This window comes from Alligator mississippiensis, chromosome 7 (assembly GCF_030867095.1).
Source record: "Alligator mississippiensis isolate rAllMis1 chromosome 7, rAllMis1, whole genome shotgun sequence".
Lineage (NCBI taxonomy): Eukaryota > Metazoa > Chordata > Crocodylia > Alligatoridae > Alligator > Alligator mississippiensis.
The window spans coordinates 72,870,293-73,442,629 of NC_081830.1; the positions used below are offsets into that span (position 1 = coordinate 72,870,293).

At 42.8% G+C, this 572,337-nt stretch overlaps 6 protein-coding genes across 12 annotated transcripts; 2 read left to right on the forward strand and 4 right to left on the reverse strand.

Annotated features, from left to right (window-relative positions):
• Nucleotides 1-146,437: 146,437 nt before the first annotated feature.
• On the reverse strand, nt 146,438-210,176 carry ZBBX (zinc finger B-box domain containing). Of its 6 annotated transcripts, XM_059731108.1 has the most exons (22): nt 210,039-210,176; nt 206,572-206,670; nt 204,559-204,692; nt 202,638-202,751; nt 197,397-197,490; nt 194,001-194,049; nt 193,445-193,554; nt 189,862-189,957; nt 170,609-170,776; nt 169,867-170,041; nt 167,767-167,887; nt 167,033-167,157; nt 166,667-166,770; nt 166,244-166,323; nt 163,804-163,973; nt 161,972-162,282; nt 160,912-161,071; nt 160,533-160,652; nt 159,628-159,792; nt 152,742-152,990; nt 151,308-151,446; nt 146,438-146,640 (listed from the first exon to the last, which is right to left on the reverse strand). In XM_059731108.1, exons 3-22 carry the CDS (start codon nt 204,624-204,626, stop codon nt 146,568-146,570), a joined length of 2,691 nt encoding a protein of 896 aa, XP_059587091.1. In that variant the 5' UTR covers nt 204,627-204,692; nt 206,572-206,670; nt 210,039-210,176; the 3' UTR covers nt 146,438-146,567. The 6 variants fall into 6 exon arrangements, with proteins under 6 accessions (XP_059587091.1, XP_059587094.1, XP_019347330.1 ...); XM_059731111.1 differs by lacking the exon at nt 206,572-206,670; XM_019491785.2 differs by lacking the exon at nt 160,533-160,652 and having other exon boundaries at nt 210,039-210,174.
• Nucleotides 210,177-254,631: 44,455 nt separating this feature from the next.
• Nucleotides 254,632-278,908, reverse strand: SERPINI2 (serpin family I member 2). Its single transcript, XM_059731864.1, is given in 10 exon segments — nt 254,632-254,667; nt 258,184-258,275; nt 259,014-259,111; nt 265,680-265,731; nt 265,734-265,893; nt 265,975-266,161; nt 267,791-267,984; nt 267,986-268,029; nt 276,261-276,380; nt 278,899-278,908. Coding segments are annotated over 10 exon segments (993 nt in total).
• A 2,688-nt stretch (nt 278,909-281,596) lies between these two features.
• Nucleotides 281,597-359,355, reverse strand: WDR49 (WD repeat domain 49). The gene is made up of 20 exons (XM_014602761.2): nt 359,216-359,355; nt 358,708-358,910; nt 341,855-342,298; nt 338,919-339,095; nt 336,397-336,571; nt 328,757-328,924; nt 328,136-328,284; nt 324,588-324,821; nt 315,781-315,945; nt 312,181-312,296; nt 302,831-302,961; nt 301,258-301,356; nt 296,688-296,843; nt 295,562-295,749; nt 294,962-295,159; nt 293,118-293,311; nt 288,954-289,063; nt 287,640-287,786; nt 284,251-284,420; nt 281,597-281,960 (listed from the first exon to the last, which is right to left on the reverse strand). Exons 2-19 carry the CDS (start codon nt 358,846-358,848, stop codon nt 284,275-284,277), a joined length of 3,138 nt encoding a protein of 1,045 aa, XP_014458247.1. The 5' UTR covers nt 358,849-358,910; nt 359,216-359,355; the 3' UTR covers nt 281,597-281,960; nt 284,251-284,274.
• Nucleotides 359,356-366,160: 6,805 nt separating this feature from the next.
• On the reverse strand, nt 366,161-391,148 carry PDCD10 (programmed cell death 10). 2 transcript variants are annotated; one of them, XM_006278117.4, is made up of 8 exons: nt 391,058-391,148; nt 382,414-382,626; nt 379,067-379,120; nt 375,491-375,608; nt 374,553-374,679; nt 370,204-370,282; nt 368,551-368,633; nt 366,161-366,643 (listed from the first exon to the last, which is right to left on the reverse strand). In XM_006278117.4, the coding sequence occupies exons 2-8, from the start codon at nt 382,507-382,509 to the stop codon at nt 366,562-366,564; spliced, it is 639 nt and encodes a 212-aa protein (XP_006278179.1). In that variant the 5' UTR covers nt 382,510-382,626; nt 391,058-391,148; the 3' UTR covers nt 366,161-366,561. The 2 variants fall into 2 exon arrangements, with proteins under 2 accessions (XP_006278179.1, XP_059587097.1); XM_059731114.1 differs by having other exon boundaries at nt 391,053-391,072.
• Nucleotides 391,149-391,407: 259 nt separating this feature from the next.
• On the forward strand, nt 391,408-481,060 carry SERPINI1 (serpin family I member 1). Its single transcript, XM_059731125.1, has 9 exons — nt 391,408-391,518; nt 446,184-446,451; nt 448,577-448,807; nt 451,628-451,822; nt 452,720-452,924; nt 465,062-465,159; nt 475,753-475,839; nt 477,596-477,685; nt 480,741-481,060. Exons 2-9 carry the CDS (start codon nt 446,202-446,204, stop codon nt 480,815-480,817), a joined length of 1,233 nt encoding a protein of 410 aa, XP_059587108.1. The 5' UTR covers nt 391,408-391,518; nt 446,184-446,201; the 3' UTR covers nt 480,818-481,060.
• Nucleotides 481,061-502,910: 21,850 nt separating this feature from the next.
• Nucleotides 502,911-528,763, forward strand: LOC109284192 (uncharacterized). Its single transcript, XM_019491671.2, has 7 exons — nt 502,911-503,189; nt 515,913-516,063; nt 517,692-517,785; nt 519,760-519,878; nt 521,398-521,540; nt 522,183-522,380; nt 528,572-528,763. Exons 1-7 carry the CDS (start codon nt 502,993-502,995, stop codon nt 528,681-528,683), a joined length of 1,014 nt encoding a protein of 337 aa, XP_019347216.1. The 5' UTR covers nt 502,911-502,992; the 3' UTR covers nt 528,684-528,763.
• The last annotated feature ends 43,574 nt before the right edge of the window (nt 528,764-572,337 follow it).

Sequence of the window (572,337 nt, forward strand, 5' to 3'; positions counted from 1 at the left end):
AGTTCCATCCATTGTCACCTGGGCTGAATTTGGTCCTGTATGTGGCCTTTGGTTTAGAATCCAATTGTTATAGGTCTGCTTTATGAGTCATTATAAAGATCATTTCAACTGAAGGTCGCCTTTATGTGTAACAAGTGAATGGCTTGTTAAGTAAAATATCTTTTATTTCTGAAAAAATTTAGCAAGCTCTAAAAATAAACTAGCACTCCACAGAAGCCTTGAATACATTAGATTATATAACACATGTCATCGTAACAGACTTTCAAATATGAATTACATGTTCAGCCTCTAACCCCTGATTTAATTTTTCAGGAGCTGAGAAACTACTTTTCATTGATCCTTTGTTCTTTCATCTCATCACTGTACTTTTCTCACTAATATCAATAATATTTGCATTTCAAAAATTTGCCTTTAATCTGTGACCTCCTTTATAAGAAAACTCTCTTTCTTTATCTTCATATTAAGATTTGGTCACTAGTCTCAGTTGCAACAATGTTAACTTGAATGCAGAAGAAGTAGTAATAACAGAAGAAATCATGGCAGGGTTGTTGGCCCCATCCTCTGGACTTGACCCTCCAGTAACATTTGTGGTTAGAAGTTTGCTTGAAATTAATGGGAGATATGGTGCCTGCTCAGTTTGACCAGGAGTCAAGAGGGGGAGTTCAAGACCCAGCGACCTGTCGACTCCGATGATGTTGTGACCAATTTTCTCTGGTAGGAACAAGTACGGCATAGGACTAAGCAGTGGTGCAAATTGTTGCAAAGGTGTGTCTCTTACTTTCCAAGGTAATTGGTCATCAGATGGGTAGAGGTATGACTGATGTTTGATTGACAGTGCTTCTGCCTTGGTGGTTGGTTAATGGAGTGATTGGCAGAAGTGGAGTGACCAGTGAGGATAAAAGGAGTACCATGCACCTGTGAGATGGTGTGTGATGAGGTGTGACTGAGGTATGTGACTGCAGGGTGTGCAAGTGAGAGAGAGAGAGGGAATGGGTGTGAGAACTGTTCAATGTACATGATGGGTGTTGGTTGTCAGTGAGAAGTGATTTGTACCCTGCACAGCTCTGAGGAGGGAGCATTGGTATTCAACTGGACTTCAGCCCAGGTGACCGTCCAGAGCAGTATCTTCTCTTTTGAGGGTAAAGTATCATTCACCCCATTCTGTGGAGAGCTCAGTACCCTGAGGGTAACAGTGTACACCTCCATAGGGGAGAGGGAGCCAGGGCTCCAGTGGACTCTCAGTCTCTGAAGTACACAGTAGTCTGGCCCCAATGGTAAGAACCGCTTTTGCTCTCTATTTGTAGCTTCACATACCCATGTATTATATTCACTGTTCCTATATATATATATATATATATATATATATATTTGTTATCTGTTAAAGTCCTTTTGTTTGCCTTGCCTGTTTAATTAGTTTATAATAATATAGTCCAGCTGTTTTGACACTTACCTGAGTCTGTTGCGTATGTGTAATTTGCAGACACTAGGTGGGGTGAGGCGGTAGACCAATACCTATATGGTTATCTCTATGGTTATGGAATAAACTAGAATACATCAGAAAACTGTATCAACATTTTGCACAGACAGCTGCATACTGTAGCCTTTACTTTAAACCACAATCATTCCCAACTTAATGAAGTCCTGGCCCCTGGCCATTTTTCTTCTTTACTGCTTACCTGGAATGAATGCTCTTCTTGTTTGCTTTCAAAGCAGCGTGAAGAGAAACTTAGCTCAGTCTAAGCTCAGCTCCATGACAATGAAATGATTGAAGGCCAGGATTTAAACTGGTTTCTTAGCCACTTTAGGTGGAAATTAGGGACCTAAATTCCAACGAATAATTCAAATTGGTCCTGTGTATGCTTCCACAAAACTTATTAAACATCTGGATTTTAAACTGCAAAGTTTCCTGAGTATCTATGCTGAGTCTATGGAGAGACTTCCATTGGTAAATGTGTAAAAGGGACTCACACCTAACTCCCATCTAACTGCACTCACACACAGTGGTGCACATCTTTTGCCAAAGAGTTTAATGAACAGGACAGTCACCAAGGGAGGTGGAGACTTGAGACCCTTTCCAACAAATTGTAGATACTTCCATTCATTCCTTTGCTGTTAAACCAGAGGCTCTTTTGTCCAGCTACTTTTGTAATGTTCAGACTAAATGAAGCTATTGGTGTTCTCCTCTCTACTTATTAGGAACACTGCTTTTACAGTGCTGTTATTTCAAAATGAACACAAAGAAAACAAACTGTTGCAGTAATTTCACCCTCACTCTGACCCAAAACAAAACACAACTACCCCTAGCATACCACTGGTTCCATCATAGCCCTGTGGGGTCAGGCCAACTCTCAGGATCTCAATATTGTGTGGTTAGACAGGAGGGTGTGACACAATTGCACATATACAAACACACAAATCAAGTAGGTGCATACACACACACATTACCAGCTCAGGCACATCCAAACCAGCCTAGGCACATGCATACCTATCACCAGTTCAAGCACATACACTATACACCCCAAAAGTTAGACACAGATCACTAATTCATATATCATGCACACAATACCATATATATAGATATATAGATATAGATATACATACATACACACACACACTCACCAGTTCACACACATGCAACCCACCTACACATACACACAGGTAAGTTCCTAACTTAGATGGTACAGTGTGTATGTGTGTGCTTGGGGTACCTGGGGTACTTGGGGGAAGGTTCAGGTGAGAGAGAGAGAGTTAAAGTGTAGGGAGTGAAAGTTGCCATAACCGGGATTAGAACTGGTGGACTACAGAGAAGCTGGCTGAGGAACTGAGGCTTAGGTTTACTTAAGGTAGACCAGGGCTGGAAACTGAGGCAGACAGCTGAGATATTGTGGGAGTGGGGGGAGATAAGTGATGGCAAGGAGGAGGCAGCCAGGAAAGAAACTGAGGCAGAAACCTGGTTGCTCAGGGGAAAAGGAAAAGGCAGTGGGGATAAGACAGTGGCAAAGAAACAGTGGGTTTGGAGGCAGAGAGCAGCTCAGGACAGGTGTTGGAGGTGACAGAGAGCCAGAAGCCAGAGAGGGAGAAATGAGACAGAAGTTAGAGGGGTGAGGAGCAGAGATTGGAGCAGGGCCAAACCATAGTAAAGCAAAACCCAACTTAGGGGTCCAAATAACAGTTTTATTACACAGACAACACACTACACAGAGGGGTTGGGGGTGATAGCTACCTATCCAGGCTGGAAAGAGGTCCTTGTAAGTGTTGTCCAGAGGGGGGTCGCCAGCAGGGCCTCTGTGTAGATAGGCGGTGTGGCATGGTGCTGGTCCAGATGAAGAGGGCATCCCACTGGGTCTGTCTTCACTGCCCGTTTTTATAGGGGCAGACCTTGTGTGACCCTAGTGATAGGAGGCATGCCCAGGCAAAGGTCAACCCCTGGCATACTGAGCATGTGTGCTCCAGGCAGGGATGTGCAGTTTTGGGTGTCTGTAATGGTGAGAGTTGCTGGTTCTGCAGGGTCTTTTGTCTTTCAAATGCTGGTCTTGTCTCTGTTCCTGGGTGAGGTCCATGGTTCCTGGATGAATCAATGCGAGGTAATGGCCCAGTCATTACAGGCCATTCAGTAAAGGCCTGTTACCATTGTATTTCAATCATTCCCAATCACTCTCATTCATTCGGGAACCAATTTACATGGGTGGCGTACAATGAATCATGTAGTTGCAACATGGGATGCCCAGGTAGAGGACACAAGATGGAGACTTGACATGACTTTGGTTTACTTATAAACACAGGCCTAAACCATACAATATCCATATGAAACAATAAAAATAAATATGAAAATGATAATAATACAATATACAACAGGAAGAATCAATACAAACCTAGTAATAATACAATATAAAACAGTGGATATCCAAAACCAAAAACTTGCTACCAAAATAAAAATGTTAAGGCTTATCCTAAGGCTGAGCTCACTTATGCTTGTCTATAGGGAATAGAGAGGGAGAGAAAGAAAAGCCAGTAATAATTGGGGAAGAGAAGGGAATGCATATCTATGTGTATTAAAAAAGAAAAACTGGTGGTTTTGCTACACCATTTGTGCGTCACACCCTAGACTATAAAGGGCTTTGAATAAAACCATTGATTTAGTGAAGGTTTGGCAAATACTAGTACTATTTATTTCAGGACTTACATCTTTCTGTACTAACCAGATCCATTCCCTTAGTTCAGGGATGTCAAACACATCCAGACCAACAGATTGGCCATGCATGCCATATCTAGCATGCAGGGCCAATTCAGTGTACGCACTGCATGCATCGCTGCAGCCCGAGACCTACAGGCAGCACTGCAGACTGGATGACAGGGGTCCATGTGCCATGCCTTTTGACACCCCCTGCCTTAGCTGAATTGTATCTCAGCAAACACATTGTTAAAATTAAAATGCCTGGAAATAGGTCCTTTCCCTTCTATAAACTGTTTACTAGTTTCATAGTGCTTAGGGTCGGAAGGGACCTAAACAGATTATCAAGTCCGACATTTATTAAGTGTAAATATTCAACCCTTAGAATCAGTACCTCTACAATATCTGATCTACTAATCTCATTAACTTCCAGCAAGCTTAAATCAGCAATAGCACAGTTGTTTTGGTACTGCAGAGTATATTCCATAGCAGATAACAAATGACTACGGGTAAATGATCCGTGATGTGATTTTCATATCTTCTTACATTATTGTAGCAGTTGTCATTCTCAAAGGGTCTGAGTACACTCATCTTCCATTGAAGTTGATGGGTACTGATGACTCCCAGCAATTAAAAAAGAAGTTGTATAGGAGAACTCTAAAGGCCAGGGACATAAGTAAAGACCTTACCTGAAACCCGGTGAAATCAAAGAAACTGTTTCCATTAACTGCAATGTGTTTGGAGTAATAAGTCACAAACCTGGACCCATTAGCAAGCTAGGAAAACACATAAGGATATATTTTTACTTGCTGATCATCATTTGAATCTAGATAGAGTAGTAATTGGTCCAACTTTTAATAGCAGGTGATAAAAGTTCAAATTGCAACAACAGTATGTCCAGATAAGTACCCATGCCAATATGCACCGAGGAAGATAGCATTGCCACTAATAATGGTCCTTTACTATCTTGATCTGTATTTTTGTGTCATCTGTTCATCTACAGAGCCATACGTACAGAATAATGTCCAAGAAAAGGCTATCCCAAGACAATGTTGTTCAAACTGCCATTAATGTCATAACTAACAGCTGTGAGTATAGTATATTTTTGTTACTGCAAATATGATGGGCAAAATCTAATACTAAAAGCAGTAAGATAAGACTAATATATAAGTAGGTGTGTTATCTTGCAAAATATTGTTTTCTGCAGTGTAAGACAAGAAAAGCAGTACTGTTTCTATTATTCCTGAGCATGCAAGCATCATATTTGGTGATAGTGCGTACAAAAATCTTGAAAAGATATGCACTTTGCATTCAATACTTAACATGCAGTGAAGGTCATATGAAGGGATCCTGGTTTTCTGTGTTTAAAAATCACAAATTCTCTGATAAAAACTGCAAATTTTCTGATTAAAAACCCTAAAGCTGTAATTAAAATAAAATACCACTATATATGTGTGTGTATATGTATGTATGTATGTATGTATCAATTGAACACAATGTTTTATTGAATTTTAAAACAATTTGCAAGCCTACCAGTGCCTCAAACACTATAATAAAACAAATTCTAAATGCCTATAAATGTTGGTATTTGATTTTGGGTTTTATTATCATGGGAAAATGAGAGCTCCCCCTACCCACTTCGCTCACCTGGACACAGGTCCAGGCCCCTCACTCCCAAGCAACAGCCCCACAGCCCTGCACATGCCCCTGAGCCCCCAACCACAACCCTGCTGGTAATGCTAACAAGGTGGGGGGGAGGTCCCCCAGCAGTCAATCACCCCCAGCAGCCAATCTCTGAGCCAGTAGCAAAACCGGAAGTACACTTCTGGTTTTGTGGCTGGTACTTCTAGGGGGTGCACAGCCTACCTCAGGGGGTGCACATGCACCCGCATGCACCCCTTATGTGTCACCAGTGTCCCCAGCTGCCAGGGCTATGGGGCCAGGGACCTGGTTCTGCAGGCCCCTGCCCCCCAGAGCAGCACCTAAGCCCTGGCTGCCACCCATGGGAGAATTCAGCTGTGGCCCAGCAGGTGGGACCCGTTGCAGCAGGGCAGAGCAGGGCTGGGGAGAGAAGCTCCTTGCTGCTGCAAGCCCTGCACTGCTCTGATGAACTACCCCCTGCCTGCCTGACAGCAGCAATGGGCCTAACTTCACGTCACCAGCCCTGCTGCCACTGGGCAGGCAGGAGCACCTCTCCAGGGTGGCATGAAGCTTGCAGCAGCAAGGAGCTTTCCTGCCTGGCCCTGCTTTGCCCTGTTACACCAGGTCCCACCCACTGGGCCATGGAGGCCCAGAAAAGAGGGCAGCAGGGCAGGGAGCCTGAGCCTGCAGCGAGCAACCTGTATCCACCCCCACCCTGTGCACAAATCTGGGGGGCATGTCCCCATCTGCCCCCAATGCCAGGAGTGCAAATAGTGGCAGGGAGCCAGCCTCACTCCCCCCCCCCCCTCACCCCCCAGACAAGCTACCTCCAGCCCCATCCCACTCCCTGCCAAGGCCCTGTGGCCATGCATTCCAGCCCCAGGTCCCATGCACTGCTCCAGCCGGGCAGCAGCCCCAGCCCTGCCCAACTCCCTCCCTATGGGGGTCTCCATCTCCACCTCCCCTCTGCATAAATTTATCTGTGGGAGCTGCTCTCCAGGCTGCCTGGTGGCCATGTGCATATACATGTACATGGCACCCCCTGGCCAACCCTCCTCCTGCTCCCCCCAGCCCCTTGCAGGCTGGAACTCTGCCAGCCTTCAGAAAGCTCTTTGCAAAAGTGGAAAATCCATGTGTTTCCCTGTTAAAATGAGAAATGCATGTTTTTCTCAGTTAAGAGGAAACATCTCTTTTTTTTCCGTTATTTTCTGTGGGAAACAAAAAACCCGGATCCATGGTCATATGTAATAGGGCCGTAGTCCTATCCTTTCCCCTACAGGTTGAATTTTTCTTCTAGTGCTTTCATCGGTCTCTTAAAACAACTGAGTTTTTATGACACTGCCAAGGTACTTTTAGGGGGGCAAAATTGAGAAGTGAACAGAATGTTCTCCAAAACTGCCTAATTCATAACTCTGTCAGCCACTGAAATGGAGCATTTTCATTTGCTTCAACACATGCCAGACGAATTTTGCCCTTTGTGTCGAAGTCATAAAGCATAACTTGCCTAACCTTTATATTCATTTTTGCCATGGATCATTTGGGAAGCACTCAAAAAAAATTAACCGTGATTTCAGCAGCTATGGAGAATTCTGCTCTGCTTGATAATCTGTATTCTGCTATGCAAAGATTAATTACTGAATGAGAAAGATCATTCTTCATGAAGCATTTTTTCTATTGCAGTAATATTCTTCATGGAATATCAGTACTCAACTCAACTCCTTCCTTTTGTTAAACAGATGCATATATATAACCTATATTTTATTTTTTTTTATTTTGCCTTATTTTATCTATATTCTACAAACATACACACACACAGTGTGTGTGTGTAGATAGATAGATAGGGTTTAAAATGCTGAGTCATTTCCATAGGAATAACGTGACACCACTATTTATCACACATGCTCCAGCCTCCCACTGTGCAGCTGAGGTGAGCTCAATATGGACAGATGAAAGGGAAGTACTTCTGCTTTTATCAAGGTATTTATGACTACTGACACACGTGCTCCAACACATTCCAATTCAAACACTGCAGCGTCACCACAGTATTCCTTGTATTAAGCCCCTGAACATTTAAAAATGGCCACAAGGCATTCTAACTATATCTTGTTGAACGAGGTTTAGATAAAGCAACCCATGGCCATTTTTAAACATGTGGGACTTAATACACATGCACATGGTGCTATGGAGTTTTAATTAGAGCCTGGAAAGTGGTCTAAGTAAAATGCTCCCCCTTTCGAGCACGCATGTATAGACAGGCTACATGCCTGCTATCACCACAGGACATAAGCATCTCACCAAAATAAAAGAGTTCATCCTCAGAACTCTGTGAAGTGGAAAAATGCTATTAATTATCATTTTATAGATTTGAAACCAATGCACAAATAGAGTAAAGGCAGATTTCCATTGTACATTTGAAAATCTCTTGGGTCATTTAGCCAAGGTGTCAGCCCATGTGTGTGATGCAGCTAGAATCTAGTATTACAGCATACAAACACCAGACCCAATGTTGCAAGAGATCTAATTCTCATGGAGCTCCACTGATTTCAGCAGGACACAAAGCTGGCATAACTAACGTTCTTTGCGGAGCTCTTTGTAGGACTGAGGCCATGGAAAGAAGATCAGTCCTTCACTCAACAGTTTACAAACTAAATTAAACCAAAATGTAATAAGAGGTGAACAAATGAATGGTTGGGGTAGGGAAAATAAAGAGAAACAAGAACATGCATTAACTTAGACCCACAAGTACACATTATTGATTTGGAGTCAGAGCTTGGTTGCATTTTCAATTAGAAGATATGCCAGAGGAAAAAAAAAATAATTTAATTGGGTTCTGATTAGTTTTAAGTAAGTGTAAAATGGATTCCAAGATGTGCAGGATTGAATTGGCTTCTTTTTTCCACATGGTTGCCACCCTGGTTTAGAGAATATCCACTGAGGCAGACATTGGTGATAAAAAGTATACTGCAACTTTCTAAGGAGATACTGTTGACTAACTATCTAGTTAGTCCTGATATTAAGTACTCCCTAGGGGTGAGCTCATGAAAGGTAGGTTATTAGTTGGTGACAACCCCCTTTTGGGTACAACAATGCTGGCTGGCAGGGGCTCCACCAGTTTATTACCCTCCTCAGAGAGTGGACAGTAGTAAAGCTTTTTGAGTCCCACTTGCTAATTTTATTACATACCAGGAGATGCCATCCAGTAGCCTGAACTGTGCAAAGAGAGGTGGACTCTAATGCCTTCCTATGGGCCCATAAAATCTGACTCTTTATTTACTGGAATCCCCATTTTCCAAATTAACTAAAAGCTACAAGTCAAAAGGAGTTTGAAAAAAATCTAGGTTTTTTCCAGACTTTTTGTGTACTGGAGCAATCCCACATCAGAAGAAAGAAGTCATCCCTAATTTCACAATTTAACCAAACCCCTTGGTTGTGGTCAGGCAATGTCACAGGCAGAAAACAGCCCTGCCTCACCTATTTCTACTGAGCCAAGCCAAGATGGCAACCCTGAAGAACCACAGGAACCAGCTCACAGGGGCTGGGTCAGACAATGCCCTATGCATCTTTCAGGTCCTGGACCACATGGTTTTCTCCTTTGAATTTGGACACTTTTCTTTACAACAGAATGAGGTCCAATTTTGCATCATGCTAGGTCACCGAGAAGCAGTCTGCATGGTGGAAGATGGACAGCTAGTCCTAAAGGTATAAACCCCCTTTGTAACCTTAGTGAAGGATGTTGGAAGGGAGGTGTTGGCCCTTGCTGCAGTGTCCCTGATGCTATGGAGTGAACTTTCGAACTCTAGTGGTCCATGACCTACTTTCAGCTTGTAGGCATGCACTGTCTGCATCTATTACATAATAGAGTTTGGGCAGGTACTGTTTTCCATGTTTGATTGAGTAAGTAATGCTTATTTGAGCTTCATGACCCTCAGACTGGTCAGCGAGATGATTGATGCAAGGTTGATTGATACCCTTCCTGCATGTAAGATTGGTCAACTGGAAGATTGACAGCAGTGGTGTGACTGAGAGGGTTTAAAAGGCCTGTGGCTGAGGGAAATGTGTGTGCATGCTATCCTGATCCTGTGTTGTGTGGGTCCTTGTCTTCCAGCTGTGTGAGTGACAACTGTGTGTAGATGTGTCTATAGCAGGGCGAGTGATTGTGGACTGGTTGGGTCTGGGAAGAGTGGGTGAGAGCTGGGGCAGCTAATCCCCTCTGTGTGAGTGTATGGTGAGGCTGGTGAGGGCTAAAGGCAGCCAATATCCCCTCTCCCTATGTGTGTGCATGTGTGTGTGGTGTGGCAGTCTGGGGGATGTGGACCTGAAGAGGGGTCCCCACATCATGTGCGTGTGTGTATGTATATAAGCTCTGTGTTCAACTGTGTAAGGTGATGGTCTAGGGGACCAATAACCTGCTTGCTTGATTGAGAGGTTGCCTGGTCAGCAGCAGTGGAAGAGCCTGTTGCTCTAGTTCCCCCTGGGTAGTCTTGTACATAGTGTAGTTAATATTCTATTGATATTGTTGTTTTCCTATAGCAAACGAGGGAGCACAGAGTGGAAGTAATAATGCTCCTGAAGAATAAGTCCAACTTCAGAGGGACAGTCTACGCAAGTCGTTTACTATGGAGTAAACTAATTAGCTCCACAGTAAACATCTTCTGTTTACACGTGCAACCCTATTAGGCTGCAGGAAACAAATTAACTCCACCGGCCAGTAATACAAGTACTATCCTGCTTTGGAGTTTGGGAGTTTTTTGGATGTTTGTTGGTTTTGGGGGGGGGTTTTGTTTTGTTTTATTTTGGGGGGTTTTTTTACTCGGCAGCACTGCACACACAGACACTGACACAGCTGGCTGGGGCACAAGAGTGATTCAGTGCAAGGGCTGCCTGCCTGCTAGCCCCATGCTGGAGCACCGTTATGCCCCAGCCAGCACCTCCACAGCATGTTTTGCTGCATCAGAGCAGCGCTGGGCTGGCAGGCTGTTCCCCCCACACCCCATTCCCCAGGTCTTCTGCTAGCCAGGGCTGCTCTGACCCAGTAAAACATGCTGTGCAGTCCAAGGCACACGTTCTGCAGTCCAAGGCACACATGTAAACATGGGGCCCAGAATCAATAAACTCCAGCACAATAAGCAACAGAGTTTATTGCATCACCTTAATGAGCAAGTACAGAGATGCCCTGAGAAAGTTAGATTGCACCAAGTATTGCTACATTTTTAAAAGACTGTCCTTTCTCCCTCTCTCCAAATTATAAAGTTTATGCCATGTTCATATTATGTGCACCGTATATGGTTCTGGCACAAAGACTTAACTGCTGTTGCTGCAAAGATTAAGGTAAATCTTTTGGCAAGTGCTACCCCATGCTTTGAGTAGAACCTCTATTTAAATAAACTCCTTAGCACGTTGTCTCTGTAATCACACACACCCTGCAGCACATGGGGTATTCACAGAATATTCTGAAAACATAATGGTCCTATATTTCCCCTCAGTTTCTTAGTATCCAATCACTCACTGCCAATTGGATGTCCAATGTGCACAACCTTTTGAATTTGGTGAGCCTGATTCCCTTCTAATTTACATGATTGTAAATCAGGAATAACTCCAGTTAGAAGAGAATCCTGACCGCAACATCACCTTAAAACTAGAGCTTACTGCCCATTATACTCAGATTTATTAAATGCCCCTTTCACAGGGAAAAAGTTAAGAGAACCCAGGCTATTGATTTTTGCAGCAGTATAAATTTTAAGGGAGTCCAGAGATTAGCAAAGGATTAAATTATCTGGTTCGCTTAGATGGTACATTTTCATTTTCAAAGGGTTATCATCATGCCAGCTGTAGACCAGGGCCAAGAATTAGTAATTCTGGACCTCTTATATTAAAAAAAAAAATCACTGCTTATTCCTCTTAGGTACATCTACACAAGATGCTGACTGCGCAATAACCAAATATTACTGTGCAGTAGTGTGTTACAGCACTGATAGTGCTAATATGCTTCTGAACAGTAGTATTAGGCTACTGCACAGTAGCATCACTTACAAGACATTCACCAGCACTACTGCACATAATTCCAGTTACTGCACATTTATTAGTACTTGCTTATCCAAGCACTAAATAAATGCACAGTAACCACTGCACTGTAGCATCTTACGTAGATGCGCTCCTTGAGACACAAACCATGCAAGGAAAAGAGAATGACAGAAAAACCTATGTGATAAGCTCATGTCACACAAGTCACATAGATCCAGTCTTTCCTGGTACTGCAGGGTTAGATATTGGGTTTTAACTTGCGTCTACCTGAACACTAGCAGTATGGAACAAATGTCTGAGGGCATAGTAGTTGTGTTCTTCTGGTTCACCTATTTGTTCGCCTCAAATCACAGTATTGGTAGGTGAAGAAGCAACTGCATGTCAGACAACAGACAAAGGATAAGCAACGGGACAGAGTAACAGCTAAGGACAAGAGTTATTTCCTAGTAAATAAAATAGGGAAAGAGAAAACAGGAGAAGGATCTTATGTATAAGGAAATAAGACAATAACTTCAAGTACTTGAAGTACTAGTTTCCTAAAAAAAGATAGTACCGTATTACTAAGACATCACCATATATGATATGGGTATCTCTTAAGTCATTCTGCATTGTGGATTATGAAGCAGCATATACCCACAATGGAAGCATAACTAATGGAGAGTAATGACATGATGAGTTAACTGGATTTATGAACCAATGGCTTTTCTGCCACTAACATGCCTGTCTGGTGCAAGCACTAGTAAAGCAATTCCTTGGACAGAGTTCCCTGAACAATTATAAGCCTTGCCATAGCAGACTCAGTTCAACTAGTAATAGATTTAGCTTTCTGTAAAGTCTACTCTGGTCCAAGCATTAACTGTCCACACATGCATTTTATGGCTGTTTTCCCCATATTCCAATCTAGAATTATCCCAGTGGATATATCACCATACTGGAACATAATTTCCCATAGAGGTGCCATATATATCAATGGATACTCTCACCTTTTCATTATATACTGATGCCATTTACTTCTGCTATCATATTGATTAACATCAATATGATAAACTACACTAGCCTGATAAACTACACTAGCTTGTTGCTTCAGCTTATCAGGAACAAAAAATACTTGAAATATATTCTGGCCTTCAATAACCAGTGTATCAGCAAACTGGCTTTCTGACATCTGGTAGGTCATATCCATTGACAGCAAGAATATAGTTTCCAAACATACAAGCCCATTTTATTAAAAGGCAACAGAGGTTCTGCAGGGGAATGGAAAAATGAAGAGTATCAAACATTTGCAGAACAAAGCAACACACCTCCATCTCTGGAACATTTTGAAAGCATCTATATCATTCCTGTCCTTTTACTGTTTTAAATTTTACAGTGTTATTTTATATGCAACCAAGATGTTAGTTTAACCCTTTTGTGCTATAGTAATACCCATTCCTCCTGTCAGCACCTCTCGTCATGGGAGCATCAGCACCTTTCTCATAAATATGACATCTATCAATAGACAGATCTGGGGAGCCAGATCACTTAATATACAGACACTTTCATCCTGACATTAAAAGGGTGGGGGTGGGATTACCCCGGTACAGGCTTCTTAATAAGCCTTTACCAAAAAACTGGGCATGCAGAGAAAGTAGGTGATGAATGTACCTATAGAAATAACTCATATGATCTGTTTTTTTATGTGTGCACTAAACTTTTAAATTAACTGGAAGTCTGCTGTCTGCAGAGGCAGCTACCATTCTGTGGGATAGAATCCATGTATCACATTAGCAAAGTAATACAAATGGTGCTCTCTCAAAGACAGACTTCCCTTTTCTTGTTTTCTTTAATCTAAAATAATTCATACTGAACGTGAATACTTGCTTTGGTGGTATGGAGCAAAATGAAAAATGATGACATGAGCAAGCCATCTATATTCAAACATCCAAAATAAATGCAGGTTGATTTAAGAGGTAAAAGTTCTGGAGGGGTGTTCTTTTCTTCCTGTAAACCAAGTCACCCATCTCTAGTAGCGTACGCCAAGGTTTGAAAGAGAGACGTGAGCAAGTCCAGAAGTGCTGAACTTGCATTACACCCAAAAACAAAGAATGTCGTACTCATTTATCATTTATGGCAACATACTGAGAGCAGCTGTGAATGCCATGCTGGCAATTTGCTTAGGATGATGTACTGCAAAATGAGAGGCATACCTAGGATGCATTACCCTTATAATAATGCATGAAGACCAAGGGTTATCTGGTGTGTAACTCATTTACAATGACATATGGCTTAAAGCTCTCATTACCAAGTAGGTGGTTAGTTTGCACTACCTAGTGAATGATAACTATCACAGAATAGGCTCTAACTTAGGAGATACTTTGGGAAATATGACATTTGCCAAAGCAATTAGTTTGTATTAAAAAAAGAAAGACATCAATTTACAGGCAGACATTTATTTGAAAATGACTAGAGTCAGCTGTCTTCTTTGTGAATAATTTATCTACTGAATTTAGCAGTTTCTTTCTGTTTGCGAATTATCCAGGAACAAACTGGGATTTGCAGATCTAGTTGTTATTGGCAATTGTCTGTAGAACAAGTCACATAAAAACATTTCAGCCTATAAGCTGTTCACTTCTGCTTTTTCCACTTTATCCTGGAGGTGATTGGTCAATTCCAGTAAGTCATAAGTTATTCCTTCTCTTCCTGATTGGCTAAATGAATGAAACTTGTCCTACAGGACAGTGATAAAAAAATCCAACCAGAAACAAGAGTGTACTTATTTTCTGAATGTAAATACCAAGACATCCATACAAAGAACAGCCATGTCCCAGATGTTCACTTGTAAAATCATGGGCAGAGAATAAAATGGGGAATTAATATAAGCTTCTTGGAGTCTGAATAAATGGTTACATCTTAATATTACAGCTATTTTCTGCAACATCTTAAACTATGGGGCGCTCATAGTGTATAGCCCATGTTTAGTCTAGCTTGATGTGCCACAAAGGGGGAGTGGTGGGGAATGCAAAATAGCCAAGAAGGGGGGCAGCAATTAGAAACTTCAGTAATCAGTTTAGAAAGGCTGGCACACATCATGGGGAACAGGTGGTCTTCTATTTACCTTTTAAATTTTTTTTATCAGGCATCATGTCAGAAACAGCTCTTAAAACAGTGATTCTTAACAAAGATGCTGGGGTATCCCAGGGTGCCAAGAAAGCTTATTAAGGCTGCTGCAGGGAACCACACAATATTAGTACGGTTAGTTTTGCAAACACCTACACATTGTTTTCAAAAATGAATGAAAGCTAAGAGCTGGTGTTTTCCAAAGGGTTCCCCAATTCTAAGAAGGGTGCCCCAAATCAAAGGAGGTTGTCTTAAAAGGATTTGAATAAGGAAGGGGAGATGCCTGGGAACCTAGCCCCAAAAACTTAACCCCTGGGGTGGGGATACTATGAATAAAAATATAGTTAGGTACAGATGGAGTAGTTTCCTTACCTTCCATTTTAATGACAGCAGAGGAAACAAAGGTAAAACACAAGAGCAGGGAAGGGAGAATGGGAAGTTATCTGAGAACTTAGAAAAGAACAAGTTTAAACAATGCTGTGGCAATGAGATTCACAGAAGTTGTTGATAATAGTATTCTGTTATATTTGTCCAGTTCTGATTTGTCAAATTTGTCAACAACTCAGTGGGTGGGAAGGACATATACTTGAGAAGAAATGTGATGTTTGTTGAATGAAAACAAATCAGAATTTTTAAGTGCATAATTTTCCAAACACAAGATGCAAAGTGGTTGTCTTGACAGGCAAAGGTATGCTACATTCTTATTTGTCAGAGACAGAAAAGTTCACCAAACATGAATGTTTGAGGAAATTGAAGAAATGTCATCAAGGCTCCAGGAGTGGGTAGCTATGGGGTGATGGAGATTTCCAGAAGGAACCTCAACCCCAGGACAAAAACAAAACAAACAACCGAGGAACATTTTAATATGCAATAGAAAGGATTTCCATGTATCTATACTACCCTTATCTTAAAATCCACCCCCTCCTCTCCAAAGTGAAAGGAGTACTGGGCTGATTTCCTTATTGATCAGCCCAATCCTTCCTAATTGGGCTGAGTTCCTTATTGATAGGGAACAACCTCTCTCCAAATACTACTAAATCATCTGGGTCAGAGATTATTTAGAGTTGGGGCTTTGCTTAAACAAAAAAACAGTGCTTTGCTTCTAATGCACATAAGATACTAGGAGTTTTCAAAGTTACCTTCAAACTTTTTTCCTTCCTCTAAGTTACAAAAATTGAACACTATACACCCAATGCCCTTATTCTAACCACATTTATACTGTTGTAATTCAACTAATTGAAACAATTTGGGACCAACTTGGGTAGACAAGAAAATTCACAAAGGTGTTTGGCAAATTCTAATTAACTATTTGGTTTAGCCATGTCACACCTGTGTTTAGGTGATTAATTAGTTTGAACATCCTACTATTTGCAAGTTTGAAGTGAGATTGTGGGTTCTAAGCATGGGATAAACTTTACTTGGGAAGCAAATACCACACTACAGGCCTGGGCCTGTGCTACAAGAGTCAGCAAGAATTGCTAGGTTTCAATAGAAGCAGGACCAGGACAGCAATTTGATTTGGATCACTGTCCCGAATCAATTCAGCCGAATTGACTTTGGAAGATTCAGCACTGATTCAGAGAGTTTCAGTGATTCAGCCATAGACTATAATGAGGAATCACTGAAATACTTATAACTTTCTCATTTTTTGTCAGATTTGGATGAAAGCAGCAGGCACGGTAGCCCCTGTTGCAGGCACAAGGCCTGCCAGGTTTCAAGAAGATAGGTGCAGGGGTTTCTGGGAAACTGCACCTTAAGCATCTGAAAGCAAAACTCATGACACATGACTTTGTGTGTGTGTTGAGGTACAGTGGGATGAAACCAGCAGGGATGGTAGCCTGTAACAGGGATCCTTCCCAGTGCTCAGGCAAAACAGCTCACAAGACGTACAGAAAGGTTGCAGACAGAGGTTAATGTGCTGTTTCTACCACCCTCCCCCAAAGCACTGTGATTGGAAGGGAACTCCGGGAAAGATCAGTCGCTGGCCAGCTACAGACGTCAGTCTTTCCCCCCAATCCTCCTGTCTCTTCTTAGTTTCTGTTTCCCTGCAAGACTGCCTTCTAAATCGCTGAATCTCCAAACCTTTTTCTGAATTGATTCGGGGGGGTTGTCTCCCAATTCAATTCAGATTCAGCAATTCGGCCTCCTAATCTAGCAGACTTTTCTCCAAATCAAATCGGCGACTGAAGCTTCGCACACCCCTAACAGGCACATGCAACAGTTAAGTGCACTGGTGCCTAGCTATGTTCTAATATAAGCAGCAAAAGTTGAATATCAGCACCAAAAAGCTGTTATATAAGACTCCAGAGACACATCCCTATGAACATGCACGTGCAGTTTGCAGCACTGCAGACCCATCCGTGGTACCGGAAACTGCACATAAAGGCATTCACAGTGCTGTTAATTAGGGAGATCCTAGTGTAAAAAAAAAAAAAATGGCTAGAAAGAAGTGTTACGGTGCAAGTGGTAGCAGCATGTGCCGTCTGAAACCGGAGCCTGGCTGTCCAGAGCCACACTCCGGCAGCTGGCCAGGCTCCAAACTCCTGAATTGCCACTGCTGGAGCCCTGGGAGGCTCCTAGGACCACAGGTAAGGCTATTTGCCACTGCTATTTGTCCCTGGGGAAACACACGTGTGTGCTTGTCTGGATGCACCCCAGAAGTGCAACCCATTTAGGTGGGTCATGAAAACAAAAAAATCCAACTAGAAGGCAACAAGAGCACACAAGTGTTTTTGAATGTGACTTAGGTGCCTAGAAGTGAGGCTCCTCCAAATGGAATATCACACTTCTTTGGATCTATTCTTTTGTGTCTTTTTACCATCTCATGTAGCTTTAAAAGCCCTTATCAAGCGAAGCCATTTTTTCCAAGTTTCAATATGATGCAAATTAAGTGGACTGAGTTATGAACTCTGGAATAATTGGGTGTACAGTGGAAATGGCAATGGCAATAAATCCTTAATCACAGTGTCATAAAGATGATACTATAAATACAAGCAATTGCAAATGCAAGAAGAGGATGGCTCTAGCAAGGTCTGTAATGTACAGTTTCCTATAAATCCTCCATCTTTCAATGAGGGCAACCATTATTTTTTTATTCAGTGCATCATCATTATCCTAAATTACTTTTTACAATTGCTAACTAACTTGAAAATGATACGAATCATTATGTTGATCAGAGTAGGGTGAATTGCTTAAAGGTCTTAATCACCTGGCTCCTAGACAAGGCAGGTCTAACTTGTACCTTGTTTTGGCCATATTATAGGATTGTACTGAATGAAGAGGACAGGCTTTGTGGTGATGTAAATCTACCATAGCAAGACAATGCTACTGGGGTCTTTTCAAATAGAGCCTACAAATTAATGAGCCATTACTTGAATATGAATTATTTTCAGCTCTTGGGGCTATTTCTTGTCTTAGTCATTGACTACTAACTCTCCCAGAGAGCATTCATTCTTTTCTTGTAAAAGTCAACATAGTCTATAACTACATATAAATATAAGCACATATATGTAAAGATGTAGAAAAGTAATATATATGTATAATCTGTTACAAAAAATTGCAGAATGTATAAAATGTGGATACTTATTTAAAAAATATATAATATTTTTTTCTGCATAGCTCTAAAACCCATATGCTGTAATGTTCTTTTTTAGGATAAGAATGTACATATCCATCTGTTAATTATTTGATGCAATTTATCACTCCTTCTTACTTCCCCATCCTGTGTTATTTGATTCCAGGTTTAAAAGACAATTATTCTTACAGTATCATTTAAATACTGAGAAGTGTGTTAAAGTCATTTCCATACTCTAGGTATTTCTCCATTGTAGCTGAAGCAATTGGAGCAAGCAACTGGATTGTCTGTGTGTGTGATTGGATTTTGACTGAGACTGAGGGACTGGATTTTTGTGCATGACTGGGACTTTGGGTAAGGAGGTGTGTGTATGTATGTGGCAGAGCTGGTGAAAGGGGTGATTGGATTGTGTGTGTGTGTGTGTGTGTGTGTGCGCGTGCATGTAATAGTATCTGACTGAGTGTGTAAGGTGCTTGAGTAAGCTGGAGACCTACTCACCTGTGGGATCTTACCAGTTGGGAACACACCTGATCTAGTTGTTCTGCCACACAGCAGGAAGGGTTAAGTATCACTCACCCCTTCTGACTGAGGTGCTTAGTACTCAGTGTGGGGAAAGAGCATAAAAATCCTCAGAGAGAGTGGGAGTGGGACAGAGGCTGCACCAACAGGCTCTCCTCTGCACTTGGTCTTGGAGCTCTATGACGCCAATTAGTGCTGACATGGTGGTGTTGTTAGTTTTGTCCTGGTAAATACATTAGTCATTTGTGATTCTAGTCTGTTGCTGTTATTGTTAATAATATTGTGGAATTTGTTCAATACAAATTTTAACACACTTTATTTCTGGAGTCACGTGGTTATTGGTTTATTTGCTGGAGCCAGGCTGCAGGCCAATACCTGGAGATTTGTCCCTTGTAAAGACCCACCAAATAGCCAGCTGGCAGGGTAATAGAGGCCTCTGCATTTGTGTTTATGAGACCCTGTGAGTTTGCCTTCCCTTTAACCTTGCTCATTAACTACTGTGTATTGAGCTGGTCCCTGAGTGAATCATGATTGATTGCATAACATAGTAGCTAGCTAGGATAACGAGTTAAGGAGCAAGGATTAACACCTACAAAACTACAGACCGAGAGGAAAGAATCAATACAGAGCTGAGAACTGCTTCTGCCCCAAGATGGAGACAGTCAGTTGCACAAGCACCCTTGTCACGAGTTTTGCCTGTCAGCAACCAGGGATGCAGGGCCCCAGAACCCCCTGCACCTATGTCCTTAACAGCTGGTAGGCTTTATGGCCACAGCAGGGTCTAGCAGCCAGGCCTGCAGTAGTTTCCCCCTCCCCCCGTGCCCCAAGACAGACACAGTTGCATGAGTTTTGCCTGTCAGCAGCTAGAGGTACATTTTCCCCTTAACCCCTGCACTTATCTCCTTGAAACCTGGCAGGCTTTGTGGCCTCAGCAGGGGCTAGCATGCCTGCAGTTTTGACCCCACAGTGGCTTACCGCATACACATGACATGAGTTTTGCTTTCAAGAATTTGGGGTGCAGTTTCCCAAACCCCCTATACCTATCTCCTTGAAACTTGGCAGGCTTCATGCCATCAGAAGGGGCTACTACTTCTGTAAGTCTCATCCAAAGCAAGCCAGAAATGACAAAGTTATAGGCTGTTTTGTCCTTCCCCATTATATCCCATGGGCGAAACGTTGGAACAGTTTCACTGTTTCAATGGAACAAAACGGAACAACTGTTTTGAATCAGAACAACATTTGAAACAAATGCTGTTCCATCGAAATGTTGAAACACTGGTCAAAGAAGAACGTTGTTGTTTCACACAGCCCTAATATTTTTCTCAAGTTACCACACTGACAAATTAAAGCATTAAGAAGATCATTTTTTGTGTTACCCAACCATCATCTGAAGACCATTTCTATGCATTTCAAGTTAAGCTTATCACATGCCGGGACAGATAAAACAATTACACTATAACAACCACCCCAATTTTTACTCAGTGCTGAGGTGTCCCTTATGTCCCAGAGATCATAAGACAAAATTTCTACAGGTGCATCTACACATCACCCTACGGTGATGTAGCAATCAAGTGTGTCTACACGTGTTCTCTAGCAATGTCGCTGTAGCAGCACGCTCCCTGGGTATAGTGGCGATGTAGCAGCAAAATCTACCTGTGCGCCACACACATGGTGCAGTAACTGTCCCCACTGTGCCGTGCTTTAGTACTTCCAAAAGGAAATACTAAAGCACAGCGCTGTAGCAATGTCACCGTATGGCAATGTGTAGACGCACCCTATGAGGAATTAAAAGGGCATTGCGAAAACTCTACTAACTAGATCCATGCTTTGACAGTCCTTGTAAAAATAACATCTGCTCATTGTTTTCATGCTTAATGGTTGAGTTTTCATAGAACACTGCAGGGGACACCAGTGGTAGTCATCAGTGTAATTTATCTAAATCTTTAATATCTGTTCTTTACTCAGGAACAGAAATATATTTGCTCTCTAAAGAGCATCAAGGGTAAATGTTCAGGGAATATTTTTAATACTGTAGGTTTATGATCAGATATCAAGGCAATTGATTGTGCCTGTATGAGTATCTGTAACTGCCATCATTAAATTAAATTTAATTCTGCCATGCAAAGGGACAATAGCCAGTTTCCTGTGTGTATGGACCTAATGTTAAAAATACAAGATTCAGCCACTTATAAAGAAACCTCTCACAACTCTTACCACTTCCTTAAGGAAGGAAACAAAGAAGGGGCAAACTTTAAAGATCCCAAGGGTTGTTTTTCCTTTGTTGGTTGAGACAAAGACTCCTTACTGCTGAGGCTGGGGAAGGCAAATATTTTTACTATGAAAAATATGATCTGCTGGAAGATAATGATCATAAGTGCAGGATTCTAAAATGTACACCATTATATATAATGCACTGATAGGGTAAACTTGGCAAATGTATAAGTCGGTACTGGATGCCTTAAATTAGTCATCTAAATCCATGTTTATAACCTTAGTATAAAGCCTGGTTTCAAAGATTGTGGGTACCCATGGTAATAGAAACTAATCTTATTTAGAGTGGACCATCACTTATGGGCCTTTCATTATTAGTTGACAAAAAATTAGGGACAATTTTTTCACTCCTATCATAAAGGCTGCCTCGTTTCTCAGAGAAAGCAAAAGTACCCCTGGGGAGTGACAGAGATGCACAGAGCCAGAGAGAGAGATGGCTAATACAGAGGGACATTTGGCTAAAATGTCAGCGTGGTACACAATCATACAGGTCTAGAAGATGCTTAGGCCATGCTGAGTAAACCTTCAGAAGCATATGGTAGTAGATTTAAGGCAACTTTTGTTTGCCTTCTCCTAAATCTGAAGCAGGCTAATGCTCCAATGGTTTGGCTTCTAAATGGAACAGAATAGAGCAATACAGCAGATGAGCTATAAACCACCATAACTGTAAAATGATTTAACTCCTTGTCTGTCCACACACTTGACATGTGTTAGCATACCGTAGTTCTGTGTATAGTGTTTGTCTCCTTCCACAGATTGTGTTTTTTCCTTCAGTGCACTTTACAGGGGTTCTCTTTCCCCCAATAAAGAGAAAAAAAATATCTTAAAAGAAAACACCCTTCCCCACCTGCACCTTCCCTAAGCTTAAACTTGTGCAAGTTAGATTAAAGATGCAGTCATAAATACTTTATGTGGATCTAATAAATGATTGATAGAGGTTTTAATAAATATTGTTAAAAGCAACCTTTTGGAATCAGTAGCATCTACTCATATACTTAGAGCACACTGTCACATGTCAGGGTCCCGGGGTGGCTGTGATGCCCTCTGGTGGCTCTACCCCCCACTCCCCAAAGTGGGCTTCAGTACCAGTTGGGAAAACCTGAGAACAAGCTCCCTCTACTCCCTTCCCCTTTCCCCCATTCTGAAAGCAGCAATAGGCTCACAGGGAGCAGGGCCCATTGCTAGCGGAAACTAGCTGCAGTTAGGCCCATTCCTAGGGGAAAATGGCAGCCAGCAGCTAGATGCCCCTCCTCGCTGGAACCAACAATGGACTTCTGTCTGGTTCAGGAGATGATTGCAACTCCAGAACACTTCCTGCAAAGCCTTCTTAGATACAGCGGGAGCTGCACTTCTGTCTGCATCCTCTGTTACATATGCAAGTAACATCTAAAGTGCAGACAAAAATGACAACTTTCACCTGATCTGGCCACAGAAAGCAGTTTATAGCTGTGACTAAACAAGTGCATGGCTACACACAGCTTCAAAAATGGCCAGTTGGGTGAAAGTCTCACTGCTCATTGCATGAGGTATCAGATGAAGATGTTACAAGATGTGGCATCTTTTGTAATTTGTGTCTGAAAGCTTCCAACCTGCCACTGTTTTCAGAATGGGAGGGGGGAAAGGAGCAGATGGAGTCCAGTCTGGGGTTTTTCAGCCCTCCTGGAGGGTGGGGTGAGTGTATTGAAGCCCCTCCCCCCCAGGATGGAAGTGGGGGCTCCCATTCACCCACCCTAACCTTCAGCATTATCTAGGGAACCCCACAAACAAGATCCCTCCACTGCCTTTCCCCAATGGCAGAGAGCCCTGGCCATTGCTATGGGAACCTGGCTGCAGGCTCCCAGCCCAACCTAGATTCCCTCTCCTCCCCCCTTCCCCCCAACCAACAGTGAACTTCTGTTTGGTCTGGGGTAACGTTGTAGCTCTGAACACTGTGCAAAAATCATTCCAAGTTACAGCTGGGAGCTGTACTTCTGTCTGTATCTCTAACCCTTTGTTTAGCCCTCAGTATTTTTAGACTCAAGGCACCCCTTAGAAGAGTGCCAGCTTTTGACCCATTTTTTTATTACAAAGACAGAGAAATTCTTTTATTGCAAACAACTCAGAAAAAAACCACCACAGGTCAGGATGTTTTTGATGCTATGGATTTCTATTTGAAATTTCTGGGCGTACCTTGTGAATCACATCTGTACACCTAACAGGGTTAACATTGTGTGGCACCCTGTGGCACACTTGAAGGGATGTCAAGACACCGCTGCACCACCCTGGTTAAGAATCATTGGTGTATCTATGCTATTTGTACTCTTCATAAGAAAACACTTATTGCCTCTTGTAAGTTTAATTTCTAGCCAAAGTTATCAGATCTCCTTTGCAACATCAGGCTTTTACACAGATCGATACAGGCCTTTCTTGTTCATTAAAATGCAGTTAGGACTCCTCAGCTTTCTAAAATCTCTGTCCACTAATGGGCAGAAATCACTGCCCACTATTTCTATGCACTAGCTTCAACAACTTAGAAATAGTAATATCTGTAAAGGGGAATGCAATATCAAATTGTGTGATACTATAAACTATGTTCAAAAAAGCATAAAATTATCTGCATATGAAGGTTGATTAGATTTTGTTTTAATGTTTGTACTGCATATTAAAATATTTTCTCAAAGCAGTGACATGATACATCGTGCAAGCAGAGACTGAAAAAAACTATTTGCACATTTGTAGTTGCACATTTTATTTACTTTCAATTTTTTTAAATATAAAATGACCTAGAAAAAGTCATTAATTAAGTACTTTTGCATTATTTTGGCTCCAAACAAAGGGTATCTGCTGAACCGGTTCCATTAGTGGGATTCTATCTGGTTATTTGGCAGGGGAGATGTAAAAGTCTGCTCTGAACTCCATGTAAAAAATATGCTCATGAAACCAGATCAAACTGCATGTTACTGAGCCACACTCTGAAAACTATAATGAAACTTTATTTCAAATTATTTATGCATTTTAAATATGTATCAGATGTGGTATATCACTCAAGCAAGCAGAACACACAATTAAATTAAGTTTAAAAAGCAGAATACAAATTATAAAACAAGCTTAACAATCCATCATTTTTGCAAAATTTCTTTATGTGTGTACACACACACACACTTTATAAAGTATATATAAAAGTATACATAAAACAAATTCCCAAATGAACCCACCTATAACTTGAAAAAAATCAATGGATTCCTACAAATGACCATTATGGCTTTTGAAGTAAAATCATGTTAATTAAATATTGAATGGCCCTGAAAGTATAGAAGATGAGGAGATTTATTTAACTATTCCTCTTTTATTTAGCATACAAAGTTGACAGAAGCACCATTGGTGATTTAATGAAAGGCATTTTTTGCCTTTTGAATAGTGTCACCAAACTACTACATGATGTACCAGGAGACTGGAGAAAGAACAGGAAAAGAAACCAGGCCAGTTAAACCAGGTCTGAAAAAAGGGCGTCTTAGTATACACTTCATATCACGCGCACACAATCTTTTTCTCCTGTTTTCCCATAAAGTTCTCTGACCTTTCTAGCAGGTTCAAAGTTTCCTCCGGAGCCCCATCTCTGTATTCTCATCACCAGCTTTCTCTGGGGGCATTCCCTTGACACACTATCAGGCTACTGATCTTTCTGGGTGTTACGACTTCTTCCCCTATTGGATCTGGTTTAAATAACCCTAGCTGTCCTTTTCCCCAGCAGCCTCTGGGAAGATTGATGACTAATTGGAGACAGCTGTTTTGGCACTTTGGTCTGGCGTAAGTAGAATTTAAGACTGATATGCCTCTTGACTACTCGAACCACTAGTAATTTTATAGAAACGAAAGGGATCTCTTACTACTATCAAATCTTGAACATTAAAAGTTGTCAAAAGTACCATTCATAACTTTTTTCACAATCAAAAAGGCTGCCTTTAATCTGAAAAATTAAAATATAAGCTTTTCTTTTTTTGTCCACATCTGTTTTAAAAGAGAAAATTCTGAAGGTCTTTAAAGATTTACTAATACATGTACTAAAATGAATAAAGTGTTGCATTGGTCGCATTTTATTTGTTTTGTTTTATTTTCTTCCATATTTCTTCTATCACTCTTTCAAGGGTTCAAAGCTTCCACATGTCTGGAAGAAAGTCAGACATGATTTTACCAATGCTCCTTTTTCCTTTTGCCATTGTGTTTGTCTCTAAGTTAGAGAAAGTTTGGAAAAGAAATAGAAATGATTTGTCTTGTAAGACAGTAGCTGGTTGAGCTCCTCCTTCTCTCTAACTGGTAGCTCATTTCTATTGCTCTTTCCTCTACACTGGATGCTCAAGGCTACTATACCTAATGCTATATACTGGATGCATCTACAAGTGTGCTTTACTGTGGAGTTGGCCATTTAGCTCCGCAATAAAGCAGCACTGTCTACACATGCACAGTATTGGTGCGCAGTAAATTAACTAGCTTTGCTGTAGGATAGTACTGTGTCCAACAGTACTATCCCAGGCAGAGTAATTACATGTGCTGAAGTGCACACGTAGATGGTGACAGGAGCTGGCTGCGGCACGAGGGTGCTGAAGTGCAGGGTCTACCTGCCACCTAGCCCTGCACTGCATGCCCTTGCCAGCCCCTCCACCACTGCCATCCAGAGCTGGGCCCCAGACTGGGGCTGCTCTACTGGAGTTTTATCACGTCACCTTAATGGCACATGTAGATGCATCATCCACTTTTTTCTAGCCTCTTTGCCCTTACCTAGCAGGCAAGAAGGCTACCATGTTAACTTGACCACAGAGCACTTCTTGTCCTGGCAAGAGGCATGTCCCCACGGTAGGCCTAACATATCTGTTTTGAGGAAAACAAATGGATGATAAGAGACTTGACATAGTCTTATAACTAATAACTTGTACATTCTTGTCCTCCCAACCCTCACCCCCAAAAGAGAAAGATAAATGTAAAAAGCAACTGACTTGGGCCATTAGTTATATGAGAGAAACTGACTTGGGCCATTAGTTATATCAGATGGCAGCTGTGGTCCTAAGCTCTCTAGCTTTCCTTGAAATTTCTTACATAAGATGCATTTATGCCCATTTTAAAAGTTACTCTGTCTGTTGCATACTTGATTGATTCTAATTTCCATGTTATATTTTCTAACAAAAGTGAAAAAAGAAGCAAACACTCATTCGTAGCAAAACAAAGTCCAGAGGAAAATCTCTTCCAGCACAAGATGTCATGCAGCTTAGCACCACTGTTCATGCCCACCACAGCTATTTTTCAACAAGGAAAGAACTAAAGAATCATTAAATCAATATAAGAGAAACAGTTATAAATATTGGTGGAAGGAATTGCTCTGTAATTTATTTTCCAATACAAATAATTTTCTTGCATGTACCTCCTCTTGGTCTCTCTCACGCCGAGTCTGACACCTTTGGGCTTTGGCAAGCTCAGAGTTGGGTTTCAAAGTCCAAAGAAAAATCCCACTGGTACCATCCCACATTTCTCTGGCTTATTACAGCTTTGGGGAATGCAAGCTTTCTGGTTATGCCACCAACATCCTGTTCAGAGGCAAGGGTTAGAGTCAATATGTCTACAGCTTTCCAATTCATGTCCTTCTGCTAATCGAAAAGAAGGAAAATATTGGTCACACTTCCCCTCTATTTTCACGTGTGCATTTATTTTAACTCTTCCTTCTGAACCATTACTGGGTCACCTAGCTTCCTTCTAAAAGACCCCCCTACAGTTCCCAGTAGGATGCCAGTTGCTGGCAAGCTGAGAGAGCCTACAGGCTGTGCATCTGTTCAGAGACTGACAGGTAGTACAGTGAATTAAGAAGCCTATAAATCTGTAGCATTTGGCTCAGCCCTGACAAATAAAACAATGGCTTTTCCTTGCATTCCCAAATACTGGGTCAGGTATACCACTGTTACTCACAGCAAGTAGTTCCTCTTCTCCATGAAGAATAACTCACACAGTAAGCTAGCACACAAGTGTCAATGAAGGGCAGCAGAGTCTGTCCTTAAGGTAGTTTCAAACCTATTCTAATGCTCTCATCCACCTTCTACATGAAATAACTGGAGGAAGACAATAGGTATTGGGGGGGGGGTTGTCTCCTAGGATTCTGCAGATATTGAAATTCAACCTGTGGGCTGTCTCTTATCTTTGCCAAACAAAGTGAGTCCCATACATGCCTTCCTTCATCTAATTCCAGGCAATAGCATCAAACTCAGATTTTCCTTGTATGAAGTATACAAATGCTTCATGGGTCAGATACTCCTCCGATATAAATGAAGCATACATACAAGTGTTCCAATCGACCAGTCGACATTGTGCACCTTAGTTTGAGTGTCCTAAACCCCTGAAGACAGAGATCTGTGAAAGCACTCAGCATTCAGAAACGGAAGGAGGCAAGCAGCCTGGACCAGCAATGGCATGCAGACAAGGGGACCCCTGCGTGGCAGAAGGCCACCTCTGTCTCTCCCCAAAAACTCTGCTCTGTGACAACTTGGTTAATATGGGCCCTGCAGAAGGAAGACATCCCATCTCTGTAGGTAACCTGAGTTGGATACATTCCCGGGGGGGGCGGGGGGAACCTGCTTCCTCTGCCTACATGACTGGCATCACATACCTGGGTGAGGGGCTTACAAGTGGTAGTAGGACGTGGTGGTAGCGGTGGGATCCGACAACCTGCTGCATTGAAGGCATCATTTGGGGAAGGGAATAGAGTCACTGAAAACCCTTGAGCAAACAATCTCTAATTTGGCATTGGGTCAACTGGACAGTGTAGATAGCTAGGATGGCTGATGAGTATGACCACAGCCACACCTTGCACATGCATCCCAGGGTGCCCTGCAGAGATTGCCAGAGTCTGCTTGCCGAGAGCAGCTGAGCACATGGGGAAGCCCTGACTGGCTGCCACTAGAAACCATTCCACCCCCAGAAACTCCTAGCCACAGTAATCCCTCCTTCTGTGCTCTGAAATTCCAAGGGAAAGACTACGAGCAGAGCATGGCCTCACTTATTAGTTGCAAGCACATTGGTGTCTCTGCCCACACCCTACCATGGATCCCCACCCCCACTCATAAGTCTACAGCTCCAGGAGCAATGGCATTTCCTTCTTATCACCCTAGCTGGAGCCTGTAGCTCATTACATGCGTCTGCAGGTGGCCCAGAAGATAATCATATTTGCACATACGTTCCAGCCAAAGAGCCTAGCCTCCTGTACAGGGCTTCTTACCACACCCTATAGCCACCAAGTATCCATTGCAATCCCTATGATATCAGCGTTGTCCGCTGTATCCTAGGACAAGGAAGCTGAGATCCAGCTGCAGAGTGCCTCCTGGTTCTTCTGCATGCCAGTGGACTGCCCCTTCTCCCCTAGTTGGCCTGTTCTGGGAAGTTGCTCCTGTGCACCCAGTCCTATTGACACTATGGGTCTGCTTGAAGTTGGTCTTCATCCATTTGGTTTTGCCCCAGTACTGTGACCATTCCTGGCCATGGCTCCATGCTCTTATCTCTACAGCAATCTACTCGCACACCTCCTTGTTGCAGTGAACACTGCAGAGCTGCTCCTGGGTCACCACCACATCCCAGATGCCATCAAAATCCCTTATTTCCTTGAGGGCCTAGTTTTGTTGTTGGCTGTAGGTAGTAAAGGATGATGTGTTGCTCTGTCATAGTGTTTGGTAGTGTCCCTGGCAAGTAGGCGTCTGTGATTGTGTGTGAACGTCACTTGGTAGGCAAGGATCTGGATCTGGGTGTAGGTCAGGATGCATGTGTGGGCCTTGGTGTGCAGCTCCCTCTCACTCCAACAGGGTCCAGGTCTGGTGAGGTGCATTCCATCTAACCAGAGTGAAAACAACATGGCTCACCATGCCCCAAACTTATTGGGAGGCATCTGGCTGCCAGCAACAACTGTGCCAACTATAGTCACCCATGCCCCAAGCTAACACTGCTCAGGTATCTGCCAGCAGTGCTCAAGCAGGCCACACCTAGCCAAGTTCACATTTGGTAAGTCCCCCACCACCACCACCACCAACCCATTCCTATCCATCAAACCCCACCCCAGACCCAACATGCTAAAACTAATTTCTGTATACTGGATATGGGTCCATACCACAGTCTGGATTGCAGGGTTCTTGGGTCTGGATCTTTATTTTTCAGGTTCTGGGTCTGTGTCTAAGTCTTGGGGTCCTGGTTCTTTGGGCATGTGCCTGACTCTCAGCAGTCTTTTGTTCTGTCTGTTTCTGTCTCTTTGTGGGCCTTGGGGTACTTCAAGAAGGGATCTTGGATGTATGGGTGTATGACTCAGTCTCAAGTGTCCATAAATCTGGGTCCTGTTTAGAGGACACACCTGCCTTGCCTCCCCCCCCCCCCCCGGCCATGTCTCCCTGCAGCCTGGGGGGCAAGGTGGGACTGAGGAGAGGGGCTGGGCTTACTTGGCCTCCAGAAAGCCAGGGGAAAGAGTTTGCTCCACACTTGGCTGAAGCAGTGGTCCAAGTGCCAGAATGTCTCCTTGCAGTGGGGGAGGGGAGGGGAGGGGAGGGGAGGGGAGGGGAGGGGAGTTAGGACCAAAGCATGCTGAGATGCCGAAGGACATAAAGGGGAACTTGTATCCATAGAGAAACCATAAAAGTGTTCATTAAACTTAGTCTAAACCCTATCTCACTAGATTTAATGTTTGGCAGATGAGGTTTAAATTTCTGCAGTGCATGCCACTTTTAGACCAGACTAGCCATAATGAATGCTTAGATACCTAGCATTTCTACCAGACTAACATGATTCCATCGAAGGTAACACTTGTATACATCCTAATTTAATTTAAAGCTTGGGGAAGCTTGAAGGCAATGATGCTACTTCAGCTTATACCAGCTGGAATTTTGACTCCATATTTTCAATCAAATGCTTATAGTTAAGGAAGATTAATTCCTGAAAGTCCTATGGCATATTAGAGTGTTAACAAATCATTTGGGTACGACTGGGAAAGGGAACATTTTAGATACTGCATAGCAGAAGAAATACCAGGGAAACATACTTTATATGTTTACTATATATATATAGCTGGGTATGAGAGGCCACCAGCAGACTGGAGAAAATAAAGTATGTAGCTCAGCAGCAAAGGTAATGAAGAAGCCCAGATTTAATGCTTACAGATAAACAAAAGGAACCAAATGCAAGAAGTTGTGCATTCACTTAGAATTAGCTTTTCCATTCTACATAACAACCAGGGACTATTTCTAGATTTGCAGTCATACTATTATCTTCTAAATGGGAAAAGAAGCTCCCTATTCCCTTCCCACTCCCTCCACACTAGCAGAAAGCAAGATGAATTCCATGATGTGCTAATGTTTAGTTCACAAGACCGAATTCTGTTCGCAGGGTAGATGACCCTTGGGATAGGATGCCCATGCAAATATTCAGGGAGCTCTCCAGATTTTCCATACATCTAGTGAGTGAGATAAATTGACCCTGACCAAAGACAGTAAGGGTGTGGTCTACACAATCTCCAAATATTTGAGTTTCCTGTGGAAGTTGAACCTCCGCTAGAAATTATGTGTGAACTTTATTCCCCTGCAACCATTCTTACCCATGACAACAAACAGATAACATCCCTTTCTGTTTCTGTTCATTGGAATCTGTTACATGTAGACTACCTACACTGGCCAAGGCCAGCAGGTTGAGGATGCTCCTGCACACCTCCAAACAGGCTGCTGGAGAACATTGAGCCAAGCCGAACAGCCAGCCACCCCCAATTTCAGCAAGGGGGCTGGGAAGTGCCTTGGATGCCAGTGGACTGTGACCTAACTTGAGTCAGCACGGGATCTGGTACAGAAGTTGAGTAGACCGGTATAACCTAAATAACTTAAGTCTGATACTACATCCATTCAGGCCTATCTTAGACCAGGTTCTGCCATTTTTAAATTGGACTATGGGCACTGAACTTCTGTATAGTTATGGATGTAAGCCGGTATCCAAGCACTTATACCAATACAAATGTAATGTCTGTACCTAGGCATGATGTATGCTATATAACTAGCACTATTCCATTTTGCATCCAAAGAAACCCATCCAATATTCAAATGTCTGTGTAAGATGCCATCATAAGAAGTATAAATAGTTTAAGTACTACATTTCAGTTGTACACTAACAGTTGTATTTTGTCTGAACTGCATACATTTAAACTAAAGCCTCTTGAATTTAATGTAAGGTTCTTTGTCAAGCAAACTAGTAAGACATTTTAAAACCCAAAACTTCAAGCCTAAAACTTGTGGAAAGTATATACCCCTGTAGTTAACTACAACCTTCCTAGACAAGGAATATTAGAAAAAATGATGCAGATGATTATTTCTCAGAACAATGCATACTTAAAGCTTGATATTTTCCCAATATGAAAAAGAAGATTTCTCAATAGCCACTTTTCCCCCTACATTTTGTGCAGTATCTCTACACTGATATGCATCTTGTCACTGTTAATTTGGTTAGTCCTAACAAATATATTTGACCATTTCCCAATAACTTCATGTGTAGCAAATAATTCAGGTCAGAAAATTGAGCCAGTAAAATTATCATCACTTAGAGAGACAGAAAGAGAAGAAGAACCTACCTCACTGGGGAAAACAATGAGAACATGAGCAATCTTGTCTCATCAGTTCGCTGAAGTGATCAGTATAATGTGCTAATCCTTATGAAGCAATATTGCTTAGAATTATTTGCAGTCTTTCAAATGTGTGCAGTACCAGTGTTGGGCTCTTCAAAAGTGCTGAAGAGGTATTGCAAGCATTTATTATTTTGCCACTTTAAGAAAACCAATTACAACATCCCTAAGAAATGTAATTGCATGAAATCTTACTAAATTAATAATAATATACTTCAAGAGAATATAATAGAATTGTATTTCCTACCTTGTCATGTGTTGTTGTTGTTTTTGAATAACTGCTGTACAACAACACATTATGTGAAAAGAATTAAAAATCTCTGCAAATCTAAATGTTCATTAGATTGAACTGTACTTCATAAAATTGATATTATTCTTGAATGGCACTCTAGAGATGAGAGGGGTTAGGTGCTATGTAGAACACACTGCTCCACTATGTCTTTTTTCCATAGGGAGGCTGAGGAAGTGGGGAAGTTGTGGTATTCAACTCATAGTCTCCAAGTTTGTCCCTAACCCAAAAATAAAGTGGGACCTGTCAAACTTCTGGGGTGCCTATACACGTGCTGAGGCTGCTCTGACACAGTAATTAAAGCACAAAGTAGACTCGATTAATCAAGTCTTATGAACAGTGGTAATTACTGCACTCCAGTCTACTTGTCTCATGTATCAGCATCCCTTCACTTCAAAATGGTTGTGGGAGCGCTTTATCTAAAAGCTTGTTTGGCGAGCTTTAGATAAAGTGCCCCCATTGTCATTTTGAAGTGCAGGGATGCTGACACACAAAATGCTCCAGGCGCTTTCATAGATGATAGGATCAGAAGGGACCTCAGTAGTCATCGGGCCTGACCCCTGCCCTGGGCAGGAAAGAGCACTGGGCTCAGACAACCCCAGCCAGATGCTTCTCCAGTCTCCTCCTGCAGACCCCCAAGGTAGGGGAAAGCACCACCTTCCTTGGAAGTCCATTCCAGATTCTGACAACCTTTACTGTGAAGAAGTTCTTCCTGATGTCCAACCTAAACCTGCTCTCCATCAATCTGTGGTCATTGTTCCTAGTTACTCCAGGGGATGCCCTAGTAAACAGAGCATCTCCTATTCCCTGCTGCCCTCCCCTGGTGAATTTATAGGCAGCCACAAAATCACCTCTCAGCCTTCTCTTGCAAAGGCTGAAGAGATCTAGGTCCCTCAGACTCTCCTCATAGGGCCTTGCCTGCAGGCCTCTGATCATATGAGTGGTTCTCCTCTGAACCCTCTCAAAATTCCCCATACCCCTCTTGAAGTGCAGCACCCAAAACTAGGCACAGTACTCCAACTGCAGCCTGACCAGTGTCACATAGAGGGGAAGCATCACCTCCCTGGACCTGTTTGTCATGCATCTACTAATACTTGATAAAGTGCAGTTAGCCTTTTCGATCACTTCATCACATTGATGACTCATGTTCATCCTGGAGACAACTATGGCTCCAACATCCTTTTCTGCTGCTGTGCTGCTGAGAAGGTCATCCCCCAGCCTGTAAGTGTGTTGGTTGGTCTTTTTGCCCAGGTGCAGCACTTTGTACTTGTCTTTGTTGAACTGCATCCTATTTCATTCTGTCCATTTTTCCAACCTGTCCAGATCTACCTGGATCCATTCCCTACCCTCTGCCGTGTTAACTTTGCCCCATAATTTGGTATCATCTGTAAACCTGGACAGGGTGCTCTCCACACCCTCGTCCAAGTCACTGATGAAGACATTGAATAGCACCAGTCCAAGGGCCGAGCCTTGTGGGACTCCACTGCCCACATCTTTCCAGGTCGATATCAACCCATCCACCACCACTCTCTGGGTGCAACCCCTAAGTCAATTTGCCACCCATCTGCCTGCGTAATCATCTACATCACAGCCTGTCAGTTTATTTACGATAATGGAATGTGATACCATACCAAAGACCTTCTTAAGGTCTAGGTACATGATACCTACCTCGACTCCTGGGTCTAAGCATTTTGTGACCTGGTCATAAAAAGAAGCAAGGTTAGTCAGGCAGAATCTACCTGCAATGAAGCTGTGCTGATTTCCTTCCAGCATTATTTCCCATGCTGGGCTCCCACAAATGTGATCCTTAATGTTTTTTTCCAGAGTTTTCCCAAGGATAGAGGTGAGACTCTAATTAAACTGTTCCCTCTACCCCACCTGCACCCCCAGAGCACGTGCTTAGATGCCCCCAGTGATTTTTGCTTGAAATATTTCATTCTACTAGGATAGGATGCATATTCATGCAAGTTTTATTTTTTGAAAACTAGCTCTAAAAAGCAATTGAAGGAGAAAAGCTGACCATTTTGACATTCAGACTTCAAAATTGGTATCCCATTGGCAGTTTGCCCTGCTCTAGTGTTATTGCTTCTAACACGTAGACTCTGACATTTTGCATATATTAGGAAAAATGTCCTAAATTCCTCGTGGGTGGCCATTCCAATTCAGCTACACTAGTGTTAGCAGCATTTGGACCCAAAGCGGCAATAGATCATCTGCTGCCATAAGTGGTGAAAACATCAAGTCATCTCCTGCGCACAGAGAAGGCTCAGTCAACATGGAGTTTCATGTTCATAAGCCAGTGAGTCATTATCCCTTTATTTAGAGTTCCCAGCACTGCTGGAAATAGGAGAGCAGAACCGGTGTTACCAGTGTTGGACTATAGACAAGGCTATGTGTTGCACAAGTTCACTGTAAAAAACAAAATGGGGGGGGGGGTGTTTTCATTCACAAAAGTAAAAGCTGGAAGCATAAGAATTTTTAAATGATGAAACCTTCCTTTTATTAAACTAACAGCTTCCAAAATGTGGGGCACAACATTTGTCCCTTATACCCCACATGGTTCAGTTTGTCCCTTATCCCACATGGCCAGTCTTTTTGTTGTCAAAGGAACAGCATCTTCTGATGATTTATATCCAGTCTCCCATGTTCCCCTGCCAGTACCAGGTAGTCTATAAGCTAAGTTACTACAGACCTACCTAAATAATTGTGACGCAAGACTGGTGAATGCAGGTGTGACTGTTCAGTCCCTTAGCTCCAAACCACATGTAGAAGAAGGATCTCAGAATCGGAGTCCTTCTAGTCTCGCTGAGGTGAAGAGCACCCTTAAGTGGAAAAGAATGATTTATTTCATAGTTAAGGATTAATGTAAGAACTCTACAATCATATAAATGCTTCACTCTAATCTTACAAGCAGAAGGGGACACAAGCCAGTGAGGAGCAACTAGACTAGCGTGTTTTACCCTCCCCCTTAAACACGTGTACTCCCACGACTAGGTAGTCCTCAGGGTTTGGGATCTGCATACATGCTACAGGCAATGCAAAGATGGGCCAGGGATAGTAGGAACTAAAGTAAGTCTGTTTTGCACATCACACCTATTCCCCAAAACTATAGGAAAACTCAGCACAAATCAATCCTGATCAAACATCTCTCTCTGGTAATAGGGCAACTATACAATATCTAAAATTGACTGACATGATTGCATTCTAGGAAATGATTCCCCCAGGAGAAAAAAAAAGTGCTCTGTAGAACAAGTAGAAATAATTTTGGCTCAAGAGAAAGAACTAGGTGCAAAATAAGAGTACTCTTAACGCTGTTGCCTAGAAAGAAAGACCATGAGAATAAAACACACACACACATACACAATCACTGCAGAAATGGCATCTAATCCATGCCTTCCAAGAGCTCTCAGGCATTGTATATGAAAGTGTTATATGAAGTCAGATCCTATTCTCCCTTTACAGTATAAATATTAGGAAGAAAAAGAATACATTAAAACACATTGGATAATGTTAACCTTTTGGTCGTTTGCCAGTTTGTGCATACAGCAAAAGTTGTTAATATGCTCCCATGCTTGTTTCTATCTGTAGAATATGTTTTCCCCCCACTCACACCCATGAGAAAAAAGCATTTGCACTCTACAAATACACTGAAGTGTTGTCCGAATTGTCCATACACTGGACAGCATCTTTGTAAATAAACACATGAGAAATGAACATCCCAATAAATAAAGGAATACTTTCTTAATCCATGCTGACAGAAAAATTCTTTAACTGATTTCATTTGAACTTTCTAAAACATTTCATCCATGGTCTAAGATAAAGCGTACATTCACGGCTTTAAAATACAGTTTCTCAACCTGTGGTACATATATCCCTGAGGGTACGTGAGACACAGGCAGGGGGTACACGGGTACCCCAACACTCTCTCTCTCTCACCCTCTTTTTCTCTCAAAACTATGGCAAAAAATTTGGTATGCGGCGCTTTAAATTTCCTAGTAATAATTTGGCTAGTTCAGCCCTTGCAGCTTTGGCCAACATCCCCTGTAGCCCAGGTACTTACTTGAGTTGTGCACCCCTGGTATAAAAGATGGCAACCCTACCCACACCAGATCGGATGTCTATCATATCACAGCCTTATATACACAGCCCTTCTTCCAACATATGGCACACATTAGTCTGTAAATATAAAATTCCCTGGAAAATTGAGTGTTGGGGTACTTATTAAAGTTTTTAGAAGTTAGGGGGTACGTGCTACTTAAAAGGTTGAGAAACACTGCTTTAAAAGACTGGTAAGTCTGAAAGGGATGTTATGATCATCTAGTCTGACCTCTCGCATAACATGGGCCAGATGACTTTAATATTTTCTGTATGAAACCCATAACTTTTTTGATCTATAACATAATCTTTTAGAAAGATGTCTACTCTTGAGACGTTACATAGCTTTGAAATAACTGAGGAAGCCAGAAAGAACATCTGGAATGGAGACACTACTTTACTCAGGTTGTGGGAGTTCTGAATGCATATTCATATTTGAATTAATAAAAAACATATTTTATATATACACACACACACACACACACACATATATTTCCCAAGACTCTGGGTGCTGATTCAAAAATACAAGATAATGCAATTATTGTTCTATGCAGTAAAATACCTGTATTTTCTTTCAGGGGCAAGCTATGATCTCCACTAACTAAAACTTTCCTACCTACAGCCATGAGAAACTCATTCTCGGACTATTCCAAAGTTCAAAGTGAACGGGGAGCCAGGCCATTGATTTCAATCGACTTTGACGCTAGCCTCTCTCTTCGTAAGACTGTGATGTTTAGTCATAAAAGCAACAGCCTGATTTATTATCTCCCTGTAAAATGTCACTGCATTATCCTGAAATTATCATGCTTTTAATGGTTGGCTTTTGTGTGGTTTTTAATATTATTTTATCATACAGCCACTATGCATCTTTAACTTTAGCTTTTGAATATATAATTGGCTAATTAAATACTTACCTCATTAGCATTGTTAGCAGAAGCACATACCACTTGTATTATAAATTTCAGCATCTTCTTCCTATACAGCAATTAGATTGCTAATGATAGCCAGAATGGCACTTGGAGTGTCTTCAGAAAGCTGGATACAAACTGCTGCTATTTTCAGCCTCTACCTGCAAGGCTTGACAGTACACTCATGCCACCTATTGGCAAATTACTTATGAATCACAACTACATTAGAATTCTTGTTGAACCGACTTATGAAGCACTTTTGTTCAGCTAGAAAATTGTATCTGGAAAAGAGTTTCTTTTTCTTTACATGAGTGTGACTGTCATTGACAGTGACCCTTGTATGGGGGATATAAATAAGCTTAATTTGTTGCTTGGAATAAAGTATCTAATAACAAAAATAACAAAAATAATGGCTACTTCACCTGCATCCATTTCAATATTGCTAAGAAGTATTTGAGCATTGTACATTCATTGGGCATGGTATAATCATTGACATATTGTCAAAGATACATATTCTGGCTAGGTAGAGAGACAATCAAAAAGCCAAAGGTGGAATTGATTTAAGTTATGCAGTTTTCTGTAAATGGCATAGTTTAGATCAGGAACAAACCAAACACACATCGGCCCTTTGGGGGCAGGAGCAATCTTAGACGAGGTTCTGCCATTTTTAAACCAATCTGGGTGTGCCACACTTCTGTGCTGTTACAGGTATAGACCAGTTTTGCGTGCTGAACTTCTGTTGTTACAGGTATGGACAGGTTTCCAAACACTTATACTGGTAAAAGTGTAATGTCTGTATCTGGCCACTAAGGTAAATTTGGAAGAACATATAAGGTAAATATTGGTTTTCTGTATAGGCAGGAATCTTAAATGAAGATAAGCCAACAGCATCTGAATGCAGAAAATAGTTTTTAAAACTCAAAGAACTCTTAGTGGAGGGCAACAGTAAAACCAGTTTTGATTCTGTAATTACATTATCTCTAGTGATTCTGAGGAGAGCAAAATTTTGAACTATGGCCAATTAATTTTTAATGTTGATTTTTCAATAATTTTTAATGAAAAACGTTCATTTTGAAAGGAAGAGAAATGTGGCAAGATTTGCTATTTTGACTGTACTTTGCAGTTGCTACTATTTAAATCCCAACTTAAAATTAAAATATTTGCAAGTAAAATAACTTGGACATACTTGCTGTATCTTCTCCTACTTATTTTTCCCCATATACTCACATCTGCAGTCTACTAAGAAGAAAAGCTGGCTTAATCCATATAAAACTTAAAACTTTGTGGGGTTTTTTTTTTATTAGGCAGATATTAATAAATAGCATCAAATAAGTAACTCCATTGCTGCTTCATGAATCAAATGTCAGTCTTCCCTTTTATTGCATATTGATTTGAAAAGAAGCACAGGTGATGGTCACTGCAAAATTAAAATGTTGATCCAAATGCCACAATATGTCTGCTGCAAGAACTAGCTGTCAGCTCTTCTTGTGTTGACTGCACGGGCAGCAGCAACTTTCCATAAAGTACTCCAAAATTTCTCATGCACTACCATTCTCCTCATTGAAATACCTATCCTCTTCATTTTCTTTTAGGAAAAATAATTAAATCCTCAGTTGCAACAGATCAGCCTTAACTCCTCTGAAGCTAACAGAACAGTGCTGGCCTGCATCAGTTAAAAGTGTGACCTAAAATATTTTACAGAATCATAGAAGGGACCTCAGGAGGTCATCTAGTCCGGCCACCTGTTCAAAGCAGCACCACCCCCAACTAGATCATCCCAGGCAGGGCCTTGTCAAGCCAGGTCTTGAAAAACCTGCAAGGATGGAGATTCCAGCACCTCTCTAGCTAACCTATTCCAGTGCTTCACTAGAATTTTTTTTCTAAAATCCAACTTAAACTTTCCTTGCTGCAACTTGAGACCGTTGCTCCTTGGTCTGTCATCTGCCACCACTGAGAACAGTCTGGATCCATCCTTTTTGGAACCACCCTTCAGGGAGTTAAAGGCTGCTATTAAATCCCCCCCATGAGTCTTCTCTTCTGCAGATTGAAAAAGACCAGTTTCCTCAGTCTCTCTTCAGAAGCCATGTACCCCAGGCCCCCTAACCATTTATTTGACCTCCACTGGACTCTCTCCAATTTGTCCCCATCCTTTCTGTAGTGGGGGGGGGGTGCCAAAACTGGACACGGGTGTGGCCTTACCTATGCTGAATAGAGCGGAATAATCACTTTCCACAGTCTGCTAGCAACGCTCTTACTAATGCAACCTAATATACTGTTAGCCTTCTTGACAAAAAGGGCACACTGTTGACTCATATTCAGCTTACTGTGCACTGTTACCCCAGGTCCGTTTCTGTAGAGCTGCTGTTTAGCCAGTTGGTCCCAAGCCTATAGCAGTGCATGGGATTCTTCTGTCCTAGTTCGATATTTTCAAATATTTTGAAAAGTTATCATGTTATCTGATTGTCTAGGATAGTTGTTGTGAATTAGAATAATAGAATTATACAAAAATAGGTCTGGAAGGGACCTCAGGGGGTCGTCTAGTCCAACTCTGTGCTCAACAGAAGGATCATCCCCATCCAAACCTTGTCATACAAGTATTTGTCTAACCTATTTGTAAAACTACTCAACAACCCTCTTGTGCAATTTCAAGGCACATTGCCCCAAGAACACGCTGGGCAAAAACTAGGACTGTCAAATACGCTGCTGCTAGAAAGGTGCACTCAAAAGATTAGAGGAAAAGTGTCATGCCATCTTTTATTACCATATTACCCAACATATCAGGGTAGTGTGAGGTATTGCTGTGTAACTGCTCTTTGTTTTAATTTTTATCAAAAACTGAAGTAATGTTTCCATGAACCCCAGTGGTGTGCGCACCTGGATTCCCTGTAAGTTTTTCTTTACTGAGAGAACCATTTCAGCACCCCTCCACCCCATTAAACATGGTCACCTTTTAACTGTGTCATAGAAGAAAAAAAAATTAATTGCAAAGGGAAGTTCAATCCTTGGGATAAATGCCAGAGGAAACAGAGACATGGGAAGTGATTTGTAAGAACAATTGGTAAAACTTTGTGTTCAGTGCTAACTCTCAGAGAATCAGAAGTGTCATAATTACAATTTCATCTTTGAAGAAGCTGTTATTCAGTATCCAAAGCAGTTTGCTACTTGCCAGTAATTTAATCCGCCAGTTAACTAAGCCAGGAGCAGTGAGATATATGATAGAGTTTTGCACTGTGGCAGTTATGGCCCTCAAAGCTAGTGAACTCTCTGCCATCTGGCCCTTAGGCTTGCCCTTCACTGTGAGCTTAATATCATTCATTAGGTTCAACATGGAAAAAGAGGTAGAAATTGGGCCACTGACTGCCACCTAGATCTCATCATTCAAAATGCTCCAACTATGTAAGCCCAATGAAGCAGTAAAATAATGTTCAGAGTGAGATGAGCCTGTATAGAATCTCTTTCAAAGCAGATTTTTTTCATTTTATTTTATTTCATTTCATTCTTATAGCAGGTGAGGTGATGGGCTGGCAAGTCAGACAGACAAAAAATAAAGGGAAATCAGGATTTTTATATGACGAGCTCAAGGAAAGAAAAGAAGCATTCTGATTATAACCTTTGGGCAAAAGCATAAAAATAAATCTCTTTTTATCTTCTGGCAGATGGTTTTATATACATAGATATTTGCAACCGAATCGGAGAGTACAAGAGACAGTGCTCTAAATGTCACTAATTTGTAAGAGGTAAATGACCTTGACACATTTCCCAAATAGAGAAGTCTTTTATAACTCTGACAAAGTCCTGTGGAAATCATCAGAAGTACTTTCTAGGACTTCCTACTGATCTCCGGTGGAGCTATATATAGTCACTACCTTTCTGAATAAGACAATGAGAGAACTTCCTCCAGTCCATATGAAAGCTGCTCTCAGTTTTGGTCAGATGTCCAGTACTAGAAGGACAAGATTGGACTGAACAAGTCTTTTCCAGCCAGTGTCCAAGTCTGAGAATCCAATGTATGAATACATTTTTATAAAGTATTCATCATCACAGTCTTGTATAGTAGTAGTACATTATATTTCTACTGCCACCTTACCAGCCCCTGCATATAAATAATAGTTTGCCTTTGTGTAGCTAGGAAACTAGACTCATTGAGGCAATTGGGTTTTCATGAACTTTTCTAGCTATATCTGTCTCTGGGCTCAGGAGAGGTGCTTGCTTAATAAAGAAAACTGTATGACTATTAGCGTTTTGCATTTACACAGTGCCATTAATCTGAGAATCTCCGAGTTGTACGTGCAATAATCAAGTCTCACAGCACCTTCTGTGACACAGACAAGTATTCTTCAAAAAAACAAAGTGTCTCATTAAAGTTACGAAAATCTGTTCATATACGTGTTTTAATCCCCCTATTCAGGAATGAGTTTCACTCTTAGACTAAATGCAGACATTCGAGGTGGGGGTTGGGGGTAGGGAGGGGTTAGAGATCAGGTTCAAAATGTCCACCCAATGTAACTTAGTTCACCCCAGGCATTGACCTTACACTCAGACCTGGTCTCAGCGAAATGCAAAACTGTACAGAAGTTCCAGACAGACTGCTCTAAAACTTGTGCAACCTGGTTTAAGATAGACCTGGATCATGGTAGTGTCAGACAGTCTAGGTTAGACCTGGGCATGGCACTTCTGTACATTACCTGTGCAGCCTCAGGGCTGGGAAAAACTAGCCACTGCCCCTAGCTCCAGGGCTGCATTTTTTCATCACCCCCCGCCCCCCACCAGCACCAGACTATTTATTTTTAGCCCCCTGAACCCTCACCTCACCCAGTGGACCAGCAAGCCCCACATGCAACCTCAAATCCCACAAGCAGCTCCAGGTGCTGCCAGTTTTATCAGCATTTACCACTGCTGAAGCCAAGCAAGCATCAGTGGGGGGAGAGGTGGAAGGGATGAGGGTATAGGTTCGCTGCAGGGGGTGGGGGATAAAAGTAGCCCCTGGTTACCCTCCAAGCCCTCTGTTGACCCTGTGAGCCTCCCTGATCCTGCCAAACCCTTCTGGACCCCAGCAACACCCCCCCCCCCCCCGCAGATGCTTCTTGCCTCTCCACCCCCCCAGAATCGCCCTCCACACCCCATTCCCCTGAAGATGCAACCTGCATCCCCAGTCCCACCAATCACTCCTACAGACAATTCCTGCCTCCTCATCCCCCCCTCCAATTCCCCACAAGGACTCCTGCTCCCCCATCCCCTCAACCCTGCTCCCCACTAGCCCCCCCCATCCTGAATTACCTTAAGTCAGGTAGATATTTTAACACTGCCCCCACCCCCCAAATGTCTGCACTTAGCCTCTATGTATAGATGTTGTAAGCAGTATCATAAAAACACTGCTGGTAGATCTCAACACGGTGCCTTGAAGAACATGAAAAGCCCTTATAAAATTGTCCCTAGGGTAATTATCAGCAATAATTCATCCCATACTCCTTTCTAATCAACAAATTGACAGGGACACTGATTTTTGTCCTTCTGGAGAGACTGAGACAGATGATATTATAGTTTCAGTAAAGACACTAGTCTATCTCACTACACTGATATAATTAGTACTTTGAGTTGTGCTGTGCTGTGGTATTTTTCCTGGACTGAAAGGAAAGGTACATGTTAGAAATATAAAGTGTTCACTAATTTCCTTTCCTGAGCAACACGAAGAAGCACAGCTAACTAAATAACTGCCCACTCATGCAGTCAATGCCCAGCAAGTTCATAAATCAAAGTTAATTAAAGCTGAAGCATCATTTTTGATAGGACTAAAATTTGCACGCATATATTTAATAAAGAATAATTGTAGGTCATTGCTTTATCAGTAAAGACAAGTGCCATTGTAATTCTATTAATCCCTGTGGAAAATACTAAGTTAAGGTTATAAGTCAATTAAAACTAATTTTGTATGGAAAGAACTTAAACTGCACACATAACATGCCTTTAAAAGGTAAGAGTAATCAAAGCTAGTACATTTTTGATCAAATAGAAGCTGCACAGTGTGTGTCCTCACTCAGATAAAGTGCAGGCTGTGGAAATGAAAATTTACTCTATTTCTGGTCTCCACCTTGAGTAAAATATGCTGATTCCCAATGTTTCTGACAAGAGACACGTGTAACAGGAGCTTGTCCCAGGGGTGACCGTTATGCCCCTTAGTGTTTGTTCAGGCCCTCCTCTGCCCTTTACTCCTCAGTCCTGCTTGCCTTCATCTCACTTGCCCTGCCTGTTGTTCTTCGCTCTTTAGAAAAGGAGGCTACTCCAAGGATCCCAGAGCTGACATGGGCATTCAGCTGTCTCCGCTCTCCACCTTAAGGGCAAATTACGTGGCTCCAACTGCACCTTATGCCACACCCATGCCTCGCAGACTTAATGTCCAGTTACCTCCTTGTTGGGGTTCAGCCCATGATGGTGGGGACGGAGGGCATGGAGCTGGCCAGCGCCACTGCCACCTCCAAGGAGCAGGGCTGGTGGGGGGAGAGGGCAGCACTGCTGGCCTCGCCCCCGCTCCGTCCCCTCCATCATGGTGACACTCTGCCGTGTGGGTCTGTCTGTGTGGAGCACTCTGATTGGTTGTTTCAGTAAGCATCATTATAGGCTGCCAAGACGACCAATCAGAGTGCTCCAAGAACGTTATGGACAGACAGATAGACACACAGACAGATGGACTAAGCCCTTTATATACATAGGATAGATGGATAGAAAAAATGCACATGTAGTTCCCACACCATTGATCTGGAAAGAGGATAGGACAGGAAAGAAAGAGAAGTGTCCCAAGGAAAGACAGAATAAGAATAAACAAAAGGAGAGAGATGAAATACTTGTGGGGAAAGGAAAGACAGACTTCGCAAAGAAATAACAGGAACATGATAGATTAAGTTTTTATTTCATAGAAACTTTGTAATTGGTATACTGTAAAACATTTCCGTTAGTAACTCCCTCTGTATAACTATATAACTTGCACATGTGTATGGGGCCTTGCTCTTATCTCATTTATACTGACACAAAAGTAAGATGCAGCTTCACTGAGAACAGTGAAATTAAAACCAATGAGAGAAGGAGCTCCAAGTGCAATGTGCCTTGTACACCATAATGCATTTTGATATTAAGGACTTGGTTCAAGTCTCCTGTTGGAGGGTGGGGGCTATGTCTGCGTGTACATACAAAGACAAACACACAAATACACAGAGGTAGATAGGTAAACAGACAGACAGCCATAATATATACTGTATATATTTAAATAGTTTTAATTCCATGGAAACAGCAACAATATTTTGTTTCTGTGGGGTGGTAGAAGATACAAAACAAGATAGTAAAATACAAGCAGAAACCATTTTAATAATTGCTATTGTTTCTCTTAGCTGTCCCTTCAATACTAAACAACAGTAATAAAGCTGTCTATATATATGGCCACACAGCTATACACAATTGTTTAGTTGTGTTCATGCTTTAAACTCCAGAAATTTCAGTGGCTGAACAGTACGGATGAACCAATTTGGCTCAATATCTTTTAAAGTACTACTAAAAAAGAATGTGTGGAAAATTTTATGAAACTCACTCAAATAAACCTGAAATGAATGCAGTACAGTCTGGTTATGAAGGGGGCTTTTATCATGTTCTGTGTTTGCATGATGTGAACCTTACACTGCACTTAGATACACTAGAGAGGATTGCCAGTGTCAAAACTACTTCTACATCTTTGTAAAAAGGAAAATCTCAGCCGAGGGAATGTACCTACGAGCCTTAACTCTTTTGAAAACCTGCTATAACCCCACCTGTATTCCACTGGTAGCCAAATACAGTATAAATAAAGGAGTAAAACAATCCTCTGAGGTAGACATAGTCATGCATTACAGACAGGTGCAGATACAGAGGGGGTGCAGCAGTGATGCAGATACACCCCACTTTCACTTGATGACAGCACAGGAGCAGCAGCCTGGGTAAGAGCCCCCTCCCCCTTCCTGCTCATGCTCAGTAACAGCTCTTCTCCCCTTGCCCCCCACTCCCAACTCCCACCCACCACTGCCACTGTGTCCTGTTGCTCGGGGGCTGGGGGAAGCTCCAGAGCCACAATAGTCCATTCCAACCAAGCCCTGCAGGGCGCTGGGCTCAATCAGTAAGAGCAGCAGTGGCAGGCAGGTTCCTCCTCCCGACCAGCCTAGGAGAAGGCAAAAAGGAAAAGGAACTTATCTATTGCCACTGCCATTGCTGGCCAAGTGTGACTCTACATATAGCCCAAATTAAGGAGTGGTAGCACCCCTGGGTCAGCTGGGGATAGCAGCAGTGGTAGTAGTGAGCAGGGTTGGGAAAGAAGGGGAGAGGAGAGGACATGCCACTATGCATGGAGGGCAAGGGAGGAGGGAGGGAAGATTGCTACCTGATTAAAGGACTTAAAAAAAGACCCCCAGCTACTGCTCCCAGAGTGTGGTCTTCCCTCCCCAGTAGTTGGAAGCAAAGGGGTGCAGCCACATTCCCCAGTGGGAGCCACTGCTCCCACACTCCCCTTTACAAAGTCCTGACTCCACCCCTGATTACAGCCAAAGTTAATTATGTTCTTGGAACTTCTACTCGGCCAATGTATCTACCCATATTTTTGACCCAAGTAAACTTCAGATCATCTCAGATCATTTGGCTTGAAACAGAAAATATTATAATAGCTGACTCAACGGGCTGTCCTCCGTGTGCTATTAACAAGCTCATCTGTTGGGGATTCCAGGAGCTTTCACATCGTGAAGGAGACAATGATATTGAGAAATCAGAGAGAGCCCATAGCAAGTGACAGGATAAATACTGTGAAAGGGAAGGAATCGGAGACCAAGGAAACAGAAGGATCCTGGCTCTGTAAGAGAAGGGAGATTTATAATGGAAAGAAAAGCAAAAAAAGTCTTAAAAAGACATCCATATGGATTCCATCAAACTGAACCTCCAAACAGTTTCAAGCTTTCTCTACTTGCTGTACAGACCTACCTGATGGAGTACTGCAGAAAAACAGATCAGATATGAATGCATATCTTGATTACCTTATTATACCTCCATCCGTTTTGAGAAGATTATCCTTTTGGCCACACATTTCTTCTGCCCAAACAAAATCTGAGGAGAAAAGTCATTTGGAATGATTCTCTCTTGGAAAAAAAATCACAACAAAGCTCAATTTCTGTAAATCTTTTGAGCTTTTTCCAGAGCAGTGCAGACCAGCTGCAAGCATTATTGTCTTCCAGTAAGGATCTGGAAGTCAGTAATGTTCAGTACCTCTGTGGAATGGCCCTCTTGCTAATTAATTAGGATCCCTATCCTGAAATCACACATTTAGCTTTGCCTACTTGCCTATAAATAGAGCATTTATATCATATAAGGGGGGAGCTTTGTATACCAAATGATTGAAGAAATAGGACAGCTTGTATTTAAAAAGAAAAATATTAACTTGTAGTTGAGTTTGAATCAGGTCCTAGTTTAAGAGCATTGAGAGACAGAAAATGTAACCTACACTGTCTTGGGCTTTGAGTGCTCTGCCTCAGGCTACTCTTGCATCTTCTGTGATCTGAGCAATGTGGTGAACACGGAAGGTATACAAACTAAGGTTGGGCTGAAACTCCCCACTGCATTTAGGAGATATGCCAGTTCCATGGATTAGAGTGAGCTGTGGATTATACGACAAAGACAAAGGACAGGAAGTGTTCACATCCACTCTTCTAAACTCTTGGGAAAATCTAGCATATGTAAGCAAGAGTACAACTTCTTCCATAGCTTGTTTAATTCACTTTTTGCTCTTCTGGAATGGCTTGATCCTTGCAGAGATCTGATGCACATTGGGTGCATCTACACATGTCATTAAGCTGATATGATAAACTCCAGTGCAGTTTGCTCCAGATGCTCAAGCTGCTGAGGTGCAGGGAACACATGCAGATGCTGTGCCTGGGACCTCAGCAGTTTGAGCCATGGTAGAGCAGACCTTGTCTGAGAGGGGGCCTGGAGGATCAACCCCAAGCTCTGGGAGGTGGTGTTGAGTGGTGGAGAGGCTGGCTAGGGCCCCAGCATGCGCAGTCCTGTGGTTAGGAGTCCTGTGACTACACAGCAGGCAGGGATCTCACTTCCCTGCTGTCTGGGCTGACTGAGAGCAACGTACGCCCAGGTCAACATTTACACATGCATTTAGGTACAGTTATTTTTGCCGCCATAAGATACACTGTCCCCAGCAGTACTCTCTTACAGCAATGAAAATTAGTTTGCTGTGGCCATAAGACCAGCAGAAATTACTTTATTATGGTCTAATAACATTGCACATGTAGAATGTGATGCTTTACACTGCAGCAAATTAGTCTATTGCTCAGTTAAGTACATGTGTAGATGCACCTATTTATGTGAAAATGCAACATAAAATATAAGGGAGAAAGAATTCTATCAGACCTGCACATGCAAGCCCTAAAATACAAAGCAATGTACTAGAGGGCAGAAGGGTGTATTCTGAGAAGAAAAGCTCATTTCATTTTAAAAAGGACAAAAATATCACCCAAAAATATCATCGGAAAAATGTCATCATTCATTGTCCCAAAATGTCAGGGCTCTATATTTTGAAATATGCTGAATTTAATTACCCTACATGTTAAAGAGCAGGCTTGATCTATTAATAATACAATTGTGCTTATGTCAAGGAGCCTTTTTGTACAAAAATGCAAACAAACATGATAGAAGCTATATCAAAAGGGAGATACAATAATAAATGGGATCAAGAATAGTATTTCAGGCTGAAATAGTCAGAGGATTTAGGTAATTCCTAGTGGATTTAGGTAATTCACTTTTGACAAATGTAATGGCACTCAGCTACTGAGAACCACAGAAGGATGATACATTCAAAGAGATCAGCATATTGTTGATGTTTCAGAGACATACATCAAGTTCAAAAGCTTTCAAGTATTATATCAAAAACTACTCCTCTAAACAGATATTAAGAGGTTGTACTGCTTGTTTACAGCTTTCCACAAAGATCCTTTTGAAAGTAAAATGTAGCTCATTAGTTTAGCTCCCTGAATAAAATGTTAAATTGATAAATAAATATGAAAAAATAAAATGTAATTTATGGCAGCAACCCATGCAAAGCATTGTGAGCCAGATTAACCACTGATATAATGCTATAGCTTTACTATTCACTAAAAACTGTACAGGCAACCCCTGCTTGGTACTCTTAATTAGTTCCTAAAAAAACGAGCATTAAGCAAAAAGAGCGTTAAGATAAACCAAAAGTATTTGATGACCCAAGATGGTGACCACAAGTGTTTTTAATGACCCAAGACAATGACTGTGAGTGTTATAGCAAAACTTGCTGAGCACTAAGTGAAATCAGGTATCAATTTTAAATGATTGTTATAGCAAAATAACAAAGTATGGCCCGGATGGTTGGTAACGGACATACCGAGGTTTCTTGTAAACCCTGAGGTAGATACTTATCACCTAGGTAGCCACCCCCACACTTTCCTGCCATGGCTTTGAATGTAATTTCAGTGGGGGGGAGGAGGGAACTGCCAGGGGCTCCTCAGCAGTGGGTAGTCCGCTAGACAGCCGTCCATGGGGCTCCACCTCCCCTACACACCAGCCTCATGCCAACCTTTGGCGGATCACTGGATCTTAAGTCGGCCATTCCTCCAATGCAGCTATGCTTTTGACCCTGACGTTCTCTTGAGTCTTGTGTCCCAAGCACTTCCTCTTACGGTGGTCTAGCTGATCCACTATCTAGCCTAAGCCGGGCCTCTTCCTGCCCTAGGTTACCTCAAACCAGAAACCGAAGGACCAACAGCAAAATGAAAAAAAATCAAGACTACTTCCTCACTAGGGGACTTAGTTCCTTGGTGTTGTCTATTTCTCCAAGCAACCCCTCCAAAAGGAGGGGGGGAAATGGAAAATGAAACAAAATTATGAATTGGGGAGGGTCTGTTCAGTTCCCTCCCCGGCCCTACCATTAGGACACGATGGTGCCTTCTCATCACACTCTCTAAGATTTCTTCGCCCTTGTCCCCACCAGTCAGTACTCTGCACCTGGTACCTGGGAACACTCTGAGCAATGACCTGTCGTCTGGCCAGGGGTGGCTAAGGCTCCTCTTCTTGGGCTGTTATTCCCCCCACGCTGCCGAATGCGGGTTATGGAGTCGCTCTCCCCCAACATCGTCTGTGGTGTCCCACTTCCAGTGCCCGATGGTCCTTTCTGCTCTGGTTAGCCGCTGCCTGTGCTGTGGGCTGCTGCCAAGCCTGCTATTGCCCAGCTGGGCCCTCTCTTTTTCTGCCCACACCAGTCTCCACCAGTGGAGAGAGCATCCTCTGACTCTCCTGCCTCCCAGGCACACCAGCCTCTGCAGGTGCAGAGAGCCTCTGCTGGCTTTTCGTCCTCCCGGGCACGCCAGTTGTCACTGGTGTAGAAAGCCTCTGCTGGCTCTCTCTCCTTCTGGATATGCCTGCCATTACCAGCGCAGACAGCTTCTAATGACTCTCTCTCCTCCTGCTCTCCCCAGCCTCTGCAGGTGGTCCTTTTTGTTCCCACCAGCTGGTGATTGTTAATGATGTCACCGGCCGGCCTCAGCTGTATAAAGGCATGGCTTACAATCCGCACGGGTTCCCTTCTTCTCTTTGGCTGCATCACGGGCCCTGCTGCAGGTAAGTGTTCTTCTTGTATTTTTTTTTCTTTCATACATGGTCCCAACCCTAGGAGCCCCCAGGGTGTGGTTCAGGGCTCTTTCATCTGATCACCCCCAGACAATTGTCCTGCTATGGCCAAACTGCCCTTGCCCAGCTCCTCCTGGATTCTGGCATGTTGGTGCAGCAGGAGTACAAATGGAACAACAAAGATGTTCTGGCCAGCAGCCAGAGTGTCTCACTGGAGTACCAAGCCTCCTTTTGTTCTGGCCCATGCTATTTTTATGTGTACTACACTACATTTTCTCCTAGTGCTTTTTTTTTTTTGCTACCAAGAAATTATGTTAGCAAATTTTGCCCCTAGACCACAAATTTGCAGATTTAACATTCCACACATGAAGTCTGTGGTGCCACAAAGAGGCTGGTAATGCCACAAACCACAGGTAAGCATGTCTGGATGCAGCCAAGGAGTTTACAGCCACGGCATATTCTATATACATTCAAAAACAAGAGAAAATGTCAAGACATTTATTAAAAGTTATGCTAAGTGAATACTCAATGCTTCTATAATTAAAAATCTCAAAAAACAATTAAAATATAAATACATGCCTCAGTATAGGTACATGGATAAAATAAGATATTCTAGATCAGGGGTGACACGTAGGGGGTGTACGGGGGTGCACGTGCACCCCCTGAGAGTGCCAGTGCATCCCCTGTCAGGCCACACTCCATGTTTAGCTCACAGGTGGGGGGGGGCAGGTGGGAGCACTAGTGCCCTTCCTGCGAGTGCTGGTTGGGGAGTGGGGACACCAGCAAAAGTGGCTGTGCCACGTGAGTTCCAGAAGTGGCACAACTGCTTTTATGGTGAGTGAGATCAGCTGCCAGGGGACACCCCACCCCCCGGTCACTGACTCAAGAGGCACCAGACACCCATATTCCAGATCCTCAATTGATATAAAATGGGATGGTTCCTCTGACATCACATTTTCTAATTTCTGGCACAGGTTTTGAGATGCTTATGGAGCTTGTTTTGAAAAGAGAGGGAGATTCAAAATTTTGAAGAATGTTAATCAAATATATCTCAAAGACATCTTCTACCTTCTGACTCCTGCTGCTGCTGAGCGGAAACCACCACCGTAGTCCTCAGCACCACACTACAGCTGGTGGGGGGAGGCTGCTGGGCCCCATAACCCTGCAGCCATTGGCCTGGGACCCACCTCCTCAGGCCCCGTGTCCAGCACTGGTACCACCACCAAAGTGAAGGCTCACAGGTGACTTGGTAGCAGCCTATAAGTACATAAAGGTTGTGCATCAGGAACTGGAAGAGTGTCTGTTCACCAGGGCACTCCAAGAGAAGACAAGGTTGGACATTTTCAAGTCTGCTGGTCCAGATGACATGCATCCAAAAGTCCTGAAAGAGAACTGGCTGAGCTCACAGCGATGCCTCTGGCAAGGTTGTTCGAAGAATCATGGAACTCAGGAGTGGTCCTGAACAACTGGAAGAAGGCTAACATGGTACCCATATTTAAGAAAGGAAAGAGTGATGACCCTGCAAACTATAGACTGGTCGGTCTGACTTCAGTCCTGGGAAAAATCTTTGAAAAAATTGTCAAGGAGGCCATCAACCACAAGCTCATAACTGGTGGAGTATTAAGAAGCAACCAGGATGGCTTTCTCGTGGGGAGGTCATGCCTAACAAACCTGGTGTCCTTTTTTAACCAGGTAATTTATCAGCTGGGATGTGAAGTTGACATCATTTACCTGGACTTTAGCAAGGCCTTTGATACTGTTTCCTATGAGAGTGCCTTAATTAAAGTTGGAGGGTACTGGAAAGAGGTGCAAAGAGGGTACTGGCTAGGGGTGTGGAAAGGGTACAGAGAAGGGCCACCCATATGATCAGGGACCTGGAGGAAAGGGCCTATGAGGAGAGACTCTGGAGACTTTGCTCAGTCTGAATAAGAGAAGACTGAGAGATGACTTGATAGCTGTCTACAAGTCTGTCAGGGGCAAACATCAAGATCTAGGGGAGCAACTCTTCAGAAAGGAACCCCTTGGGAGGACAAGGACAAATGGGCACAAACTATTTGAGGAAAAATTTAGGCTAGACATAGGGAAAAACTTCTTTTCTGTAAGGGTATCTAGAATCTGGAATACACTCCCAGCAGAGGTGGTGCAGTCACCATGCCTGGAGGTGTTCAAGAGGAGGTTGGACAAGCACCTCATTGAGCTCTTCTGAGCCCATTTACATCCTGTTCATGGCAGGGGACTGGACTTGAAGATCTTACAGGTCCCATCCAGTCCTTCTATTCTATGATTCTAAGATCTAACGGTCACAAACTGCTGGAAGACCATTTTGGACTGGACATAAGGAAAAACTTCTTTACCATCCGAGTCTCCAGAGTCTGGAATAGACTTCCCCCAGAAGTGGTGCAAGCACCTACTTTGGATATCTTTAAGAAACACTTGGATGCTTATCTTGCTGGGGTGATCTGACCCCAGCTGACTTCCTGCCCCTGGGGCAGGGGGCTGGACCCAATGATCTTGTGATGTCCCTTCCAGCCCTAATGTCTATGAAACCTACAAAATATATGGTTAACGAATTAGATATTTTAGCCAAACATTTCCCTCTATTATCCTCCCATTACCTTAACTCCAGAGTAAAAACTGCCCAGGTAATACATTCAATATTTCTGATGGAGAAAGAAATTTGGCATTACACCCAATAAACATACTGTAACCAAAAGCAAAAAAAACAGTGCAACAATAAGTACAAACTGATAAATGTCTGTACTCCAGTCAACCCTAGACTACAGAAAAGCAGACTTTGACTTGCTCAGGAAACTTATGGGCAGGATCCCCTGGGAAGCCAGTGTGAGGGAGGAGAGGACTTCAGGAGACCTGGCTGTACTTCAAAGAAGTCTTACTGAGAGTGCAGGAACAAACCACCCTGATGTGCAGAAAGACTAGCAAGTATTGCAGAAAACCAGCTTGGCTTAGCAGGGAACTCTTCAGTAAACTAAATCAAAAAAAGGAAGCTTATAAGAAGTGGAAACTTGGACAAACAACTAGGAAGGAGTATCAGAGTACTTCTCACACATACAGGGATGATCAGGAAGGCCAAAGTGCAACTGGAGTTGCAGCTTGTGAGGGACATGAAGGGAAACAAGAAGGGGTTCTAAAAGTATGCTGGTAACAAGAGGAAGATCAGGGAAAGTATGGGCCCCTTCTTGAATGGAAGAGGCAAACTAGTAGCAAAGATGCAGAAATGCCTTTTTCACCTCAGTCTTTACAGGCAAGGTCAGCTCCCAGAATACTGTACCTGGAAGCACAGTTTAAGGAAGAGGTGAGCAGCCAACAGTTATGAAAGAACAGGTTAGGGACTATTTAGAAAAGCAGGACATATAGGAGTCCAGGGGGCAAGACAGGATACACCCAAGGGTGCTGAGAGAGTTGGCAGATGTGATTGCAGAGCCACTGGTCATCACCTTTGAAAACTCACGGCTATCAGGAGAGGTCCTGGATGATTGGAAAAGGGCAAACATGGTGTTCGTATTTTAAAAAAGGGAAAAAGAAGGATCCAGGGAACTACAAAGTACAGACCTGCCAGCCTCACCTCAGTACCTGAAAAATCATACAGCAGATCCTCAAGGAATCCATTTCTAAGCACTTGGAGGAGACTAAGGTGATTAGGAACAGCCAGCATGGATTCACCAAGGGCAAGGCATGCCTGAGCAACCTGATTGCCTTCTATGAGGAGACGGCTGGCTCTATGGATGCGGCAAGACCAGTGCATGTGGTGTACCTTGATTTTAGCAAGACTTTTGATATGGTCTCCCACAACATTCGCAAAGGTAAGCTAAGAAAGTACAGGCTGGATGAATGGACTGTAAGATGGATAGAAAACTGGCTGGTCATCGGGCTCAGAGGATAGTAATCAATGGCTAGCTGTACAGTTTGCAACCAGTATCAAGCAGAGTGCCCTAGGGGTCAATCCTGGGGTTGGTTTTGAACAATATCTTTATCAATGACCTGGAAGATGGCAGAGTGCATCCTCAGCAAGTGTGCAGATGACACGAAGCTGGAGAAAGCAGTAGAAATGCTGGAGGGTATGGCTAGGATTCACAGAGACCTAGACAAATTAGAGGATTGGGCCAAAAGGAATCTCATGAGATTCAACAAGGACAAATGCAAAGTCCTGCACTTAGGACTGAACAATCCCATGCACCAGTGCAGGCTGGGGGCTGGCTGGCTGGGCAGCAGCTCTGCAGAAGAGGACATGGGGGTTACAGTGGACAATAAGCTGTATATCAGCCAACAGTGTACCCTTGTTGCCAAGAAGGCTAACAGCCTACTGGGCTGCATTGGTAGGAGTGTTGCCAATACATCATGGGAAGTGATTATTCCCCTCTATTCAGCACTGGCCACATCTGGAGTACTGTGTTCAGTTTTGGGCACCCCAGTACAGAAAGGATGTGGACAAATCGAAGAGTCCAGTGAAGAGCAACAAAAATGGCTTGGGGCTGGCACACATTACTTATGAGGAAAAGCCAAGGGAACCAGGCTTCCTTAGTCAGCAAAAGAGAAGACTGAGAGGGGATTTAATAGCAGCCTTCAATTACCTGAAGTGGGGTTTGAATGAGGATGGAGCTGGACTCTTGTCAGTGGTGACAGATGACAGAACAAGGAGCAATGGTGTCAAGTCACAGCAGGGGATGTTTCGATTAGATATTAGGAAGAATTTTCTCACTAGAAGGGTCATAAAGCTCTGAAACAGGTTATCCAGAAAGGTTGTGGACTCTCCATCCTTGGAAGTTTTTAAGAGCTAGCTAGACAAAGCCTTGGCTGGGATGATGTAGTGGAGGATGGTCCTGCTTTGAGCAGGGGTTTGGACTAGATGATCTCCTAAAGTCCCTTCCAATCCTAATTTTCTATGATTCTATGAAATATTATATCTCTGGAAAATGAAAATAGTTTCATTGTTAAACCTCTCTCAAACATTCCTAGCCACATGAAAGAGAATCTCAAAGGAAGGTTTTGGTCTTTAAAAATTCCTCAGAAAAGAACTACAGAAGGTAAATAACAACAGAATTTAATCTTCCTAATGCCAGATTTTTTAATTCTGTAGTATTGAAAAAAAAAAAAAAAAGAAAACATTGTATCCCAGTTGCAGAATGGTTTAAAATAACCTAAAGAAATATCATCTAGCTTTTCCCAGTCACGTCTGTGAAACCACACTGATTTCTTCTTTATCAAATCCAAAAGGGTGTTTCAGAAGGGGGAGAGAGATTTGGACAGAAGTCTCCTAAAGCCAGCCACCCTCAGGCCACCTGGGTGAATGGAAGCACACTGTATATTTTGCATTTGAGTCTCAGGAACAAAATTGTCATATGATAGAGTAATCTGATATTCTGCATGTAATCTCTCTTCTGTTACTTTCTAGTACTTAGCACTAACACAGCGAACATTGAGTAGACTGAGAAAGAACAGTTTACTTTTATCTTTATTGGTAAGCATTTATTTTAGCAGAGGCCAGTGCTTTCTTTCCCTCTGCATTTTATTAGATAATTCCATTTTATGTGGCTACTTTACTGCAATTAAATGGTACATTTCTTATCCCAGCGTAACTTCCATCTCATTGAATCGGCTCTTCTCAAATACTCTTTATCTTGGCCAGCCATTTATTTACACCACCAGAATTAGAAAAAATGTGGGGTTTGCTTGTTCCTAGACGTGTTCACCTGACGTTTTTCTCTCTGAAATATTCTGGTTCTCTCAACCAGCAGAGATTTGCTTTTCGGAAACTGATCAAGTCTGATTTCATCATCCCTTCTTTCCTTTTCAGATGCTACTTCCCGTCTGTAGTGTCTAATTTCAGTTTCTGTTTTAGACCCTCATCCTCTGTTTTTATGCCTCTACTTTCTGTAGAAGCAAGATATGTGAAATGAGGCAATATCTTTTATGAGACCAACCCATACAGCTCGGAGAGACAGGAGGTAAGTCTCAGGACTTCCAGCAGCCTTCGCTGATCTGGGAAAGCGGAAGTTAAAATGCAAGTTAAGTTTCAGTTAAACACCAGCTTTGGTATAACCTAGCTATATCAATAAATTTCACTTTTTGAAAGGTAAGGACACAGTTATTACCTGTGGAGCAAAGGTCAGTTAACAGAGAGAATGCTGCTTCCAACCCAGCCTGCACCATTGCCACTGCAACCACAACCACAGCCGCAGCCATAGTCACTCCTCACCCCCGCAGGACCGCGGCTCCCATTTCTTCCTGACACTCAGCTGCTGCATGGGTGAAGACCAGTGCAGAAGCTCCCTGAAGCTGAAATGCTACAGAAGCTCCCCCAACTCTGCAGGACAGATAAAATGGCTCTATGGGTCAGATCTGCTCTGCAGGCCATAGGTTGCCAATCCCTGGTGTAAGAGATAGATATTATCTATGTCATTCCTCAAGTTATATCCCCGTGGTACTTGCTGTTTCTTTCTCTTTTTTTAGTAAGAAAGACAATACATTCAGGAAAGATACCCTAAATCCCACGGCCCTTTGAGTAGCTGAAGAAACAGATGACAGAGAGAAAAAAGAGCAAGTAGGAGGGATGGAAAGACAGATGAATAGACAGATGAATCAAAGGCCTAGAGCTTTGCACTATTTATACATTTTTTGCAATTTAAATATATCTATTACCAACAGCAATATAGAAATAAATTGTTGACTTTCCTCTGCTCCCTTTTTTTTTTTTTTACCACTATGAAATTATTTTTCGATTGTAATTGTTTTACTAGAAACAGCATTTGTCTTTATTATTTTTTACATAGTTCAGTGGAAAGTCACAAATGTTTTGAATTAATTTAATAGCTATAATTGTAGTAAATTTTGAATGAAAGCAAGATTTAAAAATAAAAAAAAAATCAAAACTACAGGTCTGTTCCTGGATGTTAATTTTCATAGCACCAGTGAAAGTCAGGCGAGCTATGCTGATTTATATTAGCAAATAATCTGGGTTTAGATACACAGACGAGCAGAAAGGCCTGAACTTTAAGGTCATTACTATTTAGGACAATGCTTAAACATGTATGAAAGTACTCTCCTAAAACATTTTTCATAAAGACTGCCTTCCTAGATTAGGGTATATGATATTAAAATTCTATGTATGTACAATTGAGAGGAAAATAATACTGGTAGGCTACACTATGTTCCTACTGAAGTCAGTGACAATGGATTTATGATTGACTTCAGTGTGAGCAAGATGCAACCTATATTTGTAAAGTGATTCAACTGACAGTTTATTCCAGTGTCTCACCCCTTTAATGAAACTAAGGAGTATGTATGGTTATATAAGTGTATAACAATACTTCCATCCAAGGATCTCCCAGCACTTTCTAAATGAGGAGAAGAATCAATTGCATTTTTCATTTAATTAAAGGAATATTAAATGAACAGCAGGTGATGTGTTTCTTATATATGTAGCTGCAGAATAGCAGATCTCTAGCACTCTTTAAGACAGTATTCTCTAAAATCTTGTGTGGAATGATAGAACATTTTATATTCTCTTTGATGAAAATATAGAATTTGTTTAGTCTGAGAGTATAACATCTGATGTCATACATAGATAATAGTATTCTTTTCATCTTGGTGGCATATCATTATTCTTTTCCAGTAATGTGACTGAGAAACAAAACTGGCTTAAAAGTGAATCAACACACATCTTAAAGATTACTTTGATAATGCTAATTCTCCCTTTAAAATTTAGGCCAGCTGGGAAATTGAAAGGGTGACAAGTGGAACCAACTTGTATTAGGTTGGCATGATACCAGTCATTGGCATGGCCATGACAGTTACAGCAGCTGGAAAGTGGTTGATAAGGAAATCCTGTTACAATGCTGTGCTAGTTTTTCCCTTAAATTACATCTTTTATGATTTTAGTTTTGCCATGTCTTTTCATTTTCTAAGGGGAAAAATGACTTTTTTCCCCGAAAATGCTGTTATGATTAAACAAATGCATAAGTGATTTTCTAGTGTTACTCATGATTTTTTTTCTCAAGGCCTCATTCAAGTCAAAGTTTAAACCTCAAAGATAGTTAAGATCCTGATTCCCTTAGATGCCTTTAAAGGATTCATTTTTAAGTGTGTCTGGGTCTAACTGCAGGAAAGAGGAGTCAAGGACTACTTGTTCATAACAAAAAGTGAAGGACAGTTGCAGTAACAAAAAGAGACTTTCAAAGGAAAATTACAAAATTATAATTTCATTATTACCTGAATTATTTTCCTGAGAGAAACAACAGGAGGTACTTAATTTAGTGAAGACCAGAAAGGTTGAGAAATGGTATGATGAATAAATATTCATTGGTCAGTAAATACAGACTAAGCTCCAAAGAAGAGCCTCGTATGCATGTATATATGTAGGAGCTTTGCTAGACTGAGGCCTGCAGACAAAGACTTATGTCTTCTTTCCATTACTTTCTTTTCAATTTATTATGCTTTTCTACATATGCAATTGGTAGAGTATTCCTGTCATCTTAATTTTTTCCTCTACTACAAATTTTCCTCTTGACTTTAATTAAGCTGTCCTGTATTTCACAGGTTTCATGAGCTTGGCATGACTGTCACAACTCTGTCACAAGGGGGTCATAACATCATCCTGCTGCTGGCATTTATATTTATTCTGAATAAATACAGTCCCTGACATCTAAAATGTTCACAGGCTTCTTCTGCTGTAGGATGATCTTATTATCCTGTCAATAAAATGCAAAAGAAAAGATTACCTGAAAATGAATCCACAGCAATTGTCCCTTCTCACCAGTCAACATGCTAGCAAGCGGCAGCATGAAAGACAAATAAGAAAAAGAGTAAAGAGAAATGAAATTACCACGGTATGGTCAAACACCCCTCAACATATATTTGGGAGCAACACTGAGGCCTTTATTCACCTTTAATGGTGCAATAAATAATTCAGAAGTGCATGTATAGCTGAGCAAAATAACAAAGTATAAAAATGACAGTCAGTCAGAAATTTTCCAAAAGAATGCTTTTCATTGCAAAACAGCAATTTGTTTAACTGGAAACATTCTGTGGGAACTTGTCAATCCTGACAGAATTATGATAGAAATCAAGCTGGCTTCCCTGCCTACCAAATAGGTTTCAAAACCTGGACTCCTTCGATATTTTATGCTGTCGAAATGTCATTTGCAGTCATCTTACATTTACATAGGGCCATTTTATACCCTAGTTTACAATTGGTTTCTAGTGTTCAAATTAGGATAGAATTTGGTCTAGTCTCTGGTAGGATTCATGACTAGATCCAACTAAATGTCCTTTCTGACATATGTATATAATTGACTTAAGAGGATGATTTACCAAAACACCATTCTTTCACAGGGTGGATTTTTTAAAGCTATTTCTCAAAATGTAGTGGTCCTTTAAATTTGTATTCAAATTATCAGGGTTGCTGTCAGGTCCTATTTATTTATGTTTTCATAAAAACTATGAAGCAAATTATCATGGTTCTTCCTCAGCATCGTTTAAACTTTTAATTTATAATCCCAAATATAATTTCAACTTTTTTTATTAAGCAAAAGTTCTAAGTTATCATTCTTCTTGTCAGACTTTTTTTTTTTTTTTTTTTTTTGCATTATTCTGACTACTAAGACAGAAATTGATTCTATCATTACTAAGACTGAATTTCACTGGATGGACTTACAGTTCAGGTACCTTAGTTACCGAAACAGAAGGATGATAAGCATGATAGTTTTAACTGCATAATTACACAACTATTCTACAATAACTACCTCTTATTGTTGAGATAATTCCTATGAAATACGTTTAATAGCAGTTGTTACTTCACAAATTCATCCTCTACAACAGCAAATGTCTCATTGTGCCAAAAAGAATCCTGAAATAAGAGCTATAGTTAGGTGGCATTTGATTATTAAAATGTTACTCATTAATATTTAGAAGCTGTGCAGTGGGAATCATGTGACTATAGATTTAAATTGAGTGCCTTTGATTGTAAGATTTCCAGACATTATCCCTATGATTTACAGACATTATCTCATATACAGGTTTCTCCTTTAGATATTAGCCTATTTTTTTCTGAAATACAATTACCGCTGTACTCCAGCATTGTATTTCCATCTACTCATCTGTTCTCCAAGGCTGACTTGAAGACAAAGTCTTTTTTTTCTCTATCACTGTTTGCATGTAGATCATCTGGATACACTATTTCTGCTGTACCTCAACCTTAACATCTTTTGAATTTTCATTGGACACTCATTTGTATTTTTACCACAAGAATACTTTCATGTCATCTGCAGCCTTGTAAAATTTCCTAGGAGGACACGTAATGAACTGAGGTATCATGAATCATTGTTTACATCAGAAATAGTAGCCTAGAGCCTGGATTAAAATTTGGTAATAGTACTCCAAATTATAAATGTAGCATTAACGTGATTCACGCCACCATGATATAGTTGTTGATACACTTTCTGGCATACAACGCATATACATGTGTTAAGATAATTGTTGCTCATCTTTTCTCTTTCTGGACATTTCTCGACTCTGCTCTAATCATTACATATTGCTGCAGAATTTGCTAACGTTCTCTGTGAGTCCTTTTGTAATGTTGCCCCAAGCAGATAGTCCTCGCATGCAGTATTTTATTATACAATGTTTGTGTCAACACATACCAGTCGAGCAAACAAGCATTCCAGTATAGCAGTGATCTTCGTCTTTCTTATTATTTCTTAGATCATCTTAGGCCTAGATCTTCAAAGATATTTAGGCACCTAACTGCCACTGATTTTGATGGAAATTAGTGTCTAAATTCCTTTGAAGATCTAGTCCTCAGTGCTTAATCTTTTTGAAGCACTATACAAACACTAATTAGTAAATCCTCCTGGGGCCCCCTTTTACTTTCATGAACATCGCAGCACACCTCCACTCAGGGGAGTCCAGTAATAAGAAAAACATTATTGTTGCTTGTCAAGACTGAAATGCTGGCGGTTAGGACCATGCTGGAAAGGATACAGGAAAGGAGAACCAGAAAATGGCAAGAATGAGACTGCAGAAAATGGGATCTGTCTGTTTAAGGAGAGCTGTTATAAACTGCCATTTGGAGAGTCATGTTATACAGTTTACTGCACCATATAAACAGCAATTTTCTTGCAGGTGAACTTCAAATAGCAAGCTACCAAATTGACTGTTACATTACGAAGACTTGAACCAAACCATCTTTCTCTCCTGTCTGTACTTAACCTACCTGAAAACTCAAACACTGTACAGACTGTGAAGAATAACTCACTAGCTACATATACAACTATGGGCAAAACATTAATATTTCACTAGTGATTACTCTGTTCCTTGGTGTTTGAAAATTAGACATCTAAGTTTCAATGTTGAGAACCAACCCTATACAAATTAGACCTTTTTAAAATGTCTTGTGTTTGACAGCCAAAAATGGAGGAATCCAAAAATGATGTGCTACTTTTTAAAACTTGGTCTATATCTTTACCTCAGTTCTTCAGATACTATGGTAACTAATCTGGTCATGCATTTGTCAAAAATACCATAAGTCAAGGTAGTGCTTTGTTTGACCTTCATTGACCCTTCTACTTGCTACCTTCTTTTTCCAAAAAAAGACCAATGACTTCTCCCTAACCCTCCCTGTTTCACAGTGATTGCTCCTTCATGTCCTATCATATGCTTCTCAGGCCCATATAAGACTTGTAGGGGAGCACGGAGAGGCATGTGTCCCCCCATGACAGGGCCAGCAGTGTCCACGGGTGCTCACCAGCTCCATCCCTGCCACCACTGCCAGCTTCTAAGAGTGCCCCCCCAGACTCAGGAGGCACCAGTCAGCCATGCTCAGGCCTAGATTTTAAACTCTGTAAGTACCTTCCAAACCCTGAAAAAAAATCTGATCTAATTCATCCATGGACCTGCTGCAATTAAGCCCCTCATAATACTACTCTTTGGCAGACATCATATGCACTTTTCATGTGTTCAAGGTATAAAAAATAATATCAGATCCTCCAATATCTCCCATCTATCCATCTCACAATGGTTAGACAAGCAGCACATACATTCCTAACTGTTTAAATCTTCATTGAAAGTGAACCCCTGATCTTTTACACTCATCATTTCCCTCATTATCTGCAAGGGATATCCGATGCACATTCTTCTTTCCCTAAAGCAAGATAAAAAGCTTCATTTTTCTCAGCATTGCTTTCTATGGCTTTCCCTAATTCTCTTTTTTATTAAGTTTTATAATTTGAACAATAAAAAGTACATATAAAAATGAGCATAATATGTCAAAAAATGAACAACATTGTCAAGGGCTTAATTGCACAAAGTTTATAGATGTCTAGAGCACATAATCCATGGCATATTAAAACAAAATTGTTTTTAGTCTCTGTTAATGTAAGTTAAGTTACATGTGACCTAAGAAGAGATTAATACAACTGGGAATCATATTTAGCAAGTCTGCTCTTAGATCATCTGTGTATTATGAGTTTTCATTTATACTAACCCTAGAGAAAGTTTGAACCCAGAGTTGAACATTATTGGAGAACCTAGAGAAGGTTGAAATCCCACTGTCTCCTTGAAACCTACAGAGGGCTTCCGGCAGAGAAAGTAGATGACACCTTGGAGATGGTGCAGAGATATTGGGCAATCACACAATATTTGAATTCTGGGTTGTCCAGTTCTTCTAGAGGGAATAATCTCAGCCTTTCCCCTCAACCCAAAAACAAGGATTTTCAAGGAAACCCTGCTCCAGCTCTCCATCCAAACAGTAGAACCCAATTAATTTTTGTTCTTTGTTCCAAGACCCTCAAAGAAGAGCTGAAGTGCACAAAGAAGAGCTGAAGTGCACACTCAAAGATTGTGGCAAATGAGAATATTTTACCCTCTAAATCCTGGTAAAGGAAGTTGTGCTGATCTTAATGTCAATGGAAATATCTTGGGAACACAACCGCTTGTGATATTTTCAATGGAAATATCAAATAAAAGAACTATTCAAATATTACTTCTCTTGTAAATATCATAAGGATATTTGCTGCTAAGTGCAAAGGAGGATGAGGAAAACTGAGGGGACCAAAAAGAAATAGGAGACTGAATGAAGAAAAAACTATTAATCAGGCAGTAATGGGCAGGTTTGTGAGGATACAAAACCAGATAAGAAAAGTATTCAGAAGAAGCTCATCAGACTGAATATGAAATGATTATTAGGATTTAAAAATACAATAGGACTAAGAGAAAAGAAGTAAAGAAGAGTGATAGATCTGGTGATAGATCTGAAAAATTTAGGGGAAATGGTTTTGTGGAACACATTATCTTAATATTACCTGGTTGGGAGATGTAATAGCAGAAAGAATAGAAACAATGGGTGAAAGTAGAAGGGTAGAATATGCAATGGGTCAGAGACATATGTGTGTGTGTGACATCAGAGTTCATTCAGGTAAGTGTCCTCTAAAGATAATTATTGAAACAATATTTGGCTAAACAAAATGTTTATCCCTACCATGCATTACTTGGAATTAACAGCAGCCTGGAAAATGTTCTCACTAAGATTTTCCTACACAGTTTCCTATCACTTAAAATGCTGATAGCTCATAGAGCTCACGGTTTTCTGCCTCATCCTAACAACTTCCCCGGCAGATGAATTGCTCTTGCAGATTATCCTTGGTGAACAAAGGGAAAATATAGCCCTACTGTTGAGTAGGAAAAATCACTAAATTCAGTAGGAATTCTGTCAACTCCACTATGGCTATCTTTGGTCCTAAAAGTGGTTGCCAGAAATCTTATTACAGAAAAAATGTGGCTCTAAGAGAATGGTGAAATGATGTGGATTTTAAGAGACCTAGTACTAGTTTATACCCAGACTTTTAAATGTCAAGCAGGACAGTAGTAGAGGTATGTAATGGAGCTACCTCTAAAAACTTTAAGGATGGGGCAAATGGGACATCAAATATCTGCTGAGAATGCTAAGCTTTTCAATTATTATTCCAATTTACCTTTAGCAATTTACAGTCTACTGGGGGATCTGAAAGTGATTCTAACAATTTCCTATCATTTATATTTCTACAGTTAAATAATTTATTTTTGTTGCCTTCTTGATTAGCCTCATGAGGAAACTAAATCTATATCCAAGACTCCAAATAGTCCAGTCAGTGTAGGTGGACAGACACCTACAAACAACGTGATCTACATAGCAACTACATCTATAAAAATATGTGAAAAGCAACAGCAGTTCAACTCTATAAGTATAGACATCTCCAACATAGGTCTCTTCACAATGAAAATGTTTGTGTATTGAGAACCAAAGGCTTTATTTTAATGGGTCTTAACCTAACCTTGACTTTTGTAATTTAAGTCTTGTATCTGCAAGAGAGAATGGATGCAGATGCTAGATATTTTTGTCTTGCCAATCCTAAGCATTCAAACACTATGAAATAGGCTTAAAAACACACCATTTTTGTCATTGCTAATCTGCCTTTTGATTTTGTTTGGACAGTTTGTTCTAAAGTCTCCATCAGTTTCAACACCCACCCTGCCCCCACACAGGCAAAAAGGCTTCATCCCATTTTTTGTAACATGACAACCTGAAGAAGTTATCCCTATGGGTAGTATACAGCTGAGGGCATTAAGATTTCAAAGACCAGCTCCCCGACCATTGTGTTCTACACCAACTCTTTCAATAGTCCTCCCAACATGCAAAGTAGGATCCTCAGGATAGCAGAGGATGAGGAATGCAAAATATATATTGCAAGATAGCAAAGAATGAGGAATACAAACCAGGAAAATGCAAAACATGTATTGTAAAATAATGACATTGCAATGGAAGAGGGAAACTTACAACTGGCATGGGAAGGAAAAAGAGTGGAATAATATGCCTCTTGAGAAGTACATATTTCTGCTGAATATAGCATGTCTATTGACAATTTTGTATATTTCTCACTGAATACATTACAACAGTATTTTGTGATCAATTTCATTGTATGCTTAAATACATTATTTTGATATATCATCTGTTGAAGTCTTGAAAGCGTAAAACATTTAAAGGAGCCAGGTGGAGAGATTGGCTAATGATGTCTTCAATCTACCTTACAGACAATAAAGTTAGCAACTCTAGAGCTTCATACAAAGGTCAAGGAAGTCATAAAATAAAGTCACTACTTGCTTAATGTTGTTGAGATAGGTCCTGTCCAGATGAGTATTCTCATTTCTCAACTAAAAATAACCAAGATCATGACTGTCAAAACTTTCTTCTATATAAAATATCACCGTATTCAAAATATATTACCCTATAATGGTGTAATGGACTGCATTGGCAGCTTGGACTCCATTTCCCAGCAGGCTTCTGGAAAAGGGGAAGGAAGTGCAGGGAGATACCTGGGGTTTGATGCTTGGGATTTGAGGAAGCTTGGGTTTGATGCTGAAAAGGTGGGGTGGAGAACATGCAAGTGAGGAAGGCTGTGACCAGCAAGCTGAGCAGCAGAGAGCCTGGGGGCTGCAGCAGGACTGATCCTGACAAGCTGCAGATGGTGAAGTGAGCAAAGACCCAGAGGAGCTTCATCAGGACTGATCCTGACAGGCTGCAGCTGGCAAGACACGCAAGACTTGGGGGGAAGCCCAAGTGTGCAGCGGAGCTGATCCAGCAGGTCACGATGGAGGAGACCCAAGCATAGAGTCTGGGAGGAATGGTAACCAGGTGTTCAGGAAACGGAGGCTGGTTTGAGAGCCCTCAGAGTGGAGAGAGCGCTCCAGCATCCTTTGGTGTGACTAGCCTATTATTAATGTTTCTTACTTGTCATTTTATTTACTGCTGAAGGATTTTTACCACTCGGTGACTGTTATTCCCCTCTTATGTTTATTCTCAGTATATGAACCTTAATGCTTATTCACCTGCAATGTTTATTCCAAGTGTATGAACCTTAATGCCTGTCTATTTGTTTGTCATGTTACCTCCGTTGTATGTAGTCTGATGTATTCAGTTAGGTATTTATAATCTCCTAAACCTGTTGGCTTTTGACCCTAACTCCTCAATACCCCTCTCCCCCCCCCCCCCCCCTTTATATCAATTCTAAGAATTCATCTTTGGTTCCCATGTGGTTTCAGGTTACACTATAATGGTAATAATCAGGACTTAATATTTAATTTATTAACAAAAACTACCTTCATTAAAGAAAAATAGACAAAAAAATACAAACATAATAATTTGAATATTCCACGCTCTGTAATTAATGTGCCTCAATGTCTTAAACTCATGCCAGTGACATTCCAAAGTCTTTCTGATCACTAAGAAATCATTCCAAATACCTTGAATAAGAATGAAAGCACCAAGTGTTATACAGATTACACAGTTACTAAAGGTATGGTAGGGTGGCACCTGAGAAACTAACTGATTCAGGAAAGCATCAACATTCACATGTTACAATCTACTTTATCAGGCTGTTCCCGATGAAAGTTCATTCCTCTATGAACTAGTTAATGTCCAAGGTGCCATCCTCTCCAGTCTTTTGCCTAACATGACTAACCACCTCTCAATGACTAAAGAACTGTTTTTAATGGGTCCTTTTTGGCGAAAAAGTACAATGGAATTAAGAGTAGAGAAGTTCTCCATGATTATAGATTTCACAGGCATTAAGGCTGGAAGGGACCTTGTGAGACAATCTGGTTCAGCCTCCTGCCCAAAGAGCAGGAAGTCAGCTGCAGTCAGGTAACCCCAGCAAGATAATCATCCAAACACAACTTGAGCGTGCCCAGAGTAGGTGTTCGCACCACTTTTAGGGAGAGTCTATTCCAAACTCTGGAGACTCGGATGATAAAGAAGTTCTTTCTTATGTACAGTATAAAATGGTCTTCCAGTAACGTGTGACCATTGTACCTTGTTTTCCCTAGGGGAGCCCTGATGAACAGACGTTCTCCCAGATCCTGATGTACACCCCTGATATACTTATAGGCTGCCACCAAGTCCCCCCTGAGCCTATGCTTTTCCAAGCTGAAGAATCCTATGCCTCTCAGCTTCTTCTCATAAGGCCTAACCTCTGATCATGTGCATTGCTCTCCTCTGGACTCTCTCAAGCTTCTCCACATCCTTTTTAACATGTGGAGGCCAGAATTGGATACAGTACTCCAGCTGCAGCTCCACCAAAGCCAAATAAAGCAGAAGAATGACATCTTGGGTCTTGTTTGAGATTCATCAGTAGATGCAAGCCAAGGTTTTATTTGCTTTCCCGGCTGTGGCGTTGCATGTTGGCTTATATTCATTTGTGGTCAATCATGACCCTCAAGTCTCTTTCGGACATAGTGCTAGTGAGTGAAGCACTGCTGAGCTTATAGGTATGATGTGGGGTTTTTCTCCCAAGGTGGATCACCTTGCATTTCTCTATGTTGAAGGTCATCAGGTTTATATCTGCCCACCTTGCAAGCCTATCCAGGTCAGCCTGAATCCCCAGCCTATCCTCCAGTGTAACCTCACTTCCCCACAGTTAGGCATCATCCACAAACTTGGCCAGTTCATTTCTGACACCCAAATCCAGATCGTTAATGAATATATTAAGAGTACTGGTCCAAGTACTGAACTCTGAGGAATGCCACTGGTCACCATACACCATGATGTCTCGGTTCCATCAACTATCACTCACTGCTCTGGCCACAGAGCCAGTTCCCCAGCCATCAGACCATAAGGTTGTTGAGGCCTCAGTTCCCCAGTTTTGCCATGAGGACATCATAGGAGACCAAGTCAAAGGCTTTTTTGAAGTCCAAGGAAATGAGATCAACTTCTTCCCCCGTGTCCAGGTGACACATCACCTGGTCATAGAAGGAAATGAGGTTGGTCAAGCACAACCTGCCCGTAATGATGCTGTGTTGGCTGTCTCTCAGAATGGCACCTTCTGTCAGCTTGTTGTTGGATAGATTCTTTGATAATTTTTTTCCAAGATCTTCCCAGGGATTGAGGTCAAACTGACTGGCCTGTAGTTCCCCGTATCTTCCTTTCTTCCTTCCTTTCTTGAAGATAGGCACCGTGTTGGCCCTCTTCCAGGCTTCAGGAACCTGTCCCGAGTCCCATGAGTCCTCAAATATCATCCCCTTTGGCCAGAACCAGATCTAGCAGTGTCTTGCCTTGTGTTAGCCCATGGGCTTCTTGAGTCAGATAGAGCTGGTCAATGCAGGTGAGGAAGCTACTTGACCAATCAGATTTGGCTGAATGATCCTCCCATGAGATGTCAGGATAATTGAAAGCATCCATGACAACCATGGACTGAAAGCATGCAGCTGGTGTTAGTTCCCTAGAGAATTCATGGTCAAGCTCTTCCTCCTGGTTAGGAGGTCTGTAATAGACTCCTACAGTAATATCCCTTTCACCATGCTCTCCTCATATGCCAGCCCAAAGAGTTTCAAGTCGCCCTCCTTGGGTGCCTATGTCAGCCAGTAGGGAAGTTGACTGATCCTTGATATAGGGAGCTATACCCCTGCCCTTCCTCCCAGCGTGATCCCTCCTGTACAAAGTATAACCATCTATACCTGTGGTCCAGTCATAGGTAGGGTCCCAGTAGGTCTCCTTTATCCCTATGAGATCATATTTGTTAATGCTTAGCAGGAGGACCAGTTCCACCTGTTTGTTCCCTATGTTCCTGGAATTAGTGTACAGGCAGCTGAGAAACCCTAGGCTTCTTTGTATGCTTAGGAGACTCCCATCCATGAGCTGGAGTAGGAGTAAATTTGATTGCATTTCCTGACCTACTGATTAAATGCTTGTGCCTTCCTGGGTTTGTTCCGATAGTTGTCTGCCCATCCCCCAGCAATCTTAGTTTAACGCTCTGTCGAGTAGGTCAGCCAATCTGGTTGAAAAGAGCTTCTTCCCTTTTGGGGTGAGGTGGAGGCTGTCTTCCCAGCAGACCACTGCCTCTCTCCTTGAAATGTGGACTGAGATTGAAGAACCCAAAGCCTTCACAATGGCACTGCTGGCGGAGCTGCAAGAGCCTGCTTTCAAACAGAAGTGGCAAGGAGCCTGATCCTTGCTGGTGCAGAGCTTCCCACCCCACTTCCTTCCTGGCTGGTGGGGAAGCTGCTGGTGAGCCAAGTGGCCCCTGAGCTGCAGAGGTCCCTTATCCTTCCCTCTGTTGTGTCAGTGCCCACTGGGGCTGCCCAGGTGGGCTGCTAGTGGGCCGGGTGCTGTCTCATTACCCAGCCCACTAGCCTGCTGGCAGCTCACACGCCAACTGCAGGAGAGGCAGGCAGGCTCTGCCAGAAAAAAAAAGAGGAACAGGCCCCTTGCTGCTTCTGCCTTCAGCAGGTGCCTACTGAAGGCAGAAATGGAGAGAGGCCTGATCCCTTTTTTCTGACAAATGCACTCGCCTCTCTTTCAGCCAGGGGGTGAGCTGATGGCCTTATTGTTGTAATATGCAATGATGCAGTCATTTAAAACCCCCCAAATTTTTGCATGTGTACACTGCGGCACCATTAAGCCACACAAAGTGACATTTTCATCATGTGTGCATGATGAAACATAAACTGAGGAGTTAATATTGTGCATACAGCTTAAACATAAATGAAAAAGAATCCAATTCTTATCCTTATTTCCAATCTTACATTCTTCCAAAATAGCAAATAAAATTCATGCCCTTCATTCAAGTACTTAATATCTTTAAGAGGATTTCATTTATTAGGCTGAGATGAAACCAACCTTACTTGGGCCATAATCTTCAGAATTGTTTTTCTCCATATCCATATCTGACTCAGCTTGAGATAATATACCAGCTAGAAAACAGCTCAAAGATAAACTATCATCTTGAGGATTCATATGGCATAAGTGTTTTATTGATCCTTGTGTTATGAGATGCCATTTAAGACACAAGTCATTCCATTCCTCAGCACATACTTTACTAGTCCAATAAATGTTTCTATACTTTAATGATCAAACAGCATACATTAAGGCAGTAGTTACTTTTTCATATACCTCAGGGAAAGAGTTTCATAATTTGTTGATTGAACTGTCCGTTTCACAGATGCAGCCAAATTTTCTAATAAAATTGATGCTTGCTTTGCTGATTGAACTGTGGAGTCTAATAATATATGTGTATTGCTTGGTTTATACCAAGTATGTTTTATTAAGGACTATGTATAACCCTCCCCATAATACAGCTGTGCCCATTTAGCATTTAGTATAACAAGTTCAACTGCTAAATTTTGAATAGGAGGGTTAACAACATCCTCAAAGAAAACTCAGGATTCTCTTGGAGCTTTTCTAGTTCAGGCTGTGCTAATACATAAATCCTGCCAGGGTGTGACTAATACCAAACTCTGTGCCCAGATCGAAGTCCACATCTACATAAAGTGTCTCTTTACACATCCTCTGGGATAGGGGGCACTCTAATTAAAACACCCACAGCACCTTCTATATTCAGTGTCCTGAGCTTCAAAATAGTGGCAAGGGTGCTTTAACTAAAGCTCATTCAACAAACTTTAGTTAAAGTGCCCCCATCGCCATTTTGAAGCATAGGGACACTGAATATACGAGACACAGAGGCTGCTGGCACATGCTAACAACACACTCCAGCAGACTCGGTTAATCAAGTCTGCTTTAACGTGCTGTAATTACAGAATGTCAGACCATGTGTTCCCCACATCTACAAGAACCCAGGCTAAGTACAGACAGTCAAAAATTTCAAAACTGAATTGATTCAATCTTTCAGGTTAGTCTAGATGAGTAGACTGAACCACTAATTAAGTAAACAGACATTTACTTTTGACTCCAGAAATGAGCCACATGCCTGCAGTAGCCCAGGCCAGAAGCTAGGGGGCACTAAAGGACACCTCCCTGCTCAGTTGGAGCAGACAGTTTGAGCCAAGGCTAGGCTGCCCACCCTGCAAGGGTAAGCTTGCGGGGTAGGGGTAGGGAGGCACAAAGCAACTCGGGATGCTGGGGGACTGTGAGGGGATCTGGGACAGAATTTCAATAAGCTGATTTAACCTAAATCAGTTGTCCAGTACTACATGCATCCAAGTTTGTCTTAAATCTGTTTTGAAAGAGGTTTATGTGCACTAAACTTCTGGGCTAAGTACAGACAGTCAAAATGCTAGAGGCTGAATTGATTTAGTCTTCGCAGGTTAGTCTAAGCTACAAAGATTGAACCAGTAAGCAAATTAACATTCTCTTTTGATTCAAGAAATGCAGCCATGTGTCTGCAATGGCGCAAGCCAGAAGCCAGGGGGTGCTAGAGCACAGCTCTCTGTTACAAAGCTAGCATGGACTGTGTGTTTGGTTCCTCTTCCTGCTGCCTCCAAGGTCTCTGGGATTTGCAGTCCATCGTCACAGCAGCAGGACTCTACAGGGTTGCTCACCACTTCCTTTTCCTACTTGCAGATACCTCTAGGATTTGTAGTCCACAGTCACAGCTAGCAGTAAATTAGCAGAGATGGGCAGCTCCATGATCAGGGGGAGGGGAATTTAACCCTCCTCCCTAGCCCCAGACCCCAGCTGGGGTTTGCCTGGGAGTTGGGGGCAGTGGGAGCGGGGAGGGCAGTGAGCCAGTCCTCACTGCTCCAGCTAAGGAGCAAAGGAGCAGGGGTAGAGCCAGCCCTGCTCTCTGGAGCAATCAGCAGAGCACAGCACAGGCCTAGAAAGTATTCTGGGAGACTCTGATTTAACCTGAGCCAGGAAGAGGTCTGGGACAAAAGTTTCATAAACTGGTTTGACCAAAATCAGCTACATCTGATACTACATTCAACCAGGTTTATCTTAAACCAGTTTCAGTCATTTTGAAACTGGTTTATGTGAACTGAACTTCTGTTCTGTTACAGCTTTAAACCAGTTTCTGATCACTTAACCTGGTTTATGTGTAATTTCTGTCCCCCGCCCCAAAGTTCCCTGCATTTCCCTTCAAGATTCTACTGCAGTAAGGCTCAGCAGAGTCCTGGATCCCTCTAGGATCCCTTGGCAAAACTTATACAATTCCTATTTGCCTGGCAAAGAAGGTTCTTCTGTATACAGGCAAATAATTCCTAATCAAATCCTTCCTTATTTCTTTTTATATCCCCGTGGTGTCAGAGGAATTCTGGATTTGTAGGACTGAGATGGCCATGTTAGTATAATGGGAGTAAATGCTAACTTAGCATCCACCCTGTAGGCTGATGCTTGACTTCAGCTCTCACACATCTCGGGACTGATACGAATGGACCCAATCCTATGAACTGCACATAGGCAGACATTCTTAAGTTGGTCTCTGTTTTGGTCATGAGTACTAGGAACCTAAGGGTTCTAATCAATAGAGACAGCTGTTAATTTGGCAATCTGCCTAGGCAGTCAGATACTAACATATCCAGGTATTAGGGAAAAAATAAACTACTGGGTGAAGAAAGCAATAAACCCAAGATCTTGATCAGTAAAGGTCTTCTAAAATACATAGCTGATTCAGGAAAATGCATGGCATGATCAGCAGTGTTTGAACATAGCTGCTGAACTATGCAAAATGAACAGCAAATAACTTGTTCATGAATTGTAGAGTCTATTAAATGTTATTACTTGTGGCTTTAAATCACAAATGGCTTCAAAACCAGCGTCTCCTGAGTGTAATTAGTTTACCCTGTGGCTTGCATGGTAAATGGGAATGGTAAAGTAGATGGTTAACACTATTAAACTAGAATGGTTTCTGTTAAGCATTGTGTGCTCACAAGTATTTCAATGGGATTAAGCAGTTCCTAAATGAAAATATCCAGGATATAACAGGAATAGCAAAGGTTACAGTACAGTAGGAAAAGTAATAATGAATACATATTTTAAGCTGATAATTAGAAGGGAGGAGGTTATCCAAATGCAGATGTACATTTGGAAATCTCAATGGAACTCTAAAGTTGAACATTTCCTTAAATATTAAAGCCCCATTTTTTAGAACAGCTCTGATGTTTAGTGCAATCTCAGAGAGTGCTGCAAAGGCAGCTTTAAGACAACCTGTCTTTTAATACACGGATCCACTCCACTATGAAAATGTTTGAGAAGCCATGGCCTAAAGCAAATGGTTTTTTCTGATTTGTGTAATAACCATGGAGTATTAAAACCTTATCTACTGTACACACTGTCTTTTTTTTTTTTTTTTTCAATGTATAGACATAAAAAATATCTATCCCAAACACAAGGCACTAAAGCTTTGGAACCTCAAGTACTAAAAATTAAAGAAGTTTCCTGGCAACAATAGCTAGAAATTCCAGAAAACAGTATTGTCAGGTCTCTGACTCCCCTGATTGGCTATTATATGAGGATAAATGTAAGTGGAGAATATGACAGATCCTACTAAACATGGAAAATTATAACACTAGACCCCTTCTTCTTAAAACAGCCTTATCCTCAAAGAAACTGAATAAAAAAATGTCATTTGGATCCTTAGGCCCACCCAGTCTCTCTGCTTCCAAAAACCAGGAGAAAAACATATAAGATTTTCTACCTGACAATCAGCAAGTGGCCAACCTGGCTTAATACTACCCACCAAGAGCTCCCTGAAATTTTCCCTGCTATGCAGGTACTGCTGGTACAGCATTATTCTACCACCGTTTTTCATGTTGACTTCAGTGGGACTACGAGCTGATTAAGAACCTACGCAATGGGAGTAAGAGTGGCAGGATCTGTCCTTGCATTCAGCTTCAGTGAAAGCTGGGAATGGCAAGGTACAGACATTCAAAAAGCCCAAAGTGGAATCAATCTGTTACATGGTTTTCTGTAAGTGGTGTCGTTTAGGTTGGTAGCAAACAGAACATGCATTCATCCTTTAGTGGGGGGAACAAATCATAGACCAGGTTCTGCCGTTTTTAAACCAGTCTATGTGCGCCAAACTTCTGTTCTGTTGTGGGTATAGACCGACTGTGTGCACCAAATTTCTGGTCTGTTATGGGTATACACCGCTTTCCAATCACTTATACAGGTAAACGTGTAATTCTGTACCTGACCAATCTGTCAGAGTGGAAATCCAGTACTAAAAGCAGTTTTGATCCCGACTAGTTCTGAATCAAGGATTCTATCCTGGTCCCACTTGTCTAACCATCAGACAGCAATACTGTCTAGCTGAAATATGAAACTATAATCTAAGACTGGCTTCTGACTAAATGAATGGTTTATAGCCAAGGCAAACTCCAGGTGACTGAGCAGCTCAACTCTCACATACTTACCTCTGATGTTAAATATTTAATTAAAAATGCCAACTTTGGCCACGTAAGCCATCCCATTTTTTTTTTTTTTTTAAAGTTCACCTTCCTCAGAACTTGTAGAAAAACTAACTTGGGAAATACTGGTCTCTGGTTAGAGCCTGGGGCCAGGAGTTTAGTGGTCTGAAATCTATTTCTGACCAAACCTCTGGCTTCAGTAGGACCAGAATGGAAACTATGCTAGAGGAGCCTTGCAGTGTTTTCCAACCCTATAAGTCTAAAATTTGAAGGAAAATGTTGCTCTCTTTTGACTAATCAAGTGAAAATTGCTTTTCTTTCCCTCCTTGGGCAAGGCAGATAGATTTAGTCACACACCCCTTAATAAATAAACTTAATAAAATACATGTGGCTAAACCCCAGAGCTAGTTTTGGAAAACTCCATATTTGCACATAAGGTGCAAAAATCTTTTATTATTGAAGTTACTACATTCAAATACACACACAACTTTAGTGAATGCAGAAAACACCCAAATTGATACTTTACATGTGGAACTGAAATGATCTCAGAGCCCATTTCCACCATTTAATCTCACCAAAAAATCATGATCATTTGTGTGCAATCCTCACATTAGTTATACATAAGAGTGGGGAACAGGGCAGGAATTTGCATTTTTTCCCCACATAAAAATATGATTTCCTGGATAAATAATTTATTGAATAGTTCTGTTGTGCCTATAAGGTCTGAACAAATTTTACAGAAGATATAAAAAAAAAAAAAAAGGAACAAAGAGGCATTTCAACATGATAACATGTAAAATATGCATAAGCAACATTACTATTACCAAAAACAGAATTACATAAGTAGGCTGCATAAGTCATGCACCATTAAGTTACATGAAGCTTTGTTCTAGATTAATTCAGTTTTTAATAATTTAGCAGCAAGAAAGAAGAGGGCATGCACTGCTGTGTATTATAAAATGGTTCCAAAGCTACAAACCAGTGAAAATGTGACCACATCAATAATTTCTACAATGTGCCAAACCATGTCACTGATTCCAATACTATTCAGGATTATAACCTTATCCTTCATGCTCTAACCCTGGGCCTTCTTCTCCTACAGTGATCTGGGTTTAAATTATATGACACACCACAAGCAGCATTACTCTAAATAAGCAGTGATGTCAGTGTCCACTTTGCCTGAGGAAGTGCCAGATCAAGCCTTTTATATTTGTAAACAGTGATTGAATCACCACTTTCAGCTTCACTGTCTTGTTACAAGTGCCAATTCCATTGCCTTATTTGCTGCATTTGGGGAGAGGATGGCACCTTCATGTTTTTACATGACAGGTCAGGTGGTGGCACCACTGAAAATGATTAAAATGATCAATAAATAACAAGTGTACAAACTGTCTTGGATAATCACAACAATATATCTGCCCTGTTTCCAGCTGCCTTCAGCAACCCAATAGATTAGTGCATCCATTCTTTGCCTTTTTTGCTAAGAACTTCAGTCCATCTGCACTTGAATTTAGTTTTCATCTATTGCTCTTGGAATTACATCTCACAGGCCCCATCACTTGTGCAAAGTGCATGAGCACATGTTCATAAGTAGTGAGACTTCCTTCTGTTCTCTCACCAAACACATATGCTAACACTAAGAGGGCCTTTTAGGAGATGCACAAAAAAATAAATAGGAAGGAAGCCAATCCCCCTTTTCTTGTACATTCAGGATTCTTCCTGGAGCTCCTTGCACATAGCTGCTATGTTTTCAAATATAACCATAAGCTTGCTTAACTTTCATAACAATTCAGACATTTATGACCATATTCTGCCCAGGGCAAAGTACATATTTAGTCTTTAATGCTGACAAGAATGTATTCTGAACAAACAGCTTCCATACACACACACACACACACACACACACACCCCTATGCTATGATATCAGTTACACTATCAAGAGCTTTATGATAAATCAGGTCTTCTATGTGTATAGTTAAACACTGTCTTGCAAATATTTCAGCTAGTTTGTACCATCTCTTCCACACATGAACTGTCCCATTAGAACTAAAGATAGTTAAGCCAAGTACATACTTTAGTGTTTATTGTCTGAAGGGCTGAGATCGAAAGTTGCTGAGAGCCTAGACCCCACCTTTTATATCCACTAAACTCAGTGTGCATTTAAGGAGCTACAGGGAAAAAAATAATGAAAATAAAAAGTTACACATAAGTAATTGTGAAAAGAGAATTTAGCTGAATAAGTCTCCTATCTTAAATTAGAATAAGCCTCTCAGAATATATAACACGAAAGCATGTTTTCTTTAAAGACTTGTAAACAATTGTGAGCCATTTACATTTTGGAAAATGAAAGCAAAGAGGTCAAGGAAACAGAAGGCAGACAGCCAATCTGGCAATAAATTCCTGCTGTCTCTTAAACAAAATGAAAACCTTACAAAGTACAGGCTAGTGTATATTCAAAGTTTACAAAAACATCCCAAATTTACCTAAACAAACCATTCTTTTTTTAGGTACATTAAAGACGAAGCATGAAACCATCCCATGTTTCTCTTTTAAAAAAGGTTCAAAGGTCTCTTTCAGTTTGGTACATTAACAACATGAAAGCTACCAGACCATGGTATTTAACATGACTGTTAGGGCTGTGCAAAATTTCGGCAGCTGTTTTGTTTCGGAGGAGTTTCAGGCTATTTCAGCGCCCGAAACACCAAATCTGAATCAAAACGGAAGGCTCCGAAACAGCTCTGAAATGAATCGAAGGGCTCCAAAACATTTCTGAAATTTCAGGGTTTCAGAGCCAGGCTTGCAGGGAAACAAAAAACTAAGAAGAAGGAGGGGAAAGGACTGCTCTGATATTGACATCTAGCTCCCAGTTCGAGGCCCACGCCCCGCCAGAAAGAGCTGGGGAACCGAACTGGGGGCTGGGGAATCCCTGTGGCATGACCTGACTCCACAGGGAGCAGAGATCTGTGCCAGGATCTCTTTGCCACTGCTGCCCGCCCCGCACAGCCCGACATTGCCATTCATAAAAAATAAATCCAAAAACCGAAACAAATCACTGTCCTCCAAAATGGCCAAATCCGAAACTGAATTGAAACACAGCTGTTTTGCACAGCACTACTGACTATAGTTCTTAAGACACAAGTCATAGTAAGCGCTGTAGATTGAACTGCGTAGTCCATGGGACACTATCCAGTATGGTGTACTCAAGTATAGCTCCTGATCAGGCATATGGATCCATGAAGGCATCCAGGTTAAGATACTTAGTGTTATAAAAGTCAGTGTGCAACTTACAGCTGCAGAAAATGTCTCAATTATTTTTATATATTAAAATAATATAATTTTTCATATTTAGAGATGTGAAATATAAATCCAGAGACAGACTCGTGTGAACAATGCCAAAGTTAGGAGTCTGTGGATCCTGGATTTGGCCCTTTCTTTTGGTTTCATTTCATATTCTTACAACTATTCTTTTGTAGTTCTAGCAGCTCAGATATTGCAACATTATGCTGGGGGCTGATCACATTTCATTAGAGAGAAAAGCAAGCCAAAATTAGAGCTGAATAAGGTCTCTAGTGAATGAGGAGCTGACAGTAAAATCAACAAAAACCACATGCATGCACGCGCGCACATGCATGCATGCACGCGCAGACACACACACACACAAGTGCACAGTATTTTTCATGCGTGACACCTAAAAAAATTAACAGCCTCAAAGTTTCAGCACTGGCTCTCCACAACTCCCTTGGCAAGTGTTCATATAACTGAAAGCTCGACTTACCATAGTGATATGTATGGACAGGGAAAGAAAGAAGGATGAGAAGAAAGATAACTACTCTCAAGCAGTAGGAGTGAATGAACTTTTTAATGCCTCTTCCCTCTATTCCCAGAGCCATGATATGGGAAATCATTCTCTTTGTATCTGCTCTGGTTTTGCCTGGAATTTTGAGACATTTAAAGAAAAAAAATGAATAGGATTTAGCTCCCCAACTGATACCCCATTTTTCTGTACCAACATGACTCCCAACAATCATCATGAGCAGCTGCCCCATCATGATCCCAGTGGCAGTGTTGCAACTGAGCTGTTGTCTCCTACTACTGCTTTGAGTAGCAGCTGTTTTGCTGGCATCTATCACTGTTCTTAGAAGGACTGATTCATAGTTGTACATGCAGTCATTTTACACTACTTTGCTAGAGTAATGTGTTCATAAAGTTGCTATCTGTAATGACCTCCTTGAGGAATTTCTCAATACATAGGAATCCTCACTAAGAAAAGAGCTCAAATCCAATAATAAATAGTTCAAATCTATCCCCTATAAAAGGCTTGTTGGTCTATTAGGGGCACTCCTGAGAAACAGAGACGGAGATGTATGGCCAGGGTGTTTCACAACAGCTTTCAGCAGCAAGGCATAAGTTACAGCTCACAAATACATGTCAGATCAAACTAGCTACTGTCAGCCCCCGCCTAGGATAATCAGAAAGGTTTTTTGCTCCTCTCTCTCGCTACCCCATACGAAGCCCAGTTAGGTGCAGGAATGAATTATGCACAAGGTAACTCCTTTCCGTGGTGTTCATTTTGAGAACATAAGGGGTGCTGACAGAAATTACATTTGTCATGCAATCAGCCCCTTGAAAGTGCTCTACAGCCAAGCGCTGACAGAAGTGCACAGCTGCAGAGCACTTTAAAAGTGCCCAGTTATGTGACAAATTAGCTTTCATTGCATGAGGGTTCAGATGAAGGTGTTCCAAAGTGGAGCGCCTTTGTTAGCTTTGGTCTGATTGGAGCTGGGTTGCTGTAGCTCAGCCCCACCCATGGTGCTGTCTAGAATGATGGACAGGGAGAAGGAGAAGGATGGAGCTCTTGGCTAAGGTTTGCCCAGCCTACACTGGAGAGAGAGCAGATGAATTGAAGCCTTCCTGAGGTGGGGGGTTCCAATCCTCTGAACCCCCCTCCAGTGCAGGGTGGACAAAGCCCAGCCCAGAGCTCCATCCCCTCCCTTCTCCCCCTCCCATCATGCAGAGAGCACCAAAGCTGGGTGGCAGGGGGCTAGGGGACAGAGACTGCATATACCTAGCTCTTCCTGGATTGACTCCAAAGTGGAACTTGATCCCTCACACCCCCCTCCCCACCCCTGAAGCCAACTGTGAACATCTGGGTCAGGAGCTCACTGCATCTCATGGGCTAATTACAGACAGTAAAAAAAACCTGAGGCTGAATTGATTCAATCTTTATAGGTTTTTTAAGCTGTTTTTTTTTAATCTATTTTTTTTAATCAGGTTTTTAAATCTTTTTTTTAAATAGATTGAACCAATAAGCAAGTTCACTTTTCAAACAGGAAAAGCAACTAGACCCCTGCAGTGGCCCACAGTAATAGTGCTAGAGCACATGTCCCAGCTTGCTGGCCACTGCAGAGAGCTGGAGCTCCGATTTCCCAAGCCACATCCCCTCCCCAGCCTCTCTGCCTGCTGAGCAAGGGGGTGGGGAAACTCACTTGTCCTGCCTGGCACTGGATCCCCAGACAAGAACAGACTGGGAAGAGGGAGGGAGGGAGGGAAGGGAAAGCTGAAGCTGGGGAACTTACTCTGCCCCTCCAAGCTGAGAGTAGGGCTGGACTCTCCTAGACATGTCCCCTTCTCAGCCTCCCAGCAGTGGGCTAAGGAAGTCTGCACCTGGGCTTGGCTCTGCCCCAAGAGCATGAAGCTAGAAACCATGTCCCTTCCTCAGCCTGGGGCTGGATGAGTGGGAGAAGGGGGGAAGGAGAGAGAGGAAAAGCTTGTACCATGGCTTGGCTCTGCCCCCCAGAGCTGGGAGCAGGGCTGGAGTCCCCACCACATCCATTTCTTGGCCTCTGAGCCAGCTGAGAGGGGGGTGTGACTCCCAGCTCTGGGGCACAGAGCCAAGCCCTGCTGCAGGCTTCTGCCCCCACCCTGCCCTCAGCCAGCCCAAAGTCTGAGAAGGGGATGTGGCTCCCTGGGGGCAGAGCCAAGCTCCAGTGCAGGATTCTCCCCACCTCCCAGCCAGCCTGGAGGCTGAGAAGGAGGTGTGGCTTCCAACTCCCAGCTCTAGGGACCAGAGTCAAGCCCCCGCTGCAAACACCCCCTTCTCTTCCCCAGGCTGGCAGCATCCAGCCCTCCTCTCCTCCCACCACTCCAACCAGCAGCACCTGGCTGGATGGCTGGTGCTGGGCCAGATGAGTAAGTTTCTTTTCCCCTCACCTTCTCCTTAGCCATATGGATAGTGATCCAGCTAGGGAGCAAAGGGGAAGGACAGACCCTGCTCACGGGAGCAGACAGCCCAGCCCAGGGCTACAAAGCATCATGGGATGCTGGGGGACTAAGAGTCATCTTGAACTGGGAGGGAATCTGAGACAGAAGTTTCATAAACCAGTTTGATCTAAATCAGTTAAGTCTGATACTACATCAAACCAGGTTTATCTTAAGCCAGTTTCAGCCATTTTGAAAGAGGTTTAAGTGCACTGAACTTTTGTTCTGTTACAGGTTTAAACCAGTGTTTGATCACTTAAACTGGTTTGTGTGTAACTTCTGTCCCTAACCATGGTGCTTTCTGTGAAGTGCCATGAATTACAGTGGGGAGCTGCATGCTTATCAGTACCCAAGAAGTGCCATACTGGGTCAGACGATTGGTCCATCTAGCCCAGTATCCTGTCTCCAACAGTGGCAGGAGTGGTGGTTATTGAACCAGATATATCTGAATGAGCTGTCCCCTATTCATTACCCTTCCTGGCATTCACCATGATTGGTTTAGAAATGTCAGAGGAAGCAGCTCCAACTATGAGGAAGCCCATGCTTGAGGCACAAAAGTGGTGGTTCCTAATTGCTGCATGCCTGAAGTGAGATCCAGAGTAGGGTATTTGATAGCTACTGTGGCTTCTAGTGACAAAAACAAAAAAATCGTTAGTCTGGAAAGAATGGTTCATTTTACGTGGGTAGGTGTTAAGGGCAGGAACTCTAGGAACATTCAGTGAGGTCCACAAGTTCAGGTACTATATACAAAGGGGGTTGTTTCATTATATATGAAGGGTCGGGGGGCGGGGGGTGAAGAACTTTGGATCCTAAAGTTCTTAGTGAAAATTGAATCCTAGCAAGGCCATATGATTAATAATAAATTCCCACCACGTCCTGTTCTTTTGATAAAATCCCACATAGTCTTAACACTGAATAAATAAATATCACTGAATAAAGAGACATCAGAAAAAAGGTAAAAGAAATAATTTCTCATAGCGAGCTACTCCAGCATTTGTCTGCTGATGTGAGTCATGCCAGACCACAGATGGTGCTGTATGCTTTTGAGATGTAAATTCATAGAACGGGTTATTTTCACAATTTGGCACTTGAACGTTTCACTCCTGGGAATCTAGTAGAACAGCAACAAAATGCAAAAAAATAAAACACCAAATGTTAATTGCTTTTCTTTTTCTTCCCCATTATTGTATAGTCTAGAAAATAAAGAGCTATAGAACCAACCTAACAAACTTGCCACAAAAAAACTGTCAACCCAGGCAAAATAATAGATGTACCTATTCTTTACCATAATTATTGACAACTGTGAAAAAGGAGTTCTGTTAAAGGAGTTTTCATCTGGCTTGCTAGGGAATACAGAGGCTCTATACTTCTGTTTCTTTCCTGTTGCTCTTGTACTTAAGCTGGAAAGTTTTAGGAACCTTACAGCCGCTCCACTGCCACTGCCTTCAGGGAAAGAAGATTATGCTTTCAACTATGACACGATAAAGAGGGTGTATACCGGCAGTTACCCCAAAGCAGTCAAGGTAAATCCCCACTCCTTTTTACTGCATGGTATGTTGTTCAAATGTCTATACCCTTATTCAATTCAAGAGTGTCACTGGAAGGTGTTGTAAGGCTCCGGAATTCTCTTGATGGGCGCCTTGCCCCCAAGTGATGTCAGGGTGAGGCTTGAGCTTGGATGCCGCCTGGGTGGTATGGGTGCTGCCCTTACTCACCTGCCACGACTTCAATGATTTTCATAGATGTTAGGGTCAGAAGGGACCTCAATAGATCATCGAGTCCGACCCCCTGCATAAGCAGGAAAGATTGCTGGGTCTAGATGACCCCAGCTAGATACTCATCTAACCTCCTCTTGAAGACGCCCAGGGTAGGGGAGAGCACCACCTCCCTTGGGAGCCCGTTCCAGACCTTGGCCACTCAAACTGTGAAGAATTTCTTCCTAATGTCTACTCTAAATCTGCTCTCTGCTAGCTTGTGGCCATTGTTTCTTGTAACCCCCGGGGGCGCCTTGGTGAATAAATACTCACCAATTCCCTTCTGTGCCCCCGTGATGAACTTATAGGCAGCCACAAGGTCGCCTCTCAGCCTTCTCTTGCGGAGGCTGAAAAGGTCCGGTTTCTCCAGTCTCTCCTCGTAGGGCTTGGTCTGCAGGCCCTTGACCATACGAGTGGCCCTTCTCTGGACCCTCTCCAGGTTATCCACATCCTTCTTGAAGTGTGGCGCCCAGAATTGCATGCAGTACTCCAACTGCGGCCAGACCAGCGCCCGATAGAGGGGAAGTATCACCTCCTTGGACCTATTTGTCATGCATCTGCTGATGCATGATAAAGTGCCATTGGCTTTTTTGATGGCTTCGTCACACTGCCGACTCATGTTCATCTTGGAGTCCACTAGGACTCCAAGATCCCTTTCCACCTCTGTGCCACCCAGCAAGTCATTCCCTAGGCTGTAGGTGTGCTGGACATTTTTCCTCCCTAGGTGCAGCACTTTGCATTTCTCCTTGTTGAACTGCATCCTGTTGTTTTCTGCCCACTTGTCTGACCTGTCCAGGCCTGCTTGCAGCTGTTCCCTGCCCTCCGGCGTGTCCACTTCTCCCCTTTGTTGGGGAGGCAGTTCCCTTCAAGTGGCCCCCAAGGATGAAGACACCTCAATCCCTGTTCTTTCTTCGTGGGGCTCCAAACCTCCCCTTTACCACATTCATGGCCCGGATGGATACTGCACTCTGCAGGTCTCCCCTTGGTTGATTTTTCCTCTTCATCCAGCTTGCCCACCTCAGAATAGGTTGGGCCTTTCCGGTCAGTTCGCCCTTCACCATAGCCAGTTCCTTGACTTGAGGCCAGCTAGGGCATATAAGCCTGCCCTGTCATTGGGCTAGCTAGGGCTTCCAATGAAGTCAACTGAAATCAACATCTGGATCTTCACCAAAGGGCCCCCCTGGGATCTCATCTCCCAGTGCCCCTTTTATAGCTCAAAGAAATAAAGAAAACTGAAGGAAAGGATGAGGGACCCACTTGTTCCTGTGCCCCAGGTGACTATGGAGGCGGGCTGCCGTCCCATGCCCCACCCTGGTCTGGCTTCTCAGTTTGGCCAGCTTGGGCCCCCAGCTGACCTGGAGTCGCCCCCCACCTTCTCCGGCTTGGAAGAGTGCATGGTTCCCAAGTCAGGTTGCTCATGCCTCTCCGCTGTGCTCCCCATGTGGGGTAACTGCTCCCTGCCGGTGCCTCCCACCACCATACCTCGATTCTCTGGAGAGGCTGTGGTGTTGTCCCTGGGAAATGCCTGTCTTCCCTGGTTACAGCATCCTCCCTGCTGTGTCAGAGCCCTCTGCTCCCCCTCTCTTGCCTTTAGCTGGGCAATCTTCCTCCTCACCACCGGCATCTCTAGGTGGGTGTCCTCTTCTCCCCCCCGCTGGCATCTCAGGGTTGGTGTCCTTTTCTCCTGCCATCCACCTCCTCGCACCTGTTTTACCGGCTGCTATTTGAGCAGCCCGTGGTTCCCGGAGGCTCTGCCAACGTCCCTCACTGATCCACAGCTGTAGGCAGCTCCGAAACTCAGGGGGCCAATGCCCGTGATTCTTCCCGGCTGCCGCTCATCAGGATCCCTGTGGTAAGTACCAGGGCGCATGGGGTAGGGGTCCGGGACCCCTTAGAGGGGCTTTCACTGCCCCTCTCACAAAGACTAACCTATTTTAATGGCTCATTTTATTTTAGCTTAGGCATATTCCTAATTGATTTTGAATAAACCAAACTAAGCCTAAGCTAAGTTGAAATAAATGTCCACCAAGCCTTTTGCACTGGTATAACTAAATCCATTTTAAAATTACACCATAATTTATACTGTTATGATTATACATTTAGACACGTCTGCTGGTCTGAGGTGATTTGTGCTTTGGAAATAAAGAGAGTAATAACAGGACTTCATACTTTACCAGATGTCACTTTAACTTTACATCTCACCTTTTCAAGACCTTATATTGAAGAATTTGGTATGAAACAGGGCCCAAAAGAAAAACTAAAGACAGAAAAAATAGTTCAGAAAAGTTTAATGGACTTTGCATCAAGGTATCATATAAAAATGACATTTTATACCCCTGGTGCACTGCCAAATTCAGAATTCTCATGTAAACTATTTACAGTAAAAAAAGGAAAACTGCAGAGGCTTCTGACAATGATGGTATGAGGAAAAGCTGTCAAACTTAACATGGTTGGAGTGATTCTAATTATTGAGTTCCAGCTGAGATAGCATCAATTTTCTATTAGGAACTGGATAAAGAATAAAAACAAGAAACTCTGGTTATACATCTACACTAAAGTTAGAGTTCTTAAATTCCCTTTTTATTAAGTAGGCCCAGTCTTTGGACATAGGATTTAAAACAACCTTCAGTCCAAATGGGGAATACAGGGAATAGCAATATATTCACTAAGGAAGCAAATATTAAAATCTTTTACTTCAGTTCAATTTACTTAAAATAATGTTAGGCTTCAAAAAAAAGAGGAGAGGTTATAAAAAAAATCAGATTTTTGTTAATATCTCCCAAGATTTAGTTCATTACATTAAAACTGAGTGCAAATAAAATACAATAAGGAGAAAATGATGGTTGAAAGCACCGTGCTCTGCTGGGAAGAATTAAGACTACTAGCCTTATCTTTTTTCTACAATGCATATTCCATTTTCCCCTTAGAATAGGTGCATATATAATTTTAATGTAGTTTGGAAATAAAACCAGTCTGTTTTGATATTTGCCTAATGTTATCTGGTTAATATTTTATCCCTGCCAGGGTCTAATGCTGCAAGACATGGAGTACCCTGCTGTCTCATGAGTTAAAGGTGCTCTCAGTCCTTCTCAGACTTGAACCATGACTTTGAAACCTGTTGCTCCTTCCTTACTTCACCTGTTATTCTCTGTCAGCATGGCTGCTTTTACTTATGATTCTCATCATTTTATTCTTTGTCTTTCCTTACCAAGCTCTCTACATTATACGTTACCCCATTTCATTATATTTACAAACCGAAGCCTTGCCATGACAATGTACATGGGGCCAGTTCCATCTACATGAGACATTTACTGTGGAGTTGCTTAATTGGTGCCACAGTAAAATGTCACTGTCTATTCATTCAGTGCTATTAGGATGGAGTACTGCCAAATGCAAATACTATCCAACGGCGGAGTTATTTACTCTGCCCTAACATGTATAAGCTAACAGGGCTGGCTGGGGCAGAAGGGTGCTTCGGTGTGGGGGCTGCCTGCTGTCTACCTTCATACTGAGGCACCCTTGCTCCTCAGCCAGCCCCTCCACAGTACATTGAGCCTGGGGGAGCAGACCTGGACTGACAGGCTGATCCTTGGGGCCCCCTGCCAGCTGAGGCTGCTCCATCCCAGCTCAACATGCTGCAGTCCCTGGTACATGTGTAAATGTCTTATTGCCCAGGAGCAATAAATTCTGGCACAAAATGCACCGGAGTTTATTGCTATGAATTAATTTTACGTGTAGACATGCCCACTAAGGGGCAGAGTCTTATGACTATGAGCTATAATCATTTGCAGAAACTGAGCCCATGCCTAGATATGGTACATGCCTCTTATGGTGGGGGGGAAGAGCTGATCATATTTTTCCTTGTTATTACATTCACGCCTCCTCAGAGAACTAAGCTGCATTAAATTGTAATTTTATTATGCTGTGCAATTAATATCTTAATGTTAGATGTGCATCTCAGTGAAGCAAAAATATCATAGCAAATGACAATTGGCCTGTTTCTCCAGTAAATTCTGGCTGCTTTTCATTGCTCCAGTGCACTAATCCAGGTTTATGGTTGCTTTGTATCACTGGAGCAGCACAAAGCAGCCACAGCATATCAATGAACATGACCTAATACATTTAGCAGAATGTTCTTGCAGCTTCTTTGTCCTTTGAACCTGCTTTGATGCATAAAGGAAGGACTATGAAAGTCCAAAGTGTATTCACTAAATACAGACAACAATTTGAATTAAAATTAGCTAAGCTTGCTGACAGAGCCTGTTAAATTCAATTGCTTTAAAGACGTTTGCCCCAATATTAGCAAGCATTATTGTGTTAATGTTTTGGCTTTTGATATTCCCAAGCTGTAGCATAATAGTACATACATTTACAAATATCTCTCCGTTACTTGAAGAGTGGGAGGAAAGAAATTTATTACAAATTTGGAAATAAGTCCTTGAGGGACAAGCTCACCTTTTCATCCCCTTCTGCAGCACTTTCATCCCAGGAAAAGCACCCAGGTGCTGTAAGGCACTCTTAAAATCCTTTAACATTCCAGTTCTGGATGGGGGAGAGGCAATAAGAAATTGCACTGGACACTGATAAGGCTGACTTTCTAAAATCTTTTTGCAAGCCCTAGTGTAAGATGAGTGCTGAAGTGGAGATGGGGGTGAAAGCATGCCAAGGTGGGGCTACATTATGCACTGATATGAAGATCTCAGGCAGATCTGTGGCCCACAGCTCATGTGAGGCTTCTGTAACTAAGACACACCTTTCAGACCTGTAACATTAAGGGCCTCTCCAAGCACAGAGAAGCCTGGGGCAGGGGGATGCAAGGCTAACTAATGGCATCCCTTAGCCATGCCTCCCCCGAGCTGTAACTTCTATGAGAGATACAGCATGGACTTTCACCCATAAACCACTTATCATAAATGAAAGGGCACCTACCCCCCTTCTTTGGTTAGTGAGCTATTCATAAACCCATCTTGACTTCTTGCAAGTTTAATTCATTATTTGCATTTGGCAGTGAAGACCAATAATTTTCAGACCACGACTGGTCACAAACTATTTGACTCTTCAGTAATCGTTAGTCATTATTCATGCTGGGTTGTTGCTTACATAAGTTACGTCACGATGTTTCTGTTCTTGTCTGGATAACAAACATCTTAAGGCAGAAAATAATTAGGGCAGAAGGTAGGTCTTTCCAACCTGCTCTGTTTGAGACAATTCACTCTGTTAAATTTAAAACCTCTTTCAAAGCTACTGCGCTCTGTGGCTCATTCTGAAGCGAATCCTATGAGGAGAAGCATGGTGTCAGAAGTTCAAGGGTTTGAGTGCTAGCCAGGAAAAAGGAAAGGAAGCTGAGGAGTTATAAAGGCACATAGACTGTGGGTAATACCAACACACGCTCATTAGAGCCTGCAAGGAACCCGAGCGAGCTGGCAAAGGGAGGATACACTACTGGCCATGTAACCTAGCTGGGACACAGCAGGGCTCAAAACGCAGCGTAAAAAGAATAATTCATTTCTGTCTTCATCCAAAATCATGAAGGAGCCTCTCCTATGGCCCTTGAACCTAGCACACACGCGGCCTCTAAAGCAGTATTAGCAGTCAGAACCATATCTCTAGCCAAGAAAGTGACAAACTGGAGGGAAACAACACAGCTGGTTATAACCCAACTGCACTTGAGTGAAAACATTATACAGCCAACTATGATCCTAAAATGGACTGTATCTGGAGGTCCTGCATTTGGTCTCTCTAATGTTCATGTATTAGTGAAAATTAAGAGGTTCTCGTATACATAGGGCCATTAAAGTGGTTGATTTCCACGCTAACCAGACATCATCAACAAATGCACAAGTCCTATCAGTTCACAGCCGCAGATGGCCACCAAATGGATCATCTCCATCTCTTGTTGCTGTTGCCAGCAGAGGTGAAAAGCACACAGAAAAACTAGCAATGATCATAGGCCAGAAAAATGCCAGAAAATATTAGCAACAACCCAGGGAAGTTACTAATGATACACATAAGAGGCAAAATCATGATCTGAAGTCATGTACCTCAGGAAGGAATCAAACCTCTGGAGTGACAACTCCCTGTGCCTTGCTCCCCAAGAGAACAGAGCTGGCACTGCATCCTTAAGTGTAATGAACCCTAATGCCAAGTATTTCTCTCCTCAGCTTCCTGTCCCAACACTAAATTGCTCTTGCAATCTCAACACCTTTACCTTTGCTCCATCTTAAGCCCATAAAATGAAAGTGCTGAGGGCTTCCACAGATATGTTCAGCACAATCTTTTATCATCAGACGTCAGCTAAATGACAACTGACACTTTTGGTTGCATCCTTTTCTGCATTTAGATAGATACATTCCTTCTTCTTTACTCCAGAATGAAGATGGAGGGCTCTCTCATTTTTCATTTTATTGTATCTATTTTATTGCTTTATTCTACGTTCTCTTCAGTTTGTTCAGTTTTTCATCTTATGGTGCTCAAATTAAACATTGTATTTCAACTTGAAGCAGATGCAGTACAGAAGAGAAAGGAATAATGTCCACCTTTGTGTTCTCTTTCCTTCTGCAAAGGGCCAACCCAAGCTGGATGCTATGTAAAAATCAATAAGCATCTCTGTTTTTCAGGGGATACTACCATTACAATATTTACCTCTTTTCCGCTTTGTAATGGCATAGTTTACTCTTCTAAGCATCCATGTTAACCTACAGACCCTCATTCATAAATGTACCTCTGTTAAATCCCCATTCTGAATTTTCCTCTGCATGGGGAATCCTTATAACCAGACAGAGCCGCTGGAAACAATGCAGTTCTACATTTCATTTGATTGTTTCCTCCATCTACTAACTCTGTGATATATGGTGTTGCATTCATCATGGTAAATAATTAGACCATATGCCAAGGCTTAGAAGTGTAGTTAACGAGGTAGTTCAAATACAGTTTTAATAGGTATCAATGTCTTAAATCATAACATTTACATTTTTAAGAATAGTACAGATCTTTCCCCTTTAAGTATGTACTTCACACAGACATACATGTTAGACCTGATTTAATACATACTACAGGCAACAGAAACCTTCACAGACCCCTGAAGGCTTTGGAACAGTCTTTTAAAGCATGTCTTGCTAAGACCCACTTTTGAAATTCTCCCTGGAGTCTTGCATGGAGCGTTACAGGCATAACTTCTCTAAAAATCTGGTCCAATGCCCTCAAAAAAACTCAGGAGATCATTTGCTTATTTAAAATAGACTTAATATCACCTACAAGACTTCAGGTGGGGAAAAGATGAATATCAGCAACTTTGTTAAACATAAAAATAGATCTTATTAACCGGTAACCAGAGAGTACCTTGTTATTTTTTTAGCTTACTTTGTAATAACTGTACTGCTGGATTGAATTTTTGATTAATTATCCTCTTCTTTTAAAGGTACTACCACAATGTTTGATAAAGAAGGAGTATTCTTTTTTCTACTGAAAATATGTACGACGTGAAAGAGGCAAAGGAAAATATGTAGGATAATGTTGTAACTTCTTAGAAATTCATTAAAGGTGTGAAATCAGCATGTTATGGTTTTGTTGTGTATATTATGTATGACAGAGTAAAGATGAGATGGGTCGACAGCCTAATTGTGCAATGAAAATTACAAAGATCAAAATAGGCACTAAAGACAGCCATTGCACAATCTTTGGACCACAGCATGTCTCTAATCTTTCCATCGCATACAAAAGCTGAGCACACTGCTGAGATTTTGAAAGGAACCTCTAGGAGTGCAACGTTCAACTCCTACTAAATTCCCTTCATCTTTTTTGAATATCCAGTCTAGAAAGTAATGAATAATGATCATAATGTTAAAACACATCCTAATATAGCTCCCTTTTTTCAGGAACAACAAGCAAGCCCAAACTGGTGATGTATATATATACTTTGCTAACTGAACAAAGATTTAGTTCCGATTCATTATGTCATCACTACTCACTTGCTATATAAAAACAGATACAATCACAACATTTTTGTTTGAAAATTTTCATAGCAAATAACCTGCAGGGCGGGGGGGGGGGGGGGGGTCAAAAATTCACAAGGCAATGTTTTTCTTCAAGAAAAGTTTGTTTTCACATTGTATTATCATCACTTCTTGAAATCATACAAAACAGAACATGTATTATATTTTCAACTGCTAGAAACAGGACTGGGATTGGGTTGGGGGGGTTTTTTTTAGTTCTCCAACTGGTTATATATTTTAGTGAAAAATGTCAAAACATGTTCATCTTCCACAAAATAAGAAAAATTATGTTCCTTTGATATACTACTTTGACATTAGTAGTGAATCTATATGCATTTCATGTTAAAAATACTCTCTTTTACTAAAAGATGTACTATGCATTAAGAGACAGCAACAAAGCGAGGAAGGAGGAAATGAGGTCTAAGATTAAGGAAAAGATAAGCCCTTATAATAAGCCACAGGCGACAGCAGCAAGAAAATATGGGAGCACAGCAGAAAAGCCTCAGAAAACATTAAAAATAGAGCTTAGCTAATCTCACTCTTCTAGGCTTTGATTTTGCAATGTATTCTTTACAATTATACTGTTGTGTGGATACAACAGTATAATTGTAAAGAAAACATTGCAAAATCAGTGGGGTTGTGTGAGGGTAGATAGCTGCCCACAGGTAGGACACTGAGGACCTATTCCAAAGGCAATTTAGTTCAACAGGTCTTCTATAGATAACAAGAACATATACACAACTTCAATATTTTCTGACAATTAATGTGTCATTTCCATTAAATTGTCTATTCTGACTAAAAGCTGTTGCAAGACTGTGCCCACTCAGGGTAGTAAATATCAACAAACACTACAATTACCGTCACTGGGAAAAGGCATCTGTCACCAAAAGCTTTTTAATCTAGCAGGCAGAAATGTAGAAAAATTCAATGGCTGGAAGATGAATTTAGGGGGGAAATAATCATAATGAAAATTGGATACAGGTATTAGCATTTTAAAAAATGGAAGAGTTTGCAAAAAGGTTGAGTCTTCATAACTCCATTTTTAAAAGAAGACTGCATGTCTTTCTAAAGGAAATGGCCTAGTTCAATCTCAGGCAACTGAACAAATGCAGGAATTACCAGATGAAGTTCTATGGCCTATGTTATGCAAGAGGTCAGTCTGGATGATTGCAATAATCTAAGATGGCCTTAAAATTTATGAAGCTATGACATTTCAACCGTGCCAAGCATACAAAGGTCCCATTCAAGTCAATGCCAGCTGCACGGAGCTATAAAGTTAGAACATTCGACACATTAGTGAGTCAAAAGTCACTGTCCAAACCAGTGAGAAATCTCCAAAGGTGGATCAGAAACAAGAATAGCAATCAAACAAATATTCAGTATAGATGATGCACAAAACTTTAATGCAAGTGTAATGTACAGCCACAAAGACAAAGCAAGTGAAGAGTTAGAGAATATCTGCCTTTTCAAAATTGAAAATATCATTTCTCTTCATACCTATTAGGATAGGATAGCGGCAGGGACAGTTAGCTACAGTGGTATTTCTATTAGAAATAATGGTCACAGAAGCCAAAAGGATTAATAGTCTTACATTATCTCAGGATGGCAGCTCCTATTAGTGTGTGCCACTACTACATGTTCTATTCCAGCAGGAAAAAATTTGTTAAGGTGAAGTTAAAGTTGCAGGTAGAGATCAGGAGTTTGAATTCTTTTTTATCTTTCAAGATTGCTTGCTTAATAAAAAAAAAAGTAGTAAAAGACTCCTCATATACCAGAAACCCATTGGATTGCACTTCTGAAATAAGGCACCCCTTGCTACTTTAACTCTAACCCTTAGGGTATATTTCCACCCGCCATGTTCAGGCAGAGGTGCCAAAAGGCCCTCCTCTATCACCCCCACTCATACACATCATCTGGAAATCCACTGATAAAGCTAATATAAAAGGAGTCCTCAGCAACCAATCTCCAATATGTTGCAGATAGAGGTCCCAAAATCAGCCATGCGGGAGATACCCTCAGAGTAACTTCAATGGCACATTTCTAGATTTGACACCTGAGAACAAAGGGACAGGGCATTCTTGGGAACATTCCCCTTCTGGAACACAGTGGGGATGCAGTGCAGACATCCCATTACAGCTCAATCTTTCAGCCCCAGTCCTGCAAAGAGACTACCATCTTCCTCTCTTTGTACATGGCCTATTGGAAAGGTGCCATCCAGAAAACTGGTTTTATGGTTTCTTATCATGTTACCCTGTGTTCTTTTCAGGGAAATGTTATAATTTTGCGAACATTGAGTTCGCATTCAGCACTGTGGCAGGCCCACACTCACAGCGCTGCTGCTGGCATGCCCTGCCCACTTGGGTGCTACCCCACGGCCTACTTGCCTGCCATGACTTGATCTTACTTGAGATTAGATGGAGGTGCTGCTCAGTGCTTTCTTCTGGCCTTGGGTGGCTCAGCCAGTAGATCTTCTGTGAGGCTCCACCACCCCTACACCTCATCCCTTTCCACTCAAGTGGTCGACTCTGGTCTTGGTGATGTTTGTAATGGGCTGCTGGTTCCGTTTATTCTCCTGTCATGGCTGCTTGCAGGATCGCCTGTGGGAGCATGGTGAGGCCTTCTTGGCCGATGAATGCACAACTTAACAATAATGAAAGAAACTGTGCTCAAGTGATGCAGGCAAGCGGGGCATCAATGCTATCTGCACCCAACAATTTACTTCAGTGCTCTGCATTCAGTGAGGTAGGCTTCACCTGACCCCCACTGGCTTCCCCTATGTGGGTATTCTCCAGATGAGCTGGGATCCTAGGCCTGCTGGCACCCAGCCATTTACTCAGTATTTTGGGCCACATCCCCTCACATTCACTAAGGTCCTATGTGACCTCTACTGCCCTACCAGTGGATTTTGGGTCTGTATGCACTAAAGTGTGGCAGCTGTGGCTGCAGGGGCACCAGACAGGTTTTATTCCCTGGCAGGCTCTACCAGTCCCTCTCAGGCTGGCATTCTCCCCTCCCAGCTGCGCTTGCGGTACCTTTCAGTGCCATGGTGTGCGAGCAGAGGATCAGTCAGGTCTGTGCCATTGGGTTTGCCTGCTGTGGCTTCTATACCTGGTCTTTCTCCTACAGGTGCTTGGTCACCCACAGTGTCTCCTCTTTTGGAGGGGCCCCCTGCCCCTGGAAGGATTTCCTGCTGTGGGGCCACAGGTAAGTGTGCTACCTGCCTTCACGGGAAGGTTCCCATGTCAAGTGGGGCTCCTGCAGCCTGGCCCAGCAACCCGCTCATGTTGGAGGTGTGTTGGTCCCACTCCCGCTATGGGGAGAGTTTTAGGTTGCACTCATGGTGTGACCTCTTTCTCCCTCCCCTATGCTACCACCAAGGAATTCCTTTTTTCCCAGGAGCCCTTCAGGGCTGAAGGAAGGCCCTATTCCTGTCATGTGGTGCTGGCCAATTCCCCAGGAGACCGGACACCTGGATGCCAATGCTGTGATAAGTGTGCTGTGGGCCTGTCACAAGCTCATATGCTATTAGCATCCAGTTTACATCAGCTGGACATCTGGTGGTACACCACATTTAACTGTCAATGATGGAATGACAAACTTTTCTAGGCTACATAAAACCAGACCAGTTCTCTAAATTTCCAAAATGCTTGAACTTCAGTCACATATGGGGAAATTCCAACTTTTCATTAAAAGAACATTTTTAGTTTTCAGCCAGACTGCTACAGTGTCTATTGAAAAACACACAATTTTTAGTTTACAGCTGAAGCAGTTTGGTTTTCCAGGCTTTAGTTTTCTGGTGAACATTTGAAAATTCTGCACTGGGGCGAAATTGCTGAATCAAGCCCCCAATTTTCCATTAGAGGCTTTGACAAAATTCCCCTTTGAAAATGACTGACTGCAGTTCCCTGAGACCTGCGGAGAAGGCAGGAAGACCACGGAAGGCAAAAGTGTTAAAATGCTCCATCTTAGCAGTGCTTTCTTCCAGCTACTGTACCCCTAATTTAATGACAGGAGGGCTCAAGCCACTACTTTTGTGCTAGACTAGCCTGTAGATTTTAAGGCAACAGAGCTATTTAGAACAATTCCCTTGAAATACCCTTTAAAAATCCATGGAACCAGAACCCTGTAAATTCCCTACAAAGGGCTGTCTCTGACTTACACTCTTCTTCTATGCCACTATAGTCTGCAACTACCAGTTTGTGCTTCCACCTGCTTCAGAAGTGTAGGAAAGAAGTTCCAGTTATTACTTTCTGATTACTTACATATCTACCACCTGAGACTGAAAGAGTAAGGTCACCCTCTTTTTTAACTTCAGTTTACTGAAGTTACTAATAATGATCTGTTCATGGAAATTTAAATATCACTGTAGGTAACTGTAAAGAGAACTTTTTAATCTGCACCATCTTACTGTGTAACATTTTTCTCTACCTAAAGGTTTAAAGAGAAAAAAAGTTTCATTTGATTAGTTAAAAAAAAAAAAAAGTTCATTTGCATGTGTTCTAGTTTCATCTTGAACAAGAAAAAACTGAAGTTTCTGTGACTGTCAGGCCATTTTAATGAGTTGAAGAAAAGTGTTTTCTTATAAATTATTCATTCCCTATCTTTCCTATTTTCTACTGTCTTCCCTTCTTGCTGTTTTATATTAATATCCTTTTTCTTGTATAACAGAATTCTTTCTTCAAATTTACCATATACCTGTGTTCCACTAAATAAGTATACTAAATTAAGTGTTATGTGATACTCTTCCTGCCACTTGAATTAAATTGAATAAAATATCATCCTGTTCATTTCTCCTTTCTTTCAATTTTTTTTGGGTGGGGGTAAAACTTAGGGAGTGGGAAAAGGGGGAAGGAAATGGTAATAAGGGAACTTTCAGATTGTGCATGTTCTATAGTCTCCCAAAATTCTTCTCTAAACCTTGGCAGTACCAAGTGCTTCCAGAACCCCTCCACATACTTCCAAAAAAGTATGCAGCAGTTGAGTATTATGGACAAAAAATTGTTGCTCCTGTCTAATGCCCTGTTTGTGTCCTGATGTATAAGGACTGTTAGTCCTTGTAATTTTATTCCAATTTATGAAAAAGCAGACTTAATTCTTGTATCTGTGATAAATGAATTTATTCCAGCAATTATTTCAACTTGATTGAAACAAAACAAAGATAAAGTGATCCTACCCAACAGCTAATGACACTGTTACATTTGGGTAACTAGAAGAGACTCTCAATAACATGTCCCCTTCATATAACTATTTATAATAAAGACAATCAGATATGGCTCAGCTTTGGTGCAAAATAATCAGCTGAAGAATTTCTGTAAATATTAATGCTCCTTATTAGTCTTTCAAAAATGTTCCCATTCATCAAATACATATTTTAGAAGCTACACTGTATATGAGAGAGATCAGACAACTCTCCTAAAAAATAAGCTGAGCTAAATTAAGGAATGTTAAGGTGTTGTTAGGCTTCCTAGGCATCAGAAGATGCCTCAATGGAATATTTAATTCTTCAGCTCCAATTTTGCTGCCCGTGGGCACATCCAGATGAGTGTGCACGTGTGATTTGCAGTGCCACAAATCTGTCTGTGGTGCCAAGAACAGCACATGGTGAATGTAGAACTGTGTGCCACATTGCAAATTTGCAGCACGGTGTCAAAATTTGATACAAGAGTGTCCCTGTCCAGGTATCAAAAACCCAAAACCACCACAAAAAGCAGTGCAGCACACACAGCAGCAGTATGCACCACCAGAAATGGAGCCTGCCCATCCAGAGCCATGCTCTGGCTGCCAGCCAGACTCCATGTGGCCAGATCAGCGCCACCGCTGCCCCAGGTGGCCCCCAGGATCTTAGGTAAGGCTGCTGGCCCCACCCTTTCCTACCCCACCTGGAACAATTTGGCATGCACCATAGTGCATGTTGAGGGGCATTTCCTGGAGCATAAAACAGCAGCACAAATACGTGCCACTGCTTTTTGTGCCCCTGGAAGTGCATGGCTCTGCACATGGGGATGCAACCCATGCAAGAATTACTGTGGCCTGTTCTTATTGGAAGGGAGAGAAGGCACTTATGAAGAGAAGGACAGCCACACAAAAAGAGAGCAAAGAGGAATGCAGGACAAGTACGGTGAGGAACCATAGGAGATCTCCCTCAGATTTCCTAGCAACCATACTGAGATTCAGAAGTGTCAAAGCCAGGGAAAGCATAAGCTATGGTTAGAAAGGTTCTAGGGGCAAGTAAAAATGATATTTGTCCTGAACTTAAGCAAAGGGAGGAGAGTAGAATCACCATTCATACTAACCATGAGACCAGATTTTATTTTGCCTCTGAACCCAACACCTTTCAAAATATGGTTGGCTCTTAAGTGATACCATAAGGTAGCATTTAAAGACATCAAAGAGCTAGGTCTAATTATGATAAGTACTGTCGCAAGTCCAAAAGAATTTACAGGCTCAGTAGACAAGACAGAGGTGGCAGAGGGATACAATGCACAAGCAGAGTGGACAATGTGATGGTAGAAAATATAATTAGTCATCCCTAAGGAACTGGTTTCATGTAATCCCACCCCATACTGGTGAACAAGTTAAGAGGCTGTGACTTGGATGACTACACAGTCTGGTGGGTAGCGAATTGGCTGGAGGGTCACACCCAGAGAGTTGTGGTGGATGGGTCGGTTTCAACCTGGAAGGGTGTGGGCAGTGGGATCCCGCAGGGCTCGGTCCTTGGACCGATACTCTTCAATGTCTTCATCAGTGACTTGGACGAGGGAGTCAAATGTACTCTGTCCAAGTTTGCAGATGACACAAAGCTATGGGGAGAGGTGGACACGCCAGAGGGCAGGGAACAGCTGCAAGCAGACCTGGATAGGTTGGACAAGTGGGCAGAAAACAACAGAATGCAGTTCAACAAGGAACAATGCAAAGTGCTGCACCTAGGGAGGAAAAATGTCCAGCACACCTACAGCCTAGGGAATGACCTGCTGGGTGGCACAGAGGTGGAAAGGGATCTTGGAGTCCTAGTGGACTCCAAGATGAACATGAGTCGGCAGTGTGACGAAGCCATCAAAAAAGCCAATGGCACTTTATCGTGCATCAGCAGATGCATGATGAATAGGTCCAAGGAGGTGATACTTCCCCTCTATCGGGCACTGGTCAGACCGCAGTTGGAGTACTGCGTGCAATTCTGGGCGCCACACTTCAAGAAGGATGCGGATAACCTGGAGAGGGTGCAGAGAAGGGCCACTCGTATGGTCAAGGGCCTGCAGACCAAGCCCTACGAGGAGAGACTAGAGAAACTGGAACTTTTCAGCCTCCGCAAGACAAGGTTGAGAGGCGACCTTGTGGCTGCCTATAAGTTCATCACGGGGGCACAGAAGGGAATTGGTGAAGATTTATTCACCAAGGTGCCCCCGGCGGTTACAAGAAATAATGGCCACAAGCTAGCAGAGAGCAGATTTAGATTGGACATTAGGAAGAACTTCACAGTTCGAGTGACCAAGGTCTGGAACGGGCTCCCAAGGGAGGTGGTGCTCTCCCCTACCCTGGGGGTCTTCAAGAGGAGGTTAGATGAGTATCTAGCTGGGGTCATCTAGACCAAGCACTCTTTACTGCTTATGCAGGGGGTCGGACTCGATGATCTATTGAGGTCCCTTCCGACCCTAACGTCTATGAATCTATGAATCTATGAATTTCTGGAAATGTCTCATCTTGAAAGATTAGAAATATGGCATCCTCAATGAGATTGAGAATGAGATGGTGTATTAAGTCAAATTATTTTTATTGACCAATATGTCTCATTAAAGCAGCTCGGATCCAGGTGATATAATTCATCTATATCCTGTCTTTAGAGAAAAACCCACATGATTTTACTATCTTGGGGGCAGTAAGGACTTATGTGCCTCTTATACATTGTGCAAGATAGTGAGTCTGAAAAGGTTCCTCTAGTTCCACGGCCTCCGGTCATGCTACTCTTTGAGAGAACTGGGAAAGTTCTCTTATGATGTTAAGAGAAGTGTTCAGGGACATAAATTTAAGAAAGAAATGGTGCAGTATCCCTCCAGCTGTTTCACTTTGAACCTCAAAGATGCATTGAAATTGGTTTAGAGATTTTGACAAGTAAGGTTACCTTCTAAATGTGTTACAGACCAGACCCCCAAGCCTGTGCATACATCAGTCTACCAAATCCAACTGGTATAATGGATCCATTTAAAAAACAGAGATATGTGTTGTCTTGGATTATGTGGAGTATACATAGCCACTTAGTTATTTACTTATCTTTTCCCCTGCTTACTAATAAGTGCCTGAATACCTGCCGGAGATGAGCTCCCAGAGTTAGATAATCAAGGGTGTTCTATTTTCTTTTGATCTCTCCATAGCTGCTCTATTCAATTAATTTTGAGTGCTGTATTCTCCAAGGAGGCAAAGGGAAAATGTTATTAGGAGGTGTGGTATACATTAGAAAGTAATAAAAATAGAGCAAAACTGAGAAATAGTTGGGTGTAATCAATTTTCCTTTAACAGCTCTATTGCTTAGCCCTTAGGGCACTAAATGCCCTGGGCTCAGTTTTCAAACCAATGTGCTTAGTGGCTTTCAACAATCCATATTTAGGCACCTGGGGTAAGATACACAAGGTATTTAGGTGCCCAAAGACAGAGCTAGATGCTCACTGGGATTTGGAGGTCTATTGGTATGCTAGGCATCTAACCTATTAACACACAACCTCAAGCCTGTTTAGCATGTTAATAATTGGTGAGAGGTAAAGGATGCAGTGTAAACCATTTTAGTGCCAGTGTAGAGATAATCAAGCTGAAAGAGCTCATCTAAGCCTCCCTTTACTGTCCCACACAGTACACTAGTGACAGGGTAAAATCTGTCTTGAAGGGGTACGTAAGGCCTCCCACAGTTCCTCTGTGCTGCTATGGATTCTGAGTGCTTATAGTAGGCATATTGTATTGCCTAGGGAATATTTTAAGTTACGTATGCAGGAGTTACATAAATAATCCACTATGTATGGTGCTGAAGACCTATCCCATCAAATTAATGCATGCTAATAATTTATTTCCCTCTCAGCAATCAGCTAAGTAGAAATATGTAAATTGTTGGAACATAACATAGCAACACTTTGGAGTAAGTGGCAAATCTTCATTAATTCTATTGGCTTCAATTATATTAATAAGATTCATGTTGAACTGTTGGTATTAATGTGAAGGCAAAGTGTAAATGACTTGGGAAGCCTTTTTAATTGCCACATAACTGTAAAAGAGAAAAAAATATTTTCTTTTAGGTTCATTTATATAAAGAATAAGTAAATAAATCTATAAAATAATTTATTCTTTTTAGTTGCTGGGATACCTTATTGTTGATATGACAACCATGGCACAGTAAATCAGATTACAGCTTGCTCCCCATTTGCGTGTGGGTATTCAACATTTTCATTATTTGAAGTATTTTCTGTCTGCTATGTTATAGTGACACCTACAGAAGAAGTAGTTAAAGATAGGGACACAGGGTAGAGACTTCGAAAAAAAAAACTTCAAATCATGCTCCTGTACATATGCAACACGTGTTGTTTCAAACATCTTTAACAAGGAAACTTTTAAATACTCCACAAATCTCTTAGGGCCTAATTTATAAGATTTTTCACTGTAACCATGTCTGAAAATCATGCTAGTAGCAAATTTCCAAGCAAAGTTAGTTATTATAATTGCTGAACCTACTTTATTAATACTTCTTCAGAGGCGCTAAATGATAGAGTTTTAAGAGGATCAGCATTTCTTTCCTGTGTTGCTGTCCAATTCACAAAAGGCACGTCTGCTGGAAACTCCTTATTGACTCTGAATTATTGCAGTAACGTTGCATGTGCTTTTTTGTGAAAATGCATTCATGATTTTCATTTCCTCTAGCGGGACAAGCCTTTTTCCACAGGCCCCATTGTCCTAAACAAATAATACCAATAATGCAATGTCCTAGGCAGATGCACCACAATTGATAAGTTATTCCTTACTTTCCATCTGTGTATTCAGTCCACTTCTAAATTCACCTTAATATTCATATTCTTGACTTAAAGGGAAAATCTACCTAAAGGCTTGGACCATTTGAAGAAATGTTCCCATTTTCATTTTCAGTAACAAGTATGAGAAACATTAAGATTAATTTTATTTTCAGGTCTCATACCCCAGTAATCTAAAGCCTCTGGATCAATACATCTTAAGCCTTTAATTTTTCTCTTTGCTATCACCATGAGACACCACACCTTCACATATTTACAAATTAATGAAAAATTAATCAACGGCATCAAACAAATTACACTTCCATGAAGAGGACTCCATCTTCAAAGACCAAACAAAAAAACTTTGGGTGAATTAAACATTTTTTTTTAAAGATTTTAAAATAATTTTTAAGTTTTTAAAAAGGTTTTTGTTTTACAAAAAATCATGGCCTAAATGTAGACATTGGATTTATGACACATTATAATCTGCCTGACATCTGACTCCCCAGGTACCTTGCTGCTATTTACCTGCTACATTCATTCCCTCTTCCACTCCCTCCCCCACAAACCTGTCTCTCCCCCACTGACTCCTCCATTTACTTCTTCACTGACTGCCTGTCTTGCATGCAGACCAGCCTCTGGCTTCTTTGCTATTCGTCCCATCTAGGAAGAGCACAGGCCATCTGCAGATGCTTCCTCAGCCTGATGAAGGTTTTTAAACTTGAAAGCCTGCTAAGAAAATTGTTTTCCAACTATTTAAGTTGATCTAATAAAATATATCAGATTCACCCAAAGAACCTTGCTGGGGTGAATTTAAGGCACTTTTTATCTTCTGCGATTCATTCCCCTTTTAAACTTAAAAATAAATATCTATTTGGTAGGGAAAAAAGCTAGAGTTTTTTTAGGAGCTCTGAGGCTTAATGTGGTACAGACTAGAGGTTCTTCCTTCCTCCTCCTCCCACCCAGTTTCTGACAGGCAGATTTTCCTGCTCTTTATGGCTGTCGCCTCTGCTTCTCCACCACTTTGCTTCTAGAATCTCTCATGATGGCAAACAGAACGTCCAACTCATCCATTTGTATTCTTCAACAACACAAAGCTATATGAATAAACTCTTTATCTGAATCTCTTTCTCTGCATCCCCAAAGGCCTCAAGTATTTAGTCTGGAGAAGAGAAGACTGAGAGGGGATTCTATAGCAGCCTTCAACTACCTGCAGGGGGGGTTCGAAAGAGGATGGAGCTGGACTGTTCTCAGTGGTGGCAGATGACAGAAGGAGCAATGCTCTCAAGTTGCAGCAAGGGAAGTTTAGGTTAGATATTTGGAAAAGCTCTCTCACTAACAAGGTAGTAAAGCACTAGAGAACAGGTTACCCAGAAAAGCTGTAGCATCCTTGGAGATTTTTGAGACTCAGTTAAACAAAGCCTTAGCTGGGATGATCTAGTTGGGAATGGTCCTGCTTTGAGCAGGAGGTTGGACTAGATGACCTCCTGAGGTCCCTTCCAGCCATAACTTTTCTATATTTCTATAATTCTATTTTGATCTCCTCGGTAAAAGACATTTACCACTCTGGAGCTGTGACAGACATAATTGGTCACTCAGGTTACTCAACTGGAAAAGCAACTGATGCTTGTCTATCATGAATAATTATATATTCCCCTGTTCCCCCAACCCCATTGGTATAGTATAGGAGCACTTCAGAATCATATATATATATATAACAACACACAGTGGTGTTTTGAGACACACACATATATAAAAAAATATGCCTCAGTTCCCCATATGGAAAATGGGGTTAAAAGCACCTTCTACTCACAGTGGTGTTTTGAGACTTTATATATATATTCTCAAAAGAATTTATTTAGTTACACACACACACACACACACACACACACATCACAAGCAGGTCTAGGGAGGTGATCCTCCCCCTCTATGCAGCACTGGTCAGGCTGCAGCTGGAGTACTGTGTCCAGTTTTGGGTGCCACACTTCAGGAGGCTTAAAAGAAATGCATACCTGAACTAGCACAAATAGGCAAGTGCTTTGCATAATAACTTGCCTATGTAGATAACCTGGAAAGTATTCAGAGGAGGGCCACCCATCTGGTTAAAGGACTACAGAAAAAACCCTACGAGGACCGATTGAGGGACCTGAATCTCTTCAGTCTCCACAAAAGAAGCCTGAGAGGTGATTTTGTGGCTGTCTACAAGCTCATAGGGGGGGTCAGCAGGAAATAGGGGATACGATGTTTACCAGGGCGCCCCTCGGGGTGACTAGAAACAATGGCCACAGACTGAAGGAGAGAAAATTTAGATTTCAACATCAGGAAGAAATTCTTTACAGTGAGGGTTGCCAAAATATGGAATATGCTTCCAAGGGAGGTGGTGCTGTCCCCTTCCTTGGAAGTATTAAAGAGGAGATTGAACAAACACCTGGCTGGGGTCATCTGACCCCAGCACTCATTCCTGCCCAGGGCAGGGGGTCAGACTCGATGATCTAATAGGTCCCCTCCCACCCTAAAATCTATGAATCTATGAACATTTTATATATTCCCTAGAACCCACTCATCCTCCCCTTCTCCTCACCAAAGAATCACATTATGAAGTTGAGCAGCAATTTTGAAGATGTCACAGGCACCAACAAGTAAATAGATGCCTAAATACCTTTAATTTAGTGTCTCTGTGCCTCGATTCCCCATATGGAAATCTATGAATCTATGAATATTATTTTTATATATATATATATATATATATATATATATATATACACACACATACACACACACACACACATATATATATCTATATATATACATTTATATACATTAATACTTTTGATAGATAGCTAGCTAGCTAGCTAGCTAGCTAGCTAGCTAGATAGATAGATAGATTTCCATATGGGGAATCAAGGCACAAAGACACTAAATTAAAGGTATTTAGGCATCTATTTACCTGTTGGTGCCTGTGACATCCTCAGAATTGCTGCTCGACTTCATAATGTGTTCCTTTGGTGAGGAGAAGGGGAGGATAAGTGGGTTTTAGGGGCACACAGCCCTCCTAGGAGAGAGGCAGGTACAGGCTTACAAGGGACATTAAGGTACAAGGTAGAGAGAGAAGTCTGGTGTGAGACACATAGGGATGGGAGGAAATATGGGAAGGAAATTCTTCCCGTTCTTCACGTCTTATTATACTGTACTACACAGACCAGTAAAACTTCATAACTAATCTCATAGCCCAATACTACAGGTGTTAATCAATTTAGCTCCCATTAATTTAAGTAGAAGTTGAGGATCCTTAGTATCATGGGATTAGTCCTTTGAATAGGACTGGAGTTGTATCTTCCTGTCTGCAAACGTTCTGTATCTGGCTCTATATAAATATTCTTATGGAAGTGTTACTGGTCTATTGATATCCATAAATCAAGGTGTCTTCCCTTGGTTTGTGGATAGCAACCCAGTTATTATGCAAAGCACTTGCCTATTTGTGCTAGTTCAGGTATGTATTTCTTTTAAGTTAAAAATGGAAAGGCAGCAACAAATAAGAAAGAAATAATGCAGTGGCTCCTGTTGGAGAGGTAACGTACAAAGGGGATAATAACCACATCAAATGCAATGGAGAACAAAGAACAGACTGGAAAGGTAAGCAGAGAAGAGAAAGACCCTTGTCAGTAAAAGGACAGTCTCTGAAAGCTGCTAGGAAACCCCATGCACTAGAGTGGGAGGTTGAAGACTTTAATCAATAAAGAGGTGATCAGCACCTTGTCAAATCCGGCTGAGAAATGAGGATTCTCTAACTAGAGGAAACCTGGGCATGCTGCGTATGTTGTACCTGCACCTCCTGCCCCAGGCATTTACAGAGCACACAATCATTACACTCAAGTTCATTATCTCTTTCCTCGGGAGCCTGTCATATTTTACCATGCTAAACTGATCCCTGACTTAAGTAATCATTTCTTTCAGCCCTCTTAAGCAACATCACAGACTGGGAACTTGCATAGAGGAAAGCCCAACAATATTGACAGCAGTGGTGACAGTACAGTAGGTGAAGAGGTATTTCTGATATCAGTAAGTGAACAAAACACCCAGAGCTTAGAAGAAAAGGATTCTTTTTACATATTATTATAGACAGATGCACGAGAGAGAGAAGTTAAAATATTGAAAACCTGTATGTTGCCCGAGGCATCTTCCAGTTTTTATTCAGACAGTTCATTTTAGTGATGCACTTGGATGTGGAAAGGAAAACTAGTCAGTTTACAAAAATGATGGGGGGCGATTTGTTTTTTCATGGAATTTCCCTTGCTCTGGACACCTGGAGCAGTAGCTGTTAGTCACTGTCATTGCTCTAATTTTACCTCTGCACTTGAAGGTGTAAGAGGGTCAGCTTTATGCTCACAGCTTCCTACGTCCCATTTGTATTGTATTTGTGTGAGCATGTTTGTGTACATGCACATGAAGCATATGCAAAAGTTCAAACTATAGGTATCCAAAGTGACAGACATATAATCAGTCAATATTTCTTCCATTCTTTGTCCCTACTGGAATATTTTCCATTTATTACTGTATCTAAAAAGGTGTTAAGCAATTTTAGAAGATCAAAAGTCAGGGTCTGCCTGCAGGCTGCTACCATATGTTTCAATCCTCATAAAACTTATTGCTGCTTTACGTTCTACTGTCCTTCCGTGCTGCTTTAATTTAGTTCTGTACAATTCATGCTGTTGAAGAGTCAGTTATTAGGTTTTCTCACCGGGCTCCTCTCCTAATCCCCTTCTGTACCAGCAGAAACGACTTTCATGGTCTTTTAGTATTTTAAGGCAATATTGAGGGATAATGATAAAACAAGCGTATAGAAAAGAGCATAGACACCTGTTTCCAGACCTCCCGCCAAGTGCTCTAGTGGCTCCTCATAAATTGATCTCACCTGGGGTTCTGCTTATGGCAAATTCTTGTTTCCTGCTGCACTACACAGTAAGAAATATTTTACAGCACATCACAATCAGTCTTCTTTAAGACTTGTAGAATCTTTTGCTAACTTTGAAAGAGTTTCTTTGTTTTGTTTCAGGGTGGTTTTTTTCTTTTTTGATGTTTGGGCTTTTTTAAGCTGTGTTTATGAAAACCAAGAAGTTGAATACTCTCGAGGCACAATTCTCATTCCATTTGCACTTGGCTAATTCCTCTTCAGCGGATTTGCTGATGATTCACGTTGATGCAACTGAGATCCAAATCAGCTTTTCCAGTTGCAACGGGTCTTCTTTTATACTTATTTAATCTTGCGTAAAAAAGCAGAATTTCATTTGATCCCTACCTTCTGTCTGACCGAGTATATGGATAAACTGATTTGAAACACATCCAGCTGTGACATATGACAGAAGCTTTTAAATAAATTATAAATCATCATTTTACTTATTTACTTTTTGAAAAAGGTAAAGTGTCCCTAGGCTCCATGTACAAAATAAAATGAACATTGGTCAGAAAGAGACATACTATCCACCATCTCCTCCTCCCTCATCATCTAACACTAACTAACCAGCAATCAGAGAGTCTGAGTAAATGTATTCACCTCTGGAACTACCATAATCATCAGCAAATAAGAATCATAATAAAAAAAACACTAGACCCAATTCTGGTGGGAAATTGAATTCTGGGGTAAGAGGCCTTGTTCTGAGAATGTATTGTCAATTCAATCTAATAACTGTCTTTTACTCATGCTCTTCTGCTTACCTTGGTTATTACCTCTGAATACACGGAGTGGTATGCTCTCAAAGTCAGACAAAAGCCAAACACTGCCCTTCCATATGATTTGCACCCCAAACTCCTTTTAATGCTTTTTTAAATCCCACTCTAACTCAAAATCAACCCTTTGAATTGCATCTAGCAGCAGCTTTTCATCCAACATGACTGACAAAGCACTGGAGTAATATGCTTCTAGTGCCAAATGACACAAATGAGCTTTTGGGCAGCCTTCAAAAGTTGGCATCATGCATGCACTGCATTGTTAGAGTCCAGTTTAGGAGCCATAATGTCACATGCATACATCAAGGTTTGGGTCTGAACAGAAAGGTCAGATATGCCTACCTAGACACAAGTGAAGAACCATTTTAAGAACATGGATGCCACATGGAAGACCAGGAAACCAATGGTCTTCCTCACAATAATCAGTCTGAGCAATAAATGAGCAGTCCCAAGTCAACAGGTGGAAAGAGAACCCCCTGTCATTCTCTTAACATCCTCTCCTGTGAATTTCAGCCACTTTGCTCTTCTATAAATCCTAATCTCAGCCAGGCACTGACCGGTCCTGATGAAAATAAGTTGGCAGAGGAATAACAGTCGTACGTTGACGGAGAGTAGATTCAGGCTAGGTATCAGGAGGCACTACTTCACGTCAGGGTGGCTAGGATCTGGAACCAACTTCCAAAGGAAGTGGTGCTCGCTCCTACTCTGGGGGTCTTTAAAAGGAGGCTAGACAGACACCTTGTCGGGGTCATTTGACCCCAGCATCCTTTGCTGCCCATGGCAGGGGGTCAGACTTGATGATCTGCTCAGGTCCCTTCCAACCCTACCTACTATAAAACTATGAAAATGTGACAGAGCCATGTGAAACCTGCATACTAATGGCATCATAACGCAATCATCCAGTAGACTTGCACTGAATGGAGGAAATGGAAAACAGAAACATGTGAGCTCTACATGAGAAGGGATACAAAAATTACACAAAATCATTCTTCAGGATCGCTCAAAAAAGAGGAATAGGAATAACCAAATTCTGTAATACTCTTTCCCCCAGTAAGTCTATAAAACCTCATAACGATCCACACCAAAGGAACCAGCCTCCACATTTACCCTACTCACAAACAATGAATCCACTCAAGATAAAAGTGTTTGCAGCTGTCCATCACCATGCCAGACATAATTAAAAAGAAAAAAAGAAAATCAAATTCATGCAAAAGACTGAGGAATGTATTTCTTGCATGCACTATGTTTTTAAAGGCAAGACATGCATAGAACACCAGATATGGCAGTGAACTACTCTTCAGCCTGTTTGAATGGATTAGTAGCAATAACTGCAAGACAGAATTTAGTTGTTCCTGCCTAGTTTTTCTTAATGATATGCACTAACTAATGGAAAAGTAATTTAACTTGCAGTAAGTAAATGTAGGTTGTGGCACATCAGTTTGTTCAGAATACTTAAAAAGCCCTCATATTCCAACAACAATGCTAAAATATTGTGTGAAAGTGTCCAGTTTCATGGGGGGAAAAAAGCAGCAGCAAAAATGGCCAGAGTTTGTCAGCTTCTGATGCCGACAGCTTTGTTTTTTCTCAAACTTTGTTATTTCATGTGCTCATCACTTACTTGATACTTTGCTGTATAATAATCCTCTATAAGCATCTTTGATCAAAAGCATCCAAATGTTTTCCTTCTAGCTTTGCCAAGTTTTAGGTTTCTTAACTATACAACAGATGAGAGATTTTATAATGAGCGTTATATACTTGATCTTCACAGACAGGCTCAAATCTCATTTTCTCTGCCATGTGCACAGCATGTTGAAGGTTCTAATAAACATTTCCTCCCCCAAAAATACATCACTAAATAAATTATCTAACAAAACTTTAGACCAATATGGCTGTCATTTGAAAAAGAGTAACTCAGTTCGACATGTTAGGGGAAACTGATCCCATTCAATGGAATTAGGTCCCATAAACTATGATCAGTCCTCCAACTCAGATTCCCATTCAAAGCAAATAGACATGAAGAGCTTTATTTTATTCCTCCATCTTGACGCATGCCTTTAGGTCAGCAATAAAATTTTATACAGAATTTATTTGGCATAGCTAAATAAGGCACTATATTTCTAACTTCATAATAGAATTACTTTTTTTCCACACTCAATTCACTCTCTCTACCACATATAAATGCTCACCATATCTGCTCATATGGACAGTTCAGCCTTCTTACATAAGTGAAATTAGCTGAACAAACTGTATGGCAGACTCAACATTTTGTGATATGATTTACCCAGTAAAGCTCAGCTCCAGATGCTACATCTGGTTTTCAATAAGCTCTGGCTTTTTACCCATTTTCACCAGCTGGGTGACTGAATACATGTCAGTTGAATGATTTGACTAGTCACACAGCAAGTCAATGGCTTTAGGTTCCAGGATCTTTCTGGCAGAGAATCTGTTTTCATCATTAAATCGCATATTCTAACACTGTATATGTCCATTCATGCTCTGACAGGACTTTCATGTTACATTAAGGTATGTAAATATATTGTTGGCCAGTAATGCTGAAGTTCATCGAAATTAGGACTCACTGGGCATGTCTACATGAGATGCTGACTGCACAGTGGTCGAAAAATACTAAGCAGTAGTGCATCATAGCACGGACAGTGCTAATACACTGCTGTGCAGTATTATTAGGCTACTGTGCAGTAGGATCAGCCCAAAGATGTTCACCACCACTACTATGCAGGAACTCCGGTTACTTTGCATTTATTTAGTGCTTGCTAACACAAGTATTAAATAAACACATAGTAACGACTGCGCAGTAGCATCTTGTGTAGACCAGCCCTCTCTTTCTTGTAATAGATGAAATAAAGGAAACCTCATTACTCTGCAGTTCTATAGTAAATGCTTCAATACCTGACATTTGAAATCTTTTAAAACCCTTTTAAAGGGCTTTTTGCACTGCCCAAATCTTTTAAAACAGCAACCAATTTATCATCCTTACTCATTTTAGTAGTTGGGACTTTTTTACCGACAGTGTTTCACTGGTTGGTTATTTACTAAATTACTATTACTAAGGACCTACCTAATTCGTGGAGGCTACTCCCCTATTTCACAGGCAGAATGCAGGCCCAGGTGGCCATTTTGTGGGTGGAGCACAGCAGGACCCCATGCCTCTGATTGGCTGAAGGGCCCCAGTGGCCCCACCCCTCACCACTGACTGGCTGCAGGGGCTGCCTGTCATGTGGCCCTGCCCCACACCAGGGGTTGGCTGCAAGGACTGTCCATTATGCAACCCCTCCCCTCACTGCCAGTTGGTGGAGAGGGTCAGTGTCACATGATAGGCAGCCCTTGCAGTCAACCAGTAGTGAGGGGTGGGAGCAGCAGCATTGAGTGGGCAGCCCCTCTTCCCTGTCCCACCTGGCTGCTGCAGCACAGCTGAGGACTGCTGGTTCTCTCTGAGGAGCCAGCATTTTCTATTTGGTAAGCCCCCCCCACCTTGGATTTTGCAGATTTCATGGGCAATGCCTGGATTTCACAGAATCTATGAAATCATGAATTCAGTAGTCCCTAATTATAACTATTTGTTACACCTTTAAAAACAAACAAAAAAACCCCAAATGAAATCTCTTACTTGAGAATGAGAAAGGAAAGCATCGTGTATAGGCTGGCAATTTGTGTCTGAAGGAGTTGATTCCTACCCAACATACCAGACATTATTACCTCTCATTTGATTTGCATGCAAAAAAATGGCACCCTAATAGAAATCAGGAACAGAGCTGTGCAGAAAGGGTGAATGGTGCTGAATGAGCCCTTGCTACAGGCTACTTAGCAGGAAGGAACAAAGCAGGGCCCGGACCCTAGGTGTCTGCTGAGGAACAGAGGCTCAGACTATTACTAGATTCTGCACTCTTCACCCATGTCAAGTGTAAAAGGAAAACTTTCCAAGGAGAAATGAGCGGTGTGAGCCCTGAGTGATTCCTGCTGTTTCAGCCGCCCCAGAGACTCTGCTGAACACAGAAGTTTCACTAGTAGTTACCATCTCATTTATCTAAACCCTCCCTATTCTCTTCTCTCCCATTTCCTTCTCTCTTTGTCCTCCTTTTCTTCATTCCTAGCCTAGGAGATAGAAGAGGAAAAATTAAAGACAAGAAATTGGGCCTAGTGCACAGACCATAGCCTCCAGGTTTCCTAGAACACAAGGTAAAGAAAATGTATTTTTTTTAATCCCAAGATTGCAAATTTCCACATTTTGAAGCATTAGGAAGCCATAAAAAGGAAAAAAAGAGTCAGTTTTGAAAAGTAAGAAAATATTACAAACAAAAATCAGAACCAGCCACAAAATAGTGTTATTTTTGCAAAAATTTCACAATCTGGAGGGAATGTTGCCACATTTGGTTGCTATTTTTAACTGGAAAAAATGTCATGCAGATCCAGAGCATGTTTCTGTCCCTTTTAATAAAGCAACGTCTATTTGTTTTGACAATTCAGTCAGTTTTGCACAGTTCCATTCCTTAGACCATTATATTTGGTACCAAATGTCCTTGTGTACCCTGGATATTTCATTGTCACTAGTTGCATGAATATTTCACTGATTTGTCATTGATGAATGAACTTTACAAGCACAAAGGGACAGGACTCCAGTGGGATTTTTACTTGATAAAAGACTGCAAAACTGATCTCGACTAAGGAAGACGATATTTCATCTCCAAATGAAATAGATCACTTCATGTTGGGCAGAATATTTTTTTAAACAAGAAAAAGTAGAGGCTAATATCTGAAGTTCAAAAGTAAGTCAAGCCAAAAGTGCATCAGGAAAGTTAGGTCCAGTTAGTTCAGCCAGCTTCTCCTGAAGCACCTGCAATATTTGTGAAAAAAACCACTGGCAAAGAGGCAAACCTATATCCGAGTTCAAATTAGGGAAGGAAGCTCCAGTCTACACAATTACTACACAGCAAAGCATTATGAAATGCGATTGACTGAACATCACAATGGAGTCCTGCAGAAAACTTGTGAACCACAAAATTCTGTCAGCAAAGGATCCAACAAAGTGTCATCTTCAGGAGATAAATTGCCAGGCTATTTTCTGCTCTCAGAAACATTCATGGAGCCCTGTTGCGTCATTCCTCTGAGACAAATTTTAAAAGACCTTTCCTATGCCAAAAAAAGAAAAGCTTGTACATGGAATCTCACAAGGCTTAGTCCAATTCATGTTCATAGTCAATATTCATGTTAAACAAAGAGGAGACATTTTAAAGGCATTATTGGCCTTAACAGAGACATGATTACCTCAGTTTCCATACCAGCTAGCCTTTGTGAAATGTAGCAGCACTAAGATGTGGTATAGAAAAATCAAATACCAGAGCAACCATAATGACATTGGAGTTGGGGACTCCCAGCATGGATGAAGTCTCATGGCTATTTTTGGCTTACCTCATCGATGAGCACACAGATCATAGGTTTTAGAAAAGTAGGGTTGGGAGGGACCTCAAGAAGCCATCTAGTCCAATCAGGGCAAGAACTTAGAAGAATTTCCATCAGTAGAGCTTCACAGGGTTTTCAGTGAAGTTTTCCCCCCTCTTCCAATAGATTTTTCCATGACAGAAGAACATCTGGCCCTATGTGATCTTCCCCACTAGATGGACTCTTACTAAGCTTTCTATAGCTTTTCCATTATGCACACCAGAAAGAAATAATAGCCCTTAATGCTGAGAACAGGAAAATATTGTATTATTCTGGCAGTGATACCCTATGCTTTGGCAGACCAGTTAACACTGCTAGCACTTTGGAGGTGGCCATAACTTGTGTCATGTGTTTTAAGTTGATTAGCCTCCTGGGCTGCACTGGCTTCTGAGAGAAGGTTTTTATTTTGACAGCATGCTGAGGCTACAGCTGTCTGGGCAAGACTTATTTGCAACTGATAAAACTCTTTAAGTTACTTCTTTTTCTAGTATCCAGCTAAATAAAGTATAGACGTAGCCTCCAGCATTTGCTTAGCTCTGAGCAGTACATTTTGTTTGGAACTTTGGGTGCAGCATAAAACAGCAGTGATCGACTCCACACGAGCAGGGTAACTTCTGTAAATGCAAACTACACATTAGTATAATGGGACAGTGTGTGTTCTAATGTCCCTTCTCCCCGAGATTCAATCATATTTCATTTGCGCTGCACAAAAGAGACAAAGATATCTTCCTCTCTCCTATTTCTTCTCCTTTCACTCATATGCAGGAAGTTGGGGCTAAAATGTAATATTTCAGCTTCAGCAAGTGGGTACCTATTTCTTAAGCCAAAGGAATGAGAAATGATCACCTGGCCATTTCCTGTTAAAAGGGTCTGCTCTCATTCAGCACTAATGAATAATGCCTACAGAATTCAGAAACAATCCAGTTTTGTTCAACTCCAGGACTAAAGCCCCACTCTTCAGCTAAAGCCAACACAAAGTTCTGCCAAAGCACTCCTAGAAACACTCTAGCAAACAATTATGAACATTAAGAGAACAACTTAACAGAATAGGCTAATTAAAATTTAGAAGGCTAAAGTGTTCCCTCAAAAAAAAAACAAAACAAGGATTTGATCATTTGCCAAATTATCAGGGTGGTCTGAACAAGAAGAGAAGCTGCTAAGAGAAAGAAAAATCATCAGGCCAGAAATTTCTCATTTTGCTACACTGCTTCTGTCCTCTGTCATCATTCATGAGCAATGAATTGCAAAAGAAGAGGGAAGAAAGGATCAAAAGAATTTTAATTATAGCAGAATACCAGACAAACATGGACAATTCCCCTTATGAAACAAGATTTTTTTAAAACTAAGGGATATATGGAAGCCAGTTCAGTATACATTCCTACCAAAGGATGGCTCCATGGAGAAATGGAAACTTACTTGCCAACGTTTCTTCATATTCTTATCCAAGCCTGATGCCTATAGAGATTTCTATGAATAGTTTCCCAGTTGCCCTACTCTATGCCAGCTAACATGAGATTTATTTGGAGCAAGGTTAAGCTCCTAAGGCTCTAGCTTTTGGATGGAATGCAACCGACAGGCACAATTAGCATGTGTACTATTTTTGCTTACGATATAGTTTTAGAATGGCAGGAATGATTACCGGTAGCACAGCTGTCTACAGACGTGTGCAGAGTTGGAATAAAATGGTGGGAGAACTATTTCTGAGGAATTGTGGAAAGGGGAATTCACCTGAGCAGAAAGATGTCTAGTGATTTAAAACTAACTTCTTTCTCAAGGCAGCAGCAGGGTGACTCATATATATACAAGCAGGGGTGGGCAAAATCCATCCTGCCATGCCACTGTATTGGGTCCATGGGGGCCCTCTAAAATTTAGACAATTATTACCAGCCAGTGGCTGCCTGTTGGAAAGAGATGAAGTGCCAGCGGTATGAGCCACTGGCTACAGCAGCAAAGAGCTTGGGCTCCGGTTGCAATGCAACCAACCCAACCCCAGCTTCTAGAGACTGGCAGCTTCTGGCTAGCAGAGGCTAATGCCCTGGCACCCATGCAGCTGTTCCCCAGCCACCCCCCCCCCCCCATCTGACAACAGAAACTCAGGTAAGAACAGGTTGGGGGGGACCACTGGCAGTGTGTGCAGGGTTATGGAGGGGATGCATGTGGGGCGGGGTGGGTAATTATTACGAGTCGAGGGCCGCTTACTGAGTTTTGGCAATCCATCGAGGGCTGCATGACAGGCAGCCAGGGGCAGATAAACATTAATTTTCTGAATTTTTTAGGTGTCCCACAGGCTGGATAGAATGGCCTGGTCAGTTGCATCTGGCCCACGGGCCCTATTTTGCCCACCACTGATTGTGGAGTTATAGTGGGGGAAGTAGGAGTGTGTGAGGGATGTGGGAAGGTGTGGGTGTGTGTTGGGGGTATGGTGGGAGGTGGGGATCCATCCCATCCCATCCTGGTTCAGTGCCCAGTTCCCAGCTGCAAGGCCAAGACCCATATGGCACGGCAAAGAGCCAGCCCAGCCCGGCACAACATGGTTCCAGCTGCAAGGCCAGGGACCACATGGTGTGGCACGGAGCCAATCTGGCCCAGCCCATCCCTTCCATACTGCACTGTGTGGGTCCTGGCCTTGCAGCAGGGAGCTATGTGCTGCCAAGCTGGGCCAGCTCCATGATGCACCACGTGGGTCCTGGCTTTGCAGCTGGGATGAGCTGAGCCAGGCTTGCTCTGTGCCATGCTGTGTGGCTCCTGGCCTAACCCTCTGCCATAAGCCCACACCCTACCACAGCCCCCACACACACTCCCACCCCCACCACAACCCCACATACCCACACATACTCCTAAACCCCCACCATACCCCAAACACACCTACACCCTCCCATAGCCTCCAGACACACTCCACCCACCATACTCACACATACCCCCACACCCTCACATCCACTCCCCAACCACACAGCCCCCCACACAATATACAAGACTAAGAGTGTATTTTGAGCTATTATGCAATTGCCTCTAGATACACTACACAAACACACATGAATCAGGACAAAAATATTTTTTTAATTAAATTAAAATAAGTTATAGTAGAAGTTTGATTTTTTAGTATATGATTTTTTTTTTCCAGTTTCAATATGGCAATTGCCTCCTCCCACACCCACAAGGAGTACTTCTGGGGTAAGGGAAGGGACTTCTGGTGGCAAAGGTCAGGGGTTAGGGGTGGGACTTCCAGTCCCAAGATAGTGACCAGGAGTGCGGGGCAACTGTCAGAGGGCAGGGCTACCCATGCAGCCCTCAACAACTCCCCAAAACGTATTAAGCGGCCCTCCAGCTGAAATATTTGCCACCCCTGTATATAAAGCAAGTGTAAACAGATCACTCACCCAGCTTTCTTCTCAAGGCCAGTCAGCTTTATGTTCTGAATTTTTCAGCTAGTTTTCATGGGGAAAATTTATTCTACAGAAACAAAACAATAAAACAAACAAGTATGCAGACAACTAACCAACAGACAGACCAAAACCTGTGGCCTTTCTTTAAACCCTGAGAGGGTAACCCAGGCTCTGTACTTCTCCCTCAGCACCACAACTTTCCCCACCACCCCTCTCCCTCTATCTCAAACTAAGACCTCAGAGCAGGCACCAGCAATTTCCAGAGCTACTGCAGGAGCCCTGGCCTTGTAGCAGAGGGTACCGAGCAGAGTCTCTGGGAGCCTCATTGCATCCTTGGACCAGTTATACACATCAAGCTGACCCACCTCTTCAATTCAGCTCGGTCCACCTGGCTCTTAACCAAAGCCCTGGCCAAGCAGCTGGGCTTGCACACTATCCATTTTGCCTCATACCTCTGGGCTGAAGGTACAGCTGCCATTCCTGTGGATGCATTTGTTTCTCTAGAAGACCATCCCCACAAACGACTAGCCCTCCCCAAAGACAGTTCACTATACAGGCCCCTTCTCTCATTGTCTGTTTCTTTGGCCATGGACAGCAATAAGAGTGATGGGTCTAGCATCCTGCTGTCCCTAGCCATGCCCAACAAAAACAGTGGTGGGATCTGCCATGAGATGTTGTCTGGGAAAGCACAGTACATTTGGACAGTCAAAGTGCACCATGCCCATGTCCTTAATACCTGCCCTGACAACTTAGAGGCAACACCTAATGACAGCAACACCAGAGCAAATCCACCTGGCCTGGCAGATCCTATCCACGTTACCCATAGCCAGAGGAACTGGTGATCTTCAGTGGTGCTTGCTGCATGGGGCCCTGGCCATGGGTACTTTTCTTCACCACTTCCATTTGGTGCCATTAGCAGCCTGCTCTTTCTGAGATGAAGAGGAGGAGAATCTCTTCCACACCTTCCTGGACTTCCCCCAGCTGCAGTTGCTCTTTGCTGCCGTCAGCCCCTTCTTTGGCATGCTGGACTTGTACGCAATCTCAGAAAAGTCCATCTTTTCTATCCTGTACTAGGCAGCCAAGGAGCATGTCATCTGCATGGCCAATTTCTTGCTAGGCCAAGCCACAATAGTGACTCTGAAAAGCCACAGAAATTGGCTTGCAGGGGCTGGCTCTGATGATGCTCTCCAGCTCTTCTGCTTCCTCATCCAGGGATGGGTCACATTTGAATTTGGACACTTCACCTTGCAACAACATATGGATCAGTTTATGTCATGCTGGGCCATTAAGGGGGCCTTCTGGAAGGTGGATAGTTGGTCCTACAAATGTAACCCCACAAGGGACATTGAAGAGGTTTCAATTTCCAATGACATGGGGGTTTTTTTATGCATACAAGTGTAACCCAGGTGGTGGCCCAATAGTTGCCACCCCTGCCCAATATCAGGGATCAGGGCTTCCAGCCAGCACCAATTTACTTTCCAGCCGGCCCCTGCTCCCCACAGAGCAGCCCGTGGTCCTAAGAAGGTCTAATACTTAACTAATTTAACTATTTACACTTTATTTACAAAACAACAATAACAGGAAAGGTTATTTACAAGTGAACTTAAATGGCATAACCAGAATCACAAAACAAACCAGAATGCATTAGTCAACCCTTGTCTCAAGAACCACAGGTAGGGGAACTGGCAGTTTTCAGCCACTGCTACCACAAGGACGCAAGGTGCTCACTCCCAGCAGCTCCAACGGGTTTCCCAATAAGCAACAGACTGCAACTGTGTAAGCTCTTCTGGTCTGCAGCAGTCAAATTGTATCAAACCCCAACCCCCCAAAGAGGCTGAAGGGTGACCCTCCGTGGCAACTAAAAAGGCAAGCAACAAGCAACAGAGTAGGCTCCCGAAGCAATCAGCATGACCCAAGCACAAAGCTCAGGGACTCCATCCAATGACAATCAGCTGCAGAATAAGGGACAGGACTGAGTCCCCTCTGAGGCAGTCAGTGGCAGAGGGTTAGCAGCACAGGCAGCTCCCAGGGGTCGTTGCTCCAAACCCCTGCTCCAGATGACTGGCCGGGCACCCCATACGCCTCACCAATCCTGCTCCAAGCACTGGCCTGCGCCCCGAGCTCCCAGGGACCCTCGTCCAGGCACTCTGCTGCTCCTCAGGATCCCAATGCCTTCCCTGCTGCTGTCCCACTTCCCCAGGGAAGGTGAGGGGTTTCCTCAACTCACCGCCCCAGCTCCCTGCTCTAGATAAGGATGCCGCCTGCACTCCTGGCTGCTGCCCCCACTCCACTGCGGAGAAGAGGGCTGACCCCTAGCCTCCAGGACACCCGACACATCCAGCACACTGTGATGGGTCCTTGGGACACCAGCTCTCTGCCCCAAGCCCTGGCCACTGCTCCCTCTCTGCTGCAGGGCTGGAGGCATGTCCGACTGCTGCTGCCTTCTTCTCCCAGGGCCTTCAAGGCTCTTCATAGGGACACACTGCTCCCTCTACTGGGTCAGCTCACCCAGCTCTTCTTAGGCCTCCTGTGTCGCTTCCCAGAGTTAGTGTCAGGAGCCCCCACACACCAGTTCGGCTGCTGCTTTTATCCCCTCCAGCAATCCCTCACTGGCTTGCAAACTGGCCAACCAGGGCTCAGGGTGACTGGCCCACAACCCCGGCCATCCCCCTTCCCTGCGAATGAGAGAACTGAAAACACCTCCTTTTGATTGGCTTCTCCTTCTCCCCAGGGCAGGGCTCCCCTGCTCCACCCTTGGGGTTGCTTAGAGGTCACCGGCACTGTTTCTAGCCCAGGGTAAGTATTTCAAACCAAACCAATCTGGTGAGGCCACATTGGCAGTCTGTTACACAAGTGTTTCATGCTGGGCCCCTGAGAGGTCCACATACCTTTGCACATTTACCATTTGTTTTTAATATTTGTATAATAAAGATTTTTAAAGTCCCTCTCCCTCCTTGTACACTACTCCTGGAGGAGGAGTAAGCAAAGACTGGTTTTTACCTTGCTTCTTCATTAACATTAAACAGCAATGTCTTGTGAAGAGGTTAGTTTTTGCCTTTTTGAGGAATGAAATACCTGTTTGCAGGACGTGTCATGTGAGAGGAAAGAGAGACAGAAAGAAGCCCTGCTTCTTTCTATAAAGAACCGAAGACTCGCTCAAGTATCTGGATTGGAAGGGACCATTTTTCCCCTTTCAGACCCAGCTCTGTTTTGAGGTATACCCCCAGAGCTGGCTAGATTACACCTGCCTCATCATTAGACTGTCTCCAAAATGCTCAAGGGCTCTTTATTAGGCTTTCAATGTTTGATAAGTGGAGGTTATGCTGGTTTCACTCTGATCTCTATACTCTTGGAGTGGCTTTGAATAACTAGGGTATAATTTACCTTCTTTGGGATCTGTAAATACTGCTCCACAAATCCTGCATCACCTAGATAAACCATAGCATTAGCAGAAAACTGTACCATGCCTGAGTTGAAAAAGGAATATCATTCATTGCTACCTTATATAAACAGAAATAATTAAGAGAAACTGAATCAATAACTTGTTTTACCAGCAAAGGCAGAAAAACCTAAGTGTACTGAGCTGAAGCGTAGGGCAGAGATCCGGAATCTCCATCATCAACATCAGACTGCTTCCCAATTCCATAGGTGAGAGGCACTAACTAATTTGTGATGTATGAAAACAGACGTATGCAACAAAAAATAATTTAATTGGCAGAAGGAGCAATACTGTTCTTTTATCCTTTTCATGAGGAACATCTCACATACAAACAGTTATATCTGGGGTATTCATGTAAGTAGCTGTACATACGTTACTAATCTATTGACATCAAAATATAACCTACAGCATCTATTTATTTTAATACTCTGCCAATAAATCTAGCATATTTGGGGGGTTTATAAATCTCATTATTTAAACACTGCCCAGACAGATGTTGGAAGGGGAAATGTAACATTAATAAAGTATTATTGCTATATTAAAATGTTGTCCTTTGCAGTTACCATAGTAAATTCATGCACTTTCTAAAAGTTACATTAATAAAGATTTTCAGGTAGAAAAAAATTAGCATGCAAAATATGCTTTGGGAAGTTATTTTGACTTTCAAAACAGCCCCATCTCAAACGGCATAAAAAAATGTAAGTTGGTGATGCTTATCTAAGACAGTTAAACGAATTTTAATTTGCACTGCAGAATGGAATTGCATATACTATACAAGGTTGCCTTTTGAAGTCTTGTAACTTATAAATGTCTGCTAAATTGTCAAAGGTACTGCACATTGCCAATGTAATACAGGAAATAAAGTGCAATCATGACATTTGTATATTAGTTTTTGATGAAGTGAACAGCATTTTATATGGTAAACTCCTCAGGACAATGACCTAATCACTATTTTTAAGTGGTTTCCACAGCACTGTATACATTATCAGGACTCTAAGATAACAATAATATGGTATTTTTCCCCCAAAACATTATCAGTCTTAGTGAAAATACTTCATTGCCCATAAGTTTAAAAAAGTTCCTGGTAGAATTAAGGCTTACTCAGCAACAAGAAAATAGTTACCATTTAATATCCTTTCTAGTTTCACAGTTATATTTCTTGACCTTGGTTAGTATCCACTGCAACTGAAGCATTGGTTTGATGACTTAACCAGCTTTTCCAACACCAAGGACATTTTACAGAACTAGAAAATTCTGGCAATCATCTAAACTCTCTCTTTAAAATTAATGATGATGAAATCTTTTTTCTATAAAACACTTTATAGCAGAGTTGCAGATGTCACTGTATAATAGCATTGCATTTCTCGTAAATAAATTCCCAATGCTATTTAGACTTTGATAAGTATATTTAATAATACATATACATGTTTGTTACAAAGCAAGAAAAGCAATGTAAGGGAAGTTTACTAATTAGTTTAGTTCAACTCTATTCAAGAAATAGAGGTCTCTCTACTACACCCATTGGGATAGAAATTTGATTCCGATTCAAAGGAGATAAACCCACATAAGTTTGGATCCTTCCAAATACCCAAGAGATAGTGGCTTGGAAAGAAAATACTGAAGTGCAGCTAATTTTACATGATTTATAACGGTCTCTCTACCCCCTTTTGGCAGTTGCCTCAATTGTCCTTTTAATAGTACAACAAGGTTGGGAGACAGGGATCAGAGACTGATTCATCCCAGAAAGCTGGCACTTAAATTCTGCCAAGTTCTCTGATAACCCACAGCTGGGATGAGCATTTTACTACACTGTGCATTGTTCTTCGACCCATCTGAGGTTTTTAAAATGCAGGATATGAGAACTTTTTTTTCTGTTGAATCACGGGTGAAATCTGAGTGCTTTGTCTCTCCCAAATCCCAGCCCTCTGCCTAGAGAATCAGTTTTGTAATTTGACTTTTAGTTTTGTAATTTGTTATCTTCTCTTAGTCCTAAAACAGTAAAAGCATAACCAGAGCCCAAATGGGCAAGAAATCCCAAAGCAACCGAACAATGAATGAACTATCCCATATGCTGTTTGAACCATTTTAGAACAAGTAATGAAATATTACTCCTTTTCAGTAGGTTTGCAAGGCTTTCCATGGGCAGCTTTATAAAAAAAAACAAACGAAAAAGGCTTTAGATTCTGTTTCTGCTGTATATTCCTAAAATAAAATAAAATAAAATCAAGCTGTCTAATGTTAGAGCAGAGCACTCTGGAGCCTTTCAGCGCTCTAGTTGAGAACTACTGAGGTGAGTTGGAGCAGTGCAACAATGACCGTCAACCAGGGTTCCACTAAATTCAGAGAAGCGATGGATGCCTTGAACCTAAAAAGCTTAAAAACTGCTGCTTTGTAGTTTCTAAAGAATGTCGATGCTTAGAATCCTTCGACTGCAGCTATTTCACAGGAAGACATATACAGAGGATGCTACTGAGCTGCCATGTGTGGCCAATACACTCCAGATAGCTAAACTCAGCTCACAAGAGAAAATGTATGCTTTGTCTGAGGTGTGAGGATTAGCATATCTATTGTAGTCTATTTAAAATAATGAGAAATATATTTAATCCACAATGGTTTAGCTGAACATGAATCCAAAAACTAAAAACTGAAGGCAAAAACGTGACCAAAAAAATCTGGCATTTGCTGGTGTGCTGGAATAAGTGTTCCTATACTACACCCAATGAATTAAAGCAAGTTTCATCCCTTATAATCTAGTCTACAAAAATTCCAAACCCAACAAGAGTCTATTCGTAAGCGAGAAGGGATAATCACACGACAATTGCTTTTTTTAATAGTGCTTTGCTGGTTACAAGAGCATTTCATTCTGATTTAATTCTGCTTCGTCGAAATCAATTTTAATGTTCCCATTGAATTCCATAAAGCTAACCACAATTTTTTTTTGAGAAGCCCAATCTTAACATTATAATGTTTCAGTAATTCGGAAGGAAAGCCACGCACTCTCTACTTTTTTACCATAGCAATCAGATCATGCCCTGTCAAAACCCCCCCCATAACTTTAAACTGAAAATACTGTACACTATAGAATATTTGTCCTGGAAGAGATGTTTTAAGGTTAAGAATAACTGAAAACAGGATCTGCAACTGCATCTGTTATTATCATGAAAAAATACATCCTGATCTTGTACTTAATCAATCTTTTCTGGAATCGCTGTAGATCATACCCAGAGCCACCCTGATTATCTGTTTTTTAGAACAGCAGTGCTGCTTTCATAGCACTGCAATGAAACCAGTCATTGAAAGCTGGCTCAATGCGAGTTACCAAAATCTCCCTGCATCAGTGTCAATCACAGTGGCATTTATTTTGCTTTTCGAAACTGTGCATGTAGAAATGCCTCCTTCTACTTCTTCTGTTAGTCTGCTCTGTTTGTTTTTGTTTCATTGTGCTGTTTTGCTTCTTGGCTTATTCAGAAAATGAGGCAGTATGCTACGTATCACTCTCACTTGCAAGCCCACCAATAGGTCATCACGTAAGAGATGGAAAGAACATGGCTTGCTATATCAAATAATCATCAAATAATGGCCAGCAAAGGCATTCTTAGCTACCATATGGTGTTCCCAATTTTGGTTTCTTTACTATGGTGTGAGCTGCAATATTATTGGCTTATTATCCTTGACAACATATTTCTGGATTGCTATCTAGCAAGTCTGACTTTATAATGTTAACAATGGAGGGAGAAGTCAGCTCCCATTAAAGGCAATGGGGAAATTAAAAATAACACAAAACAAACAAAAACCAAAGCCATTGGGGCCTGGAATTCAGTGCGCTGTGATAAAGCTTATTTTCTCAGGGTGGTCTTTTGGTCTTGGCTGGAACTATTATTAAAGAATTACCTAAATTTAGACTTTCAGTCCCTGTGCTGGGCTCTGTGGCTTTTTATATCCAGATACTGATAGCCAGTGAGGAGAGGCAGGTACTTTTGAACAATGATCCAGAGAGCCCAGACACTGAGCAGGGAGCTGCCTAGATCTAACTAATAGAAAGCATTAAGCAAAAGAGTGTCTAAAGTTCTTCCTCTCCCCAAAACTTAGATGCCTGCATCAACAGACCTGATCATTAAGTACTTCCTTCCACTTTGGATCCAAGCCACTGGTTCTCAGCCATGGGGCAGGGCCTTTTCAGGGACTTGGAGTTTCAATGCTGCCTCACAACAGGAAATAAGTGGAAGTTAAGTGCCTCTTGGGTCAGAAACACATACTCTAGGCATGCATGGAAGCCCAAGCCAAGGTGCCTAGAGACCTTGCATCCAAAATCAGGGCACTGCACAAACGTAGGTGTTCTGTGGCCTCTGCAGCAGGAGCATGCTGAATTATTTTGCATGACTTAGCCACCTAAATTCCACCTCAGTCCCATTTCGAGTGCTAGTTTACAAATCTGGGGTTGTGCTCTTTTGGGGCCATGTCTGCTTATTGTGTATGGCCCAGCACAATGAAGCCTTAAGCTTTAATTGCAATCTTTGGGTATTACTGTAATATAAGTATTAACAACAATACAAGAGAAAAATACAGCTCAGCCAAGAGAAAAATAATCCGGGAAAGGTTAATGACTAGAATTAAAGAGAAGAAGATAATGCTGTACCTATTTTGCCTTAAATGTTTCAGGAATTAAAATAGAAAAAGGTTTTTTTGCTCTTTGTATTATGTAGCCAGTGCTCTAATTGTGATCATAAAAGTTACCTTTTACAGCCATTAAGTCAAATGAATGCAAACAATCCTGAGAACAGTAACTGTACGTCAAGCAATATGCGACAGCTCTAATTAATATTTTAACAGTAAATCTAAATGAATCTAGCAAATACCAATAGAAAAAATGAACTGTAATAATGAGAAAATATATTTAAGCAGACAGCAGACTACAATGGCAAACAGCATGTAGAAATTATGAAATTGTACATTAAGTTTTGCTGGGCTCCGTTTATTAATATTCATAGCACATTAAAAGTTTTTATGGTTTTCATACAGAGGCATACTCAATTAACATTTCTCTGCCTTTCTCAATTGGGATTAGTTAACACAAATGATTCAATGTTACCACAATGCCATAGTCACAATACACAACCAGAACCAAGTACTTCCAGTGCTAAGGGACTTGTATATTTAAGGGCTTTTACATACCACTTAGAAAATGCAGAACTTCTGGCAGTAATGTCATGAAGACTAGTAATTAGATGCTGGTAGTGTTCTGATTTTTATTTGAAAATGGTTTATTGAAGCGTCAGACCAAGGGCCTAGTAATCCTTGGAACTTGTTTCATTTAAGTGATGGCAGCAAATAGCTCAATTTTTACTACAAGGAAGAAGCACTCTCTGGTGCTGATGTTTACAACCTTTTGAAAGCTGAGTTACCACTCAGGAACTTACATATCCACCTGATCAAATCCATTTCATTTCTACGTCTTTCACATCACTTCTGTCTCTGTGTAGTCCTTCATGTCCTCCACCAGAGAGGCACATCCTATACTTTCAGACACACCAATATAGTTATAAAAAATACACTTTATCTAACGAAAAAGTGAATCAAGACTTTAAGGTTGTATTCCAAGCTCTGCTGTTTATGCTTCTGTATGGGCTTTGTCAAGTCACTCACCTACCTGCCTTATGCCTTTGTTATTTCCTTCAGTAAAATGGCAACAGTAATGTTGTTTTGGCTGAAAAGCTGTAATGTCCTCCATAGGTGAAGGTTCTGGCTACAGAGGGACTCAAAAATGTACAGAACTGAGAGCAACCAAATAGCAGAAATCTCAGCTATGAACCCCATTTATCAAAATGAGTCACTATTGCATTCTTTATTTGGCATCAGCAAATATATCTTCACACAGAAAGTTAGGTAACTACAATGAAGACATTATATAATAAGAGATGACAGTAGCATTTTACAGTTTCATAGTTTGTAGGGTCGGAAGGGACCTTGACAGATCATCAAGTCCGACCCCCTGCCATGGCAGGAAAGAGCACTGGGGTCAAACGACCCCAGTAAGGTGTTCATCTAACCTCATTTTAAAGACCCCCAGGGTAAGAGCCAGCACCACTTCTCTTGGAAGTTGGTTCCAGATCCTAGCCGCCCTGACTGTGAAGTAGCGCCTCCTGATGTCTAGTCTATATTTAGCCAAAATATATTCAGCTTTCCCTTTATTCCCTCTTATTTTCTACATAGTACTTATTTGAGCATAAAGCTGTGCTTGAGTAGTAGACACACCAATTCCCATAGCTTTGATTCCATTTGCTTCATATAACATCTGGACCCTTCACTCTCCCTGTTCTATGCTTCAGCCAGTCACAAAAGCCAGCGATGTAATTCAGCCCATGAATGCTGTGGCAGAATGCCATCTCTGTCTCTCCCCAAACTCTGCTATCAGGCTGATGACCAATCTGACAATTTGGTTACCATGGTCACTGTTGAGGGCAGACACCCCTGGCCCCATCAGCTTCAGGTAACCCTGAGTTGTAACCTGAGCTGGATACATTCCTGAGGGAGGGAGAAAGCTGCTCCCCCTGCCTACATGACTGGCCTCACACACCTGGGTGGGGGCTTAAACTCCCTATTGTTCTAAGCAATGTCATCAAGACTGGGAGGGGGCTAGAGACCCTGCCAGTCTACCTGGCAACCAGTGATGCATTTCAAATTGGTTGCCTGGCAGCCAAAAACTGCTGGCCTTCATTGGATCAAGTAAATGAGGTCATAAGTTATATACAAGTTAAAGACTGCCTAGGAGGAGAAGCAGCAGACATGATGAGGATTCTCAGAGAAGCTGGACCATCTGAAACTCACTCTCTCTCTTCAAACTCATGGTCAATGAACTGCTTGCCTCCAGAGGAAATCTCCACCTGCCTCTGGATGGTACTTGTGAGTAAACTACTTGAGATCTAACTAGATATATAGCTTGCAGTAACACAGATGTGTAATCAAAGACTATCTGGTCACTGTTTGCTCTAAGGGATTTCTCTGATATTGCTCTACCCTGTACCCTATTCCAAATCTACTCCTTGTAACCAATAAAGTTCTCCTCTGCACCTAGTGCAGGAAACTTATTGGGAGAGGGTCTAGATTATGCCTTGGGGTCCCCTTGGTCTGGCTGACTAAGGGAGACCACTATTTGTGCTTCAGACTGAGGGAAGCACCCCAAATTCTTACAGTGGGTTGAGTACCCAGGGGGCACAGGTCCAAGATCAGTCCAGACTCTGGGTGGTGGCAGGTTTACCTCCAGGTTTCTGGGTGTGCTCCAGGAAGGGAGTTGCCATGCGGGAGGCAGGGAGGCATGCGGAGCCTGGAAGGTGGTCAGGTGCAGTGAGGCAGGTGGCTTAGTGCAGGAGCACCCCCTACTGGCACGCCACAAATGCATCACCTAGGCTAAGTACAGACCATCAAAAGCCCAAGACTGAATTGATTCAACCTTGGCAGGTTAGTCTAAGCTGCGCAAATAGAACCAATAAGCAAGCAAACAGACATTCACTTTGGATTCCAAAAATGTAGCCACATGCTTGTAGCAGCCCAGGCCATGAGCCAGAGGATGCTAGAGCACACCTCCTCAGTCTGCCGGATCAGACAGCTTGGGCTATAGCTAGCCCGCCCACCCTATGAGGGTGGGGGATTTGCAGGGAAGGTGCAAAGCATTGTGGGATGCAGGGGGACAGCAAGTTAATTTGAATCTGGAGGGGATCTGGAACAGAAGTTCAATAAACCAATTTAACCTAAATCAGTTAAGTCTGATACTCCGTCAATCCAGGTTTCTCTTAAACTGGTTTCAGCCATTTTGAAAGCAGCTTACACGCACTGAACTTTTCTTGTTACAAATTTGAACCAGTATTTGATCACTTATACCATTTATGTGTAATTTCAGACCCTAGACCTAGAGAATACAGAGCTTATATGAGTAAGGTAACAAAGATATTGGCAACACTATGATGTCTGTCTGAAAGCAATGTTTACATGTGGAATACTTGGAGGGAAAGGAAAATAAATCAACTTTCACTGAGCTGTGGGTTCCTCTAAACCAGTACCCAAGCTAGACAGTTTTAAGTTAGCTTGGGTATCTAACTTCTACAACTATAGTAGACAAATAAGGATAGCCTTGCAGAAGAAAAAAAAGTTAAAAAAGCAATGATTATTAGAAAGCTGAACTCATGAGAGATGACTATTCATTGCTGTTTTAAACCATATTGGTATAAAAATTGTCAAAAAAGGTATATTCAGATGTGGAGTGTCTGGGGGGAATAAGAATTTTTAAATGCAGTAAAACGTTTTTTAGATATATTGGGAGTAAAAGGAAGGCCCAGGGAGGAATAGGACTGCTGCTAAATGGGCAGAAACAATTGGTGACAGATAGGGGGGACAAGGCTGAACTCCTCAACGAGTTCTTTGCCTCAGTGTTCCTAAGTCAGGGGCACAACAAGTCTCTCACTGGGGTTGTAGAGAGGCAGCAGCAAGGCGCCGGACTTCCGTACGTAGATCCTGAGGTGGTGCAGAGTCATTTGGAAGAACTGGATGCCTTTAAATCGGCAGGCCCGGATGGGCTTCATCCGAGGGTGCTGAAGGCACTGGCCGACATCATTGCAGAGCCACTGGCGGGAATATTCAAACGCTCGTGGCGCACGGGCCAAGTCCCGGAGGACTGGAAAAGGGCTAACGTGGTCCCCATTTTCAAAAAGGGGAGGAAGGAGGACCCGGGCAACTATAGGCCAGTCAGTCTCACCTCCATCCTTGGTAAAGTCTTTGAAAAAATTATCAAGGCTCACATTTGTGAGAGCCCAGCAGGGCAAATTATGCTGAGGGGAAACCAGCATGGGTTTGTGGCGGGCAGATCGTGCCTGACCAACCTAGTCTCTTTCTATGACCAGGTTAAGAAACGCCTGGACACAGGAGGTGGGGTGGATGTCGTATACTTAGACTTCAGAAAGGCCTTCGATACGGTATCCCACCCCATACTGGTGAACAAGCTAAGAGGCTGTGATGTGGATGACTGCACAGTCCGGTGGGTGGCGAATTGGCTAGAGGGTCGCACCCAAAGAGTCGTGGTAGATGGGTCGGTCTCAACCTGGAAGGGTGTGGGCAGTGGGGTCCCGCAGGGCTCGTTCCTTGGACCGATACTCTTTAATGTCTTCATCAGCGACTTGGACGAGGGAGTCAAATGTACTCTGTCCAAGTTTGCAGATGACACAAAGCTATGGGGAGAAGTGGACACGCCGGAGGGCAGGGAAGAGCTGCAGGCAGACCTTGATAGGTTGGACAAGTGAGCAGAAAACAACAGGATGCAGTTCAACAAGGAGAAATGCAAAGTGCTGCACCTAGGGAGGAAAAATGTCCAGCACACCTACAGCCTAGGGAATGATCTGCTGGGTGGCACAGAGGTGGAAAGGGATCTTGGAGTCCTAGTGGTCTCCAAGATGAACATGAGCCGGCAGTGTGACAAAGCCATCAGAAAAGCCAATGGCACTTTATCGTGCATCAGCAGATGCATGACGAATAGGTCCAGGGAGGTGATACTTCCCCTCTATAGGGCGCTGGTCAAACCGCAGTTGGAGTACTGCGTGCAATTCTGGGCGCCACACTTCAGGAAGGATGTGGATAACCTGGAGAGGGTCCAGAGAAGGGCCACTCGTATGGTCAAGGGCCTGCAGACCAAGCCCTACGAGGAGAGACTAAAGAAACTGGACCTTTTCAGCCTCCGCAAGAGAAGGTTGAGAGGCGACCTTGTGGCTGCTTATAAGTTCATCACGGGGGCACAGAAGGGAATTGGTGAGGATTTATTCACCAAGGTGCCCCCGGGGGTTACAAGAAACAATGGCCACAAGCTAACAGAGAGCAGATTTAGACTGGACATTAGGAAAAACTTCTTCACAGTTTGAGTGGCCAAGGTCTGGAACGGGCTCCCAAGGGAGGTGGTGCTCTCCCCTACCCTGGGGGTCTTCAAGAGGAGGTTAGATGAGCATCTAGCTGGGGTCATCTAGACCCAGCACTCTTTCCTGCTTATGCAGGGGGTCGGACTTGATGATCTATTGAGGTCCCTTCCGACCCTAACATCTATGAATCTATAAAGACAAAGAAAGAAAGGTGTTCTAGATGGAAGATTCTCAGCTCTCCCACCTAAAAGATTCTGAATGGATTTCAGAGGTTGTGACCATCATAGTCCAGTTCGGTTTTGTTCTGCCAGCTGGTGTCTGTTGTGATACGCTCTAATTACTGGATCCCAATAGACTTTCTGGAAATGGGTAGTGACTGAACATTATTTTTGGATCCAAGTCAAGCAAGCACACTGCCAGTGTAGATCCTGGATTTCCCCTCACTCTTTGAACAGTGGCTATGAAGCCTTTTAGATCAGGGATGGCCAACCAGCAGCACATGCCACAAGTAGCATGGATAGACTGTGTGGCATATGGCAGCCTGGGGGGAGCAGACAGCACAGCCGCAGATAGGATAGCTTGTAGTGCTGAGGCTATGTAGTTAGGGGCCCCTTATGTATGCATTTCAACGTTTTCTGAAGGCTCCTTCAGTTTGCCTGGTGACAGATGGCAGCAGTGCATGGGGCAGCCATGCAGGCAGTGTGGGAATTGTGAAGGGGGCATGTTCTGCTCCCTTCTTGGCTGGTCCAGAAGTCCAGCTAAAGTGATATACTTGGAGTGTCTACATGAGACACTACTGCACAGTGGTTACTGCACATTTATCTAGTACTGGATTCCAGTGAACATCTTTTTAGTGATGCTACTGCACAGCAGTATATTAATACTGATAGTACTGTGACACACTACTGTGCAGTATTATTCAGCACTGAGCAATCAGTGTTTCATGTAGATGCACCCACTGTCTCTCTGGGGGGGGGGAGCAGAGATAGGAACAAATTGCCCTGGGATGCTGCAAGACTGTGCTGTAGCTTCTCAGAAGAAAACATGTACAGACTCTCCTTTTTGTAGAACAAAATCTCCTAAGACTGATTTAACCCTGATTGTTCTCAAGTATTTTTTTTCTGGAGTAGCTATTTTCGCTTTGAGAGAAATCCTGAACATCTCTATCCTAGTGGTTTCTCTTGGGAGGGCAGCAACTCTCCCAGGAGAAATTGTAATTCTGTATGAGGCCCCAGTTCCAGCCTCAAGGACTAATGTGGGAGCAATGCAAGGTTTAGCAAAGGAATTCTTAAGCATGCACACCTTACTCTTCCTAATCACATACAAATAAAAAACCCAAACAATGAAAAGCAGTTGCCTCCTGAACATAACAGTACCTTCTTGTGAACCCTTAAATTTAATTCTGCTCCTTTGTGAAAAATCCCTCCTGATTCCAGCCTCTCCATCTGCATCTAGTCTTCTTGCTTGGAAAAGCAGGCTCATTTTAAATACAATCACGGCAGCCTTTTTCAGTCAGGCAGAGAAGTTGCAGCTGTCTCTGATATAGTCTTAGATTAGGGAAATTTCATCCTTCAACCTTCCTCCCCTATCAGGCTTCTGCAAAGCAAGACCATTCAAAGTAAAAGACCCTGCTGACAGAACCTCCTTTGTTCAATCAGAGGAGTCTCATTCAATATTGATGATCTTTGATTGCTCTGTCACAGCATTCCACATATAGTCTCCCCACTCCATGTCAGACTCCTGCAATATAATGGATGATCAAGCCCACAATGACTCTTAGAATTACCAAGATCATTCATAAAACCAAATGGGATTCATAATTGGATACAGACAAATTCCCCAAACTGTCACAATGACCACCTTCACTTTGTATATTGCTGGAAGGAATTTTCCTGAATCAGTTTTCTCTGTTGCATAGAGACACAGCATAGGATCACCTGGTTACCACTGTACGAGAATATGAAATGGTCTCTCTGTGGAAATAGTACAATCCTTATAGCTCTGAGCATTTAATCTCTGTTGGACAAAGCCACAGTAAACATAACGTGCAATACTCACTACTCTGGAGTGCTGAGACTGCGAGGGGGGTAGGATTTTCTATTCCTATTCCTTTTAAAATTCTTCAATGCTGTTACAGTCTAGGTATGACAAACTAAACACATTCTTACTTGATTTTTGCTCTACATTTTGCCAGATATCAGGAGCAGTTCTTTATATTCCTTTAAACTTTATAACTAGAGGGGTGGGGGAAGGAACTTTTGTTCCTTTAGTTCCACTATAATCAACTGAGACCAAATATTTATATACGAGTTTGGCCAAATCCTACTCAGTGGAAGTTGTACATAATTTGTGAATGACTAACAACTGTAGGTTTTGTCTTGTTATTTTTCAGAGCAGGTTTTGTCTTGTTATCACTCAGTAAAAACATGGCAGCTCACTCTTAATCTATGATGACTTTACATTTTAAACTTTACATTTCCATTAGTTGCTATTGGTTATCGTTTTCCTCAGATGAGCTCCCTCAATTAGTACTCACAACAGAACAATGGCTATGCATATAGTCATGGAAAAGTTTACTTCTACTCCTAAAATACCTGTGCTGTTACGCAAGTAGAGTGCTGGAAAAAAAGAAAGGCAAGGAAAACAAAACAGAAGAAAAAGATGTTCCACTCAGAATTATTATATTTCGAAATATATTTATTTTAGTTCTTTTTAAAATCGGTTGATGAAATCCTGGTCCTGCGGAAGGAAATGAGAGTTTTACCAGACTTGAGTGGGACCAAAGTCAATGGATTTGTTTGGTGTTGTGAGGGTTTGGTTTTACATCTATTAGCTGCTCTGTAATAATATTCAAAAGCTTCTACTTTGCTATCATGTTTCCTTCCTTTGCAAAGAGTATAAGCATTTTCAGCAATCCAATTAATCCTACTTAAACAGAAAGTCATGGAAAACTTCTCATGACCAAAGTAATTTATAAATGCCCTTGTGTTGAGGGTTTGCCATTAGTAAAATTCATTTATCAAATGAAGAGAGATGTATTTTTTTCCAATCTAAAGGGACTGGATAAATTAAAACTAATTGGTTTTGTGTGTTACTGATAATTGAATCAGGCACACACAGGCCAAATTACAATGGAAGAGAGACTGGTGCTTAACTTTTATAAATGAACTGCTGGAAATTATAGTATCTTAAAGTAACATTAGGGGGTTGGACCCAAACCCACAAAGCTGTACATGCTAAGATTCTGCGTGCGAGAGAACTGCAGTACCAGCACGTGGAGGAAAGGGGAATAACTTTGGATAGAATTCAAATTCATTGCAAGAGCAGGTTGAAGTGCAATAATAAGGGATAAGTCTTGATTCCAGCCTCTGCTTTCGCATGTGTACCTGTGTGTGTGCAACTGATTATCTTAGCAAAAGTAGGCAGCATCCTCCTTTTGCATGTATAACTTCAGTACTTGGAGGACTCCACCCACCACAGGAAAAAAGCAAAGTCAAATATTATCAGGCAGTCAGCCAACTGGCAATCAATTAAAATTTCTCAAAGGTTAAGTACTCCAGAGTAAGTATTTCAGAAATAAACATTCAACTACAAGATAAAAGTTTGTCTGTATTTGGGCCTTATCTAGCTGGGCAAACAAGGTTCATTTTACACTGAGTTGCTGTGCATGCATCATTGTGGAACAATGATTTCACAATAGGTGAGGAACCAGCTGTTTCTTATTTCAAGCCAAACAACTTTATAAAACACATCAGGAATTTCTCTAGGAAGTAGCGCACAGCAGTCTGAGTAAGTATCCTCATAATGCTCACTTGGTGTAGTACCATTTCTGGGCATAGGAAACTAGCTTTGACCAATGGAAAAGGATTGTGATGTGGTGGTGGGATGACATGGCAGAATCATAGGGTGACAAAAACTACATTTCTAGAGAGCTCATCCCAGAGCTGCAGCAGTACAACACCAAGACGTGCTCAGAAGTATCTAGCTGTTATGGCTTAGAAGCTCACTACCCCTGCTTCTGACAAGTCATTAACTAACCAATTTCGCAGTTTGCTGGGGTTGTTGTCATGGAGGTGTGCTCACCTTTGGAAAAGAAACTGATAGTCCAAATCACAACGCTTAAAAACCCATCAATGTATTATGCATTGCTTATGCTTGAGGTTCCAGAACGATATTGGGATTGTGGATACGACCTCTCTGCCTGGTCTCCAGGCGTCAGAGTTCATAAAGAAAACGGGATATTTTTCCACAGTGTGCCAAGACCTAGTTGATCACTGCACTGGGGTGATCTGGAAAAGTCCATGGCGTGTCAAAACGCAGCTTATTTTCTTTAATGAAAAAGATGCAAGGTTTACTCTCAGGACTGCAATAAACATTAATAATATTCTGCATTCCCTATTCATTCTGGGTGACATGTCTCACCCACTGTTGCCCTGGATCATGAAGCCTTTTACTAGACACCCCAACAGCAGAAAGGAATCATTTAATTCCCAAGCAACTGCACTATGGAATATACACTTGAGAGACTGAAGGGAAAAAACTAAGGCAGTGACCAAGTTAGAGGGTACTGAACAATACCTTCCTCGCACTGTACTTGCCTGCTGTATTTTACAGGTTCTACGACAGCCAGGGACCCTCACAAAAGGGTGGGAGGCAGACACTTTCAAAACGTTATCAGGATATGAGGATACAGCGGCTCTCTCTCCAAAATGATAATTGCTAGGGACTCATAATCAGGGATGCTGGTGTTCCTAGACTGAGGCTAGAGGATGAAAATGTTGGGCTGACCTCTGTATACAAATCCATTATACAATTGTAATACTTTGTGCAACATTTTACTAAACAGGCAATGTATTTTATGGGATTCATGCTTTCATCAAAAGAAAAATGCGTTTCATATAGGGGAATACATTATATGGCATTTTCCTATTTTGCAGAGGACAATGTAATTCACTGTCTCTCATATAAATACATGACTGGCAACGTTTCTACGAACAATGCATTTTCAGCACAGAAGCTTGATCTTATACAAGTCAAATCACTTTTTAATGAAAAAAGTCATCATTGAATAATTCAAATATAAAGAAATGTAAACAGAATACTGTCTATTAGCCCCCTAAGGAAAGGCAAACTTTGAAGCACAGGGTACAGTTTACCCACACCTACATTAGAACTGTGATGGCCACAGGCCACGTACAAGTGTTATGTTTCTACCAGGAAAAGCACCACTCTCCCATTAGAAACTATGATTGTACAAGTGTTCTTTCAATTTCTCCTGGGGGAAACATGTCCCCCACCTCTGGGAGAAAGGTCTTCCAAGTGTCAAACTGTGAAACAATCTTGTTAGGGTGACAGTATTTCAAACTTGGGGAGTATTAGATTTGCAGCTGAAAGCAAGCTGCCAACCAAAAGGCAGAATGGTATGTTAAAAGTAACACTGCAAGTTGCTTAGGCAAGCATTTTCCTAACAATATCGTACTGTTGTAAGACATATAGCTCATTGTGTAAAAAGAACAGGATGCAGACCACCAGCTATCGTTAGGAGATAAAGCAGAAGCAAGACCTTGGAGATGGTGAAGAAATCAGCAAGAAATCACAAGTGACCAAAAGAAGCCGGGGTCAGGGTCTTAAGCATGCGCTCATAGCAAAAGGATATGCAAATGAGTGAAATGCATAGGCAATTCCATGCTAATGAAGTAAGCAGTAAAACAGGGGTGGAGCTTAAAATGGGAAGGACTAAGGGTGGGACAAAGGAGGGACAAAGGCGGGGTAAATGTTAATGAGCATAAACCAAGGTATCTAAATATAGAAAACACTAATGTTTGTCGCTGCTCCCCGGTTTGTTGGAGCTGGCCCGAAGCTGTCTCCATTCTGAATAAAGCTGTTGACAAGCAATGTGTGCAGGTGATGTGTGATGGCATTGATCCGTTCTCTCCCTAGTCCTTGGGCATCACATGGAGTCGGGGTCTAACAAATCTCACAAGAACAAATACGTGTATGCTCCCCTCCTGGTCTGGTTTGCGCGGGGAGTAGAGCAGTGAGGCAATGCTGAGTATGCTTCCCCAGCCCAGGGACTGCCAGGGAGAAGAACACCTGACCAGGGAGAGGGATGTCTGAATTTTTCAGAAACTTCTGCTGCTAGAAATGAATGCCTGTGTAACCTGGGTGGTACTCAGATGAGGTACCCCCTCTCCAATTGAAGGGATTTAGTGGGTGTTGTGTACTGTGGGAGATGTAGGTACTTATGGTGTGCAGCTCCCCTCCTACTCCCTATAAAGTAGAGCCAAGACACCAATTGCATCTTGACCATATCCCATTTAATAAGGGAGGAATAGGGTTTGGATATAATATGTATGCCGGAGGGTATGGGAACTCTGGGTAGTAAAGGTACACTCCCCTGGGTACCCGCAGGGGAACCCGGGGAGCAAAGGGGACCCAGTAAGTGTTAGGTATGCATACACATTTAAGAGAGGAAATCCAACAACAAAGCTTGAGGTGTCAGGTTCCCAAACGGTAAGGCACCGGGTTGACAAAATTTAAGGCACAGAACCCAGGCACCTCGGAGGGGTGATGGGGAGAAAGGAAGCAGGGGGGAATGAATCCCCACCTTTCCCCAGTGGGGATTCCTTCTTGCCAGCAACTCACCCCTCAAGAGTTTTACCACTGAGCCACCAATGCCTGGGTTGCTGCCCACAGCTCCAGTCCCTCTACGTGGTGCCCATATGCTGAGCTGCCTGGCCTCACGCCGGGAATCGGATGCTCTGGGACTTTGGACTCAGCACTCAGAGGGTCCTGGACGGGTACCAGCCTCCCACTGGGAGATCAGACCCCCGATCCACACACCACTTGCACACCAAGCCTGGCCCCACACCGGGGGGGTGTAGTGTCCAATCTGTATGTCGCCCAGCCTCCTGCCAGGGGATCATCTGATCCACGCACTGCTTGCATGCCAAGCCCAGCCTCCCACTGGGGGATTGGAGCATCCAATCCACACACACCTGCATGCCAAGCCTGGGCTCCCACGAGGAGATCGGAGTGCCCGAGCCGCCACCTGTGCCTCCTGGGGCTTCAGTCTGCCCTGGGACCCACTGCACACCACTTGTGCACTGAGTGACCTCTCACTGCTCCCAGTTGTGAGGCAGTGTCTCCAGGGTTCTTCTGGAGCAACTGTTCCACCCCGCTGGTCAGCTCAACCAGCTCTTCTCAGCCCCTCTTCCCCGTCCTGTGTCCAAGTCCCCAGGAGCCAGGCGCACTGCCCTTTTATCCCTTCCAGGCGGCAAAACAGACCAATCCAGAAACTGAGGTCAGTTCCCTCTCAGGTCAGGTTCTTTACCAGGCCCTTGGATGGGATGGGGCAGCCTCTCCCCACTCCAATCACTTTTGACCTTTTCAAAACCCAGGGTCCAGGCTGCCAGCAAGCCCGTCACACCTGTTTACAACCACGGTCTCGGGTTGATGAAATTTCCAGTCTGGGCACTCTCCTTCAAGGACTTGAATACTTTGGGTGAAAGCTCCCATTAGACTGCTAGTGGCTTCCTATAACTTGCTGTGTGGACAAGTCCCTGGATATGATCTGAGTCTGAGGAAAGGATTAGAGGAAGAGTAATTCTCAATAAACTGTAGTATGCGACTGAGCTGTGGTGCTGCCTGAGGCTATTTTTGTCTGTAGAAAACATGTAGCAAAACAGTGCGTTTCTGCATCATCAAGTTACTTCTACTTCCACCTTTTTAAATAATGTCATAGGTTCAGGTCACTGCTCCCAGGTCAGGGGGAAGCTCTGTAGGTCATCATCTGGTCAGCTACTTGTCTTTTTCCTTTTCCTCAAAGACAATCCCTCTCCCCTTAGCCATTTCCCCTGATCCCTCCCTTCCAAGATTAGCCAGGCACTGAAAAGTTATTATTCTTGATAAACATGGTTAATATTCTTTGTTTGACCTTCATGACAGAGAAATATTTCTAACCCTCACTGTTTACAAGCCTTCTTCTAAGTCTTCTTCCCACTGTTGGGAGACTTTGGAGATGACAAGTTGTAATTTCCTTTCACTTCTCTTCATTCCTAGCAACTCTTTGCAGTGAATCTCTATTTATTCCTAGGTTGTTCTGAATTACGGGAAGGGACAATTTAGACTGATGGACTGAGGTGCAAGAGTCCCAGGCTTGGACTCTACATAACGAAGTGGTAATGAGGCTTAAATTCATGCTAGAAAGCTATGCATGGAAGGTCATACCATGCTATGTATGGATGGAAGCTCATACCCCCAGGGCAGGGGGATATCTTTGGAACCAGTCCTTACTTTCAAAAATACTATACAGATGCAGGTCACCAGAAGGTAGACATGGGGCTTCTCATAAAAGGTTCAGGAAAAAAAAATCAGAGATATCCAGCCATGTTATTAAGCAGGATGATTCCCTCTCTTCCCACTCTAAAAATGTTACTGCATCATAAAGTCCTTATATTGCAAGGATGAATGAAAGCACTGCTCAACCATCCATTCTATGAGTTAAAATAAACCTGGTCTCACATTCTCTTTTCTCCTATGCTGACATACATTTTGTTTGGTAGCTTATGGATTCAACCACAATGAAATGTTAAGGATTCAGAACCTTACAGCTGCTTACGCCACAGAACTGTCTTCTTAATGTGTTAAACTTGGAACCTATGAAACACATCTTGCAAAGAACTGATAGCACAGTGTGAAATATATCTCATTATGTGCTACAGAAGTATAACAAATGCATGGGAATCTATCAAAATGTAAACTGACTTAATTTCAGGGCACCTTTTTTCTTCTTTCTCAGACTCAAACACACATATTCAATTTATAAGGCCTTACTACATGACTCAGAGAGAAAGAGGAGCTTGACAGTGGATGCTGCCTTAACTACGGCCAAATGCAATACTTTTTTATTATTTTGAACCACCATGACAGGAGGTTTTGGCATGCAATACATGGCCCACCCCCTCACGAGCTTTCTCGTGACCTGTATCAATGTAAAGTCCTCCCCCCCCCCCAAAAAAAAAAAAAATTGCTTGCAGAGGTGCAGATGCAATTACTAACCTGTCCCTCTGACAAAGGGCCAGTGTAAAGGGGGATAAAAGGGAGGGATTGGAAGTTGGTGCCATCCTGACCAGACCAGTGAACTTTTCCATTCTCAGGCCTATGATCTACCTTTACCATTTTAATTTGTCATAGCAGAATGGTGAACTAAAGTGCTGACATTCTTCCTTAATCTTGTATAACGTATACATGGAAAAGCATGGAGGAAGACGGTGCAGAAATGTGGATGTGCTAGTTTCTTTTTCTGGAAGAAAGAGAGACACTAAAGTAACTAAGGTACAACCCTTCCTTATAGGGATCATATCAGGAAGACATCAGCTATATCAAATTTTCCAAATGAGTCCAGATGAACACATCTTCCAAAGAGATATTAATGGACTGTTATATCATTTTTTTCTATATATTCTACAATAAGACATTCCTCCAGACTGGAATTTTTAAAATGTTATATAACATTAGTTATATTACCTACTCTATGAGGTGAATCTCTAAGCAATAGTTGTACTGAAAATTGTAGTGAAAAATAGTTATTCTGCATGCTGTTTAGCACTTTTAAATATTAATATCTCTGTGTTTTAAGGAAGAAAAAATGAATCTGCTTCATAATAAGAAGTAATGGAACATAAACCCCCTAAAGTATTAAAACTATAGCTGGGGGGTGGGGGGGGGGATATATGAAACTAATAACTGGTAGTAATCCTTTCATTTGTAATTTAAAAACCATTCAGACACATTTTTAGAAATACAGTGTTGTATTAAGAAAAATCCTGGTTAGACTGGCATCTTTTATCTCAGTTCTCAGCTCAAACAAAATATTAATCACAACACTTTAAACTTCTGAAAAGACATTCTTGTAATGGAAAAGGTGAGAGACATTTAACTATCAAAGCATCACAAAGGTATCACCATTAAAGCAAGGTAGATTTATTTTGAGTAGAAGATTTTGTCTGTTCTTTATCATTCCTGCTTGGAGCAAGGTATGAAAAATATAACCCCAAATTATTTTGTAGAATGTCTGTTTTTATAGTAGTCTCTTTGTCACATACATACAGAAGGGCCATAAAGAAACTATAATAGGCTAACCTGATTCTCTAGGTCAGGAGTCATCAACTTATGGCTCATGGGCTGAATCCAACCCGTGGAGCCATTTGATCCTGCCCACAAATATGGGACTTTGGCAGTATTCAGCAGCAAGTAGTCTCCCCTTGCTGGGGACATGTAGCAGCAATAGGTGGTTCCCAGCTCCTACCCACCCACACACATTTGACCCAAACGGGGTCACTCTGGCTCACAGCCGAAAAAAGATTGCCAGCCACTTGTCTAGGTATATTGTCATAACAGAATCTGGTTCATTGCTTCTCTAGGCAAGAAAGACTGGGAATGGTAGGGAAATAAATTGTTTAATCTAGGGTATAAGCATAAGCAAGGAGTTTAAACAGAATGCTCACGTCAATAATTCAAGCCAGTCAAAATCCCAGAGGACAATAAACAGACTCAACATGAAGCACTGCGTCACTTTGCAACAGTAGTGTGAAAGGTAAGCAAAAAGAAGTGGGCTCTCTCTTATAAAGACTCAAGTTTGCATTATTATTGTCATTCTTCTCTATTAGAGGAAAACTTTTCTAGGACATGATATTAGCAGATGATAGTTTTGGAATGCTGGCAGCAAAGCAAAGGTAGTAGCATTTAATTATCTAGTAAATTATCTAAGGAAGATGGACGTGAAGGAGTATATCCTTCCTGTGAAGACAGGGAATGAGTCAGGAAATTGGGATCAATGATCCATCAGATCTGATATCTCCCATTATTAACAATTAGGGTAACTTCATAAAAGGCTGTGTTTCTATGAAAAAAGCTGCTTTGACTGATTATGGGTTAATTCTTTTCAGCCAGCAAATGGGGTTGAAGATGTTTTTTCCAAAGCATTCTGTCAGAGGAGATGCAATTTTTCTAGGTTAGGTCACCCTGATTCTGCTGAATCTTCATTACAGGGGTTTTCAAGCAATTTTTATATGGCTCCTCCTACGAAATTAAAACACTCTAGGCTCTACAGGCCTACAGTATTACATTACAGCTTGATTCATTATTTGAAGTCCCATGGAGAACAGAGATAAGTATTTTAAAAGGTAACAAGGATCTGAATGAGAATGCACTGCCGATTTTTCACCAGTATGTCACTTGATGCCTCTTAAAATAAGACCCAATAAAGTTTCAAGTTTAGCACCTGAAATGAAAGGCCATTTTTTGAAAATTGCAGTAATTTTTTTTAAATGATTATTTTCACATTCTACAAGCCAAGCCAATTATACAGCTGTCATATTTATCAAAAGCATTTTGAAATCACTAGATCAGCACTGTATTAATCAGTAAATCAAAACAAATCATTTTTATCACACATGTTCAGGACAACAGACAGCTAATCAGTTCCTTAGTCAATACAATAGGGAAGATGACAGGAGGAATTGTGGCAGTTCACTCCAAATTTAATCCTTTTTTTTCCCCCAGCTTCCTTTTAACAGTTATGTTGGGACTCTATTTTCTATAGAATAGCCAGCTCTCAGCCTCAACCTTTTTCCACAGGAGTGCAGTTAGATAATGAGATATTTATACTTAAATAGACTTCAAAAAGACTATCCTAGCTCACATTTTTAAATAACAATTGTGATGCAGTTTTCTTACAAACTGTTTCCATCCACAAAGCAGTAAGACTGAGTCTTGTGAACAGTTTTATACTTCAGCTTTGTTTTTTGCTTTTTGTTTGTTTGGTTTTTTTTGTGTTAAGCACTAGATATCTTAAGAGGATAATGCTTAAAATGCTTTAACCTACCCACGTCAGTCTCCTCAGTAAATGGAAAACGGGTGTAGAAAACTAGGTGAAAAAAGCCTTAAATGTGGGATAATAAGCATCATATTACCCCAATATCAGTAAAGTGTTTGAAATAAGTTATGTTGCATATAAGCATGTGGAGTGTATTCATAGATTCATAGATGTTAGGGTCGGAAGGGACCTCAATGGATCGAGTCCGACCCCCTGCATAGGCAGGAAAGAGTGCTGGGTTCAGATGACTCCAGCCAGATGCCTATCTAACCTTCTCTTGAAGACCCCCAGGGTAGGGGAGAGCACCACCTCCCTTGGGAGCCCGTTCCAGACCTTGGCCACTCAAACTGTGAAGAAGTTCTTCCTAATGTCCAATCTAAATCTGCTCTCTGCTAGCTTGTGGCCATTATTTCTTGTATTGTGATGAACAAGCAGAAACTTTTGGTTGCATGTATGCAGGAATCTCATGTATGGTCTCTTATCCTCCATCTCTCAGTGAACAGCTAAGGCTGGCCTAAAAACCCTTCTGTTTGACATTATTTTACAAACTCATATAAAACGCTATGCATAAACAATAAATTACAGGTACTTTTATTATAGAGCTCATGGAACTTAACAGACAAGTCTAGGAGGGTATGGACAAGCAACCTACAGAGCGTGAGCAGCGGACAGGAATTTACTGCAGAACAGTCAATGTGCGGTAACTGTCCATCCGCCCACTTCTCCCAACCTTGAGCGGGTTACCTCTGACTGAATCACAACTAAGTTTTTCCAGTTTAGCTTTTACTTACCATGGGGTAACATTGGGCAGATGGGCATGTCATGCATCAGCTACTCCGCAGTAAGTTTTAACTCACTACAATTTCATAGATTTCATAGACATTAGGGCTAGAAAGGACCTCGGAAGATCATCGTGTCCAGCCCCCTGCCCAAAGGGCAGGAAGTCAGCTGGGGTCATAGGATCCCAGCAAGATGAGCATCCAGTTTCATCTTGAAGGTGTTCAATGAAGGCGCTTGAACAACCTCCGGTGGCAGGCTGTTCCAGACCTTGGGGGCTCGGACAGTAAAGAAATTCTTCCTTATGTCCAGCCTGAAACAATCTTGTAGTAGTTTGTGACCATTCGACCTCGTCATCCCTTGGGGTGCTCTGGTAAACAAACTTTCCCCCAGATACTGGTGGTCACCCCTGATAAACTTGTAGGTGGCCATCAGATCACCCCTGAGCCTGCGCTTTTCCAGGCTAAAGAGCCCCAGGGCTCTCAGCCTGTCTTCGTAGGGTCTGCTTCCCTGACCTCTGATCATGCGTGTGGCTCTTCTCTGGACTCTCTCAAGCTTCTCCACATCCTTTTTGAATTGTGGAGACCAAAACTGGACACAGTACTCCAGCTGTGGCCTCACTAAGGCCAAGTACAGGGGGAGAATGACGTCCCGGGATTTGCTTGAGAAGCATCTATGGATGCAAGCCAGCGTTTTGGTCGCTTTACTAGCCGCAGCATCGCACTGCAGGCTCATGTTCATCTTGTGGTCAATGATGATCCCCAAGTCTCTTTCTTGCATAGTGCTAGCCAACATAGCACTGCCGAGCCTATAAGGATGCTGCGGGTTTTTCTTCCCAAGGTGGAGAACCTTGCATTTATCGGCGTTGAACACCATCATATTCTCGTCCACCAACTTGCTGAGCCTGTCCAGGTCAGCCTGGATCATCCACCTGTCTTCTGGTGTGGATGCTTTGCCCCAAAGTTTGGTGTCATCGGCAAACTTGGCCAGTCCGCTTCTGACTCCAGTGTCCACATCATTAATGAAGATGTTGAACAGTATGGGTCCAAGGACAGAGCCCTGGGGGACCCCACTGGTCACAGGACACCACGATGAGTGACTTCCATCAATTACTACCCTCTGGGTCCGACCCCAGAGCCAATTTTCCAGCCGGTGGATCGTGGAGGACCCAAGGCGACAATTGGCCAGTTTCTCCAAGAGACGATCATGGGACACCAGATCGAAGGCTTTTTTGAAGTTAAGATATATGACATCAATCTCATCTCCCTTGTCCAGGTGATAGGTCACCTGGTCGTAGAAGGAAATGAGATTGGTCAAGCAAGACCTACCCGCAACAAACCCGTGCTGGCTATCCCTTAAGATGTTGGCGTCGGCCAGTCCATTAAGGATGGCCTCCTTAATAACCTTTTCTAAGATCTTCCCCGGGATAGAAGTCAGGCTGATGGGCCTATAGTTAGCCGGATCCACTTTCCTCCCTTTCTTGAAAATAGGCACCACATTGGCCTTCTTCCAGTCTTCGGGCACTACACCAGAGCGCCAAGAGTTTTCAAAGATCCGCGCTAGAGGCTGGGCTATGATGCTCACCAGCTCCTTGAGTACCCTGGGGTGAAGATTGTCAGGGCCGGCTGACTTGAAGGTATCCAGCTTCTCAAGATGTTCCTTCACGAAGTCAGCATTAATGGAGGGCAGGGGATCACCCTCACCCGGACTTCCCGGCCCTGTAGCAGGCATGGGCGTCCCATGGGGCTGATGAAAGACTGACACAAAGTACCTATTTAATAGGTTGGCTTTTTCCTGGGCGTCAGTTGCCCCATCTGGTTCAGCAGGGGTCCAACGTTGCCCCTGCTTTTCCTCCGGCTCCCCACATATCTGAAAAAGGACTTTTTATTTTCCTTGATGCTCAAAGCTAGCTGGACTTCAGTTGCAGCCTTGGCTTTCCTGGTCTGCTCCCTACAGGACCAGACCAGTGCAGAATAATCCTCCTTGGAGGTGACTCCCATCCTCCATCCTTTGTAGGCCTTTCTTTTTAGCCTCAGGAGGTCTGCTAGGTCCCTGGAGAGCCAGGGGGGCTGCTGTGCCCTCTTGCTGCCTTTCCTCCGAGATGGAATAGACTTAGTTTGTGCATTGAGGATCGCTCCCTTGAGGAGCAACCACTCTTCTTGAACTCCCCTCTCCCCGTGGTCATGGTCCCTTAGGGCCTCACTGACAAGCCTCCTGAGCTTGTCAAAGTCGGCTTTCCTGAAGTCAAGGACTTCCGTGTTGCTGACTGACTTGCCAGCTTTTCGGCGGATGGTGAAGGTGATCAGCTCGTGGTCACTGTCACCCAGCTTCCCATCGATCGCTAGGTCGCCGACTAGGTCATCCCCAGTAGCCAGTACCAGGTTGAGCAGCGCTTTGCCTCTTGTTGGCCCATAGACTTTTTGAATCAGGTAGGTCATCCACGCACGAGAGGAAGCTCTACGACCGCTCAGATTTTGCTGAGTGATCCTCCCACGAGATGTCCGGGTAATTGAAGTCACCCATGACAACCATGGTCCTGGAGCAAGCTGCCTCAGCCAGTTCCTGGGCAAACTCCTGGTCAAGCTCACGACTTTGGGAGGGAGGTCTGTAGTAGACTCCCACCACTGTGTCCCCTGTGCCGTGTTCCCCACGGATTTTAACCCAGAGGGTCTCCAGCCGTCCACCCTGGTCGCTAATATCGGCTTGCAGGGACGCGTAGCTTTCCTTAACATAGAGAGCTACACCCCCGCCCCTTTTCTCTACACGATCCCTCCTGTACAGGGTATAGCCATCTATACCCGTGGTCCAGTCGTGGGTGGAGTCCTACCAGGTCTCCGTTATCCCTATGACATCGTAATTGTTTACACTGAGCAGGAGGATGATTTAATCATGTCCAGATAGTTTCACGTTATCTGTTATGTCCAATGCATAGCAGTACGCTGTATTTAATTAAATACACAATCAGTAAAATACACATTGATCCAAGTTGCTTTCAAATAAAATATTTTTTTCCCATTTTTACTATAAATATGATAACATTTAACAGCACAGTCTAGCAAGAAACTGCACTATGAAAATCATGTTGGTTAATAATCCCAACATACCTGGGCTTTGAGGTATAAGCAAAGTGCCATCTGCTATAGTAGAAGAACATGTTTCTTGCACAAATCACCACAGAAACATGTTTGTTAAATACAATTATAACATTATCTGCCACAATTACACTGAAAGCAAAAATGAAAGATTTCTCAGCTATTCTTTTCAAACATAAAGCAATCATGCAAAAATAATAAAAACAGATGTCATGCTGTAAAGTGTCTATTTCTAGACCTGATCATCTCTGAATTACGAAGTTATATCAAGCAAGAAGCTTCCTGTCAGTGGACATTTATGACAGCTAAAGTATCTCATTTGAATCCCATGTTCAAATTTCTGAGAATATTAACACTCGGAGGCAGCTTCATGAGTTCCATCTGCAAACAATTTCTTTGAACAACAAACGAAAAAAAACTCTTCCTCTTACAGCATTTCCCTTCAACTAAAAAAACTCTGAAGTACTGATTTAATGCTTCAATTCTTTTTTGGTTCTAAAAATGGAAGCAAGTATGTACTTTCAGACATTTCTGAAAAAAGATTTAGGTAAATATAGTATTACTAAAAAGGAAAAATGCCTACTTAGTGTTTGAATAAATACTTCATCTATATAGATATAGCTATCTATCTATCTATCTATCTATCTATCTATCTATCTATCTATCTATATCTAAAAAGAGTAACCTTATGTGGCATAGTGTAATCACCCACATTTTTAAATATGCATCACTAGGTACCATCTGCGCCATTCCAAAGACAAACATTTATTCTGAAAAAGAATGCGACTGGGTTGTCTGGCAAGAAGTCATCCGTGAAAAGGATGTTTTAGGTGTATTTAACAAAAGGGTAAAAGTCCCACTTCATTCAAATAGTGGGCCAGCTAGTAGCAAATGGATTCTTCCAAAGGTTAATATACTGGTAGTAACAGTTTAATTTAGCCACACAACAGTTTGGGAGGCAAGAAGGGGAAAGTGTTCAGATTCTTTACTACTATTCCCAAGGGCAAAAAAGCTGAGTTAAGGGAATTTGGAATGGAAATCTAAAAATCTGTTCAAATGGTATCTTTAAAATAGTGCCACCCCTCCTCACCCAAGCCCCACCAAAAGAGAACTCTGTAAAGACTCTCAGAAAGGAACAGAAATGGGCAGATTTGGTACTTCTGTAGTACTCTTAACTCACCTGTTATGATATAGATGTAGCAAGTTAAAAAGACAGTCTATTCTGAGGCCTTGCCATTAACAGTCAGAAAGAGAAACCAAAGTGAGCTCAAAAAAACCCCCTCTTACTTTAAAAAGGAAAATTGAGATATTCATATCATCCTTGAAGGCTTATAACATTGAGTCCCTTAGTACTCCAAGATGACTGGACATGATAAATGGGGGATCTCTGTTGGGGCTGTCAATGCTCTTCCACACAAAGAAGTGAATTTCTGGAAAAAGAGCATTTAATTCCCTCTGATGCAGAGCACAGGTAGCCAAGTTTAAAAAGAATATAGTTACATACTGAAGGGCTGGAAAACAAGACTATAGCAAGAAAAGTGAGTAAAGAAGTTGTTAAATTGTTATTAGTCAACATTGACATGGCAAGTTCAGAGTTCTGATAAGGCTCCATATGAACAGAGAAAGCACTGAAATATGCTTGCTTCTACTTTTACTTTCTTTTAAGACATATTACAGTCTTGCACATTATCTCTGAATTTGGCACTAGTTGCTCCACCATAACTTTCAGTATGGTAGAGCAATCAGTTCTTATGCTGGAACATAAGAACAGAAGACAGGAACTGATAATTAAGCCCCTTGACTAACAACTGTTTTAAATGGATAAGAGGTAAAAACGTAATTGTTAAGAATTGCTCAAATTTTTCCTGTGTTCTGATGTAGGTTCCCCCATCAGACCTGTTTATAGATTTTCATGTTTTGCACTGCCTCAGCTCTCATTACAACAGGGATGGGCAATTATTTTGGCTGTAAAGCCACTTAATGAGTTCTGGTGTCCTCTTGAGGGTCACATCTTCCTCCCTCCCTCCCTCCCACCCTGGAGCTGTAGCATGCCCTAATCCCAATCCTTTCTCTCACTCTCCCCCCACTCCCTTCTCTCCATCTCCAGAGCTATAGCATGCCCCAATTCTCAATCTTTCTCCGTCCCCAGAGCTATAGCATATTCCAATCCTCCCTTTTGCTCTCTCCCCCCAATCTCCAGATCTTTGTACCATGCCCCAAATCCTATCCGTCTCCCCCACTCCCTTCCCACTGCAACCCCTGCCCAGAGCTGAAACGTGCCCCAATCCCCATCTCTGATTCAACCTGCTGGCCCCATTGGCATTTTCTGGCACCACCCCGACATGGCGAAAGCAACCCCAGACAGGAACCAGCATCAGCTATGGACACACCCAGCAAGTTCCAGATGGGGATCGAGACATTTGCCGGGGTCCACAGCTGATACCACAGCTGATGCCACTGCAGCAGCTCTGAGCAGCAGTCCCATCCACCTACCTAGTACCACATGGCGGCCGGAGATAGAGCTAGAGCCAATGGCCACCCTCAGGCCAGATCCCAGGAGTTGGCAGCTGCCAGCCAGCAAGCTGGATACAATTAGTTGGTAGGGCAGATCCAGCCCACGGGACATATTTTGCCCACCTGTGCATTACAACAAATAGGCAACTTACAGGATTAAGCACCCTGTTCCTTAACTTTCTAAGTCTTCAGTAAAAGGATCTTAAAGTTGCAATATTATTGAAGACAAGTTGCTGCTGCTAAAAAATAAAGTAAAAGGCAATATCCACATATGATTTTATTTTCAAACACCTTTTATTCATATCAGTAACCTACAAAGCAGTCTTCAACAGTTAAAGTTTACAGTGCCCTAGATGACTATGCCTGCTACTCATTTTATGTCAAGCAAAGTTATTTACTTGCTGGTCAATGTAGGGCAAGAACCAGTTGCTTGTCTCTCAGAATTTCTTCCTCCTCAGGGTAGTTTTCATCACAATCACTGCAAATGAAAGACAGTGATTGTCAAAAGTTCCGTTTAATGTTAGCTTGATACAACTGACTATTATATATACAAAGTTATGAAAACTATGTCATTGCTAACATAAGGTATGCTGTTGGATTACCTTGCCCATTTTTACTCTCTCTACCAAAGCGGTATTTTGAAGCTCTCTGAAAATATTTTCCTGTAATCTTAAAGTATGCACATTTTAGTGTACAAATGCAAAGCACAGGGGTTTTAAATCTGGTTTCCTACCTGCAGCGCAGCAATAAATACTAATCTGGCAAAAAGTCTGATGGGAAAAGGTGCAGTAAGGCAATTTTTTGTAAAAACACTTACAAAAATACAATAAACCCCGTTTATAACATAATAATAAACCCTGTTCTCCCCCACTCCTAGCATAAGAAAAACATTTATCGCTATTATGATGCAAGGCAGTGAGTAGACCGATTACAGTGAACACATTCTTCTAAACAAACTCTTCTCCCAGTCCCATGGGAGCTCATTATAATGAGGTTGTACTGCATGAAGTATGCAAAAAATATTTGCAAGACCCTGAAACATGGTGTTCTCTCTCTCTCTGGTGTAGCTTTTAGGCTTACAAGGAGGTAACAGGTGCGAAGAGGAGTTCAACAAACCCTGAGGTCATGCTGGGCCTTTTCATTAAGCTAAAGAGGTACCCTTAACATTATTTAAAATATTAAATAAATAAATAAAACAAAAATACAAACTAAGATACAAACTATATAAAAAGAAAATACAAAAGATATACAAAGAAAATATACAAAAATCTTACAAAAGATACAAGAATAAGATACAAAAGTATACAAATGAAGATACAAAGAATACAAAATGAAATAGCAAAAGATACATTTCAGTTTAAAAGGCAACCACAAAATCCATCCATGAAAATAGCACTGTAGTACCTAACTTACTTTTTAGTTATGTTATACAGTGCTTTCAAGGTACAAAATGTTATAGAAGTCCCAAATAAAATTATTCTTATTTATTTCACTATTATGCCAAGAACTCTTCGTATACCTTCATACAGTTATATTTGCAGGCCTTATTATCAAGAATACTGACTCAAATGAATCAATTTTGGGAAGAAACACAGCCAGATATAGACCACACCTTATTCTTGATGTCCTAGACATGAATTTAGATCCTACAGCAAAACTAATGTTAACAAATGCAGTTAAATAATCCAATATTGCCAAAATTATTTTCAGTTGATTGGGCATGGGTCCACAATACTACATCTCTCTCTCTCAACCATCATCCCATATTTATTTACTGGGATCTCACATACAGGTGCACATAACAAATCCACGTCCCATATATGCCTGATCGACCGTGCCCTTTCTTCACCTCACCTTCCAAACAGTTTCCTCAAGTCTGTTACACTAAATATCACCATTCTATCACCTGCCTCTGTCCAACTCTGGTTGCTAGATACCTAGAATAGCACAATAATGCTGTTCCACTTCCCTGGGAAAGAGTTAGGAACCTATATAGCAACTGGTAATTTTTTCTACATGTTGTCTATATATACACACATTCTGCTTTCTGTGCCCTTTGCAATCAAGATTGAACTCTCTTGGATAATATTTTCTGTTGGGGCGACACATGCTCAAATTGCCCTTCATGGTCTTATAGCCAGGTAATGCAGGACCAAACACTACTCAGATGCTTCTCTACTTCAGAAGCCAAATTATAAAATGTCTCAAACAGAGAAGCCAACTGTTTAATATATATAAATAATACTTTTGAAAAAACTCCAGTTCCTGTAGAAGTAACACTTTCTGCTTCAAGTGCTTGTCCATACTTATGCTCTACTCCTGGTGCTTACCAAGCAGTGCCCTGATCAAATTTAGAGAGTGCAGGAAGTCTCATTTAAAAGCAAATCACAAAACAACTCTACCAAAAGTAGCATGTTTTCAGGAATGATTATGTTCAATAAATGAATTTATGGCGGTCTTGAATCTATCAATAATGGGGATGCTTCTCAAGGAACCAGCAAAGTCTGCTCATGCACTTGTGACATGAACCCTAGTGTTTATAAGATCTAATCTAGCCAATTCTAAAAGTTGAGATATATGCTGAAATTCATCTGGATAATTTCTGAGCTGCAAAAAAGGGGAACAGACTCAGGGCACACCTGGGGTTCCCCCACATGCAGTGGTATGCACCAAGTCAGTAGCCCCATTTTGCAGATGTCCCACAGACTTAATCCGAGGAGTGGCAGGGGCCTGACCCCGAGGGCTTGATCCCAGGAGTGGCAGGGGCCTGACCCTAAGGGACAACAGGCAATGTCTATGTTGCCTAAAGAAGCAGACTTCTTTAGTCTGTGCTCCAAGGACAACTTCTGTTTATAGCCTAAGATTCTTTTTGTCTCATAAGGAAAGACTGAAAGGTTACCAGATTTCAGCCCAAAGATTATCCAGATGAGTTTCAACATACAGTATATCCAACTTTTAGGAACTGCCTGGATTCCCTGGGGTGCCCCTGTATGCAGAGGCACAGCCTGAATTGAGCAAATCCCCTGCAAGGATATTTTAGGGGTGTAACTCTGCAAACAGGAAAACCAGGCAAGTACTTCAAGGGCCCGATCCTGCATGCTCTAGGAATACCCATGCAAGAGATTTCCTTGGTGCAAAGGATTGGGCCCCTGAAGACCTGGGAACATCTGCCCAAAACAGCTGGAGAGCACAGGGCAGCTCTGGGCCACACTCTCCCACCATAAATCAAATAGATGCCCGCCACAAAAAAATGGCACAAATTTATAGCACCTATTGTCAGAGCCAGTTTTAGGTATTTGTGGAGCAACAAAAGACATGGATGTCTGCTTGCTTGGGCTTTGTGCCACTATAAAAAAAAATGTTTACAGAAGCACAAAGGCAGCATCTATTTTCAGCCTTGGGGATGCTCAAAGGGGTTTAACCTGTAGCTGTAAACCTACAAACTTAAGGGATGTACCTTAGATACATTTTCCCTCAAACTTCATTCTAATAAGGTAGAATCTAAATGGGTGAATCAAAACAGGGTGATTAAAATGGAACTCTATTTTTTGGCACAAATTTGGAATATCATTTGAGTCACTCTCCCATTCTGAAATTGTCTAAGGGAGTGGCGGAGGCCCTAACATTTGATATCCTATCTCCCCATTCTACCTAGCTGAAGTAGCTGCCACACAGAAATTTAAGAAACACAGAAGAGAGGATAAAAACATCAAGGGTTCAAAGGGAGTGAATATACCCAGTGTTATAGTGAGGTGAAGGTACTGGTAGTGGTTTTGATCCATCAGAAATTTTAAATATTACACGTCAGGTGGATGCACAGCAATGTGAAAGCAAACATCCTGCAGACTGAAATATTTTTTTCTATCTAAACAAGATAAAACAGAGGATCAGGTGACTATTCTAAATGTTGAGTAAGGTATTCAGAACTCCCAAAACCAGAACTAAACTTTCATCCTCCATCCTTTTTTGAATATAAAGTAGTAGTCTCATTAGAAACCTTTCCCTCAATTGGGCTGAAATTTCCCATATTACTCCAAGACAGAAAATATTCAGTTTCTTGACATAGTACCCACTCAGGAATGACAGGTGATAGCTACATGTGGAAACAGAACTATGTGGAATAACCTGTTCAAGCAATCTCTGATTTAGCTCCCTCTTGCTTAACTAAATGACAACATATGGGTGTGCTCACATAGGGCAGTACTGCAAATCTCAGAATTAAGGAACAGTCTTGGGATAGCAGTTGTCAATGCACTTGGCAATGAGAAAGAGGTTGTAACCAGAGCCAATATATGGGATAAAAGACTCCACTCAAATGTGTGCCAAGAGTGGAATTAATAGATGGACAAATACTTAAAGAACTTCATTCACATGGCTACAGGCACAAAATAAAGGATCCCAAGTTATAAATGTGAAAGCAAAAAAAAAGCAAACATTTTTAAATGATAGAATAATATCGTACAATTTTTTTCAGGCATCAAACAGTGACTGAGAAGGTGGAAACGTCAACACTGCTTTAAGCCTCTAACCTTGCAGAGTTTAACACTAAGACATCTCTGTACAGTATATGAAAACTACTATTTTTCAATAAAAGGAAAGAAAAAAAATCAAATAATGAAATTAAGAAGTTATGTTAAGAAAACATTAACAACATAGACTAGATTTAAAAACATGAGATGCAAGTTACATTGCATGGTCTTGAACTTTCATATTTAATAATTCTTACAATTTTGCTCCTATCAAACAAGTGTCTTTCCAACCAAAAGTGTAGTGAATAGCACAGAAATTACTAAGCTAATTTACACAATAATATTTTTACATCTCTGCTATTCCCAGCCAATTCATTACTAATAATTTGAACACCTTTTTAATTCTAATAGATGAATTCCTACACTTTCATCTATTCATGTTACATGGTTTAATGAAGTGTTATGCAATGTAACTGAAAAATGTTAGGGATTTTTGAGTTTTTTTGCAAAAAATGTCATCAGTACAGCAGGTCACAGATGACACACGTTTTACATTATACTTGGCATGTAAAATACAAACAGAAAACTCAGGTTTTAATATACTGTCTTTAAGATGCTTGGAATGTCAGATATTTTAATATAGCCTTAAAAACCATAATCAGCAGGTTTAAATTACCTTAAAGTATCAACTCTACTGTGGTCTTTCAGTTCTAGGTTATTATGGAAATCTGTAATATTTTCACTTATCTTCTTTGAATGTCTGCTGGAAGCTGATAAGTCTTCAGAGGTTAAGCGGCAAAGTTTTTCCTGCGGATCTGAAATATTTTACATCATTTTAAATAACACACATAACAGAAATACAGTATCTAATATATAAAGTTTCTAAGAAGTTTCATAGAACAGCACTGTCCTACCAGCTAAGTCACTGTGCTGCTTTTCTCTTCCCCAATCTCCTGCTCAGCTTTCTGCTCCCTGGCCTGTGCTCCCTGACCAAGCTGCTGCTCTGCTTTCTGCTCCCTGCCCTATCTGCCACTGTGCTGCTTGTCTCCTCCGCAATCTGCTGCGTGCCACAAACAGAGGCTGCCCAAGCTACCTGTAGCACTTTGTGTTGGCCACCCCGGTTAAAACAAATTCCCCTAGATATTGGCCATCAGCCACCAGGATTAATAAGATTCCTCTCTCATCTGAAGGGTTAATTATGCTTCCAATGCAAGAACCAGGAAGCAGGCAGCTACTGCAAAAACTCATATCCCTGGCAGAGGCACTCAGCACATCCTGTGAGATTTCTGTAACAGGAGCACAGAAGGTAAGAGGTTCAAGAAGCAAGAGTGCTCTAAAACCTGTTTCTACAGAGCTGGGATGTCATTGTCTGGCCTACATCTTGTTTAGCCACAAAAACAGAGCATGGCATACCCTAGAATAGGGTGCTCAACCCCTGGCCTTCAGGGCTCTCCACAGGTCTGGAAACTAGGTGGTATGGGAACTCCCCTGCTGCCAGATTTCCAGAACCATGAGGAACTCTGGGGTCTATGCACTGAATGTAGTGCCCAATTCCAGTGCACAGGGCTGGGCAGAGGCAGCATCAGACTCTAGGACTCAATCCTGGTGTCGGGGACAGAATGGGACAGTGACAAGCCCCTGGACCTAATCCCGGCATGCCAGGGATCAGAAGGGGGCTGTGCAGTCCCCTGGGAGCCAATTCTAGCATGCAGGGATGGGAGGGAGTGGTGCTGGACCTCTGGGACCCAACCCTAGTGGGAGGGGGCAGGGCCAAGCCCAGCCACAGTGTGTCCCGTCCCACATCCCAGAGACCCAATTCCTGTATGCAGGGGCCAGGAGGGGGCAGCACCAGGTCCTTGGTGCCCAATCCCATGAGTGGAGCAGGAAGGGGGTAGTGTCAGGCCTCACAGTCTGATTCAGCACATGAACTGGCCCATGCCACTCATCTCGCCTGCAGGGCCAAAAGGTTGAGCACCACTGGTCTAGAAGGATTGGTCTTATAAATACAAACCTAGGAGGACTCAAAAACATATCAAGACATCAACAAGTATTTGACCTTATGTTACAAATGCTCTAGCATGACATGTAGGTTATCACTTTAACTAAATACCTATATCACTTTGCAATTCTTTTTCCAAACTAGCTAAGGCTTGTTGATCAGCAATATCTTCTAAAAGAGGATCATTTTGTTCAGTTCGATCATCAAACTCAAATTTGGATATTTCAGCAACAACTGTAGATAGCAGCTGACTGGTTGAACTTTTTGGTCTTATCTGAGAACGTGAACACGGGATAGGACGACTCTTAATCATTCCACAGAGTGGGATATTTGCTGATAAAGGTCTCGGGAAACTAGTCACTGAAATAAAAATAAAAAGCAAATCATGTTTTCTCTCTCTAATTAACCAAATCAAATGAAACAAAGTTAAAAAGTTATGAATTATTATTAATTATTCAACACAATGTAATTGTCAAATTGTATCTTAAATACTACTGTATTTTAGGAGGTATACAATTTTCTGTGGAAAAACTGAGTCCAGGTTACAAACTGTTATACAGGTTTCCCTCACTTTATGCAGGTTCTGTACGTGCAAATTCGCTCTCATGAGATGATCCTTTTTATACCACAAATTCGTTATGTGCGAGGCAAATTCACTCTTATGCTATTGGTGTGGTGGAAGTCCGCAGTCAGCTGCTTTGCGTGGTGCACTGTGGGACTGACATGCACCAAAATATAGTCTCCTGTGTGAATCTGTGCTCCTCGTTCATTGTTGGCAACATGTGTTTCTGTAGTTGCCATCCCCATTATGATAGTATACTGTGCTTGTGTGTACTGTCTGCTGTTGGTGAGTACCAACATTTCTTGTAAAAGTGGTAGAAATGGGTCTGGGGGTCAGTACAGTCTTGCTCTTGGAACATATCCCTATTGGTTACATTGTAAAGTGGGTTCCCTTTAGGCGAGTTCGAGTTATGCGTCGTTTTCCAGGAGCACATGTCTAGCATAAAGCAAGGGAAACTTGTACATGCAGTCAGCCTGGCATAATTTTTCTTTAAGTAAATCTCTCCAGTTTTGACATTTATAAAAATATAAATAAAATAAATGACAGTTTCACATGTTTTGCACTGAATTCAAAATGGATAGTTTTGAATCTGCCAAGTGATTTTTTTTTTTTTTTTTAAAGAATGAAGATGTCAAATTGCCTGCCCAGCACGAGAGAAATAAACGGTATGAGTTATGTGCCTGGGGAAGGCAGTGGCTGAGACAGACAAGAGTAACTCATGAGGACAGCATGGATGGAGCTGAATTACTTAACTACACCTTCTCTCTCTTTTTACAGTCTATGCAATTATAATTTAGTATTTGAATTACATTAGCAATTGGAGAACCAGACTAAGATGCAGACTACATTGGACTAGGTAGAAGCACATAGCCATAGATAAACTCTCCAGGGCAGGAGTTATGATCTAAGTAGGCAAGACAGACAAAATAAGTGGTGGGAGCAAAGACGCACTGAGCAGTGCAGTGACTTATTAAGGTCAGAGTTTGTGGGATGTGCAATGTAAAAAGTCTCAACTCAAAAGTTAGCATTGTTATTTGTATGAGAAAGACGGCCTGAATACATAGAATGTAACATTCTATTCTTTTTATTATAGGGGTGACAAGTTCTTACTACTGCTTGTTTAACTTTTCAGATGTTTAGGATACGTATACAGGTTTTCCTCACCAACCGCTGGGGTTAGGTTCCTGAAAGTTCCCATGTTTGGCAAAACCATGGCTGGCAAGACAAAAGGCTTATGGGAAAAATGGCAGGTGGCAGGCTGATGGGCAGCCGTGGAAAACTGTGTTTACTCAAAATTGTATACCGTAGTAGCCAAAATGGTATATAGAATATTAAGCGTGCATACTCAAAATTGTGGTTGGTAAAAACTGTGGTTGGCAAGAGAAACCTGTACTTTCATAACAGGCAACTGGAAAATGGAAATTTTATGAAAGAAAACATGCAAGTAGATAAAAAATGACTTCACAATAGTTACCGTTTCCAAAGGATAATATTAGGCATCCAACTCCCAAGGGGAAAAAAACCCAACAAAAATAAACTCTTTATAACAACGTTATAAATTTGTCTTTCTTGAGATTTTGTAATATGCACAGCACAGATATGAGGCTGAAGCTCTGACTAAATTTAATCACAGTTTTTTAACATGCTACCCTGGAAACATTTTCATAACTATCTTTATGCAAAAATAATGAAACTATGAGTATTTAAAAGTGTATGTATTAAATAAGAATTTCGGATGAGTAAAGTGAATAGGGTTTGGCCATGGAAGATTTATTATCAGAATGTACTGTAATAAAGAAATTAATTTTGCTGTTATTACAAAAGTTATCCTAAAAGGCCTTGGGTTCTCTGTCTGCTGCACATCTTCAGAACTGCAGCTTTAATTCAATGAGGAATTGTAGGTCACTGAGCGAGACTTTGACTCACTCAGGGAACTCATGAGTAGGAAGTTAGGAACCCCTGGGAAGCCAGTCTGAGGGAGAAGAGGAGTCCAGGAGACCAGGCTGTACTTTAAAGAAGCCTTACTGAGACTGCAGGAACAAACCATCCTGATATGTAGAAAGACTAGCAAGTATGGCAGAAGACCAGCTTGGCTTAGCATGGAACTCTTCAGTAAATTAAATCACAAAAAGAAAGCCTTATTATAAGTGGAACTTATAACTTGGACAAACAACGAGGAAGGAGTATCAGAGTACTGCTCAGGCATGTAGGGATAAAGTCAGGAAAGCCAAAGCGCAATTAGACTTACAGCTAGCAAGGGATGTGAAGGGGAACAAGAAGAGTTTCTACAAGTATATCAGTAACAAGAGGAAGGTCAAGGAAAGTGTGGGTCCCTTACTGAATGGGGGAGGCAACCTTGTGGCAGAGGATGCAGAAAAGGCTGAAGTGGCTCAATGCCTCTCACCTCAGTCTTCACAGGCAAGGTCAGCTCCCAGATTACTGCACCTGGCAGCACAGTTTGGGGATGAGGTAAACAGTCAGCAGTGGCAAAAGAACACGTTAGGGATTATTTAGAAAAGCTGAAAATATACAAGTCCACGGGGCCGGACAGGATGCACACAAGGGTGCTGAGGGCATTGACTGATGTGATTGCAGAGCTGCTGGCCATCATCTTTGAAAACTCGTGGTGATACGGAGAGGTCCCAGATGATTGAAAAAGGGCAAACTTAGTGCCCATATTTAAGAAAGAGGAAAAGTGGGATCCAGAAAACTGTAGACCAGTCAGTCTCACCTCAGTCCCTGGAAAAAAAAAAAGTCACAGAGCAGATCCTCAAGGAATCTATTTCTAAGCACTTGGAGGACAAGGTGGTGATTAGGAACAATCAGCATGGATTCACCAAGGGCAAGGCATGCCTGAGCAACCTGATTGCCTTCTATGATAAGATGACTGGCTCTGTGGATGTGGGGAGACCAGTGGATGCAATGTACTTTGATTTTAGCAAGGCTTTTGATACGGTCTCACAACATTCTCACAGGCAAGCTAAGGAAGTATGGGGTAGGTGAATGGACTGTAAAGGTGGACAGAAAACTGGCTGGAGCATCAGACTCAGAGGGCAGTAATTAATGTTTCTGTGTCTAGTTGGCAGCTGGTATCAAGTGGAGTGCCCCAGGGGTCGATCCCGAGGTCAGTTTTGAACAATATCTTCATCAACGACCTGGAAGATGGCAGAATGCAACCTCAGCAAGTCTACAGATCACACGAAGCTGGAGGAAGCAGTAGATATGCTGGAGGGTAGGGCTAGGATTCAGAGAGACCTAGACAAATTGGAGAATTAGACCAGAAGTAATCTCATGCAGTTCAACAAGGAAAAGTGCAAAGTCCTGCACTTCGGATGGAACAATCCCATGCCTCAGTACAGGCTGGGGACTGACTGGCTGGGCAGCAGCTCTGCAGAAAAGGACCTGTGTGTTACAGTGGATAATAGGATGAATATGAACCAAAAATGTTACCTTGTTGCCAAGAAGACTAACAGCATACTGGGCTGCCTTAGTAGGACTGTTGCCAGTAAGTCAAGGAAAGTGATTATTCCCCTTCATTCAGCACTGGCAAGGCCACATCTGGAGTACTGTATTCAGTTTTGGGCCCACCACTACAGAAAGGATGTGGACAAACTGGAAAGTCCAGCAGAGGCACAGCCGTCCCTAGGGTATAGCAAATGGGGGTGACCACCCTTGGCCCCACGCTATGGGTGGTTCCCACAGAGTTGGGCAGAGTGGCTGCAGCCCCTCCTGCAGGGACTGGTAGCTCAGCCCTGCACCACGAAAGAAGCACGGAGCCCTCCCTGCCCCCCCCCCGTGGTACTTTGCGGGGGGTACCTTGGCCCCATGCAGCATTAAGGGGGCCCTGTACAGACTGATTTGCCCTGGGCCCCGCACACTCCTAGGGTCGGCTCTAATGGTTTAGGGGCTAGAGCACATGACTTATGAGGAGAAATGAGGGAACTGGGCTTATTTAGTCTAGAGAAGAGAAGACTGAGAGGGGATTTAATAGCAGCCTTCAACTACCTGAAGGGTTCAAAACAGGATGGATCTAGACCAGGGGTAGGCAAAATGCAGCCCACCAGGCCATTCTATCCAGCCTGCAGGACCCCTAAAAAGTTTAGAAAATGAATATTTATCTGCCCTGGCTGCCTGTCATGTAGCCCTCAATGTCTTGCCAAAACTCAGTAAGCGGCCCTCTGTCCAAAATAATTGCCCACCCCTGATCTAGACTAGTCTCAGTGGTGACAGATGATAGAGCAAGGAGTAATGGGCTGAAGTTGCAGCAAGGGAAGTTTAGGTTAGGTGTTAGAAAGAATTTTCTCACTAGGAGGGTAGTAAAACACTGGAACAGGTTACCCAGAGAGGTTGTAGACTCTCCATCCTTGGAGGTATTTAAGACCCAGCTAGATAAAGCCTTGGCTGGGATGCTCTAGTTGGGGTTGGTCCTGCTTTGAGCAGATGGTTGGACTAGAGGACTTCCTAAGGTACCTTCCAACCCTAACTTTCTATGATTCTGCCTCACAGGAATCAACTACAAAAGGCAGTACTTTTGAAATCAATGAGTCTGTATTTCTCATAGCAACAGTTTCTGAATTATAGTTTCTTTAAATTAAAAATTAAACTTTGTATATTGCTGCTACTCCCTGTCATGTGAATTCCAAAAGATCACATCATAATCTGCTCCCTACCTGCACAGAGAGAGGAAAATGGTACCACTTTTACGATAAATATCCTACTGATCTGTTGCACACAAATGGTATAAACTAATACAATAAACAATTCGATCTCTTATGTGTAAGCTAGCTGAAGTTACGGAAGTTACAGTAAAAATTTGGCGTTTCAGATAAGAGCTTGTGTTATATTTAGAAATGAATATAAAAATCTGCCTCTTAAAAATATGTATTTTTTTAGGTGCCAGAGTTCCTGCACAGGCATTTTTCTTTAAACAAAAGCAACTTCAATCAATCAGTTTGTAAAGCTTCTACAAGTAAGCAGCCAATGCACTACAAGCCATTACAGGCTTCTGAAGATTATAAAAATGCCTACATTAAGCATGCAGTGGATTTATGCTCAATTAAAACAACAATAATTTTTTTTTTAAACAGTAAAGAAAACATAAATTTCTTCTGCCAGAATCAAGGGAAAACAGTAAGTATAAACAGTTACAAGCTGTGTAGTAAAAGGGCTAACATACCAGATAGCTTTCTAGCCTGCCTGTTTCATAAGGAATGTTATAAGAACAATTACATTGGTTATATTTATGAGAAATTTTTGTATCAACTACATTAAAGTGATTCCAAAACTATAATGAACATTCTTAATGATACAAATAAAATGGCAATTACTCATACATACAGCTCACTAAAACTATCTTGAAACTTTAAGCATTTGTCATAAGCATTCAGATTTTCAACATCCATGATGAAGGCAGTTAAAAATGTAAATTACCATGAAACTTGATTATTAAGTCCTGTAGTTCTCCATCTCGGAACACAGCAAAGTTCAGGTAGGGTAAAGCCTACACTTAGTTTTCCTCGACTATCTTTATCACTCTCTCTCATTGGTTTGTTTTATATCTTTGGTCAATGGTATGATTCACAATCTTTGGATACTTGCGGTCAGACAAACTTGCAGCAAAGCAGTTGCAAATACATTTATGCATGCTACAAGCTAACGGCAACCATAGATCACCAACTGCTGCTGGGTCAGATTCAATTCCCCGTGAGACATCAAGAGCAAATTTTCAACTCATAAAACTTATTATTGCATATCCTGGTAAACGCTTAGTAAGTCCAAAAAAAAAAAAAAGCCAAAATTACTGACTCTAGACAATGGTTTGCTCTGTATAAATGCCAGAACCGATTGTCTGGAGGCTACAGTTCCATTTAAGCCATGTTATGGGGATCTGCTGTGGGGTTTGCCTGATGTGCCCAAACAGTGGGTTCAGGGCAAACAAACTTTAAATACCAACAGAATTTATGGAGCTGCTACCTGTTCACCGCCGAGCTATGTGCAGCACCACCATAAATGTTGAGAGCAAGATCTTTGGGGGCAGTCTGAAGAAAATATTTGTTGATTTGTGAATCTTTTTCCACTTAAAGTTTGTATGCAATATTCAATGGGAAAGGACATATCAAAGCTGGGGTTTTGGGGCTTGTGTACTACTTCATGGAGCATCTGAAAGGACTGCAGTTATTTCTCCAATATTTAGATCTTACTTAAATTAACTACATCCTAAAACTTTAGAAAATATTTTTAAGATTTAAAAAAAAAAATAGAGAGAAATAAAAAAACTAATGAATTACAATGTATAAGTTACAGATCTAATATCCTAATCCAGGACATCACTTGAAGTCAGAATGGCTACTGACACACTTAAAGACAGTCAGTTGAATACATCACCTGCTGAAATGGGGCTTCAACAATATATTATCTTGTTGAAACAGTTCTTACCAGCAGGTGATCTGTGCACTGATCTCTGTAGAAAAGTTCTAGCATGTGTGTTTCGTTGTCTCAAACCACTTGATGGTCTGCTCAATTCACTTTGCCATATGTCCTGTACTATAGACTCTTCAGCATGGTCACTTAAACTACGCATTCTGACCCACTGTTCAGCTCCTGAAATTAAAATTCCCATGGGTCATACAAAGAGGCAGGAAACTATATACGCATTCTACACATTAATTTTCTCTAAGATTGTGGTTGCTGCCCAGAAAAAAACAGTACTATCAGTAAAAATGTCACACAATATATATCCCTTTAAAATGATAAGCAAATAATTCATTACATGATTTTTATCTTACGTTTAACTGTATGTTCTATATTTTATAAATAAATACATACCTATGAACTATTTACAAGTCACCTCACAGAGAGCTTAATATAAAACATTAAAAACAATAAAAATGACAACTTAAAGTAAAAAAGCTAAATCAAAATTTAATACAAGGAAAATGCAACTGAGGTCCAAATGCTCAGGTGATTTCAACAGTTATAAATCTGTAAAGTCTATGGTGGTACAATTTACAACCTGAAACAGGAGGCCAGCATATACTTCCTTACTCAGCTAGTTGCTTTTCTTAGTGTGACAGTTGCACCAATTTATATCATCCTGGGCTAGGGACAGAAATTACACATAAACAGATAAAAGTAACCTGAAACTGGTTCAAATCTGTAACACAACAGAAGTGCAGTGTACATGAACTCAAAATGGCCAAAACCAGTTTAAGATAAAGTTGGTTGGAAGTAGTCTCAGACTTAACTGAATTAAGGTAAATCGGTTTACTGAACTTCTGTCCCAGGTTCCCTCCAGATTCAAGTCAACTCACGCTCCCCCAGCATTTCACAATGCTTTGCACCTTCCTTGCAGGGTGGATGGGCTAGCTTTGGCTCAAGCTGCCTGCTCCAGTTGAGCATGGAGGTGTGCTCTAGTGTCCCCAGCTTCTTACCTGAGCCACTGCAGGCATATGGCCACATTTCTGGAATCAAAAGTGAATGTTTGTTCACTTGGTTATCAGTTCAATCTACGCATCTTAAACTAATCTGTGGAGGCTGAATTAATTCAGCCTCAGGCTTTTTAACTATCTGCACATAATGCTGACTGGCAAATTGCAAAACTGAACCTAGGAAAAGCTTAAATAAGGAGGGTAATGCTTTTTACTATTAAAAGCCCATATAGACTAGCATATGTACTCAATAAGTGACATAGTGGTGGAAGGTTTTACTTCTCAGTATTACCTGAAAATGAAATGCTATCTGTAGGGCTGGAATCAGAGCACAATGATGGAAGTGGTTCAGTTGTTACTTGCTTAGAATTTGCACCCAAGCTAAAAAAATTCTCAAGTCCGAGGTACTGGGTAGAAACAGGTTTTTGTCTTCGGGCTACTTCCTGTAACAACTTGAATAGAAGACAAAATATTAACAAAAACAGCTAAAGGCTACATGTACCATGTCATGCCAAGTTAAATGTCAATAGAATGTTGCTTCATAAAACTTAAAATAAAAGTAGCATCTCTTTCCTGACGTTTATATCTTTATACACTGAATATTAGAAACCTCTGTTACTTATTAGTAGCAAAATGCTCAGTGTATTGCATCAACTAATCTTCACTCTTCTGTCAAGCATTCAGCTTTGGAATTTTAAAAGGCAAATCACGATTAGGTGCCTGACTGCACACAAAACACACTGCATTTATGAAAAGACAGAAGCTAACGAAACCTGCCCTTCCATTCTAGACTCTCTGACAGATGTTTGAACATTGAGACTAAAATCGAAGGGTATATAAAACTTGTGACAACCAAATTAAGAGGGAAAGCAAGGCGAGTGACAGACTGCATATGAATAGCCCTTCTGACCCTGGATTTTGTCATCTCTTTGCTTCATTTTCCTACACCACCACATAGCAAAGTGAAAATGGCCGATTGGGAGGGGGGGGGGGGCGGGGCGGTGGAGAAGAGGTAGAATTGGGGCGGGGGTGATAGAGGCAGAAGGCAAGGAAGGGGGGTTATGAAAGTACTTTTATTTTCCATATCTGAAAAATCAAAACATGGGGAATCTACCTTCTGCCGTTCTCACTAAACTTTTACCTAATGACTTCCATACCTTTTATGTAAGTTACCTTGTTACTACATATTCTGCAGTATTTCATGAAAACCAAGTTATTAACAACCAAACCACTCCACCCTACTTTGACAATGTAAAATCTAAAAAAGAAAAAAAAAAAGAAAGAAATATGGCAAATACGTAGAATATTCAACATATTTATTATATTGAGAGATTAGGGATTTAATAGGTTACCACTGAGGACTTCGTAGTTAAAGCCATGCTCTGGTTGTTGGAGAAACTTTTAAATTCCGCTGAATCAGCACTGTCATTCAGTGATCTCAACTTGGAGGAAGGTTTCTTTATGGCCAATTTAGGGAGGCCAAAAGACTTCTCAGGTGGCATACAAGAGGAAAGAAATCTTCTATCAGTGTTTGTTTTAATGCCTGCCTTTGCAGTTATATCTCCTTTGTGAGGAATACTGAGAACTTTTTCTCCTGTAGCAGAATGATGGCACTCAGTATATATTCCTGCATGGCTTGCTGTAGATGTCTGTCCTGATGAAACTAAAACCAAGCAATAAATGAGCATAAACTGCATCTACAAGCAAACACCGTTTTTCTCAAGGAATTCCAAAAAAGAGTGTAGTATAAAAGGATTTTCCTCTTATAACTAAGCCCTAAGACACCAAACAAGCCACATACATGCACAAAATCAACCTACTCTCAAAAATGTATAACACAATTTTTGAAAATACAGTGTACCCAACTGCTTTTTGAACTGCAAACACTCAGCACCTCAAAAATCAGACTCATAATAGCGAATATCATTATCTTGGAATGTACTCAGTCATATTGTACCTCTGACACTCCTAAAATGACAGAAACACAGAATTCTGTACTGAATAATGAATTACAGAATTCTTCACCTTGTAATTTCTTCATTTTTAAAACTGTAATGTTTGCCTGGAAGTAGCTGAATAACTCCAAAGGTAATTTTATATTTTCAATTAAATAAATCTAAAGATAGCTACTTGAAAGTAAGTAAAATTTCTTTAAGACTGGTTGCACTTAAGAATACATACTCTTGAGCCATATCCCTCTCTTGTGTGCAGAACCATAATGATTCTTTTTTTTTCCCTTTAGACAGTTATTTGGCTTTTTTCCTTTGCCCCTAAGGGCATATATAGCACACCTCAGAGTCCAGTTGTCATTTTCTCTTTCACCTTTTAGCCTTAAAATAAACAGAAGCTTGAACCAAATGCAGAGCGAGAGACTGACTAAGCACATACAAATACAATTTATTTGTTAAAACAGAAAAAATTAATTAAAACCTCAACTATAACTAACCTCAATTACAGAAAAATAGCATAGTAAACTAACCTACTCTTCAGAATGTGGATTAAACACTGTTTTCTGTTTCTAATGTTTATTAGTGGCATCGCAAAACAAAGTATCTACACTTTTGCAAGCTTTTTTCCCAGCAGACAGATAAGAGAATGAAACTGCAAATATAAAAACGTACTTGGCTCTTAAAAATTGACATATCCACAAATTGTGTGTTGATCAATGAAGGTGAATGACATTTTTAGTCCAAGGGCTATCCTGAGCTTTTGCACATAGATGTAGACCATTTAAGTCATTTTTCTTTATATAGCAAAATAGGGGTTGTTAATCTTTAAGCAGCAGTGGGCTGAAATAAGGCAGTTGTGTCATAAAATTCACCTCTACTGCAGCCATTGCTGTCACCCCTTGCCCCTCACTGATAATTCCTGTCACTACTAACTGCAAGTAGCAAAAGAAGACACAGTTGCAGTAATGGGGAGCAACTGAGAGAGAGAGCAGAGAGGGGTGGGGTGGCAGCAAGCAGAACTATGGAAAAACTGGAGTAGAACAGACAAGGGGGACATGCAAGGAGAAATGATTATGAGCAACATTTGTTTCTTTTACAAAATATGAAGATAGTATTTAATTGGTTATACCACCACTATAAAAACATATAAAAAAACATCATAAAATACTTTTTATTCCCAAAATAAGGAAATAAAGTGTCAAGAAAGAAAAAATAATAATATCCCCATTATTTACCTTTAGAAATTTGTTCCAAAGGTGCAGTATTCCTGTCCCAAGGAGGTATTAGAAGATCTTTTTTATCAGCTGTGGAAGGTACATGATCAAATGACTTTCTAGTTATATCAAGAGCTTGGGCTGGTGAAAAGCGTGACACTGTACTCTGTTGGTGTTCAGTTCCCATAGCTCTTTTTATATAAAACAGAGAGAGAGACAGATTGGAAGAAATTTCATAAATAACACATGACCTCCTAAAGATTAACAAATTTAAAACTCAGATTTCTTCTGGAAGTTTATAAGAGTTGCATATATAGATATATCAATGACAGTACTCTACGTAGCTTTTTAGATTTTATCATATAAAAATGTATTAAACAGATAAAAGTTTTTACTGATATCTATATTTTATCTGGAAATACCAAGTTATAGATGAGGTTGCTTCTTTAAGATGATACTGCATTCATAAGGTCTATAACTTCTCTGCATGCACATCTGTAACAGGGAACCCTAGCCCTGTTACTAAGAGACAGGGTGGTCCCTTTAAATCCAGAACCTTCCAGTCACGGCCAGCCGGTCAAGCAGGGGTTAAGGCTCAAGCCCTGCCAGCCGGTCAGGTGACAGGAAGAGGAAGGCCAGGATCCTACAAATGGCAAGTGGAGAAGGCCAGAGGGGCAGGAGGGAGGGGGCATCTCAATGACCATGGTGTTGGGGCTGCAGTCTCTGTTGGAAGACTACACCATGCTGTGAGCCATCCTCACAATCATCTAAAGTAAACAGGCATGCTGCCTCTCGTTTCTGTATTATTATTTTTCCATTATATGGCCTTAGAAGCCTATGTTTTGTGTTGAATGTTAAGACCAGTGGTTTGGGTGAGGCTATTTGGGGAAAGAGGAGGCCTCAGTAGAAACCCACTGCAGTGTGGGGACCCCAGTGCCAGAGAAGGCACAGTATTCAGGGGTGAGCTGACCCCAGCGCCAGAGAGGGGACAGTATTCGGGGGTGAGCTGACTCCAGCGCCCCAGAGGGCACAGGAACCCGAGAGGGGTTTTTTTTGTTTTTGTTTTGTTTTTGAGGGCTAGAGCCTGGGAGTCAAACCCTGATTTCTAGGGGGGGTTTGACTGACAGGCCTAGCTAGAGAGAGAAGGGTAGGCCCACAGCAGCCGAGACCCCAACATAAAGAAGAATTTACAAATACCATCTGGGAGGCTTGGGCTACAGTGTAGGGGAGGAACACAGCCACAGATAGCACTCCCTGGCATTGGGGCATACAATGAGCAGCCTCCCGCTTAATTAACAACAAGGCATGGCAAGAGAGAAGGCGGGTGGCTAGCCCATAACAGGTGGGCAGGGCCACCAGTAAACAGACCCCGAGCAGGCCCCCCGTTACAACTTCCCAGTGTGAAAGTACAAAGAGGCTGAAGTCTATACAGAAGCCAGATTTGTTCATATGCAGAGGTGTACAACACTTCTAAACATTAAGAGCAAGATTTAAAGATTCAGGTGTCCTGCTCTCATTCATATGCAATGGCAAATGGGCATTTAATTCTCTCAGGTGCTTTTGAAAATCCTGTCTTAACTTTGCATTTTAAGTGCTAGAGAAATACTGGATTGGCATAGAATAACCAACAAAATAACTCTTTTGCTTACTAAGCATTTATTCTAAAAGTTTGACACACAACATGCACAGATCATAAATATATTATAAAAGAGTATAGGTTAAGTTGGTTGTGCTTGCTATTTACCAGCTTTACAACAAAGCCTATAAAAGACAAGTTTCCCATGTCCTATAAGGCTTTTGCAACTCCTTACTTCAGCAAGATAGGATTGAAAACTTGCAACTGCTGTGAAGAATGGTTATGTCACATTCTTAGAGAATGTTCAGGGGACAGCAAGAAGTGAAATGACAGAACTATTAAGTATCTAGCCACCTAGCACAAATTAACCATTTTTTAAAAATTAAGTTGAGAAGATATGCACAGTATGCATGCTTTAAATAAATTAATGCCATGGCTGATGAGATAGCAGTCTCCACTGAAGCTTAAGATAGAACCCAATCATTTTATATCAACACCAAAGTGTTCCCCTACTTCTTTCACAAGAATGTCAGCTTTTTGATGCTTTGTAAACTGTGACTGGTGCTGTAGAAGCAGACCACACAAAGTTAGAACACGGTTAGCAGCATGGACTACCACTATGTTTGTAGCCCTCTAGGAAATTTTTTATTCAAATTTTCATATTCAGGAAAAAGAGACCATAACAACTCAATTCAGTTTTCTAAGAATGTAATATTTAATCTAAAAAGTACAAAAATATAATTTAAGCACACAGGTTAATGACATTTTACTAGACAGTTCACAGTGAAACATTTGCTCAGCTCTGATGTGTTAATCACAAGAGCTTTGTTCAATTCCAATAAAACAACATTAACATAAGAAACCCTAGCAAGTTGTTTTGTTTACCTTTGTTTGTTCCCCGATTTAGTTGATCCAAGTTCTGTCACCATAAAGTTGGATGATTCTTCTAAGTCATCCTCATAAGACTAATTTAAAAATAAAAAGATATGGAAAGAATTAAATTTATCAACTGACATAACGTATACCAGCGTGAATAAAAGCCTGAAAGATTACAGCCACAGCAGTGAAGAAACATTAGACATGTATCTTTAGAGTTAAACTTTATGATTGCAAGGATAATAACAATGGTAAAACAACAAAAAATGTTAACTATACAAGCAATAACCTAATAGAGGTTATTTAAGTCTAGACATTTTTTCTCATTAAATTACCGAATTTAATTTTTAACTGATAACATTTGTTTAAAATAAAATAAAATCTAAATAGTTTAAGTACTCTAAAACTTGTTATCATTTAGTATATACTCACATTATCAAGTACCTCAATTTTCAAAGAAGATTCAGAGAACTCAGGAACAGCGTCAGATACTTCTGTTCTAAAAAGAGATGTCCAATATTGTTTCATATCTTCAGCTGGGAAACAGATTTAGAGTAGTACATTCATTCAGAGTGTGTTTTTTCCTTTGGGGGACGAGTCATTGTTTATTTTAAAAGTTAACATTTTGCATTTTTTAAATTTTATTATATCCATTCTGTATATCCATTTAGTCACCTTCTATCCTGACCTTTACTCAAAATGAATTTGGAACAATGTGTATATGCAATGGTGATTATGGATAGGGGAAAAAATTCAAATATTTAATATACTCAATTAACAACAACAAAATAAACAAACCTATTAAATCCTCCTCCTCCTCATTTCTTCCTTCTCTGTCCAGAGCATTGTGAAATTCATTTACCACTGACTGCCCAGGTCTGAATCCATTTACCTGAATACCAGGTTCTTTTTCAATGGGAGTTCTAAATAACAAAATAAAAAGATGATTCAAGTCATATATAATTACTAACATGCCACGGTGTTAAATCAATGCTGACCCTACCACTTTTACATGAGCTGAATTTGGTGTCTCTTTCTGCAAGGGGCTGATACCCCTGAAAGATGTAGAGCCCCTTCCATTTTCACTTCAAGGGCACGCAGGACCTGACAGACTCAGTCACAAGGGTTAAAAGAGAATTGTTTTCTATAATTTATATCATCTAACTGGCCGAAAGGTTGAGGTTTAGGAGCCTCCATGATTCAAAGAGTGCATTCTTAGCAGAATGAATATCCCAAAAAATGAATTAAACCTCTGCCAAACTTATTTGCAATTAATGACTCCAAATTCTAAACCTCGTTGAGATTAAATAGGCTCTCTTTAAAAACAGTTCTAAAGTAATCAATGTCAAACATGGGCATTATTATTATTTTGACAATAAACACAAATTTTATAGTAATCGCATTTCAAATTCTCTAGCATAGCTTTAATATACTAACCAGAACTCTGAAAAACTGTTTTAGCTAGATCTGATAATAACAAAGTGCAAATATTTTTGGATTCTTTTATTAATACCCACTGATTCTATCAATACCTTCTGTGTTTTTTAAGCCACAGTTTTTCCATATAGCTCAAGCTGTCTTCTCTGAATTCAATCTGAACAGGTTCTCTTGAAAGTGTAAGATGGGTCTGTACCTCACAAATTCCCATGGATTCTATAAAAGTTTCAAAGGAAATGTCTGTATATCATTCAAGTACATTAACTTTCCCTCCACTTTAATCATACAATCTGTTTCCAATTAATAGCACATCAGTAATTTAAATGTCAGTTTAATTGTCTACATAAAAGTTGCAAATATTACTTCTCTTGCATTATTCATGTTTTGTTCAATGTATTTTTTTTTAATGTTTCTTGAATATTTGACCCAAGTGAATTTACAAACTAACATGAATTGACTGGATTTAACTGAATATCAATATACCTCTTCTGACCAAAGTATACCTTTTACACTTGTTTAGGAAAGAGAGAATAAAATTGAGGATCTAGGCAGAAGTAGATACCTACAACTGTTATCTGGCTTCTTCCACTATTCCTAACCTGAGAGTACATAAATTAGAAATTAAGGCTATGTCTCACACCAATGAAAGAAAAGGAACTAGCTATTTAGGACTATGACACACTACACAACACTCTGGACATGTACATCACCTCCACTATCATCTGATGATCATGCACTTGGACTCAGGAGACCGCGAAACAGTTACACAAGCCAGAAACCTCCAAACAAGTATATACATCCTTACCTTTATGCATTTAAACCTATGGGATTACTCATATAAAAATCAGGCGTGCACACACACACACACACACACACACACACAGGGCTCATGAGTCTCCAAATGAAACCCCAATCACAGAAAAAGCTATTAGTAAAAGTTCAATATTATTCTGAACCTCTCAAGTGCCAAACCATTCACACTTTAGAAAGAGAACAGAAAACTACCATTCCATATACTACTGAAGAGTTAGATTATACGGCACAAATCCAACTGGGCAAGATTTTATTTTTAGTATTAAACTGATCGTATCATAGGGAGAGGATTCAACCTGAAATTTAGAGATTCAGGGGCAGACCTGTAAGGGAGAAAAAGAATGGGCACTAGAATGTAATACATATAAACCCAAGGCATGTGTTTTGCTCGCCTCAGGGGAAGGCTTTATGCCTTGGGTTTACTAGTTATACTGAGGTCTCGGATGAAAACTCAAGAGCCAGGAAGGAGAGTTATATGACAACAGCCCTTTGAACTTCTAGCAAGTGCCTTTGATCAGAATATCTCAAAACCTTTGGCAACTAAATCTTATTATGTTCATTTTACAGGTTTTACTGAAAAACAGAGATTAAACAAACTTGCCCAAGTTAGAGAGTCAGGAATAGAACACAGGAATTCTGATAAAAAGCTCATCTTCTGTATTATGAATAGGAAAAAAGGGTCTGCATACTAGGGAACAGAAAGAATACTTCACTTTGAAGAAAATATATTTACTGTTAAAAAATGTTATAGAATATCCATTATCTCCACTAACAGCACCATTAACAAAATTGGAGACATTGAAGTTGCCATTTGAAAAATAAGTGAAAACAAACTATAATATTCTATCCCAGTAAAGTGGTGCCTCTTGCAGGAGGAAACTGAAGTTAGAGAAACAGATTAACCAACTTTCGGAGTACTTTGACAGGCAAACAAACAAAAAAAAGCATTAATACTGATATGGCATGTTTTACCCAATGTACATTTGAAGATCATTGTTGCAGTCATGACTATGACCATGCAAAAAAAGTCTCCTGTGTAACACGTGTAGTCCATTCCAAAACATTAGGACTTAATAATGTAATATTTTAACAAGCTTTTAATATGGTATTACACAAATGCAACTGTTGGACAGAAAATGTAAGGTGCAGTCATGCAGCCTATCGCAATCACAACGCCAAGTGGCTCAGGAACCAGATGCAATGTCAGCTGGTGATCAACATTTGATCAGTCATTTTGATCGTTATAAAAAAAAAAATCATATCTTGAAACTTGAATATATAAATGCTTATTTAGGCTACTCAGCACATAAGCTTTGAAACATGTGCTACCAACCGAAATGAGCGAGGGTTTCTTTCTTAAAATACATGCAACACAGTAATACCTGCTTCAGCTTTGATAGAGTTTTGTTTCTTTTTGAGTTCATGATTTCCATGCCTCCACTGAGTTAAAGCTTCCTGAAAGGACTTTGAAGATTCATCCTCATCAAAGGTGCCATGCAGTAATAACCTACCATCCTGATTCTCAGAACCTGTCCACGTTGATGAGGTAGAAAATTCCTGAATCAATTTCAGAAACTCAGTTAATCAAATTTGTCCCAATGGAAATTCTCTTCTTGCCACAGACACACATACCTGTTCACAAAGCATTAAAGCTTTTGTATCTTAATTACTGAAGAGATCAAATTCTACCCATTCTCTGTGCTTGGTTTGGTGTAAAATTGTGATCAAGAATTCAAAGCTACTTTAAGAAATCACCTCCTTGGAGAAACTAAACTAAGATTCCCCATCAAAACAGCTCTAACACTGATTTTTAAGTAAATGTATAAGAGGAAGCAGAGCTAAGAATGAATAACATTTATAAATTAAGATGATTACAATTAAGACCAAATATAGGTCACAAGGATTAAAAGGAGTTTATTTTCTGTTGATATAAGCCTTATACCCTCCTCTCCCCACACCCCCCCACACCTGCACACACACAAGTCAGAGAATGTCTGAAATTGATCAGTCTTTTGCCAGATTGAGGCACTATAAACCCTGAATCATTGTGCCCCAAGAATTGTATGTGAAGTATAATTTCTGTTTTACAGGAACTTTAACAGCTCAGAAAATTCCCTGCCCTACCACAGCACTGATTGTTGACATTAGCAGAGATGAAGATGTGTCTGACGTGAGCTGATTTGTGCTACTTTCTTTCTTCTGCTCATGATTCATTTTTGATTCATCTGGATTAACTTCTTTCATGAAGCGATGAACAACTTCCAATTTTCCAACAGATGCATTGGGTTTTGCCTACAAATAAAATGTATCACCAAATTAATTTCAAATAAACGCACACAGACTTTTCACTGAACTGCATACACAAGGAATTGCAGTGACAGAAGCAAAAAAAAAAAAAAGAAAAGAAACCCCCCTCAGAAGCCAGAACACAAAATGATGGAGTTCCACACATTATTTTCAATAGTCTGGGTTTCCTTCAGCAGCATATACTCAAATATGCATGCACTATATTAAACAGTCTGTATGAAACAAAGGTTTCAGTACCAACCACCTAAGAAAGCATGACATTTCAAGACATAACTAATGAAAGTCAATTAAATGACTTTGTCTAGTGTAGAACTGTAACTACAGAAGTTAATCAGAGGTGAAGTTGATTTAAGGAGTCCAAAGGAATTTCAGTTAACACTTCAAAAGAACTAATCTGAAAGATGACATGTGAGAACTAGTTCAAAAATACAGACAAGTTAGCAAAGGTCAAAGGATGGAAGTTGTTCTCAGCTGAAAATACATTTTCATTACATATTATGGCTTTCCTTTTTTTCTCTTGTAATTTACAGCAGGATAAAGCGAACTTGCTATAGGGTTATAGGGTTCTGACTACTCAGAATTAGCCAATTATCTAAATGGGAAAATGTAAAAATCAAAAGAGAATGGAAGCAAAGATGAAAAATCTTTGTCCTGTGGACTTAATCCGTTTCACGGTGACACTGAAAATCTAAAAGACACAGGACCTAGAGTACTGAATAAAAGTATTACATGATGTGTGTATGCACAAGCAGGCAGAGTATTTACTTGAATGTAACACGAGGGGTTTTTCCCTCCAATCAGCATGGGGAAAAAAGCTCACCTTACATACGCATACAAGGAAACATCATTAAAAACACTGTGTATCATTAAAATCTTATGCTTTAAGCAGCATGTTCTCAGTAATAGAAACCAACTATTAAGTTGATTAAATGCAGCCAACACTGAGCATCACAATAAAACAGGAATGTACCACAAGAATAGGGTAGTGCAGCTCATTTTAATCAGATATCTAGTAGTGCCCATTGTGTTCAGTCCCTTTCAATGCCAACTCTTCTTCAAGTCATGGTGAGCTACTACACTGAATATATTTAGACTCCCACTTCATTCCCACAGCTGAGCTGTAGGGCTGCGTAAAGCTTCGGTAGCCTATTCGATTCAAAGGAGATTCAGCCCGATTCGGCTACCAAATCTCCGAATCCAAATCAAATTGGGAGACCACTTAAAAGGTCTGAATCAAATCGGAAGCCTCCAAATCAATTCAGAAAAGATTAAGCGTCGCTTCGGAGATTTGGTCATAGACTAAACAGATAGCAGTCCTCACCACACTGGACATAGCTGCCTCCAGCTTGAAAGTCTGTTGTGGTGGACAGAAGAGGGAGGGAAGGGGCATAGGGGAGGGACTGTGGCTGGGACAAGCTGCCCAGGTGGGGTAGGGGGGTGCAGGATGCAGGCGCGGCAGCACTGGGAGTGAGGGCGATGCCCTGCTGCCACCTGCCCAGATGAGGCGGGGGAGGGGGGTGCAATGCAGGCACAGCTCACTCCAGGTAGAAGGGGGCAAGTAGCAGCAGGGCACAGCCTACTACTTGCCCAGACAGGGCAGGGGGGCGTGGGATGTGGGCGCTGCCACTGCTTGCCCAGCCGGGGGGGGGAGAGAGGGCGGAATGTGAGTGCAGCAGCGTGGGGAGCTGGGGCTATGCCCTACTGCCACTTGCCCAGCCAGGGTTGGGGGGGCATGGGATGTGAGCGCGACTACCCTGGGAGTGGGGGCTATGTCCTGCTGCTGCTTGCTCCCTTCTGCCTGGAGCAAGCCGCACCTGCATGGCACCCCCTCCCCGGCAAGCGGCAGCAGGGCATAGCCCCCACTCCCAGTGCTGCCGCACCCATATCCCACCCCGACTGGGCAAGCAGCAGCAGGGTAAGTGGCGGCCTATGCCCTGTTGCTGCTAGCCCCCTTTTGCCTGGAGCAAGTGGTGCCTGCATCGTGCCTCCCCCCTGGCACCCCAGCTCGGCAAGAAGCAGCAGGGCATAGTCTCCACTCTCAGCGCTGCCCTGCCCCCACCCCCACGACAACATACTTACTAGCTGGAGGCAGCTTTGTCCAGTGTAGTGAGGACTGTTGCCTGTTTAGTCTATGGCCAAATCTCTGAAGTGGTGCAGAATCTTCAAATCTGATTCGGCTGAATTGAAATGGGACAGTGATTTGAATCTCCAAATCAAATCACTGTCCCTTCAAGTTGGCCATATCCAAATCCGTAGTAAATACTTGCTGCTTCGCACAGGCCTACTGAGCTGCGTCTTTCTTTCCTATTTCCAATTGTTCCTATTTCTTCACCAGCCTCAAATGTCTAGCAGACAACACCAAATGGGGATGCAAACCATTCACCCAGAATCTGTCACCCTCTCTCTCAGCCAGTCGCATATAATTTGTGCTGCCCCACTCTGCAGTGGAGATGGACCAAGTTGCCCTGAACCTCATCTGCATATAAATTTTTGCAGGATCCCAGGACTCATGACAAGAACACCTGGTTCCACTTACGAGTGCAAGGCTAAATAACATGTAGATCCTTTGTAGTGGGTATCTGGAGTACACACACACACACACACAGCAGTGGGGTCACCATGGCTTGAAACATTGTTGATTCTACTGAAGCCCAGCCCAATGAACTATACGGTAAATCATGAACCTTTTAGCTTTGGACTAAGCTCACGCAGAGTTTATACTGTATACAAGTTGGTATAGACATAAAAGTGTGTCTACAGAATACCTATGCTAAACTTGTAGCAGTTTCAAAAAAGGTAAAATGCATCACCTCTGGAAGAGTTAAGCCTATGGTACCTATACTAATTTGCCTATATGCAAATTATTAGAGGTATGTTTATTTGGCAGTTGTATACTCAGGGAAAGCAAGGTCTGACAGTAAGTGCGGTAGAAGAAGTTGGGGGGTGGAGAGCAAGAGGGCTACTTTACCCCCCAAGATTTCTTTTCCCTGCTGTAGCACTGGGAAGGGGACAAATTCAAGGCAAACATCCAATAATTCAGTTCTATACCTGCGGAATTGTAACATATATATAAGTCTTCCATATATAGCATCTAATATATTATTATTAGTAGGCTGTCTTATATTCAAATAAATGCAATACGTGGGGGTGTGTAACAAACACAAAAGCCTCTGCACTTTCCCACATAATCATATACACAGAAAAAAAAAAACCCCACTAGTGAGAAACTTTCTTGGGATGTAAAAGCCTTAAATGAGGTATATTCTCTTAACACCAATTTACAGGGATGTCGGCCCCAAATGGCAACAGGAGAAGCCAAAGAAATCTAAGCCTCAAACACTTAGCACTGCATCTATATTATAACAGAGTTCTCCCCTCGATATTATTGCTGTCATTGACTACACACCACAGAGCTTCATTCTGTGACCTTCCAATGCGTACGCAAGGAGAGTTAACATTGCTTCAAGCAGCATGAACTTTCGTCATGCCAATGCATATTCCATTCAGATTCTTATCCTGTGACTATCACCGTAAAAGAGTGCATCAGGTACAAATTTTTCCCAAAGGAAATGTACTGCCCTTCTTTGGTTTCCTAATTCTAATTCCCCAAAATAACTGGCAACATTACCTTTTTCCACAAGGCCAAAGAAGGACAAAAGACGCTACAATTACAGCATATACATAAAGGGAAAAGAAACTTCTCTACATAATTGCCCTTCCTCTTGGCAGGGTTTTTAAAGATTTTTTTATGTGCATTTATGCCCTTCCATATCATACAGCCAGAAAAAGAGGGGGCTAGAAAAAAAGATTTAGGTGCTCTCTAGCCACATTTCACTTGACTTTTGACTACATAAAAAAAAACCCCCATAGCATCCTGATAAGTCCAACAAAAGTGGAATTCTCCATTAATAATATGTTTAGGTGACAGAGGGTTTTTTTTCAAATAAGATGAGGGGAGTGTGAAAGCAAATACAGCAACTGTCTGCATTCTGTGTGATTCTAATTAGTAATTAAAAAGTGCATCCACCACAAAGATTTGAAAACCTGGAGCTTGAACTATGCATATGTACAACATTAATCTCTTTACTGGACAATTTGTTCATTTGTTTCAGTTCTGTACTTCTTGTTTAACTGATGTTAAAGAGAGAACCTGTATAAGCTTACTGGTTTGGGCCCTACATTTAAAGTTCCTAACAACAAAATATCAATGTTTTCAAAAAAGCAGAAGAAACTAAGTAAAATAAGACAATGATGTAACATTCCAGGTAAGAAGGTAAGAGTCATCATAATTGTTATCTTGGATGATAATACACTGCAAACTAACATACTAAGAATTCTTTTAAAATAAGAGTCCTCCAACCATGTAATTTCTGCTTTAAGAAGAAATGTTAATTCTTTACCATTTTTTCATACCATACAGCATGAAGACCTAATGAAATGCTAATAAAATCTAATCTTGTTTTCCCACTATCCAAATCTTATAAACTACACAAAAGATAAAAATGTCTAATTTACATATTTCACTAAAAAGAAAAACTTGAAAAAAAATGGTGAAATAACTGTAATTCAGCACTTTCATCAATCATCATTTTAACACTAACTCTGGAACAAATCCTGAAGTGGTATAAACCAGTTTATTTCAGTGAACCTTTGACAACTAAAAATCTGTCTCCTCAGCTTTGAAATCAGATACAAATACTATTCAGGATGCGTCTATCCCACTATTTCCTTCCCAACCCAAACAAAACTTTCGCTGAATTTTCGAACTGTATTTTAAAGTATTCAGATGAATAGCACTTAAGTATTTAGGACGATGACAGGTTGTCCATCTCATCAGCCAACAAACACTAAATTATTTTGGCAAAAATGTCAGAAAGTTATTTTAATGTGAAAGCATTTCAGATAATATAATGTCATAAAGATGACAGCAGACAGATTCAATCTGCTTCCATTCCTCAAATATAATGTGGCTCGAGTGCCATGAACTTTCCTAAACTAGTATCGTTATCCTGGCTTAAAAAGTTACTCATTATTAAGGCCTATGACTATAAAAACAACAAGCAAAGTCATAGCTAGATTTTCAGTATTGTCCTTTGACAGTGAACTGTGCCTTCCCTATTGAAATATTGTTCTTCCTTGCCTTCCATAATGCTCTCCACTCCTCATTCTCCAACTCTTGAAGAATTCCTTCAAAGTGCCCTTTGAAGAGTTCTCCTCATTTTTCCTCCAACTTTCAGTGAATGTCCCAATCAGTTTTACCTTTGATCATTTTTTCCCCTCCTCCTATCCCAAGAATCCACAATGGACAGCTGTCCAGAGCAATTCCACTAGCCTACCAGTCTTTATTAAACCACTTTATTAGACAAAATAAAAAGACTTGCAAAGCAAAGATTTCTCATGTCGTTACTGAGCAGGCAATTCATTCATCTCACCTTGCGCCTGTAATGTGTGTTTTACTTTCCTGCCTGTAAACATGTTGAGGTCTTGCATCTGATCAAAACAGGGTCCACTAGTGACAGTCCTCCATTGGAAAGCAAGACTTGCAACTGCTCCTCAATAAAAGTTTGAGTTGTGCACCCCCATCCTACACCGCAACAGCTGTCCACAAATCTCAACTACCACCTCTGTACAAAAACTTCATGCATATGTATATCTCCACTGTAGGCCTACCTCCTACCCAAACTGTAATCCTGCCTTTTGGATCTCTCTTCACGGATATCATCATCTACAGTCTTGCGCAGTTGAGGACGACTGCCTTATCTGCAGGTCCAAAGATAGCTGATGAGGCTTATTGAGATCTACAGACTGTCACAGCTCAGGTACACGTTTCCATATGCAGCAGGTGGCTCTTGGTTCAGTCTACAACACGCTGTTTCTGCCACTCCCATTTTTCTGTCTCCTGTTGTCATTGCAAAGTTTCAAAGTACTGAGATCCTTGCAACAGACTCTTCCTCCATCTGGGGCAGTCCTGGGTAACAGTCTCCTGTGAATTAATATCAATGTCACATTTTTTCAAGTTGGCCTTGAGATTGCCCTCCAAGTGCTTTCTCTGCCCTCCTCTTGAGTATAAAGCTTGACTGAGATGGGATAAAACTTGTTTCAGGAGCCTGGAGTTGGACATCCAGATGATGCGGCCAACTCAGCAAAGTTGATGTTGAATTATCATTGACTTGCTGCTCGCGGTGTTTGGCTGCGAAAGGATACTGATGTTAGTTTGTCCATCTACTGGCTGAATTCAAACGATCTTCCGCAGACAGCGCTGCTGGTATTTCTCCAGTGACTCGAAGTGCTGCTTGTATGTCGTCCACATCTCAGCTCCATACAGTAAGGTGGAGGGATCACAGCTGTTTACCAAGCCATGAGCTTGGTCTTGGATCCGTTTCCTCAGGCGTCCAAAGGCTGCACTTGCGCACTTGAGGCAATGTTGGATTTCTTCATGTCGGCCTTCTACAAGAGATGGCTTTGAAGGTACGGGAAATAATGTTGTCCAGTCTCACCTGGAGACTGAATCCGAATTACAAGGACTGCTCATTAAGAGCTTGTTGATGAAGGACCTTAGTCTTCTGAATATTAAGCATCAGCCCCATTTTCTTGTATGTCTCCGTAAAGACATCAACAATTGCCTGAAAATCTACTTCTGAGTGAGCACACACTACAGCATCATCAGTGTACTGGAACTGGTTGGGGTAGTTGTGGTTTTGTCTCAGAGTTGGCTGAGATTAAACAGCTTACCATCCATTTGGTACTTTAGCTCCACTCCAACTAGAAGCTTGCTGGTGGTCATATGTAGCATCGCCGTAAGGAATATTGATAAGTATTGGAACAATGGCACAGCCTTACTTAACACCCATCTTAACCTCAAAGGAATCTGTGATAGATTTGTTGAGATCCATGGCTCACATACCGTCATAAAGCAGAAAGCAAAGAATGGTGATGAATTTTGGTGGGCATCCATACTTCAGAAAGATCATCCACAGCACTTCTCAACAGATAGTCGAAGGCTTTCATGAGGTAAAAGACCATGTAAAGGTTTATGTTGTTCCTAGCATTTTTCCTCCAGCTGGCAAGCACTGAAGACCATGTCAGTCGTGCCTCTTGATGCCCTAAACTTGCACTTAGATTCCAGGAGGAGCTCTTCAGCAAGTGGAAAGAGATGGTTCAAGAGGGTTCTCACAACAGTCTTTCCTGTGGTGGACAGCAAGGTGATCGCTCTGTAATTTCCACAGTAAGGCTTGTCTCCTTTCTTGAAGACTATCATGATAATGGCATTCATGAGGTCATCTGGGATTTCCTCATCATTCCAAATCCTTAAGATGAGAGCATGGAGCTGTAATGTGAGCTCCTCTCCCCCTTCCAGTTGAAGATTTTGGTGGGAATTCTATCAGCTCCAGATACCTTGTCAGGACTGCCTCTCATCTCTGGATTTGCCAGGTCTCTTCCTCCACCTTCTCTCTCTCACCTGCCACACTTTATTTACAACTAGAGGCAGGTTGGATATTATGAGAAGGGCAAAAAATCTACCTGACTGAGGGCAGTCCTCTTTGCAGGGCTCCTCCCGCTTACACCCTGCTCCTTACCACTCCAGGTCAGGCATTTAGATCTGTGGCCTTAACCCACGAATTCCAATTTGCTCAGGCAGTAATCATCACCCACATCACTGTCAGGGACACATGCTGTCACACATGCTGCAATACTCTGTTTCGTACCTAGCCTTTTAGAGGCTTCCAATCTGACTATTTTACTTGAAGGACCACCAGGCTTCTTAAGATAATCAAGACTCTGAGTATCCTTTTTCCTATGGCGATCTAGTCAGCTTCTGTTTCCCCAGGAAACTCAACAACCATTTCTGCCAGGCTCCCCAAAAAAGCACCTTTAGGTTAATTCTCCCTTTAGGGCCGGCAACCATAGGTCATCAAGCCTTTCTTGGTGCAACTCAATTATTAATCTAGCCAGGAAGGCCTACCATCAGCTAATTTGTTTTATAATATAAGCCATTGTCTTTCACTTCTTTTGCCTCAGTACTCATCAATGCCTTCATCAATCCCCCTTCCTCACAGATCAATTAATTATCACTAACTTCATCAGTCCCCCTATTATGAATGATTGATTAATTATCAATAAATTAATCAGTCTACCTATATTAAAGGTGATCTACTAATTACTAATAAATGCATCTCTTGATAAGAGGTATTTATCAGTCTCTCAATTATTTCACAGATTTCATAGACTCTAGGGCTGGAAGGCACCCCAGAGGATCATCGAATCCAGCCCCCTGCCCCAGGGGCAGGAAGTCAGCAGGGATCATAGGATCCCAGCAAGATAAACATCCAAATGTCTCTTGAAGGTGTTCAAAGTAGGTGCTTGGACCACCTCCGGCAGCACTCTATTCCAAACCTTGGGGGCTCACACAGTAAAGTTCTTCCTTATGTCCAACCTGAAATGGTCATGGAGGAGTTTGTGACCATTCGACCTTGTCATCCCTTGGGGTGCTCTGGTGAACAAACATCCCCCCACTTCCTGGTGAGCACCCCAATAAACTTGTAGATGGCCAGATCACCCCTGATCATCCCTGAGCCTGCGCTTTTCCAGGCTCAATAGTCTGGGGCTACTTCCTCGCAGCACCACCATTTGGCTTCTTCCTAAAGTAAGGGACTGGTTGAATTCCTCTTCGTTCAGTCCCACTCCCCTTGGTCCCATCTTGAGCCTTCCTTGGCTTACCAGACACCACCACCATGTCCCAGTGTAGCTGCTGGGATGTCCCACCTCCATGTCTCCATGTGACGTGCAGAGTGCTCTAACCCCATCATGTGTTCTGCTCTCTGGGGGATGTCTGAGTGTCAGCTCCTTTCTAATAGTCCACCAGAACTCCTGGGGCCCAATGAGAGCTTGCTCCCCATGTAGATGACCACATGCAGCCAAAATTATGCTTCCTCTTCAGGGGCCACATGCAAACCCAAAAGGTTTTGGTATTTCTAGTGGCCATGCAAGTCCACTTGACTTTCCAGGGTAAGTTTGTTCTCCAACCCTATCCCACCAGTGTTTATTTCCCAGAACAGGGACTAGAGCCAGTTCCCTGTTACAATCTGCTTGATGGCTTTCCTCATGGGTTAGAGAGATTCCAAAATAGTTTCTGACTGGGTGTTGCAGGATGGAGTTGAAAACACTCAGCCAAGAATAGTTTCTCAACTGAAAAGGTCTTCAAAATGCTCCTTCCAGTGGGCACTGATGGCTCCCCTTTCCTTGATCAGGTCTGTTCCATCCTTAGGTCTTAAGGGGGTTGGGTCCCCAAGTGCTCTGATGGTAAATGGCTTTGGCAGCAATGATAAAACTGTGCATATCATGGATACCAGCAAGATGTTGAATTTCCTTTCCCTGATCTTTCCACTATATGTTCTTCATATTACAGGTCCTCCCTTGGATCTCTGCCTTAGCTTGTTGGCAATTCAATTTCTTTTCCTTGAAGTTGAAATTGTTCTGCCAAGCACAAAAAGCCTTGCGCTAGTGGCTGATCTACTCTTGGATCTCCTGGTCATTCTCATCAAACCAGTCTAGATGTTTGCTAGTAGAGAATCCAACCATCTGTTCACAGGCACTGATGATGGTGGACTTGAAAGCACTCCAAGCACTGCTGAAAATCTCCCATTGTTGTTGACTGCAATATGCTGGTGTTTCATTGAGGCACTGCTGGAAGAGATCTCACTTGATTGGGTCCTTGAGTCTTTCAACGTTGATTTTCTGTCAGCATTGCTTCTGCTGCAGCCATCATTTAGGAGCCAGTTTGAATGACAAAACTGAGCAGATGAGTCTGTGACTGGTCCAACAATTGCCAGCTTCTAGCATACCTCAGGTGAAAGATCACTATCTTTGTGATCTTGAATCACAGGTGTTGCCATAATGCCTTATGCCTGTTTTTCAGGAAGAACACAGTGTTGGTGATGATGTTAGGGTAGCCTGTAACATTTATGCTTAAGATTGTACCTGCCTGAGTGGTGAATTATAGTATTATTTAAACTTTTCTTTTATATTTAGCTTTATTTTAACCATTGCTTAAGTTTTTGTATAGCCTTTATTATTATTTGAGCTTTTCATTTTGCTGGTGTTTGCATTATCAGCTAGCTGGCCTTGAGTTGTTCTTGCAGGCAGCTTATGGCCTTGAGTTTTGCTCACAATGTTTCTTTTCCTTTTCTATCACTGTGAGAAGTTTTTTTCTAACATAACAGTAATAATTTTGTTACCAGATCAAATTAACTGAACTTGGCACTAACCAGCCGAATCAGAGGGATGAAATGATTGGATATGTTAATGAAAGATGATAAGAGGAGACCAATGCACATTGCCCAGATTGGGACACTGGAAAAAGACCAAATTAAGAGGTGTGCATATGATGGGTCTGTTGAACAAAGGAATATGCTGACAGGATAAAATATGAACAGTATGCTGACTCCAGGAAAACCAATTCAAAAGCAAAGAGACATCAAAGGAGAAAAGTAAAAGAAAGCATAAAACGGGGCAGTGAGGAAGTTAAGTGTGTGTCATCATAAATCCAGCTTTCAACACCTGTCTGGACCATCCCAGCCAATAATGCACCCTTTGCTTTCAGGAACTGATTAGCCACCTTTTCTATTGTGCAAAGTAACATCTGGGAAAGGGTGAAATCATTATACTAAGTGCTTTTCTCTGTCTGTATATAGAACCTGTTAAGATAACATTTGTTGTATCAGTAAAGTCAGACTTTAGTTGAACTGATATGTGTTTTCGTCTTTCACATCCATTTAAGGGTTAATTGTGCATTAACGATGCCTTAGCACTACCTGGTGGACAGTGGTGCAAACAACGGCGAGTTCATGCTTGGCATATTTGGTCAAAAGGAGAATGCCATTAGAGTTGACCTTTCCCACTCCTTCCTTGCCAAGAGTTCAATTCCAGAGATGCAAGCCCCTTCCAACTCTGGCATTAACATCACTGAGAAAAATACATCCGTGTCTCTCTGGAACACAAGAAAGGACTTGACCAAGTTTGGCATAAAATTCTTTCTTGGTTTTGTCAGCAGCGTCCAGTTGGGGCATACACACTGATAACAGTGGCATATTGGCTTTCTGCCACTTTAAGACAAAGAATCACGAGGTGGTTCATTAATTCCAATGGGGAACTCACTGAGTTGGTTTATGATTTCATTCTTGATGGCAAAACCAACTCCATGAAGCTGGCATTCTCCTTCCCATTTACCCTTCCAGAAGAAGGTATAGCCACTTTCTTGTTCTTTGCGCTGTCCATTCCCAGCTCATCAGGTCTCACTCAGCGCAGTGATGTCAATGTTGTGCTATCTGAGCTCCTGAGCGACAACTAAGGTGCAGTGATCTGGGCTTGCACTACTAGGATCGTCCATGAGGGTCCTGATGTTTCATGTCCCGAAACAGATTATGTATCTTCACTGATTTTGACTGCAGTGATCCCACTGGACGCAGTTATCCAGTTAGGAAAAAGCTAGCCAGACTATGTTTAGGGCACCTTTTCTAGCCCCACTGACATGTAGATGAGCAGAGCAGATCCTGAAATGGGCTGCTCAGTCACAGGTACAGCTGCTGAATTGCATTCTGGCAGCAGAGCTATACTGCTATCATGGTGGATAGCAAAATGACCTTCAGGAAAGGTTAGCTGTGAAATAAGTAGGGTTAACTCTAGCAAATAACAAGTCATGGACCAAGCAGTGGCAGCACCACCAGGATGTGGTGGGGACAGCAGATAGCAATGCTTTCCCTTCTGAAAAACCACATATATCCGTTGACAGTGCTGTGACACGATGTGTATAGGTCACCATTATAATAGACCTGCCTGGCCCCAAGCCACGGGTCTGCAAATCCTCAATGGTGCAGCAACCTCCTCTCAATCATTTTGGCTAGGGACAGACATTACACATAAACCTGTTTAAGTGATCAGAAACTGGTTTAAACCTGTAACAGATCAGACATTCAGTGCACATAAACCAGTTTCAAATCATCCAAAACCAGTTTCAAATGAACCTGACCGAATGTAATATCAGACTTAACTGATTTGGGGTGGTGGAGACGCAGAGCAGCCCCGTGTGAGCTCGTCAGCTGCAGCAGGAAGCATCAGCAGCGGTGGGGGGGAGGGGGGAAGGAGCGGGGGAGGGCCACTTTTCCCGCCACACTAAGCAGCAGTTTCTCTTCTCTGCTGCCACTGCTCAGCCCGGATGGGCAAGCCTGGAGCCAGTGGGGTCAGGGCCGCGCATGCTGCTCCCCACCTGTACCGTGGGGTTGGGGCCAGCATCAGCAGCAAAGGATCTGCTGTGGCCAGGCTGCCTAGAAAGGCAGTCCCACTGCAGAGCAGCCCCAGCCCAACTGTATGGCCAGGGAGTGGTATCTTGGTCCAGCGGGACCAAAGGACCCGCTGGGGGCCAGACAAAGCCCTTCTATGGGCTAAATCTACCCAACCAGTAGCATCTGGCCATGCCCCTGTCCGGCCGCTGGAGTGCCTAGGGAGGAGTGTCCATGACGGGGCGGGGGGGGGCCAGAGCTGCGCTGCAGGGTGAGGAAAGCTGCTGCGGGCTGTGGCAGCAGTGGCAGCATTAGGGGGGAGGGCTCTGGCCCCTGCCTGACACTGGAGGTGCTGCGTGCAGCCTGCTGCAGCTTTGCCCGCCCTACAGCAGTCCCCCCCCGCCCGCCAGAAAGGAGCTCACGCTCCCCGATATTACAGGGGCTTCTGCCCCCACCAAGGGCCCTATCCCTTCCTGCTGCAGTGGCTGGGCAGGGGCCCACAGCAGGGTCCCTTGGGGAGGGGGGGGCAGAGACTGGGGTTATTCCTCCTCCCTCCAACATCTGGCAGAGGGGACAGCAGGGAAACTATTCCCCTGCAGGGAGCGAGCGCAGCAGTGACAGTGGGCAAACCTGGCTGCCAGTGGGGTAAAGGGACTAACCCTATTCCCTGCCCCCTCTGCCTCAGGGGCCATGGTGCCCCGCTGCTGCAGCAGCAATGAGGAGCACCCAGAAGACCCAGCTCAGGCCCCTGCCAGGGGCACAGGAAGCGGGTATTAAACCCCTCTCTAGCCAGTTCAGACCAGACTGGCCACACCCCCATGCCCTCCCCACCACAGCTTCCCTGCAGCCAAGGGTCTGCTCTAGAGCCCCCGGTTCCTGGCCTGAGCAACTGCAGGTATGTGCCAGCATGCCTGTTCTGTTACAAGTTGGTCCAATTTAGGCAAGTTAGACTAATCTGTAAAGGTTGAATTGATTCAGGCTCCAGCTTTTTTAATGTCTCCCCCTAGCCTTTGATTAACACTTCCTGACTGTCACTCAGGCCCAGAAGCAAAGTGTCATCTTCAGCAGCAATCTCACTTTAGGACTTACATCCAAGCTATGTTCAAGTTCTGTAAACAAACTGAATTAGGCACTTAGCCTCTCTCTGAAGTCAGTTGAGAAAGTTAAGTGCTCCCAAAAGATGATCCACAAAACAAAACAAAACAGAACCCCCCCCCCCCCACACACACACCCCAATAGGGCAGGGAATCATCCAGAGCTAATCACTAGACAATACTAATTACAGAGGTATATCTAAGATGTGCCTGAACTTTATGGACTTAACTATCAGAACATTGAGGATGCCTGTAGACATAGATTCATAGATTGTAGAGTTGGAAGGGACCAAAGGATCATCGTGTCCAACCCCCTGCCCCTGGCAGAAAAGAGGACTGAGGTCAGATGACCCCAGCCAGGTGACTATCAAGCCTCCTCCTGAAGACCTCCAAGTTAGGTGATAGCACTACCTGTCTTGGAAGCCCATTCCAGATTCTGGCCACCCTTACTGTAAAAAAAATTCTTCCTAATGTTTAACCTGAATCTACTCTCTACTACTTTGCACCCATTATTCCTAGTTACTCCTAGGATGCAAGACATTTGCTCCAATGCTCTGTAATTAGTGTATCAGAGCCTCAATCAATAGACTCTGCTGAAGCATGCTAATTAGCATGCTCCAGCAGCCTCAGTGTTTCATGTACTCAGTATGCCCACATTTCAAAATGCTGGCACCTGTTAACTAAAGCTCATGTAATGAGTTTTAATTAAAGCACCCCCACCGCCATTTTGAAGTGTAGGATGCTGAATACACTTGACACTGTTGGTGCTTTAATTAGACCAGCTCCCGAGAGCCCCTCTAATTAAAGCACCCCCACCGCTGGAGCACATCTAAATATGCCCTAAATGCTTCCATCTACTTGAGAACCAGAGGCTGGAGTCTTCCTCTGAGGGAGGTGTTTGCCTGAGTAGGGATCATTATTTTTTTAGAGCTCAGAGAGGCAAAGATACTACAATAGCACAGTGGTTAAATACTTTATCCAAAAACTGGGAAACCTAAATTACAGGCCTCAGTCCAAAGAGGTTCTTCCATGTCTCAAGAGTATACTCTAACAACCAGACCATAGAATGGTTAGGACAGAAGCATCCTTCACCTCACCTATGGAATCTGGGGCCTTGGGCAAAATTAATACTTCAAACTACTAAAACTAACCAAACTGCTTAGGACTTCCTTTCATATACCTTAAACTTCGATCCTCCTTCACAACTCCAGCAAGTCATTTCAGTTATGTTTCCAGTGGCAACTTCCTATAGATAGTGTACAGGTAAATCTGTAACAGTATTGTGTCAAAAAACAAAAAAACAAAAATGGGGGGGGCGGGGGCCTGCAGAGTTGACCTGGGGAAAAATCTGCCACCCAGTAAGGTCAATAACCAAATTCCCACTCACTTCAAAAGAGTACAGAATGTCACCTCTGGCTTACATCCCTGGGTCTGCAACTAACCCACTAAATGACCTCTGACTATTGTGCATATCAGCTTCCCAATATAAGTAAAAATGAGATCAAACAAATTACTACACCTTCATAAAGCATCTTGGGATTTAAGACTGAAAGACCAAAAAGTGCTAAGAATTATCATCTTTTCTACCTATTGTCCATTCTTATGCTCTATATGAACAAGTTCAGGCAGAACTGACAGGCACCATAAATCACTGTTCAACATGGTGAAAATATATTAAATCCAACCCAAACAGATCACAGAATATGTTATATATCTTGTAGTGTAATGCAGCATAGTAAATGATCCTAAGACTATGATTTACTACCTGCTTTTCTTGACTTCTGTTTACCATCTCTCAGTGTGCTGTGTCAGGAAATCCTGTAACCATCTTAAATTCTCACCTGAACCTTTTTCCTCAAATGATGTCATCTTTCAGCAACACACTACAACTGTTCCAAGCATTCATCATTCTGACAAGAATACATTAATCAGAGCAACAGCTTTGATAATTTACAGCATTACTGAAAAGCTTATATTTTTCTGGGAAGAAAGAATGAGATAAGCAAATAAATTTGAGACAGAGAAAGTCCAGTAAGACAGTGACAAAGGACACACCCAAATTTTCATTTAAACTTGCTAATATTTAGTCAAGACATGCATATGTGCGTGTATGCGTGCACTTGCATGCATGTGTTTACATTTTTATTTCACAGTGATTTTGCTTCTGTTCAACCACTGAAAAAACCTAACCATTTATAGAATTCCTGATATGCTTTGTCTTTGATTCATTAAATCAGGACATAAGAACAGTATAGCCATAATTAATATAAAAAAGGAAACAAAATTAAACCTGGGATAAGTATATATAATCTGAACAAGTTAACCAGTATAAAACCACGGCTGCATTTAAGAAAAAAAAAAAACAAATTCTGGTTGGTATATTTAATTTAAAAAATAGTGATTTAGAATTCAAATGAAAAGCACCTTGCATATAACAACTTAATTTTAAGACCAATTTATTCAAATGAGATAAATAAGTTGTAAGTCAGCATGCTATAATAGTTGTACTCAGGGATCTTCACTATACTGGCCACTTAAATTTTATCATGATTTCTTTGGTAACAATGCGCAAGTAAAGTTATGTTAAATGTTTAACACACCAGTGCTAGTGCAATAGCTAAGACAATTCAGGTCTAAACAACAATGAATTCTGTATTAGCTAGAATTCTGTATCCATTAGATACCATGATCATTATTTTTTTTTAAGTTATCCAGTTATGCCACAATCATCTTCACCAGAGCAACCGTTCATTTGGCAGACAAATGCTATTTGTAACTATTTCCATAGCTGCAACCTCTTTTACAATTAATATATATAAAAAAGGAAAACAGAACAGTGTTAATTATCCTAGCAAGCATTCACCATTGTATTTGACTGCTCTTAAGGCATAAAGATTAATTAACCGTTTTTTGTGCTTATTCAAAATTTATTTGAATATGTGAATGAAAACTGCTTGAAACCAACTTGAATGACAGTTACACGTAATGCAGGATTAAAAATATATATATATTTGGAAACTTATGTATGCAAAGTCTTCTTGATCAGCAACCTGCCAGCCACTTTTTAAAACCTATGGCACTACAGCTATTTCAGTTTAAGTCATATGTTTCACATGAGAAATCAAAAGACTTCAAAACCCATCAGTGCATAAGGTAAGAACAGTACATATTTTTTTTCAACAGCAGAGTAGGATCATTGTGTCTGCTTCCTTCAAACAGAAAGCTTCTGTATAAAAACACTAAAGGCAGATTTTAATCAAAAGAAGCTTAACTATTCCTAATTCAGTTAAAAAGAATAAACCTCTCTCATATGTAACCCAACTATTACGAAAAAAAACCCCTCCATGTTTATATGATGCACATCTTAGCTCATTTTTAACCCATCAAATTTTAAAACATTGCCTTCTAACTCTCCTATTTAGTCACAATCTACAAACACTACTGACATGCATTAGTGTTCGGAAGTGTGAAACTTAATGCTGTTTTACATAATTTAGAATTTGTAGCAAAACCCCCAGTTTTTCTTTTTTATTTATTTTAAAATGCATTTTGTCCCCTTCCCCAACCATTTCTAACTTTTTCTCTCCCTCTCTATTCCCTATAGATAAGTATAAGTAAGCTAAGACATAGGATAAGCTTTAACATTTTATTTTAGGTAGTAAGTTTTATTTTTCTCTCCCCTCTTTGCAAATAAGCTCCCTGCTATTTTGATATCTCCCCTCTTTGCAAATAAGTTTTATAAATGATCGATACCCACTGTTTTATAAGTGATAATTATTATGTTTGTACTGCTTTTATATTGTGTGATTACTGTTTTAGGCCTATATATGTAAGTTAGTGTAAGTCATGTTAAGTTTCCATTTTGTATGTCAAGCCTCCATCTTGTGTCCTCTACATGGACATCCCCTGTGTTGCAACTGTATGATTCATGTACCCCTCCCATGTAAACTGGTTCCCAGATGAATGAGAGTGATTGGGAATTATTGAAATACAATGGTAGCAGGCCTTTACTGAATGGCCTGTAACAACCAGGCCATCACCTCTCATTGATTCATCCAGGAACCACGGACCTCACCCAGGAACAGAGACAAGAATCCAGCATTTGAAAGACAAAAGACTCTGCAGAACCAGCAACTTTACCATTGTACCCCACCATTACAGACACCCGAAACTGCACATCCCAGCATGCAGCACACATGCTCAGTACACCAGGGGTTGACCCTGGACTGGGCATCCCTCCTGTCACTAGGGTCACACAAGGTCTGCCCCTATAAAAAGGGGCACTGAAGACAGACCCAGTGGGACACCCTCTTCATCTGGACCAGCACCATGCCACACCACCTATCCACCCAGAGGCCCTACTGGCAACCCCCCTCTGGACAACATCTACTGGACAAAGACCTCTTTCCAGCCTGGATAGGTAGCTATCACCCCCCACCCCCTCTTCAACCAAGGACTTGGACTCTGCTTCTTTTCCCCTCCTGGACTCCAACCCTTCACTGAGTCTCTTTCTCCTACTGCCAGTGTGTGTGACTGTGAGTGAACCAATAAGTTCATGGGGCTGTGGAGTGTGTTGTCTGTTTAATAAAACTGTTATTTGGACCCTTAAGTTGGGTTTTGCTTTACTATGGTTTGGCCCTGCTCCAATCTGTGCTCCTCGCCCCTCTAACTTCTGTCTCATTTCTCCCTCTCCTGCTTCTGGCTCACTGTCACCTCCAACACCTGTCCTGAGCTCCTCTCTGCCTCCAAACCCACTGTTTCTTTGCCACTGTCTTATCCCCTCTGCCTTTTCCCTTTCGCCTGAGCAACCAGGTTTCTGCCTGTTTCTTTCCTGGCTGTCTCCTCCTTGCCACCACTTATCTGCCCCTCCCCCAATATCTCAGCTGTCTGCCTCAGTTTCCAGCCCCAATCTACGTTAAGTAAACCCAAGCCTCAGTTCCTCAGCCAGCTTCTCTGTAGTCCACCAGTTCTAATCCTGGTTCTGGCAACTTTCACTCCCTACACTTTAACTCTTTCTCTCTCTCACCTGAACCCTCCCTCAAGTATCCCAGGTACCCCAAGCGCACACATATACACTGTACCATCCAAGTTAGGAACTTACCTGTGTGTAAGTGTAGGTGGGTTGTATGCATGTGAACTGGTGAGTATGTGTGTATTACACACACACACACACACACACACATCATTGTGTGCATGATATATGAATTAGTGATCTGTGTCTAACTTTTGGGGTGTATAGTATATGTGCTTGAATTGGTGATAGGTATGCATGTGCCTAGGCTTGTTTGGATGTGTATGTGCCTGAGCTGGTAGTGTGTGTGTGTATGCACCTAATTGATTTGTGTGTTTGTATATGTACGATTCTGTCACACCCTCCTGTCTAACACCGCAATATTGAGATCCTGAGAGTTGGCCTGACCCCACAGGACAACAAATTGCCTTATATTAAAAATGCTGGTTTATGACCTTCTGATATAAAAACTTTTCTATCCTAACAATTAATGAAACTGCAAGAAGTATATTACAAAATGTAACGATGAATATTTTGGTTAGAAATAAATCCAGAAATATACACCTCGTGTAACAAAAAGAAAAGGTTTGTAGTGAATAAAGACATTTAAAGGAATTATTAATTTGAATTAATGAACTGTTTAGAGAGAAACAGTCTCATACAGCTAAAAAAAACCCAAAAAACTTTTACCTGTAAAGGAATCATTCTGTGGAGCTTCAGTGCCCCCTTCTGGTGGATTTTAGCAAAGCAGCTTCCACAATAATCTTCCCCACACTCTAAGCATACCTTGGGGGGAAAAAAACCAAACCAAACAACAACAGTAAATGGTTTTAGAATTATTACCGAGTTTTGTTTTTCTTGCTCATTTTTTCCAAGATCTTTACAAATAGAAGCTGAAGAAATAAAATGAGAGCTCTGCAGGGATCTGCAGTAGTATTAAATAATTAATTTTTACATACCTCATAAAATTTTAGCAATAGCATCTTAGTCATAATGAGACACTTACCCGAGTCAAGAAATATCACTACATATTACAAATAATCTCTGCTTGACAAAGCCCATAACAAAAACCAATGCTCATATTGCACTCTTACCATGTAGAACGGCTCACAAATAATCTGTCCACAGTATACCAAGCTACAACCCGCATTATCAGTCTCTTACTTAAAATGAGCATTAAAAAAATTCACCTGCCAACAATAAATGAGAACAAATGAACTAAAAATTGATAACTAAGTAAACTACAAGCAACGGTGATGCTAGAGGATAACCTGGGATTTTTTACAGTTCCATCAAAGGACAACAGTAGCAAGAGGGGAAAAGGAAAAAAAATAAAATATTTCTTCAATTTTTGTGTGCATGCTTCCAACACCAACTGTTTATTATTTTGAATTTGCCATATAAATAGCACAGTTCTATCTGATTATATGCATTTAAAATAAAGGACAAAAGTATATGCTTATGATTTTCTATTATTTTCTATTATACTATGCAAATACAATGCACAATAATTTTTAGTAGTATAATCACACACTGGGGGGCACCAATAAAGATTTGCTGGGCCAACACTGATGACTGATTACTGACCAGCCATACCAGCTGATACCAATGCAACTGCAGATATGCAGCCCAACAGCTTGGACAGCAGTGTCTGGCTGGTAAGGCTGTGGGGGGAAGGGGAACAAGGGGGCAGATAAAGGTCCCCACGGTGAGGGAGGGAGTGAGACTTGGGCTCAGGCAGGCACTGCTCAGCCAGGGTGGGGCGGGGTGCAGGACAGAGCCAGTGGCTCATCCGGGGGCCGCAGCTTCCACCGCTGTATGTACCCCCAGGGGAAGTATGGGGGGCACGTGTCCCCTGGATCTGTGCGTGGAGCAAGGGTGTATGCTCAGAAACAGGGCTGCTCTAGTCTCTTCCCAGTGGCTGCACTCGGGCCAGGAGGAGCAGGCAGCAGCAGTGGAGCTGGGAGGAGGGGCCTATGGTGAGTTTTGGGGTAGTTCTAGACCCCCCTTAACCCTCCTCCTAGTACTGCTGCCACCCATCCTGCCCTGCCCAAGCCCAGATTCTAAGAAGAGGCTGGAGCAGCCCCAGTCTCAAGTGTTTGGCAGGCAGCCCGCCCTCACCCCACGCACAGATCCAGGAGGCACATGCCCCCCACACCTCCCCAGAGGTGTGCGCAGCGGTAGGAGCTGTCTCAGCCTCCTCGCCCCCATGGACAAGCCGTCGGCTCCATCACGTGCCCCACCCCACCCTGGTTGGGCAGCACATGCCCCTGCCTCTGCCCCAGCCCCACACCCTCCCTCAGCACAGGGGCTGCGATCTGCCCCCGCTTCCCTCCCCCACGCCCCTTCCCCTCAACAAACTTACCAGTTGGACACTGACTGCCAGGCTGCACTCCTGGCCACACACATGCTGCAGCTGCACACATGCCTCATTTGACATGCATGTGACATTTATCGGCGACATCACCCAAAAAAAGCTGAATGCTGATAATGATCATTTTTCTTTTATCGGTGCCGATACGATATGGACCAATGTATCAGCGTACCTCTATCAGACACACAATACTAAGGAATCTGAATAGCTCCTTAAAAATTTTAGGAATGTAAAAGGGACCTAATATTTTCTGTTTATATATTCTAAAATGTTGAGACAATCCACAAGACAAGTGTATTATTTCTATCAAGAATTAAATCCTTTAATTCACATGTATGGAAGTATTAAGTTCTGACCCAGTACACAGGACATTAGCCTCTGCTCCATTTCTTAAATTTGCACGTAAGTTAATGCTTGAATAGTTTTCGTTATCATTACTTGGATCAATACTTACAAACTATTTTTACAGCTTTGGTGAAAAAAATTATTTTCATCAATAGTGTTAGCTTTCAGTTAGCTGAGAAATTAGGTGGTAGGGCAATTCAGCAGTCAGCTCTTAAGACAAATTTCATCTTCTAAGAGATAAGCAAAGCCTGACTTTGGTTATTTGCCTTTTCATTGAGAAAGGGAGGGAGGGAAGGAAGAATCAGCCCCTAAGAACTTCCTTTACCTGGGTAAGGCAAAATAGTTCTGTACTATGGGGAAAGCATATGCTGCCACAATGAGCTCTGAAACAAGCCATTTAAAAAGTACTATAACTCTTCAATTGGATTAAGAGACAGGCAGGAAACCAGCCTCAGAAGTAATCATCTTCCAGTGGTTCTGGTGCATGTGGAGATTTAAATCACCTAGGCTAAGTACAGACATTTCAAAAGCCCAAGCCTGAATCAATTCAATCTTTGCAGGTTAGTCTAAACTGCGTAGATTGGACCGAGAAGCAAGTGAACAGACATTCACTTTTGATTCCACAAATGCAGCCATTTGCCTGCAGTGGCTCAGGCTAGAGGCTGGGGGGCACTAGAGCAAGCCCTCCTTTCCCTTCGGCAGTAGCCGGAAGGCTGGAGCAAAGCTGGGAGAGAAGCCCTCCAGGCTCTTTCCCCCTCCCTGCTTGAGCTGAGGGGATGGGGGGCATGGCCAGGACCTGGCAGGCCCACTAAATACAATGGGTGGGCAGGGAGAGGTTACATCCCCACCATGGCCTGCACAGTCCCCAGCCAGGGTGTGCCTGGAGGGGTAGGGGGGAAACAGCCCCTGCCTGGCTTTCCTCTGCTCACCGCTCCAGCAGCCAGCACGCTAAGGTGGAAGGAAGGGAGCAGGATTTAAACCCCCTCCCCCCGACCCACACAGGGGCACACCAGCCCCAGTCAGGCTTTTCCCCCACTTGCCACTCTATGCAGCAGGGGAGTGGACAGGGCAGGGGGCATGACCAGATGCCAGCCCTGGGCCGGCATGCTGAGGCAGAGGGGTAGAAGGGGGGTATAATACAGGTATCTTCTACCTTGAGCCACTGCAGGCATGTGGCTGCATTTCCTGCCTGTCTGTTAATCATAACCCCATAATTTTTTCCAGTTCTATGGCTATGCACTTAAATGGAGGTATAATGTACTAAAAGACACAATCTGATACTACTTTTAGTGAAAAAAATATTTTTCATTATATCTTTTGTCTATGACAGAAAGCAAACAGTAGGCTACAATTCAATGGCATTTTTTTCTTAGAAAGAGTAGACAGACTTTGCCCAATAGTAATCCACACAAGTATTATCTAATATACTTTACTTGGTTTATTAAATAAAATATTTGCAGAAATTCTAGATAGGGGATTATTTTACATAAACCCAATCCTAGGCTTTTAGCTACTTTTTAAAATGTCAAACCTATTTTATTGCCATCTACTTACCAATAATGCATTTTTGGTCTCACATTGTCCACATACCTTCCCCTTCATTTTAGGATTTTCAGTAGCCACAACATTTGACATTTTATGTTTAAGTGGCAGTTTCACTGGCTCTGGAAGAAATAAGATACTATGCAAATAAATAAGAGTGATAGTTTTAAGATGCTATACATGTATTCTGGTAGATAGCATTGCATAATTTGGTTCCATGCATTCCTTTTGAGCATCTTATAAAATTCAGTACTGTAATTTTTTCCAATATTTCGCTGTTCTTGGAGGGGAATAAAGATCTTTCCAGGAAGTCCAGTGGTTGTGCGGACTACAGCGACAGATCACCATAAAAGCATCAATTATGGGGATGAGAGTGGGAAATCAATAAGGTGACAAAGTTTAAATGTCAAGCTTTTAACAGGTTATCCTGAACAACAGCCACATTCTTTTTTTGTTTCCTTTGCCATTATGAAAGGTATCTTGCTGGTATGTTTTTAGCTATTCAATTAAATTAAAATGGCAAGTTATCAATTTATTATTTTACTTGGTAATATAAAAAACAATTTACCTTGAATCTGTTCTCTGAGTATTTTCAACTTCACTTTTCCTGAAGAAACCTATGTGAAAGTATTAATGCATATTAAAGAGAAAAGCAAATGAATTACCAATAACTATAAATACCAAATATAGCCACTGAAGTATGCATATTGAAAAAGTGCTATTGTTACAACAAAGTGTTTATTTGGATATTTTAAAGTAAAATGTCAGTATTTTTCAAAAGACAGAGCTAAGCACTGTTAATCATAGCCATGCCTTCTTTGACAAAACCATTTCCGTTTCATAACAAGAGACGGTCTATATTATCCAAGGGCATTCTGCTCTTTCCAAAAACCAACAGGCACTGTTCATCTCTTCATTATTCCATCTCTTTTGCCAAACTAATACTAAATTCTGAGGCTGGGGTCCTTTACACATGCCAGTAGAGAATATATTGCTCAGGCAGAACCAAACTTAACTAGTAATTCAAAGTCAAAGGCAGTAAAGACCCTCCTAACTGTTACTTGGACAACAGCCTGTAAATCTACCCCTCTCTTATGGCCTCACCATTATGTAAAAAAGTCAATATGGTCTGCTCAGCAGAGCTCCACTGATCCTGACCTTCACATAACTCCTTTGGCACCTTTCTACTGTATCTACAGCCCAATTTCTAGCATCAATGTATTGCTTCAAAATTTTTTTAAACCAAATTCTGCCTCCCAAAGACAAAAGAATCTACAGTGCACTCAGGCTGACAAGGTTCCTTGTAGCCCTTGTACCTGTACACATCAGCACTTCCCTCTTTGAAAAGTTTGCCCTATGTGTCACCAGAGCCGTTCAATTTGCTGTTTGATCTCCCTGAAGTGGCAACAGCCTGGGCTAAGGAACTTGTGTTAGGAAGAACAAAGAGAGGGAGAAGGGATTAGAGGAAACCCTTTTCATTCTCAGTCTGTCTCTACTCACAAGCAAGTAGGTAATTTCACTGAAATCAAGTATGTTAATTGAGAATGCATTCATGCCAAACTGTTACTACATCAAAGATTTGAAATAACTGCCACGGCTTAGTCTAAAGTTCTGTGTCTGGCACTCCTTCTCAACTTGCATACATTTCTTTATATCCTGTTTCTAACGGTCTCTGTTAATTAACAGCCATCATCTCAGCCTGACATATGAAGCTTGAACTCTGAAGAAATCATAGGGTAAACTCTTTTCCTGCATCACTCAAACCAAGTTGTATTCATCTCTACATATATCTGTATGGCTAAGCTTCCCTCTACACATTACTGGTACTGTTCAATTACTTGGTTAAATGTGCATTTACCTGGAGACCAGCCACATAGTAAAAAGCTCCAACCGGATATAAAGTTAGACCATGAAAATGTATACTAACTTTACAGCTGGTTCCTATTGAGCTTTAATATGCATGTGTATCAGGGCTCCCAGCTACAGGGGTGCACCATGCCTAATGTAAAAGCCTCAAGCCCTAGGGATCCTGGAAACTTTGAACCCCAGGGTCAGGGGTTTCCTATACCTCTGAATCCTAAGGATTGCTTCAGCCATGATGCCCTGGATCCGGGGGTTTCCAGAGCCCCCAAGCCCAAGGAAAGTACTATCCTCTGGCTCCATGGGTTTCCCGCACCCCAGGATGGGAGATCACTGCAGTGGTGATCCTCCAGCCCCAGAGATGCATGGGGCACCCTTGCAGCTGGGCACTTGCCACTGCAGGCTCTCCCTGCACTGGCAATAATGCATGATAGAATGTAATGTGTGATTCACATCATCATGCCTCTTGCCCTGCATGTATGGCGTGGCAGAAGGCACAATTGTGTGAATCAAGCTTTAGACCCCATCCTGCCCTTCGTTTCACGTGTAGAGCGGGCCTCAAGAAATTCGGGAGGTTGTCTTTATATGTAACTTGTAGGTAGTGCATTTTTTTAAATGTTCATTCTACTCAACAGTGTGAGTAAAGAAAATGCTGTTGCCCTCAGAAACTGTATTTTAAAACAAGTTCATGAACATGGTTTAACTATGTAGGTACACGTGCAATGAAAGTATGTGCCTCAAGGTCAAAAATTTAAGCTAACAAAACCACAAATCTGTTTTTTCCCAAAACTGCAAGACTCAGGAGAACAGTTATAAATGGAACTGCTAATGCTACCTACAGTTAAGCTGCCTGGCACTTCTCAATATAAAAAGGCCACATTCTCAGTTGCTTATAGTTCTGATAAATCTGTTAAACATTTGGGATACAATTTCTCAAATTGCCTCTGAATTTTTTTATTGCAAATTCCAGCAAAAATGATTCTGCCACTTCTATAAAAGGAGAATGCTGTGGGGGGGGCGCAGAGACACACACACAAAATGGTTTACCCCTATGTAAAAATCTTACACCAGTTTAGTGTGGAAGCTCCAATTTCTCTAGGCCCTGGAATAAGCACCTGAAATATGGAGGGAATTCATATGCATGTCAAATATGTACTTTTTAAAAACATATACATTCAAATCTGGCCAAGGTGGGCGTTCATGGAAGTGAGAGAAAAAAAGACCACCAAAAATAGTGCTTTACTGGAAGTGTATTAGATCAACACAGCTCCACAGCATCTGAATAGATCAGGCACTTCAGCAGAGCTTTTTGGTCCAACTAACGCAATGCTTCTTCTGGGTATGCACTGTGCCTGGTGCAGGGGGGGGGGGGGTGAGGTGGTGCCATGCTTTAAGTCAAGCACCATTTTTACTCTTGCCATGTCTGTAAGTAGCCACAATGAGCCTTTACAAATTTCTTGATTTGCAAATGCTCAGAGACTTAGCACTGCTCTGAAGCTAAAAAAAAAAAAAAAAAATCACAGAAACTTTGGAAATTGAGGAAATTGCAGCCCAGGACTGCAGGGCTAAAGCAAGGTCTTCCCCTGAAATTACTACTTCTGGCTGCTGCAAACCACTGTGTTACTAGACAGAACATGGACAAACTTTAAATATTATCAACACAGAGTAGAAATAATATGAAGTAGATAATAAGATAAATGAGTGCACAATGTAGCCTAATGAAGACTGCACTTTCAAAACAGATATGTAGTTGGCATCTTATCAAGCAATCATCAAAAGTAATAGGAAAACTCTGACTGACTTCAGTGGGAACTGAGAAAACCCTCCGCACACTGTATTTGTAGGAATAGCATTTACCCCTTTAAATAACCTTTTTAATTATAAATCATATCAAACAATATTCTACATTCAGTACTCCCCCATCTTAAAGGTAATCTATAAAGCTCTTTATCAAATAAAGTGCTCTTATCTTAATAATACAATATTTAAAACCACTTTACTAATTCAGTTGTTTTATGCCAATATTAATTATGACATGACAACCAACAAAAATGTCTTGTAAAATCTTTTATTTTACAGGATTACTTATGTATTGGTTACTTACCTTAACACCATTTTCTTTATTTTGTAAAAATATTTGTGGTTGAATGCCCATTGGTCCGACTTGCCCAGATTTCCAACGATATCCACTTGATCGTCTACAATAAACAGCCTTTCATTACTAAAATCATTTTTCCTATAGATAGGGGAGGGGATATTTTTTAAGTAAAAAAAAAAAATACCAACTAGGGGCCAGGTTTATTATTCCCAAAACATCAAATTATTTTCAGGAATAACTCCAAATCCCTTGAATTTTCACTTTCCTGTCCACTTTAAAAATACTTTCAAATATAAAATATTTGCATGGTATTTTCCTGACAAATCAGCAATCCAATTACCTTCCACCTACCCCACACCTTACTATCCCATATAAATCTACAGATTACATTAGGTTTCTAGATGCTTAAAGAAGTTTACTCTAATGAGGAATCTTCAAGTGTAGATATCATATGTAACATATTAGTGTGGAAATCATCTTCTTTGCCCAATACTTTAAAATTTCATCTAGCATTTCGTTTTGGCTTTCTTAATCCCTTTACTGTCTTCAGTGCCAATATTTACACAAGACTTACATATGTTCTCACCTCACAGCCTTGCATGATTTAGATACAACCTTTTACTTCTCTTTCATTTAAACTCATGCATGCAATTAATTCTTATTACCACCGTACCTCCTTCCATGATGCTTCTGTACCTAGAACCAGTATCCTGAACCTGGTTCACAGCCATCTTTTATCAGATCATACATTTTATACTTCTTTCTAGTTCTTCGCGCAGAGAGAAGAACGGAGCAGGATGAGGCTGGAACTTAACAAAATATCCTAAGTAGGGTAGGAAATATGCTGTATAGACCTTTCAAAATGAAGGCCAGCAGTGTATGTTTGATGTGACAGAAAACAGGAAGCCAAAGAAGAACTGTATGGGGGGATGACATGTTCAAGGTTAGAAAAATTAGTAGAGCAAAACTGCATTTGTTATTGCAAAAGAAAAGGATGTTGAAAGTAAGGTAAAAGCCCTGATGAGTTTAAGCAGTGTGGATGGATAGAAAAAACACTGCATGAGAGATATTAATGCAAAAGAGCTTGAAGTCTTGGTCATCACCTGGGGTTTGAGCACTTGTTTCCAACTTCATTATTGAATCACCTATTTTTCTTGTTTACCCCACTTCCATTTCTTCCTCTACCTCTTTTCTCTTTAAAGTAAGAAATAACATAAAATCTTTGAGGGCAGACACTGTACCTTTGCTTTTGTCTAATAAGAATCTAGTGCACTTTTCCTGCAACACTAAATCAAAACAAACCGAGGTATCCATATATCATATTTACTCAAATCCAAGATGAGGGTTTTATCCCACTCAACATGGGGAAAAAAGCCCCTCATCTTGGGATCCAAGTACAAGGTGGGGGTGGGGAGCAGAGCAGCTATTGTGCTTCCAATTCCAGCCCCAACCCAGGTTCACAGTTAGAGCCTCAGCGGCCACCTACAGCCTCTGCACCATTCTCACTACTTACCATAGGCACAGCTCTGGCCCCAATCCAGCCTGGGGCATGGAGCACATTGTAGCTCTGGTCCTAGCCCAGCCACACAGCAGCAGCAGCAACGGTACCATTGCTGCAACCGCTGCTACATGGCAGGGCTGAGGTCAGAGCTACCATGTGCTCCATGCCTCAGGCTGGAATGGGGCTGGAGCTGAAGCTGACGGTAAGCAGCAAGGGAGGACCAAAGTTACAAGGGGGGCAAAGGGCAGGTGTCAGCTTGGTTGCCTGCCCACCCTGCGCTGCCTATCCTCCCCTGCTGCTGCTGCCACAGTGGTATTGGTAATGAATTTAAAATGAACTCCATATAATTAAATTCTATACATTGAAAATTATAACAAATTCATAAATGTTCCATATATAAACCCCAACTACTGGGGGTTGTCTTAAATTCAAAGTAGTCTTAGATTTGGATAAACGTGGTATTAGTCTACAGAGTATTAGTTTACTTGATACTGGTCCACATGCGTACAAGTTGGTATTCTCATTTTCAGCATCAGTATTTCACCTTTTAGGGACACTAAGTCAATATAAGCAAAAACTAGAAGAGACATAAGATCACTATAAACTAACTATAACGGTTTGAAAATTTTAGTTGCTTGGATATTTTCAGAAGCAGGAAGACAACTACAAGTGAGCTTTAACTGATTGGAGAAAACGGAATTTAAAAATTAATTACCATGATCAAATGCAATTAACTGCACTTAAGACTTAAATATTGTGTACTGTACAAACATTAACAAAACCATCTTTCTTTTCCTACCTCAAAGTTAATATAAGTCTTACTATCTACACATCATTTGTATTACTATAAGAGTTAGGAAGATGAGTAATTGACCAAGTGTAACATCCTGAGAGGCACTTTAGTGCTTTGAACTTAGGCATGTCTTGGTTTAAAAATTAAGTGCCAAGCTCTAGAAGGTTGATTCAAAAGAAGCACAAGTTAAGCATCAGACTCTATCCAGACAGTGTGAAATCTGCATGCCTCCAAGGGGCATTCCCAAGATCCCAGATGCTGAACAAGGACCGCCTATATCTCAGCAGCAGGCACTTCCTTATATTTAGTGCTTCTTAAAGTCTGTACATCTGTAATACTGTTGCTTTTCAGATATTACAGGGACCTCCTCCCAAGTTTGCGAGATAGCAGGGATGAAGAGAGATGTCACCCTCCTTTAAAAATCTAACACAAGTAGAAATGCTGGCATCATGGGGAAAGAAACGTAAGTAGAGTAAAAAATATGTTGTAAAGGTCCTTCAAAGTGAAAACAAGCAACATTTGATCTGACAGAGAATAGAAACCCATATGAGAAATGCACAGTGGGGGAGGACATGTTCAAGGTCAGGACCTTTGCAGTAGTATTGAGGATGGACATTATGGGAGCAATATTGCATTTATCATAGTCAAAGAAAAGGATACTGCAAGTAAGATACTAAAAGTTTTGATGAGTTTAAGCAACATGGATGAATACGAAAGGCTGCATCAAAGTTTAATGCAAAAAGAAGCTGACAGACATGGATATCACCTGGATTTGAGTACCAGAGGAGGTACAAATTGAAGAGGACACCAAAGTTACAGGCCAAGTAACAGAAAGGTTGGTGATGTTTGTTAGTCGTGAATGGCTCATGCCTGATTTGGTGTATTTGCTTAATCTTTTGTGCATGCCCAGTGGAGGTGATATAAAGAGGATTCTAGAAAAAGCTCGCCTTTGACCTTGATTAGGTACTGACCTATTTTCAGAGTAGCAAGTATGCGCACTGACCACCCAGTAACAGGGTGAGTCACGGGGAAGGTGAACAATACCTTCATAAGGTGAAGTGAATGGTGACTGGCTAGGAAAGTGAACTTATTGAGTGGCAGGTCACTCCATAGTATGCTTGGTTGAGACAATGAGTGACGGCTGTCTGGGGTAGAAGACTATAAAGGCCGTATGGGAGGAAAGTGAGTGAATCCTTGTAGTGTGTGACTGGGTCCTGTCCTGTGTGACTTGCTTGGAGTAACTAGTGTGTGAGGAAGAACCCTGAGTGTGTACAGGGTACTCGGTATGTGTTTATAGTGCGTGTATCTAGCTCCTGCGAGTATGAGTGTGAGGGCCGGAGTGGCTGAATCCCCTCCGCATGTTTGTGGACTGCCAAATTGAGGTTCAACCCAGTGAGCTAGTGTTCGGCTGGAGGAGCAGCCCTAAGCAACACTACTGACCATTGAAGATAAAGTATCATCCCTCCCTGGGTCAAAAGCTGAGCCTCTGAGAGGGAAAGAAGTTCTGAATGAGAAGCGGGCAGTGGAATCTGTGTCTCGGTAAAAGTACTTGCTCTGATTTTGTGATAAATTCCTATCAGTGACAAGCTACCCTGTACTACCTGCAACAACACTGCAAGTTTAACGGAGAAGCCAGTGATTGATTTCTAATTCTGTGCACATAGCTCTGTTGTTATTCTTGTGCATATGTAATTTCTCTTTCAACTACTTGTATATATTTAAGTTTGTTCTTGAGCTGTGTTTCCAATCCAAAACAGTATTGTGAGATGTATCCAGATACATCTAGATATAGAGAGATATTCCTTACAGAGGCAAGTTGAGTAATAATTAACAACTCTCATTTGCATAATTAAAGTTTGTCCTCTACAACACTGTCTACAATGACTGAGCAAAGAGGTAATGGGAGAGAGAGCTGTGGTTTATAGGAAGTTAAGAGCTCTGACTGAGCCATGATGATTTAGCAAACACCTAGATATCCATAAGGAAATGTCAGACACAGATACGGAAAAAAAACAAGCAGCTGCAGTAATTTGCTACGGCCATGAAGTGATTCGGTATAAGAGCAGAGGGTGCCAATGCACAAGCAGCGAGGCTGCTCCGACACGCTGGAATTGGAGCACACTGGAGCAGACACTATTACTGGCAATTGCCACACTCCAGCAGCCTCCTGCATCTTGTGTATCAGGATCTCTGAGCTTCAAAATGGAACTGGGGGCGCTTGAAGTAAAGCTCGAACAAGCCCTCACCACCATTTTAAGCATGGGGACACTGTGGCACTTTAATTACAGCAGCTCCCCCACTCCCAGAGCACATGTAAAAGCACCCAGAAATTACAACGCTGGGGTTCTTGATTTCTTCATTCCTCCATCATGCTGACTTCCCAAACATATTGTTTCCATAGCACAAAACTATTATAACGTTGTGATCTTTTTGTAAATTTATGTGCATACATTTAACTGATATAGGATTAAAGCTCTATTGAGGTAGAGACAATAGCAACAATTCCAACAATTGCTAGAAACAATTCCAACAATGGCAAAGTGAAAGGCAGTGTGCTGAATGCAGTGAAACGAAAGAACAATGTGCCAAATGACTGATTTAATTCTGATGTTACAATCCTACTGAGAAGAAGAAATAAAGGAGAGAGAATGAAGGAAAAATAAGAACTGTGGCTACTTCTCATTAAATAGTCTCACTGGGGACAATAACAAGAGAAAGAGGGATGTTGGTTGATTACCTCTGATGTCACCTATTCACAGGAAGGACTGTCAAAAAACAAACAAGCTTATACAAATACTGGCTTTGGGAAGGAAAGGGGGAAAAGGAGACCAAAAAAACAAGGCAAAGAAAGTAGAAAAAGAGGAGATAAGTTACCAACAAAAAATCTCCAACAGAAAAAATTGAATTGGGATTACTCTATATTATAATCAAATTGTATAGAAATTTCACCCACTCCCTTTCTTCTTTTTCTCTGCTCATGTTTGCTTGTAGTAACTGTAATTTCTTTTCCATCTCCTTGTTTTGTAGTTCTAACTGTACTTTCTCCAACTGCAGTTCTCGGAGATGTCTGGAAAAAATTAAATTGAAATGTTCAACTGTATATTGTGTGGAAAACCTATACAGATTGTCCTGAGGGAAAAATGAAGGCATAACTACAATCATCATAACTACTACCACCTTCCTACCCGACATACCTACTCCAGCATAATTCAATGAAGATGAATTCTACAGAGGATTTTGAAGACCAGGGAGTACATTTTGCTGTATGTCCCAAAGTGGATATAAAAATGAAGCCTGGAGATTTCTGAAATTTTGGGCAGCCTGCTCCACATTAGAGTGAGTGGCATAAACCCTAACATTTTGGATGGAATGATATTTTAAAATAAGACATTCTTAAAGGAGTGTAAGTTGCAGTAGTCAAGAAAATGTGAATAAGGTAGATTTAGATCTCATGTAGACTAATAAATTATATCCGTACAACTGCTAATTTTTTTTTTTTTTATAGAGACAGTGATGCCAATATAAACTGTACTATAGATACAGTTATATCATTTTACTAGTTAATTTTACCTACATAACCACACCAATAAAACCATCCAAATATAGACAGGATAAAGAGAAACTAAACCATCTACATCACGGGTGCTCACCTCCAGTCCACAGGCCAAATGCAGCCTGTGGATCCATGGCATCCAGGCCCACAAGTTGGGAAATTTGGTGGTGGCGGAGTAGTGACAAATAATACTGCCACCCTTCCTTGCTGCCAAATTCCCAAGCCCTGAGCTGCCAAATTGAAGCAGGGCCACATCCCTCCCTGCGTGGCCAGATCAGGCCTTGGGCCACACCTCGTCCCTTATCCCCACCCTGCCCCAATGTACGCCGTGCTCTTCCTGTCCCCCCCGCACGCAATCCTATCAGGCCTGGGCCATGCCCCTTCCCCTGAGGGACCCAATCAGGGCCACACCACTCTCCAACCCCCCACACAGCTCTATCAGGTCCTGCCTAGACATCCCGTGCACCATATTGGGCCCACCAGCCAGTTCTGGCCCACATATGTACTGAGCACTATCTATCTGGACAGAGGAGGAAAAAAGGTTGGGCGCCACTGATCTAAGCAAAGAGAATATATAACAAATGCAGCAGAACACCAAAGAAACATACTAATTTGAACAGCCTCCTATGCCATCATAAAAATGTGATTGATCAGTAATAGTATGATGCAACTGCGCTTAATTGTATAACGTAACTGTTATGAATGTATTCTCCTTTAGTAATTCAAGTGGCATAAAACCATTGCAACTTCAAGTTCATGCCATTCATGGTTAAATGTATAGATATTTCACTTTGGTACGGATACAAGGAGACAGAAGAGGTTACAGTTATAGCTTTACAGCTATTGCCTGCTCCTGAGCAGCAGTTCCCATTGCCCTTTTCAAGTAGTTAAGAGTTACCTATGTCCAGAGCCAGAGTTTGCATACTTGGCTAACGTGTGAGGGGATCAAAAATAGCAAGAGCGCTCCTGAACAAAAAGGAACAATAGCTCTTTCCAGAACTTTTGGAGAAGAAAAGAAGTTGTACTGCAGAACCATATGGTTGCATGCAATCAACTGGGCATGTGGTTAACTGGAGTGTGATTGTTCAGAATCTACTACATCTATATAGTCATAACACCCACCACTTAACTGAGAAAACAGATTAAGCCCTCAGACAGAGGAGAAGTTTAAGTAAATGGAGGAAAACAGTAATAAAGAAAAAAAAGCAAGCATGATTCTCCTCGCTCTTGTGCAAACAAAATTTTGTATTTCCTGCAGCATGTGACCTTATTAAAGCACACACAACACTTCTACCATCATTCATGGAGAAGAAGCACTTACTTTGCTTTTAATTTGACAGAGGTTCCAGTTTTTGAACCTGGGAGTATTACAAAGTCACTGATGTTCATGATTCTCAGGGTAATCTCTTCTCAAAAAAACCAGAATGATTTGTGAAATTCTTTATGATTAGTAACCTGTTGAAATGGAAAAAAATAGATTGAAATTCACAAAAAAAACTAAGACACTATTACAATAATTAAAAATACTGATGCTGAGAAAGAAAATTACGGAACAGAAACTGCGTGCATAATAAAGCAATGAAATACTAAAGCAAGTTTAAATAACTAAAGTAACTTTTAGAACATTTAAATAAAACTGATAGCAGAATCTGCTGTCAGTTATACCTGCACAATCTCACTAAATTCAACAAAGGATGAATTTAGCTCAATATTAACCCAACTTTCTTGAACACAAAGCCCTGGACAAAAATGGACAACACTTTATCCAGTACCATAGCGAACATGGCGGATATAAAGTTACAGGAAGTATTGCATATCATATACTATACAAATTGATAAACAGTGGTAAGTATAGGATCCTCCCATGGCTTCTACTATACTCTTCAGGACACTTACTACACACCTAAAGTACAAGCGTCTGTTTTAATCCAGTCAGGCCAACCTCTTTTGGCAGACATGTCACAGATTAGCCCTGAATCGTCCCCAAGTGCCACTAATCCCCTTCCCTTGCTTGATCTACTGGTTCCAATTTCTACTTCCTGTGTTGTGCTTCCTTCTCAATCTGTTACTCTCCTTTATGCTTACTGCAATATCTGCTGCTGCTGTGCTACCTGTCCCCTCCCCATTGTGGCTGCAGGTTGGCCACTCCTGGTTTAATCCATGATACAACATGGTCCAAGTAATCCTCAACATAGCTCAAATTTGTCCACATAACAATTCCGTCCAAGTCACAAATATCTGGCGTTAACATGTGCGCACATTATGACGTATGTTTATATTAGTGCATTTCATGCCTTCACTCTATAAAGAGAACCAGTCACCTGTGCAGGAATAATTTAAATCAGGGCTGCCCCAACCTTTCACCAGCCAGAAGCTACACTCTGAATGGGTCAGCCAGGGAAGAAGCAAGGGGTTCACCTTTAGCAAGTTGCAATATTACTAGCTAAGGCCGCCTCCCCATGCAGCCCCCATCACTGCATGATGCAGATAGGCAGGTAGATGTCCTCCCACCACTCCACTATATGCCCTGGCAGTCATTTCACCACAGACATGAGCAGGCAGGTGCCTCTCTCAAACCCAGCTCACCAGCCGCCAGCTTCAGCATACCATGCCACTTTTCTGGCACAGGGTAGTACCCACAAACATAATATATAATTACCCTCCCACTTTCTTTTCCAGTGGGAAGATCTTGGCTTTACATTGATGTTATGGAACTGGGAGACTCCTCCCTAGCTTGCTCCTGTGGCCATATGGCTGAGGGCAAGCAAAACCCTGGGGCATCTGAACCCCAAGCCTCCAGACGCATGTAGCATGCCTGCCAAATGATCTGGAAGCCCCAGGTGGGAGTGGAGGATGTTTGCTGGTAGTAGGGCCTTACATGGTTTTTGAATGACTCATGGATTTGGAATTGATTTAGCTGGATTTGACTTGGCACACAAAAAAGTCCTTAAAAAAAAAAAAAAAAAAAGCACCCAGAACACAAACCACCAATTGGACAGCCCTAGTATAAAGAATCTTACCTGTACAGTAAATAACAGTCCTATAACATGATCACAGGAAGACAACCAGGAACAAAACTAATTTGCTAGCCCCAAAAGTGTTGCAATATTAGCTACTAACACAAATATTTTTTTGTCAGATGGCCACTGACTGCATACAAACATGTTTCAAAGTTCTTATGCAGACAGGACCAGAAAGAGATAACCACTTTACAAGAAATGTCAGACACCTGTACAAAACAGCTTTGTCTGTTGTGGCTGGATGCCCTTGACGAGCCCTGATGCTCCATTCCTCTCAATGGAATTTGGCATCATAATAAAAAAAGAAAACTCACCTGTTAAAATGTTTCTGTTTTCTGGGAGGCAGCAAGACAAAGCTGAGACTTGTGCAGCTGGGGAGATGCACAGGATATTGTGATAGGAACCTAAACAAGCTAAAGGCAGGCATAGTGAAATGTACAGCTGTGCAGCCACTTCAAGAGGCATCCCACCACTTTAAGTCCCATAAAAGCAGATCCATTAGTCCTAAACCTCTACATAAGGAATGCAGCTAGACATACTGGGACGGGTGCAGCTAGACATACTGGGATTCGTACTCCATCTTCAATTCAGAGTCCAAAGACATTAAAAATTAAAAAGCCTCGCAAAAGATGGAGGAACAGGTTGGCAGTCTCAAATGACTGAATTAAAAACAAAAAAAAAACAAACCAAAAACCTTTTTTGTTTAATGCACATAATAAGTGTAACCACATAAACTTGCCTCTGTTTGAACATATATCTATCAGTTTAAACTGTTTTCAGTTTAGTTCAGTAAATATGCATTCACTTGTTCAATTTAAAATGATATAAACAGGATATAAGTGTTTAAACACACTCATGAAGTTTCACTTTTAAAATTAAACTGGGGTAAAAGTTACACTTTTAGTTAAAACAAGGTAAATCTGTGGATGGAGCAGACCTTGATATAAGGGCAGTTCAGGGACATGGATTGACATTAGTAATTCATAAGCACTACGATTTGTTTTTCCCACAAATAAAAAACAGAATTTGCAAATTTTCCCCTTCCCATACACAGCTGCCAAAGATTTATAACAGTTTTGTTGTCTGCAAAATAATCAATAAATGATTTTATTCAACAACCATTTTCACTTCACTGAATGCAATTAGCAAACTTTCCTCTCAATTAGATTGTTTATCAAGCCACAGCATATCAGATATTTTCTTATATTAGAAAAACAGGAAGCTAGTATATCTGAGTATCACTTTGTTTTCTCCGATGAAAGCTTCTAGTAACTTATTATGGATTCTGTCTGCACTTGAGTTATTTTATTATAGTAAACAACGCAAAACTGTCTTATGCTACTATTTACAGGAATACATAGTCGGGAGTACTTTGTATAGCCAAATTCTTAAAATAATTCTCTTTATCCTTAGCAAGTAATCCTGGGACAATACAACACTGCAGATTTTCATCAGACTACATGCTGCTACTGCTGTTAACTATATGGTGAGAAGGAAAGAGGGGACCAAATAGCTGAACTATTTTTTTAAGGCATAATTTTACTTTATAACAAAAATTACTCTGCTTACTGACCATAACAAATATCCTATTAACAGGTAACAAATAAAGACCTGATGTTTTAACATGTACCAGTACTGCAAATTAAATTAACCATATACTGTTTTGGCTAATGGGAAGACAAATTCCTGGAAAAAGTTTGCCAGTGTTGCTTGTCGGGGTGATCACAAGGGGTCACAAGAACAGGAAAACAACCATGGACAAGTAAAATTATGGACAAACAAAAGGAGAGGCAAAGCTCGCGGTAGAAACCTGAAGCAAACTTCACCATGGCAGCTGCATACAAACAAAACAAAAGGCTGGGCAGCTGAAAGCACGAGAAATGTTTCTCGTGCATCTCCATTGCAGTGCGATAAATTTAGCCCCAATTCATCCAGGGCTACTTCTCCCACTTTGGGGGCAGGACCCACTTTTAGCACTTGCCTCATGTGTTCACAGAATTTTTATTTATTTTTTTTATTTTAATTGGGACACCTTGACTTGCCACTCATTAACTCAATCATGCCTCCATGGCCTAAGCCGCTAATGCAGCATTGGTTTCCCAAGAAACAAGCTCAGTACCTAGTCAGATGTTTTGCCATCTGACCGCAGGAAACCATCTCCACTTTGTTTATTCCTATAAACTGTCCCTTTTCCACTCTTGAATGTGGCACTTCTCCAGTGATGCCAACAGTGCCATCCAACCTCTCAGCAGATCACATTCTGCCACTAACATAAATACAGCAGAAACCAGTGCAGTGTATATACAGAATATACAGTGTATATACAGAAACTGAACCACCTTGTCTCAGTGACATTTTAAATCAACACTAGCAAGCTGATGCACACCTACTGCTGCTTTTAGATCTCTTTCAGACATTAGAGGAAAGTGCCATTCAGCTGCATATCCATGGGTGGAGATCTAGATCAGATCCTCACAATTCACAATCCAACAAACTATGTTTTTTGCACTGTGTTTTGGGGTGAGGGAGGGAGGTTTCTATTCAAGAAGTTATAAACACGTTATCTATTCAGACCTATTTGATGGGCTAAAAGATCAAAGGGCTTAGGTCCAACACAAAAAACTATAAGCTTCCCGTATTAAAGGGAGGCCACTGGGTACACAACAACCAAACTCAGGGGACAAATAAAGAGAAAACAGGAAACGGAGTGAGGTAATAGGTTAATAAGAGGATCCAGAAGGGGACATCAAGCAGAGCACGCCAGCCAGCACCCACAATCCCCTGAAGGAATCGAGGGAGCCTGTGTATACTGAGTTGTGAAACTGCCCGGAGACACGAGTGGAGAAACAAAAGGAAGACAGCTCCACACTTGCCTGGGCTCCCCTGCCGCAGCCTCCTTCCTGCTCCAGCCGATGCCCAGCTTGGCCAGAGCCAAGAAGAGGTTGACCAGGGGTTTGGTGGGGCCACGGACAGACCTATTTGTCACTCTAAGAGGCAGGGGTGGATTTAGGCACAAGCTCAGCAAGCTACAACTTAGGGCCTCACATTATGAGTTGGCCTCTAAATACTTGGAAGTATTTCATAATGTAAATAGGCTTATGGCAAGAGACACGTTTTAGTTAGATTATTAGTTTTCCGTTGCACCATCACCTACATGTATGTAGGCAAATAAAAAGCTTGAATATTTCTGTTTTCATTGTCCTTTCTGTTAGAATAGTACACTTTTTTTTGGTAATGCTATGGGGCCTCTTCAACTTGACCTAGCATGTCAGCTAACAGGCAAAGGCCCACCAAGTCACTTTTTGGCCTCCCTCAGGCAGGGAGGGTACAAGAAACGAGACAACTGAGTACTTGGCACAAATAATAATGAAAACAGGGACAGGAGTGGAGGCCGGACACTCATAACAAGAGTGTCCTACACCGCACAGCGCCTGCTGGCCCTCAGCGAGCCCAAGGAGCCAGCGGACCCTGCCAGCCGCGCTGCGCTCGGACACGGGAACGAAGTAGGGCGAGGAAGGCGGCGCCCAGCCCCGGGGACCCTCCCGGCCAGGAGGGGGTCCTGGGACTTGCCCAGGGCACACCCGGGGAGCGTGTCAACGCGGAGGCGAGGGGAATGGCGCAGCCAGACCCTCGGCACGAGGCTCCGCAGGGGGCAGCAATAGGGCTGCCAGCCGGCCTGGGCCAGGGGTGCCCGCAGAGCATCGCCCGCCGCGCCGCGCCCCCCCAGCCGAGGTCCCCGGCATGGGGGACGGGCTCCGCAGCGGGGACCTCGCTTCCCAACCTGAGGAGCTGCCGGGAGTTTCCAGAGCCACCGAGCTGCTTGCACACGCCGCGGCCGCGCAGGGGGCCACGTGGAGCGCCCCCCCCGCCCCGCGCAAGCGGCCCTAGCGACGCCGAGCCACTCCTGCTCAAACAGCGCGTGCGCCATCCCCATGGCAACACAGGTGCGGCGGTGCCGCCGGCGGTCACTTCCGCCGCGGGGGAGTCCATTCGGCGGGGGTGTACGAGTCCATCCCCTAGCGGGCGAGGGGGGGCGCTGCCCACCCTGCCTAGAGGCGCACTGGGGATGGGAGCAAAGCGGGGTGGGCTGGGCTGGGCTGGGCTGCTGGGGTGAGGGCGGCTCCTCTGTGCAACACCAGCACTAGCCCTTCATGCCGCTGTCCTCTCACACAGCCAGCATGTCTATATATATCTAGATATAGTTATATATACAGTTATAGTTATATATCTGTAACCGTATATATAACTAGATATAGATATATCTATATATATATATCATATATATATAACTATAACTGTTATATATATATATAACTATAACTGTTATATATAACTATATATAGATATATCTATATATATTTATATATATATATAGTTTTATTTATATATATATATATATAACTATAACTGTATATATAACTATATATAGATATCTATATATAGTTGTAGATATAGATATCCTTTATATATATATATATATATATATATATATAATTTAGCCACACAGGGCTTCCTTTAAAAGTATATTTATATATAAAATAGATATAGATATATAGATATTTTTTTAAAGGATGCCCTGCGTGGCCAGCCCTATGCATTGCAAACCCCGGAGCCAGCCAGGCTGCACCCCACACGAGGCAGCACAATGGTCACCGCATGGTCACTGCCAAGACATTTGAGGCTTGCAGTGGTCTTGGCCCTCGGGGCACCCGCTCTTCACCCTTGGTAAGCTTTTCGTCACCTGCCGAAGAGCTAAAAATGGATTTTTACTCAACTCCCTGGGGCTGGTGCAGCGACACCAGCAGCTGAGGCGGTGGGACAAAATGCAGCGTGGTTCACAGTGGGATCAGGAGGGTGTGAGGGCTGGCACCACAACTCAGTGTGTTGCTGCCTCTCAGGCCCCTGCCACACAGTATATTCCCTGATGGGCTGGTCGATCCCACAGCTGATTTAGATAGGCAGCCACATGTGTAAAAGTCGTTTTCACGCCATGTGAATGTCCAGACGGCTATAAAAAGAGCCAACCTATTACGAAGTTAGTGCTTGAACATGTGTAACAACTTTATAGCTGGTTTCTATGCAGCTTTAGTTTGAATATGTGCCAGGGCCCTACCACTACCACTTCACCATGGCCACTCCCAATAAATCAATGTGAGGTAGCCCCCACACAGAGCAGTTAGGTGGGAGACCTAGAAGAACTGGGAGGCCCCCTATAAGAAGAAGAGCAGCAGCACAGCATAGTAGCAGAGACCTCCATATCGGTGTTTCCTCCCCACGTATCAGAGGCCTCTACGTGCATGTGTGTGCCTTGAAACACCACCAGTGAGACCTATTTGTCTAATTCATCTGTTTGCATCGTAGGAGATTGGTCTCTCTGGGAAACCCTTTCTGTCACCACTGCTGTCAAGCTTTCTACCTCAATGTCTCCTACACTGGCAGGAGGAGCCAGGATACACTCTCTCACACATGCCCCATGCTGCCTGCTGATGCAGTTAGCCCACCAACCATCATCTTGCCTATAGCAACAACCTCTACTCCAAACAGCAGTAGCAGGCAGCTTCTACTACCACCCATGATGGCAGCAGTGGAGTTGTCTCTCTGCAGTCTCTGTTACTGATGCAGAGCTATTTTTAACTTGGGCGATGTTGGAAAGAAACTTAATTTTATTTTAAAATGAGAGCTTACATTCTGCAAAGTTGATGACTTGCGTTGGATAAATTCACACAGCGCAGGGGAATGGAGTTTTCAGGCACTGGAGAAGGATACGGATTGAATTATACTTTCCCATCAGAGTGTTTGAGAATTGGAAAATTAATAAAGCAATTTTTCCATTGCAAAGAACTTTGAAAGACCACAACAGCTGAGAGTGTTTTTGACACTGTAAATTCCTATTTCCAATCTCTGGGTTTATCTTGTTAATCATATGTAGGTGTTTGCACACTTAAGACTGCATCACCCGTATAAGGATGTCATGGTACCCTGGTTCAGAATACTGCTCTTGCCATACAGTGTCTACAGGAGCAGTGGCTGTGGGCTGCCAACTTACTCATGCTTCCTACATAAATAACTCCAAATGTGCCTGAGCACAAGGACATCTAATGGCTTTTTGTTTAATATCCTAAATAAGCCTGAAACTTTGCCGCCCTGAGATTACTGTTTTCAAATGCTCGGTACCCAGACAGCTCAGAAGGTTTGGTTGCAACATGCAAACTTTCCAGAAGATCTCATGCGCTAAATCTCATTTTGGGTTGTGCAGCAAGTCATTTGTGCCTGCACATATAATTGAAAATTCCAGCTTTGAAATTTATATGGCTCCCATTAAATAATGACCCCCAAACCATCTCATTAAATGATAGGTAAAATGTATAGCAAGATACTCATTTTTATATCAATCTTATTTTTTCAGTTTGTTTCCTTCAAGCCTAGCCCTGCCAATTTTGCTAGCAGACCATTATTTATAACTGATGTTCCTTTGGGGAAAAACTAGTCTTTACAGAAAAGCTGACACTTCAGGGGAAAAAAACCCTTCATTTATGATACAAGCCAACTTTAATAAGTGCAAACTACTGTCTGTTTGAGATTTATGCACTGAGAGCTACACTTCATTTGGAAAATTTGCATTTGTCCCATATTCATTCAAGCTAGGAGGCACCAAATAAGTTACACGATTTTTCTTGACTGTATAATCCGTCTGGCAGCAATTTCGTTTCATCAACTTGGTTATAGTACAGTTTTAAAGATTTTACCCCGACAGGCAATTTTGTGATGAGGGCCTGTGGAAACATATATGGATTTTTTGATCTTAAGAAGGGATTGTCATTTGCATAATGTCTGAGAAGCTAAAAATATTACATACTGCTGTCTTTTCACTGGAACTCATTTTGGGTTGTTTTCTTTTCCACAGCAAGTTGGGGTGAAAAGGTACAAATAGATCTTTAATTTGTTTTCTTTTACATTAACAATGTTTCCAAGCATCAGGGCATCCTTTAAAAAAAATATCTATAGATCTATATCTATTTTATATATAGATATACTTTTAAAGGATGCCCTGTGAGGCTAAACTATATATATATATATATATATATATATATATATATATATATATATATATAAAGGATATCTATATTTCTATGATATATTTTTATTTCATATTTCTATGTTAAAGAAGCTTACTTTTATTAGAGCCTAAGTAATGTGTGTCACTGGCATTATAAAAAAAACACATTAATTTTAATCCCAAAACACACCTCTTTAAGAAGTGGAAAACAAATACAGAGCATAATGTTATATGGATGAAACTAGTCTCCCTCCAGTCATGTAAACACTATAATTGGACAGAGAATTTTTTCTGAAACCTGTGCTAGCTAAATTTTATTTCAAAGTATATCCCAAGCATCCTAACCAATAACATAATTTTATGACACGTTTGCCACACACATTAGGGAAACTATGCTACTAATAATCAGGTAAACAGTTCCAGATGTTGTGTGACATTTCAGTGACACGTAGTCAACCAGTCTGTTGTGCTCTATAGAATTTATCATGGATAGTGCATGACTTCTATCTCAATCGTGAATATGATGTTCAAGACCTTTTATTGCAAAGCTCGCACTGAGAAGGATATTAATCCTTTACATCAGTCTATAAGCCACGAAAGAAATGCACACAATGCTCTCCTGACAAAGGTGGAATCAGCCTCACATCTGAAAAAAATTCTCACTGACTTTAGTAGGCTTTGGATCAAGTTAATACCAGACTTGCATTCCTTATGTAGAGGTTTAGGACTAATGGACCTGCTTTAATGGGACTTAAAGGGGCTGCAGAGCTGCAGAGCTGAACCATTCAGTATGCCTGGCTGTAGATTATTTATGTTCCTATCACAATCTGCTGTGCATCTCCTCAGCTGCATGATTCTTAGTTTTGTCTGTTTACATTTGGGCTTTTTTTAATAATCAAATGTCAATTTGCATTTGGGGCACAAAGTTTCATAAATTCAGATTATGTAAAACAAGTACCAAAATGCATCATTTCCTCCAGATTTATTTCACTTTAAAATAAAAGTTTAGAAGGAAAAACAACTGAAATTCAGCTAAAATCCATCTGGTGGAGTTGTGCTATAAGTTTTAAACCGTCTGCATTTCTCAAGGCTCTTAAAGCTGCCATTATCTACCCTTGTTCCTACTGTGTTCATGACAACAGGTGAAATCAGGTTTGTCATCCTGGTGCTTTCATATACTCTGTATTAAATTCAGAGTAGAGTTTTTCAAACTCCACAAACTTTTTAAAAAGTGCACCTAGAAAGGATTTGGGAGTAGAACTGCCTGAGCCGTATAGCAAGATTGGTTTCCAAGACTTTGTGATCGCCTGTATGCTGGTTTTGATTAGCAATCTCTGAGATTTGCTTTGAGTTTCAGTTTCAAACCAAACAAAGGACCAATTTAGCTGTGGAATAAATGGGTGCAGATTCAAATGGAGCCAAGTTCTAACCAGATTTTGAAACATATTACCAGTATGGCTTTGAGTAAATTAGGATTTAACCCTCCATTGCCTCCATTGACTTAACCTACACAGAAAGGATGCAGAGACCCATGAGGAAATAAGGAAATAGCTGTGTTAGGTTTCCCAGAGTTAAAAGATCAGTGGGGGAATGCCCAGGAACAAAATAAAACCTGTAAAACATTATTTCATTTAGCCCCTCTCATCCCCCTTTGTTCCAATTCTGTAAACATTCAGATGTAATACTATTACATTGTAATGGTAGTATTACTATTACAATTAAATTGTAGCATTATGAATATTTGCAGCACGCAAATTTCAAAAGGCAAAAATCTCATAATCATTTGTTGGATATGAACTTTTAAGTTTGCCTTAGAAAGACATGTGTACTCATTCATTCAGAGATTATTAAGAATGGTTTATGACCAATCGCTCATTGAGAAGCTGAAATATTTAGAAAAGTGATCAGTTGTGAATTATTCAATTATGAGTTATAAATGTAATGTCCAGTACTGAACCTGGCACACCTGAACCTCCCTCAAAACATGCTTTCTTTTAGGTACTGTGCAGCCATGTGGAATGAGATGAAGGTGCAGAAACCAATTTACCAGAAGAATAATGAGCATGCTGGACTTTTGATCCCATCAGGTCCTTTTCAAGAAAGCCCAAATTGATACAAAGTTATTTATTATTAGGCCATCTCCTAAACAGAGTAAGATTAAATGCACCATTTGTTTCTCTTTCAATCTTATATCTGCTAGGGCAGTGATTGTGTGCCACAAGAGCAACAGAAGTGTGTGTGTCACAAGATCCCCCTGGGTGAGGAGATAAATGCTGTCCTCTGACATCCAGCATCTCCCCCAGCTATTCAGTTGTACCTGCCACCGCTCATCTCAGGACTGCTGCTGCTGCCTTCCCCTTCCCATGCAGTCTCTGTACCAGGCTTTACTCACACCCCACTACTCTCCCAGCAGCACACACTGCTGCAAGTGGGTATCTACTTAGATTGAGCCTCGCAGAGCTAGGAGGAAGTGCTTCAGGGGGTTGTTACCAGTCTGCAAGACCCTGCAGGAGCAGGGACTACTATCCTTGCTCTGAATTATAAACCAGGAGTTGGGAGAGATCAGAGAGTGGAAACAGCAGGGCACAGCAGGGTGAGGCCCTGTCCCTACTGCCCTTAAGTGGCACCAGCTAGATCAGTGATCTTCAAGTCCCTCCATATCTTTTCTGAATTTAGATTTAAATCTCAGTGATTTTCAAGTGGGGTGCCACAAAAGTCAGAAAGGTTTTGGAGTGGTGCCTTGAGACTACAATGTTTGCAAACCACTGGTAGAGACTAATCCTGTCCTTAAAAAAAGATGTATTTGGTGTCATTTGTTTAACAATACACTTCAGCATTGGTATGATTTCCTCTGGCAGGGGAATGGAATATGTTAACTGTCTTAAGTATATATCTTTTGGGGGTAAGAGTGAAGTGTATCACCCATTTTAATCCAGAAAAAAGCATGTCCCAGAGATAAAAAATTTGGGAATCACTGTACTAGGGAAAGTGAAGCTCACTGGGAAAGTAAACCTTAGTTGGGGCATTTATTTACTGGAGCAGTTAGGGAAAACCTTGGATGGCATTGAGCTGATTAATAGGGCTGTGCAAAATTTTGCTGGCTGTTTTGTTTCAATGCTGTTTTGACTCGTTTCAAGCTCAAAACAGCAAAATCAAAATGAAATGAAGGGCTTTGAAACAGCCTCGAAATGAAATGAGGACAGTTGAAATGTTTTGAGAGTTTTGAAACGTTTCAAATTTCAAAGCTGAAGCTGGGCTTGCTTGCAGGGAAACAGAAAGTAAGGAGAGGGAGGGGGAGGAGGGGGGAAGGACTGCTCTGATATTGACTGTGTAGCTGGTCAGTGACTGTGATTCTTCTCTGAGGTCCCTTCCAATCCCAGTGCTCTGGGGGAGGGATGGAAAAACAGCATAAAAAGCAGCGTTGTTTGAACTAAGCTGCTTTCTGCCTTGGGGTCAGTTACTGAGCTGTGTCTTCCAACAGCTCAGCAGAATCAGACAACAAAGGCTATCATTCATTTCCTACTTGCTAGGCTAGCAAGTGGGATTCATCAATACCTTTTGCTTTCTATACTTTTTTATTTTATTATTATATTCATTGATTCCTTTCAGTTTATTCCTCCTCCAAAATCTTCTTTTTGCTTTTGTTAGTCTATTTTGATTCTTTTCAAATCTATGCTTTCTCTCACAGTGTGCATTCCATTCACTATGCAGGAAAGCACAGCATATATTGCATATTATAATATAAAATTTATACAGGAACACATACATACATTTATATACTTTTATTTAATTTATTACAGAAATACATACATACATTACATAAATACACATACACAATTATCTACATATATTACACAAATCAAATGACATTACAGAAGAACACAGATTTTCTAGCACACTAAGGCAAAGACACCATGTAGTATGCTAGAAAGGCAACTGGCAAGCCTTCAGGGAGGGGCAGAAGAGGGGGTAGAGGGAGAGGTGTAAGCTACCCCCCACCCTTAACAGAGCTGAGTGGGATACCATCTCCCAGATCTTGGTAGTCCTCGAGCCCTTCCTCGAGGCCACTGAGACCCTCAGTGCTGGCGATGCCCTCCCTAGCCAGGTGATCCCTGTAGTAAAGAAACTTCAGAGCCAAATGGAAAGGTTCCAGGGAATCAATGTTCCTGGCTGGGGCAAGCTGCTGTCACCAGACATGCAGGCACTGTTGAGGCAGCTGAAGGTGGGCATCAGGAAACAGCTTGATCCCTTGCAATCCAATACAGTTCACATGCTGGCACGTGCAACCCCTTGGCCTTACTGAGCAAGCCACAGCCAGATGCGGCCAGATCTGGCCACGGTTGCCCAGGAACACCTGTCCTGTCCAATGACCAGTGTTCCAAGTGAGAGGGTGTTCAGCATTGCTGGTGATTTAGTGACACTCCACTGAACCTGTTTGGATCCTAGTCTGGTGGAGCAGCTGGTGTTCCTGACAGTGAACCTCCCACTGCTAGGGTTCCCCAAGCTCCAGGTAGAGACAGAGTGAGTGCCACCCTCCTCACTCCATCTGCACCAATTTCCTTTTCCTTTTTTGTAAATTCCCTTTGAGGATCAGGCCTGAGAGATTGGAGACAGGTGGTGTTCTGTTCTTGTCTTTGATAGATTTTTGGTGTGCATTCATGCTGGTGTGCTGTTGTTGCTTGGTGTCTCCTATATATTTTCCATCCGGGCACTTGCTGCACTGATGGAGATATGTATTGTATTGTGAAGATATCTCCATACTGGAGATATTGTTGGCAGGTTTTGCATGTCTTGTCATGGCATGGCCTGGATCCATTCAGTGTGTTTTGAGAAGTAGGAAGTTGGCTTCTGGTGATGAGGTTAGTGAGGTTCAGTGCTTGTTTGAATTTACAAACCACTTTTCACAGACAAGCCTATGAACTGCACTTCATCAACCTCCTAAGAACAGAAACTCATGGACTCAATATAGACACTGGAATTCTGACACACTACAACCTGCTGGACATCTGACTCCCCAGGTACCTCTGCACTTTTACTTGTACTGCTACATCCTCCTTCCTCCCCCTCCCCCCACACCCCAGCCTGTCCCTCACCCCCTGACACCTCCATTTCCATTTTCACTGACTGGCTTTCTTGCCTGTATTGCATGCCAGCCTTTGGCTTCTTTACTGTTCCTTCCATCCAGGAACAGCACACACACCAGCTGCAGGTGCTTCCTCAGCCTCACAAAGGTTTTTTCAACCCAAAATCTTGCTAAGATATATTTCTCCAGTAATTCATTTGGTCTACTAAAAGATATCAGATTGACCCAAAGAACCTTGTCTGCCAGTGCCATGTTCTTAGACCAACACCCCTAGCTCCTGTCCCCAGTCAGCTGACTGGAAGAAGACAGGGCCCTGGGCACATCTAAGCCCCAGGGCTGGGGCTGGCAAGGAGACTTCTCTGGCAGCTGTTAAAGAAGAAGCTCCTGCAGGAAAGGAAAGAAAGGCTCTATGACAGTTTGGCAGCCTGATGGTGCTGCTTACTAAGTTATTACCTGTTGTCATTTAAAGTGGTGGACAGAACTGAGGCTGTAGGGGAGGAGGAGACCTCATTGGGGTACACTACTGCATCATGTAGAGGCCCCAGCACCGGTGAAGGCATGCCTTAACACACACACAAATCACATCTGTCACAAGTTTTGCTTGTCAGCAGCTTGAGGTGTAGTTTTTCAGAAACCCCTGCACTATTTCCTTAAAACCTAACAGGCTTCATGGCCTCAGAAGGAGCTATCACACCTGCTGTTTTCACCCCACTGCACCTTAACACACACACGTGACACAGGTTTTGCTTGTCAGCAGTTTGAGGTGCAGTTTCCAGAAACCCCTGTACCTATCTCCTTGAAACTTGGCAAGCTTTGTAGCCTCAGAAGAAGCTACCATGCCTGCTGTTTTCACACCCCCCCATGCCTTCACACTTACAAGTAACATAAGTTTTGCTTTCAAGACTTTGAGGTGCAGTTTTCCAGAAACCCTGAACCTATCTCCTTGAAACCTGACTGGCTTTGTGGTCTCAGCAGTAGCTACTCTCCCTGCTGTTTTCATTCAAGTCAGGCAAGAAATGACAATGTTATAGGCAGTTTTGTGATTCCCCATTATAAACTATGGGCGAAACGTCGAAACAGTGAAACAGTTTCGATGAAATGAAATGGAACAGTGCTCCAAAACTAAATGAAACTTGAAATGAAACACTGTCCCATCGAAACATTGAAATGGAACTCAAAATAAAACAGTGCTGTTTTGTACAGCCCTACTGATTAGCAATGAGGAAACACAAACCTGCAGTGTCTCAGCCACAGCTATGATAAAAACATCCTAGTTACTTAGAGAATTCAGGTTCTCAATAGGGATCCTGATTCTCTCTGATTTTAAAAAAATCCCCAATTTTCAGTTAGAAAAAAGTTTATCAAATATTCAGACACCCCATTTGGTAGTTGGGTCCCTGAACTCCTTAAGCTAAATATAGCTCCATCATAGCCCAGCCTCTAGCACAGATCTTTGAAAACTCTTGGCGCTCTGGTGTAGTGCCCGAAGACTGGAAGAAGGCCAATGTGGTGCCTATCTTCAAGAAAGGGAGGAAAGTGGATCCGGCTAACTATAGGCCCATCAGCCTGACTTCTATCCCGGGGAAGATCTTAGAAAAGGTTATTAAGGAGGCCATCCTTAATGGACTGGCCGACGCCAACATCTTAAGGGATAGCCAGCACGGGTTTGTTGCGGGTAGGTCTTGCTTGACCAATCTCATTTCCTTCTACGACCAGGTGACCTATCACCTGGACAAGGGAGATGAGATTGATGTCATATATCTTGACTTCAAAAAAGCCTTCGATCTGGTGTCCCATGATCGTCTCTTGGAGAAACTGGCCAATTGTCGCCTTGGGTCCTCCACGATCCACTGGCTGGAAAATTGGCTCCGGGGTCGGACCCAGAGGGTAGTAATTGATGGAAGTCACTCATCATGGTGTCCTGTGACCAGTGGGGTCCCCCAGGGCTCTGTCCTTGGACCCATACTGTTCAACATCTTCATTAATGATGTGGACACTGGAGTCAGAAGCAGACTGGCCAAGTTCGCAGATGACACCAAACTTTGGGGCAAAGCATCCACACCAGAAGACAGGCGGATGATCCAGGCTGACCTGGACAGGCTCAGCAAGTGGGCGGACGAGAATCTGATGGTGTTCAACACCGATAAATGCAAGGTTCTCCACCTTGGGAAGAAAAACCCGCAGCATCCTTATAGGCTCGGCAGTGCTATGTTGGCTAGCACTATGCAAGAAAGAGACTTGGGGGTCATCATTGACCACAAGATGATCATGAGCCTGCAGTGCGATGCTGCGGCTAGTAAAGCGACCAAAACGCTGGCTTGCATCCGTAGATGCTTCTCAAGCAAATCCCAGGACGTCATTCTCCCCCTGTACTCGGCCTTAGTGAGGCCGCAGCTGGAGTACTGTGTCCAGTTTTGGGCTCCACAATTCAAAAAGGATGTGGAGAAGCTTGAGAGAGTCCAGAGAAGAGCCACGCGCATGATCAGAGGTCAGGGAAGCAGACCCTATGATGACAGGCTGAGAGCCCTGGGGCTCTTTAGCCTGGAAAAGCGCAGGCTCAGGGGTGATCTGATGGCCACCTACAAGTTTATCAGGAGTGACCACCAGTATCTGGGGGAACGTTTGTTCACCAGAGCGCCCCAAGGGATGACGAGGTCGAATGGTCACAAACTACTACAAGATCGTTTCAGGCTGGACATAAGGAAGAATTTCTTTACTGTCCGAGCCCCCAAGGTCTGGAACAGCCTGCCACCGGAGGTTGTTCAAGCGCCTTCATTGAACACCTTCAAGATGAAACTGGATGCTTATCTTGCTGGGATCCTATGACCCCAGCTGACTTCCTGCCCTTTGGGCGGGGGGCTGGACTCGATGATCTTCCGAGGTCCCTTCCAGCCCTAATGTCTATGAAGTCTATAAGTCATGATGCTCATTTGTTTTGGCAGTCTGTATTAACTGGGAAGCTTCCCACTGGGAATCCTTGCTTAGTCAGTGGGTATTGGTTTAATTAAAAACTTCAGGTCTTCCGCTTCACTGAGCAGATGCATGGAATTCAGTATAAACACACATGCTTTCACCCCCAATCCAAGGTTGAGGACCGCACCACCTCCTTGGGAGTCTATTCCAGATTCTGATCTCCCTTACCATAAAGAAGTTCTTCCATACATCCAACCTGAGACCATCCTCTAACAGTTTAGGGCCATTGCTCCTTGTCATCTCCTGGGGTGCCCTAGTGAACAATTTTTCTCCCAGCTCCCAATATTCACCCCTTACATACTTATAGACAGCCACCAAGTCCCCCATCAGTTTTCTCTTCCCCAGGCTGAACAGTCCCAGATACCTTGGTCTTTCCTCATAAGGTTTGTCCTCCAGGCCCTTAATCATTCTTGTGGCCCTTCTCTGGACCCTTCCAAGGTTCTCCACATCTTTTTTGAAGTACGGTGGACACAAATGGACACAGTACTCCAGCTGAGGTCTAGTAGAGAGGAAGTATCACTTCCTTAGCCCTGCTCACAATGCCCTGCTCGCTCGTTAATGCATCCCAGTGCTTTTAGCTCTGTTGATTACAGTGTTGCACTGGCAGCTCCTGTTCATTCTGTGATCAGCCATAACCCCAAGGTCCCTTTCAGCCATCGAGCTGGTCAAGACATCTCCTCCTAACCTATATTCACGTTGCTGATTACTTCTCCCCAGAGGAAGCACTATGCATTATCCTTATTGAACTGCATCTGGTTCCACTCTGCTCACCTTTCCAGCTTGTCCAGGTCCACTTGGATCCTCATCCTATCCCCCAGCATGACTGCTTTTCCCCGTAACTTAATATTGTCCGCAAACTTGGCCAGCATGCTTTCCACGTCCTCATCTAAACTGTTGATAAAGATGTTGAACAGCACAGGGCCAAGAAATGAATCCTGTGGGACAACACTGGCCAACTCACACCAAGATGATACAAACCCATCCACTAACATTCTCTGGGTTCAACCCTTTAGCCAGTTCCCAACCCACCCGACTGTGGACTCTGCCAGGCCACAATCCCCCAGTTTTTTTTATAAGTGTGTCATGGGAGACCATATCGAAGGCCTTTTTAAAATCCAAATATATGATATCAACCGCATTTCCCATATCTAAGTGGTTCATTACTTGATTATAGAAGGAGATGAAATTGGTCAGACATTACCTGCCCACAATGAAACTGAGTTAGCTATCTTTCAGCATCATGCCTTTTGCCAGTCTCTCACAAATGGACTTCTTGATAATTTTTTCCAAAATGTTACCTGGTATTAAGATCAAACTAAGCCTCCTATAATTTTCCAGATCCTCCCTTCTCCCCTTCTGAAAGACTGGCACCACATTGGCCCTTTTTCAGTCTTCTGGGACCTTTCCCAAGCACCACAAGTCTCCAAACACCTGTGCCAACAATCCCGCTATGAATCCAGCCAATTCCCTCAGCACTCTCAGGCATAGTCCTTTCAGTCCTGATGGCTTGAAGACATTCAGCCACTCTAAGTGCTCCCTCACCAGTTGGACACTGACCATTGGTTGGCAATCGCCTCCCACCCCACCTCCATCTAGTATCCAAGCAGGCAGGTGACCACCGTTTGCATGTAGGAACACCGACACAAAGTATTCATTAAAGAGTTCAGCTTTCTTCTGTCTGTTATCAGCTGTCTTGTCCCATTCTGCAAGGGTCCCACATTCCCCTTGGTCTTCCTTCTACTCCCTATACACCTAAAGAAGGACTTCTTATTGTCCTTGATTTTGGTCGCAAACCTGATCTTGGTCATCACCCTTGCCTTCCTTATCCTCTCCCTACAAATACGGGCTATACTTGTGCATTCCTCCTTAGTGACTTCTCCTTGTTTCCATTATCCATAAGCCTCCGTTTTATTTTTTAAGCACTCCTTGACTCCTCTGGTAAGCCAAGAGAGCTTTTTGGCCCCTTCACTACCTTTCCTGCATACAGGTAGTCCTCGGACTTACAACACAATTGGTTCCTGAAAACTGCATCTTAAGTCAAAACATTGTAACTCAGAACTGATTTTCCCATAGGAAACAATGTTATAAATGGGGAATTGGTTCCTGAACCAAGGCCCAATACCGTATTTTCACCAAAAATTACCCAGAATTTTATACTCAGTCAATTTTAGATGAGTAATATAGCTACATTAATGTATTAATATTGTAAATAGCAATCATGTTGATTTGGAAGGACTTCTCTGAGGTGACTTTGCTGGACTTTTTGAAGGGCCCTTGGTTGGACTTTTTGAATGGTTCTTAGCTAGAGTCTTGGCTGCTAGTTTTTCTGGAGTCTTGTCTACTTTCTTAAAGAAAGCAACCAAGGAAATTTGGACAGATGTTCTCCTGGGAGATGGGCGATGCAGTGAACTTGTTCACTGGCATGGCAGCGCATTGGATCAAACATTGTAAAGTCAAAACTGATGTCAGAAAGTTGAAACAGGGTGTCAATTTATAAACCTTGTAGGTGTGAAACGTTGTAACTTGAAACATAAGTCGAGGACTGCCTGTACAGAAATAGACCATTTCTGCGCTCGAAGGATCATTCCTTTGAGGAACGATATAATTAGTGCTTGCAAATCCTACCAAAGATAAAATGTTAGTGCTGTTATTGTCTCTGCTTCACTCAAAATAGTCAGAAGGATCACAAACCCAAGCCAAGTTTTGTGTTTTTTGCAAAACCAGGTGAGTTTCAGGTTTCATTACCAAGTCTCACTCAGCACTCTAGTCTGTGGCATATCCACCTTAAAGCACTTTGCAACGACAAATGGAAGAGATTATCTTGAGTGGTTCCTGTGAATACAGCTGCTAGAATAGTGTTTAATTTTTTTTCACATTGAAAGGATTAAAAATAAACAAAAATGAGAAGAAAACAACTTGTCTTTAGCCACTCAGATTTAAGATGGGTTTTCTCTTCCCTAGGTGGAAGAAAAGACTTATCTTTTCTTCTCAACAGTTACTAGGACTTAATCATATCCATTTAGAAATAAGACTTAAAATGGTCTGAAACATTTTAATATTATTGTAAGCAGGTTGGTGTGCCTGTTGCTATGCAGGCAGGCTCTATCCTCATAGGAATCCTTCAGACCATCTAAAGGAGCTGGGAGCATGCTTAAATGAACCTGGGAGTCTGCAGCCCTGCTGTCTTGACTTTGCTCCCTTGAGAGCCCCTTAATCAGTCCTCATAACATAACTCAATCCCAGCAAACAGCCAGCAAACAAATACATGCATAAAGCAAACCTGTAGTTTTTCTCCAGGCACTAGGAGGGGACCCTTCAGCTCTAACCCTTTCTAGAGCTTGCTCTACTTGGATTCATTCTGCTCCCCTCCCACAAACCACTCCTTCCCCCAGCTCAGTCTTCTTGCTCTTTCTTCCCTTGGTCTTTTATTTGCCACCTAATCAACCATAGCTGGGTTCCTACTCCAAGGCTGTCTTCTTCCCTTAAAGATCCAGACCACTCTCTTATAGTGCTGAAACGAAAGATTTAAAAACACTGATGTCTTAAGGGAACTTCCCCTTCCCCCTCCCTGTCCCCCTCCCCACACAAACTTGAAGAATTATCTACAGTCTAAGAGAGCTTTAATGACAATGCCCTAAGAAAATAAAAAACCTGAAGACTTTAAACAATAGTCTTTGCTGACTTCTTTCAAAGTTAGTAAAATATAATTATACTAAAATGATTTCAGAAATATTTAAGGCTAACTACTTGATTTCTGTTTGATTGTGACATCCAAGTGGAATATACTGTTGTGTATCTTTCTATCCAGCCATGTAGGTAGCTGTAGCCCTCCTCAATATTGCAAAAAAGCAGTCTAAGAATGTTTTAAAATATAAATGAAAGCAATACGCTTAAATTGCAACAAAGGAAATTTGTGTTAGATGTTAGGAAGAAATTGAAACGATGAGAGTGCTTAAAGCATAGATTACCTAGAGAGGTTAAGGTCATAGATCAAAAAACCTGGAGGATATACAAAAATTAAGAGAATATCTGTTATTAGAAGCATTAAGTGTAGATGTTTGGGCTGGAATGCTGCGAATCTAGGAGAAGACACATGTTGGAATGGGATGGAATGATCCTGGCTTGAGCAGGGGAATGGACCACATGACCTCTTAAGATCGCTTTCAGCTATATTTCTATGATTCTGTGCATGTATCTCTCACAGAAAGAAAACTAAATGAGGAAGATGAGGGCTGGACACATGAAGAGGCCTATGACCATTCTTTAGTTCTTGTCAAAGAGAGTTCTACAATCTGGAACTATGTCTTCTCCTAGGTTGCCACACCACCCTTTTAGGTTAAAAAGTAGAAAGTAATTAAAGGTAATAGTCAGAGGGGGAAAGATCAGGCCTAAATCTTTACAGGACTTTGAATGTCAGCAGAGATGCCCTTAAATCAGGGGTAGGCAAAATACAGCCCGGCAAGGGATACTATCCAGCCCACAGTGGGTCCCTCAGCTCCACCCAGCCCAGGCATGGAGGGCAGCCTGGCACTTGGCATGAGTGGCCTCTCTTGCTGCCTCCAGGTATGCATTTGGGGTGGGGATAGTGTGGTGACCTGACTTGGTTTCCCAGCAGCCCCCACAGTCCTTCACTCTACTTAGCTGCCCCTGACAGTCCACCCCACACCCAATGCTGGGGCACTGGATGGAGTGGGCAGCTGGAGTCTCCATGGAGACCATCCGGGACCCCCACAGGCAGGGCGCACTCAACTGGGTGGATGGGATGGGGCTGTAGGCATGCAGGGAGCAGCATCCAGGAGTGACATGGGCAGGAGGGGCTGAGGCTCGGGCTGGGATGACAGGATGGCATCGGGCTGGGATGGCAGGATGACAGCGTGGGACCAGCACCCCAGGGCAGAACCATGATCTGCTCCACGCATATCCTCTCTCACAGAACTGGTGCCTGTCACAGAGACATGCAGGGAGTGAATCACAACTCTGCTCTGGTCCCTAGCCCTGTGCTGTCAGCACCCCAAAATCCTGGCCCGCCTGCCTGTCTCTCTCCCAGATTCTGCTCCCAACCTGCCCATAGCCCCAGCCCATTGTCCTGGCTGAGTATGCCCTACCTCTGGGGGTCCCAGCTGGTCTCCACGGAGACCGCACCTTCCTGCTCCCTCTAGTGCTTCCAGCAGTAGATGAGGGTGCATGGGACAGGGGCTGGATAGGATCAATTGCCCCCCCAACCATTGTCCCCCCCACCCCAACCCCAACCATTACCCCACCCTCCCCTCTCTGGCCTGCAAGAGCTCACCAAAACTCTGTAAGTGGCCCTCCAGCCCAAATAATTGCCCACCTTTGCCTTAACCGAGGTCTCTTCAGTGAAAAGAAAAGGCAAAGAGCAAAGCAGCAAAATGTACTTGTGATGATCCATACTGTTATGTAGATGGGGTTTTGTGTTTTGCGTATTCTAGGTACATCGTTTCATTCCTAGATTCATTAAAAGGTAATTGTCAGTTGTGAAGATTAACAGGATCAGGATGGTAGTCAGTAAGGTAGGATGCAACCTTCCAGCCAGTCAAGAGGTGGAAGTATTTGAGTTTGATGGTTTGTTTTTTTGTGGGGAGGAGGGTTTGAGGTAAAGGGGCAGAGTGAAAATGTTTGCCTTTTTTCTTTGGCTTTAGCTATTTAAACATCCAGAGAGACTGTGGACTTTAAAATCATCTCAGGCCTACAGACTGGCATAATCTCAAGGCAGATTGTCACGGCAGGGTCCTACAGGAGAGCCATGATCTCCTTAAGGCCCCCTCTCCGTGCCAAGTTAGCCCAAGGGCACCATCTATTTCTTGCCTGCCACGTCTTTGATGGTTTAAATCAGTTGGGAGGCTGCCTCACGTCTTCTTGGACACGGTCCGTTGTACCCTCTTGTCCTGTAGACTCCTGGACCCCTCGTGGGTCTTGTCCTGCAGATGGGTGCTTCGGAGCACCCTAGCCTTATGGGCTATGCGTGGCTCCAACCACCCCTTATACCACGCCCCAAGCCTCGCAGTTGGAATGGACGTTGGACTGTCACTATCGCTCTCTCTACATACACTACCGTCCCCTCCTGGGGCTCTCCTCACCCTCTCTCGGGGCCTCAACACACCTGCACTGGGCTTCTCAATAAGGTGCTCCCCTCTCCAGGGCTCACCATGCCCACATTTGGGCTTCTAAAACGTGCCGCCCCCCTATCTGGGGCTTGCCGTGCCCACACTTGGGCTTCTCAATGTTGCCCCTTTCCTGGGGCTCTCCGCACCCACACTTGGGCTTCTCAAAAAGTGTCCCTCTCTAGGGCTCGCCACGCCCACACTAGGGCTTCTCAAAAAGTGCCCCTCTCTAGGGCTGGGGTCTATACACCCTGTATGCTGCGCCCTCCTGGGCGCCGGGGTCCTCACACTCCGCTGTGAGGTCCCTTTGAGGATACTGCACCCTCACTGGCAGCGGGGTCCCCACGCCACTGTGGGATCCCCCTGAGTACGCTGCGCCCTCACTAGCGCTGGTGCTCCCACACCACTGTGGGTCCCTATGAGTCCTCCTCCAACCCCTTATAGCATCACCCAAACCACCGGTGTAATAAACAACCTCAAAACAAACACAAGCCTCTTGGCTACAACTTAACTTAAAGCCGCCTAGCTAAACCACATTGCACAAACGCCTTAGAGCTGCCATCCATAACTCTACTTAAGCGGTATCTGCGGTTCTTGCTGTTTCTCGCATCATGGCTGAGGGAGCTCCTACCTATCTGGCTGGTAGCAGGGAACTGCTAGCCTGGCCTCAGCCCTGGGCTTTATAAGGGCCAGGCCTTGCCCCTTACAGCCAGCTGACTGCTGTCAGGTGTGGGTCATTTGCTGCCTCCAGTTGCCCTGGCAACCCGCAGGTGGGCTCTTATTCCCTGCTAGGGCTCTTTTCTCCATCAGTTTCCCCTCTCTAGGAGCAGGGCACCTTAGTGCTCTGCGACACAGATATTCACAATAATGTGCATCAGAGCAAATACTCTACAAAAGATGTATTCTTCAAGTCATTTGCTTCTAACAAGCAGCAGCATCCCAGTGTTGCTTGTGTTCAGCTGCAACTAGCTACTCTGTGTTCAGGTATTGAGAAAACTGAGAGATATTACTATTTTTGATTGACATAAAATAGATGTCAAGCTAGATGGCATCCATATACAGCTGCCATTTCCATCCATGTTCTTTTACCTGGTTGTCTTGCTTCATATAGATATAAGGAAAAATTGAGACAAGTGATACTGTCCCCTGAGGGCTTGGGAGAAAGAAAAGATCACAGTCTTTCAGGACTGCTTTGTTTACTGCTGCAGCTTTTACCTAAACTGTTCTGAGTTTCTCTGGGGTCTGACATCTTTAATACCAGTAAAATTTTTCCTCCATGTTCAGGGCTGCTGCACCTCTTCTTCTTCAGATCCTGATTTTAATCGGAAGTGCCAGATACCATGAACTAATATGTTTGTGTTAACCCCATTTTGTAAATAGAAGAGGTCTGAATAATTTGCACAAACTTCCTCTTAGGCGCCTTCTACATGTTATGATACAAGTACCTGGTTAATTGCACAATGAATCAAGACTGACTATGTGTGCTAATTAACTATCACACTTTAAAACAGTCCAACCAGCTATAAAGTTAGAGCTAGAAAATGTGTAATAACTTTAGAGCTGGTTTCTATCTAGCTTTAATTTGCATGTGTAACCTATGCCCCGATGGCTGGGAGCCATGTCAGCTGACGAGGCTCACACCCACAGGGGTGCCTGCAGCAACCTCAAAACTGGGGTCTCCCTGCAGCAGGTACCCCTGGGGCATCCCCATGACTGCAAGTCTGAGTCAACTGAGGGGGCTCCAACCCATGGGAGCTTGGTTCTTGCCTGTATAGAAGGAGCCTGGGATCAGGTTCTCCCTGAACCAACAATTAGGCATGATGGGATCTGATTCATGATACCAGAGTCATGCTACCTGTCAGGCACATGTGGTATGGCAGGAGGCCCGATTGTGTGGAGTGCTCATCAGGTCCCATCATGCCTTTACCTGCATGTGTAGAATCATTAAGATCAAAAGATCAAACCAACCTGATTGCCTTTTACGATCAGGTCACAGAAGTATTGGGTGCAGGTGTTGCCGTGGATGTAGTCTTTCTGGACTTCAGCAAGGCCTTTGACACTGTCGACCACCCCATCCTCATTGAAAAACTAGGCGACTGTGGCATCGATGCCTACACGGTCAGATGGATTGCAAATTGGCTGAAGGGTCGTACTCAGAGGGTGGTGGTGGACGGGTCATATTCGACCTGGGGGGAAGTGAGCAGCAGAGTCCCCTAGGGCTTGGTCCTTGGGCCCGTACTACTCAATCTTTTTATCAGCGATTTGGACAACGGGGTGAAAAGCAACCTGTTCAAATTTGCTGATGATACCAAAATTTGGAGTGAGGTGGGCACGTTAGTAGGGAGGGAAAGACTGCAGCAAGACCTGGATAGGTTGCAGGGGTGGGCTAACAAAAACAGGATGCGTTTCAATACTGACAAGTGCAGGGTGCTGCACTTGGGCAATAGTAACCAGCAGCACACTTGTAAGATGGGAAACTCCCTTCTTGAGAGCACGGAGGCAGAAAGGGATCTTGGAGTCATCATTGACTCCAAGATGAACATGGGCCGACAATGCGAGGTCATGGTCGGCAGGGCTAACTGGACCCTATCGTGCATCCACAGGTGCATATCAAGTAGGGTCAAGGAGGTGATCCTCCCCCTCTATGCGACACTGGTCAGGCCACAGCTAGAGTACTGTGTCCAGTTCTGGGCGCCCCACTTTAAGAGGGATGTGGACAACATTGAGAGGGTCCAGAGGAGGGCCACCCGCATGATCCAGGGACAGCAGGGCAGACCCTACAATGAGAGGCTATGGGACCTGAACCTGTTCAGCCTTCACAAGAGAAGGCTGAGGGGGGACCTTGTGACCGTCTATAAACTCACTAGGGGGGACCAGAAGGGTTTGGGGGAGACCTTGTTTCCCCTAGCGCCCCCCGGGATAACAAGGAATAACAGCCACAAGTTGTTGAAGAGTAGGTTTAGATTAGACATCCATAGGAACTACTTCACAGTTAGGGCGGCTAGGATCTGGAACCAACTTCCAAGGGAAGTGGTGCTGGCTCCGGCCCGGAGGGTCGTTAAGAAGCAGCTTGATGCCTACCTGGCTGGGGTCATTTGAGCCCAGTTTTCCTCCTGCCCAGGCAGGGGGTCGGACTTGAAGATCTACTAAGTCCCTTCCAACCCTACTTCTATGATTCTATGAAGAAATCACTCAGAGGCTTACTGGAATTTGAGCAGCCATCACTATCAATGGCCTCTTTAAAAACTTTAGGTGCAGATTCCTATCTCTACAGCAACAATCCACTAAAAAGTATACAGGACAAAAACTAAAATGGATCACTGAATAATGACTAATTTACAGCAACACAAAATAATCTTCTTTACCCTGAGCAAAAATGTTATATAATTTTTATCATTGTCTCCATTATATTTTGTACTTTAAGGATGTTTTCTTTATATATAAAAGGAGAGGAAGTGGGAGGGAGGCGGGGGAGACAGAGAGAGAGAGAGAAAGAGAGAGAGAGAGAGAGAGAGAGAGAAGAAAACATCTTTAAAGTACCAAATATAATGCAAACAATAAAACTTTTATAGCTAAGAAAGACAAATAGACTTTCAGGAGAATTTTCTTTGAAAGTGCCTGCAGCTGTGAAAAAAAAATTATTGCTGACTTGACAGCTCTGTGGATGAGAGTGAGTGACAAGGAAGTTTGCTTCTCCAGGAATGTGGGTTTTCTACATAACCACTAGCACAATGCAGTTCCTCACACTTTTGCCAGTCTAAGATTGTCCACTTGCTGCTACTGTTGTGTCTTTAGAAAGAGTACATGCAGAATGCTGATAAAAATGGCTCACTTTGACTGCACACAATCTTTTCATTTTTCAGAATGAAAGAATGGTTGAGGGTGAAAACCCAGACAGAAAATTGCATTTTGCCTGGGCTTGTTGAGACCTGAACTCTCAGAAACACATGTACCTTATTTAGAACAGAGCACATTTATAACCTAGCTGAATAATAATTTACCAGCTGAATGGAAAGCATTTTGAAAAATGGACAAGTGTAACTGCATCCACTGATATAGCTAATGGTATCAGATGTGTCGGACAAGGTGATGAAGCATAAACTTTCTCACTTGGATACTAATTCAAGCATTCTCAAAGGCTTTCTTAGTGGCCTAACACACTTTCCATTTCAAAACATTCTTGCCACCTTTAATAGTCTTTAATTAACCCCTGCTGCTGGTCTTTGAAATGCAGTAGGGTGAAAATCTTTGGGCTAGAGAGCTGACTTTTGTTGGTATCATTGTTTTTCAAAAGTTTGAATTCTCTTCTAGTTTAGTGAAACATACTTTTTTCCCCTTCAGGACTAGATTCAGTAAATGATTTCAATTCCTGGGTTCTTAGGCCCAAGTGTAGAATCCAAAACCCTTAGGTACTTCACAATGGTGACTCAAAAAAACTTACATACTGACCTAAAAACACTTCAGAGAGGGCTGCATCTCAAGTCCCACTCCTTCAGCGTTTACTTTAGTCCCCTGAGTAAAGGCTGCAAACAGGTACCTCTAATCTGGGCTTACTTTTTCCTTCTAAAACATGATCCGGGGAAGTGATGGTGCATGTGCTGGTTAGACCACTCAGGATAAGGAAGATTCAGGTTTCATTCCTTGCTCAGCCTGAACAAGAGACCTAGGTTCTGGTTCGGGTCCCAGAGATCATTTCAGTATTTTACATTAAACAGTCATTTGAAATATAGAAATGGTCCCTGGAGCAGAAACCACTAATCCTAATAGCACCGTTCTTCCTCCTTGCTCACACACTCTCTCTCTGGCCCTGTAAATCTAATATTCTTCAAAGCAAAGTGGCACAGCTTCAACAGATTAACAGAGGAAGGGCACGTGAACCCCAAAACTTGCAAATAAAGAATTTTTTTGCAATTATTTAGTTGGTCTAATAAAAGATATTGTCTCTGCCAAAAAGTTCTGTATCTTTTTTGCCTGTAGACCAACATGGCTAAAACTTGTATCCTTGCACAGATTAACCTACAGTTGTGTTTAGGGCACTCTCCTGGAAGGTAAAAAATATGGATGTGAATCCCCCCGACTGAGAAGGAAATGAACATAGGCCTCCTACTTCTTGTCCATGTACATTACACCTACCAAATTAAGTCCCTCTGGGAGTTAGGCAGAGAAATATCTAGTTTCTTCATCCTGATCAAATTACATGGGAGATATTTGCCAATCTACTCAATCTAGGTTTATTCCAAACTAGCTCAAAAAATAGAATCTGCCCCAGCCAAGCTTTGAAGGCCAGTGGGGAAATGCCTAATGAGTTTCAATGCCTCCAGCGCTAGACAGCATCCAACAGATTTTTTTTTTCCTATTTGCAATTTTGCACTTCGGCTCTGAATAGATCATGCTTCAGGACTTAAGTCCTGTAAGGACCAAGCCGTCTGCCTCTAGTATTTCTCAAGAAATGCTTGACAATGTAACAAAAGAAAATCAAAGATGAATAGTTTAAACAGCTGGGACTTTACTATGGACAAAGCTGCAGCAGCAACATGTATCAGTGAGAAGAGAGGAAGAGAGCTTGACCATCCAAGCCAACTCCTGACCATTTCAGTAAAACCCATTAAAACAGTGGCTTGAACTTCTCCAGTTTTTCACATTATAATAAAAAGAGTGTTGTATTGATCAGTTTTTCACTTGCACAATCACTCAATCTGCTTCCTTTTATTTTTGTGAAAGCCACGTTTCCCCATAGTAAACCTGATGTTCCTTTTAAGGCAAAAAATAATTGGTCCTTCTAAAAAAACATATTGTGTCACAAGGCCTACTTTGGCTCTTCATTTCATCCATCCCATCTTAACTGCAAATAAACTGAGTGAACAATATACGAGCTAAGTACTCCATGAATCATGAGTTAGCTATAGATTCCCAAGCTAGACAGGTCTTCACTTCCAGAAAACCTAGGACTTTTTACATTGTGTATACACATTAGCAATCTCTCTATACAATCCTAGTGGAGAAAAGGCATGGATACTTGTTCTCTCTGTGCAACTTGATGAGGTCAACACTACATCCCTACTTACCTATATCTAAATAAAAACTACAACAGCAGCTCCCAAACTAGGAGTCTTAATACTTACAAATGGAGTTGCATCCCCAGTATAAATTCAGCTGCAGAAATAGGGTTGCAAGCTTGGAAGCCCAACTGGGAATGGGGTCACAAGTGGAGGTAGCAGTGGAAACGGTTCCTAAACACTGAACTACAGTCTTGCTTCCACTAGAATTCTCCGCTAAGATAACCAACGTCCATTACTCATCTCACTATAAACAATACCTGTTTTGGCAGCAAGAGTTTAATAGTCTAATATATCAGATTATTATCTGAAGAAGGGAGCAAGATAAAGTACCTACATATCAGCAAATTTCTGATAAGGAGAAAACATATCAGGAATTAAATGAGAGAAACTGCAAGCTTGTGAATGTTCAAGCTAGTGAAAGTACAAAGGAAGAATGAAAGAAAGCAGGCACTAACACTGCTAGAGTCCTCTTTTGTCCTGAAATGCAATAGAAATTAATCTTCTCTGCTAGCAGAAGTACAGGAAGGATAAAACAGCCCTCAAAATAAATAAAAATGGAGAGCTCATTGTTTGAAAATTAATCTAAAAAGATTCTAGCAGTGGATAAGATCAGACTTCCTCATCCTGTTTCAGAAAGCTGAAAAGAGAATTCATTATTTTATCACTTCTCAGTTTTCATATATATACACATTTTTTTTAAATCTTCTTCTTACTCATATTTGTATAGATGGCAAATGAACACAAAATCATTTACAGATGAGCAGAGGAAGCTGCTAAACAATAAAATATATACTCTGAAATTTAAAATCCCTTAACACTTTAAGCCTGAAAGAATGAAAAGCAAAAACAAAGTTTGTATCAATGATCAGACTTCAATTTTAGGAAAGTTAACAGTTTTCTACCATCATCATTATAGCAACTCCATCTCTCTTTTCATCTTGTTCTGAATGTCAGGATTTGTCAGCCTTCCCATGGAAACAATTGAACCTAGAAATTCAAAGAAAAGAAAAAAGAAATAGTGTGTGTATATGTATATATAAAGTTATATACGAGTAACTGTAACTATGGATTTTCAGTAGCCATTGTTAAGACATAATGAAAACAAGCTTTTATTCTATTTTTCTTGTCGATAGAAAAATACCACAGTGAAATGTAATGACACAAAAACATTAAAAATTCCATTTCCCTTTCCAACAGAGCTGACCCCGGCCATCTGTACATGAATAGGAAATCTGTCCAAAGCATATTGAATTGTATTATGTCTATGCTACATCTGAATAGCTGGTAGCACCCTAAGCTGCATTATTTGTATCAATCCTTTCCATAAAATGTATGGTGCGTGTACATATAATGTTATATATGCTGTTGCTTCCCCCACCCGTGTACCAGAGATTTATTAGGAACATATATATTAGGAAGTCCATAGTTAGGATGATATTGTAAAAAAGCTTTTAAAAAAGGTATAATTGGAGCTAGCCAATTAGTGTGAAAATTCAGAGTTCTTGAAAGAAGGCAGTTTGAGTTGGTGACCACATTTGGTGGAAAAAAAAAAATCAAAAAAGCAAGGAAATTAAAACTTAAGCCATCTAACAGTACATACTGCTGTTTCTCTACTCCTTCATCAGTGCAAACATATGCTTTACCATTTCCATTGCAACACCTCAAATCAAGCACCACACCTTACCTCTCTGTCCCTCTACAGAAACCAGCTTTCCATCCATCAACTTTTCTGCACACAACCCTTAACTACTACACCAAACATGCACAGCTACTAGTGTTAGGGGGGAAATCTAGTGTATCATCATAAACAGAATAGCAGAAAAAGACTGTTTGAGGGTGTAGTGTACAAACTTTGGTGAATAATAGTCGTGTTATTTATAAAGTATGTGTTTGTTCATGGAGAAGTAGTGTGTATGTTCTGTTCAGTGGCTAAGTTTTTGATTTCCCCAATATTGAGGCTATATGCCAGAAATGTTTAAGATATTTCCTGCCCTAATTATTTGATAATGAAGTTGCTTCTTATAAGCATTTTGCTGTATTTAAGGAAAGGAGTCATTTTATTCCTAGACTTAATATTGCCTTTACAGAGAAGATGCACGTTATGTTCTATCATGAAGACTTTGGTTTCATTTTTCCTGGTCTTCTTCATCATGTCTCCAATCCAACCTTTCTATGTGGTCTGTCCCCAATATTCTGCACAGGCCACTGCTTCTGGTGTTGGTGCTGCCAGATCTTGTGGGGTACATTGTGGTGCTACAGGGCATCTCAGGAGGTGATCCATGGTTTGCTTCTCCTGAAAAATGCATTGTTTGGTTGCATAGAGGCCCCATGATATCATGAGAAAGTTGCATCTTCTGAGACCCGCTCTTAATCTGGTCAGGCTCCACTTTGTATGCCACTTGCAGTTGGAGCCAGATGGTAACTCATCACTGGGGGTAATTCCTCAATAATTCCTGGTTATTTTCCTGAAATAACTAGGTCAATGGGATCAAAAGTAGAGAGTGGTTCTTAGGGTGGTCAAGAAACAAACTGAACTAAACCAGGGCAGTTATCCTGACTCAGCATTTATCAATGAAACTTATTTGCTAGCTTCCCCACTGTACAACCAATATGCCAAAAACCCTGGTTCCATTACTTCCATTACTATGAACAACTTCTGTTTTGCAACTACAGTGCAATGCACATGTAGTAGAGTGCTGTGAATAAATTGTAAACTCACCAGCATGGAAAATAATGTTTTTGCAAGAACAAAACAAAAAAAACCCCAGCTGGTCTGATTTCATTGCAACTCATGGCTTTGACTTGTAATGGAGAAAAGCCTGAAATAGCAGAGAGAGGCCTGAGCAATGAGGTTCTCATCAGTAGTGCTTTAAAGTTAGGCATGGGGGAAGGGGAGGGAAAGGAGGTACAGGAACATGCATCAGCTGAAGCTCTAATAGCTATTTCATCTGTCCATTTTACTCCAAGGTAAGTAGAAGCTAAACCACAGTGATTAGCCTTCTGTTTCATTTAAGGGTAAACCATTGTGGTTTAGCTTTACTGACTTCAAGATAGGAGCAGACAAATGAAACAAGTTGCAACAAATCAGCTGATACACATTCACATGACTAAGTCTTCCACACTTTAAAATGGATGAATTGTTCATCTGCCCATTCACTCCTATAGTGTTAGGGAAAAGGTGTTTGTCTGAGCTTATGTGATCTCTCATTCCAAGTTTTCATTTTGAAAAGACAGATCAAAACAGCATCTTCAGTTGCTTTAGGCTAGTAGAAAAAGGCTGCTGTAAAGAGTTTCTCACCCACAGTTTAGATGTATTTACAATATGTGCCTTACTGGGCCTCTTTTTCTACGTGTTACTTTCTGACAGCTCAAGCGGGTTCACACAATTGGCTTTAGGGGAGTTCAGTTTAAACCTACCCTGGAGAACTTTACTGTCATTAGAATCAGTTCCTTTGTGGTATGACCGCTTCATGACTTCCTGCTATTGCCATCAACCATTTCAGTTTGCTTCCAGTATTAAATGTAGTAAAGATCTTCCCTCCCCAGTTGGAAGTCTCTTTTTTAAGTGAATTTAGTGCTAGGGTAGAGTGTCAGACTGACAACACTTGAAACTGAAGTCCTTTATTTATCCATAATAAAAGACTCTCATAAAATGGGAGAAACACGGGCACTGCAGTACAGCCTTCTCCATGCAGCCCAGAAGGGGGGAAACTTTCATTAGCTTTCTTTCACAGAACTGCCTCCCCTCAGCTGAGATGCTACTGAAAATGCCAATGAGCTTACCTCCAACCTATATGTAACCTCAGGGGTCCATACAAAATCCAGGGAGCACATGCAGAGCTGGACCATTGATGCATGAATGCTGTGATATACATTAACTCTAGTCTACAGCAACACCTGCCTCCTTGGTGTTTCTTGGAAAAATTCCAAAAAAAAAAACACTTTTTCATTTGAATTTACTAGTTCAACATCAAAACACTTTGCAGAAGTGGTTTGTTTTCCACATGGCTCTATCAGAGACGAGGCACCCTTAAAAAGCTTTCTGATGGAAATCTGTCTAGTTTCCTGACACTTCTTCTGCTTGATTCTACAATAGTCCACCCACCCTAATAAGCCAGATTTCAGGGTTCAGTGGTGCCAGGCATGCAGACTTCCCCCATGTTATGGGTTTTCCCTTTCCTACACATTTTTGGAGAATTTTGTTCCTAACCAGAATTAACCCAGCTTGCAAAATAGCAAAACCATCTGCAAAATGAAATTACTTTCCCCTATATAGCTGTAATTTATAATGCATTAAGTAGTCACTCACAGCATTCAGCAATTTGAAAAAAAAAGCAAAAAAACACCTACCTTTCCTATTTAATTAAAAAGACCTTCACTATCTACAGTCCTACAGTTTATCAAGAATCTTTTGGGGCTCTCGTGCTTCTGCATACAAATTCATTGCTGATTTTTCACCTGGATAGATTATCTAGGATGGCAGTGGTCACATATTGACAGAAAAGAATATATGGGATTCTAGCCTTTCTTTTCTTGCCACTCACATTGGCACTGTGTGGCTTACATTTGTGCCCCTACACTATTCACTATTATAATACAGTGTTCTTCATATACAGTTCTATCACTCCCAGAAATTTGTTCTCTATCATCATTGTGAGGCTTTTCCCCCCTGTCACGGGATGGGGTCCTGTGGGATGCTCTTGATCTTCCCAAGGCTCCCTTACCATGCCAAGTTGGCCCAATGGGCACCCTCAATTCTCACCCGCCACGTCTTTGATGGTAAATATATAATAGGGAGGCTGCCTTTATGTCATCTTGGACACGGTTTTGCTGTACTCTCTGACCCCGTGGCTTCCTGGACCCCTTGTGAGTCCCATTCTGCAATGGGTGTTTTGGGACACCCTAGCCTTATGGGCTATGAGTGGCTCCAACCACCTCTTTACCACGCCCCAAGCCTCACAGATGGAACTGACATTGTTCGGTCTAGACCTTGTTACAATTTGGCCCCCTGGTCCTCCTTGGGCTCTCTGCAGCCCTGTCTCACGCTGTACCTTCACTGGCACTCGGGCTCTCTGCAGCCCTGTCTCGCACTGCGCCTCCCTGGCGCCTGGGCTTTCTGCAGCCCTGCAAAATGCTGCGCCCTCTCTGGTGCTGGGGTCAGCGCACCCCCAAATGCTGCGCCCTCTCTGGTGCTGGGGTCCCCTCACTGCCATGGGTCCCCTATGAGGCCTCCTCCTGCCCCTAATAGCCTCACCCAAACCACCAGTCTTAAACAGCAAACAAAACGCAAGCCCCTGGGGTATAACATAAATTCAAGCCGCTCGGCTATAACATCTTTCAAGCCACACCAGGGGTGCTCCGTTCCTCACCAGTATCAAAGGCCGTACCTGCAGTCATGCCTCTCCCTTTTGCTTGCTGTGGGAGAGCTCCTTCCCCCTTGGCTGCTGGCATGGAACTGCCATCCTGGCCTCAGCCCTGAGGTTTATATGTGAGCCAGGCCCTGCCCCTTCTGGTCAGCTGACCGCTAGCAGGTGAGGGCCACTAGCTCACTCTGGTTGCCCTGGTAATTAGCAGCTGGGGTTCCTCACTCACTGCAGGGGCTCTTTCCCTAGCAGTTCCCACTCTTCAAAGTAGCAGGGCACCTAAGTTCTCTGCGACATCCCCCCACAGGTGTCAGGCCTTTTCTTGTTGGCCATCCATCTGGAGTTACTCTCTCAAACTGATCTAACCTGAGATACTTCTTCTGCCTTTGCTCAAGGTACTTTGCATCATCATCACACAGCCTCACAAGAGAGCTGAGAGACTCCTTACCAGCTAAGAACTGCCTGCCCAGAGGAGTTTTCCATCTACTGACTCTGTAACGGGGACTCAGACAGGAGCCCTGTTACTTGGTCTAGCTCTGGGAGGAGTGACCCCTGAATGCCCCTTGTCAGGTGGAAAGGTTTTCACACCTGGGGGAAGATTAGTTAATTAGCCTGCGAAAACTGGAGATAAAACCGGCAGTGGGACATTTACTGATTGCCTACGGGCACTGGAGGACAAGTACGGGGGTAACTGAGACCCCAGGAGGATGGAAAGAATGGGAAAAGATTCTTACCTGTGATCCTGGAGAGCACCGTGAGCTGAAGATGCTGGAGAACAGGTCAGACACAAGACGGGCGACGGTCCAGGGGATTGGACCACATGTGGTGAGTGCAAGAAAGCACTGAGGCACCGGGAAGCAGCTCTGCCCTGAGCTGAACGAGAGTCTGTGCCTCTGGGACAATTCACAGGGAGACAGGAATCAGGACAAGTCTCTGGCACTGTCAGAGCAGCGTCTGCTAAGAAGATACCAGAACAAACAGAGTGAGAGCAGCAGGGGGCTGCTGTAGGCACAAGCTGCAGGCGGTGAACAAAGGACGCGGGGAAACGTGCTCCACTAATGAAATAATTGGCAGTGGATGTAATTTAGTTACAAAGTATCTTTTCAAGCAACAAACCAGAATTTTCCCTTTTCTGTAACTCAGAATGTCCCTGCCAATGAAGGAATTGGCAAGGTTCTTGTGATTGTATCTGTTATTGTGAAAAATAAACCCTTACTTGAGTGTTTAACACCTGGGTGGTATTTACCAATCAAAACATCAAAGCCCACTGATCTCCTTCTTTTTTCCTATTCAATCCAAGTCGTGGCAGGCGAGTACAAGAGGGGAAAAGAGTCTAAAATCACCCTACATGCTTACAGACTCCTCTGTGAAATCCTATGAAATGTGAATTTTCATTTCTACCCCAGACAACTTTTGCAATCTTTTCTCTGATGCCTGATGAAGGATGTTTGTGACTGAAAGCTTGCAATTAAAGAAATTTCTTTGCAAAAATCTCATTGGTCTAGTAAAAGATATTACCTGTACCATGAGCCCTGATTGCTTTTTCCTCTAGACCAATACGACTAAAATTTGGATATCTGATCTAACTCTGGGTCACTTTGGGTGCATCTACACATGGAATTAATGCAACTGTAAACTAATCTCAACATCACTGTCTACATGTGCACTTAACCACAGTAACTTACTGTGCTGCCAGATACCACTTGTATCTGACAGGACTATCCAGCAGCACAGTAAATCAGTCTACTGAGCCCTAATTGCTGCGCATGTGTAGATGGTGATGCTTTACTGCACAGCATATTAGTCTGCTGCACAGTTAAGTGCCTTGTTTAGACAGACAAGATTCCTTGGGTGAATTTGATATCTTTTATTAGACCAACCCAAATGGTTGGAGAACAGTTATTAAGCAAGCTTTCGGGTTCAAAAACCCTTCGTCAGGCTAAGGAAGCTGCAGCAGTTGGTGTGTGCTCTTCCTGGATGGAATGAAAAGTAAAGAAGCCAGGGGCTGGGCTGGGCTGGGGAGTCAGTTGCCAGGCAGATTGTAATGTATCAAAAATCCAATGTCTATGTTTAGTCCCTGATCTCTAGTATCCAGCAGGTTGATGAAATGGAGCTCATAGGCTCGTCTCTGGGAAGTGTTGTGTAAGTTTCCCTTGAGGATCAGGACTGAGAGATTGGAGAGAGAGTGGCCCTCCTGTGAGAAATGTGCCCCCACCGGTAATTGAGTGTTTCTGTCTTTGATGGATTTCCGGTGTGCATTCATTCTGGTGCGCAGTTGTTGTCTGGTCTCTCCTACATATCTTCCATCAGGGCATTGTTTAGACACGCCCTTTATGTTGCACATTGGAGGTTGTACAAGTTTGTTTGGAAAACAGGTTACACTTGAAACCATTACTGCATTTCATGCTGTATAGGTCTACCCCCATCTTTCTGATCTCAAAGGTAAGGATTTTCATAGGCATGGTGTATAAGTCAGAGCTGGGCTTAGCGCTCGGCTGGCATGGCCCCATCCCCATCCCCTATGAGTGGTGCCAAGCCCGGTACTGCTCACAGGGGATGGGGATGGGGACAGGACTGAGCTCAGTGCTTGGCTAGTGTGGCTCCATCCCCTGCAAGCGGTGCTGCTGGTGCTGCCCACAGGGGATGAGGCCATGCCAGCTGAGCACTGAGCCCAGCCTTGCCCCAATCCCTATCCCCAACTCTGTGAGTGGTGCCGGGCTCGTAGAGGATGGGGCTGCTCTGAGCTGCACTGTGGACCACCAACTCCAGCACTGCTCACAGAAAATGAGGCTTTGGCACCCAAGCATCAAGTCCAGTCCCATGCCCTGCAACCAGCATCAGCAGACTCACAGGGTACAGGGCCAGGCTTCGCACTCAGCTGGCATGGCTCCATTGCCTGTAAGCCCAGCACTATTCACAGAGGACAGGGATGTGGATGAGGCTGGGCTAAGCTGGGCTTGGCATTTGGCTGGTGCAGCCTCATCTCCTGTGAGTGGCACCAGCAACACCACTCACAGGGAATAGGGCTATGCCAGCTGAGCACCAAGCCCAGCCCCATCCCGTTGTTTGATGTGGCATGGTATATAAGTCAAGTTTAATTTTAAGACACAGAAATTGGGATTCAAAACTCAAATTATACACCCTGAAATATGGTAATTATATTCAGAACTCTTTTCATAGCTCTTTGCTTTCACTATTAGAGAGACACTTGGCTGGGATGGTTTAGTCTGGAATGATCTTACTTTGAGCTGAGGGCTGAACTAGATGACCTCACAAAGTCCCTTCCAAGCCTACTTTCCTATGACCCTATGATTTATAAGAGATCTTGAAAGCCCTTTACCAGTACTGTTTGTGCTGGGAAAGATTTGCTTAGCTCAGTCATTTGACATGGGCCAGAGTTAAAACAAAGTTACTACACCGGTCACGCACAGGAAGATGGTATCTAATGAAAGTGGTTGTGGTTATGGTCCCCTCCTAACATCAGTCTTTATCACTTTAGTACCTGAGCACTTTCTCCAAGTGCCTGAACTACATTAATATCTGTCACATGCAGTTCATTCTCTCTCTCATCATCTAGTGCAGTGGTTTTCAACCATTTTTCGTTTGTGGACCCCTAAAAAATTTACAGACCATAGGTTGAAAACCCATGATCTAGTCCCAGGAAAAATGCTCAGACATATCTGAGACAAAGGATGTAGCTGCATCCTAGCAAGGATGTTTCATCAAACGTGGATTCAGTCCTAAGAACAACCAAACTATTTTTCAGATTTTGGCCCATTTTTATCTGCCCATTGGAAGACCCAAGTTATATTTTGATTTCCAGTATCTGTTCATTATGACAGATTCCCTGTAGCTCATTTTAAAAAATAACAGTAATTTCTCCCTTTTTTATATCAACCATTAACATCTTCCATAAATGAGCTGTCATTCATCCTAAGCCCTAATTTAAAGGAGTATCTTAGTTTTGACACTTTAATTTCAGCAGAGATCGTAAAACAGTCAAGATTTTTATTAAACACTCATTGTTAAACATTATAACCAAAAACATGAAGGTTTTCTTGTTTCCCCACACTTATTTTCTGAATGACATAAGATGGGTCTGTAAAGACAAAATGATCCATAACTGCTGCCATGCAGCAAGAAAACAAAGGAGCCAAATCTAGATACTATTTTCCTCTGCGTCACTGCCACACACTCCCTTCAGTTCATGGAGCTCCTGATTTAAATTAGTGCCAAAGAATTACAGTACTAAAAGTTTAAATACAAACCTGAATAGTTAAATTAAAGTAGTCCAAATGCTTGGAAGATTTGGGGAACTTGTGCACTTTTCTCCCTACATTATTTCTGTGTTTATTTGTTTTCATAATTATAAGGAACAGGAAGAAGGAAAAACAAGAAGGGTGGACTTTTGACAACTTTATTTCACAAAAGATCAGGTACAGAAAGCAAAAAAACCATCAAACCACACCAAAGAGAAACCATTCCCGGACGTTCAGAACATCACACCGTGACAAACACCTTCGCAGTAATACACATCGTGTCTAACATGCTATTTATATATATAGCCCTCGAGAAACGAACAATTCCACCCTTCCCTGTCCCATAGTACACGTACAAAACCCTTCGACTTCTCACCCCGAGAAAATGAACAAAAGCAGCTTGGTGAGGGCCCAGGGCACGGCACAAGCCGGAAGCCACAGTCCGCCACCGCGCCCGCCCGGTCGCCCAGACCGGTCACAACATCAGAGCGCGTATTTGAGACGGCCGTCCTCCACGTGGCACAGCGCTCCCTCAAGGGCCCAGAGTGCCTCGAAGGCGGGCACCCCCCGCCGGAGCACAGCGTGCTCAAACTCCAGCGAGAGGCGCGCCCGCACTAGGAGGCCAAAGAGCCGCGGGGCATCGTCTGAGCCGGTGCCAGCAAGCCGGTTACGGCGGCTCTTGAGGACGGCCATCTTGGCCTGGCCCAGCAAAAAGTTGGCCAGGCAGATGGCGCCCCGCTCGGCCGCCCGGTACGGGTAGGAGCATATGTAGGTGGTCTCTGAGAGGCTCCTGCCCAGCGCCCGCAGCGGCAGCTCGAGGGTGGCAAAGAGCGGCCGCAGGCGGGGACAGTCCAGGAAGGCGTGAAAGAGATCCTCCTCCACGCCCCCAGGGCAGAAGGGGCAGGCCGTCGAAGCGGCTGGGTCAAAGTGGGACGCATACGTGCCAGTGGCTAGGATGCCGTGCAGCAACCGCCACTGCAGGTCGCCAGTCTTCTTGGCGGTCGGCGGCTTATACAATGTGCGCCACGCCGGGTGGGCCGGTGGGGAAGCCGGTGGCCCCAGGCGCCGTCGCCACGGTGTATCGGGGCGTCCCGCCAGCACCTGAGCATGGCGGACACAGACCACCCAGGCATACAAGCTTCTACGCGATAGAGAAGCAAAGGGGCAACCCGTGTCACTATCGGGAGGCATGGGGAGCCGCAACAGAGTGCCCGGCCCACCGGCCAACTCCGCGGCCACAGCCGGGGTGACCGGCAGCGAAGGGAAAGCCTCGCTCGCGGCATCCGCGGCCCGCGGGATCTGGCGCGCACGGAGATGTTCGTCCAAGGCGGCCGCCGCCACCGGCGGGAGGGCGGCGCGGATGTCACGCAGGAGATGACCCATGGTGCGGATGGAGCGTACGCCCAGCCGTGTGGCCAGCGCCTCGGGCGAGAGCCAGGCTGACCGAGCGGGGTCCAGGAGATGGTGCAGGCGGAGGACACGCGCCTGGATAAGGGTGGCCGTGAGGCTGGCAGAGGCCAGGCTCGGCACGGAGCCCCACAGGGCTGAGTTGTGCACCAGAGGCTCCCTCAGCAGCTGCGGGAAACACAGTGTCCGGGCTCGAGGCTGGAGGCGGAAGGCGACCTGCCAGGCTCGTACCACGCTGCGATAAAAGGCCGGAAGCACCGCCCAGTTCAGGAGCGTGGGTGTCAACAAAAAGAGCTCCCGGTCAAAGCCAAGGGCGCCGACCCTCTGTAGGAACCGGCACGCCAGTTGTTGCCATGGCAGCTGCTCCTCACTGTAAAGCAGTCGCTGAAGGGCCTGCAGGCGGAAGGCCGCCACCCTGCTGGCCAGTTCAACCAGACCCTGGCCCCCCTCGGCAACAGGCAGGTGAAGGACGGCTCGTGGGAGCCAGTGGCGCCCATCCCAGAAGAAGTCCACCAGGTTGCGCTGGAGTCTCTCCAGGAGATCCGGTGGGGGGTCGAGCACGGCGCACCGGTGCCACAAGGTCGCTGCCGCCAGGTTGTTGATGACAAGGACGCGCCCCCGGTAGGAAAGGCTGGGCAGGCGCCAGCGCCACCGCTGCAGGCGGGCCTCCACCCCCCCCTCGAGGTCGTCCCAGTTACGCGCCATGAAGGCCGGTGGCCCCAGGAACACGCCCAAGATCTTGAGGCCCTCGCGGCGCCATGTGAGCCCCCCCGGCAAGTCCGGGGGGAGCGTGCCAGTCCATGCGCCAAGCAACAAAGTATCGCTCTTGGCCCAGTTGATGCGGGCGGAGGAGGCGCGCTCATAGGCACGCTGGCAATCCGCCAGGGCCCGCACGTCTTCCTGAGTGTTGAGGAAGACGGTGACATCATCCGCATATGCCGACAGCCGGAGACGAGGCCCAGCGGACGGGCCGGTGGCCACTGACAGGGCCACACCACTCAGGCGGCGTCGCAGCGTGTGCAGCAGCGGCTCGATGGCCAGGGAGTAGAGCATGCCCGACAGCGGACACCCCTGACGAATGCCCCTGCGTGCGGGGAACGGAGCACACAGCACACCGTTCACCTTGAGCAGGCTGGAAATGTCTCGGTACAAGACCCGGAGGGCCCCGGTGAAGAGGGGCCCAAAACCAAAGGCCTCCAGAGTCCGGAAGAGATAGGCGTGGCCCACCCGGTCAAAGGCCTTCTCCTGGTCTAGAGAGATGAGGCCGATGTCGAGGCCAAAGAGCTCGCTAGCCGTGAGTAGGTCCCGCAGCAGGAACAGGTTGTCTTGAATGGTCCTGCCCGGCACGCAGTAGCTCTGCTCGGGCCCGGTGAGAGAGGCCATGACCGCGCGGAGGCGGGTGGCCAGCGCTTTGGCCAGAATCTTATAGTCCGCGCACAGCAGGGAGACCGGCCGCCAGTTCTTCATGTAGCCCAGGTCTCCCTTCTTGGGCAGCAGGGTCAGCACCGCTCGGCGGCAGCTGATCGGCAAGACCTTGTCGGCGAGGCTCTCCTGGAAAACGCGCAGGAGGCTGGGGCCGAGGAGAGGCCAGAAGGTCTTGTAGAACTCGGCAGGCAGCCCGTCGAGGCCCGGGGCTTTGCCGGAGGCGAGGCCGGCCGTGGCGGCCGCCAGCTCTTCCAGGGACAAGTCCCGCTCCAGCTCGCCGGCCTCCAGGGCATCAAGACGCGGTAGGCCCTCGTGGAGTTCCCGCGTGGCCTCGGGGCACGACGGCTCGGCCGCGAACAGGTCGCGATAGAAGGCGACGGCACGTTCGCGGACTTCGCCCGGCTCTGTAATGACCCGGCCCTCGGGAGTCTTGAGATGGTCCAAGACTTTGCTCGCTGCCCGCCGCCGCTCCAGGTCGAAAAAGAAGCGGGTCGGGGCGTCGGTTTCCACCAGCTCCTGGCAGCGGGCGCGGATCCTCGCGCCGCGGGCCGCGCTCTCCGCCAAGTCGCGCAGGCATTTCCTGCGGAGCCGGAGGCTCTCGCTCAGTGCCGCGTCGCTGCCGGCGGCCAGCAGAGCAGCCTCGAGCTCCGCCACGTCCTCCTCCAACTCCCGGATACGGCGGCGCGTCTCGTTCGCGGCCAGCTGGGTGTACTGCTGGCAGAAGGCTCGGGTCTGGACCTTGCCCACGTCCCACCACAGCTTCCAGGAGGAGTGGCTCGGTCTCGCAGCCTCCCACCTCCGCCAAAAGTGGGCAAAGCAGTCCCGGAAATAAGAGTCCTGGAGCAGACTAATGTTCAAACACCAATACGGTGCCCGTGCACAGGCTCTCCCCGGCAGGCTCAGTTCGCTGAAGGCCAGGCCATGATCTGATAGACCCGAGGGAGCGATGCGGCTGCTGCGCAGGAGTGGCAGGTGGTGCCTGGTGATATAAAGGCGGTCGAGGCGAGCCATGGTGAGACCGCCGGCGCTCGTCTTGGCCCAGGTGTACTGGCGCGCATCGGGATGCAGGGCTCGCCAGACGTCCACGAGGTCTGCCCCCTCCAGGGCAGCTTGCAGCTTGCGAGCGGAGGGCAGGTGGGGCTCAGGCCCTGTGCGGTCGAGGCGCGGGGCAGTGGTGCAATTGAAATCGCCCCCGAGGAGGAGCAGGTCATCATCCTCGCTAGCGTCGCGCAGGAGGGCAGCCAAGCTCTCAAAGAAAGCGACCCTCTCCTGGCCATCGGAGGGCGCGTAGATGTTGACGAGCAGCAGACGGTGTTGCGCGAGGGTGACGCGGACGGTCAGCAGGTGGCCGGGGACGACCTCCCGCGGCACCGCCGCGTCAAGCTGCAGCTGCGGCGATAAGAGTGTCGCGACCCCCGCGCGGAGGCTGGTGCCGTGGCTCAGGAACACCTGTCCTCGCCAGGCAGCCCGCCAGGCCGCCTGGTTGAACCTGTCAGAGTGGGTCTCTTGTAGGAAGGCGATGGCCAGCCTCTTCTGTCGCAGGAGCTCCAGGACGGCCTCGCGCTTCACCGCGTCTCGACAGCCGTTGACGTTGAAGGTGCCAATGGTTGTGGCTGCCATGGGGGTGGGTGTGGGAGAGGAGGAGCAAAGCAGAGTGCGGGTGGAAGAGCGAGCACCCAAGAGCAGAGCAAGGCAATACAGACAGGTCAGGGAAGGCCTACTGTGCCCTACTCTAGTCGAGGGACCCGCCCAGGCCCCACTCCACTCTCACCCTCTGGGCAAGCTTGTCCAGACGGTAGGCCATCTGACGTGTGCCCCGATCTTGCTTCATGAGCTTGACTGCCGCCCTGGCAGCCTTGACAAACACTTTGGGGTCCGCACACCACTGGGTGATGTGCCCCGCTACATTTTTCTGCCCCTTGGTTAGCTTCAGCAAGGACAGGAGTCCCCCATAGTCAGGAGAGACCCAGGGGGGCTCCGCCAGCTTGGGGTGGATGTTGCCTACGGAAGAGCGGCGAGGCCGCACCCCCGGCGGGAGCTCGCCCGCAACTGCAGCGTCGACCCCCTCGATGTCCAGGCACATCAGCCGCCTCTCGTCGTCCGAGTCGAGGACCGGCTCCGCGAGGACATTCCCTGTCTTCTTGGGGGGGGAGGGGCCATCCCGCTCACGACGTCTCTTGCGAGACTCCGAGAGCTGGATCTCCATCTCGCTAACGTCCCCATCTGCTCCGGTAGGCTGGGGCGTGACCAAAGGGGCAGCGGGCTCTCCCGCCACCCCCGGGGCCAGGCCACCGGAAGAGAGACATTCGCCACTATCCCTGCTGCCGCCTGACTCCGGAGGCTGGGGGACAGGCGAGGGGAGGGGGACCCCTGAAGGCCCCTCCCCCCCACCCGCTAAGTCTGCCTCGTCGGTGGCTACATCCGACGGGGCGGGTGGTGTGGCAGCCGGAACGGGGTCCGGCTCTGTAGTGGGGGGGTCCTCGGCACTGGCCGAGGAGGGGTCTGTCAGGGATGGGGTGTCCTGAGAGGCCCCCCTCATCTCCCTCTCTTTTTCGGGTGGTAGGGAGAATGCCCGAGCCCCATCATCCGATGAGGCTCCAGCACCGCAGTCCCCGGCCACCCCAGCCACTTCGGCCGGGGCAGGCAGGGGGCAAGGGGAGGCGTCCGCCTCTCCACCCGGTGGGGCTGCTGCACCGAGGGCAGGGGGCGCCACAGACGGGGGAGGGGGCGGTGGGGCCATGGTAGCAGCACCAGCCCCTTGGCTGGACGATGGCTTCCCGCTGGAGACCCCGGTCCCCTGAGATGGAACGGAGGGGGAAGGAGGTCGGGAGGAAGAGCTCCCAGCCTCCCTGGGCCTGTCGCGTGCCCCAGAGGTCGACGCGCCGTCTTTCGGCGCTGCCGCAGGCGGCGATGGTCCGGCTGCCTTGCCCCGAGGGCACTGCGCGGCCAGGTGGGAGGAGCCCCCGCACTTGAAGCACGTGGTCTCTCCCACAGACAGATAGATAATAAACCGCCGCCCCTCGAGCGTGAGGCTCAGGGAGCGAGGCAGCGACTGGGGGCCCTCCTTGAGGAGCATGAAGACCTGCCTCCGAAAGGACAGGACGTGCTTGCCCTGAGGGTTCTTGTTTCCCATCGGCAGGCGGCGAAAAGGACTCGCGGGAACCCCATAGGCCTCGAGTCCCCTGGCCAGCTCCCGATTGGAAATGTGCGGTGGGACGTTGGAAATCACCACCCTCACTGCCTGAGTCTCTAGGGGCGTGATAGGGTAGTGGACGCCCGCAATGTCCAGGCCCTCCGCACACACCCTGTCAACCAAGGCGGGCTTGCTCAAATAGATCATCGGGACCGTGTTCACGCGCCCCGCGTAGCGGATGGTACGCCATCCCAGGAGGGCGGCCAGAGCCTCCACGCAAGCCTCGAGCCCCACATGGAGAGGGGCATGAACCCTCAGGCCATGAGACAGTGGGAGGTCCTGAGAGACATCCTCATGCCAGCTGCCAGGCGTAGGAGCCGCCATTCCTCGCCAGGACAGGGTTAAACTGCGAAGCGCAGCAAAAAAAAAAAAAAAAAGCCTCAGGCTGGCCCGGGGACTGGGACTGGGAGGGGGCTGAAAACGCCCCAAAATCGGCCTGAGGGGGAGCAGAGCAACCCCGCAGGGGCTCAGGGCAAGCCCCAAGGCAAGGGGAGATGGCAGGGACCAAGGGAAGGGGCCCTGGGGGAGGGAGGCAGCAGAAATCAAAGGGACAACTCAGGCGGGGGTGGGGGAGGGGCAGAGGCAAACGAGGCTGCCAGAGCCCAGGGGAAAAAGGCTCAGAAAGTGGGGGGAAGGGGCAGGGAGGGGGTCCCCAGGGACAGGGTGGGGAGAGGCAAGGGTTTTTTTGGGGGGGGGGACAGGAAAAGGGGGACAGGGAGTGCGAGGCAACGAGCTGAAAGCACCTGAGCTGGAGGAGCTTAGAAGGGCTTCAGCTGTCGGCGGCCATCTTGAAAGAAAGAAAGAAAGACTTTTGACTTTTAAGAGACCTTTATTCCCCGGAGGGTGATGACTCGGAGCCAGTCAAAAGCATGTACAAGGACGCCCGAAGCTCTGGGCCTCATGGACAAGGCCTGGGCTCATGGCCTGCAAGGCCTGCCCGTACACGCTAGACAAAAAAACACCAACCAACACAACGAGCTTAGAAGGGCTTCAGCTGTCGGTGGCCATCAAGAAAGAAAGAAAGAAAGTAGCAGTGTGCTTTTCTATAATTGATATGTATGGGGATAAAAACACCTTCTTTGTCCCATTCTATATTCATCACTATAAGTCTGCTAGTGTGACCAATAGTACAATATTGAGTGAAGTCATTAGAAACACAAGAGCTAAATACCCAAAGAAATGAGTGAGGCACTTTCTGCCTATTTTAGGCCAAATTTTCTTTGTTGCACTAGTGTAAAGTGAAATCAGTGATATTACTGAATAATTGAATTCTGTGATAAATATTATACCAAATATGTATTGGTGTATCTTGGGACATGCTCTGACCCTCCATGTAAAAAGATAACCCTGCCTGTGTTCACATTCATAACTTTTTCTTTGTTACCAGAAACATTAGGCCCCTGGAACACTTTTCCTTAATGTTGCAATGAGACCTGTTCCCAATACACCTCCTGTCATGTCTTATGTACATGGCAGGACACATGATTTTGGAATCGGCAATTTGCCATTGCAGGAGGAGCCCAAGATCATGATCCCAGGCTTTCCCTGCACTGACAAATAAAAAGCTAGGTGCCTAGTGAACTGGTGTAATTCCTGGGCTGGGACTGACAATCAACTGATTGTAGACCCCAGCCCTGGGACTTCACCGGGACTAGTTGGAGACTCCAGCGTAGTCCTGGGACTGGAACTGACATTGGAGGTGTGATGCAATCCCTGGGCTGGGACAGACAATCAGCTGGTCTAGTACACTGCCCTGGGACTGCTCCCAGAGCCTTGCTCTGCCATGCAACTGGCACCAGGCTTCATGGCAGGGACCCTGACACATGTTCAGTTTAAATCAAGAAGGAAACCAGCTACAAAATGTATTCCACAAAACATAAGTAATCATTTTGTAGTTTATTTCATGTTTTATGGTGCCATTAATTGCCTGAACATGTGGTTGGGTTACTATTAAAGATATAATTAACTGGTTAAATATGTTGAAAATATAATGTCTGCCTTAGAATGCTTGTTTTTCAGATGGGGAACAGGCCAGAGATCAGATAATGACATTTTGCAGAATTTTAAGCTAGATCAATAATTTAAGCTCTGATGGCCTAGAGTTCTATAAAAATACATTAAAATACAAAGTGAATACAAAGAATGATCAAAATTTGACTAGAATACATGAATATGTATGAAATAAAGAGACAGCTTCAAATCAAAACCAGCCCCTTCCTTTCTAAAAATCTTTAAGATTATTAAAATGAAACAAACTTTAAGAATATAATTTTTGTTGCACATTTATTTTGCTACCCTCCTGCTTTTCATTTACTTTAGACAACAGCCATAAATTGTGCCATTTAATTTCATTATTTGTAATCAGAAATTTCATATTTTAATGTATAGTACAACCAGCTATCACATGTGGGTTGCAGTCAGTGCACAGAGATTTGCATTATTATTAGTTTCTGTATTTTTTCCTATTTCCACAACCAATCCTTTGGGTCTAACAGGTATCCCTTTAAAAAGTCCCAACAGTACCTAAATGTAATAAACTTACCTCTTAGGTTATATTTCAGAACAAATAGGAAAGGATGGTCAGCCACAAACTGGTTCATGTCTGGTTTTGTGACATGCATGCCTACAGAAACCAAGCATTTCTATTAGAACTATTAGATAAACTCTTTATCTAGAGTCTAGATTCTAGACCAAAGCCTAAGCAGCTAAGGTAGGTGCTGACAGAGGTGTTTTGGGGCTGTGGGAAGAAGGGTACCTTTCCTGCAAAATTGTTAAGACGCCCCTCTCTAGAGGCTACTTGAAGTCAGCAACTGAAAAAACTTGGTTCTCTAATGTACAGTAGATTGAATGATTCACTCTTTTGGGTGCTTCTGCAAAGCTGGGCTCTATACTATACATCCTGTCATTTCCATAGAAGAACCATGACTTTTGCTATTATCAAAGGTCCTTTTTGGCCATGAAGAAATTTTTTATTACAGATCAGAACACTATCCTATCATGTCCAGAATCTAGTATATTTCAGTAAAAGAAAGAGGTACACTTAAGTAAAATGTTTTTCCTCCATAGGTTAGGCATTGCTGTGAACTGCAGTTGTTGATTCCCAAAAGGACAATGTGTGTTAACTGCCTTTTTCCATTAGTCACAAATCATAAAGACAATTGAACAATTACAAGAAAAAAAATGTGTATAATATACAGCTGCTTAGCAATATGGTATTTTCTTTAGGGACTTAGCACAAACTATCAAGAATAATAACCTACTCAAGATATCTTTAGATTTTAACTTCTTCAACTCGAGAAATGGCATTTCATTTTAAAACTCATCTGAAGGGCATATTATAACTATATTCTGTTTTAACTATAGTTATTACCTGCCCTGCAGGCATTTGTCAAGCTGAAAGCTTAAAATAGCCCATTTAAGCAGTGATATATATTCTCAAAAGCAGTGGTTTACAAGTGAAAATGGCTTAGTTAAGAATTAAGATACAATACTGACAAACTCTGTCATTAAAATAAAATCAAGTTATCTTCAGTTTCGTATTAACATTTTTGCTAGATATAGTAAATCACTTTTTTGTTATTAAAAAAGATGTCATAAGTAGCTCAGAGACCATATAAAGTCATATCACCCCTAACCATTAAAGCAGAAATTGACATAAAGACAAAATGGATATTTCCTTGAGATCACAGAAATCATAAAAAATAGAGAAAGCAGAGGTCAGTTAGTCCACCTTCCTGCCCCATGGCAGGATAAACTAAATCTAAATCTATATCTAATTTAAATAATCCATGACAGACATGTGCCTACCCTGGCACATAATACAAACATAGTGTCAATAGGCAGGGTCCAGCAGCTTTAATTTTGCTCCACTTTCTATGTGGCAGAAAAGAAATCAAATCACCTCCTCCCTGCTCATAACACCTGTAAACACTGAAAAGAAAATGAATGTATTGGATATCCAGCCTTTTACCATTCAGTAACTAATATTCCTCACCTTGAGAGGGACAGAGACACACACAGAATGAGCCAGGTTCAGCAGCCCTTTATTAAAGCTATACTTGTCATAATATATGGCATTATAGAGGAAATAGTTGATGACTCTGAAGTGCTTAGATATTACAATTATGCCCTCATCGCTGTAACATCTGACTACATATCATTCAGTAACTCGCTCAGAGCTTTCCTAAGGGGTGGTTGATGGAAGTCAATCGTTATGGTGCCCTGTGACCAGTGGGGTCCCTCAAGGCTCTGCCCTTGGATCTATTTTGTTCAACCTCTTCATTAATGATGTGGACATTAGAGTCAGAAGTGGACTGGCCAAGTTCGCCGACAACACCAAACTTTGGGGTAAAGCGTCCACACCTGAGGACAGGAGGGCAATCCAGGCTGACCTTGACAGGCTCAAGAAATGGGCAGACGAGAACCTCATGGCATTTAACACCGAAAAGATTCTCCACCTTGGGAGGAAAAACCCACAGCATGCTTATAGGCTCAGCAGTGCTATGCTGGCTAGAACTACAAACAAAAAGGACTTGGGGATCATGACTGACCACAAGAGGAACATGAGCCTTCAGTGTGATGCTGCAGTTAGTAAAGCAGTCAAAACGCTGGCTTGCATCCATAGATGCTTGTCAAGCAAATCCCAGGACATCATTCTCCCATTGTACTCGGCCTTGGTGAGGCCACAGCTGGAGTACTGCATCCAGTTTTGGGCTCCACAATTCAAAAAGGATGTGGAGAAGCTTGAGAGAGTCCAGAGAAGAGCCATGCACATGATCAGAGGTCAGGAAAACAGACCTTACGATGAGAGGCTGAGAGTCATGGGACTCTTCAGACTGGAAAAGCGCAGGCTCAGGGGTGATCTGGTGGCCACCTATAAGTTTATAAAGGGTGTTCACCAGGATCTGGGGGAACATTTGTTCAGAAGAGCACCCCATGGGATTACAAGGTTGAATGGTTATAAACTCCTGCAAGACTGTTTCAGGCTGGGCATAAGAAAGAACTTCTTTACTGTCTGAGCCCCCAAGGTCTGGAATGGCCTGCCACTGGAGGTGGTTCAAGCACCTACTTTGAACGCCTTCAAGAGAAACTTGGATGTTTTTCTCCATGGGATCCTATGACCCCAGCGGACTTCCTGCCCCTGGGGAAGGGGGCTGGACTTGATGATCTTCTGAGATCCTTTCCAGTCCTAATGTCTATGAAATCTATGAAATCTATGTGGGTGACTGGCCAGGGTGCTGTGCTCCCCCCCAACTGCCCAGGGTGCCATGGCTTCCATGCACCAAATATGCATACACATATATGAGCAGATGAGGCCCCTACCCACCTGCCTCTGCGTCTGCCTGCAGCATCGCCACTGACTTGTAAGGAGAGGGAGCCCAAAATACAAGTTTGCCCTGGGCACCATTTTTCCTAAGGCTGGCTCTGAACTCGTCAAAATATTTCAGGTTCCAGCAACCATCCTTCAAACTACAGACAAACAGAGAAGTAGGTGTAAAAACTGAGAAGGATATTTAGGCCCCAAAAAGTCCTTGGCAACATCATAAGCAAAGGAAAAGCAAACTGGAATGAAAAAAAGGAAAATGTAATATATTTGGGGTGGGAACAACATTGATTTTAAACAGGTTCTAAGTATCGGATACTATATATAACGTAGTCTAATCTGCAAATTAAGTCCTCAGTGTAGAACTCACTTTAAATAACATGACTGGTAGCTATGAAATTTTGCTTAAGGACTCATAGCAAATCCACTGCTTTTAGTACATGAAGTGATACATACTAGGCCCAATTCTCCTGTCTTATACTACTGAGAACCAGGAGTTAAATTAATCAGTTACAAAGCCAGTACACATGATACAGAGTTTATGACCTAACTAGTTTTTGTTAGTATTTTATTGCATATGTTAATAAAATAAAATCACATCTGAAGTAAATCTGAAATCCCTAAACAAAAAGAATTAGTTTTATGAGCAAGTTTTTTTTTCTAAAATTTAAATGACAATTAAAAATTATTCTTGGTGAGGAAGCTAAATATGGAAACATGGGCCCTGAAGTGGCTTCAGCAGCTTCTACTCTACATAGCAGTAGCACTTGGAAGGATGTACCATTGCTAGACACATACTGTTAGAGGGGACAGAAACAGTAAATGAGGAGCAGCAAATGCTACACACTTTAGAAAAGTGGATATAGCCAGGAGCTCAAAAGCTGACCTTTGACATGTATGACCAGAAGGAAGGGAGACACATGGGCTAGAGACAGATATTCAAAAAGCCTAAACCTGAATCGCTTCAATCTTTGCAGGTTAGTCTAACCTGGCTAGACTGAACCACTTTGTAACCTCACAGACATCCCCTCTGGACTGAGAAAATACAAGCACATGTCTGTCTCCCTAGTACCGGGAGTACTACAGCAGTCCTCGCTTCCCTTCCACAGAGCTGATCTGAGGGGGACATGGCCAGGCACCGGCAGGATGCTCTTATTATTCCCCCCGCTCCTCCTGAGCAGCCCAGCAGGGAATGTTTATCACCCCTAACTCAGTGCTTATCAACCCATTAAAAACACAAGGCCTCTCTCCATTAATTAATTGAGCTCTTGTTAGGAAGGACATTAAGCTACCGTTTGATTAGCTCCAAAAAGCCTGTCTGCCTTAGTTGTCCCCCACACCATGGACCGTAGTCAGCATGTGGTCTGCTAGCTAATGCTGAAGTGTTTGCATAAGGCAGGGAGGAGGGGAGGAATAATCCCTGCTTAGCAGGGAGAAGCCAGACAGACCCTCTGTGCCTGCAAGTCTCTGCCAGAGCTGCAGCCAGGGAGCAGAGGGGAGGGGCCAGCCCTGCTGTGGAGCAGAGAGCCCTGCCCAGGCCAGAGAGCATGCTGGGATGCTGGGGGAGTCTGGTTTATCTTAAATCAGCAAGAGGTCTGAGAGAGACATTGCATAAACCAGTTTGACCCAAATCAGTTAAATCTGATACTACATTTAACCAGGTTTATCTCAAACTTGTTTCAGCCATTTTCAAACCAGTTTATGTGCAATGGACATCTGTTCTGTTACAGGTTTAAACCAGTTTCTGATCACTTAAACCAGTTTATGTGTAATGCCTGTCCCTAGCCATGGTCATCACCTCAACCTCCTATATCTCCATATTTGAGATAGAATCCAGTAATCCTAACAATCCAGGGATTCCAGGATCTTGTATTAAAGAAGATCCATTTTCTCATAGATTCATAGATGCTAAGGTCGGAAGGGATCTCAACAGATCAAGTCTGACCCCCTGCCCTGGGCAAGAAAGAGTGCTGGGGTCAGATGACCCTAGCCAGATGCCTATCCAGCCTTCTCTTAAAGACCTCACAAGGAAGAGGAGAGAACCACCTTCCTTGGAAGCCCATTCCAAATTTTGGCCACCCTTACCATGAAGACATTTTTCCTGATATCTAGCCTAAATCTGCCCTCTGTCAGTTTGTGACCATTGTTCCTTGTTACCCCAAGAGGACATCTCCAATCCTTTGCTGTGCCCCCCTAATGAATTTGTAGGTGGCCACAAGATCACCTCCCAGCCTTCCCTTGTGGAGGCTAAGGAGGTCCAGGTCCCTCAGTCTCTTCTTATAGGACTTATCCTGTAAGCCCCTAACCATACAAGTGGCTTTCCTCTGGACCCTCTCAAGTCTATCAACATCCTTCTTGAAGTATGGTACCCAAAACTGAATGCAGTACTCCAACTGCAGTCTGACCAATGCCACATAGAGGGGAAGTATCACCTCCTTGGATCTATTTTTCATGCATTTCCTGATGCATGATAAAGTTCCATTAGCTTTACTGATGATTTCATCACACTGTCGACTCATGTTCATCTTGGAGTCCACTACAACTCCGAGATCCCTTTCCACTTCTGTGCTGCTGACAGGGTCACTTCCCAGCCAGTAGGTGTGCTGGCTATCTTTGCACCCTAGGTGCAGCACTCTGCACTTGTCCTTGTTGTACTGCATCCTATTGTGTACTGTCTACTTTTCTAACCTGTCCAGGTCTACCTGCAATCGTTCCCTACCCTCTGGAGTGTGCACTTCACCCCACAACTTAGTATCGTCTACAGACTTGAACAGAGTACACTTCACACCCACATCCAAGTCACTGATGAAGATATTGAAGAGTACAGGTCCAAGGACCGAACCCTGCGGGACCTCACTATCCACATCCTTCCAGGTCATGCTGCAGAAAGACTGAGATCTAGATACAAAAATAGTTTTAGGGCATCTATTAGAAGCCTTGACTCCCATTGAAATCAACCAGCATTTAGGTGCCTAACTGCTTATCAGGATCTGGCCCTGGATACTTCTGTCTTTCTTTGTCCCCAGTGCCCCAAGCAGAATGCAAGACCATGCAATTTTTAAAACAATAGCTAACATTTGTGGGATAGAACAAGAAAAAATATCTGAAATTCTGAAACTGGGTATTGTATCAAACTCCTCTAAAAAGGAAACAAAATCATTACAATTGATTTCATATCAGTGAATGTATTGATAAAAAGTCAAAATAAAAAGCTGCTTGCAAAAGTTTCCTAAAATAATTTATTTTTCATCCCCATTGAAGTAGGATTCAGCCAATGAAAAACAGGTGTCTGAATGCAAGAGTACTGAATAAACACTAACAGTGTAGCCAAATATGTGGGGAAAGGGATTCATTCATAGATTTGTAGATGTTTGGGTCAGAAGGGAACTTAGTAGATCATCGAGTCCGACCCCTTGCCCTGGGCAGGAAAGAGCACTGGGGTCAGATGACCCCAGCTAGGTGCTTGGCTAGCCTCCTCCGAAGTCCAGACATATAGAAGCCACTCCTTGGCTAAAATTTACATGTGTAAAACAAAAAGATAAAAAATCACATCTGCTGGTGTACTCAACCTTTATTCAAGAGCCACTCACATCAGGCTCAAACAACAGATCAGAACAATAAGACCATTAATGCATCCTGTGAGACTGTGCAAATATATATACCTTATGGGTGGACACTGCAGCTTCACTACCATCTTCATTCACCTCAGTAGAAACTTTTTGAGTGGCTTCTGAAATGTATAGGTCAAGTGACTCTAATGGGGAAATTGGCATACATTCAATATTGGGAAATGAGGGTTTATGCAAAAGGTTGAAGTAATTAGAAGACTTTTTTTGGTGTTCTTTTTCCAACTTTGAGTATCCCAAAACATAGTGATTGCAAGTTTTCCACCGGCAGACATTGATGCTGAATGAGTTAGAGGATGAAGGAGGGTGAGGGCTGCTACAAATGTATGTAGACCAGCTATGTAATATTAAAAAGTGGTCTCCTGGGAACCCTGGGTGCTAAGAGATGTTGATATTAATCATATTCTACATTAATGTAAAAGAAATTGCCCTATACATTCAGGACCTCATCATGCTCTTTGTTAACTCCAGATAAGTTTTACCATCGACTTCAACAGTCTATGGAGCTGAAGGAAACAGAAGGGGTAGTGACAGAAAGAGAGCCTTTGTGTTTATCTCAACACTTTTCAAAAGTGACAGGTCTACAAACATTAAATCTTATAAGTCCCACGTGTTTGAAAAAAACCCCATTGAACTGCTCTCTATGCCTTGAGGTGAAGCCAAGAAGAAGCTAAGTGATGTGGAGTGAAAAAAAACCTGAGGGTTTTTTTTGTGTGAATATGTATTTTCTAAGCAACCAATTGGTTGCTTTTTGAGTCCAAAATGGGAAGCACATAGTTAAAGTGTGTTATTATAAAAAGTGATAAAAATTGAAAACTGAGCTAAAAGTGTCATAAAAGCAGTTTCATCATTATTAATCACCACACCTGTTATTCCAGGAAGGTCGCAACCACCATTAAATATCTCCGTTACACTGAGAGAATGCAGACTTTCTTTGAAGTCCATTTTCTGTTCTATTTTAAATCTGTAGAAATTATAGGAAAGAAAAAAGACCTGTTCTAAGAGGATCAATATTTTTTCCAGCCAATAAATGTTTAGTAAGAAAGGCAGCAAACCTATTAGAGCAGGGACAGGAGACAGGAGACTTGTTCTGCAATTGATTCACTATGTGATTTTGAGCAAATTATTTAACCTCTCTCTAACTTGGTTTCCCAATCTATAAAATGAGGATAATGATATTTACCCACATTTTTTAAAGGATTCATAGAGCTATAAATGAAAGCTCAGTATAAGTGCTATACTGCTCTATTTCGAAATACTATTGGAATGAGGCCGAACCAACATTTAAAAGAAGAAGCCAACAAAAGGAGACATGACAAGATGCTATGGTCATGAGAAAAGCTTATTCCTCAGTGGCGATTAGCCCATGAAGTGAACATTCTTGTGGATTTCCTTTGACAAAAGGCTGCCTGTAAATGCAGGATACCAGACTCAATAGCTTTGGAGGTCTATTACAGTCATATGTTCCTATATTAATCTTTAACGTGATTTTTCAAACTACTGTTACAATATATAGGCCATGCGTCCAGTTTTGGGCTCCACAATTCAAAAAGGATATGGAGAAGCTTGAGAGGGTGCAGAGGAGAGCCATGTGCATGATCAGAGGTCAGGAAAACAGGCCTTATGATGAGAGGCTGAGAGCCATGGGACTCTTCAGCCTGGAAAAGCGCAGGCTCAGGGGTGATCTGGTGGCCACCTATAAATTTATCAGGGGTGCTCATCAGGATCTGGAGGAACGTCTGTTCACCAGAGCGTCCCAAGGGATGACAAGATCAAATGTTCACAAACTCTGCCGTGACTGATTCAGGCTGGACATAAGAAAGAACTTCACTGTCCGAGCCCCCAAGATTTGGAATAGAGTGCCGTTGGAGGTGGTTCAAGCACCCACTTTGAACACCTTCAAGACACATTTGGATGCTTATCTTGCTTTGATCCTATGATCCCTGCTGGCTTCCTGCCCCTGGGGCAGGAAACTGGACTCGATGATCCTCTGGGGTCCTTTCTGGCCCAAATGTCTATGAAATCTATGAAATCAGACCAGGAGGATGAGATAGATAAGGTTTTCCTCAAACAGCTAACAGAAGGTTCCTAATCATAAGCCCTGGTTTTAATGGGGGACTTCAATCACCCTGACTTCTGCTGGGAGAACAATACAGCAATACAGCAATGCACAAGCAATCCAGGAAGTTTTTGGAGAATGTTGGGTTCAACTGCCTGGTACAAATGTTGGAGAGGCCAACTAGGGACCGTGTTCTTGACCTGCTGCTCACAAACAGGGAAGAATTGGTGGGTAATGTGGAAGGCAACTTGGGCAGCAGTGACCACAAGATGATTGAGTTCAGGATCCTAAGGAAATGAAGGAAGGAGAGCACCAAAGTAAGGGGGATTGATGAGAGCCACTTCCACGTAGTAATCCCTGGTGACGTCTCCGACGGCCAAGAGCTCCCAAATCGACAAAAATGCCAAAGCGCACAAAGATAAAGATATGAACACCATTTTTGTCATATGAAAGAAGCAGAGTAAAGACCCTGAACTTCAGAAAAGCAGACTTTGACTCTTTTAGCATGATCCGCTGGGAGGCCAATCTGAAGGGGAAAGGAATCAGGGAAAGCTGGTTGTATCTTAAAGAAACCTTAATGAGGGTGCAGGAACAAACCATCCTGATATGCAGGAAAACTAGCAAGTATGGCAGAAGACCAGCTTAGCTTAGCAGGGAACTCTCAATTTGCTAAAAAGGAAGCTTACAAGATGTGGAAACCTGGACAAATGACTAGGGAGGAGTATAAAAGCATTGCTCAGGATGTTGGGATAAAATCAGGAAGGCCAAGATGCAACTGGAGTTGCAGCTAGCAAGGGACATCAAGGGTAACAAGATTTTCTACAAATCTGGTAGCAACAAGAGGAAGATCAGGGAAAGTGTGGGTCCATTACTGAATGGGGAAAGCAACCTAGTGACTGATGATACAGAAAAGGTTGAAGTACTCTGTGGCATTTTACCTGGGTCTTCACAGGCAAGGTCAGCTCCCATGGCTGCACCTGACAGCACAGTTTGGGGAGGAGGTTAGCAGCCAACAGTAGTGAAAGAACAGATTGTGGACTATTTAGAAAAGTTGGATGTATACAAACCCCTGGGTTCAGATGTTATGCACCCTTAGGGGTGTTGAGGGAGTTGGCCAATGTGATTTCAGAGCTGCTGGCCATTATCTTTGAAAACTCATGGTAACTGGGAGAGGTCCAGGATGATTGGAAAAGGGCAAATATAATATTGATCTTTAAGAAAGGAAAGAAGGATGATCTGGAGAACTATAGACCAGTCAGCCTCACATCAGTTTCTGGAAAAATCATGGAGCAGGGCCTGAAGTAATCCATTTCTAAGCATTTGGAGGAGAAGGTGATGATTAGGAACAGTCATCATGGATTCACCAAGGATAAGTCATGCCTGACCAATGTGATTGATTTCTGTGACTGGCTTTATAGATATGGGGAGAGCAGTGGATGTGATATACCTTGACTTTAACAAGGCTTTTTATATGACCACCCATAATTTTCTTGCAAACAAGCTAAGGAAGTATGGGTTGGATTAATGGACTGTCAGATGGCTAGAAAATTGGCTGGATCATCAGGCTTAAGGGGAAGTAATCAATGACTCAGTGTCTATTTGGCAGCTGGTATCAAGTGGAGTGCCCCAGCAATCAGTCCTGGGGCCAGTTTTGTTCAATATCCTCATCGACCATCTGGAAGATGGAAGGGAGTGCACCCTCAGCAAGCCTGAAGATGACACAAGCTGTGGGGAGTAGTAGATATGCTGGACGGTAGAGCTAGGATTCAGAGAGACTGTGAAAAATTGGAGGATTGGACCAAAAGAAATCTCATGAGGCTCAAGGAGGAGAAGTGCAAAGTCCTGCGCTTAGGATGGAACAATCCCATGCACTGATATGGGTTGGGGACCGACATGCTAAGCAGCAGCTCTGCAAAAAAGGACCTGGGGGTTACAGTGGACGATATGCTGAATATGAGCCAACAGTGTGTCCTTGTTGCGAAGAAGGCTAATGTCATACTGGGCTGCATTGGTAGGTGTGCTGCCAGCAGATCAAGTGAAGTGATTATTCCCCTCTATTTAGCACTGGTGAGGCCACATCTGGAGTACTGCATCCAGTTTTGGGCCTCCCACTACAGCAGGGTATAAACAAATTGGAGATTGCAGTGGAGGGCAAGGAAAATGGTTTGGGGGCTTGGGCACATGACTTAAGAAGAGAGGCTGAGGGAACTGGGCTTATTTAGTCTGGAGAAAAGACTTGGGTGGGGAGAGGGTTAACAACTATTTGAAGAATGATTCCAAAGAGGATGGCACTAGACTGTCCTATGACAGATGACAGAACAAGGATTAATGGTCTCAAGTCGCAGCAAGGGAAGTTTAGGTTAGATATTAGGAAAAACTCTATCACCAGGAGGGTAGTAAAGCATAGGAACAAGTTACCCAGAAAGGTTGTGGAATCTCCATCCTTGGAGGTTTTTAAGACCTGGCTAGACAAAGCCTTGGCTGTGATGATATAATTGGGGATGGTCCTGCTTTGAGCAGGGGGCTGAACTAGATGACCTCCTGAGGTCCCTTCAAACCCTAATTTTCTATGATTCTATAAAACACATTTCTGGATTGAAGGTGGCTAAAATAGCCATTTTAGGGACAACTTCCAAGTCAGTGTTCAGACTGGGTGCCTCTACATGAGATGCTTACTGCAGAGTTGCCTAATTAGCTGTGCAGTAGAACGTCACCCATCTACATGTGTGGTGCTATTAGGCCAGAGTAAACCAATGAACTCCACCATGGGATACCACTGCCCAACACAAGTACTAGTCTATGGCAGAGTTATTTACTCCACCACAACACGCATGTAGACAGTGACCCAAGCTGACTGGGGCGTGAGGGTGCTGGCTAGCCGCCACACACTGTAGCACCCTCATGCCCCAGCCAGCCCCTCCACAGCACGTTAAGCCAGGCAGGAGCAGTCTCCAGCTGGCCCACTGACTTCCTGGGACACCTGCCAGCCAGGGCTGCCTTGCCCTGGCTCAAAGTGCTGTGGTCCCAGGCACATGTGTAAACACTGTGCCCAGAAGCAATAAATTTGAGTCCGAACTGCACCAGAGTTTATTGCACCGCCTTAATGTCCACGTGTAGATGCACCCACTGTGTGCTACCACGCAGGACAACTTTCATTTTGTAAGTCAATGGAGAAAGGGAATTCTGCCTTGCTGCTTATATGCTCATTTACCAAGAAGATTATGAAATGGATGTAAGATCACCAGTGCAAGTAAACTAACTCTTTTCTGGATGACTCAGGGTATATCTGCACAGCACAATGTAGAACAATGTGAAGATGCTCAGCCAAGCTCTGAAAGAGCAATGATGGCTAATTAGCCCAAGCAAAGCGCCATGTTAGTCTGGCTCAACTGCTTCTGCCCCTGAAATGATCCCAGATATCTGCACTGCACAGCACTGCACTGCACAAACAGTCCTATGGATTTTAAGGATTACACAGTGTACACAGCAGTAACATAACAAGGGGGCGGGGGGGTGAGTGGGGCACCCCCTTAGAGGGGGTGTCAGAATGACAGCTTCCCAGGGCAGCAGCAACAACCAAGGCAGGCGGACTCTTCACACCAGCAGCAGCCTGGGATTTTACATCCCTGGTGCAGGTAAGACTGATCCTCTCTTTCCCTCCAGGGTACAAAACTTGCTAGTTATGTCTGTGCATAGCTGTAGAGAATCAAATCCAATATGAAGGCAAATACAAATTTTCATTAACTCAGGTAAGGGTAGGTAGGACAGGATGGCACCTTAGAGACTAACTGTTTCAGAGAACATAAGCTTCCATAGGCATCTGAATAAGTAGGTTATTGCCTACAAAAGCTCATGCCTCTCTAAACCTGTTAGTGTCTAAGACCATTTATACACATGCCCTAGGAGTTGGGGGGGAGGGCTTTCATTAAAGAAGCTCTTGGAGGCACTCTAATTAAAACGCTCAGAGCGTCATATATATCAGCGTCCCAGCACTGAAAAATGGCAGCAGGGGCGCTTTATCTAAAGCTCATCAAATAAGCTTTAGTTAAAGCACCCCTGCCACCATTTTTCAATGTGGCAACACTAATACATGTGACACTGAACTGCTGGAGCATGTTAATTACCACACTCCAGCAACCTCAATTAATTACAGTGCGTCAGAGCAGCCTTGCTACACGTGTATAGACACCCTAAGGTGCCCCACCTTCTGCCTAACTTCAGAATGACAAAGCTAACCACCTTTGTGCTTAAGTGGGAGAAAAATCACACCTGTTATCAGTAAGATTCTTCAAGCATTTTTGTACTTTACACTTGCAACGGGCTAGCTGGTAGTGATTTAGCCCAGGGGTTTTGAAAGGGTAAAAGATGATTGGAGGGCTTGGGATTCCCTTTCCTCACCAATCAGGCCCCAGAGACTCACCCTCTGTGTCCCCTGATTGGCCCCTTGGGTCACCTGGAGGGGGATAAAAGGGGCAGCACAGCTGACTCAGGAAAGACCAGCAAAGGACCACAAGGAAGGAGTTTCAAAGAGCTGGCAAGAGTTGGGCCAGCGGGGTGGGAACAGTTGCCCCAGAAGAGCCTGAAGGAGTGGGACCTGCAAGCAGCAGTTGGACCCTCAGCAGCACGGCATGCGGCTGGCAGGAGAGGCTACCCGCTGGGCTCCAGGATCGGCTATGGGAGGCTGTGGCCAGCAGGAGAGGCTCCCCAGCTCCAGCAAGGGTCTGAGCAGGGACCTGAGAGGTTCCCAGCTCTGCTTCCAGCTCCTCCAATAAGCAGCCAGGAAGCTCGACGTGAGGCCGGAGCTCTGGGAAGGTCAAGGCCCCTTGCAGCTTAGAGCAGCACCAGCACTGGTGGCTGTGTGGTAGAGTTTCTGCCTACCGTGTTGGAGATCCAAATTCAAGTCCTAGCTACAATACTTAGGGTGAGTGAAGTGATGGAGGAATTTTTGTTGCAGTGGAAAGGGGTCATTGTGTTTTCCTCTTTCCCCCTGCCTCCAGGTACCTAGGTATCCTATATTCCTTGTTATTTGACGTTTTGTATTTTGTGCCTTTTATATTTTGCCAACCAGTATTGTTTGTTCTGCTGTTTGTGTCTTATATTTTGTTAACCCTGTCTTTTGTCAACTGGATGAATATATCTATGATTGTAAGTGTCTAACCTTTATTGAATCCTGTCCCCTTGGGGCATTGTAATGTCCCCTATCCCCCTGGTTTATACTGGTTATGTTCCCAGTACTGTTCTCTCATTAAAAGGTGTATGGTTAAGTCCCCACTGGTGATCTGGCTCTGCTCTATAGGGGGAAGAGGGTCCCTACACCTCCCACAGCGCTTGTGCACCTGCTTTGATCCCTTGAATTGGAGAGGGGGTACATCTTGGAGTACCGCCTGGGTTACACACTAATCCCCTATTTTCTTACAAGTAGAAGATAAGAGATAAGACAAAATTGCAGAATGCCAACAAGTACATCAAATACCTGAGGAGGCGTATTTCTACATCCACCTCCTGCATTTCAGTAACTAGTCTTTTATCAGATGAGATGTAATTAGTTTTTCTACTTCTAGTAGTCACATCTTCTGAAGGAAGTGTTTAAAACTAAGCTGAACTAATCCTTTTTAAGACAATTTCAAAACCTGGTAGCTCACCTTATTGTCAGAAAAATGGCCTGGAAAAGAAGCAGGAAGTCATGCCTTGCAATAGGCAAAATAAAACTACAAAGATAATTCTGATGATGATTAGACAGACAGGTGGGCAAGTATAAGTTAAACTACAATCTTTGTTCTCAGTTGAAAATACATCATTGGCATCTTTGTTACAGAACCATCCTCTTTCATTAAAACCATCTCCTGCATAGCTTCTGGTCTGAATTTCTGTTTCCAGTGTCCTTTGAAGTAAATAGCTTTCACCAGAACAAACCTACTGAGAGGATCAAATTATTCACTTGAAACAATTTTTTTTTTTTATTTTGCCAATGGGGAAAACAAATAGATGAGCAAAATTCTCAAGCACCAGCTACTGCATCTTAAATCAAATTAACATGAACCTGCAGGTAGCATACAGGATGATCATAAAGGGGTTTCCTGTTTACAAAAACTCGCTTGCACTGCCACATTACTGAAGTGGGTGAGGGTTTTACTATGGACATAACTGCACGCCAGCTCACATCCACAGTGTTAAGAAGGTTGATGGCATAATAAATGGCCATATATGTTCCTGCAGAGTTCCAGATTGTTTTTTTATATCTTTACTGCACTGTGCCTCTGAAGAGCAGATTTTTGTTTAATTTTCAATGAATTCTCCTTTCTCATGGAAAACCTTCATATGACGAATCAAGTGTAAGTGGTGCAGTGTTTCTCCTAGTCTGCTGCATTATCTCACAAGAAGCAGGATTAACAATGGAGTCTGATGATCATTTAAGCATCATCATCTATTTCATTGATAATATCTGATGAAGTGAGCTGTGATGTATGAATGCTTTCAACTTTGATTCATTTAGTCTACAAGGTGCACCTGTATCTTGCTTTTGCATGACTTCAGACTAATGCAGCTAACTACCTCTCTCTATTTCACTGCTAATAATTTTACCAAAACACCCAATTATCATTGTCAAACGTAGCAGCAGCAACTGGAAGGGCAGCAACGCTAGGGCCTTTAGCAGTTGCTGGAGATAAGAAATGAGCCATTCAAATTCCTTTTGCCTCCAAATGTAAAGCAATCCCTGTTCCCAGTATTAAAAACCCCATGAATGACTCCTGAATATCAACCACCTCAGGCACACACATTCCCTAAATGAGAAAAGCTCCAGTTTTCTCCTGTCCTGCTTGCAGGACCTCCACCTTCCCTCTGAAAGCTTCTTCAGTTCAATTATTCACTGTCAGTAGAAACAGCCTTTTAAAGATTTACAGCGTAGGAACAGCATAAAATAAATGGAATTTTAATAAACTGAATAACACAAGGAATAGAGCACTGAGGGAACCTCTCATGGGTCCTAAGAGGCCTATTTATATGGTTTGTGCTGCAAAATTAAGGCTTAATCATGGCCAGGGGCCTAAATTATAATTTTAAAGGGAAGCACATGTAAATTGCTGCCAGCCTAAATAATAGTAGTAGTGTTATTCAAGGATGTGCTGGGCATATGGACTGTTGAAAATGGATAAAGTTTACCAAAATGTATTAATGATTTACAGCTAGTATGAGAAATGTGGCATGTGTTATTGACAGACGAAATCACTATTTACTTTCTATTTGGAAAGGAGTCCTGGCTTCCAGTGTGACAAACCCAGTAGCTGCATAAACAGGCTTAAGTAAATAATTGTATTGAACAGTGGTTCAAGGGCCTGGGAATCAAAACAGGATCATTAATGTTTTCAGAGCAGCTTAGTATTTTTGTTGTCTCTAAGGGCTAGCTGCTCATATGAGCAATGGTCTATAATGGAAAAGAAGTGCTCACTTCCAGATTCCTTTCTGCAGTCCTGCATACATCATGGATCAGAGATTAATTATACTATCAGCTTAGTCTATACATTTAGGGCACTGTGAAGGGGAAGAGACTAAATGGCAAGCAATGATTTTGCAAAAGCTATAGAGAGTTTACCATCTGTTTTGTTTTCCACCCAGGTACTTATGGCTTCTGTGGAAGCTTTTGTGTCTTGGAAATTCACCAGTTTTATAGCAGTCTGAAAAAATTCCTTGTTGCTATGGAGATCCTGTTCTTTCACAATGAATCCTTCTTGAAGGTAGAGGGCATTGGCAAGATTAAATGTAAATTCTTTTTTTTTTTCCTGAGGTGACAGAGACTAGTGTCTGGAGCACAGAGAATTCTTCACCTAAGGAAAATAAATGTTAATAGTAGCATCTTCATTTGAAGAACATAAAACAGCTGTGTAATAGCATCAATATCCATATACAAAATAATCACCCCCCAGAACTTCAGGTACAATAAAACTAAGGCTGCTTTGTAAATGAGCCGCAGTGCACTGAATACTACCTTTTATGCTACCTGTACAATTTAACAAACTGGGACATGGAGTGGAAGCAAGAGTGAAGACCACTCCGAGTAAAGCTTACTGGTACCAAAGCTGTCTGGTAGAGTTGACAGGTAGGGAGACCAGAGGTCCCTGGGAACTGGAGGGCTCCTCCCATGTGCATGGTAGTCTCAAAAACTGATGGCTTGTCCTTTTCATGGTAAACTGTTCCAGGTACAAGCCATGTGCAGATAAAGGGAAGGAAACTACAGCAAAATGTCTCAAAGGGTAAAAGAAATACCATCAGAGGGACAAGGGTTTGGGTTGTAGCCGTGTTGGTCTAAGGACATAGGCAAGCAAGGTTCCTTGGGTGAATTTGATATCTTTTATTAGACCAACCCAAATGGTTGGAGAATAGTTATTAAGCAAGCTTTCGGGTTCAAAAACCCTTCGTCAGGCTAAGGAAGCTTCATTTTGTTCGCATGAAGTTCTTCTGACAATGCATGCATCCAGTGGGACCTGAAAAGGAGGAGCACTGAAGAAAGTGATAACTTTTTTCTTTCTGTGTCCTTTCCCTCAATCAAAACCTTCCTATACCCACTTCCCCAGTTGCCACCAAAGCCACTCTCTCCTCTGGTCATCAGAGTAAAATGTATAATGAAATGGACTCTTCAGCCTTAAAGAAATAAACCTAGCCTTAGTCACTTAAATATATTAAGTGATTCAGAGGCAAATTCTCTATCCTTTCTTTCTCTTGCTGAAATGTACCTTATTCCACAAGGAGTCTGGGTGAAATCTCTTGGAGTCTTCCTAAAGTAAACTCATACTTAACATAAATAAGGGCAGCAGAATCTGGCTCTTTTACTCAGTAAGGTTCTTCAGAGGATAATATTGAGCAGAACCCACTTCGATATAACAAACCACAAACTAAGTCAATTTAAAGACTGTATCAGTGAGATCCACAGGTTTTCTTGATAAACAGCTGAACAATCAAAGTGCTTGACTTTCGCATTCTTTTCAGTATTGGCAACATGTCAGGTTGCAAAGGATTTTTTAAGTCACTTCCATATGTTCACGCTGTCCTTATCTTCCTTGAAAGGTGCCACAAGAGGTGTCGCCCCCCTCCTGACTATAGTTGCATTTTGAAACCCACAGTCTATTGATTATGTATTTGATTTTTAAGCCCTTAGTCCAATTGCATTCCTGGAGCATCTCCACTGAAGTAATTGTCATGATATCGGGGCTGAATTTCAGCCTCCAGGACTTGTTTAAATCTACAGTTTAGCACACTACAATTTCTGTTTTTGCTCTCTCTCATGTCCATGCTCATCTTGTTCTATTTCTTTCCTGTTGTGTCACATCTTTACAACCATGCCGGGATATGAAATCCATTTAGTGTTGTAGCCACCTACTGTCACTGCTCCCTGCTAGTGCCACACTGTAATGAATAGGCATTCTGAAAAGAGCTCTTTTTGCCAATGACTGACAGCATGACACTTGGCAGAGGTTAGTGTGTTGCTTTTCTAATGTAACTTGTCTGTTTAAGTATTTTCTAAAGGGGGAAAAATCCCATAATAGTTAGTAATCATCTGCTTGAATGAATGAGCTTACGTCATATGCTGAAGGTCTGTGAATGTGCTATAAATGCCAGATGTCCCTTTACAAGCCATTATTCTTGATAGTATATGAAGAAAGACCATTATACCAAACAAAGTGTTGCAACACAGTGTTAAAAACACTTCGCATATTTGACTTGATTTGCAGATCAATGATCTGTATTTTCTCCAGATAACATTAAAACTACAAAAAGCTATAAAAGTAGACTTATTGCATTTTCTAGAACCTGAAATTGAAGACAGGCTCCAATTATCTCTGCCTTTAAGCTGTTAAGAGAGTGGGGCTTGTTGTGCAAGATGTAGGAATGATAAAAATCTATTTGCTAAATGATTTTAAAAATCTTTTTCACTGACGAATGGTGTTTTGGGGTTCCTTATATCCTTCCAATGGCTACTTTATAATCTTTTATAAAAATAATTGTTTTACAAATAAGTAAAAAATGAGGTGAGGGGGTGCTAGTTCTGATCTCTGATACTAGTCATGTCAGATTCTGAAAACTATAACTCATTTTGGGAACACTTCACAATTAGCCTCAAAGACTTCAGGGAGGAATGTCTGGTTAAAGATACTGGGCAAAATGGATAAGGGCATTAGAGTCTCGCCGCATGCACTAACACGTTAGCCATGGCAGCATTCTTTAAATTCTAAACAGCTACACCTCCCCAGGTAACAAGTTAACAATTGTTGCATTTAAATATATTAAACTTCTGGTAAAAGGGGAAATAATGCCTTTGGCCTGGATAAGACTGGCTGGAATCCAGACAAGCACTGGTAATACCCAAAATTGTTTGCCATTTAAGGATTATTCAGTGGTCTACAGGCTTGATCATGCCTGGAAAGAAACCAGTAGAGAAACTTCCAGTTATTCAATGGTGCAGGATCAAGCATTGGGTGATATGTATTTGATATCTCAATGCATCTGTCAGTAGACACATGTCAACATTAAAAAGAAATACTGCTCCATTTGGAATCAATCAGCACACGGTACAGAGAGGAATGAGATGAAATTACTCCCTGCTTCCCAGAGGTGGTCCCACCAGCACAGGATTGAAGCCCAGTGATGAGAACCCATCCTACACCTGCAGGCTCCATTAGCTCTTCTGTGGTTAAATGAAGTATTCCTGCCTACAAAATTGCCAATATGATGCCATTCATGAGTAAAATCACTGAAGATATATTTAAGCCATTCAGTTATTGTTGGAGCCATCCTGTCATGGGGGGGTGGACTTAAAGAATAAATGAAAAAAAGCAAGCAGAATTGGGAAGACTGTTGCTCAAGTATAGGGGTAGATTCTCAGTTTATGGAACTTGCCATAGTTCCACTGGGAACTTCTGTAAACCAGTGATCAGTGCTATGATCCTTTAATCTCTGCACCACGTAGTTCCTTGTACCCCCTATTCCTCAAAATGCAATATGACTGCTTTACTTCCTATGCTCAAACTGCAGTTGTCTTTGCGTCACGCAGAGACAGTAGCCATTTGAATCAACATTAATTCCAGTCATAGATGTATAGTTTAAGGCAGGGGCAGGCAAAATACGGTCCACAGGCCGGATCTGGCCTGCCAAGCACTTCCATCCAGCCCATGGGCCCCACAACAAATTGTGCCCTACCCATGTCTTCCACTCACAAGGGTGGGAATGAGGCACCCATGTGTACACCCACCCTCCAAACATACCCTATTGCCTCGCTCCCACCCTCATGGGCAGAAGGGCCACTCCTGGCCAGCATGCAGCTTCTGGGTGGGGCTGCTGCTGCCACCCTCAGGGACCTGCTCCACTTCCCCAGTCTCCTCCTGGCTCCAGGCAGCAGGCAGGGAAGCAGCAGGGGTGGGGCTGCAGCTGGGAGGGAGTGCACAGCGTGGGGCTGAGGCTGGCAGCAGCACAGAGCCTGTGCTCAGGGGGCGGCAGCAGTGCAGAGCTGGGGTGGGCAGCATGGGTGTGAGGGAGGGTCAGAGGGATGTGGGGACCCTCCCACACTCCCCCAAAGTGCACAGCTCCAGCAGACAACGGCAGCACCAGCAACAGCAACAGGTGGGGTGCTCAGGGCACAGTTTCCTGCTTGGGTGCAGCTCTGGCCAGCACTGAACAACACAGCGAGGGGCACAGTCTCCCCCAGGCTGCCTGTATTGCTGCTGCTCCCTGCCACTTACATGTAGTCCATGCACTCACACAGCAAGGAAGCCGCATATTCTGGAGCCAGGTGCCTTCCCTGCCAGGGCTGCGCAGGACAGGAGAGAAGCCCCACAGGCTGGGGCCCATTGCCTTCCCACCCCCCAGGGGAGCACACCTGGGGCTTTACTTCTCTGCAGCGCAGCCCCGGTGGGGAAGGCAATGGTCTCCAGCCTGTGGGGCTTCTCTCCTGTGCTGTGTAGCCCCAGCAGGGAACACATGGGGCTTCCCACCTGTGCTATGCAAGTGAGTGGTCTGCAAATGAGTGGAATACAGACAGTCCCTGGGAGGCTGCACCCCTCACTGCGATGTGCAGCACTGGCTGGAGCTGGCAACGGGGGATGACATGATAGGGGACCTCCAGATCGGTAGCCATTTGGTAGACAGTGATCACCTAATAATAGAATTCAACATAAGACATCGAGTGGGTAAGGTAACTAGTAGGGTGAAAGTGCTAGACTTTAGGAAAGCTGATCTCAATGCACTCAGGCAATTAGTCAAGGACGCACTGCAGAGTAGGAGTTTTGAAGGGATGGGAGCCCAAGAAGGGTGGCTGTGCCTTAAGGAAACGATCCTTCGGGCACAAAGCAAGACGATCCCCGAGAGAGGCAAAAAAGGGAAAGGGGCCAGGAGGCTTCCATGGCTGACCAGAGAAATCCAGGGCAGCCTAAGGGCCAAAAGGGGAGCACATAAAAAGTGGAAACAAGGTGAGATCACTAAAGATGAATATACCTCCTCTGCTCGTGCTTGTAGGGAGGCAGTTAGACAGGCCAAAGCTACCATGGAGCTGAGGATGGCAACCCAAGTAAAAGACAACAAGAAATTGTTTTTTAGATATATTGGGAGTAAAAGGAAGGCCCAGGGAGGAATAGGACCCCTGCTAAATGGGCAGAAACAATTGGTGACAGACAGGGGGGACAAGGCTGAACTCCTCAATGAGTTCTTTGCCTCAGTGTTCCTAAGCGAGGGGCACGACAAGTCTCTCACTGGGGTTGTAGAGAGGCAGCAGCAAGGCGCCAGACTTCCATACGTAGATCCTGAGGTGGTGCAGAGTCACTTGGAAGAACTGGATGCCTTTAAGTCGGCAGGCCCGGATGAGCTCCATCCGAGGGTGCTGAAGGCACTGGCCGACATCATTGCAGAGCCACTGGCGGGAATATTCGAACACTCGTGGCGCACGGGCCAAGTCCCGGAGGACTGGAAAAGGGCTAACTTAGTCCCCATTTTCAAAAAGGGGAGGAAGGAGGACCCGGGCAACTATAGGCCAGTCAGTCTCACCTCCATCCTTGGTAAAGTATTTGAAAAAATTATCAAGGCTCACATTTGTGAGAGCCCGGCAGGACAAATTATGCTGAGGGGAAACCAGCACAGGTTTGTGGCGGGCAGATCGTGCCTGACCAACCTAGTCTCTTTCTATGACCAGGTTACGAAACGCCTGGACACAGAAGGAGGGATGGATGTCATATACTTAGACTTCAGGAAGGCCTTCGATACGGTATCCCACCCCATACTGGTGAACAAGTTAAGAGGCTGTGATGTGGATGACTACACAGTCCGGTGGGTGGCGAATTGGCTAGAGGGTTGCACCCAAAGAGTCGTGGTGGATGGGTCGGTCTCGACCTGGAAGGGTGTGGGCAGTGGGGTCCCGCAGGGCTCGGTCCTTGGACCGATACTCTTTAATGTCTTTATCAGCGACTTGGATGAGGGAGTCAAATGTACTCTGTCCAAGTTTGCAGATGACACAAAGCTATGGGGAGAGGTGGACACGCCGGAGGGCAGGGAACAGCTGCAGGCAGACCTGGATAGGTTGGACAAGTGGGCAGAAAACAACAGGATGCAATTCAACAAGGAGAAATGCAAAGTGTTGCACCTAGGGAGGAAAAATGTCCAGCACACCTACAGCCTAGGGAATGACCTTCTGGGTGGCACTGAGGTGGAAAGGGATCTTGGAGTCCTAGTGGACTCCAAGATGAACATGAGTCGGCAGTGTGACGAAGCCATCAAAAAAGCCAGTGGCACTTTATCGTGCATCAGCAGATGCATGACGAATAGGTCCAGGGAGGTGATACTTCCCCTCTATAGGGCGCTGGTCAGACCGCAGTTGGAGTACTGCGTGCAATTCTGGGCGCCACACTTCAAGAAGGATGCGGATAACCTGGAGAGGGTCCAGAGAAGGGCAACTCGTATGGTCAAGGGCCTGCAGACCAAGCCCTACGAGGAGAGACTAGAGAAACTGGACCTTTTCAGCCTCCGCAAGAGAAGGTTGAGAGGTGACCTTGTGGCTGCCTTTAAGTTCATCATGGGGGCACAGAAGGGAATTGGTGAGTACTTATTCACCAAGGCGCCCCCAGGGGTTACAAGAAACAATGGCCACAAGCTAGCAGAGAGCAGATTTAGATTGGACATTAGGAAGAACTTCTTCACAGTTCAAGTGGCCAAGGTCTGGAACGGGCTCCCGAGGGAGGTGGTGCTCTCCCCTACCCTGGGGGTCTTCAAGAGGAGGTTAGATGAGTATCTAGCTGGGGTCATCTAGACCCAGCACTCTTTCCTGCTCATGCAGGGGGTCGGACTCGATGATCTATTGAGGTCCCTTCTGACCCTAACATCTATGAATCTATGAATCTATGAGCTCTGCCCCTCTGGGAACCTGTGTCCTGAGTGCCCCACCTGCTGCTGTGCCATGGGAGAGTGTAGGGGACGTCCCCATACCCGCCACCCTCCCTCACACCCACACCCTGTCCCTACCCCGCCACACAATATACAAAACTAAGAATTTATTTTTGAGTTATGCAATCACCTCTATATACAGTAAGCAAACACAAATTATGACAAAAATATTTTTGTAATAAAATTAAAATACGTTTTTATAGTAGGTGTTTGACTCTTAGTGTATGATTTGGTTTTTTTCTGGTTCTAAGATGGCAACACTTCCCCCCCCCACACCAAGAAAGTATTTGGGTGGGCAAGGGGAGGGACTTCTGATGGCAAAGGTCAGGGGGTAGGGGTGGGACTTATAGTCCCAAAATGGTAGCAAGGGGGAGAGGCTACTGTCAAGGGGCAGGGCTACCCATGTGACCCTCGCTACTTCACCAAAACTCATTAAATGGCCCTCCACCCAAAATAATTGCCTACTCCTGGCTTAAAGGGTACGTACTCAATCCTGGACCACATGAGCAACAACCGTGTTATACAAATAAGTAACTGAGTATCCAGTGTTGACAAATGAGCAAAGACAACATATACTATAAAGGTCTACCTGAGCCTAGTAGCTCACTGGACTATGGTGCTTAAGGTACTCCAAATCCTATAGCCAATGGCACACAAGGAGTGATGAAACTAGCATTACATCCAGTCACCTTTGACTCCCCAGCCCAAATGATCAGGTGTCCATTTTACAGCTGAATTGGAGTGGGACGAGTTGGTTGCAGCTCCCACATGAATCCAGAGTGAGACTTGAACACTCCCTATGCCTGAAGAAGGGTGTCTGTGCCTAAAAGCATGTAAAGAACAATTTTTCCAACTATTTAGTTGTTCTAATAAAAGATATCACATCTACCCAAAGAACCTTGTCTGCCTATGAGGCATAGAAAGGCACTTAACTGTTTTACCACTGCACCCCCAACAACATATAAACCCCAAGGTGAGCTGTGGCAAACACTCAAAAAAAAGCAACCTATAGTACATTGTCATATGCAGAAAAGACTTGTCCAAAGCACTCAGTAAAAAGCACAAAATAAGTTAATAACATTTTCAGGCAAGAGTCACCTTTGTCTTGGGAACTACTGAGTACCATTGGGTTAAAGTTACAAAACATGCACTTGTCAAATGACAACCTCTGGTGTGACTATTGAGATGCCCACTCAACTTTTGACAATGAAAAAATCAAGGAACAGCAAAAAGGCTGGAGGTGGTAGATCCATCTCAGTAATGGAACAGGCTGCTGTTCTCTTATATTCTCAAAGAAAGAAAAAGCCATGCAATTAGATTGCCAGAGGATCAAAGAAGCTATTGACAGATGTTTTATCCTCTGACCCCTGCCCTCAATATAGCCATTTGTTTTACTAATTAGCTGCGTTCACTGGTGGTTGGTGGTGTATTTGTAACTGTTTCCCTTTTTTAAAGAGAATGTGAGAGAGAGAAAAGGGAGGAAGAGCTAGCAAAAGGGACCAGTGAATACTGACCTGAGCCATATCAGTGATATAAGTGTTCATTCGGACAATCTAGGCACATGACAAGGCTAGGAACACTGTCAGACCCGAGTAGTTTACCCCTTTTTCCTCCCATACTATAGATGACAAATACTCACCATCTTCATTTTCTTGAAGTTTCAGAACTTTGTTTATCTCAAAAAATGCTTTTCCCTTTGCCCCTAACTGTACCATTCCAAGAACCAGAGTAGTACCGAGTGCCGAGTATAGGCTGTTGTCTTAGGAGAAAAGTGAAGAACTTTATAGAGATCCAACACAAATTGTATAGTGCTTTCAACCGTGGGCTGGAGAAAGGACTGCAAGTTCGCGACATTCTGAGAATGGTCAGAAGAAGCCTTTGAAAGAAAGTACTTCTCATTGTAGCACTGTTTACTGCAGTCTACTTTCTCCTTTGAAATATTGGAACTGAAATTAAAAGATAAAAAAAAGGAGAAAAGTGACAACTTCAAAGTACCCCACATGTCTTAAAAAACTAGACAAACCTCATCTAGATTCTTTTTGAAGCTTTATTGCTTAGTTTCTTTATCCTATACATAAAATATACACCCAGGAAAATCAAATTTGTTTGCACCATTTAGAAATGTTACCCCCGATTTATAAGAGAACCTTAGATACGTCATCCCTTAGAGTTAACATCTATACATGAAAGGACATCCATAGTTTAGCCATTATAATGTTGATACAGAAAAACCAAAGTACAAGTTAATATATTTTAAGATTTCTTGCCAGGATAACTGTATATAACTTTGGCCTAATTTTTTGCATCCTTTTATTAAGTTCAGTATTTATTATGATTAAACATTATTGTTCAACAATTATTAAGATAGGAAGATTTCCCCCATGTAGTGAAGTCAATTAAATAATTGATATATTATTTACACAGCTTCATTATCAGACCAAAATACTACACCCCACAAGATATCATTTATAGAGGAAAATGCTATTTTATATAGAGCTGTAAATTACAAACTTTGATCCGAATTTCACACAGCTTAGTTTTAGCATGTCTGGATCTGGGATTTTTGAGTTAGTGCATTAAGATGATAGGACCAATATAATTCCATTTCAGGTCTTGCCTCCCCCAACTAGTTACTATGAGATCTTTGAATATCAGGTGGACAAGGACATATGACAGAAAGAAGGAAGATATTTCCCTAGTGCCAGCTCAACATGCTGTATAATTCTGAACTATATATTAAATGTATATAGAGTCATAGAATTATAGAAAAGTAGGGTTGGAAGCAACCTCAGGAGGTCATCTAGTCCAACCCCCTGCTCAAAGTAGGACCATCCCCAACTACATCATCCCAGCCAGGGCTTTGTCGAGCTGAGCCTTAAAAACCTCCAAGGATGGAGATTCCACCACCTCTCTAGGTAATCCATTCCAGTGCTTCACTACCCTCCTAGTGAGAAAGTTTTTCCTGTTAGCCAACCTAAACCTCCCTTGCTGCAACTTGGGACCATTGCTCCTTGTTCTGTCATCTGTCACCGCTGAGAACAGTCCAACTCCATCCTCTTTGGAACCACCCTTCAGGTAGTTAAAGGCTATTATCAAATTCCCTCACAGTTTTCTCTTCTTCAAATGAAATAAGCCCAGTTACCTGAGCCTCTCCTCATAAGTCATGTGCCCCAGCCCCCGAACCATTTTAGTGCCCTCTGCTGGACTCTCTCCAAAGTCCACATCCTTTCTATAGTAGAGGGCCCAAAGCTGAACACAGTACTCCAGATGTGGCCCCACCAGTGCAGAATAGAGTAGAATACTGTAATGACTTCCCTGAATCTGCTGGCAGCGCTCCTACAAATGCAGACCAGTATGCTGTTAGCCTTCTTGGCAACAAGGTCACATTGCTGATTCATATCAATCTTGTTGTCCACTGTCACCGCCAAGTCCTGTTCTGCAGAGTTGCTGCTTAGCCAGTCAGCCCCCAGGCTGTAGCAGTGCATGGCATTCTTCTGTCTTAAGTGCAGGACTTTGCACTTGTCCTTGCTGAACCTCGTAAGATTTCTCTTGGCCCAATCCTCCAATTTGTCTTGTCATCCACTTCTACATTCCACAGCGATACATCCCTGGTTGTGAGCAGTAGGTCAAGAAGAGCACGGCTCCTAGTTGGACTCTCCAACACCTGCACCAAGAAGTTGTTTCCAATGCTTTCCAAAAACTTCTGGGATTGCCTGTGCATTGCTGTATTGCCCCCACCTGCAGATGTCAGGGTGATTAAAGTCCCCCCATGAGAACCAGGGCCCATGATCTGGAAACTTCTGCTAGTCGTCTGAAGACAGCCTCAACTACCTCATCCTCCTGGTCTAGTGGTCTGCAGCAGACACCAACCATGACATCCCCCTTGTGGCTGTCCACTCTAACCCTAACCCAGAGACTTTTAGCAGGCCTGTCTCCAGTTTCATACTGGAGCTCTGAGCAATCATACAGCTCTTTTACATGCAGTGCAACTCCTCCTCCTCTTCTCCCCTACCTGTCCTTCCTGAACAGTTTGTATTATATTATACCTATATATTCAAAATAGCAGTGAACCTTCTCCTGTTGAGTTTTATTCACATCAGTGGAAGAAAGGCCCATATTTATTAACTTGCCCCTGTTTCAAAAGCTTAGCTAAAAGCAAACATGGATTAAGACAATAATAAAAACACACACCTGACAACTTTAAATGTTTTGTTATGGTATGCTAATAATAATCACCATTAATACATTTTAACTAAAGTGTTAACATATATACTTACTTAGTGTCATACCACTCAACTCTTAACACCAAGACTATGCTTAAAAAAAAAACCAGATTTGCCTTGAAACACAAACAGTAAGAAGTGCAAGGACACAACTACACTTATCATGAAAAGCAGTATGATTAATGTACCAAAACACATGACAGGTGGCCACCAAGTTGATTATGAAAAGCTGCCTTTCTAAAACGTGGCAATATTAATTGGTTTGCCTTGCCTTCTGTAAGAAATTAATGGAGGGAATTGCATTTCAGTTTAATGGGATGACAGTGCACCTCAGAAACGTGACTACTGTTCTAATGTATCTTTCTGAAATGTTTTGAAGCGAGCCTTTGTTCAAAGCAGAGTTATGAATTATACTTTTGAAATGGATACGCAGAAATAATGGAGTTTTCTTCCACATGGGTTCAACTACAACATTTCAAATATACCATCATGCCTAGTAGGATAAGAGGACATGGAGCTACATGCATTTAGCTACATCCTATAGTAAAGAGATGCAGAGCTTTGGGACTTCCCTCTGTTGTGATGAGGGCATGAGATTAATTTGTAATGTACCTTTTAGTAAAGCAACCCCCCTTACTATTCCATGCATGACTGGCCATCATAGAGGAGCATGAAACCTGGTCACCCCCTATCCCAGACCTCTTTGTCCACTCCCTTTCAGGCACATCATTCCCCCAGCACAATGACTTAGCAGGAATAATTCCCCCCATGCATGAAATTGCCATTTTACTAGTTCTTACATAGGGCATGCCAACCTCATCACCAGAAACAATCTCCCTATGGCCCAAAGCACACCAAATGGATCTAGACCATGCTAGGACAAGAAATGTAAAATCTGCCAATACAGCTCCACTACTCCCACAATAATTATACCCCACAATATAACCATCACCAGTTCTTACACCTGAATCCCCAGAAATGTAATACATGTCATCCAGTGCACTAAATGCCTTGATGGAAAATATGTAGGAGAAAACATACAACAACTGCATACCAGAATGGACGCACGTTGAAAATCTATCAAAGACAAAAATATCCAATTACCTGTGGGTGCACACTTCTCACATGACAACCACTCTCTCTCCAATCTCTCAGTCCTAATCCTCAAAGAGAATTTACAAAACACCTTTCGTGGATGAGCCTATGAACTTCATTTCATAAATCTTCTGGATACAAAAAAATCATGAACTAAATACATACGTTGGATTTATGGTACGTTATAACCTACCTGCCATCCAATAACCCCAGATAACCTCTCTACATTTTACCAGCTACATTATATCACCAGGTCAACATTCCCTCCTCCCCCCACACCAACCTACCTGTCTCACACCTATTGTCTCCCATGGCCTCTGATCCTCACTGCCATGCATTTGCATTTTCACTGACCGGAATTTTGCATATTGGCTTCTATTCCACCCAGGAGAACACAAAATGCCATCAGACCCTCCCTATGCCTGAAGAAGGATGTTTGTGCCCAGAAGTTTGCAAAGAACATTTTTTTCTAATTATTTAGTTAGTCTAGTAAAAGAGATCACATTTACCCAAAGAACCTTGTCTGCCTATGAGTAGGGGAAAGTACTTTACCTTCACATACATGGCTATATAAAGGACAGCACAAATTTTAACCTAAAAACAAACACTCTACTATAATACAGTGATATGCTATTAAATCATGGTACATACATAACAGCATGCTTAGAGAGGCTTTAATCTGTATGAGTGTGAGATGGGTGCTTTGTAACTCCTTCAAGTCATCCCTAATGCATGCCAATACAAAATTTGGTAGCACTTAACTCCAACACACCTTAGACATATGCAATGGACATTACAGACATGCTATTTTAGGAAGTTTAAACACCTTTCCAAATAACCTAGCATTTCTAAAAAGTCAGGTTCCTTGAGCTTCAGAGGAAGAGGCATGCCATAAATAACATTCTGATGCTTCTGAAAAATGGCAAAAACAGCTTTTTTGTAGATAAAAGTGACATTAGTTGAAAGTTCAATATTTTGTGTTCTGCCAGCACTAGGGGCAAGTGTTGTTCATCTCACTAGAAATCCAGGAATCTCTCTCCAAGAATATAAAGCTTTCATTTCAAGCCCTGAAGGACTGAGAAATATCAAACTTTAAACCTGTCACTAGCGCAGCACTAAACATTGCCCATTTGTATCTCAGACCTGTATAATTCTGAGCCTCAGGTGGGAATGCAGCAATTGTTTCCATTTCTGAGAGGCAAGAAAGAGCATTTCTGTGGCAGGTCAATTTGTAAAAACGGGTCTGTTCTTGAGGCAATGTGGGTTTGAAATTAAAGTGTAACTGAGATCAAACTGAAGCTACTTCCCATTACTCAACTCTATACAATTGAAAGGGAGAACACCCTCTCCCTTACCAGTGCTCCCAATCTTGTCCAGCCTCCTGTCAGCTTATCAGGCCATCACCTCCATACTTTCTTCCTCACATACCCTCATGAGCATCCACCCACAACTGATAGGCAGTGCTCTGGATCCTTTAAAGCTTCCTTGAAAGCTTGTCAGAGAGGTGTTGAAAGTACAGGCATATAGTGAGCACCTACTATACATACCTAGTATTTCAAGGTCTGCAGCAGCAAGGGCCTGGCCCCTATGAGATGGAGTTTCCTGTCCACCTTAGGTGTTGACATAATAATAATAATGAGTCTCATGGCTGGTCATATTTGTGAAGTACCATATGCATTTACAAAGCTTGGCTATAAACAACATAAGGGTAATGTCAGGGAATAGCTTCAGTAGTCATACTTGTAATAACACTAGGTAAGCCTTTGTACAGCACATTGTGATTTTTCAATATAAACTGGGTTTCTGCAGAAGAAAATATGCAAACTTTCAGTACAAAATAAAGGTAACAAACAATCAGAAACAAGGTAACAGAGTTCTTCTGACTATAACAAATATTTTGAAAATGTATTCTTCAAATTCAGGTCCGTGGTTTGGTTGTTATCCAGTCCTATGTTTGGTTTATTTCATACAGTTCTCCACCGATATTAATTTCTATCCCACCAAGATGGTAAAAAATAGCTCTGAAAATAAGACAGTTAATGAAATGCATGAATACATAACTTATTTACATTAGGATGTGACTATACACAAATGACATTGCAGTCATCTCACAGAAGAGTATTTTGTTTACAATATCTTACCATGATTTTTTCTATCTTATAAATTTATAAGATAGAAGAAAATATAAGGGTATTGACTCTGCAAATACTTTTGCACTTTTAACTTCCTTCCTTTCCTCCTTCCCTCCTTCCTTATACATACAAACACTCCTACCAAAATCAACAGGACAGAAATCTTTCAAGATGAGTCTTGAAAATGTATTTATGCAAAATTATTCACAATACAGGATTTTGTCCTGTTTGAGGTAAACTTGAAGATGAGCTAAAATACTAAGATGATCTTAATAAAAAATGCACTTCAACTTGAAACCTTGTTTAGTACAAGTAGAGTTTTCAAGGACATTTTGTATCAGGATAACCTGAAGTTCTATATATGCAAAAATTCTATTAATTTACAGAACAATTTCCTTACATCCATTCCTTGCCTAATTTAAGAGCAATCAGGAAAAATCACTCAACTAGACTCTGGAGGAGTAGTTTTGCCAGTGGTTGAAGAGGATGACCAATATCTTCCCCATTCTTACATTTTGGCTTGTACAGCTGACTCAGTCTAGTGAACAGCAAACCTCCCAATGGGAGAAGGATCAAGGCTTTAGTTTCTATGGTGTGATAAAACTGATGGATGTGCCTTAAAATGCCTCATATTAAAAAAACCTAAACATTTAGCTGCTTTTCCAAATTTTAACCAAGTCACTGGTGCAGAGATTAAACTTAAAATCTTATGAATTTGGGTCATGGAAAGATATTTGAAGTATTTGTAATTCCAAATAGAGTGAGAAGTAGAGTGTAAACCATCTCAGAATTGGGATGTACCCACTTCTGGAGGAAAAAACAGGGATAAATTGCTCTTCATCCTAGGTCTGAAGCAAGGACCACTGAGTGCAATGGGTCAACAATCCTGACTGAGGGCTACTAGCTGTATACAACTCTGTGTGCATGAATGAAAACCGGTTGAAATGTTAAGCAAAAGTATAATTCTTATTTTGTCTGAATCATGGTGGATATGTAATAGAGAGGCATGAGTGAGATGGGCCCATTGGGATTCCTGCAAGTCATCCCAAATGCATGCCAACAGAAAACTTGGTAGTACCTTAAATCTGGGGTACTCAACCCCGGCCCATGGGCCATATCCACCCCTGGTCTCTTGTCATCCAGCCAACAAGATTCCCCACTGACCCATGGGGGATCCTGTGGGCCATAGCCATGCACACTAGATTTGGTGCACAGAGCAGCACAGGGCCTGATCCAGGTATGTGGGGCTGAGTGGAGGCAGCATAAGCTCCAGAGCCTGATCCCATAGGCAAGGCCAGGAAGAGCTGATGTCAGCACATAGAGTCCAGATAAGGTAACGAAGGGGGTCCCCAGACCCCAATCCTGGCACATAGGGCTGGGTAGAGGTGGTACAGAGCCCTGGAGCTAAATCCCTATATACAGGCCAGGCAGGGATAATGTAGGGCCTCAGAGCACAATCCCTGCATGCGAGGCCAGCTGGAAGTAGTGTGAGATCCCAGAGCCCAATCCCCACAAACAGGGTCAGGCAGAAGCAACACCGTACCCCAGTGTATGGAGTCCAACACAAGCAGCATGGGGTCCCAGAGCCCCAATCCCCTTATGCAGAGCTGGGCAGAGACAGCATGGAGTCCTGGGGCCCTGATCCTGACACGAGGGACTGGGTGAGGGCAGCACGGTCCAGATCCAGGCATGTGGGCCTGATCCTGCGCCACTCCTTTGGTCTGTGGGGCCAAAAGGTTAAGCATCCACTACCTTAGACATATGCTAGGAACATAATAGACACACTGTGGGAGAAGTTTAAACACCTTTCCATGTTACTCTAACTTTTCTAAAAAGTCAGATTCTTTGAGCTTCAAAGGAAGAAGCATGCCATAAATAACATGCTGACGGTTTTGAAAAACGGCTCCTCTATGAAGGCTCAGCAAGGACGTATGTTTAGGTCAGTTTCCCTGAACTGTGACTTGCCTTTTAAGATGAACTTTTGAAAGGCTGCAAGCAAAGACAGCCATGGTGAAACTTTCACCCACGTAGGACTAATCCTATGTTAAATCTTAACAACTCTTTAAAGATGGAGTGCTCTGTGGCTTCTGGACCATTTTCGCCAAGAGGCTGCTCCCACGGACAAAGCATGCAAGTGGTCTGATTGATGTCAGTGGGAATAAGCATCCTTCGTACTGACCTTCTTTTAAAATGAAGGGAAGAATTATTTTTCTTTTAACTTGGTTTGCTTTTTATGTGTTTTTATCTTGCCTCCACTGCATATTTGTTTATTCAGTTGCCTTGCTTTTTGTTCACGCTCCAGAATTTCCTTGGGGAACAGGCTCTTCTCATCAAATACTGCTTTCAATGCTATAAGACAGGAATGAAACCCAGAGCAAAATCAGTCAAATATTTAGTATGAAACACTGTTAAAAAAACAAGCTGTTAGAAGAGAAAGAAAATTAACCATGGTAAGAGGCAGTAATATTGACTTTTTGCTTCGAGATCTGCTAAGAGAAATTTGCCTTCCTGGTAATTAGTTTATGCTTCTGACTTCCCTCTTGGTTTCATCTGTTCATTAAAAATGTAGGCCCATATCCTACAATAACCATCTGTCCTGTGGCTACATGGTCTGCTTGTAACAGAGCTCAATCCAGGATCGAGAGCTCAAAATGCCGCTCTCTCTCTCTCTCTGAAGATACGTGGCCAGTACTTGAAAGGAAAAGAGACTGTTTTAATTTTATAACTGTGTTGTTTTAATTTATTTTAATCTCTTTGCCACTGTTAAGGGATCATAAAAAGCTAAATCAAATTACCCTGTGTTGAAACAAGAGATTTAAAACTGCTGGTTGATTGCCTGCATGGCTGAGCAAGTGTATCCTGCAGTCTTGTATTTGTGCCCATAGCAGCCTGATCTTCAGGGATCACTAAAAACTCTGATTAAAGGCCATGTTCTGCCCCCTCATGGGAAAGTCACATGCACATCAGTCTCACCCAAGCTGACATGTGAGACTTCAGGCAACAATCATTGAGCCGTTTCCCTAAGGCCTGAAACCTTCTCTTCTGTGTAGCAGAGGCGCTATGTCTATAGAAGAAAGGAGGCGAAAACACGTGTTCACTTCACTGGCTATCTATACCTTCACCGATTGCTATCCAGGCAGCCAGGCACAGCATGTGGACCAGAGTGATCGTGGACGTGGCTTACTTCCTACAACCTCCTCAGCTATATGTTTAAAGGTTGCCTTTAGCAACCTTTGTATCAGCTGCATAGAGACCGAGCACTCTTCCCAAATGACCGTTCACCAAAGAAACATAACCTCAGCTGCTGCAGAACAACTGCACTGCTCATAGGTACTGAGGCAATAACCTGCATCCTTTTGTGAGGACTAGGAGGTAAGGAAGCACCTGACTCAAAAATTCAGGGCAGGATTTTCAGAGGTGCTAAATATCAGCAGCTCAAGTTGACGTTACCTCAACTTGAGGATGCTTCTCTGCTGAGCTCTGCACTGCTGTGAGCAGACTGCTTACCAATACCCGGTGATCAAACTCATTCATTTAAAGCAGCTTGGATATCTCCAAGCTCTACAGCTATGACTGCAGTGCAGAATATCCCAAGCAGTATTGCATGCCCACTAACTTAAGCTGGACTCTTCACAGGCTCGGTGGTGTCAGGGCACAGATCTACCCTTCACAAACTCCACTGTGACTACTTTTGTGTTTGATGTCAGGCACGTGCTGACAAATCTGCTAACCTTTGCAGAAAATTCTCACTTTCTTATGACTGCCAGTGATGGTCCATAGCTATTAACTGACAAACTCGACTAACCTGATGAAGTCTATATTAAAGATCAAATTATTTTCCCAGAGCAGCGTTTAAAGGGATGCAGTTCCCAGTTTGTAATATAACTTAGATTTACTCTGCCACATTTTTTGAATTTCAGCACTAATTTCAATACATTCTGAACATACAACTCAATACTTGTCATTAAATATCACACCACCCTCTTTATTTCTCTTTGAATTTTATTTTGGGCAGTAGAACTTGTAAATACAGATGGGTAAAACCTGCTTCTTTTGTAGAAGTGTCATGAGTTGCAGTTTAATTATTAAATACACTGGAATCATTCATATAAATGTAACTTTAGTATGTAATACCTCAATTGCTCATAAAGAAAAATAGAGAGAAAATGGTCTGTAAAGAAAAAAGCACCTGACTAATAAATGAAAGGTACCATGGCAGTTAATCCAACTTCAAGATCTTTAATTTTAAAGGTTGCCTTTTTAGTCATAACATGCCAGCATTTCACCTTACTGAATCAGCTGTCTGGGGTCCAGTTCACATGGGTCTCTTCCCCTTATGTAATGCTTTCCATATACTTCACAACTGATCCATCCTACCTGTTTCACCCGTCTCTGACGGTTTCTCACATTGGGTCACATATTACTGATATCTAAATCACTAGATAATATAGCTACTGTCTATCAATTAAATATCACAATGGCACAACAATGACCCTAAAGGCTGGAATACCATAGTTAAGAGTGATGTTTTTGACATCCGATTTTCTGAAGAACGGGCAAAAGGGAGAAGCAGTAGAAGATCTTAAGGAGCCTTCAGGAGAAGTGTCACAGTGGGTAGAGAGAAAATATGAGGCTTTGGAGTGGGAGGTAGTCATGAAATAGAACTTGTCAAGCTGCCTTGCCAACCCATATCTATTTTATTAGATAGTTTGCTGAGAATCCATTTTGTATTTGTTTTGTAGTAATGTGGAAAGCACAATGTTATGGCCTGAGGGTGCTCAGTAATGAGCACTAATTGTTTTTCTAGCTTCTTTATTACTTATCTTCCAAACATTTCCCTCTTTGTTTCATTGAATTTTTTTGTTTTTATGACTGTTTCCATTATTGCCAGCCATCTGCACGTTCAAACCCGGGTCTGGTAAAAGCTGACAAAAAATTGTCATGCTGTTGCTTCTTGGATGGGGTGACGCCAGAGATAGCGTTACTCATCACACTTGCCGCTTGCCTACACAGCCTTCTGCCCCAGCTGTCACCTTCTCGTCTGCCTGTGTTTCAGGGGGAAGAAACCAACATGCCCCATGAAAGCTTCTCTGAAAGGCAGAGAGAGAGACTTCTCAGCATCCTCTAAGAAGCATCCTACGTTATAGGAAGGCAAACATATTAGCCGAAAATTTCTATTACTTCAAGTCTCCCTCTCTCTGGTGGGTTTTTCAAAATCCATTAAAAATAAGATTTGTGCTCTTCTCCACCAAGAACAGATGCAGAAATGGATAATCATGTCATTGAATATTTGAGGCCTGATCCAAGACCTAAGTAAAGAAAACTTGTCCTTGCCTCTAAATCCAGTGGGCTGTGGATCATACCCTAACAAAATAAGAAGTTGTTCAAATAGGATTATATGTTCTGCTACTTTCGTTGAAACCCCAGATCAGCAACTAAGCAATAAATCTTGGAGTTCTCTATTGCCTTCATCTCATTTTAGCACAGATGGTAAAAGCTAGTGACCTTTATTTTTGCCTTTCTGTACTGAGAGTTCGAGTAATGAGAATATAATGAAGGTCTACTTACTTTCTGACAGGGTAGGAAGCATCACACTTCCAGAGCATCTCTCCTCTGTCTTTTCACCAAAGTATTTGTTAGGGTTTAGGACAAAGTCAGGCCTGTTCATTTCAACAACCTCCTCAAGTGTTCCAATATTTAATGACCTAAATGTGCCTTGAAAACAGCAGGATTATTGAAAAACTGGAATTAATTCCACGTAGCAATTCAATTGCATTTCCAAATTAAGTTAGCTTTTTCTGATCTAATCTTCATATTTCTCTAGTTAAAGGGCAAACTTTAATGTTCACAGACAAGAAATGTTCAGCAACTTCTACAAACAGCTGTATGGGATTAATCTTACCTTTTTTTATGTAAAGCTGGAGAAAGCTAACGAATTTTCCATTCTTCCCTGAGGATTTATAAACAATTTCCACTTGGAAGTGAATTTTTTTACAAGCATTTTCCAAGCTTTTTTATTCTTTATCTACTACAGATAGAAGCCTTCATAAAAAATAAAGTTAAAAACCTTTTCTCTTAAAAGGTTTAAGTAGAAGCAAAGGAAATGGGCCAGGTATCTGAAGGTAATTCATGGTGTAGTTTTTCAGTTTATTAGTTTTAACAGCGAGAACAAGGGGAATCTATATTACAAATTTTAAAACTCAGTTTCTTTAGTAATTCTCAAGCAAAACAATTGCACCCCAACCTTCACATTTTCTGAGCTATATTTGAAAATGAGGATACTTAATTGCACCTGCAAAAATGTGGGTGTACTGGCTCACTAACCAAATGGGCCACAAAGTGCTTAGCATTGCAAACTGGACATGCATGTCTCCTCTATAGAGGAGGTCACCAAATTGTTGCATGCCAATGCCTGCAGGTAGTAATATGGGTTTTGCATTCATGATAACCATGAATGGGTTTGTTTTTTTTAAATCAGTTCCCGTACACTTGAAAGTATGAACATTTGTAAAAAATAAACAGGAGAAAGAAATGGAAAGAGAAAGACCCCTCCTGAGGGGAGTAAGGCTTCATTGCCTTTCAACTATAAGATATGGTAGTGGGACCTTTCAACAGTGGACTGTGTTTCTGTGTTGTTATATCCATTATAAAGCGGTCCAAGAAAGAGATTAGATAAATTTCTAATAAAATAACTTCCAGCTACTTCCAATTTAATAGAGTACTTAATCCAGTACTTCCAACTTAATAGAAATAACTTTCACCAGGAAAGCTCTTATTTCTGTTTGGTTCTGATCAGGCTTGCCCACCAGGAAAAAGCAGTAAAATTCTGCACTTACAAAAAAGTAGCATAACTACTAAGATTATGTGAAAAGAGTTGCTTACCAGTTGAGTTCCCCATGTTCTTCACATGAAAAAGCTTGTGTTTCTTTCCTTTCTGTATATTGCTTTCTTTGTATTTTTTACCCAATATTGTATTTTCCCATGGGCTGGTCCTAGAAGGATAGAAGTGATTTTTTTGTACAAAAATTAAATGCAAACACCAAGTGACAGGAATCTGTTGCATCTCTTCCTACAGTCTCTATTGTTGCCTTTTGCCTGCCAAATTGTCATGCATTCAGAGGGTCACACCTGTAAGACATGTCCATTGACTGCAATATGATAAAGTGACAGAACATGTGCAAGGTCTGCAAGGCTTTTGTTTCAGCAAGCACATGCTACAAGGCCATTTGAAGCCACATACTGCCTGATCTGAATGGCTTCAGTGGGCTTTGGATCAGTCCAAGGGTCATTTTGCAAGTCACATGTAAGATGGCTCATTCGTTGCTCAGGTATGAGCTGGATGTTTAGCAACAAATCCCCTTTTCTGTAGTAAGTGAGCCAAGAGTTCCCTTTCACTTAGAGAAGTGGATTCAGCAAGAGTCCACTAAGTCCAGATTAATAGAGATCTATCCCTTTAACTTCTGATTAGGGTTGGATGAAGGATTTAACAATTTAATTCATGAAGGAGTTATAGGTTTTCAAATTTTCAGCATTATTTTTCCATTATTCATAACAATCCCCTCAAATTCTCCACAAATGGGTTAGGACCCCCAGGCCTAGGGAAGTTTGGAAACCTATGCTCCACAACAGTCTGCCAAGGACCTGGGCAAGCAGGTAGGTATTAAAACCAGGCAAACTGCCAAAATCTGCTTGGCGGGGGGAGTTCCACGAGAACTTCAGTACAATCAAATCATTGCTGTCAAGTTTGATTTTTCCAATTCAACACCCGTCAATGAAAATTTTTTTGTTGGAATTTTTCAGACCAGCTCTACTTGTGATGACTTCTCTTCATCTAGCCTCACTTTCAGCTTTGGAAGAAACATTCATTGCGCAGAACATAAATAATTCGTACCTAGTCCACAGCCTTGTAGCCTTTGTAAAAAAGAGAATGTGCTATAAAAGAGATACTCATATCATGTGCCCCCTTCAGCGCTTTGGAATCATGTCAATACATCCTAGTAATTATGAGTAAGAACACCCACTTCTGATGCATCTGCCCTTGGCAGAAGATGCAATTGCTCATGAGACTACATTCTAGGGCAGTATTTTCAAGACAACACAAAAGCCAGCACCCTTTTTCACATACTGGAGTAGGTATATTAGAGTTAGAACAATTCCACCTATGTATCTTCAAGCACTTTAAAATAGCAGCTTTCCCAGAAAAGAAGTCTTCTAAGCCACCTGTTCTGCTTCAGGGTGGAAGGATGACCTGGCTGCTATCCAAACATCCATTTCTAACAGTTGTGCATAGACTTGAAAATTACAATGCCTCAGAAAATTTGCAGAATCTGCAATCTTCCTCAGCCCAGGGTTTTTGCTGGGAAGGATTGTGGTCATGATTAAAGTAAGATATGTGCTCTCCGTTATACTGAAGTCACACACTTTTGATGATTTACTTTCTCTGGAGCATTTTTTTTCATTTCCTATAAGAGTATTATAAACCTACAGATACTGGCTCCAATTCAGATTTTACTTCCAGCAAAGTAAAGGAAGAGCTATTGCACTGAATTCAATGGAAATGCTCCAAGATTAGAGTCAGATCCTCTATATTTGAAGATGACATTCATTAAAATAAACACTCATCACTTGTTCTTTACTCTTTCCGAGCATGCACTATGTTCTACATAAAAAAATAACCCTATCTGCCATAAAAATGCTTTTAATTTTAATCCATTTTGCTCATACTTTGTTCAAGGTATCTGGAATTGCATTCTAACAGGAGATCATTAAAAACCTTTTAATAATATAAATGTGTCAGGGTCTTCTATTCAGGAAATTTAAAGCTAGGAAGTACTTGCATATAGCTGAATTTTGCTGCTTCCACACCTTAAGTAGCTCATGTTACAAAAGGTCATTAAAGATTTAAACATTTAGACGCATGTTGTACTTTCTCTCATCTTGAAACACAGAGATACGCATAAATATTTCTTCATCCAGAAGAAGTATGAGTACTCACAAGGATATGTAGTAAACTGCTATGTTATTATTGTTACAATTGGAAAAAAGTGTAGTCTAAAAATATATTACTAAGGCAGCGCACAGTATATTAAGAAGTCTCTATGACATAGTTCAAAATGCTTAGCAAACATGTTCCATTCTAGGCGTTATTCAAAGGAGATGCAGTGAAGCCTAGCACAGAGCTCTGGACTCTCAAGAGACCTGAGTTCTATTCCTAGCTAAACCACCTGCCTATTCTCTTTTATCTTGGGCAATTCAGTGCTTGGGTTTTCAAACTTGTAAAAGGAGAAAAGTAAGGAAGGCATAATGCGAGAGCTTTGGGGAAAAAAAACCAGAAAGTTTCAACTTTATTAAAACTTCTGATTTTCTTTCAGGTCAACAAAGCTCATGGCGCACGGGCCAGGTCCCGGAGGACTGGAAAAGGGCCAATGTGGTCCCCATTTTCAAGAAGGGGAGGAAGGAGGACCCAGGCAACTATAGGCCAGTCAGTCTCACCTCCATCCTTGGCAAAGTCTTTGAAAAAATTATCAAGGCTCACATTTGCAAGAGCCCAGCAGGCCAAATTATGCTGAGGGGAAACCAGCATGGGTTCGTGGCAGGCAGATCATGCCTGACTAATCTAGTCTCTTTTTATGACCAGGTTACAAAACACCTGGACGCAGGAGTAGGGGTTGATGTCGTTTACTCAGACTTCAGGAAGGCCTTCGATACGGTATCCCACCCCATACTGGTGAACAAGTTAAGAGGCTGTGACTTGGATGACTACACAGTCCGGTGGGTGGCGAATTGGCTGGAGGGTCGCACCTAGAGAGTCGTAGTGGATGGGTCGGTATCGACCTGGAAGGGTGTGGGCAGTGGGGTCCCGCAGGGCTCGGTCCTAGGACCAATACTCTTCAATGTCTTCATCAGTGACTTGGACAAGGGAATGAAGTATAGTCTGTCCAAGTTTGCAGATGACACAATACTGTGGGGAGAAGTGGACATACCGGAGGGCAGGGGACAACTACAAGCAGACCTGGACAGGTTGGACAAATGGGCAGAAAACAACAGAATGCAGTTCAACAAGGAGAAATGCAAAGTGCTGCACCTAGGGAGGAAAAATGTCCAGTACACCTACTGCCTAGGAAAAGACCTGCTGGGTGGAACGGAAGCAGAAAGGGATCTTGGAGTCCTAGTGGACTCCAAGATGAACATGAGTCGGCAGTGTGACAAAGTCATCAGAAAAGCTAATGGCACTTTATTGTGCATCAGGAGATGCATGACGAACAGATCCAAGGAGGTGATACTTCCCCCCTATCGGGCGCTGGTCAGATCGCAGTTGGAATACTGTGTGCAATTTTGGCGCCACACTTCAAGAGAGATGTGGATAACCTGGAGAGGGTCCAGAGAAGGGCCACTCGTACGGTTAAGGGCTTGCAGGCCCAGTCCTATGAGGAGAGACTGGGGCACCTGGACCTCTTCAGCCTCCGCAAGAGAAGGTTGAGAGGCGACCTTGTGGCTGCCTATAAGTTCATCACGGGGGCACAGAAGGGAATTGGTGAGGTTTTATTCACCAAGGCGCCCCTAGGGGTTACAAGAAATAATGGCCGTAAGCTAGCAGAGAGCAGATTTAGACTGGACATTAGGAAGAACTTCTTCACAGTTCGAGTGGCCAGGGTCTGGAACGGGCTCCCAAGGGAGGTGGTGCTCTCCCCTACCCTGGGGGTCTTCAAGAGGAGGTTAGATAAGCATCTAGCTGGGGTCATCTAGACCCAGAACTCTTTCCTGCCTATGCAGGGGGTTGGACTCGATGATCTATTGAGGTCCCTTCCGACCCTAACATCTATGAATCTATGAAAAGCAAACCATTCCAATTTAGGTGAATTTCAGAAATGATTTCTGAAACAGAAGTGTCAAAACAAAACATTTGAGCAATTCAGAAAAATTCCAATGTGGAATTTCTAGCACATGAAATGTTGCAGCTTTTCTTCTTGATTTGGAATAAAACCAGACATTGAACAAATCACTATTGCGCACCCGTGCACGCCCACCTTTTGCTAAATGACTTACATGCAAACTGATTCCTCTTTATCATGCAAGAAAAGCACAGCTGCCTCCACAAAACTGGGAAGAGACTCTTCCTCAAGAACAGAGGCTGTTTTTTCCTTTTCAACTTCATCCTTTTCCATTTGACTCATGCTTTCTTCTTGTTTTCTCTCATCTTTGAGGACAATAGGAGTATTTTCAATTTGCCAGTGCTCTTCCTAAAAGTAGTGAACGTGGAGGATTGAAAAATTATTCAAATGGTTTTTGTTACACTTCTTCAGAAGTGGAAGTGGCCAGTACTGCCCACCCCATCCCCCACCCACTCTCCCACATCCTGCACCTTTCCTGCTTGGGCTCCAGCTCAGGTTTGGGTGGTGTGGAAGAGCAGAGCAGCAACCAGAGGTTCGCTGATGCAGGGGGGAGGTGTGTCACCTTCTTTTTTTGGCCACTGACATGCATGTTGTGTGGCCCAAAAAACACTGCTTTTTTGACAGCAAGAAAAGGAGAAAAAGGAAGTGGTGTCTCTCCCCTATAGCAATGTACCTCCAGCTGCTCCCCCTGCAGCATATGACACCACCACCACTCTGTCCTCCCTACTGCTGGGCTGGATCCATTGCAAAGAAGTTGCAGGGTGCCAGGGGAAAGAGATACAGGGGGTGGCAGGATGAGCCAGCCCCTAGCTCCTTTCCAGCATCCCTACCCTTAGCCGGCACCCAAACATTGTTACAGTACTGCATTTCTTCCTGTTTTCTAGTAACACAAATATGAAAAAGAGTAGATGTCAATTATTTCATATGAAAGTGCCCCCAAATATTAGTTTTTAAGACAGCTCTTAGTTTTCATAAGTTCCATGCACAGTTGAGAATTCAATTTTTCAAACAGACCCACTTATATATTCGTTAGCACATGTCAGTAATTTCTAGTTGCTGCTAACAAAGTTAGGGTCTTATTATACTAGGCACTACACTTAAGCACTTTTTGGGGGGAGCGAAGGGAAGTTTAACCATTTGATCTACTGACAATTTTTTTTAACAAAAAAAATTCCATCTGAGAATGTGATGCTCTACACCAAGAAATTCCCTAAAGGAAAAATTAATTATTTGATTAAGTTTCTCAATGTTATGAATGGGAAAAATCAAATTATTTCACTTGTATGTGTCAAATTATGTCTCTTAAAAATGTCCATTTTCCATTTTGATTTTTTGGTGAGAAATACCAGATTTTTCCTTTTCACAAAACTATTTTTTTTATTTTTTATTCTAATTTGGAACAGAAACTAATTTCAAAAAGTCAAAGCTTTCTGCAAAAGAAAAAAAGTCTACTTTTTAATGCAACTGTTCTACCAAAACTCTGAACAGATGCTTGGAACCTTTTAATGTTTGAGAGAGAGAAAGAATTCATGATTTAAAGCCTTCTGCATTTTATTATTAGATCAACTGTGATTTCTATAACACTCCAGCTATACTTCTTCACACACGTCATCATGATACAGCTGTGATTTACTGGGGTTGAGCAAGGCTTCAAGAATGGAAACGAAGAATCACAACAACAAAAAATAGCGAACCAACTCTCTACTCAAAACTTGACTGGAACTGAAACCATACTCGTATTTTTTGTTTCCACCTCATATTCCCCACCAAGAATTGAAGCAGAAGCACCAAACTCTAGGTAAAAGAGCAATTCACAATATTTCTGGTTTGTACAGAAAAGGCAAGAACAATTCAAAGAAAAGGCAAGCTCTTCAGCAGATTGCTCTGACAATACAGAAGCTGTCATAAAAGCCCAGAAATGAAGCAGTTCATTAAGAAATCTTCCTGGATATCAAGCAACCTACTCTAAGCATAATTGTAGGTAAGAGGTATGAATACCTGCCCAAATATTCCTATTGTTGTACCAGAGATATCACTAAGAGCAACGCTGCAGTCTGCAGAGGAAGTGAGGATGAGCAGACAACCATTTCGCTCGCAGGTCTCCAGATAGGTAACACGGTCGTTGTGCGGCTGAAATGATCTGATCAGGAGAGGTGGCTCTGTTACCTTGCTCTCACTGGGACTAAGACAGTAGTCCTGGTGAAAAAGAAATGTCAGTTTTTATATAGAGGCTTGGGGGCATTTTTTTTTTAAAGCAATATTATTAAACAGAACTACTGAAATGCTGCGTGTAGCAGAAACAATTTCCTTGCAGAAGAAATAATGGAGTAAGTCAGCGCAGGGTTTCCTTCCCATGGATTCCTTTGTGTGGGCTTTTAAGAAAAAGAGGGACATCTGATAGAAAGGCTTTTTTATTAGGAGTATGATCCAGGTTCCTCTCAAGTCAATCAAGATTCTTCAGACTTCAGTCGAACCCTGGACTTTTATCCCACCTTTATCCTTTTCCAGAAAAGAGGCACAACCCAATTGATTTTCATTTACTGAACCAAACTGGCAACAGGACAAACCCAAAGAAAGAATCACATACTCTCTTTGTACCTGTATATTCCATATTTTCACATATCCAATCAGGTCCCCTGTTATGAGGTACTGACACATTTTATCAATGGTCATGATTATAGACCCAACTCCACCATGAGCTTCAAACTCTCCTATGAGCTTGTTCTTCACAGTACTCCAAAACCTAACATAGCCAGCACCTCCACATGACACCAAGTTCGCACCACCTAAAATACAGAAATGTAGCAGAATAAGCAGAGAATAAGCCTTCTTTATGAGCAGATTTCTGTTATGCACAAACCCATCATTTTAATATTGCACAAGGTGGCTTGGCAAATAAACTCCAGTTACATGCAATATGTATTAGTCAATAGGTATTTAAAACCTGACATTCCCATAGCAATGCAAAAAAAAAATCTTGTACTAAAAATTGTTCTTTGGGGACCTATTTTTAACCTGTATTTTCTATTCATGAATAAAGTAAATCTTTATGTAAACAGTTTGCTTTGTGCCAATTTAAGTAACCCTAGCCAATCCTAATATACTTTATAGATATAGAAAAGACCCTGAAATAATCTTTTCAAAAGCAGATTTCCTAAATCATAAAAAAAAAAAATGCAGACACTTTCCAGTTTGCTTTGCAGATACCCAATGTAGATTTAGAAAATGATGGTCAAAGCAGCAGAGGTTATATTTTACATTCTCAAAGACAGAGAGCAACTGCATAGACTAGCACTAAACCAAATCCTGCCATGACTTAAGGCCTGTGCAACCTCATTGACTTCACTGGAATTGCATGGGGTATAAATCAATGAACAGTTTGCTTACCTGAAAGTGGCTAGGCTTCAATTACAGACTTGTTAGGTCGGATCATTTAAATTCACTGTCAATATTAGTTATGGTTCAATCAATTCAGGCAAAATCAAGGATGGATCCAAACCAAAAGTAATTTTTTGTTGTTATTTGAAAAATATTCTAACCCAATCTAGGAGAAATACTGTAAGATCTTGAATTCAACCATTTTATTGAGAACAAAATTTAAATAATAACTGATTATTGATTTAACAGCTTCCTTTAATAATAAGGTTTTTTTCAAGTATTCTTATGTATTGTAGGCAAAGCAAATTGAACCAAGTTCTGCCATATATAAAATACTTTATGGTACCTGTCACTGAAATATTCTTTCTGTCTTCTAGGAAGAAAAGCCTAGTAATAGTATTGTTGCACTCAGCATCAGGGTCATAAAAGTCAGCTGCAGATATTGTACATCTTTTGGAGGACCTTCTTTGAGAACTAAGTTGCTGTTGTAGGTACTGAGTATCTATAAGAGAAAATCCCTCTCACAGTAATGCAAAAGAACATATTTGTGTAAACAGACATCTCACAAAACACTTAAAAACTAATATTTTTAATGCTTTCATTATCTATCACTTTGTAAATGTCAAGCTAAACTTTTGAAGATGATGTTCAAGCTATGAATATGCTATCAACAGAAGCCGATTTCTGCCATTCTTACTTATTGTAAACTACATCTTACCCTGCAATTTGAACTGCAGAGAGAGCTATTCATGGAATTAGAAAATGGCTACACATGTAGCAAAACCCCCAGTTTTTCTTTTTTTTTTTAATTAAAAAATACACTCCCTCCCCTTCTCCCATTTCTGACTTCCTCTCTGCCCTCTGTATCCCTTATAAGAAATTACAAGTAGTACTAGGTAAGCTAAAATAAGCTCTTGTACGCTATTATTGTAGTAAGCCCCTTTTTATATTGTAAATAGTGTTCTGTTACTTTTGTATTGATTTTTACTGTTTTATATTGTATTATATTGTATTCCTATCATTTTTGCATTGATTTTTATCGTTTCATATTAATACTGTATGGTTTAGGCCTGTGTCTGTTAAGTAATGTCAAGTTTCCATTCTGTATGTCAAGCCTCCATCTTGTGTCCTCTGCCCGGGTGTAACCTATGACTAACACCTAACCAGTCTCATGTAAATTGGTTCCTGAATGAACGGGGATGAATGAGGGTGCTTGAGATACAATGGTAGCAGGCCTCTACTGAATAATGAACTCAACGACCAGACCATCAGCTCAACAACTGGACCACTGCCAGACCAGCATTATGCCACACCACCTATTCACCCAGAGGACCTGCCAGCGACCCCCTCTGGACAACACCTTGCAGGAGAGGACCCCGACTGGCCATCGAGGATCAACTCAGAGCCCAGGATAGGTAGCTATCACCCACCTTCCTTCCTCAAGCAAAGGATCTGGACTTTGTCCCTATACACCTTAACTTCAATCCCTCCATCAAGCCTTTTTCTCTCCTGCTACCAGTATATGGGTGTGTGTGTGTGTGTGTGTGTGTGTGTGTGTATGCGTGGGAACCAATAACTTCATGGGGCTGTGTAGCATGTTGTCTGTTTAATAAATCTGGTATTTTGAAACCCTGAGTTGGGTTTTGTCTTACTGACCCCTCTGTTTTCTGCCCCTCTGATCATGTGCGTGTGCAAGAAAGAGAGAGAGAGCTCGGCTCCCTCTCCATGCCTCCCAACTATCTGCTCACCAAACCCTGGACTTGCCTCCCAAGTAACCCTGGGACACAGTAACCCCAGGGACTACTTTAACCTTGAATATCTCTAGTCTTATATGACCCCAAGTAACCCCAGGGTACGTTGACCTTGAGTAACCCCAGGGGTCACCTGACCTTAAGTAACCCTAGCTCCTTTTCCAGTCTGCTGGTTCTAATCCCAGCCCCAGCAACTTTCACTCTCTTATTTTCCCTCTCTCATCTTAACCCCCCATCCTTCTCCCTCCTTCCCCTCCGTATGGAAATCTTTGACCCTTGACTCCCCCGCTCATAGTCACCAAGCACCCTAGGTATCCTAAGTACCCCAAGCACACACATACCACATCACCCAAGTTAGGAACTCACCTGTGTGTATGTGCTTAAATTGGTGATAGGTGTGCATGTGCTTAGACCGATAATCTTGGTGTGCATGTGGGCCTAGTGTGTGCATGTGTGCGCCGTGTGTGTGTGTATGCACTGTGTGCGTGTATATGCACCTAATTGATTTTTGTGTGTGTATAGTGCAATTGTGTCATACCCTCCCATCTGAGCGCAATTTTGAGACCCTGAGAGTTGGCCTGACCCTACAGGACAATACACAGAGTAGTCAGACAACAAGCCTTGAGGGAAAGGCCTACAGTAGTGGTCTCCAACCTTTCAAAGTAGATCACCTTTGGCATTTAAAGGCAACCCAAAATCTACTGCGCACCACCCAACACCCCCTGCCCAGCAGGTAAGTCTGTGGGGAGGGAAGAAGGGGAGCAGATTGAGACAGAGGGAGAAAAAATTATTTGGAGGCATGCCCCTCCCAGCAGGTCAGTCTATGTGGGAAGGGGCTGAGTGGGATGAGGGATCTCCCCCCAACAGCAGTGAGGGAGGGAGTGGGGCTGGAGTACGGGCAGGCCCTGCACAGCCAGGACATGGGATGGAGCTGCGAGCAGCTCATCCAGGGGGTGCAGAGAGATGGGGCATGCACCCCAGGAAGGCATGGGAGGTATGTGCCCCTGGACTTGCATGCCAGCTGAGCAGGCTGCTGCTGCAAGCTGGGGCCAAGTGGTAGCAGTGCTGGGAGCAGGGCTATGGGGTGGGAGGGGAGCACTGCAGGCATCCAAAAACTCACCTATGAGCTATGGGGGAAGGCAGTGCTGTACTCTTCATGGCGGGGGTCTGGGCTGTGCTGCGTTCAGGCTGGGTGGTGGCAGCACTGGGGGGAGGGGCTATGGGGGGCTATGGAGAATTTTCAGGTGCCTGCAGCCCCACCCTTGTAGCCCCACTCCCAGCACTGTTGCCACCTGGCCCGAGTGCAGCCTGCAGCCACCCATGCCCTCCTGGGCTCTGTGCCCCACCCTCCCTGCACCCCCCAGATGAGCCACTCATTGCTCTGTCCCATACCCCACCCTTGCAGAACCTGCCCCTGCTCCAGCCCCACTCCTCCCCTCACAGCTGCTGTAGCTCCCTGCACTGTCCGGCTTGGGGGGGGGGGGGGCACCCCATCTGTGCATGGTGGAAGCAGCTGTCATTGCTGAGGAGCAGTCCCATGCCACATACATTCAGTTGCTGGGCTGAGCCTTGTCCCCGCCTGCCCAGCAGTGGGATGCATGTGGTATCGGGCTGCTCCCGGGCAGGCTACAGCAGGGCTCAGGGTGCAAAGCCCAGCGTGCAACAGCAGCTGCCTCCACTGTGCACAGATAGGGGGCATGTGCCACTGGGGGCCTCTGCCAGGGTGTGCACAGTGGAGGGAGCCCCCTCCCCTGGGCCCCTAGACAAGCTGCCTGGGCTCCCACCTCCCATCCAGCCAGGGCCTCACTCCCCTTACCACTGCTCCTGCCTCTGCAGCACTCTGTCCCTCACTGTAAGGGGTCTCAATCTGGCCCCACCCATTCCCTCCCCCATGGACTGACCTGCTGGGCTGGGGATGGGATGCCTTAAACTTAGAAGATATTACTCTAGAATAGAACTGGGGTACAATTTCCCATCTCGGGGCAAATTACATGGTCACAATTTGCTTTCTCATCTTGCTTTTCAAATGGGACTTTCCTAGGAGATCCTGTTTATCAGTCCATGGCCTATACTACTCAACAGTAAAGGTAGCAGAAGCTGGCTCGATAAGGTTTCCAGTCTTTAATGAGCACAAAATACATTTACTACCTTGTTTTCTCTTGCCAACAATTAGATGCTGAGCTTTAGCATGATCTGCAGTCTCTGAACCAGATCCTCAGAGGGTTAAAGGCAGTATCCTGCTAATGATTCCAGTAGAGCTGCACCAATTTTTAACAACTTAAAATCTGCCCCTCCGCAGCATAGGCCCCTAAATGTTCGGGAAGCTCTTATTGGTCCTTTGACACACCTGTTCTACTCACAGTGTATTAAGCATTCTTCCTCTGAAATGTCTTGTTCCTTACAAAGCAATAGTATCCCACATATAAATTTTAGCTGACATACAGAGAGTGGATCTCTAATTCGTTTCCGATAGCCCTGATGAATACTGTCTGCGCAAGTGAGACAACTGATTTTCAAGAATTGTAAATATATATCAATATTTATTTCCCCACTACACTGATCATGGAAGAAATTTAAAGAAAATTACTTGGCAAATACTTTCAATTCAGAGGCATGCTTCCTGCTAAGCTACCGTACAATCCACTCCAGTATTTCTTCTCTAATGCAGTCTACAGCTTTAGAGTGGAGAATAATTATAGATTTCCAACTGGCATGGTGCTTAATATACATTATACCATTAGTCTGTGCAGAGTATCAGCCCAATGAAATGTTCCAGTTCTAAGCAGCCTCAAGGGTAGGCTCAGCAGGACTCACTTCCATGAATACTTGGTATTATTTATAGTCCAGCACTAAACAAGGCAAAAATTAAAGGAATGCTCTCTGCTGGAAGTAATAATATAAAAATGCTGATGTAGATCTGTGACAATAAACAGAAGCAATAGCCTTGAGAGCTATAGAGAATAAGCTGAAGCGAATAAAGCAAGCACAGCCTCAAGGCTGCTTTTTGTCACTCTGACAAGACAAAGGTGTAAATAATCCCCTTAGTCTGCACTCAATTATCAGTAATTTAGTGGCATGTTGAATATTATATGCAGAAGCAAACAGTGCTAATATGTTTCATCTAGAGCTTGAAAGCACTGTAGCTTGAATAAGCTACTCACTCACCTGATTTTGATTTCAGAGACTTCTGCAGATCAAGGTGAAGCTTAAGGTAGACACTTTCCGTGCTGTTATCCCATATGACAATTTCGCCACCAAAGCTCCCTGTATTAGACAACGCAGCATTAAAGCCCCTAGCCTCTTGATCCTTCAGGCATGAGAATTATTTGATTGCCAACACAGCAATATTTTCATGCTTTACATGATAGTTCACATTAAAAGGATTAGCTGGGCTTGTAGTCTCATGTGCCTATGACATTTCAAAAAAGGATCTCCCGAAAAAGTCACTGTAAAGGCGTTGTTATTCTAGTTTTATATTAAAAGTAGACCACAGAGAAATTTGTTGAGATCTTCAAGTAGTCTAAGGGACCTGAACACATACACAATAGGCAAGTAAGTCCCCTAGAGGCTGCTTTCAGGTGCTACCTGTTCAAAAATAAAACAAAAAGTGAGGCCTCAACCAAGGCCACCCTTGGACACAAGGACCAAAAATGACAATTGGAAGGCTATAATTTGGGCAATCATGTAGCTTCAGCAGGGCATGACTTAAATCCATTCCCCATCTACAGGTCCGAACAAGGTTGATGGCAACAAATCTGGTCTGGTTTGTTAAACTAAACATTGGCTCTATTTTTTCACTTGCTTCCACTAGTGTCATTCTGCGGCAATCATGAAGGTATGTTGGCACGAAATCAGTGTCTGCAAGATCAGCCTGGTTAGTGAGATTGGAGAGGGCTCCTTAAAATCAGCGATAGTCCAAGCATAGTTTTAAACTCCCTTCCCTAGTAAAAGAATAAAACTGTATGGCAAAGAAAAACACTTATCTATAATATTACTCCTTTTAAAGAAAAAGCTTTCCTTTTTACCCATATGTTTTCTGTGACAATAAACATTTTCCTTTGTCTTCTGAGTAGTTGTCTGGGTTTTCTCTCAGATAGCATTAAAAGGCTTTCACTTCTAGTTTACTTTTATGACCCTAGCTTACTTCATAACCTTTATCCATTAACTAAAGATGAACCAGGTAAGAACTGTTTCAAATTTGGTATAGTCCTGGGTTGAGGTCCTGGGTCAAAGTCAAGTGAAAGCTTAGGTACAGTTTAAGATTTAAAATGCCCAAAACTTGGGAAACAGTCTCCTGATACATCAGTCATTAGGAGCTGAAATGTCATAAGATCAGCTGCTCTGACAGGGAGGAGTTTTCCAACCCAGTCTAACCTAGACATCTTGAATGCACAACTACAAGACTGTTCATTGTCACTCTGATAAGAAAAGATGCAAATAACCTGACCCTCATTCACTCCTGTGCAAGTGGAGGTATAATTCTGCTGAAATCAATTGAAATACAATGACATAAATGAGGAAAGTCAAGCTGATAACATTCCAAGATTCGGTCCTGGCACTTTTTTCCCTTTCTTCTTAACAATTTCTAACTTGGTCCCATTTCATAGGTAGTACACCACAGCCAGCGGCACATTAGTAGCTAAGCCAGCCCACACAGTAATAGAAGCAGCCTGGCATAATAATGATTGCCCACGTCCTGATTTCCGGAAGATATATTAGGCAATAAACTTTCTGCTACCTGTAACTAGAGTATGTGGTGGTGAAAATGCAGCACATAGGATGTCATTCTGATGCTGTACCCCTCCTTTCCATTCTGCAGGCTGAACAAGAAACTGTGTCATGTTACTCAGTCGGAAGACAGTAATTATCCTAATAGAAGACATACACAAATTTTTAAAAAGGAAACACGTGAATCTAGTCTTTCTTTTTTTCTGAATGTAGCCATACTTGACTACCTCAACAAGGTTTTTAGCACTAGTAAAGATCTCAAGGACATGTCCATCCCTTTCCTTTTTGCTTCTGCCGAAATGATTTGTATAGGAAAAAAAATTATCTAAGGAAAAGAACTTCAGCTATTCTTCCACCATACTGCCAAAACAGAACGAAGAGCTTGTCCCTATAACACACCCTTTTTCCTGCAGTGTGATGCTCTACCACAGATAGGACATGAAAGAGTTTGCTGATTCTAAGAAATAAGGACAAAGAAGAAGAAAGAAAGTTGAAGCCTTTAATCTTCCATCACTCAAACACTAAGAAACACTGGATCTTCTCTCAAACAATCTCTCTGAGCCTCCGCTAAAATCTTTCACAAAAAGAATGTCACTTCAGGACCTTCCAGTTCATGGCCCATCAAACCTAATCAAAATTGATGTCCATGCATACGATTAAAAGAATCAGTGCTGCTTCCCTTGAGGTTAATGGAAGATTCTAAGTCCATTCCATTTGGTGAAAGATCATGTAGGACGTGGCACAAGTGGCAATAATGCAAAACTTTTGTGTTTCAGTTTGTGGCAAGTTTGTTGTGATCACCAATCTTTATGATCAAGTTATTTCCTGCTCTTCAGTAATTAATACTGAACTCAGCACTCATGTCTCCTTCCCTATGACAGAGTAGGCACTCTTTATACTGCTTAGTTTTAAAATAAGAACTGTTATATAACTAAGTGTAACACTGAAGTTGCACATTACACTTAGACCATACTAAACCTGTGAAATATTCAGCAATGCTTAAGTTACAATATGCAGTGAGCAGTCCTACATTAAGAGTTAATAGTTTCTTGCCTATACAGCTCTGACTTGCCACTTGAGGGTTGGTGAGCAAAGGCATGGCTAGGAGTCAGGACACCTGGGCTCTATCCTTGCTCTGGGTGGAGGGAAGAGGTCTGGAATAGGATTGTAAAAGGTTAAATATTTAAATGTTTAAACAATAAGTATATTTATACCAGTAGTGCATTACCAGTTAACGTTTAGCATGGGGTGCAGTCCAGCCGGGAAGTGAAGCAGCACAGTGCCTCAGGAACAGGAAGGCAGTCAGAAGAGAGGGAGTGGGGAGAGGGGACTAGTATACTAGTACCCATAGTATTGTCTGAGTGTAACATGTAGTTTCACCCTAAGAAGCCTAAACTAAATCATTTCACTTACTCTAGAAACAGTTGTCACCAAATCAAAGCAGATCAGCTGTGGTGATAATGGCCCACCCAAGCTGATCTGCTTTATTGGGTGAAACATGTCACCACTTGTACCATGTGGAGGAGGCGACAAGTGCTCGTCATAGGCGACTCCATCCTGAGAGGTACGGAAGGACCCATCTGTCGCCAGGTCCCCTTGGCACAAGAGTTATGCTGCCTCCCTGGAGCAAAGATTTGGGATGTGACGGAGGTAATCCAGGCCAGGATCAAGCCCACCGATTACTACCCCATGGTCCTAGTCCATGTGGGTACTAATGATGCGGCCAGGAGAACCCCCGATCACCTGATGGCGGACTACAGTGCTCTGGGTGGTGTGCTGAAGGAGTTCGGTGCACAGGTGGTTTTCTCTTCCATCCTACCAGTGACCGGATGAGGAAGACGGCAGGAGAACTGCATCTGAGAAACCAACTGGCGGCTTCGGCAGTGGTGTCTTGAGGCAGGCTTCGGCTTCCTGGACAATGACCCGCACATCATGACGAGGGACATGCTCAGCTGGGATGGGCTTCACCTGTCCCCCAAAGGTAAGCGTGTGTTTTCTACTAGGTTGGCGGATCTCCTTCGGCAAGCTTTAAACTAGGCTCATCGGGGGGAGGGGAGTATGAGGGCAGGGGAAGCTGTGGACCACCAAACCATGTGACACCCACAAGGACAGCCCAGCCTGAAGAAGGAGGACGTTGGAAACCTGAAAGCCATGGGGAGACCAGCACTACAGAACAGGTAAGAAACAAGAAGGTAAGAAACAATGGGCCCCTTGGGACTCGGAGCGGGGGGGCAGCAAAGGCGCCAGTCGCAGGGCTCAAGTGCCTATATACTAATGCTAGGAGCATGGGGAACAAGCAGGATGAACTAGCTGTCCTGCTTGCACTAAACACCTATGACTTAGTGGGGCTAACAGAAACCTGGTGGGATTCATCCCATGACTGGGCGGTACATATTGAGGGCTATAGATTGTACAGAAAGGACAGGTAAGGGAAGAAAGGGGGGGGAGGTTGCACTTTATGTCAGTGAGCAATATACATCAACCCTCATCAAGACAGAATCCAAGGTTGAGGAAGGAGAAGGATTGTGGGTTAGGCTACATGGGGGGCAAGGAGAAAGGGATTTGGTGGTAGGGGTCTGCTACAGACCCCCAAACCAAGGGGAAGAAATAGATGCGGGGCTCCTGAGGCAACTCTCGGAGACCATAAAAGCTAAAGAGGCGGTAGTCATGGGGGACCTAAACTACCCAGACGTCTGCTGGGAGACGCAGACAGCAAGGTCCCATCGCTCACGCAGGTTTCTAACCTGTGTACAGGACCTCCACCTGACAGAGGAGGTGCATGGTCCCACTAGGGGGAATGCCATACTGGATCTGGTATTGGCAACAGGGGATGACATGATAGGGGACCTCCAGATCGGTAGCCATTTAGGAGACAGTGATCACCTAATAAAAGAATTCAACATAAGACGTTGAGTGGGTAAGGTAACTAGTAGGGTGAAAGTGCTAGACTTTAGGAAAGCTGATCTCAATGCATTCAGATGATTAGTCAAGGACGCACTGCAGAGTAGGAGTTTTGAAGGGATGGGAGCCCAAGAAGGGTGGCTGTGCCTAAAGAAAACGATCCTTCGGGCACAAAGCAAGATGATCCCTGAGCGAGGCAAAAGAGGGAAAGGGGCCAGGAGGCTTCCATGGCTGACCAGAGAAATCCAGGGCAGCCTAAGGGCCAAAAGGGGAGCACATAAAAAGTGGAAACAGGGTGAGATCACTAAAGATGAATATACCTCCTCTGCTCGTGCTTGTAGGGAGGCAGTTAGACGGGCCAAAGCTATCATGGAGCTGAGGATGGCAACCCAAGTAAAAGACAACAAGAAATTGTTTTTTAGATATATTGGGAGTAAAAGGAAGGCCCAGGGAGGAATAGGACCCCTGCTAAATGGGCAGAAACAATTGGTGACAGACAGGGGGGACAAGGCTGAACTCCTCAATGAGTTCTTTGCCTCAGTGTTCCTAAGTGAGGGGCACGACAAGTCTCTCACTGGGGTTGTAGAGAGGCAGCAGCAAGGCGCCAGACTTCCGTACGTAGATCCTGAGGTGATGCAGAGTCACTTGGAAGAACTGGATGCCTTTAAGTCGGCAGGCCCGGATGAGCTCCATCCGAGGGTGCTGAAGGCACTGGCCAACATCATTGCAGAGCCACTGGCGGGAATATTTGAAAGCTCATGGCACACGGGCCAAGTCCCGGAGGACTGGAAAAGGGCTAACGTGGTCCCCATTTTCAAAAAGGGGAGGAAGGAGGACCCGGGCAACTATAGGCCATTCAGTCTCACCTCCATCCTTGGCAAAGTCTTTGAAAAAATTATCAAGGCTCACATTTGTGAGAGCCCGGCAGGGCAAATTATGCTGAGGGGAAACCAGCATGGGTTTGTGGCGGGCAGATCGTGCCTGACCAATCTAGTCTCTTTCTATGACCAGGTTATGAAATGCCTGGACACAGGAGGAGGGGTGGATGTCGTATACTCAGACTTCAGGAAGGCCTTCGATACGGTATCCCACCCCATACTGGTGAACAAGTTAAGAGGCTGTGATGTGGATGACTACACAGTCCGGTGGGTGGCGAATTGGCTAGAGGGTCGCACCCAAAGAGTCGTGGTGGATGGGTCGGTCTCGACCTGGAAGGGTGTGGGCATTTGGGTCCCGCAGGGCTTGGTCCTTGGACCGATACTCTTTAATGTCTTCATCAGTGACTTGGATGAGGGAGTCAAATGTACTCTGTCCAAGTTTGCAGATGACACAAAGCTATGGGGAGAACTGGACACGCTGGAGGGCAGGGAACAGCTGCAGGCAGACCTGGATAGGTTGGACAAGTGGGCAGAAAACAACAGGATGCAGTTCAACAAGGAGAAATGCAAAATGCTGCACCTAGGGAGGAAAAATGTCCAGCACACCTACCGCCTAGGGAATGACCTGCTGGGTGGCATAGAGGTGGAAAGGGATCTTGGAGTCCTAGTGGACTCCAAGATGAACATGAGTCGGCAGTGTGACAAAGCCATCAGAAAAGCCAATGGCACTTTATCGTGCATCAGCAGATGCCTGACGAATAGATCCAAGGAGGTGATACTTCCCCTCTATAGGGCACTGGTCAGACCGCAGTTGGAGTACTGCGTGCAATTCTGGGCGCCGCACTTCAAGAAGGATGCGGATAACCTGGAGAGGGTCCAGAGAAGGGCAACTCATATGGTCAAGGGCCTGCAAACCAAGCCATACGAGGAAAGACTAGAGAAACTGGACCTTTTCAGCCTCCGCAAGAGAAGGTTGAGAGGCGACCTTGTGGCTGCCTATAAGTTCATCACGGGGGCACAGAAGGGAATTGGTGAGTATTTATTCACCAAGGCGCCCCTGGGGGTTACAAGAAACAATGGCTACAAGCTAGCAGAGAGCAGATTTAGATTGGACATTAGGAAGAACTTCTTCACAGTTCGAGTGGCGAAGGTCTGGAACGGGCTCCCAAGGGAGGTGGTGCTCTCCCCTACCCTGGGGGTCTTCAAGAGGAGGTTAGATGAGTATCTAGCTGGGGTCATCTAGACCCAGCACTCTTTCCTGCTTATGCAGGGGGTCGGACTCGATGATCTATTGAGGTCCCTTCTGACCCTAACATCTATGAATCTATGAATCTATGTTAGGCAGGGGCCCAATGCAAGACAAGGGGTGATGTGTTCTTGTCAGTGGATTCTCAGTCTCCCTCACTACCCTGTACCTCCTTGCTAGGACTCACACTGACCTGTTCCTCTGTGCAAACAATGGGCCACTGCAGGTCCCAGCAAGGAGACACGGGGCAGGGTGGAAGGGAAGTCAGGGAATTTCCAATGCTCTGTGCTGACCTGTGCCCCCATTTGAAGCATAGGTCAGTGTATGGAGGCACGGGTGATGCATAGGGGGGGGCATGTGCCCCCCGACAGGGCCATCCCTGCAACCGATGCTGTCAGCAGCATCAGCAGGTGCTTGACATGTCCCCCTGCATTGGTGTACCAATGTGGGGGGGGAAGGCGGAGTCGCATACCGACAGGGGAGGCGGAGAGTTGGTCCCCCGGTGGCACTTCCGGTTTCAGCGGTGGCATTTCTGGGCTCTGCAATCCGGCTGCTGGGGGACCCCTCCCCCAGCAATTGGCCACCAGGGAACCCCTCCTCCCCCACTCAGTGACTGAGTGCCCCCCCTCCCCCCCCAATTCAGGAGGCACCAGTCTCGCATGTATGGAGGCATTGGGTGCTGGGAATTCCTTGGCTCTTACACCTCCCGGGGGCACATCTCTAAGGGGGAAAGTCCAGGCTTTCAAGCAGGAATAGCCCAGACTTTTCCTGCTTAAAGAGACCTGCCTCTGGGATCTCCATGGAGTTTCTCTTCCAACAGGGAAGGTCTGAGTCCCTGGTTAAAGCAACATGCCCCAGCACCCCATGCCTCCTCCCTGGGACCCGACCTGAGTGGATCCATGGCTCCACACAGGTCAGCATGGAACATGACCAGTTGTAGAGGCACTGGATGTTTCCTGCTTCAGGAGATCCCAGATGTCTCCCCCAATACTTGCTCCACTCACTGAAACCTCTACTTTCTCCACTTACTGAGGCCAACCCCAAGATTTCCTGGGACGCATCTGTGTAAGAGGGAAAACTAAGCACACATTTTAGGAGCTTGAGGAGCTTGATCCTGTCTGGAAATTCCCTACAGTGAACAGGATCTAGTCCCCCACACTTCAGAATCACTTACCCAGACTGGTTGGAGAGCACAGGCATCTCTAGCTGCCCACACTCTCCTGCCGCCAGCACACAGACGTAAAATAATAAACCACAATAAAGCGGCACAATTTATTACTACCTTTGCCACCACCACAGATTTTGGGTATTTGTGGTGTGATAAAGGACATAGATGTCTGCTTGCTTCATCTTTGTTCCACCATAAAAAAAAATTATGGCAGCCCAAAGGTAAGAAAAGGCAACATCTGTTTCTACCCCTGGATATGTTTATAAAAAGAGAATTGTACTGGCATTATGATTTTGTGTATAAAAATACTCCTACTGATATCAGACTTTGTCTGGGTCAGATGTCTGTTTCTAAAGGTCAGTCTATGATCAGAGAATCATAGAAAATTAGGGTCAGAAGGGACCTTAGGAGGTCATCTAGTCCAACTCCCTGCTCAGCACAGGACCATCCCCAATTACATTGTCCTGGCCAAGGCTTTGTCTAGCCAGGTCTTAAAAACCTCTGAGGATGGATATTCCACAACCTTTCTGGATAACCTGTTCCAGTGCTTTACTACTCTTCTTACGAGAAAGTCCTTCCTAAAACCTAACCCAAACTTCCCTTGCTGCAACTTGAGATCATTGCTCCTTGTTCTGTCATCTGCCACCACTGAGAACAGTCTAGTGCCATACTCTTTGTAACTACCTTTCAGGTAGTTGAAGGCTGCTATTAAATCCCTCCTCAGTTTTTTCTTCTCCAAACTAAATAAGCCCACTTCCCTCAGCCTCTTCTCATACGCCACATTCCTCAGCCCCCTAACCATTCTCACTGCCCTCTGTTGGACACTTTCCAATTTGCCAATATCCTTTCTGTAATGGGGGACCCAAAACTGGACACCATACTCCAAATGTAGCCTCACCAATGCCAAAGAGAGGGGAATAATCACTTCCCTGGACCTGCCTGCAATGTTCCTATTAATGCAGCCCAGTATGCCATTAGCCTTCTTGGCAACAAGGGCACACTGTTGGCTCATATTCAGTTTATTGTCCATTGTAACCCCCAGGACCTTTTCTGCTATACTAAGTTAATTATGATGTTTGTAATAAGTTTTTTGATGATGCTGTACTAAGTTTGTGGGACAGCGGTATAATATCTGTATTACATCCTTTTCCACTTGGGAAGATACAGCCCTACATTTACAGTTGACCTTTTCATCCACCAATCCAAAAGCCAGTGAGGGTCTGCCATAGGTGATGGACAAGTGTTAGTACAGCTGCAGCAACAGATAGGAAGGATGAAGTATGGACTGAATCAAGGAAAGGAGGCAAACTGAACCAGGTAATGAAATTCTAATCTCCAATCATCACAGTAGGGAGTTATATTCCATAATGTTAGCCAGGGCAGAGGTATAATAAGTGGCATGATAGTTTCTTGAGAGCCTTTATGCATGATATAATACAATTTAGTTCATCTCTGCAAGCCAGAAAAAAGCAGAAGGAATAACAGAAACCTGAATATCAGTTCCAGAAAGAAAACAGAAAGAAACCCTAAACTGAAAGTGATGGGATCAACAGTCTTCTAAGTGAAATCTATGTCACATTCTCTAAGAGACAAGTCTTTTAATCCTGTCTAATCTATAGATTGCAAGCACAAGATTTATGTTGACTACACTCTGCATGGCATCCAGCAGAGACGTGTTTTATTCCACTCAAGTGTATTTACATTGATTTTCTATTTCCCATGCTAAATAAACCTTGATTTATTTAGGAGAACTGGAATCAATGGCTGTTGGTGGAGAAAATTCAGGGATAGGACACCCCTATAAAACTGAAACTCAATCCAAAAAGCATCCAGTTGTCCAGATGAATCTCAAAGCAAGGGCACTGTAGCATGCAGTCTTAAACAGATGCTGCCAGGATGATGGTCATTTATTCCAAAGGGAAAACTAAGGGACATGTTGCAGGGTTGTTCGTTGTAGCCACATTTGTTTAAGGACATAGGCAGGTAAGGTTCTTTGGGTAGATTTGATATCTTTTATTAGACCAACTAAAAAGTTGGGGGAAATTTCTTTGCAAGCTTTGGGGCACAAACAGCCTTTGGAGTTACCAGGTAAAAAGATGCAACTCTTACCCATGAACCTTTTCAGGCGCAGTGGCTCAATCCAAAGGAAAACCAAAGCAATATCACTGATGTATTTAATTCCAACCTAACTTTACTGTTCACCTTGAACATCACTGCAATTCAGCGTAATGATATGTGGGTCACTAATGAGCAATAATTATTTTTGCAAGCATGCACAAGTAGCAATCGTATATTTGTAAGATAGATAAGCATTTCTGGACTGAGCCCTTTAATATATATGCCTTAATATTTAAAAGCACTTTTTCTCCTTTTTTAGAATACTGCTTATGTATATCATGTATTCATGGCCATTAGTAGGGATTTTCTTCCTGGTTTTATATCTGTTAAAAGTCTCACACACACAAAAATAATTTGGTTCTTAAATTTTCAAAGAGGATGAAAAGATACAAAGACAATTTATTCCATCCTATTCCCAACCCATTAACATAATTCTACACTGTACAAATGCTGTGTAAATTACCTTTTAGGTACAGCAGCATCTGCATTCGCTGAATTTCCAAATTTATAGACAGAATGTTTTCAAATTATGTCCTGCAGTATTTTTTTCCTAGCACCTGCATAGCATCTTAGTGCAGAAAAGCTCTTTTATGTACTTGTAATTCCTGCAGGAATTCTACAATTTCTGAAGCAGATTTTTTCTTCTAGTAGAAAGCATAGGGAATGGTGCTTTATAAAGCTAAGGAAAGTCAATATTGTGGCAATTCTATGCTACAGGCAGTAAATTTTGCAATGGTCTCACTGTGAACAGAACCCTCAACAAAAGATTCAGGATCCACAGTGGAAACACTATTGCAGTATGGGTGTTATATTTACAAGACATACCACAAGTAATCTCCCCAACTCTGTTACATCTTTAAAGTAATACCCTCCCAACTGATGCGCAGCCAGCTCTTTAATATTTTTCTGAACTGCGTTACCACCCAGTCAATGAGTTACTGTGTTTGGAGAAAATTAGACCATGATAGATTTTATCTCCAGAAACTGAGACAAACAGCACATTTTAGTAATTTATCTCTTCCTGGGTTGTATTATAACATATACAATACCTGTCCCAGCCTGTAATTAATATCGTCTCCTTTAGTACCAAGATCTGGGAGATATCAACAGCTCGGTCTCTTCCAATGCTGAGCTTGTGGTGACAGTGTCCATTGAAATCCCAGATCTTCAATCAAAAAAAAAAGAGTAAGCCATAATTTCTTAGCAGAGACAAAGCAGAAAATCTTCTGGTAACTTCAGAATCAATAAAGCAATGAAAAAATAAACCTATTGAGTCCAATTTTCTTCCTCTCCACTGTAAATCAAAGATAACTATGCTGAAGACAGTGGAGTTATAATGGCATAAAACTGGTCTGGCTGGCCCCTGCACAGCATAATAAAATTAATAAATAATACCAGCACATAGCTGTCAAATAGCACTTCTCATCCATAAATCTCAAGACAACATACAAAGGAGGGAGAAGCATATACCCCATTTTATAGGCTGGAGAAACAAAGACACAGATTAAATGACTTTCCCTAGGCCCAAAAGAAGTTCAAGAACAGAACCCAGTGTCAGAGGTGGGAAGAGATGCCAGGTCACATTTGAGTCCTGTGTCCTATTTCTAACACAGACACCATATGTGTTCACTTCTTTATTCATACATAATTCATTGACAGCTTCATCATTTTAGTCATCCTAAACACAAGCCAATAAGATCTGTCTACTGGCACATCTCAAGATGTGTACTTTAGCTATCCTAGCATGTATTGATTTATAGCTCCTACATTGGCTCCTACAGATTAAAAGTGCCAAAACATCTAATTTCAGGTATAATCTATTGTATATTACAAAGTACTACATAGAGGAGTTATTTCTGCAAAGTAGATTTGCCATTGAGAAAAAATATATTGAGGTCACGTGTTGGCGTTCTATATTTTTCCTACATGCAGTAGGAATATGTTTTGAAGGCATTGAATTTATTTGTTAGTATGAACAAGATTCAGAAAGCTTAATCTTTAGGGTTTATTAACAGCATAATAATACAGTAATATCCTGCTTAACCAACTTATCCTGAGGTGCATGATGCTAGTTCAAGAATCTGCCTCCATCCTATTTTTGATTTTTTTTTCAGTGTGTTCTTTGACTAAAGTCTGATCTGAATAAAGTGTTTGTACTCATATAGCTATTCCACTTACAGGGTTTCACGAGGATAGAAGTACTGGGGAGTCTTTAAAACCAAAATCAGTGTTGCTGAAGCTATATTGATCTCAAGATACCTTGTACTGGTATAGCTTACTCTTTTCCATGCAGGAATAAGCTATACTGCTATAACTACATTTTGCATTAGGCTGGTTTTACCACCTTATCTCTACTGGTTTAGTTGTGGTACATTTTTTTTGTACCTAAAAACACCTATAGGATGGACAGGTTAGCCATCACTCCACTTTCTTAGGCACTGAATGTTTTATGCTAGGATTTCCACTGCTTTCAAATAGTGTCTGCACTTAAGATTACTTCCAGTCAGCCAAGAGCAACAGTATAATTTGAGTCCCAAATTTCAGCTAAACTTCTGCATTACTTCTGCTAAGTCACTTCACTGCCCCCATCCCCATCCTTTGACTTGTCTGCAATAGATTTGTCTGTAAGCACTTTAGAGTACTAACTGTCACCCTATGTGTTATGTCAGAGTGCTTAGGTCCACAGGGACCCACAGTTACTACCACAATAAAAATAACTGAATGCAGACTAACCAGTTATTTAAAAATTAGCCATGTGTGGGGGAATAGCCTCTGGGAATAAGGATTTTCAAAAACTTAAGCCAATAAAATTGAAAGAGCCAGAAATCAACCTGACCGTCCCATAAGATTTTTCAAGCCATGTGAATTTAACATGCCTTGGTGTGAAGGACTGATCAGATTGACTTAATGCCTGCCATAACACTGCTTAGTTTTCTGCCAATACACCCATTTCCTGACTTGAAGCACACACCCCAATGTTCAAGCCCAGAGTCTCTCATTAGAAGGAACTAAAACACCAACAAGCAAGTTGTACAATGGTTTTGTAACATGGTCAAATAATCACATGGAGATTTGAAAGAAGTTTATAACTTCATTTTAAGGTTTGACATAACAGCACTTGAATAGATGTCTCTAGAAGTAAAAAAAAAAACCAAAAAACCCCATAAAAACAAGGGCATTATAGACATGCTACAGGGGGCAGGGATGCTTTAATTAGCACAGCTCGGAGCCACGCTAATTAAAAGCACCTGAAGTGACACATGTATCAGCATCCCCATGCTGAAAAATGGTGGTGGGGCACTTTGAACTAAAGCTCATTGAATGAGCTTCAGTTAAAAAGTACTCCACTGCCATTTTTTAGCGTGGGGATGCTGATACACCTGATGATGGAGTAGCCTTCCTGCACATGTATAGGAGCCCCTAGTGTTTTATCTTCTGCATCAACTTAGTTGCCATTTCTGACTAAAAACTTTCCAGGCACAAAATACTAGGTACCACAAAGCTCCAGGGACTCAGAGAAAAGCAATGAGAATGACTGAGCATTAGGGTTAGGCATAGAAATTACACATAAACCAGTATAGTGATTGGAAACCAGTTCAAATCTGTAACACAACAGAAGTTCAGTGCACATAAACCACTTTCAAAAGAGTTGAAAACAGTTAAAGATAAACCTAGATAGATACGTTAGGTTAAATCAATTTATTTAACTTCTGTCCCAGGTCACCTCCAGATTTCACAGTCCCCCAGTATCCCAGGATGCTTTGCACCTCCCCTGCAAACCCCTCACCTCTCAGGGTGGGAAGGCTAGCCTTGGCCCATGCTGTGTGCTCCAGCTGAGCAGGGAGGTATGCTCTAGTGCCCCCCAGTTTCTGGCCCGGGCTACTGCAGGCATGTGGCTGCATTTGTGGAATCAAGAGTAAATGTCTGTTCACTTCCTTATGGGTTCAATCTACACAGTTTAAACTAAACTGCAAAGATTGAATCAATTCAGCCTCGGGCCTTTTGACTGTTTGTACTTAGCTTAAGGGGCATATTCTGTTTAAATTATGACAAAATCAGGTGGAAGACAGATAACGAAGAGGAAGGTAGGCAGGGCAGTGTGGCGCCTTATAGATTAACTCATTCAGAGAGGCATAAGCTTTCACAGGCTATAGCTTACTTCATCAGATGCTATAATGAAGCTTATGCCATGAAAGCTCATGCCTCTCCGAACCAGTTAATCTATAAGGTGCCACACTGCCCTGCCTTCTGCCTAACTTCAGACTAACATGGTTAGTTCTCTCTACTCAAAGAAGAATGCTAGGGGTCAAACCTGGCATCTCTTTCTGTTATAAGCACTCTTTTTTAAATCTATGGGAACATTTGAGTGGTGAAGGAAAATAGGATTTGCAAATTCTTTGAAACAGGAATATACCTTAGAATTTCTAGTTGGTAAAGCACTAGGTTTATTTAAAGCATTAGATGAGGAACTAAATTTAACTGCATTTTCCTGACAACATTATGATTTCAACAGCTTTTCTGTGCAAGGCTAATCGTGTGTGTTGGGGAGGGAGTCCCTGTTTTATAGCAGAACATTTTGGCCCATTTTACCTAGATGGAGAGGACTGTGAGGGAAGCAAATAGTTTGAAATGATTTCCTTTCACCACACCTTTACTGTCCCATCTGTGCTCCCTGTTAAGAGCCTTGTCTCACTTGCATCCAATGCCATAGTGCTAATCTCAGCATCCCCATGGCAACCGGTAAACTGTTTGATTTTCTGCCCAGTGTCGATCAGCCAGAAGGTAACGGTAGATCCTATATCTGAGCTGATTACCTAAGAGAAAATAGAAACCGTGATGGAATTAAAATGTATTTATAGGTATGCATGTGTATATATAAATAGACAGATAGATAGAGATGCATGTGTGTTTACATAGCTTGATTACAGCAATCATAGAATCAAAGAGAAATAGTGCTGGAAGGGACTCTCCAGATCATCAAGTCCAACCCCCTGCATGAGCCAGGATCATCCTCTTGTTACCTCTCAGCTCCCTGTTCTTGGGGAATCCTGGCACAGGATGCAGCCTGTCTGACTCGCAAAGAATTTTCCCCTACCTGAACAAGAACTGATTACGAAAGACAATGAAGATGCAGTGGGAGATACACCTAAGCGCTCCAGATAAGGGTGACAAGAATGAAGAACTCCCCTAGGTCTCATTTTGCATCCGAGATGGAACCAGATGACAATTCATTTACATGGGAGATGGAGAACAGAAAGCCTGAAGCAAAGACCACAGTGAATTCTGGGATCAGAAAGCAGGGGAGTACTGCATGATCAGGAATCTGTGCTCCAAATATTAATCAACCCACATTTACACACACCCAGCTCAGCATTTATCAGACCAATTCTAATCTGGATTTACAAAGACTTCCCCTCCCCCCCGCATCTAACCAGAACTAAGCAGAAGTAAAGGCATCTCAGGCCGTACATTCCCCGGTCCCACTATGGGAGGCCTATTTAAACTTGATTGACTAAAACTCAATTGCCGGGTTAGGGAATGCTGAGGCAAAGAGACTGAGTCAGAGGGGGTATGGGCAACATTTGAACAAAGGTAAAGGGTTCATCACAGCATCCAGCCCGTTGGAGCCCTGACCACAAATGCTGTCATACTTTTCCCAGGATGACTGGTGGAAGTCCTCCCCACAAAGTTTATGAACACTCCAAGTAATCCCCTTAAGTTTGTTAAAAGACTACAGGAAGATCTGGAAAAGTCATGCTAAGCTGAGGCCTATTCACAACAGGTACAAATACAAAACTCTGACACTGCAAGCTATGTATTGTTTCTGAAGAAACAATGAAGTATCCCATCCAGTATATCTGCTATCCATAAGAGTTTCAAGCGGGCTCCTAAGTGTCTGGTTACTCCTTAACCTTACGTTTTTCCTGGTTATTGATCAGTTTCTTGAGCTGTTCCAAACCAGATAACCCCTTGTTAATAGAAAAGACAATTATTTAAACTATTAAAAGAATGCTTTGAAGAAGCTGAACTGAGGGTATAAAAGCAGCAACATTGTGCTTCAAGAAAAAAAAGAAATCTTTCTGACACCATCTGCTGTTGTTCTCGAGAAGCTGGAAGAAAGGGATCATCTCCCTTCAAGGATTGTGCTAAGAACTTTACCTGTCAGCACTGGAACCCGAGTGCCTTGGACTGGTGAGACCCCAGCTCTCGCTCTCTCTCCCTTTCTCTTCTCTCTAGGCATAGATTTCTGAACTTAACTGTATTAGTTAAACTTGAGCTAAGTTTCCCCAAATACTTAGTGAAACCAGGGTAGTATTGTAATTGCTTGTGATTGTTTTCCTTTGCATGTCTATTATTACTAGTACCATTATACATTTCATATACTCAGCAATAAATCACTTTTATAGTTAAACTGGTAGTAACTGGGTGCATGTTTCCTTCTCTACTTTCCTTCCCCACTTGCTCTGCAGCAATGCTTCTTTTACCTAAGCTAAAGATCCCTGTGAAGCCCAGAAATACTGTGGGGTCTGCTCATCAAGAGGCTACCACTACTAGGACAGTTAGGGCAAAAGATTGGGACGTGCTGAGTTTGAAACACATAAGGGGATCAGCTTGTACAGGCTGATTGTCCCAGTTTGACTCAGACGTGCCCTTATGAACTGAATGCTGGCCCATGAGGGTGTCAGCTGGACAGCCAGCCGGATTCAGAGGTATTCTGTTCACCTGTGTGCTTGGGTCTGACTGCATTTTATTGTTACCTTAATAAAATGATTCCTGGCATATAAGGGTGTCAGCCTGTCCATGCTGATCAACCCAGCTGGGTCAGGCGTGTCACGTTAATCTGTGTGTGTTTGTGTGTATGACTGATTTGGTGACTGGAGGAACCCAGCCCCATTGAAACTGAGTCCTACAAGATAGCTCCTTTGGGGTTGAGGACTTGCAGAAGGGAGATATACAGCTCTGTATAGAAACACCAGTACACAAGCAGCACATTGTTAGAATTACAAAGACCCTAGAAATGTATCCCTAATAAATGAGCACACCCCAAAGTGATGGGCAAATCTGGTAACACTATACGAATCATGATCTAAACTCTACATAAGAATACCTTCAACTCTGACAACACATATATGTACTGCTTTTTGTCACAACCCAAAGTTGTGATTTTTTGTTTATGTGTGCGCTTCGGCACCACTAAATTATTTCCCGACAAATTTGTCATTTTCTTTGCACGGTAGAATTCTCTGCTGCTAGAGAACTCTGGTGCAACGGGGGATTTCCCACCAAATTGCAGCTTCTTTGGAGGGTGCATCTCTTTCTTGCACCGTAGTGATACACGTTGCAAAGAAGTTCCCGCCATTTGTACTAGGATCCACGCCATGTTATTGGCCGATTCCTAATTAGGCACACGTGGCGGCTAGCGATTGGCTTGCTAGCCGTACAAAAGGCTTGGGTAGTTTCCGCCCAAGCAGGAGGAGAGAGGAAGAGCGAGAGATTCTGTGTGAAGATCTCCAAGCAGTGTGGACCCTCGCGGACCCGGTGTGCCTCCCTTAAACAGGCAGAGAGAGGCAATAGAACCGAACCTACGGAGCTTTCGCTTCTCGCCTCTCCCCGTCACCGAGTGCAATCCTAGATGTATCCCTTTCCTGTAATTTCGGACCCCGCAGAGCCTAGCAAACTCCTGGGAAAACTTATCGGACCCGCGGAGCCTGAATAACTCCGGGGAAACTTTTCGAACCCAACTTAACTGGACCCGCAGAGCCTAGCAAACTCCGTGGGAGCAATCGTTTTGTCAGAGTCCTCCAACAAGGGTTCAAGTGGGAGCTGTGCCTGGAAACTTATCCAGCCTACACCGATACCATCTTTGGGTGTAAGTAAACAATCTTTTCAATCAACCGTTATGCCTCCGTGACTAATTCTAACTCACATGCGCAAGCCGCTTCGCGGTTTTCTCCCACCCCGCGTGCCCGGGCTGACGGCCACAGCCCGCGTGCACCGGAGACGGGTCCAGTACAACCCCGGTGAGCCCCCGGCTTGCCCATGGCAGCCAGAATGGGATCGGAATCACCGCCGCGCATGGCGACGAGGGCGGGATCGGGGCCCGGCCCGCACACTTTTATTACTGGCATTCAATCAGTCTTAGCATGTATTTTTTCCATCTTTGCCCCTTCCTGACATTAAAGGATTTCTTATCCCACACAATTAAAGTCTAGGGGAATGGAGAGGTGACTAGGATCCTTTAACTTGAGGGAGAAACTGGCAAACTTCTTAGCAGGGATGAAGCAAGTCACCTTCATGGACACGGCCTTTCGCTTGGAATCCTGGAGGCACCTTTAACAATATGCTTTGTGCTGTGTGGTCAGATAAATCTTCTCCACTTATTTCAAAGAATTGATCCACTGAGTAATGGATCTCTAAAATTGATCTATAGTAGGAAAGGTAATTTAGGGAAGCTCTCAACACACAGTAGCCTCAATTGAGAATTTAGTCACAAAACCAGATATTATAAATTATGAGTCAGTCAATTTGAACAGATTCTGAAGATTTCTTTCTTATATCCTTTATTCTGTGGGTGTGAAATTGTACAAAAAATAAAAAAGGCACATATGCATACTTCCATTTCTTGTGTACTTACTGCAGAGTCAAATTTTGCAATCCTCAGTCCACTCCAAAGTCAAGTGGGAGATTTGCCTGACAAAGGATCAAACCCCACAATGCATTTTCTTGGATGCAGTGGCCATCGGTAAGAAAAAACTAATCACTGATAGGATGTTACTGTTCTCTCTCTTTTCTTAGAATAGAAAATAAACTTCGCAACGTTGGTCTGGGATACTACTAGGATAGCAAGTAGTGACTGTATTAAATGAAAACCTGACACTGTGTTAAGGTTTTCATGTACAGAAATTACTGAAAATTAAGTGGAGATACTTTCGTTGTTTGTTCTTTTCAAAACACTTTTCCTCCTGGTTAAAATCATATGTTCCAAAATAGTCATCTATTTCTACTAGCAAGGAGTCTATAACTCCATTCCAATCTAATTTAAGAAATGCTAATCAGCGATTCCTCAGCAATCTTAGAAACAAAATGAAATTTCTCTCCTACGCTAATTCACATTTCAGGAAATGCTCTTGTTCTTGAGAATGTAAGTCCAATACTGCACCTGCCAGCATCCAGGATAATTTTATAACAACTACTGATCACAAATGCAATAAGCTACAGCAATTGGACAGCCCCATATTCTCCACCCAACACCATTATATTCTAATGGCAATTCTTGAAAAATTATTATTGGGTATTGGCCAAAAAGAACTAATGGCTTGTTAAAAGTACAAGTCTATTGAAATGAGGTAGTAGCTATTTAAGGTTTAATAATTAATTGAAACTTTTTTTTACATGCTGCATACTTATTTCATTAAGTTTCCTATGTGGCTTATATATGCAAGGGAGTGATTTTCTCTCTGCCAGAAGCTGGGTCATTGCAAAGCAGACTATTAGATTTTTGAATTTCAAACCTTTCTGAGTGATTCTTTTCTGTTTCCCCCAGGAAAATAATACCCCCCCGGTATTATTTTCTTACAAGCTTCCTTGGAAAATAATGTGCTTTTAATTCAGAAAACAGAGTAAACATACAATATTTCCTATCAAATGAATGATGCTCATCACAGTCAAAACCAGCAGGTGTTGCATTCAAACATCCATTCCCAAATCAACGTGCAGAAATATCTTATCTTACTCCTCTGAGTCTTTGCAACAGTTAGTCCACATGCTCCATGCAGAAATCAGAGAGAGGAACAAAGAATAGATAGATATACAGCTAGAGAGTTTTTAAATGCTCTGACTTAATGGTATGTAGTCTGGTCCATATACTACCAGAGGCATTTCTGATTTGAAATTTGGATTTCAGTTCACAGGGGATGCTTTCCTTTGACTGTCATTCAGAACAAATGATGAGTGTATCAATAGCAGGCAGTTCCACTTTTAAAGCAGAACTTGTTATATTTATGAGCTCTGTGTACAACAGCATTTTAGACACCTGAACACAAAATATACTCTTCCCCCACCTTACAGCAGCACTTCTTTTCTCTCCCTTTTTTCCCCCCCCACAGTAGTGCCTAGAAACCCCCACCAAGGTGAGTACCTTGCCTCAGCACAGTCTGGACATTTAGTAAGAGGCTTTTGCTGTCTGAAGAGAAAGACAAAGAGGGGAAAAGGGAACAGGCAGAGACTTGCCCAAGATCATTCTGCAGCATAACACCCCAGTACCCACATCCTACTGCCACCCCTTTCTGTTTGGCACCTACTATTTTGTACGCTCCCTTCTTCCCATTTTTTGAGTTTTAAACTTGTGCTGATTCTTTTAGAAATAAATAAACCCATTTGCAAGGAAAATATAATACCCACATCAGACAGATGTTGTACAAATTAAGGTCTGTCCTATGTTTTAAAGCTGTGATCTGCCTAGCTTTATTACCAAGCTAAGTCTGAACATCTAGAATGAGCCAAGTTTTTGTCCTTTGAAAGAAAGGTTTCTTTAGAATGGCTTTGTCTTAAAAGGACACCTGTCTCCCCTTTTCTATCCCTATTTTCTGTGACTCTCAGGAGTCTTTTAACTCAACTTCTAAACTGAAAACATGTGCTGTTCATTAGCCCAGACACACACACCTGTACTGCTTCATTCAGAAGCAGGCACTGAGGCTCAGTAGATAAATATTGCCAAGGCTGATTTAGCAGCTGGGTTAAGCACTAAGCAGGCATGATTTTCACAGGGAAAGGTAAAGAATATTGAAGTGAATTTATGCAGACCTTTGAACAGGGATCTTCTCCTCTCCCCTCTGTCTTCTCCTTCAGGACTTCCCTCTCTGTTTCACTCTTCACACCTTTCTTAGCTCTACCTCTCCCCTTGAATCTACCACACAGCTTTTATCCATCCCTTTCTGATTCCTGCTTTCTTGCATACACATGCAAACCCCTACTTTCCTAATGGCTCGCAGAAGGGGAGAAATCAATGGTAGCCCTGTCATCAGTGCTAGTACACTGACCATGTCTTGGTCCCCTAAATAAGCAATATTTTTTATGATGATGACAACAATGACAATGATGATGACGATGACAATAATAATAGTAAATCTTTGCTTCCTACAATATTTTGAAAATTTAGGATTATACCTTTCACCACTAATGTAGCTACCTCTCTTCCAGGCAGGAAAGGAATAACAAACAGCCAACTAAAATTGTGAGAGGCATTTAGGCAAAGTTCAACATGCAGAACTGAAATCAGTCCAGGACACCTACAACACTACTCTCCCCATAATACCACACATTCTCCACTGGTTGCAAGAGGTCAAGCCTTCTGTTTCCTATCTTAATAATGAAGTACCTTTAGCAGAATGTTTCTCCCTACCACTAAAGCTGAGGCGTTGCTTCAGAACAAAAAGCAAAATCCTTCCCCTGAATGACCTACTCACCAGTGCTCAACTTCTAGCCTGCGGGCCAGATCCAGCTGGCAGAGCCATGCCGTCCAACCCTTTGGAGACAGACAGGGGATCTGTGGCAACATTAATTGCCGTTTCTCTGTTGCCATATTGCAGCCAGAAGGGAGCCCAGTGAGCCAGATAATATGGCCCTGCGCACTAGAATGCACCCGTGCATGGCCAGATCGGGGCACACAGGGTTGTACCTGCACACAATCAGGCTGGCACGTGGAGTTAGGCCAGTGAGCAGATGGCTGTGGCATGCAGGCCCAGGCCAGTGCACTGGATTGTACCTGAGGAACCACCCCATATGCCAACCCTACATGGTATTTGGCTCATGGACTGACCCCTATCACTCCTCTGGCCCTGTGGGGCAGAGATTGAGCGCTGCTGACCTAGTCAGAAAGTCTCACCTAGTCAAATGCTTACCCAGACCAACCACATTTAGCTGTGCACTCTGACTGGATAAAAGCACAAGATGTAGAAAAGAGTTATCATCAGGCCTGTTCTGCAACAGGCTATGTATGCTGGCCTGCTGCATCCAGATTGAGCCCAATGACTCCATGGGACTTTATGCAGGCACAGAACCTTGCATGCTACAAAGTCTCACTAGTGATTAACTCACGGCCTGCATCCTGAAAGGAATTCGTCTTGAGGTCCCATCTCACACATTTGCCTTGCTCATCTAAATGCACACATTTTGCAATGGGAAACTTCCAGAGCATCAAATGGTAATGTAAGGAACCAAACTAAGAGAATGGCCAGCTGCAAAACCTGCAGTGATTTATAACCAATTACAGCTCTGTGCATGGTGTTAAAAAAACTGTTGTATGTAAAGGGACATTCCCTAAATGCACAAGCTTGTAATAGAGAGCAAGTACAGTAATATTTTCAAGAATAAAACAGTGAGCTAGCTTCCCTGGGAGGAGGCTGGGAAAGCTTTTACATATATTTATTTTTAACAGAAATTCAGATTCTGCCCCACTAAAACAGTATGGTTTTGTTTTATGTATAGTGAGGCATGTTTTTAAAGCATTCAGGATAGGTGCCCTTTTTCAGTCAGACCACAGCACTTCTGCCATGCTTTAAACATGCATTTGTACCAAATAAATGATTACAAAAAGCCATGATAATCTGCTGATATCCCAGATCGTCCCACAATATGCTAGGAGGTTTGCCTTTGCTGAATCTCAACCTGTAGATAAAAGAGGCCATTTGGGCAGAGCTCAGGAAAATCTATCACAGAGGCATTTCCCTGTATAGCAACTGTGGCTCTTCATTGAGATGCAGGTAGTGCTCCGATACCAAAGACTGCAGTGCATCATTAAAGTACTGTGAAGACAAACAACACTCACACTGCATACCAAGTGGTATTACATTTAACTGAATCATTTTATTATGAATACATCCAGGTCTGCCACTGTGAGCCACTTGTGTAAAATGTGCTGGCAAAAATGGATCTTCACTAATTACATTTCATGCATATTTCAGAACTATCCTCGGGGATACAGTAAGGTGGCTATAAAGAGGAATTTTCTAACGAAGTCCATTTGCAATTTGCAGCCATAGCAGGGCTGGTTTTCCACAGAGATAACTCTAGAACATCTCGCAGTGGGGATGTTATTTTTATTATGGGTGTTTCTTTGAAACACTGGGTATATGGATATTTTATATCTCTTTATAACACTGAACCTTTATTGGAAACTAAACTGCTTTTCAAATGACAGAAGTGTAAGAAATTCAGGTATTTTATCAGTTAAACTATACTGTTGGGATACTGGAACACCCATAGTCCTTTGCAGGAAAGTCACACAAACATCATAATTACCAGGCATCAGTGTAAGTTCCTTTCCAAAGCAAAAGGTTTCTCTATCTCCCTCTTTCATTTCACTTTCTGAGGTCAAATTAAGAAAATCATCTTGTCGAGGTGCACAGTTTCAAGCCCCTTATCAGGAAACTGCAGAAAGGTTCTTTTTTCCCCTTACCTGCTTGAAGACCGAATTGTAAAGCACACAAGTAACAGCTTCCCTATGACTTGTGACCCTTCTATTGGTTTCCTGCTTCATTTCCAACACCATCAGTTGGTTATTAAATGAGATGAAGAGCCGTCCATGAGCTTCATTAAAATAAAGGGTGGACTGGAATTCCAGACTCTTTGGGAAGGAGCCAGCAACTCTCTGGATGCACAGCTGATGCTGAATGTCCCAGATCCTTAACACCTGTGCACATAATGATGAAGAAATCATACTTTATCTCCATTTTTTGCTTCAGACAGCGTAGCAATGATTAGGTTAGTCAGGGCTAGCTGTGCCTTGCTTTGTTTATCCTCATTAACATTTACCATCGAATAGAAGCCACAAAGAGAAGGCATCTCCTGTCAATTTATTCTGTAAAGGTCTTGGCAATGAGCATTTTCTTTTACCATTATTATTTGTATAATGACCAAGGTCAGGGCTCAATTGTGCTATTCATTGCACAAGCACATAGTAAGAGAGAGTTTCTAGTTTACAAAGAGTGAAGGAAACATAGAGGACTATCTTGGCCAGGGGGGCAAAGCAGATCAGTGGCGCCAGCAGAACTAGAACCTGCAGAGGGGTAGCAAGTTCACTCGGTGCTTGCACGGAGTGGGAGCTATGACAATCACTGTAGACTATGAGAAGGCAATGGGGATGTGAGGGGAAGGGATCTCTTATCTGCCCATGCTCTCTGCACACTTACTGCAGCTGCTACCGCTGCCATGGCTATAGCAGCATCAGCTCCACAGCAGCAGACTTATGGTGCGGGCTGTCTAGGAGTTGCACCTGGTGCCCCATTTGTTCTCCCCCTCCCCCCAGATACACTGTTGGGCATGGGGCTGTGCCTCCTGTGACAAAATCTCCCCAGGGGAGTGCCATTCCACTTGCCCCACTCATTCCCTGCCCCCCAAATACGCAGCTGGGAGTGGGGCAGTGCTGCCTGGCTCCTATGGCTGAGCAGTGCAGTGCTTCCTCTGCAGTGGCAAAGACTCCCAGGGGGTATTCTGGTGTCCCTTCATAGTCAGCACCTAGGCTGGTGCACCCCCAGTGAAGCTACTGAGAACCCAGGCCTGAATCTAAATCTACTGTCCATTTCTTTTTGTACCTAGAGCCTGATTCTCCTCACATACATCCTCCTAATGTAATGCCATTGCTTCACTGCTTTGTACAGACACAAATGAGAGGATAACTAAAGCCATCCATCTATCTAAATATTGCATTTACCCATGGGAAAACAATGGGTGACCAGAATAGCCAGCACAAAGTCACAACATCAGTCTATTACTGTACCTACTGTCCTTAGAGATTTGAAAATATTACAGGTGAGCCTTATCTCCAATAACACAAGTCAGGGACAGGTCTGATAAAAATCTCTCCATCATACTGTATGAGCATTGATACAAAAGACTAATATGTTATGGAAACACCGTGGTCTGTTGTGCACATAAATAAATAGGTAACTTTTAAGCCATTATGTATGTGGTAGACTGTAAAGATGCATAATAAATACACAGCTGTAACTGCTGTAGGTAGTGTGAAATTGCCCTTTCTAGAGGGAGGAAAAGGGAAACTATTTTTTATTTTTCTTGACGGCATGAAACTGCGATATATCAATAACTGGCTGCAGGCAAGTCATTGCTTTGCAAACTACTACGTACGCTACTGTCAATATACCTTCCTTGATGCCCTCCACTAGCCTTCTCTTTCTGCAATGGGGCTCTCACAAGAATCAGAGACAAGTAATTGTGACTAGCGCTCATCCAGAACTCTGGTCACTGAACAATTGTTACAAGTACACCCAAAGTCATTTATCCATTGAAGGCCTTAAGCCTTTCTCATCTATTTCAAAACCCTGGTCTGCCTACCCCCATACAACTGGTGTCCCTGTTATTATTTTCTCTGAGATTATTTTCTCTGAAAGCCTTTTTATAGTAGTAGGCCTCTGGCAGAGATGGGTAAGTAGGCCTGGTAGGCAAAAGTGTTAAGTGGGTGTTTACAGGAGCATGGAGGAGGATGAGCAGATATGGAGCAATATGGCCTGCAGAATCCCACTTTAGTAAGTCATGGTTGAGATCCTGAATTTTTCCATGATGAAGCTGCTCCGAGGAACAGAGCTTCTGTATCCAGGGCGCAGACCTTCAAAGGTGCCTCTGTCCTGGTTAGATACACAACTGATTTCAATAAAAGTTAGGCTGCAAATACAAGTGAGACACAGAATAACCTTTGGGGATCTGGCCCTATATCTGTGAATCTACAACAACTATCCAGAAAACAGCAATGAAGCACATGCAAATTTGTACTTATTTAAAACAAGTCCATCCTTGTTTTAAATAAGCACAAATTGTCTTATCGGTATAAAGTATGGCACATTCAGTAACTCCTGTTATTTATCTCAGGTTGTCAAAATCATGCTTTTTAAAAAGGTGGCCTTTGTCCTCTCTGTTCCCCTTTCACTCCTCATTATATCAGAAGGCAAACGTTGCGGTTTCTACTGCCAAGAAGTCAGAGAATGTTCTTAGGAGTAGAGGGATGTGTTCTTTATTGTTAAGGCAGAGGCACTTAGATTACCATGCATTTATCAAAGTGAAATTCTAATATAATAAAAGGCTTTGTGTGTGTGCCCATGTGTGTGTGCGCACGCATGCAGCCAGGGGCAGACTGGGTGGCTGGGTGTGGATGTGCAGCCAGAGGCAGAGTGGGTGGGTGGGTGTGGGTGTGCAGTCAAAGGCAGTGGGTGCATGGCTGTGGTTGTGCAGCCAGAGGCAGTAGGTAGGTGGGTGTGGTTATGCAGCCAGGGGCAGCGTGTGGGTCTAGGTGGGTGGGTGTGTACAGCCAGGGGCAGTGTGTGTGTGTGTGTGTGTGTGTGTGTGTGTGTGTGTGTGTGTGTGTGTGTGTGTGTGTGTTCATAGGGTGAGTCCCACATGTACACCCACCATACACATGCACCCACACTCCCCTCCATTGCCATATACACAGACCGCCACAAACCCCATATCCACCCACACCCCACATATCCACACACATCCCCACATGCTCCTTCATCCCACATACCCACACATCCACAGTCCCCCACAAACCTATACCCCCGCCCCCATATGCACATACACTGTGTAACATAATACTTTAGCAATAACGGAAGAAACACAGTGTTAACATTGCTACTGAAAGATATTGAGTAGTCTTTAATGCTGATGCTGACTGCAATGTTCATCTCGGGTTTTGATCAGATCTTTCCTGGCCTTTCTAGTGAAAAGACTAGATCACAAACTCCAGTAAAAGTAACAGATGGGAAAATAAACTATCACATTCACCATGGGCCAGATTTTCAGGCATGCTTGGCACCTGCAATGGAACCAGACTTTTAGAAGTCATCAGTATTGAGCTTATTTGAAAATCTGACTGAAGATGTCACAATGGGAGCTGCTGTGTGTTGAGGATCATTGAAATGGGAACCAAGTCTTTTTTGAATACCTGCCCTGTAGCTCTAAAAGAGTCTTGCCAAATAAAGACTACTTTACCTTGTCCTTTGAGAAGCTGAAAAGCTGCTTTCGTTCAGTAATGAACTGGACAGCTATTACAGTGGCAGAATGGCCTTGTAGAACTCCAGCAGGTTTGGATGTGACATAAGGGTTCCAAAGACAAACTTGGTGATTAATTCCAGCGGTAGCTATTCAAGACCACAAAGCAAAATAAATTAAAATCAAGAGGATTTTTAAAGGGAATTTTATTTTAATTAATAATAAAGAAACTGTACCACATCTTTGACAAACGCAGTGAGACATCTTTGATAAATGAGAATGTGTTTATGTTTCCAGTGAATATGTTGTATCAGTAGTGACTACAGTGGTTAATAGTGCATAACAGTTTCCTTTCCAGTCCCCTGTCTTTGGTTACTCATCACTTCCCTAAACTTTTGTTTTCTAAGCAAAAATTTCTCTTATACTTTTTCCAAAGCTTATTTGTCTCTTGCCATCATAAACCAGCACTATAAATAATAACACAAAAAGCAAGGGAAGTCAGCCATTTGCTCTTATAAATGGGAAAGAAAATGTCTATGCAACATGCAGCACAGAATACTAGACCTTCTATTGGTCTCATCCAATACATTAAAGGGAACAAATTACTTCTTTTTAACATACCAATCAAGTTGAGTCGGGAGTGGAAGTCAAAAGCATTAACTCCCCGGGCAATGCTGAAGGATGTAGTTGTAAGATGGGGCTTTAATTTCTCTCTCCAAGCCAGCACCAGTGTATTAATATTACTGGTTGTACTGGAAATAAAGGCATCTAAAGAGGAGCTGTATGCAACTAAAAGAGAAGAGAAAACACTTGATTTCTTATAACAACCCAATCAGAGCCAGTTGCATAAGAAAACAGGAATTTTAAATCTCAGCTACAGTGTAGTACAAAGTCTGTGGAAATCTCTATGGTGAAATTACCGTTGCCTCAAGATCCACAACAGCTCACAGCTTAATCCTGAAAGATGATGAGCTCTCTGGCCACTGGCCACAACTACTCCTATGCTTAAGTGCATAGTTGGATTGTGACGCAAGCTCACAGCATATAGTAAGGAAGCAGTTCATAGAGCACCAGGATTTATATAGACAATGGGATTTAATCCTGCAAGATAGTCTATCACTTCCAGGACTTCAGTAGCATTTAATAATACTCAGGATACTATAATTGGAGAAGAAAGAAATCTAATTTGGCAATATATATTGCACCATTCTCTTTACATAATGAAGCCTTGATTATTTGTTTCGGTACAGAGACTTAAGGAACACTGTATACTACCAACCATCCATCTGATAATCCTTTATGAATTACAGAGTTGTATCAGAATCTGAGTTCAACAGGGATTTTTCAATTTAAAATTGATGGCACAATTTTGCCCAGTGCTACCAAGCTAGTTATTCTTCATTCTGTAAAACAACACTGAGATTTAATGTTTACAATATGCAGTAATTATTCCAATACAGATATATGGTTACTCTGCAGTAATTACTAAAGGACTTAAAGAATAACTATCAAGGAAATTACTTTGTTATTTTTCTGCTTTAATTTCAAATGTTGTAATTCTTGTCCCTGTGGTCCATCCAGACAAGACAAATGGGAAATTTAAAAAACTCAGGATGTTCCTCTAGGACAGGAATCTGTAGGTTACAAGTGACATTTATAGGAATAAGATGTTGTGTGCTTCAGGAGCCTGGTAATTTACACAGTTTGTTACAAAGACATAAACTCGTTCCTGACTAAATTGTATTGTAAGTCAAGCTCCTTGGAGAAACATCTGACTAAAAGGTGGTGTTAAAGTAATTTCCATAACATCAAAGTATGTGACAAATTAAAATGTTCAGCTGCAAGGAGAAGGAGAAAAGGGGCAGATTGAGATAAAAAAGAAAGTTTCTTTATCTTAATGCTCAAACATCAGTTGGAGTGCAAACAACACAAATATTGCCATGATGATATCTGAATCTCTATTTAAAATGTCACTTTATTTCCCAGTGTTTTGCAATAGCTAGCTGTATTCATGCAAAATGCTTTTTAAAATATTCTATGTGCAAGTGATCCTCTGCAGGTGCAGATCAGCACAGCTCCATTGATTTCAGTGAAGTTATAACAATGTACTCCACAGGAAGATTTGGCCTCACAGTCTTCTTATCACAAGCATAATGAATAACAATTTCACTCCATTCATACATATGGAACATCCCAAGATTTCCTACAGATGCAATCAGAAAAGTTAAGAATGAGGAAGACCTATTGGATTCACAGGCTTCTAAACATACAGAATACAGTCCTCCAAAAGAAAGAATATCAGATGCTAAAATTGACAGCTGCATTTCATCCTCAATGACATGCCCTTGATTAAGGAACACATCTACTTATAGGAAATGTTCTTATCTCAGTAGTGCTGCATCAAGCTCTATGGCTTCTCAACTTCTGTATGACAGCCAGCCAAAGGCATGATCACAGTGGAACCAGCAAATTTAGAAGTAAGAAACCCCATGAAATTGTCACTTGAGATTTGCTTGGTCATAGACTACATGCAGATTTCTATGGGTTTCCCTTTCACAGTAAGAACAACAAGTGACGTGACAATTAGGTGTCTTTCTCCTCAGGCAGTCACAGTCCACCTCTGGTCTGCAAAAGCCAGGGAGAGAGAGGTGTTCCTGAATTTTTAATACATGAACTACTGTTTTGGGAAAGGAACCTGCCATGATAAGCAAGCATTCCCTGACTCTTACTTCAGTCCAGACCGTGTATCTACACAAACCCATATTATAATCACAGAGGAGCCTTATGGTGGGATGTAGCAGATTTCCCCTCTCTGCAGCTCTCTGGATCAGTTAATGATAGTGTCCTGCCATTTAGCCCCTCTCTATATGGAAGAGTAGAAAGGAACATACATTCTCCTTTTCAATACCTACCACTTTTCTCATTAAAATATTTCCTAATATTTCCCTTTGTTCTGTCTTCTACAGTTCAAACTGCCCCTTGTCCTGTTGTATATACCACCAAATACTGAATATGCTATTAGTTTATTTTCTTCCCTGTATTTTAATTTCTATATTTAACAGGAGCCCCAACAAATAAAAAACATTCCTTTCAAATAAGAAAGATTATAACACCTCTGGCCTTTCCTCCAGCACATACCATATTTTGAGGTCCACATTTGAGACCAAAGAGGAGATTTGCAAAGGCAAATATGCACCTAATTTACATTAAGGAGTTAGGTACTTAACAGCTATTTAACAGTTATTCAGGCTTTAATATTCTGCGCTCATCTCCCGACCTCACACTCAGCGCGACTTCTGCTGCTTTAGGTCTGAGGAATAGTGACCCTAGAAGTTCACTTCTCAGTAATAACCTCACCTGTTGCACATAAGACTGCTTACCTTTAAAATTACTTCCAGCTATTTTCTGAAAATACTGTGCTTCACTATCTACATAAATAACTCTTTATCTCTGATATCCTATGCAGGGAATGACAGATCTTTTCTGCAAACGATAGCAGACACGAAAACCTATCACTTTTCTTTCAAGTTTTCACATAAGCTGTACAAATTCCATTTGAACCATTCCATACGCTCTGTGTGCCTGTTATCCTGATTTCTCACATACTGACTAAAGTCTTTTCCCTACATTTTGAGTTTAGTAGTCTATTCTTTCCCTCAAATACTAAACTGTAGCTTTGGCAGGCAAATAAATGTCCTATATTCTCTGTCCTTTAAGTGGCATTGACTGTCTATAAAGCATTTTATCAAGATCTCAGGTACTGTCTCTTTTTCACAAGCTATGCCATCTCTTGTATCACTTCTCCCTTAAATTTAACACTTTCATGTTCTCAGAGATCAATAATCAGGTGAAATTCACCCTTATTTAGAATGGCTTATGTACCATTTAAGTCATTCAAATACAGTGTGACATATTTGATAGTCTGTTCTTGAGCTAGTTCTCTGCACACAGATGAATGTCAGCATAAACCTTGGTAAGAAGAGTTTGATCCCATACCCATAAGTCAGTAGGATCCTCTACATTAACATCAGTAGGCTTGATCAGGGATTCAAGGTAGTAAGACTTCAGGCAAATAACTGTTCAGCTTTGAACTCCAAAAACTGACATGATCTCAGTAAAACAAAGGTGGGCCCAGCAAAGGCTATAAAAATGAGGCTTTATGAAGTACTACCTACACAGAGGCTGAAAGAATCAAATGTGAGAAATTTCAGAATACAGTATCTTTGTGGTGGTGATTTGTACACAACGGGCACATCTACTCGTGCCCCTGACTGCACATTTGATACTGCACAGTCATTTAGTACTTGCTTTAGTACTAAATGACTGCACAGTACCGCCAGTACTGTGCAGTCCCAGCAGCACACAGTTATTTTTAGATGCTACGTCACCATAGCAAAAAACTACAGCAACGTTGCTCATTGCTACTGCAATGTAGTGTCGACACCATGGTTTGTGCCTGCTGATGCTATGTTGCGGTAGCAACAAGCTACGTCAATGTAGCTCATTGCTATGGTGACATCATGTCGCATGTAGACACTCTCAAGGGGTTGTATCAAAAAGAAATGGGAATAATTACTTGGGGTACATCAGTCAAGTCAAGACCTGGAGCAGCAGTAAATAGGAAAAATAAAAGATTAGTAAGACAAAAAAAGATAAGTCCTAAGAGGTAACCAGCTAGGCAATGGAACGGTGAACACTAGTGCTGTTTATTGCATTGAGATAGTACAGCTGATCCTGAAGGACCATGAAGCGCTTCACAAACTGCTCAGCTTTCTGAGAGATGCCAGAACTCAGGCAACTCTCAAGATTTAGTCCTGCAGATATACTGGTGCAATGCAATGGTTCAGCCCAGAAGAGGTAAGGAGCAGGGACCTAGAGTCACGTACAGGTCTTATCACAAGTCATAATGAAGACTAATCTGGTTTTACCATTTAAAAGGGCAGGGCAGGGCAGTCCTTTAACTTGTGCTGGGAACCAGTCTAGATTACCCAGGCTAGGAGTCAGAGTTTGAGCTGATTTCAAATCTTTTAGCTACTTTTTGGTAGTAGTAGCTAGACATTTATCACCCATCTTTGGTCCAACTCAGAGCAGCAGGGACCCCATGCCAAAGATGAACTGGGACAAATCCATTCCCTTGTTTGAGTGCCAGGACCTCCAACCTATCATGATGTGATCCTATAGGCTAGGGACAGACATTCAAAAATCCTGAGTCTGAATTGATTCAGTCTTTGCAGGTTAGTCTAACCTGGTTAGGCTAAATCAGCTTTGTAACCAGACAGATGTCCCAAAAATGCAAGTACATGCCTGCAATGGCTCAAGCTAGAAGCCGGGGGTGCTAGAGCATCCCTCCCTTCATTTCCACAGGGCTGAGCTGAAGGGGTTGTGGCCAGCCCGTAGCAGGACACTGTGATTAGGGAACCGCCTGTGATAACAGAGCATTTATCAGCTCTGTTACCAGCATTTAACACCCCATCAAAAAACAAAGCCTCACTCATTACAAGCTCTTCTTAAACAGCTTTTTCCAAAGGAAGGAATGCAGGGACATTACCAGCTGAGCTGTTGATTACCTTCAAAAATGTCCTGTCTGCCTTACACAGTGTTAGCTAGCATACCACATGCTAGCTACAGTCTGTGCTGTGGGGGAGAGGAGGAAGGGATCACTGCTTAAGCAGCAAGTGGTGAAAGGAGGGGATGAGGGGGGTACAGGGAAGCCAGCAGACCCTGCTGTGCCTGCAAGTCTCTGCCAGAGCTCCAGCCAGGGAGCAGAGGGGAGGGGCCAGCCCTGCTGTGGAGCAGAGAGCCCTGCCCAGCCCAGGGAGCATGCCGGGATACTGGGGGTATCTGGTTTAGCTTAAACCAGCAAGGGGTCTGGGACAGACATTGAATAAACCAGTTTGACCCAAATCAGTTAAGTCTGATACTACATTCAACCAAGTTTATCTCAAACCGGTTTTAGCCATTTGCAAATTGGTTTATGTGCACTGAATATCTGTTCTGTTACAGGTTTAAACCAGTTTGTGATCACTCAAACCAGTTTATGTGTAATGCCTGTCCCTAACCATCAACTCTCAGGTTCTTCTGGACATAATAAGCATTATGCTGGATAACTATTTGTTTTCGCAGTATAAGAAAAATGAAATATTACTGCTCACATTGCAAAATAAACTCACTTTAATGGGAACCATTTAGATCTAGATCAGAATGTCATATCATTTTACAGCCTTCACACTAAATGCTGAATGCGTGCAGCACTCCAGAAGGGTATCCATTATAATAGCACTTTGATTACTTTGATTTATCTTTTGTGCTTCACACATCCCAAGTTAATAAAACCTGTCCTAAATGTCTCATTTGAAGTTACTTAGATTGGTACACAAGCACATTTCTCACTTTCCTAGCAGTTATATACAGTTACAAAACAGAACATGCTTTCCTCTGTGGCCCCAATTATGGCATTTGGGATGAATAGGTGCAGGATAGCCAATGGGATGGTCAAAAAAAAAAGCATCTAGGAGAACGTGGTTCATTATCATCTCCACACTATGCTGTACTAGCCAGCAGCCCTTAGGCCCACTCCAAATTGCTAATACATAGCAGGGACAAGACTGTAATTGTGTCTTCTCCCTGCCTTTTTTATAGTGATGTCTGACCCCAGAGGCACACGAAGCAGCAATTCCTGTACTCCAAGTGCAGGCCACATTTATCACTTGTTCTGTCTGACACAACAGGAAGAGAAAGGAAAGAAAGAACATAACCCTACAATAAAATACACAGAAACTGCATGCACCCACTAAGCCCAGTAGCTAATAGTTATCTAGGGATAAACAGTTTTTCAGTTACTATGTTTTTAAAAATGTACTTTGAAATGTATAATATAAACGTTTTATAATAAATGAACAAATATCAGCTGCTTTTTTTGTGGTGGATACAAGATCCAGACACCTTGACTGGAGTCAATTTGTCCTTGGTCCCATTATCTGATCTCTTAAGAAACTGCAGCCAGAGACTCCTCCTATTACCAAGTTTTTGACCCCTTCTTCCTAGATCAGTATCAAGCCCAAGAGGCCCATTTGGCCCATCAGCTCTAATTTGGTTTGCTGTTTTCCAAACAGTCTCCCTCACACTACTAGCAATGCCTAATGAACCCAAATTTGGGCTCTCATTGTAAGGACGTGCAGGTGAAATGAAACCTCTCTGACATGACAGTTTTGGGGCTGGAATGCATGGGGAGGCCCAAGCAACCCCTCTGAGCTATGATAGGGACTCAGGAATAGTCTAACAAAACCCCTACCAGCAGGTCTCAGAAAACACTGCTATTCATTTTCTAAAGTCCTGTTGGGACAGATAATGAACCCCTCAAACAGCAGCTCCTTCACTCACTAGCACTGACTTTGTGCTACTTACTTCACTGGTGTCCTATATTTGCCACTAGTATCCAGTTTTTAAAAAGCTGAGGTAGATCTGACACTACCTAGTTTAGGGTATTTTTGCTGGTGCTCCAGTTAAATCTGACTACACATCAATAGAAAAATTCTGGCCCTGCTGAACTCAATGGGAACTTTGATGCTCATTTCCCCAGGCCCAGGACTTCCCATATGCTTGGCAGGAGTCTCTAGCTACATATCCCAAATAATTTTCCAGGTAAACTCAATCTACCACCCCCCAAGTACAAGCTGCATCTCAGAAGTACTCATACTTCCCCAGCATTCCTACTCCAGCTGCTAATCAGCAATTTCCCTCCCATCCTTTAAGGTGCTTAGCCCAAATGGTCTCAGAAGCACCTAATTAACTTATAGCTGGCAGTGTCTCCTTGAGCTGCTCCTGCTAGGAAATTAACTCCCAAGGACTTGGGTTGTTTCTTGGCCAGGCCACCTCTTCAGGCAATACTGGGGCAAGTCTGCAGGATCTCTTTCGGAGGGTGCTGCAAACCCTGTATCACAAACCTTTTGACAACAAATATGAAAATTTTTTAAAGAGAAAAATCAGGTTAAAGTTGCATGCATGGTGGTAAACATCTGTTTCCTCCTGCATAGCTTGAGAGTTTGGGGAGAAGATGAATCAAATACAACAGAAGGAAATCACTGGGAAAATAATTTACCCAGAATTAGTGACACTCATTACTATTATAGATACAGGATGAGTTTCCTGGCTGGATTCCCTAGACAAGCAATTAACAATAGCTTCTAGGCACTCATGGGCATTTACCATTGAATACATTCCATGAGACTTTTTAGGCTTTCATTTTTGTTCAGATTCAGTACCTTGCTTAACCCAGTCTTTATAATGAAGTTTATGCTTTAATGTATAGCAGCATTTGTGATACCCAGAGACCAGCTCCTGCCAGCTGATGGTCACTGTTGCTTCCTCTCCTTCAGGGGAACTAGCTGGTCGTTCAAACAAGGAGATCAAAGCAGTGGTGAAAGAAATGGCCTGAACCTATGAGAGAAAACAAAAAAAAAGGATTGTGAACCCTGAAATATCAAAGTAGCTAAATGAATCAAATCTCGACCTTGTTATAAATTCATAAATTGCAGTATTTCAGTTTCAGTCTTGCTATGGATATTTACTTTAATGAGACTGAAGAGATTTGTTTAGGAGGAGAGATGAAGAGACCTTAATGTGTATAATTTGGCTACGTGACAAATGAAGGGATGACAGAGTCTAAGGGTGACATTACACGTTATGATTAAACTATGTGAACAGCATTTAGAGTTTAAGGCGGCCTGTACGCGTGCTCGTTCTCATTAGAACGCCCCAGCATTGCTTCACTGTCACATGTATTAAACACCTTTAATATGTATTAAACACATTTTTAAAAATGGTTGTGAGGGTGCTTGATCTAAACCTTGTCAAATTAGCTTTAGATAAAGTGTCCCAACGCCATTTTAAAATGCACAGGGGTTTATTTAATACACCTGATGGTGAGACGTTTTAATTAAAGCAACTGTCTGGGAACTGCTCTAAATAAAACATACCCACCCACCCACCCTTGACCATGTGCATAGGCAGCCTGAATGATCATCTATTAGGAATCATTAGTGAGAGATAAGGGCATTTTTATACATGCAAGTGCCACCATGCTAGGTGCTTTGAAAAGCACCCAGCACTGCATCGCTTGCAGTTGTATAAGCAGTGAAATGTGCATCAGCATTCACAAAATGGCAGTGGTCCGCTTTTGAACTACAACACACATAAGGTGTTTTAGTTCAAAAGTGCACCGTTGCCATTTTCTCCGTGCTGATACGCATTACACTGCTTATACAACTGCAAGTGACACGGTGCCGGGCGCATCAGCTTGTGTGCAGAGCAGACTCGGTTAATCAAGTCTGCTCTACCGGATCTCTGGTGCGTCCCGGCACAAAAATGCATGTGTATAAATGCCCTAAGTACCCAAAGATATGCCACTTCAGGTGAGGATTAACTTTGAACTGTGCTATCTAGCTTAAGTTAAGTTAACTTCTGGCTATTCACCTGAGATAAAACCTCCAATTGGTTGTCCTCCAGTATACCAAGAGGCACTGTTCACAGCAGGACTAGCTCTCAGCAAAAACTCTGTTGCTGGACAGCTAGGCAGGTGAGTGGGGAAGGAGTGAGTGGAGAGGAAAAAGGTGTGAAGGGGGCAAGGAAAAGAGGGAGCAGAAGTGGAGGTTGGAACAAGGAAGATGGCAGGGAGAGGGGCAGCTGCCAGACCCCCCCCCCGATTTTGGATCACCCCACTACTGCCCAGATTGCCTCCTCTGCCTCCCCAGTTGCCCTCTCTGCCACCCCCATCAGCCCCTCCACCCTCAGATCACTGCCTGCCCTCCCCCCCCAGGAATGGTGGCAGCTGGGGTGGAGGTCCCCTTTCCTGCCTGCTCCCAGGCTCCCTCCAGCCCATGGCACTTTCTTGTACCCAGATCCATCCCCCACTGGACTATACAGCTGCCTGGCAGTTCCCTGCAAGTGAAGAGGAGGCATGGAGCTGCTAGAAGCTGTGGGGCTTAGAGGGAACAGCACAGGCCTTATCCAGGCATGGGGGGAACTATCAGGCACATCCATAGCTGCTAGGCAGGTCCCTGGCCCCTCACCCTCTCCTGCTCCCTCTTCCGTGGGGAGCTGCTGGGCCCACACACCAAACTCCTGCAGCAGCCCAGAAGCTCTCCACCTACCTGCTCCCCACTCCCTCTTCTTTCCATCCACTCCTGCACTCCCTTTCCTCATGAATCTGAAGGAAGTAAATTTATAGGGTGGAAAAGAACTAGTTAGGGTGAGATAAGGCTTATAGAGGCTCTGGGTAATAGGATGCATTTGGGAAAATTCATTCTGAAAATCAGGAAACCCTAATAGTGAGACTGTGGACTCATTTCAAAGAAGGGCGGAAACCATATTGCTGAACAACGCAAAACTATATATCTTGGAGAAAATAATTCTACGCTGGCAAAAGAATGGGCTAAATGACCTGAGAGATCTTATCCATCTGTCTTCTCTAAAATTTTAGAGTATAGCTATTTATTTTCATTTGCCTTTGCATTTGTATAATCTATTCCACTCTGATTTTTTTCTCTATACTGCCATTCAGTTTGACATATTAAAAATTAGACTGCTCTCTGATTTTATCAGACTTTCATTGTCAATTTCTACAACTCAGAAAGAAAAAGAAAAAAGTGAAAACTCAATAACTACCTCTAACTTGATAACTATCAAAGTATAATTATAACACTATGATTTGATTCCACAGCTTAAGAGAGCCATGTGCGGAGAAATAGAGAATCCTTTGTGCTAGCTCTTTAGTCATTATACTTGCCTGTCCAGAGATATCACCAAATGTTAAAATGGCTTCATTTCCATCATGAGGATTGTACCAATAGTCCATACACAGTACAGTTCCCTGCAGGCCACATAGCCTGTACTGACAAGAGAATCCTTGCTTAGAATTCAGATCATAGAAGCAGATCTCTTTGCTTGTGAAGGCAACAGCTATCTAGAAGAAGGGAAGAATTAGAAAGTAACTAGATTAGCACTTTAAAAAATCCTGTATTATAAAAGACTATACAAAAATTTTTGTGAACTGGGCAGAGTGGCTAAGGTCCCTAATTGCAGCTTTGGAGCCATGAGGTCAAACATTGCTCTGGGCTCCTACCAAGGGCTGTAAAATGGATTCCTCAAAGGTAACTGGATGTGATGCTAGCTACACCACTCCCTAGTGCAGGGGTAGGCAACATTTTTTGGCCGGAGTGCCAAAAAAACCCCACAACGTCTACCTTGGAAGGTGCTGGAGTGCCGACATGCTGGAGCCCAGAGCAGCTATTTGCAGCCTCCCAGCTGCAGCCGGCCCACAGAGCCCAGTCTGCTTGCAGCAGGGCTTGCAGCCTCCCAGCCACTTGCTGGGAGCAGCCTGGGCTCCATGGCTGGCAGCAGCTGCTTAGAGCCTGAGCTGGCAGTGGTCTGCCAAGCAAAATGTCCTTGCATGCCATTCTCGGCACGCGTGCTGGGGGTTGCTGACCCCTGCCCTAGTGCATTGTTGGCAACAAAACCTGCTGTACCTTTACCATGTTAGCTGCTAGGCTTGAGAGGGGACTTGATTTTGTGAATTGGTCATCTTTATAGCCAGGCAAACATTATAAAATAAACAAGAATGACAGTGGAGGTGGAGCGGGGGGGGGGACACCTTGTAGCTTTTCTTTTTATATTCTAGTAATCAAATCTGCTGGAAGGAATGTTCACGCCAAGCGCAAGTTTCATATTTATAATCGCAAGCATTAAGATGATGAAATCCTGACACTGGATGTTATTCTTTTCCTATCAGGTAGGAAAAACCTACTGGAAAATGTTCAGAGTAGAAACTGCCTGTAAGTAAAATGATGTATTCTAGTTATACATGCCTCTGCACTCACTAAAAGCAGCATCAACAAGGACTGTACCCCACTACACAACCTGTTTCCAGTCAAAACAGCTTACATTTTTTATGTCAAATAGTCACAGTGACCCGCACGCAAGGGAATGCAGGAACAAGGTTTATTTGTCAAAATAACCCGGTGCATTGTTTCCTTTTAAATAACATTTAAATGGGAGACAAGCATGATGTGTTCTGACAATGTATTGACAGAAAAGAAGACCACAGTCTTCAAGGAAATCATTTTAATTTACTGAATGTGATCTGTCCATCTCTACTTAAAATTAGTTAAAACTAGTTAATATGAGTTAAAATACTTTGTAACAAAAAGTATATGTCCAAGTAGACAGAACTCTGCCCTCAAGGATCAGGCTCGAAAATTACATTTTCTTTCTATGGAAAACGTTGGGGGATGGGAGGATGTGAATTTTCCCGTAGAATGAAAAGTCCATAAAGATTTTGATATGGAACTACTGAAATCATTTTAAAATGAATTGAACACTTCTGCAATTCTACGGGTGGTAGTATTCTATTTCTAGTCAAGAAAGCATTGATATGGTTGTACAATGCACCGGAAGAAGGGATTCTTCATCTGGAATAATGATCCAATTCTGGTCACCCATTTTAAAGAAAGAAGACTTCAAAATGGAACAAGTGCAAAGAAGAGCTACTAGGATGATGAGAAGAATGGTGAGTCTAGCTTGCAAAAGGAGTCTAAAAGAACTTGGGTTAGCTAGCTTATGAAAACAAAGCCTAAGGGGGAATATAATTGCTCTTTATATGTGGAGGGGTTAAATCCCAAAGAGAGAGAAGAGACATTTATCTAAAAGAGAACACTGGCACAAGAACAAGTAGATATAAACTGCCCATAAGTATATTTAGGCTAGAAATTACAAGATGTCTAACTTTTAAAGCAGTACGGTTCTGGAATAGCCTTCCAATAGGGTCAGTCAGAGGGGGAGGGAAAACTAGGTTTAATATGGAGCTTGGTCAGGTTGTTAAAATGATTATGTTATGTGACCTGATTTACTGCAAAAGACTGAAAGTGACCTCCCATCAAGTATTGTCCCCTGTATTCTTGGGTAGCCTTTTCTCCAAAAGCATCCTCAAGAAAATCCATTCTGGTCCTTCTTGCACACTGCAGACATAAAGCATGCAGTGAAACAAGAACCTAAAACCTGTCCCAGAAAGAAAGAGAGACAAGAGTGTCACCAATGTAAAATCTGCAAAGTAAAATATGATCAAATGACCATAGGAGTTGGACCATGCCTCACAACACAAAAGAAGGATAGAAAACCCAAAGGTCCTTGCCAATTTGAACTATGGCAGGGGAAAATCCCTTCCTACCCCAAATGTGCTGATCAACCACTTTCCCATTTCTTTCTGCAGCCATTGTCAGGTATTTCAGAGAAAGGCGGTAAAACTGAAAAAGAGGTATATAATGCATTTAAGGGGAGTGGAAAAAAAATCTTCCTGACCCCAACTTGTGACCAGCAAAACTCTGAAGCCCAGACATCTCTCACATGCAAACAACCTAAGCAGATCAGGAGGCTGTGAATCGAGGTGTTCCTTCCACTCCTAAGTTTCTGCTTCTGTTGAAAGATACTTGTTTCGGATGATGAATTGTTTTGTTCTGATGTTGAAATACTTTGTTTTTATAATGTCAAAACACTAGAAGATGTAACATATAATTTTATATGTTAATATCATGAATCAAAATAAAACTAATTGAAATGATAAAACAGAAAAGCTCAGTTAATCACTTGGCAGAAGGATTACACATATATGAGAGAAATTCAGTGGTATCAGTTCAGCATATTATTCAAGTAAAAGAGAAGTCTTCATACCTTGCTTACATTTGCCAGTGAAACCACTGTTGTCACCCACAGGTCTTTCAACTTGACATCTTCTGTAGTAATCTGTAGAGTTCTCTGGAGCTTTAAGTTCTCTCCCCAGACTCCCAGCAAACCATTCCTACTCGCAGTCAGGTAACAGCTGGAGCCTTTCAAATAAGTAATGTTTTGTATAGTATCTTTGTGGACAGGTGAAAGAAGTCGGAGGTTCTTCCACTGTGGAATGACTGTTGAATTCATCCGCTCATCTTTCTCATAAAAGCTTAGCAGCATGAATGAGGTCATTTTGTCCCAGTCAATGAAACCACTTCGAGTCAAATCTACTTTATCAAACAGCTCACCAAATTCTTCCTTAGTACTGTGTCCGACTGCTGCAGCCATTTGCTCTGTGAACATTTCTCTAGTCATGACCGCTGTCCCATTCAATCCTGCAGACTTCTAAAAGGACATGTAGTGAGACAACAATATTGTATTTGTAGCTCCTGCTAATAGATGTACATATGGTTTTCCCAAAAGGCAAACCTAATCTCACTGGTAGCGTCTACCAGTATATTCAGTCTGTAATAATGAATCTCATGGTTCCCAGGACCACCGCATGCTCTCCGCAAGAACAGAGGACAAAATAAAGTAGTGAGTGTGAATAAAGTTCTAGAGGAGTGAGGTGACATTACATTTTCCATGACCCAGTCACTTGAATATGATAACCAAAAAATGTGATAATTAGTAGCAGTTATAAAGGTGAGGTGTTTTCAGCTGTGAACGCCCAAGATCATAAACCCAGTTTGGACAGCCAATCAAAGAGTTGTCAAAAGCTGATTTTTGGTTGCTGGGCTAGAATTGATGTGTTAACTTTGGCTAGAAACATCTGTCTTATTACTTATCTCCTGAGCTGTTCATCCTAATCTTCATATTTTTCCTGATTCCTTAAATTTTCTCTTACCAACAAATTAAGTGTGCTCAGATGATAAAAAAGAATGAAGCTATTAATTCAGTGCAGATTTGCTGTTGCAAATTAGTTACCAAAAAAAGCTAGCAAGTGCTGACACTTTAGTTTTTTATATTAAATAAAGAGATGAAAGACTGAAAAAAATTAAGTGTAATTCCATGATAACTCTGTGGCAAAATCAGGCTTAATTAATTTTCATATTTACCTCCCATTAGTATTTCATTTGATCTCTTTCATTATTCCATGTTCCACATTAATGAAACAATATTCTAAAATGCAAATTTGTAGTGTTTGAACTATAACTATAATGTCATTTTTTTTTTTATGAAAACAGGGATCTCCAGTTTTTAAAGTGCCTTTGGCCTTATTTTTTAAGAAATGAAGAACCCACAATTCAGAGTAAAGTCTAAAGGAGCAGCGGTATGAGAATAATTGATATTTTGGGGCAATGGCTAACTCTACATACATTTTCAGTGAAGTGAAATGACATGCACAAAATGAAACTTTGAATTTGCCTTCAATGAAATGTTTTATTCTGCCCAAAATATCTTTTGTGTTGTTGAGTTTTTAATAATTTTTAAAAAATGAGCTCAAGCTACTTTTCTAAATGTTTTGTAACATTGTTTAGAAGCAATGTAACATTGTTTTGACACAAAGAGATGAAAGGTTTCATTTACATATGTTGAATCAAGTGTTTGGATTTTTCAGATTTTTTTCCCACATTTTTGCCTCCAAACAGTCCCCAAATTCAGCACACATTTACAAATTTTCACTTGACCAAAAACTGTATTTTTCAGTTTACAGTATAATTATCAAACACATTTCACTCAACCCTAATTGGGATTTGTTGATGACTCGCACCCAAAACTTGGTCTTACGAAGAGTGTCAAACTACAGATAGTGACAGTGATAGTGATGTCTGTGGGATAGACAGTCACTCACTCGAGTTGGGCTCTGGGGAGTCTTAATGGGATACCTAACAACCTGCACAGTGCAAACTATGAGCTTGAGGACAATGGATTTCAGAGGCTTTCAGGTGAAACACTCCATATTTCACTCTGAGTCCCTGGAGCGATCACATCTCCAGCATCATACATTTACATGCTAATGCAATACTAATACAAGAGCTAATTTAACATTTTCCCACCAGGCTGTTTTTAGCATCAATATTGCTATGTAAATGAGACAGTTATCTTCTGGGATATGTGTAGCATTTCAACCATTTGGTGTCAAGTCATCGCAAAGTTAAAACAGGATGGGAGGAAAAACATTGCCCTTCTTTTAGCCTGGGACACTCCAAATATAGCCACCCCTGCAGAGTACTTAAACATTTAATCGCTCAATTGAGAGAGAAACAATATTAACAGATATTTGGCCCCATGCATCATTTATTTAAGAAGTATTAGAAACCGGTTTTGAAAAAGAGTGTCTTACTTCAAATTTGGTTCATTTTAATGGGCTGACTCCTACATCCTAGTTCTGCAGCAGAGGGACATGATTAATTGTAAGCATACGAGTAGTCATGTGAGGAAAGTTAGGCATACTTCAAGATGGTCCCAGAATTGGGGCCTTAATTAGGAAAGGTTGTTTGCAGCTAAAATGAGTCTCCTGTATTCCCTCTATTACTGCTACCTTCTTCCCTTTGCCTGTCTTCTGATTCTGTGCTTCTCTAGTTAACTCAGGTCTACTACAAAATATTTTTTTAATAAATACGTACAGAGGAATCACTGCCAGCTACTGTGAACAGTCTCTCAAGCAGAAGATTAGATATGTTGTTCCAACACAGACACATCAGTTTATCTTACTCCCCCACTCTTTTCACTTCCCAGTGAACATGGTATGCTAGAAGAGATTGTGGAGAGGCAGAGTGTGTGATTAGATTGCAGCTTGAGGGAAGGTTTGGGTTGTTTTTTTTTCCTCCCTCTTTTCACATCAGTGGTTTGTTTCACGTTAAAGTTTTAAATATATAATATTTTGGGTTAGATTTCTGTGTCAGGTTCCAAGCTAATGCAGTCTTCGCAGTGTGATTGGAGTCAAACTGTGGATTTCTTTTTCTTAGAAGGCAGGCTGGCTTATTAATAGACAGCATAGTCCAGTGGACAGGACAGGGACTGAAGAACCTGGCTTGGCCAATGACTCTGGGCAAGCCACTTTGCCTTTTGCCCTCTATCTTATTATTTATAATGTAAGGTTGCTACAACATATATTTGAACAGGAACTACCACACGAGGGCTATAATTGCAAATAGCACCTTTGGGTGCTACCATACTATGAATAAGAATAGTAAGTTTCTATATACTTTGCAATTAACAGTTGAGACACAGAGACCACAAATACATTATTTTTCATAACTAGTGAGAGCTCATATCATATTCTTGAAGAATATGAATTTCTAGAGAAAAAGAGTGATGAGACTCAATTGCAGAGAAAAACATTTTGGTCAAGAGGCCTTTATTAGTGAAAAGAACCTGAAGCTCAGAAGCAGGAGTCAAGCCTCATAGCTGTTATAGGCACACAAATCTTGTGCAGGTAAGTTCCCAGATATGCTTCTAGCTTCTTTGTTGCGCATAAAAGCCTCAAGCACTGTAAAGAAACCCAAAAGGTCCCAGTGCCAGCTGCAAGAGAATTCCCACAGAGCAGGCGCTGTGGAAGACAGCTGTGAGGCTTCAGGCAAAGCTGGCAGCGGTTTGGACATGACGAGTGAAGGAGTGGGGTGAAGAACTGCAATATTTCAGACAGTTTTGTGACTCATAGATAGGGACTAAGGCCGTGCAAAACAGCACCGTTTCATTTTGACTTCCATTTCGATGGGACAGTGTTTTGTTTCAAGTTTCATTTAGTTTCAAAACCGCTGTTCTGTTTCGTCTCGTCAAAACTGTTTCGCTGTTTCGACGTTTTGCCCATAGGCTATCATTGGGAAGCATGAAATTGCCTATACCTTTGTCATTGTTTGGCAGATTTGGATGAACACAGCAGGGATGGTAGCCCCTTCTGAGGGCATGAAGCCTGCCAAGTTTCAAGGAGACAGGTGCAGGGGTTTCTGGGAAACTGCACCCCAAATTTTTAAAAACAAAATTCATGTCACTTGGAAGAGTGAAGGCACAGGGGGGTGAAAACTGCAGGGGCAGTAGCTCTTATAGAGGCCACAAAACCTGCCAAGTTTCAAGGAGATAGGTGCAGGGGTTTCTGGGAAACTGCACCTCAAACTTTTCAGAACAAAACTTGTGACGTGTGACTGTGTGTGTGTTAAGGCGCAGCAGGGTGAAAACACCAGGCATGGTAGCCCCTGCTGAGGCCATGAAGCCTGCCAGGTTTCCAGGAGATAGGTGCAGGGGTTTCTGGGAAACTGCACCTCAGGCTGCTGACAAGCAAAACTCGTGACATAAGTGACACTGTGTTTGCCATCCCTCCCGCAGAGCACTGGGATTGGAAGGGACCTCAGGGAAGGATCACAGTCACTGGCCAGCCTTGACTATGAGAGCAGTCCTTCCTCCCTCTTCCCCTCCCTCTCCTTACTTCTGTTTCCCTGCAGGCAAGCCCAGTTCAGTTTTACACTCGAAACATGTTTTGACTGCCCTCGTTTCATTTTGAAGCTGTTTCAAAGCCCTTCATTTCATTTCAATTTCACTATTTTGAGCTTGAAATTAGTTGAAACAGCATCAAAATGAAACAGCTGGCAAAATTTCACACAGCTTTAATAGGGACCTACTGAATTCGTGGAGGAAGTGAGGTACGCTGTAGCTCCTTTAATCTTGCAGGTTCCCCCCTCTTCTCCCCCCCCCCCCGATTGATGGAGGGGCCCTGCTTGCAGCTCGCTCTTGATCATTGGGGAGCTGAAAACCAAGGTTTTAAATATGGCACCATTTTTGCCTCCCACCACTGATTGGCTGAGGGGCCCTGGATGGCCCTCCTGTTTGCTGCTGATTGGCAGGGAGGCAAAAATGGTGCCATGTTTAAAACCACAGTTTTAGCTTCCCTGTTGATCAGGAGGGAGCAGCGGGGTCCTCCGCTAATCAGCAGTGAGGGGGAAGGGGGACAAGGGGCAAGGTGCACACGAAGGAATATGCAAGATTAATGGAGCTCACGCTGCTTCCACTGTAAATTCGGTAAGTCTCTACTCATAGGGCAGCTTGGGGAGGCTGCTGTAGATTAGACAGAACCCTAGGGACAGTTGCCCTATGGCCTATCTCTCAAGTACAGCAGGTTCAGGGTTGAACAAACGTGGTTTGAAGTCCCTTAGTATCCTCCCCTTGAGCTGCATGCTCTGTGCTGGAGCTCTTAGAGGCACAGCATGGGATTTCCATGCTTCATGTGTACATTTCATGTAGGTTTGCACCTGTCTCCACCCTGTTTGCATCATTGATGACTTCTGACAACATAGCCCGTATGACTATGTTGACTCTCTCCTTAAAAGATTTGGCCATGGAATTTTTTCTAATTGTAACTCCTCATTTTCAAATGCATTTAATTCTCTGCACTTAAGAACTCGCAGTATAAAGAGATATATGGTTTGCCAGGGTCACAGCAGAAGAGTACACAAGTTACACTTCCAAGGAAAAAAGACCACCTGCTCTTCTTCTGTGCAAGCCCTGGAAATAAGGAGTTGGGGATGCCCTGAAGGGACCCCAACCTGCCAGTCTTGACCACACTGAAAGCATTATCACAAGTCCCGTAGCCTAGGGGCATTTCTGGAGAGTTCCCTCACTGCATTTCTGGGATTGGCCTAGGCACAGAAGTAAGTAGACAGGGCTTTTTTTCTTGGCTTTCTGACTGGTCATTTTGCCATCATGGGGAGACATAACCATCGGGTCTTCTTTTTCTTGTGTCTCTGTACCATATTTGACCATTTTGTGACACTTGCTTGTGCTCATTTATTGTATCTTGCAAGACCTTTCATTGTGCATGTGCCTTCAAGCAGCAAACATTGCAGCAGGTATTGCACAGTCTAAGGCTCTGTGCCCCTGGTGGCAAAGACTCAGCTGCTAAAATGTCCATTTTTTACTGTCAGATATTTTATTCAGCCACTCTTTCCACATTTGTAGTCATGTCTCCTTGGGTGTGGCATCAAGAGGTTGGGTGCTGGTAAGGATGCTCCTGTGTGACTTCAGACACTTGTGTGCTGCGGGATGGTCAAACAGCAGGTGTCTTATCTTCAATTCGTCTCAATCTTGCTGGCCACTGCTCTTTTGATGTCAGGCGGAGCAGTGCCAGCCAGCAGATACACACTGTTCAGGTTGGCAGGCTTCAGACATCCTGTGATGCATTGGCAGCTATCATTCAGAATGGGGTCAAGGCGCTTAGTATGTACGGATCTCTGTCATACAGGGCCTGCATACTCAGAAGAGGAGAAGCTGAGAGCCAGAGCAGCGTTCAGATGGTTGAAGGGCTAGTTCCCAATTTCAAGTTGTTAAGCTTATATAAAGTGTTGTTACAGGTGCTCACCTTTGCTTTTGTCTTCATGATGTGTTCTTTGTATAATTCAATTAAGAGTGACTCCAAGGTAAACTGGGTTTGGAGAGTGGAAGATTGGGGTCCCAGACTATGTAATGCTGAGATGGCAGAGGCCACATGGTTTTTCAGATGGAAGGCACATACTTGTGTTTTCACTGGGTTGGGACATAATTGGTTTTCAATGCAATATGAGGTTAAACCAATTAGTGCCTCACTTAGGGATTTTTTCAACATGGTCAAAATTAGTGTTTTGGGCTGTTATGCATAGGTTATGCAGAGATTAAACGTTCTGTTTCCAAATCAATTGGTTGTTCATTCATGTGAATATTATATAACAGCAGTGCAAGTATACTCCTTGGGGGAGGCCATTAACCTGTTGCCTCCATCTGCTTCGCTTCCCATCCAGTTTGAGAAAAAAACATCTGTTTTCGGACAAGGTTCATAACAGCTCTCTAAGACGTAGATCTTTTCTTATGTCTAGGGACTTGTGAAGGAGTCATCAGTGGTTAACTATTGTAGGCGGCTATTAGGTTAACGAACACAGCTCCAGTGATTTGAACTCTTTCAAAAACTTCTTCCATATGCTGAGTTAGATTGAGCAGCTGGCTCGTTGTTGATTTTCCAGGGCAAAAGCCACCCTCTTTGGGGAGTAGGTGTTTATCTACATATGGGGCAAGCTGATTCAGTATCCATTGTTCATACAATTTGTATGTGTGGCATAGCAGAGAGATAGGTCTGAAGCTCTTTGGGCCAGATGGATCTTTCCCTGGCTTTAGCAATGCCACTACCTAAGCATGTCAGCATATCTTTGCAATTTTTTGACTGCCTATGCATGAGTTATATAGACAGAGAAGCCATTCTCAAGTCTGGAGTCCAAATTGCTTGTTTTGTTCAGTAAGTATGTTGTCTAGCATGGGCGACTGGTGCCACCTTAGTTGGGGGGCACATGCCCCCCCTGTGACCAGTCCTGCCAACTGGGGGGAAGTCCCTCAATGGCTGTTTTTGCTCCAGGGGGGGGCGGTCCCCTAGCAGCCAATCTCACTGCCCAGGGGGACCCCGCAGCTTATCCCATGATGGCCAATCCCACAACAGCTGATCGCTGTGGCTGCTTCTGGGAATGACTGCAGCCACTTCTGGAAGCAGCTGCAGTGATCAGCCAGCATTTGCAGAGGGGAGCACTGGCTCTCCTGCCTGCCCCACCACCCATCACCTAAGCGGTGAATGTGGCTGGTCAGGGGGTACACCGGCACTCTCAAAGGGTGCACATGCACCCCAGTGCACCCCCTACGCATCGCCACTGTTGTCAAGTCTGGTTGCTTTCCCAGTCTTCAGTGTGTAAATACCAGCATTCAACTCTGTTGTTAAGAAGGGGCTTGTAAAACCCAGGCCCTTAAGATATGTGTACTTTCTAGGCTAAAGGGTTTTTTTTGTTTGTTTGGTTTTGGTTTTCAGGCTTTCAGGTTTTCCATTGAGAAGCATCTGGTGAGCAGTTTGATTAGTGGTGGAATGTGAGAGGAAGAGAATATCCATCTCAAGAACAGAGAACTGAGTCACGTTGTCCAAAGTCACACAGGTGTTCTGTAGCAAACTGAGAACAGATCTGCATATCTTGTGCACCCCAGGCTGGCGCCTTAATCACAAAATAACTCTTCTTCTCTGCAGGCTTTCCAGCAGCTAGGAATGTGGCTAAGGAATTGCTAGACATGGTGACTGATTCACTCTTTGGTAGAGATGTCTTTTTTTTATACTGTGGAGAAGGACCATGAGCATAGATTTTACAGCACAGGTGCTGAGAACTGCAGGGCAGATCATACATATGCATTTAATACAAAAATATATAACTAACTCATGTTCATAAAGAACTGTATTAAATGCATATGTATGTCCTGCACTGCAGTTTTCCTATCCATCCCAGCAATTACATTTTAATGCTACTCTCAGTTATAAATTCTAACAGCCTGCTAGGTCAAAAAATGCTAGTTGGCAATCTACAAGAGTCATTTCCAATTGTGTCACACATGATGGTATTTGATTTTGTCATGACCCAAGGGTATGATTTTGTGTGTGCTTCAGCACTGCAGAATTATTTCCTGCCACGAGGAGCTTTCTTTGCACGGTGCAATTCTCAGTTGCATAGAGAAAACCCCAGTGGAAAGGAGTTCCCGCCATTCGCATGCAAATTTGTGTCCCACTATTGGCTGTTTCTAAATTATTCCCACGTGGCGGCTAGCGATTGGCTTGCTAGCCGTATAAGAGGCTTGAGCGGTTTCCGCCCAAGTTGGAGGACTCCACAACCATCTGAAGGAGGAGAAGGAGGACTTCACATCTCGTGAAGAACTCTATGCTCTGTGGAGCTTAACAAACCCAGTGTGTGCCTTAAGAAGGATATAGGGGCCTGATCAACCTCTAGCCTCTCCCCGTCACCGCCTGATCCCTCGACGTACCCTTCCCTGCGCGCTCAGTCCACTGAGCCTAGCAAACTTCGTGTGTGTGTGTATCCAGAGCTCTTTCTGGGTTTAAGAGGCTCGAGTTTTCTACGGGTCTTGTTCGAGCGAGTTTTGTAACTGCAACTTAAGCGAAGTTTCTCCTGCCTGCACCGCGACCATCTACGGTGTAAGTAAAATAATCTTTAATCAACCTCTATGCGTCCGTGCCTAATTCTAGTCCGCCGTGCCGAATTCCCTGACCCACCTGCCAGGGCTGCTGGCCACAGCCCGCCACGCACCCCCGAAAGCCTCGGACCGCTCCCGGCCCGCACAGATTTGACTTCACATGACAATTTTAAAAAAGGAACAAAATCCTGTGGTACTACACTGATTTGCTGCCACTATCAAGAATGGATTTCCGAGTTGCTTACAGAATAGGGAGTATGGAATGGGAACAGGGAATGGGACAGTAGGGAATGGGAACCACTTGCATTAAGTGATCATCAGCAGCAATTTTAATATTTTTATATCAAAGTGTTTGGGTTCTAACTTTGTTTAAAGAAGCAACAATAATGTTTGTCTTCATCTGAACATTACATATTTGCACAGAGGGTGGGATTTTTAATAAGTCAGTATTCTCATTCTCACTTCAATAGGATCAGAGTCAGGCTGAATAACTGGGGAGTTAGTTGGGATTCCCATTGGAAAATGGGCTTTTCCAATAGTGTTGTCATTGGAAAATGGGCATTTCCCCTATAAAAGGAAAAAAGTTTACAAAACCAAAACCTCACAAGCTTTCTTAGAACAGAGCCATATTTTTTTTATCCAAACTGTTACTGCCAGGCTTACTGATAGATTTAATTTACTAAAGCTGTGTAGACAACCATATCCAACAAGTTTTCAGTAGAAAACTGGATGGAAAATAATTTATGAAAAATGAGATGTGAAGTTTCTCTAAACTCTGCAAAATGTCTACAACTCTGTAATTTTTATCTCTCCTCCCCTCACTCCCAAAAGAACGGGCTCTTTCTTTTTCCATTCTATTTGTTGAGTAAGAGTATTCAGATGGGACACAAAGAGTACACATCTACACAGCAAAGGAAGGAGTGACTATAGTAGATATGCCACAAGGTCCTTACCAATGCTCTCAGCACTGGTAATAACAAAAGTGATGCAATTATGCCCTGAAGGTACAAAATTCAGCAGAGGCTGTGTGTGTCCACTGGGAATCCTGGGGATGTACAGCAAAGCTTTTTTATCCAGCATCCATGGGGAATTGAGGGTGGACTCCAGCTGGGGTCTGCCTGACCAGATACTTAAACCAGGAAGGGGTCTGGGGCAGAAGTTCCATAAACTGGTTTGACCTCAATCAGTTAAGTCTGATACTACATTCAACTGGGTTTACCTCAAACCGGCATGGCCAGCCTGGCAGTAGCTTCAAGTAAACTGGCTGCGGAGGGGGGGTTAATTCCCCCCTCCCTGTCCCACTGGTGCAAACCTGAGCTGGGGTCTGCCTGGCACTACTCCTTGCTGCTGCAGTGGCAGGGGTGTGGGTGTGACCAGACACCAGCTGGCATGGCCCCCTGAGACAAAGGGTGCAGGGAAGGGGGTTATTCCTCATTCCACCCCCTCTGCCCCCGGGGAGCGCAGTCAGGGTCTGCTAGCCCTGACCACCACCTCCACTGATCACTCCCTGTGTGTGGCGAGTGGTGAAATAAGCCCCTTCTCTGCCCCCTTCACCAGATGCCAGAGAGAGAGGGGAAATAAACCCCCTCCCTGGCCCCTGCACCTAAGGGGGCCATGTTGGCTGGCCTCTGGCCACACCCCAACCCCTGCCACTGAAGCGGCAAGGGGGGAAGGATCCTGATGGGGCAGCAGCCCCCGAAGTGGTGTCCTAGGAGCACAAGCCATTTCCTGGCGCGGGGGGCCCTGCACTGCGGATGGGAACGTGGCAGGCACAGCTGCTGCACTCTGTGCAGGGCAAGCAGTGGTGGCGGGCTGGGGAGGCTTGGAGGGCTATGGCCACTCCTCTGAGTCCTAGTGCTGCTGCTCGCCCTGCGCAATCTGCGGCAGCTCTGCCTGTCCTGCTTCTGCCTGCAGTGCAGCCCACCTGCTGGGAAAAGGCTTGCACTCCCAGGGACACCACTACAGGGACTGCTGCCCCGTCAGAGTCCCTCCCCGCTCGCCACTCCAGCAGCAGGGGTGGGAGTGCGGCCAGAGGCCAGCCAGAATGGCCCCCTTAGGCAAGGGTAGCAGAGCGGGTGTTTATTTCCCCCTCCCACCAGCATCTAGCAAAGGGGGCAGGGAGCAATCAGTGGAGGTGGCATTTGGGGACAGACCCCAGCTGTGGTCCCCCAGGGACAGAGGGAGGAATAAACCCTCTCCCTGCTCCCTTTGCCTCAGGAGGCCATGCCAGCCAGTGTCTGGCCATGCCCCCACCCCTGCAGCAGTGAGTGGGGAGTGCCAGGCAGACCCTGACTCAGGTCCATGCTGGTGGGGCAGGGAAGGGGGAATTAAACTGTCTCCCTGGCCAGTTCACTTGTGGCTACTGCTGAGGCTGGCCATGCACTCTCCCCCACCCACCAGAATAGCTTCCCTGCAGCTGAGGGTGCACTCTAGCACCCCCTGGCTCTGGCCTGAGCTACTGCAGGCATATGCCTGCATTTCCTGAGTCAAAAGTGAATGTCTATTCACTTGCAAACTGGTTCAGTCTACGCAGGTTAGACTAACCTGCAAAGATTGAATCAATTCAGGCTCTGGCTTTTTGATTGTCTGTCCCTAGCCATAAGGACCAGTAGTCTACAGGGCTGGATTAAGTATGGGACTCTGACTCTGGAAACCAGGACTCTAACACTGACCAGGGCAATCAGTCTCCTTGGGTTTTTACTGAGAAAGAGAGAGCACTGTCTCAGAAATAGTCACACTTTCTTACAATCTATTTTTGGTTATTTATGGGATTTCAAACAACATTGCAATTTTCTCATTTCCAGGGGCTGTTAATGGTAAAGCTAATTCTTTTGACCTATGTTGCATAGTCAAATGGGACATCTTTGTTGGATCATCATTAAAAAGGCAGCCCTGATCAAATAGAGGCATTAAAAGGCAAATTATTTAGAAATAAATTATGCACAGGATTTCTGAACTCCAATTTAATAGCTTGAGGATAAAATACATGCAAAATCAAAGTCCTCCTCTTCTGTGTCTTTTGTTATCTAATTCAACAAAAGATATCTGGTTTCCCTGACTGAAATATTAGGGGACTTGGATAGCCCATTGCTGTGTGGCAAAAAGGTCACTTCAGCAAAGCAACAATATTGTACAATCAATATAAAAATAATTTAAGTTCCAACTGCATTACACTGTAATGCTAGGGCATACCAAAGGCAATCAAAAGGGCATTTAGCAATTAGAGGTTTAATCAATTTCCCAACCACATTCCTTGCAGGCCAAATGAGAAATAGGTATCATTAGAGTCCACTGTTTACTGATTCAGATTTATATTACACCCAAAAAAGGCACTGAAAAGATACTGTTAAGTTTACCAAGTCAAGCGTTCAAAAGCTAAGAAATGTTGGCGTTAAGGTAAGCTGTGCAAACTTAATTTGTCCCCTTTGTGCATATATATTATGACAATGCTATCATATACTGTTTGTCCAAGTGGTATGTTTAGACAAATGGTAATAACCCCTTGCTTTCTTCAAAGCCTGAGGGGTTTTCTGAGAGAGAATTTTTATGGCATGGGAAAACAGTGCATTTTTTCTTAATCCCATTCTTAGGAATGACTGCACTGTTGTTTTTGTCAAAGCTTTTCAAATAAGCTAGCTTGGCACATTTCATTCTGCACTGTCGGGCAATGTCTGACTAATTAAAAGCAACTAAAAACAAAGTCCTGCAATGGAAAGTTCTGGGAATCCTTGCCTACTATCTCCATGCCAGTGCATGCACATATGAATCAGAAACCTAGGGTCTGACCCTGTTTCCACTCAGGTCAAAATTTCCATTTTCTTTTGTAGAAACTTGCTTCTATGTTGGCTAATTAATATGCAATACTGAGCTATGTAAAATTGGAAACATGCAATGAAACAACGTTGTAGATAGTCTCCTATTTTGGATGACCCAAATGAAAAAAGCAAATCTAAAACTTAGTCTTAGTATTCTTTTTTGTCCTTTTCTCCTTATGGATTATTTTGGTGGATAAGTACAGCCAGATATAATAATATTTGAGTTAATTTGTTTGTAAGCATAATTTATAAAAGTACAAATTGTAGTTAGATTGAAATTTGCTTCTATGTTTCACAAAACTAATCCCAGAAAACTCCAAACCATCTTTGTAGAATGTCCTGAAATTACAGCATTAGATTTTAAAAGTCAAAACACAAAACTGAGATCCTTTGAAAACTGAATTCCAGAAAACTGATCCAGATTGACAGATATGATGAACAGAAATGCCAGTAGGTGGCCAACAGACCATAGCCATAGTAAAGTCTATGCGCTTTAAGCATTTTAAGTGAGGCACTATTTCACTTGTTCCTAAGTACAGGCTCAAAGGACAGTGACTGATAGTCTGGAGAGGACTAGAAATTGAAGCTCATAGGCTGAACACACACAAAAGGAAGTCCAATGACTGCTGCTATGAAAATAAATTGTAGTTTGCAGGTGTACCTTGCATAAAATGAAGTCCATCCATTTTAAACAGCCTCAATGGCCACAGGACCAGAACAATGTGGAAACAAATATGAAGCCGGCACTAAAAATTATGCCCCTGGGCTAAGGCTATTGCCTAGCACAGCATGGCAGCAATCAAAAGGGTTTCCAAATGTGGTCCTGTCCATCTGCTCTGAGCATAGACCCAAAGGCCCCAGGTGCTGTTTGCTGTAAAAGCAAGAGCTGCACTCAGAGACCACTTTATAGCCTGTGGAGTTAAAATGACCATTTTGTGTTGCAAGCACTAAGTAAACGCTCTCCGGACAGTTAATATATTACTGCCAGATTCCTGTCTGTCTCTGCCTTGCTGTGTATGTGTAATCTATACTCTATATCAGAGAAAATGATGGATGGATACCATGTATTTAAATTGGTCTCTTTTTGCATGTGCATCAGTAACTGAGCAAATGAAGACACCAGACAATTAGGCAAGCACTGAAAGGGTACAGTGAGAACATCAAGCATGTCTTGCTGAGCTCAGGGTTTTTGCAGGTGAAGCACAGCTGTCAGGTCAATCATCATACTTGACCCCCTCAATAAAGAAGAGCTGGCCAAAATGGTCAAATTGGATCTTTGATTCTTTTCCAGCATGTCAGGCTTGTGGTTTAATTCAGGTCTAACAAAGGATATGATTACAATAGTTGCTTCAACTGAACTTTTCCTGGGTGCCACCCCCTGCGAGGGCAAGCTCATTCCAAATAGTGCTTATCGTGACTTGGTGTGTTCATGAGAACTATCTGCAGACAAAGACAAGTCAACAAGTTGATCTTCACTTTATCTTCAGCTGATTTTATGGCTCATCATTCATAAGACAAAGCTCTTCCATTGTGCAAAAAGTGGAATCTTGTCTCTACAATCTAATACAACATACAAAATGTATTTATCTTCAAAAAAGGCCAGTTTGGATCACCTGTGGAGTTCTTAGTTAGAGGCTCTCCCAAAAGTAAGCTCCAGTGGTGCTGGAATTACTTGCTTGAAAACCTTCATTATTCACAGCATTATATAAAATGGAAGTAAGGATCATCTCAGATTTTTCTTTCTCCCTTCACCTTTTAATTTACATAAACTGTATCTACACAGTCAACATATTGCTTGTAGTGGCAGGACCCTCAAGCAACTGCACTGCCTAAGGAGGCTGCTTCCTAAGCCAGAAGCAATGTGACTGTATCAGCATGGACAGACTAAGCAGCTGTCATTTAGGTGGGCTAATTAGCACTGCTAAGTACCTCACAGAGTGCACCTGGCTTAGGAAGCAGCAGCCCAGTGCAGTGTAGCATGCCCATGGGCACCGTGGCTGGGAATGGTACGTTTCCTATACAGATACAGCCACAGAGGTTTCTTTTGCAAGTAATGCAGCTCAGGAATTTTTCAAGAAAAAAGTTGTTTTTTTTTAGCAGAGAAGGCTGATTCACGGATACCATAACTTTGGGGGAAATGTATCCCTTTCAGTTAATTTGTCCTCAGGAGGGATTTCCAAGTGCAGACTGGTATTTTTGATGAGCAGCAGCTATACCAGTGGATCAGAGCAGGAACTTAAACTTAGATCTGCCATTTCCCAGGTAAACAACCTTACTACTAAGCTATTTGTGATTCTGGTGTAATTATTTTTCCCCCTATCTCATCATGAAAGAGTTGAGTTTTGTTCCACCTCAACAAGGAAACAGAGTCTGAAACCACAAAGTATTTTGTAGAATGGAATTTGAGTTTTAGCCAGCCCTCTCTTCAAACCGGCTTAAGTTGTTTGGCATCTCTTACAGAGATGCTTCTCTCACTTAAACCCCTTTCGCATAGGTGTGTCTCCATCTTTGACCAGTATTTCAGGTTAACAACACTGTGAGTGAGAAAAGAACCGCACAGCATTACAATGAAAATTGATATGGTCTCTTTGTTGTTGAATTTCCTCTTCCCTAGGGCACTAATGGCACCAAGATGAGGCATTTGAGCAGAGTACAAGAAATACACACTTCCACAACACTCCTGGCAGCTCTCAGCAAATTCTCCCGGAATAAATATGATAATTTGGCCAATTCACTGGGCTGAATTCAGTCAGATTTTAACAAGCTCTGAATTACAAGGATTTAATCTCCAAACAGCAGAAGTCACATGGACATTTCCTTCCACTGTGTCATCTCTTTCCCCTCAATGTAGGAATGAACCTGGGAGCTCTGCATGGAAGGGACTATTTCAGTTTTGCAGCCAGTCTCAGTATCACTCTTCCTTTGTTATTGCCATGGGCCTCTTGGCAACATGTCAAAAATGCCATACCAGGGATGACCAACTATTTTTCTATGTTTTCACTGGAGTTTGTGAGCTCTCTTGCTTGCAGCTGCATATGACACCAGGCAGTGCAAGACAACATCAACATTTTAAAAAAATCATAATTCCTCTATTAGCGGGGGAGAAGAATCAGCCCTGGACAGACACCTTGTACACCAGTACACAGCAGTTTCAAGACACCTGAGCTACACCAAAGTGGCACTATTTTTAGTGGAAATGTTCCCCTAATGCACTCCAACAACAGATCTTAGGATTCCAAAGGAACTAAAATAAGCAAGTTAAATTCTGATTTCATTTACATGACATAAATCCAGAATAACTATAAAAATAGTTCATTGTAGTCAAAAGGCATGATCTCCATTTTACGATGTAACTTAGATGAGTATCTGACCCAAGAAAAATCATGAATCAATTCAGAATCAAATAATAATCTTCCATCTGCTGGCACCTACATATCAACATGAGCAGAACCAAGACAGCTGGTTTCTAATCCAACAATGTATATCTAAGACACAGAATTTGCCTTAAATTGCCAGTGATTCAAGGTGGTTTGTGTTCCCACTTCTAGCCCATCTCTAATTGAGATCAGCAGTTGTCTGAGTTTGTGGCTACACAGATAAGCACCATGGTCTCTTGAATAATAATGCTAGCTTAATGGCCCATTGTTTGCCTAGAGCAGGGGTTGTCATGTTGAATATGTATGGGAATGTTATTTAAAGATACCCCTGGCAAGGTCTGATAAACCTTTCTTGGTTGCCTTATTTTAGGCATTGAGATTATTAGGTACTTCTTTCTTCTCCTTCCTAGATAGCAATATATTATTCCATATTGCTTTTTCACCTGCCTGAAATTTCTAACCTCAGATACAAATTCAGCTAAGAGAATTCTGCCCTCCTGGATTTTTTTCTCAGGGCACAGAAATGCACACACACTTTTGTTAGTACCATGCAGTGATGCAAGCATCAGTGAAAATACCTCCATGCTTCTTTTATAAAAAATGCAAAACCCTTTCAGTTAACATTTTAATTAGACGAGATGCTTACCATAAAAGTGTCCTGTATTTTCATAAAATCATAAATACTTAGTCTGTTTTCAAGTTGCTCAGTTTTCATTATGGTTTTCCCTGAAGTCCGGCCCCCAGCACAGGACTGGGAATCTTTAAATGAAAGATGATTACAGCTCATGCTTGATTCACTTTGGTTACTATCTTCAGGCACTTAAGTTTATACTCTACTCAACACTTGTCCTTGAAGAAGAATAAACAAAAAAAGGTTCATTGTATAGAAGTCTAGTAGCCTCAGCTATGCAACCAAGTAGTTAAAAAAAATGAAAACAAAACATCTGTTTAAATAAGCCAATTAAAATGCTTTAAAATCTTGACTTTTAATTTTTTTTTCAGTAAAAAGCAGTGTTAGAAAACTACTCCCAGACACCATAAGGTACAATAATTCCTTTGATTGTAAGTAACTAATACAGAAAGTAAATTTACATTTATATTTGGCATCTGAATATGCATTAGAAAGTCAGTTATTGAAAATACATTTTGCTTACCTTCTCACTAATAACGTGCTATTTAATGTAGTGATTAGAACTCCATTATCTTTCCCACACACATTTGCTAAGTTGTAACACTTTTTCCTCTAGAGGAAAGAGAGTTTAAACCTAAGGCCATATTTACAGGAACACTGAAGTCCTTTGTTTCCTTTTTCTTGGTGCTTACAAACGTTTCCTGGTAACCCATACAAACCTAGATCAGCCTCCTGCCCTCCCTCCTCCCATTATCCGTCATAATGGAAGCGTTTGCACAAGAGATCTTTGCACAAGCGATCTTTAAAACCAAGGCAAGGAATACAGCTAGGAAGAGATGATTCTACAATCAGGTGTACAGCATGGCCTGATACTTTGCAGATTAAAATAAGATTTGTTCTGTAAAAATAAATGAGCCATTTTATATGAGGTATACTTCAAATCTGGTGCCTGATCTCTTCAGCACCTGCTGCCTGATAAAGTCCTACTAATTTCAATGTAAGTTAACCAGGTAGCAAAAAGGTGAGAGAGGGATTAGGCTTCTTCTCCTCTGCTTGGGTTCAGATTGGTATAGTGTTTATGAATGTACACAGATCCTTATCCGGATTGAACCCCAGTGTGCTACATGTCAAACAAATACAAACTCCTTGTCCCTAATAGGGCTTTAATCTCATTAAATGGTAATGAACATTATTTGCATGTTTAAGTTTTTCAGGATTAGTGGTAGAGAAGATGAAAATGGTAGTTGCCTCACTGATGGATTCAGGGTGGTGTTCCTGTGTACAGCTGATAGTGTGGAGAAAAGCAAAGATACAGTGGATGGAAGAATGGAAACAGTATTCCTTTGAAACAGCAGTGGTATACTTCATTAAAAAAATGCTTTTCTAGGTGTCACACCATACAAGTACACAAAACTGAAAGAAACTGAAAACCAAGTGTTCTTGGTACTCTATTTTGTGCATTCCTCAACCTGGACAAGGAAAATGAATGATTCGGCTATGTTACTTTATGCCAGATGAAAATTTGATCTAGTTCAGACCCTTTGGATAGAGAATTAAACCAAGCCACAAAACTGTTGCTGTTGATTTTAGACTTTGTAGCCAATTACACTTATTTAACTGAAGTCCGGAGTCAAATTTAATGCAAAATGATTCTTTTAAATTCTCCAGTGACCCTCTTTCTTTCCTGCAGACACTCAGACTACTGACATACTGTACTTAACTGATTTTGGTTTACTTCTCAGGCATAAATAATTCTGCAAGGCCCTAGTGCGGTGAATGCAGATGTGTTTAATCCACTTCTGAGAGAGGCAAGGAGGGTAGGATGCCACCTTTTTCCTCTCCCTGCCCTTCCCTACCCTTTGTATTCTAATCACTGCTTTCTACTTAGAAAACTGCTTTCTGCAGTCCCTTTACAGCACCTGATGAAGCAAGCCATATACCTATGAAAGCTTATGCTATACATTTCTGATTCATGTTTCCAAATTTTCATAACAACATGTGGTTGGTGAGAGGGCTTTTTTCTACCTTATACATTTCAGCTGGTATTTATTTCATCAAGACCATATGCTTTGTTGTTCTTCATCTGCTTAATGGGTTTCAAGCCCTCAGTAAACTGGTAGATCTGCAAGGTAGACCTTAAAGGGATGTTATAAAATGACTTTGATCATATTGACTTTGACATGAGAATCTCAGTTCAGGAGCTGTTGAAAGCGCTCCTTCCACCATGCATTGATGCTGGAGCCATCTTTCAAGAGTGTTGCTCCATCCTTAAATAATGCTTGTAATCACTGTCAACTTCATGAAAGCAAGGTACTTTACCAATCCACCACAAACCAGTGAGGTGCTCCTCCACATATGACAGTAGATGGATCCTTGGAGAACGTTAAACATTTCCCCTACCTGGGTAGCCACCTCTCCCAAACAAGTAAACGCAGACAACAATATTCAGCACTGGATAAAATCAGTTAGGGCTGCCTTTGGACATGTCTGAAACCATGTCTTGACATCAGGACCAAAACCAAACCTAACCATCCACAACCAAAGTCACATTTATATGGCACCAGTTCCATTGAACAGGATATGTCATAAGGATGCCTACCAACTAGCTCCCAAAATAGGTCTCACACTCACAAATCAAAGGTTATCATTCTAGGTGTGGGCAAAAAGAAGGGATTCAAGGGCACTCAGAAGGCCAAACGTAAGAATCTGAGATATTAATATCAATACCTGGGAGATTCAAGCACTAAATTGGCCCCAATCACACAATGATGTACAACAAAGCATCAGTCATTTTGAGCAAACACCTTCCTATGGAGGTGGATAGATGGAAGAAAAAGGGAAAGCGCTGTCACCTGACATCACCAGGATCTACTTCTGCCTTTTGAAACTATTTGCCTTATCTGCAGTCAAACATGCATGTCTTGGATCGGCCTCCTCAGTCATTTATGGACTTATCAATTACTTTTGTATTTATTGGAAAACTCATCCTCATATTCAGGGACTGCCACCAACAATGAAAGGACAATATTGAATAAGAAATGGCCATAAAAAAAAAAAAATAGGCTAAAAATTAGGTGTCTAGCCCCTTGAGGAATAAAGTTCTTGAATAGCCTTCCAATAGGAACAGTAGGGGCAAACGTCACTAGTTTTAAGATGGAGCTTGAAAATGCAACAAATGAGGTACGATACGACATGGCTTTCTGCCAGGGAAGCAACTGGACCTGATGTCTCAGGAGGTCCCTTCCAGTTCTGTGTTCTTATGTGATGGTTAGGCTTGGAAAGGCAGTCTGCTCTTTCTAATGGACTATTTTGAAAGAACTTTCCGCCCTGCAAAAAAAGAAATGAGAGAGAAAACCAGATCCCCAAATAAAAGTTTGGCAACACTAGATACAGACGCGGAACAAGGATGCCTTGAACAGTCCAACTGCCGCAGACAGAAGCAAAGAGTAATTAAGATGGCAAAGAAAGCAAGCTACTAGAAATCCTCTCTGCTGGGCAGTCAGATCCGGCAAACGGATTCAAAGGAACCTAGAGAGATTCATCAATGTAATAAGCTTGGGCAGCCTGGGCAAGACAGCTTCTATAGACATGAAGTGAATCTGCTCTCCCCCAGCAAAGCCATAGCAGGCTACCATCAAACTAGCTCTCCTCAGACCAAAAAGAGTGATCTCAGTTTATCACAAGTACCCCCAAAATAGGGTAGTAGAGGAAGGGGACTTGCAGCAATACACCCTCAGTTTGCACCCTCAGGAATTAAGCTAAGCCATTCCCAATTTCCTCATCCTGATGATTCCCTTTAAGATGTGATCATTTTGCATCCTTTCTTCTGGGTCCTAGATTTGTGATCAATTTCTGTCTAGTTAATAAAAAAAACAACTTTGAAAATGTTATGGTTGATGAAGCTAAAATGGAAAGGAATGATCTCATAAATCAAAGCCTTATAGCGAGCTTGCTGCTGAGTGGTATATACAATAATTGGGCAATTTCTGAAGATGAGTTGAATGAAAATGAATCTCTTTCCCTGACATTTATAGGGAAAAGGTCTGCAAGCAAGAACACTGGAATGCAAGTTGCACTTTTAAAGCCACTCAGGATAATGAGAATAAACAGGTTGATGTGTGAAACAGGCTTTTAGAGCCAGAAAACTGCTTGTATATTCAACGTGAAGATGCCCACCTTCCATTGTTTTGATAAATCATGAAGTTACTCTTAAGCATGTGGCCCCAACAGGTTTTTCAGAGATTATATCTGCTGCTCTATCATCTCAACAGGAAGGTAATACTTTACACTGTGAAGCCTTCAGTTACCCTCTTGTAGAAGGTACTTGTTTATACTTTGATTTCCTAACCTACATGGGACTGCTAAACAACAGGGAACTTTAAGATTTCCTATGTTTTTATACTACTTATATGCTACAAACAATTTATATAAAGCCTTTCTGTAAAAATGCTTTAAAAAGGATAATAGTTCTTTTGCTTCAGTAAAACCCAGATTTTTCTAATTACAGGTTTCCCTCACTTTTGGTGGTTTTGTATGTGCGAATTCACTCTTATGCCATGACTCTTTTTATACCAAAAATGTGTTTTATGAGAGGTAAATTCAGTCTTATGCGAGTGTGCTGGAAGCTCATTGCTCAAGGCAGCCAGTGCCCATGCTTCTGCAGCTGCCCCGGGAGCAGTGCAACACCATGCGCGTCCTGCCACCAGGCAGGCAGGGCACAGCCCAGGGATACTGCTCCTGGGACAGCTGCAGCTGGGTGCAAATCACAGTAGCAGCCAAAGTGGCAGTACTTTGATAAGTACAAAAATTGTTTTGTAAGTGGTAGAAATTGGTCTAGGGGTCAGTAGCTGAGGTCTTGGAATGTATCCCTATTTGTTACATTGTAAAGCAGGTTCCCTTTAAGCACTGTTTTCCAGGAACACATGTATAGCACAAAGCGAGGGAAACCTGTAGTGTTATTAGTTATTGGCTGTTCTTTTGCATGTTATGACTTAATGTTAGTCCGAAAAATATATTCAAGGCAGACTGATCTAAAAAAACCCAACAGAAAACACCTTTACCTGCTCTATTAGCACTTAGAAAGTAAATCTTTGCGAGTTACCCAGGTAATTTCCATATAGATAGCAAGCCAGGATAAGTTTCAGTTACCACTGTGCAGTAGCGGTTGGTAAATGACTCAATACATTCATGAAGAATTTAATTTAACCTCCTCTTTACTTTCCTCAGTGCTGTTTCACACTTTTTGCCAGCACATCTAGCAAGGAAGTTTTATCAAATATCAAAGTATAATCTCCGTTTCCAATTCAAATAGACAGGTTCAGACATTCTACTGAACTGGTAGAGCATACTCTATGGAGATGATGAAAAAAGTACCTGAAAACCACATTTAAATTTTGTAATCCTTGATTGGCTGTACATAATAACAGAGTCCTCCAAATTGAGTTACAGCAGCCTTGAGGTTACTCTAAAAGTAAGCAACTGGCTCAAAATAAGTGATCCTGCAACTAAGGATCTCAGTGTATAAATAAATTATTGTTTTCTTCACCAGCACCAAAATGCATGACAGGCCTGCAATCGTTCCTGTTTCTCTGTAACCAGAGAAGCTACCCACCTTAAAAATGATCCTCCAAAGGCCAACTGCACCACCTAAGGGCAAGATCTGTATGGATTGTATTTAAAATAAATAAATAATAAAAAGTGAGTTAGTGCAGGGAAGAATCTGGGACAATTCTGAGTTTGAAGTTTTTCAATAAACAATATTTGATTGATTAAATTCTTACCAAAGCAGATGCAGGAAATTTGAGACTGGTGAATACTTCAACTGAGTCCTAATAGTATAGCACGAGGTATAGGAGTCTTGCAAGTTACAAGGAAAATTGACTATTCACCAGTTGCAATGATTTACCAAATAAATGTGGCTGCCTTCAATAATGCACTAAGATCTTAATCTTCCTTGCCCCCCCCCCACCCCAAAAAAGCATAAGCTAATTAGTATAGCTGGTGATGGCTATGTAACCCACTTACCAAAAGATAAAGAAGTTCAACTTTATCATGTCAACAGTTCTGCACTATGTTCATCCTCTTTCCCTGTCAGGAATTGAAAGCTAAACTCAAGTAACCCTCTTCTACTGAGTTCTAAACTTCCACAGATTAGCTTTCATTTACTCTGGGATAAAAGTGTAAAATGCAGGCAGCTACCACAGTGCATGGCAACATGCAGCAAAGCTCTAATCCCTTGAGTTGGATATCTGAACTCGAAATGGAGGCAGTAATTCAGGTATACCCCTCTGCCAACTGTTTCTGATTGATTTATTACCTCTAAGAGTCTTTGTGCTCAGCACTTAGGCATTGTAACTTCTAGGAACATTTTTCCAGCCCCAGTGCTGCTGTTTCACCAATGTGTGAAAAACCAAATAGAAGTCAAACAGGCTTTATTCACTGTCAGTTGGCTGGTCAGTCCAGCTGTCAGAGGGGATAAGTGCCAGGGTACACAAATCCAAAGCTCTCCTGAAAACATACATCTTTATACATACATTTTTCTTTGAACCGTCCAGAGGCACATAGGTAGAAATTATTCCTTTTTCTTCCACATCAGTGTATCACCATTTCAATCCGCTTTCCACATTCCTTGACTTTGTCAACTTCCAAGTCAATCAGGAAACTACACCTTCGCTGAGAACCACTTAACATTTGGACACCTCCTAGGATATTCACCACATGCCCGTTACATCTGCCAGAACCCAAACAATCAATCCCAAGAGCAGCTTTTTTAACTTCCCGATAGCCAACATGGGGTGCCCTTGATCTCTCTTTGGGGCTGTTCCCATTGACTCTATAGGAATACTAGGCATCTAAGCTTATCTGTTAGAATCAGCCTTGTGGGACAACGCACCTATTGCTGTGGCATACTGAAGCCCAAACAGAGGTCCCGTGAGGCTGATTTGGATGTGACCTTTCAAACGCTCTAGAAGTAAAGACAACTGGTTTTTGTGCATACTTTCCTCTCCAATATAGCTATGCACTTATTTCTGTTTACCAATCATTTCAAGATGCTAGGAATTCACACTTGAGATATACAGACATGCTAACCAAAATGGCACTACATAGTTTTATTTAAGGCCTAGTTTGAATTCATTAGTATGGCATCAACCAAAGGGATCTCCCCACAGCAGTATCTTGCCTTGAGCTTTTTAATAAAAACAAATGATGGGACCTTTATTATTCTGTTTCAGTATTTTGGTTGAAGTCTAGCAACTCGCTTAGTCTTTAAATTAAAAAAAAAAAAAAAGTTTGCTCTTACACACTTAAGAGCGGAATCTTACCTTTTATAGTGTGATTAAAAATCTGCTGCTGATTTGAAGCACCTGAATAAATTTTCTTTACTTCTTCCATTTAGTATATATTCTTTAATTCTAGGCAAAACAAGTTTCCACACCCTGACTCGCATACAAATAGACAATCTACAATATAACAGATGTAAACTATTTATTGAATATTTGCCACCAATATTGTTAAATACATAATCTTGCAGTTTTTCACTTTCAAGTTAAAATGTCAGAAACAGAACACCAAATATTTACAATTCTTATAAGGAATGTTACATAATGACACATTAAGGCGTAAATTCTTTTGGCTTATAATTCTGAAAAGAATGATAATAGCAAAAAGTGATGCAAAATCTTCATTGTGAGATTATGATTAAACTACAATGTTTACAAAAATATGGTGTAAGATGGCAATAATCCCATTCAAAATCCTGCATTGGGTCCCTTCAAGAGGGACTGATAATTTATACAGTCAAAACTTTAAAATTTACATATAAAGGTATCCTATCCACCACTGAAAAGTACAACTCAACATATACAGTTTTCAGGCCACAGTTTTGAAGGTCTGGAGTATCAAGTTGGTTTGATGAATTAGTCGATTGGCACTTATGAACACGTTTATTGCCCTGTCATAAAAAAGAAATATATTAATACCAAGAACAGTTTCAGACAAGTATGAACAGCTTTAAAAACACTCTATTCAAAGACTGCGATGCTAAATTTGAACAGAAGTGTATCTGGGCTCAGTGAATCAGAGATGCAAATTCAGCTGTTTCACAGTATTGCTCTGGTGACTAAATAAGTCTTGCATGCCTTCACTATGCAAATAATATTACAATTTGATGGCAGGAACGTAAATTCTTAGGAAAACAAAAATGAAGTTTTAAACCCCAAAACTAAATAGGAAAAAGTATAAACAGATGGTCACTACAAGCCTGATTTTTCCTTAGTGCCCAGTATCCAGTTCCAGCTGAAGGGAAATGGAGTTCATGTTATTTTATCACTGTCTCCCTCCCATTCTTACAGAGTAAAACACTATATATATAAAAAAGTGATGGGAACCTGAAGGTGAAGCCTCTCTACCCACTAACATTCTTGTATGGGCATTGTTCAGTTTTCTTTCAGCTAGAAAAGAACTAAGAATGGGGTCAAACTTATTGGGTATTGTATCTCACTTACAATTGCAAGACTGAAGTTATATTCTTTATTCTTGCATTTTTCTGGTGTTTTTCAGTCTTACTTGTGACATACAATTTTATGCAGGTTTAAGTTACCCTCTTATCCCAACAGATTCAGTAATTCAAGTCTCAGTTGGGCTCTCTTCAGGTATTTTTCAGAATCTCTAAATCCTAGCATTGGCTCTGTTATGATTTAGGATTATCAGATGAAAGGCATTATAGAAGTGCAAATTAATGCTGTGTATGTTTTTGGTCTGTTAGCTTGCATAAATCATTCAAGGTTCCAGTTTCTCATGCTAATTTTACTTTCCCTTGCTTGTGTAACCAGGTTTCTTTCAAACGTATTTTAGCAACCACATTATACAGTATTCCTATAATAGAAGTTCCTTTCAAAAGTTGAGATAAAATTGCTAGCAGATTGCTGCAGCTTATTTATGACTCCTGGCTAAACTCTTATTATAGGAAGCTTGCCATTTTTGTAATTCCCTGGGTGTTCTTCCCAGACCTAATATTAAAACATCCTTACCATTAAAGATTTTATGCACATTTAAGAGCAGGAATTTGCCCCCAGGTCTTTTGCCAGAATTTCTATTCCTGCCCTGCTGACATATTATAGATGCTGCATTTTTTGTAGCCTGAAAAGTACTCAAGAGATACTTTTCTATGAAAGACACCCTCTAAATGTAAAATTTAGGATCCAATTCTGCATCATGGCAGCATACCAAAACTCTACTGCCAACTTAAACGAGCAGAGGATTAGACCCTTTATTGGGAATTAGTCTTCACTCCTATAGTAGTGCAGTATCTCCCGTGTTGCAGTCTGCATTGACTTTGGCAGCTAAAAAACCAGAAAAGAAAGACTGTTTGCCTGCAGCAGGTAAAGGAGCAATACCAGTAAGTTGCTAATTACTTCTGCCTCTAAGAAATATATTTGGCTATAAAAATCAGATCCTCTCCCAAAATAGAAAGTATCAGAGGAATGCAGACCAAGTAGACACAAGATAGATGCTCGTCTTTCCTAAAGATTAAAATTTAATTGGAGGCCACAAAGAGATGATTAAAAAAAAACCTCAGGTGCATCATTTTGAATACGATTGCAATTCATTTAGTATGATATAAGCTATGACAAAAAACCAAAAAACTAAAAGTCTGTAGTGTTTTGTAAATGGTGGTTTGAAGATGGAAGGCTACATTCTTCAAGTAATCATGGATTCCTCCTGCTTTTACGCATACAGAGATGAAGACTGGTAACTGCTAAGTTCATTACAAGGCCATGTAACTTAAATACATTTATGTAAACTTATAACAAAAATTATGAATTTGATAGTGTAAGATTGCATAAAAAGTGAACTTACTTTCCATCTTTAAAATAGGTTTTCAGAGTATCGCTGAAACTTTTGGAGTATTTTACAAATTCTTTCTTTTGGTGCTCAAGTGCCTAAAAACAAACAATAACTACTGAATGAGATTTATCTAGTGCCTTCAGAGTACAGCAGATGTAATACTAACCAATTAGTAACAAGTTACAAAGAACTAAATGGCAAAAACAGAAAAAATGAAAGCAAGCTATGAGATCCTGCTGAGAAAGGGATTTAAGCCATTTGGAAAATGCAGAGATGCATTATACTGTTTCCATAAAACCTTTGTTGATTTAAAATTCCTCAGAGGCCTTTCTATAACATACTGTCTTGATGACAGGTTTGTTATTACAAACAGTTAGGCCTCAATTTACATGGCATTTTATGCATGGGTTTCAGTTAATTGTGACCTTTTATTTTTCAATTAATTGTAATCCTTTATTTTTGTACATGGTATAGATTCACTTTTACACGGTGCAGCACAGTCACCAAGATGCACAGATGCGTCTAGAATCAGCTGGCCACTTCCTGCTCCGCCTCCACCACACTGCTCTGTGTAGCTGGTAAATGTGTTGTATTGTGGTGGAAGGGGAGGAGGGACAGAAGGGGCGTGGGAGAGGCAGATCAATGCCCCCCCCTACACCCCCATAGTGAGGGAGGGAGTGGGGCAGGGCTGGAGCAGGCACTGCCCAACCGGGGTGGGGCAGGCACGGGACAGACCACTGAAAAGAAAGCATCTGTAGTGGTCACAGCAGCTCCCAGTGCTGTGTGTACCCTGGGAGGGCACGGGGGAGCAGGAGGGGGGCATGTGCCCTCCACATATGAGCAGGGCGGGGTGGGCTGCAGCTGCAGGCTAGAGCTGGGGCTGCATGGGGCTCTTCTCAGTGGAGGCTGAGTCAGGTTGGGCTCAGAGCAGGTGGCGGAGGCACTAGAAGGGGGCTATGGCAAAATCTGGGTGGCTGCAGCCCCCTCCCCCCTGTAGCCACTGCCCACCCCAAGCTCAACCCCCACAGAGAAAAGCCTGGCACAGCCCTGGCTTCAGCCTGCAGCTGCAGCCTGCCTCACACAGATCCAGGGGCATATGCCGCCCCCCCCACCATGCCCTGCTGGGGTGCACGCAGCAGTGGGAGCCACCACCCCCAACCCCAGCACCCCCCAGATGAGCCACAGCTCCATCCCGTGCCCACCCCACCTGGGCAATGACTGCCCCAGCCCCACTCCTCCCTTACCACAGGCAGCTTTGATCTGTCCCCCCACGCCCCTTCCCTTCCCCTTCTCCAACAGATTTACCAGCTGCACAGCCTTCCAAGTGTGGGGCTGTGCTCCTTGGTGCCTGTGTGCTGTGCTGTAGCTGAACACATGCACAAGCATTTATTGGCCAAATTATCAGCCACACCTGGAACCTAAACCCTTATTTCCCCGTAGACCCTTGGTATCTTTTTACATGATTTTCTACTTCCATGGTGTTTTTTCAAGAATTTAACCATAATGTAAATCAAGGCCTGATTGCACTGTTATCTGTAACCTTCGCTAGGCACTCTGTCAGTGACCAGCTAAATCCTACCACTGACCACTGGATCATGAGATACTTCCTATTTACATTTAGTAGTAGTAAAACAGAATTCTGTATAAAAATTTAGATTCACATACCCTCCGATTCTGGTATTGATATTTCTTGAAGACATTATTTACTGTGTCAAGAAGTTCTTTTATTGCACTTGCGATGTCCCTATTTGGCAAGAGAAAAATTAAATTGTAACATCTTTAAATTAGCTTTATTAAATACTGAACTTAAGCTTTTTTTGAGGCAGAAATCAATCATATTCATTTCTAAATTAATTCTGTAAAAGAGAAAATAATTTTAGATGTAATAGTTTGACCAAACACAAGTTAGGTTATCACCAATTCCACATCCAAATTAAGAATCTGTAATGAGTGTCTTTCCACTAATATAAAAACTGGTGTTAAACAACTCAATTATTTGTTCGTATATTTAATCAGTAAGAACCAAGCTCTTTTCCAGATATGCAGGCAGCTCATAGCAGCTTCAACAGTAGTTGTACGTGTAGATCTAATGGCAGACTGACTCTCAATTTGTTCCAGAGTCATCCGTTATATACCTTAATATAGGATACCACTGGGTTCAAAACTGGAAGAAAACATTCAAAGTACCATATTTACTTGACTTCAAGATGAGGTCCTCTCCCCATCCCCCATTTAACATGGTGGGGGGAAGCCACTTATCTTGGAATAGAGTATAAGGCAGCAGGGAATGCAGGCAGCTGCTGCAGCACTAGCCCCAACCCTGGGATGGGGCCAGAGATGCAACTGCTGCCAGCCTTGCCCACCCCGCCATGGGCTCTGACCCTAAGCCACCCCTCCCCTACCCCACCAAATTTACCTTTGCTCTGGTGCCTGCAGGCTCCATCCACACTCCAGCCTGGGGCACAGAGCATGGCCCCAGCCCAGCCTGGTAGCAGTGGTAGCAGAGGGGACAGGCACAAAGTGAGGCAGACTGATTGACCCTCCCCCCCATTTCTCCCCACTACCTCCCTCTCTCTTACTGATCCCACTGTGCCCCTGCCACTTCTGTGTCGGGGCAGAGGTTGCATCTAAGATGACACCCCCCCAATAATTAGATTCTATACATTGTTATAATTTTCCAAGTTATAAATTTGTTATAGTTTTCCATGTGTAGAATCTAATTATTGGGTGGGGGGATGTCATCTTAGATTCAGGTAAATATGTTAACTCCTTTTAAAAACAATCTTATTCTAGAAGCTCACACACAGACGTGATGGATACAACTCCATCTTATTTTGATCTTGAAGGACTTAAAATCAGCTGTTCGAAACACACCCTGCAACACTTTAGCGTCCTGTTCTATATTGATGAGAGAAGCAACTATGTTACTGCCACATTCCTCACATCAAAAAAACACCATACCCCTTATACCCACTATTATACGAGTGTCAGTTAGTAACAAAGAAATATATGTATAAAAAGTGTGATTTCAGCTATTAACATAGGAAGGTAAGAGAAAACTTTCCAAAACTTCTGTGCTTCTAAAAATTTTTAATTCTATCCCCTAGTCACTGAGAAAAAAATGCAGATCTATCTAGGAACTTTTCTGATAGTGTGTTACAGGCTATTCCCTGCTTGATACTGCTTACATTTTGTATTATTATATCAATGGAGAACAGTGAATTAAGTTCAATGAAAGCAGCCTAATAAATAGAGGTGCACCGACACAAAGAAAATTGACTACATCAGAAATTGGCCTGAAGTGGACAATAATTTAGCTGACAGATGTCCGTGAGTGCACACAGCCACAGCGTAGCAGGCAGGCAGCAAGGAGCACAGCTCAACAGCTTGGAGAGCTGCATGCAGCTGGTAAGTTTGTTGTGGTAGAAGGGGAGTGGGAAGGGGAAGGAAGGGGCATGGGGGGTGCAGATCAATGCCCCCCACGATAAGGGAGGGATTGGGGTAGGTGCTGTCCAGCCCAGGGTGAGGCAGGCACAGGACAGAGCCACAGCTTATCCAGGGGGTATGGGGGAAAAGAGGGGAGGCTTGTCTGGTGGCTCCTGCCACTGCTCCCACTGCTTGTCCGGAAGCACATGGGGGCATATGCCTCTGGATCTGTGCAGGGCATGCCAGGCAGGCTGTAGTTGCGGGCTGGGGTCAGGGGCCACGTTAGGCTCGGGATGGGCAGTGGCACTGGGAGGGGGCTATGAAGGGGGCTACGACAAAGTCTGGGGTGGCTGCAGCCCCCCCCCCACCACCACCACCATTAGCCCCCTCCCAGCACTGCCATCACTTGCCCTGAGCACAGCATGGCCCCAGCCTGTCCCCCCCCCAGTGCAGTTTTGGGGGCACATGTCCCTTCCCCGCATCCCACAGGTAAGCCATGGCTCCATCTCGTGCTCGCACCACCCCGGCTGGGCAGTGCCTACCCCAGCCCCAGCCTGACTCCCTCCCTCATCACGGACAGCATTGATCTGCCCACCCACACCCCTTTCCTCCTCTTTCACCACAACAGACTTACCAGCTGCACACAACTGTATCGGAAATCGGATGGGCATTGGCCGATATGCCTCCTTAAAAACTGGCTATCAGTGTCGGCGCCCAAAATCTCTATTGGTGCACCCTTACTAATAAATCAAGTTTAAGTTTTTGCATGGATATGATATCTTAGTTTGATCCCTTTTGTTTCACATTTAGTGGTTTTCAGGTACCTAGCCATTCCTCTAAGCTTATTAATTTCAAGCAAACTGAAGGCAGACACTGTCTTTAGGTAAATGTGACCCTATTAGACCAATTAAATAGTTGGAAAAAACTTGGTTTTTGCAAGCCTTCAGGCACAAATGCCCTTCTTCAGGCATAAGGAAAGTCTGCTGTTTGTTTTTTTTTTGTGTTCTCCTGAATGGAACAGAAACCAACATTCGAAGTGCAGGTCTGTGACAATGCAAATGTGTGGCAATGAGGATCAGAGGCCACAGGAGAGGATAGGTATGAGACAGGTAGGGGAGGAGGGGAGGGAAGGGAGCAATGTTGACCTGGTGATAGAATGTAGCTAGTAAAAATGTAGAGAGGTTACCTGGGGTTATCAGATGGCAGGCAGGTTATAACATGCCATAAATCCAATGTTTTGTAAACTCCCTTTGAGGATCAGAACTCTCTCTCCAATATATGGTCCAATAACAGATATCACCAAAGGGAAAAAAAAATTCCAACCCTTTTCCCCTCTTAAAAACGGAAGTAACCCTGTAGATCTCAGAATTTTACGTGACTGACAATTTTCGGAAGAAAACGAGTATATTTTAAACAGCTCAGTCCTTGATACAGTGCGGCTGAACTTGCAATTGTGGAAACATGAGAAAGGTATGCTTGTGGGATCCAAACTGACATGTCATTTTTTGACATCTGGAGTCAGCTGAGGATCTGTCTCAGCTACCATTTACTTAAAATAGTGGTTCTCACTAGGTTGCTGCAAAATCCTTTCAGGAGTTATGCAGCATGAGTGCTGCTTCTGCAGCTAAGTAAAAGTGTTACATGTGCCTTGTGCACAGCTAGACCAGGAAGGGCCGTAGCACCCATGCACATAAGCCTCCACTAGGGTTATATGATGAGCCTAAAAGGAGGCAGGTGTGCCCACTCTGGCCTCAGCCCTTCCCAGTCCACTCTCTCCCCCACTTTCTTTCTGGAAGCAGTAGTGGGCAGAACAGTTCAACCTTCCCCATGCACTTGTTTCTGGGAGATGCTATGCAGGGTTGAATGGGGGAGGACCCAGTTTTACAGTCCAACTCAAAATTTAAACTAATTTTAAGACAGAGCTTGATATGTTGCTGGCCCTAACTGTTCCTTTTAGAAAACCGTTCTAGAACCATACTCCTGTGATGATTAGAAAGCTTCTAAACTTTCAGCTTAAAATTTACTCATAGCTAGTTTATATGCTTTGGGTTTTTTAAATACCTTGAACAGAAAAAAACAAATTAAATTTGGTTTTAAATATTTACGTATCAATTATTAAATATCTAACTTCCCTCACTAGTCAGTTATGTCCCCACCCCCAAGTCTCTGCATTAAACATCTCCAAACAAGTTGTCATATTGCATAGACACAAAGGAAGAAATCCACAAAGCAGATGTGGTGAAGTGACACATTTGATGTGATGGGACAAACCTCTGCCATGACAGAAACAAAAGTTTCCTCAAAGTACCACCACAGTCAAGCTTGTCTTGTAAATCGCGATAGTGGTAGAACTTAAACATGGAGCATTTTCCCCATTCCTGCTCCTAACTGGTACTAGATGACAGACAGGGTTAGATCAAGCTGTCTGGACAGGCTTGGCCACATTTTCTAAAGGAGTAGGGCACTGTCACATCTCCTTTGTAGTCAAGAAGCACTAAAACTGTAACGTATCTTAATACCTATCAGTGTAACATTAAAGTCAATGCTTTCAGCCTGAACTGAAGATAAATAAAGAATGCCACACTTACTTGATTGTCTGAAGAAACCTCACTCTATCATTGATCTCATCAGGGATCTTACTGAGAATATGTTTAAGTGCTCGTGCCTTCTCATTTAGGTCTTGGAATTCAGGCTCTGGCCTTTCAATCATATATTCTGATGGGGGAAAATATATGAAACAAACTATTAATAACTTTCAATTATGCCCAGTAACTAAAAAAAGTGCTGTTTCATGAAGTTTCATCATCAGTATCTCAAAACTGTATTTTAAAAGACACACAGACCAGCATAACACGTACAACAAAACTGCAGTTAGTTTCTATAGAAATAGACACACATTCTATTAAACATCTTTTACTACTGTCAAACAAACAAAGCAAAACAATGAAAAGAATTACATTATATTAGTCCAATTCATTTTTTCAAAAAAAACTGTTCTTAATGGAGTTAAACTTTTTAGTGAATCCTTTTTTCTAATGTTATGCACATTGCTAGCATTTTTCCTCCTGATTCCAGTCTGAAACTGGAGGTGGGAGAAATCACACACGTATATTGAGAAAAGAACATGCATGTACAATTTATTACTTCTCACCGAGATGATTAAAATTAGGCATTTTCAATTACAGAAGATAAAGAGACAAAAAATTTAATTTGAGAAAAAAACAAACAAAAAACCAAAAATTGCTGTATCCAGTGAGAAAACCAGGCCACCATGTATGTTTATTATAATAGGGTTTTTGTTTAGTTTCTTTTTTACTTTTAAAATGAGCCTCCACCTCCACCAAAACAAAAAAAACCAAATCCAACCCTGAGTATTATGTATTATTCAGGTATTTACTTGTACTTCAAATACACAATCTGTCCAGAATCAGAAAGCTTCCAGGCTCAACAACAAAAACATTCAACAAACCCCACATTTGGCTGTCCTACAAAGACCAACAGTATCATCCTTAGCAACGATACATACCTTCTACATCATCAGCTGACATACGCAGGAGAGATTCTGTGAAGTTAACTTCTACACTTTTTTTCTCCAAAATTTTCATGATGATATCCTGTGTGAGACCTGGATTTTCTTTTTCAGCCTAGGTTGCAAGTGGACATTCCAATTTAAAATTATATAGAGAATATTTATTACTTTCAAATTCAGTGCAACAGATTATGTGAACAAGATCAATTTAAGAACTAGGAGCAGAACAGACAGAAAACAAACATCAAAGCATTTTCTGTAGCATTTTTTCCACCTAAACATCCATTTTTCTCATCTAATGGAAGTATTTTTGCATCAACAACTTTACCTAGTAAACCATCCCACATATTTAGATTCAAGTTAAAAAAATACTTAGTGATATATCAAACTTTTTACCTCCCTTATTTCACCCTTTGTGCAAATTATTAAAAGCCTCACATTTAACGCTGAAAATGAGAAGGCTGATTTTAACAGAGAAAGCTGTTTAATCCACTCTTGACCATAGTTTTCTTTTCTCTCACCAGAATATAAGGATATAGTGATGCTCCTCTTGTTATTGGAACTCATGTATACCTGGTATATGTATCTGTATATTTAACTCATACATATCATACCAAATCAGCAGTGTTGGTAATCAAAGAGAAACTATTCACAAGTTTTACAGAGATCTGACTAACAGTGTAACTGCTTTTTACATTGACATTTCTTTTCTGTATCTTCATTTTTCAGTTACCTATGCTTACTTTTGCCCCTCACTACCTATCATTAAATTATAATTTCGGTTATATTTTAATGAGATTGTTTTGCTTACCTCTGAGTATTTATTTAATTAAATATACATTTCTCAATGCAAGTAAAAATTGCTAATTCCCTTCTAGGCTCAGTCTTTTTCACACCAATATTTACTGAGACACATCCTGGATAATATTATATCTGCTGAAAGCATGTTCAAAACCACTACCACTTAATAAAACATCTTACAGCAGCACAATCCTAAAGAACAAAAGCCCCCACAAAGCCCTCTATGAAGCTGAAATAAAGAAAACAGAATTGGAGATATACCAACAGTTCAATATAAAAATAAGTCTCCAAAGCGTGAATTCTATTTTTCATCCAAGTAATCAATAAAACATTTTGTACATTAATATACTAGTTCCACTTTGTACTCATTTTCTCACTTGCAAAGTGTAAACTTAGACTAATATACTTAAGTCTCTTCTACAAGAAATATTTATCTATTCAGACTTTATTTTTACTGCATATCATTTTTTTTGCTCTTGCTTCATTTGATTGCTTCCCCTCTTCCATTTTTGAATTATAGACTCTATATTTCCATTGTGCTATTTTAAATGCCACAGGTGACATCTTTTGTCAACATGTTATACACCAGTAACAATATGGAAACATCTGTCTCTCCAAGGCTTCATTATCAGTATCACTGAGTATGTGACTTCGTACCCATATGTCAACTTGGTTATTATTGCAGCTCACGAAAGAGCAGTTTGAAAGATTTTAGATGGAACCAATGAGGAGAAGAAAGATGCACTCCTAGTCAGAAAAACAAAACTGCATCACCTTGCAAAATTTTCACTAGTACATGTTACTTTTTTGACCTTAAGGGTAACTGCCACCAACAAAGCACTTTATATATTTTAGCTACCTAATAGGTTCACAAGACAGAACTAAGCCTGCAATAATGCTGGCATGCCAGCACCAATTTAAAAAAACTTCAGTTTTGCAGATTTACTCTTTCAAGTGGTCCAGGATAGCTTCATATGAATCTATGAATCATACTGGATTTTGGGAGCTTCCACAGGTTTCATCAGGAAGAGTATAAAAGTCCTCCCCACTTTCCTTCAAAAACTTGATGCAATAGTTGAAGCCTAGCAAGTGGTCATCTTTCTTGCCAAGATGCCTTAAAAGAGCAACACCACTGCATTGAGGCTAGCCTCATGTCAGATTTATATGCCATCAAAAAGAGCCTCAAGGCCCTCTCCTCAGCCAGAAAAGCTGAGATTCCTTGCAGAACTACCTGAAACATCTTTCCAGGGAGGCAGGTATTTGCATGCATTTCTTGAGAAACAAACAAAAATTTCAGAAGCCACAAGCCACCTCTCCTCTAATAAAATTAATTTTAAAAAAAAGGTGACAGTAAGTCATAGAATCATAGAAAAATCAGGGTTGGAAGGGACCTCAGGAAGTCATCTGGTTTAACCCCCTGCTCGAAACAGGACCATCCCCAACTAGATTAAAGGGACTTTGTCTACCTGGGTCTTAAAAACCTCCAAAGATAGATATTCCACTATCTCCCTAAATAACATATTCCAGTGCTTCGCAACCCTCTTAGTGAGAAAGTTCTTCCTAATATTCAACCTAAACTTCCCTTGCTGCAACTTGAGACCATTACTCCTTGTTCTGTCATCTGTCACCACTGAGAACTGTCTAGCTGCATTCTCTTTGGAACCCCCTTGCAGGTAGTTAAAGGCTACTATCAAATCCCTTCTCAGTCATCTCTTCTGCAAACTAAATAAGTGCAGTTCCCTCAGTCTTTCCTCAGAAGTCATGTGCCCCAGCTCCCAAACCATTTTCACTGTCCTCCACTGGACTCTCTCCAATTTGTCCATATCATTTCTGTAGTGGGGAACCCCAAAACGTGACACAGTTTTGCAGATGTGGCCTCACCAGTGCTGAATAGAGGGAAATAATTACAGTATAACTTCATAAATCTGGCATGCTTAGGACCAAGCACCTGCCAGAAATTTGAAAATTCTGGATTTTTTAAACCAGAGAAGCAGCTGGATCTGGAGCAGCCGTCACACAGAGTGGCGGCATGGGGTGGTGGATGGTGGCTGCAGCCACTGCTTGCAAGCTTCCCCCTCTGGTGCTCTAAACAGTTAATCGCACCCTGAAGTGTAACCCAGCCACACATTCAAGCAATTAATAACCGTCAAAAGTGTAATAATTTTGTGGCTGGTTTCCATTGTACCTTAAAATGAATGTGTGGCCATGCCAGGACCCATTTGAGCCCCAGCATGGTCTCCATGCTGCCACCAATTAGATGACTGGCAGCTGACCTGAACCACTTCAATGGGTTTCCAGATCCAGCTGACAATCAGCTGGCTGTCAGGTACCTTTGCTGGTACAAAGGGAGCCTGGGGTCATGATGCTGGGTTCCACCTGTAATGTACAACAGAGGTCTGAGCCCCGATCCCAAAATTGTGAATTCTGCCATGCATGTGTAACATGGCAGGAGGAACGATTGTTGGGATTGCAAATCAGATCCCATAATGCCTTTAACTGAACATCTGTCAATAGCTTTAAGCTAACATTTCATTCATGCATGTAAGTGAAATAATCAGCTAGAGAAAGAAAACAGACTTTCCAAAAAAGCAGAAGTCGATGCTCTAGCTGTAAACTACTTGATTCCTTCAGAACAGCTTCCAAAAGTACAGTGAGGGAGACAGACAGCCAAAAATATATATTAGATTTTAAGCCAAGTTCCAAACATCCATTTATAGCATAATCAAAATAGCATGTACAGCATAATCTTTGTTTGATAAGTTTTCTTCTCACCTTAATAAAAGCTGCTCTCAGTGTCTGAGCTGCAGATAGATTCACTCGCTCTAGCTGCAATGAAAGTTTAGAATGATTAACAATGCTGTTTTCATCAGAATTAGAAAAGTCAATTAGTTACCCTACGTTTACTCCATTTTGCTCACTCCTTTGGGAAAAAGAGGGAATAAATGAGGTCAATGACTCTCTTGAGTCAGAGATCTGGAAATCTGATCCTAAAAGAAGGAATGATTCTGTTCACTATTTATTAAAACTAAGATGTTAATGAAGAAAGCAATTGCATGAGGCTGAAAATCAAAGTTTGGACCAGTAATAGGAGTCTACTTAAACACCAGAGCCCATGAACAAATTTAAATTAGTTCCAGTATTTGGAAAGATAATTGGTTTTCTTCAGTGGGGTGGGCTACTAGATGAGCCAGGTCAGTTTGATCAATTTTTCCTTTGTCAACCAAACCTGTAATTACATCAAAAACGATCTTGTCCAACAAGATCTATTTCCCATGTCAAAAGTCACGTTAACTGGCTTTAAAAGACGGTTTAAAGCATCATTTAATTCTTTACTGATTGACCTTTCCCTGACTTACACTCAGTACAGATCTTGGCCTAACTGGCTCTGTAGCCAAGGGAATTCTAACGGACTGGAATAAAACTAGTATTCTAGGAACAGTTAAAAGGGTGATGGGTCAGAATTCTCTGACAATTCTTTTATTACTTTTGGGTGGAAGCTGCCCAGTCCATCAAATTTAAACACACATATTTAATAGCTGCCATGTAACTTGCTGTCTAGTTACGAAACTAACAAAGTATTTTTAACTTTCATAAACCAATACTCATTCTAGCTGCATTTCTACATTGGCTCTTTATTCAGAGTTAATTCTTTCACCTACACAGCAGGTGCAGACACTCTTTGCTATTAATACACTAATCTTAATGCATGCCATTTCCATTTTAATGGAAGAGGAAAGCGGCTGTTCATTTATCATTTTCACATACTCATTTTGAATTTTAAATATCAGATTTAAAAAAAAAAAAAGGAAAAATACAGAAAAAAGGTAAGTGTTACTCTCTCTCTACACTGTCCATGAAACTGCTCAGCTCCCACCACTTACAACCCAGTGCAAAAATATCACTGATAGAACTTTGTTAGCATAGATTTAAGGCTGCCTGCTGGTATCTTATGACTTTTAATTATGTAAAGTTCAGGAAAACAGAAAGCTCTCTAAGCCAGACATGAAATAAGACACATACCTATTCAACTTTCTCGCTAGCCCTTCTCCTGTAACTCCTGTGGGCTATTACCAATTATCTGCAAATCACCCCACCTTTATTCAGCATTCAGTATATACACTGAAGGAGCTTGTCACACATATAATTATGATAGAAGAAGATCCTGTATCACTGGGATGGACCTCTCTTGCCTGACCCTGCATGTACCAAACCAAAAAGGTTCATGTATACTCTGAGAAATCCAGCATGCCACATTTCAGTACAGTTGCATATAAGCAGTGTTAGTAGCAAAGCAACAAAGGAGTGTAATCTCTGGGTTTCCAATCTTACATAGAATTGTATATTAAGGTTGAAATGGTTGTAAGATTCAGCAGATGTGGCATTCCTTCTGTGGATTAGGTTGGACCCGATGATCTGTAAGGTCCTTCCCAGCCCCTAACAACTATGAAATTATGAGTGTACAACTTTGGGGCAGTATAGGCTCCTGTTCAGTATGCTTCACAGACAGTGTGCGTGTTATGAGCATACTGGGACGTCACTCAGAGGGCAGGTATAAGGTTGTGTGAGCGCAAGTCCGCATTTTTTTGGTTTTGAGAAATCTGAGTTCTTAACTAGATATTTTGCAAGATACATCAGCAGTAACCTTACGAAACATTAACGTAAAGTTGTCATTGATTTTTAACAAAGGAAAAGATCTGTAGGAGTTAATAATTATTCTGGCAGTTGTAACTGCCACAAAGATTTGCAGCCAAGATGCTATTTTGGTTAGGAAAAGAATGCTTAATGTTCTTACTTCTCTTGTATAGTTTTTATACTAGAAGGGAGATAACGCACTGAAATGTTTGGACTGTAAAGTCATTGTTAAAGCTAGCAAAAGAAAAATTCAGATGTGGCACATGTATACCCAAATTTAATAGGTTTATCACACAGTGGTTACAGTAATTCTAAGTACATGAAAACAACTAGTGCATCTCCTTCTCCATCAATGTCCATCCCAAACTAGCTCTAGCCACACATCTACCCTTCCTTTATCATCTCACTAAAATCAGGGTTGTGCAACTAGCAGCCCACTAGGGGCTGGGGCTGCCTGTTAACCCTTGCCCAGCCACAACTCTCCTTATTGCTTCACCTGCTGCTGAAAGCCAGGGGTCTCTAGGCTCCTCTTCCCACCCCAGAGGGTGGGCCAACGCAGTGCTGCAACAAAGGAGCTGAGTTTTGGGCTGCCCATGCATGGTGTAGTGACTTTCTACACATGCAATTCAGCAGTATGAGGGGGAAGGGGTGGAGGAAGAAGAGGAGTTGCCTGTATGGACAATGTAGCAGGGAGGTCAGGGGTAGTTCAGCCTGGAAGCCCAAAGTTCATGCTAGTGCAACCTATGAGGCATGCAATCCCCACTGGTGTGGCCCTTAGTCACTTAGTAGTTGGAGACCCTGTACTAAATCATTAGCACAAAAAGTTACTTCTTGATGTCTGATGTCCTCTTCCACTATACTCATAACTTATCATAAGGTAGGTAAATTACCAGACAGTCACAGAAGCATGAGCTGTACACTGCATCCTGTACAAACTCTCCTTCTCCCTACAACAGACTCAGATATCCTGAGACTTGATGCAAATTCATGAACTTCAGAAAACTTAAAAGTTAGAATTTCTCAGTTTAAAAGCACTCTTTACCCTTCATTAAAAGGCCTTCTATTCTAAATAAAGAAGATTCACCACTTCTCTAACATTATAAGTAATCACACTGTTTAGATATCGTCTGAATTGGTGTCCCATCTCAAAGGTACAGATTTTTAGCCCCACATAAAATAGAGTGTTTTTATGCAAGGTTACTTTTGCCATTACAAAAGATCTGTAATTTCCCAAAAGAACTAAGTGGGGGGGGGGGGGGAGATGTCAGGAGAAAGAAGATGCTGGCTTTCTGGATTTGTAGGAAATCCTTTCATATCAAGACAAATAATGTATGTTACTCATCTCAACTCAGGGCAGAGGGTCGGACTTGACGATCTAAAAGGTCCCTTCTGACCCTAAAATCCACGAATCTATGAATCCCTTAGTTTCAAGCATCATGTTTTCCAATGTCAAAATAGAGCATTACACCATAAACTGGGGAACATACCTCATTGAAGACAGGATACATAACAGCATAGAGTGGCATGGAAACCATAGAAGTAGTCTCTGCTTCATTCTTCATCTCTTCCATTGTCATCCTCATTCAAAGACCCACTTCTCAGGAGAAATGCTATAAGAGCAAAAAACTCCACATTCACTAAAGTGTTTCTTCTTTTTCCTCGTTGTGTAAGAATATTTAAAGAACTGGAAACTTGTTACCCTAAGGGGAAAAGAGAAAACATTATAAATGCCAATCTACTCCCACAATTTCTAAATAATAGATTACAACAAGAGATTTCAAATAGTAGATTTACTACTAGGTGGTAACTGTGAGGAGTGATTTGCTCACAAAAAATTCTTAAATTCCTTGCATTTCTAGCTAATGATGATGTTAAAAAGCAAGTAATTTTAGCTCATACAGGAATATTTTGATAAGTCAGACATCACTGAAAAGGTATTCACACACTAGCTTGACATTTTGTAAAACTATTAAAGAAAAGGTGATTTAACATTACCTTAGGAGGTCACATAAGTGCTGATTTTTGGGGACAGGCATTACATCTACTAGTAACTACTGTTTTTACTCTCTTACTTATTGATAATGTCCACAAAATGAACAAGCATGTCAAGTAGAATAGTGGACTTTGTAATGAGAGTAAATGCCACTAGATTAAGGGTATCCATTTAATTAATCAGTGAACAGTCATATATTGTCCAGGCATTACTACTTAGACCATATTTAGCCCATGATTTAGAAGCTAAAAAATGTATCATAGACATTTATGATTTCCTTCCCATCCAGCATTTTTTTAAACAATGGAATAACTATAAATGTTAGAATAATTCAGAAGCACAAGCATTCATGAGGTGAGAGATGGGTAGGAGTTAAAAAGATATGCAATGCCCTAGTCTCATCATGATAATATAAAGTACAGTACATTAGTCACACAGATCACTATTCCCCCCCAGCAGATATGCATACATTGGCCAGATAGTTTAGATATTGATTAGAACAAATAGAAAACTTAGAGTGTATTTAAAGAGAAATATAGCATGATGAGATGCATGCACATTGTAATTTCCTCCTTTTGGAGGTGGAAAACAAAAACTTATGTAGTAGTTTATGGTGAGACGCAAGGTAGATAATGCTTCCTTACAAACATACACCTGCAGGTTTAGAAAGCAACCAGGCTCAAATATCAGGCTCAAAATGAACAAATATGATCTTGAAAAGAAGGCTCAACATCCCAATTACAGATTGAATTATGGTCATCTTGGAGAGCCAATGTGAAAAGACTATCAGATGTTATCACTCAACAGAAATTGTTATTAGAAAATGTACTGGTCTTTACCTACAACTAAGTCAAGGACAACAGTTAAATCTTAATACGAAAAACTATCATTCCTTGTTGGGGAGTGGCGAGGGAAGAAGTTGAGCATATGTAAGTCTTATACAAATTGTTCTTTTAACCAGTCTTATGTCGCCTGATCATCAGCCATATCACTGCAATTCACTTTACTCATTTTCAAATAATGAAAAGAAACAAGTTTTTGAGGAAAGGATTTGTTATAAATTGTATAAAGCACTTTGTTTGCATGACTTATAGCAGGGGTGGCTAATCTGGGGCACCGGGGCCACAGTCTTTGGGCATGACACATGGTAGACCAAGGAGGGGAACAAAAAGCAAAGCAGCAGATCAGGCAGGGAGGATAACGAAGAAAGCAGAGCAAATGATCAGGCAAGGGAAGGCAGAGTGGCATTTGCTGCAGGGGGCGGGGAAGGAGGCACAGGACTAATTTGTGGCCTGCCTGCCAAAAAAAGGTTGACCACCACTGACTTACACTACAACTCACTGTCTTAACTAGAAGTTGACATCTTTGTCCTGTAAGGCAGGGGTTTTCTTTTTTAGTTTAAGGGGGTAGTGCGTGGCCAGATGCTGAGAGAGAGAGAGAGAGTGTGTGTGTGTGTGGGGGGGGGGGGGAATAGCGCGCGGCTGGACACAGAGCAGGGAGGCAGGGACAGTGCACAGATGGGTGGGGACAGAGCACCACTACCTCCCAGGACCAGGGCCAGGCTGGGATGAGGAAATTCTTCTCCAGGCTGGGGTGAGGGCAGCAGTGCCCCTCTGCAGGGGTGGGGAAGCTCACTGGGCTGGGGTGTGGCAGTGGCAGCAGCTGCTGCGTGTGAGCTTCCTGCTCCTGGGAGGCAGCGACACTCTGTCCCCACCCACCCATGCATACCCCTTAGGACTGGTCCAAGTACCTCCAGGGGTATGCATATCTCCAGTTGACAACCCCTGCTGCAAGGCAACACCTTGTGTGATCGGTAGACAGTACAAGGCAAACTTGCATATTATTAGTGCCTGAATAAGCTGGTCGAGGCATAAGAAAAGAAAAGATGATGTACTTAGTGCTCTTAACTTCTCACATGACTTAGCAATTGAGGGGAGGAAAAAGACAAGCAAAAGATGGCAGCTTTAACACTGCCTAAGGCACAAGGAGGTTTGCCAGACGCAGTTTACATGAAAGCCACTTCTCCTTACACTTCATAGAAATGAATGTTTCTAGTCAAGCAGGAGGAGTAGGTTCAGTCCATTTTACGGATCAAGACCTTCAGCTGACAGCCATAGCAATCCATGAAGTGGACTGAGGAACTGAAACACAAACTTAATGTTTGCTTTGTGGACCATACCTTAGTTTAGGGTCTCTGCATTGTTTCCACATTCAGCATAGTCTAAATACCACTGTACCTATTATGTTCATTTTGCGTTAAAGTCCCTTTCTTTTATATGTAATTAAAGGGCTACCTTTAATCTACAAATGCTACATACTCTGCAGACCACAAGCTACTCTTCCTGCTTGACTAGAAGCATTCATTTGCATAAAAAGCGTAAGGAGAGGTGGCTTTCACGTAAACTGTGCCTGGCAATCTTCCTTGTGCCTTAGGCAGTGTTAAAGCTGCCATCTTTTGCTTGTCCTTTTCCTCCCCTTAATTGCTAAGTCATGTGAGAAGTTAAGAGGCACTAAGTATACCATCTTTTCTTATGCCTCTGCCAGCTTATTCAGGCACTAGTAATATGCAAGTTTGCCTTGTACTGTACACATGGATCCATCAGAATTAGATACAATACATCCACTAGAATGCAGCTTCATGTGTTGCTCGTATTTGGAACAATGCAGATCCCAAAACCCAGAATGCAACCAAAAAAACTAGAAGACAAGGAACTTTGAGTTCATGGGAGTTTGGATAAGGAACAAGTTTCCAAACATTAATTGTAATCCAGACCGTGGCCATTTTTAAAGTTTAGTGTCCTTCTTCTTTGACAGAGGCCTTTTCACCATAATCACAATGACATTTTGTTACCTTAGCTTTCCTAAGGAAAAACAGGCACATTCCTAACAGCTTCCTGTTACCCAAAAAAAAAAGAGAACAACCTGAGAACCTGTCTTCCCATATAGTTTCCCATACCAGTCTAACAGAAGACATGCCCATATGCACTGGTAACAAGCATCAGTACACATTCTAAAATAGAGGCAGTCAGAACAAGAAGTGCAAACAAGGTAATTATAGTGCCAAGAGCACTGTGAAACATGAGACATTGTCTCTGCTCTGAAGAGTTTTGCTAAAGTCAGCTCTTCAGTCCATCATTTGGTGGTGGTGAAAGCATATTGCCTCAAGTACACATGAAAGAAGAAAAAAAAAGGGGAAAACACACAAGCTCTTGTAATTTTTGTCCCACCTTTGTAATTTTTCTTTCCAAAAAAGGGAACTGAAGGAAAGGTGCAGCTTTCTACCATATTTTTTAATGATGCACAAGACAAGGAATACATGAAGCAACTGTGGTATTCTACTATAGCTCATGATAATGGAAATGATACAGGTTAAAGTGTCTACTCTGCCAACAAAGGGTGTTAATTACAGGGTAGGAAAGACCTATATACCTATTAAAGGAAACATTGTTAGTTAAGCGTTTGATTTTCAGAATACATAAACTAACACTGTACTTAGGAATTTAAAAAAGTAATATTAGAGTACTATATGAATACACCTCTTTGTACTAAGTGCCTGAAAGGTGTTAGGAAAGCAGTTGTCACAACTTCAGTTACTCCTGTACTTGTACCCTAATTATAATAAAATCATAATGGTTAGTATTTGTATAACTAGTAAGAGCTGAATGGATTTTAATCACGACTGCAATGAACAATTTTCTTAAACGTGCTTCTAGTTAAAATTTAAGTTAAGAACTGAAATAGTCATACTTAGGAGTTGGTGACCTCCGAAGCCTCAAATGAACTTAAGTGTCAGGACTAAAGAAACGAAATCAGTTTCTCTGTCATGCAAAAAATCTACATATGCTTATACCTGAATCTGGAGAGCTTGTAAAAACTGAGCCATTCCTTTAAAGTATCACTATTTGTACACCCTGGGAAGACTCACCTCCCTTGTTCACAATACTAGTTTTAAAGCTCAAACTCATTCACACACACATGCATCATATGATAAACCTCCACAAAAATACCTATCCTGATCTGTAGAGGGATTTGCCAAAAGTGAAGGGGGTGGGAGGGAAGAGAATCAGAAATAAAACTAGATTTTGTACACTCTCAAATGAGAAAGTAGCTTACACTGACACATTAGAAATCAAATTCTAAAAAACTTATTTGCCAAATGTCAGCCTTTATTCTGCTGCTCCATCCCCAAGATCCTGCATAACAAGCACTATTACAACATGCCCCCAAAGATCAATAAAGTCCAGCTATTCAGACTACAGGAGTCAAAGGAAAGATCCAAAGTGTCTGATTTCACTAAAAAGTGTGCTACTCCAATTTCTGTTTCTTCATATTGATGGGATCCCTGCCAAACACATACTACAGCAGCCCCTTAAAATGTTTGGCTTGCAGGATCTTAAGCTCCACCCAGACTCCAAGAAGCATTAGGCACAGGTAACAAGTCCCTAATGTGAAGTGTTCCCTGTAAGATATACCACTTACGACCATGCTGCTGCATCCTGTGCCAGTTAACTATGCTCAGTAATCTGAAAGCATAGTCCCATGAAGAGTTCACTTTAGCAGCCTAATCTTAAAAGCTACAAAGGTATGGATTACAGTAGCAAGATCTCTATCCAAAAGAGGCAGTAAATCTCCACAGCTAAGAGAAGATTTTAAAAGTCTGTCTAGACACAGCTGCTTACAAGTTAAGACCATCTTTGAGTTGCAAGATTTACTAATAGACAGAATATAAAAAGTCCTCAATTAGAGAGAAAATCCTAATCCCTAAACTATCTTCAGGATACTTCTCCAAATTATCAGTTACAGCAGTAGCTGAATTAATTGAAATTCTGCAGCTTGCTTTCATCCATGCCTGAAGATTTAGGGTAAGCATTAGAAATGTAGAACTGTCTGTCATTATCATACTGAAAATACCACAAACTCAAAAATCTTCCCAATGGTCAGATATGCCCAATGACCAAAGTGTGTATGTGTGGGGGAGGGCGGGGGGGACTGAAAAAAAACACACACACAGGTACTCAGTCTTTATCACCAATAAGCAATCTAGCTATAACACTAGTGCAATCTCCATCCCATGCTCAAGTGCCAACTGTCATGGATCAAGGAGAGCAGAATTACTTTGGCAGTCAACTGTGACACCACAACTTTCTCTATATCATTAGCCAATAGTGGAAAAATAGATACTGTATATGATTTACCAGATTTACAACAATAAAGAACTGGTTTCTGAGCAGAAGCTCCATAACAGTTGTCTCAGAGAAGCCACCACTATCACTAAAGGAGGTGCTGATAATCTAACAATGTAATATTCCCTACTTTCCCTGAAAGGAGGCTGTATTGAAAAAAAAACTCCAAGATCTCTAGCGCAGTGGTAAGGATGAGGCCTAAACTCCACCAGGAAAAATTAGTATTCATTATGTAGGATCCCATTTTGCGTTCATGGAGGTAGACAACTTAGAATTTAACAGATGCAGGCCACCTCCAGACTAATACAAGTTTCTGAACAGAAAGCAGTTGACAGTCACTTGTATACGTGGCAACGTTTGTGACTATGAAAAACAGCAAAATGTGGTTAGCTTTCATCATATGCCACTTCTATATAAAACTCACAACGTAATGTAAGATTATAACGCAGACAACTTGTCAGCGGTACGTGTTAATAGATTTATTATAATTACTTTACATGACAAAAAATTGCTGGTACTTAAGGTTGTATTGTTTTAAATTGGTGGTGCGCAATGTGTCAGAGTTCGGGAAGCGCTACATTACACTATTAGGCCCTTGTTCCTTATGGAAAACTAACTCAGGCACCTGTGCTACATTTGAGTAATGCACTGCAACTTATGGCCCACCTATACCCGTTTGTTTTTAGGACAAAATGTACTAATATTCCACCTACCACCACATACCTTAGATTTTTGTTTATTTTCTTTTTTTTAAATCAATTTTAGTTCAAAAGCCATTTCACCACTGGGGAAAGATACAAGGTATGCATAAAATAAAAATCCTGCTGCTAAAACAGATAAAACGTGGTATCTGCTCCTTTGCTACCACTTAAGAGACTTTGTCTCACCAATTAAGAAAACAGCCACCTTGAGTCTTTCAGGTCCCAGGGACAAGTGCAAAGTGGTACCTAAATATAATTTCTTGTCTTCGTCCAATGACCTTCCTCAGCACTCTGGAGGGCCTGCAGAAGACTTCCTGCTCTCACCTTGCTCCAAGGTACTTCATCCAGATGGATACTTGAACTAGATTAGATACTTGGGGTGGATAACGCAAGTTCTACCTGTGGTTACTGAAACTATAAGCAAAAATTCGAGGAAACGCACAGAAGAAAACATCACCCTTTCACGTGCCCCTCTAAAGGGAGTTATGATCAGATGCAAGAACTTGGTGTTACGAACCTAGAAGCTGGAGTTCAAATACGATTCCACCCAAAACATAATTTTGCATTCTTCTGACTGCCATGGCAACTGACAATACTCATTGACCTTCCCATAATGATAGTGGTCTTTTTCCACTAGTGTACAATAGTGGGAACCAAACTTTAGCAGGCATGCCACAAGGAAAGCCCCACACCCACCATAAGTGCCACTCCAACCTCCTTCCCCTGCCTGATCTGCTACAGTGCTTCCTGCTCCCCGCCCTATCACAATGTTCCCTGCTCCCTCCCCGATCTGCTGCATGCCATACAGAGGCTCCCTCAGCCACAGCTTGGCCACCCCTGATCTACAAGATGACTTCAAACACCCTTCAAACCATTTGTCAACAATGAATCATATAAGAAAAAGGAAGGGATACAAATCACTATGATCAGGCTGATTAGATTTTTGTTTAGCATTAAAAAAAAAAAAACACCAGACCACCCACTTAAGTTAACATTAGAGGAATTTACTACTACTGCAAAAACATAATGAACTTGGCCAGTCTAGACAGGTAGAGGTTAAGGGAAAAAATAAAAAAGCCACATGGTCTTGGTTGTATGGATTACACTTTCCCTTACTTAACATTGAAAGTAGCTTAAAAAAAAAAAAAAAGTAGCAAAAAAATTACTGATTCAAGTTTAGCTTTCCCAAAAGCTTTTCTTAACTACACTGCTACTTGCACAGCCTGTGAAATGGTATATTCATATAGAAAGATGAAAACAAGCAACTCTACTCCTATAAAAACATGACTGTCCATGCACATACATTTAGTTATTTTGTATATGGCTGGGTGCCACTACTTCAGAAGCTAAACTAAGAGGTCACAGGGGAAAAAAAGCCACTTGGGAGAACGCTCAAGCCACCCACTTTTCTAAATCCGAATCCATTTTGAACCTCATGAGTTTTGCAAGTCACTCCTCCCGAGTCAGAAACCCCTCACCCTACACGCAGTCAGGGATTCAGCCCTTTTCCACCCTACCTCATTACTACGCCTAGCGAGGATGCAAGACGCCAGAACCTGCCCTCTGGGGCTGGGCTCCGATTTCTTACATCAGACAAATTGAAGAGCTGCCTACCCGTGAAGTAGCCAGGATCACAACCCCAGCAACTAGACTGCTTGCCAGGCAAACCCCCTCGTGACAGCGCCCCCCAGTTTCTCTGCCAAGTCTATTTTGGTCGGCGGCCTCCTCAGGCCTCTTGAGATTCACTCCGGGCCCCTCCTGCACCCCAAGCTGGGGCTGGTATGTGAGCGGAGCCTCCCGGCAGCGACCCCGGGGCTCGGCACCTCTCTGCGGGAGGACGGGGCTCAGTCAGCCCGCACAAGGAGCTGCACCCGGGGGCGCCCCAGCCCGGCTGACACCGGAAGGGCAGGTCCGCCGCCCTCGCTCCGGGCCCGGCCTGCGGGAGGTGCCGCACCAACAAAGGAGGGGTTTTCGCTTTCCCCTTCCCCCACACCCCTCCCGCTGAGGGAACCCGGGCCCAGTGTGAGCGGGACGGGAACGGGGACGGGCGCGGGCACCTCCGCAGCACCCGCCCCGCCCCCACCCTTCAACCGGGCCCCGATTCTCCAAGGAGTTTTACGCCCCAAGAGCAGCGTAACCTCGGCGGAGCCGCCAGGCCCTACGCAAACACCGCAGCGACCCCAGCGGGCCCGGGGAAAAGAGAGGAGAGGGCGGGGGACAAAGCACCGGCGCGCCCCCACGTCCCGTACCTTACCTCCCCCCGCCCCTCCGAGCCTTCCCAGCTGTAGCGCGGGCCCCGCCGCCGCGCCGGAAGTGCCTGCCGAGTAGGAAGCGGCGGCCGCGGTTACCACACACCAGGCGTTGCCCGGAACTCGCCGGGTACCGCGCGGGCTCCTGGGAACTGTAGTGACGCGCCACGGGACTACATATCCCATCATGCCGCGCGCGCGGCAGGGCGGGGGAAGGAGGAGGAGGAAAGGGGCGGGGCTGGAAGAGAAGGCGGAGAAGGAGCGACCAATGGGCGCGAGGGCCCTGAGAAGGGGGCGTGGCCCCGAGAGGGGCTGGGGAGGCGTGAGGCAAGGCAGGCGTTGGCGGACGCAGTCGAATCAGCCCCTAAGGCGGTCCGCGAGTCGCGGCCAGCGCGCAGCGAGCCACCAGAGCCGAGCCGCCGCGGAGCCGCGCGCAGCCCAGCCCAGCCTCTCCGCTCCGCTCCGGGTGAGTGAGTGAGGGAGTGCATGTGTCCCACGCCGTTCCGCGATGCTCATTATTATTATTATTATTATTATTATTAATTTGTAGCGCTTCTCCAATTTGGGGGTTGTTTGCCCTAATTAAGTATGTATGTATTTATTTATTTATTTTGGCACCTTTCCCCCCCCACCCTTGCAAAGCTTTAGCCTGAAGGCGTTATTCAAAAGTGCCCCTCGGGCTCTCCTGGAGCAGTGGAGATCCACACCCACCTCCCCCTGCCCGAGCCCGGGGGGAGAAACAAGCCCCTGCCTCTGGGTCCAACGCAGCTTATTCCTCGCCCCTGCGCTGAGCAACGCGCCCGAGCCCTCCTGTTAAAATGTGATTTGTCTTCCCAGCCTAATAATCCGGTTTTGCAGAAGCTCTTTCCACACTCCTGGTCGCTGTTTAAGATCTCGGTCTTGTTTTTCTGTTCCCCCGCCTCATTGTGATTTGTAATCCAGCGCCTTGTTTGACAGCGGTTGGGGCTGCGTTAGCATCTGCCCTAGAAAATCCATTGTAACGATTCAAGAAGTTTTAAAAACTGCGGGAAGTCAAAGGGGTGTCTCTGAAAGGCAGCTCTTTCATGTGTAAGGTGCAGCAGGGGAAAGGGAGCAGGAACATCTCTCCGGGAAGCCGGCGAGGTTATTGTTGAACAGACGTAATAAAATATCAGTTCCGAGACTTGTGCCGTTTTCCTTCTTCAATTTGAAAGCGTGTGACAGCATCCCATTAAAGTGTCTTTCTCATTTATTATATGCTGTAGGTTGTATCGTGTGGTTCGCTAAACCGTGTGACACGCAATATTTGAAATCAGCCTCGTTGAAAGTTTCACATCTTGACAGCTTAATAAAATGAATCTCTGACAACATATATTTCTAAGCCTACTTATATGATAATTCCCCCCCCGGGGCTTAAAAAAAACCGGAGAAAAACTAAGTTTTATTTCAGACCGCCTTTAGGAATAAAAATCAAGATACTCTAATAATTGTGTACAGCTCATTGAGCTCTTTAAATACAAGACTCCGTTAACTTAAAAATATTATTACTACTTTAAGTTCATCAAGCTGCAGACAGTGGTACTGTGTCTTATCTACAAAGAGCAAATTAGGCTTTATTGTAGGAAAGCTTTAGAACTTGAAGCTTTAAATAGTATCTAAAATCAAGAAATGCTTTTTTAATAAATTGGATTTCAGAATCCATTGCATCTCTTTGATTTTAATTACATAAATGTAAAAACAGAAAGTTTAAAAATGTACTGTATATTGTATGATACCTAATATATTAACACTTCCTATGTGTTCGGAGACGCATGCATGAGAGATGCCACCAGCTGAATGAATAGGTAAATGATTAAGCTTATCAACCAGTGGTTATCATTTTCTCACAAAGAGTATCATAATACAAAGCCATATATACCTTTGTGGCACCTGGCTCTGTAGTGTGGGAACAGAAACCCCAAATATAGGCGACAGCAATACAATGTGGAACTGTTCATCACATGTAACGACATTAGTAATTTAATGCAAAAGAAGGCAAGAACGCTCGGGAAGACATCTGGAATGTTGTGCTCCATTGGAAAAATATGTATTTCATTCCTCTTTCTTTTGTCTTAATCTATTCTTGTGTGATTCATCAGATACCCAATAATGCACATCCCTTGTTATCTGTGGAGAACACTTAGAATTTGTGTAATGTTCGTAAATTTTAATGCATGTCACTAATTGCTGTTGGCTTTGCTTCTTGAGGACTTTTGGTTGAATAATCTTCGCATACTCTGCAGCTGAATCTGGTAAAGAATTAAGCTACTATCATTGAATAAAAGTGTGTGCATGTCCCCTCTTCTGTGAAACAATCCATAAAATGGGTTGGGGTAGATTTATGTTATATCAAAATATTATTAAATAGCTGACATCTCCCCCAAATTCTTTAACCCTGAATGTAGCTTCCTCATACTGGAGTCTTTAGTTACAGCTTAATACATATTTTCTTCCTTTATTTCATCCTGCTTTTTCAAAACTGGTTTATGTTGGTTGTGTTGGTTTTAGGGGGAAGTGGGGAATTTTTTTTAATTTACTACAAATAACAGTCTTTAATTACTTTATAGTGCAAATCTTAAAATATAGTTAAGGCACACTAGATGTATGCTTTCATAGTGTAAGTCAAAGCATTGATAGGTGTTTGATAATATAAGGCACAGCAACTTCTACTTCGTTCTTGTGGAACTGCATAAAAGAAGCAAATTTTGAGGTAAATGTTTGGAGAGCTTCATTCAAACTGGCCCAATTTAAGAAGTGACAGCTCATAGTTGATTGAATGACAGCCATGTGATTTGAGCCTTGCCCGCTCCCCACGCACACACGCTTTTCCTCTCCTCCTTCCCACTAAGGAAATGAGAGATGACCCGACTGGTAATTTTTGCTTCCTTTTTTTTTACAGAGTCAGGTCTTACCTCTACCAGCATCCTAGCTCTAAAATAAATGTAATGGTGAGGGCAAGTGAAAAGTATGGCTTGTTCAGGCTCAGTAAACTGCAAGTGAGAGTTGTAGTCTTTGCCCTTCCTCCCCCTTCCTCTATTTTCAGTGTTAATGATAGTGGGTAAAACCAGAACATAAGAACTATCCATGCTAAACATCCATCTCACCCAGTCCCTTGTCTCCCATAGTGGCAAACAGTGGATGCTTTAGAGCAGTGATTGTTAAGCAGATGACATTCAATACCAACAAATGTAAGGTGCTCTAGCTTGGGGGGGGAAACCCTGCAGCACGCTTATAGGCTTGGCAGTACTATGCTCGCTAGCACCGTGGCGGAAAGAGAGTTGGGAGTCATGAATGACCACAAAATGAACATGAGCCATCAATGCGATGTCACAGCTGGTAAAGCAAACAAAACCCTGGCTTGCATCCATAGATGCTTCTCGAGTAAATCTCAGGATGTCATCCACCCGCTGTACTTGGCCTTGGTGAGGCCGCAGCTGGAATACTGCATCCAATTCTGGGCTCCACATTTCAAGAAGGATGTGGAGAAGCTTGAGAGAGTCCAGAGGAGAGTCACGTGAATGATCAGAGGACAATAGAACAGGCCTTTTGAAGAAAGGCTGAGAGCCATGCGACTTTTCAGCCTTGAAAAGCACAGGCTCAGGGGTGACCTGGTGGCTGCCTATATGTACGTCAGGGGTGTGCATCAGGATCTAGGGGGAATGCCTGTTCACTAAAGTGCTCCAAGGGATGGCAAGGTCCAATGGTCATGAACTCCTCCAAGACCGTTTTAGGCTGGACATCAGGAAAAACCTCTTTACTGTCCAAGTCCCCAAGGCCTGGAATAGAGTCCCTCCAGAGGTGGAGGGAATCTATTCTGGACTCTTTTAAGAAATGTTTGGACGCTTATCTTGCTGAGATCCTTTGACCCTAGCTGACTTCCTGTCCCTTGCAGCCCTAGTATCTATGAAGCACCCTGGGGTGCCTTGAGATCCTTTCAAGTGTGCTACAATGTGCCATGGAACATTAGCACTGGTAGGTGTGTAAGCAAGATTCACAAGAGAAACCAAGAGATTTCAGATAGGAATTCATAGTTTTAAAACAATTCTGACCTGTTGTCTGAGTCTTTTTGAGCTCTTTGCAACAGAAGTGCTCTATTATTTTTCTGTAGTCAAAACATGAGTGAAAATTAAGAGCTGGCTTTTTCTGAGAGATGCTTTTAATCTAATGAGGGTGCCTGGGGGTTGAGAACTGCTGGTTTAGAGAGAGAGTATGAGAAACTGGGAATGTGCCCAGTCAGACCCTCTCAGTTCTTAAAAATGGTATGAAGAGGAGCAAAATTACAAATCTGACTCAAGGTGGCTTTTAAGCCATTGGTTCCACAAATCAAGGCAGAGTCCAAAATTTTCTATAAAATGAAGCTGGTTTTAGCGGTCTTATTCTCATTTCACTCTTACATAAGCCCAGTAATGTCTCCCTTGAAGCCTGTGGAGGTACACTAACAATGGGAAGAAAAAATCAATTGGTGTTAATGATAGCTTTTCCAGTTAATTTGTCAGGCTTCAATAAGTAAGATCTGCACTTTATTACTATGAAGTAGCAAATATATCAAGTGCACAGGTTTTGAATGCTTCATGTAACACTGGAGGCAGGAAGGGAAACCCCAGACCTTTTATTTGGAGGGAAGATATTTTATATCTTACCTTTTGGCCATATTTCTAAACTGATGTTCAAAATCTGTCTTTGATCATCCAAGGGATATGTTTCAATACACATTATAGATAAATGGAAATATAGACATGCAAGCTTTTGTTAAAAAAAAATATATACATGTTTTGCAAGGTGAAATCAGAGCATAGTGTAATCTATTTTCACTTCTGTTAAGATCAATTTGGGGAAGTCTGATTGTGTAATGGCTGAACAGTAAGAAGGGAGGAAATGCTCTTTCATATGAAACTAAGTTAGTTGTGGAAGTTTTGTCCAATAATCTCTTGTATTCTAATTTTTGTGCCCACAAATGTTATGAGTAAGCAAGGAGACATTTTAAATTGTGTTACAATCTTCACGTGGCTTCTTCAGAGAGAGCATGGTACACAGGCAGTTAAAACACTTATCTCAGGAGACCAAGGATGTCTGTGGTAGAGGTGGGATCAGAACCCATTTTTATATCTTGACCACAAGATGATTCTGGACTCCAGTGAGCCCATCCGTATCTCCATATACACTTGTGGATTGAGGTTAAGTCATTCATCCTGTTTTGTGAATGCTTTGTCCATTTTCACAAATGGACAAATGGACCTGCCGAGGCATACATGATGTTGGAAAACAGCCCATCTGCTCTCATGAAGCCCATGTCATTTATTGTTCCTATGACTGTTGTCAACATTTTACTTAACAGAATGCTCCTTTCCTGAACAAATATTTTCCTGTAGGACTGTCATGCAAGAACTAATGCCAGAAAATGTTTCTCTGTGCCAAGTGCCTGTTCTAAGGATCTTAGCCTCCTCCTACCCTGTTGGAGTTCATCGCTTTTCAGTCGGACCTTCCATTGCCACCCTGTCGTGGTTACAAATACACGTGCTCACCAACTGTAGCATTGTGCCACAGATGTTAGAGACAAGATGTTTATTGTAATGCCTTTATTTTCAAATCAGTAGTAGTAAAATGTATTGAAAATTAGTGTCTAGTCTTACTTAGGTTTATTTTAGCTATTTAATTATTTAACTCCTTCAGCCTTTCCTTCTTGATTTAATTTTGATGGGCTTGGGAAATTTTACCAATACTTTGCTTACCTATTTTATTTGTAGCATCGCAGCTATTTTGTTTCTGAGCAACCAAAGTACTATAGAAAATTTGAAATTTTGAGAAGAAATTGCTCCTCATTTGTATACAGCCTCTGGCATATTTGAAGACATTTGTTGCAAAAAAGGAGCATTTGATAATCCATGTACTTTATAGACAGTGTATACTGGGTTACTTCATAATAGCACACTTGGAGGATAAAATTTACCTTGTGCCTGTCTTAACAGGTTAGGAGATCTTCATCTCCAAAGTCCAGACCTTGATGTACACGGAAATAAATCTGACACAGTATCTAAGTGTGTATCTTTATTTAGATAATGAAAAATCTATTTGAGAATTCTTGTTTTATTTTATATGGTGAAAAAAATATTGAGCAACCACCTTGCTACTTGAACACCATCCATCCTCTGCACTGAATCAGGCAAGAGCGTTGTTAGAAAAATAAGGTGAGATCACAAAATTAAAGCTGGGATAAAATTCCCTGGTGAGGGGCAAATTAAGATAAAACTAAGAGCTAATATTTCAGTGTTTGACTTTGCAACCTTAATGCTTTGTTTTTCAACATAAAAAAATCACATGAGCAAGAAAAATAGGAGGTTTGGGGTTTTTTTGTGGTGTGGGTTTTTCTAATAGACAAAAGCAAAACTATTTTAATAAATACTAGTAGCAATAAATGTAACATTTTATATCCTGTAGGAATGAACATTTAAAAGAACAAATATAAAATGGTAGAGATGTAATTTACCAGCCACACCAATTGCATTAAGGGGTTTGTTGAACTGCTTCTGTACTGTAAATATAGTAAGTAGCCAAGCACTTTGGCTCAAACAGGGAAAATTTGGAAATAAGAATATACATTTTTTTGGAAGAAAGTTCTCCCAAAGAATTTCAAGCATACCTAGGGAGTAACACAAACTATTTTAAAAATACAAAAGGGCTGTATTAGTATTGCTGTAGGAAACACAACTCAAACTTTCAAAGAAGTCCGGATATAAAGGAGGAATGCTTTTTCTTTAATTTTTCAGACACCAAGTTCTACCTCCTAACATGGTCATCTGATATTATACTAACTATAAATCCAGCTAATAAGATAGCCCATACAACTTGTACTCCAATGACTGACTTATTCTTGCTGTGCTCTAATCAATAAACCAGTGCTATGTTGCAGTGCCTTAAAAGCACAAGCTTCATTTTGTCTCTGTTGGATTAGAGTCTGTCTTGCACACAAACACACAGTCTTTTTAACCTCCACTTATGTTCCTTACTGGGTTCTAGGCTATATCAAAGCAGTCACTCGTAACAAAAGTTGTCTGGTTACTTCGCATTCAAAGTAGCCAGTCATAGTACATGGCAAAATGGCCATTACCTGTTGTCACAGGGCTACGCAATAGCTGTGCTGTTCTTATGTGCCTGTTTTCAAAACACTGGCTATATACAGACAGTCATTTCCACCAGAAGGTATTTCTAATGTTCGAAATATAACCTGGGTACAGACATCCTCCTGCCCTATGGTTGAACAGCATCAGAGGCAAGTTCTTGAGCCAGGGGGCACTAGAAGGCCACCGCTACCCTTGCGGGAGCTCAACTGACCACCTGTAGCTGCCACGGAGAACAGGGGAGGGTTTCTACCCTGGAATAATTTCCCCCCCCCCTCATCCAACCAATCAGCTGGATGGTCATTCTCTCATGGGAGGCCTCCTGACTCTGGCATACCCTGGAAGATTGTCAAGAGAGGAGGTAGTTTCAGGAGCCCTTCTGAAGGGGCACAGGCAGCTTGCCTCACCCCACACTGCTCCAGTGAGTTAAAAGTAAGAGTGAGCTGACTTGGAGCAGAGAGAGCTCTGGGGGAACTGATAGCAGAACAGAGCAGGATGGGTGGGAAGCTTTTCACTGTGGATGCAGAGCAGCCTGCCTTGCTCTGTACTGCTCCAGGTCAACTGGGCAGTGGGAGCAGGAAGGGGAAGCTGGAGACGCTAGAAGGCAGGAATGCAGAGACTTTCCCCAAACCTGGCTCCTGGCTTCCTCTGCCTTTTAAATCACCATCCCCACCACCCAGCTGAGCAACAAGGGGAACTTGAGGGGAAGCCAGCATGGCCAAGAAGCTTGCAAGACCAGCTTCTGCCTATGTTGATTTTCAGTCACCAGTCCTGCCACTCAGCTGAGCAGTGGTGAGGCAAGAGGAAGTAGGCATGGGGTAGTGCTCCCTGTGCATGGCTCCCATGCCTGGGAGTGGAGTAGAAGGAGCTACATGGCAAAGCCTCCAGCCATTTCTTACACTGCAAACCACAGAGTAAGAAGCAAGCAGGGAACAGCTAACAGCTTCTCTTTCCCTTCCCTTGGTCTCTGGGATGAGGTGGGAACAGCTGCCCCCCATGCCTTCTCCAGAACAGGGACCCTGGTCCCAGTAGTTCCCTGGCTCCATGCCCCCTGGTACCTAATAGGAGCTATGCTAAGGGTGAAATTGTGAAGACATTCAGAAACTCTCCTGGGAGCAGTTTAACCTTGGTTAGTCCCAGGTTATTTTTCTCTAGGAGTAGCCATTGTTGTTCTAGGAGAAAAAGCTTGAATGTCTCCATTCTTTGGGTTTCTACTGGGAGAACAGCAATTATCATGGTAGAAACTGAACATTTGTACATGGTCACTTAGTGTGAGACTTTGTGTATAAAGACATTGATCCCCTACACTCCATGGTTAGGTGATTACATTCTCAACTTTTGTGTCACCATTGTATTGAATATACGTCATAAATAAAAATCTATGAAAGCTGCTGAATGTAGCTAACATTATAGTGCATCTGAACTTAGACTTGTATTTCTGCGTTCTTGACTTGCTCAAAGAGTGCAAAGCTGTTGGATACTCTTTGTATGGACAAAAGTCTCTCTTCATATAGAGTCAGTGCGAGATCATCTGTACGGTAATGTATTCAATATTAGGTTGGTTTTTGGTTTGGAGGGTTTTTTTAGTTAACTAAATGTGACCTAACTTTCAAGTGGTGTGCTGGCCTAGAAATAATAAAGTAATATTTTTCAAGTTTTAATTTCTCTAAAGGCATAGACACATACAACCTGCTGCAGATGAGAATTCAGGTTACAAGAATGTTTAAAAAGTATGATCAGACTTCAGTTTTATCTCAATACTTTAATATGGGGGATGTATCTTATGATTATGCTGTACTTTATTCAGGTAGCTGTTCATTTTAATGTACTATTTATCACTATTACTTGCTGAACAAGAACTTAGAATAATTGGACTTCAAATGTTTTTACAATGCAGGTCCCTTATGTGAAACAGAATTTCTTAGATGTACAAATGTCAGTTCTCCTTTGCTGTGACTGGCCATTACAAGATAGCTTGAAGGAGCTTCAGTTCCCTGTTTTATCCACTGTCTTCTCCTGGCTTGAATCTGTATACAAGTGTACCTTTTTGTGTTACCTTATCCCACCTAAAGGAAAGAACTTTAACTCTCATCAGCATGCCATTATTCAGTGACAAAGGACTGAAATCTCCATTGTGATACAAATGGAGGTGCTTGCTCAGGCACAGCCAGTTCTTCACCTGCTCTGGCATTATATATTACTTGCTTTACACTCTACATGAGTACAGGTGATAATTCCTGCCCACTCCTGCATGGCTGCGCACACCACACAGCTTAGAGGGAACACTATTCAGGAGTGAGATAGTTAATGTCCAAATAAAAAACGTCTCTGCCTCTGAATCGGCTCCATGTTGATTTTTTTTGACTGAACATGATTTCCTTTAAAGTCTTGAGATGTGCGTCTCTAAATCACCCTTAAGACATCTTTTGAATTGCTTCCTGTTACAAAACTAAGGCTTCTGTACTTCCATTTTGCTCTTCAATACAATAACAAAAGAAATACATCTTCTAGTTGCCTCAGTTTGTAAGTATGTGGACTCTATTGTGGCAGTATTCCTTACACAGTTTTTTTCAGTGAGGACCTTGGAGGCATTATCCTAACTACAACTTATATATTTTAAAATATTTTTAATTGGTTCAATAAATCTACTCTCCTAGAAAGCTTTTCTTTCCATGTCCACATTAAAGCAGTTATTGGAGCATTTAATTGTTGTGTACTTCACATAGCAATTTGAGATCACTGAAGCAGTTCATGGGTGGGGGGGGGAGGGGGAGGTTCTCCCTGAAACATATTCAGTCTTCCATATGAAAGCATCTTCTACAGTTTCCCCCAACTATTTATAAATATTAATCAATCAAAACCCAAGGCAGGCTGAGTAACTTACTGTAATAGCAAATCTTCAACATGAGATCCCATTGCTCTAAATGAAAGATGCATAGTACTCTATGAAAATAATAAGAACTTATATAGCCAAGATATTCTTTGCCTGAGAAGTTCTGTGATAAATGGCTTGGGAAAATCCAAGTTATTTTGACTATAAATAGGCTAGTTTATTGACATGTTCATTTCAAATAGAAGGAATCGGAATAGTTGGGGAAGAATACAGAGGACAGAACAGCGAGGGAGGAATTGTAGAAGAGTACAAGAAAGGGAGGAAAGAAAAGGAATGAATAAACTCTAAAATGGAGGAATGGCTTTGAGCAGTCAGTCAGCATGTGTGTAATCACCAAGCCATGTAATAGCATCTTCAGTGTCCATGAGCACGGCCTGTATTCCGCCACTGAACTTAGAGGGCAGTTATCAATAATATGCAGCTTAATGTGTGTTTTGCCATTGGTGGGCAATGGATCAACGTTCATGTTGTGTCAACCACCAGTACCTGGTCCACACCAGGGAAACTAAATATCCTCCTAGTGAACCGAATTCTGAGAACTTTGAGGAATCCTGGTGTTACTGCTACCAACCACCCAGATGTCATTCAGTCCTATGGCTTTCAGGCCATTGGGCCTGCACTCCTAATTTTTGATGAGTAGAGATGAGCACATCCCTAAATTCCATTCATTCAAAAGACAGCAAGTGGGGTCATCAGAGATATGCCAAAGGGAAAAGTTCAGCCAGATCCAAGAGGTGCTGAACAATATCTCACAAATACTAAAGAGAAATAACATAGTGATAGATGTGTCTTTTTGAAGCAGGTGGTAGGGAGCCTGTGCTACTTCTCAAAGTGTAGTTGGTATGTTCACTGACCAGAAATACCTTTATTGATATTGAGGTAAGGTGTTCCACAGCTTTTGAGTTAAAACTCTGAACTTCTGGAAGTTTGATGCAACTGTTTTAGAAGCACTTAGCCAAATGGAGATCTGTGATAGAAGATCTGGGAAGGACTTTGTCCCTGTATATGTGGTAAAAAGTAAGAGCTTCAGGTATGCATAAGTATACCTCATTTAGCACAGTCCCAGGTGTCTCTTGGTACTGATTAGCCTGACCACAGACTACACCAGCTCAGCTGAATCTCTCTATCTCCTGTTCTCTGCATGTCCAATACATACATTAGCAGGGAAGCTGAAGGTTGAGGAGACAGTGGGATAATATAGGGACTGGCATGATGTCATTAAGAAATGTTCTGGGGCTATTATTTTTGTTCTTGTTTAAGGAAGACTACAGCAGGAATAGGAGGGGTGCATAAGGAAGGCTTGTCCAGCAATTAGGATCTGTGACTTTGGTCATCTGGGTCAGTTCACTGTTCCTTGACAGACTTCCTTTGTGATCTCGGACTAAGTTGCTTCTGCTGTGTCTAATCACCAGAATTACCATACATGGCAGCAGCAAACTCAGAGTTGCTACACTGTGGGTGCGTCTGCATGAGACGTCATGTTGTTATAGCAGGCATGAACTAGGATGCCACTAGTACGGCACAGTAGCTCATTGCTACTGCTCAGTAGGATTGGAAATGACATGTGCAGTGTCGGGACTGGTGGTTACTGCGCAGTCATTTAGTGCTTGCTAAGCATCTAGAATAATCACAATCGGACCTCCCCCAACACCACCACTCTCACCCAGATGCACACCAGCTCAGTCCTCCTCCCTGTGTTCCATGTCCTAGTAAGTTGAGAGCAGACATGGAAAGGTGGTGGGTCTATGCCAACTAAAGGAAGGAGTGGGGCAAAAGAGTGGAGATACAAAATCCCAATATTGGATCTGGGTCATCTGTACTCATCCAACTGTAGAACAGGAAGCTTGGACAGGGATGAAGAAGTCAGCTATTGGTATCAATGCAGTGTTTTGAGAGAGAGACAGCTTGAGACATGTGAACTGCCCTGTTCATGCCAGAGGGTCTCATCGTCCTCCTTCCTCCATGTCAGTGCTTCTGAACCTGTGATGAACATTAAGCATCCTCACCTACTTGCAGTACAGTGTGCTTGACAGAGGCTCCAAGCATACTTGTTCTCAGCTCCTTGCAGAGAAGAGAAGGGCTTTCCCTGGAGAGGAGCTCAAACCCTCAGAGAGCACCTGATTACAATGCTGGGGTTCCTCTGTCCTTCCTGTGGTATGTACGTGGCGGGAACAAGTGGGTAGGGCTTGTGCCCTGGCTCACACAAAGGGAGCATAGTCAGTCATATACTGCTAGAACTTTCCTTTACCCAGAAAGGGTGGGGGGCACTTTAACTGTAGCAAAGCTGGCATTCAGCTGTAATAAATTAACAGCGTTTTCTCAGATCTGTGTGGCAGATTCCATCTGTTCTGCCTTTCGTGTGTGAACTGAAGTCCCATGCAGGGAAAGCAGAATATTGGATTCAAGATCTGCTGTGTCTATGTGAAAAGAGGTTAAAACGAAGAGTTCAGTCTATGGAAGAATAATCAAAGATGGTAAGAGATAGAAAAACTAAGAGTGAATAATATTCATATAAACAAAGGCATCAAAGTAAAATTTTGAAATTGCAGCTGGCGTGTTATGGTATGATGCAGGGGACGGTGGATATGGACAGGTAATCATTTCCAGTGCTGCAGTTTTTTGGGAAATCTGAAGTGTTGGAAATCCTTGCAAAAGAGGGAGTACATGGGCATTCTGGCCTGAAGCTGCCCCATCACCTCTGTGGGCAAATCAGTGATGAGGTCTGCTCTGACTGCTGCCCTGGATCCTTGATGGTCTCAGGGAAATTCTTGCTATGCCTTTCACAGTCCAGGGTGACACACAATTGTGAAAGCTGTGTGCTGCAGCAACAGCTCAACTCTTCAAGAAGAGCAGCATAGAAATGCTGTCTTTGTACATGTTCTATATGCTCTCTTTTTGTGCTAGAAGAAAGGTGTTTTTCCCAGCACAAATGTTAGGTTTGTCTATGGAGAAAGAAGTGCTAAAGATACCAGCATGTAATGAACTGAAACCTCATTTGCTTTCAAAAACTTATTTTGGACTTCATGTACTACAGCAGGGGTGGGCAATTATTTCAGCTGGAGGGCCGCTTAATGAGTTTTGGTTAGCTGTCGAGGACCACGAGGGTAGTCCCACCCCTTGGCAGCTGCCCTGCCCCCGATTGCTGTCTTGGGGCTGGAAGTCCTGCCCCCTGACCTCTGACCTTTGCCACTGGAGGTCCTTCCCTTTGCCCCAGAAGTACACCTTTTGGGAAGGGGGGTTGCCTTCTTAGAACTGGAGAAAAAACAAATAAGATACTAAAAATCAAACATCCACAATAACATCATTTAATTTCATTTAAAAATATATATTTTTGTCCTGATTTGTGTGTGTTTGTTGTGTATATAGAGGTGATTGCTCATAGTTGTTAGGGGCTGGAAGAGACCTTACAGACCACTGGGTCCAGCCCCCCTGCACATGGGCAGGAAAGAGTGTTGGGATCAGATGACCCTAGCAAGATAGGCATCAAGATGTGCCACCTCTAAGGGGGAGTGTATTCCAAACACTTGGCTTGTAAAGAAGTTTTTCCTTATATCTAGCCTGAAGCAATCTTCAGTCAGCTTGTGCCCATTATTTCTTGTCCTCCCCTAGGAGGACACAGCTTTGTCTCCACAGCTTTCATTCTGTGTTGACAAAGAAAGGATCTTAGGACAGAAACAGGAGGGTTCTGTCCTTACACTAGCTTAAATATACATAATATTAGCACAGGCAGGTGTGCAAATACCTACATGCAATTCACAAGAGAAACCCAGAGATTTCGCGTAGGAATTTGGCATCACAAACATTTTCCCCTGCTGTGAGCTTGTTGAGTTCTTTGCAACAGAAGAATTGCTCTGTTATTTGTCATGAAGTCTTACTGTCATATATTGCAGGGTATGGGTGGGTAAGGTTTGTGGGGGACCGTGGATGTATGTTGTGTGTGGATGTGGGTGGATAGGTATGGGGTGTATTTGTGGAGCTGTGTGGGTGGGTATGGGGTGTGTGGAGGGGGAGGGTGGCTGGGGGTATGAGTGTGGGGTGTGCGTGGAGGACGTATGATGGGTTGTGTGTGTAGCAGTGAGCGGGGCTCCCCCCAGAGGAGCATGGGTGTATGTGGGCTGGGGTGTGTGGATTGTAGGGAATGGTGTAGCTAGGTGCGGTGTTTTGTGGGATGTGTGATTTGTGGGGGGGGGTTGTGGTTGTGGTGTTTGCGGGGAAAGGTTTGTGGTGGAGTGTACATGGGAGCCCCCCACACATGCCCCCCTGAGCCAGTCAGCACCCGCCTGTAGGGACGTGCCTGGGCCAGGTGGGATCAAAGGTCTGGCAACAGGCTGGAAAAAGCCCTTCGTATTTTGCCTACCCCTGTACTACAGCTTGCTGCAGCTATATGCATATTGGATAGGTATACAATTTGTATCACAAGACACCAATTTTTTGACTTATCACTAGCAAACAGTGTTTCTTGCAATATCTGCCTATCAGTTAAGTATATTGGAACACTTTGGTTCCACTACTTTGTAACACAATTGTACTCTGTTCAACTGCATAATTGGCGGAAAAGGCTAAGAAATGTCAAGACTCTGAAGGCAGCATTAAAGTCACCAGGCAACTATTAGAAGCATAAAGTTCTTTGAGGAACAAAGTTGCCTTAATCAGGTGTAAAAAGTTTCATGCATGCTGTTCTTGGTTAATGTGCCTTATTTACATTGAGGTCCAGCAAGCGCTTGCTCCATGTACCTACAGAGCCTTTTTTTTCACTCCCAAGACTGTATTTAAATGGAATACATTGGAAGTATATTGTATATGTGGAGACCAGAGTTAGGTTTCTAAAAAAGCAAAACCACTCCAGCATTTATGTTAAAATTGTGTGCAAGTTAAAATGACAAGGTAGTGAGCACTCTGGGTCCTTCAGAAAGAATCAAGCTCCCAGACTAAAACAATTCTTCCAAAAAATTGACAGAGGCACTAATCTTACCAATACTCTCCTTTTTATGTAGGATATTGCTTGGATTGGGCAGAATACCAGAGGCAAGATGGAAAGTTTGGTCTATTTTTAAGAAAGGAGCTAAGTATAAACTAGTCTCAGCTATGGTACAAGGAACTGGGCTTTTTGATATAACAGTTGGATTTTGCTATTACTGACATAGTGCCACTGGGGCATTGTGTCTCTAAGATCAAAAACTCTTCCCTAAGGACTTTATACCCTTGATAAACAACTCAGTGAATAATTATTGGAGTCTGGTGATGGGATAAGTAGGGAAGGAAATGTGAATGACATAACTACTTGCTTTCCAGTCATATTATGAGGCGTTTAACTGAGATGGATAAAAGAAAGCTATAGAGGTAACAGACCTAGATTTTTATTGACAATTTTGGTAAAATATGAAGTCACAATGAACTTGTTGATTGTCTTAAATACAGAAAGCAAAATTCTGGAATAACTAAAGTAAATGGCAGGGAGACCTGCCAGCTTCAGCGAGGTTGTGTTTTTACCAAAAAGCTGTCACTAACCTGAATATAAAGTTTTATACTTCAACAACTTTTTGAAAGTTATTTTCCAGAGCGAAGCAATGAGAAACTCACCAAGGTTCAGTGCTGCCACCTATTTGGAACAACGAATAAGTAACATACAGTACAAACCTGCACAAGAAAACTTCTCTGCTGGACCAGGCACAAGATCTGCAGAGTCCAAGATTCTGTCTCCAACTGCTGCCAACACCTAATGTTGCAAAAGAAGGTATTAACTAGAGGTGCATCGATACATCGGTCCCATATCAGATCGGCACCAATACAAGGAAAATTGAGAGTATCGGCAATTGGCTTTTTTTTGGCTAACGTGGCCGATAAATGCTGCGTGTATGTGTGCAGCCGCAGCACAGCACTCGGGTAGCCAGGAGCACAGCCCAGCAGCGTGGAAAGCAGCCAGATCTGGCTAGTAAATCTGTTATGGGGGAAGGGATGTGTGGGGGTGGTGGGACAGACCGAGGCCCTTTTGGTGAAGGACGGAGTGGGGCTGGGGCAGGGGTAGGCTCTGCCCAGGCAGGGCAGGACATGGGACAGAGCTGTGGCTCATCCAGGGGGTGCAGGGGGGGTGGCTCTCACTGCTGCACACACCCCAGGGGGGCATGTGCCCCTGGATCTGTGCACGGAGTGAGGGAGGGCTACCACTGTGGGCTGGGGCAGGCTGTGCTCTGAGCAGGCAGTGGCAGTGCTGGGAGGGCGGTTGGGGGCGGCTAGAGCCGCACCAAAATTCACTGTAGCCCCCCCATTCCCAGTGCCACCTCTGCCCGCCCCAAGTGTAGCCTGGTTCAGCCACCCTGCCCTGCTGGGAAGAGCCCTGCACCACTCCTGGCCCCAGCCCACAGCAGCACCCTGCCCTTGCCTCATGCACAGATCTGGGGGCACATGCCCCCCATGCCCTCCCGGGGTGTGCGCAGTGGCAGGAGCTGACTTTTACCCCACCTCTGCGACCAGCCAATCACAGCTCTGTTCCATGCCCCACCCTGGCTGGGCAGCACCTGCCCCAGCTCCACTCCCTCCCTCACCATGGCAGGCCTCTATCTGCACCCCTACCCTATCCATCACAGCAGGCTTACCAGCTGGATGCTGTTTTCCATGCTGCCAGGCTCCATATTGACAGTCAGATTGGTATCAGCTGATATGGCTTGTTAAAAATTGGCCATCGGTATTAAACCAAAAAATCTCTATCGATGCACCCCTAGTATTAACAACGCTGCAGCAGGAAGCTGTGAGCTGCTTCTACTTTTGTTCTACATTAGATCTTATCCTAGCTCAAGCCTAATTTGAGCCTTCATATATGAGGTTTAACCCAACTTCTGAATCTTTGTCTTCCTGATAGTTCAGAGTATGCTTGAAATCCATGTAAATGTTCAGTTTCTTTTTGAATTCTTGCTAAGTTCTCATCCTCAACAAAGGTGGAAGACATAAGCTATTTGTGTGTATTTTTTTTTTTTTTAAAGGGGATAAGGGCTGTGAAAAGGACCCTGAGATCTATACCTGTGGGGAGACAGCGGAGAGAGGAAGGAGGGTAACTCCTGGTATAAGGGCTCGTTGCAGGCTCAAGGCTCATCCTGAAGCACAAAGGAGCACCATATCACTATATATGGTGCTGTGGTGGCACAGAGAAGATGTAAATTCAGTTGTGCCTTTGTGACATCAGGCAAGTTTTTTAAAACAGGGATGCTTGACCCCTGGTGCTGGGTCATCTGGCCTATGAGGCTTCCCAAAGGCCTATATGCTGGATCAGGTGATCAGGGCAGTGCAAGGTCTGATCCCAATGTGCAGGGCTGGACAGTGGTTTGTGGGGCAGGGTGAAGGTGGCATAGGGCCCTCGGCACATGAGGGAAGCTAGAGGCAGCACAGGGCCCTGATCCCAGCATGTGCAAATGGGCAGAGGCAGGACAGGGCGTCAGAACCCCAATCTCGGTGCATCTGGATGGGAGGAGGCAGCACGGGGCCCTGATCCCACTGTGGGTGGGTGGAGGCAGCGTAGGGCTCCAGGGCCTGATTCAGGGGTGGCAGAGGGCTTGCTCCCATTGTGTGGGGCTTGATCCCAGCTAGTGCTGGGAAAAACACCTTTCTTCTAGCACAGAAAGAAAGCACATAGAACATGTACAAAGACGGCATTTCTATGCTGCTATTCTTGAGGAGTTGAGTTGTTGCTGCAGCACACAACTTTCACAGTTCTGGGTCACCCTGGACTCTGGAAGGCACAGGAAGCATCTCCCTGAGACCATCAAGGATCCAGGGGAGCAGTCAGGACAGACCAGCCCCAATGCCAGTCATCTGGCCCATGCACAAAAGTATTTAACACAACTGTTTTAAGCCATTCTGTGCTTAAGTTTCACCACCTATCAGATAAAGATAATGTTCTCCTATCTCATAAGGTTATTGCAAGAATAAAACTCATTAGCAATTGCAGGAGGCACTTGTAGTAGTAGTAGTTCAATTTGTATATGATTTAATAGTTTTAATCCACTATTACATACTACATATAAATACAATGTAAAAAACTCTGTGGACAATATTTGTCAGGTGTTTTCTCTCTAAAGCAGCTTGTTACAGAACACCATTAGCGATAATTAGCATCCCTAATCACATTAGACTCTTTATAAGGTACAATATTTACAACAGACTCCTTTTTAAAACAAGTATGTTGTTAGGAATTTTGAGTTCCAAAAACCATTTGTTTGACTTGAAACTAGTAATAAATTGATTAGCCTAGATTCTTATCAGTACAAACAACTTTCTTATTAGTTCTGATAAAAATAACACGCAGTTTAAATATCTCTTCATGGTGTCTGTAAATGTAAAATGTAGTAGAGAGGCTATAGAAGAACATTTGGAACATTGGTAAAGAATAAATTACATTCTCTTTCTTTTATTTTTATGTAGAAAGTATGCCCAAGAGACTGAAATGTATTTTTCATTCATAGAAAAAACCATGGCATTGAGCAGAATTGCAGTAGGTCTGTGAAAATTATCTTGATATGCTATGGAAATGGGGACTTGTTCCATCATTTAAGGCTTGCGAAGTTATGGCAACAACATAAGACAGATGTATTCATATGAAATTTGAATCAGTTTTTCATGCTTGGGTAGAGTAGATTTGAAGTCTGTTCATTGAACAAAACATATATCTCTTAAATAGCAATTTAAGACTACTTTAGAGAGATTTCCTGAGGCAGCGCACTGTTATTGTATAAGGCTGTTTCACTTACACATAGATTATGGAGACCAATGAAGACTTCTTCCCCCTTCCCCCCTTTATAAATTGCTACTAATCTTTTTTTTTATTATTATTTTATCAGGTTGAAACACTTTATGATTGAAGTTTGACTGTCTCTTAGCTTGCACAAGGCATAATTAATTAAGACATGTTATACTTCTTCCCCTAGAGTCAAAGTATAATGTTCAGCTGGCCGACTTGCATGAATAATCCATCACTTGGAATCATTAACTTACAAGACAAGCTACAGTAATTGATGTCTTTATGCAAGCTATGGAAATGTTCAGGGAAATCATTTATTTCTCTTGCTGGTGCATTTTTAATTAATTTATTTATTTTAGAAAGCTTCACACGGTCAGTAGCAGTGGACTATAACCTCCGAACCAGATTCTCTTGAGGTTAAATACCTCGGTGGAGCTACCTGTCCCCTTTCCCCTTTCTTTTGTGTGCCAGCATCCCCCTTAGAAATAAAAAGAAAAGGAATCACTTTAGAATATAAAGACTTAACAAAATCTACACAAACCATGTGAATCAGCTGAATTTAATCTCTGCCTCTACTGGCACATATAATGGATGGTGATGCATATTTATAGCTTTCCTCTTTATGTTATAAAATTTGCAATCAAATGTTCATTAAAAAGCAAAGATCAATATTTTATGTGATTTAAATTTTTAACAAATATTTATTGATCATAATTGGAAGTCACAGCTTTAACATAGTACAGGTTTCCCTTGATTTATGCTGTACACGTGTTCCCAGAGAACGGTGCATAAATCAAATTCGCATAAAGTGAACCCACTTTACAAAGTAACAAATAGGGATAGGTTCCCATGGGAGGGAGGGAGGGAGGGAGTAAGGCTGGGACTAGGGAAAGGGTAGGGGGACGGGTGCCGCTCCCGGGGCTGCACAAGGCAGCAAAGCAGAGGGAACAGAGCGGCACTCACCCCAGCTGCAGCGGCCTCGGGAGCAGCCGGCACCAGCTGCCTACAGGCAGTGGACTGCACTGTGCTCTGCCTGTCCCTACTCACCTCTGCTCCTGGGCTGCGCTGTGCCCTGGTGCAGGCAGCTGGTGCCGGCCGCTCCCAGGGCCGCTATAGCCAGGGCTGGGGTGAGTAGGGCCAGATCCCTTTCCCCTCTCACCACAGACTTACCTGATTGGGCTGGGGAGTGGCATCTATGCTGATCACATAAGAGTGAATTTACCTCACATATAACGAATTATGGGTCTAAATATGCTCATTGCATAAGAGTGAATTTGCATGTAAAGAACCCGCATAAATCGAGGGAAACCTGTATGATAATTTAAGCAGGGTTGCATACAGATTTATGGCACTCTAAGGACATAGATAAACTGACCTTTAGACTTTTCTTTACTTCTGTTCCAATATATTAGTTGCAATTATGTATTGATGGATAGAGCTGGAGCCAGATACATTTTGGAGTATCTGAACTATCAGATAGTATTATATTTTGAAGAAGTGTATAAATGGTGAAGTCACATAGCTTACTGCCAATTTTTGAAGCCCTTTCAAAGTGTTAATTTATAATCTCCAAAGCCATGTCTAGATGGCAAGTAAAGTGACTCCTACTTTTATGCTTATTTGTTAAGGATGTTGATCATTACCATTAATAGTCTTTAAAGTAGTAATGTCTGTTTTTAGTTTTTAATCATTTCAGCTCCCTGCAAGGTAAATCTTTGTCGTACTTGGGTGGATATTCTCAACTCAATCTGATTGGCTCGTGGTGTTGGTGCTCTCATATCTGAATTGATATTGAACCAGTGATCCTGAGTAGGAAGTACGATTCTCCTGTGGATTCTGTCTTTTGTTTAAGATGTAGACTCAAGGATATAACCCAGGGGTGGGCAATTATTTCAGGCAGAGGGCTACTTACCCAGTTTTGGCAAGCTGTAGAGGGCCGCATTGGTAGCCACGCCCCTTGACAGGTGCCCCGCGCCCTGTTCACCATCTTGGGACCAATGTCTCAGGGCCAGCACTGGTGAGGCCCAGAGCAAGGCACAGGCTGGCAGGGGTCTATGGAGGTGGGCTGCACCAGCAGGGAGAGGGGGGCGCTGGCCCAGCTCTGTTGAGCCCCTGGCAGCTGGGACCCTGTACCCCTGCTGCCCTGCTCTGGGCCCCACTGGCACTGGCTTCGGGACCCTGGTGTGGGCCCCAGACACCCGCTCACTCCCAGTGCCCCTCAGCCCCATGGTACAGGCAGGGGGCAGTGTGCAGCCCTGACACCCTGCTCCCTAGCGGAGAACGTGCTGGTGCTCAGCCTGGGGCTGCGAGCAGCTGTAGTGCAGAGTGCTGGCCATGGGGTGGGGGAGGGGCCACTTTTCCCCCACCCCAGCACTCAGCACCAGCTTGTTACCCACCCCTGCTGCCAGCCTGGGCCCTGCACTGGTTCCGGGCATGACCGTCGGGGCTGTGCACAGTGACAGCAGCTGCGGCCCCCCCCTTGCTGCACGGGCAGTGTTTGCCACTGCCACCTCTGTGCTGCCCAGTGTGTGAGCTCCGGGCAGGCAGCAGCAGCAAACACTGCCCAGCACAGCAAGCAGGGGGGCCAGAGCAGGTGTGGGGCCCAGGCTGGCAGCAGGGGTGGGTTATAAGCTGGTGCTGAATGCTGGTGGGGGAAAAGCAGCCCCTCCCCTGCCCTGTGACCGGGCCCCACCCTGTAGCCACTCACAGCCCATGTGGGGCTGCTTGGGCCTGCTCAGGACAGCTCCGTGCGGGCTGTGAGCAGCTGCAGCAGGGAGCGCTGGCCACAGGGCACAGGAGGGGCCACTTTTCCCCGGGCTCCTCCTCTCCCTCCCCCTTACCTGAGTTACCGGGGTGGTGCAGCCACATGGTCCCAGGCTAGAAGCTTCTGCTGGGGCTTCCGGCTGGGGGGCAGGGCCAGCAGTTGTGAGAGCCCACCAGGGCTTCCACTGGGTCCTACTGCCCCTGGTTCCTGTCATTTTTTACAGGAACCAAAGACAAATAAATATTAATTTTTTTAGGGGCCCTGCAGGCTGGATAGAATGGCCTCGTGGGCCGCATCCGGCCCGCAGGCCATATTTTGCCCTCTCCTGGTGTAACCCCTTGTGACTTTAAAGGACTCAGACAGAAGTGCAGCTCCCCACTGTAACTGAGAATGTTCTGCAGGAAGCATTCTGAATGGCAACAGTCCCCTGGACCAAGCAGAAGAGCACTGCTGGGTGTAGGTGGGAGGGAAATCAAGCTTCTGGCTGCCAGTTTACAGCCAGTTGCCCTTGGCAATGGCCCCTCCGATCTGCTAGTCCCCTGCCAGCCAGCTCTGTTTTTCAGAATGGGAGGGGGGAAAGGGAGCAGAGGGATTTTGTTCTAGAGGTTCCACAGCCAGCGCTGGAGGGTGGGGTGGGTGAATTGGAGCGCCCCCCCCCCCCCACCTTTGGAGGGGGCGGTCTCCAATACAGCCACTCCACCCTCCAGCAGGGACAGAAAAAACTCCAGACTGAACTCCCTCCACTCCCTTTCCCCCCTCCCATTCTGAAAACAGCGACACGCTGGGAGTCAGCGCAGACACAAGGTACAGAAGATGCTCTGTTTTGAAATGTCTTCATCTGAACCTTCATGCACCCAAAAGTGAATTTTGAACAGATAATGCAGTAAAAGCTTTGTTATCCGGCATGAGCGGGGTAAGGGGGGTGCTAGTTATCTAAAAATTCTGGTTATCTGAGAGTTATAGCTATCAAAGAAGACAGGAGCACAGTGCAGCCATCCCCGCCCTGCCCCACGCAGACCCCTAGCTAATGTAAACGACAGAAATATTTGATGCGAATGCCAGATGGACTCAGCAAAAATTCTGGTTGCTAAAGTGAGGATCTGTATTGGGGGATATTGGAAATTCTGGTTAATAGAGTATTCCGGTTAATAACACAGCTTTTACTGTATTCAAATTTTTCACCCAATTGGCCATTTTTTAAGCATTCTGCAGCCGTGCACTTGTGTTCGGTCATGGCTATAGACCGCTTTCTGTGGCCAGATTGGGTGAAAATTGTCACTTCCTGCACCCAAAGAGCCAACGGAAGTTTAGGGGCATGTCATTTTTTTTGGTTTCAGCAAGCTGATATATATAATGCTTTATACTGTGTAGACTCCCAGTCCTAAGTCTGTCTTCACTTTCAACTGTATTTGGAGAGTAAGAGAGGTTTAACTTTGGTGTAATGCTGTTGCAAAATGACAATATGGTTCTTCCATCAAATAAATTCTTTTGAGGAGTTGGCACTTTTGTATATTCATGTGCACTTGGGTTACACAGATAAAAGTATAGTGAGTTCATAGATGTTGGGGTCAGAACAGACCTCAGTAAGTCATCGAGTCCAACCCCCTGCTCTAGTCAGGAAAGAGCACTGGGGTCAGATGACCCCAGCTAGATGCTTGTCCAGTCTCCTCTTGAAGACCCCCAAGGTAGGGGAAAGCACCACCTCCCTTGGAATCTCATTCCGGATTCTGGCAACACTTACTGTGAAGAAGTTTTTTCTAATGTCCAGCCTAAATCTGCTCTCTGTCAATTTGTGGCCATTGTTCCTAATTACTCCAAGGGGTGCCCTAGTAAATAGAGCATCTCCTATTCCCTGCTGCCCTCCCCTGACAAATTTATAGGCAGTTACAAGATCACCTCTCAGCCTTCTCTTGTGAAGGCTGAAGAGATCTAGGTCCCTCAGTCTGTCCTCGTAGGGACTTGCCTGCAGGCCTCTGACCATACGAGCGGCCTCCTCTGAACCCTCTCAAGATTCCCCATACCTCTCTTGAAATACGGCGCCCAAAACTGGACACAGTACTCCAACTGCAGCCTAACCAGTGCCGCATAGAGGGGAAGCATCACCTCCCTGGACCTGTTTGTCATGCATCTGCTAATACATGATACAGTGCAGTTAGTCTTGTTGATCACTTTGTCACATTTACGACTCATGTTCATCTTGGAGCCAGCTATGACTCCAACATCCCTTTCCACTGCTGTGCTGCTGAGAAGGTAATTCCCCAGCCTGTAAGTGTGTTGCTGGTTCTTTTTGCCCAGGTGCAGCGCTTTGCACTTGTCTTTGTTGAACTGCATCCTATTTCATTCTGCCCGTTTTACCAACCTGTCCAGATCCACCTGGATCCGTTCCCTATACCCTGCTGTGTTAACTTTGCCCCATAATCTGCGAATTTAGACAGAGTGCTCTTCACGTCCTTGTCCAAGTCACTGATGAAAACATTGAATAGCACCGGTCCAAGGACCGAGCCTTGCAGGACTCCACTGCCCACATCTTTCCAGGTCGATATCAACCTATCCACTACCACTCTGGGTGCGACCCCTAAGCCAGTTTGCCACCCACCTGACTGTGTAATCATCTACCTCACAGCCTGTCAGTTTATTTACGAGAATGGAATGTGATACCATATCGAAGACCTTCTTAAAGTCTAGGTACATGATACCTACCTCGACTCCTACGTCTAAGCATTTTGTGACCTGGTCATAAAAAAAAGCAAACCAAGGTTAGTCAGGCAGGATCTACCTGCAATGAAGCTGTGCTGATTTCCTTTCAGCATTATTTCCCCTGCTGGGCTCCCACAAATGAGATCCTTAATGAATTGTGAGTTGTTATCAGGGTAAGGCCTACTGAAATCCAAGGAGTCTTTCCATTTGGACTGAGAATCTGTGGTGCCACAGTGCTATTTACTCTGGAAAGGGTATTGGGTGGTGAAGAAGGAAAGTGGCTCCCTGGGATACTACAACAGAATTTCAACAACACGTTTCTCAAATTTTAATTACTTTGAAAAAAAGTAAACAAATTACACATGAATGTAATCAGCAGTCATCATAACAGTGGTTGGCACTTGAAAGCAAGGAAAGTTAAATCTGTAGATAATGGACTCTCTTGGACTAGAATATCCTAGTAAAATAAATCTGTATTGACTCAGGGTTATGTATAAGTAACAGATTCTTTTTGTAAAGCTTTGCGACATACTTTTCCTCCTATATCAGTAACTTTGGGAATGATGTAAGCTTGGGATAAATCTCTTAATATTTAAACAAGCAACCAGATGGAAAGTTAAGTACATGAACTAGTGGGATTTTAAATTGACTGACATGGAAACTTATCTACGTTGCTGAGGGAATTTTCATCCATCATTGTGATGGATAAGCTGCTGACATTTTTCAGTGGGGTTTTATTTCTACCAAATAAATTGTGCATAGATAATATCAAGGCTTGAGAAGTTTGACTTCTACAAGTCTGAAGATCAAGTCTAAGATCAGTATATAAAGTCTCTGTATGCCATCATACACATGTATCCCCACCCCCCACAAGCAATGCTCCTTGCCAATTAAGAGCTATATATAGCAAGCTCCTGTCTGCTGAGGCTAACAGGATGCCTTTCAGTGTAAGATACTACTTCTTATGAGTGAAGCCTTCAAAGAGTAGCCCTTCAATAGTAAAATAGCTTTTTGTCACATAATTATTTTTAAAGTGATCAAATTTTCTATGAATTTATTTTTAAAATAATTGTTCATTAATGTGGGTCAAACAGTAGGATGATACTGTGTGTGTGTGTCTTAGTTTTTTGTTGTATTTCATTGTTATCTGGCAACCAATAGATGACCATCTATAGATCAGATCAGCCACTTCACTAAACTGTCTGTTGAATTAGCCGCATTTCTCCATGCAATTCATCACCTACAGTACCTAACCTATCCTGTTTACTGTACCTATCTTGAATTGTTTGTTTTGTTTTGTTTTGTTTGCACCTCTTGTCCTCCTGGCTTTCCCCTCTTTTATAATATTCTTAGTGAATCTTTGGAGTCCGTTTTAGTGCCTTTATCTTTATTTCTTTCATAACTCTTTTTCTTCCAAACCTGTTTCCTAACATCATATGCCCTGCCTCCTTTCTTGTTTTTTGGTTTTTTTTACACAATAATTTCTATCATTTTTAAAGAAGTGCCAGGTGACACATTTTTCAAAGGACAGGCTCTGCTCTCAGTTTTCAAAACGTGAGCTCTTTCTTGCTTGCTTGATGCAAAGAAAAGCTTGAACATACAAACCTTACAGGGCTCAGAAATAGAAGGCAGATAAAAAAAAAAATTAAAAAACAAATTTATTAATTTTGCATGATCTTTTGGCTTATGGGAGCCCAACTCCCAAAAGTGATTTTTGAACAGGTAATATTCAAATTTTGGGATAGGTGAATCTGACACTAGTGGAGGAAAAAACCTTTGTCCTACTCTAAACTTCTCCAAAAGTTTTCTACCCGAATGCTTTGCATATCAAACTCCATCTAATAGTGTTCCAATAAATTTGAAGCTTTCCCTCCAGCTACTCAGAGGAAAAATACATTTTGGGTGCGTCTCCACATGAAATTAACACAACACAATAAACTCTGGAGCAGTTTGAGCCAGCCAGCTGCTCCCGGGCACAGCGTCTACACATGCACCCAGAACAGCAGCAGTCTGAGCAGGAGTGGAGCAGCCCCAAGCTGGCAGCAGGCTCAGGGGGTCAACCCCAGGCTCTGGATGATGGCGTTGGGTGGAGAAGGGCTGGCTTAGTTATGAAAATACTAAAGTGTGAAGCTGTGCAGTAGGTAGCCCCTGCTCTTTAACATCTTTGTGCCCCAGCAAGCCCCTGTCATCATTTACATGTGTGTTTCATGTCACTTAATTACTCTGCTGTAAAGTAGTACTGTCCCCAACAGAAAGGTAATTTATTTACTGCACCCTAATGCACATGTAGACTGACACTTTACTACAGAGCTAATTAGTCAACTCCTTAGTAAAGCACATGTATAGATGGCACCCTGTGTGTCTGGTTTCCCTCTTATCCACCCCAGAAAAGCAATAATGTAAATAAATAGTGAAAACACTTTCAGTGAAATCATGTCAGTATATCCTGCTTAGTTAAATGCATCTCAGAATTTAATACAATAGCTAACAGAAGTTGAAGTGTTAGCCATATGTGATTGGATATATGATTTTTATAGTAATGAGTTGATATCATCTTAAAATATATTGGAGACCTTTCTTTATATGAATACATTTTATTAGTGATACATAACTTTTCTTCTTGTACTGCTATCTCTTTGGGCTCAATTTGTTACAAAAGAATGTTTTTATTTTTAGTGGGAGATTTCCTTGAACATAGGATATTGAATTGGGCCTTCTTTTAGAGTGGTTTAAAAAGACCAAGAAAAGGGTCAGATCTACAGCTTGAGTACATTGGCAAAACTCCCTTGCAATTCAGTGCCAGTACTGTGCCAGTTTACAGCAGCTGAGGATTTGGATCTAGGTAGTGACTTTGCTTGCAATATTGGAAATGAAAATCTAGCCCTTACATTTTATTTCCAAAAGTATTTTAGCATTGTTTCCAGACTCCTCTGAATCACTCGGATCCAACTTGGGGATGGAAATGAAGTTTCTTATTGTCTTCCTAGAGTCTATACTGTTTTCAGAAACTTGTTATCATATACATGGAAACACTGTAAGTCTTGTTCATCACAGTAATCATTTAAAGTAGACTTGGACAGGCTTTACTGTGCTGATTTTATTTCAGAAAGATAATGTAAAATGTGACTTCTTGGCTCCATGATGAAGGTATTTCTTATAAAGAATGGCCTTCCTGACTTTCAGTACTCAGTAGAGCTTTATGATTAACTGATGCTACCCTCCTCTTGTTTAGCAGCAAAATGAAATATTCCAAACTGTTTGGGGAATACATGGCAGATTGATCAAAACATTGTAGATGCCCCCAAATAAGTTGTTTTATTTTGGGATATTTTTTTAACTAAAGCAAAGGAACTTGGAAAAAAAGAACTAAAACAATGAGTCTCAACCTTTTATAGACTCAGTGCACCCCTCCATAATTTCTCTGAATTTAGTAGCACCCTCTGCAGATATGTGCAGAGGGCTCCACTCCTCTTCCCTGCACAAGGGAGATCTGCCCTTCTACCCCCCTCCCCAACACGCACGTATTTGTCTTGATACATGAAGCCCAGGTATTCCTGATTTGAGAATCACTTTCCTGAGTGTTTCAGTTTTTGCAGGGTCTAGCTAAGAGATTTGAAAGGGACTTGATTTTCCAGAAGTGATGAGCTCCCGCTGTAAAGATCAGGGCCCCTGTCTGCAAGTAGGGATGGTCCTGCATAAATCATGGATGACAAGGTGCAGACTCCCTTGCCCTACAGGCTCACTCTCACTCCCTTGCTTTTTCTTGTACTTTTCTTCTCCAGCATATCTCAGCTCCAGTTTTCAGCTGCATTTCTGAAATTAGATAATGTGGAGCAGCTGGCTGGGAGAACAGATAGGATAGGACGTTTTCTGGAGCTGCCTTCTACCCTAGGCACTTCTGCCCCTTAAGATCCTTCAGTCCCTTCATGGGCTTTGATGGGTGCAAGGGGAGGCTGCCTTTCTGCTGGGTCCTGCTGCTGGGACCTTTCACGGAAATCCTGCTAAGGGTTTCTCCTCAGTATTGCTTGTTGGGCAGCACCATTCAGAGTTAGGCCATCCCCCAAGTGCAGCTGCCATCTGCTGTGGGCCTGGGAAACAGTCTACTCAGATTACTAGCAGACTTCAGCTTCCTCGGTAAGGGCCCCTCTCTCTCCTCCAGCTGCCTGGTCTCCTGTGCGCTCTGCTCCCAAGAGCTAGCTGCCCCTGGGGACCAGCTGCGGAGGAGAGCTAGAACCACTGCTCCACGGAACTGATGCATCCCAGTCCTCCCTTTGAAGCAGGCTCATTATGGGGACAGCAGATCCAGGGAGCCCAGTCTGTCCAACATGCATAAGGCTGCACAGGCTCTGCTAGGCACAACCTTCCTGGTCTGGACCCTCCACAACCCTCCTGGGAACAGAGGTGCACAGGCAAGTTCCAACTGCCCTGCATGCCTTTGTTTCTGGGAGACACCATAGGTAGTTGGACTGGGAAGGGCTGCAGCAGGCATGGGACCTCCTGCCTACTTTAGTTATCAGAGAACCCTGATTCAGCTGGGAGCGGGCATGGGTCCTGCAGCTTTTCTTGGTCATGCTGTGGCACCCCAGTTGAGAACCACCAGACTAATGTTACAAGGGGACTTTGGCTTCCTTCACAAAATCATGGTGCTATCCATAAGTGTCCAAAACACAATAGCCCTCAGAATGGCAAAATCAATGAAAGGAGGGAATTTTACTATCTCTGTTAGTGATTAAAAATGGGAGACCCCTTCTGCTTGGCAAGATACAGATGGTAATCCTGAATAGACAGTCCCTTCCATAGCAGTCTGTAAAAGGTGGACAGCCTGAAGGGGTACTCATTCGGTATAGGTAATAGTCCCATAGTTTGGGCTCCCAAAGTTTTCATTTCGTAGTACCCACTAGACTGTTTCCCTTTCCCTCTTATTTTGTGCTTTTTTTTCCCCCTCCTGCTCTGTCAAAAGAATCTGGTATTTGACATGGCTACAGTTGGGTTAGTGGTATTAAATGTAGGGAATTACTGATATGCCCCCATAGGGACAGCGAGCTGGAAGATTGACAGAGGAAAGAAATAGTGAACTGCCTATGCAGTTGTAGGCAAAAGGGATTGTAATCCTCTTCCTCATCCAGTGTAGAAAAGGGCAGTGGTGAGCCATCATGGACGCGGAGAACCAAACAATAAGAGAAGCAGAAGTGGGGGTTATACTTGGTAATGTCATGGGAGAACTGGTTTGGGGAACAGGTCAGATTTTTGGTATCTTTAAAATAGACATAAGGAAAATATTTACTTCATAAAACCAGATAAAAGATTTTTCTAATGCAGAAACATTGATAGAGGGCACTGGTATTAGCACATTTGGGGTTAAGAGATCAGTTGTGACCATCCATGCTTGTAATTGCAACTGTGATAAAAAGTATGCTTTCAGGTCTCGTTGTATTAATAATTCCTTCTTTGTCACTGAGAATTTTTTTTAATTTTTTTTTTTTTCTTTCTCCCTCTGGTCTTTTCCTTGCCACTCCTGGTATATAGGTTTCAGGAGTGATTATTATCTATTCATTGGAAAACAAGGCTTATTCTGTTGGTTGTGGAAAAAATGCAAGGGCAATCTAAGTTCAAATGTTACCTAGGGCCAACTCACAAAAAAGAGCAATGTGTTAACAGTTGTGATAACAGTGCTGGCATTGCTTTTTTATTAACTACTGTGCGTGTATGTACATATATATTGCATGGTAATATTTATTAGGTTTATATATCTCCCTTCCCAAAAAGTTTCTGGGAGGCTTACTGTAACAAACAAAGAAACTTATAAAAGCAGATTAAATATTAAAAGCAGATAAAAGATTTAAAACAAAATTTAAAACCACAGTTTTTGCTTCCCTGGCAGTCAGCAGCAAACAGCCTGGCCAGTGGGGCCCTTTTGCCAATTGGGGGGAGGAAGGAGGGGGCAAGCGGCGAAATGAAAAACATTAAAAAGGAGCCACTGTGGGAGGGTACTTCCGGCACAATTTACAGAGATCCCTAATAATGACATAATTTGATTTTTATTTAAGAGGAGGAAAGAGAAATGTCAACCTATTATGTCAGCTGTTTATTCTATTTTGTTGTATTTTAAGCAGTACACTAAAATGTGTCATAGAGTGATAAAACAGGATTGGGCACTTGATACAGGTTAACGTAGAACCAACTTGAGCAGCTAAAGCCACATTTTTCTTTTAAAAAGGAAGATGGGAAGCAGACATTTTATTTCTCAATGTAGCTATATTTCATGTCAGCCCAACACTCTGGGGTCAACCCTGGGAAGCAAATGAGGCAAACTTCCCAGCTAGATAAGAAGTTTGCTGCTGGTTTACGCCCACTGGAAATTACACCCTTCTCAGCACAGCTACTTTAACGGGGCTGGACAGTGCACTGGGGGAACTCTCAATCCAAGACTCCACTCTGGTCCCTTCCTGTATAACTGCTTTGCAGAAGAGGGGTGACATACATACCCAAACCAAAGTGCCAGAAAATGCAGGAAAAGGGGTTAAGTGGGGATTAGATCAAGGAACTTGATTGTCGCTTGTAGTTATAACAATTCAAGCTAATCCAGCAAATGATTGAATCAGTAATGTTATAAAAGGGGGGTATATTTTTTACACTAGTCAGTGATACAAACACCATAAGATGTTATCCAAATTAAAGCTCCTTTAGGAATTGCAAGGAATTAAACAAATATCATAACTTGAGCTTTCTAGAAACAGAATTTTGCTTCATAAAAATGTTGAGGTGTCGTCATTTTGTGTTTATTCTATGTGGATATTAAACCATGACCTTTAAAAAAAATAAATAAATAAGTTCTGTGGGGGGGAAAAAAGACAAATAGCCATAATAGGCAGTAATTTGGCATTTAGTGGACTTGCCTGGGATGTGTAGACCCAGATTCAAAGCCTAGGCAGAGCTGAGGCATAAGCATTAACCTCCCGCAGCTCCAACAAATACCAAAGTCCTTCCTTAGCTTGAGCGGTCTTTTTGACTAAATGATCATGGCTTCAGAAAATCACTCCGTTTTGACAAAATAGCTTCTCTTATTTTCCAACAAATATTTTTGACAAAAAAATCATAATAATTTCTAATAATAATTTTCATTGTATAAGTGCTAAGGCTGGGGGGGAAGGGGCTAAAACTGAGGCCCTTTATGAAGCAGATGTGCTGAGATCCTCAGTGAAATCTGGAGGCTTCCAAACGTTAGTCTAAAGATCTGCACCCTCCCACGAGCAACCTGGCTGGTTGTTACATTGTGCTGAACACAAGATCCAGTGATGATGCTGTTTCTCACAGTGAAGGAGGATCGTAGCAGCCATAAAGTAGGTGTCTAAAGCTGTTCAGAACATGGGAAATCTTCCAGGTGATTTTTTTCCAGTGCATAATCGTGAATTGGCTATATAGCTCCACTCTGCCTTACACAGCCCTAAAACAAACAGTGCCTGTATTATAAGATATTCACACAGAGGAACTTTTGGGATCAGTTGACTGAATACAATGCATTTGGCCTAGTTTCTTTCCCTCCACTCTTAGGCTGCTTTTCCAACAGCCAATCACTTTCACAGGTCTCTTTGGTGCATGCAGAGGTTGAGGCTGTGGGAACTAGGTAAATGTCTCCCCCAGTCCCATTGTATTTAAATAGCTTGCCATAGAGGCTGTGGTTGTGCTATACCTTTATTAGAAAGGCTTGAGCATTCCCTCTGCAAAAGTATGAATCCTACCTTCCAATTTGCAGCCAAACTACTAATGTGATGACAGAGCCAAGGGGGAGGAATCTGCTACAGCTTTGCTTCTAAGCCAGAATAAACAAATATATGAGAATAAAAAAGATAGCATGTTCCCATGATAGAGAGAGACTTCTCCCATCTGTCTACAGCAAAGGAGTCTCAGGCTAGGGACAGACATTCAAAAAGCCTGAGTCTGAATTGATTCAATCTTTGCAGGTTAGTCTAACCTGTCTAGGCTGAACTGGTTTGAAACTGGACAGACATTCTCTCTAGACTCAGGAAATTCAAGGCACATGCTTACAGTGGCTCAGGCTAGAAGCTGGGGGGTACTAGAGCAGCCTTCCCTTCTCTTCTGCAGGGAGCTGAGCTTAGGTGGGCACGGCCAGGCCCCGGCAGGGCTCTCTCATTAGGGAAGTCTGCTTGCATGGTCCCAGGCTTTTCCCCACTGGTTGCTCAAGGGGCGGGAATGTAGCTAGCCCCCCACCCCAAGCTAGCACTCTGAGGCAAGGTGGGGTGTGCATCTGTTGATGATACGGAGCTTTTCAATTCCCCCTCCCCCCCCACTTTGTCATACTGTCTGCAGCAAACTGACAGGCAAGCAAGTTGTGGGGATGGGGGGGGTGGGGGGGGCGGCTGATAAGTCTTTATCGCCCAGTTAGTAAAACGATAGCCCCTTTCCACATTACTTCATACTTCTTAAACAGCTTGCCAGTTGATTTTCTCCAAAAGCCCTAAGCGATCACTGTTCTGTCTGCCTGCCCCAGTGAAATTGGAGAGAGATAAACATACAAACACCTCTCGGCATTAGCTAGCATACCACATGCTGGCTACGGTCTATGCTGTGGCAGAGAGGATGAAGAGATCTCTACTTAAGCAGCGAGTGGTGGGCGGGGGGGTGGGGCATGGGGAAGCCAGCAGACTCTGCTGTGCCTGTGAGGGAGGGAGCAGAGGGGAGGGGAGAGGCCAGCCCTGCTGAGGAGCAGAGAGCCCCACACAGCCCAGTGAGCATGCTGGGATGCTGGGGGACTCTGATTTAACTTAAACCAGCAAGGGGTCTGGGACAGACATTGCATAAACCTGTTTGAGCCAAATCAGTTAAGTCTGATACTACATTCAACCAGATTGATCTCAAACCGGTTTCAGCCATTTTCAAATTGGTTTACGTGCACTGAACATCTGTTCTGTTACAAGTTTAAACCAGTTTGTGTGTAATGTCTATCCCTAGCTTCAGTGTTCACTGCAGAACAAATGCAGTCCCTTTCTCCATGAGCAAAAACCCTGGAGTCTCTGATGGCTGTTGCATGTCTCCACTGCGGGCAGAGGGTCATTTTCTTCTCTGTGCAGCCCAAAGGCACACCAGCATGTTGCATGTCAGTGCTGCATGCTGTAGAAGGGATGTTTTCTCTTTCTGATATTCTGCCCTGACCCCATTCTCCTCTGTGCAGTTCAGAGCAGCATCGATTCTTATTCTACCATGGCAGCTTCAGAGGGTGCTTGCATATAATAGGAGAAATGAGGCTGGGAGGGATGTGAATGAGAAGAAAATGGTGATTGGGTACATATGGCATGAGGAGATGCTCTGAATTTAGTGTCACTGCAGGAGGAAGGAGATGGGTGTGGCAGATGGAAGTGAAAACGACTGGCATTTTTGTCAAGGTAGGAAGGATGTGATACTAAACGGGGTCTAAGAGGCAAGTGCAAGTGGAGCTGATTTGACAGCGAGAGGAGGAAGAAAACATCCAGAGGATTCTTTCTTTATCGTGTGCTGAAGAAAAAAAAGTATACGAAAAGTCCAACATATTTTGCTGCTTTTGATGTCTCGCTACTTGAAGATAAAGCATGTAACATTTCACTCTTGTTGCACTTTTCACAGTCTGCTCAGTAGCATTAAATAAAAATGATTAATTTTATTTATTTTATGTGCTTCAAACAGATATGCCGCCCAGGAGAGACCATACAGATATATTTGGAAAAAGTGGCTGAGCAAGCATCTTAGTTCCTTAATCTCTGTAATTCAGGTTTTAAAAGATGTAGCCGCACAGACTGAATAACTCCATCCCTTTTCTTCACTCTCTTTTAGAAACAAATGCCTTCTAATGACTTTTTTTTCCTTACTAGCTGCTTCTTAAAAGCTTTCATAGGATTCCAGCTTTATGGGCTTGCTCATTGCAAGCTTGTGGCTACTGCAGTCCCGTTGGTCAGCTGGTTGGGTTCATCAGCTCTGCCAAAACAGCTCTTTCAACTGGCTTTGGTAGCACAGTCACTTAAATCTGTTGGCCAGCTTCAGAAGCACTGCCAGTACAACTTCCCCCTGCTGGCTTCAGAGCTTCTGCCAGCATAGAAGCTGCCAGGACTAGCTGGGTTGCTTGGGAAGCTTCTTGTTGGCCAATTGATGTGCTTTGGAGTTACTGCTGCTGCGTTCTTACTACAGTTCTGCTGGTCGGCTGTCAGCATTGACTAGCGTGCCAGTCTGTTGATACACGCAGTTGCTTCCAAGAGTAATAGCAGTTTGGGAGCTCACCAATGGCTGTGGCTGCTGTAGTTTTTCATCTTGTATATGGTAATTGGCCGTAAAGCTGAAAACATTGGAGGAACAACAACTGCTAGTTATTTTATAACAAATGCCGAGTAACACTAAATTTAATTTCTAACATATCTAAGTGGAGCATCTCCTTTTAGTGTATACTTAAATTTTACTCTTCTTGATATCCCCCTTAGGAAATTAGTAGATTTTCTTTCTTGAAGCATTGAAAGGTCTGGTAAGTAATATCGGCATAGATCAGGAGTCTTTTTCCTGGAGTTAGACTGAAGTGAATGCAGTCTTCTTTCTGTGTCCTTGTCATAAACTAGATGTTTTTCCAGAATTGTGCACAAGGAGTGGCTCTTTCCATTGCTTCAGCAAGGTCCTCCTTCGTACAGGTCTCCCCAAGGAGTTGGCAAATGAACAGGTGCTCCATGGTCCACACTTCACCATACTCACGTGTATTCATGTCATTAAAGTAGCCCCATTTGATCATTCTTATTTTTGATCTTCCAACTTGCATGTACAGCCAGTTCAGGCATTGCCATGCTGACCAGTCTGTATAGGCCTCTCTGGGAAAAGATCCTCCTGGGATTCTAGGTCCATTTCAGGGCATCTGATTGTGTGTAATCTTTCCTTCCATAACCTCAGTCATGCCATAGTGTCCAAGGGTGTAACACTGGTCACAAAACTCTTTCAAGCTTTAAGCCATTTGTTTACTTCTGTGTGACCATGGAGTGGATGCCTGGGGTCTTCCATCTGCCATGATTTTTCTTTTTGGCTCGCTGCCTTTCTTCTGATATTAGGTGGTGCAATGCCAGCCAGCAAGTACAGGCTATCCTTTAGTGTTGGCTTTAAACATCCTGTTATTTCATAACAGCTGTTGTTTAGAACTGGGTCTAGTTTCTTGGCGTGAATTGATTGTTCCCATACTTGATATGCATAATCTGCAGTGGAGTAACACAAGGCAATAGCAGTGGTTCATAATGCTGGGTTCACTCCCCACTTTTGAGGTGGCCAACTTTCAAAGTATGTTGTTGCGGGCATTGACTTTCCCTTTCAGCTTCTCTGTGTGCTTTGAAAGCAAGTGTTCAGTCCAATATAACCTGAAGTGCACAGGTTTGGGGTGATTAGTAAGTAGGATTCCATCCCAGGTGATGTTTAATTTCTGCTTGGCTTCTCTGCAGTGTAGGTGAAAGGCTGTGACCTGCGTCTTGGTTGGGTTGGTGTGAAGCTGGTTCTTATTGTAATAATCTGAGAGGTTGCTCAGTGCACAAGTCAGTCTATTCTCAACACTAGCGAAGTCCTTCTCTTGCAAGGTGATGCATAGATCATCAGCATATATGAAGCTTCTCGTATTGATCTGTATGGGAATCATTAGTATATATGTTAAAGAGGATCTGTGCTAGCATACTGCCCTGTGGAAGGCTGTTTCATTGTCATCTCCAGCATCTCCATTTCTTGTACCAGTTCTGTGTAAAAATGTCTACTCTCCAAAAGAGATTGAATGAGCTGCACTAGCTGGTGCGTCATATTGCAGACTTTGGCAAGCATGTTTTGTTGTTTGACTATGTCCATACCACCTGTTATTATCCCATTCTCAAATCCATCTTCTATATGCTGGATGAAGTTTAGCATTTAGCCAGTACAGGACTTGCCTGGTCTGAATCCAGCTTGTTCTGATATTACATGTTCAATATGAGATGAGAGGTCTTTGAGAATAAGGTGTTTGTAAAGCTTAGAAAGGTGGTACAAGAGTGATGCTGGCCTGAAGTTCTCTAGGCCAGAGGCATCCTTCTTTGGTTTAATAGAGCTGTTACATGGGTTTGTCACCATAATTTTGATATTCTAAGGACTGATGAGAAATTGTTAAAAAGATAAAATGCCCATCGTTTGAATGCAGTCAAAACTGGGTTCTAGGTCTTTGAGACAAAATGAGATTCTTCAAGAATATGAAGACCACATCAGGCGACACATCTCATCTAATGCAAGAAGTGATATAGACTCTCCTCCTCAAAGGTTGGGGATTTTCAGATGAAGTTTCTTTCCATTTTTGCACATCCAGGCCTCTGAACCTTCTTATTTTATACATAGGTACATCAGGGCTTGATTCTCTTCCCTCCTCTAGCAAGGAAAGATTCGTGTCCAGGGTCTGGAACAAACTTCCCCCCCCCCCCCCCCCCCCCCCCGGAGGTGGTGCAAGCACCTACTCTGTACTCCTTCAAAAACAGGTGGATTTATTTCTTGCTGGGGTCACTTGATCCCAGCTGACTTCCCACCTATGAGAAGGGGGTTGGACCCGATGATATCATGAGGTCCCTTCCAGCCCCTAATGTTTATGAAATCTATGAAAATTTTAACTCATCCTTGGAACTTTTGAACCAAATTGTAGAAATTTAATCTTAAATGTACATTAGCTATTACATTATTTTGGGTTTAAAGGATATAATTTTTAATTATGTAGGTATAACAGCTTGCATCTTCCCCTGGTTCCAGATGTGCGACTGCCTGTGCTCCCTGCTCTGCCCTAGGCAGCCTTCTTCCTAAGGTGTCCCTGCTAATCTCTTATAGATTCATAGATGCTAGGGTCAGAAAGCACCTCAACAGATCATCAAGCCTGACCCCCTGCCATGGGCAGGAAAGAGGGCTGGGGTCAGATGACCCCAGTCAGATGCCTATCCAGCCTTCAGATTGGTGGAAAGGAGTGTCTTGTTGACAGGGTTTGTGACTGCTGGTCCCCCTGGTATGCTGCATTCTTAGCTGTGCTATCCTCCTACTCCTGTAAGTCCCCAAGTTTCTTCTTTCTCAAGCTAGTCTCTTCCCTTTAAAGCTTATGCCTCTTTCAGAAAAAGTGCAACACCCATCTGGCTTTCTTCATTGCCTGGCAGGCTTCTCTCTCTTTTCCCAGGCTTACCCCAGTCAGTTGTCCTGGGTGGCTTTTGTTCCTGCTCCAGCCAGAGCTCATGCCTTCTCTACAGAGCCCTTCTACCCCTGACCACTAGGGCTGTGTGAAATTTCACCAGGTGTTTTGTTTCAAAGCTGTTTCGATCCGTTTTGAGCTAGAAACAGTAACATCTAAACTAAACAAAAGCCTTTGAAATGAAACAAGGGCACTCAAAATGTTTTGAAAGTTTCTAAATGTTTAGAGTTTCAAAGCTGGGCTTACTTGGCTTCATCACTGGTCCCAGGCAGCAGAACCAGCCTCCTGTGATCTGGAAGGCAGATTGGGGCCCCGCACCCCCGGGAGGAGTCCGCTGCAGTCCTTCCAGGGGTGCGGGCCCCCAGATCTGCCTGCCAGATGACAGAAGGCTGCCACTACCAGCAACTGACAGGTATTTTGCTTTTCAACAACTTGAGGTGCAGTTTCCCAGAAACCTGTGCACCTACCTCCTTGAAACCTGGCAGACATCATGCCTTCAGAAGGGACTAGCATCCTGGCAAGTTTCATCCAAATCAGGCAAGAAATGACGAAGTTATAGGCAGTCTCGTACTTCCCCATTATAGCCCATGGGTGAAATGTTGAAACAGCGTTGAAAGTTTCAACGAAATGAAACTGAACAGTGCTTTTGAAATGAAACTCAAAATGAAATACTGTTCCGTTGAAACAGAAGTTAAAGTGGAACGGTGTTGTTTCTCACAGCCCTACTGACCACCTCTCCCCACCTTTCTGCTGTGGCCCTTTTATACTCTCCCTGGGTATGGCCTCCAGCCTGTTCGGTTCCTCCTCAAAGAGTCCTGTCCCTTCTTCCCTGTAGTGGGGTTTGACATGGCCCTGTTACATTGAAGTCTTACAATGACTCCATATGAGTCCTCCTGCTCCCGTTGGACTGTTCTACAAGGTAGACAGCTCAACTTTTTTCCCGTTGACATCACTGACAGAAGAGTCTCTCTGCAAACAGGGACAATCAAACTGGTCAAGTCATATGAACCATCTAGAAATGAGAGGCTTCCTATTCTGTTCCAAATCCCCTTGAATCTCCAGTCAGTTGAGCCCTTTGTTCCTCTGTGTCTGTTTTGTTTGTTTGTTTTTAAGATAAAATGCTGTTACAAGCCTTTGCTTACTGTATAATGGCTAATATGTTTGTCTATGAAGTCACTATACTCCTAACATGTAGATTAGCATTGTAAGGGCATATTGGGATACCTTGAGTATGACTGGATGTGCCAAAAATTTTTTTTAAGAGTGAGTGAGTGCCATGTCAAAAGTTTATCAGCTATAAATGCCTTAGCAAAACTATATTTGATACTTGTATATTCTGCTGAAACTGTAAAATCAGAGTGCATTACAACAATTTCTGTGGCATAAGTGACAGCTTTCATCACTTATAAAACCACGCTTCAGTACATGCAATAACATCGCCTTTAGACTTAAACTGCAATGATTGCATCTGGCAGCCACATATGGTGAAACTTAGCTGCTGCCCTTTTAATTAAATTACAATTGGGAGCTAGCTTCTGGGAGCATACTGATCTACCAGATTTTGCAGTAAAATACCAAACATGTATCTTATTTGAGATGAGGGAATTTGCAGAACAACCAGGAACAAATGGGAAGATATTCTTGTATTAAAAAAGAGAGAGAGAACTCATTACAATGTACTGGAGGTGCAGCTGCTAATGAAAAATGAATGACACCTGCTTGAAGAGCCCTTGCCACAATAAAATCTGGAGGAGAAAGGGACGTGTACTCCATCTTGCCTCCTTTTGAGGACTCTTCCCCAGATCACTGTACTGTGGATAGAGTGCTGTCTCTGCCTTCTCTTAAATGAAGCAAGGGGGCTCTTCCTGACCTGCCACATGAGTTGGTCTTGGCGGGATCCTTTGGAGCTAAGGCACTACTTCCTGCCCTTACTGGAGTTTTTCTCCCAGGCAGCATAGAGCTTTTCTAGGACTCACCCTGCCTCTAGAACCCTCATGAAAATATTGCTGCCTTGGCTAAGGTAGTTGAAAGTGCAGATCGAGAGTTGCACCCCTTTTCTATTGTGTAGTGTATGTTCAGTGAGCTCTTGGAGCTCACCAGAGTGTCAGCACAGCTTCTGCCAGGGTAAGGAAGGGAGGACATACAATGGCAGCTCTCATCCTCTGGCCTCCAGAGCCATGTGAAAGCAGGAGCCCCAGCCAGAGTCTGTACCAGTCACCTGGTGAGTTGAGAGAGCCCACAGCACATGCAGAGCTCTGGCAGAGGCTATACCATAGTGAGCTCAGAGAGTTCACTTGCATGTGCATCATGCAGCCGAAAGGGGTGCATCTACACCCTTGTCATGGTTCTGGATCCACCCATGGGTGATTGTGTTCTCAGGCTGGATGAGTTTTGATGGGTGTTCTTGAAAGAATTTGATTCTGGACTTTGGCTCTTAAAAATTTTTTGACATTTTGAGATGCTTTTTTTTTTCTTTTTCTCCAAACTCTACCAAAGGTTCAACATTTTGAAACTTCTCATACAACGAAGAATCAAAAAGAATTGAATTTGGAATCCTCAAACTGCTTAGAAGTTGGAAAGCAGCATTAGTGTATCAATAATATATACTATACATTTCCATTATAATTGGAGAAATCCAAATGATAATATTGACTTTATCCCTTGTCAAACATTTAATTTGCATCAATATACTCCTGTGAAACACTTTACTTTTGACTAGACTGCACTTTTGCCTCCAACCAAAAACTGTTTGTTTCACAATTTTTCAACTAATTTTACTTTGCATCTCCTAATATCTGGCCTGTTGAAGTTGTTTCTGGCTGCGTACCTGAAGTCTGAATATACTTCTGAAAATCTTGACTTGAGTAAATTTAGACAACACCTGCAAATTTGTGTGCCTACAGATGAGTACCCCAATAAAAACAGTCTCATCCTGAAGCCAAAATGTACTGCAGTTATCTGATTTACTAACGTGCTTCACTGGATCAGGGACTGAAGCCCATTAGTGGGAAAATGCCATTCAAAACTTTTTCCTTTTCATTCCCTGTGTATTGCACTGTCATCAGATGTATACTCACATCCTGAATTAACAGGCACATTACTAAACAGAAATCCCAAACTTTGTGATATCGCTAATGTTATACCTTAGAAGAATTATTCTTTGTCTTATTTACAAATGAGTATGTACAGTAATGGCTTAAATCAGTGGTGCTCAACCTTCATTGGCCAACAGTGCAGATGGACAGTGTCCAGGTCACCCATGGGCTAGATCCAAGTGGTGGTCCCTATTTGGCACAGGGCAGCTATGGCAGGGCCCCATCTGGCCCAGTGGAGGTGGGTAGGGGGCATCCTGGCTCCAACCTGGCCCCACGGGGAGGGGGCGTGGTGGAGGGAGGGTGCATGGCCCTGCCCAAACCCCAACCTCTATCCAGCCCCACAGGGGAAAGGGCTGGACCTGGCTTCACAGGAAGAGCGGGGAGGGGGCTTGAGCCAGCTCCACAGGTGGAAAGGGGACATGGCCCAATCCTATTAAGCTGGGACAGGGGCATAGCCTAGCCTCATCCAGCTGTAAGGGTGGGGAAGGGGAGTGGCCTGGCCCCAACCTGCTGCATGGAGCTTGGGGTTTGGGAATTTGGCAGCAGAGGAGGGTGGCCTTATTTATTGCCACCAGTCCTCTGCCAGCAAATTCCCTGATCCATGAAATATCTGTGGCTCTGAGGGGCATATTTGGCCCTCAGGCCAGAGGTTGAGCACCCCTGGCTTAAATAAAACACACTCACACAGCATTTGAAATGACATAATTCCTGCCACTTCTTTTTCTATTCCTAAGGTGTAAAGAACACCAAACAAAACAAAACTGACCCCAAGGTTTCCTACTCTAAAGGCAGTGACAGTGAATCAACAGATGGTATTAAAATGCCATAATGGTGTTATTGATGATTGCGCAGATTGAAATATGACTGTAACTGCACTTCACTAAGGCAAACATGCTCAATCAAATAAGTTTAATGGTTGACATATGTCTATAGCAGCTCTGTGAGACAAGGTCATAAGCTCACAGAAGTGTATTAAGCTATCTTTAATATTCAAAACCAAAATGTTTACACCACAGCAAGGCTGACAAACTTGTGTACCGTGAAACAACTGATTAATTGGCTATCTATATCTAGTGCATTGCAGGCACTCAAGGGCACCTGTACATGTGATGGCGCTTTGCTCTGATGCGTGCTACTTAGCACGCTCCAGCAGCCTCTGTCGCATGTATTTAGCACCCCCACATTTCAAAATGGCAGTGAGGGCGCTTTAACTAAAACTTGTAGAATGAGCTTCATTTAAAGTGCCCCTGCAGCCATTTCGAAGCATGGGACACTGAATACACGTGATGCTGCGGGCACTTTAATTAAAGCGGCTCTCAGAGCCACTCTAATTAAAGTGCTTCCTCCTCCCTCCCCATTCTGGAGCATGTGTATAGATGCCCTCAGATGCTACATTTAGAACCAAGAAGTAATACCTAGGTGCACGAGTAATTTTGAAAGGCTGTCAATATATTTTAGGGAAAACCATGATCACAGTACACAAGTTATACAATCTTTGAGCATAATGGGGAAAATCTGTGTCCACCCCTTTTGTAGTAACTAGATGGTCTTCAGTATTCCTAGTTCTTATTGCTTCATTGAAAAATTATTTGTTGCCTCTTTTTCTCAAGTATACTTCCCCCAGTTGGCCCACATTTATGATTTTCATTGTAGTATCTGGTCTTAAAAATTTGCCTTAGCACTGGATTTTTACCTGGCTTTTATCTGAGTTACTGTATTCCCTCATAGAACAACTTAACCATGCTCCAAAACGCTCATGTTTGCCTTGTGGCTGTTATGCTTTAATGGTTGTTCATGTTCATCACATCCTTCATAGAGGAAGGGTCCTCTCTGATACTTCGCTAGCTTCCAAGTAATCTTTTTCTTTGTGACCCTCCCTCTCTGGTTAACAGCCGAGCCTTATTGGTACTTACGGCAACCATATCCTGCTTGCAGTTATCCTAGGTAGGGGAGGCACAGACATCCACACACCTCATCTGCCTCTGTCTTTGATGTACTATTACGAATAGTATTTATGGTTGTAGTTTGGATCACATTCCCGTTTCCACCTTCCCTACAAACAGGGCTTTCTCCAAGTTCAGACACATTTTTCTTGCAGCAAAGAAGGACATCTGCACCTGCCCCTGGCATATTCTCCTCTAAATAAGGTTGCAGTCAGTTTTGTCACCATACTCACACCCCTCCCTTAGCTGCTGGCACCCTGTTTTGCAGATCAAGGAAAGAGAAAGCTTGTGATGTCTTCCATGCCCCACACCCACAGTACTGTTCCCTTTGCATGTAGATAAGATCAGCCTTTAAAATAACCCCTTTTAGTCTAGTCCCTGCTGAGGAGCTGCAACAAAGGATCAGTAATTTTTCTTTGAAAAGACCTAGGGTTTCTTTATAAAACCATTGCACCCTACAGGTGTAAAAGAGACCAGGCAAACAAAGGACCACATTTTTTAAACCTGTCTGGGCATGCAGATGGCTGGAGTGATTCCTTTTCATACAGCTGAACATGTGTTCCTTCCTCCTCTCCTTTTGGAGTCTAGTTTTCCTTGCTGTTGTAGGAACTGAGTGTACTTCATCTCCCTGTTGTGAGCTTCTGCAGGCATCATACTTATCAGAGTGTCTTGGCTTGCAGTTGGTACTTGGCCACTTTTGCATTTCCTTACTAATGTGAAATAAGCTGTATGACGTAGTCAAGCAGTGTAGAGGACAGGAAGGGGTTGGTTCTGCTTTCTCTATTTTGGGGTAGCTAGCAATGCAAACCTTGTGCTTAGGCAAGTGCAGGGGCTGCAGTTACAGGCAGATTTTTGCCCCAGCTTGGGCACCATTTTATTTATCCAGTCTAGATGCTTCTCCTTCTTCCTGCAAACAAGAACACCCCTGCACCACCCCTGGTGCAAAGAAAGGGAAAGCCCTTGCTGAATAACCCTGAAGCAATCTGCCATGGAATTTGGGAAGCAGGGAGATCAGGAACTGGGAGTCAGTTAATTCAGATTTCACTGCAACTTCCTGAAAACTGTCCAGAAAAACAATGGAGAAATTGAGTATCTCAGTGATTGTGGATTGAAAGGCTGGGTTGTGCATGATTGTCCATCCTCTTGTACATGAGCTTGCGGATACCTCTTCTGAATTAACCTAAGTAAGAGAAGTACTATGAACAGTATGGCTAGGGACAGACATTCAAAAAGCTGGGGCCTGAATTGATTCAGTCTTTGCAGGTTAGTCTAACCTGCCTAGACAGAAGCCATTTGCAAGTGAATAGACATTCCTTCTTGACTCAGGAAAGGCAGGCACATGCCTGCAGTGGCTCAGGCCAGAAGCTGCGAGAAGCTGTGCGGGGGGTGGCCAGCCCGGGCAGTAGCCTGAAGTGAACTGGCCAGGGAGGAGGTTTATTTCCCGCTTTCCTGTCCCACCAACACGGGCCCGAGCTGGGGTCTGCCTGGCACTCCCCCCTCACCACTGCAGTGGCAGGGGTGAGGGCTCAGTCAGACACCAGACAGCATAGCCCTGGAGCAAAGGAGGCAGGGAAGGGGTTTATTTTTCCCTCTGCCCCTGGGGAACTGCAGCCAGGGTCTGCCAGCCCCAGCTGCTGCCGCTGATCACTCACTGTACAGGGCAACTAGCAGAATAAGCCCCTGGAGGGAGGGGGAAAATAACCTCTCTCCATGCCCCCTTGCCAAAGGGGACTATGTCAGCTGGCCTCTGGCCGTGCTCCTGCCCCTTCCACTGGAGTGGTGAGGTGGCAGGGACTGTGATGGGAGCAGCATCCCCTGTCATGGTTTCCCAGAAGCACAAGCCTCTTCCCAGCAGGGGGGGCTGCGCTGCGGGTGGGAGTGGAAGTGAGAGCAGGGCAGGCAGAGCTGCCACAGACTGCATGGGGCAAGCAATGGCACCAGGGTTCGGAGGGGTGGCCCTGGCCCCCCTAGCACTGCCATCACTGCTCGCCCCCCCACAGTCTGCAGCAGCTCTGCCTGCCCTGCTCCTGCCCCCAGCGCAGCCCCTCCACTGGGAAGAGACTTGCATTCCCGGGAAACCATAACAGGGGGTGCTTCCCCCATCGGGGTTGCTCCCCACTTGCTGCTCCAGGGACGGGGGCACAGCCAAAGGCCAGCTGGGTTGCTCCCCCCTTAGGCGCTGGGGCATGGAGGGGGGTTATTTCCCCCCTTCCTCCAGCACTTGGCAGAGGAGGCAGGGAGGGAGCTTATTCTACCGCTCACCCCATGCAGGAAGTGATCAGTGGAGGTGGCAGTTGGAGCTGGCAGGCCCCGACTGAGGTCCTCTAGGGGCAGAGGGAAGAATAAACCTCTTCCCTGCCCCTTTCGCCTTAGGAGGACCCGGTATCTGGCCGCGCCTCCACCCCTGCACATCCTTCTCCAGCTAGGGAGCAGAGGGGTCAGGCTAGTCCTGCTCTTTGGAGCAGAGAGCACAGACCAACCCAGGACTGCAAAGCATGCTGGGATCCTAGGGGACTCTGGTTTAACTTAAACCAGAAAGGAGTCTAGGACAGAAGTTCCATAAACTGGTTTGAGCTTAATCAGTTAAGTCTGATACTACATTCAAGCAGGTTTATCTCAAACTGGATTCAGCTATTTTGAAACTGGTTTATGTGCACTGAAATGATGTTCTGTTACAGAATTAAACCCGTTTCTGCTCATTTAAACCAGTTTATGTGTAATTGCTGCCCTTAGCATATGTGGAATTACTGGGAGTTTTCATATAAGATGATTCCAAGAAGCCAGTAAGTCCTTTATGGAGCCGTCGTAGGACCCTCCAGTTAAAACATAGGCATGTCATCGCCTGGGGAAAAAAAGAACATATAGTATCATTCAGATACTTAAACTATGTAGGCAGAGAGCTCTTTTGGTTGATATTGTTTCAGTGGAGTGCTGTATGTATAAGACAAGCAAGAGACATGCCCGACGGGGAGACTGAAAAGGGAGCACTAGAAATAACCACGGAGGTGTTGACAGAATGACCTTGAGATCTAGAGCGAGGAAGCCCGTTTTGGTATAAATGCTGGCTGAGGAGATAATTGGAACCATGGGCAAAGACTCCATCTCCTGTTTATTTCCTCCTGTGTTCAGGGCAAAAGACTTTGGACAGCTTTATAAACAAACATGATTGTATTAAAAAAGCAACAGTCATCCATTTCTCCTAATGGAAGCAACCAGCAGGACACTGAATTTTGGCAGGCCATTCAGGTCTAATATATTTACATTTTACAGTGAACTGATTTAACAAGCTGAAATTCAGTTGTTAGAGGCTCATGTGCCCTTCTAAGAGGAACAGCCCCTTGGTGCCAAAATCTTAGGAAGTTTCTGTTTTTGGTTTACAAATGAAAGCTTGGAAAGTTGTCTCAAAAGCTTTACTTACCTTTGGTTTGGCCTTCAATGTGTTTTTTGGGGCTGTGGTTTAAACATTGTCTTTGGAAAAAGAAAAGGACCTTAACATGCTGGACTATGTAAAAAAATAATTTTTATGCTGTGATACAACTCTGTGAATGGCGATATTTCAGCAGAGTTGCTTTTGGGAGCCAATGTTACTTTAATTTATTTATACTATTATTTAGAGCTCTCATGCTTCTTTTGGCCAACATACAGAGGATTGAAATGAGGAATCATAGCCTACCACAACTTGAACTATAGTGGATCACTAGCTACATTTGTAGCAGACATGACCTCTGTGGATTAGTCCTGTAACACACAGACTCCCCACTTGCACATTCTTTTTTTTATCTTCAGGCAAATGTTAAGCCATAGGTAAGGCTTATAATGCATATGTATTGATAATTCCCATTGCCCAGGTGGAAGAAGCTGGGGCATAGGAATATGAAACTACTATTTTTTTTTCTCCCAGAGATGCTGTATGACAGAACTTGAGAGTTTGGGGGCACTTTCTTCAGATCATTATGTACCACCACAGACCTAGAAAAGAGAGGTTAAGTTATTGTTAATCTATTGGATCATCTTATGCATTTGGTTGCCCATAATGCCTAGCAGGGAATACACTGAGTGCATTTGAAGTGCCTAAAAGAGGTGCAAGAATTGGTGTTGTGAAGGTTCATGGATAAAAAAGAAATGCAGCATTGACCTGAAAGACTATACTGTCAAAAGTACTTATAGATTCATAGATGTTAGGGTCGGAAGGGACCTCAATAGATCATCGAGTCCGACCCCCTGCATAGGCAGGAAAGAGTGCTGGGTCTAGATGACCCCAGCTAGATGCATATCCAACCTCCTCTTGAAGACCCCCAGGGTAGGGGAGAGCACCACCTCCCTTGGGAGCCCGTTCCAGACCTTGGTCACTCGAACTGTGAAGTTCTTCCTTATGTCCAGTCTAAATCTGCTCTCTGCTAGCTTGTGGCCATTGTTTCTTGTAACCCCCGGGGTGGGAGGTGGGGTGGGAGTTGATGACCGCCCCCAGTCCAGGAGCTGCCATCCCACCCTGCACTGCAAGCTCATATCAGTGCAGACTCTAGAAAAGGCTTCCTGACCCCCTCTGTGCACGCAACCGAGGCATAAGCCAGCTGGTGAACTAATAGATTTATCCCCAAGAGAACAAGCAAGGCCAGCTGTTCTAAACCCTGTGGGTCTCAAGAGTCCTTGCAACTGCAGCACGAAAGTGCTTTGGACGCAACCCTGCTTGCTTGGCTCCGTCCTGGCAGGACCCTGAGAGAGCGACTGAAACGTTCCCACTGACTGCAGCCTGTCTCATAAACTGATCTGGCTTCCTGCAGCCTCAGTTAATCCCAGATGTGTCCCTTCATCTCCTCCGACAGCGCTAGAGACAACTGTACATTGATAAGCTGGTCTACCTGGGGGCAAGAGCCCTCAGCTTCATGGTTACTTCACTTCCAAAGGCTCAGAAGACAAGCTCTGGACCAGCTGGACCCCAACAACGCAGAAACCAAAGGCTGGGTCCTGCCAAGTGCTATCAGCATCCCCGGGGGATTTGGATTTGATCTGCTGTGTCCGTGTGTCATGCCTGTGTCCCCCCACCACCTGCCCACCTTTCATAACCAAGTGCGAGGAAGAATGAAGCAGCACGTACCTGGATCCCCACGGGTATCGATCTGGAGCACGAGGTCTGTGATCAGATCAAGGTCAAGGACGCATTCATCATCTGATTGCTTTATCTCTAATTGAATATATTTTCTTCATCTTTCCTTTGTTCTTGGACTTGTTTGTTAAAAATTTTAAAAATCCTTTTTGCTTGACCCTCTGCTATAACACTTAGCTGTATTTTACTGTAATCCATGGATATCTTGGACAGCTAGCCTCAAGTTTGCCAAATAGACCTGGTATGGTAATTTGACAGTGGTAACGAGCAAACATTAATTTTCTTAGAAGGACGACAGTCCCTAAGTAAAGATGGAAAGAAGCATGGTAGATAAGTAAACAATGCTTTTCAGAAGGGGAGAGTATTTGGACTACTAGGGCTACTGTATACTTGGGGTGGTGTTTTCAACTTAATTGGTTTGCAAATTATACCTGCCTGTGGAAGCAGTAAATTTGGTTTGCTATGATTCATGGCATTCTATTATTAGCTCAGGGTATTCAGGTATTATTTGGGTATTTATGAGTGATCCTGACTTTCATGAATGATTAGTCATCCAAATACTTCATTCTCCAGTGTGGATGACTAAACATTTTTTATCCAGGATATGAGAATTACATTGTATGAATTTGGTATATGAACTTTGAGTTACAAATGGACAGTAGTGAAGCAAACACATCCTGTTTGCCAGCAGAAGACAGGCTTTAAAGAATATCATCTTATCAATATCATCATGAATAATTTGCCAGTTTACAAAGTAAATAAGGCTTCGTTCCTTTACTGAAAGCCTGTTAAAGATTTTTGCTGTGACCTGGAACTTGATCGACAACCCCGATACATGGATTAGTCTTTTGCACTTTCAGTGCAGGGCTGCGGCCTCAATCTGTAATCAAAAGTTTGCTACTCTGTCTCTTATTTCTTGAAAATAGGCTGTAGCACGGTTCTCAGTAATGTGGGAGAACCCCAGAATAAAGAGAATGCTCAGTGCTATTACGTGTAAATAGCTCTGGCGTCGCAGAGCAAGGAAATGATAGATGTTACTGTCAGTTTGTGTGACGGGTCTTTGTATTGTAGAATTATGATAGGCAAATTTCTTTTTAAGCTAGTTCAGCAGCACAAATTACTGCATCACTGTGTTTTGACAGTCCGCCTATGAGGTCTGATGCTGAGAGAAGGAATGCATAAACATTCAGACTCCTGGTTTTCATTCCCAGCTCCACCATGGTTTCACTCTGTCATCTTATGAAAATCAATTAACCTTTCTCATTCTGTCAACCCATCTGTTAATAAGCATTTGAGCTGAATGCATAATATTTGTGCAGATCTTAACATGGCATCCTGCAGACCATAGGTTTGATACATCTCCTGCCCAAAGAGTTTAGAAAGAGTGTTTGACCGCAATGGGAATTGAAGAGTTGTTCAGAAACTTCACAAAGTCGGCCATTAGTTAACTATCGCCTGGTCTGTTCCCCAGTTTGTTTAGAAATGGGCATGTGCATAAAAGTAGTTACGGTGAGAATTGCTAAATGGCACAATTACACATATAAGTTCTTTTACTCGGTGTGTAACAAATAATGTTCTGTCCTTGAAGAAATGTCATTGTGGTGTGATGTTCTTTCTTTTAGGGAAGAGCTATTGTAAGCCACAGGACTTTCTCTCTGCATTAGCATTTCTAACCAGTTACCATTCTCAGTAGTACCATAGCAAGGGCGGGGGGCGTGAGCAGGGTGACTGCCCTGGGCGCTGAAGCAGAGGGGTGCCAATAGGTGCTGCCCAGCTGGGGTGGGCGCGGGACGGAGCTGCAAGTGGCTCATTTGATGAGGCGTGGGGATAGGAGGAGAGCAGCTCCTGCCACTGTGTGCACTCCTGGGCAAGTATGGCAGGGCAGGTGCCCCCTGGATCTGTGCACAGGGCAAGGGTGGGCTGCCACTGCGGGCACCAAACTTCCTGGCTATGGTAATGATTCTCAGGGTAGAACTGCTCCATGAAAACTGGCAGTGGGCTGAGAATACCTGAAAGAGATTCCTTCGTTATGTTGATTGATTTAACCTTCTCTTCGCGAAGATGGGAGGGTGTGTGTATACTAAATAAAACAAATCACGTATAAGGTTTGAACAAATGATGAAATTAAACCAAGTTAGCAGGAAGCAGGACTTACTGCAGAACAGCTGACAGGCATTTGTAGTTTGTATGCCAGCAATTACCCTGCAGTAAGTGAAAGCTGAACTGGAGCATCTTAGCTGTAAAGGAAATCACTTTCATTTACTGTGGTAATGGCAGGTACACACACAAAGTAACTGCACATCAACTAATCCAAGGGAGGTCTCCTGTTATCTTTTTTCCATACCCTAATAAAATACTCAGATTAGGTGTTACTAATTCCTCCTTTAACAGAAAATTGACCTGCAATGCATGATGGGTTATGTGTCACTCATATAAATCCGTTATTTGCTATATAGCCAAAGTTTTCAAGGTTTTTTGTTTGAAAGTTTAATTCTAGATCCATCTGGTGGGGAAAAATCCTGTAAATATACATTATAGGCAAAATGCCATTGGTAACCTCTAAGACTGAACATTTTTTATTATTTTTTATGAAACATTCTTTCATTCTATGCTACAGGTGAACTTTAACCCCCTGCTTTGAGCGGATGTAATACCATTTAACTGGCTGCTGTTAATGCAGAGTGACTGTTAGGTGGCATTAGAGCCTGTAATGTTGATGGCTCAAAGGATAAGTGTACCATCTAAAAAGGCTGATGATACTCATGGGAATTGTTTAATTTCCCAGGCATAGATTAGATAATGTTCAGCTTCATTTCCTTCACTTATAGTATGCTTGTGGATCTGGTACAGTCAATTCAGGACTGCCTTCTAATTCAGTATTGTCCCAATCCAGCAAGATACAGAGTGCCCTTGAATCCTATTGAAATCACTGGGTGTTAAAGATGCTCTGTACCACTCTTAAGGCCCTCAGCAGTTCACTGGATGAGACCCAGGATCAGAACTAGGGAAGGTATAAAAACAGAAGGAGAAAGGGCTGTAGCCGTAAGCAAGAAAGAAATAGAGCAGCTATCACAATTATGGCCGGAATGATAATCAAGGGCCAGATTCTCAGGTAGTAAAATTCAGCATGAAAGCCAGTGGCACACATGTTAGTACTCTGCGATCTGGCTCCAATTCTCAAGTTAAACAGATAAAAGTGATTTTTTTTTTTTAATGTTCAACTTCTGTCATTGTGTCTGACAAGGGCAGTGCCAGGAAATGTCTAGCCTGTTTTATAGTGTTCTACTCACTCATCCGTGCAGCCAGGGAATTAGTTTTCTTTACAAAAAGGAGCTTTTGTTTTCACTGTTGTTTTAAAAAATATGTTTGTAAGAAGTCATACTTAGTTATAGATCTGGGCCATTCACACCAAAAACCATGATTCAGCAAAACACTTTAGCTCATGCTTAATTTCAATCATCTTCAGTCGGCCATAAGCGAAAGCTCACGTACTTTGCTTCATGTGGCTGCTCCCCTTAATTGGAGGCTGAATCATTCCTAGCATCTCTACTATATGTAGCCTTAAATATTGTTTGTAAATTTAAACTTAACTTTCCCTCAGATGTGCTGGAAGGAGAGTAAACAAGAAACTTGAAAACCTCTACATTACAATTGTGGTGGACAAAATTATGTATCAATTAAAGTTTTCCTTTCTGGTTGCAATCAAGGAAGTCAGGATATGCTGAGTATAAAATGGCCAGGTATCCCATTCACTTATTAAGTTAAATATAGTCATCTATTTTTGTTTTAATATATTAATACTGTTTAGCTCAAAATATGAGTAAGAACAACATATTTTAATGATCAAGACTGAATGAAGTCACACTACTGCTCTCCTTATACAGTGCCTGGCCATGTAATGGATAGGAATCTGATGTAGTTCCTTTACAAAACAGAAAGAAATCAACCCTTCACTCTGGCTAGCAAAATAGTTATTTAAAAATATTGTAGAAGTTCAAGACCTCAAGTAAGGGGAGTGAATGCAGGCAGTTTTTTTGTTTTGTATGTGATTTATTTTATTTTGGCTTTTTGGTCCCCCATCAAACCTGATTAAAAATATTTGCATTTACCTAGATCTAACCTAGGTATTGACATTTATGTGTGTGCAGCTTGTTCCATGCTGTTTTAACCTGCTGAGCTGCAGCATAGATGAGAGAGTGCTAAAAAACTGTCTTCACAAACAAAAAGGTTTGGAAATATCCTTCTTCCTTTTTTTAAAAGAAAGATTAGATTATGTTAGTGCAACAAACTAATTACCCCTGTCAAAGCAGCATGGAATCAACTAGAGCTACAACCCCCTTCCTGCTCAGCAGAACACTTTTATATATTCCTTTCTATAACTCACGTGCTTTTCAGTTTACATCACTATATGGAGCTCGGGTTTGGTCCTGTCTCTGTCACAGACTTCCTATGGGATCCTGGACAAAACACTTAATCTCATTGCGCCACAATTTTTCGCAACTAAAATTATAAGCCTCCTATTTTTTCTCTTTCCCTCCTTTCCCTGCCGTCTGCCCCCCACTCCATGTCCCACCATGCATTTAGATTGTTTTCTACTATGTGTTCATATAGCACAGTGATTTTTCAACCACAAGAGCCTTACGAGGATGCCATGTAACACATGATGTTAGCACTCTTAGGTGTGTAAACATGGTTCACAAGATAAACCCAGAGACTTCAAACAAGAAGCCCCAGCATTAAAATCATTCTGCCCTGTTGTGATTTTAGCACAAGGGGGCTGTGGGATTATGAAATAATACCAGTCAGTCTCCAGAGACATGTAAACATTCACTTTCTCTGTCTCTTCCTTTCTCTCTCTCTCGCTCAGATAAAGAAGCCTGAAGTGCAATGATGGTAGTGATAAATCTATTATTTATTTGATAAGCTCAAGAAACATTACGCTTCTTAGAACAACAGGTAGCAAACAGGCAGGTATGAGATCCTTAATGTCATTAAAGGATGCAACTGGAAAGCTCATGACAGATAAAGTTAATATTCATTTGGACCTGAATGAATTCATTGCCTCAGTGTTCATGAAAGAAATTGAGCAGGTTGTGCCTCGAAGAGTGGGAGACGTTTTCCTCAGGAGACAGAAATGTTAGATCATTATATGATTATGCTAAAATAGGTAGTCAAGTCATAAGCACTATTCAAAACTGACAGTGCTCCGGGCTCAGATGATTTATTCTGCATCATTCTAAAGCAAATAGCAGGTGAAATAAAAGAGCCTACAGCAGAGATTTTTTGATATCTTCTGAAGTCCTGGGAGAATGATTGATCTGGTTACTATCCAAGAAATGATTAAGAAGCACAGGTAACTTCAGTTGGGGGGGGGGGGGGGGGGGTTATGGACTTTGTCCCATCTCAGTGTCCCATACAGTTATTTAACCTAGAGTCAGTAAGGATACATGAAGAGGATGCTTGGCTAATATGCATAAACTCTTTTAGAGCCTCAATAAGGCCTGCTTTTGTGAGCAGTTATAGTGCAGTTCCCTCACCTGTTAACAAGTGTATATATTTCACAGTTTCACTGAAGAAACAAAGCAAAAATCTGATCTGTGCCTGGAGGTTAGAAAGCACTAAACAGTGACTGCATCAGAGTCATTGCCAAAACACGCATGCACCCTGTTCCTTCCTATGGTTTCCAATCTATAAAATGGGGCAATAATACTTAATTTTGTACCACTCAGGGGTGCTGTGTGATTCAATTAGATAATGCTTGTTCAGTCCTTTGAAGATAAAATGTACTATCTAGATGTTAAGTATTATTACACAGAGATCATGAAGTGTCTCAGAATAGTTAGACAAACTGCATGACTTCAGTAATTGCCAGTTTTCAGATACAGAAATCTATTCAGGCCCCCCAAAATCATGATTATTTTCAGTTCTTTGATCTTTTATTTGCCTTCTCATTTTTGTTTTAAGGGATTAAGTTTGTGGAAGTATTTTACTGTAGCTGTCAGGACTAGAAACTTGCACTTTTTCATGAGAACTAAGATTCTCAAATTCTAACATCAAACCGGCAGCTGGCATCATGAGATTTAAGATACAGGTGGAAGAGCTGGCAGCAGTGCTCTTTATTGAAGCATTTTCACTGGGTTGTGGGTGACCTGACAGAAAATCTGGGTAGTAGCATTTTACTGAATTCCTTAGGTCCCCATTCTGTTGGAGTTTTCCCTAAAGGATATTCCCAGCAAAATAAAAATCAGCTGGCCCTTCCTTTAGAGACTACCACATGATTACTTGCATCTAGTTGGTAAAACTAGACACTGACTAGCAGTTGATTTATTTTCAACAGGTAGCTCTTTTTTCTTTTCACTTAATCAATGATCCATGTTCTTCACTAACTTTTTCATTTTTTTCCATTCAAAATCTCTCACCAGCGAGTTGACACATGCTTTGTAACCAAGCAACCATGTAATATCTTTTTCTTGGCATAGCAGTTTAAATATGAAAATGCACACCTTCACCAGTTTTGGACAGCAATGCTCATCCTTAGATTGCTTTTTAAACTATGGAACAAGCTTCCTTGATGCAGACCTACAGAATTTTGTATTTCAGTGCCATCGATCGAACTGCCATAATACAAGATAAATTAACAGGACCTTGGGGGAAAAAAGAGCTATTGAAGAGGTGGGGTGAGGATGTGGATGAAAAGCTTTTTCTATTCTTCAAAAACTATTTTGATTGTCTCTCTTGGTTTTACTACTTTTGCAGACAGAAAAGTCTGCATTATTCTACTATAGGCAAATTTCAAAAGCAAAAGAACACAAAATAGGTGTGACTGTAGTTTAATGTTCTAATCTGAAATTTACAGCATTGGGCTATATATACCAGCTTCTACAATTGAGTCTAGTGGCCCATTGAGCTAGTGTGGTTAAGCCACACCAGTTACTGTAGCCGGTAGTACACAAGATTGTGACATGACTAGTAGGGCTATGTGAAGCTTCGGTCGCTGATTCAATTCAGAGGAGACTCGGCCCAATTCAGCGGCTGAATCTCTGAATCTGAATACAATCAGGAGACCTATTAATCTCTCTGAATCAAATCGGAAGCCTCCGATTCGATTCGGAGAGGTTTGACAATTAAGACATAGACACAGCTTTATATGTTTTTTCTACATACCTCAAGGTACCAGGCAACTCGTGAACACTGAGATGGTGGGGCGGATGGAGCGTCCCCCGGGAGCGTGGGGAGTCCCCAGCATGGTCAGCAGCAGACCTAGAAGTGAACCAGAAGCACTTCCCATCCACTTCTGGCCATGGAGCACATGAGGGGACCCCTCCCCTGCCCCCTAGCTTGGTGACTGGTTCCTCCTGGGTCTGAGGGGGGCACTCGGGGTCCTTCATGGCCAGTCACTGAGCCAGGGAGCCACATGTCTTAAGCTGCTCTGCCACCACATGTTAAAATACTTAAATTATATTTTTCATCTAGGGCACAAAACAACATAATTGACTTTGCTTGGTATGTTCTTCTCCCCTATGCTTTTAAATGATCCTGTTCTTTCTTAAATTAAGTGAACTCATCTTCTATGAAATGTATTTTGCAGATTTGAAACTTTAAAGACATGTACATCCTTGGACTGTTGTCTTTGCTTGTTTTGCAAAGCAAGGCCTTCAACACAAATTTCCCTGATGAAACCATTGCGGAGTTTTCTGTGAATGTTTACAATCAGCTGCGAGCTACAGGAGTAGATGAGAATATTCTCTTCTCTCCTCTGAGCATTGCAATCGCCATGGGAATGGTGGAGCTTGGAGCCCACGGGTCCACCTTAAAAGAAATTCGACATGCCATGGGGTTTGACAGCTTGAAAAATGGTAAGGTCTTCTAATTGAGTTTCTCTATGTATTTTTATTTTAAAAGAAGAGATGGAGGTTATTGAACAACCATGAAAATGTCAAGGCTTTTTTGTTCATTGATCATTATTTAGTCAGTAGGTTTCATGACATCCTAATTGATAATCCTAGCAGGTTAAAGCATCTTCCAGTGAATTCAGCATAAGATTGAGAGCTACAAATGCCTGAAATCTAATCCTGGCCCTGACAGCAAAAGACATCAGAAGCTTAAGCAAATCATTTTAACCCTTCATCTTGGCTTCCATTTGTAAAATAGCAATGACATTCACCTAGAGAACCTCAAAAAGCTTTTGGGATGGAAGTATATTTGTTAAAGTACAGCATTTGTAAAGCAGTTTGGAAATCAAAGTAATAGAATTGCACAGTATTATTAGGGACAGGGGTGTCAAACTCCCCCCGCCCCCTGGGCTGCATCTGGACCACAGGGCTCTTTGCAGAGTGTTACTATTCTGTAATTCTTTACAGGAACTAAATGATTTGGGATAATAGGCAAAGTTACCCCAGCATACCAGCTGTTTAAAATATTTAGTATCATTAGTCAGGAAACTTCCACTTAAGTCTACAACAGATAGGCAGATACCATGTATTGTATGCACTGTTTGTCAGTTGAAATAGAAAGACAGAAAAATAATAGTGTAAAAAATAAATCCATTTTTTTCCTTTACAAGGAACAAAACAGTTGCTTCTAATATTGAATTATACCCTACATGCAGTTACATCCACATAACTAATGTTTCTGCACAGATGTAACTGATCATACCATTTTGTTCATAGATTTTGCTCTGATAAAGTGAATCTATTTGATCTTTCTACATGGTTCCTTGTTGCTGAGTCTATAAGCTGTGCGCCCCTTTACATGACAACAGCGGGACAGTGCCCATTCAAAGGTGTGAAAGTAGTTGTGGAAGGCAGTATGCACAGGCACTTGCTTGGAAACCTGTGAATGAATCCTATCAGCAGGGCCTTTGTAAAAGAAATGGTGGAGCCTATAAGGAGTAAAAAGTTGTGCTGTACAGGTATATGTAATATAAATACATCCACTGGCCTTTCAGTGGTCACTTGGCACAGCATCCCACATAGATCATGTCTGCCTCTGTGCAAGTATTCATTGCTATTTTGTTCTACGCTTTGCCTCTAAAGCATTTGCAAATGGTGACCAGATTTACAGTTTAAGTGAAGAAACTGCAAACCAAACTATGTATCATTTTTTGGTGCAGATTGTGCCCCCAGCTTCTCTGGATTACTGCGGTGCTCACTAGTTGGAGTTTCCTTTAAAGACTACCCAGAAGCTTTGACTTCATGTAGAAAACAGCAGGTTGCTCATATTGTTGTGCAGGTGATCTTAAACAGGGCACATCTCTTTCCACATGCTTTCCTGCATTTTGCTTTGACTCAGAGAGCAATTCAGGTTGCTGGGATTTTTAATTTATGAAGCCTGTCACTGCCTGTCTGAGCTCTGGTTACCTAAAGAGCCTGCTTCTGTCAGACCCCAGGCATTGTCCTGACAATTGAGATTAACTGAAGTCTTCAAGACCCAAGCTTTGCAGACAGGGAGCTCTCAGTGAAGAATTTAGTTTGAAATTCATTGGGTGGTTGTTGTTTTTTTTTTTACGAAGGCATAAACTATTGACATTTAGATGCATTAGGGATGGATATACACAAGAGAAGATGAAAATGATGCCTTTTGATACTGGGACAGCTGAATGGATTACAACTGTCAGTGTAGCATATGGTGGCTTTGGAGAATGGCTTACTAATGATTTCTGTTGTGGGCAGTAGAAAACTAAGGTAGGAATCAGTGCCATGCACTCTGTTTTACATCTTCAAGATCTGAAACAAAATGGTCTATGACAGAATGTGCAAGTTATTGTCAATAGTCTGACAGTACATCTTGGTCACTGTTGCTTTTTTTTATTGACCTCTGACATGTTCGGCTAAAACAAACAAAAAAAAATAAAATTTAAAAAACTATGTTCTGTACTGGAAGCTAAAATTCAGTCATTGATCTTTAAAGGGAAATTTATGTAATAATTTTCTTTCCTGATACAGTAGTTCTACTGAATGTACTTTTGATCTCTGTCTTCAGGTGAAGAATTTTCTTTCTTGAAGGAACTTTCTGATATGGTAAATAGTGAGGAAAGCCAGTATGTGATGAAAATTGCCAACTCCCTCTATGTACAGAATGGATTTCACATCAGCGACAAATTTTTGCAGTTGGTGAAAAAGTACTTCAAGGCTGAAGTAGAAAACGTAGATTTTGGTCAAAGTGCAGCTGTTGCCAGTCACATTAATAAGTGGGTGGAAAATCATACAAACAGTAAGTTTCCGTGGTCCTTTTATTTACTTTTCTGTAAATATCTCTGTGTTTCCAAAGCAATGCTGCTAAATTTCTTTCCTGCCTGTCATCTATTTCATTTAAGATTAAAGTATCTTCTCTCTTAGAGAGATTACTAGCATCAGTTCTCTTTACTTTTTCTGTACATTGGCAGTCCATTTTAAAAAGCCAATGTTAGCTATCACTAACCACACAATATATTTCAGAAACTAGTTTTTGCCAATGAAACAGGAAATAACTGTGGAATTTATTGGCAAGTAGTGACACCTTAATGGTAGCCACTCTGAATTGATTTTCTATTTTCTGTATTTTAATGCAGTTAGTTAATAAAAAGAAATTGGTTCTTCATAATTTCTTTATCAGCCGCTTGTTACTACATGAGTATGCTGAAGCAGATCAATGGCCTGAGTTTGGGATAAATGAGAATTGTGCTTGCTCAGTACAAGTCACTTGGATTCATGGGTGTTCATTGCCTCCCACAATCAGTCCCAAGACACCAAGGAATGCATAGTAAACACAATGAAAGGCAATTTTGATAAATTTACAAGTAAATGTTATCACTAGATCTGCACACAGCTGTCTACTGACTTCAGTGGGTAACATATAAATGTAGCTAAAAATAGTATTACACCATTAATAAAATTTGCTATTAAAGTGAACAGAGGCCTTCGGTAAAAAAGAAGAAAAAAGTACATGAATCCCTTCAGATCCATATGGTAATAGTCTGTTGTCTACACATATGGAACACTTATTGGTTGATTAGTTTTATGCATGCTTGGAGTAGCTGTGTAAAAGTTGAATGTTTGTGGCAAAAGGTGGAGATAAAAGATTTTTTTTTTCTGATTCTTTATTTGGCACATACCTCTAAAATATTAAGCTGTACGTTTATTACAATAATAGAGGCCAGATTCTGGTTTCAGCTGCACCATTGTAAAGCTGAAGCTCAGGTCAAAATCTCTTTCGACACATCTCACCAAGTGAGACTTTAAGAGCCTGCAGCTAGATTTGTAATGAGAAGAAAACAATGTAATATTATGTTTAAAAAATATGAAAATATATGGCAAAAAGTGGGAAGACATCCATATGACGACACTTCCTACATTTTGAATTCAACCACTCACCGCCCCCCCACTCTCTAAATGTCACGGGGCATGTTACATTTGAGAGGCAAAAACCTGCTTCTGCTGTCTGGTCCATCCCTTTCTGTGGCTTAGGTGCAGCATGAACTATGCACTGAGTCTCTCGTTGCTGGCACAGACAAGATGGCTCAAGTCTGGGTGAATGCACAGTGAGATGCACATTTTTCTTTCTTTTAAAAGATGCAGCACGATCCCCTGTCTATCGCCTGCTGTGCAAGCATCCTATGTGCTGACCAAGCTGGCAGTCAGCATCTGGTAGAGACACATTGAGCTGACTAAGGCAAAAGTTGTCCCTCGACGTAGAGTCTCTCGATCACTAGATTTCACATTTTGTTTGGCTGCTGTGTTGAAGGTGGAAGAGACCATTTTTCTCTGTCTCGCATGGCAGTGTCACAGAAGGCAGGCAGGATTTCATTAATGTCATGTTAAACATGCTGCATTCATAAAACTGAATAATATAAGTAAAGCAGGTTGTATAAAAGCAAAGACATAGCTGCCTAAGGTTTCTGTGGTGGAGTATTCTAATTAGCATGCAGTAATGTGCATTAACAAGATTTGGTTGGAAAACATTGGCAAAAATGAGATTTCAGGGGATAGCACCTTGTAGAAAATGAAGGCTAAAAAGGACATGGGCACTCCTAGAGTATCATGAACCAGATTCTGTCTTCTGCTGAACAACCTTGTCATCAACTGACTGGTCCCTGGAGCTGTGCATGTGCATCCAAAGGCAGAATTTGTAAACCTGACATTTGGGAAACAGTAGCCAGATTGGAGGGAGCCTTTGTTTTCACACATTACATGGCAACATGGGTCACAAATGCCTTCATAGCATTAACTAGTATGTTAGCCGCAAAATGGATGCAAGGAACTCATCTGAGGTAAATTGTTAAATTAATTGCATTGAGTAGATTGGTTACTATTCTTTCAGAAGTAGAAACTTGAAATCAGGTTACCAGTAACAAGCGGTTTCCAATCAGCTGCGCCAGGTAACAGACAATGAACTCTGCTTGGGATGATTTATTCAGGAGCGTGGGCAGAGCGGCTGCTATACCCAGCTAAAGGACCTTCCGTGATTACAGCAGATACAAGATGCCTTTGCTCCTTTCCTTTCTATGAGCAAATGTCAGTGGGCCAATGCTGAGGATTTACGGTGTTTATAATTGTGCTTTTACCTCGAAATCGTTGGGACCCTGAGATGGCCTCAAGATTAGACTACACATTACTATAGAGTATAGCCCTAACTGGGGCCACTCATGTTTTCTGAAGTTAAGTGTATGTTTAACTACAGCTTTGAATTGGAGCCAAAGCCCAAAGAAGTTTTGCTCAACCCCAAGAAGAAATCTGTGAACCATACAGTAGCACTAGGAAAAAGATTAATTGTTTGAACCGCATTGTCTTTTCAGTATAGCATATGTTTTAAAACTGATTCTCAGAAGCAATTGTGCTCTTGATAGACAGGTTTACATACCCAAATAGTGCTTTAGGTTTCCAAAAGACTAACAGTATAATTTGGGATTTACTAAGAATATCTGAATTGGGCATTTTAAGGAAATGTAATATTTTTTATTTTCTTCTTTGGTTTTGACTTAATGTTCAGTTTGGTATGCAAATTAAAGCACTCTTTCCTTCTTTCCCCCCCCCCCTTTTTTTTCCCCTCTGACAGATATGATCAAAGATTTCGTGTCATCAAGGGATTTTGGTGCCCTAACTCATTTGGCCCTCATCAATGCAGTTTACTTTAAGGGAAACTGGAAGTCTCAGTTCAGGCCTGAAAACACAAGAACTTTCTCTTTCACTAAAGATGATGAAAGTGAAGTGCAGATTCCGATGATGTACCAACAGGGAGAATTTTACTATGGTGAGCTGAGATCTAAGCAGGTCATTTAGAGCACTTAACATTTCTGCAATTAAGAAAGAATTGTGATTTAAGCATATTGTCATACACAATTCTGCACGTATAGTTTGGCAGCTGCAAACGTAAGTACTAGTAACCCCCAGGAAGATGCCTCAGATGCCCACTTGCATTGTAACTATCCATCTAGATATGTAGTTACCTGTATTGCTTGTTCATTTTAGCTTTGTGTATGATTTCCTAATCTGGAAAAGCTGGCCCACTAACTCTAGCCACTTTATAGCTATGAAGAGTATTTATTTCATCATGTTCTGATGGAAAGTGCCATGTGTTATCATGCTCAAAAGTAGCTCTCTGTTATCAGATATCAAAGAAATGGAAATGTTCAAAATTGATGTATGTATGACTTCACATTTCTAAAATGTAGAATACCTATCTCATAAATTAACATGAGCATGAGCACAGGACTGCTGTGCCAGCCCACCACTGGCCCAGTGATATTGTAGAAGAGGAAATAAACAGCTATGTAGCATATCCAGTAGACTAACAAAACTGGGTTTGGACAGATGGAGGAGTGAGCAGGTAAGTAAACTAGTGAGTCATTTTTCTCAACATACATGCATTCATTGCAACATGTATCAAGCTTAAGGTAAGTTTGGTAATTTTAAGGTTCCTACTTTGCATTCTTCTGAATGTATTTGATGCATTTTTGATAATTGAATACTGAACTGAGGATCATGATACGAGACCTTATATGGAATAGACTCTGCAGTATTCTTGTTTTGTCCTGCAGTTATCAATATTGCGTAGCACAAAACCTTCCTTTCGTATTTTTCCCCAGTCTGTTGAGTACAGACAGAGCTCAAAGGAAATGCTTCTGATAGAATTCTTCCTCTCTTACAGGAGAGTTTAGTGATGGCTCCAATGAAGCAGGAGGCATCTATCAAGTTCTGGAAATACCATATGAGGGGGATGAGATAAGTATGATGATCGTTCTTTCCAGACAGGAAGTTCCGCTGGTCACCCTGGAACCACTGGTCAAAGCCCAGTTGATTGAGGAATGGGCTAGCTCTGTGAAAAAACAGAAAGTGGAGGTATATCTACCAAGGTAAGGATGTTGTTCCAAGTATTAATTTTGAAGTTAAAACATCCAGGCTGCAATTTAAAATAAACAAAAGCTATAATCTGAGCATCCTGTGCAGATCTAAGGTTACTCAACAACCAACCACAGGTTACTATAGCCTAGTGAAATTCCCAAAGATGCACAGTGGAGGTGCGGTGGTTGGTGGGCAAAGTATGAATGCTCTGCCAGCACCCACAGAAATTAATTCTCTCAGGAAATTATCTGACCCCCATGATAGCTTTTGCTGTATACTGCAAAAAGCAGTAGTACAGATGAGTACCATTTAAAACCTGATACATAAAAATATTGCAACTATGAGAATTAACCAATGATGAAATGTTTCATTTGGATACTAATCAAATTTCTATTCACTGCTAATTTAAAGGGTGCTAAACAGCATTCACTTATGTGCTTGCAAAGTCTGGAGTGCTAGAAGGCAATTCTAGTTTGTTTTTTCAGCAATAATACTGTATTTTCCCTTAGAGAAATAATGCATGTTATCATGCACAAAGGCAGAGACAGAATAAAGATGAGGCCAGATTTTCAAACTTAAGTACATGTTTCTAACTTAAATGCAAATATATGATGCGTGTGCTCAAATGGAATATTTCCACAGGCACATGCATTGCCTTGGTTATCTGATTGATCCTATATAAGACCTAGCAAATTGCTTATAGCTATGTGTCCTCAAACTCTTTTGCACCTATTTGGTATCTGAGCCAATAAGTTAAGTCCATGTAAATAAATATGAACAGCTGGTTCGCTGTTGCTTCTGATTTGGCCCTAATACTTCATCCAAATGTTAATATGGAAGCCCAACATGTTTTTGATGGGGGTGCATGTCTACTTCATTTTAGCTGTTCTAACAACACCCAGGTATAGGGGATAGCAGAAAAATGGAGACATGATAGCAAGTACTATTGCCCATGAAAATATCAACCTGTGTTTCTTGCGGGGCTTTTGATTTATTGCTTTCTTTTCAGAAGAAGTAGGTACTAAACATTTCAGGTATGAATTTAAGAGGAAGCAGGAAGAGAGCCAGAGACGATATTTCCAAAAGGGCTTTTTGTTTGTTTGTTTGAATAGAGTTTGAGCCACAAATACCCTTCTTACTGATTCAGTACTGTCAGTACTGATTTCCTGGTTGAAAAGTTGATTTCTGCTGCTTACCTGGAGCAATGACAGATCTGTTCTATCAAATACAAGCCCTCCAGCAGGTTTTTCTTTGGTGCACAAATACAGGGTGGTCCTTAGAAACTGGTTGGTGACCTTACTTACTAAGTATTTATATAATCTGAGCATTTTCAGTATTCAAGGTGTTCCTGTAGTGAGAAGAGGGATATGCAGGTCCCTCGCTGTTTGTAGTGTATCTGTCTTCTTGACATGAAATTGGCAGTTTTCTCATTGCACACAAAAAACTTCCTCCGAGATGCATATGCTCTTTGGAAAGCAATCTTTTTACTGCTTTAATGTCTCTGTTTAGACTAGTTGATCTTCATTATGTGTATATGGAAGAAAATAATTGTTCAGTTCATTTATTTTTGATTTAATGATTTCTATAGGCCTCTTACTGAATGTTTAAAAAATGGAAGGGACAGATGGTTGCAGAGGACAGCTGAAGTGCATTATGGTCCAGTGGTTTTAAGGAAGCAGCTCTGTCCTTACCACCCTTCTGTTGGTGGTGAAAAAGACATAAAATGATAATTACAGCTTTTTATTTTGGTTTAGTGTTTCATTGAAAGTGTGTGTGTGTGTATGTACAATCTGAGGGCCACTTTGTGAGGAGAGTGGATGCTTTTTAATTATTACATTTTAAACAAATAAAAAGCTGTTGACCAAACTCACTCCAGTGTATAGGCCATTTTCATGAACATACCTGTAGCTAGTATAAGAGCATATTCGTGATTGCAGGCCAAATCCAAAGTTAGAGGGCTGGATTAAGGCACCCTATACCACCAGGCCACTCTCAGGGTTCTACATCAAGTCTTGGTACCATTCCTATTTTCAGTGATGATGCTTGGGAACCCTAGCCAGAGAAGCCGGGGCAGCAGCTTGAGTCAGCTTGAGACTTCATTTCCTCCAATCTCAGGAGCGATAGAAAGTCCCACCTCTTCTTGCATGCAGCCTCCATTTTAGAGAAAAAAGGATGCGGATCAGAAACCATCACAGCAGTCAGAGCATCTGTTGAACTTGAGTATGTTCTTCTCCTGCTGTATACACAGTTATCTGCAAGAGAGGGGTTGTCAGGACCCTCCAGGGGAAAGTGCCCTGACATCAGTGCCCCATTGGAAAACTTGGGGCATTCTGCCCCTCTCACCATTTAAATCTCAGACTCTGAGTCAGTTGCTCCCTTAATTACATACTAACATGTCCAGGTTTATTCCCCCAGTTTTCTTTAGTAAACTTGAGCCAGTTTTGGGAAAAGAAGACACAGTGGAAATATTACTGAAAATGAAGACTTTCTTTAATGGCATGATTCTAGGAGCCAGTGGCCTAGGCAAGGATTGTAATACCTAGTATTTAATCCAGTCCTGCAATTTATACAGATTTCTTTATTCCTACCACTCCTCTTCCTCTGACTAGCCCCTTACCCCACACATGCACACCTTGGTCTATGTCTTCATGCCCAATCAGGTTGTGTAGCTAGTCCCTAACAGTTGAAAAATGCAGGCATTTTCAAAATAACTACTTCACTTTGTTCACTGTGTAACCTCAAAGCCCTTTGTAAACATTTAATGAATTAAGCATAGTCAAAATGATAGAATAATGTCATTTATCTCTCTCTTTTCAGATTATAAGAGATAATGAGAGTAAGCTTGAAATGCAATACACTGATACTGTAATTCCCTTATTACATTCCAGAGATTAATTGTGCACATCCAGAAGCTAGATTTCCATTAGGATTCAGAGGTGATCTGCAGGATTTTATCAATGCACTAAATAAACACTTCATAAATATTTTATACTCTGACTCAGAAAGGCATGTTACGAAATGTGGCCTGCAGGCTCTGTCCACTGAGAAAATGAAAGCAGCAATGGAATAAAATTAAATTTTCATACCCTGAAAGATGCTATCCAATTATAAAGTGAACATTTTTAAACTTATACATTTGTAATAGGGCCGCAATGACTAGCCAAATCAGAGTTAATCACAACTTTCCAATTTCTGTCTGTGCTATCAGCGTGCAAATGAAATTGTGTATTGCTCTTCTTAAGAGCAAAGGGGAGAATTGTATAGAATTGTTAAATTATACTTTCTCATTTTCATTTTCAAATCATTGTTTCCAGCTTAACCCAGGCTAAAGTGATCAACATTTTAATCCATTTTTGTGCAGAAGTGAAGCAGACCATGAAACTAATTTGCAAAATTGTCTTCCAAACATAATTTATTTGAAGAGAATAAAAGGCCAGAACTACTGGCTAATAACAGTGGGACAGTCTGAGGAGCTCCTCAAAGGGATTGTTTAAGTATTTCTGAACTTGTAAAATGGCTGTTTCTTTTATTTATTTGCTGTACTTTAAAATATGGTTCAAACTGCTCATAACCATTGAAAGTTTAATTTGCTACAAATTGTTGCTCTTCCTTCCCTGTCCACAAAAAGCAGGAAGTTTCCACCTTTGCCTTTTGTTTCCTGGGGCTGCTCCCTGTGCTGCAGGTATACGGTCTTGTTGATGGGACCTGATTGTAAAGGAGATGTATAAAGCTGTGGATGCCTCTGAGTGAAATATTGTAGCATTCCCTATTTACCGCACAGAGGGCTGAAGGACTGGAGGAAGGACTGTTTTCAGATCCTCACAGGCAAAATAAGCATATATGTTTTGTCCCCTAATCACATTTCCTCAATTTAATGCTGCTGAAAACCACAACTGAAATTCAGGTTAACATATCTGTGTTTCTCAACTGGCTGTATTATAACTTAGGCTCCCTGAAAATTATATATTGGTGTTTCATTTTAATCATGGAAAATTGCAAATTTGGGGTTCCTTTTTAACCAAAAATTGGGAATGTTTTTAAATAAGAAAAAACCAGGAATCCCCGCTGACAAGCTAGAACAGGGGAGGCCTACCTGAGGTACGTGTGCCACAAGTGGCATAGGCAGCTTCCATGTGTGGCATGTGGCAGATTAAGCAGGGGATAGACAACATGGTGGCAGAAAGGGCAGGGAGCAGAAAGGAGAGCAGAAGATTGGGTAGGGAGTACAGAGCAGGGAACAGAAAGCAGAGCAGCAGATCACCCATGCATTTAACCCATTAACTTCTTTGCTTAGTTTGCTTAGGTTTCCCCTTCCCCCTCTCTCCCCCCTCCTAGCCTCTCAATCTCCTGTATAAAAATTTGGTGGGACCAATTGGGAACATAGATTTTCATATTCTTCTCTAATTTACTGCAATAAACATTACTGCTTTTCTTTAAACTTGTGAATTCAATCCACATCTAATTCACTCCACCCTTGAAATGCACCCTTGGGGAATCACACCTAATTAATCATAGATGAATGAAGCAAAATAAATAACCATTTTTCCAAATGTGTTTCATGCAAACAAAATTTCATTCACGCCCATCTTTTCATGTCCGTCTTCCATTTCTTTCTTTCTTTAAGCTTGTCTATACAAGGAGGTTAGCACATAGTAAACCAGGGCAGCCCTATCTCCTGCTATGATCACTTCTAGTATGCACTAGGAATGCCTTTGGGTGAAGTAGCCTTCTTTCATAGTGTGAAGTTAGACTGGAATAGCTAGTGAGTTTTAATTCATACCCTAACAAACTGGGCACTGACTTGGCTGTATAAACAAGACTTATAACAATACAGAAGAGTTTGTTTTTTATTCTTATACTATTCTCTTCATCTCAGGCCATGGATAGAATGCATCAGGGTTTCACATTTAAGTTTTTACTTAAAATTTTAAAAAGGGGAAGGGGAAAGCTAAGCAAACAAAGGAAAGGAGCTAAGGAGTGAAATGCATGCAGGGACTTAGCATCTGAAGCCACATTCAAACCCAGTGGGTACGAACCTTTCTGGCAGACATGCCATCAATTAAGCTCTGCACCCTCCCAGAGTGCTGCTCTGATCCTCTTGAGCCCTGCATGATCTGCTGCTCTGCTTTACACTCTCTGCCCTGTACTCCCTACCTAATTTCACATTTAAATCAGATTATCCTTCAAGTACTGCTAAGAAACTATAGTTCTTCAGTGACAGACTGTTGTCTGATGAGTTTTGAAATTGATTTGCTCTATTTTTAACTTTTCAAGTACCAGCGTGTCTCCTCTTGTCCATGGGTCCAGAAGGCTCTTGGAGCTTCTGAAAGAATGGGTGTGGCTGCTTAGTTTATCTGCTCTGTAACAACCACATTATCCACACGGTAGAGGAAGAAATCTTTGTAAGACTGAATAACGTGTATTGCCGCATTTCCAAAATGGGAAATATACCAAAGGTCCAGGCCCAGACTTTTAGTTTTCATTTAAAGAAATGAAAAAAAAAATCTCTAGCTTACATGGCTGTGAAAAAATCGTTGAAAACCTGACCTGAGTACAACTGATAGAGAGGTATCTACTACCTGAATTTGCAAAGAGCCTGAGATGATAGTTCTGAGCTATAAAAAGCCTCATTGCTTTTAGGAGACACTAATTTAGATGCTGGTTACAATATTTTAAATTGCAGCTATTATAGTTTCATTGTAATTTTCACTGCTTAATAAACCATAAAAGGCAAAAAAGCTTCCTTTTAAAGTATAAGAACTTGTGTTGACAGCTCTTTGAAGTGGGTTTATAGCATAGCAAAACTGAGTCGGAGGGTATAATCAGTCCCACTTCCTTAAGCACCTTCAAAACACGGGTGTTTTGATGCATGGATCTAGGTCGGGGTGGGCAATTATTTGGACCCATGGACCACATAGGGAGTTCTGATGAGCTGTTGTGGGCCAGATCAGCACCCTTTCCCTCCCTCCACCCACGCAACAGCTCACCAAACTCCCGGGGTGCTGGGCCGAGCAGCAGGGATGGGGCTGCTGGTGGGGAACAGCATCCAGGAGCAAGACAGGTAGGTGGGGTTAGGATCATGGGGTGGTGAAGCCTGGGCCTGGGGTAGACCTGGGATCCACTGCCTGCACACCCCTGCAATGGACACAGGTTCAGCAAGCAGGGGTGTGCAGGGAGTGCATCATGGTTGTGCCTGGGGCCCCAGCCTTGTGCTGTCACCACCCATCAATCCCAGGGTCTCTGTGGAAAATGGCCAGGACTCAAGTGGGCAGGATGCATGGCCAGGTGGACAGAATGGGGCCGTGGGAAGGCAGGAAGCTGTGTCTGGGGCCAGGACTGGGGTCTTGGGGCAGTAACAATGTGGGGCTGGGTTCCAGGACAGAACCATGATCCGCTCTCTGCACACCCCTGTGCAGAGAACTGTGCTCATTACAGGGCCATGTGAGCAGTGGATCATGGCTCTGGCCCAGCCCTAGCCCCGGCCCAACATTGTCACCACCCCACAATCCCAGCCTCACCCACCAGTCCCACTCCGAAACACTGCTTCCTGGCTGCCCACAGCCCCATCCCATCTACCCATCCACATGCCCAGCCCATCCGGGTTCCACCCCTGGCAGTTGGTTCAGGGCAGACAGGCCAGGGTGTCTGGGCAGTGGGGCCAGGTCCAATGGTGGTGGCAGCCAGAAGGAGCTGCCACCACCAGGGCTCCCAGGAAGTGAGTCCAACCACTGGGCTACCCAGGCCCAACTGTGTGCCTCAGGGTGGTGGGACCAGCCTTCCCACTGTGCCTGGGCTGGGCAGGACTGAGGGACCTGCCACAAGCTAAACAAAATCCCTTAGTGTGCCAGATCTGGCCCCCAGGCCTTATTTTCCCCATCCCTGATCTAGGTCCATATCTGATTATGAAGTAGGAAAGTATTCCTGTGGGACTTCTGGTAAACTTCATCCATCCACCGACTTATTAGTATTTGTCCTGCCTGTTTGACTGAGGTAGAAACTATATCTGACATGGAGTCAATATTATCTTCTGTATAGATCTGATTTCATAACACAATAGATGATTTTGTGTTTGTTTTTCATTTCAACTGAAAATTCTCCCCTGGGTTTTAGGGACTTTTTTGAAAATGATTCCCAAACCTCTTCCCTGCTTAGTATACAAAAGCATCATTTCATGTATCATGTTTTCTCTACGGATTCTCTGTTGTCTCGCTTATTATTCATTACTTATCTGCTAAGCTTCTTGTTTGCTGTATAGTAGTCTAGAGATTTAAACCTATTTAAGTTCCATTTTTATCTCATAGTAATCTCCCTGAAGTTAAAAAAAATAAATAAAAATAAAAATAACTGTGCGATAATACTTTTTTATGTTTTATTTGTGACCTCCAGGTTGCTTTTCAAACCCACTGTCCCCATCAGCTTCCTACCCTATGTCTCCTCACTTTTACTGATGCATTTGTTGATTAATAGCTAATATGTTTTGCAAGTCTCATGGAATCTTTGGGTGCCGATACATGTGTTCTGACATGTTCTAATAAGAATACATCGAACCAGACTTGATTACTCAAGTCTGTTCTGTGTTCTAGTTAAAGCACTCTAGCATTGCCACGGCATCATGTGTATAAGCCCCTGTGGGTTTAAAACTGGCCACTGGGGCACTTTAACTAAAGCTCATCAAATGAGCTTTAGTTAAAGCATCCTGCAGCCATTTTTTAAACACACAGGGGCTTAATACATGTGACACAGCAGCGTTTTAATTAGATTGACTCTCTGGGAACTACTGTAATTAAAATGCCCCCCTCCTACACCCAAGTATATGTATATACACCCTTTAACACTAACTTAAAGAGAGAACAGCACCATTATTTATTCGGTTTAATTTCCTTAACTTTGAAACTTACTTGAAAAGTAAAATGCATAGTTGCATTTACTATATTAGACTCTAGTGCAGGGGCAGGCAATTATTTCAGTTGGTGAACTGTCAAAGACCACAAGGGTAGCCCCACCCCTTGACCAGTGCCCCGCCCCCCAGTCACCATCCTGGGACCAGAAATCCTGCCCCCTAGCCTCTGGCCTTTGCCACCAGAAGTCTTTCCCCTTGCCCCCAGAAGTACTTCTTTTCGGAAGGGGATTTGCCATCTTGGAACTGGAAAAAAAAACAAATTGTATACTAAAAATCAAATATCCAAAATAACATATTTTAATTTTATTTTTTTTAATATTTTAGTCCTGATTTCTGTGTGCGTTTGCATCATGTATATAGAGGTGACTGCTTAATAGCTCAAAATGAAGTCTTACTCTTGTATACTGTGGGGGGTGGGAGGTATGGGTGGGTAAGCATGGGATTTGTGTGTGTGTGTGTGTGTGTGTGTGTGTGTGTGTGTGTGTGTGGATATGTGGCAGGGTGTGGATGTGGGTGGGTAGGTATAGAGGGTTTGTGGGGGGATGTTTGTGGGGATGTGTGTGGAGGGGGAGAGGGGCTGAGGGTGTGTGGAGGGGTGCACATAGCAGTGAGCGGGCTCCCTCCCAGAGGCTTGCGGGTCTGTATGTGGGGGAGTGCATGTGGGGAGGGGTGCGGTTTGTGGGGGTGTGGGTGGGTGCACCGTTTGTGGGGTGCGTGATTGTGTGTGTGTGTGGGGGGGGTATGGTGGGGTGTGCATGGGAGCCTCCTTTTCGTGTGCCACGCTGAGCTGGTCATCTGCTGCTCCGGAGCCCTCACACCCTGCAGTGCCTCCCCACCACGGCCAACAGCACACAGCCATGCCCTGCCCTGCCCTGCCCACCCCACATCTGCATCAGACTCACCCAGGCAGGAACGGACCAACCAGAACCCACACTCAGCCTCGATCCCAGCTGGCCCCATGCCTGGTCCTCTGCCCTCCTGTGGTACATCTGGGTGCCCACTGAGCACACAGCAGGGCTTGGGCAGCTCCACAGCTGGACTCCCTTTCTAGGCAGCCCAAGTGGTGGCAGCTCCTTGGGGCTGCCACCACTGCTGGCCCAGCCGCGCGGTACTGGTGGGAACCTACCCACACAGCCCCGACTCACCCCGCACCTGCTCCAGACTTGCCCACCCTTGCTGAGCAGTAGCAGTGGCCAGGCAGAAAATACTGCTCAGCATGGGAGAAAAGCAGCCCCTCCCCCTCGGCATTGCTGGGCACTGCTTGCTGCAGCTACCTGGAGCCCGCAGAAAGCTGCCATGCATTTCCACCACCATTTCCAGGCTGCCCAGGAGGGCAGCAGTGGCAGCACAGAGAAGCCGCAGGGCCGCCCAGGCACGGGCTCCAGGCAGCTGCAGCAAGAAGGGTCCAGCAACAGCAAAGACGAGGGGCCACTTTTCCCCCATACTAAGCAGCAGTTTCTGCCTAGCCACTGCTTGTGCCATTGTTGTTGCTCAGCCTGGGCGGATGAGTCCAGAACAGGCATGGGGCAGGTCGGGGCTGTGCATGCAGGTCCCCTCCAGTACCGAAGGGCTGAGACCAGCAGTGGTAGCAACTGGAAGAAACCACAGCCGCTGCCTGGGCTGCCAAGAAAGGCAGACTAGCGGTGGAGCTGCTCCAGCCCTGCTGCATGCCCAGGGGACGACAGGAGACCCCATGGCCGGGTGGTGCCTGGGCCATGCGTGACTAAGGGACCCATCGCAGGCCAGACAAAGCCCCTCCAATCCAGTCTGCAGGCCATCTTTTGCCAAACCCTACTCTACTGCATGTGATAGTCATTGAGTGATTTGACACTAGTGGCATAAGATTTTAGTAGGCAACTTTTAGTATAGTGTTATTCCTTTTAAAAATTAACCCTTGCCCTACCCAATGCATATTTAAATATATTACATAATATCAAATAATATTATTCTCTCTGCATCTGGGTGAGGGAACAGGCTCTGGCTGTGCATTTAAATTTAGCTCAGTTGTAATATGGCCAGCAGCAATCCCCTGCATGTTCACCTCAATGTAATATGCCATTACAAGTCCCTCTGCACTGTTTAAAGCTCAGTTAAGATTCCCACCAAGGATCAAATCACTATTTAACTCGCTCTTAAAGGTCCTGTTGATTTATGTTGGACTTGCTGGATACAGTATTTGGCCAACTGACTGACAGATCTGAATAAATTCAGATTTGAGGATTTGATCCTTAGCAAAGAACTACATTAGTATGAGGGCTTGTCCCAGATTGGGCATTTATTCCTTCCTATACAAACACCCAGAACATGGCTCTTCCTCTTACATTTACTTTATTTCATTTACTAAGGGTGTGCAACCTTTGGACACACTTCCTGCCTTGGCTGGTGTGAAATTTCCCAGAGCACTTCAGGAGAGCTTCCCCATAATGACATTGTATTAGTTGCTTTCCAGTGCTCTGGTATCCTGACAAAACAAATACACTCTTGAGAGTGACTGCTTCCCCTTTTTTCATCTCAGGAAACTTGAATAGCCTGTAGGTTGTCTGGTCCTGACTTTAATGCCTTTGTTGTCACCAGTAATTTGTAGCTGTTCTGTACTATGCTCACAAATCTTATTTTCATTTAGACAAATTCTTCCCTAGTGAAGATCTCTAATATCTGTTCTGCAGCTCTACTTCGGCTTCTTTTTTCACTGTTTGCTGTTTTTTTTCGCCTCCTACGTTTTTCTTACATGAATGTGGATCATGTCTTCCATTTCCTCCTCCTGTTAGATCTTCTTGACAATGGGGAAAATCCAATTGACCTTTATCTTCTCATTCTTCGCTCTCTTGATTATTTTTTAAGCTGCTGGTGTTTGCACATACACTGACATGCAGTGATAGCATCTCCACACTTCATCAGCTGCTTTATGTTAGATCAGGATGCTGTGCAACACTTCTCGTTGCTCACAGCAACAATAATATGGTTGCTGCCACTCCAAGCCTGGCAAATGTTGCATTATAAGTGATGTAATATGAAAGAAGTCTCATCATTAAAGAATCTTTTTATGACAAGAAATGGAACAGTGACACAATATTTTTTTAATTGGGTCAAGAGCAGATCAAGACTTTCACCAAGAACTGCAGTCTAGATGTGCTGCAGTCTCTGACCATATGGCTTGTTGATGAAACTGTATAATGAAACCTGCTGGACTGCGTGCTCTCTCTTTGTATCCTACAGCTATTATAATCCCAGTTATTGTTAATGTAATTGAAATCCTTCATAATTAATGTTCTGGTCATTTTACAGGGAGTCTTTATCTGAAAACATTTCAAATTATGCCTTCTCATCTGTCAGTAGACCTCTTTAACACTTGCAATCTAGCTAAGGTTACTCTTCCTTATTATTTCTTTAATAAACTGTCTCACTTTGGTAGTCCAGCTGCTCAGGACTGTCTTTTCTTCTGGAAATGAAGCAAATTATGTTTACTGTAATAGCATGAGCCATTCCACTGGTTCTGACTACAATGAGTCAATAGCCTATCACTTATACACTAGAGAGTTCACTTCACAGGTATTTATATATCCTTTTATTCTGTCAGCAATTCAGCTACAGTATATTAAAGAAGTCTGGATGAAAACTGGAATAATACCCATAATTTTTAACCCAAAGTGTCATTTATGTGAGCAGGTGTCTACTTCCCAGTTTAGCATTCAGGCCCACATATATAAAACTCCAGTTTTGCCACCAACTTCTTTAGAGACCCTACCAGAACTAACTTTTATATTGCTGGTACTCTTTGTTCTTATCTTATATATTTTCTTAAAATAAAAATTGATCATGCTTCTCCTCCTTCTCCTCCTCTTTCTTTTTACCAGCAACTCGTTTTTTGTGCTCCTTCAAATCACTCCATTTCAGTCCCTACTTTATATTCAGTGACACCTTTTTATATGTACTGATAATAACTACCTTATTTTTTCAGGTAAAATATTGTCATCCCTTCTTCTTGATCAAAATATTCTACTAGCATTTTCAGGGCAGGAATTCTGTGTAGTGGCAGTAAATATTGGGTGTTTCTGAAATAAAAATAGTAGTAAAATATTCTGTCTCTGAACTTCTGTTATCTAATATGCATTTGTAGACATTTCTGTGGAGCATGTCACCATGCTGTTATATTTGCTACGTTGTTATTTAACCCTCACTAACCAATCTTTTAAACATGCTACTAAAAATACTATTTACACCCTTTTGCAACTATGTTATTCTCCCCAGGTTCACAATAGAACAGGAAATTGATCTGAAAGATGTTTTGAAAGGTCTTGGCGTTACAGAAGCGTTTGGCAGAAGTGCTGATTTCACTGCAATGTCTGGTAAGAGGCCCCCTTTTTTTTGACTTTCACATTACAGAATGAAGTCTCAGAAGTATCTGGTGAGGGGGTTGCAAAATTGTCTCTTGCCAGTAAAATACCACTGGGTTTTTTTGACCCAAAAGGGAATTGCAGATTTCTCACAATGTTTAACTCTTTGTATTTGTAACAGTATGGTGAATATTTTCAGAGCCGATCTAAAAACAGAAAAAATTATAAAAACAAATCTGGTTGAGTAGAGGCCACCTTTTGTCTTATGAACCATTCTTCTTAACCTTGTATGCCCAGAGATGCAGCTATTGAACTTGTATGGAAAAAACATGGTGTTATTCAGGGTGTGGAACTCTCTAGCACTAAGAGAAATGTTGAGGCCCAGTAAAGAACAATACTGAGTCTCTGTGACTCAGTGGATTTGTTTTTTGTTTGTTTGTTGTTTTTTTTTTGGGGGGGGGGGGGGAGGTTTACCTCTAGCAGTCTGGATTCAAATCACAAATGGATTGTCATCTTTTATCCCTAGGGGCCATTTGTCCACAGCATGAAGGCATTGTGCAATTAGTCATTTCCCCAGATACCTTTATTTAGAATCAGTGGAAAGTAAAAGTTTTATGAATAAGGTAAATGAGCATATTTGATGCATGTCTGTTCAGACCTGTTGTCAGCACTTTGTTTTCATAAGCACCATTTAGAAATGCATTTCAAATGGACCCAGCCAAAACCAGTTGGATTTTTAATGACTGTAATGCCCTGGAAACGTGTTGAATTGACAGTCACAAAGAGTGAGGAATATCCTCTCTTTCTCAGAATATTCCCGTCTTTTTTGCACAACAGGGACAGACAATAGTAGCACAAGCTTTTCCTTAGTGTACAGCTAGTCTTGACCTTAAGGCAGAGAGACTTGTTCAGTCCCCAGGCTCATTGAATCCTTGCTCTGTAATGAAAAGAAAGTGCCAATTAGGGCTGACCATAGTGTAGGTATAATTTACATTTATACAGCTCCCCCTTGTCCCAGTGCACTGCATTTGTTTAACAAACTGATATACAGCACACATCAAACTTCGGTGTGATGTGCATACTAGAAACTGGGCTATAGCAATAAACTACTATCAAATGATAAATTACTAAATGTCAGTTGTTCCGTGCTGGGTTTTCACTGTTAACCCATAGGTGAAAACTTAAGTGTCTCAGTACTTAACACCAGAGCTACCAGGTTTCCTCAGGGGGGGAAAAAAAACACTAGTGAATAATACATGTTGGGCCCCTGCATTTACAATGCATCAGGTCTGAAGACCTTGGTTTCCAAAGGGGACTTTGCAGTCTCTTCTGCCCTCTCTTTCATCCTCAAAGCCCTGTACTAGAAGGGAAGTAGCTATATGCACTTATAAGAAAGGAGAGTCTCTTTTATGGGTTGCTTAGTCAGCCAGAAAAATTCTTGAGTAATTTGGGTGCATCCTTTCCGTATTGTCCTGCCTGATTGAAAATTTTGGGGTAAAAAGAAAACCAAATATTTCAACAAAAAGTTTAATTTTTTTTCAACTCTTCCACCTTTTGAGCAAACTAGATGTTAAAATTTACCTTTGTTGCTCTGTGTTGGGGTAGTTCCGCATTTTTCCTTCCATCCTCTTTTCATATATCTAATCGTAAAATGGAAAAGGTTGGGGAGGAAGAAAAGCAAAAGAATAAATGCAAAGTTCTTCCAGTTTTTTGGAAACTTGTCAACTGAAAATTACTTCAATTCTCTGAAGTTTCCAAGAAGAACATCTTCCATTTCTTGACCACATTTAATGAAAGCATTGAATCCACAGTAGTTAGTGTGTAGAAACAAAATGAGGAAAGTATCTAAGGTAATTTTAAAATGGCATTTAATGCATGGCAGCTGCAAGGCACACCAGATCCTTTATCTGACGTGGTATAGCACCAGGACCTGAATACAGTAACTCTCTATGAGCAAGAGGCCAGCAAATAGGCTTAATTTGTTTGCATTCAGCCCATGACATTAATAGCTTGTTTAAAGATTTATATTTTGTACAGTTCTGCCTTACAGAACCAAGAAAGGGCTTAAAACCACATACGTATTTTGTTTGAGTGCATTAACGTCTTGGCCATTTAAAGATTAAGTTGTTTATAGAGTAATGTAGAGTATTAAGTACAGGGAAGATAAACGTGTTGCGTCGTAGCACACTAAGTTGCTTTACTGAATTAAGAACACATCCCAGAAGGTGTTGAAAAGGTCCTTCAGAGTTTATTCAATTAGAGCTTCAAAAATATTTCTTTTTTTCTATCTTTAAATTACTTGGAAATGTTGTCTTGGCAGACTAAACAACAGTATTCTGGTTACTTTCCATTCCTATAAAAGGTTACTTTTTATGTTTAATCTTCATGCCACAAAACAAGACTAAAAATAAACATTTGTACAAAAATTGTAAGTGTTACATTCTAAACTGTATGCGCAGTATGCTTGTGTCATTGGGATTGGAGGTCTACCAGTTCACACAGAAGTTAGTGCATTTACTGTGCAAAACTTGGCACTTTAGGACCGCATAGACACAAATATTGAGAGCTTTTTTAATTATATGAAATACTTCTGTTTATATACTCTTAAAATCTAGGAAGACATAAAACCGAGAGCACCTTTAAAGTTAAAAAAAAAAAAAAAAAAAAGTAGTTTCCCCTTTTCTCCTTTGCTTCTGCATTGGCACGTTACCATGGAAAGCCCTTCTGAATTTCCAGCAAATGGTTCTAATTCTGTAAGCAGCCACAGAAGTGGACATCGGTGGAGTTCTGCTTGTGATCATGTGTCAGCCAGTGCAACATTTAGGTTGTTTTATTTTTTCCCTCTCATTCATTTTAAAAATGAGAATGACCTAACTAGTCAGTTGTACTTTTTTGGATGCCTAGAGCATGAAGTCTAAGTACGGTCATTTGGGGGATTTAGGGGGAGTGAATTGAATCAATTCAATTTTGAATGGATTCAAAATGGCTGCCCGATATCAGGTAGGTCGGGATAGGGAGGCTAGCGGTGGGTTTGGGGGACTTACTTGCTCGGCTCCAGCAGCTGCGAATGCTGATAAAAGTGGCTGCACCCAGAACGCCTTGTGGCATGGGATTTGAGAAGGCTGGTTAGTTGGGGCAAAGTGGGTTGAAAAGAGCAGCTAGGGGCTGGGGACAATGGCTGGGTTTTCCCAGCCCTGGGGCTGCACAAGAAAAGTATGCAGAAGTTCCATGCACAGTTTTGACCTAAATCAAATCAATTTCATACTACATAGATCCAGGTTCATCTTAAACTGGGTTCTGCAATTTTTAGACAAGTTTGTGTGCATGGAGCTTTTGTACAGTTACAGGTTTAAACTGATTGCCCATCACTGAGACTGGGTCTATAAGTGTAAAGTCGTCATCAGGACAAGCTAATTTTAAATCAGGTGGCCATTTTGAACCTTATTTAACCTCCTCAAATGTTTGTACTTAGCCAAAGTTAAGAAGAGTATATAAATGCAAATATAAGGCTTGGGTATAATGGGCTTATTGAATGAAAAGTCTTTATCACTAGAAATGATGTAGAAGAATGAAGGAAGTGTCCCTGTCTACTGGTGGTGTGCTTAGGATATATTCTACTTTGGCTTTCCCTTCCGCACAGGAAAGAAAAGCAGTTTCTATGAACCTGCTGATTCCATTCCTTCCTTTGAAAAAAGCTTTTAAGAAGAGCTTGAACTAATGAGCAAAACTTTGTTTTCTGGTGGGGTGCTAAATGCTCTGTTATCAAGAAGGGGAGGGAATCTCTGCCTAATCAAAGCATCCTGTTGGGGCCTGGCCACGCCCCTCCCCCCCCTCCAGCTCAGCACTATAGATGGGAAGGGAGGGCTGCTTTAGCACCCCCCGGCTTCTAGCCTGAGCCGTTGCAAGCATGTACTGGCATTTTCTCAGTCCACAGGAGATGTCTGTGTGGTTACAAGCCAGTTCAGCCTAGGCAGGTTAGACTAACCTGCAAAGATTGAATCAATTCAGGCTCAGGATTTTTGAACGTCTGTCCCTAGAACTATTGATATTAGACAAGAGGTAACATGGATACTGTTTTTTATAAAGGGTTTGTTCTTGTAAACTATACATATGAGGCTTGGCATTTTTGCCATTGGACTCAATCCTTTAGAAGTTCTATCTTACAAACATTTCCTTTATAGTTTCAAATAAATATGACATTCCTCATTTTTTTTGTCCTGAAGTAATCTGTAGTGCATTGGATTGCTACAATGGCAGGTGCTTTTATCTCCAGAGCTGACCTGCACTTCATTAAGTGAAGTAATCTTTTGGGCCTTGTATGTCAAGTGTGGAGTTAATGGGAGGTTTAAAACCTTATTAGAAGTCCCTAAAGTTGTTGTGGCTGAGAAAGATGTCATTCCTTTGGGCTTGCCTGAGCCTGGGAAGTCTATGCTACTTGCTTGTAGTTGCACAAAATCAGAGAAGAGTGAGGAACTTAGAAACAACCTTGTGATAAATTAAGGAAGTGTGCAGACCTGAGTATAATGGCAGGTGAAATTTGCCTCTATCACCATCGTGCATGTTGGAAAGAATACTTCATATTATTCTAGTACATTATTTCACACAAACCTGCAACTTTTTTATGTGCCTAAGCAAGTTTGAATTTTCATGAGATTGTAGCCCCTAAAACTCTTAGGCTTCTGTGTAAATCTCAAAGTGAAAAATCTAAATTAGCCATAGCCACTTGGAACAATGGCCTGAGCATCACAGTGAGACTGTCAAATTTTAAAACGCCCACTTATTATGCAGTGAGATATAAAATACTGATGTATATAATAATACTATTGCATAAATTACACACTCAAATTTTAAATACTGTTGTCAATTACAGTCTCGCGATGTCCAAAAAAAATTGTAGCATAGCAGAAATAGAGAGGTGCCAGGTGACACATACCGATTATCACAGTGAAGATACTGATTACCCTTGCACATAAAGCAAGATTGAAAAGACTTGAGATTTTTTTCATTTGGATGAATAAGATTATATTAGAAAATGCATGGACTAGAGAAGATAAAGTAGGACAAAGTATTTACTCTTTCTCACAATACAAGGACAAAGAGACACCCAGTGAAGCTGAAAGGAAACACAATGAAAAAAGGAAATATCTTTCTGTAATACTGACTTCATAGCCAGTGAATATCATTTGAGGTCAAGAGCTTGATAGAATCAGAAATGTTTTAGACATTTATATGAACAATGAAAGCTATCTGTAGTTATACTAGGTAAGACCTAAAACTATTTTTATAAGGCTACTTAAAACTTCATGCTTCATGGTATAAGGCAGATGCTAACTGAGTGGGTAAGGGAGCACTTCTGTTGTAGGGCTATGCGAAATTTCACCAGGTATTTTGTTTCAAAACTGTTTCGATACATTTTGAGCTCAAAACAGCAAAATCAAAACTAAACAAAAGGCTTTGAAACAACTTCAAAGAAAAATGAGGGCACTCGAACTGTTTCTAAACTTTAGAAACAGTTCGAGTTTCAAAGACAGTCTTACTTGGCTTCAGCGTCAGTCTACACTGGGCATGCACCACACCCAGTACCGGAGAAGATTGCTGCTGCCACCTGGGACTTTGCACCTGCTGCTGCCTCCTCTCAGCCAACGTGTAGATCCGGGGGTGCACACCCCCAGGAGGAGTCCAGCACAGCCCTCCTGGGGGTACAGGCCCCCGGACCTGTGCACCAGATAAGAGAAGGCCGCCGTTGCTGGCAAGTGTCAGGAGTTGTGTTTTGAAGATTTTGAGGTGCAGTTTCCCAGAAACCTCTGCACCTATCTCCTTGAAACTTGACAGGATTCATGCCCTTAGAAGGGGCTACCATCCCTGCTATTTTCATCCAAATGAGGCAAGAAATGACACAGTTTTAGGCATTTTTATGATTCCCCATTATAGCCTATGGGCAAAACGTGTTGAAACAACGAAACAGTTTCGATGAAACAAAATGGGACAGTACTTCGAAACGAAGCAACAAAATGAAACACAGTTCATTCGAAATGGCAAAATGGACATCAAAATGAAACAATGGTGTTTCTCACAGCTCTATTCCTGTATGGGTATTTTGTCAGTTGTGACATCATCTTGCTCAGAAGCTCTTGATGATGCTAGCCACTATTAGCACTGATCTCTGATGCAATGCAGTACAGGCAGTCCTCGGACTTACGACACAATTGGTTCCTGAAAACTGCATCTTAAATCAAAATGTTGTAACTCGGAACCAATTTTTTCGTAAGAAACAATGTTATAAATGGGGGATTGGTTCCTGAACCAAGGCCCAATACCCTATTTTCACCAAAAATACCCCAGAAATTTGTACTCAATCAATTATGGATGAGTAATATAGCTACATTAATGTATTTATATTGTAAATAGCAATCATATTGATTTGGAAGGACTTCTTTGTGGTGACTGCTGGACTTTATGAAGGGCTCTTGGCTGGAGTCTTCTCAGGAGTCTTGGCTGAAGGCTTTATTGGAGTCTTGTCTGCTTTCTTAAAGAAAATGTCCAAGGAAGTTTGGACAGATGTTCTCCAGGGAGATGAGCGATGCAGCGAACTTGTTCGTTGGCATGGCATTGCATCGTATGAAGTGTTGTAAGTCAAAACTGGCATTGTAAAGTTGACAGGGTATCAATTTATAAACGTTGTAAATGCGAAACTTAACTCAAAACGTTGTAAGTTGAGGACTGCCTGCATGTTGATTCCTGATTTCCATAGATTCAGTTTATTATGTCATGGTTTTAAGATCCTGTTCCTGCACCAGGCCCATTACCGGACAACACTCAGCAATAAGTATGATCATTAATAAGTGTTTGCAAGATCAGACTCTAGGAGCAGAGCATTAATCAGGGTTATAGACAAAGGACCCAGTCCTTCAGAATGCTGAAACACCACAGATATCAGGGTAGCTAGGAGCTGCTTAGTCTTGCAGGATCAGGCATTTTGTAAAAAATTAATTAATTAAAAAACCACAGGGATCTATCCCTTAAATGAAGAAGTTTAATTAAAATATCAGATTAGGCTGAATGATCATCTCTTAGCTTGTCTACTGTTAAGTATAAGTATTTCAGGGGTTTTAAAAGAACAATGAGCACACTCAGATGGTACTTTTCTTTCTTTGGGGTCTAGCTCCTGTTTTTACTTAGTAAATACTTTGGTCACCTTAAACATATAATTGACCAGTGAAATGATACACAGCTTTTCGATCTTCCTCTGCCTGCTGCTTTATATTGTCTGCAAACCTGACAGGCAAGGGAGTCAGCAGGCAACTGATAACACAGTGTTTAGTAGCCCATCAAAAAAACAAAAGCCTTTCTCCTTCGTTCAGGCTCTTCTTAAACAGCTTTTTCCAAGGAAGGAACGGAGGGACATTACCAGCTGACCTGTTGATTAGCTACAAAAAGCCCTAAGAGGACACTGTTTTGTCTGCCTCTTCCAATGAAATTGGACACACACACACACACACACACACACACACACACCCCCCCAGCATTAGCTAGCATACCACACGCCTAGGGTCTATGGGGCTGGGGTTCATGCTGTGGGAAATGGGAGGAGGGATTCCCTGCTTGAGCAACAAGCAGCAAGGTGCAGGGGCAGAGGGAAGCCAGACAGACCCTGCTGTGCCTGCAGTCTCTTCCCGAGCTCTGGCTAGGGAGCAGGGTGCAGGGCAGGCCTGTTCTCTGAAGCAGGCAGCCCAGCCCTGGGACAGACATTGCATAAACCGGTTTAGCCCAAATCAGTTGAGTCTGATACTATGTTCTACCAGGTTTATCTTAAACCAGTTTCAGCCATTTTTTAACTGGTTTATGTGCACTGAAATTATGTTCTGTTACAGGTTTAAACCAGTTCATGATCACTTAAACTTGCTTATGTGTAATGTCTGTTCCTAGCCCAAGCGATCTTTACCAGTGCTGAATAGAGTGGAAGAATCACTTCTCTTGATTTGCAAGAGACAGTCTTGTTAATACAACCCAATATGCTCTTGGGGATTTTTTTTACAAGGGCATATTTGTTGGCTTATATTCCATTTATGGTCCACTGCAACCCCCAGGTCCTTCTCTGTAGTCAGGGCCATCCTTTGGGTGGGGAGGAGGGGGATTGGGGCAACTGCCCCGGGCCCTGTGCTTTGGGGGGCCCTGCAAAGCCAGGCAGGGCAGCCACAGCCCCACCCCACACAGTGTTAAAGGGGCCTCGCACAGGCTGATTTGCCCTGGGACCCCGCACCACCTACGGTCATTTCTGTCTGCAGTATATATGAATTTGTATTTTTGTATCATTTGTGTGTGTTTATATATAAAGTCAAATCTATATAAATATGTGTATGTACGTGTGTGTGTGTATCTAGGTATAGATATAGTATGTGTGTATATATTAAGAAATAAATTCAACAGAATACTGTTAGCTTTTTTATTTTAATAAAGGAAATCTCTGTTACAATTTACCAATGTTTGTATGTATAAACAGTGAGAATTATCCCAAGCAGTAAAATGGGATTCTGAGAGGGCTGAACTTGTGTCTCAATAACTTCACATATATGGTAGTTTTACCGGAAAGCTATATTTTACATTTGACCTTAGTATTAGCTGCATAAATAAGCAATGGGATAAATAACTGGTAGAGTTCAAAATGTTAAAGCTTGAACACATTACATACTTTCAGATGATCTCTCTATTAATGAACTTAGGAAAAACAAAGTAATTTTGTGCTTAGTCCACAAGATAAGCAGATGTTATATGACAGATGTACTAAAAATAACACAGTGGAGACTATTTTCCTCCTTCGTTTCAAGATAACAGCATTTCTGAAAGCTTAGAATTGAATCCCAGTAGCTGTGCAGTAGTTGAACAGTCTACTGTACATTTTACCACATACAGTCCCATAGGAAATCAGCTGCAGCTCTTATGGGAGAGATGTTAAGCAGCTGAACTTTTGAGAGTTAGCTCAGTTCTGAGCCAATACAGCTTATCTTGAGTTATTGAGTACTGTTGGGTTTATATGATAGCCAGAGCTATCTTTTTGGCTTAGATGCTATCATTTAATATTATAACTGTTAGATGGAGTTATGAGAAAGGGCTGAAATATATGGTGGACAAATCGGAAAAATGTCCCCACAAGCTCTTCTTTATATATTTATTATTCAATATGTTCAGTTAGTGACCTGAGATCAGGTAGTGTAATGTGTACTATTTTCATGAGAAGGCTTCAGAAATGGAAGAGTGTATTTAAATTGGTTGTCATCTTTTATTATATTTTTGCATTGCAGTGTACTTCTCTGTTATGAGTATTGTTCTTCTTTTGCATCTCTATTACATATTCTTATATCTAACCTGATCTTGTACAATGTATTTTCATGTAGATCAGGGCTGTCCAACTTCTGAGCTTCCAGGGACCACATACCAGGGAGGTGGAATGCACCAGCCACACTGCAGATGCTCCCCCTCACCCAATGCTGCACCCATGCAAGCACTAACCACCACTGTAATGGGCACCCCCTCCCAGCAACATGCAATTCCCTTCTACTGCAACACAAGCCTACACAAGTGTGATGCCCACATGCACGCAGCCCCAATCTTCCTCCTCCATCCCATCAGGCCCTGGACTCACCCTCAGCACCCTGTGCTGCTGCACTGTCTTAGGGGACAAAGGCAGGAAGGAGCAGTGGAGGAGAGTGGGGGAACCTGGAGTAATGGGGGCAGTGGCTGTGGGGTGAGAGCTTGGGGACCATACATTAATCCCTCATGGGCTGCCAATTGGACAGCTCTAATTTGGACTATGTAGATATAACTTTTGTATACATTTAGTTGCCAATGTGTGATGGAAATTGATTAACTTTTCTAGTTAGTAATTTCTTTAGAGCCTTCTGCAACATGATACATTCTCTCAGGATTGGGGAGGGGCAGTGTGTGTGTGTGTGTGTTTATGTGTGCACACACATTGGATCTGATCCTACAGCCTTGGAAATCAATAGCAAAACTCCCAGTGGTTTCAGGATCAGACCCGTATTGAGCTGTTGGAAGAGAGAGAGCGCAAGAAGGACCCATTTGCAATCATACTGGAATGAATGACAGAATTCCCACTGGCACCACTGGGCTCTGGTAACTTCTAGAGTTATTATGCCTTGACCTTAAACATCTTTCCCTTAACTGCAGGAAAGAGAGGAAAATGGGCATGAGAAATTAGGACCCGATTCTGAAAATGGATTTACAGAAGATGTGACGCTTCTGTCTGCATTGAAGCCAAATGTTCTGTTATAACAACGTATTGCTTTCCTCCAAGTCTTGGTTTGCTTTGTCTTTTTTTAAGCTGTTTGAGATGGGCACTGTCTCTTCAGTCTGTTTGTACAGCACCTACCCTGCTGGAGCTCTGATCTTGATTTGAAGTTCTTCAGTGCTGGTGAAAGAGAAGGAAAGGAATACAAATACAAACAAGATAAAAGTTTATTTCGAGGGACTGTTCACGAAGAGAACCTATCCCAGTAACCTGTGTGTTTGTATTCTTCTAATAGCTTTAAAAAAAATGCTTCACTTCTCACTACTGACCCACATCAAATATGTCTTTTTCCCCCTCAGATAACAAAGAGCTTTACCTTGCTAAAGCAATTCACAAGTCATTTATAGAAGTTAATGAAGAAGGCTCCGAAGCTGCTGCTGCCTCAGGTACCCAACTGAAAAAACAATAGATTTACATTATAGGTCTGGCTATCCTATACGTATTAATATTTTTAAAATGTCTTGGTGAAGAGCCAGAAAAGCTGAGCATGACTCAACATGAGGACACAGCACAACAAGCATCCCTCTTTCCTAGAGAGGATGCTAGAAGTTGAAAATGCTAGCATTTTCTTCTTGTGATATGTCATAAAGAGCATGTAAAGTGCTCCGTGGAATATATTCCTCTTCCCCATATTCTTCCTAATGAGAGCTGGGAGAGGGCACAAGCTGTAGTTTTAAAGATAGATTTTCTTTTAGAAACTTGAATCTTGGCAATCTATGGTGATTATTTTCAGAGGGGAGGAGGGCTTTCCTCATGAGTGATCTGCCAATTGAGGAGTTCTCTGCATTTTCTCCAAAATGATTAGAACTAGCTCAGCAATGTTGTTGCACTTCAAGTGCAAAAGCAGAAATGCAAAATGGGGCGTGATAACTTGAAAAGGTTAGTTTGCAAGCAGTAATGCTTCAAGGACTAAATGTCCAAACACAGGCAAGTGAGTTCTGTTATCTACCAGTTTATGTTATTAGGTGATCCCTCCTCCCCACCCACCCCCACCAAATGTACTTGTGCTGTTCTTTTGAGAAAGGTAAAGATTAACTTCCCTTTGTACAAATTCCATAGCAGTTCTGCATTTGGAATTTAACATTCATATGTATTCCTGGCACGCATAAGTTTTTATTGCCAATGCAGTGAAAGGTAATGAAACACTTAGAAATAATAAAACTCTAGAGAAATCCTTACATTTCCAAATACAAAATAGTAATCATAATAATAAAGAACCAAATTTTTCATAGTAAGTTTTATCCTTAGTTTCTTTGCTATTTACTGTATTTAAAGAAGCAAGTTAATTTAAAAGCTGCAAGATAGGCATGTCCATTAAGCTGGTGGTGCTCAACCTGTGGCCCAGATCCAGCCTGTGGAGCCTGTCAGCCAGCCCATGGCTCTCCCACATGGGTCTGGACATTTGGTGGAAGGGTAGCAGGGGCAGTGTTAATTGCTGTTCCTCTGCTGCCAAATTTCTAGACCTGTGAAAAGCTTCTCAAGCTGGATGTCATGTCCTTGCATGCTCAATCACACTGGTGCACAGTTGGGCTGTTATACAGAATTGCTTCATTGCCAGACTCGGGCACACAGGGTCAGGGCAGCACGTGACCAAGTCCAAGCATGCCAGATCACTTCCATGGACCCAACCCAATGCTGGATCCAGCCTGCAGATTGGCCCCACACCACTCATCCAGCCTGCAGGGCCACATAAATTGAACATCATTTCACCAAAATAAGGGGTTACCTATAAGTAACAAAAGCAAGCTTGAGCATTACCTGGCCCAATAAAGGTTGTTAGACTGTTTGCTATAATGCATTTCTTTTCAAAAGGGAATGGCTTTCATAACTCTCCTTAAGATTCTGCCTTTTTGTAAATTATAAGCTGTTCCCTCAGCACTGGAAATAAATTGTGTCACTGGCCATTGTTAATCATTCTTGGAACATAAATAGACATGTAATTACTTCGTAAGTCTGTTTCATTTTAGATTAGATTGTTCGTACTATTTCTTGGTGACATTCAGTGCAGTAGTGAAGGCTTTAATGTCTATCCGTGAGCTATACAAGTATCACTTGCAAATAAGCTAACCTATTATAGAAGAGAACAATATGGAAAAGATGTGGCAATGGCCAACATGCTGCCTCTTTGTTTTTTCCCCTCAGGAATGATTGCCATTAGTAGAATGGCAGTGCTGTACCCGCAGGTCATAGTTGATCATCCATTTTTCTTTCTGGTCAGGAACAGGAGAACAGGTGAGTGCATAGCTACTTTTTAATTCTTCTGAGTGAATCCCCACTGAATGCAGGCAGCAGAAACTGCCTATTTTGGATCAATAAACTGGTCTTCTGGTATATTTTTTGTTCTCTGAAATACTTACTACTCAGAGGTTAGCTTTAAAAAAAATGTCATTTTTTTTGTGCATTCTTTAGCACTCCTCCAAAGTAAAAAAAGACCCAGAACAGGCCAGAAATTATTTTTGCTTGTGTTTGATAAGCAGTTTTGAAGAAAAAATTACTAAAAGTGGGGACAAAATTGCTGTTGTAATCTTGAAGGATAGCTGTACATTTGACTTCATACAGAGATGTGAGGCTGCTGCCCTGAAGCAGTCCGTGTTCTTGGACTTTGACTTCAATAATGACTGTCCTTCGTTGAAGCCAGCAACATTTGTTCAACAGGATTTGCCTTCATACCAACTGGCTTCCTTAATGCACAGATACTAGGGATATGAATGATTCTGTGGCACCATTGATGTTTGGTGACAGGCAAGGATAGGGACAGCACTCATTAGCAAAATGGGCAATGATTAAGTAATGTCTTGGTTTTATATGTATCATTTGTTTTTGCTAACGATGTGGATATGACTGGATAATAAATGATACGTTACTACACAGCCATTTAGCAAACAAAAATCTGTGTGTTTGGCATTTTTATCTCATCTGCAGCAAAATCCAGCCACTTTAGTGCATCTGAAGTGAGTCTGGCCCATCATGCAAAAAATACCCATAGTTATTGTTAAACATTTACATTGCTGTAGTCTCTAGAGCCCAACCAAGCTTGACCCCACTGGACTATAACCATGCAAATGTTGACAGCCTGTGTCACAAACCTTGCAACAGATGGGCAAGGTACACCAAAGAAACCCAGCAACAAGTGTGGCAAAATACAAAACCTTGGTTCAGAATCTCTCCAGAGTACTAGTGAGCGATTAATAAACTGGCCTGGTTAGACTAGAATTGTTTGTTCTCCATGGGGACTGACTAGCTCAGAGACTGGTGCTGGTATATAGATACTTTGTCTTTAGGACATAGAGAAGTAGGGCTGGAAGGGACCTCAGGGGGTCATCTGATCTAGTCTGACCCCCTCCCCTGCCTGAGGCAGGATAATCCTTAATCCAATCATCCCATGCAACAATAATCTAAACTGTACATAAGACTACCTGACAGCATAGACCTATAGACAGCACCCTAACCTGCTGCAGGTAAAGGAAGGAAACCATGGCAGCCAATGTCCTGCTTCTATAAAATGTTGTTACTATATGCACAAGTGGTGCCAGGCAGAGGGCCACACCACCCACTACAGAGGAAGACAAAACCCCCCCATAATCCATACCAATCTGACTGGGGTAGCAGTCCTTCCTGACCTCAGATATGATGATTGGTCTGACCTTGAGTGGAGGGGCAAGACCTTCTTGCCAGGAACCACTACCTTTGCTCCTAGCAAGAGAATTGGCACACCCTAATTGACGTCCCCAGCCTTGGCTGTAGCCAGCACCCAGTGCCTCTGCAGAGGCTTAAAAACACCCTAAAAAGGATCAGGGGGCAGGAGCAACCAGCAATGCCCAGAAGCATTGGAAAAGCCTATGGTAAAAAAATAGATGTAGCTACACCTAAATAATCCCTGACCAGTGGCTGTCCAACCTCTTCTTTAACACCTCCAGTGATGAAGAGTTCACAACTTCCCTAGGCAGCCTATTCCACTGCCTCACTATTCTCACACTGAAGACGTTTTTCCAGATATCCAGCCTCAATTTACTTTGCTACAGCTTCAAGTCAGTCCACATCCTCTCTCTTGCAGCAAGAGAAAAAAGGTTCTTTCCCTTTTCTTTATGGCAGCCCTTTAAGTATTTGAAGATTGCTATCCTGTCCCCTCTTAAGTGCCTTTTCCACGAACTGAACGTGCCTAGTTCCTTCAGCCTCTCTTCATATGACTTGACTTCCTGGCACTTAATCATCTTTCTTGCCTGCTTCTGGGCTCTCTCTAACTTCTCCATGTCCTTTTTTAAATTGTAGAGCCCAGAACTGCACACACTCCTCCAGATTAGGCCTAACTAGTGCCAAGTAAAAGCACTGTTGCCTCCCATGTCTTGCATCTTATGCTTCTATTGATGTATTCAAAACCACAGTGGCCTTTTGTGCAGCTGAATCACACTGCAGACTCATATTGAGTCTGTGGTCTACCAGGATTCACAATTCCTTTTTCCTTAGAGCTGTCATCAAGTCAAGTGTCCCCCATTTGTATTTGTGTTTTTGATTATTGCTTCTGAGATGTAGCACCTTGCATTTGTCCATATTGAACTTCATCCTTTTATCTGTAGCCCAACTTTCCAGTCTGTCGAGATCCATCTGAATTTCCCTCTCATCCTCTGTTCACAATTGTTCCAAGTTTCATGTCATCCATTCAGGTGGAGCAAGTCAGTAAAAGACTTGAAGTGTTTTATCACTCTGTGACTGTAGTTGCTTCTGGGCCTGATTTTTCATTCTTTTGAGATTTTGCCAGTTAAATTCCAAAGGAGCAGAAATCCCAGGAGCTGTCTGTGGGCAGATGCCTATGTTGTAGTTAATGCTAGCTGCCATTGTGTGAGAGTCTTCCCCAGAAATCAAGGGTTGGAATGGAAGTGGAGGAGACTAAGCTATCTGCTTGATATCCAGTGATGATTCCTCCAGGGATCTTATCCAAAGCCCATTAAAATCTATGAATCTTTCTATTGATTTCAGTGGGCTTTGCAGCAAACCCTGGAGTAAATTGAAATGTATTGACAGTATGTACTTTTGTTGCTTCTGTCTGTACTGTACCTGTTCTGAATATAAAGATGCCTTCATTCTCTAGGGCTCTCAATCCATCGCCTTTCATGGTTACTAAATTATTTCTCACTCTTACGTACACACATCTTCTAAACATTGCATTGCATAAATTCTCATTTTCATATTGCATTTGTTCATCACCAGGTAACTACAAACCATGGGGAATGTTCTCAAAGTGTTGTTCTTCTACATGATTCTGATTTTTGCCTTGTCCCTCTTGGTTTAGGAACAGTCTTGTTCATGGGAAGAGTAATGCACCCAGAAGCAATGAATTCAAGTGGCCATGACTTTGAAGAACTCTAACTCTCTTCACCACCATCACCTGATTTAAAAAAAAAAGAGGAAATAAGCACACTGAGTTTGCAATTGATATATTTAAGGTTTGCCGTGTTTAAAGACACTGTCTAAAATACTTTCAGATTTAACTGTGGCTTAAAATTACAAGCCAGGCTTGTGGAGGAAAGCTTTCAGTATTAAAATAATGGTTCTATTGCTGTCATTGTGAATGCTGTGTTGGTCCTTAAAATAAAATTGTGTATATGTCAACATATGTGTTTCTTCTTCTAGTGAATTGTAATGCAAAACTTCACTAATTGTTCATTACTGGATTTCTTCCATCCCACAGCTGATTTGGTCAGTACAATACAACAAAACTATCTATACTTGATGATTAACAGAGCTGTGTGAAATGTTAATATAAAACTGCAGTCTCTTCCCGCTCCTAGAAAAGAGTGGCAAACAGATTAGATCTCATTAAAGGCAATAGCAAACCTCAAGCATGGTGGGGTTTATTTTGTTAAATAACTGTTGCTAGCTGCCTTGCGTGAAAACTCCCACATGTGAATCTAAAATGTTGTTTAGATGAATACTTCTGCATGTGACACTGAAATTCATTTTCCATAAATGTTGATGCCAATAAAACTCACTCACAGAAATGTTTGAGACTAGTGAACGCAGAGCAGCTGTGAGTAATGGCTGATGTGAAATAATTAAAATATCCGCATAAATATTTGCAGATGATTTTTTTTCTTCTAAGTATTTGCCAGGTTTTGCTAATTCTAGCTCTGCAGTATCTTGTGTCAGTAAGCAAGAATGACTTTTTTTCCTAACAAAACAGCACTCTCATTATCATTCTAAAATATGTGAAAAGCTCCAATTCATAAGTAAACATCTAATGGAATCTAATCCTTTTTTCATCTTAAACTACTTATTGAGACTAAACTGCCAGACTTAAAAAAAATAAGAAGATGCATGCATGAACCTAAATATCAGCAGAGAGAATATCAGCCATGCCCATTCACAGGAGGACACAGAACACACCTGCTGTCTCCAGACACTGATGTATAATTATTGCATCCCACTTTGTGCAAAATATAAAACTAATTCTGACTGCTAACCCAGGGAAGAGAGCAAGAGAATGATGCTGAGCGGAGCTTTTTTGGAAGCGTAGCCTAATCTATAGCAAAACATACAATCTTTGCATAATAACCGAGTGTCTTGAATCAGCAGGAATATTCTGTTGAATTCTATGAGAGTATGTTCAGGTGTCATCTCTGGAAAAGGTATTGATTGAGTTTAAGATTAAACTGTTCACAGTTCTATCGTTTTCAGAACTTCCATACGGTGACACTGTATTTTTTACAGGGCTTTTCCATGCCCATATCTTGAGCTCAGCACTTGGACAAAAGAGCTGACCTGAGCATTTGAACAAAGTGTTGAGAAGGAAAGTTATCTTGGAACACACTTCTCACACCAGGCTGCAGGGGCGCTTGTACATGTGACAGGGGTTTAATCCCCATTGTCTTATTCTGTGCCCCCTAAATTGAAACGGTGGGGCATGGAATAAAACCCTGGAGACCAAACCATTACACTGGCTGACACTGCTCTGCCGCTCAGGTTTATTAAGCTGCCTAGCACTATCTGCAGCAAAGAGGTTTTCTGCAGCTCGTTGGTATATTGTTGCACTCTAAGGTCTTAGTAAGATTTTGCATCCTAAATAGCACATCCACAGAGAATGATTTCCTAAACACCGCTCCAATAAACTATTCTGGATTTCTTTTCCTCATTTTGAACTAGAAAACTTAGAACATACTTCCGGTGAACAAGAAGCAGAAACTTTACAAAGACATTTTTCCACTGGCCAAATCTAGCCTTGGTACAATGAGAAACTACTCCAGGGACATCACCAGAGTTTAGCCAAAAGTTACGTTTGCCTTGGAAGTGCAGTTTCTGTACCATGTTGCATCAGAACATTTATCAGTACTAGAATTAATGTACTGCTTGGTTAAAAGTGCTACAGATGCTAAGTATGATCTTTGTGTTATTGAACCTGTGGGAGGCAGGCTAAATTTAAGTATCAGACTATAGTTAAAAATAGCTAAAAGTACCAAACAAGTTATACAAAAAAATCTCTGAAATGTAATTTCAAAGGTATAGATCTTTTTATTCAATACCCACATAAGTGCAAAGATTTGCAAAAACTTAAAAATTAAGTATTAAGCAAAATATCTGCATTATGACCAAAAATCCCCAAACCTTGGCTCAAAAATCCCCAAGAATGTACAAACATTTTACTTTCGTGATGCACTTTGCGAATACTAACTATTAAAAGTTCTTAGTAATGTTGCTTTCAAGCTGTACTATTGCTGGATCTGTCACAGTGCATTTTTGCATAATGTTTTCTGCAACCCTGTTGATGTCACAATGAATTATGTAGGTTAGTTAAGGGGTATTGATGATGGCATTAATATTCTAAAGTTATAGAGTTAGCATTTGTTAGGTTTACGTGCTGCTTTTATTGTTAAAATGTTAATAATGAGCTAAATGTTTTCCTCAGATTTAGCAAATGGCCTGTCATAGCTGCTCTCCCATGTATAGGCTCTGGATCTAAAAGAGGCAAGAAAGGGTAGGTAGAAAAATGGATGCTGTCATTGACATTGTGTTCAATCCAGTTCAAGTTAATACTCACTGATCTAGCTAGTCTTCCTTGTAGTGTGAAAGGGAAGGACAGTGTGGGTATGCCTTGATCAAAGCCATGGATGCAGGCTTGCTAGGGAACCGTGGGGAATATGTTGCAACTATAATAGATGCCCTGACATAGACCATAAGTTATCTGCAAGCAGGAGGGGCCACGCTCTGAGAGAATGTGCAGAAATTCACATTCCTAGCACCACAACAAAAGAAGCCCTCAACGGGAGAGGAGGGGACCTTATCCTTTTACCAACTGCAATGTGAAGCCAAGAACAAATATTCCTCTTGGGCTGCCTTGGCAGACATGGAACAACTACTTTCATATTTTTGAAAATGTAAGTGTTTGTTCCTGTGTTGCTGAAAGCCTAATTCATAAACTTTTTAAAGTATCAAGTATGGAACACAAGTGGTGGCTGGGCAAGAGCAACTCTTAGACAATATGGGTGTTTTTACATATGCCCCAGGGTGTGAGAGGGTTATTCATGCAGGTTTAAGAAAATGTTAGACAAACACTTGAATAGTATGGTTTAGCTAGGGATGATTCCACCTGGAGGAGGGGGTTAGAATAGATGACCTCCTGAGAGCCCTTCCAGCTCCACCTTCCTATGATTCTGTAACTCATGGAAGCACTCTTCCTATTCCACGTTGAAAGTTGGGGACCATTGTAGGCCATAAACCAGTGTAGTGATTATGATTCCAGTGTGTTAATGGTCCGGGATATGGATAGAGTATACAGAGAGATGCATCTGTATGATGCCACATGCTGGTTTAAGCTAAGATTTACCCCTCTGTCACCAACAGTCCCTACAAACAGCTTGGTACACAGCTCAGTAAGCTTTTCCATGACTTTTTCCTTAGAAAATAAGAAAAGCAGCCTATACATTGTTGATTTTTAATCAATGTCCAGGTTCTGCTTCACTGCATTCACTGTTAGAACTACCAGTGCCTTTGTGCCATCACGGAGCCTATCACATGCGAAAGAATCATTTGAAAAAAAAATTTAGAGAATGCCAGCTTTTTTTAAGGACGAATAATAAATTTGAAAGAGAGAGGCTTCAAACCAACCCTTTGTCCCCATTCAGTCAAATCCATGGTCTTCAAAAAGTAACAGGCTCAAAATTTTTATAATGGTACTGCATTACCTCAAGTACTGCTTGTCTTCATCAAGGGCAAGCATTCCCCCGGGACTCTAGCTCTTGGCCAGAGCCACCCAGGAGTGATTCTTCCCAGCAGCAAAGTCATTACAGCAATCTTAGGAGAAATGGTGATGGCTAGTATCAGACCTCCAATACCCTCTGTGTCTAAATTTCAAATACCATTTCATGTTGTCAAGCATTCATTTCCACTTGAATCACTTGTATTTGCAAATACGTTCCATAAAAAACACGGGGCTATAGTTTAGCTTTCTCTTTTAATTTGTTTTGGTGCAAATAAGGTTACTCTGGATTTACATGGATGCAACACCTAGCAGAATGAGACCCAGTGGTTTTGAAATTGTGTTCTGCAAAACACTAGGCTTCCATGATGGATCATCAGGGCTTCCGCAAAGAGATTGGGGGAGCAAGCCACGGGGCTGTGTGCCACCATTGCCAAGCCAGGTCATCTAGCTTCATGTCAGTTCACAGGACAGATAGGTGTTGTGTGGCAGAAGTGATATGAAAGGGTTCCATGATTTTAGCAAGTTTGAAAACCTCTGATTTCATCCATGAAGTAAGACATGTTTTCTGTATCAGTCCTCCACTGAGTTCAGAGAGACTTGTCTGTGCAAGATTTGTTGCAATAGTAGTTAAGATAGACTTAAGACAATGCAAAAGAAGTGCAGCGGAGAAGTGCTTGCATTTTCTGTGAGAAGGAACAGCTCTTGAAACAGGTGGTATTTAAAGAAGGACATATGTATTTCCTTCAGCTTCCTAGCCTGGACAGATTGTTGGCAATTGCAAAGGAGATTTAAAAATGGGGCATTTTTTTCTCAATGAAGTAGTAGGCTTATTATGGTCAATTATTGCCCACAGTCTGCTGGCAGGAGCTACCAGCTTTTGAAAAGCAAGAACTAAAAAAGAGAGATGTTCCATCAAGCAAATGGAGTAATTCTGATTCTGTGTAAGGATGCATCAATCAGTTTGGTGTGTGGAGAAAAAATGGAAGTTTATTCTAATTTATTTTGTTTATTAACTAAAAAACTGAGCACTGGACTTGAGAGCCAGTAACTTCTGAATCCTTGTTGTTGTCTTGATCCTGACTCCTAATTCTTACTTGGGAAAAGTAACGTAAGAGAATGAATTTTGCCACGTCATCTGCCAAAGAGCAGTAACAAAACTTGGGTAAATATTTTAGAAGTTAGTTGGCTTATATGTACTAGGTCCTGTAACCTCCAGTATTAGGAAATGAAGGACTGTAGTCTCGTTGGCTGGCTGGCTGGCTGTCTCTGTTTTTCCAAGGATTTTCTAAAGTATATTTAGTTTATTTCAGTGATCATGGGATTTCAGCCTAAATAAAAATGTTAGATGTTTGCTGAAAAAGTTGTGGAAGGTGAGTTACCTTAAATGGTACAATCAATATGTGATGTACTTGCTCAAAGAATTTACTTAAAATGACCAAATCCTGGAGGTCAATGGGAACTAAGATTTAAATCGATTTAAAGATTGAAATAGAACTATTTCAGTATTTCCACTTTGTGTTCCATTAATTCTCTGAGTTTATCAAAGATCCTATTACAACTCACTAGGGTAGTCTGGCAATTACTAAAATCTGAAATGCTGTTGTGACTTGGCAGTCTCATAAGATTTTGCACTCACCAGACATTTGACAAGCATCTGCCTTCCAAGAAATTGGAAAATTTGGCAGGAAAAGGAAGTCAGAAGTGTGCAAGCCATATGAAGGCAAATTAAAGTGGTTGGCATGCTGATATTCTCTGGCCTTAAGGGTTGGGTTAGACCCCTCACAAGCTGAAATGGCATGTTATGGTATTTGTACTGTCATTGGAAAATTTCTGAAACAGGAAAATGATTGCATTGTATTTTGTCTATCAGAGGCAAATGGATATTCTCATTTGTAAAATAAAGGTGCACAGGAATTAGCTAGCCTAAAGTCTGACAATGTCTGTGACACATATGAGATAAACTAGTTCATATCCCTTATGCGACTGTCTTATCAGAACTTTTCTTCCAAAAAATATTTATTAATCAGGCAGGTTTATTGAACCATGAAAGAGTTTTGGTTAAATAGAATCAAGCTGTACATATTTCCTTTGTTAGCAGATTACTGTCTATATTCTGCCTCTGCAAAGATCAGCTAGACTGCCTCATGTATACGATCCAAAGACTCCGTGACCCACAGCAGCAAAGAAAAAATATATTTTCTAAGATTATGAAACACATATTAGGGAGGTGTAACATCATTTACAGCAGGATGTGACCAAGCTGAAATTCCAAGCAGTAAATTCTATAGACTGGAAAATACCCACTCTATATATAAAGTGAAAATTTGGAAATTAAAAATTCAGGGTGGGTTTTTCAAAAATTCTTCCCATTACCTTCAATAGGGGCTGAGTTAGGTGCATACCAAACATTTGAAAATCCTGTCCTTATACATCAGCTCATTAGAACCATAATATTCTTCTTGGGCATGATTCACCTTAGGTTTAATATAGCTTTACAAAGAACAGAGAGGTGCAAAATTGGGAGAGGACAAGACTGAATCAAGTCTATGGGATTATTGGAGGAAAAAATACCAAAAGGTTTAATATCAGATGGGATGCAAACTGGAAGATTTAGTCAAAGCTTGTAACTCGCTTGTGCCTGCCAACTAGAGACAAAAGAAGAAGCCACAAGGTGTCACTGTCACCTAAGGGGTACTCTGTTATGGACAACAGCTCAAAGGAGTAGCTTAATAGGACTGGGTTCTGCCCAGAGGTAAGTCCATGCAGTCCCCAACAAAATCCATGGGAGCAGTCTTGTTTGAAAGCCTAATTATACCTATCTGAGATGATCAACTGGGCTGGCTCACTACATCACCCCTACTGCACAACACTGGCCTGTTTCTTTGCTTCCTGACAGTAAAGTATTACAATAAGCTTATGGCTTCAGTAGCCTTGAGATAATGTCCGTTTCCAGTGAAGAGCCTGAGTATTCAGTTGTGTCCACAGTGGGAAGATGTAAAAGGAGTCATCTTCGCAGTTGAATATCATGTACTGTTCCGTGCCTGCTGCCAGAGCTCCAGTAGCTTTTGCCGCACATTTACCTCCTTGGCAGCAGGGACAAAACGGTTGCAAAATCCATGGAGTTGCAGATAAATTGCCTTTGTCATCTTTGAAAACATCCATGCCAGAGGAGTGCTGTGTGAATGGGGACACAACACATGGTGCTCTCACAATATAATTAAAGTACTGTATCCTGTGCAGTGTGCTGTATCCCTGGGGAGTGGAAGAGGGTTTCTCCCTCAATGATTCTTTATGTATTAGAGTCACTCTTATTCTCACAGCCTTGCTTATTCGTTATGACATTGCATTTCTGACATGTATGAAAGGAGAGCTTGGTTTCTGCTCCTAGGATGATAGGGCTAAAAAGACTCTTTCAAAATGAGAGGTTTATGAAGTTGTGCTCACTACTGCTGCCCTAGAGACTACGTGTACCCCCAGAGCAAGGAAAAAGAAAACTCCAGACCTTCCCTTTTTTGCAGAGCCATAACAAGGAGCAAAAGAATTAACCTCAGTAACTGAAGTAGTACATACAAGGAGAGATTTCCAGCTATGATGTACTTGGCTTCCACTGACGTAGCCAAATGAAAGCTGACATTTCACTTATCTCCTAAACCTGAGGTTCACGTGGGTCCTTGTTTGAGCTGTAAGAGCAGTAATGACCCAAACACAAAGAGAGTCTAACGAGATGCTGAGAAGTGTCCCTATTTGTTTCACTTTATTCTCTTCAGCTACCAATGGCAGTTGGTATAGCTGCAAAGTAAAAAGCCATGCACAAAAACCCATTTGCAATAGACAAGAGATGCTATGGGCCCAGCAAAATCATGGGACTATGTTGCATATTGTTAAATGCCACCCACTGACAGCTTTCTGTTAATAATGTACATGTATTCAGGCATGTGTATATATGTATATATATTTCACTTATGAGACTACTCTCCAAAGTGACATTATTGTTACTTATTGTACCTTGGATCCTCAACTACAAACCAGCTGTGCTATGCACAGTACAAATAGAAAGAGGATTTTGTAACTTCCTCATGAATGCAAGAAATGTAGTGGCCTGAAGACAGCATAACTACTGCCTAGAAAATGGAGAGACCATATTCTCCAAAGATAATAAAATAGTCCAGATCATAGGATTAAAATGTTATTTCAGGCCCTCCAATGAGCAATCCAGAAGAACATAAGGGCAAATGGATAAGAGCAGTGAAGATAAATGCACTTATTTTACCAACAGATAACTGTAGATACCTATCACTAAATAACAGATGAATCTTACCCTCCAGATGCAGTCTCTCAAACCTTGGAGATGTTTTTGGAAATAATGTACTAATAAAGACTGTTTAGGTCATAAATGCCTACATAAAGGAAGTGAAGCAAATAGCTATCTTCAGGTAGAAGTCCAGGTCAAGCAGTAGGAGTCACTTTAGTTTTCAAAAGCATGTCATGCCAGTGTATCTTTACCCTGTAGTTTGACTAAACTATACTCATCTGACCTGAATCCAGTGCTGTTTTAACGTGCCCCCCCCCCCCAAGCCCTCTTCCCTGGGAGTGCATGCAGCAGCCCCTCTCCCCTCCCCCCGCCCTCCGACCCCATAAACAAGCCACCTGTGGCTCTCCTGCTCCCCATCCCAACCCCAGACCCTACCCTGGCTGGGCAGTGCCCCCAGGCCCAACCCCTGCCCTGCTCCCTCCCTGGCCATGAGGGCCTTAATCTGCCCCCCCCCCCCCATAGACTTACCTGGAGGAGCTGCTCTCCACCATTTCCTGGGGCTGTATTCCTGGCTAAGTGCGTGTGTGCATGCACACGTGCATGTGATGCCCCCTGTGTCCTGCTTCTCACATCTCTTTGCAGGCTGGAGCTCTGCAAACCTGCAAGGGGAAACCTGCTGCTTGCCGTGTTTTTCCGTGGTGAATGGAAAACCCAGATCCCTGCAAAACACTGTGAATCCAAGACAAATGTTGTCCCTGAGTCACGGAGCCCAGGAATGGCATCTTGATGTTCCCATTTCGGGACTGTCCCACCCAATTAGGGATGGATGGTCATCCTACCCTCTTTTAAGGGGGGTCAGGACCCTTGGGCCCCCATGTACTCAGCATCTATGATGACAGCTATATTTGCTGATGATCTCACAACCTGAAACTAAGCGCCGTATTTCACAGTGTATAAATCTACTCAGTGGATAAGCCAACCCCATAATTCTGATCAAAAGTTAGGCTTTTCATACATCTGGTGTATAAGTCAACCCACATTTTATAATGATCCATTTATAAAAAATTCCATGTACAGTAAGTATTCTCTTGTAGTGGGAAGAATTCAGAATGAACAATTGTTGCCATGATTGTTTCTAATTATGGTCATGCTAACTACCACAAGCCATGGGTTACAAACAGTGAATAATTTCCTAAGCAGAAGTTTCAGCATCTTCATCCTTGCTTTGATCTTTGTCAGGCCACAGATAAAGAGAATCATTGCACTTTTACACAAAGGGGGATAAACAACTGTCCAATCATAACGGATGTGATTACAGTAACTAATTCATGTAATTAGTGTGCTGCGCCTCGTGTTCAAACTATGGTCACAAACCTATTGCACAGTTGATTGTAACAAGAACACAATTTGAATGTTGGTGGCCATTCTTTGCTTTGCTTATTTTAAAGAAAACTTTGAAGCAAACTTTGAAACAATATTTTTTTATTTCAAAGTATTGATATGGGGTATGAGTCAAGGTGGAAATTTAAGGGTAAATATTTTGGCTTCAAACTTCGACTTATGCACCATGAAATAAAGTAAGACAAAATAGTTTCCATTTCCTTATGAAAATTAAAATGCCCAATAAGAGTAGAGGAATTCCAGGTTTTCTAACAGTATTTACCTTAGGAACAGAGAACTAAACTCATTTGTACATCTAAGGGGAATTTAGTCCCCAAACGAAATCATCCATCCTTCACGGCTAAGATCAGCCACTTCACAAATGACGAATTCAGACATACCCTATGTTCTCTAGTAATACATCTTTCATCTTCTAATTAAAACATTCCTGCACACTGGCAGTAGGGGATATGAGATCACAACAGTTCATAGTCACAGAAAGCTTGAAGTGTCCACAGGCAATATAGCTATTCTGTAAATTCAATAACATAATCTTTTTTTATAAAATTTAAATGTCTTTTGTCCTCCATAAAAAATTTCCCTTGGGAAATATGCCTGAACCTTACCTTTCAATGTGTTGATGAGTATAGTGTACACACACATAAAAAGGCTGGAAGGGACCTCAAATGTTCTCTCCTCCAACCTCCTATTTGAATAGAGCAGCAGAATAAGGACCCTAGACTTTATGAAAGCAGACTTTGACTTGCTCAGGGAACTCATGGGCAGGATCCCCTGTGATGCCAGACTGAGGGAGAGAGGAGTCCAGGAGAGCTGGCATACTGAGAGTGCAAGAACAAATCATCCCAATGTGCAGGAAGACAAGTAAGCTTGGCTTAGCAGGAAACTCTCCAATAAACTAAGTCACAAAAAGGAAGCTTATAAGAAGTGGAAACATGGAAAAACAACTAAGGAGGAGTATCAGAGTACTGTTCAGGCATGCAGGGATGAAGTCAGGAAAGCCAAAGCACAATTGGAGTTGCAGCTAGCAAGAGATGTGAAGGGGAACAAGAAGGGTTTCTACAAGTATGCCAATAACAAGAGGAATATCAGGGAAAGTGTGGGTTCCTTACTGAATGAGGGCAGCAACCTTGTGACAGAGGATGCAGAAAAGGCTGTAGTACTCAATGCCTTACTCACCTCAGCCTTCACAGGCAGGGTCAGCTCACAGACTACTGCACCGGGCAGCACAGTTTGGGGAGGAGGTGAGCAACCTTCAGTAATGAAAGAACAGGCTAGGAAATATTTAGAAAAGCTGTACATATACAAGATAACAGGGCCAGATGGGATGTACCCCAGTGTGCTGAGGAAGCTGGCTGATGTGATTGCAGAGCTGCTGGCTATCATCTTTGAAAACTCACTCATGGTGATCGGGAGAGGTCCCGGATGATCGGAAAAGGGAAAACATAGCTCCCGTATTTAAGAAAGGGAAAAGGGAGGATCCAGGGAACTACAGACAAGTCAGCCTCATCTCAGCCCCTGGAAAAATCATGGATCAGATCCTCAAGGAAACCATTTTTAAGCACTTGGAGGAGAAGAAGGTGATGAGGAACAGTCAGCATGGATTCACCAAGGGCACGTCATGCCTGGGCAACCTGATTGCCTTCTATGATGAGATGACTGGCTCTGTGGATGTGGGGAGACTGGTGGATGTGGTGTGGTATACCTTGATTTTAGCAAGGCTTTTGATATGGTTGCCTATAAAATTCTCACAAGCAAGCTAAGGAAGTATGGGCTGGATGAATGGACTGTAAGGTGGATAGAAAAGTGGCTGGAGCGTTGGGCTCAGAGGGTAGCAATCAATGGCTTGATGTCTTGTTGGCAGCCAGTATCACCTGGAGTGTCACAGTCCTGGGACCAGTTTTATTCAATGTCTTCATCAACTGCCTGGAAAATAGCACAGAGTGCACCCTCAGCAAGTTTGCAGATGACACCAAGCTGGGGGAAGTAGTAGATACGCTGAAGGGTAAGGCTAGGATTCAGAGTGACCTAGACAACTTGGAGGATTGGGCCATAAGAAATCTCATTTAGTTCAACAAGGACAAGTGCAAAGTCCTGCACTTGAGACGGAACAACCCCATGCCCCAGTACAGGCTGGGGGCTGACTGGCTGGGCAGCAGCTCTGCAGAAAAGGTCCTGGGGGTTACAGTGGACAAAAAGCTGAATATGAGCCAGCAGTGTTCCCTTGTTGCCAAGAAGGCTAATGGCATACTGCGCTGCATTGATAGGAGTGTTGCAAGCAGGGCACAGGAAGTGATTATTCCCCTCTATTCAGCACTGGTGAAGCCACATCCAGTTCAGTTTTGGGACCCCCATTACAGAAAGGATGTGAACAATTTGGAGAGAGTCCAGTGGAGGGCAATGAAAATGGTTTGAGAGCTAGGGTACATGACTTATGAAGAGAGATTGAGAGAACTGGGCTTATTTAGTCTAGAGAAGAAAGGACTGGGAGGGGATTTAATAGTAGCCTTCAGCTACCTAAAGGGAGCTTCGATAGAGGATGGAGCTAAACTGTTCTCACTGGTGACAGGTGATAGAACAAGGAGCAATGGTCTCAAGATGCAGCAAGGGAAGTTAAAGTTAGATATTAGGAAGAATTTTCTCACTACAAGGGTAGTAAAACACTGGAACAGGTTACCCAAAGAGGTTGTGGACTCTCCATCCTTGGAGGTTTTTAAGACCCAGCTCAACAAAGCCTTTTCTGGGATGATCTAATTCAGGATGGTCCTGCCTTGAGCAGGGGGTTGGATTAGATCACCTCCTGAGGTCCCTTCCAACTCTAATTTTCTGTGATTCTATGATTCGAAGTCAGGATTATATTTTGCCTATACTTTCATTTATATTTGCAAATGAGGTCGATACTAAAACATTCCCACTTGAACAAGTAATAATACATATTTATTTACAGACACACAACTGGGTTTTCACCAATAGAATTCAAGAACTGGGAGGGAAGTTTCTGAGGTGTGAAGTGCGTGCATTTGTTTCTTGAGTATATATCAGTATTCAACCCGGTAAGTAGCCACATCTGTCATTAATAGGAAATATATCCTAAAGATCTTCAGTCCCCCTTTAAATGTCCTACACATAACTGAATTGCATTCACTCAGAAGTCACTAATATAATTATTTCAAATATCAAAACAAACATACAGTGCTTCTCCAAGACACAACATTTCCTTCAGAAAAAGAGAAAAACATGAACCTGCTCCAAAGCCATTGAAGCCAAGGAGAAGCTTTGCATTGGCTCTAGGGAGTGTCAGATCAGACTCTAAATGAGTAAAACCGTAGGCTGCACAGTCACATTGTTTTTGTGCTATCTGTTTCTATGAGCATTTTGGATACTGCAGGACTGTTTGCTTGATCTAAGCATTTCAGGCTTGGAAGGTGACATTCCCTAATTTTTGCCTCATTGGTAATTGCACTTCTCCCTTAGGATGCTTTATGCCTGATTTGTTGTAGTCGTCATGGTATTGAGATTTTTAGCTGGTGAAAGGGAAGCAATGGTAATGTCCTTGGCTTTCGTAAGTGCTTGGTACAATGCAATCTATTTTGCTTGTGGTTTCAAGCTCCCAAGTCCTTTGTGTATCATGATTCAAAAGGTCAGTAATCAATAGATCATTTCCTCAGAGCAGTTTGCTCAGTAGATGTATGTACATTAGAATTGGAAGAGAACTGGAAAATAAATGGATTAACAGGATGACTCAAGGTTAGGCTGCCCCACTCCCTTCTGCTAACTCATAGCTCCACAACTAACACTGATATGCTGTTTATATAGACAAATGCATTCTTTAAAGAAAGTGGACACAAGTTCTTCTCATTTTCACTGGACTAATATGGGAGTAGCTCCACCTAAGTCAATGAAGATATGTTGTAGGACTGATATAGGAAGATTAAAATCAGACTTGTTGGCAAAGTGCACATCTACATGTACAATTAACATGACGCAATAAACTCTAGCTCATGTCATGGCAGAGTTTATTGCTTCTGGGTGCGCTGCTTGCATGTGCATCAATTTTTCCAATAATTCTCCGAATCAGCATCAAATTTTCAGATTTGGATTCAGCCAAATCAAATCAGGGACAGTGATCTGAATCAACTAATCAACTTACTGTCCCCAATTCAGGCCGAATCCGAATCTGAATCGAATACAGCCCATTTCGCATACCCCTAATGAAGGGCTCTTCTGAGAACAGGACCATTTTTTTCCCCTCCCACTGGTGTAAATCTAGTGCAATGCTATCAGCTCCTGTGAAGTCACTCCAGAGCAAAGGCACAGTTCTTGAAATAAGGACATAAAGTTACTGTTTGAAATGTACTGATTGCACCAGGCAGTGGAAAATGCATCACATAAACAGATTTTTTTTGTAGCCAGTTTTTATGTCCCGGTGAGTTTTTGCACTATCCTTGTTCTTACCGACCTTAGAGAAAAGCAGGTTTTCCTGATTATGTGTATGTGAAGTACTGTACATTTGAGCCTCTTAATTTAAAAGCTTAAATTCTGAAAGGTACATAATGTGCAAAAAAGGAGCCAAGTCAAGACATTTTGATTTGATTTAGTTTCTCAGTGTTTTGGGATATTTGATAATTAACCCTTTCAGCCCTTTATTGGTAACGCTAGAGACAATCCTATTCTTTTAAATAAAGAAAGAGGGAAGAAACATACAGAAAGAACATCTGCATGAAGACAGATGTGTGGCTCTGTAGAAATTCTTCCATTATGATGTATCCAACAGTATATAAGAAATATTTCCTGAAGGGAAATGCAGATGTGGGACCATGGAAAATGCCACACTGGCTTGAATACCATTCCACCCAGTATCTGCTACTGACAGTGGTCTATACTACATGATTCAGACATCCTCCAAGAAAATGCAATGGTAGTAAAAAAAACTATATGGAAAATTTTCTTCTTATCTCCATTATGTAAACCTGGTTTATCCTGAAACATAGGATTATAAACATGAAGAGAGAGACCCAAGGGTTATTGATATATCTGCAATTTCAATTGGTTTTTTCCTCCATTGTTATGAAATCCACTTCAGGCAAGTCAGTTTATATCCTAATAGCAATAAACCAAAGTTGTTTTAGGCCCAAAGTGTGTAAACCAGAGACTAGACCAAATGTTTTTGTGTGCTTGAATAATTGCTAGAAGTAGAGTTACTTTAAGAACCAGAAGAACCTTTATTATTATTATTTATTAATAAAAGAGCAAGGCCTAAGTAAAAGGCCCATTCTTTCATGGAGCCATGAGCTAATGCAGTGCAAGATGGAAAAGCTTTTAGTACAGTATATCATTAGGAAACAGCTTCCAACATCATTAAACATGCTTTTAAAAGAAATTCATATTCCATAAATAGGAAAAAATACTAGAAAAAAGCACAACTGAATGCCTACCTCAATAAAGAAGATCAAGACTGCACCCAAGGCACTAATTACTTCACCAGCCATTATCATGAAGTCTTGGTGGGTCAAATACACTTCCTATATATCTTGAACAGCCCCCTCAGTATAGTTTCAAATAGTCTGTCTCTAGCATGCTGATAATTTTTCACTTTGATATAAATCATTTACAAGTAATGAAACATAGGAAGGCTCCGAGCCCACCTATATTATTCTTTCTTTTGGGCTGAGATTTTTCAAAGTTGCTTCAGGGATTGAAGCACATAAAGGTATCTTCCATTAAGAAAGGTGACTACAATTACAAACTCTCTGCCCTATAGTTTGTTTTTTTCTGCTGTTCCTTTCCCAACCTCTTTTCCAAACTTGTTTCTTACCCTTTCCCCTTTCAACTAGTCTCCAGGGCCTCCTTCCATAGCTACCACAGAGTAACATCTCAGAGATTAAATGTTTTATCTAGTTCTATTAGGCCTGGTCTTTGCTGGAGAATTGTTCTTTTTCTGGCCTACCACCTCCACACATATAGCCTCACATATATAGCCACACATAAAGCAGCTTTGCTATTGGCTGGTATTCCATTTCAGAAGATGTGCCGTCATGGATTCCTTACCGGTCTCAGCTATTACATTATCTTTTAATGTATAGGCAATAGAATTATGATCAAAGTTATTCCCAAAAGTATCTTTAAAAATAACATTCTGGGTTTCCTTGCCAGCCCAACAGACTTCCCTGGAAGCTGAGATTAAAGCCAGGTTCTCTTCCAGCGTTGTAGCTTTACAAGTATTCACAATTTAGCAATCTAAGCTCTCCATCAGCTGCACCTGTACTTTTGCCCTTGGGCACAACGGGATTGAACAAGAAGTCACAAAAGCCCTGAAAACCCAAGACCACCCATGGAAATAATAGCAATGCATTAACACTTCCAAGCATGGCATCTTGGCACAATCCAATCGCTGACTATCAGCAATTCCTCTGCTTCCAAACTGTTGCTCCAGCGAGAACCAAATCCCAAATATTGGTCATGTGAGCATCATGCAGGGGGAAACAGGGCCACACAAGTTTCTGCCACTATAAAAACCCTCAATAGTCAAACTGATATTTGAGGGGTTGTTTCTGTGATTATTTTGTTTTATAATTTAGTACTACCTGGGAATGACAGTGAAAGACCAGCACTAGGTGCTGTACAAGCACAAAAGTAAAGGACAGACCCTTCCTTAAAGAGGTGACAATCTAATTACAGGGTAGGAGGCAAGAGCTGGATATCAGGAGATGGAGAATCACAAGGAAGCAAAGACTACCCTATAAGGGTGCTCAAACATTAGAACAGGATAACTAGAGCGATTGTGACATTTCCATCCTCAGAAATTTTCAAAAGCTGGTTGGACAAGGACTTGGCATGGATGGTTTAGTTAGGGACAATCCTGTCTTGAACAGAAAGCTAAACTAGATGAACTTGCGAGGTCCCTTTCCTTCCTAGTTCTCTGTGATCCTATGGTCTTAATGGTGGTCATTTTGGTAGGCAATAGTCAATAGTCAGTGCCAAACCACTGTTAAGCTGGTGTACCAGATGGAGAGTTGCTACCTCAACAGTAGGAGCCAGCAGAACTCACTATCTGATATTACCTATGGGTTTCCCAGAATGCTTTTCCTAGAAGATTGATGTACCAGATGTATTTTGAGTGTTCTGACAATGAGCGAATATCAAAACCAAAAAATACCTGTATAAGTTAAGCTCATCTACATGTATAGGTGGATATGTGAATATGTGGATGATAATATGCAAATACTATTATGCAAATACTATGACAAGTGTTTTCTGTAGGCTCTATACCCCAACCAGAGAAAATGGCTTTTCAAAAGGGCCATTAACCCTTTTCTCTAGAAGCATAAAAATCTGAACACACAGAAGACAGAACAAAGTTTCTACTGTTTTCAATTATACTATATCCTGATATTGATGAACAAAAGTCAGTGGATCACCAAACTAAGTAATCAACTGGAAAAACTTCCAGAAATGTGTATTAGCTTTATGTCTCCTTCAGTGGGCTGAAGGAGGGCTTTTCAAGAAGGAAATTTTCTCTTTAGAAATAGAGGAAATTAAGTATCATCTTTACAAGGCAATATATTGCTGGGATGCTGCATCAGCATGTGGGAAACAGAACTTCCTAATAAAACAAAAGGTCTCTGACAGTATACTGCTTTCATATGTCATCCCCTGCATAAGTGCAATGATAATAAGGAGAACAATGCCTTATATGTCCATAAAAATATCTTTCTTGCAGAGGAACTCCAAATGACACTGCAAAATAATGCCAAATCCTGAAGCAACTAAAATGAAGAAGGCAATAAATATCTCTGTGCTTTAGCTTTTCCCGAACATAGTTTGAGAGTTATTTATCTGACACTCTCCCATCTGAAAGTATCTTGTGCCTCACAACCTTTGAAGTGTTTATAGTTCAGTGTATTTATACACAACATTCCTAGGTGATAGGGGAGTGCTGTAACCATGTTTGGCAGACAGAAACTCTAAGGAGAGGGGGGGATTTACCATTTCAGCTGCTTTACAGCTGCTTGTGTGCTCAATTTACCCTATAGTATCTCATAGGGGGTGTGCAAAACAGGCCAAGTCGATATGGATTCAGGTTTGGCCCAAATTGGGGACAGTGAATCAATTAGTTGATTCAGATTGCTGTCCCTGATTCGATTCTGCTGAATCGGAATCTGAAGATTCAATACTGATTCGAAGAATCAGCAATTTAGGCATAGACACAGCTTTAAATATTTTTTGTACATACTTCGAGGTACCAGGCGGGGCTCGTGCAATGATGGGGCAGATGGGGTGTCCCACAGGAGTGTGAGGGGGCCCCCCACATGCTCGGCAGCGAACCCAGAAGTGGACCAGAAGTACTTCTGCTCTACTGCTGAGCATGCTGGGGACCCCCACTCTCCCCCATGCTCCTGTGGGATGCGCCATCCGCCCCAGCATCACAGCATTCACGACCCACACCTGGTACCTTGAGGTATGTAGAAAAGCCATTTAAAGCTGTGTCTATGTCCAAGTCACCAAATCTTTCCAAATCTCTCTGAATCGATTCACAGGGTTTCGATTCAATTCAGAGAGATTAAAGGGTCTCCTGATTTGATTCAGATTTGAAGATTTGGCTACCGAATCGGGCTGAATCGCTGCTGAATCGAATCAGGGACAGAAGCTTCGCACAGCCCTAGTATCTCAGCCTTCAGAGAAAGAAGTGTTAGTTATCTTACATTTCTTACAAGTGTGAGTTACATTATCTTACAAGTGTGAGTTATCTTACATTTACCATGGCATGAAAGTATGCCCAAGAATATTGACTCCATAATAGCTGATCATAGCACAACTCCATCCCTTTACACCCTGAAGTAAGTTGTCTGTATATCTATGCCCTAAGTGAGTTGCCTAAAGTCACCCAGGAATTCTGCAGTGAATTATTAGGTTCAGGTTATTACAGTGTTACTTCCCCCTTTAAATTAAGTAGAACTAGTTCCCTTGTGACAGAGTAGGTGGACCAGATTAGATAGGTGGGATAGCACATGAAACTAATACATGGAGGAAGAGAACAAGGGAGTTAAATATTTCCAGAAGGGAGAGTTTGCTATGGGGGGGTGGTAGGAAAGGTTCTTCAGAGGATATTTAGCTAAGATCTGGACAGATGTCTTTGAAGGCTTGTGAGCAGAAGTGGGGATTGCCTACGAGCTTTCTTGAGCTGAAGAATGAAGGCTGGGAAAGGCTAAAGTTAGGAAAAGCATCAAAGTTTGGTGGCTAGAGAAGCAAGTAATCAGTAGATGAAGTGTCTGCTTTATCTAAAATGAAACCAAAAGACTTCCAAGAGTGGGCTGAGAGTCAGGGGTCAGTGGAAGACTTACCTACTGACTTCTCTAAGCTGTCTCTAGAGAGCCAGAGTGGGTAGAGGACCAAGGAAGCTAGTGAAGGACTTCAATTTGTAGCCAGAGTCTGGAAGTTCTTAGTGGGAAGGAAGGCCTCTATTGGAAAAGGTGGCAGAGTCTGGTTCTTAATATATATATATAAAGATATAGAAATGGCAGAAGATGCCAGAACTGTGGTATGTGTGTTGATGTGCTGTTTGTGGACTTAGCATGGTAGGATAAATGGATTCTATTTAATGACTTAATAATCATAATAATCATAATAATAATGATTATTATTACTTGAGACCATAAATCACCCAAAGTGATCCTAAGTCTGTGAAGGACTATGGTGGTACCCTTGGAAGACAGGTCAGGGAAATGGAGATAGCAATGCTGCTGTTTTGTACTGGCCAAAGTGAGATGTGGGATTTGTGGGGGGGAGCAGAGGGGGAACACTCCCTAGTTTACTGACACCAGATATCCTGAGTCCTAGCAATTGCCCTAATTGCTAAATCATCTGGTCTGCCTAATGTACTGATGAACTGAGACTGCCAGATACCTTAAGCAGCCAAAAGAACAAGTTGTTTAAAATCAACTTGCTGAATATCATACAGCATTTGGGATAAGTAGCTGAAGGTTTCACAAAGACCAAGTAGGTGACTTTGACAATAAGACAGCTGTTTAACTTTGCTTACTTGGAGACTTGCTCCTGTTTTGCCTGGAGCATTAACCATCCAGCATCTCACAACATCATGAACTCTATGACACTTTTCAAGGTAGTGTAACTAGAAATATCCTCAATGTATTCCCCTACTGATTCTCCCCAAGTACTTTGTGGCTTATTAGCAAGCTTTCTGTGCAGCTTCATTTTATATTCTGTAGCTATTGAAAACAGTGTAAAGTGTAGGTGAAGCAGGAACCCAAGTCAGACTTGGTTTCAGAGAGGACTTTGGCTGAAAAACTGTGAAAGGGACTATATTAAAGTTATTGCAATCCATGCCAATTTCTTATTAAAAATAAATCAGCTGTCATAAAACACCATTGTATACTGAAGGTGCATTTCTCTCATTAGTGCATTTCTCTCATTAGTGATTACAAATACATGCTGTAGGGCTATGCAACAATGTGATACAGTTAGCTCAAAGATTAAATCTATAGGCCTAGAGTCAGAGTTAAGGAAACCAATAGTGACTGGAGGCTTTTCTTCTCTTTTGAACAGGCACGAATCACGTCACTGCTCTGAGCCTTTTAAATAGGATGGGATATAAATCTAAAAAAAAAATTAAAAAATAGATAAACATACATCCTCCAAATTCATTGAGCCTGATTCTCCACTGCCTTGAACCATATGTAGCTACTTACATCTGTGCCAGACAAGTGCAGAACGTTTTCCACTCAGACTTTCATTGATATCAATAGAACGTTTACACACACGTTTTACTGGCATAACTGTTGAGCGGAGGTGCACAGCAGACTTAAATCTGTCTTCTATAGCAATGGAAGGGAACTGCTTCCTTTGCCATAAGGATGCGTGCAGTTCCCACTTTCTCAGGACTTTCTTGTCTGTAGGGCAATGGGTCATAGAAAATACCATGGAGAACATGCTCCCTGACCTCGTCTACCTGTATTAATCTTCAAGGGATTAAGTCCATTAAGTCTTCAAGTATGGATTAAGAAGCACAGGATCATGTTCTTTAATGGTATCAAGGAAAAGTTCACACAATAAATTCATGAAACAATTTCACTTCCTTGTTTATACAAAAGTGCAATCGAAGTCAAGGACCATATGGACTGTGACTATTATTCAAGACCAAATAAATGGAATGCATTGTAATTCAGTTTCCTAGTGTTATGTTAAAAAAGATAAAGCCCACCAAGCCTAAACTTTAAGAGTATAAGGTTTAAACTTAAAATATTCAACATGTGACAGCCAGCAGCAGCAATCCCTTGCAGTTGAGGATGATTGTCTTCCATGATTGTCTTATTTGTGGGCCTGAAGATGTCTGACAAGGCCAGTCTGGGATCAACAGGTCCTACTGCAACTCGGGCATGTGTTTCCATGTGGGGTGAGTGGCTCTGGATTCTTGATTTGATCCATGATACGCTGTTTCCACTGCTCCCCCTTTTCCATCTCCTTCAGTCATCATGACGTTTCAAAGTACTGAGACCCTTGTATCAGACTCTTCGTCCTTTTGGGGTGGTCCTGGGCAATAGTATTACAGTGTTTGTTTCTTTGAGGAATAGCTCAGTAATTCTTGAATGTGCACAACAGTTTTAGGGTTCTAAATCCTATATGATTCGAGAAAACAAGGTCATTGTAAAAGAGTATATTTTATTCTTAATGAGCCAAAATGAATATAAAAGAAATCCATTAAGGTAGAAGCCCTGCCTATCATTTAAGTCAAAGTAAATTAGAAAAAAAATCTTTAGGAAATTCTCCTTAAGACCTCAGGCACTGAATCTCTACAAATGTTCAAAGTCCATGGGACAGCTAATTTTGGATTCTAGAGAAGGCATTATAAATTTAGAAAATATAGAGGGCCTTATAGGTGTAGTCTGCAAGATTATCTTTGCTGCCTGGGCCCTTCTACTTCTGTTTTTAAGTAATGATTTCCCTGTGCTTTCCATGCTTGCACTTGGCTATGTTGGACATCTATTTAACTTGTGGTAAAAACGCTCATGTTTGTTTGTTCTCTTGTTTGTTTGTACCTCAAGAGAGCAGATGAGGATTGTTCTTTACTTTTATACCTATCATAATTCACTAGTGCTTTAATTAAGAATGGAGAGTCATCTAATAACGCCATAGAGTTTCTCAGTTATTGTCCAGGATTGTGGGATATAAAGCATGTTCTTCTAATGCACCAAAGAAATAAAGGCCCATTAAAGAATAAATAAAACATTCATCTCAGAGTGGCCTGTACTCCCATACCCTTACCTTTCTGTGCCAGATGGCTTCATTGTGCAACACACTGAGCTGTTCCATATGTGCTCCCTTCCAAAGGGGGAGCAGCATAACTGCTGGGGCTGGGCTAATTAGCTCTGTTGACAGGCAGAAAGTAGTATAACATAAATCCCCAATCTGATCTCCTTAGGCAGACACAGCACTTCAGTGTAATCACAGATCTGCTTGCTGGATCAGGGCCAAAAATGTTAGCTCAGTCATGATATCAGCGTTATAGAGATCATAAATACAAGGATCATAAAATGAATGCCGGAGAGGGCAGCATGTAGAAACAGACATTCTTTATTCCTCAAAGAGACACAGTAACAAAATGGGAGAATTTATCAGATTTTGATCTGAAAATACCGTTCAAATGGAATGTGTGATTATGTGGAATTATGCTACACCAGATGAATGAAACACATGTTCTGTATACTGCAAACCCTTGAGACAATTTTTTTCCTGCTTGGAATGATTAACTGTTGGTGTATGAAAATACCAAACATCAGAATCATAGCAAGCATTTCAGAAGAAGCAAACATCTACCTGGATCTGAGCTCTCACTTCCAATTAGCCTCATCTATAGCTCCATATTCTTTGCTTTGGCAGTGGTGAGTGAACTAAGTTTTCTTTTCTGAAAATATGCAAAACAATGACATACCGTTTAGACAAGGATTCCCTGATTCCACCTCCATTAAAGTTAGCAGGAGCACATTTAATGTGCTTTGGTTCAGGCTCTTCAAGTATGAATCTTTGGCTTGAATTGATATGAAAAGGCTAGAAAAGCCTGGAAGAATTTAATTTGTTTCTATAGATACAAAGAGTTTGATCCTGATCCTACTGAAGGCACAATTCCTAAGGGCTAAAAGTTAAGCATAGGGTTAAGTGCTTTGCTGCATCAAGTCCATAATGCCTAATAATTTTTTATCAGAATTTAAAACTTTGTACTTTAAAGTGAAAGAAAGCTATTTTTTCTTCAGTAAGAAATACTCAAAGTGAAACTGACTCTGTTGAAATCAACGGGAGTTTCGCCATTGGCTTTGTTGAAGCCAGCATTTCATCCTCTTCTTTCCTCTGCAAACAGATAGCCAAAATCTTCTTAATGCACACAATACATTTTTTATTTGATTGTTCCTTCTCAATATTCTTAAAACATTATCATTAGAAAGAGAGGTGCATACTAGAATCAGATGCTGCACTGAAGAAAAAATTCATTGCCTGTGCTGAAGTTTCCAATTCCTCCAATTTCCACCTTGTTCGTATGTGTTTGTTATGACATTGTATTCCTTTGCAAAATACTTCCTAAAAGCTGTCACCATCTATGCAAATTACCCAAATTAGAACACCAGAAAATCTCTCTCTAAATCTGCCTTTTGAATTTTAAGCCAAGTCCACATGAACAACATGAATTCCTGGTAGGCTCCACTCAGGTAAATCTCACAAAACAATGAGCTGTCTCTTTCTAATATGCATTAAGTACTGGGAACTGATTTGAACTGGTGGTATTAAGCTGATGGCTTTCAATTAGGGAAGATGGATAAAAATCATGTGATTGCCATAGCAAAGTGGTTTTACTAGCTGCTGTGTTATGATGACACCAGAAAATTGACTAAAAATGTAGATGAATATTTTTCATCAAAGAGTAGAACTGTGGAATGACAATTTAAGTATTTTACTATTGTTATCTAATAGGTCGATGTGAACCTTCAGTCCCTGATTCGATTCGGTGGAGATTCGGCCTGATTCGGCCACTGAATCTCCAAATCCAAATTGAATCAGAGGACCCTTTAATCTCTCCAAATCGATTCGGAACAATTCAGCATTTTGGACATAGACACAGCTTTAAATGTTTTTTCTACATACCTCTAGGTAGCAGGCAGCTCATGAATGCTGTGATCCTGGGGCAGATGGAGTGTCCCACAGAAGTGCCGGGGGCTTCACAGCGTGTTCAGCAGCAGACCCAGAAGTGGACCAGAAGCAGTTCTGGTCCACTTCCGGGTCCACCAGAGAGCGTGCCAGGGCCCCCCGCCCCTGCACTCTGCTGGCTCAGCGACTGGTGCCTCCTGGGTCTAGGGGGGCACCCAGGGTCCCCCTGCAGCCAATCACTGAGCTATGGGTGGCAGTGGGACCCTTCAACGCGCTCCCTGGTGGACCTGGAAGTGGACTGGAAGTACTTCTAGTCCACTTCCAGACTTACTGCCGAGCATGTGGGGGTCCCCCCTCCACACTCCTGTGGAATGCTCTAAACGCCCCAGCATCGCAGCGTTCATGAGCCGTGCTGGTACCTTGAGGTATGTAGAAAAACATTTAAAGCTGTGTTTATATCTGAATCAGCATCAAATCTTCGGATTTGGATTTGGCCAATGTGAATCAGGGACTGTGATCTGAATCAGCAAATTGAATTGCTGTCCCTGATTTGGACCGAATCCAAATCCAAATCAAATAGGGCCCACTTTGCACACCCCTATTATCTAATTATACACACATCAAAAAATCTCAGAGGTTTAAGTTGACTCTTTGCACCAAAAAATCTGCTCTTTGTCATGACCCAAAGATCTGATTTTTTGTGTGTGCTTCGGCACTAAGAATTATCCCCGTGGGTTTACAGCTTCATTGTACGGAGGAGTTCTGCTGCACAGAGAACCCGTGTGCAAGGGAGAGAGTTCCCGTCACTTTGCAGCTGCCTTTGCAGGGTGCATTTCCTTTGCAACACAGAAATGCACGGTGCAAAGGAGTTCCTACTCTTTGCATGCAAATTCGTGTCCCGCTATTGGCTAGTGCTAAATTATTCCCACGTGGTGGCTAGCGATTGGCCTGCTAGCCGTATAAGAGTCTTGAGCAGTTTCCGCCCAAGCCGAAGAGGACTCCGCATGCATCTCGTGGGGACTCTGGGTGCGCGGCAGGGTCATCGAAGCCCTGTGTGTTACTCAGAGGAGTTTGGCGGCCTGATCCACCGCCCACCTCTTCCCGTCTTCGAGCGGTTACTTTCTATAAGACGTATCGACGAGTTTTCTATTTTGATGCACGCTTGTCCTGGACATCTGGAGTTCTGTCTGCGTGGAGCCTAGCAAACTCCACGTGATTGTTCGTGTTCTGTCTGCGTGGAGCCTAGCAAACTCCACGTGACTGTTCGTGTTTTCTGTTTGTAACCGCAACTCAAGCAAGTTTTCCAGCCTGCACCGCGACCATCTTGGTGTAAGTAAACAATCTTAAAATCAACCGTTAAGTGTCTGTGCCTAATTCTAGCTCAGTGCCCGCCCTCTCCGACCCGGCCTGCCCGGGCTGCCGGCCACAGCCCGCGTGCAGCGCGACAAAGGGCCCAGGTTTGCACCCGGCTTGCACACTCTTTTGCGTAGTAAGGTCTTTGTATGACTCTATTGAAGCCAACGGAGTGTTGGCCATTGATTATAACAGCACCATGTAGTCTTGTGCCTCAATCATTTATCTGTAAGAAAGGAATAATATTTTCTGTCTCTCAGCCTTTACTGGTCTGTCCTAGCTAACAAGGATGTAAAATTTAAGGACACAGAACTTCCATCTATTTGTAATGTACCCCCTGCAATAGAGACCAATCTTTGAGGGACTTCTCCATACTTGTGCAATATTAGCAATAATGATTACAAGTGTTCCTATCACTAATCACACTGCAGAACAAAAGTCTTCTGTACTGTATAGTTCGTGCCTGGTCGACATGGTAGCAGCTGCACTTTCATTATGTGCCAAGCAACATATGGTAAGTTAAAGGTACGAATAAAAAGTGCCTGCTTGATAGTGGTACGAGTCTTGCACCTGCTTCTCACAAACAAATTTATTGTTCAAATTTTAAATAGAAAAAATAATTTTTGACCCGGCAGAGATGGTGCATAGTGCTGCATTTCAGGCAGGAGAAAAGTTTTATGGCTAGGTTATAAACCTCTGAAAAATAGTGTTTATAATGGAAATGCTGACACCACCTTAAATATGCCATTGCATTGAAATATCACACTGATAATTTATTAGATCCTTTGCGAGATGTATTTTTCCACAAAAACCTTCAGACCATCAGCATAGTACCTTACATTTTATATTTTGAGGAAGAATATAAAAATCCCTACTGACTTATTTCATTTCCAAACACATTTTCCCTTGGGCAAGTACAGCAAAGATGTGACCAAGCCATAGAAAAATGCTTGTTTGTTGTAGCAGCTGTAATATCCCCTGAACTGTCTCTACTGTGGGCTTCTTAATGACCTAAGTGCTCATTAGCAGCATTTTTCAAATATTATTCACAGGATAATTTATTTTTTTAATTTTACATATTGAGAAATAAATGTTTCAACAGCAATTGCTTCCCATTCAACTTTCAGAAGAGTTTATGAGTATTTACACATTCATGCACATCTGTAGAAATGTTATTTCCAACTCTAGGTTGCTGTCTTTCACTGGGGAAGGCTCCATTGACTACAATAGGCTTTGGCAGGTCTAGAAATCTGTGTGAAGACTGTTTTCTGTATAGAATCCTAGAGCCTCTAGTATGACAAGGAAGTCTAGAGAAATGTAGGCCCTGAAGGGAAGGGAGGATTCACAATGTGAGGGGAGGAAAGCTAAAAAGCAGTAATCAATCACATCTCCAGTGGAATTTTCTCTGGGCCTAGGATATTTCTGGCATCTGCAGATATCTGGCAGGTTTTAACTGCAGGATTAACAAACAATAGAATTGAGCGGTTTAGAAAAAGGGTAATCAGACTTTGAAGAGGGGGTTGCACTCTCAAGGTCCTTTCCAGTTCTATTTTTTTATGATTCTTTGACACAGGGCCGATACTTACTATCATCACTGTAAAGACATCCATTGTCTTCAACGGACATAGGGTTAAGTCCAAGGACATTATCCTCAATTTTTCATTACAATTTCATTTATCTGCCTACTATTGTGTAACACTCAACAAAAGTTTCCATGGTGATCTACCTTGGCAGTATGTTGGACATATTATTAAGAGAAAAGCTTCAGTAGAGTTATTTACCAAACTCTTAAATGATACCCGGTGTACCAAAAAGGATGTATTTATTGGACTTAAGTTTTCAATAAAGGAAATACCACAAATCAGACTCAAAATTCACCAGCTCATTTTCTGCCATTGTGCTCATATTCAGAAAAGGACTCAAGCAAGAGGGCTCTAAAAGACTTTAATACATAATTATCAACTTTCTTATTTGAGACAAGGATGTTAAGTAGCAGTAAGGTTGCATCCATCCTACAAGCATTCATAAAAGCACCAAACAAAATATAAGACTCTTCAAACTTGGACAGCACTTTTCTGCAAAGATCTCAGAGTATTTTTCTTTACTTCTAGTATGATTGTATGACCCTCCAAGCAAGGCCAAGTTAAAGCTGAAGCTAACCAAATGCAAATGGAATTAAGGAAAAGCCAATAGTGAACATATGTATGGTCCTTCCACTCCCACTGCCCCCACTCCCAAATGAATGTGGGAGCCCATGACCCAATGTGTGTAGAACGGATGGCAAACAGGCCAAGATGCTTGGCTTTACCACTCATGTGGACAGTCATGAAGGCATAATCCTGGCTGCCTCCCTGAGCAGCCCCTTGCCCTGTATGTGTTTGGAGGGGAAGGTAGGTGAAGAGCAGTGCAGTTATGGATACCTACAGTACTGATCAGACACTAGGCACAGAATGCTATGTGTCCCCATGTAACATTGAATTGGTGCACAGAGGACTGACTCAAAATAGTACTTGATTTTCCTGGTGTGCTTTAGAAATGTTCCAGAAAGTTGAAGCCACCCTTAAGTGGCATACATGTCTAGACTCATGGGCTTCAATGTTTATTTAGGGCATCCTAAGTGCTACATCTGTCCACACCCAAAGGCAGCATTTCAGAGATTGGTCAGGGTGATCACTTATCTTGCCACAGATATCGCCAACCTGTCTTCAGCCAGCTCTATAAACAGCTCCTGGAAAGGAGGGTTCATTGTAATTGGCTAGAGCAGCACAGGAATTCCATTGATGCGCTAAGAGATTGGTAACAATAGCTCCTAAAGCAACTGTGCGTTGCGAGGTGACAGCTTGTTTCCTTGGTGACAGTGAATCCATGGAGTTCCAACCAAGACCCTGAAGGGACTATAGCTTTTCAAAGGATGCAGACCGACAGCCCCGTAGGTGGGGAAAGATGGGAAGAAATACGTTTTCTCTAGACAAATAGCTTCATGCAAGCCGGGAGAACTTTATGCAACAGCAGGACATGTTCGAAAGGTAGGAGAACGAAAGAGGAAAAGTAACTTTAGTCATTGAGCTGCTGACTCAACATGCTTTGAAAACCAAGATCGTGTTACAGGATTGAATATCTTATTAAAACATACAATTGCTGTACCTGAATTGTTGATGGCGGCTATTGTACAGGAGATTTTTTTCTTGGTGTCATTTATTAATTACTTCAGGCCACAAGATGTCTTAACATAAATGTATTATTTATGATATACATGTGCAAGAGGTACATTGATTAAGATGTAAAATTTGCAGTCTTAAGTAAGTCCATGAAAAGCTGCATGGAATTTAATTGATAAATATACTAGTAATGGCTAATTAGGTTGGTTATTCATTATGACTTTTTCATGTGGCAAAGTTTTATTGTATATAAAGCAAGATAATTGACTGCACACTAATGGCGAAGATGAATTATGATCATAGCTGCAAGGTGAGTTTGTCAAAATTACTTCCAAAGGGATTACTTCAAAATATTGCAAAGGATAAATTGAAATTGATAGAAGAAAATAAACAGGAAATTAATGAAACAGCAAGACGCAACATCCACCACTGAGCCTACATTTAAGATATCAGCGATCACTCAGAATAATATTTGACCTTACTTGTATTGGAGGCATTTGTTGCAATAGCAGAACACAGTGCAATGAACTGAGGAAAGAGGTTTAGTCTAAATTCTGAATGTCTGGCCTTTATACCATACATCAAGTTGAGATGTGCCAGTTAAACCTGGATTTCATTTTGGAACGTTCATTTTGGCCTGTGTAATGGATTGTGCTTGCAAAAGTGTTGAGGTCCCGGTACCTTGGGTACAAATAGCTATTTGTTTGAGCAGTTGAGGTGGCTGCATAAAAAGGTATCTAGTAGAAACATGCAAAACTGGCTGTCCAAAAAGGTGTCTAAGAAGGAGTATATTAGCAAGTTGACCTAAGCTGTTTTTCTTTGGAGATTTAACATGCCTTGGGGGTTTGTTTTGGGGTTTTTTGTTTTGTTTCAGGTTTTTTTGGGGGGGGGGAGGGCAGGGGGCTCCTTAATTATAATGTTAAAAGCTCCATAAATTGGTATTTCTGTTTAAATTCATTCTGATTTCTAATTTCTCCTGTATCGGCTTGATAATAACTGTGGAGAACTGTGTTGTTAATTATGGGTCTGATTACATTCCCATTGAAGTGAAAGGCCACAACGGGCCTTCACTGCTCCTGTATGTCATTTCAGCAATGTATAAGGGCTATAGCAGGACCATAATGATACCCAGGTAAGTTTTCTCTGCAAGGAGTTTTACAGGGACAATATAAACAGCTTGTCATTAATCCCCCAGCCTTACAGTTCCCAGCGGAAGTGAAGGACGCATTTGGGATTGAGAAGGCAAATCACTGTAGCTCAAATAATCCTACTGAGTAGTCCATTCTTCTTCTATAGCAAAGCACTGAATCTGGCACAGCCTGAAACATTTCTATTACAAGACTGAGAACTGCATAAGAGAAAAAGGAACATTTGGCTTGAAATGCTTCCTTTTACCTTGCCAAGTATCCCAGATTCTTCACTTGAAACTTCTTTACACTTAATGATTTCCTATATTACCCTGTCTTCCAAGTTAATACAGACAGACTTATCTATTCAGAGCATTACATTAGGTAGTGTACACATTTGGGTGACATCAAATGTACCAAACCCTACACAACTCTTATCAAATGTATCTCATCCTGTTCCACTCTCTGTGAAAGTTTTGCCATTCGGAAGAGCAACAGGCCTTGTTTTATTAGTGTGGGCCCATGAGTTTCTATTAGTGAAAACTGAGACTTCAATGTTTTTTTAAGAGGTCTGGCTCAGCACCACAAAATGTCATGTGCACAGCCATTGTGCGCTCATGGCTTCCAGTTTGCAAAATCAGATATGTTAGCTGTTTAATTGTTCAACATCACTGACACCATGAAAATACAAGGACACAGCTGCTCAGTCAGGGCTACAGGAGCTAATATTAGCAGCCAAATTTTGCTGTCGGTTCCACCCACATTCACACTATCTTCACTAAATGATTAGTCTGGAGTAACAATGGGATAACAAAGAGCAAGATTTTTCAGTGCTTGTTTTTCCAGTTAAGCGACCTTTCTTATTTCTTATTTATTTATTTACTTCTTTGAAATAAGCTAAACCCAACGCAATGAAAGCCAATTCTTCTTGCCCGTTCAGAAGGTATCCCAACGCTGTTTCAAATGACATTTTAAATACCTTTAAATCAATAGCTAAACATATTTTGTCTAGTGAGAAAAACCTTCAAATTTTGTTTATGGATCTGACATTGTGGGCATTTAATACACATGCATTTGTTTGCTCCAATGCACCGAAAATTCAGCACATTGGAGCAAACTCAATTAATTGATTCCTCTCTGCACATGAGGTGACGTGCCCAGCACTGCGTCACATACATTTGTATAAATGGCGAAATGGCAGCAGTGTGCTTTTGAGCTAAAACACCTTCGATGTGTTTTGTTTATAGATCTGACATGGTCTGCACATCACTTCATGTCTAAAATCATGGTCCCCAGTACTCCTGGGACTTTAGAAATGACGTAATGTTGTAGCTGTGAGGAAAAATGTGAGAGGCATGGATTTTTGTGAGTGACAGGGTCTCTTTATCCCTCCTAACTATACAGTTGGGCCCTTAAAAGATATCCACTAAAATCCTTGCATTATGGTTTTAGAGACACAGGTGAGAACCAGCTGAAAAATCAGAGTCAATATATGAAAAAGATTCTTTCACATGATAATGTTAAGTCTCTTTAATCCTTCTCATAGGGTTTCCTCACTTTTTAGGAATCCTATCTGCTCAAAAGATATCATAGATCACTGTTGAGAAGAGAGAGAAAGCAGGAAGGTTATCACCACAGCGGGTTCCTATTAAAGCATTAGGGAAATTAATTTCTCTCTCATAAGAATTTAGATCTGTTATTTATGATAGCCACCAGCTTCTCACTGCAGGCAAAGTGGGAGGAAATGAGTCAGCCTGGACAGAGAGCATGAATCTGTTGGGTTTTTTTTCCTATAATGGGTGACATAATCTAGTGTGCTGCTCCAAAAAGTGTCATTGGAGAGTCATACCCAGCCAACAGGCCCCACAATTAAGGCAAAAGTTTAGTTAGTTCCATGTATTGTGAGCTACAGCTATTTTGAATTACATCCTGTATCTTTCATTGCAATTTCCTTTAGATCAACTCTAAGTGGTAGTCGTAAAAAAAAGGGACAGAGACAGAGAGAGAAATCAGTGTTCACCTTATTCTCTGAGCAAGTGTATATTAACATGTTTGAGGTCTAGCTTAAACTTTCTGAAATCACTGGGTATACAGAGAAGGACCTGAAAAGTCAGGCGGGTCCTAGCTTTCAGACATTGTTTCTGGATTTCTATTTCAATTCAGTAGAAGATTTCTACAATGAATTATTGAGGACTCTACAGTAGAAGTAATGACAGCTGCTAGAAGTTAAGAGCTATGAGTGGATATTTAGTTTTAATACTAGATTTCCAGGCTTTGGAGTTTTTACAAGGTTTTAACAGTAGGACATGCTTCAGATCCACTCTGGGTGCACCTACACGAGACGCTTTACTGCTCAGTTGTGAAGTTTACTACGCAGGAAGCATGTGTGTTCACACGTGCACATGCTTACTGTTCAGTAAACCTTGCTAATCACAAGTGAATTTGCTACCTGCAAATGCAAGCAGCAAATTTACTTTTGATTGCTTACTGAGCAGTAGTGCTCATGTAGACACCTGACCAGGAGCAAATATGCTCCCAGCCACCTGGCCACCATGGGGCAATAGATTGCTTTGTGCCCCGGGAGCTGTCTGCTGCCAGGGTGGGCTCCACCACTGAAGCCCAGGCCAGGGACTGTGTCCCCCTGCCCAGCAACAGGGACTCCAAGCCCCCAACTCCAAGATCGCAATTGGGGAATGGGGGCTAGGGAGATCCTTATCTCCCAGTGTCAGCTACATGTCCTCTGCAACCATGGGCGACTGGTGCCACCTTAGGGGGGCCATGTGCCCCTCCAGTGGCCAGTCAGCGACTGGGGGGGGGGGTCCCCCACGGCTGATTGCACCAACCAGAAAGCGGCCATGGGTCTCCTAGAAGTGACCACAGCACTCCCGGAAGTGGCCACAGCACTTCATCTGGTGCTCCCACTCCCTGGCCAGCGCTCGCAGTGGGGCACCAGTGCTCCCACCTGCCCATCACCTAAGCGGGGAGCGTGGCCTGTCAGGGGGTGCACATACACCCCCGTGCATCTCCTATGCATTGCCACTGCCTGCAGCTCTTTTTAAGTCCCCTGCCCCTGATCTGGGAGCCAGGGCCAGGAGCTTCCTGCTCTCTGGGAAAGGGGACATCGTCCCTGCCTCAGCAGCAGGCAGCCCCCAGGGGCAGGGTGCAATGTCCCAACCCTAGGGCTGGATTAACTCATAGGCAAGCTAGGCACATGCCTAGGGCCCTGAGCTGTGGAGGGTCCAGTCCTTCCCTCCGCGGTGGCAGCATGAATGGCCCCGTCCACCTCCTTCCCTTCCCTTTCCCTCCCCTCCACCAGCCTCGCTGCCACAACAGCTGCTTCCTAGCAGCAGCTCTGAGCCCTGCTCCCCATGGCCAGCAGTGCCAGGGTGGGGATGAGGGTCTCAACCAGCCCAGGGCCCATGAATTTGTTTGCCTAGGGACCCCTAAAGGATTAATCCAGCCTTGGCCAGCCCCAGCCAGGAGACAATAATCTCCAGGCCTGGTGCTCACTGCCAGCCCCTGGGCTAGCCTAGAGTTCCCCCTGGTGGCGGCCGGGACCCATTGCAGGACCCCAGGAAGCAGGAGCAGTTTGCTGCCATTAGGAGCAAATCTGCTACCACTTCTCTGCACGTGTGGCTGCCTGCCTGGGAGCATTTACTCGCGAGTAGTTTACTCACAAGTAAACTGTTCCCACATCAAATGCATGTGTAAACACACCCTCCAGGTTGGTAATGTTTAAAAGCTGTTACCACCTGATAGTAAACAGTGGGCCAAATGCTAACCCTGTGTAAACCATCATCCTAATCCTGTTTAAATCACCACAGATAGCAGTGGAGCTCTGCTGGTGGACACTGCCTAAGAAACTGGCTTAGTATTATTACAGTTTCTAGAAGGGCAGGTGTGTATAACCCATAAACCTATACTGGCCGTTTCAACCATGGGCTAAGTGAGTTTGTGGATGCCAGTCTTTGGAGGTTATCCTTTCAAGCCAGGTTTGTGGGCTATTGGTAGGCAGCACAGGAATGCAGTTGTTTCATAAATAAGCAGCCTTGGTTTCTAACCAGTCTTTTTCACAAGAGAGAAATTAACTGAAAAAATATAACACACGATATTATTTCAAGTTACGCTCCGTGTGCAAGGACATTCAAAGAAAACCAAGTTCTCTCGTGACTGCAGTGCCCCAGTGAGGGCACGTCAGTAACAGTGATATCCAAAAGGTCCATTTCTCCATTGATTTAAAAAAGTAAACTATTTTTATCATTGTTATCTATGAACCCCAAATATCACCATTGGAATTACATAACAATGTATCGCGTACTTAATGTGAATTATTCACATTTCCACACAAATGTAACAGACCTGACCCACAACTATAAAACCATTTCTATATATCTTCCTCTCTAATGTAGCCTTATTTAACCTGTAGTACATCAAGTGTGCGCGCTACCTCCAGGCAGCAATAACACAAAACCAATTTAGGAGGTCTGGTCTTCAGCAAACATTCACCACCTGCTAACAGTTACTCCATCTTCTTTACAGGATGATGCTACTTCATGCTTCCAGTTACCCGAGTAGGCATATATGAAAATGTGCAAAAGCATTCATTACCTGATTGTCTAAAGATGCTGCCTGAAAGCAGCAAAATAAATAGTTACATTTTCAGAAATGCTGAACACACAGGGCTTCCTTCCAAGTCACCCTTTGGTTATTGTTCCTCTCTCAAGCCCATAAATAAAAAGAACGAGGTAGAAGCAGTAGTAGCATACATTTCTCGTCTGCCATTTGCCTGTTGCAAAGACATTACGGGCTATCAGATAAAAATCAGACAAGATACTAGATGTGTTTTTGATGATACTTAAGAAGAAAGATGGAAAACCTTAGCAGGGCAATATCAAGTCTATTCATGATTATTTTGAAATAGCTATGTAATCCTGATTTTATTCTATTTTACTTAACTTGTCTGATACACTCTGGCTCACCATGAAACTTTCATTACCATCCTCACTAGAGCATTTTAAAGCTGCACATTTTATTTCTTCATTTCTTTTCCTGTGTGTAATTGTTTTAATGATATTTCTTGACAGCTCACAGAGCTTGTAGAGGAACAGGCAAGCTATTATACTGTATCCACACAGTTACTAAGTTAAACTAATTTTTCCAAAGCTTTCCATGGTAGATTTCTAAATTGCAGCTGTGGGCTTGGGAGATGTTCGCTCGCTTTGAAGCACAATTTGAGAAATTTCCATTTGTTTGTCAAATAAAACCCTTAAAAATGTTCTTGGGTGTAGGTCCAGCCAAGCACATAAACCCAGTGGTTTGAATATTCATGTCTGAAGTTATTCAAAAGGTTCAGTTCTATCCTGAAGCCCACCTGCTTTGCCAAAATTTACAGATGGGAGAAAAATGTAGCTTTTGGGAGGAGAGGGGGTGCGGGTTGTAGGGAGCGGGGCATCTTTCTTACAAACTGTGCTTGAAGTATATGTAACTACACCAAGTAATATCATGCCACTGATGAACAAGCACAATTCCCCATTGTTTTCAATGTGAATTCTGATTACAAACTGCTAATACAAGCCCCCTCTTTAGGGACCCATTCTGCAAACATTTATGCATGGAAGTAACTGTATTCAGGTAAGCAGACCCACTGATTTAAACTCTATGTATACCCCGGAGTCCTGTGAACACAGTCTGATCACACATTAGGCTTCAGTTACAATTTAAAGCATATTAAAGGTGAACCTTGCTACTCTGTTTTATATTGTCCATAAAACTCTCTGCTTCCCATTCCCTTGAAAAAGTGTGTTAATGGTTTAAAATCTTGTCTGATTAGTTCCTCAGGTCTGAATACATGCAATCTTCAACTCAGTAAACCCCATTCCTCTAACTGCACTGTGCTAAACGATACAAATACTCCTCTGCTGATTTTATCACGCAACAGAGAAATAATCCAACAGAGCCACAATTCAGGGATATCTTCACCAGTAAGTGTTTTGTATACCTGTCTGGTTATATGTGTATTGAAGAGAAACACACATGGACAGTGCTTTGAAGGCCAGACAAGACTCTAAGGAGTCCATTCTGTCCTATTTAACCTCCAAGGTTTGATGAGTTTAGGAAAGAACATGGTTGCTTGCAATATCAGGGGAGTGGACTCAATGATCCAAGAGATCCCTTCCAGTCCTATATTTCTAGATAGGCACAGTGGGCCAGGTTCTGAGCAGTGCATGCCTACTCCAGTAACCCATGAAGCACCCTGCAAATGAGTTTAGATCCATGCTATAAAATATATTGCATGTGCTGCAAGACTGCAGATGATGCTGTATCCAGTTAGCCTGTGCATCCAGACATGTATGGACATTTGGTTCCTCAGAGACAACTAGTGGCAGCACACTTTGTGCCACTTCTAGTTGTCCCTGGGGAACGCCTATGCCACGCGTGCACTGTCGTGTGGCAAGTTACCCCAGGTTGGGTAGGGGAGGTTGGGGCCAGCACTAGGCTGGCCCCAGCAGCCTTACCAGGAGTCCTGGGGGCCTCCTGGGGCTGCAGCAGTGGTGATCCTGCCACACAGAGCCTAGCTGGCAGCAGGATACGGCTCCGGCCAGCCAGGCGCTGGCTTCACTCCACTTTTTTTCTCTGCAGGTTTTTTTGACCCTTGGATATTCAGGGGTCAAAAAACCGCTCCGCACTGCTCCCCTGTAGCATGGAAAACAATGGAACATGCAGTATGTGGCGCTGCAGACGTATCTATTGCACCACATACTGCACAGCCATGCTCATCTGGATGTAGCCTAGGAGAGTTCGGTGTTTGCAGCTGTGCATGGGGACTGTCGTTGAGCCAGTGATGGATTAGCATAAACTGAAGACCATACTTCTAGGCTGCATGCTGTAACTCCTCCCTGAGGCTGCTGGTCAAAGCAAGTTTTGATGGGAAGACAAATGGCATATAGAATCATAGAAAAATAGGGCAGGGGGGGACCTCAGGAAGTCATCCAGTCCAACCTCCTGGTCAAGATAGGAATATCCCTGCCTGAGCCATCCCAGCCAAATGTTTATCTGACCTGCTCTTAAAACATCCAAACTCTAAGACGTTCCCACAACCTCTTTAGGTAAACATTGATAGCAAGTTTTTCCTAATATTCAACTTAAATTTCTCTTATTGCAAATTAAGACCTACTTCTTGTCCTGTCTCCTGCAGCCACAAAGAATAGTCTATCACCATCCTTTTTATAACCATACATCATGTATTTGAAGGCCATTATCAAATCCCCTCTTAGTCTTCTCATATTTTCTGTGCTTCCACTTCGATGTCTTAAATTTAATTTAAAGCCTGTGCACACACTTCCTGCCCACCCCCCACATGCACACAGACACACGCAACCCTCTTGTTCATGTGCCATTTTATAACTGAGTTTGAAGGAACAGTTCATCATCACCAGACATAATTACATCATATCTCAGCCATAAGCATTCATCAAGCATGTGTGCATGTGTGTATATTATTTGTACTGGAATAAAGCCATGGGGTTTTGTATAAGTAGGAAGATACTGCCAAATATTTAAGCCCATTAACTGATCCTTTGTTTCCTTTCTTTTGTATCCTTTCTTTAAGCTTCCCTCAGATTCCTTCAAATATCTTATTTGGCATGAGTTAGAAGAACATGATGTTAGAGGAAATCAGATTCGTTGCCCCCGAGTGAGGGAAGGTAAAGATGAAAATGTGTTCCTTTGAGAAAAGATGGATTCACTTTAAAGTCTTAAATCCTAAGTACTTTATCTGAACAATTTTTAATTGCCGAGGTGAAATCCTGGCTCTACTTAAATCAATGGAAGTTTTGCTATCGACTTTAGTAGGGTCAAGATTTCATCCCTCTATTTTTAGATTTCTTTTTTAAAACCATCCAGACAATGCACTGTAAAGATAAATAGCATTTGAAAAGAGCACCAAAGCCAAAGCTGTTTTTTGGGGTTGTTTGGGGTTGGGTTTTTTTACAATTTCAGCATTACTGCTTACCTTGTGCTCTTCTTAAGTACACTGATCTTAACTATTATATAAAATATCACAGATACATATGTACAGGAGATAACAGACAGCACACAGCATGCAAAGTCCAACCTGAAACAGTAACACCTGCTTACTTTTATGCATGTGGGGCCCTACTGTACCCCCTACAACTGTCCAGTTAGGCACATGTTTAAAATTAGGTAAGTATTTGCATCAGTCACCTAATGCAAACTGAAACCTAATTGGAACCTAAATGGAAACTCAGCAAGGAATTTAAATATATGCATAACTTTATGTGAATACTCCTATTGATTCAATGAGCCTTAAGCATATAGTTAAGGGCTGTTCCAAATAAGGATGGTCAAGGGGTCAGAACAATCATAAAAAAACACTTGTAACTTTGGTCCATGGTTCATGAGTTACACATCCATCTCTAACTCTTAAAAATTAAAGGTTGAGCACACTGCTGCTCACTATTGTCTGATCTTATATTGCATAACATGAACCAAATTAGTATCATAGAACCATGGGAAAGCAGAGCTGGAAGGGACTTCACAAGCTTATCTAGCCCAGCCCCCTGCTCAAAGCAGGATCATCCCTGACCAAACCATCCCAGGCAAGTGTCTGTCCAATCTGCTGTTGAAAACTTCCAAGGATGCAGATGCCACAGTTCTCTAGGTAACCTATTCCCATTCTTGACCACCCTCATAGTCAGAAGTCTTCCCACTTAATCTCCAGTCTAAATTACCCCTGCTGCAGCTTGAGGCCATTTCTCCTCATCCTATCCACTGGAGCTACAGAGAAAAATCCATCTCCATCTTCTCTGTAATTGCCCTTCAGGTCTTCCCCTCACTCTTCTTTTCTCCAGACTAAATAAGTATTGCCTCCTAAGCCACTAATCATTTTTGTTGCTCTGCACTGGGCTCTTTCCAAACTGTACTCATTCTTGAAATGTAGGGTCCAAAACTGGACACAGTACTCAAGGTGAGGCCTCACCAGTGCTGAATGAAATGAAAGAATCAGGTTCCCTTGATTTGCACATAACACTCCTGTTTAATAAAACCCAGTATGCTGCTGGTGGGTTTTTTTGCAACAAGAGCACACTGTTGGCTCATATTCAGTCGAGTCTCCCCCCAGATCCTTCTCTGCAGTACTGCAGCCTAGCCAGTAGAAGCAAATATTTTCAAACCTTGATGCCTAAAGTTTACCATTGAAATAAAATGTTTTATTTAGCACAGAGTTGAATAGGACATGTAATTTAATAGAAGTGTGCCCACTTACAATGACCTCAGATTGTTGAATTAATACAAATGATTAAGTAGAAAACCTCCCAATTTATTTACAACTCGGAGCTGAGAACCTACATTGTCCAGCACCATTCCTAGACTCCTGGCAGCCCCAGGCATACATTTAATATCAGGGCCCCCTTCACCAGAGATAATGATAATAATAATCAGACAATGGAAAAAAAAATACCATTTTCAGGCCACCTTTCTGTCAGAGCCCAAGGCAGCTGCCAGGTTCACCCAAGCCTGTGTCCAGCCCTGACATTGTCATAATATCAAGTATATTATTTTATCTTAAATGCCTTTCCAACTGCAGATATTGTCTCAGTCAGTGACTAAATACAGACGCCACGGGCTATCAGTTACCATAAACATATTTTTCTGAGCAGGGCCTTTAGAAGAAGAGCTGTTCTTCAGAGGAGAAGGGCATATTTTGCAAGCCAGAAAACAAAGAACAGAAAAAGAGAAATGGCAACAGAAATGTCAAGAGAACTGGGAAAACTGCACTGTAAGGAATTATTCTTCTTATTGTTGTTGTTGTTATTGTAATTAGTTATGGTATAGCCTCATGTACTCTGTACTCTATCATTGATAGGCCAAACGAATAACACAGCCCGTGCTCTTAATGCCTAACATTTTGAGAAGTGAGGCTGGAACAATAAAGTACGTTAGACTGACTGGAATAGATCTGTAGTTTGGACTAGGCCCCTGTGCAAGGAATAAGGGGCCTGGCCAAGTACTTTGGGCCTGGGTACAGAGAAGTTAGTGAGGCTACTTGCCTTCTTGAAATAAATGAGTATAAAACAAGCAGGGAACAGGCAGAACAAAGGTTTGTACTAAGCCTTTCCCCTTTAGCACCTACTAATAACAGTGCTTGAACCAATGTTGGTAGGGAGTCAGGATATTAATTAATTGCTGGTATTGGTCAGCAGTAAATTACTCTCTCTCGGTAGCAAGAAGGATGCAAGGCAGGAATTGTGACACTGAGGCCTCCGCTACTTGTTACATATGTTACTCAACTAGTTGGTTAATTGCTCAGTAAATTTAGACTGGCCACACATGCAAAGTAAGACTGACCACAAGTGAAAAGTAATTATCCCACCATAAAAATAATTATCCAGCTATAACAAGAGCCTACCAGCTACAGAGTTAATGCTTGACAATGTGTAACAACACTGTAACTGATTTCTATCCAGCTTTAATTTGACCATGTGGCAGGGCCCTGAAGCACAATGTTTTTTAATAGTACAGATTGTGTGTTTCCTCCTGCCTAAATGCACACTCTAGATCAGGGGTACACGTACCCCTGGGGGTACATGGGAAGGCCTTAGGGGTATGCACGAGCAGGCGGGGACAGAGCACTGCCACCCACCACCCCGCACTGCTACCTCGCAGGTGCAGGGCCAGTTTGGGGCAGGGTGAGAGCAGTAGTGCCCCACACAGGCACTGCCCAGCTGGTTGGATGCAGATGTGGGGGTGGGGGGGAAGCTTACACATGGTGGCAACAGCCTTCATCCACCACCCCATGCTGCAGCCATTTTGCATCCAACCACATGCCACCCTCTTCCTCCCCCCTCACCCCCGCTCCATGTCCTGCTGCTGGGGGTACACTTATTAAAAAAGGTTGAAACCCCCTGATCTAGTCCATTGAGTAAAATGGTCTTTATAAATATAAAGGACTTGGTTTTGTGAGGGTCCATGTGACAATGGGACAGTGTTGTATGCAATAAGAGAAATTATGGGAAAAGAAATGAAGGTGAGAGTGAATTAAAAGAAACAAAAGAAATTAGGAGTTCTTTGATGGAGAACATAGGGAAAGGAGGGGGCTGTTGGACAAGAAAAGGATAAAGATGGAGGCTGAATTTCTGATGACAGACATGGTCCAGTAATTTATCTAGATAAGAGAACACCAGTTCTAGTCGCTTTGTTATGTGTTAGGTAGACCAGTGTAATGATTTAATAACTACCATTTAACAGAGAAGAAATAATAAATTAAATTAATATCTGTTCTTTTTTCCCATTCCCAGAATTTGAACCTTTCATTTCAGGACTTGGGAGACCTTTACCAGGTGGAGAACTTTAAGAGGATTCTAAGGAGGTTAATTCGAGTGGAAAGGCTTTGGTTGGTGGACAATTCTTTGACGGACCTAAGTGCCATAAGGTTGCCAAGGTAGACAGTAAAAATTGTTTCCACATCTTATCCAACATCATAAAAGGGGGTTGCGCAACTGACTTTAGTAGAGACAGAATTAGGTCCTTGCTGGCTGACAAAATACACTGTTTTTATATAATTGAATCAAAAATCCATACTGTTAACCTGAGCTGATGATAGCTAAAGAAATTGAAAAACCATCTGGGTCAGATTTTTGTTGAGCAGGCCATTACTCCACGAGTGGTCCCATCAAAGTCAGCAGTGGCACCTTCTAAAAAGAAAGATTGCCATACCAGGCCAGCGAGAGGAAATGTACACAGAGACAATGGACAATCGTCAAAAATATGGATTGCTGTGGTCATGGTAACACTGGGGATGGGGCATAATGGTCCAGCCATGATGAAGTGCAAAAGAAAAGTACGAACTCTAATGATCTAATCTTGCAGTCCTTGTTTAGACAAAAATACCAATGTAATTACAACAATATAAAACAAAATCAGAATCAGACTCCTGAAAGTTGAAATCCTGTATCCATCAGGTCAATAAACGTACTCTGATTTAAACTAGCTGTGGATACAAACTTTATGCCTGTTTATTTTTTTTCACAGAACATTTCCTGTTTACATAGTAAATGACAGCATACATTTTTGTACTTTACAGATGCAAAGAATTAAACATCAGTAAAAATCATTTTACATCCTTCAAACAGCTGCCAAAGATACCTCAGATTCAGTGCTTGGCACTAGCTGAAAACAACATTGAGACATTAAGTGGAATAGCAGACTTGAAATATACTCCACTAGAATCCCTCATACTCAAGAGAAACCCCTGCGAGTTTCAAGAAAACTACAGGCAGCTGTAAGTCCCATCACTTTTTTCTCAGTAAAAATATGTTAGATGAAAAAGCACCAAGTTCCATGAAAACTTAAATGGAATATGCTGACAAAATACAGGAGCTTCTATAGCTTTGTTCTTCCTGTAGTCTGGTAACCACCATAGAATAGCCCAACAAGGCTTGAAAATACAAATTCGTTGGCAAAATGACATCTGGGAAGCAGTTTCTAGTTGTCTGTATTCCTCCTAGAATTTTCACAGAGTGCTTGGGAAACCCTGCGATCCAGCAGTCAAGAGTGAACGGGCTCTAGGATGTTAGTTTAGGGCACGTGTACATGTGTGACAGAGCACAGGTTGTACCTGACATTTTAAGAGATTTCAGGCAGTAGCTGGCAGGTGTGGTTTGGCCCAATTAGATGGTTACATGACTGAAAGGGGGCCACTGGATTGGAGGAGGGCTGGGCAGCCTCAGTATAAGCCTAGGCCCTAAGAGTAAAGCCAGCAGAGGACCAACATCACTCAGCCGCAGACTACAGCTCTCAGAACACCTGGAGGCTAGGGTACGAACCATGGGGATGGAGGAGGGTCCTGGCTCTGGGTAAGACCTGAAACTGCTCCCTGCTGGCGTTGGATGGTATGGTGGGGCTGCCTGTGGTGGGGCAGTCTCCAGGAAATGCCACACTTGTGCCTCCCCAGTGAAAGGCAGGGACGGAGCTTCATATACCCTCAGCCCCCAAGCCTTGGTGGTTAGCCTATACAGAGGGCAGGCTTGGGGTTCAGACACGTCAACAGACATGTGAGGCCTGAGTCCAGGTTTAAGATCCCCGAAGCCAGAGAGGACTAAGGGCCAGAATCAGCTCAGTGTGTGGAGCGGTATGCCTGATGCCCCGTTGTAGAGTAGAGTCTGAATTGGGTGGCCTGAAAGTCTGCAAAGGGCCAGGACCAAGAGTGCAAGAGATGAAGCCTTAAAGGCAGTATAGAGTAGGGAGCCTGCATGGTCCTGAAAGGCTATACAGAATGGGACAGTGTGACTGAAGCCCAGAGAGGGGCCGTGTGAATGAGGCAGAGCGAGTGTGGCCCTGCTACAGGTAGTATGAGAGAAGCTCAGCACAGGACTGAGTTTGGCCCAGTAAGGGGCCAAGAGAATTGGCACCAGTATGTGATGCCATCTGTGAGGCATGGAACGTGGTATAAGTGGAGGTTTGGAGCTGTGTATTTTGCCCTTGGCATCAGGGCAACCAAATGAGCAGCCTCCCACGTATAAATGCTAGAAGTGTGTGAAACGGGTCTTGTTTGATTCGGATTTGGATTTGGCCTGAATCGGGATTCAATTAACTGATTCAGATCACTGTCCCAAATTGATTTGGCAGAATCTGAATCCAAATATTCGATGCGGATTCAGAGAACCAGTGATTCAGCCACAGACACAGCTTAAAAATGTTTTTTCTACATACCTCAAGGTACCAGGCATGGCTTGTGAATGCTGCGATGCTGAGGTGGATGGTGCGTCCCACAGGAGTGCGGGGGGCCCCCCCAGCATGCTCGGTGGTGAACCCAGAAGTGGACCGGAAGTCTGCCACTGAGCACACGAGCCCACCCCCCCACCCCCCCGACCCAGGAGGCACCAGTCACCTGGTGCTGGGGAGTGGGGGAGGGTCCCCTGCACACTGCCCGGCAGACTCAGAAGTGGACCAAAAGTACACTTCCAGGTCCGCTGCCGAGCACATCGGGACCCCCTGCCCCCCGCCCTCCCATGGGACGCTCCATCCACCCGAGCATCTCAGCATTCACAAGCTGCCTGGTAACTTGAGGTGTGTAGACAAAACTTCTAAAGCTGTGTTTATGGCCAGATCATTGAATCTTTCCAAATCTCTCCAAATCAATTCAGAGGGTTCTGATTTGATTCAGAGAAATTAAAGAGTCTCCTGATTAAATTTGGATTCAGAGATTTGGCCACCGAATTGGGCTGAATCTCCACCGACTCTAATCAGTGACCAAAGCTTTGCACAGCCCTAATAAACACCTATTTAGAGTAAACATCAAAAGCATGGCAGGCAAGGCAGGGAAGACTGCCCTAGACAGGTGGGTGGGCCGATGTCATGACTGGCCTCAAGACAGCCCCCTGTCACAGCATGTGATGGGTGTTTAACCCCCAGGATTTTATTTTATGCCCCCTAAACTGAAGCCCAGCATTTCAATGTAGGGGCTTCCATCACTGTTACAGCAAGATCCTTTTTTTTTTTTTAAATCCAGTGGATCCCTCACATAGCTAGGGAGCAAGCTGCTGGTGGGCCAAGTGGCTCCTGAGCTTCATGGGGCCCTGGTCCTTCCCTTCATGGCAGCAGTGCCTCCTGGGACCACTTCAGTGGGCTGCTAGTGAACCAGATGCTGTCCCAGCTTGGAGGAATCACTTGGCTGGATACAACTCTTCCCCAAGCCCACTGGGGCTTCCAGCACCCTGTGCACTGTCCCTGCTGCCTTCCTGCTGCCTGAAACCACCCAGGACTGATTTGGCTTCCCCTGGAGCAGCACAGGAAGGTAGCAGGAGGGCAGCTCTGTGCGTGGGGGGCCAGAGAAGGCGGTGGGGATGGTGTACAGGGCTCTGGAAGCCCACCAAGCCTGAGCTTCTCTGAGCCCACCCAGGCTTCCAGCACCCCATGCACTATCCCAGCCACCTTCTCTGGCCACCAGCACACCCAGCCACCTTCCTGCTGCCTCCCTGCACTGCCCCAAGGGCAAGCCAACCTGTTCCTAGGTGGTCCCAAGTAGTGGGAAGGCGGTGGTGACAGTGTATGATGTGCTCAGGTGCTGGAAGCCCTGGTGGGCTCAGGGAAGAGTTGAATCCAGACGGGTACTGCCTATGAGCTGGTGCAGCGCCTGGCCTGCTAGCGACCCAACTGGGCAGTCCCATGGTGGAGAGAAGGACTGGGGTCCCGCACAGCTCAGGGGCGGCTCAGCCTGCTGGCAGGTCACCCCCCAGCCACTGGAGAGGCAGGTGGGCTGTGGGAAAAAAATAAATGATCAGACTTCTTGCTACTTCTGCCTTCAGCTGGCACCTGCAGCCACCAGGCTCCTACTGAAAAGAGAACTGGCGAGGGGCCTGATCCTTTTTTCTGCAAAGCCTGCCCACTAGGCCTGTGCAAAGTGGCTAGTATTCACTTTGAATTCTGATCCAGACAATTCGGGGGACAGTGATTTGATATGGTGATTCGAATCACTGTCCTGAATCAATTCAGCCAAATCTGATTTGGAGATTCAGCTGCTGCCGAATCTTCGAATGACTCAGGCCCATCCCCCGCCCACTCTCCCAGACTGGGAAATGACTGCCCCGCCCACCCAGCTCCCAGCACTTTGAAAAAAAAGCCTTGACTCACTGGGTGCTGCCGGGCAGGGGCGTGATCCTCGCTGCCCCCCAGTGCCCTGTGCTGCATGGGGGACTCTGCATGAGCCCCCTGACCCTTCCCCACTGTCCCAGCCCCCCCATGGCTGCCCTGACCACCACGGCTCCAGCCCTTTTAAGGAAAAAAAGCCCAATAAAAACCCCCACACTCACCCATTCCTGCTGGCACAGGGTGATTCCCTGCTGTCCCCCACTGCCCCGTGTTGCATGGGAGGCTCTGCCTGAGCCCCCTAACACCCCAAGGCTGCTGCAGGAGCCAGTGAGTCCCGGGGTTTTTTTTTTACTTATAGGGCTGGAGCTGGGGCAGGCAGGGCAGCTGTGGAGGGGCTGAAAGAGTGAGGGGGAAGTCTGGGGGGCTCGTGCAGAGGCTCCTATGCAGTGGGGGGCAGTGGGGCTTTTTTTTAAAGCACCAGGAGCTGGGGCAGGGGGGGTAGCCATGGTGGGGGCTGGGAGAGTGGGTAGAGGCTGGGGAAGCAGGCAGGGGTTGTGGCCTGGCAGGGGTCCCTCCATGGTCCCCTCCCCCCTCCTCCACCCCTCTTCTCCCACCCCCTACTTACTGGCATGGAGTCTAGCTCCAGCTCCCTGCTGCAGTGGGCAGCAACTGTCCAAATCATCAAAGCTCTCTGAATCTTTTCCAGAGATTCGGAGAGCTTTGAATCAATTCAGACTTTTTTATTGGTCCCCTGATTCGATTTGGATTTGGAGATTCAGCCACAGAATCGGGCTGAATCTCCTCCGAATCGATTCACCACCCGAAGCTCCACCCAGCCCTACTGCCCACCTCTCCTCTAGTTGGGGAAGTGAGCTGACAGCTGCATTGTTGCAATTTGCAATGTTGCAAACTAAACTACATGGGGATGTGGCTTAGTTTGCAACATTGCAAACTCATTTGAAACCCGCAAATCTCATGCACGTGTATTGTGTGATGCTATTAAACCACACAAAGGATCTTTTTGTTATTTGTACAACGCCTTTAGAAATTAAATTGGAGTCCTTTGCTCAAGTTCAAAGGCAGTTAGTATGGTAGTGTAGGATATTCTTCACTCATTTAGATTCCTTTTCATTCAAACTCAGTTAAATCAATTTACATGATGCACCTATTGTATAAGGGACCCCGAGCTGCACTATGTGGCAAGAGTCCATAAGAAGGTGGTTGAAGACGTAAGCTAATGCAAGATTGCCCATTCTAACTCTCTTTATTGTAACCCTCTGTTAGTTACTTTTCTTTACACTCACCTTCTTGCTCTATATGTTACACTGATTTAGGCTTCCTTGTGCTCAAGGAGTACAGGTACACGTGAGCTAATTTGAGCTAGCTAGCTCAGATACTGATAGCAGTTCATCTACAGCAGAACAGCCTTATTTAATTTATGCTTCCTAGGTATGTTTTACAGCTACATTGTGCTCCAGGCTTCGGTGGTTAGCTTTCTTCAAGCACTTTAGTTAGTTACTTCAGAGCTAGCTCAGGCATGTCTATATACCTGCAGTCACTATTATGACCACAGTGTAGACAAACCCTGGGCTCAATGGGCTAAATTCAAAAGGTAACACAAGTTACACTATGTAAAACGTGGAGAAAGTAAACAAGTAAGGCTAAGCTGATGTAAAATGCACATGGAGAAAACCAAAAGGTGTAAGTTATACGAGCTCAGACTCCCTGTCCATGCCCATCTCTGCTTCGCTCTTACCCCATCCCACAGACTGAAAGCCCATGCAGAGGAATAATTTTCTTGGGGATCAGTAAAGGGTACTAAGCCAGTGTCTGCAGCATACTCTTCTGTAAGCCCCTCAGAAACCAGTGCTACCAGGAAATGTACAGAGAACAGCCAGTGACAGTCAGGTCTCATTACAAATACACAATCAGTCAGGTTGCCCTGTGAAGACTAGGACTGTGGGATGTTTCTTGGCCATTTCCACTCCCTCCAGCAGAAATCTAAAAACTCCTTTTCCTCAGGGAGTGAAAGAGAAGGAAACTGTATGACTGCATTTTTTAAAGACACTTCAAAAAAAATCTAAAAATAAATTCTATTAAATCAGAAGGCTGAGAGCTAACTGTGAGCCAGTGGAAATCTCATGGAACATTATGTCATTTGCACACGAGTTATAAGGAGGAGCAAAGGGAGGGAAAGCCAGCGAGTATTTCATAATGCTGTCTCATTACGTTTATAGCGTGCCTCTGTCTCCAGAGAATTGGAAAGCAACGTATAAAATAACCAGAGTCAATTCATATGCCATTAGGGGCCAAGAACAGTTGGCATTAAAGGCTGAAGCAAAAAGATACAGAGAAAATCACTGTTTTTATAGAATAATACACTGGACTCTGTAATGTCCAAAGAAGGTTTTGATGTACTGGTCTGTGCTCAGGTCCATAAAGCAGATTAAGCAGAAGCCATTTATAAAAGAAATTGCAAATGCAGGAAAACACAGAAAATTCAGTGTTCTCTGTTACAAAAAGACAAAAATATGACACAAACATGCTCCAGTTTGTACTCTAGATCTCAGCTAGCTAGGAATTTCTAAACCTGATGCCTAAGATGAAGCTACAAAATCTTCGCCTTTGATACATCAGGCAATCAGCTTGAGTCTGCTCTGTTGTACAAGTTTCGTACCTACTGATTTTGAAGACTTAAGAGCAGTGGAAACTTAAATCTTTTTGTACGAGTTGTGTGAATGAGAACAACTCAGCTCTTATTCTGAATCCAGATTTCTATTTCCTCGAAGTTCAGCAGTATTCAAAATCAATGGTTGTGCTTTTGATCTAAACATTATTCAAATAAATGCCTCAAATTTTTATTTTCTTTGATTTCTCCTTTAGAGTCTTCTCCAGTTTGCCAAACTTGAAAATGTTGGATGGAGTCCCAAAACTGCCAGAGGATTGTCCACCGCCCAAAATCAGATTTCTTTCAAAAATGTGTACTATATTGTAGCACTGTGTTTTGTACCGTAGTGGAACAAATGGATTTGCATTGGTTAAGGGAATTTATAAATCATGTATATAAATGTTATTTTTTCTGACCGAAAGGGTGTGATGTCTTTCTTGAAAATTTGAGCTATGTAAATATGCAAGAGGGAAAGGGAAAACAGAGACAGATTTTCAGTGTGTACATACATTTTTCATGTGTACATCCTTTTTAAAATATGTACATATATTTACATAATCATAGCCAAGTGGATATAGACAGAAATGTGTATGCACTACAGGGACTGCTAACTTGGAAAATCAGGTTGGGAATATCAGAAATAGGTCATTCTCCTATTTATCCTTTCAGCATTCCCGTGTCTAGGTGCTCCTTTTAAACACACTGACAGATGCTACTCTGGCCAGATACAGATGTGCAGGCACGTGCAGTCTGTGGTGCCGCAAACCACTTTGCGGTGCCACAAGCTGCACACCCGGCATATTAAAACATTCCACGTGCTGCAAATTTGCATTGTGGGGGGCAATATGCGCTACCAAGAAATCCCAGTAGCAAATAAAACTGGCACAGAAAAATGCAGTGCAGCACACATAAGCAGATACGAAAGCAGGATCCTCCCAGAAGATGCTCTGGCTGCTGGCTAGTGTCTCCACTGTTTTAATTGTCCCCTGGCTCCTCCAGCATGGTGGGAGCCAGGAGGAGCAGGGAAACAGCAGTTTTCCAGAAACAGGGCAATTTGTTCCACACCAAACCACATGCAGGGGCATGCACTGTGACAAAAAGTAGAGAGACAAATTTGCGCTGCTACTATTTTTGCCACAGCAAGCTCACACCCCTGCATGTAGGGATGTGCCCACTAAATAGAGCAAATGGGCCAGACTCAAAGGTATGAGTCAATGTGCAGACCTTCTTACATTATCTTAGACTTTCTTATGTTCAGTACAATGCGGTTAATAACATGTAAGAAGAGAATGGAGTTTTGGTCTGTCCCTCATTCATTCTGCAAAGTGAACATGCGTAAAATAAAAGTCAAAATTTATTTTGATCCCTAACATTAATATACCTGGTTATATGTATAAACAGAGAGAAAAATCTGATTAGTAAGAAGTTTAAGTTGAACCGAATCACTTTCCAGAATACAATAGGACTTTAACATCTGACACTGATTCACTTAATAAAGAAAAGCAGAAATCTCTCATTAAATTATAACTTGCAAGCATTGTCTTGGTACCATAGCAAACCCGAAGGACAGAAAACTTAATCCCAAATGTGGTATGTTGGGGAGCACAGGTCACTTTCTCTGAATGCCCCAAAATCCCAAGGATCAGAGGAAGCAGAACATGAGAAGAAAAGGAGACAGTAACTAAGTCCAGTTTGTTGGTTTTGACTACAGAAGGTTCCTGCAACCAAATCAGTGATAAAAGAAGAAGAGATAGTGTGGAGGCTACATTGATTCCAAAAACCTCTTCAAGCGTATGAAGGTTACTATCTTTTGGGAAGAATGTATTTCATTCCTTGTTTGGATACTGATCTTCGGAGTACTTTACACAATGATGCAGATTTGATGGGCGTAGACAATCTGAATAATGTCTCAGAAAAGTCTTACAATTCTGTGTCAATGGGAAAAAGAAATCAAAATATTCTGATTGTCTGAGATTCTGGATCAACTCTTGAGCCTGATCTGACCAGTCAGATTGTGGAATGCTTGAATGTGATTTTATTGGGTGGGACAGCTGTGTGCAAAGAGGTACCTGTCTGTTTGGTCCCTTATGAACATGAGAAACAATCAAAGAAACCTCCCGGCTCTGCACTCTGAAAGGGTTTTCTAGATCCAGGAAGCAGCTCCCGCTGCATGCAGAGCATGGCATGATGAGGAGAAGATATTAAGAGAAAAGACATTAATTTTACAGAACAAGTTTAAAAATTCATTTCCTCATATCATTTTTTGGAACTCATTTTTTTCCCACAAGGCAGATTAATGCTCAGAACTACAGACACTGGTGATGCATTAAAGCTCTGAAATTATACAGGCATAGATGTTTTTCCATATTCCTCATGCCACAAATCCATTGGCTTCTTTAGATTTATGCTACACATGAAAGTGGCACACTGGTGTGTTCTCTGTCAACACGAGGATGGGTTGATTGTGTGCATCTCCTTGTATGTGAAACGAACATTTGAATTTATTTCTGAGCTGAATTAGGTTGCAGTTCCATACAATCAGGTTTACTGTAATGACAGACTCGTGGCTGGATGGAGCATAAGGATTAACTTTAACACTAATGGGGATGCCATTAAGGAGACTTGTGTCCTATTTAAAAAGTCATATGAACAAATGTCCAGCTAATGAATGTCCTTTGTAATTGATAAACTCCTCCCAGCACTGGTGATAAAACAGACATCCTTCAAAAAAGGGTGCAGGTAAACGACAATGCAAACAGCTACATATTAGAGAAAGGCACAATTGCCAGTGAATGGAGATGAAGGCAGCAAACTGCAACCATGGCAGCTGGGTCCCTGGGAATCCCTTTCTAATGTCAGTGGAAAATTGTTCTAAGAATCATTTTAAAACCGGGCCATTTGTGGCCAAACAAAAACGAATCTCTTGTCCTGGTCTTTCTCTTAAAGCAAGCCTTTTGCTTCACCTAAGACTCCTTTATTATAGATATAGTCTTAACTCACCGAAGCCTTGAATCATTCACGTTTCAGCCAACTGCATAAACCACATCAAGTTTACTGGCTGAGGCAGCTGTAGAGCTGATGGCTTCACTTCTCACACCCACTGTGGTAGGGAAGATCAATTTTTCACTTTTTTTTTCAGACAGCTCCACCTACACTGGCACACAAACAACTAAGCCTAGCATGACTCAAATGCAATCACTACATAGACCAGCAAAATCAAGGCCTGTTAACAATATTGCTTAGCCCCAGGCTCAATCAACTGATGCACTTTTGCATGTGGATGTGAGGTGCATTTCAACCGTTTGTGGGAGGGAGGAGGGAAGGAAGAGAGGACAGAGGTTGCCTGCAAAATTCAATAGTGCAATGACCTAGCTGTAGGAGGGATGTTGTGTTTCAGTATAATCCTGACCTGAGTGAGGATGGAACAGATTTTCCCACTTCAAAATGTTTTCTGGGGAGGGCCCTTCCAACTCCAGCCCTCACCAGTGGGGCTGCTCATCTTTCCTATAGTTTCACCTGCAAGGAAATTGTGCAAAATACTCCATGAACCTGTTCTCACATTTTTTAATTTATAATAATCCTGCAACTGTGGGAGGAGAAAGATATGCCCTGCCAAGGGCTGAATATGTTGAATTCACAGCCTGCATCCATTACCTGGTTGTTGTTGCTCAGACCTGGTCTCAGATATTCTTGAAGGGCAAGAGCTAAGAGAAAACCAGGAGGTATTATAACTCAGTGGGCATGCCTACATATTCATTAATGTGCAGTACTTATTGCACATTTAGTTTAGTATTTGCTTAATGAAGTACTAACTAAATGCACAGTAATTACAGTAACTGCACAGTAGCGCCAGCACACGTTATTTTTGCAACGCTTACTGCACAGTAGCCTAATAACACTGTGCAGTAGCATATTAGCAAGGCTTTGGACCAGCATGCTACTGCAGTGTTTTTAGGTTACTGAGCAGGAAGTGTCTCATGAAGACACACCCACTATTGATGTACTATGCTTTAAATTCTTCCCACCAGGTCTTCCTACCTCAAGCTGCGAGTCTGAAGGATGAGGCAGTATTGTACAGTCAAACTCAGTGCTACAGAAATACTTCATTAAAATATGGTGTGGCTACGTATAATGGTTGACTGTCTGCCAATAATACTGGAATACTAGTTCTTATCTAGGTAAAGTGCAATGCTCAGGGCTTTATGGAAACATTTTAGATTGGACACTTCACTGGTGAGGCTATCGTAAAATCCTATAAAGCTGTGGTGGTCCAGACCTCCTTAACATCAAGCTATATAGTCCTTCTCTAGCTGTAGCTTGTGACAGACTTCACCATAACTGACAATCACACTGATTGATAACGTCCTGACTGCCTTCTCCACTTTTTTGGAAGTTGAATAAAATCCAGCCTGCATTATATCGAATTTGGTGCAGCCACCATTCCTGACCAGCTCTAGTTTCAGATTCTCACTGTTCCTGTTATCTGAAACTATTAGAGCACAGAGCAGAATTAACTTGGCTGTCTGGCATATGGAGATGTTTTACTAGGGACTGTTTGACCGAGAAAAGGGAAAACTGGATTGTATTGTTCAGAACGGGTTTGTTTGCTCCATAATTGTCGTTCATTGTTATGCTCTCCTTAAATGGTATCATGAAAAAAGGAAACTATGTGTTTTGTGGAAAAATGTGTACCTAAATTAAAGGACATATGCTTTCTTTATTCTTATCTTCAGTCTAACATAAAGGATGCAAATACCAACAAACAGAAAGCAGGAGGCTATATTCTGTCCTTTCATACACGTTGTAAAACCTGGTAAGTAAACTGTTAGTCAGAAAGATGTCCTTCACATTGAAATACAGCAAAAGAGCTATTCACAGATAATTTGCATCAGGACTTTTATTGAAGACTCCCAGTTCTCACACAAACATAAATTCTCCTCCTTTTGGTCAGAAATGTAAATGGTGCTCTTAACCACAAGGTCACAATGCCAATCTCTTTGAAAAATTACACTGAAATCCTGTCTGTTGTTTGTAAGTTAGCTTGGGATAATACATAATAAATATCTTGGCACTTCATAAAAAAGGTTTAGGGGCCAGCCTTTTAGAAAAAAAATATTTAGGCACATAAAAATTCATATAGGTGTCAGATCCTTAAAGGTGTCTAACTTTATCTGCCCATAAATACTTGTAAGGGTCTGGCCCCTTATGCTTACCAAAAACTTAAATATAACTGAAATTTTTTACTGTTTTTTTTAATGTTTCCTTCTTCTTGAAATAAGTGCTATCCCCAGAAAATGTATTATACAAAGAAAAATGACACTGACTGATGAAGCTAAAGGAGTGGCATGATCTGTCATGTATGTGAGTGGCAAGCTCAAATAACATAACTATCCCACAGCAAGAAGGGACAAACAAGACAAAAGACCGACAGGCCTGCACTTTGCATATTGGCTTTTATTCCACCCAGGAGAGCACAAAACACCATCAGACTCTCCCTATGCCTGAAGAAAGGTGTTTGTGCCCAAAAGCTTGCAAAGAACACTTTTTCCAACTATTTAGTTGGTCTAACAAAAGATATCACATTTACACAAAGAACCTCATCTGACTTAATAAGTGGCACTTAGCAGTCCAGCCATATAGGCAGAACATAATAAAGAAGCTAAAAAAATGAAAATGAAAATACAAACTTCCTGCCTTCATAGGGAATGGAAGACAGAAAAAAATGAGACAAAGAATGTAATATAGTCCCTCTTGACTGAAAATGTATGAAAGGTAGGGCCATCTTCTCAGGAGCAAACTGGGAAAAAAGTAGGGCAAATGTAACAAGATTTCCTTCCACAGAAATGATTCTCAAATAATGAATAAGAAAGTAGAACAAATATAAAAATTAGGGCAGATGTAAGAGTTAAAAGATGGAAGAAAGGAAGATGCAGCAAGCAATAACCATCCTTAAAATGGCAAGTTTAAGGCAACAACTTCTTGTCTTTGTAAAACAAAAAGGGTCAGCACCACAAGCTATGCTGGAAAGAGTTTCTAAGCAAAGGTGGATGTGTTTAAAAGGTTGGTAGTGAACTTTTCATCACAAAGAGAGGTGCTTTTGGAATTAAGCTGTATTTTCCCCATTCTGGGACATCATGGTTGGGTTAAGATACATCCCCAGATTTTCAAAGCTGATGCTCAGTATTTGGAAATAGATGCATTGACCTCTCTTCTGTCATAAAAGTAGAGAAGCTTTTTGGAATACCAATTGCATCTTGCATGAACTTCTATTATGTTTTTCTCTTTTTATTCCAGGGGATTCAGCACTCTCTTGCACTGTGCATTTTTTAACCACCTTTGAGGAACGGCCTAAGAGCAGGAAATGCAGAGTTATATAGTAAAGATGACTTGAAGTAGAGCTATTAATCATGTCTCCATTAAATTATATTTTCCATGCTGAGAGATTAGAAATGTAACTGTGCCGGGGAATTCCCTGATGTGTGGCAGCTTGTTGCTCCCGAAAGTACATGCAATCTGGATGGATGTTTCATATATCAGCCCCCAAAGGCAGCTGCCATCTTGCACTGGTTCTCTTAGTTGTAATTAGGAAGTGGTTGATCCGCCTCTGAGTGCACATTGGCACAGGTCTCATAGATTTCCTTCCACAGGAATGAGCCTCAAACAATGCATACGAAAGTAGAACAGAAGCTGTTCCATCCCTCCCTGACAGCAAGCTAGTTACGCTTTCATAGGATTTGTTTTCATTGTTCTAATTCTCATAGATGCAGAATCCTAGAGAAGCATTAAGTAAGAATCAGAGATTCGTGCTGATCTCAGTCACAACAAATAGAAAGGCTGGAACATGTTGGATGTTGGTAATTTTTAGCCACTTTGTTTCAATGAGATTTAAATGAGACATTCAGCATCAACAATGTGGCACAGGGGAGCCTGGGGAGATGCAGCAATTACATTCCAGCTGTTTGACTGGACAAGAGCCATACCGCTAGACAGAGAAAGCTTACTAGATACATTTCAACATCACTAGCTAACTAGAAAATGCCAGCGTTTCAAGTTTGTTGGATTCAGATTAAACTAACATTGTCCAGCCTTCATCCTTGCTCTCAGCCTTCCTATCACACTCACAGTGAACTCTAACCTTATTTTGACTGACGGGAAGACTCCAAGTTCAAACTATTTCTTCTCCCCAGGGCTGACAGCAGTGAGAAGGCAGCACAGACTCTGGGAAGGAGTGCATATTGACAGGTAAAGGAATGAGCCCCTTCTCTAATGGATGGATGCTTGGGCCAAACACTGCTTCATAGGCAACAACCAACTCTGTCAGATACAGGCAGCCCTCGACTTACAACATTTCAAGTTACAACGTTTCGCACTTACGTTTCTAAATTGACACCCTGTTTCAACTTTCTGATGTCAGTTTTGACTTTACAATGCTTGATCTGATGTGACACCATGACTGCAAACAAGTTGCTGTGTCACCCATCTCCCTGGACAACATCTGTCCAAACTTCCTTGGACACTTTCTTTAAGAAAGCAGACAAGACTCCAGAAACACCTGCAACTAACACTCCTGAGAAGACTCCAGCCAAGAACCCTTCAAAAAGTCCAACCAAGAGCCCATCAAAAAGTCCAGCAAAGTCACCTCAAAGAAATCCTTCCAAATCAATATGATTTCTATTTACAATATAAATGCATTAATGTAGCTATATTACTTATCTATAATTGACTGAGTACAAAATTCTGGGTTATTTCTGGTGAAAACAAGGTATCGGGCCTTGGTCCAGGAACCAATCCCCCATTTATAACATTGTTTCCTATGGGAAAAATCGGTTCCAAGTTACAACATTTTGACTTAAGACGACGTTTTCAGGAACCAATTGTGTTGTAAGTCTGAGGACTACCTGTACTATAAATGGATTCTGCAGAAGCACCTCTTTCTAAGACTGAAATGCTCATGCCTCTCTGAACCAGTTTTTTGCGTGCCACGTCACCAGATCTTCTACTTATCATCTCAACCTCAGGGAGCTTGTATGAATTCCAGCACAAGGATTAAAAACCTGAGAGGTTGGTGTTTCAGGGCAGGAATTGGGAAAGTAAAGCAGGACATGATACTAACTAGAAATGGTCGGAGAATAATGAACATTGCGACGAAAGCTCTCCGCTCATATTTTTCATGTGCTTCTGTGCACCAGATTTGCAGAATACTGAACACAGGTGTGAGGTGCTCTGTCAAACTTACTTGAAAGGAAGCAAATGATTTTGGGTCTGATGCTCTTCTTCAGTAATGTAAGCTGAAAACTATACTAGCATGTGTGTGAAAGAAGAAAGCAGCAGCTGTAACATCTGACCTTGTGAAAACCTGTTCTTCTGAACGGAGAAGTATGGGGGAAAGTGCCAGAAGGTTTACTGGAAAGACATTTTATGCAAATGACCCCATGCCCTAATTTGTATATTGTTTAAATATGCATCACCTTGTTTTCTTAAATGACAACAACTGTTCAGGTTACCAGACTTTAAGCCTGACAAGCTTGGAGCATGGAAACAGTTTAGGGATATCAAAAGCCCTTTTTTAAGGTCCTGGTTGGCTCTGGCATTCCCCCAGGCATGTCAGTAACTCCTATAGATCCTTAAAGCCCTACATAAGAGCAAAGGAAGTGCCATGGGCTATCTGGCCAGACCAACGGGCTATCTGGCCTAGTATCTTGTCGCTGGCAGTGGCAGGGGTGGATGCTTTAGAGGGAGAGCACTGAAGCAGATATATCTACAGCGATCTGTCCCCTATTCATTACCCTCCTTGGCATCCACCACTATTGGTTTAGAGGTGCCAGAGGAAACATCTCCAACCGTTCTGTTCAATGGCTATTAATAGATCTATCATCCATGAATTTGTCTAGCTCCTTTTTGAACCCAGTTCTGCTATCTCTCTACCACCTCCTGTGGCAAGGTAGCTATGCATTGTGTTAAATAATATTGCATTTACTAGAGTTTAAGATGACTTCAAATTTAAGATGATCCCCCACCCCAGTATTGCTATAGTATTACATGTATAGAAACTAATTATTGGGGTGTCACCTTGAATTCATCCCCCACAACTGCTGTGGCAGAGAAAACAGAACCTTCCCACCCCCCGCCTCTTGCCTTTCTTTCCTGCCCTCCCTACAACATGCTCCCTTGCTGCCTTTACCTGTTCCTGACCCCTGCCACCTACTCCCCCCAGCCCCCTGGTGCCTGGCACATGCCTTTGTACCCCTTATCCCCCATAACTGAACTTGCCTCCTGGCCATCTGTCCCCCTGCCACCTGTCCTCCCCACTCCCTGCTTCCCCCGCTGCGTGCACCCCTCTGCCACTTTCCTTCTGCGGCAGCTCTGGGTCTGGCCCTGGAGCAGTCATCAGTGGCAGCCGTGGCCCTGACCCCGGCCCCGGCCCCGGCCCCAGCCCCGGCCCAGCCAAGCAGCAGCAGTGGTGGCGGCTCCAGGCCCACCCAGGTTGAGGCCAGAGGGACCAGAGCCAGAGCTGAAGGCAAGCTGCAGAGGGGGCAGGCTGCATGGTATCCTCTATACCACCCCCAAGCTGCACACTGCGGATCTCCCCCATACACTCCCTCACCATGCGGTGTCCCCATGCTTCCCCTGCCATGAGCCACCTCCCCTAGTGCATGAGCCACCCCAGTCCAGGGTGTTGACTGAGGAAAGGAACACCCTTGGATTCAAGGCAATATGGTACTTAGTTTTAAACCTGTTACCTAGTCATATCAGCTGGTGCCCCCTTGGACTAGTTATTCAGGGACTTGGTGAATGACTGTTGCCTGTTCACTTTGTCTGCATCCTTCATGATTTCATGAACCTCTATCATGTCCCACCTCAGCCTTCTCCTTTCCAAAAAAAGGCCAGCCCCTTTTTAGTCTCTCCTGGTATGGCAGCTGTTGTCATTTTGGCTGTACCTTTTACTTGATTCTTCTGGAGATGCAGAGACCGGAACTGAACACAGTATTCAAGATGTGGGTTCGTTGTGGATTTGTATAATGGCATGGTGATGTTTTCTATTTTGTTTTAAATTCCTCTTAATGGTGCCCAACATTATATTGGCTGTTTTAGTCATTGCTGCACATTGAACTTTGCACATTTGTACTTGGCAATGTGCTGGATAGAGGGCTCTGGTTGGGTCACTGTACTCTGGTACTTGCTGCTGCTATCCATAGGCCAGGCAAAGGATTCATTTGCTTCCTGCCATTAAATTGGGCAATACTCTGGCTAGTAATGCGTGCACAGAAAGGTGGTAGGTCTGCTGTGCCAGAGAGAAGGGAGTCTGTACTTGCCAGCCCCTGGGGCCAGAAGATATTTTTCTTCTCACTGGTCCTCTCTAGCCTTCATTTATAGTGTACATGGATTGGAAATGAACGGGCAGAGCGACCTGCATTCAATGCTGGCTACTTCTAATCCCAAACTGCTCCTACTTATAGTAAATTTACTAACCAAACTCTCATTGACTTCAGTGCTGCAGCTTCACAGACCAGGGATGATTGAGGTAAAGCTTGTGGGAAATCAAAGATTCAGATTACAAAAGGGCATTATAATTTTGTTAACATATGAGAAGCTGAACATTGCTTCTTTTCTCCCACAGATTTTATCTCTGTAGGGCAGACTATATCCATTATTTTCTACTTCCCTCTCATCTGATTAAAATCAAACCTCTTTTATTCCATGTAAAGCAACTGAACAAAATAAGGAATCTTCATTTGTAGTGATTTCCTTGCTATCAGCATGAAAGAAGCAATGAATTTAGCATATACATTGATTGATGTTTTGGTCTATTTGGAAACAGGTAGAAAGTACACAGAGGCACAGTTACGGGAAGCTTGTGTGGAAATAAGCTATTAAGATGTTTCAGAGAAATCATTTTTCATTTGTGATCTATCATCTAGGATCTCTCTGCTTTTGAATTACATGTACTTTTCCACATTACATAATTGAAAGTGCTGGAGATAAGGAACAGGGGTGCTAGATGACATATGCTTGGGATCAAAAGAACTCTAAAAATTAATGCAATTACTATAGCAGGAATGCAGAAGTTTTGGCAGTGACAAATTTGGAATGGCCATATAGTTCAAACCATAGGCTCGTTCCAGTGAGTGGAATAAGAGAACCATTTTTTTCTTTTCCACAGAGAGCACTGGGCTTGTATCATGTAATAAAATAATCTTTCCAATTCATTGGTGTCCCGTGCCTTGTGCATAAGGACTCTGCCTGTCTCAGCAGGACTATTGTTTCCAATGCAGGCATCACCTTTCCTGCACTGGTTTTCTATATCCTGTCTACATTTCACCTGACAGAAATTTTCTCTTAGCTTAGGTAAGTTTTTTCAACCCCAGGCTAGCAGCAATATTGAAATAATGACATAACCTCTGAACCTCTTTTTCTCAATATATCTGGTACAACCAACTATTACCAGTATCGGTCACCTGCTGGTTTTTCTCATATCCTAGTCTATATTTCATCTTTACACTCCAAACTTCCCCACTGTGACCAGCAGCTTTCAGCGTGGTATTCTGCAAAAGCCACTTTCCAAGGTGGCTGTACTTGTCAAATGATTTTCTAGTCACACACTATAAAGCTATCAAGATCTCTCTCTTTCAGCTGCTCTAGAGCCCTCTCCTGAAATGTTACACTCGCTATTCCAATGGAAACACCAAGAATACTTGCACTTCTGCAAGCTGTGAGAAGTGAGGAAAGCCATCTTTTTCTGAGTGTAATCATTCCCTTGAGCAAGCTTGCATTTGCTATACAGCTAAGAAGTAACATACAGTAGATATGAGAAGTAATTGTGTAAATATATTATTGTATCGATTGTGTTGTTTTTTCATGCCATGGATTGCAGTTCCTGTGCCTCGTATTTTGGGGGAAATAACAGAATTTGTACACAGAAGTAACTGCCATGTGACGCAAATGTGAGCTCATATCTGACTCTAATCCAACTTTAATGAGTTGGTCCACACAGCCAGAGCACAATCCGCCTGGCTAGTGCAGTAACCTTGGACTCAGGAAACATAGGCTCATCTCCCTGCTCTGTCTCAAACTTCTGACAAGACCATGGGCAAGTCGTTTAGCCTGTCTGTGCCTCAGTACCCAATCTGTAACAAGGGATCATACTTCCCAAATGTTCTGAGAGGATGAAAACATTAAAAGCTGCTGGATATGTGGCTTCTGTGGTGATGGAGGCCAAACAAGTGCTAGGAGGCCAAACCACCCATGAGCTGTGGGGATGGTTGGGTGGGATCCCCGGGGGTGGGACTGAGGTCTGGTGACTCCCCTGCCTGCCCCTCTTGTAAGCATCTTCAAGCTCTGGAGGGGCAGGAAGCAGAGCTCCAGGCTGAGGTGAGCATGCTGCGGGGGGATCTGGGCGGCGGAGGATGAAATTGATATGTATTTTCGCTCTCTGAGGGGACAGGAATCCACCGGAGAGACGCCGCGTGCACAATGCCCAACTAATCGGTGGCAGCAGGTTCCTGTCAAGGCCAGGGCAACTCATACAACTGCTGTGCCTGCTCTCCAGACGCCCCTTGGGAACAGGTACGCAGCCCTGGCCCCCTGGAGGAGGAGGCAGAAGAACAGGTCCCTGGAGAAACTGAAGCCGCTCGGCCTACATCACTGGCTCAGAAGAGGCACACCCTGAGAAGAAGGAGATGTAAAGTTCTGGTCATCAGGGACTCCATCCTGACAGGAACCGACGGTCCAATCTGTCTCTCAGAGCCCTGGTCATGGCAGGTCTGCTGCATGCCCGGAGCGAGGATTCGCAGCATCACAGAGACCATCCCTAAAATTATCAAGCCCTCTGTCTACTACCCACTGGTTGTGGTCCATGTAGGTACAAATGATGCATCCAAGGGCATGCCGGATAACATCATGGAGGACTACAAGGCCTTGGGACACCAACTGAAGAAGACAGGAGCCCAGATGGTATTTTCCTCCATTCTCCCGGTAAGTGGACGGGGTAGGCGTCATGAGGCCTGCATTGACGTGGTTAACTGGCGGCTTTGGAGCTGGTGCCATGAGGCAGACTTCGGGTTTTTTGACAACAACCCACGTTTTTGTATGGAGGGCATGCTGGGGTGGGATGGGCTTCACCTCTCCGCTAAGGACAGACGTATCTTTTCTTCTAGGTTGGCTGATCTCATACGGCAGGCTTTAAACAAGCTTCGCCGGAGGAAGGGGCCGCTTTGAGTGGAGAGGATGCTTCACCAGCACACAGGGTGACAAGAGGAAGGGAAGCCCAGGTAAGCATCAATGTCCTGGGAGTAGGTGGCCACAACTGTCCTGGGAGTGGGAGGAAGGAACATGCATCCTCTGGAGTCCTGGGAGTAGGGGGCCACAACTGTCCTGGGAGTGGGAGGGAGGCACGTGCGCCCTCAGGAGACCTCAAGTGCCTCTACACTAATGCTCGTAGTATGGGGAGTAAGCAGGAGGAACTGTGCCTCCTGATTGTGAGTAAGAACCCAGATTTAGTAGGGCTCACAGAAACCTGGTGAGACCCTACCTATGACTGGGAGGTGGGCATTCGGGGATACACCCTATATAGAAGAGACAGAACAGAGAGGAAAGGTGAGGGGGATGCGCTCTATGTCAAAGAGCACCTCACATCATCAAGGATTAGCTTCAGGTTACAGGAGAGTTGGGCAGAGACACTATGGGTCAAACTACAAGGGGGGCGTGGCAAAAGGGACCTTACGGTGGGTGTCTACTACAGACCACCCAACCAGGGGGAAGAGCTGGACCAGGACTTCTCCAGTCAGCTTATGGAGGTGGTTAGGTCAAGGGATGTTATGGTCATGGGTGACCTAAACTACCCAAACATTTGCTGGGAGGAGCAGACAGCCAGGTCTGACCGCTCACGTATGTTCCTGGCTGTATTACATGACCTTCACCTTATCCAGGAAGTGCACAGCCCCACTAGGGGTAACGCCTTGCTGGACCTGGTCCTGGCCACAGGGGATGACCTGGTGAGGGGACTGCAGGACCTTGACCATCTGGGCAATAGCGATCATCACCTGCTGGATTTCACTATCCAACGCAGGGTGTCAAGGGCTCTCACCAAGGCTAAAGCCCTTGACTTCAGAAGGGCCAACTTCAATGAGCTTAGGAGACTTGTGGGGGAGGCACCAGAGGCCCAGAAGGTAGAGGAGATGGGAGTCCATGAGGGATGGTCGTACCTTAAGGGGACGATCCTTCAGGCCCAAAGGATAACTGAGAGAAGCCCCAGTCCCTGAGAGAAGCAAGGTGGGTAAGAGTGCTCAGAAACCCCCTTGGCTCAACAAGGGCATCCAGCAATGCCTGAGGACTAAAAGCGGGGCTTACAAGCACTGGAAGGGAGGAGCTATCACCAAGGAGGAGTACTCCTCCTCGGCACGTGAGTGTAGGAGGGTTATTAGGAAGGTCAAGGCAGAGATGGAGCTCAGGCTAGTGTCCAAGATTAAGGACAACAAAAAGTCCTTTTTCAAGTACATTGGGAGCAAGAAGAGGGCACCAGGCAATATAGGGCCCCTGCAAGATGCAAACAGTAATCTTGTGGCAATGCCAGACAAGAAAGCTGATATTTTTAACAGTTTCTTTGACTCTGTTTTCTTGAACAGGGACCAGGACATCCCACCTACCAGAGGTAGGGACAATTTCAGGGATAGCTCAGTCAGGCCTTCAGTCAGTGCAGATGTAGTTAGAGATCTTCTGGAAAGGCTAGACATTTTTAAATTAGCAGGTCCAGATGCCCTCCACCCAAGGGTGTTGAGGGAGCTGTCAGGGGTCATCGCGGAGCCCTTGGCCCAGCTGTATGAGCATTCGTGGTCATCTGGCCAGGTGCCAGGGGATTGGAAACTGGCTAATGTGGTCCCAATTTTCAGGAAAGGGAGGAGGGAGGACTCAGGTAACTATAGGCCTGTAAGCCTCACCTTGGTGCTTGGGAAGATCTTGGAGAGAATTATCAAGGAGCACATCTGTGGGGGGCCTGCAGGGGAGATCATGCTCAGGGACAATCAGCATGGGTTCATCAAAGGCAGGTCCTGCCTGACCAACCTGGTTGTCTTTTATGACCAAGTAACTAAATCCTTGCATGATGGTGTCACCATGAACATAGTCTTTCTAGACCTTAAGAAGGCCTTTGACACTGTCTCTCACCCCATCCTCATCAATAAATTAAGCGACTGTGGCATTGATGCCTGCACAGTTGGATGGGTAAAAAATTGGCTGATGGGGCGCACCCAGAGGGTAGTGGTGGACAGGTTGTACTCAACCTGGCAAGATGTAAGCACTGGGGTACCCCAGGACTCGGTCCTCGGGCCTGCACTTTTTAACATCTTTATCAGTGACTTGGACGAGGGGGTAGAAAGCACACTGTCCAAATTTGCTAATAAAACTAAGAGGTGGGGCGAGGTGGACACACTTGAAGGGAGAGAGAGGCTGCAAATAGATTTAGACAGACTACAAAAGTGGGCAGATAAGAATAGGATGGGATTCAACGTAGACAAATGCAGGGTGCTGCACCTGGGGAGAAGGAATCCACAGCATACATACAGGCTGGGGAATTCCCTTCTTGAAAGCACAGAGGCGGAAAGGGATTTTGGAGTCATTATTGACTCCAAAATGAACATGAGCCGCCAATGCCAGACCGCAGCCAGCAAGGCCAGCCATACCTTGTCATGCATCCAAAGATGCATCTCAAGCCAGTCCAGAGAGGTGATACTGCCTCTCTACGCGACTTTGGTCAGGCCGCAGTTGGAGTACTGCATCCAGTACTGGGCATCGCACTTCAAAAGGGATGTGGCCAGCCTGGAGAGAGTTCAGAGGAGGGCCACCCGCTTGGTGAGAAGGCAGCAGAACAGGTCTTATGAGGAGAGACTGAGGGACCTGAACCTGTTCAGCCTCTGCAAGAGGAGGCTGAGGGGGGACCTGGTGGCTGCCTACCAACTCATCAGGGGAGTTCAACAGCAAATAGGTAGAGCCCTTTTCTCCCCAGCACCACCTGGGGTGGCGAGGAACAATATTAATAAGCTGATGGAGAATAGGTTTAGGTTGAAGATCAGAAGGGAATTTTTTACAGTTAGGGTGGCCAAAATCTGGAATCAACTTCCCAGGGAAGTGGTCCTCGCTCCTACCTTGGGAAAATTCAAGAGGAGGTTGGATGATCACCTGTCTGGGGTCTTGTGAACCCAGCATTCATTCCTGCCTGTGGCAGGGGGTCAGGCTAGATGATCTGTTCAGGTCTCTCCTGACCCTAGCTATTATGAAACTATGATATATCAACTGTAGGTAAACCCACAGCTTCTCTCAAAGGAGTGGGCCATTGGGCCAGCTCACTCCAGGAGGGTAAATAAAAAATACTATAATCTGGAACCATATGGTTTATTCTCCCCTGTGTTATAGATGGAGGGAGAAAAACATTTGGGGAGAGGGCCTGTCTGCATGTGTGCATGAATGTCCGTGCACTCCCCCTCCCATAGATTCATAGATTCATAGATGTTAGGGTTGGAAGGGACCTCAATAGATCATCAAGTCTGACCCCCTGCATAAGCAGGAAAGAGTGCTGGGTCTAGATGACCCCAGCTAGATACTCATCTAACCTCCTCTTGAAGACCCCATGGGAAAGTCTAAAAGGGGAAGGGGAGGGGAAAGGGCTATGGGGGATTTGGGGGGAGTTGGGATGGGGCTGCGCTGAGCAGCGCACAGGCCAGGCTGGGTCATGGGGAAATCAGAGTCCAGCAGCTCCTCCAGGGGCATGGTCAGGTGGCTACCGCCACTGCGTGCACTGCAGGGGAGCTGTGGGGGGAACGTGTTTCCCCCCACCTTGGCTCTCCCATGCCATGCCCCTGGATGACCCGCTGGGCTCTGATTGCCCCATGACCCGGCCCAGCCAGAGCCCAACTCACGGTGAATGGGGCCCCAGCCTGGCCTGGTCATGGGACAATCAGAGCCAGCAGCTCATTCCAGAGGGACAGGACAGCCCCAGGGAGTCAAGTGGAGGGGGGGATGCATGTGCACACCCCCCCCCCCCGATATTTGGATGGGGCTAGGGTGGGCTACAGCTACAAGCTGGGCTCTGCCTGCCCCCTGCCTCTGCACCTCACTGCCGCTGCTTCAAAAGCAGAGCAGTACCATGTGCCTCGCTGCCTGGCTCACCCAGTGGTAGGATGCAGATGGTACTGTGCTGCACCACTTTCAAACATGGCAGCGAGGCAGGAAGGCAGGGAGCAGGCACAGCCCAGTTTGCAGCTGCAGCCAACCCTTGCCCTGCACAAAAATCTGGGGGGCACATGACCCACACCCCGCCCTTGGCTCCCTGGCACTGTGCCACACTGTGCTGCACCTCTGGAGGGGCCATGAATAGGTTCCCAGCTAGGCTGGGTTGTGAGACAATCCTTACAGTGCAGCAGGGAGCAGGGCAGGGGCAGAGGTGAATCATAGATTCATAAATGTTAGGGTCGGAAGGGACCTCAATAGATCATCGAGTCCGACCCCCTGCATAGGCAGGAAAGAGTGCTGGGTCTAGATGACCCCAGCTAGATGCTCATCTAACCTCCTCTTGAAGACCCCCAGGTAGGGGAGAGCACCCTCCCTTGGGAGCCCATTCCAGACCTTGGCCACTCTAACTGTGAAGAAGTTCTTCCTAATGTCCAGTCTAAATCTGCTCTCTGCTAGCTTGTGGCCATTGTTTCTTGTAACCCCCGGGGGCGCCTTGGTGAATAAATACTCACCAATTCCCTTCTGTGCCCCCGTGATGAACTTATAGGCAGCCACAAGGTCGCCTCTCAACCTTCTCTTGCGGAGGCTGAAAAGGTCCAGTTTCTCTAGTCTATTCTCGTAGGGCTTGGTCTGCAGGCCCTTAACCATACGAGTGGCCCTTCTCTGGACCCTCTCCAGGTTATCTACATCCTTCTTGAAGTGTGGCGCCCAGAATTGCACGCAGTACTCCAACTGCGGTCTGACCAGCGCCCGATAGAGGGGAAGTATCACCTCCTTGGACCTATTCGTCATGCATCTGCTGATGCACGATAAAGTGCCATTGGCTTTTTTGATGGCTTTGCCACACTGCCGACTCATGTTCATCTTGGAGTCCACTAGGACTCCAAGATCCCTTTCCACCTCTATGCCACCCAGCAGGTCATTCCCTAGGCTGTAGGTGTGCTGGACATTTTTCCTCCCTAGGTGCAGCACTTTGCATTTCTCCTTGTTGAACTGCATTCTGTTGTTTTCTGCCCACTTGTCCAACCTGTCCAGGTCTGCTTGCAGCTGTTCCCTGCCCTCCGGCATGTCCACTTCTCCCCATAGCTTTGTGTCATCTGCAAACTTGGACAAAGTACATTTCACTCCCTCGTCCAAGTAGCTGATGAAGACTTTAAAGAGTATCGGTCCAAGGACGGAGCCCTGCGGGACCCCACTGCCCACACCCTTCCAGGTAGAAACCGACCCATCTACTACGACTCTCTGGGTGCGACCCTCCAGCCAATTCACCACCCACCAGACTGTGTAGTCATCCAAGTCACAGCCTCTTAACTTGTTCACCAGTATGGGGTGGGATACCGTATCGAAGGCCTTCCTGAAGTCTAAGTATACGACATCCACCCCTCCTCCTGTGTCCAGGCATTTCGTAACTGGTCATAAAAAGAGACTAGATTGGTCAGGCACGATCTGCCTGCCACGAACCCGTGCTGGTTTCCCCTCAGCATAATTTGTCCTGCCGGGCTCTCACAAATGTGAGCCTTGATAATTTTTTCAAAGACTTTGCCAAGGATGGAGGTGAGACTGACTGGCCTATAGTTGCCCGGGTCCTCCTTCCTCCCCTTTTTGAAAATGGGGACCACATTGGCCCTTTTCCAGTCCTCTGGGACTTGGCCCGTGCGCCACGAGCGTTCAAATATTCCTGCCAGTGGCTCTGCAATGATGTCGGCCAGTGCCTTCAGCACCCTCGGATGGAGCTCATCCGGGCCTGCCAACTTAAAGGCATCCAGTTCTTCCAAGTGACTCTGCACCATCTCAGGGTCTACGTATGGAAGTCTGGCGCCTTGCTGCTGCCTCTCTACAACCCCAGTGAGAGACTTGTCCTGCCCCTCGCTTAGGAACACTGAGGCAAAGAACTCGTTGAGGAGTTCAGCCTTGTCCCCCCTGTCTGTCACCAATTGTTTCTGCCCATTTAGCAGGGGTCCTATTCCTCCCTGGGCCTTCCTTTTACTCCCTATATATCTAAAAAACAAATTCTTGTTGTCTTTTACTTGGGTTGCCATCCTCAGCTCCATGGTAGCTTTGGCCCGTCTAACTGCCTTCCTACAAGCACGAGCAGAGGAGGTATATTCGTCTTTGGTGATCTCTCCCTGTTTCCACTTTTTATGTGCTCCCCTTTTGGCCCTTAGGCTGCCCTGGATTTCTGTGGTCAGCCAGGGAAGCCTCCTGGCGCCCTTCCCTCTTTTGCCTCGCATGGGGATCGTCTCGCTTTGTGCCCGAAGGATTGTTTCCTTAAGCCACCCTTCTTGGGCTCCCATCACTTCAAAACTCTTACTCTGCAGTACGTCCTTGACTAATCGCTTGAGTTCATTGAGATCAGCTTTCCTAAAGTCTAGCACTTTCACCCTACTAGTTACCTTACCCACTCGACGTCTTATGGTGAATTCTATTATTAGGTGATCACTGTCCCCCAGATGGCTACCGATCTGGAGGTCCCCTACCATGTCATCCCCCGTTGCCAATACCAGATCCAGTATGGCATTCCCCCTAGTGGGACCGTGTACCTCCTGTGTCAGGTGGAGGTCCTGTGCACAGGTTAGAAACCTGCGTGAGCGGTGGGACTTTGCTGTCTGTGTCTCCCAGCAGATGTCCGGGTAGTTTAGGTCCCCCATGACTACCGCCTCTTTAGCTTTTATGGTCTCCGAGAGTTGCCTCAGGAGCCCCGAATCTCTTTCTTCCCCTTGATGTGGGGGTCTGTAGCAGACCCCTACCACCAAATCCCTTTCTCCTTGCCCCCCATTTAGCCTAACCCACAATCCTTCTACTTCCTCATCCTTGGATTCCGTCTTGATGAGGTTTGATGTATATTGCTCACTGACATAGAGCGCAACCCCTCCCCCTTTCTTCCCCACCCTGTCCTTTCTGTACAATCTATAGCCCTCAATATGTACTGCCCAGTTGTGGGATGAATCCCACCAGGTCTCTGTTAGCCCTACTAAGTCATAGGTGTTTAGTGCAAGCAGGAGCGCTAGTTCATCCTGCTTGTTCCCCATGCTCCTAGCAATAGTATATACGCACTTGAGCCCTGCGACTGGTGCCTTTGCTGCCCCCCCGCTCCGAGTCCCAAGGGGCCCATTGTTTCTTACCTTCTCGTTTCTTACCTGTGCCATAGTGCTGGCCTCCCCATGGCTTTCAGGTTCCCAATGCTCTCTTTCTTCAGGCTGGGCTGTCCTTGTGGGTGCCACATGGTTTGGTGGTTCACAGCTTCCCCCGCCCTCATCTTCCCCTGCCCCCCAGGCAGGGGCAATCATTTGCCCCTGCCCCTACTCCACTGTGGGGGTCTCAATCTGCCCCTCTCCACCAAGCCCAGATAAAGAAATAAACTTCCCTGCCTGCTGGGCTGGCTGCAATCCTAGCTGTGCAGGGCATCTGAGTGTGCATGCCCCTCCATTCTGCTGCAGCAGCCTGCGGCCGGGGTGCACTCTGGCCATACCTGCTACCCCCTTGCGTTTTTGGGGGCTGAGTCTGGTTAGCTCCCCCCTCCCTCCTTCTGCCGCCTATGCCTGTGTTTGACTTTTAACTAAATAGATGACTGAAGAGATGAACCCTTAAAATAAGACAATTACACATACGCAGGGAGGCTGCTCTGATGTGCTGTAAATCCAGCCCATAGGAGCAGACTCAATTAATCGAGTCTGCTGGAGTGCAGAAATTAATGCCTTCCAATGTCACGTGTATCAGTGTCCCAGCGCTGAAAAATGGCAGTGAGGTGCTTTGAACTAAGGCTCATCAAATGAGCTTTAGTTCAAAGTGCCCTGCCACCATTTTTTCAGCACGGGAATGCTGATACATATGAGACTTGGGAGCTTTTAATTAGTGTGACTTGCTAATTAAAGTACACCCCCCCTGCCTCCAGGAGCACACCTATAAATGCTGTTAGTGTTTCATATGGTCCAAAAATATTCTACAAAATTCCTTGAAAAATAGGAATATAGATACATGCTGTTCCTAAATGTCTGTACTTCCAGAGCTCCTCTCCTTCCTGTCCTATTTTGCCTTGTGTGTATTGGGCATAACAATCAGTACGTTCAACGTTAGCAGGTAGGCAAATATCATGTAGACCACATAAATCAATGCCAGATAAGGTGATTCCACAGGTAAAGCTAAATCAATCAAACCCATCATGAGTTCCACTATAGTATCCATTGTCCTTGGACAGTGTTTTAAGGGCAAGTACCTTTTTCAGACTGAGCATCTAAAACAGGATATAAAATGTCAGCGAGAAATGAAAAAAGACTATTCATCCAAACTGGTGGGCATTTAGGACATAATATTGTAGGAAGAACAAACAGTAAAGAGTTTTAAAAAGCCAAAGTACTGCGCATTCTCTGCTTGTGTTACTGCATTTGTTCCAATAATTTCAACTTTACCTACAGTTCTCACCAAAAATTTTGGCACTCTTTTCTCTCATTCTATCCATTTTTTTTTATTATGTCTCTTTAGGCATTATAGCAGATGCTATCTCAAATGATATTTTAAGCTCATAATATGAAGTTTGTAGACAGTTAATTCCTATGTCATTTAGCAGTAGATAAAAATGACCTAAGGTTGGACTCTGTCAACAATGTACTCTTGAAAATAATAGTGGCAACATTTTAATTGCAATATCCAAACCATGTTATATCAGTCTGGAAGTGTTTAGCAAGACACTGATGCAGTGGCAATGTGTAGGAGATGCACGGGGGTGTACATGCACCCCCTGAGAGCGCTACTGCACCCCATGACTGGCCATGCTCCCCGCTTAGGTGATGGGTGAGGGGGCAGGCGGGAGCACCACTGCCCCCCCTCCCGTGAATGCTGGCCAGGGAGTGGGAGCACTGGATGTAGTGCCACGGCTGCTTCCCAGTCAGCAAAATTGGCCATGGGGGACCCCTCCAACCCAGTCACTGACTGGTCACTGGGGTGGGCATGCTCCCCCTCTTCCTCGATTAAGGTGGCACCAGTCGCCCCTGCACTGAGGCAACTTCTTCACCTGGTGCAACTCCATGAAATCCAGTGAAGTTACACAACTGAGGAATATAGTCTAACACTAACGGAGAGAGCAGAGCATACTGGCATATTAAGGGCTTGGTTAGTCCCTGCATCTGTGCTATAGCGTGTAAATGAGAATGGGATACCCTAAATTCTTACCAACATACAGGGAGAATAAATAGCACACACTATCAGAATTCAAAACTGTAGTAATTTGTACTACTTATGCTACCTGAAGACAAGGCAGTCTGGGAGTTGTAGTCCCCATAGGTATCACATGGCTCCCAGCAGGAAGCAGAGACTGCTGGGACAAGGGGCAGGTATATAAAGAGGAGCCCTCACTTTTCCTATACCTCTTTCTGGGGTGGAAATGGACCATGAGGGGGAGTCTGCAAAGAAGGGAACAGCTTTCTGCTGGAGATTTTCACAGGGCTTGGATGAGATTAGAGGTAGGTCTGCTGATCTGGGGATGAAACCTGAATGGGTCTTTGAGGAGGATCACTGGAAAAAGTTTAGGGAAACTTGTCTCACCATGGCCATTCAAAATCAGTGGTTACTTACGAAGAATACATATACATTATGAATTCAAGGTGATGCTACACAAACACGTAAGGTTATATTCATGATGCAAGCCATACATCCTATATAAAAGGTAGCAGCACCTCATTCCACTGTATTTCCCAGAGGTAAAGCCAATAATTCAGGGGAGTAATAAAAAGCCCAACTGCATATACTCTCCAAAAGTAATCTTCAGCCACAAAACATTACAACAATTTATCACAATAAAACATAAATATATGTTTGCAGTCCCTATGTATACAAAACATAGTAGGGCAATTAAAGCAAAACAGTGCTAAAACAGATGCCAGATATTTATCAATTTTAGTAATAAAACAAACTAATAAACATATAGGAAACCATGCATAAAATAGTAGGTACATTAACAAAGATGAGCAGCATTATAATAACCCAAATCCCCCACTGATCACAAACATAGATGTGTAACCAGAATTTGTGTCCTATAAATATTTTTCTTTTTTGTGCTGGGGTTCCTCTGGTAATAGCATGATTCAGTATTTGTGTTAATAGCCCTGCCACTGAATCTCTAAGGACTTTAAATTCCAGGTTTGACTTGTGTCTAATTCTCCCCCTGCCTGTATTTCATGACAAGCCTACTAGGAAATATTAGCTGGTCTGTCAAATATATGATGAATTGTCAGTACACTCTCTAGGAGCTCTGAGAGGGATATAGTAGTTTTCTGAAGGCTGGGCTGTGTAGATGAAGGCAGGAAAAGGGCCCAAACATTCACAGGCAGTGTACAGTCTGGCCCCAGGATATAGTGGACCAAAGTAATTTTGGTTTAGACCAAGTCACTGTTGGCAGTCTATGGCCCAGAAACATTTGGTACAACTCCAGGAGTTGGGCAGGTGAACAAGTATTGAATGGTGCAGGTCACCATTGGGTTTTATTTTGTTTAGGACTCATTTGATGGGCTGGAACAGCTCATCATAACCTTGTTTGGAGCCTCAGCTCCTCCTGTCAGTCTGAGGGCAGCTGGTGACCTGCAAGCAGAAGATAAGGAGCAGGTAATCTGCAGCCAGAGAAAAGGTAAACCAGTGCAGTTATAAGCCATTTACTGTGTAACTAAATGTGTGGTATAAATTGTCCCTAAACAAGCCTTTCCTGAGGAAAGTAAGTCTTTTTATACAGAGAAGAGACCATACCTTGTAGTAAATAATAAGAAAGAATGCAAGTCAAAATATGATTTCCAATAGCTTTTTGACTAAAAATATTCCTAATTGGCAGTAGCATTTAACATACTCTTTACTAAAACACTTAGAAACCTGGGACCCCATGCTGGAATGCCGTTTGCAGTTGTACTTTCGGATAAGACTCATTTTGTGTTATGCACCTGATATGTCTTTTGTTTTCTGCACGTTGGATCTTTAAAGAGATTCTACTTGTTGCAGAAAACAGTCATTGCGTTGCAGTCAGTAGAAATACAAACTGCATCCTCTTATTCAGGCTTTACTCCTGTATTTATTTTCCAGTTCCTATTGTCATTAAACTAAAGTACAAGTTATTTGGTTGTGTTTGGGAGTCATAATATAGCAAGCAGAAAGAGGTTAACTTGTAAAGGCAGCTGCTTTCAGGAAGTCATGCCCTCTGGGACTAGTCAGTGCGAATTTTTGTTCTGGTGACGTAACATGATGTCCTGTTTCAAAGGTCTGGTGGGACTGAAGTTCGTCTGGGACAGGTCTAAATTAACACTTCTTCAACTTGCTTGCAGTTTTAATTAAGTTGCAATTAATCTCTTTCTCCAAAATAAATTGTTTTTTTCTAATTTACCTCGTGATACAATTCTTAGCTAACAATTTCCACACAGTCCTGCCTCTTGCAGTAGAAGCAGACAAGAGCCTTTCAAAGACCATAAAGAAAATCTATAATGCACTTGTCCCATTGTGCAAAGCTAGTCCTTTGGGGAAAGGAAATGGAACGTCTGCCTAACACCAGCTGGCATGCAATTTATTCCTGAGTTGGAGGATTAATAACACCTTTAATTTTTATCCTAGCTGAAGTCACTGAAGAACGTCTTCACACCCATCTCAATTATGCTTGTTTGCCTGTTTGTTTTTAACCAATCACATTAGGAAGGAGGATATCCTTTCTAGCCAGTTGGTGACATTCAAGGTATGATCTTTACCAACCATACCATAATTAAAAATTGCCCCAACATTTTCAAGTTTCTCTGGCAAGATTGAATTGCACCATCCAGGAATCAGGGCATGGTAGCTTCCAAATCATGGCTAACACTGTGCAATATAACTGTCAGCAATGGAAAATAGACTAAATCACCCTAGCAAAATTAACTTCCTTTTCAATGACATCTCCCAAGGGCTTTTCAAGAATAACACAAATTTCAGAAAGAAACATTTTACTAGTAGACATAAAAAAACCCTAGATGTAGGGTTGATGTAGATGAACGTTGTCTCTCTCTCTCGCATTCTTTTTTTGGTGCTGGCCTTTATGTAATGTTACAATGTGTGGCAGATGGCACATCTGATACATCCTGCCTGGAACATCTGGCATTAATCAATAGCACTAAGGAGACTTTTCCCATGCACCAAGTATCCCTCACCAACAATTATTACAACGGCTTTGAGAACTGTTGCTACTTCTCCTGCAGATCTTAAGAAATCACTGCAGTTCATCAATTTTTAAAACTAGGTTAGTTTTTAAGCACAAGCCATTAAGTTACATAGTGCCACAGTGAAACACAGATGCTTCCCATACCCTACACCTCAAAATGATATCATGTATCCATCCTAGTTAGGCAACAGACAGGCTCCAAAAATCTCTGTCTTGAACAGGTTTATTGGAGCACACACAGTGCTACATGAAGGGCAGGTGTAATGTGCACTGAGCAGAAATTATTTGCTTCTCGGCAGGTCTCCCAGGCGTGGCTCCTTGGTGTAGACAAGCCCTGAAGATTTGTCCTTGGACACTGAGCAATCCGTTGTCCCGCACAGGAATCAGCGTGTGCATACATGTGTGTAGGCTCATTCACAGGATAAGAAGATTAGTTAAAGTTTAACTCTCCGTTTTCCTGGGGGATTAAAGGCTGCAGTTAGCATGAGATTGTTTCCTCGGGTAGGTGTACTGCATATGCAAAGCTCTTCTACTGGATTCATCTTCCTGTGGTCACGAGAAGATCCTGGCAGACCTAGGTTTACTTGTTTAGAGCCCTAATGACAGCTGCACATAATAAAGGGCCCCTGCTTAAAGGCAAATGGGTGAAGTCAGTAAGGGGGATTTTAAGTGTGCAGCTATCATTACTGGGTGACTACAATTACTGCATACTATTTCTCTTCTGGACCTTTGTGTAAAGCTCCAGTAAATGATTGTAGGACTCCATTTTGAACTACAGATGTGGCCAGTTTTAAATGATGCCCTTCAGAGGTATTTTGTCTCAGGGGAACGTTGTCTACATCTTTTGGAAGAATCATTTTTAGTGGTCATTGCAGTCACTGCAATAGATATTGCTAGCACAGCTTTAACAAGTTCATGGAGGGTTCAACATTAAAGCGTTCGTATCAGTAACATCAGCGACCTCTGGGAAGATTTGTATAGTCTCTGTATTAATGATTCTATCAGACGGGAATCCGTACAGGATGCAGTAACTACTAAACACAATTTAAGACCAGTATTTAAGCAATAATGCCCAAGAAATAGGAAATTTCTTCCACACTATATTTTGCTTGGGGATCCATTGACAAGCTATAAAGTAACTTAACACAAAAATATTTACCTGAAGTCTCTTTTCTAGAAGTAATAATGTCCAGTATGGATTTTTTTCTCCCATCCAACTCCTGATACTATATACATTAAAAAATGGTCCCTATAATCCACTGTATTTTCTTTTGCTTTTAAACTAGGCAGTTAAACATCTATAATAAAAAACATAGACCCTGAATACTTTTAACATGTTAAGTAATACAGGTCACAGCTCCTTCCCAAAAACCAAAGACTCCCATTCCATGATGAGAGACACTAAGAATCTCACTTAAATTTCAAGTAACAAATTAAATTGGATACAAAAATACAGTAAAGCTATTTCAAAGGCAGTGGAGCCAGTACTAAAAGCTTCTCCAATAGGCTCAGATCTAAGCAACGGTTTTGCAGTGTTGCTACATTTGCTGGTGCTCTTTTGTTTGAATTTTTTCAAATCCATCAGTACTGAGCAAATTGACGTTCCTTGCTACAGCACAGTGTATTCGATCAAGTCCCAGGAGAAGCCACCTAAATGTAAGGGCAGTAAAATGCCAGAGCAAGCTGCCAAGGGAAGTGGTGGCATCTTCTTCCCTGGCAGATCAAGAGGCAAGATGGGTATCTGTCTGGGTTGACAGTAACATCTGTGCAGAGCATTGGAAAAGGTGAACTTCACCATCCCTTCCACCTCTTTTTTAGGAGCTGAGTATCTAAAAGATTGGGCTAAGAATTTGAATGGAAGGAAAGCTCAAGGCAATTTTAGGTTTGTGTCTCATCATGCAGCAGACTTTTACTCTTAGATAGTGGAAAGTGTTGACTATTATGCCAGCAAAGCCTGTTTAAATTTCCTCATGCTGAGAGGGAAATGACAGGGCTTATTTTTTCCCTTGAACTAAGGACTAACGTGATTTTTTTATTTAATTTGTTAGTCACCTGTACTTTATGACTAGGTGCAGTCTGTAAATTTGTGCAGGGTCTCCTACTGGATAGTATTATTTCTATACCTGGGGAAAGGTACTAAACTTCCTAAATAAGCAGCTCAGCAAAAGAGTGCATTTGTAAACCAAAAAGAAGTAATTTGTGGAACCAAACTTCAGGTTTCTGGCATCCATTTATAGCAAGTTAAAGAAGCAACAAAAGCAACTAAATGCTTTCTGGATATCTTGCATGTTTACATGCACTTTCACTCAGACCTGCCCATCCTTTCCACCTAAAAAGGTACAGTATCATCACCAAAGACCAGACTCAATAACACAGATAGTGCCAGTGCAGCAAGCGGTGGTTGCTGTGTGTTAAATATTTACTACTGCAACACTAAAAGAGCAGGTAAGAGTGTATCTTTCTGACTTGGTGCTTAACACATTGGGATGGTATATAGAGAGCTCTTGCTTTAGGTCTGAGCAGGTCTACCATAGATTTTCTGTTTGACTATGGGCAAACCACTTCGTCTCATTTCCTCAACTGTGAAGTGGAATATTAGAACTTCCATCTCTTCTCCCATTCACTTAGATTTCAGCTCTTCAGGGGAGGGAGTTGTGTTGCACTGTATATGCATGCATCATTTGCACAGTGAGGTTCTGGCCTTAGTTGAGGCATATAGGCATCCCATTGCTTTAAGAAGAAGAATGAAAGGAATAGTTTAAATTCCTACATAGTTTACACTGATGACAACAGCAAATCTATTCTCTAGGACTGCATTGAGGGGACTGAAAGTCTCAGGGGAGCTATAATGACTAAAAGTGTTTAAAGACTGAGTTGTTATATGCCCTAAAGTGAGAGCAATATTTGGATAAGAGTTTGGAGTTTTGACAAGAAAAAATGCAGGAGAGAGACAAAAGTTAACTGTAATTCTACCAAGGAAATCCCAAGGAAATATATTTGCTCTTAAGCAAACTATAATTGTATGGCATGTTCACACCATGCAACCTTATGGATGAAAAAGAGTACATGCTATTTATTTTTCCTGGCCTGACAAATAGGGTTTATAAGCTTCTTTCTAAATAGTACTGTTAAATGGAAACAGCCTCAAAATAATCCCATCTGAATAGAAACAATTTGCATGTACCTACTTGCAAACAGTGTCAGCAAATAGGCACTCAGAATAGAAGCTGACTGAAAATATCATAATGCTTTTCACATGAACAGGGAAAGGGAAGTGGGCTGGGAGCAGGAGTTAATTGTGAATGTCGGAGAAACAGGTTTGCTATTCTTCTGCTTACAGAGCACAGTAGAGCTGTTCCACAGGCTACCGGCATGGTTTCTGCGGACTGGACACACATGTCCTTTTCACAGCATGTAGTCAGATGAATCCACTGCCAAGGTTCAGTTCTGCCTTTGCTCACCCCAGTCTGCTCCCAACTTCTCTTCTGCAGAGCTATCTAATAGGGTTACCATACGTCCGGGTTTTTCCACACATCTCCTCTTTTTTGGCACCCTGTCCTTGTGTCCGGGTGGATTTCTTACATGTGAGCAAATGTCCGGCTGTTGGCTTTGCCTCCACTTTTCCTAGGCACAAGCAGCTTGGAGGCTTGGGGCTGGGAGCAGTGGGCAAGGTGATTGGCTGCTGGGGGTCACATGTTCTGCGCATGGGCCCCAGCAAGTGTGTGTATGGCAGCTGCATGGGCAGCAGGGCTGGGGGGACAGGGGGCTCTGGGTCAGGAGTGAGGCACTGGCAGGGCTGGAGGGCAGAGGGTTGTGGGTCGGGAGGAGGTAGGGGGGAGCCACGGCTGGAGGTGCGAGGGTTTAGGAGTAAGGGGCAGAGGCATATCGCTGCCCACCACCCCCCACAAATTATATACCCCTCCCCCTCTCCCCCACAGGTGTCCTCTTATTTGATCCTGGAAATATGGTAAGCCTGGTGCAGCCAGAAAAGCAACTTCCCATCTTGGTGGTAGGGCTCCAATCCACCTGCCCTACCCTCCAGTGCTGGCTGAAAAAACCCTATGCCAAACTCCCTCTACTCCCTTTCCCCCCTCCCATTCTGAAAACAGCTCTGAGGCTGGCCGGCAGGCAGACAGAAGTTACTGAAGATACTGTTTTGAAATTATTTGAACCCCCATGCAATGATTTTCATGGGATTGGGTCCTTTTAAAGTGCTTTGCAGTCCTGCCCTTCTGTTTGGTCACAGTTGAGAGCTTTCAGGGGCCAGAGTGGGCAAAAATTCTCACTTCTGTCTGCGCCTGTAGAGATAGGCACTTCAGAAACACTGTCCAGTAGAAGGAGAAGGAGTCACATCTTTCAAGAGGTTTGCTATATGTTTTGGGATCCCTGAGCACTTCTGAAACCTTTTGTAGTCCTGTCACCGACTATAAGATAAATATACAAGCCATAGGATATAGCACTGCTGATAGAAAACCATGTCTTTGGCAGGAAAATGCAAAATGCCTATGCAAGATACCTACATTACAAGCATGATGTCCTGCTGTGTCCAGCTTTCTCATTTTGACATCAGCATGCTTGAGCCTAATGTGTGTATATCACAAAATTAAAAGCAAGTGTGCTCCATGCAGCCTGGCAAGATAACATCACTTTTAGCTTGATGCAGCTTTTTCTTAAAAGAACGGGCAGATGTGCTTTGATAAGAATTGAGAAGGCAAGTTAATTCCAGCAGTGAAGTTGTCAAGACTCTGACAGGCTGTTAGACACATGCATTTCCATACATAACCATGAATTAAAGCAAGCCTTCTGCCCTTAATTTCTTCCCAGGTAATTCCATTGACTTGAATAGGATTGCACAGAGTTTTAGCTCAATTTGTTGTTAATGGGCATTTATACATATGCTCCAGGAATGAGGAGCCACTCTATTTAAAGCGCCTGAAGCATGTTGTGTATCAATGTCCCCCCTCACTTCAAGATGGTGGGAGGGGTGCTTTATCTAAAGCTCCTTCAATGATAAAGCATCCCCACTGCCACTTTGAAGTGGAGGATGCTGATATACAAGATACAGGAGGCTGCTGGAGTTTGGTAATTGCCATGCTCCAGCAGACTCATTTAATCAAGTTTTCTTTGATGTGCTGAATTTACAGTACATCAGAGCAGCCTCCCTGCTCGTGTATAGGCACCCAATGTTTCTAATTTACCTAACACAGGTCTAAGGACTAGAGGTTTAAGGTCTAAAGCCCCTAAAGGTCATGCTACCTAGATTAGCAGGGACTTGAACCCAGATCTTCCAGTTCCTAGACTTAAGGTGCTGTTACAAGTTACCATATCTGTGGACCATTATACCATCATTAAGTTTGAACAGTTTCAGAGCAGATTAATGCCATCTCAGACCTGCACAACTGTGACTTGCCACTAGACAGCCTGGCGAGCAGGGACATGGACAGGAACCAGGACTCCATCCCTCCTCTGGGGGGGAAAAGGAAGGGGGAGGGTGACATGGAGCTCGGACATGGAGAAACCACCACGTGGGTTCCCTCACTCTGCAGCCAGCTGGAGACACAGAAGGGAGGGGAAAAGTCTTGGAAAAGAAACAAAACTTTTTTAAAATGAATGGACAGGGGGAGAAAAATAAAGAGAAAGGAGTAAAAAAGATTATTTTTTAAACCCAAATTCTTGCATGTGTTTCACTGAATTGGGATTGGGGCGGGCTTGGGGTGGGGGGCACTTGGGTTAGTATTCACACCAGGCAGAGCTGAAACCCCGTGGACTCATTGCATGGGTTGGGTAAGGGTGATGCTGACTGCGCCATTTCAAACAAATAGCAGTTCAGTTCAAATGAATACCATGGGGGAAGGGAAGCTGAGCCATGGTACAGTGGCCAGCAGTGGTGGGGAGAGGCAGGCTGGGTGGGGAAGGAGATGGCAGCCCAGGGCTAAAAGTCAACTATGCTTATTAGCAGCTAATTGGCTTTTTAACAGATCCCCCTCCATCAATGGCCAGGCAGCTGAGCGCTTACTAGAGCAAACTGCTGAGCTACACCTGGGTGCTCAGAGTGGTCCAAGTATGCTGGGGCTGTACCTCCCTGGGGGGTGGGAGGGGGTGTTGGCTTGGAGCTCACTAGTAGCCTCACACCCTTCAGGCAGGTGGAATTCAGGTGGGTAGAAAGTTTGCCCATAAAACAAAGGAATGGGAAGGGCTGGGAATGGTGCATCCTGGGATGCTGGAGAACAGAAAATAGAATGTTTTGGCCATGACAAGGAGGGGCATGCACTTGCAGTGGGTAAAGTTTGTACCTCTACTTTGTGCCGTAGTGCACACGTGCTTTGTTGTGGGACACATTGTCCCTCTGCGGGCAAACTGCCCATGCTCAGCTCCTCCTGGCTCCCAGCATGCTGCTCCAGTTGGGCTTCGCATGCACGGGGTGCATCTGTGGGGGGCTAGCTGGCAGGCAGCCCCTGTGCTGAAGCTCCCTGCACCCCAAGCAACCAGGGAGTGGCATGTGGAGCTGGCTGCTCCCCCATCTCAGCGTGCCTCAGTGCAGGGGCTTTGCAAGGGGGGCCCCACACAGAGGCATGTGGAGACGGGGGAGCACCCATTCCAGGGCTGCCTGCTCCCCCATCTTGAGCCACACTGTGCCCCAGACAGCCATCGGAGGAGTGCAGGTTGCCTTAGTGCAGGCTTCACAATGCACAGAGATGGAGCCCTGGGCTGCCTGCTCCTCTATGTCCATGTTTGTCCTGGGGTACACTATTTTTGCATGCTTCGTGCTGCTTTTTTTTCCAGGATTTTTGTTGTTGTTGTTGTTGTTTGTTTGTTTTTTTTGCAACTGGGAAATCCCAGTAGCAAATTTTGCCCCTGCACTGCAATTTAGCAGCACTGTGCATGGTTTAATGTGCCATGTGTGCAGTTTGTGTGCTACAAATAGGCTTGTGGCACCATAAACCACACATCTCTGCGTGTGTAGATGCAGCCTGTATCTCCCCAGAACAGACTAACAATACCCTGAAATGATCTGAGTAAAATAGATCAAAGATGATGCTCATGTGAAGTGGTGTAACTTTAAAATTTACAGGGTACACATAGCATGGGCTAACACAATTAAAATTGGTGAATGCTGCCATTTTAAATGTCTTTATGAATGTTTAAAGGTCACCTGTAACACCACCCTGGGTGCCTAGACCCCTGGGCCATCCTTTTCTTAAATAATACTTAAAAAAGCCATTTTCTGTCAATGCTAATGGGCATTGATACCAGTGACTAGACTAGCTATATGACTTATTTTTCGTATGGGTTTACGAGAGGAAAATTACAAAGGATCTAAATCACATCCTAGGATTTGAAGAACACAACTCTAGTTATGTTAATTAATGAAAGTAAATTACTAGTAAGACTGCATGAGCAGGTGGAAACAGCATTGTTGGCTCACCAAAAAAGAACAGATTTATTGTCTTATTCAAGGTTGCTAAGATCCACTTGCATCCCTGGGCATTGTCTCCCATGAACGACAGAGCAGATTGCCTTCCATTTGTTTACTAATGCAATATTAAAATCTGGCCATAGGAGCCTTTTCAACTTAATCCTATTACATACATTTTGTTTTCACTGTATTGACAGGATATGTGTCAAATATGCTTGTAATGGTGATATAACCAAGAGGAGAATTGAACAGTCATATTTGGGGAACACTGCATAGTTTTCTGTCTCAATAGGAATAATATATTGATTTATTTACATTGGTATCATCCAAAAGATAGTACTAAAATGGACCAAATCCTAAAAAAGACTGAGTTATTATATATTATACTAGAACCAACCTATGAATGTGATGAATATATTGTATTGTAGATTGTAATGAACTGAATATATTGATTGAATATATAATATATAATATTATATAATATATATAAATATAATGATTGAATATATTGTAATATAGATTGTAATGTATTGTAGTTGTATTACACTACAATATTGTAGTGCATGTAACTCAAGACAATTAAGACATGGAAGTAGAAATGTCGGGCTATGTACTGCAGAAGGTCCAGTGCATCCATTGCCACTGAAACCAGCAGGAGTTAAGGGAGCCCAGTACCTCCTAGGAGTCTTTTGCCAACACCTCAAAGGACTGCCTTCTTTGTTCCCCAGCATATTCATAGTATGCAGGCACTAAGATATGATGATGTGTGTTTGCAGGAGAACAAAGGCATTTGGCAAGGCTGAACTCTGTCATGTTATAATTTCTGCTGCTCATGCCAGATTTGTAATGACAATGCACAATGGTACTGTGGCTGTGCAGATGGAGTGTTAATTGGTGGCTGAATGATCAGTAAACAGAGACACGCAGGGAATGCTCTGCAGAATCGTGGGCAATTAGAACTGGCAGCTTGGTTGGCATCTAGCCAGAATGATCACAAGAAAACAACATCAGGCCAAAAAAATCATTCCATCTATGCAAATAAAAACCAATTATTCAAAATTGGGGCCTAGGTCAGCCACCATTACTCACATTGAGTGATGCCTTTCTCCATGAGCACTGGAGTATCAAATCATTGTGGCTACTGACAGTGTAAATCAGCATGAGTAAGTGCTGCAGATTGGGCTGAGCACCAGCAATAGGAACAGTCTGGTTCTGGGCTGATGAATGGCCCAGGGGTCTGCACTGCCTATCGCACTGGAATGGAGCAGGGTGGTGAACTAGTACTGAACTACACTTTGCTGATGTTTCAATCAAGCTGTCATACATCTCTAGCTGCATGCACATGGTACCAGGGAATATGTCACAAGCTAACACACAAGTGTGCGCCGTAGGAAATGGAACCCAAGTCCTTCTCCAAAAAGCCAATAGTCCTCAAATTAATGGTAAATCTCCCCAAAGACGTGTCTGTAAATTGTTAGTTTTAGGGTTTGTGGGTCTCTAAATGTGAATCGTTAACAGCAGTCAGCCAAAGAGAACCAGTATACAGCCTCAAAAGAAGCTGTCTTCCAGTTTACAGTGTTTCTTCAGTGTCCTGAATGAGATGAAGTTTGCCTACACTTTGCCAAAATAATTGATTTAAATTTGGCTTGTAATTACTTTGATCAGGTATTGAGATGTTACTGGAATGCCAGATGGTTTAGGCTGTATCTTCCTGGAAAGGAGACATGAAGTAATCTTGGTGAACAAAATGAGTGTGGGATTTCATTTGGATTTAAGATCCTTAATATTCATTAATTGCATTTGCTCCAGACATATCCTTGAACGGTTGCTTAAAAGTAACTGATTTAAACAATTATTTCTTTAATGTCATACAATTTAGCTGTGATAACTCCTTTGCCCACCTCTAAGCTGTTTAAATCATCCATAATAAATCAAACCAGACTTGTCTTCCCTTAAATGAAAATCCTTTGCACATCTATACACTGTTGCAGTTATCGATAAAACACTGAGATTGGATTCATTGCTGATTTGGGAAAATAACATACTTCATTTAGAAAGGAGTATTTCCTCCCAGGTACTCTAAAGGTGCAATTTTTTTTTTAGAATGTCTCCACAAATGAGAAGCAAGTGTGTGTGCATGTGTGTGTGGTTTCTTTTTCTTTAACAATAGATTAGTTCAAATGAATTATTGTAATTAATTTGATAGCTGTTAACAGTAGCCTGTACTAAGGCATGGCAACGAACCGCATGTGATTTAAAGAGCTGGAATCGCATCACTGAATCAATATTGAGAGAGAGAGACAGAAACTAAGATTTAGACCACATTCCTTATTTCTCTAGACTCTAAAGTTACAGTACTTTGGGGATAAAGGTATATGGCACTCACCAGCTTGCAAGTTTACCCCCAGGGTAATTTATCCCTGTGGTAGTTTACCCCAACCCATTCTCTAGTTACAACAACCCTGAAAAGGAAGATTGCTACAGTAACAATATACAGCACTGGATAAAGCCTAGTTACAGTTTTGTATTTAACTCATGGATGAAGTATTAATAAGAAAGCATTTTAATACTTAAAGATAATAAAACAGTTCAATCAAAGAGGGTGCAAGGGGAATGGCAAACCAGACACAGGGAGCAATATTTATTAAAACCTGAGTTGGATACAGCACGGTTATACTAGCTAAGTTAATTTGCCTAGAGGACAGAGAATCTCCAAAAATAGTGTTTAACTCATGCTGTTGTTGATTTACTCATGTTTATCTTACGTACCAAGATCATGATGTTCTGCATCATTTTCTTTTCCTGTTTATACCTCCGCTGCTGTGCTACCTACTCTCTTTTGTTTTATGAGCTTTTGTCTTTAATACCCTGACTAGCATGGATGGCAACGTTTAAAAAGACTGAGCAGCTGTTAAAGATTTACACAGACAGGATGCTGTTTCCAGGGCTAGGGTTTCTGGCACTTGTTTTGTATGTGAAAGACGTTGCTATTTGGTTACTGCACAAATAAAGGAAAGTTTACTTCTCAGTTGGAATATCCCTTTATCTTTTATGTCTTCACCTGCCTACAAGGTGGCAGCATTTGTAAGGCAGATGGTTGTGCATAAGGTTGCTTATGACTGTGCTGAGTTCATCAGGCTGTTTGCTGTTTCATGAAGGGAATATTTGGTGTGTTTGAAAATGAAGAAATCACAAAGTACTTATTGATATACAGCACCTTTTGGAAACTTAGGGATATACTGTACCAAGTTAGCAGCTGCTTTTGTATACTAGACATATAAGCTGCATTGACAATAATTCTTGTTTGTCATTATTATGACACATTCAGGAGACTGTTGCAACTACAGTAAGATAAACCTGAACATTTTTTACTGCATAAACTATCAGACCTCGTCAGTGGTTAATTATCACATCGCTGTCACAGGGCTGGCATGGAGATTTGATTCCTGGGTGTACAATTTTCTTATTTCTTTTAGATATAAGGTAGCTCTGATGAGCAATAGTTGGCTTTCAATTGTGTATGCTTCAGTCTTCAGCTAAAGCCACCGTCAAATGAATTTTGGATGTTGCAGCCTCTGGTTGTTGTCTTCTTCCTGCATCCTGAATTAGACTTTTATAACTGTGTACATTTTGACTGTCACTTGCAAAGAAAGAAAGATTGTTATGTGAGGCAGAGTAGATAAATGGGCTCCTTCAACCTCCCAAATGTGCCAGTCAAAGAAAGAAAATAATCTGTACTCCTTTCCCTGAAGGAATCGTATGGCTGGAATTTTTGCTCTGACACATGGGTTAGTTATGACCTTGACTTGACACACTGTCAACACTAGGAAATATGTTATAAAACAGCAGGCAATTCAAGATGTGCTTCATCTTCAAGTGTCCCAGGTTGTTCTAGCAATGTCTCTAACAGGAAACTGTAATTTAAGCAAATGAAGCATCCTTCCATACTGGGTAACTGACATTGATGAAATGTGTTTGAGGTGCCAACTTTTTTTTCCTTTCAACAAAAACTGTAAGAGGTTCAGATTTATTTTGGGGAAAGTGTCCTTATCTCTAAACACCTAGAGAGCTTGGAACTATGTCCAAAATTTAGGACTTCAAGGGCAACAGTAGCAATGGCTCAGCTGACAAGACCAGGGTCACCTCAGCTTTAGCAAACCACTTACTGGCCTATTAAGTAGCTTTGTACAGGACCAAAAGACATGTTGTGATACATACAACAATGATATTGCCCATTCTAAGAGCTACGTCCTCCTTAAATTCAAGTAGGACAGCTAACTACTTGAAACTATTCTAAACTAGAAACATAATTTCTTGTACAATGCCTCCTGCTTACCTTAGCCCCATGGAGTGGTGACCTTAAAGTGTAACCATTTTCACGAGAGCCAAGATTGCTTTTAATATGTAACTCTGAAGATGGGATGAGCTTGATATAATCTAGCTCTGTGTTATAGTCTGGGCCATTTGAAATGCAGGCATTTTTGTGAAGCTTTCCCAGCTACATTGATTTATTTGTAGACATTACTAATGTACAAACTGTACTATATTGTACAGCCTGAGACCATTTGAAATGCTATGCCCAAGCACAGACGTGTTGTCCTCTGAAGGAAATCTATGTTCTAACACATTCTCAGTATATTATGAATAGGCATTTACATTTCAAGCTCATTGAATAATTGCCTTTAAAATTATCTCACTTTTACACAGCAAAATTGTTCACATTTTGACTAGCAATATTTCCCACGCCTGTCCAGGCAGTCCTCGACTGTCAACGTTTCAAGTTATAACATTTCACACTTATAACATTTATAAATTGACACCCTGTTCCAACTTTCTGATGTCAGTTTTGACTTTATACCATCTGATCTGACGCCAAGCCATGCCAGCGAACAAGTTTGCTGCATCACCCATCTCCCTGGAGAACATCTGTCCAAACTTCCTTGGACATTTCTTTAAGAAAGCAGACAAGACTCCAGAAAACCTGCAGCCGAGACTCCTGAGAAGGCTCCAGCCAAGAACCCTTCAAAAAGTCCAACTAAGAGCCCTTCAAATCGTCCGGTAAAGTCACCTCAAAGAAGTCCTTCCAAATCAATATGATTGCTATTTGCAATATAAATACATTAATGTAGCTATATTACTCATCTATAATTGACTGAGTACAAAATTCTGAGTTATTTTTGGTGAAAATGGAGTATCTGGCCTTGGTTCAGGAACCAATCCCCCATTTATAACATTGTTTCCTATGGGAAAAATTGGTTCCGAGTTGCAACGTTTCGACTTAAGACATGGTTTTCAGGAACTGACTGTGTCATAAGTCTGAGGACTGCCTGTACAGACTAGTGTTGATACAACTGTGACTAACTTGTACAGGGTTTGAAGCCCAGTTTAATTTTTGCCATAAAACAGACCTTTGTACCTCCTGTTATCAAAAGTCTATGGGCCAAATTTTCTACAGGCAATGAAGAGAATATTAATTCTGTCCCTCGTTCACTTGCGCATATGGAGTTCATAGATTTATACATGTAGTGTCAGAGGGGACCTGAGCAGATCATCAAGTCCGGCCCCCTGCCCCAGGCAGGAATGAATACAGGGCTCATATGACTCCCTACTAAGTTTAAGCTCATGTGACCCCAGCTAGGTAGTTATCAAGTCTCCTTTTAAAGACCCCTCATGGTAGGAGCCCGCACCACTTCCCTTGGAAGCTGGTTCCAGATCCTGACTGCCCGGACTGAAGTAGTGCCTCCTGATGTCTAGCCTGAACATACTCTCAATAAACTTGTGGCTGTTGTTCCTTGTTACTCCGGGAGGCGCATGGGGAACAGGGTCTCTCCCATTCCCCTCTGGTCCCCCCTGGTAAGTTTATAGATGGCCACTAAATCCCCTCTCAGCCTTCTGTTGTGAAGGCTGAACAGGTTCAGGTCCCTTAGCCTCTCCTCGTAGGGCTTGCCCTGCTGTCCCCGGATCATGTGGGTGGCCCTCCTCTGGACCCTCTTGATGCTGTCCACATCCCTCTTGAAGTGCAGCGCCCAGAACTGGACACAGTACTCCATCTGTGGCCTGACCAGTGTGTTGTATAGAGGGGGAGGATCACCTCCTTGGCCCTGCCTGAGATGCATCTGTGGATACATGACAAGGTGCAGTTAGCCTTGCTGACCATGTCCTCACATTGGCGGCCCATGTTCATTTTGGAATCAATAATGACTCCAAGATCTCTTTCTGCCTCTGTGCTGACAAGAAGGGAGTCCCCCAGCCTGTAGGTATGCTGCTGGTTCTTCCTGCTCAAGTGCTGTTCCCTGCACTTGTCAGTATTAAATCCCATCCTATTCACATTTGCCCACCCCTGTAACCTGTCCAGGTCCAGTTGTACCCTGTCCCTCCCTTCTAGCATGCCCACCTTGCCCCAAATCTTGGTGTCATCAGCAAATTTGAACAGGGTGCTTTTCACCCCCTCGTCCAAGTCACTGATGAAGATGTTGAACAGTGCGGGCCCAAGGACCGAGCCCTGGGGGACTCCACTGCCCACCTCCCTCCAATATGACCCATCCACCACCACTCTCTGGGTGCAGCCCCCTAGCCAATTTGCGACCCATCTGACTGTGTAGGCATCAATGCCACATTCTCCTAGCTTTTTAATGAGAATGGGGTGGGAGACCGTGTCAAAGGCCTTTCTGAAGTCCAGAAAGACTACATCCACCGCGACACCTGCATCCAATGATTTTGTGACCTGATTGTAGAAGGCAATCAAGCTGGTCTGACAGGACCTGCCCTTAATGAACCCATGCTGGTTGCCCTTGAGCATCATCCCCTGCTCTTGATCCCTCCCAGATGTGATCCTGAATAATTTTTTCAAAGAGCTTCCCCAGGACTGAAGTAAGACTAACGAGCCTATAGTTTCCTGGGTCCTCCCTCCTCCCTTTTTTGAAAATGGGGACCACATTGGTCCTCTTCTAGTCCTCTGGCAACTGGCCAGAGCACCACGAGTGCTTGTAAAGCCGTGCCAGGGGCCCCGCAATGAGCCCTGCCAATTCCCTCAGCACCCTAGGGTGGAGAGCATCTGGACCTGCTGATTTGAATACGTCCAGCCCCTCCAGAAGTTCCCTAGTTTTTCATGTCCAGAAATGGCCATGAATCATATTAATTTCTATGGGCAGTTGTGATCTTTATGAGGAAATGTTGTTAAGTTAAATGTAATTCTTGGGGGGGAGGGAGGACCTTCTAAGAACTATAAGCAGCTGAGCATCTCTGCTCTTACCTGATGCCGTGCATTTGTTAATTAAAGATGGTGACTACTCCGAAGTACCACCTGCAGCTTCTTTATTTCCATTATATAAGGCAGGGTAAAATTGTTTCTCTAGAATGATCAGGTTTCATAACGGCTCACTTTTTAAAACTTGCTACAAAATCAATTTGCAATTAAGTTTCTTATGCTTCACAGATTAATTTAAAATAGCAACTAACACACTGAGCATAAATTCCGTTATTGGCTTAAGGATATTAACTCCAACCATGTGATTCTATTAGGCATCTCTCTGAGATTGGTTAAGGAATAGCAAATCCTGCTTTTTTTTCTACAAGACAAGCAAGGTCTCTCCTGCCATTAGGACTGTATTACTTTTATTTGTATTATCAACCAAAATCTGGAATGGGCTGGAGCTATGTTAGATACCTTACCAACTCAGGGATCCTAGGGTATAAACATTCACAGAGTGGGAGAGAAGAGATCAGGACAGATTCAGAGGGGGTGCTCTCGTGTTGTCCTTTTGGATCATGTGCGAACCTCTGGGGACTTAAACTCCCCAAAGCAGGTGAGAATCCCAACCCCTTCCCTTCTGTGCTCAGTCACATGTCCTCCCCTCCCTTGGTGCTTTTCCTCTTGTCCCTGGGCAGGGGAAGCATCAGAGATGCTCCTGCCCACTCCAGCAGGGCTGCATAGGGGCTGGGCTCAGCTGAGCTTGTCTGGGACAGCAACAGTGGTGATGGGCAGAGGAGAGTTCCCCCTCCCTGCTTCTGCTTCTGCTCCTGGGGGAATAGGCAGGGTTGGGGAACCCACTCATCACCTCTACCACTGCCATCGACCCAACTGAGACCAACCCGTGCTGTCCGGCTGGTGCAGGCAGGAATGGCTCTGAAGTTTTCCCGTGCCCCCAGGCTAGTGGGAAAGCAGCAGTGGTGATGGGCAGAGGAGTGGAGAGGATGTCTCTGAGCACACAGGGGATGTGTGGGATTATCTGCTCTGGGGACTTCAAGAAGTCCCCAAAGGCTCCCACAGTGTGGTCTGCCACCACCTGCAGGTGTGGGAAGGGGAAGAAGCTGGGAGAGAGGGTGAGGCCCCCCATGCAGTGCCGGTTGCTGCTCCTGCACCCTCTTTTGCCAAACCCTGGATCTGCCCCTGGAAGGCAGTATTATCTCCATTTTACAGAAGAGGCAGAGAGAGTGTGCTACTTATGTCTTGGACCTAAGTCCCAAGATTGCCCTCATGCAGAAGTTATTCAGGAGCCTTCATCTTTACAACAGCAGGAAATGACTGTAACACCTCTGTGACAGCTTGACTCTCTCTATCTCAGGAACCAACATCTTTGTTTTTCGGTAGTATCTGCCTAGACTCAGAGACAATCATTCATCCCTGCAGCTTGGAGCAGCTGAGCATCATTCCTAAATAACATTACACTGTAATAGCCACTTTTAAAATAAGAGCCGGGAATCAGAAAGGCTCAGCAACCACAGAAGGAAACATATTGGTCCCTGCTTTGTGCTGTAAGTGATGATTTAATGCATTACCTAGACGGCTGCAAAATGAAAGCATTTACTACTCAGGAAGACTGATGACCACTGTGGAGGGCCATTTTCAAACACAGGAACAACTGCAAAGAGCTGGGGGGATGGGGAAGGAGGGGAAAATCTTCTGTCAGCATTAAGGGCTTGATCCAGTTTTCACTGACATCCATGGAAGATCTTTTTTTGACCTTTTTTTCCTTTTTACTTCAGAAAACTTTGGATCAGGCCCTATGAGCTCTATATGTGTAGAAAGGTCAAAGCAGCACTTATTTATTTAAAAGAAAGATTTTTCAATGTAGAGAGAACTGCTGCTCATCATCAGTTAAAGACTCAACCTAAGCAGCAGAAATGGAACAGATTTTATAAAAAAAATTAAGCTGTAAAGTTCAAGGGAGAATCGTAAGTACTTAGGGGGACAAATGTTCCAGTTATTGTATGTAGGTAGAAGAGAGTCATTCAAAAGCTGGCTGAGTACATAAGCAAAAGTAGGTAATTTTTAATGCAACTAGGAGCCTGTCTGAAGAATTGGTATGAAACTCGATGATTGGGGGCTGGACTCAATGATCTTCCAAGGTCCCTTCCAGCCCTAATGTCTATGAAATTTGGCTATATGCATAGCTATGGGCTGAACAGTAAAGTCCTATAAGCACACTGAAGCCACTTGTAGATGTGACCACATTTACAAAGCAAATGAATAATATGTATACATATTGCCTCTTAGTGCCTTGTATTTTTTATGTCTGGGTGCCTGTCTCATGCCCACATGGTCATACATTGCAGCTAAGTGTCAGAATCTATTCTTAAATAGTTGGTAGCTTATGTCCCAAGCGTGACATTTTTAGTTTTGGGTGAATGGTAATGACAGAAGCTGGTACACTTTAAACTTGAATCCGACAGTTTTAAGGTTTCCTTTTAAACAGGTAACAAATAATAAATATTGGTACCAGTTGCATCTAGTGCTTCAGGGGTGAGATCCTGGCTACCTTGGATTGGACTACAGTTCTATGGTGGTGGGTCCCAGTGCTGGGGAGGAAGGGCCTAAACATGCCCATGCAAGTCTGCAGACGCATCCCAGTGAGTTTGTCAGTGAGGTGGCTCTGAGTTGTGTCTGGTAATGTTTCATGTGTCATAAATAGAACATATTATCGTGTAAAATAGCTCATTTCTCATTCCCTTCACCCTGCAAATATTTTGGCTGTAATATGTATTTCCTGCTTGTTGCAGAGTAAGAATTGCTATTTACACACAGTAAACAAATTTATGTGCTTTGACTTGCAAAGATAATCCAATGATTTAAAGGTCACATTTGCAATAACCACTCCATGGATCCTTTGTCAGACAAACCTGCAGCAAAGATGGCTATAACCAGCAGAAACTAGTCAGTACTGCAGTTTTTGAAGACTGGTGGTAATCATGGTAATACTGTGCTATCTGCTGTTAAATGGAAGCATTTAATTCATTCCTAATCTCATATTGAATTAAATGCCAAAGCTTTGCTTTGTGTATATCTACACAGCCCCCATCAAATACAAAATTATGAGTAGCTTTTGACTACAAAGTAACTCCAGGGCAGGTGGCAATAGCCTCAGATTGCAAATGCAGTTACTGTCTCTTTCACGGGTACAAAACGTCCTTCACAGTAGAGGAAGAAACTGGAACTACTGAAAGCAAATGTGCCACAGAACAGCCATTTTAGTAGGACTTAGTCCTGAAGCCTTATTATTCTCTCTAGGCTGCAGGATTTCCTGCCTTGCAGTGTGAGCACCATCGAGTTTTGTTCGTTTCATGGATTTTTAAGGAGTGAAATACCCTTATCTTGCATTGTACATTCAATCAGACTTCTTTAAATGACTTCCTGCTTCAAGCCCAATACCTAAAGCCAAGCTGAAACGCATCTCCTAAAATATTCCAGTGGCTGAAGAATCTGTGATAAATGATCTATGATAAATTGTTTCAGTGATTATCTTGCTGTTTAAAAAATGGCATTCTAATCACAATGTACTTAGCTTCAACTCCCAGCCATCGACAGTTGGTTATACCTATATTTGATAAATTGAAGACCCTTCTATTAATTTTCTGTTTTCTTTGTACCTACTTAGAGACTGTGAGCAAAGCATTTTTCATGAGTAGAGCCACTTCAGCTTCTTACCACAAGGCAGGTTTTCCAATTGTTTTATCATACTTGAGCCTGAATCTTTTCCAGTTACTTAATATCTTAGTTGAAGCGTAGGCAGCACAACTAGATGCCATACTCCAGCAGTGGCAAGGTCAGAGGTAGCAGTATAGCCATTCTACTATTACTCAAGTCTCTTGTTCTTAAATTCAAAGATCGTGCTAGGTCAGTGGTTTCCAAACTTCCCAGTTTCAGAACCCTTTTGTAGCGCTTCTTACACCGTGGAACCCCGACCCCT

What these genes read in the sequence shown, in the direction of transcription:
- ZBBX (XM_059731111.1), bottom strand. Translation starts at nt 204,626, where the DNA reads ATGAACATCAGTGACTTTGTAATACTCCCAGGTTCAAAAACTGGAACC. An exon ending in AGAGAAAAAGAAGAAAGGGA is followed by an intron (nt 197,491 to 202,637) that starts GTGGGTGAAATT and finishes TGTTTATTGTAG; the next exon opens with ACGATCAAGTGGATATCGTT. An exon ending in AGATAGCATTTCATTTTCAG is followed by an intron (nt 160,653 to 160,911) that starts GTAATACTGAGA and finishes TTTTGATTCCAG; the next exon opens with AAATGTGGCCATATGCCTGC.
- WDR49 (XM_014602761.2), bottom strand. Translation starts at nt 358,848, where the DNA reads ATGAGCTGTAATCATCTTTCATTTAAAGATTCCCAGTCCTGTGCTGGG. An exon ending in TTGGTGATATCTCTGGACAG is followed by an intron (nt 336,572 to 338,918) that starts GCAAGTATAATG and finishes TTTCTCTCATAG; the next exon opens with GTTCAGGCCATTTCTTTCAC. An exon ending in TAAAGACTGGGTTAAGCAAG is followed by an intron (nt 328,925 to 336,396) that starts GTACTGAATCTG and finishes CTTCTCTTTTAG; the next exon opens with TTGCATACAGCTCCTCTTTA.
- PDCD10 (XM_006278117.4), bottom strand. Translation starts at nt 382,509, where the DNA reads ATGAGGATGACAATGGAAGAGATGAAGAATGAAGCAGAGACTACTTCT. An exon ending in TGTATCCTGTCTTCAATGAG is followed by an intron (nt 379,121 to 382,413) that starts GTATGTTCCCCA and finishes CTTTCATTGCAG; the next exon opens with CTAGAGCGAGTGAATCTATC. An exon ending in AGGTTTCTTCAGACAATCAA is followed by an intron (nt 370,283 to 374,552) that starts GTAAGTGTGGCA and finishes CTTGCCAAATAG; the next exon opens with GGACATCGCAAGTGCAATAA.
- SERPINI1 (XM_059731125.1), top strand. Translation starts at nt 446,202, where the DNA reads ATGTACATCCTTGGACTGTTGTCTTTGCTTGTTTTGCAAAGCAAGGCC. An exon ending in GGTGGAAAATCATACAAACA is followed by an intron (nt 448,808 to 451,627) that starts GTAAGTTTCCGT and finishes CCCCTCTGACAG; the next exon opens with ATATGATCAAAGATTTCGTG. An exon ending in GGTCAGGAACAGGAGAACAG is followed by an intron (nt 477,686 to 480,740) that starts GTGAGTGCATAG and finishes CTCTTGGTTTAG; the next exon opens with GAACAGTCTTGTTCATGGGA.
- LOC109284192 (XM_019491671.2), top strand. Translation starts at nt 502,993, where the DNA reads ATGAAACACATGTTCTGTATACTGCAAACCCTTGAGACAATTTTTTTC. An exon ending in TATTCTTTGCTTTGGCAGTG is followed by an intron (nt 503,190 to 515,912) that starts GTGAGTGAACTA and finishes TTGTCTGATTAG; the next exon opens with TTCCTCAGGTCTGAATACAT. An exon ending in ATTCAGGGATATCTTCACCA is followed by an intron (nt 516,064 to 517,691) that starts GTAAGTGTTTTG and finishes CCTTTCTTTAAG; the next exon opens with CTTCCCTCAGATTCCTTCAA.